At 44.7% G+C, this 576716-nt stretch overlaps 6 protein-coding genes and 1 long non-coding RNA gene across 20 annotated transcripts; 5 read left to right on the forward strand and 2 right to left on the reverse strand.

The window, feature by feature from the left end:
- Positions 1-33934: 33934 nt before the first annotated feature.
- On the forward strand, positions 33935-82798 carry LOC137341540 (GTPase KRas). Of its 5 annotated transcripts, XM_068004701.1 has the most exons (7): positions 33935-34235; positions 70354-70485; positions 77159-77337; positions 78283-78442; positions 79885-79989; positions 81218-81229; positions 81978-82798. In XM_068004701.1, exons 2-7 carry the CDS (start codon positions 70375-70377, stop codon positions 82092-82094), a joined length of 684 nt encoding a protein of 227 aa, XP_067860802.1. In that variant the 5' UTR covers positions 33935-34235; positions 70354-70374; the 3' UTR covers positions 82095-82798. The 5 variants fall into 5 exon arrangements, with proteins under 5 accessions (XP_067860802.1, XP_067860800.1, XP_067860797.1 ...); XM_068004699.1 differs by lacking the exon at positions 81218-81229 and having other exon boundaries at positions 33936-34235; positions 79885-80005; positions 81978-82065; XM_068004696.1 differs by lacking the exons at positions 79885-79989; positions 81218-81229 and having other exon boundaries at positions 33952-34235.
- A 19897-nt stretch (positions 82799-102695) lies between these two features.
- On the forward strand, positions 102696-136817 carry si:ch211-59o9.10 (uncharacterized protein LOC561841 homolog). Of its 4 annotated transcripts, XM_068004692.1 has the most exons (11): positions 104402-104550; positions 106225-106494; positions 106623-106716; positions 115305-115950; positions 120361-120482; positions 122050-122112; positions 123445-123637; positions 131683-131774; positions 131984-132105; positions 134772-134871; positions 136467-136817. In XM_068004692.1, the coding sequence occupies exons 2-11, from the start codon at positions 106355-106357 to the stop codon at positions 136518-136520; spliced, it is 1626 nt and encodes a 541-aa protein (XP_067860793.1). In that variant the 5' UTR covers positions 104402-104550; positions 106225-106354; the 3' UTR covers positions 136521-136817. The 4 variants fall into 4 exon arrangements, with proteins under 4 accessions (XP_067860795.1, XP_067860793.1, XP_067860794.1 ...); XM_068004694.1 differs by lacking the exons at positions 104402-104550; positions 106225-106494; positions 106623-106716 and adding an exon at positions 102696-102781; XM_068004693.1 differs by lacking the exons at positions 106225-106494; positions 106623-106716 and having other exon boundaries at positions 104404-104550.
- A 6897-nt stretch (positions 136818-143714) lies between these two features.
- On the reverse strand, positions 143715-151701 carry LOC137341541 (electron transfer flavoprotein regulatory factor 1-like). Its single transcript, XM_068004702.1, has 3 exons — positions 151594-151701; positions 146933-147010; positions 143715-144763 (listed from the first exon to the last, which is right to left on the reverse strand). The coding sequence occupies exons 2-3, from the start codon at positions 146975-146977 to the stop codon at positions 144548-144550; spliced, it is 261 nt and encodes an 86-aa protein (XP_067860803.1). The 5' UTR covers positions 146978-147010; positions 151594-151701; the 3' UTR covers positions 143715-144547.
- Positions 151702-151705: 4 nt separating this feature from the next.
- dnai7 (dynein axonemal intermediate chain 7) lies at positions 151706-210115 on the forward strand. Of its 2 annotated transcripts, XM_068004690.1 has the most exons (16): positions 151724-151789; positions 157830-157856; positions 160234-160336; positions 162290-162381; positions 168413-168517; positions 169555-169692; positions 170750-170896; positions 175751-175854; positions 183296-183641; positions 185811-185931; positions 192552-192688; positions 195257-195446; positions 198063-198277; positions 205844-206002; positions 207632-207745; positions 209725-210115. In XM_068004690.1, exons 1-16 carry the CDS (start codon positions 151787-151789, stop codon positions 210010-210012), a joined length of 2289 nt encoding a protein of 762 aa, XP_067860791.1. In that variant the 5' UTR covers positions 151724-151786; the 3' UTR covers positions 210013-210115. The 2 variants fall into 2 exon arrangements, with proteins under 2 accessions (XP_067860792.1, XP_067860791.1); XM_068004691.1 differs by lacking the exon at positions 157830-157856 and having other exon boundaries at positions 151706-151789.
- On the reverse strand, positions 210004-350134 carry lrmp (lymphoid-restricted membrane protein). Of its 6 annotated transcripts, none has more exons than XM_068004685.1 (38): positions 349528-350134; positions 347585-347695; positions 343577-343757; positions 339967-340037; positions 339736-339805; positions 331103-331261; positions 329537-329654; positions 329385-329435; positions 319304-319381; positions 314697-314753; positions 304516-304575; positions 304379-304440; positions 304178-304280; positions 302298-302441; positions 298928-299029; positions 290548-290711; positions 287946-288051; positions 287355-287517; positions 270811-270872; positions 260944-261085; positions 257756-257903; positions 255647-255725; positions 241518-241564; positions 241330-241397; positions 241098-241229; positions 240290-240387; positions 239039-239126; positions 236994-237057; positions 236852-236879; positions 234602-234742; positions 233019-233153; positions 229705-229855; positions 223574-223620; positions 221964-222029; positions 218457-218542; positions 214193-214303; positions 212587-212700; positions 210004-210726 (listed from the first exon to the last, which is right to left on the reverse strand). In XM_068004685.1, exons 1-38 carry the CDS (start codon positions 350111-350113, stop codon positions 210483-210485), a joined length of 4437 nt encoding a protein of 1478 aa, XP_067860786.1. In that variant the 5' UTR covers positions 350114-350134; the 3' UTR covers positions 210004-210482. The 6 variants fall into 6 exon arrangements, with proteins under 6 accessions (XP_067860786.1, XP_067860785.1, XP_067860788.1 ...); XM_068004684.1 differs by having other exon boundaries at positions 236994-237054; positions 241098-241232; XM_068004687.1 differs by having other exon boundaries at positions 218457-218539; positions 241098-241232.
- LOC137341542 (uncharacterized) lies at positions 255328-272153 on the forward strand. Its single transcript, XR_010967049.1, has 4 exons — positions 255328-255936; positions 259098-259619; positions 269920-270108; positions 271634-272153. It is a non-coding gene; the product is annotated as an uncharacterized lncRNA (long non-coding RNA).
- A 63538-nt stretch (positions 350135-413672) lies between the features above and the next one.
- On the forward strand, positions 413673-474289 carry bcat1 (branched chain amino-acid transaminase 1, cytosolic). The gene is made up of 11 exons (XM_068004703.1): positions 413673-413983; positions 422503-422559; positions 434100-434300; positions 437847-437957; positions 438908-439027; positions 441032-441195; positions 448394-448536; positions 462024-462109; positions 462597-462737; positions 465428-465502; positions 472122-474289. Exons 1-11 carry the CDS (start codon positions 413978-413980, stop codon positions 472161-472163), a joined length of 1146 nt encoding a protein of 381 aa, XP_067860804.1. The 5' UTR covers positions 413673-413977; the 3' UTR covers positions 472164-474289.
- Positions 474290-576716: the final 102427 nt, after the last annotated feature.

Consider the following 576716-nt stretch of genomic DNA (forward strand, 5'->3'; position numbering starts at 1 on the left):
TTGTGTGAAGCAATCGGAGGAACGGTGTAAATCACCCAGAAGTTCTAGAGGTTCGCAACTCACGGCATATCTCTTAATCCCCTGAACTATCTGGTCGATTTGCGGATTAATAACGGTGTGCATCGTTAACACGCCGTTATTTTTCTGATCTGGTCATCGAACGGGCTTTTCCTGTACACTACGCATTTGTTGTTTTCCTGCATTTTTCCCCCCTGTATTCCGATGATTCCCTTCCTGCATTTTCTCCAGTATAGTTGGAGGCACCAAGAAAATGTATTGACTGGAAGAGAAGTCCGATAGTTATACCAAGTTGAGGCTGAAGCCCCTTATTAATACACGTGAGTTGATTACACAACGGAACCATCGTTTGGTGAATCCTGGTGTTATCACAACATAGAAAACACATTTCATGCACTCAGTTAAAATCCCCACACACACTCTCTCTCATCTCTGTAGATTATTAGCTTCTTATTTTCCAGCAAATCCAACAAATATCAGGACACTGCTGCGCTGCACCAACTTTCGGCATTCTATCAAGTGCAACGCATTGAAACTCTGGTATAATTAGAGGAGCTCCACTAGGGAACAGTTGTAGTGCCAGTTTAATTGGCTGGTGTAGAGATGGTTATGGCCGTGGAAGAAGCATTCAGGTCACGGCCTGTCAGACTGTTAATCAACCTGCGAATCCTTACATTACTTCACACTGTTCTCCAAAGGAAGAGGGTGAAAATACAAAAACAGCAACCAGTTTATTGTGTGAGTGAGAGAGACTTCATAAATCACAAGCCACGGGTGCAAAACTAGTTACAACCTTGTCCATAGTGTTTGCATAATTTATACATTTGATTTTGGTTTTAGTGGAGATCATTATAAGCAAAATGGATGCTTTCGTACTCCTCCCTGTGCCACGGCAGTTGCCTTTTGCTCCTCTTCATGCGCCACCATCTTGAAATCATCCCAGAAAGGATTAAGCATAAAATTCACCAGGTCTTTTCGGCCCACGTACGTTTGTGGGTGAACCATGAGGTCAGCTTGGGTCTCTTAGCTTCACAGTGCCACGCAAAGCCAGAAATCAACCAACAAGCTGCCAATTCATCAGTTTTAGAAAGTAGTTTTCACCCTCAGCGCCCGGCGTAAAGCTGGCGGTGCAGATCACCCGCCCGTTGTAGAACCCGCCCCGATTTCCATTTCCATCAAAGTCAACGGAAATGCAAATCGGGCGGTTTGTACGACGGGCGGCCGAATCATAACGCCAGTATTACACCCGGACAGCGAGTTGAAAATCAACCCGGTTATCCCTCCAGCTTCTAACTCATGCTCAAAAATAAAATGATTCTGACACTGTGAGGCACACGGGAAGCCATCAGGTAGTTCTGCTTATCCCAGGAGATGATAAATATCGAACAAAACTGGAAGGTGATACATTATAATTTTGACATCTACTGGTGCAATGTTCAGGAAATGCTATTATGATTTCTTATGAGAACTTGTGTTAGTTTGGAGGTTTTTATTTTAAAGGAGTGAATATCCTTTTGTACTAAATAAATTGTTTAATTATTCTCTATTATTTGAAACTTGCATTTATGCATCACCATTCATGACCCCAGCACATCCCAAAGCACTTTACAGCCAATGAAGTACTTTTTGAAGTGTAGTCACTGTTGTAACGTAGGAAACACAACAGTCAATTGTGCACAGCAAGATCCCACAAACAGCAATGTGATAATGACCAGATAATCTGTTTGTTAGTGATGTTGGTTGAGGGATAAATATTGGCCAGGACACCAGGGAGAACTCCCCTGTTCTTCTTTGAAATAGTGCCATGGGATCTTTTGCATTCACCCAACAGGCTGGACGAGGCCTTGGTTTAATGTTTCATCTGAAAGACAGCACCTCCAACAGTGCAGCACTCCCTCAGTACTAGCACTAAAGTATCAGCCTGCATTATGTGTTTAAGTCTCTGGAGTGGGACTTGAACCTACAACCTTCTGACTCAGAGGTGAGAGTGCTACCACTGAGCCACGGCTGACATCTGCAGTTAAGCAGCAGGATTCAGCGGACAAATGAGGGAATTCAGTCCTGCGACCATCTTACAGTTTATATCAGCTTGTGGTCAAATGTGGCAGTGGTCTGAATTCCCCAACTGAGATAGGTTTCACTTAAGATGACTACTCTGCGTGGCAAACTTGGCGGAGTAGTATTGCATTTCAAAGGTTGGACTTCACATTCCGTTTGACCTTACAACTCAACATTATTCACCGCTAGGCTAATGGGGTTGAGCGAGAAAGTTACACTCACTGGTTGTTTTACGTTAGCACCAGAGCTACATTTGAACAGGCCATTTAAAAAAAAAACAAGTCAAGCAACTGTGAAATGGTTAACTCCAGAACAGAATCTTGCTACTGAAAGTTACTTTTGCTCCAACTGATAGTCCCTTGCCCTATCTAGAAAGGAATACAGAGGCACTGGAGAAAGTACAAAAAAGGAACTAATAGGGGATAACTATCAGGAAAGGCTGAACAGGCTGGGGCTCTTTTCTCTTGAAAAGACTGTGGGGTGACCTGATAGAGGTCTTTAAAATTATGAATGGGATTGGTAGGGTAGACATGGAGAAGATGTTTCCACTTGTGGGGAATCCAAAACTAGGGGCCATAAATATAAGATAGTCACTAATAAATCCAATAAGGAATTCAAGAGAAACTTCTTTACTCAGAGAGTGGTGAAAATGTGGAACTCGCTACCACATGGAGTGGTTTAGAAACATTTAAGGAGAAGCTAGATAAACACATAAGGGAGAAAGGAATAGAAGGATGTGTTGATGGGGGTGGGATGAAGTAAGGCGGGAGGAGGCTGATGTGGAGCGTAAACACCGGTCTAGACCAGTTGGGCTGAATGGCCTGTTTCTGTGCTGTAACATTCCATGTAATTCTATGTAAATGTATCTGTCGTTGTTTTTCAGCCTCACCAACGCGGGGTGATGTGTGTGGGTCCATCTCCATTTGCCTCACCTCTTCAACAGTTTTATACCAAGGCTTCTCGCAAAATCAACGTTCCCAATCGGGCCTCACCCTGTCCCACAGTCCACTCTAACCTTTAGATTGAATTACACAGATATTGTTGTCTTGACAATTAACAACCTCTGTGAGTCTGTGCAGTTGAATTTTGAAGAATCTGTTGAAACTGATGAACCAGTGCAGAGTTTATTTTTAGATTATTAATTAATGTTGATGTTTGAAGTGTTTACAAAGGATCTGTCTGTTCATTCTGCAATGTCAAATGGAAAATGACCCAGTGTTTGCTTTGGTAGTATTTTGTTTTCAAAATGAGATTCGCGAACACAATACCATGTCGGGGCGGGGGAGGCGGGGGGTTGATTTATCGGGAAACTCACCCTCCACCCACCCCCCCACAACCCAAATCGGAAATCGGAAATCGAAAACTGTGCCTGAATTTTGCCAACGGGCGAGGCTCCCACGGACAGCACAGGCTTGTGGGCCTACAAATTCAGGCGCTCCCATTTTTGTGCGGGTGGGGCTGGGGGGGGGGTCATTTTGATTTTGGACGATAGTGTAAAACGGGCGATATCGAATCAGCCGCCTGTTATACACCTCTCCCCAGTGACTTCAAATGGAAATGAAAACGGGGAGAGATGTATAACGGGCGGCTGACTCACTATCGGCCACGGTCAAAATCACCCCCTGGGTACTCCTGAATGGTGAAGCCCGAGGCCCCCTCGATATTGGGGGGCTCGGTAGCCGAATCTGGGCGATTGGTAGCCCAGGGGGTGGAGCAGCCCATGTTCTTTTAATCTGGGGTCGGTGGGGGGGGGTGGGGGGGGAGTACTCCTGCTCCTCCTGATTCCACATTCGGCTAAGTATGGGGGGGGGGGGGGCTTCCTGCCGGTTAACGCCACGTTGTGCTGTGCGAGTTCAACACGGGGAGAGCGAAGCACTGGGCCGTTGGTAGATCGTAAACAGGCCCTGCAGAAAGCGGAGGAGCCTAATTTGAATAAATTATTCTGGTCTTTAAATGTTCCTGACGCCAGCGCATCTACTTATCCAATATGGCAGGCACCGCACTTCCAGCGGGAAAAGTGCACGCCCTTCCTGTCCGCCATATTGGCAGCTTAGTAGGCCGGTTACCGCCCGAATTTGTCGGCTATAGAGTGACCCATCCCCATCTCCTTTATGGCAAAGAATGTCGATCATTTATTTTTCAATTTGTGTTGGTTTAAAAACTCTCCGACCCGTAGATGGGAATTCTACTTTACCACTGATGGGATATATTAAAAAAAACAATTTCCATCATTATTTTCAGGGATTAGACAAACCAGTATGTGAATGTTGAGAATTAGTGCCTGTTAACCAAACAGACTCTGGTGGTTTACTTGCTGGATTTGTGTTTATATGAGATACTTAGCTGAGGGGAAGGTAAAGAACTTATAAAGAAGTAGACACATCTGTGCTCCTTACTGCTTTTGGTCTTTTTCCTTCATTCCCAGTCAGCAGAAATAGTTATCTTCATAAAAAATAATTGGGTTTAAAGAAATGTAGCCCAGTGACTCCAATGGGAAATGCAGTCAAACCCTATTTAGAAATTCAGTTTTGAATCCTGACAAGTTAGCATGAGCAGATTACCCCAGTTCTGGGACTGGCCTTGTGCTAGTCCAGTAGGGCAGAATCTTCCGTTTGCAGGAAAGGCCAGGTGTTCTGCTGTACCGTCTTTCAGTCATGGGAGTGAGATGATGTGGGTTAAAGCTGCTCCAGTCACTCTCAATATTAACTGCTCATCACAAAAACGGAAAGACCCTCCTGCCTGTTGATGTAACAGATTTTTTTTAAAGTTTGTTTACAAGACTGGCAGAGTCTCATTTATTGCCCATCTTTAGGCCACTGAGAATCAATAGGGTTCTATAGAGCTTTCATTGTCATTTTCTCCCTTGGCGCTAGCCCAGATTTATTAAATTCATTGTCATAATTGACTATGGTGGGATTTGAATTCAAATATGGGTTACTAGGTTACTACCATAACCAGTGCACTACCATAGTGACTAGTGACTCTAGAATCCTATGTCTCATAACATCCTGCTTTTGTGGCTGAGGTCAGTGTTGTGACAAGGAAACACTAAAAGTGGTAAAATATAATTAAATATAATTATAATTTTAAAATCAGGTTAAATACGATGGATAATTGCTTTCCACTTTTACTGTCAATGTACTCTGTCCTATCATCAGCAGAAAAGATCTTGCAATCAGATTTTATGATTTACACAATGTTTTCTGTCCGATTCTCCCACAAGTCTTAGTGCACCTAACGTTATGTGATATATATTATCCACAAACTGACTGACGACAAATATATCAGGAAATAGAAGTTACGAAATGGATTTTACTGAAAAATGTTACTGTATGACTTTTTAAAAGAAAAAAGTATCATGTAAAGAAGCTTGCTAAAAAATTAATCTAGCCTTAAGACTATCCCTGGTGGCAGATATGTCAAAGAGCAGTACTGATGTGTAATGGGTGTAACAGTTTTAAGACTGAACGGGATAGGAGTTTTTACAGGGGACATCCTGGGAGTGTGACTGAAACGTGATAATTTGTTACTGTCCTTATCAATTATTACATCTCCAAAAGATCCATGTCAAGAGCTTCAGTATGGTGGTGGAAATAAAAAGTTGTGTCAATTATTTTCTCATGTTAGCTGATTGTTCTTTGTGAAATGCTGATTACTTCTGCAAAAGGTTGCATTATTTTTAATCCAAGTAAAACATTAAAAACTCCTTTTAAAAAAAAAGTTGTGCTTTCATTTTCTTTATTGTCCTGGCACATAATACATTTGATTACCCTCAATGCCTCACGTTGGGGCTTGTTGGAGGCGATGAGAACAAATAGTTAATATACGGATACAGAAAGCGGCTTGCGCTGATGTAATGTTTGCAACGTTCCATTTTTAGGCCTTGCAGCCGTATAAATAAAGAAAGAACTTGCATTTATAAAGCACCTCACATCACCTCAGGACATCCCAAAGCGCTGAGTGTCGGCCTAGATTACGGGCTGAAGTCTTTGGAGTAGGATTTAAACCCACGGCGTTCTGATTCAGAGGCAAGAGTGCGAGCACTGAGCCACGGCAGGTAGTAAGTGTAGTGTCATGGCCTAAAGTGCCCTCTGCTGGCTATTAAAAAAAACACAAACCATTTTACATTGGTCTGTAAATTCAAAATACACAAGTCCTACCGCTCAATGGAGACACATTTTATTGAATTTTGAACGATTCCCCTCTTGCTTTTATGTCATCCTCTTTGGCTACTAGATCAAAGATGCAAACTGTAAAAGCTCTGCCACTAACTGATTGAACATGTGCACGAGTTTTCGGGGAGATTGGCAAAATTGTCATGTACCCAGGAGGTGAAATGCTTCATTTACTCAAGGAGCTCCATCTTGTGGCCAAAATAAGAATTACATAGGATTTAGTGCACAAAAACAGGCCATTCGGCCCAACTGGTCTGTGCCGGTGTTTATGCTCCACACGAGCCTCCTCCCAACTCTCTTCATCTAATCCGATCAGGAAAGCCTTCTATTCCTTTCTCCCTCATGTACTTATCTAGCTTCCCCTTAAAGGCATCTATGCTATTCGCTTCAACTACTCCCTGTGGAAGCAAGTTCCACATTCTAACTACTCTCCGGGTGAAGAAGTTTCTACTGAATTCCCTATTAGGTTTATTAGTGATTATCTTGTGACTATGTAGTTTTGGACTCTCGCACAAGTGGAAACATCTTCTCTACCCCTTCATAATTTTAAAGACGTCTGTTAGGTCACCCCTCAGCCTTCTCTTTGCTAGAGAAAAGAGCCCCACCCTATTCAGTCATTCCTCATTGTTATAACCTCTCAGTTCTGATATCACCCTTGTAAATCTTTTTTGCACCTTCTCCAGTGCCTCTATATCCTTTTTGTAATATGGAGACCAGAACTGTACACAATACTCCAAGTGTGGTCTAACCAAGGTTCTATACAAGTTTAACATAACCTCTCTGCTTTTCAATTCTATTCCTCTAGAAATTAACCCCAGTGCTGTGTTTGCATTTTTTATGGCCTTACGAACTTGCATCGCTACTTTTAATGATTTGTGTATCTGTACCCCTTGATCCATTTGCTCTTTTAACCCGTTTAGACTCTTATTTTCCAAGCAGTATGTGGCCTTATTCCTCCTAACAAAATGCACCACCTCACATTTATCTATATTGAAATTCATTTGCCATTTATCATAGTATCACTGTAGGTACAGCACAGGAGGAGGCCATTCAGCCCATCGTGCTTGTACCGGCTTTTTGAAAGAGCTATCCAATTAGTCCCACTCCCAGCTCTTTCCCCATAGCCATAAGACCATAAGAGGTAGGAGCAGGAATAGGCCATTCGGCCCCTCGAGCCTGCTCCGCCATTCAATGAGATCATGGCTGATCTGATTTTTACCTCAACTCCACTTTCCTGCCTTTTCCCCATATCCTTTGACTCCCTTGCTGATCAAAAATTTGTCAAACTCAGCCTTGAATGTATTCAATGACTCAGCCTCCACAGCTTTTTGGGGTAAAGAATTCCAAAGATTCACGACCCTCTGGGAGAAGAAATTCCTCCTCATTTCCGTCTTAAATGGGTGACCCCTTATTCTGAGACTATGCCCCCTAATTTTAGATTCCCCCATGATGGGTAACACCCTCTCAGCATCTAACCTATTGAGCTATTGAGTCCCCTCAGAATCTTGGATGTTTCAATAAGATCTCATTCTTCCAAACTCCAATGAGTATAGACCCAACCTGTTCAATCTTTCCTCGTAAGACAACCCTACCAGACCCGGAATCAACCTAGTGAACCTTCTCTGAACTGCCTCCAATGCAAGTATGTCCTTCCTTAAATAAGGGCACCAGAACTGTACGCAGTACTCCAGGTGTGGTCTCATCAGTACCCTGTACAGTTGGAGCATGACTTCCCTGCTTTTATACTCCATCCCCCTAGAAATAAAGGCCAATATTCCATTTGCCTTCCGGATTACCTGCTGCACCTGTATGTTGACTTTTTGTGTTTCATGTATGAGGACACCCAGATCCCTCTGTACCGCAGCATTTTGTTGTATTTCTCCATTCAAATAATATTTTGCTTTTTTACTTTTCCTCCCAAAGTGGATGACTTCACATTTTCCCACATTATATTCCATCTGCCAAATTTTTGCCCATTCGCTTAACCTGTCAATATCCCTTTGCAGACACTTTGTGTCCTCATTGCAACTTGCTTTTCCACCTATCTTTGTATCATCAGCAAATTTGGCCACAAGACACACTGTTCCTTCATCCAAGTCATTGATATATATTGTAAATAGTTGAGGCCCCAGCACTGAGCCCTGCGGCACCCCACTAGTTACAGATTGCCATTCTGAAAATGGCCCTTTTATCCCGACTCTCTTTTATGTGAGTTAGCCAATCCTCTATCCATGCCAGTATATTACCCTCAACACCCTGTAAATTAGCCCTGTAAATTTTTTCCCTTCAAGTACTTACCTAATTCCCTTTTGAAAGTTACTATTGAATCTGCTTCCACCACCCTTTCAGGCAGTGCATTCCAGGTCATTACAATTCGCTGCGTAAAAAACTGTTTCCTCCTGTCACCACTGGCTCTTTTGCCGATCACCTTAAATCTGTGTCCTCTGGTTACCGACTCCTCTGCCAATGGAAACAGTTTCTGTTTACTTTATCAAAATGCTTCATGATTTTGAACACCTCTAACTCCCCTTAACCTTCTCTGTTCTAAGGAGAACAACCCCAACTTCTCCAATATCTCCACATAACTGTAGTCCCTCATCCCTGGTACCATTCTGATAAATCTGTTCTGCACCCTCTCTAAGGCCTTGACATCTTCCTAAAGAATTGAACACAGTTTCCTAGAAGTAAAGGGAATTAGGGGTTATGGGGAGCGGGCAGGAAATTGGACATGAAGCTGAGTTCGGATCGGTCAATGCCCTGTGGGTGGCGGAGAGGTCCCAGGGGCTATGTGGCCGGGTCCTGCTCCGACTTCTTGTGTTCTTTAGATTTGTGGTTGGGATCAGATCAGCCATGATCTTATTGAATGGCGGAGCAGGCTCGAGGGGCCGATTGGCCTACTCCTGCTCCAATTTCTTATGTTCTTATGTTCTTAATATTCCAGCTGAGGCCTAACCTAGTGTTTTATAAAGGTTTAACACAACTTCCTTCCTTTTGTACTCTATGCCTCTATTAATAAAGCCCAGGATCCCATATGCTTTTTTAACAGCCTTCTCAACTTGTCCTACAACCTTCAAAGATTTGTGTACATACACCCCCAGGTCTCTCTGTTCCTGCACCCCCTTTAAAATTGTACCATTTAGTTTATATTGACTCTCCTCATTCTGCCTACCAAAATGCATCACTTCACACTTCTCTGTGTTAAATTTCATCTGCCATGTGTCTGCCCAGTTCACCAGTCTGTCTCTGTCCTCCTGAAGTCTGTTGTTTACTACATTTCTGAGTTTCGTGTCATCTGCAAACTTAGATCCTCTATACCCAAGTCCAAGTTTCAAAAAGAGCAGTGGTCCTAATACTGACCCAATACAGAGCTCTTGTATACTTCCCTCCAGTCTGAAGAACAACCATTCACCACTACTCTCTGCTTTCTGTCCCTTAACCAATTTTGTATCCACGCTGCCACTGGCTCGTTAATCCCATGGGCTTCAGTTTTGCTTACAAGTCTATTATTTGGTATTTTGTCAAATGCCTTTTGAAAGCCCATATACACAACATCAACCGCACTGCCCTCATCAATCCTCTCCATTACTTCATCAAAGAACTCAACCAAGTTAATCAAACATGAATTTCCCTTCACAAATCCATGCTGATTTTCATTTACTGGCCCATATTTTTCCAAGTGCCAATTAATTTTGTCCCAGATTATTGTCTCTGAAAGTTCCCCCACCACCGACATTAGGCTGGCTGGCCTGTAATTAATGGGTTTATCCCTCACCCTTTTTTCAACAGGGGTGTAACATTTGCAATCCCCCAATCCTCCGGCATGTCCCCATATCTAAGGACGATTGGAAGATTGTGGCCAGAGCCTCTGCAATTTCCACCCTTACTTCCCTCAGTAACCTAGGATGCATCCCATCTGGACCGGGTGACTTTTCTACATTGCGTACTGCCAACCTTTTTAGTTCCTCCTCTTTATTTTTATCCTATCTAATATCACTACTATCTCCTCCTTTACCACTACAATGGCAGCATCCTCTTCTCTAGTGAAGACCGATGCAAAGTATTCATTAAGTACCACAGCCATGCCCTCTGCCTCCTCAAGAAGATTTCCTTTTTTGTCCTTAATCGGCCCCACCCTTCCTTCGACTACCGTTTTACTATTTATATGTTTATAAAAGTCTTTTGGGTTCCCTTTTATGTTAGCTGCTAATCTATTCTTATAATCTCTCTTTGCCCCTCTTATTCCCTTTTTTAGATCTCCTCTGCACTTTCTGTATTCAGCTGGTTCTCTACTGTATTATGAACCTTACATTTGTCATAAGTCTCCTTTTTCTGTTTCATTTTAATCTCTATATCTTTAGTCATTCAGGGAGTTCTACCTTTGGATGCCCTTCCTTCCCCCCCCCGCCCCTCCCCCCCCCCCGTAGGAATGTGTTTACTCTGTACCCGAACCATCTCCTCCTTGAAGGCCTCCCATTGTTCAGTTATTGTTTTGCCTATCAATTTTTAATTCCAATCCACCTGGGCAACTTTAACTAATTGAAATTAGCCCTCCTCTAGCTAAGTATTTTCACATTTTATTGTTCCTTGTCCTTTTCCATAACTATTCTAAACCTAATGATACTATGATCACTGTTTCCCAAATGCTCCCCCACTGAAACATGCTCCACCTGCCCCACTTCATTCCTCAGAACTAGATCCACAACCGTTCCCTTCCTCGTTGAGCTGGAAACACACTGTTCCAGAAAGTTCTCCAGTACACATTTCAGAAATCCCTCCCCCTCTTTGCCCTTTACTCTGTTACTATCCCAGTCTATATTGGGTTAATTGAAGTCCCCCATTATCACTACTCTATAGTTCTTGCATCTTTCTGTAATTTGCCTGCAAATTTTCTCCTCTATCTCCTTCCCACTATTTGGTGGCCTATAGCATACACCCCGCAGCGTAATAGCTCCTCTATTGTTCCTTAATTCTAACCAAATAGATTCTGTCTTTGGCCCTTCAACTACATCATCCCTTTCCAGTGCTCTAATCGTTTCTTTGATTATTATTGCCTCCCCCCTCCTTTCCTTCCTTCCCTTTCTTTCCTGAATACCTTGTAGCCAGGAATATTAAGTACCCAATCCTCCCCTTCTTTGAGCCAGGTCTCTGTTATTGCCACTATATCATAGTCCCATGTGGCAACTTGAGCCTGCAGCTCACCATCCTTATTTACCAAGCTACGTGCATTTATGCACATGTACTCCAATCTCATCTTAGGCTGCCTCGCATTTGCCCTGTCCGATCCCTCCTATTTCTGAACTACTCTTTACTCTAATGCTACTTGCCCCTCCCAGTCCTCTGTACACCTTGTTTCTCCTGGTGCTCTCCCCACTACCAAATTAGTTTAAACCCTCCCCCACAACACTAGTTACTCCCCACGAGGACATTGGTCCCAGCTCTGTTGAGGTGCAATCCGTCCATCTTGAACAGATCCCTCCTGTCCCAGAACTGGTCCAACTGCCCCAGGAATCTGAAGCCCTCCCTCCTGCACCAATGCTCCAACCACGCATTAACCTGTCTTATCCTACTATTCCTATACTCACTAGCGTGTGGCACTGGGAGTAATCCAGAGATTATGACCTTTGAGGTCCTGCTTTTTAATTTCCTCCCTATTTTGCTGTCATTAACCTGTGAGTTTATCTTGTGCATCCCTCAGTGGCCCTATCCCTATCCTGATTTTTCTTTTATTATTTATGGTCTGTAGAATACTTTACTATTTCTTTTTATATTCCTTGATATAATTTTGTGGCTCCTCCTTGTTTTCCTAATTGTTTTTTTGACTTCTTTCCTAACCTTTTCATGTTCCTTTTTGTCATCCTCTCCTATATTGTCTATGTACTTAGTGTATGCCTTTATCTTTAGTTTCAATTTTACCCTTTTCTCTTTATTGTGTTTCATTATTGGCTAGTTTGTTCTTGTTTTTAGAGGAATATATTTCTGCTGAACTCTATTGATCATCGTTTTGAATATTTCCCATTGCCCTTCTGATCACTTCCTTGTATCCTTCTCCACTCACATCCCCCTTCCCCCTCCCAACCCCAACTTCCTTCTGTGTTCACCCCTGGAAAAAACTCTCCCCAAGTCACTTACAACAGCACTTTCTAATTCCCAACTGTCTATCCTTTGGCCCTCCAATCAACAGGACATTTCTGCAGCTACCGATCTGCTCAATCATCCCCTCACCTCCACCTTTGATACAAACGTACGAATTAAGAGCAGGAGTAGGCCGTTTGGCCCCTCGAGCCTGCTCTGCCATTTGATAAGATCATGGCTGATCTGATTGTGACCTCAACCCTATTTTCCCGTCTACCTACTATAACCTTTGACTCCCTTGTTAATCAGGAATCTATCGAACTCAGCCTTAAAAATATTCAATGACCCTGCCTCCACCGCTCTCTGGGGAAGGGAGTTCCACAGACTCACAACCCTCAGAGAAAAAATTTCTCCTCATCTCCGTCTTAAGTGGGGGACCCCTTATTTTTAAACTGTGGCCCCTCGTTCTAGTCTTTCCCACAAGGGGAAACATCCTCTCAGCATCTACCCCTTCTAGTCCCCTCAAAATCTTATATGTTTCAATAAGATCACCTCTCATTCTTCTAAACTCCAGTGTATACAGGCCCAACTTGTCCAACCTTTCCTCATAAGATAACCCCCTCATCCCAGGAATCAGTCGAGTGAACTTTCTCTGAACCACCTCCAAAGCAATTATGTCCTTTCTCAAATAAGGAGACCAAAACTGCACACAGTATTCTAGATGTGGTCTCACCAATGCCCTGTACAATTGTAGCAAAACATCTCCACTTATATATTCCATTCCCCTTGCAATAAATGACAACATTCCATTTGCCTTCCTAATCACTTGCTGGACCTGCATACTAACTTTTTGTGAATCATGTACGAGGACATCCAGATCCCTCTGTACCTCAGGGTTCTGCAATCTCTCTCCATTTAAACAATATACTGCTTTTCTCGTCCTGCTCTCCTCTGCCAAAACTGTTCACTACTCCAGGATCAGCTTGGAATGTAAAAATAACTCCCATCTTCTCTCCTCCACTACAAACGGCCTTCTTAAGCCTCTCTCCCCGCCTTCTCCACCCACACCTCCAGCAACAAGTGCGAGGAGCTCATGGACTTCTTTGGCACTAAGATTGAGACCATCCGTTCAGCTGCCTCTGCCACTTCCCTCCCTTCCCCTAGCCCACCAAGTCAAACTTCCCCTAAGGTTCCCCTCTGCCTTAGCCCTGAACTCGCATCTTTCTCTAGTTTCTCTCCTATCTTCCCTCATGCCCTCTCCGAGCTCATTTTGCTCATCAGACCCACCGCCTGCTCCCTCCACCTTATTCCCACCAAACTGCTGACCACCCAACTTCCCTTCCTGGCCCCCATTTCAGCTGATATCGTTAACGGTTCCCTCTCCTCAGGTACTGTCCCCCTCCACTTCAAATCTGCTGTCATCACCCCCCTCCTCAAAATAATCAGACTTGACCCCTCTGTCCTTGCAAACTCCCGCCCCATCTCCAACCTCCCTTTTCCTCACCAAAGTCCTTGAACGTTTTGTCGCCTCCCAAATCCGTGCCCATCTTTCCCGCAACTCCATGTTTGAACCCCTCTAATCAGCTATCCGCCCCTGCCACAGCACTGAAATCATAGAATCATAGAATCATAGAAAGGTTACTGCACGGAAGGAGGCCATTCGGCCCATCGAGTCTGTGCCGGCTCTGTGCAAGAGCAATCCAGCTTGTCCCACTCCCCCGCCCTATCCCCGTAGCCCTGCAAATTTTTTACTTTCAAGTACTTGTCCGGTTCCCTTTTGAAGGCCATGATTGAATCTGCCTCCACCACCCCCTCAGGCAGTGTATTCCAGATCCTAACCACTCGCTGTGTAAAAAGGTTTTTCCTCATGTCACCTTTGGTTCTTTTGCCAATCACCTTAAATCTATGTCCTCTGATCCTTGATCCTTCTGCCAATGGGAACAGTTTCTCTCTATCTACTCTGTCTAGACCCTAGACATGAGAAGGTGGTGGTGGGCCTTCTTCTTGAACTGTTGGTAGCAGTTTGATGCAACTGAGAGGCTTTCTAGGCCACTTCACAGGACAGTTAAGAGTCAATCATGCTGGTGTGGGACTGGAGTCACATAAAGGCCAGACCAGGTAAGGACGGCAGGTTTCCTTCCCTAAAGGACAATAGTGAACCAGTTGGATTTTTACACCAATCCGACACCTTCATGGTCACTTTTACTGATACCATCCAGTGCCGGCTGATTCCCCCATTATACAGAAACCTTAATTAAAAAGATAATGTTTTACCCAGATGTTTTTCTTTTGCAGGATTAACTGTGGTCCCTGCACCCATATCAGTGTTTACAAGAAGTGCCTTGGTCTGGGAGTGATATGTTGAGGGTGCCTTGGTCTGGGAGTGATGTGTTCAGGGTGCCTTGGTCTGGGAGTGATGTGTCGAGGGTGCCTTGGTCTGAGAGTGACGTGTTGAGGGTGCCTTGGTCTGAGAGTGATATGTTGAGGGTGCCTTGGTCTGGGAGTGATATGTTGAGGGTGCCTTGGTCTGAGAGTGATGTGTTGAGGGTGCCTTGGTCTCGGAGTGATGTGTCGAGGGTGCCTTGGTCTGAGAGTGATATGTTGAGGGTGCCTTGGTCTGGGAGTGATATGTTGAGGGTGCCTTGGTCTGAGAGTGATGTGTTGAGGGTGCCTTGGTCTCGGAGTGATGTGTCGAGGGTGCCTTGGTCTGAGAGTGATATGTTGAGGGTGCCTTGGTCTGGGAGTGATGTGGCGAGGGTGCCTTGGTCTGGGAGTGATATGTTGAGGGTGCCTTGGTCTGGGAGTGATGTGTCGAGGGTGCCTTGGTCTGAGAGTGATATGTTGAGGGTGCCTTGGTCTGGGAGTGGTCTGTCAGCAGTGTGCCAGTGGAGATAGGAGAAGTCACAAGGTCTGGGAGCAGCTGAGAGGGGTGAGCAGCGTGGAAGGATTGGGACGGGAGGATGGGAATCCTGCAAGAGGGGCTCTAGGAACCGTGCGTGCTCAGAGGCTGGTGGCAGGGACTGGGAGTATCGGGAGGGTCTCTCAGGATGTGGGATCGGGGTGTGAGAGTATTGTGCAGGGTCTGCAATGGCCTGGGATGATTGGAGAGTGGGTTCTTGGGGTTTATGAATATTGCTGAGGGAGGATTTGTATGGCGGCGGGGTGAGGGTGGGTATGTTGGCAAATACGGTAAAAGCAACAATGTGTTTTAATCAATTCCCATTGCAGTGCCCGGAAACTGGCACAGGGAACTGAATCCCAACTTAGTAGCGATGGATCGGAGCAAGAGAGAGGGCCAGCGATGTCGACAAAAGGGATGCATCCTCCTATTGTCTACAGGGCAGGGAGACATAGTGGGTGAGAGGCCTGATTTGAGGCAGAAAATGGGAGAGCTCTGAGAACAGCCAGAGAGGGAGAGAGAGTCTTGAGAACATCCGGTGGGGGTGGGGGGGAGGGGGGGGGGGGAGAAACTCCTGAGAACAGCCAGAGAGATAGAGAAATAAAAACAGAAAATGCTGGAAGTACTCAGCAAATCAGGCAGCATCTGTGGAGAAAGAAACAGAGTTAATGATTCAGAGTTAACCTTTCGTCAGAACTGGAAGATGTTCAAGAGTTAACACTTCCTGAGCAAGTACAGAGCCAGGGAAAGGGGGGAGGAGGAGAGGGGAGGAAAGAACAAAAGGGAAGGTCTGTGATAGGGTGGAGGGCACGAGTGAGCAAATGACAAAATGCCCTTATCAAAGTCACAGATGACATCCTCTGTGACTGTGACCATGGTAAACGATCCCTCCTCATCCTTCTCGACCTGTCTGCAGCCTTTGACACGGTCGACCACACCATCCTCCTCCAACCTTTCTCCGTCGTCCAGCTGGATGGGGCTACCCTCGCCTGGTTCCATTCTCATCTATCCAATCATAGCCAGAGAATCACCTGCAATGGCTTCTCTTCCCACTCCTGCACCGTTACCTCTCGAGTCCCCCAAGGATCTATCCTTGGCCCCATCCTATTTCTCATCTACATGCTGCCCCTCGGTGACATCATCCGAAAACACAATGTCAGGTTCCACATGTACACTGACGACACCCAGCTCTACCTCAACACCACCTCCCTCGACCCCTCCACTGCCTCTGATTTGTCACATTGCTTGTCCGACATCCAGTGCTGGATGAGCAGAAATTTCCACCAACTAAATATTGGGAAGTCCGAAGCCATTGTCTTCAGTCCCCACCACAAACTCCATTCCTAGCCATCGACTCCATCCCTCTCCCTGGCCACTGTCTGACGCTGAACCAGACTATTTGCAACCTCGGCGTCCTATTTGACGTTGAGATGAGCTTCCGGCCTCATGTCTGCTCCATCATCAAGTCCGCCTACTTCCGCCTCAGTAACATCGCCCCTCTCCGCCCATGCCTCAGCTCATCTGCTGCTGAAACCCTCATCCATGCCTTTATTACCTCTAGACTCAACTATTCCAATGCTCTCCTGGCCAACCTCCCACCTTGCACCCTCCGTGAACTTGAGCTCACCCAAAACTCTGGTGCCCGTATCGTAAATCACACCAAGTCCCGTTCACCCATTACTCTTGTGCTCGCTGACCTACATTGGCTCCCAATTGGCAAGCCTGGATTTTAAAATTCTCATCCTTGTTTTCAAATCCCTCCATGGCCTTGTCCCTCCCCATCTCTGTAACCTCCTCCCGCCCTATAGCCCTCCGAGATCTCTGCACACCTCCAATTCTGGTCTTTTGCGCATCCCCGATTTTAATCACTCCACCATTGGCGGCCGTGCTTTCAGCTGCTTAAGCCCTAAACTCAGTAATTCCCTCTCTAAACTTCTCTGCCTCTCTCTCCTCTCTCTCCTCCTTTAAGATGCTCCTTAAAACCTACCTCTTTGACCAAGCTTTTGGTCACTTGTTCTACTATCTCCTTATGTGGCTCGGTGTCAAATTTTGTTTGATAATCGCTCCTGTGACGCGCCTTGGGATGTTTTACTATGTTAAAGGTGCTATATAAATGCTAGTTGTTATTGTTATCTCTTTGTTTGTCAATATTTTTTCCCGTTTTAACTTCCCTAGTTCCATTCTCATGTCCTCAAAATTAGCCTTTCTCCAATCTACTCCTTTGGTCTTTGTTTTACTTATGACTTTCTCAATCATTGGTTTAAACCTTATTAAGTTGTGATCGCTATTGCCTAGATGTTCCCTTACATTTACGCCTCTTAATGGTTCCGGTTCATTTCCCATTACTGGATCCAGCAGGATTCCTCTCTTTTTGGATTTCTTATCTACTGGGTAAGAAAGGATTCCTATACACACTGTAAAAACTCCAATCTCTTTTCCCATTTCCCTACCACTTCTTGCCAGTCTATTTGGGGGCAGTTGAAATCTCCCATGATTATTAGTCTGGTCCTTTTACTCATGACATAGATTTGCTTATATATTTCTTCATCCACATTCCTTCCAGTATTGGGTGGTCTGTAGAATACCCCTATTAGTATGATTGATCCCTGCGTATCCTTTACCTCAATCCATATGGATTCTGTTTCTATCTTAATATTACTTATGTCCCTTTTCTCTACTGCCATTGTGTTGTCTCTAATTAGTACAGCTACCCCACCAATCCCCCTCTTCCTTCTCTATCCTTTCTAAATATGTTATACCCTGAGATATTTAATTGCCAGCCCTGTTCTTTATGTAACCATGGGCACAATTTTAAAATGCCGGTGGGATGTCAGCGGGGGGATCAATGGACGCACGGGTAACCCGAAAAATAAAATCTTACCGTTCCCCACGCGATCGCGATTTAATTGGTGGCCCTTAACGTTGTTTCTGGGTTTGCCGTCTGAAAGCTGCGCAGCGGGCGGACTGCACACCCACATGACCTGCTGTCAGCCGGAGTGTCTGGATTTAAAGGGCCATTGCACCATGGCTTTTGGTGGAGCAAGGAGCAAGCACGCAGAATGGAACAGCAGAGGGGCAAGGCTGCTCCAAGATTCAGTGACGCCTCATGTGAGGTGCTGCTGGCTGGAGTGAGGAGGAGGGAACTATTTTATCCAGCCGACAGGAGGAAGTGCCCTGTCTCTGCCACCAAGAAGGCCTGGCTCAAGGTGGCAGAGGAGGTCACCAGCAGGATCAACATTTCCCGCACCTGGGTCCAGTGCAGGAAGCGCTTCAATGACCTAACTAGGTCAGCAATAGTGAGTACACTTACTGATCCTCCTGCATTCCATGGTGCACTCACCCCCCACCCCTCACATCATTCTACACGGCCAAGACTACTCCATCACATCACTCCTCACACCACTTAAGGCTCATCCTCAACTTACCTTCACTTCCTCAGCACTTCCTCACCTCCCCATTTGTGACCCCGCCACTACCACTCACCTCAATCCTGATCCAATGTGATGTCTCTGTCTGATACTCGCCCTCTGATGCATCTCTTTCACACTCAGCCTCACCCAAAGCAATGCATTCATCAGTTGGCCACTTCACCATCACTCACTCACACGTCTGTACTTTCTCCCCTTGTAGGAGAAGGGAGTGCAAAATGCACGGGAGAGGGCGAGGGCTGGAGGGGGGCCACAACAAATAGTGGTCCTCACAGAGGCGGAGGAGGAGGCCCTGGAGATCAGCCGCACCCTTCAGTGCTTGTCTATCGGGGACGCCGAGACTGGTACCCCACAAACGTCTGGTGACACAACTTTAACATTCATCACACACAACATGAATTGATGTTAACAATGATTGGCATGTTGAACACCTCAGTATGCTCATCACAACATGACACATCTGTGATGATATTTAATATTGTCTTCTGTTCTCTTACAGGCCCTTCATCGACCGAAGTGACGGAAGAGGGTGATTCCTCAGAGGAGCTCCTGGCCTCTGAGGGCGCACCGTCACATCTTAGCGAGCCATCCACCAGCGCAGATACTCACACCTCGATGGGTCCTAGTAGTCAGTTAGTTGGGTTGGTACCTGGTGAATCACCACACACAACTGAGCACGAGCAGACACTGGTGCCAGGGGCAGCTGTGGAGAGTCCGGGTCGGTGGGAGCATTCCTCTCCAGGTTCTGTTCAGCTGGACACAGATGCTGACCCCCGGGGGTCATCCTTTAAAAGGAGAATGATCGAGGGACAGCAGCACATTTGCGAGGGGCTGGAACAGGTGCAACGCACACTCTCCACAATTGCGGCGAGGAAGGAGGAGTCCAACTCCTGCATTAGTGGAATGGTGGCACATGCAGGAATGTCTGCGATGGAAAGAAGGCTAGCCGCCATTGAGCTTCAAGTATGCCTCACAAATTAGTCAGTTTAGGCCCTGACAATGGCCAATCGGACTCAGGGTGAACAACATTCTGCCGCCTTAAACAGGCAGATAGAAACTTTACAACTGGGCTTCCAAGGCATCACACATGTCCTCCAAACTGCTCTCCAGCAGGGTGGTAGGAGTGATATGGGCCTGGCCCAGGAGAGGGATGATGGTGAAAGGGGACAGGGAAGTGGGGACGTCACTCAAAGCGCCCCCTTGTCTCACCCATTGCCCCCCTCTCAAACAGTACCCGCAATGCTGCCTCCTCTCCAGGTGCAGGTGGAGCAGTCTTTGGTGGGGTCCTCATGGGCTTCAAAATCCAGAGGACGTAGGCCGAAAGCATCTCAGCAGTCAGGGCAACCTGCCACTACCTCTGCTGCAGCCACTGGGGATGCACCGCGTAGAAGTTGTAGGAAGAGAAAGGGTAATGTTTTGTGAGCACGAAGGGGATGCACAAGGGTGTTTGACAGACTGTCATTTTTTCATTTATATTTGGTTTTTGTTAAATTCACATTAAATGTTAGCATTCTCACCACTACTGCCACGTCTTGCCCATTCTTGACTGCCTTTTGTGATAACGCCCTTTCATGTGCTTCACTATGAACGGCGAGACTTGATGCCACCCAGTGGGTGAGTTTACAGTGGGTGTATGTGTAGTTGTAGGACTGCTTTGTGCGGGGTGGGGGGCTGTTGGCGCTGCTGAGGACTGGACTATTCTCACTTTGTGATCTCCTTACGAGAATCGTTCAAATATTAGTGATTCCCTGGCCTCACGAGCAGCCAGGTGAGTCCTGCTCTGCCGATGGGTTCCTCCTCCTTGTCCTCCTCCTTGTCCTCCTCCTCATCCTCCTCCTCCTTAATGTTGATGGCAGATGTGGATGCAGGATGAGGGCATGGGGCCTCATCAAACGGTAACCCTCTCTGTTGCGCCATGTTGTGCAGGACACAACAGACGACTATAATGGGACCCACTCTCGATGATGTGTATTGAAGCACTCCCCCAGACCCATCCAGGCACCGAAATCGCATCTTCAGCAGCCCTATCGCATGTTCAATGACAGACCTGGTGGCGATGTTACTGTCGTTGTATCAATGCTGTTCCTTGCTGATGGGGTTCCTCAGAGGTGTCATGAGCCATGTGTGCAGGGGGTATCCCTTGTCTCTGAGGAGCCAGCCCTTAAAGGTGTTTGGTGCATGGAAGAGGGCCGGGATGTTCGATTCCCTCAAAATGAATGAATCGTGGCAGCTGCCAGGGAATCTGGCGCACACATGAAGAAATCTTTTGCAGTGGTCACAAACGAGCTGAGTGTTGATGGAGTGATAACCCTTCCTGTTGATGAACAGTCCTGGCTCGTGTGGAGGTGCTCGGATTGCTATATGCATGCAATCGATTACACCCTGTACCCATGGGAAGCCAGCCACAGAGTGGAATCCCACTGCCCTCTCTGTCTGGCTGAGGTTGTCCATGGGGAAGTTGATGTATGGGGACACCCAGCAAAACAAGCCGTCAGTAACCTGTCTTATGCACTTGTGGGGAGACGACTGAGAGACCCCGGCAATGTCCCCGGTGGTACCCTGGAATGATCTGGTGGCGAAGAAGTTGAGGGCAGTGGTGACTTTAACTGCGATGGGCAATGCGATGCCTGAGAAACAAGCCGTCGGTGACTTGTCTTATGCACTTTTGGACAGACGATTGAGAGACCCCGGCGATGTCCCCGGTGGTACCCTGGAATGATCCGGAGGCGAAGAAGTTGAGGGCAGTGGTGACTTTAACTGCGATGGGCAATGTGATGCCATCAGGCCCAGTCGGGAGCAACTCGGTATGAAGGAGGCTGCAGATGTCTGCGACCACCTGCCGACTCGCTCTCAGCCTCCATATGCACTGGTCCTCAGAGAGGTCCAGGAAGCTCAGGCTCGGTCTGCAGACCCTCTCATGAGGGTAGTGCCTCCTGCGATGTCGCTCCCTCTGTTGTTCCCCTCTGTGCTCTTGTGCAGGTGCCAGTGGTGCAGCACTGTGTTGTAGAGCTGCATGTGGTGGAAGTGCACGCCGTGCCTGGCGAGGTTGGTGATGTTCCTCGTCCTCGGATGTACTGGTGAATGCAGCCACCTCACCCCCCCCCCGCTACCCCGTCCTGATGGTGTCAGTTTGAGGGGGTCCAAAAAGTAGGCAAATATGTGTAAACGGAACAATTCTGAGTGTGAACCGAGAATTTTCGGTCTAAACACAAAGATCTCCCAGCCAAAGGTTTATCTGAGTGAACTGAGTGCCCTCCTGCAAGAACTCACCTTTTATCCCCATCTGTCAAACAGGGATTTAAATGTCCAAATGGCTGCCACTGCAACCCGCCTCGTTTCCCACAGCACGGGAACATGTTGAGGCAGCGTTGAAATCGCTTGCGAGCATGATTAATTACATTAATACAGAGTTCAAGTACTTTAAGTACTTCAATTGTTGGTTTGAATGTCGTCCCGCCGGCTTTAATTGTCAACAGGACTTCTGGGTTCAGAAACAGTGTGAATATCCAGACGGTTCTGGGTTGTGCACGTTTCTCAATGGGTTGGAGCCAGGATTCCTTCCCGCTCCAGAAATGCCCGATTTTGTTTGCCGCCAATGGACCCGCACTTTGAAGTTAAAATCGTGCCACATGTTTCAGTTATCCCTACTACATCTGGCTCCTCGCTATGAATTATTGCCTCCAGTTCCCCCGTTTTGTTTGAGATGCTGTTCACGTTGCTGTACAGGCAATTTAATTTGTTTTACCAACCGTCCCTCTCACTTTATTTTAACAGTCATTTTGTACTTATGCTCTATAACTGTATTTGTTCCCTGACTGTTTATGCTATCCTTATTCCTTACCTTGGTCTGACCTTTCATTTCCTATTTCTTTTATCTTTGGGCTTACGTTATTTTCACCAGATCCCTCCCCCGTCTTACTAGTTTAAAGTCCTATCCACAGCCCTATTTATCCTTTCCACTAGGACTCTGGTCCCATTCCGGTTCAGATGGAGCTCGTCCCAGTGGTACAGCTCCTTCCTGTCCCAGTACTGGTGCCAACTTCCCATGAAATGGATCCCCTCCTTCCCACATCAGTCTTTCAGCCACTCATTCACCTTCCTGATGGGTCTATCCCTATGCCAGTTGCTCGGGTAGTAATCCCGAGATTTTAACTTAATTCCTAGCTTCCGATACTCCCTTAGCAGGACCTCCTCCCTGTTCTTCCCTATGTCATTGGTCCCGACATGGACCACAGCAACTGGATCTTCCCCCTCCATTTCCAAGTTCCTTTCCAATTGCTCTGAGATATCCTTTACCCTGGCACCAGGTAGGCAATACACCCTTCTGGCCTCTTGGTCATACATTGGAGAAAATAAATTTAAGTTTCTTAGTGTATAACTTAATTACGCGCTTGCAGGAAGTGCAGATCTGTACCCTAGGTAGGATTGCGGAATTATCCCTTAAAAGCGGGGATACAATATTATGTTCAACACTTCCTCAATGACATTGTCTTTACAATTTAATCATTGTGACACATATTAACATAAAACGTGAAAAGATCTTTACAAGAGTCTAAAATGATTTAGCAAATATCATTTACCTTTCCTTCATTTGCAACAGCCTAGAGCCAACAATAATTGTTTGCATTGGTATGTGACTTAACTTGATTTCTGTATCCTTGGAGACTGGTTATGTGTCCACAAAGAATACTCTCGAGCCTGTCTCCATTTCCTCCAGGGATGGCATTCTTTCTAACTTAGACTGTGGATTTCACACACCATGGGGTAGAATTAACACGGGGGTGCCTGCCGATCTTCCGCCAAAGTTACGGAACGAGATAGGGAGAAATTACGATAGTCATAGACATTGGCAATAGTCGTTTTTACAGGTGCAAAAGAAAATTTGAAAAAGAAAGAATGAACTTGCATTTCTATAGTGCCTTTCATGACCTCAGGACATCCCAAAGCACTTTACAGCCAGTGGGGTATTTTTGAAGTGTAGAACATAAGAAATAGGAGCAGGGTTGGCCATATGGCCCCTCGAGCCTGCTCCGCCATTCAATCAGATCATGGCTGATCTTTGATCTCAACTCCACTTTCCCGCCCGATCCCCATATCCCTTGATTCCCCTAGAGTCCAAAAATCTATCTATCTCAGCCTTGAATATATTCAATGACTCAGCATCCAAAGCCCTCTTGGCTAGAGAATTCCAAAGATTCACAACCCTCTGTGTGAAGAAATTCCTCCTCATCTCAGTCTTGAATGGCCGACCACTTATCCTACAACTATGCCCCCTAGTTCTAGACTCTCTAGCTGGGGGAAACAATCTCTCAGCATCTACCCTGTCAAGCCCTTTCATAATCTTACATGTTTCAATGAGATCACCTCTCATTCTTCTAAACTCCAGAGAGTATAGGCCCATTCTACTCAATCTCTCCTCATAGGACAACCCTCTCATCCCAGGAATTAATCTAGTGAACCTTCATTGCGCCGCCTCCAAGGCAAGTATATCCTTCCTTAGGTAAGGAGACCAAAATTGTACGCAGTACTCAAGGTGAGGTCTCACTAAAGCCCTGTATAATTGTAGTCACTGTTGTAATGCAAGAAATGCAGCAGCCAAATATGCACACAGCAAGGTGATAATGACCAGATCATCTGTTTTCATGATGTTGGTTGAGGGATAAATATTGGCAGGACACCGGGGAGAACTCCCCTGCTCTTCTTCGAAATAGTGGCATGGGATTTTGTTTGTCCACCTGAGAGGGCAAACTGGGCCTCAGTTTAACGTCTCAACGTTATTTTTTATTCGTTCATGGGATGTGGGCGTCGCTGGCAAGGCCGGCATTTATTGCCCATCCCTAATTGCCCTTGAGAAGGTGGTGGTGAGCCGCCTTCTTGAACTGCTGCAGTCCGTGTGGTGAAGGTTCTCCCACAGCGCTGTTAGGTTGGGAGTTCCAGGATTTTGACCCAGCGACAATGAAGGAACGGCGATATATTTCCAAGTCGGGATGGTGTGTGACTTGGAGGGGAACATGTAGGTGGTGTTATTCCCATGTGCCTGCTGCCCTTGTCCTTCTAGGGAGTAGAGGTCACGGGTTTGGGAGGTGCTGTCGAAGAAGCCTTGGTGAGTTGCTGCAGTGTATCTTGTAGATGGTACACACTGCAGCCACGGTGCGCCAGTGGTGAAGGGAGTGAATGTTTAAGGTGGTGGATGGGGTGCCATTCAAGCGGGCTGCTTTGTCCTGGATGGTGTCGAGCTTCTTGAGTGTTGTTGGAGCTGCACTCAGCCAGGTAAGTGGAGAGTATTCCATCACGCTCCTGACTTCTGCCTTGTAGATGGTGGAAAGGCTTTGGGAAGTCAGGAGGTGAGTCACTCACTGCAGAATACCCAGCCTCTGACCTGCTCTTGTAGCCACAGTATTTATGTGGCTGGTCCAGTTAAGTTTCTGGTCAATGGTGACCCCCAGGAAGTTGACGGTGGGGGATTCAGCGATGGTAATGCCATTGAATGTCAAGGGGAGGTGGTTAGACTCTCTCTTGTTGGAGATGGTCATTGCCTGGCACTTGTTTGGCGCGAATGTTACTTGCCACCTCTGAGCCCAAGCCTGGATGTTGTCCAGGTCTTGCTGCATGCGGGCACGGACTGAGAGGTTGTGAATGGAACTGAACACTGTGCAATCATCACTGGACATCCCCATTTCTGACCTTATGATGGAGGGAAAGTCATTGATAAAGCAGCTGGAAGTGGTTGGGCCGAGGAACTGCCCTGAGGAACTCCTGCAGCAATGTCCTGGGGCTGAGATGATTGTCCTCCAACAACCACTACCATCTTCCTTTGTGCTAGGTAACTCCAGCCACTGGAGAGTTTTCCCCCTGATTTCCATTGACTTCAATTTTGCTAGGGCTCCTCGGTGCCACACTCGGTCAAATGCTGCTTTGATGTCAAGGGCAGTCACTCTCACCACACCTCTGGAATTCAGCTCTTCTGTCCATATTTGGACCAAGGCTGTAATGAGGTCTGGAGCCGAGTGGTCCTGGTGGAACCCAAACTGAACATTGGCGAGCAGGTTATTGGTGAGTAAGTGCCGCTTGATAGCACTGTCGATGACACCTTCCATCACTTTGCTGATGATTGAGAGTAGACTGATGGGGCGGTAATTGGCCGGATTGGATTTGTCCTGCTTTTTGTGGACAGGCCATACCTGGGCAATTTTCCACATGGTCAAGTAGGCGCCAGTGTTGTAGCTGTACTGGAACAGTTTGGCTAGAGGCGGCTAGTTCTGGAGAACTAGTCTTCAGCACTACAGCTGGGATGTTGTCGGGGCCCATAGCCTTTGCTGTATCCAGTGCACTCAGCCGTTTCTTGATATCACGTGGAGTGAAGCAAATTGGCTTAAGACTGGGCTTCTGTGATGGTGGGGATATCGGAAGGAGGCCAAGATGGATCATCTACTCGGCACTTCCGGCTGAAGATGGTTGCAAATGCTTCAGCCTTGTCTTTTGCACTCACCTGCTGCATTCTGCCATCATTGAGGATATGGCAGGACTGTAGAGCTTTGATCTGATCTGTTAGGTGTGGAATCGCTTAGCTCTGTCTATAGCATGTTGCTTCCGCTATTTAGCATGCATGTAGTTCTGTGTTGTAGCTTCACCTGGTTGGCACCTCATTTTTAGGTACACCTGGTGCTGCTCCTGGCATGCTCTTCTACACTCCTCATTGAACCAGGGTTGATCCCCTGGCTTGTTGGTAATGGTAGAGTGAGGAATATGCCGGGCCATGAGGTTACAGATTGTGCTGGAATACAATTCTGCTGCTGCTGATGGCCCACAGCACCTCATGGATGCCCAGTTTTGAGCTGCTAGATCTGTTCTGAATCTATCCCATTTAGCACGGTGGTAGTGCCACACAACACGTTGGATGGTGTCCTCAGTGTGAAGACGGGACTTCGTCTCCACAAGGATTGTGCGGTGGTCACTCCTACCAATACAGTCATGGACAGATGCATCTGTGACAGGCAGATTGGTGAGGACGAGGTTAAGTTGGTTTTTCCCTCGTGTGGTTCGCTCGCCACCTGCCGCAGACATTGAAGTCCCCCACCCAGTACATTCTGTGCCCTTGCTACCCTCAGTGCTTCCTCCAAGTGGTGCTCAACATGGAGGAGGACTGATTCATCAGCTGAGGGAGGGCGATAGGCGGTAATCAGCAGGAGGTTTCCTTGCCCATGTTTCACCTGATGCCATGAGATTTCATGGGGTCCGGAGTCAATGTTGAGGACTCCCAGGGTCACTCCCTCCTGACTGTATATCACTGTTCCGCCACCTCTGGTGGGTCTGTCCTGCCAGTGGGACAGAACATACCCAGGGATGGTGATGGAAGAGTCTGGGACATTGGCTGAAAGGTATGATTCTGTGAGTATGTCTATGTCAGGCTGTTGCTTGACTAGTCTGTGAGACAGCTCTCCCAATTTTGGCACAAGTCCCCTGATGTTAGTGAGGAGGGCTTTGCAGGGTCGACTGGGCTTGGTTTGCCGTTGTCGAGTCCGGTGCCTAGTGGCCTGATGCTGGGTGGTCTGCCTGGTTTTATTCTTATTATGACTTTTTGTAGCGAGATTTTACAACTGAGTGGCTTGCTAGGCTATTTCAGAGGGCAATTAAGAATCAACCACTTTGAGTCACATATAGGCCAGACCAGGTAAGGACGGCAGGTTTCCTTCCCTAATGGGCATTAGTGAACCAGATGGGTTTTTACAACAATCTGGTAGTTTCATGGCCACCATTACTGAAACTAGTATCAGATTTTATGTAATTAATTGAATTTAAATTCCCCAGCTGCCGTGGCAGGATTTGAGCTCATGACTTTGGATTACTAGTCCAGTAACATAACCATTATGCTACCGTACCCGTTCTGAAAGTACAGCACTCCCTCAGTGCTGCACTGGAGTGTCAGCCTGGATTTTGTGCTCAAGTCAAATACATGAAAGGTGAAGCTGAAGTTGGACCTTTTCTTTTTCAATCGTGTTTTATATATCTACATCTAGACCTTATTAAAAATCTTACTTGTGTGTGCACTTCCCGCCAATTTCTTTCCATTATAAATTCCCGCGCCCACATTTATAATGGAAACTGCCAGCGTAAACTTGTCACACTTTAATTACACCCTCCCACCCTGCAGTGCCACCACTGGCTGGAGGGTGTAATTACACTATGATAAGTTTACATAGATAGTTTCCATTATAAATGTGACCATAGGAATTTATAATGGAAATATAAAATTAAGAACAGAAACTATGACTGTAAAATGGAGATTGAATTATTTCTACATGCCCTGGTCCAATTATTCCCTGCCCTGTAACCCTGCTTCAGTTCAAGACTATACTTGAGTGTCTTGTCTCTCTGTATGCAATGGCACAGGAGATTAACCAGTCTACATATATATTTGTTGACACAACACCTGGGATAGAAAGGGACAACTGTGGCAAAGTAAAATGTTTCAAGGATTCAGTGCTGGAGATTGCGAGGAGCACAGGGAGACATGGGATTAGTAGTAGAGTTCCAAAAGGCCAATTCAGAGAATCCCCATAGATTAATTTGTGGTTCAGTATCCTTGTTGTAGCAAGTTAAGACCAAATGACCTCCAGGCGACATCACTGTGAGGGAGATAGTTCTACAGGCAGGATAAACAGTGCATGAAATTTTTGGCGCTTATACTCTGAAGACTTTTTCAATTGGATCATTGATGTTTATCTATAGCAGCTCCTGTATTAAGAAGAAACATGGAGGATTGATCTAACTCCGAACAGACCTTGTGCTGCTGCTCTAAGCAAATATGCCAACCCCCAGAACTCTGAAAAGCTGACAAGCAACTTCAGAAAGCTGACACAACTCCAACAAACTGTCAAGTCCAAACAGTAACACCTAAAAACAGATCATTTGGTCATTATCGCATTGCTGTTTGTGGGACCTTGCTGTGCGCAAACTGACTGCCATGTTTCCCTACATTATAACAGTGACTACACCTCAAAAAATACTTCATTGGCTGTAAAGCACTATGAGACGTCCTGAGATCATGAAAGGCACAATATAAATGCAAGTTCTTTTTTTTAATCCGAAGGATGGCACCTCCGACAGTGCAGCACTCCCTCAGTACTGCACTGAATGGTAAGCCTACATTTTGTGCTCAAGTCTCTGGAGATGGACTTAAACCCACAACTTTCTGACTCAGAGGTGAGGGTGCTATCACTGAGCCACGGCTGACACCTAGTAAAATAGCCATGATGTAATAGAATGGCACAACAGGATTGAGGAGCTGAATGGCCTACTCCTGTTCTTATAACAGCACCAGGGGTGACCCACTAGAGTCTTAAAAACATTTGAAATTTTTTAAAAAATTAGAAACTTCATTGCTTTAATTGAGTTTGGTTTCCTTGAAATACAGCCTCACAGGTACAAAGTGTATGCTCATTTTAATTGGGGACCGTTTTTGTCTTTCAAAACCAGCTTGCTGAACTTGGTTCTAAAATACTTTTTGCCTATAAGAATCTGTCATAAACCTCATTGTATTTTAGTAAAGAAATGACGATTGAACATAAGAAATAGGGGCAGGAGTCGGCCAAACCTATCCCTCGAGCCTGCTCCGTCATTCAATAAGATTGTGGCAGCTCTAAGCAAATACGCCAACCCACAAAACTCTGAAAAGCTGACAAGCAACTTCAGAAAGCTGACACAACTCCAACAAACTGTCAAGTCCAAACAGTAACAACTGAAGAACAGCCTTGAAGAAAGGTCTAGGATCAAGATCATAGCTTGAAGGAGAGGAAATAAATTCCTTTTTATTTCATTGGATATCAGGATTTTCATTAGTGCTTTGGGATCAATTTCCGCAATTCCATTTTCTTTTTGATAACCGAAAACAAATGACCTCACCTATAACACATGAAATGAAGTAGTTGCAATGGGAGTGCAGTAGTACATGATGTCAAGTTGTAATATTGCCTGACACTGAAGCAGGGATATACTGAAGGTGAAAGATTTTCCCTTGACAAACATTTCATTGCTAACAAATATGCTACAAAATGGTGCTAAAATAATCATTCACTCAGAATTCCATACAAACACATTCCTCTGACAGCCTCTGCCTGAGCCTAGACTGGATGATTTTTTTTCAATGTGATTTACCTAATTACTTACCTGTCCACAGAGCTTAATTCAAACTTATCTGTAGATTCTGAGCTTTAAGGTGTCTGCTCTCTCAGGTGGATGTAAAAGATCCCATGGCACTATTCGAAGAAGAGCAGGGGAGTTCTCCATGGTGTCCTAGCCAATATTTATCCCTCAACCAACATCACTGAAACAGAATATCTGGTTATTTATCTCAATGCTGTTTGTGGGATCTTGCTGTGTGCAAATTGGTTGCCACATTTCCCCACATTACAACAGTGACTACACTTCAAAGTATTTCACTGGCTGTGAAGCACTTTGGGACATCCTGAGGTCATGAAGGGTGCCCTATAAATGCAAGCTCTTCCTTGCCACAGTACTGAAACGGCCTTCATCAAAGTCACAAATTCCATCCTATGTGACTGTAACCATGGTAAACTATCCCTCCTCATCCTTCTCGATCTGTCTGCAGCCTTTGACACGATTGACCACACCTCCTCCTCCAACGCCTCTCCTCTGTCGTCCAGCTGGTTCCATTCTTATCTATCCAGTCGTAGCCCAAGAGAATCACCCGCAATGGCTTCTCTTCCTGCTCCCGCACTGTTATCTCTGGAACCCCCAAGGATCTATCCTTGGCCCCCTCCTATTTCTCATCCACAAGCTGCCCCTCAGCGACATCATCTGAAAACACAACGATAGATTCCACATGTACGCTGACGACACCGAGCTCTACCTCACCACCACCTCTCTCGACACCTCCACTGTCTCCACTGCCTGCCCAGGATGAACAAAAATTTCCTCCAACTAAATTGGGAAGACCAAAGCCATTGTCTTCAGTCCCTGTCACAAACTCCATTCCCTAGCCACCGACTCCATCCCTCTCCCTGGCCACCTACTGAGGCTGACCTTGGCATCCTATTTGACCCTGAGCTGAGCTTCCGATCACATATCTGCTCCATCACCAAAACTGACTACTTCCACCTCCGTAACATCGCCCGTCTCCGCCCCTGCCTCAGCTCATCTGCTGCTGAAACCCTCATCCATGCCTTTGTTACTTCTAGACTTGACTATTCCAATGCTCTCCTGGTCGGCCTCCCATCTTCCACCCTCCATAAACTTGAGCTCATCCTAAACTCTTCTGCCCATATTCTAACTCGCACCAAGTCCCATTCACCCGTCACCCCCTGTGCTCGCTGACCTACATTGGCTCCCTGTCCGGGAACGCCTCGATTTTAAACTTCTCATCCTTGTTTTCAAATCCTTCCATGGCCTCGCCCCTCCCTATCTCTGTAACCTCCTCCATCCCTACAACCCTCTGAGATCTCTGCGCCCCTCCAATTCTGGCCTCTTGAGCTTCCCCGACTTTAATCGCTCCACCATTGGCGGCCGTGCCTTCAGCTGTCTAGGCCCTAAGCTCTGGAATTCCCACCCTAAATCTTTCTGCCTCTCTACCTCACTCTCCTCCTTTAAGAAGCTTTTCAAAACATATCCCCTTGACCAAGCTTTTGGTAACCTGTTGTAATATCTTCATATGTGGCTCAGTGTCAAATTTTGTTTGATAATTGCTCCTGTGAAGCGCCTTGGGATGTTTTACTATGTTAAAGGTGCTATATAAATGCAAGTTGTTGTTGTTGTTGATAAAATTGGCTGTCCAGCATGGAATTCCTTTCAGCCAGCCTCACACTTTGACTGTAACACTTTTGGATTGGCTGAAATTTTAAAAAATCACAGCTCTGTAACTAAGAACACTGAGAAAAATCTAACAATTAAAACAAAAAGTAAACCAATCAAACCGCTCAATGTTTTTTCAAAAATCTTTCATCCGCCAATTTCCCCGATTAGCGAGCTTACTGGACACCAGTTAAAAAAAAACTTATAAAGATAACATCTAAAAATATAAATAATTTAGAACAAATATCTCAACCTCTCCATAAAATGACCCGATTCCTGTTTAAAATGCTTCTATTAACTTTAACCATCCCCTGAGGCCTAACCTCCTTCACGGACCTGGGTCCTCACTTTGCCTCTCATTCCGCTGTCCCTTCTCCTCCTACAGCAATAATTTCCAGCCCAAGTCCTTCGCTAACACCCCTCCTCCTGATTGCACCACCACCTACTCACTTGCCACCCCAAATCTCCCAGTACTGAAAATATCCCATGGCACTATTTCGAAGAACAGAGAAGTTCTCCCCAGTCTCCTGGCCAATACTTATCTCTTAACCAACACCTAAAAACACATCATTTGGTCATTCTTGCATTGCTGTTTGTGGGATCTTGCTGTGCGCAAACTGGCTGCCACGTTTCCCTACATTACAACAGTGACTACACTTCAAAAAGTACTTCATTGGCTGTAAAGCATTTTGAGATGTCCTGAGATCATGAAAGGCACAATATAAATGCAAGTTCTGTTTTTATCCGAAAGACGGCACCTCCGACAGTGCAGCACTCCCTCAGTACTGCACTGAATGGTAAGCCTACATTTTGTGCTCAAGTCTCTGGAGATGGACTTAAACCCACAACTTTCTGACTCAGAGGTGAGGGTGCTATCACTGAGCCACGGCTGACACCTAGTAAAATAAGCCATGATGTAATTGAATGGCACAACAGGATTGAGGGGCTGAATGGCCTACTCCTGTTCCTATAACAGCACCAGGGGTGACCCACTAGAGTCTTAAAAACATTTTAAAGTTTAAAAAAATTAGAAACTTTATTGCTTTATTTGAGTTTGGTTTCCTTGAAATACAGCCTCACAGGTACAAATTGTATGCTTACTTTAATTGGGGACCATTTTTGTCTTTCAAAACCAGCTTGCTGAACTTAGTTCTAAAATACTTTTTGCCTATAAGAATCTGACGTAAACCTCATTGTATTTTAGTAAAGAAAAATGATGATTGAACATAAGAAATAGGGGCAGGAGTCGGCCAAACCTGCCCCCGAGCCTGCTCCGTCATTCAATAAGATTGTTGCTGATCTCCGACCTCAACTCCACTGTCCTGCCCGATCCCCATATCTCTTGATTCCCTTAGTGTCCAAAAATCCATCGATCTCAGTTGTGAATCTACTCAACGACTGAGCATCCACAGCCCTCTGGGGTGGAGAATTCCAAAGATTCACAACCGTCTGAGTGAAGAAATTTTTCCTCATCTCAGTCCTAAATGGCCGACCCCTTATCCTGCGACTATGACTCCTAGTTCTAGACTCTCCAGCCAAGAGAAACAGCCTCTCAGCATCTACCCTATCAAGCCCTCTAAGAATTTTATACGTTTCAATGAGATCACCTCTCATGTAAACTCCAAACAGTATAGGCCTATTCTACACAATCTCTCCTCATAGGACAACCCTCTCATCCCAGGAATCAATCTAGTGAACCTTTGTTGCATCCCCTCTAAAGCAAGTATATCCTTCCTTAGATAAGGAGACCAAAACTGTACACAGTAATCCAGGTGTGGTCTCACCAGAGCCCTATTTTATTGAAGCCAGCCATTTGGCACAATTGAAAGCAGGCCAGAGAAACAGCGGAGGCCACGGTGAGAAGTGCATTTCTTAAATCTATTTGCGCATTTTCAGCTAATTTGTCAAGGAACACGGCTACTTCGCTCTTTATTTACATGGAGACGCACGTTGCAAGTGAAATTTCAGGAAGATGATGTGTCCGTGCCCTGATTTATCCCTTGCATTACGTCTGCTAGCTGCATTTGTATCAATTCCTCATTAATAAAAGGGGATGGACGGAGGTGGACACTCGCCATTTCTCAGCTGGGGTTTACCCAGAATTTAAATCCAGTCCCGTGACGTCGCGAGGTGGTAAATTCCCTGAGCGCTCGACGCGACGTTTTCAAAAGATCTCAACCAGGAAACGCCAGTCCATACCTGCTGACGTCAAAATAAGTCATGTGGACTTAATTTGTTTTTTTTAAATATATAACTTATCGTTTTGGGGGGGTGGGGGAGAAATTCAAAGTTTTAAGGGATTAAACTTGAGCAAAAAAAATGGTAAACGGTTGCAAGATTAACACACGGACGTTTAACACAACAGCTTCCCCTCACCCCGGGTAATTACATGACCACCGTGTCCGACAGAGAGAAAGGACAAGGCTGTGTGAAATTGACAAGACGCCCTGGTCAGTTTTGGTGTGTGGCCGTGCCAGCGGGAATCTAATTCATGCTGACCCACCCTTCGCTCGCACCCGCGCCCTGCTCGCTCTCGCTATATATTTTTTTAAAAAACACTTCTCACACCCCCCCTGTTCCCCTCCCCTCCCCTCCCAACCAGCAACCACCCCGGGCTCGCCTCGCTTCCCTTCCCACGTACTCAATGTTTGCTTATCCGCCACAGCCAGCCGCGACAAAGAGGGACGGGCCCAAACAGTAAAAAGGAGAGTAAATTCCAGGCGACAACTCCAGCGATTTTTGTTAAAACGGCCGCCCAGCCAAGGCAAGAGTTTGCGGGTGAGAGCTTTCGGTTCATTTGATGAGTATTAACGTGAGCAACCTCCTCCTAACACAGTTTGGTTGTTGGGGGTTCTGGAGGATAAGTTGTGTGTGCGCGGATCTGAAATTCACACGGGGCTTTGTCCGCTTTTGATACACCGCGTTCCATTCGAACGTTGTGTGTCGAGCGCACGTTCCATTCGAACGCTGTGTATCGACTGCGTGGAACGCGGAGGGCGCGGACGTTCGGATGCCCCGGCCGCTCTCTGGAGCGGACAACATTTCCCGGCAAGAGGGCCGTGTGTGAAGTGTGCTCCCCCCCCGTGGCCGAAGGGGAAAAGGCCGCCACCTTGCCCGCCCCGGACGAGTAATCGATACCGAGCGGTTCGCCTGGAGACCGGGAGATTTTCGGTTTCGACCTGCTAGTAGTTTCACCGTCGCTCTCTCGCACACGAAGGAGGTAGGAGGGAAAAGGGAGAAAAAAAAAACACAATTAACTAACGCCCATTGATTCACCATCGGTGCTCGGGGCCCTGCAATGCAGATAGATACAGGCAGGAGTGGCTGACTGGGTCTGGGGAAGGGGGAAACCTGAATTACTACAACTCCAGCCCTCCTCTGTCAGCTTAAACCCGGCGGATAATTAGCCCAAGTTGGTCGGAGTAAGTCTTTTGTGTGTGTTGTGTTTTTTAAAGGATATTTCGACCAAGCGGTGGACTTTGCCCGTCTCTTCAGTCTTGTGTATAACCTCAGCAGGCGAGCTTGAGCACAGGTTATTAGCTGGGGTGAAACTTTTAAACTTTTTTTAAACGCAGAACATCTCGAGATCTTAGAAACGGAAATGAAACCTAAATTTAGCAATGGGTGAATTGTATTGAAGAGTAGCACTTATTTTGGGGAGGTGGGAGGGGGGTTTTATGTCCTCTTATAGACTTGTAGGAGCCCACGTTTTTTTAAAAAAAGTTTTTAATCACTCAACATTCATTTCACGATTTTTCGCGTTATATCAAATAATATGATGGTAAATCCGACTCACGAGCTCGCAGATCACACATTGGTCATTTTTTAAGTGTTCTTGAGATGTGGGGACACTGACCATCCCTAGTTGCCCTGAGGATATTAAGAGTCAACCACGTAGTGAGGAACTGAAGTCACATATAGGCCAGATCGGGTGGCAGGTTCCCTTCCCTAAAGGAAATTAAGTGGTCAGCTCACAAATTCACCAGCTTTATTTAATTAACTTTCACAAGTTGCCATGGTGGGATTTGAACTGGGGACCTCTGGATTGCTAGTATGGCGGCAGATAAACCCTCAGCCACTGGAAACGGTGCTGGTAGTTGTAACTGTTTCTAATTTACTTTTAAAGTCCATCAGGTCCCATGGTTTTTAACAGGCACGGTCATTTCCAGCTGGTTTAACACCGAGATATCCTGAACTGAATAAATTTTTTACAGTAATATAAAAACTATGGAATATAAAAATTTCCATAAAATAGGCTCTGGTTGTAACTGATTATCCTCGTAGCCAAATTATCTTTACAGAACGTTTTGTAATATTTTTAAGAAAAAGATGTGATTACATTTTTCACAAATGCCACGAGTTGATGCAGGGTCAATTTTTACTAAATCAATATTTTTCAGTTTTTTTTATACTGTCAACAATGTGATTAAGATTCAGTAAAGTGGACTGGTGGGTGTGTGAAATTTGCTTGAAATATGGAAAGATGTCCAGCAGTACTATTGTAGACACCGCCCTTACAAACCTGGGTTGGCTGGAGAGTGGCTGAGGTTTACTGTAGCTCTCGGGTGAAGTGATGGTTGTATATCAGTGGTTGTGTGTATATATCACGAGGGTTAGTAGTGCTGTGAGCATCTTGAGGTGATGTATGAAAAAGTGTGACACGCAGTATTAAAGCCTATTGGCTTGAATGCAGTTTTTATTCTGGTGTGGTGTCATTAAGACACTTGATTATACCCAGTGATGACACCAATCACTTGTCTGCCTTTTGACCAGTTTCAGGTCTTGTCAGTGCCATACTAAAACCATAAGAGTAACCCAGTGATTTCTCCTTTTTTATTCCCCCCCCCCCTCTCAAAAATCTCCTGTGGGGTGGGGAGACAACTGGACTTTGTCTCCTACACTGACAATTAAACACACATGGGTGGGGTAGCACACTTTAGCTCCAAACATTAACTGGCACCAAACTAGTTTATTTAATCTTAACACAAGGCAAAGGGGGGAGAGATGAGTCTGATGGTTGTCTTAATAGGTGAATAAAATACTACTGGGCACGAGCTAACTGTTCCAGTGTCCTTTATCCTGGTACATAGTGTACCATGTGTTTTAAATGATGTCGGATTTCAATTCGAAATGTTTAGTAACATAAAATAATATTTCGGAGTGCCAGCTTTTAAAAAATTCTCGGGATGTTGGCCTCGTTGACAAGGCCGGCGTTTATTACCCATCCCTAGTTGCCCTGAGAAGGTGGTGGTGGGCCGCCTTCTTGAACTGTTGCAGTCCGTGTGGTAACGGTTGAGATACAACAGAAGGACTTGCCGGGCCACTTCAGGGGGCAGTTAAGAGTCCACTACATTGGTGTGGGGCTGGAGTCACATATAGGCCAGACCAGGTAAGGACGGCAGGTTTCCTTCCCTAAAGGACATCAGTGAACCGGTTGGGTTTTTAACGACAATCCGACAGCTTCATGGTCACTTTTACTGATGCCTGCTTTTTATTTCCAGATTTTTTTTTAAAACTGAATTGAAATTCTCCAAATGCAGCGGTGGGATTTGAACTCGCGTTGTACTGGATTATTACAACCTGTCAACTGTTGCATTAGCCAGTGGACCTGTTTGCTTCATTTAAGTTGGTTACTAAAGTATTATATAACCGCTGTTGTCGTAGATTGTTTTTGAGTTCAGTAAGTGTCCAATATAGGCTGGCAGTCTGATGCAGCTCGTGGGTGGCCTAATCCAGTGTGCCTGACAGCACGAGCCAAGGATGCCACCTGTCATTTCCGTGTGACTTGATCCCAGGGCTATCTTGGCCAGGAAGCTTATTGTCTTTGTGGGTCACTGCCTTAGTGCCGCAGGATCATGTACGGCGTTTGGATTTATTTCCTTGTTAATTTGCACGTTTCTCAGGTCGTGGCTTCAAGTCCCACTCCAGAGACTTGAGGCCAAAATCTAGGCCGACATTGCCAGTGCAGTACTGAGGGAGTGCTGCACTGTCGGGAGATGTCGTCTTTCAGATGTGACGTTAAACCGAGGCCGCGTCTGCCCTCTCAGGTGAATGTAAAAGATCCCATGACACTATTTGGTAGAAGAGCAGGGAAGGTCTCCCTGGCCAATATTTATACCTCAAACAACATCACTAATATAGATTATCTGGTCATTATCACATTGCTGTTTGTGGGACCTTGCTGTGCGCAAATTGGCTGCCGCATTTCCTACATTACAACCGTGACTACAATTCAAAAGTACTTCATGGGCTGTAAAGCGCTTTGGGATGTCCTGAAAGGCACTGTGTAAATGCAAGTCTTTTTCTGATACAGAACGTGCTCTGATTTAGGGTTTCTCTACCCGTGAGGCAGCTGTGCTTAAATATGACTCCATTCAAACCTCCAGGCCCACCAAATTGAAACAGGACAAGCCAACAATAAGATCATTAAGCAAATAAAAAGGGTCTGGATTGACAGGGCTTGGCTGAGTGAAAATGATGTACTTGCAGAGGGTGGGAGTAATAGTGTTTTCTCTGCAGTATCATGGGGTGGTTTAAGAACTATATTTGGGATCAGATTGCATGCTTTCCACTGCAAGGAATTTTTTTTGGGGGGGGATGGGTGGGGTGTAGTGTGGAGATTTAGAGAAGCAACCTTCAGTATATGGTTTGTAGAAGAAGAATGTCGTATTGTGATCTGAGTCATGCTTCTAATGAGTCGGAGGAGACACCACTGTGAATATAAAGTGCACTTGTGTTCTTATGGTTGCGGGACTTTAAATTACTCGAAATACTCTAAAAGGAGCTGTTGTGGAAGGGAAAGTAGACATTTGTACATAATTTTAAATTGCGTATGAAAAATGTTGGATGTACACAAAACACCGAACAATGTGTTAATTCTTAAGTGGTTGTTCATCAGAACTGTTTAAGAAATAATCAATTGCTGCACTCCTAAATCCTTCACAGTCCATATACACATGCTGAGCATATTGACATGCGAAGGATGTTTCGAGTGCTTCATACTGGGGTAAATATTTACATGCACGCCATCTTAAGCTGACAGTGTTTAGCTCATGTCAGCTTGTTAGCATTTCACAAGAAAAATAAGCTTTTATTGACTGGGATTGGTGGTAGATGCCAGCAACCTTTCAGGTTAGTTCAGGGGTGGGGCTGGAACCTATTTGGACCAAGCGACTTGGTTTGACTCAGTCCCATCCTCCATCCGATCTTACTTTCTCCCTTTGGTTGCACGCAAACTTGAGGCAGAAAAGTTTTACAATGAGCTGATGGTTTCTGAGAGTCACAGTTACAGCTGTAAATATTTACTGTGTGCCCATAAAAAAAATTAGATGGCTACTAAATTGCAGCTTTTAAAATTTATTTGCATCAGATGAACTTCCTAGGGTGCGTCTCGCTGTTGTTTTGTGTGAAAGTTTATTCTACGATTTTAAAAATTAATTGTCTGGATGTGGGCGTCGCTGGCAAGGCCGGCATTTATTGCCCATCCCTAGTTGCCCCTCTAGAAGGTGGTGGTGGGCTGACTACTTGAACTGCTACAGTCCGTGTGGTGAAGGTTCTCCCACAATGATGGTAGGCAGGGAGTCCCAGGATTTTGACTCAGCGACTGTGACACATGTCCAAGTCAGAATGGTGTGTGACTTGGAGGGGAATTTAGTGGTGATGGCGTTCCCATGCACCTGTTGCCCTTGTCCCAGGTGGTGGAGGTCGCCGGTTTGGGAGGTGCTGCTGAAGAAGCCGTGGCTAGTTGCTGCAGTGCATCCTGTAGGTGGTACACACTGCAGCCACGGTGCGCCGGTGGTGGAGGGAGTGGGTGTTCAGGCTAGTGGATGAGATGCACATCAAGCGGGCTGCTTTGTCCTGGATGGTGTCGAGCTTCTTGAGTGTTGTTGCAGCTGCTCCCTTCCAGGCAAGTGGAGAGTATTCCATCACACTCCTGACTTGTGCCTGGTAGGTGGTGGAGAGGCTTTGGGGAGTCAGGAGGTGAGTCACTCGCCGCAGAATACTCAGCCTCTGACCTGCTGTAATAGCCACGGCATTTATGTGGCTGGTCCAGTTGAGTTTGGTTGCGACTGCCTTTTTTTTAAAGATAGGATGTTCCTGGTGTGAGTGAATCGAGTTTATTTGAACATTCTTGTCGCTGTACTTGGAGAATTTCCAGGGTTTGGAAATAGCATGGGGAATAATTACACTGAGATTCCCATATTTAGGATTTCACTACCACAGAGTGGCCGACTGAGCTCGCTTGAGATTTATTTGCTTCCAGTGGCAGTCCTTTTGTTACTGTGCAGTAACCAGGGAGAGACAGCATCATCTGAATTAAAGCAGCCTCTATGGGGGAAATGTGAGGAGTTATATTATCAATAAAAGTACAATAGATTGCAAACCCCAAGACTGGAGGCAGTCAATGAGAAGACATAATTTAGCACCCCGTGCCTGTTCCTGCAAATCGTATTTGTGTGCGTGTTTCTTTTTTGATGTTTGCGTAATGGTTTTACGTACAAGAAAATGAACCTTTTTCACAGAATCAAGAGAAATAATCGGCTCGAAGTTACTGCTGGTAATAACAGTGATAGACTTTTAATGCATTTGTATGACATTCCTCTGGTTGCTATTTTGACTGGTTTGTTTCAAATGGGGATTTAGCTGGAGTGTTTGGGAATGAATAGTAGTTCACACAACCTGACTTAACTTTTATCCCATCAGTCGTCCCATTATATAACTTTGAAGTTTAAAAAAAAAAGTTTTCATCCTCGCTTTCAAATCACTCCACGTCCCATCTTGCCGCCTTGATCTCCTCCAACCTTGTGTGCCCACATGCACTATTTGCTGCTCTGACACCAGGCCACTCCCTGTGCCCTGCTTCCTCTCCTCTCTGAGTCTGAGTGGCCACTCATTCAGAAACCATCCCACTGTCCATCCTAAATATCAACCCCCCCCATCCTTTCACCTCCCTTTTTTTTGAAAAACCCCTTCCTCTTCAGACCCAAGCTCTCGCCCCCTTCTCCATATTATTTTTTTTCTTCAATGTAAAGCACTTGGGACATCCTTTATGAGTACTGTAGAAATACAAGCTGTTTTGAAGTGTTTAAGTTTCGTAATATTCCTAATTGTAATGCTCCAGGTGTCAGCCGTCTCTCAGTGGGTCAGAACACTGGGTTCAAGTCCCATTCCGGAGGCTTGAGCGCACAATCTAGGCAGACACTTCAGTGCAGTACTGAGGGAGTCCTGCCCTGTCGGAGGTGTCGTTTTTCAAATGAGACGTTAAACCAAGGCCTCATCTGCTCTCCTGGGTAGATGTAAAAATCCCTTGGAACTATTCAAAGAAGAGCAGGGGAATATCAACACCAAAAACAGATGATCTGGTCATTTATTTCAGAGCTGTTTGTGGGAGCTTGCTGTGCACAAGTTGGCTGCCGAGTTTCCTACATTACAACAGTGACTACACTTCAAACGTATTTAAATGGCTAGGGAGCACTTTGGGATGACTTGAGGTTGTGAAAAGCACTATGAAAAGCAAGTTCTCCTAGTTCGTTTTACAGGATGCTGATTTTTTTTTTAAACCCAGCATAAAAATTAGTTACGACCCAAATTGAAGGCCCCAGGCCAATACCTGACACCAGGCCAAGTCTCCACGTGGCTCTGCTGCCTGGCGTGAAAGTATTGGTGTCTGTCGCCAACGCCATCCTGCTCCATCACGATGGGAGGTGGCTGAATGGATAGGTGAAAAGTCAAGTCTCTCTGTCTGCCCGCTCTCCTTATTCCGTAGGGCGAGGAAAGTCACTGTGTCCTCCAACACTATTCCTGCCGAGTAAAACTGCTTTATATTTTACTGGAGACTTGGGTGAAGTTGGAAACCAGATCCTGGTACAGTCTCCATGGTCATTCAACACCTACCCGCCCCACCACCCGCCCCCACACAAAAAAAATCATGCTTGCTTTACATCAAATCAACTGGGTTTGCAAGATTTGTCTTTTTTTTCCCCCCCCTCTGTCCCCAAACATCTCTTAATAATTTTGATAATCAGCTAAGGAGACTGCTGCTCAACTTCTGGTTATGCTTATCCTCCACCTCCACCAGCCTGGTCACCCAGCGAGTGGGTTAGAGGACCTCCTGGTGGGTCCGCCCCGGTCCTGGCAAGATCTACCGTACGCAGGCCACACATGTCCGGTTCGCGCCCGGTTAACCGTAGAATATCCTCCATCGCCAAGACCGCCTACTTCCGCCTCCATAATATCGCCTGTCTCCGCTCCTGCCACTGAAACCTTTATCCATGTCTTTGTTACCTCTATAGACTCGACTATTCCAATGCTCTCCTAGCCGGCCTCCCATCTTCCACCTTCCAGCTCATCTGAATCCCTGCTGCCCGTATCCTAACTCGCACCAAGACCCATCGCCCCTGTGCTTACTGACCTACATTGGTGCCCGGTCCACCAAGGCCTCAAATTTAAAATTCTCATCCTAGTATTCAAATCCCTCCGTGGCCTCGCCTCTCCCTATCTCTGTAACCCGCTCCAGCCCTGTAACCATATGAAAACTCTGCGTTCCTCCAATTCTGGCCATCTTGCGCAAACCCAACTTCCTTTACCCCACCATTGACGGCCATGCCGTCAGCTGCCTGGGCTGCAAGCTCTGGAATTCCCTCCCTAATCCTCACCACCTCTCTCTCCTTTAAGACGCTCCTTTAAACCTACCTCTTCGACTAAGCTTTTAGTCACCTGTCCTAAATTTTCCTTCTTTGGCTTGGTGTTAATTTTTGTCTGATTACACTCCTGTAAAGTCGCTTGGGGCATTTAAGGTAGTAAAAGTTCCTCTATAAATGCAAGTTGTTGTTGAATACGCTAGAGATCTTCCGAGACTGTGGGGGGGGGAGTCACCCCAGGATTTTGAACGCTTTATCAACACCAATTATGTTAAGTTGCCATTTAAAAAAAAACTTGCTAATGGCCAAATTTATTTTGGATAGGGCATCTGCTACTCATTGGCGATGCCCTCCTACCAGTGGGCACCTGCAATTGTCTGCTCAATGCCACCCACTCAGCTATGTTTTTGATCAAGTGAACTAGAGCTGATAGAACATAGTGTCTTGGAAGGGACCACAACTGACTCTCCTACTGAGTCCTGCAGTCCTTAAAAGTCACGTATGTCCTTTTATCTTAATGCATCCTAACTCAAAGAGCAAAATGAAGTCGTTTGTGAAGTCCAGGGTCTGTAGACTTGCTGTGTTTCTGCCTTCAGTCATGCTCTTCCAAAAAAAAAGGTTGGACTTTTAAATGAGTCCTTCCAAAACTAATCCCTTAATTTTGTTTATGATGGGATGTATCTTGATGGAGGTTAACAACATCTCTGGTCCAGCTCTCTCATTATGTCTGATGAGCTTCAGTGAATTAATGACTGCCTGTTCCTTCTTTAGCTCTGGAGCATTAGTGTCTTTAATTAAAAAGGGGGAGGGGGGTGGTGAGGAGGGGAAGCAATCAAGGTTGGTCATTTATAGATCACTGAAGTTTTGAGAAAAGCAGATGTGGAGCAGGGGGCAGTGGGGCCGCGAGGAGTGGGGAGGGCAGGTGCCACAGGGGGAGGGGCGGCGGGGCCGTGAGGAGTTGGCGGGGGTGGGGGTGGGGGTGCCGCTGGGGGAGGTGGAGGGGGTTGCTTATTGGACTTTCAACCCCAGCATCACGCGTGTGACCCGAGTGGAACAGCTCACGAGACAAGCACATGGAAAGTGCTTCGCCTCCTGAATGCCGAAGTTTTTACTTTTAATCCACGAGCAACACTGTGAATCGTCACTGTTGCAGCCCTTGCCTCGGCTGGCGTTTGTCTTCGGGTGGGTGTGAAGGGTGCCACAAGGTCCCTGATGTGATGCTGTGTTGTGCAAATCCAACTTGGATGCATCGAAAGGCAGCTTTACATAGAATTTACAGCACAGAAACAGGCCATTCTGCCCAACTGGTCTGTGCTGGTGTTTATGCTCCACATGAGCCTCCTCCCTCCCTACTTCATCTAATCCTATCAGCATATCCTTCTATTCCTTTCTCCCCCGTGTACTTCTTTAGCTTCCCCGTAAATGCATCCATGCTATTCGCCTCAACTATTCCTTGTGATAGTGAGTTCCACATTCTAACCACTCTCTGGGTAAAGGAGTTTTTCCTGAATTCCTTATTGGATTTATTAGTGACTCTCTTATATTAATGGCCCCTAGTTTTGGACTCCCCCCATAAGTGGAAACATCTTCTCTATGTCTGTTCAGTTTGACGGTGAGCAGTGAACTCATCCTCTGGCTATTGCTGACCCCATTCTTTGCTCCTTCACCCTTCTGAGATCTGGTTGGTTCGAGCTCTTCATACTGAGTGCTTATATATAACAGAAGCTTAATTTGTGCCTTTGATCATGTCATAAAATCATACAGCACAGAAGGAGGCCATTTGGCCCTTAGCACTTGTGCTGGCTTTTTGAAAGAGCTATCCAATTAGTCCCACTCCCCTGCTCTTTTCCCCCTAGCCAAGTATTTATCCAGTTCCTTTTTGAAAGTTACTATTGAATCTGCTTCCACCACCCTTTCAGGCAGTGCAGTGCATTTCAGATCATAACAACTCGCTGCTTTAAAAAAAAAATTATCCTCAACTCCCCTCTGGTTCTTTTGCCAATTATCTTAAATCTGTGTCCTCTGATTATCGACCCTCCTGCCTGTGGAAACAGTTTCTCCTTAATTACTCTGTCAAAACCCTTACGATTTTGAACACCTCTATCAAATCTCCCCTTAACCTTCTCTGCTTTAAGGAGAACAATCCCAGCTTCTCATGTAGCTCCACATAACTAAGGCCCCCCATCCTTTCTGTGCTCTGCCTTCATTTTATTTTTTCGAAAAGAACCACTCCCTCGCTGAGAGCGAGCGCAGGCTCCAGTGGCCCAGTAGCTGCTGCGGTGAGGCATAGACGGGCCTCCCTGGTGGAGGTTGAGGAGAGGAAACTGAAAACAGAACTGTGATGCAACCAAGATTGAAATCGTTGTAATGGATTATGGAGGACCGATAATGGATTGGAATATTACTGGAGAGAGTTCAGACCGAGAAAGAGTCTTTTGGAAGCAGAGGCAGCAAAGGTCAAGTAACAAAAGATTTCATGTAGGGTTTTGCTTTATTTTGCAGTGAGCTTGGTGCTGTTTCAAGGTAGGATTTAGTGTGCTTAGTTTTTGATCTGTTGTGGTTTATGGAATAGAGTTGTGTAGGTCTTATTGTCTTGGGTGGAGGGGAAGGAGAAAGAACCTGTTTAAGAAGTAAGAGAGATAATTTGTCAACAAGCTGGGACTTGAAGTACATTTATATATAGTTGTGGGGGGGGGCGGGTGGGTAGGGGTAGCAGAGGGTCCTCAGCGTGGCTCAGTGGTACCACTCTTGCCTCTGAGTCAGAAGGTTGGGGGTTCAAGTCCCACTCTAGAGACTTGAGCACATAATCCGTGCCGTATTTCCTACATTACAACAGTGACTACACTTCAAAACTACTTAAAAGCACTTTGGGATGTCCTGTAATCTTGAAAGGCGCTATATAATTTTTTTTTTCAATGGATAGCGTACGTTTAGTGACACTTTATGACTTGAGGGCAATGGGGTTAAGACATGTATCCAGGACAGGGGCAGACTGGCTCCACGAAAAGACACAGGATTCTCTGGGATTCTCATGGTGGGGGGTTGCCGATAATACAGTGTATGGAATCATTCACGGGGGCGCTGGGAAATCTCCTGATTTCCCATATGGCCGGTCCGCCCCCTGAACTGGGTTTGGGGGGTGGTGGGTGGTGCGGTGGTGGTGAAGAGATGGCAAATTGTTGGACTTGTGTCTGGTCAGGAGCTTTTAACTTTTTACCAACATGGTTTTTTTTTTCTTTTTTGTTTTCAAATGGCGATTGTGTTGAGGTTGTGGTTTCAGCCTCGGGGTCATTCCAAGCCCAGTAATGTAAGGGAGTGAACTGTGGTTAGTTGCTTCAGTGATCTTACTAGTTCAACTGTGTATTCACTTCCTGGGCATTCTTTTTGTTGGAGTCTGAGCTCTTTTTCGCATTTGCTGTGTTTGTAACTGAGCTCTTGAACCTGCCGTCCGTGCTCAGCGTATTGGACTATATTTCCATCTGGTCCGTAGAAGCCCCCCTCTTTTTTTTTTTTCCCCCTTCAATTTTGAGGATAGCCCCATAAGATAGTTGATGGTACTCCCTCCCTTTCTTACAATCTTTGTTTCCCCTAGCACTGATGCACCAACTTAGAAAGAATTAAAACAAATGTTGGTGTTTTGACATTTTTCGCAAAACAGGTATAGCAAGCCTACTGAAAGGTGTGGGATTGGCCATATGTAACCATACAAGAGGGAATTTAGCCATCTATACCCCTCAATTGGAATATAGTTCACATTTCTCTTATTGCTCATTGGTAGCACTCAATTCTGAGTCAAAAGGTCATGGGTTCAAGCCCCACCCCAGGACATGAGCACATAATCTTGGCTGATATTTCAGTGCAGTCCTGAGGGCGTGCTGCACTGTCTTTTGGCTGAGATGTTGAACCAAGGCCCCACCTGCCTCTTTAGTTGGAAGTAAATGGTCCCATGGCACGATTCAAAGAAGAGCAGGAGATGTTCCTAGTATTGTGGCTAAATTGATCCCTCAACTGACGCTATCAAAAGTAGATTAACAGGCCACTCATATCATTGCCGTGCACATGTTGGCTGCCATGCCACTCCAGAAGTTATTAACACTTTAGCATCCTATGAGGACATGGAAATCTGCCTCTATCTATCCATGTAGACTGAGCTATAAAGACCAGCAAGGTCCCAGGTTTGATCCCCTGTTTTGGGTTAACTGATCTCGGGAGTAGCAGCAGGGTGATGCAATCAGCCCAGTACCCCCGGATTAGGATTAGGATAAAACAGCTCCAGGTTCCTGTTGAGTGATCTCCACTCCCCGGTGTGTGTTTGCTTGTGGACAGTGACTGAGGTCAAAGATTGATTAGCCCTCTAGATGACCGCTGTCTGGATTCACCCGTGAATGATGGCCGCTTGCCTGAGGTACCAGAGGAGTCCCAGCAACTGTTACACATCATGGCAACACCTTCTGGAGAAGAGGCTGGGCGGGGGGTGGGGGTGGTGGAATGAGATCCATATAAAGTTCATGGTATCAGGTACAGCATAGGAGGAGGCCATTCGGCCCATTGTGCCTGTGCCGGCTCTTTGAAAGAGCTATCCAATAGTCCCACTCACCTCTTTCCCCAAAGCCCTGTAAATTGTTTCCCTTCAAGTATTTATTCAATTCCCTTTTGAAAGTTACTATTGAATCTGCTTCCACCACCCTTTCAGGCAGTGCATTCCAGGTCATTACAACTCGCTGTGTTTAAAAAAAAAATGTTTCCCTTTGTCGCCTCTGTCTTTTTGCCGATCACCTTCAATCTGTGTGCTCTGGTTACCGACACATCTGCCACCTGAAACGGTTTCTCCTTGTTTACTCTGTCAAAACCGTTCATAATTTTGAACACCTATATCAAATCTCCCCTTAATCCTCTCAATTCTAAGGAGAATAAGTCCAGTTTCTCCAGTCTCCACATAACTGAAGTCCCTCATCCCTGGCACCATTCTAGTAAATCTTTTCTGCCCTCTCTAAGGCCTTGACATCCTTCCTAAAGTGCGGTGCCCAGAATTGTACACAATACTCCAGCTGAGGCCTGATGAGTGTTTTATAAAGGTTTAGCATAACTTCCTTGCTTTTGTACTCCATGCCTCTGTTAATAATGCCTAGGATCCCATATGCATTTTTAACAGCCTTCTCAACTGGTCCTGCCACCCTCAAAGATTTGTGTATGTGTATCCCCAGGTCTCTCTGTTCCTGCACCCCTTTAAAATTGTACCATTTAGTTTATATTGCCTCTCCTCATTCTTCCTACCAAAATGCATCACTTCACACTTCTCTCTGTTAAATTTCATCTGCCATGTGTCTGCCCATTTCACCAGTCTGTCCATGTCCTCCTGAAGTTTGTTACTATTCTACATATTGTTTTCTACACTTTCGAGTTTCATGTCATCTGCAAACTTTGAAATTATATCCTCTATACCCAGGTCATTAATATATATCAAAAAGAGCATTGGTCCCAATACTGACCCTGGAGAACACCCCTGTATACTTCCCTCCAGTCTGAAAAACAGTCATTCACCACTACTCTCTGCTTTCTGTCCCTTTAGCAATTTTGTATCCACGCTGCCACTGTCCCTTTAATCCCATGGGTTTTATTTTCCTAACAAGTCTATTATGTGGTACTTTATCATATGCCTTTTGCAAGTCCATATACACAACATCAACTGCACTACCCTCATCAACCCTCTCTGTTACTTCATCAAAGAACTCAATCAAGTTAGTCAAACACAATTTGCCTTTAACAAATCCATGCTAACTTCCATTTATTAGCCCCTACTTTTTCAAGTGCCGATTAATTTTGTGCCAGATTATTGTCTCTAAAAGTTTCCCTCCTACCGAAGTTAGATTGACTGGCTTGTAATTGCCGGGTTTATCCCGCTCCGTTTTTTTGAATGGGGTGTAATATTTGCAATCCTCCAGCACCATCCCCATGTCGAAGGAGGTTTGGAAGATTGTGGCCAGAGCCTCTGCAGTTTCCACCCTTACTTCCCCCAGTAACCTAGGATGCATCCCATCTGGACCGGGTGACTTTTCTACTTTGAGTACTGCCAATCTTTTAAGTATCTCCTCTTCATCTATTTTTATCCTGTCCAATATCGCTACTACCTCCTCCTTTACTGCTACATTGGCAGCATCCTCTTCTCTAGTGAAGACTGATGCGAAGTATTCATTTAGTACCTCAGCCATGCCCTCTGCCTCCACAAGAAGATCTTCTTTTCTGTCCCTAATCGATCCTATCGTTCCTTTGACTGCCCTTTTACTGTTTATGTTTAAAGAAGACTTTTGGATTCCCTTTTATGTTAGCCGCTAATCTACTCTCATACTCTCTCTTTGCCCCTCTTATTCCCTTTTTTAGATCTCCTCTGCACTTTCTGTATTCAGCCTGGTTCTCTACTGTATTATGAACCTTACGTGCGTCAAAAGCCTCCTTTTTCTGTTTCATTTTAATCTCTATATCTTTAGTCATCCAGAGAGCTCTAGCTGGTGTAATTCATAAATGAGAGGAAAACCCACCAGGCATGAGTAAGGGAGATACAACAATGGACCTACAGGTGGGTCTTGTCGACTTGGGCCCCATGAACGATGTAGAGTTCACAGGTTGTTTACAATACAAATGAGCCTGAATTCTCTGGTAAATACAGATTCCTTTTTGCTGCAACGCCATGTTTTTATATGAGTACAAATGCTGTCAAATTCAGTATATTAGTCTGAATAAGAAATCATGCACCCAATACAAAGGAGAACAGATTGTCGCTTGAACTGCTTGCTCTCTCATTCAGGGAAGAGCTGTGTAGCTTAGGGAGGGATGTGGAATCTGACTGAGGCTCGGCTTTTTAAGTGTAAGTTTAATAGAAAGTAAGGTTTGAGTTTATATAGCGCCTTTCATGACTTCGGGACAACCTGAAGACCTTTACAGCCAATGAAGTACTTGTTAAACTTATCACTGTTATAATGTAGGAAACACGGCAGCCAATTTGTGCACAGCAAGGTCCCACAACCAGCAAAGTGATAATGAGGGATAAATGTTGGCCTGGACACCGGGGGAAACTCCCCTGCCCTTTTACTTCCGATAGTGCTATGGAATCTTTTACGTCCACCTGAGAGGGCAGATGGGGGTCTCGATTAAACGTCACATCTGAAAGATGGCACCTCCGACAGTGCAGCACTCCCTCGGTACTGCACTGGGAGTGTCGGCCTAGATCTTGTGCTCAAGTCTCTGCAGTGGGACTTGAATCCACAACCTTCTGACTCCGAGGTGAGAGTGCTACCAACTGAGCCACAGCTGACACCTAGTAATATCCCTAACCACGTATGATATTTTTTTCAGCTTGGATTTATAAATATGCAAGGGATTAGTTTGTGTTGGAATGCAATGGTCCGAGCAGTCAGTTCACAAAAAGTACTTGGATTTGCACTAGAAGTGCCGTAACCTACAAGGCCATGGACCAAGAGCTGGAAATGTGGGATTCGGTTGAAGAGCTCTTTTTCGGCCGGCACATACATGATGGGCCGAATGGTCGCCTCCTGTGCCAGAAATTTCTCTGATTCTATGATATGATTCTTGTGTAGCCTTGGATTTGGGTCCAAACAGCCAGCCTGAATTTCAGTGAGTTTTCCAAAGTTGCCAGCTGAGTACAGGGCGGAGAAACATCACAACAGTAAAACATTCCAGCACAGGAGGAGGAGGTGGAGGTGGTGATGGACTGAGTCTTGCCTTCGCTCTGCTGCAGAGCTTATCTTGCTGTGAACAGCACTGATGGTCATGGAGAAATTAATGGTCTCAGCTCACTGTCTCTCTGTTTGATATTCATCATTAGCAAAGAATAGAAAAGGTTTGCTTTTGTAAATGATATGCACATAATTTTGAAAATTGAAAAGGACAGCCAATATGAAAGGATTAATGAATTAAATTATTTGCTGCATTCTTCCTGATGAATATGTCCAGTGTTTAACCCGGTGAATGTCAACCAGTTTTTTTTTTCATTGGCAATCTATATTTAGGGATATTACTCACAAGCCACTTGTTGCTCTCCTCCTCTCCGCTTCTCTCTTCCCGTGTACTGAATTAAATAATGTGACACTTTGTGTGAGGGAAGATGCTAATCGTGCATTAATCTGCAATAAAAATATGGTTTAGAAAATGAACTTGCTGGACTGTGACCGCAATCAATTGCAGGTCCCATGTATGTAATCTGGGGCTGAGAGACTTGACCGTTCCATTCTAGGAGCTACAGCTATCTTTGTGTTGGAAACAACACCGCCCTAAACAGATTAACTGGTCATTCATCATCAACAACAGCAACAACTTGCATTTATATAGCGCCTTTAACATAGTCCAACGTCCCAAGGTGCTTCACAGAAGCGATTATCGAGCAAAATTTTACATTGAACCACATAAGGAGGTATTAGGACAGATGAGCAAAAGCTTGGTCAAAGAGGTAGGTCTTAAAGGAGGAGGGAGAGGTGAGGTTTAGGGAGGGAATTTCCGAGGTTAGGGCCCAGGCAGCTGAAAGCACGGCTGCCAGTGGTGGAGCGATTAAAATCGGGGGATGTGCAAGAGGCAAGAATTGGAGGAACGCAGAGATCTCGGAGGGTTTTAGGGCTAGAGGAGGTCACGGAGATAGGGAGGGGTGAGGCCATGGAGGGATTTGAAATCAAGGATGAGAATTTTAAAATCGAGGCGTTCCCGGACCGGGAGCCAATGTAGGTCAGCGAGCCAAGGTAGGGGTGGAGACGGACGGTGTTATAAAGGCAGTCTTGGTGATGGAGCGGATGTGCGGTTGGAAGCTCATCTCGACGTCAAATAGGACGCCAAGGTTGCGAACGATCTGGTTTGGCCTCCGATCTTGGCCAGGGAGAGGGATGGAGTCGGTGGCTAGGGAACAGAGTTTGCAGTGGGGACCGAAGACACTGGCTTCGGTCTTCCCAATATTTAGTTGGAGGAAATTTTTGCTCATCAAGTACTGCATGTCGGACAAGCAATGTGGCAAATGAAAGACAGTGGAGGGGTCGAGGGAGGTGGTGCTGAGGTAGAGCTGGGTGTCATCAGCGTACATGTGGAACCTATTGTCGTATGATGTTGCTGATGGGCAGCATGTAGATGAGAAATAGGAGGGGGCCAAGGATAGATCCTTGGGGGACTCCAGATGTAACAGTGCGAGAGTGGGACGAGAAGCCATTGCAGGTGATTCTCTGGCTACGACAGGATAAATAAGAATGGAACCAGGCGAGGGCAGTTCCACCCAGCTGGACGACAGAGGAGAGGCGTTGGAGGAGGATGGTGTGGTCAACCGTGTCAAAGGCTGCAGACAGGTCGAGAAGGATGATTCATTCATTCGTTAGGTGTCAGCCATGGCTTAGTGGCAGCACTCTCACCTCTGACCCAAGGCCGAGTGTGGAGGGGGAGGAGGAATCTGGAAAATTCCTCTCCGATCCCTGCTCGAAACAAGTCCAGAAGATCACATTGACCTTGACTTACATTTGCTAGCTACCGTTTGTATAGTGCAATCTCCGCCCCAGCCAGGAGCTGGTCCAGTTCCCTCTTGAAGGTAAAAAAAACCCCCCAGTGAATTTTTTTTTTAAAGTTGTAGATTATTTATTTCTCAAAAACACAATGTAATTAAAACTTTAGTGAGGTAATTTTTATAACAACAGTCTCATTCTACTAAAATTTTAGGTATCAAAGTGTATTTTCAAAGTTTAAATATTAAGGGAGAATCTTCGCTGATCTATAAATTCTGCTAAGTTGGGGTACATTTCCTACAGGTAGTGTTTGCCATGAGCAATAGTATTTTCATCTGCTAAGACTATTGAATTTATTCTTGGTAATTTGTTCAGAAGGGTATTTATTGATCCAGTTCAGCGGTATATCTGTAGCTATCCATTTGCAAAGGCTCAGTGTAATTTTAACCCTTGGTACATTGGTCCTGATTTTGGTCTCTATACCACCCCATTATTTCAGCAGGAATGAAACCAAAACGACGATAAATAAACCTCCCGTTGACTTCCTGGCCAGTGCCGCCTTCGTGTGGGCCTCGACTTTAGGTGGCCAGCACACCTGCCAGAAACTGACGAGAGTCGAATCATTCAATGCAGCTCAGGGTCCTAAATTGTCGTTAGGACCCGAAGCCATCTTTGGTGCCATTAAAGCACGGTGCCCGTTAGCGTGCTGGAACCGCCCACTACCCAGGGCAGGAAATGGTCGAAACCAGCGTCCCTTAAAGCTCGAAGCAGCTCTGGGAACAATAAATTATTTCACGTTTTATTTGGGCAGCAAGATGAGCATAATCACTTGCCCCCCCTCCCCCGGTAATTGTCCTCCCATTTAGTCCCTTGCTGCAGGCAGGCCCTTGTGCTGCGGATGGCTCGCTGGATTTCCCCCTTTTTTTTCCCCCCACCCCAACTCGCATTCATATAGCGCCTTTAATTTAGTGAAACATCCCAAGGCGTTTCACAGGAGCGTTATCAGACAAAATTTGACGCCGAGCCACATAAGGAGATATTAGGACAGGTGATCGGTCAAAGAGGTAGGTTTTAAGGAGCGTCTTGAAGGAGGGGAGAGAGAGGCAGAGAGGTTTAGGGAGGGAATTCCAGAGCTTACGGTCGGGACAGCTGAAGGCATGGCCGCCAATGATGGGGAGGGAGTGAAGGATGTCTAATAGATCAGAGTTGGAGGGTTGTTGGGCTGGAGGAGGTTATGGAGATGGGGAGGGGCGAGGCCATCGATGGATTTGAACACAGGATGAGAATTTTAAATTTGAGGAATTGGTGGACCGGGAGCCAATGTAGATCAGCTAGCACAGGGGTAATGAGTGAATGGGACTTTATGCAAGTTTTATATGAGCAAGTGCATGGAAGGTGAGAGACTGGCCAGGAGACCATTGGAATAGTCCAGTCTAGAGGTAACAAAAGCATGGATGAGCTGAGGCAGGGGCGGAGACGGGCGCTGTTACGGAGGTGGAAGTAGGCGGTCTTGGTGATGGAGAGGATATGGGATCAGATGTGATGCCCAGGTGCCGAACAGTGCTCGTGTGCTCACAACAAGCTGACAGTTCGTTGGTTGAATGCGAATGAGGCCCGACCGTCAAAACGGGCCTCCCTCTGGCAACATGGGGTGGGCGCTGTGATCGCTCTGCCACATGCCTGCCCGTGCGTGCCAAAGATGGACATCAGTCACCTTGCGTCGCGCCCGCTGCGCTGCCTTTGACGTGTGGCTCTCCTGTTCGGGTAGCGTTTCCCCGCTTGGCTTCTTAACTTCCGGTGTCGAGACATGTTGCAGTATTTACAGAAAATGGCAGAGTTGCAGCTGCTATTGGGGTTCAGGACGCTCTGTAAACAGATGGGGAGAGGGTAACCAGTGAATATAAGAAACCTTTGCTTCATGCACCATGAAAATAAGAACACCTATGATTTTATATTTTGCATCATCAAATTGTGTGTTTAGAGTTTAGGCTTTCTCCCAGCATTCTGCCTTGTGCATATGGACTCCCGTGAACTAAAATCTGTGCCCTTGTACATCTTATCTGAATCAGCATGCGTGGGATTAACAGTTACTTCCCGATTGGGATATCAACTGCTGAAGAACAGGTGGGTTAATGATATTTAAGATACACTAGTTGATCTCTTGCTGTGTTGCTCATGGATACTGCTCAGGAGTGGAGCTGGAGTATGAGAGGGTGGCCTGCGAGGATGAGGAGACTGGGATGCTGGAGGGAGCGATGGGTTGATGGCAAGGCTGGGAAGAACGGGCTGGGAACCGTGTGGGAATGCATAGGGCAAGGCAATGTGGGGGAGCATTGGCAACTGCAAAAAAAAACACTCATGACCTCTGGGTTGCGAGTCCAATACTACAAGCATCACACCACCGTATCAAATGTTAACAATAGTATTGCACTGGGCTAGCAAACCAGAGGGCATGGATTTGAATGCTATGATAGCCCCGTGTAAAGTTGAATTCAATGAATCTGACAATTTTTGGGCTGGCACCAGAAGAAAATGACCATGTAAAACCCAACTGGTTCCCTAATATCCTTCAGGGAAGGAATCCTGCCCTGGTCTGGCCTACATGTGACTACATTTTTTTTTATTCGTTCATGGGATGTGGGCATCGCTGGCGAGGCCAGCATTTATTGCCCATCCCTAATTGCCCTTGAGAAGGTGGTGGTGAGCCGCCTTCTTGAACCGCTGCAGTCCGTGTGGTGAAGGTTCTCCCACAGTGCTGTTAGGAAGGGAGTTCCAAGATTTTGACCCAGCGACGATGAAGGAATGGTGATATATTTCCAAGTTGGGATGGCGTGTGACTTGAAGGGAAACGCGCAGGTGGTGTTGTTCCCATGTGCCTGCTGCTCTTGTCCTTCTAGGTGGTAGAGGTCGCGGGTTTGGGAGGTGCTGTCGAAGAAGCCTTGGCGAGTTGCTGCTGTGCATCCTGTGGATGGAACACACTGCAGCCACTGTGTGCTGGTGGAGAAGGGAGTGAATGTTTAAGGTGGTGGATGGGGTGCCAATCAAGCGGGCTGCTTTGTCCTGGATGGTGTTGAGCTTCTTGAGTGTTGTTGGAGCTGCACTCATCCAGGCAAGTGGAGAGTATTCCATCACACTCCTGACTTGTGCCTTGTAGATGGTGGAAAGGCTTTGGGGAGTCAGGAGGTGAGTCACTCGCCGCAGAACACCCAGCCTCTGACCTGCTCTTGTAGCCAAGTATTTATATGGCTGGTCCAGTTAAGTTTCTGGTCAGTGGTGACCCCAGGATGTTGATGGTGGGGGATTCGGTGATGGTAATGCCGTTGAATGTCAAGGGGAGGTGGTCATTGCCTGGCACTTGTCTGGCGCAAATGTTACTTGCCACTTTTGAGCCCAAGCCTGGATGTTGTCCAGGTCTTGCTGCATGCGGGCTCGGACTGCTTCGTTATTTGAGGGGTTGCGAATGGAACTGAACACTGTGCAATCATCAGCGAACATCCCCATTTCTGACCTTATGATGGAGGAAAGGTCATTGATGAAGCAGCTGAAGATGGTTGGGCCTAGGACACTGCCCTGAGGAACTCCTGCAGCAATGCCCTGGGGCTGAGATGATTGGCCTCCAACAACCACTACCATCATGGTGTACTATCAATGCCCTATGAAGTGGCCCAGCAAGCTATTCGGTTGTAAAAACAGTCACTGCCAGGCATCTAGAAATGGGCGATAAAATTGACATGGCCAATGCTGTCCACGTTCAAAAAAAACAAATGATAAGACCTCCGCGGAAGTTTTGAAGAGCTCAATGGAGCACCTTTGATTGAGGGGAGAGAACATGGTTGCTGAAAGGAATCCAAAAAAGTTAAGAGTTTCTAGGTAGCTCTTCTTACAAGAATGAAGCATGCTCTACACATTTTTAATTTCATATATAGATCTGTATTTGAAAACTTTTAAAAACTTTTTTTAAGCACTTTATCCGCTAAAGAAACTACCATGACCAGAAACTCAGGGAATCAATCATTTGTGGTCAACGATCAACATCTGTTTCAGTTACGTGTATTGGGTATCATCTAAGTCAGAAGGGCGTGGTTTTAAGCCCCACCTCAGAACTTTGAGCACATAAGCTAGGCCGACACTCCAGTGCAGTACCGCGAGAGTGCTGCAATGTTGGAGGTGTTGTCTTCCCGATGAAACGTTAAACCAAGATCCCACCTGCCTTCAGGTGGATGTAAACGATCCCACAGCACTATTCACAGAAGTGCAGGGGAGTTCTCCTGGTGTCCTAGCCAACATTTATCTCTCATCAAACATCTAAAACCGATAATCTAGTCATTTATGCATTGCTGTTTGTGGGACCTTGCTGTGCACAAATTGGCTGCTGTGTTTCCGACATTACAACAGAGACAACACTTCAAAAGTGCTCAATTGGCTGTAAAGTGTATTGGGATATCCTGAGGTCATGCAAGTCACTATATAAATGCACGTTCTTTCTCTTTTCTTTCTCTTTTTCTTTTTTTTTCTTTTTTTCTTTCTCTTTTTCTTTGTGTGTGTGTGTGTGTGTGTGTGTGTGTGTGTGTGTGTGTCTCTCTCTCTCTCTCTCTCTCTCTCTCTCTCTGTCTCTATGTCTGTGTGTCTCTTCCCCCCCCCCCCCCCCCTCCCCAAAAACACTTTTCTGTGACCAAGTGCATGTTGTGCAGCATTTTTGAGTGGGAGAAAGTTTTTTTTTTTCCCCCCCCCCCTCAGATTCTGAATAAATCTTTTTCCGTCAATAGGTAAAGCAATATTTACAGACTTGGGTCTTGTGCTATAGTGCCCTGTTTATTTCTTCATCACTTTTAGTAGACTTTATATTGGACCATTTTGCACTGCGCTGTGTCTCTTGAGTTTTTCTCCTACATTTGCTTTCTTCCATTCTGTGGGTTTTATGTCGTCTTAGTCTCTCTCTCTCTGACTTGTTTTTCTTTCCCTGTATTTAAATACTTTGCTTTGCTGAGGTGGCAGGTGGGGGTGGAAAGCAAAGAACAGCAGGTACAGAAATGCCGTACACAAGTGTGCGGAGGAGAGAGAATTGACATGGTTGAGTGAAAACAGTGACAAATCCAAAGGCGACTGGAACTGACTGAAAGAATTGTCTCCTCGCTGGGCAAATTTAGGTGCTCGACCAGACGTTGTTCGTGTGTCAGTTTTAATGGTGAGTGTCGGCGGCTATTCAACCATAGAGATGAAATCACAACAAAGTCTAATTGTGTCCTCACCTGAGGTCAACACACGTCGTTCCATCGTCAACAACAACCCCTACTTGTAAAGTAGTGAAACATCCCAAGACGCTTCACCGGTGTGTAATCAGACAAAAAACTGACAGAGCCAAAGGAGGAGATATTAGGTCAGGTGACCAAACGCTTGGTTGCAGAGTTAAGTCTCAAGGAACGCTTTAAAGGAGGAGCGGGAGGTGGAGAGGTTTAGGACGGGAATTCCAGAGCTTATGGCCTCGATGGCTGGAAGCACGGCCACCGATGGTGAGGCGAAGGAAATGGTGGTGGGGGGGGGGGGATGCACAAGAGGCCAGAAATCCAGGAACGCAGAGACCTCGGAGGGTTGTAGTGCTGGAGGAGGTTACGGAGATTGGGGTGGGGCGGGTGGGGGGGCGAGGCCAGGCCACGGAGGGATCTGAGCAGCTGCATAGCAATTAGCAGTGGGAATCCTGCCAGTGTTTTTCTTCATCGCCCCTCCCTAACCAAGGGGGACAGTGAGGCTAATTGTAGGACCCCTACTCCCACGGTTGCTGAGATCGTGTAACTCAGCATGGGGATTGAACCTGGGACCTCCCTGTTTCTTGCGGTTGCGTTAGACACTAGATAGATCTGCTAAGCCTTGAGCAGAGTTGTACCGGTATCCTTTACGTGCCAGTACTGTACATGGCCAAAGCCACAGCACATGCTTAGCAATGTACAAATAAGACTGGAGAATGTGGTACAGTCAACTTGTGCGATCAAGCTGACCACAAATTGTTATCCTAGGCAACTGTTCAGGTTCAGCCCAGAAATGTTTTTCCATGTTACACGTCCTTAGTTGCCTGCTACCACCATGCTTCCTGCTTTGGCCTAAAAGCCAGATATACCTTTTGAGCCATAGACTGCCCAGCGGCTCTCGACATTCAACCGGCAAAAAATAAGAGCATTGGCACTAATACTGGGTATACTGTGCTCCACAATTTAAAGCTCTGTCACTTTTCCCTATTTGAAAACAAAAGTGCTGTGTGGACTAGATTAATTTTGGACCATTTGGGCCCAAATCAAACCTTCCTTTAAGGGAACATAGGAGATTTGTGAGGAGGGGGAAGGGTAGAGTTTGTAACCATAAAAGGTATTTAGCATTTTTTTAATAATGGAAATAATTGACACTAAAATTTGTCATGACTTTCAAGTCGGTTAGATTAGTCTGAATATCACCAGATCGGCAAACATTCTTTTAATTAATCTGGCATGTCTGGAAGTGTCTTTTTTCAGGCTTGCCAGGAGCTTAAAATATACTGGGAAGCAAAGGTACAGAAGATATCATACTGTGCTGTCCTGTTCATTGCCATGAAGTCCTAGAACCAGTGAGCAGAGGTAGGACCTCGCTGCCTCACAAGAGGGATCTTCTCTGGCAGTTGAGCCAAGGGTCAACTGTTACATCCTGACCCAGAAAGGTTCTGCTTGATGGCCCGGTTATTGAGAGCTGATGACTGTTAGATCAGGATATCCTGTCCCTGGTGGTAGATACCTTGATTAGTTCTCACAGATCATCCACGAATGGAGGTTATAGCACAAAATAGAAAAGATTTGTGCAGTGGCTTTAGTACTATGTTGTTTATTCCTAGTTCACTGATGGCCACCCTGCCCAGCTACACGTTCCACCATGAGGTGCTCAAAGCACCAAAGAGGTCGTGTGGCACTCGTAGCTGGGTCTCAGCTCAGCCTTTCCTCGGTCTGACCCCCCCGCCCTCTCTCTGTCTTTCTCCGGTCGGACCCCCCGCCATCAGTCCCTAGATTCTCGTCATCTGTTGACTAAATCCCCTTCCCCGCCTGCCATGTCCAAATCTCCTCCCTCTTGTTTCCATTTTGCCTCTGTTTAAATTGACTTGTCATCCTTGACCAACTTTGCCTTAACTCGCCTTTCCCTGGACCTTCTGACTTCTCTTCCCATCATCAACTTTGCCTTCCACCTAAATTCCCTAAACCACAAGCACAAACTCGTCATCTCCAGGGTCACAATCTGTGACAATAATGATGTGTTTTTGTCTCGTGCTCTTCTGGAGGCTGCCTTTTTAAAACCCGAGTCATTGGGCAAAATGAGGTTAGGGCCAGTCAAAGCGTGTCCTGAAACAATGTTGTAAGAGTTGTTGTTGTTGTCTCGCTAGTAACGTGCTTGAGAGGCAGCCCAACATGGTTCGAAAACGTATACTGACTTGGTGATTAGTTCAGTTTGTACTTGGCTCTCCACCTTATTTTAAAATTTGAGCGGCTTGATATTCAAAATTAAGGATATCGCTGTAACTCTTTGCGATATAAAAGAGACAATTTTGTCCAAACTGGAACCTATGAGAAAAGCAGTCAGTCTCAGAAGACACATGTTTATATTCCTGAAAATAAAGGAATACTTGTATGTACTTCAATCGTTTTATAAATAAGACTAGTTCGTAGAGTTGTCTGGCGTCACTATTAACTCCAGGAATATTGATGTACTGTCTGCCTGTCCGATGAAGATCCCCCAATGGTCTCATCTGAGCCTATTTGGGTAATCGTCTGCATCTCTCTACCCCTAGGTGACTGCTCGTCTCCCGCTCCCTCGGCTTCACCGTTGGAGGGGTGGCCTATGTCCACTATGCCCCTGCCTCTGGAGTTCTCTTCCAAAACCACTTTGCCTCATTACCTATTCCATGCCTTCAAAAGCCTCCTTTTTAAAAACCCATGTCTTACCCCAAATATTTTTACTTCTTGCACGTGCCCACCTCTTCCTTCTTGTCAAGTTCCCTGAGATGCTCTTGCAGGAGGAATACTCATGCAAGTTTCCTGTTGTTTGTCAATGGTACTTAATAACCTGCCGCTAGGGTATGTGATGGGGTAGCTTCACTCACCCAAGTGTCTGAAATGGTGAGCAAGAACGTGTCTTGTTGCTGCATGGTATAATGTGTCAGTACACCAATGTGACATGCCACCAGGAAGCCAATAATTCCTTTTTTTAATTGTATGAATAACTTTTTTTCCAACTTAAGCTCCCTTGCTTTGAGCTTCCGACCCCATATCCTCTCCATCACCAAGGCCGCCTACTTTCACCTCCTTAATATTGTCCCATCTCCACTCTTGCCTCAGCCCATTTGCTGCTGAAACTCTCATCCATGTTTTTGTTACCGTTAATCTCGACTCTTCCAATGTTCTCCTGGCCAGCCTCCCATCTTCCACACTCCATTAAGTTGAGCTCATCCAAAGCTCTGTTACCTAACTCACACCAAGTCCCGTTCACCCATCACCCTTGTGCTTGCTGACCTATGTTGGTTCCCGATCCACCAACGTGATTTTAAAATTCTCGTCCCTGTGTTCAAATCACTCCATGGCCTCGTCCCTCCCTATCTCTGTAACCTCCTACAACCCTCCGAGAACTCTGCATTCCTCACACTCGGGCCTCTAGTCCATCCCTCACTACCTTCACCCCACCATTGACGGCCGTGCCTTCAGCCGTCTAGGCCCCAAGCTCTGGAATTCCCTCCCAAAACCCCTCTGCCCCTCTCTCTTCCTTTAGAACTCTCCTTAAACTTACCTCTTTCTTTGACCAAGCTTTTTATAACCTGTCCTGATATCTCCTCCTTTGTCAATTTTTGTCTGATAACGCTCCGGTGAAACGCCTTGGGATGTTTTATTATGTTAAAAATGTTGCACAAATGTAAGTCGTTACAGATTCTCATCTGCCTCTGTGATTCATTGTCTGTTGGATTTGGTAGAATAATCTGGTCTGTTGAATTCATAGCCACTATCACACCTGCACCATTTGTTACCTGATTGAGTACCTCAGTGGGGAAGATTTTAACTTCTGGTTTGAGCACGAATGCAGTTGACAAGTCAACGATGAGAAGGGGCTATTTGGCTGGAGATCATCCTTCTGGTAGACTCTGCCAGCCTGGCATCCGACTGCATTTTGAGTGCTTCTAATGGCTTATCTCCACCAGCTGACCTGGCAGATTATTCCAAACATTTATCAACCTTTTGAATAAAGAAGTGCTTCCTAAAATTTGTATCTGTTCTAAATTCGCTTTTCACTAACTTCAATTTATGACATCTGGTCCTTCTAGCCTGACGTTTGAAGTACTTTATTTTTGTCACTTGCGGTTTTCTCACCCCTTTCCTCTGGACTGTAGACATTGAGCTTGTCTAATCTTTGCTCATGGGCCTTTTATCCTTGAAAGAAAGAGAGAAAGAAAGACTTGCATTTATATAGTACCTTTCATGACCTCAGGATGTCCCAAAGCGCATTACACCCAATGAAGTACTTTTGAAGTGTAGTCACTGTTGTAATGTAGGAAACGAGGCAGCCAATTTATGCACAGCATGGTCCTACAAACAGCAATGTGATAATGATCAGATAATCTGTTTTTTAATGATGTTGGTTGAGGGATAAATAATGGCCAGAACACCAGGGCGAACGCCTCAGCTGTTCAAAATAATGGCATGGGACCTTTTACAACCACCTGAAAGGACAGACAGGGCCTCAGTTGAACATCTCATCCGAAAGATGGCACTTCTGACAGTGCAGCACTCCCTCAATACTGCACTGGAGTGCCAGCCCAAATTTTGTGCTCAAATCTCTGGAGTGGGACTTGAACCTACGGCCTTCAGACTCAGAGTGAGAGTGCTACCGCTGAGCCAAGGCTGACACGGGATCGTTCTTGTTGCTACTCTTGGCACCCTTCTCAATGCATGTCTGTCCTTTTTGTACAATGCTGGCCAGAATTGAACAGAATTGTATTCCAAAGTGCATTCTGACCAGTGCATCGTAAAGTCCTAACACGACCTCTGTAGACTTGTATTTAACTGTTCCAGCAATTATATCCCAGCATCTAGCTTGCTTTTTCAACGGCTGAATCTATTATTCCCTGGTCCATTTCTAAGTCTCCATTCGAATTCTACTTCATTCATTGTTCACTAATGACCCAACATTTTTTTCACCCAATGTGCAGTGTTTTACATCAATGTTGTCCAGTAGAAATCACTGACTAGCCACAGGTGAGGCTACGTTGACACTTTTAATCACATGAACTAAATTTACTAGAAAATGCCTTACACACTCACACAATACAGGTAAATGTACTTCACATGTACATTTACTTAAACATCTACCACCATTCAGGAACCAAAGAAGTAAAAACACTCGCAATCTGTTTTTGACTTACCATTTTACTGAGAGAGACACACAAAAAGGTTAAAGTTCACGTGCCTACAACTTGTGAGTGAGATCACATGCCCAACCACTGTTACTAATTAAATATGTAATTAGCCACATCTGGATTTCCAATTAGCCACATGTGGCTAACGTATTGGACAACGCTGCTTCACACCTGTCATTTTTTAAATCTTTCATTTCCTGTTCATCTGCCCAGTTTCTTAACTGATTTTAAGTCGTTCTGCAAATCCTTAACTCCATCTCTGTTTCTCCTTTAGTTTAATGTGGTCACAACATTTGCCACACTTACAATTCCTTTTCAGTATCTAGCCGATTTAGATTAGAAACAACAAGAATTGACCCCTGTGGCACTTTTTTTTATTCGCTCATGGGATGTGCGAGGCCGGCATTTATTGCCCATCCCTAATTCACCTTGAGAAGGTGATGGTGAGCTGCCTTCTTGAACTGCAGTCCGTGTGATGAAGGTTCACCCACAGTGCTGTTAGGAAGGGAGTGCCAGGATTTTGACCCAGCAACGATGAAGGAACAGCGATATATTTCCAAGTCGGGATGGTGTGTGACTTGGAGGGGAACGTGCAGGTCGTGTTGTTCCCATGTACCTGCTGCCCTTGTCCTTCTAGGTGGTAGAGGTCGCGGGTTTGGGAGGTGTTGTCGAAGAAGCCTTGGCGAATTGCTGCAGTGCATCCTGTGGATGGTACACACTGCAGCCACAGTGCGCCGGTGGTGAAGGGAGTGAATGTTTAGGGTGGTGGATGGGGTGCCAATCAAGCGGGCTGCTTTGTCCTGGATGGTGTTGAGCTTCTTGAGTGTTGTTGCTGCACTCATCCAGGCAAGTGGAGAGTATTTCATCACACTCCTGACTTGTGCCTTGTAGATGGTGGAAAGGCTTTGGGGAGTCAGGAGGTGAGTCATTCGCTGCAGAATATCCAGCCTCTGACCTGCTCTTGTAGCCACAGTATTTATGTGGCTGGTCCAGTTAAGTTTCTGGTCAATGGTGACCCCCAGGATGTTGATGGTGGGGGATTCGGTGATGGTAATGCTGTTGAATGTCAAGGGGAGGTGGTTAGACTCTCTTTTGTTGGAGATGGTCATTGCCTGGCTCTTGTCTGGCGCGAATGTGACTTGCCACTTATCAGCCCAAGCCTGGATGTTGTCCAGGTCTTGCTGTATGCGGGCATGGACTGCTTCATTATCTGAGGGGTTGCGCAACTGAACACTGCACAACCATCAGCGAACATCCCCATTTCTGACCTTATGATGGAGGGGAAGGCCATTGATGAAGCAACTGAAGATGGCTGGGCCTAGGACACTGCCCTGAGGAACTCCTGCAGCAATGTCCTGGGGCTGAGGTGATTGGCCTCCAACAACCACTACCATCTTCCTTTGTGCTAGGTATGACTCCAGCCACTAGAGTTTTCCCCCTGATTCCCATTGACTTCAATTTTACGAGGGCTCCTTGGTGCCACACACTGTCAAATGCTGTCTTGATGTCAAGGGCAGTCATTCACCTCACCTCTGGAATTTAGCTCTTTTGTCCATGTTTGGACCAAGGCTGTAATGAGGTCTGGAGCAGAGTGGTCCTGGTGGAACCCAAACTGAGCATCGATGAGCAGGTTATTGGTGAGTAAGTGCTGCTTGATAGCACTGTCGACAACACCTTCTATCACTTTGATGATTGAGAGTAGACTGATGGGGCGGTAATTGGCCGGATTGGATTTGTCCTGCTTTTTGTGGACAGGACATACCTGGGCAATTTTCCACATTGTCGGGTAGATGCCAGTGTTGTAGCTGTACTGGAAGTTTGGCTAGAGGGGCAGCTTGTTCTGGCGCACAAGTCTTCAGCACTACAGCCGGGATGTTGTCGGGGCCCATAGCCTTTGCTGTATCCAGTGCACTCAGCTGTTTCTTGATATCACGTGGAGTGAATCGAATTGGCTGAAGACTGGCTTCTGTGATGGTGGGGATATCGGGAGGAGGCCGAGATGGATCATCCACTCGGCACTTCTGGCTGAAGATGGATGCAAACACTTCAGCCTTGTCTTTTGCACTCACGTGCTGGACTCTGCCTTCGTTGATGATGGGGATGTTTACAGAGCCTCCTCCTCCCGTTAGTTGTTTAATTGTCCACCACCATTCACGACTGGATGTGGCAGGACTGCAGAGCTTTGATCTGATCCGTTGGTTGTGGAATCGCTTAGCTCTGTCTATAGCATGTTGCTTCCGCTGTTTAGCATGCATGTAGTCCTGAGTTGTAGCTTCACCAGGTTGGCGCTTCATTTTTAGGTACCCCTGGTGCTGCTCCTGGCATGCTCTTCTACACTCCTCATTTGAACCAGGGTTGATCCCCTGGCTTGTTGGTAATGGTAGAGTGAGGAATATGCCGGACCATAAGGTTACAGATTGTGCTGGAATACAATTCTGCTGCTGCTGATGGCCCACAGCGCCTCATGGATGCCCAGTTTTGAGCTGCTAGATGTGTTCTGAATCTATCCCATTTAGCACGGTGATAGTGCCACACAACACGTTGGATGGTGTCCTCAGTGCGAAGACGGGACTTCATCTCCACGAGGACTGTGCGGTGGTCACTCCTACCAATACTTTCATGGACAGATGCATCTACGACAGGTAGATTGGTGAGGACGAGGTCAAGTAGGTTTTTCCCTCGTGTTGGTTCGTTCACCACCTGCCGCAGGCCCAGTCTGGCAGCTATGTCCTTCAGGACTTGGCCAGCTCGGTCAGTAGTGGTGCTACCGAGCCACTCTTGGTGATGGACATTGAAGTCCCCCACCCAGTACATTCTGTGCCCTTGCTACCCTCAGTGCTTCCTCCAACTGGTGTTCAACATGGAGGAGGACTAATTCATCAGCTGAGGGAGGGCGATAGGTGGTAATCAGCAGGAGGTTTCCTTGCCCATGTTTCACCTGATGCCATGAGATTCATGGGGTCCAGAGTCAATGTTGAGGACTCCCAGGGCCACTCCCTCCTGACTGTACATCACTGTACCGCCACCTCTGGTTGGTCTGTCCTGCCGGTGGGACAGGACATACCCAGGGATGGTGATTGAAGAGTCTGGGACGTTGGCTGAAAGGTATGATTCTGTGCGTTTGGCTATGTCAGGCTGTTGCTTGACTAGTCTGTGGGACAGCTCTCCCAATTTTGGCACAAGTCCCCAGATGTTAGTGAGGAGGACTTTGCAGGGTCTACTGGGCTTGGTTTGCCTTTGTCGTGTCCGGTGCCTAGTGGTCCGTCTGGTTTTATTCTTATTATGACTTTCTGTAGCGAGATTTAACAACTGAGTGGCTTGCTAGGCCATTTCAGAGGGTGATTAAGAATCAACCACATTGCTGTGGGTCTGGAGTCACATGTAGGCCAGACTGGGTAAGGACGGTCAACCTTGCTCAACCTATTCTCCCAATCTGACATTCCACCTTCCGTTTTCTACCGTGGATTCCCAGGTTTTATAGGTTAACTAGAAATCTTTTTTGTGGAGCTCTGTCAAAAACCTTCTGACCAAGTCCAAGCCAACTATGTCAGCAATTTCCACAGTTCAGACTTTTCCCCAGTATCAGCTGTGGCTCAGTTGGTTGCACTCTCTCCTCTGAGGCAGAAGGTTGTGGGTTCAAGTCCCACTGCAGAGACTTGAGCACATAATTCAGGCTGACACACTAGTGCAGTACCGAGGGAGTGTTACACTGTCTTTCGGATGAGACGTTAAATCGAGGCTCCGTCTGCTCCCTCTGGTGGACAGAAAAAATCCCATGGCATTATTTGAAGTCGAGCAGGGGAGTTCTCCCCGGTGTCCTGGCCAATATTTATCCCTCAACCAACGTCACTTCAAAATAAACCACACATTATCTGGTCATTTATCACATTGCTGTTTGTGGGACCTTGCTGTGCGCAAATTGGCTGCTATGTTGCCTACATTACAACAGTGACTACAATTCAAAAGTACTTCATTGGTTGTAAAGCGCTTTATAAATGCAAGTCTTTCTCTTCCTTTCTCCAACATTTTTGTCTTGAGACACAGTTTGCTTATGAAACACTTGAATCAAAAGCTGCAACCTTATCTGTGCCATGTAAGGAGAGGACCTGCATTTATATCGCACCTTTCATGACCTCAGGACCTCCCAAAGCACTTTACTGCCAATTAAGTACTTTTGAAATGTCGTCACTGTTGTAATGAAGGGAAAGGCAGCAGCCAATTTGCCCACAGCAAGGTCCCACAAACAACAATGTAATAATGACCAGATAACCTGTTTTATGAGTTGGTTAAGGAATAAATGTTGGCCAGGATACTGGGAGAACTCCCCAGCTCTTAGCATGCCATTGGATCTTTTACGTCCACCTGAGGGGGTAGACAGGGCCCCGGGTTAATGTCTCATCCGAAAGACAGTGCAGCACTCCAGTGTCACCCTGGATTATGTTTTCGAGTCTTTGGAGTGGTGCTTGTGTGGGATACCGAACATCATCTCCTGTCCCTTTCAGTTACACCAATGCACACAGGCTAAAACTACTCGGTCAGACTTATGATGGTGCACACAACCCAACTAATACAAGAAGATACTGAATCACCTCCGTACTTGAAACAATAAACAAGGAATCGGCCCACAACAGTTGTCATGTCCTTACATAACCAACAGGATTGTCAGGTTAGTCTTTTCCCAGATATGGACAAGATGAATTACACACCATCCATGAAATGACGATCTCTTGCCAGAACCAGAGCTGTAACGTGCCAGGTTACAACCATTTCCTTGATGTAAACAATCTGGGATTTTTAACAGGTTTTGCATTGTGAGCAGTGAAGCGTTAATGTCTGAATGTTTGCACTTCCTCCTTTCCCAGTTTTCGCATTGAGAGGCTATAATCGTCCATTCGCTGTCAATCGGCGTATGTTAAAAATTTCAAATAGACAGCAACTGCTTGACGCGAGTAGTTTAGTTAAGCAATGATACAAACGAGATTTAAGAATTATGTTTCCCATTGATTACTCTGTCGAGGTCTAATTTGGCAATGGTGACCCTTGCACCTAGTTGGCTGCACAGTGAAGAATGGGGCCATTGCTAGTTGAGGCCAACATTTGAATCCAATTCACCCGAACCTCGCATAAAGGAAAATGTAAAAAATCTCCCTATTTCATCATGGTAACATCTACCCAAGACGCTGAGGTTTATCAGGCAGGATCTCCTAACCCCACACTGGCAAATAATTATTAAGATATTTGCACTGCATAATCTCTTATAGTTTCCTTCTGAAGAATAGTTTCCATTATTTTGCCATATACTGATATTTGGCTAATGACCCTGTAATTGCTTTCCCTCTTAAATATACACTGGGGATCTCCTGTGGTGGTCCATATGGAGGGTCAGAGAATGTGCCATTTCATCCCATGAAAGGAAAGAACTTGCATTCATATAGTGCCTTTCACAGCCTCAGGATGTCCCAAAGTGTGCATGCGTGCTTTCTCGCGCGCTCTCTCTCTCTCGCGCTCTCTGAGAGTGAGAGGTGTCGATGTTGAAGGGTGATCTGGGTGTGATGTGGTTTTCAGGGTAGCAGTGGGAATAAATGATCGGGTGATGGTCTCTGTTCGATGGTGCATTCCCTTTCCTCAGGCCCAGGGAATATTAACACTTTTGGCGACAGTTGCTTTACTGCCATAAAATGTTGCAGCCTTTTGATCAGACAAAACTTAGAAACAATTAGCACAAAACTTAGAAACAATTTATTTTTGTAGCCCTTTCAGTCCCTATGCTTTGAAAGCTCAGTGTTTATTCTGGGTTAATATTAATATTGGCATTTTGCTGGGGAAAAATGTATGCGTTCATCCACAGTGGCAAGAATAAAAAAAAAACCTCTGTGGGAGCTAGTTTGTTTTAATTTCCTCACTGGCCTTTTAAGTAAGACCCAAAGTAGCATCTCTATGAAGTACAGATCAGCCATGATCTGATTTGAACGGCAGAACAAGCTCGAGGGGCGGAATGGCCTACTCCTGTTCCCAGTTGTCACAAACAACAAATTCTTGATGTCGGAGGAGCTGAGTAATCTGAGCTGCTACAAATGTTTATTTTTAGCACTATCTGTCATTGTGACACTCCCAAGTATTTTCGGTCGAATTTAGTTCCAGTTAGGTGTGGTTTTACTAATCTCCTCTTCCTCTGGGTTTTGACTCGGCGGTTTTCTGGGAATTGGGGCTGAGAAGCAGAGAGGTCAGTGGCAGGAATACACAAACTGTCCCTTCCTGCAATTGAACTACAACTACTTGGAATCTCGTCATATCATTAGCACTAGATATTTAAAAACTTTTAGCCATGACTGAGGGCACTGCATCTAAAAATTTAATGGGCTTCCTGTCTTTTAATCTGTTCAGCTCAAATCAATGGGACCACTTAAATTTGTCTTGAAATAACTTATTGCAAAAATGCAGTTGATATTAAACCATTGTAAAACATTAAATCCTCATGATTTTGTCCAGCTGGAGAGCTTTGAAAACTCCCTGTATATTGTTTCTCCTTCCCGAACTAAAGCAGTCTCTCTGACTGCCTCTCTCTTTTTCTCTTTCTCTCTCTCTTTTTCTCTTTCTCTCTCTCCATCTCTCTTTTTCTCTCTCTCCTTTTTCTTTCTTTTTCTCTCTCTTTTTCTTTCTTTTTCTCTCTCTCTTTTTCTTTCTTTTTCTCTCTCTTTTTCTCTCTCTGTCTGTGTGTGTGTCTCTCTCTCTCTCTCTCTCTCTCCCCTCTGTGTGTGTGTGTGTGTGTGTGTGTGTGTGTCTATCTCTCGCGCTCTGGAAGTATTTCTTACCTGCCATTTACTATTGTGCCATCTCATGCCCCAGGGCAAGCCCTGACAAAACTTGTATAATTATGGGTCAAAATCATTTCCACCAAGTGTCTTGTCCTCCTTGAAAAGTCCAAATCTTAATCTAAGATTTGATTGTCTTTTGTTGGTATTTCAGCCTCTGAGTGGGAGGGGGGTAATTGAACACTGGTGAGCTGACTTCTGCTTGTGTCAGAGAGTGGCCTGGTGCTGTTCATGCCAACTTTTAACTAATGACCTGGATTGCTGAGATTTCAAAAACATGCCCACTAAAATTACACGCTTGTCCTGTGTGTTTTAAAAAAGCTACGCACTTCCATAACTGAAATAATTGTATACTCTTGACATTCGATGGTAGCTGAAAACCGTTTTGGGAAAACTAAATGCAAATCGAGATTTTTCTGGTTTTTGTTGTCATCAGATCATGGTGTTACTCACAAACGCTATCGTAATCATTTCTTTTGTATTTTGACGTCTTGGGAGTTTTACGGCGAGGGTTTGCGTGGATGCTGGTATATATACTGTTACAAAATAGAATTGGCTTTCGCCTCGGAAGTGCAACTGCATAGGGTTGTGACCAATCTCAACTCTTCAAATGCTGGCCAACTCTGTTCTTGCATTGACCAAAGAGTTCCCATTAAAGAAGGAATTTGCATTTGTATCGCGCCATTCCCGAGCTCAGGATGTCCCAAAGCGCTCTACAACCAATGTAATGCCTTTTGAAGCGTAGTCACTGTTGCAATGCTGGAAATGCAGCAACCAATTTGCGCACAGCAAGATCCCACAAACAGCAATGAGATGAATGACCTGATAATCTCTGTTTTCGTGACATTGGTTGAGGGATAAATATTGGCCAGGACACTGGTCAAGTATCTGGAGTAGGACTTGAACCCAGAACCTTCTGACTGAGGTGAGAGTGCTACCACTGAGCCAAGGCTGACACCTAAACCCTGAACAACGCTTGCTGAATAATCTTGTACAGTTCATATTAGTAGATGATAAGTTTTGAATATCTTGCTATTGCAACCTGAGTTTTCAAATAGTGTTGTGACTCGGTTGCATGTAATTGCTATAATCTAATTGAATGACGGAGCAGGCTCAAGGGGACTGAATGGTCTTTTTATTTTTATTCGTTCGTGGGAATCTAGGGAAGGCTGACATTTATTGCCCATCCCTAGATTCCCTGAGTTTGATACAACTGAGTGGCCACTTCAGAGGGCATTAGGAGTCAACCACTTGGGTGTGGGACTGGAATAGTACATAGACCAGACCGGGTAAGGACGGCAGGTTTCCTTCCCGAAAGGACATTAGTGAACCAGTTGGGTTTTTACGACAATCCCGACAGCTTAACGGTCACTTTTACTGATACCAGATTTTTTTTTTTCTTTTTTTAAAAACTCAATTCAAATTGGGATTTGAACTCGGATTCTCTGGATTATTGGTCCAAGCCTCTGGATCACTCGTGCAGTAACATAACCACCACACCACCGTAACTGCTTATGTTCCTAATAATGTGACCTTTTCCTTACACAGGTCTGTCTCTGAGCAACAACGATGACCGAGTACAAACTAGTGGTGGTTGGGGCTGGTGGCGTAGGCAAAAGTGCTCTCACAATACAACTTATTCAGAATCACTTTGTCGATGAGTATGATCCCACGATAGAAGTAAGTTTTTTTTTTCTTTCCTCTTGGGAGACGGATGTGCGTGTTCAAACTCTACTCATTAAAACTTTCACTCTTGGAATGGGGCATTCTGACTATGCAGTGGTTGGCAGTTGAGTGCACAATTTAAAACCTGTGTTTAGAGGGCCAGAATTTCAAATCATTGTCTTGACTGCCCTGTATGTTTTTTTTTGTATGTTCAATCATGGGATGTGGGCGTCGCTGGCGAGGCCAGCATTTATTGCCCATCCCTAATTGCCCTTGAGAAGGTGGTGGTGAGCCGCCGCCTTGAACCACTGCAGTCCGTGTGGTGAAAGTTCTCCCACAGTGCTGTTGGGAAGGGAGTTCCAGGATTTTGACCCAGCGACGATGAAGGAACGGCGATATATTTCCAAGTATGTGAAGTGCAACCTGGTGAGCAGAGTGGCACCAGCCAGGATGGAGAAAGATGGATTGATTTTTGGGTTAGTCAGTGTATCAGAGATATCATGAATAATAAACATAAGAACATGGTGTGGACAAGAAACATCGCTTGTACAGAAGATCCAGGAAAGACGACTCTGATGGTTTCAAGAATGGAAACAGCTAGAATACCTTCCATGACCCTGCACGCACAGGTCCATGGAACAAGAAGCCGAGGAGTACCAAGGAAGTGCTGGATAGGCAATGTTAAGTGTGACTTGTCACAGAAAGGGATGCAGAGGACTGAAATGGACAGGGCTGGTTCGGAACTGACAGCAGTAGAGTGAATTCGTTCGGCCCATCGTTGCTGTAGTGCTGGCAGACGGGGATTTAGTAATGTATTAGAAGAGCGAGTTTTGACTGATATAAAATGGAAACTCGCACCGAAGAATCTGATTCGTGCATAGACCAGAAATGACCCCCTACTTTTATGTGAATTTTACGCAGTCCTGCTGTGACTGAAATGCAGCTCATCGTTCAGCCCCTATCTGTGCACTGGCCCCCAATGAGGGAGAGGGCAGAATAACATTGGATGGGATCAGCCTCAAGAAAACAGGGAGCCTACCTCCCATTCTCATCTGGAATAACGTGTACGTTTGGAATTAATTGCAATACAAGTTCATTTCAGCCTGAATGAGCATCCCTATCCAGCAAGCAGTGGGAGGAAGGAGAAGGGGCGGTCGAGCACAGATGGCTTCTAAAACGAGTCAGCCTAGAACCTGGCAAAGGAGCAACGCGACTCTGTGACCTCTACAAGCATAAACATCCAATGCTACTGGTCTCTGCAGCAGAAAAGAAGGCAGCTGGCCTGGCCCGGAGCGGGGGAGACCGTGCCGGGGGGCGTCTCCCGGAGCGGGGGGAGACCGTGCCGGGGGGCGTCTCCCGGAGCGGGGGGGAGACCGTGCCGGGGGGCGTCTCCCGGAGCGGGGGGGAGACCGTGCCGGGGGGCGTCTCCCGGAGCGGGGGGGAGACCGTGCCGGGGGGCGTCTCCCGGGGCGGGGGGAGACCGTGCCGGGGGGCGTCTCCCGGAGAGGGGGGGAGACCGTGCCGGGGGGCGTCTCCCGGAGAGGGGGGGAGACCGTGCCGGGGGGCGTCTCCCGGAGAGGGGGGGAGACCGTGCCGGGGGGCGTCTCCCGGAGCGGGGGGGGGGAGACCGTGCCCGGGGGGCGTCTCCCGGAGCGGGGGGGGAGACCGTGCCGGGGGGCGTCTCCCGGAGCGGGGGGGGAGACCGTGCCGGGGGGCGTCTCCCGGAGCGGGGGGGGAGACCGTGCCGGGGGGCGTCTCCCGGAGCGGGGGGGGAGACCGTGCCGGGGGGCGTCTCCCGGAGCGGGGGGAGACCGTGCGGTTTTACAGCACAGTTACTGCCAGTAACCGAAGAGAGACAGGGACAAATGAAAGAACTTGAATTTATATAGCGCCTTTCACGACCTCAGGCTTTACATCCAATGAAGCACTTTTGAAGTGTTGTGATGTAGGAAAAGCGCACACAGCAAGATCCCACAAACAGAAATGAGATAAATGACCAGATAATCTTTTTTTAATGATGTTGGTTGAGGGAGAAATATTAACCAGGACACTGGGGAGACCCCTCTGCTCTTCTTCGAAATAAAATGCCATGGGATCTTTTACGTCCACCTGAGAGGGCAGACGGGGCCTCCGACAGTGCAGAAAAAAAGAGAAAATCCAGATTTCAAATAAGAAAAAAAAATCTTTAAATAATTTAGGTTGTCTTATTCACTGCTACCTGGTTTATTGACAATTCCCTAGGGTGTTTGTTGGGTGGGTAAAATGAATCAGCCCCTAGACATCTACGTAACTACAATTGATGCCGACTCTCGATCTGTCACACTTACTTCCTGTAAATCCTGAGCTTTCAGTTATAACAATCCCACTACCCTAAAGTAAGTAAATTTGTGTCAAGATAATTGGGACATAAAGGATTAAATTGCAGCTTGTGGTGTTCTCTTTCAAGCCAGTTCCACTTTGTGAATGAGGCCCTCTAGTGAAGGAACTATGTTACTGTAACATTAAGATATCAAAACGACCCCTTATAAAATTACTGGAGAACCTCAATTTTCTTTACAATCTAGTCCTGATCTAGTGTGCCACACCCAACATGTTTTCTTTCTTTTCTCTCTCTCTTCTGCTCGCTCGCTCTCTCTCTCCCGTCCTCCCCGCCCCTCTTCCCATCCATGTACACAGCTTGATGGGGAGAGGTGAACTACTGCTTTTAGACCATCGCCTATGCATAAATGGCCAAGCAAAAGGTCCCTGTTACATACAGTCATTTGTTACTGTTGGGGGAAAAAAAGTGAACAGCAGGACCGACAAAAATTTATTTAAGTTTTTTTGCGTGCAGGAAACCAGAATAGCAAGAAATCTAGGGGCAAATGTCCTATCATGGGTGAGAGCATTTGGCAAATTACTGATGCCGGAACAAGGGGACTGACCATGGAGCGTCAGTGTACAGTGCTGGGGAATAGGGGCTCATTCTTTTGGGTGTTTTCCCCTTTTCCCCCAACGCCACTCTCCTGAGTTTCCACCGTGTACCAACCACAGCAACGAGTGAATATAACAACTCGACATCATAGAAACGATTACTCGAGAGAGAGAGAGAGAGAGAGAGAATTTTCTGCATTTCGTTGGACCCACGAGTGCACGGTCTGTTCTGTTGCAGACGTCCCTGTTTCAAAATAAATCTCAAACTGTTGAAACTGGAAGCGAATGGTGTGTACTTTTTGACGAAGCAGTAACTGATCAGGGTGCAGCTCATTTTCAGTGTAATATTTGAATGCGTACTCGACATGTACTCTGGAAGTGCTGATTTTTACATTCTAAATCCTGGTAAACCTGAATTTGCGACAACAGAGGATGTGCTTGTGGATTAGATCTCGACTGAGATTAATACAAAAGGCAGTCTTGCCCTTAAACATTTGTACAGTTTAATGATCTTCAAAAGTAGGGTGTTGACTCTTTGTGTGTATTTGGGATGGAGAGCTAGTACTTCAACCTGCAAATGGCGTATCAAAAAAAACTGCTTGGATGTGGCGTCTGTTTTTTAATGGATTCTAATTTCCGATGTTTCTGTTGAAGATCTCTATATAGAGAATGGATAAAACATGCCTAACTCTGTTGTGGTTTTAAAAAAAGACTCTTGTTCCAGGAGAAATTAGCTCTTTCTGTGCAGTTATCACCTTTTTTTAAAAAAAAAATCTTCATTCAAAGCAGTTGAACGTGTTAAAGAAAGAAAGGACGAGCATTTATATCGTGACTTTCACAACCTCAGGATCTCCCAAAGCATTTCACAACTAATTAAGTACTTTTTTGAAGTGTAGTCACTGTTGTAATGTAAGAAACGTGATTTGTGCACAGAGAAGGGAAGTGGAGTTGAGGTCGAAGATCAGCCATGATCTTATTGAATGGCGGAGCAGGCTCGAGGGGCCATATGGCCTACTTCTGCTCCTATTTCTTATGTTCTTAAATCTAAATCTGTTTTAGATGTTGGCCGAGGGATAAAGATTGATCAGGACACCGGGGAGAACTTCCCTGCTCTTCAAAGTAATGCCGTGGGACCTTTTATGTCCACCTGAGAGGGCAGGCAGTTTAACGTCTCATCCGAAAGATGGCACCTCCGACAGTGCAACACTCCCTCAGTACTGCACTGGAGTGTTCAGCCAGGATTATGAAGTGGGATTTGAATCTATGACCTTCTGACTCAGAGGCGAGAGTGCTACCACAAAGCCACGTTGGAGCTTTAATGAATGGTGCTATGGAATAGATGAACACTTTATTTTTTTTTAAATGTTTTTTTTTAAATTTGCTTTCCTTCCTGCCCACCCCACTGAGTTCACAAACTGGTGCCGCTGAGAAGAAGTGCCGAGCAGAAGCCAGGCACTCCATGGTGCCGTATAGTGGTGCTTCAGAGGGCTGAGTCATCTGCTGGGGAAAGGAAAGTTAGATAGAGTGTTGCTGTCAGACTCTTTGCTTTCTGTCTCTGTCCTTTTTCGTTTTTACGTAGATTACATTCAATGTACAGCACAGAAACAGGCCATTCGGCCCAACTGGTCTATGTAGCTGTTCATGCTCCACATGAGCCTCCTCCCGCTCTACTTCATCTCACCCTATCAGCATACCCTTCTATCCCTTTCTCCCTCATGTGTTTATCAAGCTTCCCCTTGAATGCATCTGTGCTATTCACCTCAACTACTTAATGTGGTAACGAGTTCCACATTCTAACCACTCTCTGGGTAAAGAAGTTTCTCCTGAATTCTCTATTGATTTATTAGTGACTATCTTATTTATGGCCCCTAGTTCTGATCTTCCCCACAAGTGGAAATATCTTCTCCACGTCTACCCTATCAAACCCTTTCATAATTTTAAAGACCTCTATCAGGTCACTCCTCAGCCTTCTCTTTTCTAGAGGAAAGAGCCCCAGCCTGTTTTTGTTTTTCTTTTCTCTCCACCCCTCCTCCTTTTTAAGATGCTCCTTAAAACTTACCTCTTTTGGTCACATGTCCTAATATCTCCTCCTTTGCCTCAGTGTCAATTTTGTTTTGTCTGATAACGCTCCTGTGAAACGCCTTGGGACGTTTTAATAACGTTAAAGGCGCTATGTAAGTGTAGATGATTCTAGGATGTTTGTGTATGTCATGAACTAAATGTCCAATAACAGACCCCCAAGGTACCCCACTTAATAAAGAAAGAAAGACTTGCATTTATATAGCGCCTTTCACGATCTCAGGACGTCCCAAAGCACTTTACAACCAATGAAGTACTTTTGAAGTGTAGACACTGTTGTAATGTAGGAAACACGGCAGCCAATTTGCACACAGCAAGGTCCCACAAACAGCAATGTAAAAATGACCAGATCATCTGTTTTAGTGATATTGGTTGAGGGATAAATATTGGCCAGGACACTTGGGAGAATCCTTCTTCAAATAGTGCCATGGGATCTTTTACGTTCACCTGAGGGCAGACGGGGCCTCAGTAAGACGGCACCTCTGACAGTACAGCACTCCCTCAGTACTACACTGGAGTGTCAGCCTGGATTATGTGGTCAAGTCCCTGGAGTGGGACTTGAACCCACAACCTTCTGACTCAGAGGAGAGAGTGCGACCCACTGAGCCACATTTCCCTTCTCTTTTTCCCCCCCCCACCATGCACACGCACACACTGCAAGCTAACTCCCCTTATGACTACCCTCTACTTCCTTTGATTTTTAGCCACTTGCTAAAGAAAGATTTGAATTCATATAGTGCCTTATCACATACTCTGGACAAAGGCAACTGCACACAGCAAGGTCCCACAAACCACATTAAAGATGAACATGCAGGTAATCTGTTTTGGGAGTGTTGGTTGAAGGAGGAATGTTGGCCAGACAGCAGGTGAAAGTCCCTGCTCATCAACGACAGGCAGACAGAACGTAATTTTATTGTCACATCTGCCGATTTCCCAATGTTGCACTGGCGTATCAGCCTGGATTATGTGCTGAAACCCCACGGTGGTGTTTGAAACCACAACTTTCTGATTCAGTTGAGCGTTCAACCAGCTGAGCTAAGCTGACAGTCCTAATCCTCTCCATGTCTTGTCCATGATGTGCATTGACCTTAGTTTTATGAACAATTCTCTTGTGCAGTCGTTTAGCACAGGCCTTTTGGAAGGCTAGCTACACATGTGAAACTACTCCCCTTCCTCCAGTCAACCTGTGATGTTACCTGTTTTTTAAGTAAGAGTGGACAGGCAAGATGTACTCCTTCTAAAGCCAAGTTGGGGCTCCATTTTATTAGGTAATTTTCAGGTAGCTGCCCTCCATTTTGTTTTATTGATTCCATTAGTTTTCTGATTTGTTCTTTCACATCAAACAATGACACCGCTTAGAATGTATCCTCCTTCTCAGATATGGAAATTATATGTTAGGCTGTTCTCAGGTTGTGAGAATGGCTGTTTGTGCTTAAAAAATTCCCTCCTTTGTCTCTAAGTACTCTGGGGTATAATTTATCTGCCCTGGGAGAATTTATTGGCTTTCAGGCCCTCCAACCTATCTAGAACTAATATCGAAGTCCCAGAGCGCACCCAACATGTGTTTGATGTTGGATCGTAGGTCCTTACGATTCCTTTAAGATAACCAACGATGCTTCAATCCTGTATGTATTTACTGCCTTTGCGGAAGTTACAATTAATGTTATAACTCGTCTTTCGTCTGGTTTGTTCTTAGGATTCCTACAGAAAACAAGTAGTAATTGACGGAGAAACGTGTCTTTTAGATATTCTCGACACAGCAGGTCAAGAGGAGTACAGTGCTATGAGAGATCAGTACATGAGGACGGGCGAGGGCTTCCTCTGTGTCTTTGCCATAAATAACAGTAAATCATTTGAAGATATTCATCATTATAGGTGGGTTTTAAAATGGGTGTCATCTTCCTCCACTTTCTAAAACCCAGTCCATTTAATTTGACGCTAAAACTTATTTTTTTGGTTAAGATTAATGGAAAAGCGCCTGACTTTTTAAACTCCCCTCCACAGTGCCTATATTGGATATAAACTTGAAAAGGAAAATTTGCAGGGCTAGGGGGAAAGAGCAGGGGAGTGGGACTAATTGGATGGCTCTTTCAAAGAGCCAGCACAGACACGATGGGCCGAATGGCCCCCTCCTGTGCTGTATCATTCTATGTGCTTATAACATTTTAAAAAAATTTCCACAACCATCTTGGGATTTATGAGTGTTGTTCACCTCTTAGTTTTTCTGTCTTTGAAGGGATGCCATATTTTTAAAAATCTTACGCATGAATACTTATTGGAGGATGGGTAGGAACATTAGGTTAGAACATTGGTCTGTCACCGCTGGATTCAAATCGAGCTCAGACTGATGAGAGGAAAGTCCCCTTCTACTTCCTTCTGCTTGGTCTAAGGGTCCCAAGTGAAATGAGTTGGGCAGTCTCCACCCTTTTCCTATTGGATAAAGTAGCCTGCACAAGATTGTCTAAAATTTGGCATAGATTAACGCCAAGTTGGCTTTTTCACTCGGAAGCCAGAAACCCAGACTGTTGTGGGCCGTGGAAACTTCCCAATGCTACCACAGGGGTCCTCTTCTGCATTTGGGGGCTAAGGTAAGCTGCTCTGGCGGAGTAGAGGGAGCTTTACTCTGTGTGTGGTGGAGCAATGCCTGACCTGGGAGTGCGTGATGCTGACTCTGACTGGAAAATAGTTTCTCTCCCTGACACTAAACATCCCTTTCCTGATCTCAAAAATGTGAATTTTAATTTCCTTCCAAAAACCAACCGTACTTTAAAATGATCACAAATTAAACGCACTTCTGTTTGTGTTTTTTTTGTTTTGCAGAGAACAGATAAAAAGGGTAAAAGATTCCGATGATGTCCCAATGGTCCTAGTGGGAAATAAATGTGATTTGCCCTCAAGGACAGTAGACCCAAAACAAGCACAGGATCTAGCACGAAGTTATGGAATTCCTTTCATTGAAACGTCAGCAAAAACGAGACAGGTGAGTGATGTGGAGCTAAGGCAGTTAAATGAAGTTAAGGTACAGATCAGCCATGATCTCATTGAATGGTGGAACAGGTTTGAAGGGCTGAATGGCCTATTCCTGTTCCTAATACAGGAAGAGCATCTATTAGTATTGTGAGCTTTTCAAGACACTGTCTTATTAATTGTGGGAGCTGCTGGTGATTTGACTGTGCCACGCATTGGTTATAGATGCACGGTTGACTGCTTTAGGTCACTGATATCCAGTAAAAATACAGAACAGTGTTTCTCGTCAGTGTGATATCTGTTCCATTGCCACGAGACACCAAGAATCAACCAGTATTGTAAAATACCTAAAAAAAAAAAGCAACATTTTACAAGCACTAGACAGTACTGAAAGAAGAATGCACAGCTCGGCTTCAAATTGGCATTTTAAACAATCTGACTTTAGGTCACTAATATGTTTATTACAAAACTCCCCATTCATAAGCAGTCTGCTGCCAACCAATTTAATAAACAATCAGAAAAATAATTTGATGAAAGTGAACTGTATGACGGCACTTCCGAGTTATCCAAATTTTCAATTAGATGAAATAAAGGGCTGATCTGTAACCTCTGGATTTTTGGGATGATTTCCTGTGATAAAAGTTTGTCTTTTGTGTTTTTCCCTTTTCTAACAAGTAGCAGCACTGTCACGTTGCAATGGTATTTAATATTAGCACAGTTTGAAGAGATTGATATTTTTTCTCATGTCTAAAGCACAATTTATGAGAAAAAATGTGTTACACAATCGTGCCTTTCTGCAGCTCAGTTTTAAAATGGCGTGATTCTGTTGTCTGCTTTGCAACAGCTCTGTAATGTGGTTCACTGGCTTGTTAACACTAAGTAGGCCACATTATGAAAAGTCTAGAAACTATGACGTGCATTATTGTGCAATTTTCACACTTGTCGACATTTCTAGCTTGGAAGACACTAATGCAAACTGTAACTTCCGTGCACAATTCGTAAATCCCACTATTGCACTGCAGTATGGTGGGAACAAAATTTTTAGTTAGCCTCTGCCATTTTCACTGGTGCTCCATGAAGCTCTGTGTAATTGAACATAGATCTGTTACAGGTATGTTGTTTTCCTTTCTGTGATAGATAATGAGCAATGACCTGAAATCATCTTATGATTTGTACATTCAGTACTTCAAATGATCCTTTGGTGATGGTGCTTTTTAAAAAAATCTCTGCATGGCTAAAATCACAACTCCTTGTATGCTGGTGATTGCAGTGGGGGGTGGTGGAGGGACAAATCAGTATAATTCCATTATTCAAATACTTAGTTTAATCTTAGGGGGGGAAAATGGACTTCTGTAGCCATTTCAAAGCATTGCTGTTGGTTCCTCCAGAACTTCAATGTTTTGTACCTTTTTTTATGCGAGTGATCATTTGAAGGAGTTGTGTCTTGCAATGCAGAGAGTGGAGGATGCATTTTATACACTGGTACGCGAGATTCGCCAGTATAGGTTGAGAAAACTCAACACTGAAGAGAAGACCGCACGCTGTGTGCCCTTTAAATGTGTTGTGATGTAACATGGTAAGTTGTGAGCCTCTAAACACAAGATCCTGTGGTTTAGTGGGGGGAGGGAAACATTGTGTAATATTAAAGACAAATTACTTGCATTTGTCCCTTTTGGATACCATGTTACTTTTATATGTTTCAGCACATGAACGTATTGCCAAAATTAACTTCCTATTCAAACTGTTTCGATGCTGCAGAAACTTGTTACATTTAAAAACCAGTTCAATAAATAAAAAGACTTGCATTTATACAGCGCCTTTCAAGACCTCAGGACGTCCCACAGCCAATGAAGTACTTTTCTGAAGTGTAGTCACTGTTTTAATGCAGGAATCGCGGCAGCCAATATGCGCATAGCAAGATCCCACAAACAACAGTGTGATAATGATCAGGTCATCTGTTTGTGATGTTGGTTGAGGGGTAAATATTGGCCGGGACACCAGGGAGAACTCCCCTGCTCTTTGAAATAGTGCCATGGGATCTGTAACGTCCAGCTGAGAGTACCCTTTTGACACACTTACGACATACACATTGAAGCGAGCATGATATCAAAATGGAAATATTACAAATCTGTTGCTGTTTAAAAGTGTATTGTCCACCACAGGAATTTGGGGCCTTGTTTGCTCTTGCACACATGCATTGGTTACAATTTCCCTTTTTAAGGCCTCCATCATTGCTTGGAGAAGAGAAGTGATGCATTTATTCATAATTAATGAATTATGAAATCATGCATGATACTGTTTTATTTCCCAGCCTTCTAGAGTTGGACACAGTTACTAACCACTCGCGTTTCTTCAGTACTTAATTACGGAGAGATGTCTCAAAGGGGGAAAAGTTGTGGGTGCTGGGCAATAGCACGGTTGTAGGAAGAGATCCTGAGGTGTATTTTCTGAAAAACAAGAGTTAGCGTTTCGGGTCGGTGACCTTTTGAAAGGGCTCTGATGAAGGGCCATCGACCTGAAACGTTATCTCTTGTTTCTCTCTCCACATATGCTGCCTGACCTGCTGAGTGTTTTCTAGCTTTTTCTGTTTTTAATTTCATTTTCTTGAATTCTGTACTGTTTTGTGTATAAAGGGAGATCGATTTAAATGCAACCTTAGGCTGCTCAGACTAGTGCAGTACAAGAGAAATAGTCCAGTAATAAAGTTTAGTGCATGAATATCAACTGGGTTCTTGCATGTCTTTAATGGACTTTGTTGTTGGCTTACTGTAAAGTCTGTATTATGCAGTGTGTTGTGTATGTCGACTGATAAAGCCAGTTGTTATGTTTTTTTAAAATATGTATGTATAAAGCAATTTATTAGCTAGACAGCCCAATAGCTTCACTTGTAGTCACTCTGGGGTCGATCTTAACCTCACCCAACCGGCAGAGACTGAGTCGGTGGGCAGTTAAAACCGAGCAGGGTAGTCACCCGGTCCTCGCCTTGTTCCCGCCACCTGTGACCTTAACCAACAGGGGTCCTGCAGGCAACTGAGGTGCCTGCTTAAAGCAGGGGGTGTTGGGGGGGCCCCCCTCATGATTTATGCAAATCAGGGTCCAGTTAGGTCAGTCGGACCCCGATTGGCAATTATAATCCGGGGTCTGTTGGTAAGGAAGCAGAGGCCTGTAAGGTACGTCGGAAACTTTCTTTTGTGGCGCCAGGAGGGTCTTGCAGTGGGCGGGAGGGGGTGGGGGCGGGAAGTAGAGTCCTGGTCTCACGAGGAATGTCGCGACCTCCCCGCCACTTACCTTCCAGTGGGCGGGTGGTGTAGGACTGCCCAATCTTCAGCAGCCGCTCTGCACGCTCTTCCCAACCGTTCTGGGAAATTAACTCCCGCCGGAAACCCGCTCCAAGTTAAAATCCCTCCCTCCCCCAATATGTAGAATTGGAAGGTCTTGAGATTTTCAGCCTCTCCCACACTTCATCTGACCGTGCAGGTGCAGATGATGAGGAAACAGACTGATGCGTGCGATTTTTTTTTTTTTAAAAATGATTTTTTTATTTACAGGGTGTTGACGATGCTTTCTACACACTAGTTCGTGAAATTCGAAAGCACAAAGAGAAAATGAGTAAAGACGGGAAAAAGAAGAAAAACAAAACCAAGAAAAAGTGTTTAATTATGTGAATAGGATTTACTGTGGATGAAGTATGCTTAGCTGAAAAAGTAATACCTGATTATTTTTTGTATTTTTTTGTACATTACACTAAATTATTAGGCTTTCTTTTTATCAGTACTTTTATCAAATTTTGCTTAACAGAACTGATGGCTGTTAGATTATGGCCTAGTTTAAAAAAAATATATTGTGTATTCTTTATTTCCTTCAAGTGCCAGTATTCCCTGAGTGTCTGTCATTACTTTGTTAAATAGGCATAACTGTATCAGTCTGAAAACAAACTGACCTACTCCCCTGGGGCTTTTGCGCATGTAACTATGCTTTTCTAAACACATTTGTCTTTATTTATCATGCTGAATTTTATATATAAAATATACTTCCACTTGAGTGCCAGTGGCTTGATAGGTTCCACCTCTCATGTGAATGGTTTACCTGGAAAATATTTTAACTACCTTTGGTTGTAAAACTTAAAAGGTGCACATTTTATACATTGTGCTTTGTTTGTCAATGATTGATAAAAATTTCTCTGAACCCTTTTAGTTGTGCTGATTTGGGAATGTTCATTAATGCTGTACAGATCTGTCAAGTAACCAGTGTCAGACTTTGTAATGTTTATAGAAGGTTTGTCTGATATTTGTCATAATGGCTTTGATGACAAATTGTACTTTTAATGATCAAATAATAAAGCAATCCAACCTTGTTCTGACCTTTAAAACTTTGCTGTGAGTGTGCATTCAAAACCTATGGCACTGTCGACTCAAACCTGACTACAAATGTGCTTAACGCTTAAATCTCCTGAAGTAAACCAGAATTCCAAGCGGTCAACACGACAGTCACTGACGCCTTGAAGGATTGGTGATGCAGGATTGACTGTAAGGTACCACAGCTCTGGTCACAATGTGGTCCAGGACTGCATTCTCATTTGTAAATCCAAAGAAAAGCTCAGGAACAGAAATAAAGAAAGAACTTGCATTTATATAGCGCCTTTCACAACCTCAGGACGTCCGAAAGTGTTTTACAGCCAATGAAGGACTTTTTGAAGCACAGTCACTGTTGTAATGTAGGAAATTTGTTGAGTGTATTCAGGAGGAATTTCTCATTCAGTATGTGGATGGCCCAACTAGAGAGGGGGCAAAACTTGACCTCCTCTTGGGAAATAAGGAAGGGCAGGTGACAGAAGTGTTAGTGAGGGATCACTTTGGGACCAGTGATCATAATTCCATTAGTTTTAAGATAGCTATGGAGAATGATAGGTCTGGCCCAAAAGTTAAAATTCTAAATTGGGGAAAAGCCAATTTTGATGGTATTAGACAGGAACTTTCAGAAGTTGATTGGGAGAGTCTGTTGGCAGGCAAAGGGACGTCTGGTAAGTGGGAGGCTTTCAAAAGTGTGTTAACCAGGGTTCAGGGTAAGCACATTCCTTATAAAGTGAAGGGCAAGGCTGGTAGAAGTAGGGAACCTTGGATGACTCGGGAGATTGAGGCACTAGTCAAAAAGAAGAAGGAGGCATATGACATGCATAGGCAGCTGGGATCAAGTGGATCCCTTGAAGAGTATAGAGATTGCCGGAGTAGAGTTAAGAGAGAAATCAGGAGGGCAAAAAGGGGATACGAGATTGCTTTGGCAGATCAGGCAACGGTGAATCCAAAGAGCTTCTACAAATACATAAAGGGCAAAAGGGTAACTAGAGAGAGAGTAGGGCCTCTTAAGGATCAACAAGGTCATCTATGTGCGGAACCACAAGAGATGGGTGAGATCCTGAATGAATATTTCACATCGGTATTTACGGTTGAGAAAGGCATGGATGTTAGGGAACTTGGGGAAATAAATAGTGATGTCTTGAGGAGTGTACATATTACAGAGAGGGAGGTGCTGGAAGTCTTAACGCGCATCTAGGTAGATAAATCTCCGGGACCTGATGAAATGTATCCCAGGACGTTATGGGAGGTTAGGGAGGAAATTGCGGGTCCCCTAGCAGAGATATTTGAATCATCCACCGCTACAGGTGAGGTGCCTGAAGATTGGAGGGTAGCAAATGTTGTGCCTTTGTTTAAGAAGGGCGGCAGGGAAAAGCCTGGGAACTACAGACCAGTGAGCCTGACATCTGTAGTGGGTAAGTTGTTAGAGGGTATTCTGAGGGACAGGATCTACAGGCATTTGGAGAGGCAGGGACTGATTAGGAACAGTCAGCATGGTTTTGTGAGAGGAAAATCATGTCTCACGAATTTGATTGAGTTTTTTGAAGGGGTAACCAAGAAGATAGATGAGGGCTGTGCAGTAGACGTGGTCTACATGGACTTCAGCAAAGCATTTGACAAGGTACCGCATGGTAGGTTGTTACATAAGGTTAAATCTCATGGGATCCAAGGTGAGGTAGCCAATTGGATACAAAATTGGCTTGACGACAGAAGACAGAGGGTGGTTGTAGAGGGTTGTTTTTCAAACTGGATGCCTGTGTCCAGCGGTTTGCCTCAGGGATCGGTGCTGGGTCCGCTGTTATTTGTTATTTATATTAATGATTTGGATGAGAATTTAGGAGGCATGGTTAGTAAGTTTGCAGATGACACCAAGATTGGTGGCATTGTGGACAGTGAAGAAGGTTATCTGGGATTGCAACGGGATCTTGATCAATTGGGCCAGTGGGCCGATGAATGGCAGATGGAGTTTAATTTAGATAAATGTGAGGTGATGCATTTTGGTAGATCGAATCGGGCCAGGACCTACTCCGTTAATGGTAGGGCGTTGGGGAGAGTTATAGAACAAAGAGATCTAGGAGTACAGGTTCATAGCTCCTTGAAAGTGGAGTCACAGGTGGATAGGGTGGTGAAGAAGGCATTCGGCATGCTTGGTTTCATTGGTCAGAACATTGAATGCAGGAGTTGGGATGTCTTGTTGAAGTTGTACAAGACATTAGTAAGGCCACACTTGGAATACTGTGTACAGTTCTGGTCACCCTATTATAGAAAGGATATTATTAAACTAGAAAGAGTGCAGAAAAGATTTACTAGGATGCTACCGGGACTTGATGATTTGACTTATAGGGAGAGGTTGGATAGACTGAGACTTTTTTCCCTGGATAGTAGGAGGTTTAGGGGTGATCTCATAGAAGTCTATAAAATAATGAGGGGCATAGATAAGGTTGATAGTCAAAATCTTTTCCCATAGGTAGGGGAGTCTATAACGAGGGGGCATAGATTTAAGGTGAGAGGGGAGAGATACAAAAGGGTCCAGAGGGGCAATTTTTTCACTCAAAGGGTAGTGAGTGTCTGGAACGAGCTGCCAGAGGCAGTAGTAGAGGCGAGTACAATTTTGTCTTTTAAAAAGCATTTGGACAGTTACATGGGGAGACTCACTGGAGAGTGAAATTGGTCCTGAGCCGTAGCACAAAATGGGCGATAAGGAATCTGCTGGCCATTTTACACCCCGCCCGATTATCTTTTCTTTTGAAGTCAGTGGAAAAGAAAATTGGGCGCAATGTGGAACGGGCGGCCGAATGGTCATCGCCCGTTTTGCGCTACGGCCAGAGACAAATTTCACCCCATTATATAAGTGTGTGTGTGTGTGTGTGTAAATAGGGATTTGGTTTTGAACATTTAACAACGGAACATCACTGTTGGCCTAAATTATAAGCAACATACCCATCAGAAACTTAAGATTATATTGGCATAATGTAAAGTAGAAGTTCTGAAAATCTGAGTAGTGTGGAAATCTTTCCTTTTCTCTCTCCCTCCCGAGCAATTTCTGCGGTGTCTGTTTGTGTTGGGGTGATATTAACTGCTTCAACTTCATTTTTTGGAAAATTTCTCAATTGATGACCTAAATACGATTAGCAGACTTTTACATGTGTTTATGAAGTGCTGGTATTAACTATACCTAGACAGATGCGCTCTCAATGGTCTCTCAGGTTGCACCAGGCTGTTTGCAACCTCAGCATTCTATTTGACCCCGAGCTAAGCTTCCGACCCTGTATCTTCTCTATCATAAAGATCACCTACTTCCGCATCCATCACATTATTCGCCTCAGCCCATCTGCAGCTGAAACCCTCAGTCATGCCTTTCGTCACCTCCAGACAATGCAATCCTGGATGGCCTCTCATCCTCTGCCCTCTGTGCACTTCAGCTTATTCAAAACTCTGCTGCCTGCATCCTGTCCCACTCACCCAAAACCCCTGTCCTTGCTGACCTACAATAGCTCCCAATCCTTCAACACCTCACACTTAAAATTTTTTAAATCCGTTCATGGCGTTGCTCCCTTTATCCTGCAGCCCTATAATCCCTCACTCCCAAACTCCATTTCTCTGACACTAGCCTCTTGTGTATCCCCCTCCTCCCTCCATCCTACCATTGGCAGCCATGTCATGGTTGGCTAGGCCCCATGCTCTGGAATTCCCTCCCCACCCTCTACTTTTAAGACCCTCCTAAAAGCCCACTACTTCTACCAAGCTTTTGGTCAATTCCTCCTAATATCTCCTTTTTTGGTTTGGTGTCATTTTTTTTTTGATAGTGCCGTTGGACCTTTTCTCTATATTAAAGGTCCTACATTAATGCAAGTTGTTGTTGACCCAGATCCTTCTGTACTTGCTCACCTGAACAGTTGGAAGCATAAGAAAACCTAGAGATTTTAAAGTGGGGTGCCAGTGGGCGAGCTAATGCTTCCCCTTCACCTAGTGGAGCTTCCACCATCCTTGGCTCTCGGCGAGAACTCGGGATTCATTTAATGTAACATCTGGGAGATGGTTCTGTAGAAAGCGGTGCTACCGTGCTGTACATAATCCAGTATTGTAGTTAGGCTGCCCCACTCGGTCACTGCCAGATATTGTGCCATTACTCACCGGGTCATAAATGGACTATCTGATGAAACTGGTCCAGCCTCCAGTGTTCCAAAAATACCATCCACTGTGGATAACCTAGAATGGCAATGGCAAAACCACTGCAGATTTTACAAAAGCTACTACATGAATTGATGTTGGTTGCTTTGTATGCTCAAACCCATTCAGTGGCCAAGCAGTGACTGAGAGTTCATTGTATTTTCCAAAAGCTAAAAAGCAAACAAAACTGAAGGATTACAACAGTAACCTTGTTGCACTTTGCAAGCTATAAATGATATGGTGAAACCTTGAGTGTCAGGCTTACTCTAATTTGATAGACACATAATTGTGGTGATGCTCTTTATTCAAAAGAAATGATGGGATGTGGGGATATGGTGAGAGGCTGGGTAGGTAGAGTTCAGGGATACGGTGAGTAGGTGTGGCTAAGGGGTATGGTGGGTTTGGCTATATCACATTGAAAATAAATGTGATTCTGATTTGATCGTGTATTGCTGCACTATCTTTGCCTGGGCGCGAGTTCGCAAGGTCACAAATTTTTTTTGGTACGGCTGCACGCAGACCACTTATTAACCGAGCTACAAAACTGCATTTGGTAAGGTAGATGATGCCCGTTTTCCTAGCTGAACTAATCTGGAATAGAGGTAAATGTTTTAAGAGTGGCAGTGGGGGTGGGAGAAACAGAAAGAACTTGAGGGGTTAAATGGTGACCAAAGACTTTCCCGAATATCTTATTGAAAGGTTCTTGGCTTTACCAGAGTGTCCTCAGCCATATACATTTTACAGTTGCTTATATTTTTCACTATAGGGACGGCTTGCTTGTAAGGTTGAGCATGCTGACCTCAATTCATTATTGAAGTTCAAATTAACACTTGCAGAAATCTTACTTTGTTTATATATGCAGATTAACACCTACAACCTCAGGTCAACCTGTCAGGTTCAATGTATGTTGTCTGATCTGTTCTAAGTTTACTTTCACTTTAGTTTTGCTTTATATAACTGCATATGACTTATCTGGATCATAGTGCAGAAGTGGTTATGTTACTGGACTAGTAATCCAGAGAGTTGAGTTCAAACCCCACCATGGCAGTTTGAGAATTTGAATTCAGTTTTTAAAAAACCTAGAAATAAAATGCTGGTGTCAGTAAGGGCGACTATAATTGGTTCACTAATGTCCTTCAGGGAAGGAAACCTGCGGTCCTTACCTGGTCTGGCCTGTATGACTCCAGTCCCGCACTAACTGCTCTCTGAAATGGCCCAGCAAGCCGCTCAGTTGTATCAAACCCGCCACCCAGCGGTTCAAAAAGAAGGCCCACCACCACCACCTCAGGGCAACTAGGGATGGCCAATAAATGCTAGCCTTGCCAACGATGCCGACATACTGAGAATTAATTTTTAAAATATTTACAAAAAGACAAGGTTGACTGTTAATTCACAATGCAGTTAATTAAACATGTTGACTTCTGTTTCATTAAACCCATAAGGTTCTTTTCATACGTGTTCTTTTCAATGATTCACTGTCACGGAAAAAGTTCAGGAAACTTTATGCCGGAGAAAGTATCATTCATTGTGAATAGGGCGCTATCCAAATGATTGAACCACAGAGACGCTGTCCCTTTAAGACCCACACAACAACTGCTGACTTGTGGTCTCTTCCCCCGTTGCTCACTAAATATATAAGGACTCATTCTGGTTTCACATCTCAGTGTTCCTTCTGCCTATCAGTACTACTTGTTCTGTTGCATATCAAGAAAAGGTTCTTTCATACTTAGTTTGCATTTTAAGTAGCAAAGCATTTCCATTGTAAGTTTTTTTTTCCACTCCCACAGTTCTGTAGTTGTATCAGGTTCTAGTTTCGGAATAAGTTTTCTTGTGTTCAGTGCAATGAAAAATATTTCTGTCGATAATGCCTAACTAGGATATGAACCCATACTATTTAAAAACTCTTAACCAAATCCATGTTGTTTTGTGCTGTACTCTCTGCTTACACTTAATGTACCTCATACTCTGGTGCATCCACCTTGCATTTGGCATTTGTACAGTGCTGATCCGCCTCTTAAATGTTTCTTCTTTCTCTTCCGTGCCTAGTGGAACATGAGACAACCTGTTTTTTCCACTGTTTTTACAGCCAGCAGATTGTGCTCTGGGTTATTTCCATAATAAAGACCCTTTATACGGCTTGGGGTTTCCAGGTGAATAGAGCCAAAGCCACCAGCCGGTCGAGGCAGCTTTTTAAAATTAGAATGTGGTAAATTCCTTTTTGAGTAATGTATAGCATGTTTAGTACTGAAGAGTATTACCTGTTAGTTGGAAAATACCAGGCAAAGGCTCATTGCCCTCTGCGATAGCTACTTCTTGGGCCAATGCTCAGTTACTCTTGTATCTACCGACAAGATCTCGAAATGCAATAATCTGTGTGCATTCCAAAAAAAAAATTACTGCCTTTCCACCAGTGGCTTATTTGGTACAGATATTCCTGTGCCTGGTCTGGCCTATATGTGACTCCACTGCACACTATGTGGTTGACTCTTAATGCCCTGAGGGCAACTAGAGAATAGGCTGTCCAGATTGTGTAATCCAGTCTTTGAAGTGGGGCTTGAACCCACAAACTTCTGACTCAGAAGCGAGAGTGCCACCACTGAGCCCAGGCTAAGGGAAAGTAATGAAGAGAAAATCTTGAAGTGTAAAGTAACAGTTTTTTCTGGTATATGTGTCTATATATTTAAATTGTCACGATAACGTGTTTCACGATCATTACATCTCACTTTGGCAGTCATGTGCTGGCACCACACTTCCTGATTGGCTCAGATTTGAGATTTTTAAAAAGCAATGAATCAGAAATGTACCTATGAGCAATAAGGAAAATCTACCAATTCAAAAAACAGAACTAATCAAATCATTTTGTTCTAAAAATCCTTCTGTTCGCCATCTTTGTTAAGAATTCAAGGGCACTAAATTGGGCCGGGTAGTGCTTGTTGTTTCGGCGCTACACGGCCTCTCCGACATCCAAGATGGCGTCTTGGGTGCGCACGCATGTTTCCAGTGTGACGTGTGCCGGACGCCATCTTGGTATAGGAGTTAGCGCAGGCGCAAATAACAAACGCTGGAATCATGTAAAGTAGCTATAACTGAATGGCTTCAATCAGTGTGCAACGCTGATTTAAAGTGATAGACACCATTTTGGCACAACTCAACGCACAGTCTTAACCCCGACCATCTGAACATGTCTTAGAGTGCCTGGAGGACCCCCAACAGTGCTATCTAAAGGGGCCATGCAGAATTTACAGGTTAGTTGCTGGATTATTGTTTCTGGCCGCTGAGACATTTGTAACTGTTTTTGGAGGTCTCCTAGACTTCAATACTAGGATGCGGGGACATAGCCTAATATTTAGAGCCAGGACGTGCAGGAGTGAAGTGAGGAAATGCTTCTACACACAAAGGGTGGGAGACATTCGAAACGTTCTTCTGCAGGCGGCAGTTGATGCTAGCTCAATTGTGAATGTTAAATCTGAGATTGATAGATTTCTGTGACCCAAGGGTATTAAGGGATATGGGGCTAAGATGGGTATATGGAGTTAGGTCACAGGTCCACCATGATCTCATTGAATGGCAGAACAGGCTCGAAGGGCTAAATGCCACTGTCACTTACTGCCTCCTGTTTTGCACCACCTTCTCCTGCAAGAAAGCGGGAGGTGTGTCTGGGTGATGTGCCTGTCATGGTTGAATAGCTGCCAGTGTGTGTGGTCTGTGAATTGTGGGTGGGTGGCTTGAAACAGTGGTAATGTATAAGGGTGAGACGAAGCATCTGATTGGAAGGGTTGAATACTGATGGAAAGAGTTTGTTGGTATATGGGTGATGGGGGGTGCAGTGCGTGGAGCAGTTGGTAGGAGACACCACTTGACAGTTGACCTCACTCACCTTGACCACTCATGTCAAAGCACTGACCTTCTTCCTGCACTGCATCCATGTTCATGATGCTGTGAGCTGACATTGACTTCATCCCCCGCTGCCTCCCACTGCCTTTTGAGTATATGTGTGGAGGGCCTCTTGTGCACCCCCCCCCCCTCCCCTGCAGATATAGGATGTCCCTCCTTCTGTCTCTAGTGCATCAGCAAAGAACTTTGGTGCATGCACTCTCGCAGGCCTGGTACCAACTCAGACTGGCAGATTGGTACGGTCTGGCGTGAAGATTGGAGGATGTGGGATTTAGTAGTGCGCAACCTTTATTCAATGTTTTAACATAACTCATCAGTGTTACATAGGGATGGGACCTGCATCTGTGTTTTACATGTGCAATCTCTGATCTCTGTTCAGACTCCATGCGGACAGTGGACTGTTATTTTCAGCAAATAACAGGTACCAGCTACCTTTAAGAGATTTCTAAGAAACATCCTCCCTTTAAGAGATTGAGCTCCCTCTGGTGGTGGAAAGTGCAAATTGCATTGATTCCATGTGCAAGGCCCGGAATGGAACACTTGCAGGTAAGTCCTCAGGTGGGTTGAAACTTGCATCCTGCCTGCGCAGGGGCCATTGGGCACGGGGTAATAGCACAACACGCTACCTGCGCCCAAAAACGGCCCCTATCGAATTTCCCCCCCCCGCAAAGTATCCTGCAAATAAAATTCTCGATTTAAAAAATAATAACGGACATTTCATAATGCACTTGGGTATATAAAATTGTTTTTTGTGTCTTCAATGTTTTTGCCCAGAGGCCTCGGCATGACTGAGCAGCCTGGTGTTTCAGACTTACCAGAGTTATAACTAGAGAGTTGGTCAGGTCACCCCGAAACCACCTGTACTTACAATTCCCAGAATATATCAATATTGGTCTGTAGCAAATCGTTAAAAAATTGACACATCAGATAGGGACAACAGCAATTCTGAGCTGGCTTTTAAAAATAACTGCAAGAAGCCTAAAGCATAAATGTAGGCGGTGTGTGTGGGAGGATGAGCAAGTAAAAGAGATACAATTACATGAAAGAAAGACATACAGAGAGAAAACTGGAAACTGAGACACATACAGAAGAGAATAGACAGAAACCAGGAGAGATTTGCATAGGGGGAAGAGATGGATTCGAACCTGTTCTAATCGGCAGCATGCTTTAAAATGCCTGTTGATGGTTGGCCGACTGCCATTTTTGTTGCCTGGCTCCATCATGGGCTTTACTTTTTGTTTCACTGCTCTGCTGCCCAGGATTGCGAGGAGTTCCCTCTTTCGGTGCTTTTCATTATTATCGCAGTTAATGACTGTGACTCGGTACTGCCGCCAGTCACCAACTGCTGGATGCCTGCTCGCTCTACCTCATAGAAAATCGATAGGGGGCGGGGAGGAGAGAAGAGTTTTAGGAGTGTGCAACATGCTCATACTCCTTTCAGTGGTGGCCGAGCTTAATTTGGCCTGTTCTTTCAATACGGTTGAGCCCCTGGGTCTGTTGCTGCTGCTCCCTTCATGAGGTGTGTGCTCCAGCATACCCCCCTTGATCTACACCAGGTCACCACCTACATTACTGCCACAGTAAGAACATTCTCCTTAATGGGGTTATACAAAAGTGGAAGGTTTTAAAAAAAACATTTAAACATAACAAAGTTTCACCTATGATCCATGCCATGCCTCAACCTACTAAGCTCCAAATCCCAACTTCCAAACAAGTCCTGGACTTCTAGTCAGAACCTGGTCCCCTACCTCTGCCAGACAGACCGTCACCATACCCTGTTATAGATGACCATTATTTGTGAAGCTCCTGTTTTCAACTGTCCAGCTGCCTTCTGTAGCTACTTCCGGCTAACCCTAGATTGACAGTCTACTGTTCAAGCTCTTGAATGGTCAGCCACCCCACCTTCGGCCGCTCTTCACCGGTCATCATTGACCGCCATTCCAATCTATGTTCCTTTAGCTGGCTTCATGACTCTCAGGTTGGGTCCCCGGTCAGAATCATACATTGCTTTCTTAGCTACGCTAACTTGGCTAATACCCTGCTCCTCCACTGACTCCCAGCTCACATCTGGTTCTCTCACAACGAGCTAGTGCTTGGCCTTAATTATCCTTGCTTCTCTACAACTGGACTTCTTTACACTGCTGTCTCCTGACCTTCAGTTTACTCTCTTTTGGGTTGATTTACCTCTACACTCCCTGTTATTTACCAAAGACTCCTCACACTTTTCTGTCATGTATCTATAACTGAAGTTCCCTTGTGTGTGCATTTTGACTGATCCTCGAGTCCCAAACCTATCTCTTTTTCCTGCTTCAGGCCTTCTGCTCTCCTCTCTCCTCTTTCTCTTACTGGCCCATGCTGCTATTGGCCTTCCCCTTTTCCAGTACCATGCCTTCCCCGATCACCCCTCCTACACATCACTACTTCCCAGCCTCATTTCTTTCCTGCTATTGTCACAGGCTTGAGTCCCTCCTCTGTGCCTTTCTCCCCCCAAATTATATTGAATTACATTGAGTCTACAGCACAGGAACAGGCCATTCGGCCCAACTGGTCTATGCCAGTGTTTATGCTCATGAGCCTCCTCCCATCCGTCTTCATCTAATCTTATCAGCATAATCTTCTATTCTTTTCTCCCTCATGTGTTTTCTTAGCTTCCCCCTTAAATGCATCTATGCTATCCGCCTCAGCTACTCCTTGTGGTAGCGAGTTCCACATTCTAACCAATCTGAGTAAAGAAGTTTCTTCTGAATTCCCTATTGGATTTATTGATGACTATCTTCTATTTATGGCCCCTAGTTTTGGTCTCCCCCACAAGTGGAAACATTTCTACGTCTACCTTATCACACCCCTTCATAATTTTAAAGACCCTCTATTAGATCGCTCCTCAGCCTTCTCTTTTCTAGAGAAAATAGCCCCAACCTGTTTAGCCTTTCCTGATAAGTATCATCTTTGTGAATCTTTTTTGCACCTTCTCCAGTGCCTCTATATCCTTTTTATAATATGGAGACCAGAACTGTTCACAGTACTCCAAGTGTGGTCTAACCAAGGTTTTAATGGAAGTGGTAGCATAGTGGTTATGTTGATGGACTAGTAATCCAGAGGCGTGAGTTCAAATCCTGCTCATAGCAAGGTTAATTTTTAAAAATCTGGAATAAAAAGCTAGTATCTGTACTATCTGTACTTCATGGTGACCATGAAACTAGCAGATTATTGTCAAAACCCATCTGGTTCACTAATCCCCTTTAGGGAAGGAAACCTGCCATCCTTACCTGGTCTGGCCTATATGTGACTCCAGTCCCACAGCAATGTGGTTGAATCTTAACTGCCCTCTGAAATGGCCTAGCAAGCCACTCAGTTGTCAAGAAGGTAGCTCACCACCACCACCTCAAGGGCAATTAGGGATGGGCAATAAATGCTGGCCTTACCAGCGATGCCCACATCCCATGAATGAATAAAAAAAATACAAGTTTAACACAACTTCTCTGCTTTTCAATTCTATCCTTCTAGAAATGAATGCCAGTGCTTGGTTTGCTTTTTTATGGCCTTATTAATCTGCGTCACTACTTTTAGTGATTTATATATCTGTACCCCTAGATCCCTTTGCTCCTCTCTCCCATTTAGACTTATTATCCAAGCAGTATGTGGCCTCCTTATTCTTCCTACCAAAATGTAACACCTCACACTTATCTATATTGAAATTCATTTGCCAATTACACGCCCATTCAGCAAGTTTATTAATGTCTCCTTGTATTTGATTGTGGATGTGGGGTCAATAGGAGCTTTCATGACTGAGATTAATAGATTGTTGTTGGGTAAGGGTATCAAGGGATATGGAGCAAAGGTGGGTAAATGATGTTGAGGAACAGATCAGCCATGATCTCATTGAATGGCTGAGCAGGCTGGAGGGGCTAAATGGCCTACTCCTATTCCTATGAATATTTATGGTACATAACTCACCTAAACATCAACTGCCAGCACAGGCTTGACCAATTATTGCTCTCCCTACCCCCTCCCCACTCAACTCCTGCTCACTTAACTCCCTTTCTTGGCCCTCATGCCAGCTGAAGTTGTCAATTGTTCCCTTTCCTCAAGGACCATCCCTCTCCCCTTCAAAACTGCTATCCACCCTCTCCTTAAAAGACCTATCTGTCCTCTTAATTTTATCTCCAATCTTCCTTCACCTCTCTGAAGCCTCTCAACTCTATGTCCGCCTGTCCCTGAACTCCCTGAGTTTGAGCCCCTCTGATCCGGCTTCCGCCCTTCTCGCAGCACCAAGATGGCCCTTGAAAAGTCCTCAATGATGTTCTGTGACTGTGACTTTATTCCTCCTCATCCTCCTGGACCTATCTGTGATGTTTTGACACGGTTGATCATTTTATCCTACTCCATCTTCCACTTCTACTGGACTGCCCCTGCATGGTTCCATTCCTAATTATCCAAACACAGCCACACGTATCTCCAATAATGGTTTCTCATTTCCTTTCCGGCACTGACACCTCTGAAGCTCCCCAAGGTTCTATTCTCGGTTCTCTCCTCTTCTTGATCTACATGCTGCTCCTTGGTGACATCATCTGCAGGCATGAGGTTAGCTTCCACATGTATGCTGATGTCACCCAACTCTCCATCTCCACCACTCTGCTTGATACCCTTCGTGCTGCCTGGCTGTTTGACATTGAATCCTGGATGAGCCACAACTTCCTGCAGCTGAACATTTGGGGAGACCAAAGCCATTCTCTTTGGCCCCGTGCCACTGATTCCATCCCCCTTGCTGATCATTCCCTCAGGCTGAACCAGACTATTTGCATAATAACCTTGGTGTAATATTTGATCCTGAGGTAAGCTTTAAACCCTGGATCCTATCCATCACCAAGATTGTTTCCATCTCTGCAATATTGTCTGCCTTTGCCCCTACCTCAACCCTGCCACCACTGAAACCCTTATACGTGCCTTTGTCACTTCCAGACTCGACTATTTCAACACCCTCCTTGATGGCCTCCCATTGTCCTCCCTTCATAGACTCCTTCATTAGCTCATCATCACCCAACTTATTAACTCTAAAATCCTCGCCCTTGTCTATAAATCCCACCAGAACCCTGCTGAACCTTGTCTTTGCAAGTTCTTCCAGCCCTAAAACCCTTCACAAATGGTCCAATCCACTGATTCTGGCCTTCTATTCAACCCCTCCTCTTTGCCCTACCATTAGTGATAAAGCCTTCAGTTGCATGAGTCATGCTTTCCTGAATTCTCTCCCTAGATCACTCAACATATTGTCTTCAAAATCCTTTTGTCATCTTTTCTTCCTCAGTAAGTCACATCTAGTTTGCTTAAAATAATATTTGCAACATAAATACATAAAAATTACATTTTTCATGACAATGTAATTAAATTTACCAATTAAATTCACTTTTATATCTTTGAGTACCTTCATTAATATTTTTGATTGAAGACCTGTTGTCTCGAGACTTTAGTTTACCTTCCACTGTACAGCTGTTTTCTCCCCTGGCTTACTAAACCCACCCTCCTTCTCCCAGCCCAGTGCCACCGCCATCTGATGCTTTAATTCCACCTCCCACCTCTAGGCTTTGCCACCCGCTGCTCCCACACCCAACTGCCCTTTATCCTTCTGTCACAGTCCACCACTCCATCCAACCTCTCAGTCGATTCTTCTGCTGCACGATTGTGCTCACTGTGGCCTTACCTCTTACTAATACTGCTGCCCGCACACCTATATCCTTCTGTCTCTAATGTTTCATACACCACGCTGATCCTGCTCCCACACCACGGCCTTCTCTACTTCCTGCTGTTTGGCTCCCAACTCCCAGTCTGCATCTGCACCTTATCCCTCTGCCTAATCTCTAGGCAAAGGCCCCCACCCTACATTCTTGGTATGACTCTCCTTATTCACACTCTTCCTCATTTCCCCATACAGTGCTTACCTTTACAACACAGCCATCACACTTTTACTTACGGCACCCCTGTGGATTAAAAAATAGGCAAAGGAATATAATAATCAGGCAACTGATTTACAGTTCCAACAGAAAAATGAACAGTTGCAGAATTCGATCCACAAAGCGCCAATAAAATTCCCAGAATACCATGTTTAAAAAGTCACTGTAAATCAATGGCCTTAATAATACATTACATATCATACATGCATATATATATATATATATATATACACACATATTATGCATAATACCCCTACTGTTATAGAACCATATGCTGTAACTCGCTGACCAGAACCATGGGAAATCTGCTAGTATATAAATAAAAGACTTGGATATAGTACAAGTCTGCCACACTTCAAAGTATCAAAGATATATTTTTAAAAAACAGCCACTTTTTGCTGTTTTTTCTGATATTAATAATCTGGCCAATTCCCCTCGCAGGAGTTGGGGATTTACAAGCAGCTGCCATTCTAAGAAACTTCCCTCATCAATTAGTTTCTAATTGACCCTAGGACGTGCCTATTTCGCTTACTTCCCTACAGGGACTAGCTGAACTGTGGCCTTATGGCAGCAGACGAGATGAACACAGATCCAACTTCACAACTAAACATCACAACTGTATTTCAGAACTCAGACTACTTGTAAGAAACACCATGGTAAGTACATTAAAAAAAATTATGGTATATAGATGGTGACTATACATGGAGCAAAAAAGTATTGAATTAATGGATAATAATTAATATAAAAACCCTGGATAAAAATCTACTTTTCTCAGGTTATGGCTACATCAAGAAAGAGTTCCATAGAGAAATCAGCACGCAGGTTGCAACAACAACAACAACAACAACTTGCATTTATATAGCACCTTTAACATAGTAAAACTTCCCAAAGCACCTCACTACAAAATTTATCAAACAAAATTTCACGCTAAGCCACATAAGGAGGTATTAGGACAGGGGTCAAAGAGGTAGGTTTTAAAGAGCATCTTAAAGGAGGAGAGAGGCGGAGAGGTTTAGGGAGGGAATTCCAGAGCTTAGGGCCTAGGCACTGATCCAGGGGAACCACTGGGTCATCACTGGCATCACCTCGTCAAACTCACTTTCCCAGTCTACAAAATGGAAAATAACTACTTCCAGCCTTTGAAGGTGCCTATGATGTAGAAAATGCCAAATGAATATGAAGCTATCCTCCTACAAACTGAAATTATTGGCCAAATTTGTTATTTATATATTATATATAATACATAAAATAGGGAAAGGAAGGTGCATATATTAAAATTATGTTTCACTAACATTTCACTAATCTGAAGTACAATGCATCGTATTTGTGCAACAGATTGGAGTTTTCTGACAATAACTTGCACTTATGTAGTGCCTTTAAAGAAGAAAGAACTTGCATTTATATAGCGCCTTTCATGACCTCAGGACGCTTCACAGCCAATGAATTACTTTGTAAGTGTAGTCACTGTTGTAATGTAGGGAAAACAGCTAATTTGCACACAGCATGATCCCACAAGCAACAATTAAATAAATGACCAGAACATCTGTTTTAGATGTTGGTTGAGGGATAAATGTTGTCCAGAACTCCCCTGCTCTTCATCAAATAGTGCCTTAGGATCTTTTACATCTAGCTGAGAGGACAAAAGGGGCCTCAGTTTAACATCTCATTGGAAAAACGGCACCTCCGACAGTGCAGCATTCCCTCAGTACTGCACTGAAGTATCAGCCTGGATTATATGCTCAAGATTCTACAGTGGGACTCGAGCCCACCACCTTCTGAGTCAGATGCAAGAGTGCTACCACTGAGCCGCAGCTGACACCTGCGCAGCAAAACATCCCAAGACCCTTCACATGGGAGACTGGACCAAACACAAGAGTTGAGGGAAAAGTTAGGAAAGGTGACCGAAGATGTGGCTGAGCAGGTAGGTTTTAAAATGTTTAATTTGCATTACTCTGCTAAATGGCTCTGAAAGGATAACTATTGAATAAGGGTAGATGTTCATAATATCATAGTAGGTACAGCACAGGAGGAGGCCATTCACCCCATCGTGCCTGTGCCGGCTCTTTGACAGAGCTATCCAATTAGTCCCATTCCTCTGCTCTTTCCCTGTAACCCTGTAAATTTTTTCCCTTCAAGTATTTATCCAATTCCCTTTTGAAAGTTATTATTGAATCTGCTTCCACCACCCTTTCAGGCGCATTCCAGATCATAACAACTCGCTGCATAAAAAAATGTTTCCTCATGTCCTCATGGCTCTTTTGCCGATCACCTTAAATCTGTGTGCTCTGGTTACCGACTCCTCTGCCACTGGAAACAGTCTCTCCTTGTTTACTCTGTCAAAACCGTTCATGATTTTGAACACCTCTATCAAATCTCCCCTTAACCTTCTCAAGTCTAAGGAGAACAATCCCAGCTTCTCCAGTCTCTCCACATAACTGAAGTCCCTCATCCCTGGTTCCATTCTAGTAAATCTCTTCTGCACCCTCTCTAAGGCCTTAACATCCTTCCTAAAGTCTGGTGCCCAGAATTGAAAACAATACTCCAGCTGAGGCCTAACCAGTGTTTTATAAAGGTTTAGCATAATTTCCTTGCTTTTGTACTCTATGCCTCTATTAATAAAGCCCAGGATCCCATATGCTTTTTTAACAGCCTGCTCAACTAGTCCTACCACCTTCAAAGATTTGTGTATGTGCACCCCCAGGTCTCTCTGTTCCTGCAACCCCTTTAAAATTGTACCATTTAGTTTATAATGCCTCTCCTCATTCTGCCTACCAAAATGCATCACTTCACACTTCTCTCTGTTAAATTTCATCTGCCATGTGTCTGCCCATTTCACCAGTCTGTCTCTGTCCTCCTGAATTCCATTACTATCCTCCACATTGTTTACTACATTTCCGAGTTTCATGTCATCTGCAAACTTTGAAATTATACCCTCTATACCCAAGTTCAGGTTATTAATATATATCAAAAAGAGCAGCGGTCCTTTAAGAATATTTATGACTGCTCATAATTTTTCAAATATCTTCATGGTTTGCTGGGCCTTTTTTCCAGTGAAAGTTTAGCCACATAAAATCTTATTTTTTTCTTTTTCTAGTAAACAAAAGGACAGGAACGTCCAGGATCTGAAGTTCCTCTGCAAAGATTCAGGCAGCTTAGGGGTGAAGTAAGGGTGATTCACCTCAACAGTTATGGCTGAAAAATAGCTGTTCTGCAAAACTTACTAACTGATCAGGAATTAAGTGTCGTTTTTTTTTTAGCCAAAATCTCTTTCAGTGATTTTAATTAAGGTATACTTCTCCTTTAAAGTAGAACTGGTTGTAAAATTGGATTCCTCGTCCTTGTTTACAAATTCTGCCACATGCAGCACCGCCCCACCCTATCACTGCAACATCTTCCAGCTCTATGTCCTTCCATTCTCTGGCTGGCATCCTGCGCATACCCTCCATTCACTGCACAGCCCTGCACTGCTCCCCAACCCACCAACAGTAGCAGAGACATCAGGGTCCTCAGTGCTACTCACTGGAACTCCTTTCTAACCCCTCCACTTTCCTGCCTTTAAAAGCCTTGTCAAAATATCTTCAACCACGCTTTTGGTCAACTCTCCCAACTCTTCTACTACTGTTAAGTGTCCTGTTCTCCTCTGTGCAGTCCCTTGGGATGTGATGTTTACTATATTAAAGACATCATATAAGTGCAAGTTGTTGTGTTGTCCAATTGTGTGAAAAACCTTACAGCATTACAGCACTTACCATTTCAGCTGCCGCATCTGATATCATGGCAAGTAATTATTAAGTGATGGCAGTTTCTTGTGCTCTTCAATTGAGTAATCAACGAAGTATAATCCAATGTTAAATCAACAGTAAGTATTTGGTCAAATTGCAATTCCATATAAAAAGGTCCAGAATGATAATGAATAATGGGTAGAAGGCATATGGTCTATTAGGATATCTGATGTACTATGGGTTCTCACCCATTATTTCACACACAGTAAACTATTCCCTGGTATACCTCTCAACCAGCCAATCATAGACATAGACCATGAAGATCAGGATGGTCTCCCCCAATGGCTGAGCTGGTAAAAGCAATTCTGGTATATGCGGAGATTACTGACCTCAGCAGAGATGGCAGTATGGGTGCTCCTTCAGGGAGGGGCAGACAAGCATTGTTAAGGATGACCCATCTTTTGTTTCTTTATTTGTCCCTTTTGCCTTGCACCATCATCCCTTGTGTCATTCAGTCACTCTTGCTCTCCACTCTATCACAGACCTTCCCTTTTGTTCTTTCTGCCCCTCCCCCCCCACCACCTTTTCTTGGCTCTGCACTTGCTTAAAAACTGTTAAGTCTTTACTTCTTCCAATTCTGATGAAAGGTCATCGACCTGAAACGTTAACTCTGTTTCTCTCACCACAGGTGCTGCCTGACCTGCTGAATATTTCCAGCATTTTCTGTTTTTATTTGAGATTTCCAGCATCCGCAGTATTTTGCAATTGTTAAGGATGATGATGTTAGGCTAACCCCCTTCTCTCACTCCCTTTGACTTGGGAGGAAGTAGTGCTGAAACCTGGCTCTGGTAATGGACAGTGGCAACTGAGGACTGAGGAAACGGATACAGATCCCACTCCTGACATTCAGAAATTGTTATGCTGATACGGTTAAATGAAGTAAGGAGGGAGGAGGCTCGTGTGGAGCATAAACACCAGCACAGACCTGTTGAGCCAAATGGCCTGTTTCTGTGCTGTACATCCTGTGTAATTCTGCGTAAGATCCACAGGGCAAATTTTTTGCTTGAGTACATACAAATGTAATTTGTATACAAACAATTTGCATACAAATGAACATAGTGCAGTTGATTTAAGCAAGTTTGCTTCACTGTAGCTTCTGAAAAAGCAAGGAGGGGCAACGGGGACACCACAACAGAGGGGCTGTTTTCCTGTCCCTTTCACCAACTGGTTCAAGAGCAGCAGCAGATGTATGGTGATTATTAAAAAAATTAAATAGGAACATAGGAATTGGTAGACGAAAAAAGGCCAAGGTCCATCTAGTTCGCCATCTACCATCCTGGTAGTCGCGTGATACGATAATGGAATTGTTGACTGATTATGGCAATCGATCTCTATCAATTAGTCTACAACATTTCCTCATATATAATCAAATAATAAAGGACGTATTGTATACGCCAGATTAAATGTTGCATAAAATAAATGGACACATTTAGTGACAGAGGTAGTTGACAATAGCAGTTTCTGCAGGCAATGCAGAGATAACTGCACAGATGTCAGCTCAGATCTCGCACACTGCACAGCACTAACAATCCCCATATCTCCAAAACCCTAACCTCTCCAACCCTAACTGCTAACCCTAAACCCTCCAACTTAACCCTAACCCTAAACTCCCCAACCCTAGCCCAAGTTGCGGTGTCAAAGCATGCTGCAGGGTCAATAGTCACTCTGAAAATAAATAGCAGGACACCAATTCTAAATTGTCTTAAGAGACCACAAACGTCATTGTCCCTTGAAATATATGTAGAAATAAGTATTATTTCTGCCTAGCAACAACTTCAAAAGCAATCCATTGGTTGAGTCATATAAACCAGGAAAGTCCCAGGTACAGTCTCTAGTTTCTGCTGAGTCACTTGTTCTTGGTGAGCAGTAGGGATGTTATAATTGGATCCAGAGTCCAGCATTAGGGAATGGATAAATCCCCATCTGTTCCTGCTCTTGATCAATATCCAGTGACTCAGTTGGTGTCAGTGACTAGTGGTTGAGTGACCAGTGGGGTGATTGCTGACTGACTGGTTTGTCCAGTGAACGAGGGAGGGCGGGGTGCTGTTAGTGGTTAGTGATCAGTTGGTTAACTCACTGATGACATTAGTGACTGCTGGCCTGTTCAATCTGCGACTGGTGGGATCAACGACCGGTGCAATGGGTGATCGCCGACCCGTATGATGAATCACTGGTGGGATGTGACATTGACTTGTATGATGAGTAACCGGTGAGATGAGTGACCCATGGGATAAGTGACCATTTGGATCAGTGACCGTTGGGATCAGTGACCTGTTCAATGTGATCGGTGGGATGAGTAACTGATGGGATCAGTGACTGGTGGGATCAGTGACCATTAACCTGTGCGATGAGTGACCGGTGGGATCAGTGACCATTAACCTGTGCGATGAGTGACCGGTGGGATCAGTGACCATTAACCTGTGCGATGAGTGACCGGTGGGATCAGTGACCATTAACCTGTGCGATGAATGACCGGTGGGATCAGTGACCGTTAACCTGTGCGATGAGTGACCGGTGGGATCAGTGACCGTTAACCTGTGCGATGAATGACCGGTGGGATCAGTTACTATTGACCTGTGCGATGAGTGAAAGTTGATGCATGTGATGTCTGACCGATGGGATGAGTGACCGTTAACTGGTGCAATGAGTGACCGGAGGGCTGAGTGACCAATGGGATGAGTGACCGATGGAAGGAGATCTAGTGTGATGAGTGACCAGTGCAATGAGTGATCGGTGGAAGGAGAGATCAGTGTGATGAGTGACTGGTGTGATGAGTGACCAGTGAGGTCAGTGACCAGTGTGATGAGTGACCAGTGTGTTGAGTGACAAGTGGGGTCAGTGACCAGTGTGTTGAGTGACCGGTGTGTTGAGTAACCAGTGGAGTCAGTGACCAGTATAAGTGACCGGTAGGGTCAGTGACCATTGTGATGCGTGACCAGTGTGATGAGTGACCACTGGGGTCAGTGACCAGTGGGGTGGGGTCAGTGACTGGTGCGATGAGTGACCAATGGGGTCGGTGACCAGTGGGGTCAGTGACTGGTGTGATGAGTGACCAGTGGGGTCAGTGGCCAGCATGATGAGTGACTGGTGGGGTCAGTGACCAGAGTGATGAGTGACCAGTGGGGTTAGTGACCAGTGTGATGAGGGAACGGTGTGATGAGTGACCGGGGTGGGGGGGGGGGGACAGTGACTGTTGGGGTGGGGTCAGTAACCAGTGTGATGAGGGAACGGTGTGATGAGTGACTGGTGTGATGAGTGACCAGTGGGGTCAGTGACCATTGTGATGAGTGATCGGTGTGATGAGTGACCGGGGTTGGGGGGGGACAGTGACCGTTGGGGTGGGGTCAGTGACTGGTGTGATGCGTGACCGGTGGGGTCAGTGATCGGTGTGATGAATGACCAGTGGAGTGAGTGACCAGTGTGATGAGTGACTGATGTGATGAGTGACCAGTGGGGTCGGTGACCGGTGGGGTCAGTGACCGGTGTGATGAGTGGCCGTGGGGTCAATGACCAGTGTGATGAGTGGCCGTGGGGTCAGTGACCGGTGTGATGAGTGACCGGTGGGGTCAGTGACCGGTGTGATGAGTGACCGGTGGGGTCAGTGACCGGTGTGGTGTGGGCAGTGACCAGTGTGACCAGTGACCACTGACCAATGGATTCAACGCCCACCGTACCTGCCCCGCCCCTTTACATCTGGGCCAACGAGAGGCGACCTTTCAAATTCGAACCCCGCCTCACGCCTCGAGAATCCAACGGTCAATCCAGCCAACCGGAAGTCGTGAAAAAAATTCCTTCCATTAGCTAATTAAGCCGGAAATGATGAAGGCGCAAGAAGCGCGGGCCGTGTTGAAGTGTCAGTCAGTGTGAGCGGACTGTGTTTGTGCGCACGCGCGGGGTTTTTTTTGACTAATCGGCCGGCGCCGCAGAGCCTCTCTCACTCGCTCTCTCTCTCTCTCTTGTCCTGCTCGGTGGCAGTCGGTAAGTGTACCTCAGAACGACCCTGTCGGGGCGCCTGCCGTTAGAATGGGCCGCCGCTGTCGACGCGCGTTCGAGTGCTGAATCGGCACCAGTTGGCGGGGACAAGAGGTGCGCGGCGGCCCGAGTTGAAGCGAGCCTGGGCCCCGCGGCTTGGTCACTGGGAGCCTGTGTATCGATGACCCCCCACCCCCCCCCCCCCCCCCCAAAAAAAAAGCTTCATTGCAATTCTCGCTCCTACCGCGGGGGTCGGCTAGCAAACTGGTGAACTAGAGCAATTTATATAGCGCCTTTTAACGTGTTAAAACGACCCAAGGTGCTTCGTAGGAGTGCTGTTGGACAAAACATTTTGGTACTGAGCCACAAGGAGATATTGGGACTGGTGACCGAAAGCTTGGTCAAAGAGTTAGATTTTTAAGGGGTGTCTTAAAGGACGAGGGGGAAGAGAGGTTTAGAGATGGAATTCCAGAGCCAAGGGGTTAGACAGCTGGTGACACGGCTGCTAATGAAGGGGTGAAGAGAATTGGGGATGTGCAAGAGGCCAGAATTGGAGGACTGCAGATATCTCGGAGGACTGCAGAAGGTTAGAGATATATAGGCGGGCGGGGGGGGGGGGGGATGGATGGATGGATGGATTTGAACACGAGGATGAGAATTTTAAAACTGAGGGGTTGCTGAACTGGCAGCTGATCTAGGTCAACGAGCATAGGGGTGCTGGTTGAATGGGACTTGCTGGTGTGGAGGATAAACAATGTGGGCTGGTTGGGTGGAGTGGCCTGTTTTCTGTTATTTCTATGCAGTTCTTTGCAAAATTCTGCAGTTTATTTTTTGGGGCTTTCCCCATTCATGTGTTCTGACCAATTAATTTAAATGTCTGGAAGCATTTGAAACACTATATAATTTTAACTTAATTTCATGAACTGTTGTAGTTCATTTGATTTGTGTAGTATTTTTCATGCCTTCAAATGTCCCAAAGTGCTTTCACTTATAATTACATTAAGCAGATAATGCTGTTAATGTGGGTAAATATGTAGCCATGTTGTGCACAAGATCCCACTCACAGCAATGAGATGAATGACTAATGGTTGAGGGTAGTGTATATTGGCCAGGGCACCAGAACTCCCTGCTTTTGCAATAGTATGGTGCCCATTGGAGCAGGCAGACTAGGTCTTGGTTTAATTTGTCAACTAAAAATGGGTTTACTGTGCACTCGTGTTTTGAAAATTGACATTTTTATTGCTGTGGCTGTGTGCCATTTTGTGAATTGTGCGAAAATGAAATCTGACCAAGCAAAACAAAAAAAAAATATTTTGTCTGGTCAATGGCTGTGTGAATACAGTAATTGCTTTGTGAGGTGAGAAGTGGGATAATCTCTAGGCAGTATTAAAAACTAACAGGATAATCAATTGAACCTCATAGCAAGTCTGATTTTGGTGTTTTTGAAAGCTTAGAACTTGTACATCTCAATGGGATTTGTGGGAAGCCTGTGAACAATTCATTGTATCATATCTAATACTTTTAGTTTCAGCAAACTAGTGCAAATCTTGTTTAGTGCAAGAGATTTAGTATAGTATTCTTTATTTTCTTCCCCTTTAAATAGTGGGGGGGGGAAATCAATATGAAAATACAAATGTTTACAGCATATTGTAGTAATTATCATCTCTTGTTTTAATGCAGATCCTGAGGATTGCATTGGAATCAATTTTACTTTAAGCTGCTAAAGTCACTACTGTAGTGACTTGTGTTCTAACTTGTATTGGATCGCCTGTTTCTTTTTTAACACTTTGGTTAAAATCAACAAGACATCATGGATCGGACTTTGGACGGACTGGAAGAAAGTGAATTTTATGAGGAAGCAAAATATCTGAGCCCCGGTCCCTTGAACAATGGATATTTATTTGACATGGAATCCGATAAGTCGGAATTTGAAATTCTTGAGACACCCAGGTACAGAAGGCAGGTCTTAAAATGCCACTTGTTTAATCATGTTCACCCCATCACTGCAGAATGCAACATCTTTCTACATTGCTTTGTCACGTATACCTCACACTTTTCCCTTTTTGTTTTGTTTTAAGCCCTGTTTTTTCCAAGCAAAACAGTAAACCCTATCAAGCAGAGGCTACGTCCCAGGATAGGATCATTGCTAATGAAGGGAGAAAGCCCCGATCTGTGAGTTGGCCTTTTCATCTTGTATCGTCAAACATAACTGTGCTTCACGCTGAAGTTAACATCGGGACGAGTTTAAACCGCCAAACTACTGGTGCTCAGAATGCCATTAGCCAAAGCTGCCAAGCAGACACCAGGTCCTGTATGCCTCCTTGCAGAAAGCTTAAGAGGGGTATTGAGAGATGCCTATTATAAACCTCAAATTGGGAAGGGGAGGTGGGGAGTAACTTCAATGTTGAACAAAAGCGCATTGAGGAAATTGTAAATTCATGTATAATGGACCATTCTGGTCAGAACACAAGGTACATTAGGTGATGTTCTTAATTGCCAATGATGGCAATTTAATTACTGATACCTTAATTATGCCAAGTCAAAACTGATTTGTTTTCCATTAATGCCCAGACACCATTTTTACAACAACTTGCAATTTGTTTGGGCAGGCTGAGGAATGTGAATCTAATTTGAGGCACCTGCATCTTGTTTGCTGGCTGCAGGTGGAAGATGGGTGCAATAGGTTTCTATTAATCTATTGCTACTTGACCTGGAGACTGAATGGGATAACCTGTGGGGAAAATGAATAATGTGTTTCCGCACCCCCCCCTTTTAAAAAAATTTTTTAAACCGAAGTATTTCTTACATGAACCTTCTGATCAGTTTTAAACAATTTCCATGTATGTAGTACCCTTTTTAAATGTAGAAAAACATCCCGAAGTGCTTGAGGTGTAATAAAAACTGGATGGTAAGCCAAAGGGGAGATTTTGGGGGGGGGGGGCGCAGGCTTGTCAGGTAGGTTTTTAATGAGTGTCTTAAAGGGGGGTTTAGGGAAAGAATTCCAGAGTGAGGCCTAGATCGCTGGGCCAATGGTGGATTGAAGGGCAGGGAAGATGCACAGGAGGTAAGTCTGAGGAAGGGAGTTGTAAGGCTGGAGTAGGTTAGAGATGGGGAGGGGTGAGGCCACAAAGGAATTTAAATACTAGGATGAAAATTTTAAATTTGGGGACCAGGAGCCAACGTAGGTTAGCAAGGGTAGGGGCATTGAGCGAGTTGGACTTGGTGCAGGATAAAATACAAGTCAGAGCTTTGGATGGGCTGAAATTTCCAGAGGGCGAATGATGAGTCTAGTTAGGAGAGCATTCGAATAGTGGAATATGGAGGTGACACAGGCATGGATGAGGGCTTTTTTGGCTGAGTGGAGGCAGGTGATTGTTATGGAGGTGAAACCATGCTGGGATTAGATTTCTAGCGAATCAAATAACTAGGGAGGTAGATAGGGCTTGAACTAAAGAAGCGGGGGGGGGGGGGGGGGGTCCTGGTGGAGAGAAATCTAGAATGCTAGAGAAAAGACAAGGAAGTAGTGCAGGAAAGTGGGGTAAGGCTAACCAGATTGTGTCAGGAAGGGACAGAGCGTACTAACAAAAATAGGGTCCAGGTAAGACACAAGGCCATTGTACAAAAAAAGTTAAGGTGCCTAAAAATCTTAGATCTAAAGGCACTGTATCTGAATGCACGAAGCATTCGTAATAAGGTAGATGAATTAACAGCACAAATAAATGTAAACAGATGATATACTAGCAATTAGTCATGGCTGCAGGGGGACCAAGGCTGGGAGCTGAATATCCAAGGGTATTCGATATTTAGGAAGGACAGGCAAAAAGGAAAAGGAGGTGGGTTGGTTTTTAGTAAAAGATGAAATCAGAGGATATTGGCTCAGAAAATCAAGATGTAGAATCAGTCTGGGTGGAGTTAAAAAGCACCAAGGGGCAGGAAACACTGGTGGGAGTTGTCTATAGGCCTCCGAACAGTAGTGGTAATGTAGGGGATGGGATCAAACAGGAAATTAGAGATGCATGTAACAAGGGTACTACAGTAATCATGGGTGACTTTAATCTAATATAGACTGGCCAAACCAAATTAGCAATAATATCGTGGAGGATGAATTCCTGGAGTGTGTACAGATGGTTTTTTAGACCAGTATTTTGAGGAGCCAACCAGAGAACAGGCTATCCTAGATTGGGTGTTGTGCAATGAGAAGGGGTTAATTAATCTTGTTGTGCAGGGTCCTTTTAGGGAAGAGTGACCATAACATGATAGAATTCTTCATTAAGATGGAAAGTGAAGTAGTCCAATCCAAAACTAGGGTCCTAAATCTAAACAAAGGAAACTATGAAGGTATGAGGAGTGAGTTGGCTATGATAGATTGGGAAGCTTAATTAAAAGGCATGATGGTGGATAGGCAATGGCTAACATGTAAGGAACGAGTGCATGAATTGCAACAATTATACATTCCTTTCTGGCACAAACTCAAAAGGAAATGTGGTCCAACTTGGCTAACAAAGAAATTAAGGATAGTATTAGATCCAAAGAGGAGTCATAAAGTTGCCAGAAAAAGTAGCAAGCCTGAGGATTGGGAGCAGTTTAGAATTCAGAAAAGGACCAAGAGATTAAGAGGGGGAAAAATAGTGAGTAAACTTGCAAGTGACATAAAAGTGGACTGTAAAAGCTTCTACAAGTATGTGAAAAGAAAGATTAGTGAAGAGAAATGTAGGTCCCTTACAGTCAGAAATAGGAGAATTTATAATTGGGGAAACAAGGAAATGGCAGAGCAATTAAACAAATACTTTGGTTCTGTCTTCACGGAAGAGGACACAAAAATAACTTCCCAGAAATGCCATGGAACCAATGGATAGAGAAGGAGGAATTAAAGGAAATTAGTATTAATAAAAAAACAAGTGCTGGAGAAATTAATCAGACTGAAAGCTGATAAATCCCCAGGACCTGATGATCTGCATCCCAGAGTACTAAGGTAGCCATGGAAATAGTGGATGCATTAATTGTTGTCATCCAAAATTCTATAGATTATGGAACAGTTCCTGCAGGTTGGAGGGTGATAAATGTAACCCCACTTTTTTTTTAAAAAGAGGGAGAAAACAGGGAACTACAGACTGGTTAGCCTAACATCAGTAGTAGGGAAAATGCTAGAGTCATCATAAAGGATATGATAACAGGACACTTAGAAAATATCAACAGGATTGGACAAAGTCAACATGGATTTATGAAAGGGAAATCATGTTTGAACGTACTGGTTTTTTGAAGATGTAACTGGAAGAATAGATAAGGGAGAACCAGTGGATGTGGTTTGTTTGGATTTTCAGAAGGCCTTTGAAAGTCCCACAAGAGGTTAGTGTGCAAAATTAAAGCACATGAGATTGGTAATATACTGGCATGGATTGAAAATTGGTTAACACAGGAAACAGAAGGAATAAATTGGTCTTTTTCAGGATGGCAGGCAGTGACTAGTGGGGTACTGCAGAGATCAGTGCTTGGGGCCCCAGCTATTCACAATATATATCAATGATTTGGATGAGGGAACCAAATGTTTGCTGACGACACAAAACTAGGTGGGATTGTGAGTTGAGGAGGATACGAAGAGGCTTCAAGGTGATTTAGACAAGTTGAGTGAGTGGGCAGTTACATGGCAGATGCAGTATAATGTGGATAGATGTGAAGTTATCCACTTTGGAAGGAAAAACAAAGGCAGAGTATTTAAATGGTGATAGATTGGGGAATGTTGTATAAATGGACCTGGGTGTCCTTGTACACCAGTCACTGAAAGCAAATGTGCAAGTGCAGCAAGCAATTAGGAAGGCAAATGGTCTGTTGGCCTTCATTGCAAGAGGATTTGAGTATTGGAGCAAGGATGTCTTACTGCAGTTATACAGGGTCTTGGTGAGACCACACCTGGAGTATTGTGTGCAGTTTTGGTCGAACTAAGAAAGGATGTGCTTGCCATAGATGGAGTGCAGTAAAGGTTCACCAGACTGATTCCTGGGATGGCAGGACTGTCGTATGAGGAGAGATTGGGTCGACTTGGCATGTATTTGCTTGAGTTTGGAAGAATGAGGGGATCTCATTGAAACATATAAAATTCTGACAGGGCTAGACAGACTGGATGCAGGGAACGAGGGGTCACAGTCTCAGGATACAGGGTAGGACATTTAGGACTGATGAGAAATTTCTTCAGAGTGGTGAACCTGTGGCATTCTCTACCACAGAAGGCTGTGGAGACTAAGTCACTGAATATATTTAAGAATCTAGATAGATTTCTAGACACAAGGCATCAAGGGGTATGGGGAAGAGTTGGAATATGATATTGAATGGTGGAGCAGGCTCAAAGGGTTGACTGGCCTACTCCTATTTTGTGTTTCTATGGCCGTCTTTGTAATGAAGATATGGGGTCGGAAGCTCAGCTTGGTCAGTGAGAATGTCGAGGTTGTGAACTGTGGTTCAGCCTGAGATGGTGGCTGGGGAGGAGATGAAGTTGACGAGGGTCTTCATTTTTAGCTGGAGGAAATTGTGGATCATCTATCGCTGGAAGTCCGAAGCAGTCTTGCAACACAGAAGTGGTAGAGGGGTTGAGCTGGATGTTGTCAGCGAACATTTTGGGAGACTCCAGATGTAACAGTGCAAGGGCCGGAAGAGAAGCCATTGCTGGAGATGGCCTGGCTTTGACTGGATAGGTAATAGTGGGACTAAGCAAGGGCCACTGACCTGGACAATGTAGTATGGTGGTCTGTTAAAGGCTGCAGAGAGATGGAGATGGAGATGGAGAAGGATGAACATGGATAGTGCATCAGTCAGTCACTTGTAACTTTTATTAGGGCTGTGACAGGAAGGGAAACCTGATTGTCGGAGTTGCAGGAAAGATCAGCCTGGATTTGGAAGATGATGACACATTGAAGGACTGTAGAGGGAAGTTGAAGATGTAGTTTACAAGGAAAGAGGGGTTGGGGGATGGGAGTGGTGTTGGAGCAAGGTGATGGTGGTTTTGAAAAGGAGACTTGACCATTTGCAACATCAGATAGCATGGGGGCCAGGAAGTGGGGTTAGGTGTTTGTGTTCAATGGGGTTATGGGGGAGGTGGGAGAGAAACTAGTGATCGTTTTAGGGTTAAGGCATCTGGGGTGGATGTTTGGCTTGGTGGGCAAGGTGGAGAGAAGCAGCAGCTGAATAGATAGTCTCAACCTTGGTGACAGAAATCTATGAGCTCTTTGCACTTAAGAGGATGGAGGGAAAGGGGCTTAAGGAGACAGATGGGTGTGGAGAAAAGAAGCTGGGAGTTGTCTGCTTTCCAGGATGATTGTAGGGTGTGGGTGTGGCCCAGTAGATTGAGGTCCAGCCAAATTTGGTGATGGATGACTAAGCCAGTTATATACTAGCTACACACAAGTGAAAATGGGGTCAATACGAGGGGAATGACTGGCAAGGGCATAGTGATGAGTGAGCAAATCAATGGCTAGAGGTATTGTGATGAATGAAGGGCCAAAGGATATGCAACTTGGGAGAGTTTTTCAGGGAATGGACACAGAGGAAGGGGGTAGGGAATATTGGTGAGGGATAGAAGAAAGTGACCTGATGGCCTTGCCACTGATCAAGGCCATGAGGTGGGGAAGTCAGGGGTAGCTCTGAATATGGGTAGGAGCAGTTTAGGGAGGGCAGTGAATTCAGAAGAGCAGGCAAATGGAGTGGAGATTGAAATCAATGAGAATGAGCAGTTACTCTGTGCAGAGGCTGAAAGAAGGGAGGAGATTTCATGAAAAACTGGGAGGATGGTAGTATCCAACAAGGATTTTAAAGGTGAAGCAAATTGGTGGAACAAGGTGAGGTGCTCAAAGTGGGAGACACTGAGGTGTGACTTGGTGATGGCCACACTCCTCCAACTCACCGCCCAAATCACTGGTGGCAAAGTATAGCCAGGCAGGGAGGTTTCAGTCAGTAGCGAGGTGACTCTTGAGCCAAGTTTGTAAAAGCCAGGATGTCAATGATGATCTGCATTAAGATCACAGATGGCAAGGGGCTTGTTCGCAATTGCACGAATGTTCTGGAGGGAAATGTGAAGATGAATGATATGCTGGCAGAGTCCAAGTGAGTGGGGAAGTGGGACTGGAAGGTGGTTGGATGTGTGTGCTGGGTGAGAAGGTCAGTGAGCGATGGAAATGGGGCTGTTGGGGTTGCTGCTAGTCAGGAAACACTGGGTTGGAAAGGGATTGGGTGGGCAAATTACCTGAGGGAAGAAATGAAATGTTGTATGACTGGGTGATGAGAGAAAACTAAAGAGATGGAAGTAATAGATTTGGGTCTGGTAGCTTGTGTAAAATAAGTTTGTCCATTTGGGAGATCTGATGGGTAATATGAAATAGACAAGACTCAGTGGAAAGGACAGTCACATTGTTATAGTTTGGGAGTTGGAGAATAAGCTGGCTGGTAAAATTTACACATCATTCATGTGAGGTACCTGATAACCCTATTTCAGCAGAGAAGCTAAGATGAGTGAATTTTAGGGGACATGGGCAAAGAGATACCAAGATAAATAATGGATGAGAAAAGCCATTGAGATTATTTGAGCTGCTCCTTCTAGAAAGACCTAGCACTGCTCCATCCCATTCTCTTTTTTTCTCTTCTCCTCCCCCCCCCCCCCAGCCCCTGTCACAGCATCTAACTTAAATCAATCTGAAGGTTTTTGCCTCTGCTAACTTACCCAAAAGTTCCATGTGTTCATTTGTGAAGCACTAACACCAGTTTTAAATTTACCTTTTTTTACTTTCACAACAAGACAAAAAGTCTGATTCATTGAGCTATTCTGATTTGCCTTTCTATATTCTATTTAGTGTTTTCAAATGCATAATCAGGTCTGACTGTGGTGGAGGGTCTACACAGGATTAAACAAATTCATGGACTAATATTAGGGATGAAATTTGTGAACTGCTGTCACAATGTTGAGGTACTATTAGATGGGGAACAGGCTAGATTAGTACCTGTACTCAGACCAAATCTAATCCAGACAATTAGACCTATGTCTTCAGTAACTGCACCATCACAAAATTGAATGTTACCTGTGTGATCTAGTAAATAAGTCAGCATGGCTTCAGAATGAGGGGGAAATCTTGCCAGACCAACATCCCTGAATTTTTGATGCAGTGGCCTCAAACAGTGGCCATCCATATGTTCAACTCAAGATTTCCAGAAAGCTTTTAATCAAGTTCCTCACCATAGACTGTTAATGAAATTGAAAGCAATAGGAATGGAAAGTAAAACTTGGATGTGGGTAAGAAATTGGCTGGAGTATGAAGTAGTGTTCTTGCTGGAGGTGGTTAGGATGTGGGAGGTTAGTATCAGTTCAGTGCTCCGAGATTGATGAGACCACCTACTATTCCTAATCTACAACAATTTAGACTTGTGTAAACTGGCAAATTTGCAGACTACTAAACTGGAAGGGGAAGTTAGAGAACACCAGTCAGGGATCTGCAAAAGGAGTTGGATAAAAGGTGTAACTGGCAAAATAGTGGCAGATTTCAATTTCACATTGCCATGGTGGGATTGAACTCAAGGTAGCACTCTCCTGTCAGATAATTATGGGTTCAAGCCTCAATTTAGACTTGAGCACATAATCCAGGCTGACACCTCATTTCAGTACTGAGGGAATGCTGCACTCAGATTCTGTCCTTTGGGTGACACATTAAACTGAGGCCCTGTCTGCTGCCTTGGGTGGATGTGGAAGATCCCATGGCACTATTTGAAGAGCAGGAGTTCTGCCTGGTGTCCTGGCCAATATTTATCCTTTGACCAAAATTACTAAAGAAAAACCATTATCTTGTCATTTATCACATTGCTGCTTGTTGGACACTCCACTGCAAGTTGCCTGCTGCATTTCCCTACATTACAATAGTGACAACACTGCAAAAGTACCCTTTTGGCTGTGAAGCACTTTGGAGCATCCTGAGGTCATGAAAGGTACTATATAAATGCAAGTTTTTATGACCTGTGGGTTGCTAGTCCATTACCACTAGGTTAGTGGTTCTCTAGGTAGATAGTTGAAGGAAAAACCTTGGACTCATTCAAGGTAGTTAGATAACATGGGGAAACTCTTCCCTTCTCGTCCCCCCCCCCAAATGGATGAACTGAATAGCCTCCCTTATCTATTTAGCTAGTGATTAAAATTTCCTGTTATTGAATTAAGTTAATCAGTTCTTGGCTTGACCTCTAGATGGAGCTCCTCTGCCATGGAGGGCAAAGGAGGAAAGTTGGCAAGATTAGTGATCTGCATCATACATAGCTGTGGAGATAATGTTGATGGAGCACACTGCTCTCCTGATGGGACAGGAAGATTATTTTTTTTACTTGCATACTGTGACTTACTTTGATTTAAATACATTTAGGTTGTGAACTTGACAGTTTAAAAAACTGCAATATGTATTTTAAGCATACTAAATAGTTTGGGGGTGGGATCGTTCTGTAGCTTGTGATTTTTGAAGTTAAAAATTGAGGTTATGAAGGAATTGGCTCTTTAACTTTGAAGTTTCACCTGTATGTGAGCACAAAACTCTAGCCACCATAAAGGAGTCTTGCTGTGAGGGCAGTGGGATAAGAGTGAAATAATATCCTATCTTGGAGGGCCAGAATAGAATCTAAATGGAACTTCCAGCATTGTAACTGAGCTGAACAAAGTAAACCTTAGTTTCTTTGCCATACCTTCACGCACAGCTAACAGTAATGCTTTAATTGCTGTTTTTTACTTTAACTTTGCTGTATTTTAGGTTACACGGTCCAGTAATCCACCACAGAGGTGCCTTGTAATGACCAGTAGTACGGCAACTCAGACGCCTAAAAAGTGTGCAAAGCAGCTATTTGTAGAAGGCAAAGCCGATTCTCCCTGCTTGCGGTTGAAGAGCCCTGCACATTTAAAACCAAAGCAAAATACATCTTGCCCAACTCCAACTTCGAAAAGTGTATACAGCAAAGAGAAGTCCACAAAATCTACAAAAACAGCATCTGCTGCTACCAAAAGATACTTGCAATTATCATCGAGAGATTCCTGTGCCTCTCCTGTTAAATCAAACTGCTGTGTTGCCACAAGTTGTCATTCCCCTTCAACTGTCCCTGGCTCCTCTTATTCTCCAGCAGCGAAAAAGGTGAAATCATCGAGATCTCAAACTTTGCCAATTGCTGGTAGTTCGAATTCAAGTCCTTCAGTATCTAAAGTCAACAATGCACGTTTGAAGGAAAATCAGCTTCTAGATTCAGGGAAATCGTCCTCAGGCCTTGAATTGTGCACGGGTGGTATTGCAATCTCCTCTGCTTTGATGTCTACAGACTCTTCTCCAAACTCGGCACTGGCCGTCTTAGCAAATGGTGCTGCTGACTGGATTGATCTCCTAGACGAGAGTGATGATGAAACAGTGGGTAGGTTCCTTTATCTTGTGGTATTTTTGTGTTGTGGAAATTTGTGGTGTGAAAAGTTTGCTTAATGCTGGAGCAGTTTACTAGTAAATGTAATTTTGAACTCTGATCAATTTGACTTGATCAAATATTAACTGACAGCCTTGGCTAAATTTATCTTTGGCATGAATTTAGCATTGAATCAGTGTCCCAGTGCAGAAACAGACCAGTCAGCCCCTCAAGTCTGTGGCAGTTTTTCTCCATGAGTCACTTGGTCTAATCCCAGTCCTGCTCACTCCAGATATCTCTTTAGTAATCCTCTTTCAAGCAACTAGCCAATTCCCTTTTTAACTCTATTTTAAGATTATGGTAGAATGCCACATTCTAACCACCTGTCTAGATTTTAAAAAAAAAATCCCCTAACTTTGTCTTTGACCATAAATTTATATCCTCTTGCGACTGACCAATGAAAACAATCTATCCCATAGCACACTAATCGTGAATACTCAACCACTTCTTAACTTCAGTTCTACTGACAAAAGCCCATCTTAACTCTCCATAACTAATTCCTTACCTATGGTAACATCATAGAATATTGGCACTCTAGAATCCTTAAACATTAACATAAATTGTGGTCAATTAATGAACTATATATGTAAGATTTCTATATATGTAAGATTTAAGAATCAATACCATGTCAAGTTGGCCAGTGTGGGCCTCTTAAAATATGCATTTAATTGCAGTCTACTCTATTTTAAAGTTGTCTTAATTTGAATTACTATTAATTTAAAGCGCCTGTAATTTCAGTTGCTTGGTTCAAATTCCTGGATGATCTGAAAAAGGCCTTCGAATAAATAGGTGTAAAGTTCTCAGCAGACTACCAGGACATTATTCTTGTAATAAATATTGTATTCCAGCACAATCTGTAACCTCATGGCCCGGCAAATTCCTCACTCTACCATTACCAACAAGCCAGGGGATCAACCCTGGTTCAATGAGGAGTGTAGAAGAGCATGCCAGGAGCAGCACCAGGCGTACCTAAAAATGAGGTGCCAACCTGGTGAAGCTACAACTCAGGACTACATGCATGCTAAACAGCGGAAGCAACATGCTATAGACAGAGCTAAGCGATTCCACAACCAACGGATCAGATCAAAGCTCTGCAGTCCTGCCACATCCAGTCGTGAATGGTGGTGGACAATTAAACAACTAACGGGAGGAGGAGGCTCTGCAAACATCCCCATTCTCAATGATGGCGGAGTCCAGCACGTGAGTGCAAAAGACAAGGCTGAAGCGTTTGCAACCATCTTCAGCCAGAAGTGCCGAGTGGATAATCCATCTCAGCCTCCTCCCGATATCCCCACCATCACGGAAGCCAGTCTTCGGCCAATTCGATTCACTCCACGTGATATCAAGAAACGGCTGAGTGCACTGGATACAGCAAAGGCTATGGGCCCCGACAACATCCCAGCTGTAGTGCTGAAGACTTGTGCTCCAGAACTAGCTGCGCCTCCAGCCAAGCTGTTCCAGTACAGCTACAACACTGGCATCCACCCGACAATGTGGAAAATTGCCCAGGTATGTCCTGTCCACAAAAAGCAGGACAAATCCAATCCAGCCAATTACCGCCCCATCAGTCTACTCTCAATCATCAGCAAAGTGATGGAAGGTGTCGTCGACAGTGCTATCAAGCGGCACTTACTCACCAATAACCTGCTCACCGATGCTCAGTTTGGGTTCTGCCAGGACCACTCGGCTCCAGACCTCATTACAGCCTTGGTCCAAACATGGACAAAAGAGCTGAATTCCAGAGGTGAGGTGAGAGTGACTGCCCTTGACATCAAGGCAGCATTTGACCGAGTGTGGCACCAAGGAGCCCTAGTAAAATTGAAGTCAATGGGAATCGGGGAAAACTCTCCAGTGGCTGGAGTCATACCTAGCACAAAGGAAGATGGTAGTGGTTGTTGGAGGCCAATCATCTCAGCCCCAGGGCATTGCTGCAAGAGTTCCTCAGGGCAGTGTCCTGGGCCCAACCATCTTCAGCTGCTTCATCAATGACCTTCCCTCCATCATAAGGTCAGAAATGGGGATGTTCGCTGATGACTGCAGTGTTCAGTTCCATTCGCAACCCCTCAGATAATGAAGCAGTCCGAGCCTGCATGCAGCAAGACCTGGACAACATCCAGGCTTGGGCTCATAAGTGGCAAGTAACATTCGCGCCAGATAAGTGCCAGGCAATGACCATCTCCAACAAGAGAGTCTAACCACCTCCCCTTGACATTCAACGGCATTACCATCGCCGAATCCCCCACCATCAACATCCTGGGGGTCACCATTGACCAGAAACTTAACTGGACCAGCCATATAAATACCGTGGCTACGAGAACAGGTCAGAGGCTGGGTATTCTGCGGCGAGTGACTCACCTCCTGACTCCCCAAAGCCTTTCCACCATCTACAAGGCACAAGTCAGGAGTGTGATGGAATACTCTCCACTTGCCTGGATGAGTGCAGCTCCAACAACACTCAAGAAGCTCGACACCATCCAAGATAAAGCAGCCCGCTTGATTGGCACCCCATCCACCACCCTTAACATTCACTCCCTTCACCACCGGCGCACTGTGGCTGCAGTGTGCACCATCCACAGGATGCACTGCAGCAACTCGCCAAGGCTTCTTCGACAGCACCTCCCAAACCCGCGACCTCTACCACCTAGAAGGACAGGGGCAGCAGGCGCATGGGAACAACACCACCTGCACGTTCCCCTCCAAGTCACACACCATCCCGACTTGGAAATATATCGCCGTTCCTTCATTGTCGCTGGGTCAAAATCCTGGAACTCCCTTCCTAACAGCACTTTGGGAGAACCGTCACCACACGGACTGCAGCGGTTCAAGAAGGCGGCTCACCACCACCTTCTCGAGGGCAATTAGGGATGGGCAATAAATGCCGGCCTTGCCAGCGACGCCCACATCCCATGAACTAATTTTAAAAAAGTATTTTCTGTCTTTAGCTGATTAGCTCATTGTCACAGGCTGACAAATGTTAATGCATTAATTTTTATTGACTACTCTATCTGAATGTTCAGTTGGTTCTTTCAATAATTGATTCAGTATTCACTCAGACAATTAGTGGCTCTCATGGCTTACGTTGAGTTGGAGAATATGCTTTATTTATAACATGAGCCCCAACAGCAACTAACCATTCTAATTTGTCCGGCAGAGCTAGAGATGGCTTGTAGGAACAGGAGTAGGCTATTCAAGCCTGTTTCACTTCAGTTAGATTATGGCTGATCTGCACCTCAATTCCATTTACCCGCCTTTGATATTTGATACCCTTAACAAAAATCTATCGATCTGTCTTAAATTTCAATTGACCCAGCCTCTGTGACTAGATTTTTCTTTTGTCTCCCTCTCCTCTTCCCCTCCCTCCTCTCTGATCACAGCACTGCTGCAATCAATAAAATGGGGACTTCATTCATATAGAGTTTGACTCATGCACACTTTGGGGTCACGATTATATGAAGAAAGAAGTCCCTGGCTGTGGAGTGGCTCCAGAGAACCATAGACTCCTATGCATGTGCATTTTATTAGTTTACATGGAGCCTGTAAGTGTGTGGAGTCAAATGGCCAGGTAGGGATTGTGAAGTGTTGGTGGGAGAGGGATGTATCCAGCTTTTAAGTTGAGATCTAGCAAGTTGCATCATGCCAATGGCAGTTACTGGAGCCAAGATATGGGTAAGCTGGTAATTTTTCTACATTGTTGAATTTCCCATGGCCTTGCTCACAATTGGGTCAGAGAAAATGGTGTCACTTAGTTAGTGCTACCTCAAGTCCAAAAGAAAAACAGGCATCATGGAATTGCATAATTAAAATGGATTGGGGACTTGATAGATCTGTTACCAACTCTGTTTTATTATAGATTCTTTGTGTTCTTTAAATATGGGCTCTGCTGGCAAGGCACAATTACTGTCCATCCCCAGTTCCTCTGAGAAGGCATTGTGACAACTGAGTGTCTCAAAAGAAGCCTAGCAAGACAGTCGATCACTGTGGGATTGGAGTCACATGTAGGCTGGACGAGGTAGCAATGGCAGATTCCCTTCCCTGAAGGTGGAATTTGAATTCTGGGTTGTTAGTCCAGTACCATAACCACTACAGTACCCAAAGATGCTTTATATCTTTCTACGGGTATGTAGTGGGGTGAGTATGTTGCAAGTTTTGGGAGAATGTAATTGAACCAATCAAATGATTGACTGAGATCAGATTGGTTAAACACTACAGCACTGCATCTACAACATTTAATAAGAGATTTAACTTGGCTCATAAAGTTGTGGTTGTCTGTGATGCCACCTGTCTCATAGGATGGGATTTAATATAAAACTGCGGCTGTTGATACTCTAATGGTATTTGTTTCCATCTGTGCTGATTTATTTAAAGCACCCTCAAGAGAGCAATGGAGGTGGGAGTCACCAATATTGGTGATTGATGATGACTCAACTGATGCATATGTTCGCTTTGCACAACTTGAAGAGGATGAGGCTTTTGCCAGACAACTTCAGGTACATAAATATAAATTACTCACTGGAACACAGCTGCTTCTGAAATCATGTTTGTAGGTGTCTCAGGGAAAAGTGTTAAGCACAATCTGCTGTATATTTACTATCTCGTGACTCTGGGAAGGTAGCGTTTACTAGGCTTCAATGTTGCATTGTGCATGTCTGGGATTGTTTAAGTACAGATCAGTTTCTGTCATGAGGTTCTTCACATCATAGTGGTTAAAAACAGAATAATTACCAAAAAACCCAGAATGCTCTGTCACCCATTTTGTAAATTTTATTTCCTCTTGTCTCCAGACTGCCCTGTTATCTTGTTTGTCCCCCTGGTCTTTCCAGGCCATACATGGATGGGCAGATGGATGACCTCCACCAATTATAAGTGGACCAGCTTTTTTCCTCCCTTTCTGGGTTCCTTACATTCTCATAACTAAAGATTAATATCTGGGTCCTGTTTCCAGAATCATATTCCTACAGTATCAGCCCACTGATTTATGGTTTTTGCAGAAAAATGAATGAAATTGCAGAATATAATCCCCAAAACACCAGTAAAGATCCTAGAAATCCATGTAGTAGAGTTTTAACTTAGTCACAATAAACCAATGTTCCTAATTTTGAATAGGTGGAATGTGATCCCAAAGCACCAGTTTACAAATTCCCACGATGAATTGTTCAGTTGCTATAAATCAGTGGCTGATTATCCCTCAAAATATAAATAAATCTTGGTTTCTAGTCATTTTAAAATTATGTATTTGTAATTGGAAATAATGCTATTATAGAATCATACAGCACAGAAGGAGGCTATTCGGCCTACTTTGCCTGTTCTGACTCTTTGAAAGCTATCCAATTGGCCCTGCTCTTTCCCCATAGCCCTGCAAATCTTTCTCCAAGTATATATCTATTCCCTTTTGAAGGTTACTATTGGATCTGCTTCCACCCTTTCAGGCAGTGCATTCCAGATCATAACTCGCTGTGTAAAAATATTCTCATCTCCCCTCTTTTTTTGCCAGTTATCTTTAAAATCTGTGAACTGATTACTGACCCCCTATCAAAACCTTCATAAATTTGAAAACCTCTTACATCTCTCCTCTTATGTAAGGAGCTTCTCTAGTGTTTCCACATAATTGAAGTCCGTCATCCCTGGTATCATTCTGGTAAATCTCTGCGTGCACTCGAAGGCCTTGACACACTTCCTAAAGTGTGATGCCCAGAATTGGACACAGTACTCTAGCTGAAGCCTAACCAGTGACTTTTATAAAGGTTTAGCATAACTTCCTTGCTTTTGTCCTCTCGGCCTCGGTTTATAAAGCCGAGGATCCTGAATACGTTTTTAACAAGGTTATCAACTTCTGCTGCCTTCAAAGATTTGAAGGTGGCTCTGTTCCTGCACCACCTTTAAAATCGTTACATTTAGTTCATCCTCCCAAAAATGCATCACTTCACATTTCTCTGCATTAAATTTTATCTGCATGTGTCTGTCCATTTCACCTGCCTGTCAAGTCTGCTACTTTTGTTTTGTTCTATTGCTCTTAATATGCCCACAGTTAAAGAAGTAAATTGTGTATTTTGGCAGGCACAATTTGATAAGGAGGTTCGGCAACAATCCACTGGAAATACAAGACGACAATTCCCTACAGTAAGTAGAATACCTTCTTTGTGTCTGTATTCTAGGTTGAGCTTTTATAAATCACGCCCCCCCCCCCACCCAAAAAAAAAGCCATCCTGCAGGCAACTAGTCAGTGTCAGATTATGGCTGCATTGCCATTTGGTACCAATTATCCATAGATGCTGGCTGGCACCTTCAATGCTGCCAATCTGAAGTAACTACAGTCTATCCTCAAGTTACAAGCATATGAAGGGGGTTGGGGGGGGGGGTGGGGGGAAGAAGACCAGCTGGTCCATTATGCCTGTCCTACCCTGGTAGTATGTTTCATTCAATTTATCAATCATTCAGATTTTTATTTTAAATTCCCACTTTTTTTATATTGTGTAATTCAAATTACTGGATAATCCAGATTTTTTGTTTTAAGCGCACAAAACTGCTTTGAATTATCATGAGTAAACCAGGAATTGAACCTGCAACTACTTTTGTGGCTAAGTACCACATTAAGCACTTGGGGGAGCCCCTTCATTAAGTGAGCTTTCATATTTCCCATATTTAAAACAATGAAATATAAACTTTTAAATATTTTTTGGCACATATGTTCATAGTTGTCTTTTAGAATGAATGTTATATCAAGCCCTAAGTTCCAGAGTCATCCTTGTTGCTCTTCTATGTACTTCTCTACATCCTTTTGAATGTTATCGACTTGTTTGGCCACTTATCTTGCTGGACTGTTCCAGATTTCTTTGAAGATATCCTGGAACAAAAGGAATTTAACAACTATTCACTACATTAGATGGTCAGTCAAACAGAAGCTTTCTGTAATTTAATGGAATGGCTTGATACTTTCTTGGAAAACCCATTAATCTGTTCCAAACAGTGATCTGAGACCACTTCTCATTCAAGAATAGTGGTAGTAAACTACTACACCTATCTGTACCTCTGGCTTACCAAATCATGCTGAGTATTCTCCACAGCTTGGAGAAACAACCATCAGTAACCAGTTCTATCTGTACTGTTAGCAGAAAAAAAATCTCTGAATCATGGACTAAAAAATGTCACTTTTGCCAGTGTTTATGAATAGTGTAACCAACAGGGCACTGTCGATTTGTTAGTTTAAACTAAGGTATATTGAAGTAGGGAAAATAAGGTAAAAGGTTGAGTTAACCTTGCTTTGTCCATTTGAAAAAGTTACACTGACAATGGGGTGCTAAATTAGAATACACAGGTGACCATGTGATGTTAGCAGTCACCCAACATTGAGCAACTGGAATCTTTATCTGAACTTTCCACAGGCAAGGATGGCCTTTTATCAGTGAAACTGTAAACATGGTAACTAAAACTGCTTCTTTGTATTCTCTACAGACAAGTAGAAACAATTTCCTTGAATTTTGTGGATTACCTGGTTGTGGAGAGTTTGGTGATTTATTAGCTTCAGACATTGGGTACTGTGGAAAGCCTGGATGTAGTGAGTATCAACGTGGAAATGGCATGTCGCATGCAGAAGTATTCGATCCTGTTCTTCATGATCTGCAAAGATTTTTTGAGCAAACAAACGGTAATTGTTTGTGTTCTGATGGTTATTGTACATATTGGATTTAATGTGTATTTAAAAAAAAAATGGTGTTGGAGAAAATAATGGGGCTTAGATAAACCAGTCTCTAACCTGATGGTTTCCACCTCAGGGTATTGAGATAGGTGAAGAAATCGCAAATGCATTAGTTGTAATTCTTATAGCTCTCTAGATTCAAGAATTGTGCTTTTTGGATTGAACAATTGCATATGTCACTCCATTATTTAAGAAGTTGGGGGGGGGGTGGTGAAAAATCCAGGAAACTACAGACATGTCAGTTTAATATCAGCTTAGGGGAAATTGCTGCAATCTGTGGTTGAGCACTTGATCAGAATTGGCATGGATTTGTGAAAGGTAGGTCATGTCTGACTAATCTAGTTGAATTGTTTTGAGGAGATCACCAATGTGGTGGATAAGGGAGTGGCTGGATGTTGTCCGAATGGACTTCCAGAAGGCAGTTGATCGTCCACACTAAGTTATTAGCAAAAATAAAAGCTCATGGAATTGGAGTTAATCTCTTAACATAAGTTGGTAATTGGTTCACAAATAGGTGCCAGAGTGTCAGGATAAAGATAATGTACTCTGGGATGTGACAAGTACTGTTTCCCAGGGATCTGTAATGGGGCCTCAGCTTTTTGCCATACTTTAATGATTTGCATGAAGGAATAGTTGTATATCCAAGTTTGCAGATTACACTTAGTTAGAAGATATGCTAAGTTGCAGTTAGGGAGAGCTGGAAGTTACAAAGACATAAATGGATTAAGTGGGCAAAATTGGCAGATGCAGTTCCAAGTGAAGTATAAGGTCATCCTCTTTGGATCCAAAGAAAGAACAAACTTGCATTTATATAGCATCTTTCATGATGTCCCAAAGTGCTGTCCAGCCAATGAAGTTTTTTTTAAAAAGTGTAGTCACTGTTGTAGTGTAGGAGACGTAGTAGGCCATTTGCACACAGCAAGGTCCCACAAACAGCAATTGAATAATGACCAGTTTAGGTGTTTTAACGTATAAATATTGGCCAGGACACCAGGGAGAACTCCTCCGCTCTTCAAAATAATGCCTTGATCTTTTACATTACCTGAGGACAGACAGGACCTCAGTTTTACATCTCATCTGAAAGATGGCACCTCCAACAATGCAGCACTCAATACTGCACTGGGAGTGTCAGCCTGGATTATGCGCTGAAGTCTCTGGAGTGGGACTTGAATCCACCCAAGAAAGACAAATTGGAATTTTTTTAATGGCAAGACTAGGAACTGTTGGAGCAAAGGGATTTGGGGGTCCATGTACATAAATCAGAAAGCTAGTGCACTGGTACAAAAAGGCTAATGGGATGACCATCACTGAATCCCCCACCATCAACATCCTGGGGGTCACCATTGACCAGAAACTTAACTGGACCAGCCATATAAATACTGTGGCTACAAGAGCAGGTCAGAGGCTAAGTATTCTGCAGCGAGTGACTCACCTCCTGACTCCCCAAGCCTTTCCACCATCTACAAGACACAAGTCAGGACTGTGATGGAATACTCTCCACTTGCCTGGATGAGTGCAGCTCCAACAACACTAGAAGCTCGACACTATCCAGGACAAAGCAGCCTGCTTGATTGGCACCCCATCCACCACCCTAAACATTCACTTCCTTCACCGGCGCACTGTGGCTGCAGTGTGTACCATCCACAGGATGCACTGCAGCAACTTGCCAAGGCTTCTTCGACAGCACCTCCCAAACCCGTGACCTCTACCACCTAGAAGGACAAGAGCAGCAGGCACATGGGAACATCACCTGCACGTTCCCCTCCAAGTCACACACCATCCCGACTTGGAAATATATTGCTGTTCCTTCATCGTCGCTGGGTCAAAATCCTGGAACTCCCTACCTAACGGCACTGTGGGAGAACCTTCACCACACGGACTGCAGCAGTTCAAGAAGGCAGCTTACCACCTTCTGAAGGGCAATTAGGGATGGGCATTAAATACTGGCCTCACCAGTGACGCCCACATCCCATGAACGAATTTAAAAAAAAATTGGCCTTTATCTTAAGGGGGCTGGAATACAAAGGGGAGGAAGTTATGCTTCAGTTGTATAGAGCCTTGCTTGGACCCCATCTGGAGACGGATCAGTTTTGGGCACTGCACCAGGAAGGATACATCGGCCTTGGAGGGGGTACAGTGTGGATTTACCAAAATGGTACCAGGTCTTAAAGGGTTACATTGTGAAGACTATTTGCATAATTATGGATTGTATTACCTTGTTTAGAAGGTTGAGGGTGATCTAATTAGGTGTTTAAAATGATAGATTTGACAAGGTACACGAGAAACTATTTCCTCTGGTGGGGGAATCCAGAACCAGGGCACTTAAAATTAGAGCCAGGCCATCTAGGAGTGAAATCAGGAAGCCCCTTTTCAGTGTAGTGGAAATTCTGAACTTTCTATTTTAACCTGCCCTCCAAAAGGCTCTGGTTTCTGGGTCAATTTAAATTTTCAAGACTGATATGTTAGGTAAGGGTATCAAGGGTTATGGATTGACAGCAGGTAAATGGAGTTGTAGTACAGATCAGCCATGATCAAAATGAATGATCAGGCTTGAGGGGCTGAATGGCCTACTCCTGTTCCTATAGGTCTACAATAATTCAGTATAATGCAGCACTTAATCGTGTCCTGTTTCACAAATCATTTCGTACAACAAGGTCTAAAGGAGTTTATCTGCGTGGCAATGTATTTTTAAATGTGAAGTCACATGTATTTCAAAAGTGTAAATTTAGATGAGTTCTGATATACTGAGCAACCTCCACCTTGGATAATAGAAATTGGCAAATTGAGTCCTGCAGTGGGATAAAGAAGGAATGGGTTTCACTACTTTCAGAATTTATTCTTGCAGTTTCCTGTATAGAGCAGAGGTTTTCAAACTGGTGCCCACACATTCAGATTTTTGCATCTTTGGTTTGCTTACTGTTTCTATTGGGAGCTGTAACAAAACTGTTTTCCATACTATTCCTTTTGGGTAAGTAACAGGACATGGAGGGGAGAAGATCCCCTGCAATGTGGCAATATTTAAAAACATAAATAGGAGTAGGCCATATGGTCCTTTGAGCCTGCTCTGCCATTCAAGTGGGATTAGGCTGGGTGGCTCATTTTCAGCTGGCAGACATGATGGGCTGAATGGCTTCCATCTGTGCCCTAAATAAGATCATGGCTGATCTTCAACCTCTACTCAACAATTTTCACAAGCTTAAGATATATTAGTAAAATGCTGTCTTATGCAGTCACCCAGGGGACTGGCCAAATTGAGTGTAATACATAGGTGGTCACTCGATGCATGATCCCAATAAAATGGTAAATTTTATGAACCTGGATCCTGGTTGTTTTAGATGCACAATGTTGTGACAAAAGGGAATATGAAGAGGTTAGGAAAGCAAAGATGAACTACAAAATTAAATTCAGGGAATATAAAAAGTAAAGTATTCTACAAACATAAATAACAGTCAGGAAAGGGATAGGGCCAGTAAGGGATGCACAAGATAAACTCTGGTAATGACAGTGAAATGGCAGAAATATTGAATAGTTACTTTTTTTATTCGTTCATGGGATGTGGGTGTCGCTGGCAAGGTCAGCATTTATTGCCCATCAATAATTGCCCTCGAAGGTGGTGGTGAGCTGCCGCCTTGAACCGCTGCAGTCTGTTAGGTAGGGAGTTCCAGGATTTTAACCCAGTGACAATGAAGGAATGGCGATATATTTCCAAGTCAGGATAGTGTGACTTGGAGGGGAACGTGCAGGTGGTGTTCCCATGTGCCTGCTGCCTTTGTCCTTCTAGGTGGTCGAGGTCGTGGGTTTGGGAGGTGCTGTCGAAGAAGCTGCAGAGCATCCTGTAGATGGTACACACTACAGCCACGGTGCACTGGTGGTGAAGGGAGTGAATGTTTAGGGTGGTGGATGGGGTGCCAATCAAGCGGGCTGCTTTGTCCTGGATGGTGTCGAGCTTCTTGAGTGTTGTTGGAGCTGCACTCATCCAGGCAAGTGGAGAGTATTCCATCATGCTCCTGACTTGTGCCTTGTAGATGGTGGAAAGGCTTGGAGTCAAGTGAGTCACTTGCTGCAGAATACCCAGCCTCTGACTGGCTCTTGTAGCCACAGTATTTATGTGGCTGGTCCAGTTAGTTTCTGGTCAATGGTGACCCCCCAGGATGTTGATGGTGGGGGATTAGGTGATGGTAATGCCATTGAATGTCAAGGGGAGCTGGCTAGACTCTTGTTGGAGATGGTCATTGCCTGGCACTTGTCTGGCACGAATGTTACTTGCCATTTATCAGCCCAAGCCTGGATGTTGTCCAGGTCTTGCTGCATGTGGGCATGGACTGCTTCATTGAGGGGTTTTGAATGTAACTGACCACTGCAATAATCAGTGAACATCCCCATTTCTGACCTTTATGATGGAAGAAAGGTCATCAATGAAGCAGCTGAAGATGGTTGGGCTGAGGACACTGCCCTGAGCAACTCCTGTAGCAACGTCCTGGGGCTGAGATGATTGGCCTCCAACAACCACTACCGTCTTCCTTTGTGCTAGGTGTGACTCCAGCCGCTGGAGAGTTTTCCCCCGATTCCCATTGACTTCAATTTTACTAAGGCTCCTTGGTGCCACACTTGGTCAAATGCTGCCTTGATGTCAAGGGCAGTCACTCCTCACCTCTGGAATTCAGCTCTTTTGTCCATGTTTGGACCAAGGCTGTAATGAGGTCTGGAGCAGAGTGGTCCTGGTGGAACCCAAACTGAGCATCGGTGAGCAGGTTATTGGTGAGTAAGTGCTGCTTTATTGCACTGTTGACACCATCATTTTGCTGATTGAGTGTAGATGGGGTGATAATTGGCTGGATTGGATTTGTCCTTTTATGGACAATTTTCCACTTGTCGGGTAGATGCTAGTGTTGTAGCTGTACTATAACATTTCGACGAGAGGCGCAGCTAGTTCTGGAGCACAAGTCTTCAGTACTACAGCTGGGATGTTGTCGGGGCCCATAGCCTTTGTTGCATCCAGTGCACTGCCATTTATTTATCATGTGGCGTGAATCGAATTGGCTGAAGACTGGCTTCTGTGATGGGGATATCAAGAGGAGGCAGAGATGGATCATTCACTCGGCACTTCTGGCTGAAGGTTGCAAATGCTTCAGCCTTGTCTTTGAACTCACGTGCTGGGCTCCCCCATTATTGAGGATGGGGATGTTTACAGAGCCTCCTCCTCCTGTTAGTTGTTTAATTGTGCACCACCGTTCACAACTGGATGTGGCAGCTTTGATTTGATCTGTTGGTTGTGGAATCGCTTAGCTCTGTCTATAGCATGTTGCTTCTGTTTAGCATGCATTTAGTCCTGTGTTGTAGCTTCACCCAGGTTGGCACCTCAAGTATGCCTGGTGCTGCTCCTGGCATGCTCTTCTATACTCATTCAGCCAGGGTTGATCCCCTGGCTTGTTGGTAATGGTGGTGAAGAATGTGCCGGGCCATGCGGTTGCAGATTGTGCTGGAATACAATTCTGATGGCCCACAGCGCCTCATGGGTGCCCAGTTTTGAGCTGCTAGATCTGTTCTAAATGGGGTAGATTCAGCATGGTGGTAGTGCCACACAACACGTTGGATGGTGTCCTCAGTGTGAAGATGGGACATTGTCTCCACAAGGACTGTCATGGACAGGTGCATATACCAGGGAGACTATCTGATTTCTTCTGCCCTGCCCACATTAAAGATATTTTAGGATAGGAAGAGGGGAGGTAACTGATACTAATTAAACTTAGAGGATAAAATTCATAGTCCAGGTGGATTACATCCACACATTAAAAGTTAGGGAAGATAGCAGAGGCACTGTTTTGTGTCTACGCATCAGTGGAAAAATAATGGAATCTTTACTCATGTAATAGAAAAACATCAAAACAAAAATATAGTTAGCATGGATTTCAGAAGGGAAAGTCATGCTTGACCAACCTTACTGAATTCTTTGAAGAACTAACAGTAGACAAGGGTGATGCAGTCGATGTAATATATTTGGATTTTCAAAAGGCCTTCAATAAGGTACTGCATTGTAGACTCATAACTAAGGTCAGCATGCGGAGTCAGGACAGGTAGCAGAATGGATAGCAAGCTGGCTACAAAACAGTAGGGTCAATGATAGCTACTAAGATTGGCAAAAGATGGGAACTGGTGTTGCACAGGGATCGGTGCTGGGACCACTGTTCACCATTTACATATGCGATTTGGACTCTGGAATCTAAGTACAGTTTCAATTTGCAGACAACAAATTGGGTGTATTAAATACGAAGTGTCAAAATGCAAGAAGATGTTAAACTTGCAGAATAGGTGTATAATTGGCAAATGAATTTTAATATAGGTAAGTGAGGTGGTGCATTTTGGTAGGAAGAATGAGGCCACATATTGCTTGGATAAGTCTAAATGGGATAGAGGAGCAAAGGGATCTGAGGGTACAGATACATATCACTAAGTAATGATGCAGGTTAATAAGGCCATAAACAATTCAAGCACTGGGGTTCATTTCTAGAGGGATAGAATTGAAAAGCAGAGAAGTCATCTTAGATTTGTATAGAACCTTGGTTAGACCACACTTGGCGTACTGTGCACAGTTCTGGTCTCCATATTATAGAAGGTGCACAAGGATGATATCGGAACACTAAGGATATACTTAGAGCAGGCTTGGGGGTCTTTTCTCTAGAGAAGAGTAGCCTGAGGGGTGACCTGATTGAGGTCTTTAAGATAGTAAGTGTTTGATAGGGTAAGTGTAGAGAAGATGTTTCCACTTGTGGCAAGTCCAAAAGTAAGGTCATAAATATGTCACTAATGAATCCAATAAGGAATTCAGGAAAAACTCCTTTCCCAAAGAGTGTCAAGAATGTGGAATGCACAATCACAAGGAGTAGTTGAGGCGAATAGCATAGATTCATTTAAAGGGAAGCTAGATACGCACGTGAGGGAGAAAAGAATAGGATGTGCTGAGGGTGAGATGAAGTAGGGTAGGAGGAGGTTTGTGTGGAGCTAAACACTGGCATAGACCAGTTTGGCTGAATGGCCAATTTCTGTGCTGTAGACTTGCTGTAACTCTATGGGGAATCCCCTTACCAGAAAGTGGGTGCCGAATCCATATTTAAGTGGATGAACATTCAAAAATGAAAAATTTGGGGCAATAGTAGTGAGTTCCTGAGTTAGCAAAGATGTGATTGGTTGGCTTCCATCCACACAAAGTATGACTCATGAGGGAAGCTGCTTGCTCAGCTTGTTGAGCCAACTTTATTCACTAGTAAGTAGTGTCAATCCAGTTTGTGGTCACAATGTTGTTGGGGCAGCATATTTTCCCCCAAGTGAACAATGTTGAGTTCCAACATTTATTGATCGTCTTGAAATTGGGTTGGATTTGCACCCTAAAGTTTAGCTTAGAATTTCACTCTTCCAATAAAATATACAAGCAGCTCCACTTCAATAGGGAACAGCTAAATTCATCCATCTAGGGTGATTGTGAAGTACTCCCATTTCAACATCAATTGTTAGTTCTTCCAGGGGTTTTGCCTCCACTATTCTGGAAGTCTTTCATATGTTGATCAATCTGTAGAATTTATTGATTAGGCAAAAAGTCCTGTTCTCTAGTTTGAACCTGTTCCCTGCTACTCTGTTTGATTTTAGTGATTTTTTTTCTCTACCTGTAACAAACTTGCATCTCTAAATTGCCCCAAATTTCTCCCTTGTAACTCAGACCCCTGACACTAGATCAGTCTGGTGGCTCCTCCTTGCAGTGCTGCAGTCACTGAATGCCTTGGTGACCAGAATCAGACATAATATTTAAGGTGGTCTGACCAGAGCATTGTACATCCTTGAGCCTCTAGCAAAACCTGTTAGCTTAACATGACCAAAACTATTCAGAAGCAAAATAGAATTTTAGGTATCAGTTGTTTTTAAAAAAAAAACACCTGCAGAATTACCATTAAGTAAATTGTCCCTTTAAATCCAATCAACTAAACATTTAATTGATTGTTTAGGCAGAAGAGATAGGAGAACCAGAAGACACAGCAGGCACCGGGCTACCTCAATATATTTACCCGAAGGTGCAAATGATGGTAATGACTATGAGGTGAGTAGATGCATTTTGTTCATTGCACTGTTGGTGTGAAAGCTGGAGGATTATTGATGCTGGTGTTGCTAATTTCCCTACATCAAAGACGTTAGTGAGAACAGGGCTTTCAGCATGATTTGAATAAAATATTTTTCTTAAACCTGTAAGTTTTTGCTAAATTTGAATAGCTGCCTTTAGGAAAACTTCCATACTTTTTTTTTGCTCAGAATCTCTTGGCTTTTGAAGAAAGACAGGGTTCAGCTGTTGCACGGAAAAAACTCAACAGTGCTGAGATTAACCGTTTACCCACCAAGTTATTTGATCCAGCACACGCTGCAGAAAAGACACAGTAAGTAAAACCTGTATTTTTAACATTGTCCTAACTTTTAGATTATACTTGGCATTTTAGAATGGGAGAAAACAGTGGGATGGCAGCAGTTAACATTCAGGTGTCATTTCTCTCTGGTTTACACTGCCAGGCTTCTGACTCCTGAAATGAATGATGTTGATACCAATTTTACTGGGACTAAATAGTTTGGTCTCTGTTTACCTATGTCTCTACAAATTAAGCTTGGGCAAGATACACACCTTGGTGATGTGCATCAGCCATGAAAGAAGCACCAATATAAGCTAAGCTGATTGTGGTTGTTTTATTAAATTCATGCAAATGCTTTTCTCAATGATAAAGGTAATGTTCTGCAACACCATTAAAACCAGTTTTTGAGGCACTGTGAAGCTTTCCTGTGAAAGTATTTCCTTTATCTGTTTTTTTTATTAAGCCAGAAAGTAAAGTGTCTGGCTCAATTGATGGCATTCTTGCCTGAATCAGAAGGCTGTGGGTTCAAGCCTCACTGCAGCACTTAGTGAATTGAAATTAGCACAGGAGGAGGCCATTGATCCCATCCTATCTTTACTGGTACTAGCTCTTCAACTGAAGCTGTGCTCAAATCCCCATTCCCTGCATTTTCCCTATTTCCTTTTATCCTCTTTAAATTCTGTTGTCTGTCTTGCTAGGCATTTATAGTAAAGCCTTCCATGTTCTAATAACCTGGGGAAATAAAGTCTAATTTTCCCTTTGTTATTATGGTGATAAGGGGCTCAGGATTATCAATGTCAATTAGTGGAAATATTCTTTCCCTCCTTGCCCCTCAACCTTTCACAATTTCTAATACCCTGCCTATAATGGAGTGCCAAAACATCAGTTGAAGTCTGGCCTGCTGTGGGTATGTTAATGTAGTGATTATTGGTTCTAGACTATACCCTGGAGGTCATGAATGCAGATCCCACCATGGCAAGTTATGCAAAAGTTCAATAAATCTGGTACCAGAAAAATGTCCATGAAAGCTGCCAGATTGAAGGACATTGGTGAACCAGTTGGATTTTTACAACAGAGAAGGAAACATACATGTGACTCCACTGCCATGTTACATGGTTGACTCTCAATGCCCTCTAAGGGAGTCTTTAAGAAAAACCACTAAGGTGTACCATTACTGGGCAACTAGGGATGGGCATAAATGCAGTGTTGCCCACATCTCAAATGATATGGAATTGATTTGGAATAAATTTTATTACAGTTCCATCTAATCTGCCAAAGAATTCAATTAAGTTAGTAAAGTACAGTCTGCCCATTACAAATCCACATACTGTCTGATTAGCCTATGTGTTTTGAGTGTTTGATCATTCAATTTGTTATGGATTCTAAAAATTTACCCATTAGAGGCAAACTGGCACATGCTCTCGTTACCTTTCCCTTTCTTGATCATTTGTAGCTACTGAGTTATTTGGGGCAATTCCTGTTCTCGACAATGTTTTGAAAATTATGGTCAGTGTTTCCACTGTCTCCTTCCTGACCACCATACTTAATCTGTGAAGCATACATTTGGGACTTTTCTTTTTGTCCCAATGACTTTTTTTAAATAGTCTATGAATATTTATCTCTTCCACATCCGCCTCGTGTTTGCCTACACTCCCACTTAATCTTTATTAAAAACTGAGGGAGAAATTCTTGAACATGTCTGCCATGTATTCAAGAATTTTCATACAAGATGGCCTCCTTAGTCTCAATGGTCCCATGATGTCTTTAAACTTATTTATATGCTTAAAATCCTTTCCTGTTTCTATTTTGACCACCAATTGTCTTTCATTCTTAGTCTTAACTTTTTACTGCATTTTTTATGTACTTGTTTGTTCCTGCTTGTATATCTTTTTAAAAGGAGAAACCTAATTTTTCTTGCTCCTCTCCATGACACCCCAGCCTTTAACATGCCCCTTTTACTCCTGGTGGAATGTATTTAACCTGTACTGTTCATCCAAATAATTGGCTCTTTGATCTCACTTTTCCCAGCCAGGGCACATGCCTTCTGGAGATGTTATCCTTCAAATGAAATGTTAAACTTGGGCCTTATTTGCCTGTTGAGGTGTTTCAAGTGGATGTTAAAGATCCCAATGGCACAGGTGTCAGCTGTGGCTCAGTTGATGGTACTCTTGTCCGAGTCAGGTCATTGTTTCGAGCCCCACTCCAGAGACTTGGGCACTAGGCCGAAGTGCAGTACTGAGTTCTGCACTGCCAGAGGTGCTATCTTTTGAATTAGATTTTAAATCTGCCCTTTCAGGTGGATGCAAAAGATCCCATGACATTGTTTGAAGAGAAGCAGGGGGAGTTCTCCTGGTGTTCTGGCCAACATTTATCCCTCAACCTTGCTAAAAGCAGATTATCAGATCATTTGTAGTGTTTGTGGAATCTTGCTCTGCAAATTGTCAGCCACATTTCCCTGCATTAAAAGTGAATACACTTCAAAAATACTTTATTGGTTGTGAAACACTTTGGGAACATCCTACGGTCATAAAATCACACAACAAAACTGCATTAGTGTTAAGAACTGAAGTTTCCTGTGTGAACTGTCCAATGTATGTTGAGATGTGAAAACATATATAAATGCAATTTTTCTTCATAAATTAACAATTCTGTTTTACTAATTCACAAGTCTTGTTGCACTCATACTATTCTCTAATCAGGTGTCACATCTGCTTCAATGACTACTCACCAAGGGAGAAATTGAGGATCTTGCCATGTCTTCATGACTATCACAGTCTGTGCATTGACCGCTGGTTAAAGGTATTCATTGGCAAAGGAAATGTTGGAACCTTGTGTTTTACATGTTTTGCAAAAGCTTTTTGGAACTTTCAGGATGATGCTTAATGACTGGGAACAAGAACTTCATAATTTTAAAAATGATTTGTGACCTATCTCAGCCATTGATTTTGATGCTTTTTGTATCAATCACAATGCAACTCCTGATGCATTGTGTAAAAGCTCTGCCTTTTCAGTAAAGTGTAATGGTTGGCATATGAAATGGTCGTACTGAACTGTAAAGGCCATCTTGCAATGCATCTGTCCTTCCAAATTATTTGAGGAAGTAGTTGAGTTTGGATAAATGGAACTCTGGACATTGTGGACTTCAGTAAGGCTTTTGATGTAGTATCGTGTGAGGCTGTCCATAAAGAAAAGTACAAATAACTGGGTGGTTATTGAAGTGGATTGGTAACTAGTTGTATCAAAGGAACTGTTGGAGTGTCAGAAAGTGACTATTGGGGTGGCCTCAGCTTGGGGCTGGAACCTTGCTATTCACGTTGTATACTCGGCAATGCAGAGAGACAAAACACAAGATCTGGTGGTGAGGTGGGGATTACAATCAATCAAGTACAGGGGAATCTGGGTCAATTTGATTGTCAAGTGCACAATAGTGACTAAGAATAAAAATTTGAACTATGAAATAAATTAGTCTATAGACTACAATATCTGCAAAGAGCATTTTATCTATCACATTGGTAGCTATAGATCTATAGAGATTACTAGTCAGTTACTGCCAATTTAAAAACCTGGGATTTTTGGGTTTTATTGTCTTTAAAAAAAAATCAATAGGGAAAATTGGACCTAAAAAGCCTGAGTAAATTTGGAGAAAATCAAATTCTTTTGAACTTAATTAAGGGACTTTTATTAAAAACCTCTGCAGTACACAAACACCACTTTTTTATAGGGCATTCAGACTCTCTTAACCCCTCTAACTTTTTAAAGTAAAACTGAACCCATGTTTATTGTGGCTGCACTCACTTATCTATCATGATGGTGGGTAATAAAAACAAATGGATTATGCAGAGTGGAATAGTAACAATCTTGTTTGAACAATACCTTGGTGTGTGGCCTGTTGGCCTTTGACAGTCTTTAGGGGACTCAGTGTGATATGTCCATGCACTACTGTGCTTAATTTACTTGGGAATGAAGAACTGGTATCTACTGTGGCCTGAAGAATGTTGTCTTCACAGCAGCAACACCTTGCTCGGCCTTTGTTTCTGTGATTTAGTGCAGCATATACAGCACAAAACATGCATGTTAAAGTCACTGATGTGCATGCATCTTTGGACCTGATTCTTAGTGATTGAAAATTCCAGGCTCTTTTTTTCCTAATTTTATATGAATTGGTTTTAAAAAATGATTTGCCTGAATTTTTTTTAAAAAATGGATGCTCTCTACAGATTTAATGTTAGGGGAGCAATATGAGGTGATGAATTAAGAGAATTGTGCAAGAAATGCATCACAGAACGTTAAAGGATTGCCTTTAAAGTGTTTTGCAGTTTATTGGTACCAATAGTGAATTGTATAGAGAAGGAAATTCAGTGATAAAGTGGTTAATTACAACTTCTGTCCTGCAGGAAAATTCAAGTTGTCCAATATGCAGAGTTGATGTAAATTTGGAGTCCGCTTGACAGGCACAAGATGACCTCCCAAAAGAGCCACGAGGTAGTGCAATAAATATTTTATTGTCTTGAATCAAATCCTACTTGTAAGGAGATGCATTCAACAACTTTGCCATGCGTGAAAACATGCTGCACAATGTTTATGTAACTAGTCTTATTTCTGTATGTGTTGTATAAAATAAATGACAATTCTCAGGTTTTAATATATATAGATAATCAATGTGTATGTTAATGTCTTAGAAACTGATGTTCAAACACTTTTTTCAAAGCAAAGACCAAAATAAAACTTGTTGGATTTTAAATCAATTTTTACATGCTGTGGAAAATAGATGAATTTTGTCATTATACTGTTCAAAAAATTACAATAGAAATTTTCACTTCAATGTCGATGGGTTTTACAGTTAAATTTTCAGAATTAGTTTATCTCTCATGAGAAGACAATTTAATATAGCTTGTTAGTGTGAGTGAGATGCATCAATCCAACAGAAATTTGAGGCTCAATTTACAATGTCAATTCTTAGCAGTGATTGCCCAGCAAGGTCAGTATGGTGCACTTAAGAACTGGCTGATTTCTTCAACATTGGAAGATTAGGGTTGCAGGAGTGTTTGTGAATAAGCCTCAGTGTCTCATTCTGTTATCAATAGGGGAACAAGTTAAAGTTGCAGTGAAAACTTTTGTACAGTAATTTTGGGGTAGAAGTAGGATTAACATGCAGAATTTTCTAGAGGTTACTTACTGGTACTGAAAGGTATCCAATAAAAACCAAGCACTTGCCTTCAAAGAGGGAGAAAATGTCTGGTGAATTGCCCTGGGATGGTTCTGCACACCTATTAGTGACTAGTTTGAGTGCCATTGGTGAATGCCCAGGAGTGCATTACCTGATCCAGGAAACCCCCAGTGAAGGAGAAAATACCATCTTTAATTTTTAAAAAAAAATGTGAAATCACTTTTTTCCTTTTTTACATATTTCCTTTTCAAATTGTAAAGAGATATTCAATGAGTATATTACTCTTGATATTACCCAGCTCTGATTAGCAGTCAAGGATTCAAACCAAAGTAAGCCTGATGTGCATGTTATAACTTATTCATGTAAATTGGTACGGGCAGATTGGATGGCAGAGGGAAGGAGCTGCTTTGATATTTTTAGATTTTGTTTTTGTATGAATCTTGTATGTGTTCTTTTCAATTTGTGAAGCCACCCTTTTTTATATTGGGTGGCTTCATAAATTGACAGGACAAAAATGGATGTGATTTGCTGCAATTTACCCATGCATGAAGATTTAACATTTAAACCAAAATATGAAAAGGGGAAAAGTTGTGCAATTTTTCAGCAAGTTAATACTGTCAAAAGTGAGGTCCAAATTTATAGGATAATGTTTGCTTTTTTAGCAGCTTGTGACACTCCCTACTATAAACAGCAATATCATGAGCCAGTTATAACCAGCATCTCATTGTTAAAGACATTGTTTGAATGGAGAGAAGGGGTAGTTGGAAATGGCTTGACCTTTGTTTTTCTTACTGTATACTTTTGTCACTTTTTAATGTACAAGGATCAGCCATCTTTGAGCATTATTGAATTTTGTTGAGATGCACCTGCTTGATATTGGTTTGAATCAAAGCTGTAGTGTGTACATGTCAGAATTTGTTTTGAACATAATTACTGAATGTAGTTTGTTAATTTGCTATTAAAGTGTTGATGTCTTAACATCTTTGCTTTATTTTAATGCTAATGAGTAGACACTTGTGTGACTGTCAGCAGCTTTTCAACTAACTATATTGCATTTAGTCCCAATATGCTACTATACTTTTCCTCTTCCTGTTCAATTCCTTTATCATTTTGCTCAATTTTTCCCTGCTACTTGTCCTGTCCATGCCACAGACTCTCCTCACCTCCTTCTGTCAGTTATTGGTGTACACTGTCAAAGTTGAATTGAAGTTAGTGATGCACTTGAATTGCTGTTATCTCCAGTATTCAGTAGATATTAAACTGACAATTAAGTGTGTACTCTTACAATTAGTAGCAACTGGATGTTGAACAGTATTATCCTAAGTGTGTTGACATTAGGTCATTATTTTTGGGGGGGGGGGGCGTCCATTCATTATTTCCTGGTGGACTTTAGCAAGGAGAGACTCTCATTCACTTTGGCTTATGTATTCTAATAGGTGGCTAGTATTGTAAATGTTGATGCAAGATGGTTCTAGCAACCAAATTTGGGCATCTAGTACTTCCCGAGTTGGGATTAAGGATTTGTCTGGTACCCTTTAATATCCCTCGGTTTATTGGTTTACCAATCAGTGTTCCAATTTTTAGGATGCTTTATCTAGTTTCCCCCTTCCAAATTGGGTGATCCAGTCCAAACCCTAAATAGGGCTACTCAGTCATCCAGGATCTTGCAGCATAAAACACAAGCACTGTGATCACAGCCCCAAAATGGCTATATTGCAAGTCCACATCTACAACTTTCACTGACATGTTCCTATCACCATTGGCCTTTTCCTCCAAGATAAGAAAGCTGTGGGAATGGATTGCAGTGGTAGTTAACTCATTTTCTCTTGTCCCTCAGTTTGTGCTCTAATAGCAAGCCAAGTTAAGATGGTTGGTAAACGTTGGAATGCATTCCATGAGCTTCAGAGAACTTGCAAGTCTTCACCTACACTACCAGACACTGCTGCAGTTTTCCAATATAGTTAGCTCTAAATTAGACCAGCCCCTACACTGGATTATCAGATTATACTTTTGATTATGACAGTGCTCCCAAGCGTGACTGCTTTTTGTCTGGCTTCTACCCTTTGATCTTCCCAGCATATATGGCCTGAGTGGTAGCAAGGCTACTGTAGGTATAGCTAATCCTTCACGGGTTCCTTTGACTGGCTTCTTGTGCATCCCCTTTGCCCCACCATTGGCAGCCAAGCTTTTAGCCACCTGTGCCCCACATCTGGAATTCCTTCCCTAAATCCCTCTGTGCCCCTTTAAGACTCTCCTTAAACACCACCTCTGTGACCAAATCCCTCCTAATCTCTGGTTCAGGATCTGTTTATTATGCCCCTGAAGCACTGATTTTTCTATATTAAAGGCACTATATAAATGCAACTTGTTGCATGCAAAGCTAAATGAAATAAGATGGGATCTGACCCAAATGTCCTGTTAGACAAAAGGAAGATGGATAGGAATGGGGAATCTTCAAATGGGAGATGGCTAGATCACTACAAGGTCTAGCAAAAGGATTGCAGCTGGATAAATAGATTATGGCAAAATAAACTTAAAAGGGAGGTATAGAAAATCATGAATATATTGAAGTGAAAAGGCTAAAATAAAGCATGAAAAATAGGTAGCAGAAAGAATGTAAATGAGATGCAATGAAGGAGAGGGTTTGGTAGGCAGTAAATGCAGAACAGGTTATACAATATTTGTAGCATTAGCAATCTTGGGCCATCTAAATGGTACTTGCCTCACCAGGTTCTTTAAGGTATAGTCTCCTCCCACCTGTTCCTGAGCACTGCAGAAACTTTACACAGCCTGGCTGCCACCTTATGCAGGCATAGGGTACTGCCAGCTGGTGGGGAGGGTGCCCTAGAGTTCCAAGCTGGTCCTTACACCCACCTTGTGCAGCAGCATCTCCTCCTTGCCAGTCATCAAACAGGGCAATAGGTTGTGCTGTTCCACCATTCAGACGGGCTGTATTTGTGCCTTGACATTGGGTTTGCCTCCTTCGCTTCTAGTCTAAGCGACAGGCAAAAAGGGCAGGAGAATGGGATTAAAAGGATAGCTGAGATCTCCTTTGTGCTGTAGAATTGTCATCTTTGGAAAAGCTGACATTAAAAACCTATTTACAAGCTTTCTAAGGGCTGGAAGAATTCTCATCTCATGCAGCCACTTACCTTTAAGTGGCCACATCCCTTTTAAATATTCAACAGCTGCAATTATGCTAGATATCTCATCCCCTCTGCCTAGGCCAAGTTTCATATTATAGCAATTTAAAATAACCCTAAAACACAAGCTCAGGTTATTGTTTTTGAGCAGCACCATGTTTAATCCCACAGTAGCTTTTTTATGAAGGTACAAGCTTGAAAATCTGTCTCAAATGACTTTCTAACCCAGCCACTGGATGATGCAAGAGTAATTGGGGATAATTCAGTCTCCTTTCTCTAGTTCTGTGGGAAAGCATATGCCCCTCCTAACAGCAGCATAACCAAGATCAGGAACTTAGCTGCAGTGTAGACTGCAAACAGACTCTCATTTCATTATACCACACAATTTTATCCTGAGCAGTTTATAGATCACAAGGCTGAGCTTAATTTCAATTTGTATGGAATAAGATTTTTGATTCTCAAGGAAGGTAAGGTAGCTGTAGGAAAAAGTGAATGTGTATAAAAGTATTGATGCACCCACATTTGGGAGTCGGGTCCAGTTTTGGTCCTGCATATGAAGGCTCTAATGAGGTGCTGAGGACAGCAACAAGGATGACAGTTAGGGGTTTTCACTTTAGAGAAATATAGGCTAATAGAGATGACTGAGGTTTTTAAAATTATGAAGGGAGTGGATAGAGTAGATTTGGGTAATATGAGGATAGTAAGATTACAGGATGCTTATAAAGGCAGGTTAGATGGCAGCAAGTAATTATTTTTCCTGACTTGAAGCCCTTTGGAACAAGAACCCATGGAGGTGGTATTTGTATACTATGTCCTTTTAAAAGGGACTCAAGTTCCTGAATCAGAACATTGGGGAGGGGACCGGTTAAGTTTGCCTACTGGTGCATCATAGGTAACCATGGTTTCTTGCAGCTTGTTGATTCCCTTTTGGGATCAGGGTGGGGGACTTCAGAGCTTTCACTGAAATTGGCCACAGGTTTTCTTGCCTCCTCTAGGACCTAGCGTTATTAGAGGTTGGAGGACAGCATAAGCGATGATAGGCTCGCTGATCTTTTCTCACCCTTTATGTGCTCGGCCAACACTCAAGTTTCAACTATTGCTCATTTCACTGGGAGGAAGGTATCCTTGTTCCAGATGTACCTCTCTGAAATGAAGAATGATTTCCTATAAGTATCAAAAATGTTCCAATGAACTTTTCACCAGTCGCTAAAGAAAGAACTTGCATTTATATCATGCTTTTCACTCACAGGATGTCTCAAAGCACTTTACAGCCAATGAATTACTTTTGAAGTGTAGTCACTGTTGTAATGTAGGAAACACAGCAGCCAATTTGAGCACATCAAGATCCCACAAACAGCAATAAGATAATGAGTACATAATCTGTTTTAGTGATGTTGGTTGAGGGATAAATATTGGCCAAGACAGGGCTATGGGCCCTGACAACATCCCAGCTGTAGTGCTGAAGACTTGTGCTCCAGCCAAGCTGTTCCAGTACAGCAACAACACTGGCATCTACCCGACAATGGAAAATTGCCCAGGTATGTCCTGTCCACAAAAATCAGGACAAATCCAATTTGGCCAATTACTGCCCCATCAGTCTACACTCAATCAGCAACAAAGTGATGGAAGGTGTTGTCGACAGTGCTATCAAGTGGCACTTACCCACCAATAACCTACTCACCGATGCTCAGTTTGGGTTCCGTCGGGACCACTCTGCTCCAGACCTCATTACAGCCTTGGTCCAAACATGGACAAAAGAGCTGAATTCCAGAGGTGAGAGTGACTGCCCTTGACATCAAGGCAGCATTTGACCAAGTGTGGCACCAAGGAGCCCTAGTAAAATTGAAGTCAATAGGAAATCAGGGGGAAAACTCTAGTGGCTGGAGTCATACCTAGCACAAAGGAAGATGGTAGTGGTTGTTGGAGGCCAATCATCTCAGCCCGAGGCCATTGCTGCAGGAGTTCCTCAGGGCTGTGTCCTAGGCCCAACCATCTTCAGCTGCTTTATCAATGACCTTCCCTCCATCATAAGGTCAGAAATGGGGATGTTCGCTGATGATTGCAGTGTGTTCAGTTCCATTCGCAACCCCTCAGAAAATAAAGCAGCAAGACCTGGACAACATCCAGGCTTGGGCTGATAAGTGGCAAGTAACATTCGTGCCAGGCAATGACCATCTCCAACGAGAGTGAGTGTAACCACCTCTCCATGACATTCAACGGCATTACCATCGCCAAATCCCCCATCAACAACATCCTGGGGGGGGGTCGTCACCATTGACCAGAAACTTAACTGGACCAGCTACATAAACATTGTGGCTACACGAGTAGGTCAGAAGCTGCGTATTCTGCAGTCAATGACTCACCTCCTGACTCCCCAAAGCCTTTCCACCATCTACAAGGCACAAGTCAGGAGAGTGATGGAATACTCTCCACTTGCTTGGATGAGTGCAGCTCCAACAACACTCAAGAAGCTCAACACCATCCAGGACAAAGCAGCCCGCTTGATTGGCACCCCATCCACCAGCCTGAACATTCACTCCCTTCACCACCAGCCAAGGCTTCCTCGACAGCACCTCCCAAACCCACGCCCTCTACCACCTAGAAGGACAACAGCAGCAGGCACATGGGAACAATACCACCTGCACGTTCCCCTCCAAGTCACACACCGTCCCGACTTGGAAATATATCGCCGTTCCTTCATCGTTGCTGGGTCAAAATCCTGGAACTCCCTTCCTAACAGCACTGAGAGACAACCTCCACCACACTGACTGCAGCGGTTCAAGAAAGCGGCTCATCACCACTACCTTCTCAAGGGCAATCAGGGATGGGCAATAAGTGCCAGCCTCGCCAGCCATGCCCAGATCCCATGAATGAATTAAAAAAAAGGAAGACGCCACTGCTCTTTGCATAGTGCCATGGGATCTTTACATCCACCTGAGAGGGCAAATGGAGATTCAATTTAACATCTCTCCTGAAAGACAGCACCTCTGACAGCACAGTGCTTCCTCAGTACTGTACTGGAGTGTCAGCCAAGATTATGTGCTCAAGTCCTGGAGTGGGACTTGAACCCACAACCTTCTGATTTAAAGCACTGAGCCAAGGCTGACAAATTATATGGGCTTTCCTGAAAGAAAGTGAAAGCAGGATGAAAAAAACCCACATAAGGAATCACAAAGTTTTAGCTCAAAAATTTGTTGAATGAACTAGCTGGCTGACCAGGTGACCTAGTCTGTGGGACAACGTGACACTGACAATTTTCACATGTGCTCCTTAGTAACTACAAAGGGGAGGCACCTTCTTTCATATTAAAAGATATGCAAATACATAAAGAATTACTAAACAGTAATGTTTAATCAAAGAAAACTTTTAAAATTGATATTGGCTGCATGTTCTTAACCAATTATAATTTACTCAAGTTTGGATAAAAGTTTTGAAATTCATTAAGATTATTAAAATTTTCAATCATAAATTAGAAAGATCACATTCAGCACAGCAATTTGATATGTAATGGTATCAAGGTGGCCCCATTAACACTAGTTCAGGTATCAAGCCAGAAAACATTCATCTTGTATTACGCCTGCAAACCTCTGCAAGTGTTTATTAACAAGCACTGCACCTATTCTGACTGTCTTTAAAAACTGCAGCAACTATATATGTTACACTGTTGTTTCAGCAGAATGCACAGCAACATCTTGTGTTAATAAACAGACACGCACCTTTAAACTGGTTTACCCCATAACATGAGATCAATGGAATGATTAAGATCTGTCTGCATAATCAGTCTAATAATCTGTATCAAAGTCCGACATTCTTAGAACATGCTTTGGATTTTGAAAGTTGGCTACAATGATTCAGCAGGTTCCATACAGATCTGGCTCATTCTTTACAGGTGAAAGCTTTTTGATATGGCAATATCTGGTCAGCTACCAAGAAGGCATTAATTCTTGTATTCCAAGGATGTTATTTGAATTTTGAAGTGTTGCACCATTGGGCTTTTAAAAGCACCATTCTTAATTAGCAGATTTAAATAAGAACAGAATATATTTGAGAAGCACACTTAGTGCAGGCATATAGCCTGTGGATCCTAGAATCACATGGGTATACAAAAGACATTCTGCATGTCTAAAATTAAGAGATGTTAAAGTTATTCCCATCATAAGCTCAATCATTCATTATTCTCCTCATAATAACGTTGTTTCATAGCTCTGTATTTCCTAAGATAATACAAAGCCTCCAGTTCCTTTATCACAAACTCCCCCCGAGCTATTAGTTGCTTGATTTGCTCAGGATCCGTAACGTCTTTGTTTTTCATGAAAGCCTTCTTAAGACGATCTCTGAAGTAGTCTGCTCCCTTTGGATATTCTTTGCCGAGGTACAGCAACTTTAAGACAAAACGGTGATCCTTTAACCAAGGGTAATGCATTTTTTTCAATTTTTATTGCATTTAAAGAAATGAACCTAACATTAAGCAACCTTCATTACATCGTCTTCCCTCCAGTTAACTCATCAGATGTTTTTTCAGCTTCTACCTCCAGTTGAACACTGGGAGAACTGAAGCCAGCTAATTCAACCTCCCTGACCTCCCCTGACAACTCTCAGGTTGAACCAGATGGCACGCAGTCTTAGTGTTCTGTTAGACATGGAGCGGGGCTTTAAACCCCATATCCTCTCCACCACTGATACCGCATATTTCCAGCTCTGCACCATTACCTGCCTTCATCCTTACCGCCGCTGAACCCTTAGCCACACCTCTTGCCTCCATACTCGACTTCTCAAACAACTTCCTCTCTGGCCTCCCATAAGTTTCCCTCTACACAAATTTCCACCCTCCAACTGCAACCCCTTCCTGTCCTACGTGCCAGCCTCCACACGACTGCCTTCCAACTTTGGCCTCCTGTACATCCTCTCTCCAAGCATTCTTCACTTGGTGGCAGAGCTTTCAGTTGCTTTGGTCCCACCCTCTGGAACTTCTTCCTTCTACTTCCCTACCTTTTTGGTCATGCTTTCACCCTGCTCTCCCAATTCTACTACTGCTACCCGGTCCATTCGTAGGTGAATACCTTATAACATGAATTATGTTATAAGGTACTATACAAAGGCAAGTTGTTATTCCTCAGAGTATTCTGTGCTCAAAAATCGTAATACCTTTGTTTCTGTGACCTCTTTTATAGTTAATGAAGATGGAAGATTAATGTACTGAATGATTCAGTCCCCCACTACTTAAAAATGGGAATATCCTGGGACATAATTTATCCTTGGCAGCTTGGCTCAGAAGTAGCACTCTTGCCTGAGTCAGAAGATCGCGAGTTCAAATCCAACTCCAGGACTTGAGCACAGAATTCGGGCTGACATGTCTCTGCAGTACTGAGGGAGAGCTGCACTGTTGAAGATACCGACTTTCGGGTGAGATATTAAACCATGGCACTGTCTGCCCTCTCAGATGGATGTAAAAGATCCCATGGCTTTATTTGAGGAGCAGGTGGTGTATTCCTGGTATCCTGACCAAAAACATTTATCATCTTGTTGTTTGTGGGACTTTGCTGTGGGCAAACTGGTTGCTGCGTTTGCCCATATAACCAGTGACTATACTTCAAAAGTAATCTAATTGGCTGGAAAGTGCTATGGAAGTGATGTGAAAGGTGCTTTATATAAATGCAAATTCTTCCTGTAATTTTTAGGTAATGGTAACTCAAGCAGCCTAATAGGTAGCTACAAAGTGGACTTATCAGGAGGGGAGACAATACAATGTGACTATAAGAATGGCTTTGTCATTGGGTTTTCCATCCACCTACAACAGTCCATATCAACACTTTAAAGGAATTTTACATGCCACAATAACAATTGCCAACATTAGTAATTTGATGTCCAGCCTTGCCCGAACAATTTGTCGCAAAAATCTATTATTAATCTGAAGTCTTCTGGCCATTATTATAACTGCCAATTTGGGACCTGGGCTCAAAGTAGGCATTTCTCCCATCATGCTCTGACTGTAGCACAGCATTAAATTTAGAAAAATCCTAATTGTTAAAAACAGATCCCAGTCACTTACAAAGGTCATACTCAGGCTAATTTCATACCACAACCCCCATCCCTCCTTTACAATTTTCTCCCCATTGTCCGGTGGATCAGTTCCACAGTTGATGGGAGCACTCTGCTACTTGGCCCAAATGAGCATTCTTCACGTGCGGGTCTAATGACCGGGTTCTCTCACGGTCGAACAACCCTCTGTTCGACCGTGAGAGGGGGTTCGGGGAAATCATAATCGGGTCTAATTATGCCCTCAACAGATGTCCCCCGGCAGTAGTGTCCAGCAGTGGTCAACAGACACAAATCCGGAATGGGAAACTCAGTTGATTCTTTATCCCTTCCCACCCGAATCAGAGGAGGTTGAGGCTGATTACAGTGCACCTACTGCACCCCTAGCTGATCTTGATACAAGGGGTTGGCCCGGAAGCTTCCTGTCCTACATGACTCAATCCCACACCATGCAGTGTATCATTACGGTAAATTCATAGCTAAGCAATGTCACAGTTGGTGACCTGAAACTTACATTTTTATAGAGTTTTATTACTTCACTTCTTAAAGGACTTGCCATGTTCCAACAAAAGCTTTTCCATCCAGTCTTTCACTGTAACAAAAAAAGGGCCAAGAATCAGGTACATTAAATGTCAGCCATGGCTCAGTGGTAGCACTCTTACAGAAGATCGTGGGCTCGAACCCCGCTCCAGGTTTAGAGCACAGAATCTGGACCGACAAGGAGGTCAAGTGTAGAACCTCGGGCCATGTCATGGGTGATTGTAAGCACAGAAAGAGAAGTTATTGCAGGAGTGCTGAGTGCAAGTAGTGAGGGAGTGCGACACTGTTGGAGGTGCCATCTTCCAGGTGACATGTTGGATTAAGGCCCCATCTGCGGATAGAAAAGATTCCATGGCACTATTGAAGAGCAGGGGAGTTCTTCTGGCATCCTGGACAACATTTATCTCTCAACCAACATTACCATCAACAGATTAACTGGGCACTCATCTCCTTGCTGTTTGTTGGACCTTGCTGCGTGCAAATTGGCTGCTGTGTTTGCCTATAAAACAACAGTGCTACACTTCAAAAGTGGTTCACTGGCTGTAAAAGGCACCATATAAATAAGTGGAAGTTCCTTCCTCTTTCACTAGCACCCAGCTGGAATAGAGTTTGCCTGTACTGTTTACTTTTTGCCCTCGCTATTTAATTCATCTTTTTGCTTTTCAAGAATCCAAAACCAATGTCTGAAATTAAACAGTCAACAGATTTCATAACGTTAAGATGTAATAGTTAGAGATAATACTTCAATTTTCCCCCCTTCCAGTCATGGATTAGTCAGAACTTTCTCCAGCGAAACAAAAGCAAAACCAAAGCCACCCTGTTCAGTTCCTACCAGGAAATCTTCAATCTAGCAGACTTATTCCTTTCCCCAGCTATTTAGTTATGGATTAATTGTGTGCAGCCTCTGTTCCCTGCTTATCCTTGACCTGCGCTTCTAACCAGACAGTTGAGGCGAGCGAGCGAACGGGATAAGTTTATAATATATAAAGTGATGTGCAAAAATAATTAGATCACAGATGAAACACCATAAATGGACACTGAAGTAACCTCCCTCTCTTTTCACATTTGCTTTTTGTGATACTTTTTACATTAAGATTTTTCAAGTGAACAGCAGTGAGAAGACAGAACATCTATGTAGGTTTACAAACTGATATGAATCCCTTCAGTCTGGCTTGTGTTGTGCCGACAACACCGAGACAGCCCTGGTCAAAGTCACCAGTGACGCGCTGATAGTCATCCCTCCCTGATCTCTCTGTGGCCTCCGATACAGTGAGCCACTGTGTCCTTTCCCACCACGTCTCTTCTGTGGTCCATCCATGACCTCTCTCTCTTTTGAGTGATTTCATGGTCACCTTCCTACTGGTTTCAACACAGCCTGGCGATCTCCTGCAATAGCTTCTCTTTCTGTGCTTATAATCACCTGTGACACAGCCCTTGGTCTCCTTTTATCCCCCATCTATGTGCTATCAGTAAGCATGGGGTTAGCTGCCATATGTGTGCTGACGACACAAGGCTTCATCTTTCCACCACTCAACTCCACAACCACTATCCAAAATACCATCAGATATCAACTCATGGATTGCTGAGGATTTTCTCCAGCCCGGAGCGTGCACGATGGGCCAAATGGCCTCCTGTGCTGTGTCATTCTATGATTCTAAACAATAAGACCAAAGCTATCTGGTTCAGTTCCTACCAGAAACTGCACATCAGTCTCCGATTCCATTCCCCTTCTTAGCTGATTGTGGGGTTCAGCCTGAACTGTGTGCAATCTCAGCGGAACTTCAACCCCCACATCTAGTCCCTCATCAACACCATGTACCTCCACCTCTGAACTATCGCCTACCATCACAGACCCCCACTTCCATTGAAAGTTGCATCCATACCGTTGCTCACTCCCGGCTCAACTTCAACACTGTCTTTGCTGATCTCTATGCAAACTCCAACTCACGCAGAATTCCACTGGCTGCAGTTTATCCCATATCAAGTTTCACTCATCTATCACCTTTGCCCTCACTAAGCTACTCTGGCCACCTGTCCCCATCAAGAGCATTGATTTTGAAATCTCTACCCTTGTTTGCAAATCCCTCCATGGCCCTTACTATCATACCTCTGCAATCTCCCCTAGTCCTGCACCCCAGCTCTCACACTCTACTCTTTTGACTCCTGATTACTTAGTGTCTCAGCCTCCCTCCACTCCATCAACTACCAGGCTCCTGCAGTCTGGCAACTTCTCCGCCCAACTACATCTCCACTTTCTACCTTCGTGATCATCCGTCACCTCCCCCAATTCATGCTCACCTCTCCTTTATAAAATGCCTTGGGACATTTTGCCACGTTAAAAGGTTCTATAGACATGCCCATTGTTAGAATGAATAGCATCTGCAAACATTTTAACTTGGTAATTTTTCCAGATGTATTAAAACGGAAAGTTTGCCGAACCGAATTTAAGGCAAATACAATGTAGATATCAGTGTTGCCCTGGATTCACAGCTGTCCATCAACAATGTTGCACCTCAAATCAGGAGGAAAAAATAACTCAGTACAGGTTATGTTTATGTTTCTGCTATGTTCTCCACAGATAGGACTAAAAATGGCTGTGGCATAGAACATGGGAACAGGAGGAGGTCATTCAGTCCCTCAAGCCTGCTCCGCCATTCAACTGGATCATGGCTGATCTGTACCTCAATTCCATTTACTCACCTTAGCTCCATATCTCTTGATACCCTTACCTAACAAAAATCTATCAATCTCAGTCCTGAAAGCTCCAATTGACCCCAGCATCCACAGCCTTTTGGGGGACAGAATTTCAGATTCCTCTCCTTTGTATGAAAAAATGCTTCCTGATTTCACTGCTAAATGGCCTGGCTCTAATTTTAAGATTATTGCCCCTTGTTCTTGATTTCCCCCACCAGAGGAAATAGTTTCTCTGTATCTACCCTTTCAAATCTTTCATCATTTTAAACACAAAATGGGAAATGCAGTTTTTCATTGTAACAGATGGACCATTTAAAACAAAAACATTTTTCACACAAGTGCTGGTGAGGGAGGCCATTTGACCAATTTTTAAAAATTCTATCTTGGGATACAAGTGGCATTAGCAAGGCCGGCATTTATTGCCCATCCCTATTTGCCCTTGAGAAGGTGGTGGTAGGCTGCCTTCTTGAACTGCTGCAGTCTGTGTGGTGAAGGTGCTCCCATAATTAGGTAGGGAGTTCCAGGATTTTGATGCAGTGACGATGAAGGAACGGCCGATATATGTCCAAATGGGGACGGGGTGTGACCTGGAGGGGATGGTGTTCCTCCCGTAGAAAGCTACAATCCTCCTATCATAATTGAATGACTGCTGAGTTTTTGCATTTTCATGTATCGGATGGAATTTCCCAGTCGAAGTGACTTCATTGCTAGACGTCCGATTAGTAACTTCAAATGCCACTTGAGACTGGGAACTCATTGCATTAAGAATTGCAGACGTAAACCTGTTCTCAACTGCACTGCAGCTTAATCCAGCACCAATATCTTGTACCGCCAAAGAGCAAGTAAATACGGAAGCACTACATAGTTAGCTCACTCTCCCAAGGAGGCCGTTCGGCCCATCGAGTCCATGCCGGCTCTCTGCAAGAGCAATCCAGCAAGTCTAACTCCCCTGCCCTATCCCGTAGCCCTGCAAATTTTTTCCTTTCAAGTACTTATTCAATTCCCTTTTGAAAGCCACGATTGAACTACCTCCACCACCCCCTCAGGCGGTGCATTCCATTCCAGTTCATAACCACTCGTTGCATAAAAAAAGTCAACCACGTTGGTGGTGGGACTATTTTTAAAAATTCGTTTATGGGGTGTGGGCATCGCTGGCAACGCCAGCATTTGTTGCCCATCCCCAATTGCCCTTGAGAAGCTGGCGGTGAGCCGCATTCTCGAACCACTGCAGTCCGTGTAGCGAAGGTTCTCCCACAGTGCTGTTGGGAAGGGAGTTCCAGGATTTTGACCCAGCGATGACGAAGGAACGGCGATATATTTCCAAGTCGGGATGGTGTGTGAGTTGGAGGGGAACGTGCAGGTGGTGTTGTTCCCATGTGCCTGCTGCCCTTGTCCTTCTAGGCGGTAGAGGTCGTGGGTTTGGGAGGTGCTGTCGAAGAAGCCTTGGCGAGTTGCTGCAGTGCATCCTGTGGATGGTACACACTGCAGCCACAGTGCGCCGGTGGTGAAGGGAGTGAATGTTTAGGGTGGTGGATGGGGTGCCAATCAAGCGGGCTGCTTTGTCCTGGATGGTGTCGAGCTTCTTGAGTGTTGTTGGAGCTGCACTCATCCAGGCAAGTGGAGTTCCTTTTAGGGAAGACCAGGTAAAGAAGGCAGGTTTCCAACATCTAACCCCCACCTCCCCTTGACCCCGACTCACCGCAACCTCTGACCCTAACTCGCGCGGTGTCAATGGTTATTGTGAGGTCATCGTTGTCACATGACGACTGCCGTTGCCAACAGTCACCGAAAATCAATCTGATTGCTGCCCTCCCCCTGGAGAAACCCCCGGCCCGGGGCTCGGGGCACAACACCCAGGGCAGGAGAATCCGCCACTCTCCCCCTCCGAGGTGTGGCTGAGGCCCCTCATTAATAACCCCGCCCGGCAGCCCCGTCACTTACCCGCACCACGCGGACACCGGGAGTGACCTTCCCCGCCCGCCGCCCCGCTCGATCCCCTCTCCACGACCTGTCGCAAACCGAATGATTTTGCAGCGGGGGGGGAAGGGGCGGTGCCGCGCCTGCGCCGTGCGGTGAGTCCGTTTCCAGGCAACGAACAAACGGCCTGTAAAACAGCGCTCGGAGCTGAGGGGAGATGGTGAGTTTATCGGGGATTGGGGCAGGGGGTTAGGAAGGTAGCTTAATATAAATATAAAATAGTCACTGATAAATCCAATGAGGAATTCAGGAGAAACTTCTTTACAACAACTTGCATTTATATAGCGCCTTTAATGCGGTAAAATGCCCCAAGGCGCTTCACAGGAGCGATTATCAGACAAAACTTGACACCGAGCCACGTAAGAAAACATTCGGACAGGTTACCAAAAGCTTGGTCAAGGAGAGTCTGAAAGGAGGAGAGAGAGGCAGAGAGGTTTAGGGAGGGAATCCCAGAGCTTAGGGTCCAGGCAGCTGAAGGCACGGCCGCCAATGGTAGAACGATTAAAATTCGTGATGCGCAAGAGGCCAGGATCGGAGGAGTGCAGAGATCCCTGAGGGTTACAGAGATAGGGAGGGGCCATGGAGGGATTTGGAAACAAGGACGAGAATTTTAAAATCGAGGCGTTCCCGGACCAGGAGTCAACGTAGGTCAGTGAGCACAGGGGGTGACGGGTGAACAGGACTTGGTGCGAGTTAGGATACGGGCAGCAGAGTTTTGGATGAGCTCAAGTTTGTGGAGGGTGGGAGATGGGAGGCCAGCCGGGAGAGCATTGGAATAGTCAAGTCTAAAGGTAACAAAGGTACGGATGAGGGTTTCAGCAGCAGATGAGCTGAGGCAGGAGCGGAGACGGGTGATGTTACGGAGTTGGAAGTAGGCGGTCTTGGTGATGGAGATGATATGTAGTCGTAAGCTCATCTCAGGGTCAAATAGGACGTCAAGGTGGCGAACGGTCTGGATCAGCCTCAGTTGGTGGCCAGGGAGAGGGATGGAGTCGGCGGCTAGGGAGTGGAGTTTGTGGCGGGGATCAAAGAGAATGGCTTCGGTCTTCCCAATATTTAGTTGGAGAAAATTTTTGTTCAGATAAACAGCGTGATAAATCAGAGACAGTGGAGGGGTCGAGAGAGGTGGCTGGTTGTCATCAGCATACATGTGGAACCTGACGTGTTTTCGGATGATGTCGCCAAGGGGCGGCATGTAGATAAGAAATAGGAGGGGGCCAAGGATAGATTCATGGGGGACTGGGAGTGGTGAGAATGTGGAATTTGTGACCACATGGAGTAGTTGAGGCGATTAGCATAGATGCGTTTAAGGGGAAGCCAGATAAGTACATGAGGGAGAAAGGAATTGAAGGATCTGCAGATAGGATCAGATGAAGAGGGGAGGAGGCTCATGAGAAGCATAAACAATGGCTAGGACCAGTTGGGCCTGTAAAATTCTATGCACTATGTAATAGTATTGGCCATCAAAATAGACCTCAGCTTTAAAGCAAGATGGGTGACGTGACAGGTTTACGGCGGGGGGGAGCAGAGAGAGTGCACATGAGAGGGAGAGAGCAGGAATGGGACAGGGAAGAAAGAACTTGCATTCATATAGCGCCTTTCATGACCTTAGGGCATCCCAAAGCGCTTTACAGCCAATGAATTACTTCTGAAGTGTAGTCAGCGGCTATGTAAGGAAACAGTCAATTTACACACAGCAAAATCCCACAAACAGCAATTAGATAAATAACCAGACAATCTGTTTTTTAGTGATGTTGGTTGAGGGATAAATGTTGGCCAGGACACTGGGGAGAACTCCCCTGCAAGAGAAAGCACGTGTAAGGGAAGGAGGATAACACAGTGGTGTCATGGGAAAGCCTTCCCCATCCAAGTCACACGCCATCCTGACTTGGACATACATCACCTTTCCTTCATTGTCGCTGGGTCAAAACCCTGGAATTCCTTACCCAACACCATTGTGAGAGCACAAAGACTGCAGCAGTTCTAGGAGAATGGCCCACCACCACCTTCTCAGGGCAACTAGAGATGACCCACATCCAGCGAACAAATAAGAAAAAGAGTCGAATTCACCTGCAATTTGCTAGAATCACTGTACTTTTTTAGCATTCTCAACATTCGCACATATTTTTTATGAAGTCTCTGTGCATTTAAATGTACATTCACACATATAAAACAAACCATCCTGTTCATCTCGTGTCAGCATCTATGTCCGCTGGCACTGACTCTATTAACCTCTTTACTCGCTGAGACTGAGCTTGGGGGTGTACAACCTTGGCATTTTTTGCAATCTGGAGCTAAGCTTTCAACCCCACATCTGGTCTGTTGCTAGGACTGCATTCTTCTATCTGCGCAACATTGCCTGCTCATAGCTCTTTCTCAACCCTTCGCTGCTCAAACCCTCATCCACACTTCCCTTCCTTCAAGGATTAGTTTCTCTAATCTTCTCCTTGCTGGCCTCTCTGCCTCCGTCCTTCATAAGCTCCAGCTAAACCAGAACTCTTCAGCCTATGTCCTTCCTTGCACAACGTCCTCGTACAGCCATCAGCTTTGGGGGGTAATTTTAACCTAACTTGCCCGGCAGGAAGCTGACAGGATCAGATTGGACGAACATTTTACCCCTCGCCCGATTTTATTTTTCCAGTGTCTTCAATGGCAAGTAAAATCGGGCGGGGTGTAAAACAGGTATCCGATCCCGTCAGTTTCCCATTGCGGGTTAGGTTAAAATGACCCCCTCTGTCTTCACTATTTGGGGAATCTTCTGTAGCCATACATCCTACCCTCCATTCCACTGTCCAGATTGTTGCTTTCTCCCACACGCCCCACTTCACCGTCAGGGACCAATTTTTCAACCATCATTCCCCAACTCTCAGGCATCTCATCATAAACCAATTTGCTTGGCTACCTCCCTCTCCACCTTCAAATGCTTACCAAACAATCATCTCTTTGACAGTGCCTGAATTCCTTTAGTCTCTGCTCAGCACCCACTTCTCCCCCTTGTAAAGTGCTCCGAGATCTTACTTAAATGTTGTTGAGATCATTAACTGTGTGAATTAACCTGGAATTTCAGTGTGATCTGGACCTGAGACATGTTACTGCCTTGAAATGCAACACAATTCTCTTTATTCTTAAAGATAGACTTAGAGAATAAACAGTATGTGTGGAGGAAGAAATTTAGAAAGTACAAGATAGCAGTGCCCAGTGGGGGGTGCCCCAATGTACACACATGAAATGAAATCCCAAATGTGCAACATAACACAAACCAAAGTGGCATCATCAAGTGACAAACCCAAGTGATATCAATTTACAGCACATTCAGAATTTCAAGATTTATAATCAAGATTCAAAAGTCACCTGAGCCCTTTTGAAGTTCCTATAGATTTTTGTTAGGTAAGAGTATCATGTATCAAGGGTATCGACAAAGGCGGGTAAATAGAGCTGAGGTACAGATCAGCTGTGATCTAATTGAATGGTAGAGCTGGCTCGAGGTGCTGAATGTCGCCCAATCTCCGGCCTGCAATCCCATTTAGTGAGGCTGGGGGTGCAGGGTCGCTGAGTAAACCCTAATGTAACTACGCTTCCATACACAGCATATATATTTTGTATAAAAGTACAGGTACCAAGGAGTGAGTTAAAGCCTGTAACCTAATCTCAGGTTTCAGAACCAATTAAGCTCTGACCCGATGGTTACGATCTCACTGATCGTTTTTTTTATTCGTTCATGGGATGTGGGCGTCGCTGGCAGGGCCAGCATTTATTGCCCATCCCTAATTCCCCTTGAGAAGGTGGTGGTGAGCCGCCTTCTTGAACTGCTGCAGTCCGTGTGGTGAAGGTTCTCCCACAGTGCTGTTAGGAAGGGAGTTCCAGGATTTTGACCCAGCGACGATGAAGGAACGGCGATATATTTCCAAGTCGGGATGATGTGTAAGTTGGAGGGGAATGTGCAGGTGGTGTTGTTCCCACATGCCTGCTGCCCTTGTCCTTCTAGGTGGTAGAGATCGCTGTCGAAGAAGCCTTGGTGAGTTGCTACAGTGCATCCTGTAGATGGTACACACTGCAGCCACGGTGCGCTGGTGGTGAAGGGAGTGAATGTTTAGGGTGGTGGATGGGGTGCCAATCAAGCGGGCTGCTTTGTCCTGGATGGTGTCGAGCTTCTTGAGTGATGTTGGAGCTGCACTCATCCAAGCAAGTGGAGAGTATTCCATCACACTCCTGACTTGTGCCTTGTAGATAGTGGAAAGGCTTTGGGGAGACAGGAGGTGAGTCATTGACTGCAGAATACGCAGCTTCTGACCTACTCGTGTAGCCACAATGTTTATGTAGCTGGTCCAGCTAAGTTTCTGGTCAATGGTGACCCCGAGGGTGTTGATGGTGGGGGATTCGGCGACGGTAATGCCGTTGAATGTCAAGGGGAGGTGGTTAGACTCTCTCTTGTTGGAGATAGTCATTGCCTGGCACTTGTCTGGCGCGAATGTTACTTGCCACTTATCAGCCCAAGCCTGGATGTTGTCCAGGTCTTGCTGCATACGGGCACGGACTGCTTCATTATCTGAGGGGTTGTGAATGGAACCGAACACTGTGCAATCATCAGCGAACATCCCCATTTCTGACCTTATGATGGAGGGAAGGTCATTGATGAAGCAGCTGAAGATGGTTGGGCCTAGGACACTGCCCTGAGGAACTCCTGCAGCAATGTCCTGGGGCAGAGATGATTGGCCTCCAACAACCACTACCATCTTCCTTTGTGCTAGGTATGACTCCAGCCATTGGAAAGTTTTCCCCCGATTCCTATTGACTTCTTCATTCTAATTGCATTTACTTTGACCCCCGCTTCCTTTAAAACAAAAAATATTTTAAAATATACATAGTGTGCGCAGATGTGATGGAAATAAAGCCATGGAACTTCTCACTGAACCAGCAGCTTAAACAGAGCAACTCCATTCCATCTATCAATGTGCACTTGAATTCAGAGCCTGTCAGATAAACATGGCAAATGATAACCCTAATATACATTTTGTATTTAGTTCATTAATAGGACAACTGATACAACCTGAGAGAGTTGGGAACCTAAAGCATTCTAAGTGTCAGTGCTAGCACTCTCACCTCTGAGTCAGAAGGTTGTGGATTCAAGTTCCATTCCAGCGACTTGAGCGCATAATCTAGGCCGACACTCCAGTACTGAGGGAGTGCTGCACTGTTGGAGGCACTGTTGGAGGTGCTGTCTTTCGGATGAGACGTTAAACCTGCCCTCTCAGGTGAACGTAAAAGATCCTACGTCACTATTTAAAGAAGAGCAGGGGAGCTCTCCCCAGTGTTCTGGCCAATATTTATCCCTCAACCAACATCTCTAAAACAGATTACATCTCATTGCTGTTTGAGGGAACTTGCATATTTGGCTGCCGCATTGCTTATATTACTACAGTGACTATTTCATTGGCTGTAAAGCACTTTGGGAATGTGCTGAAGTCGTAAAAGTTGTAAATGTAAATTCCTTTTTTCCAATTAACTGTGCGCTAGCGCTCCAAGGTGTTGACATCATGTCGAAAGAGCACAAACATCCCCGAATCACTTCAACAATAAAGATAGAATATTCAATTATGGAATAATTGGCAGACTCTGTAGTACTCCACATGTACTGCATAATAGATGCTTTCTGACTGTAAAAATCAAAGCTCTTAAAAATCATAGATTGTCACTTTACTCTATTTGAAGTGCCCTATTGAAAACTCCTTACAGCAACAGGATGGTCTAGTTTATTAGTATTTACAAGGATTTTTTTTGCGCAATCAACCCCATTCTTTTGTAGAGGTCACCCTTGGTTAAAACAGTGCTGTTCAAGAGAAAAGGTTTTATTTTAACGACTTGGAAACAAAACTGCAGATTGCTGATTTAAATTGATATTTTAGGCTCCATTTATACTGCTCTTGTTTTTCATCCTTGCAAAATTGTTTTCAGTGTATAAAATGTCAGTCGACCACAGAAGAATGCTAAGCGCACTAAAGTACCGAGGTGCAAGGTCCCCAACACCAAGACGTCTCGCATCTACTTGCAACGACCAAATTGCAGTATAAATCCAGTCTTACGAACCTGTTTCATTTGTTTTTTCTGTGTAGGCAATTTTTAGAGCTACAGTAACTTTTAATCTGTCCTGATTCTTTCTGAAATATCTCACCGATTCTCTTTTCTTCTCTTTCTGGTGCCAGTCATCAATGAAAACAAGGAAAAAAAAGGTACGGAGATAGGCAGATACAGTGATAGTGTATTAAATTGGAAAACATAGATTTAGATTTCTTTTACTGCAGTTATTAGATTCTTCAATGAAGCTTTGCCAGGTGCATATGCACATGAGGAGGGGTAATGTTTAGAGAGAAGCTGTATTTTGGTAAGAGGGACATTAAGAAAAGCTGTTAATATTTTGAGAGTTATGATACTGTTATGTGAAAGTGAAGGGTTCTACCCCTCCACTGATCGTGTTTAAGTTATATGAGTTGGAAACACTGTAATCTGTTCTGGCTCTCTGTTCTGGCTATTTTTCCCCCCTGTTTGGAGTGATATTAATCTTAACTCCTCCACAATACGCTGTCTCGCTATATTAATAAAAAAAAATTGAGCAAGTGGCATTTTTGAGCCACCTGGGTGACGCTTTCTAGCAAGCCCATTGGCTGCCACTTGCAGCCATTCAGTCAACCAGCGGAAATAACAATTGTGCTACCACTTCAAAGTGACTGTGTTTTCTCAGTTACGTGCTTGTTAGCCTTTCCAGTTCGGCCAGATATTGGAAATCATTACCGAGCACTTACTTGTAGCAGGCTTCTTGAAAGATTTAATTCGTGCTGAACACAGAGCGGAGAAAGATTTCCTTGTATGGTTAGGCCTTTTTTTCCAGATTCCATACCTACTTTTGGGAAGAGTACTCCAATATTGATGAACTAGTGTATATAAAATACAGACCAATGAGGTATTGGTTGTAAATTGTAAACAATTTTACAACACCAAGTTATAGTCCAGCAATTTTATTTTAAATTCACAAGCTTTCGGAGGCTTCCCCCTTCGTCAGGTGAACGATGTGAAAACCGTATTGGTTGTAGTGATAGTTGGCAGCATAATGCAGGAAAATGAAACTGTTCCACTCACAGTGGCCACTAGATGGAGTCCGTTTACCCATTCAAACAAATTGAAAATTCTAATGCAAATATTTATATTCATGTGTCTAAATTTGTGAGCTCTTTATATGCTTTATATACCAATTTAATTTCTGAATTACATTCTTGGAATTCACAAGTTATGAGGCACAACGGCACATGATAGTATATCTGCAATAGTTGGCATGTATTTGCTGTGTTCACAATGATAAGCATATAAACATTGTGGGGGTAGAGTTTCTGTTTTGGGCGCAATTGGGAAATGGCGCCCAAAATGCGCTTGAAATTGCGCTTGTTAAGTTAGGCTTCAAGTTTCCGCTAAAACTCATTTGCACATTCACAAACGTAAAATCTTCCATGAACCAACGCAATCGAGCAGCATAATAGAACGTAATTGTTTCTTTTTTTCCTTCTTTCCATTAAAAAGTATTCCTTGCTGTATTTAAGAGTGGTAATCTGGTGCAGCTGAAAATGGGTTTATCAGTAAAAATAAGCATTTTTAATAAGGGTGTCCAGTCCTCCACCTGTGAGTAACCCGATTTAAAATCACTGAAAATAACTTTAAAACCATACAATGCTATTTATTAATTTCATTCAGTTTCTTAGTAAATTAAATATTTTTTGATATGAAAAAACTTTTAAAACTACTAGTGCCTGTGTAGCGCAACTTGAAGAGCCTTCCTGAACCAGCGGAATCGGTAGAATCGGGCTGTCTCGACCTGAGGGCATGGGCAGTTTTGTGCGCGGGGCCTGATTTGGGAGAATTGAATCTTGAACCAGCTTAAAAGATCACGGAAAACTTGAACGGAAGTGGTTTTGGGCGTAGCTCACTTATGTTTGAAATTCCCTGCTCTTTTGCGCTGGTTCGGCCGATTCCGCACAGATTGTGCTGATATTACTGGCGGAAACAAGCGGAAACTCGACCCCTGTTTCTCTACCAAAAATTCCTATCCCATTTGGAATACGTTTAAAATTCTCCTGCTTTAATGTAATGTTATCCGCCCTCCCCCCCCTCGCCCCATCAAACATGTTGTTCCCCTACATATTTACACTTTCAATCATTTAAAACTGCAGCCCAGGGCAGATGGTGCAGAGGTATCCTGATTGGCTGTATCACAGAATGCTAGGACATGGTACAATTTGCCATATGATAAATTACAGGGAAAGTCTCCAGAGTTGCTAATTACCTCTTAGCCACATTGGTAAAGAAGCAGGGCACTATTGAGAGTTGTATGTTATGTGGGAGCTAAAGAGGGAGGGTAGAACATCCAAAATGACATATGCACCCCCCCCCCCGGAAGTTTATTTGAAACTACAGCCTAAAAGTCAAAGTATGAAGCTCATAAGGTCTACACTGTATTACTATACCGTTGTTGTACGGAACACGTATTCTGCATCAGCGATTACTGCTTTGACTTTCAATTGTATAAAACAGATGTCCTGTCTGGTATATTTTTCCTTCAAGGCCTCAATTATAAGCTCAGCTATCTCAAGGAAGGGACAGAGGCTTACCAGATCTGAAGAAAAACTTGTCAAAGAAGAGGAGGAGAGAAAGCGTTTGGAAGATGGTAAAAGCCCCTCTTGTTTTTTACTCACTCTTGGGATGTGGGTGTCACTGGCCCATCCCTAGTTGCCCTGAGAAAGGTGGGCCTTCATCTTGAGTGCTTTTTATACAACTGAGTGGCTCACTAGACCACTTCAGAAGACAGTTAAGAGTCAACCACGTTGGTGTGGGACTGGAGTCACATATAGGCCAGACTGGGTAAGGACGCAGGTTTCCTTCCTTAAAGGACATTGGTGAGCCAGTTGGGTTTTTACAACAATCCGACAGCTTCGTGATGACTTCTCCTGATACCAGCTTTTTATTTTCAGATTTAAAAAAAAACTAGTTTCAAATTTTTATCATGCCAATATTGTGGACATTCAGAAAAGAAATGGGAATGTCAGTGCCCTTGGTACAAAAAACCTCTTGAGGAAAAAAAACAGCAAAAACCTTGGAAAAGTAGCTTCGTAGTACAGAAGTAAGTGTTCTCACAGGCCTCTTTAAATGCACATCTACATACAACATAGTCCCTAGCAACCCTGGATGCCCATCTTATATCGGTGGGTCCATGAATCAGTGCTATTGCAGCACAAACTCCGGGAAGTTGTGTGGATATGATTTAATTGAGGGTTTTATTTAAATATTGCAACTGGGAAACTAGCAGCCACTTCTGGTGCCACTTGAAAACCTGACCAGAAAGTTAAGTAGAGGGCATTGACCGGGTGCAGATTGGTGTACAGATCAGAGTCTACCCACGGTGCCATTAAATGATGGGATGTGATAGCGCACTTGTCTACTTGGCAAGTAGCTGATCTCGGTGAGCAGAGGCCAGGTACGTCCTGACGGGTGGGAGAGAAAATAAATCGGAAGGTGAATAGCCTGGTACCTTCTCTTGAGCAGGTAAGTCAGGTATCTCTGTTGGTTGAACGCTGGAATCAGTCCCATGTTGAAATCCTGTCAGGATGCAGTCAACATTTCAGCCTTTGGTGGTGGATAAAATATGGGGAGAAAGAAAGAAGAAAGACTTGCATTTATATAGCGCCTTTCACGACGTTAGGACATCCCAAAGCGCTGTACAGCCAATTAAGTACTTTTTTTTAGAAGTGTAGTCACTGTTGTGATGTAGGAAACGCAGCAGCCCAATTTGTGCACACAAGATCCCACAAACAGTAATGTGATAATGACTTGAAAGTTATTTTAGTGATGTTGATTGAGGGATAAATATTGGCCAGGACTCCAGGGATAACTCCCCAGCTCTTCTTCGAAATAGTGCCAAAGCATCTTTTACGCCCACCTGAGACGGCAGACACAAAGCTTTCCCATTGCACTCTTTGAACACTCCTGATTGTGCAGCAATGGGAAAAGCACCAGTGGGGCTGATTTTCATCTTCTTAACGCTCTAAATTGGTTCAGTAGAGGTTGTGAAATCCAGTGGAAATCAGTTCCGCTGAACTTCTGCTAGTTTTGAGCCCCATCCTATCTTCCAGTCGGACTGGAGCAGGCATTTAAACCTGCTGCCTGAAACGGGCAGGCATTTTCACTGTAATAGGTGGTGGGGAACGGCGCTAAGCCGTTCTTTGGTCCATGAGCACGCTGGATGCCGAGTCTCCAGCTTGCCCAGTGAAACCAGGTGGGCAGAAGGTCTCGGGGAGCATCTGTTTGTGACATAGGACCCCGGTTTGCTCACCAAAATGAAGCTTCCGACGGCCGCTGGGCCACCTATCTCAAGGACCCCAACAAAACGGTGGCAGAAACGGGACGGTAAGAGGTTGGTGCGCAGCAGTTTTTAATGTGCTACCTCCCCCTTCCCTCACGAAAACAGGAACGAAAATTGGCCCGAGGGTGGCTGGAGAGGGGTGGGGGGAATGTAAAAAGAAAGGAGAAAAAAAATTCAAATCTCCCTGAAAATGCTCACATCATAGCGGAGAGATTAATTCACAATACCTGCAAGAACTAACAGACCGTTTATATTTAACAGAGGAGTTAAGGCTGATAGCTGAACGTGAGGCACGAGAGAGACGCGAGAAAGAGAGACTTGAAGAAGAAGAGAGGGCGAGGATTGCGGCAGCGGTTTGTATTGCTTTACTGAGTGTACTCAACATTGAAACGAATGAAGAGATGAAGGGGTTGAAATTGGTCATGAAGTCAATGAAGAAGAAAATCGGAGGGGTGGGGGGGTAAAACGGGCTGCCGATTCGTTATCTCCCGTTATCAGCAAGTTGTTATGATCTAGAATGCGCTGCCTGAAAGGGTGGTGGATGCAGATTCAATCGTGGCTTTCAAAAAGGAATTGGATAAATATTTGAAGGGAAATAACTTGCAGGGCTCTGGGGAAAGAGCGGGGGAATGGGACTAACTGAATTGCTCTTACAAGAGCCGGCACAGGTTCGATGGGCTGAATGGCCTCCTTCTGTGCTGTAACGATTCTATGGTTCTATCACCCCCAAAGCATTGCTGCTCAAGCTCCCATTCAAACCTCTCAACCTCTTACAGCTCCTCAACCACGATAGGACGCACATGGCCAAAGTATATCACTTATGTGCTGCTTAGTATCTAAACTGTGAAACTCACACATGTTGAAAATTTAAACCACACATTTTATTACAACATTTATATAGCGCCTTTAACATAGTAAAACGTCCCAAGGCCCCTCACAGTGTTAAAATTGGATAGTCATGTGGTGAAGGATAGAATACTAGAGCCTGGTCTTTAGTTCCTTCCAAGCCTTTATTCACAGAGATTCCACTCACTCACTCACTCACCCTAGCTAAGCTCTCCTATAAAAAGGATACAAGAGAGTCTCCAATTGATACCAACCACCTGAATACAATTAACACTAATTTATATATATCATACAATTATCACACAGGAGTGTAATCAGGCAGAATTTGACAGCAAGTCACATAAAGAGATATTAGGACAGGTGACCAAAAGCTTAGTCAAAGAGGTAGGTTTTAATGGGCGTGTTAAAGGAGGAGAGCGAGGTAGAGAGGCGGAGAGGTTTGGGGATGGAATTCCAGAGCTTGGGGCCGCTAATGGTGGTGCAATGGAAATCAGGGCTGTACACGAGGCCAGAATTGGAGGAGCGCAGAGATCTCGGAGAGTTGTAGGGCTGGAGGAGGCTACGGAGATAGTTGACTTTACCGGCTGGGCGTTAAGCATCGCTTGGGTGAAGTGCAGAGAGGGAAATTGGGCAGGAAGGGTCGCACACGTAAGAGAACCTGCCTGATTTTTCTCCACATTTAAATGAATGGAAGGAAAATCAGGTGGGCTCAGTAACAGGCATGTGATGCTCCCCGGGAAATTTTCCTCTCTGCGTTCCGCCCAGACGATGTTTAATGCCCAGCCGGTGAAAACCAAAAGCTGTCCCACGGTTATCTTTGCTGCACCTGATCCCTGGGCAATGACACAAAGTTTAGATATAAAGGGCAGAACTTTCAACTTCTGTGAGGGTGTAAAACGGGGGCACAAGGTCCCACAAACAGCAATGTAGTAAATGATCAAATCATCTGTTTTAGGTGTTGGTTGAGGGATAAATGTTGGCCAGGACATCGGGAGAGCTCCTCTTCACAAATAGTGACATGGGATCTTTTACTTCCACCTGTGAGAGCAAACAGGACCTTGGTTCAGCATGTCATCCAAAAGACGGCACCTCTGATAGTGCAGCATTCCCTCAGTACTGCATTGGAGTATCAGCATAGATTATGTGTTCAAGTCGCTGGAGTGGGGCTTGAACCCACAACTTTCTGACTCAGAGGCAAGAGTGCTACCCACTGAGCCAAAGCTGACATCTATAACCTAACTGGTAAAGCCTGCAATGAAGTGGTGGAATAAAGTAACTGAGGGATACAGATACACAGATCTGGGGGAACTGAGTGGTGCAGTGGCCTTTCACTTCTGGAATCTGGGTTCAAATCCAGCTTAAATTGATGTGCTGAATGTCTCCTCTGTTTGCTGGTTGTGAGGGTCCTATGAAAAATGAGTTTGGGCATTCTTAATCCAGTCCCTAATGGGCATGAGCCTAAAGCACCAATAGCCATCTCCCTCAGAGAGGCCACAGTTTGGCTGGTATGGAAAATGGGAAAAAAGTGGTACACTGGTGCAGTGAGGATGTTATATTTTGACGGTTGAGGGGTGACCTAATCGAGGTATTTAAAATGATAAAAGGTTTTGATGGGGTAGATATAGAGAAACTATTCCCTCTGGTGGTGGAATCAAAACAAGGGGGCATAATCTGAAAATTAGAGCCAGGCCATTCAGGTGTGAAATCAGGAAGCACTTTTTCACATAAAGAGTAGAGGTAATCTAGAACTCTTCCCCAAAAGGATGTGGATGCTGGGACAATTGAAATTTTGAAGACTAAGATTGATAGATTTTTAATAGGTAAGGGTATCAAAGAATATGGATCAAAGGCAGGTAAATGGAGGTAAGATACAGATCAGCCATGATCTAATTGAATGGAGGAGTAGGCTGGAGGGGCTGAATGGCCCACTCCTGTTTCTATGTTCCTATGTTCTGAGGCTGGTCTGGGCATATTGTTGAAGCAGAGTGGTGGGAGCATCTCTTTATATCTGGCTGGGCTATACCTGACCTGGGAGATGCTGACACTGAAATGGGAAGATTTCCATTTCCCAGCACTAACAACCCCGACCTTGAGGAGCACAAGAAAGTCCACATTTCTTTAAAAGCAGATTTGCAGGTGGGAAAAAAGTAACTTTAGCCACGGCTTTGGTCACATCATTATAGAAAGAATATTGAGCCATAGACAAAGGTCCGGTGTCGATTTGTTAGTACAGCACAAGGGAGCAGAGGATGTATTTATATTAAGAGACTTGAAAAAACTAGGGGGGGTAATTTCAATCTAACCCACCTGGTGGGAAATTGACGGACTTGGACTGGTCATCCGTTTTACACCCCACACCATTTTGCTTTCCATTGGCAGCCAATCCAATCCTGTCAACTTTCTGCTGAGCAGGTAAGGCTAAAATGACCCAGGAGGTCCGTACTCCCTAGAGCAGAGAAGGTTAACAAGGGATTTAATAAATTGGTACAAAATTTTGAAGGGATTTGTGAGGATACAGAGAAACTGTTTTCACTGGCTTGAGGGTCGGTAACCGGAGGACACAGATTGAAGACAATTGGCAAAAAAGCCAGGGGGGAGATGGGGAGAAATTATTTTACGCAGCAAGTTGTTACAATCTGGAATGCATGGCCTGAAAGGGTGGTGGAAGCAGATTCAATAATAATTTGCAAAAGGGAAGTGGATAAATACATAAAAAAGAATATTTACAGGACTATGGGGAAAGGGCAGGGGAGTGGGACTAATTGGAGAGCTCTTTCAGAAAGCCGGCACAGGCACGATCAGCCGAATGGCATGCTGCTGTGCTGTATGGTTCTATGATAATTAGTGGAAGATTGTCTCCATTTGTTTGGTGAATTGGTAACAATTGGGCATAAACCTAAGAGTACTAAAAGTATAAAGGGGGAGCTCATAGAAAATATAAAACATTACTGCATATGGCTATTGAAATGGTGAAGTGTTGTGAAAGGGAAATCGTGTTTGACTAATTTATTAGAGTTCTTTGAGGAAGTAACAAACAACGTGGATAAGGGGGATCCCATGGATGTGGTGTACTTGGATTTCCAGAAGGCATTTGACAAGGTGCCACATCAAAGGCTACTACACAAAATAAGAGCTCATGGTGTAGTGGGTAACATATTAGCATGGATAAAGGATTGGTTAGCTAACAGGAAACAGAGAGTAGGCATAAATGGGTCATTTTCAGGTTGGCAAGATGTAACGAGTGGAGTGCCACAGGGATCAGTGCTTGGGCCTCAACTATTTACAATCTATATCAATGACTTGGATGAAGGAACCAAATGTATGGTTGCTAAATTTGCTGAGGACACAAAGATAGGTAGGAAAGTAAGTTGTGAAGAGGACATAGGGAGTCTGCAAAGGGATATAGATAGGTTAAGTGAGTGGCAAAAATTTGGCAGATGGAGTATAATGTGGGAAAATGTGAACTTGTCCACTTTGGCAGGAGGAATAGAAAAGCAGTATATTATTTAAATGAAGAGAGATTGCAGAACTCTGAGGTACAGAGGGATCTGGGTGTCCTAGTACATGAATCACAAAATGTTCGTATGCAGGTGATTAGGAAGGCAAATGGAATGTTGTCATTTATTGCAAGGGGAATGGAATATAAAAGTAGAGATGTTTTGTTACAGTTGTACAGGGCATTGGTGAGACCACATCTAGAATACTGTGTGCAGTTTTGGTCTCCTTATTTAAGAAAGGACATATTGCTTTGGAGGCGGTTCAGAGAAGGTTCACTTGACCGGTTCTTGGGATGAGGGGGTTATCTTATGAGGAAAGGTTGGTCAAGTTGGGCCTGTATACACTGGAGTTTAGAAGAAGGAGAGGTGATCGTATTGAAACATATAAGATCCTGAGAGGACTAGAAGGGGTAGATGCTGAGAGGATGTTTCCCCTTGTGGGAGAGACTAGAACTAATGGCCACAGTTTAAAAATAAGGGGTCTTCCGTTTAAGACGGAGATGAGGAGAAATTTTTTCTCTCAGAGGGTCGTGAGTTTGTGGAACTCCCTTCCCCAGAGAGCGGTGGAGGCAGGGTCATTGAATATTTTTAAGGCTGAGTTAGATAGATTCCTGATTAACAAGGGAGTCAAAGGTTAAAGTAGATAGATGGGAAAGTAGGGGTGAGGTCACAATCAGATCAACCATGGTCTTATCAAATGGCAGAGCAGGCTCGAGGGGCCGAATGGCCTACTCTTGTTCTTAATTTGTATGTTCCCAAGTTATAAACCGGCTCCTATTTTTAATTGTGTCAACGAGGATGATCAGAGAAATAACTCAAATTCCTGCCATATTCTCTTCTCTGGAATCTCTCTATATATCTCTATCTCTATCTCTATCTGGATTGCTTTATCTCTCTCTCATGTGCTGGTACTCTCTCCCTTTCTCTCTCTCCCCCCACCCTTCTCTCTGATTAACAAGGGAATTAAAGGTTATAGTAAGGAGACGGGAAAGTAGGTTGAGGTCACAATCAGATCAGCCATGACCTTATCGAATGGCAGAGCAGGCTCGAGGGGCCGAATGGCCTACTCCTCTTAATTTGTATGTTCGTATGAGTCAGTTACAGCATTTTAGAGGGAATTAGATAACCACTTGAAAAGGAAAATATTAAAGGGTATGGGGAAAGTGTAGAGAAGTGGAATGGGAGTAAGTAGCTCCAATATCGAACTAGTACTATCATAATGCGCCACTTGGTCTCTTTCTGTGCTGAAATTTGTACAATTCTAGAATCTACATACAGAAAAGTCTTGTGTATAACACCCGGCTGCCACACCTCAAAGTGTCACATTTCTGCACACATGCCAAGTAAGTGTTTGAATTGCACCTCATTGACTTAAATGTCATATTCATAAAACAACAACAAATAACAACATAATATTCTTTAAAAAGAGATTTAAAAAGAGAAAGAAGACAGTTATGCCCTGCTGGTTTCTATGAACCTGACCAATGGGAGGAGCTGGGGATTCGCAAATAGCTGCCAGTCTAGAGAAACTTCCCTCAGCAACTGGAGAAATAGCAATTAACATCTAATTGACTTGAGGGTGTGCCTATTTAGACGACTTATCCACTAGAAGTAGCTGCATTGTGATCTTAAAGCGACAGGCCGGATTAAACACAGCTCCACCTTTGAAGCTAAACATCACAAGTATGCTCCAGGACCAGGGCTATCCCTGTGCAATGCCATGGGAGATGAGCTATGTCTCCAAAATGTATTTTACTTGCAATAAAATGTATGCTGATTTAAAACATAAGATTAGTACACAAAGAAAACCGGCATCTTTCCTGCCGATTATATGCGTTGGATAAGAGTCTGTGACAGTGCACCTTTTGCATGGTCTGTTGAGAGCAGTTGAGTAAATCTTTAACCAATCTTTCCTTTAAATGCTTTCTCCTAAAGTATTGGCAAATTATTCTCAGCACTGATGAAATCTAAATTATATTTTAGACTAACTCTTTTTTAAAGTAGCTAACATGGATTTGATTTTTGTTTTCACCTCAAACAGGACAAAGCACGTAAAGAAAACGAACTACCTGAACTTTACCAAATTTTGGAAAGAAATAGGCTTGCTTTTCAGAAGGAGCAGAAAAACCTTAGAGAAATTACTAAGGTAATGTTTCTCAATATACCTCTAGGTCATGGAATGGCATAGGATTCTCTAACCCTTTCCCATGACAACAATGTTACTTTTTTTTGGGATTCCCATTTAATTTATTTTTCTTTTTATCACTCTCTTTAGCCTACTCTTCTGGCAATACTTCATTTCCCAGCTGAAGCGACTGGCAGGCAGCCTGCTCCCAAAACCAATGTCCGCGAGGAGCTACACAGGAGCAGCCTGGCAATGTCTTGCCTGCAATGTCTTGTCGCAACTCCGACAATGCAGTACTCCCTCAGTACTGCAAAAAATCAAGTGTCAGCCTTGCTTTTGTGCTCAAATCTCTGGAGTGGAGCTTGAACCCACAACTTTCTGACACAGTCAGGAACAAGAGCTCAACCATATGAGAACTCTGGACATAAACTCACATCCAAGCCCCTGTAAAGCACACGCGGAGCCACAGTACTGGCTGAACAGTTTTACATTCTTAATGAATGTGCGTGTAGATTTTCATTTCTAAAATTTGAAAATATACTTCTGTCGTGTATACGTACATGGTAATTCACAAATCCAGCAGTCGTTTATTTTCAAATGGACTCAGAACTAGAATAACTTCAATGCAGAATTTGTGTTTGAAAGATTTTCTTTATAGGCAGCATGTATGTCTATGAGCAGAAGATTCACATTGAAAAATTGGATGACATGGAGTTGGATAACTACATTTCTTTTTAAACAAGAAATAATGACTGTTCAAGCAAAAGGTAGAAATCTGTATTGATTTCAATAAAAATGTATTAACTGTGGGAAAGAAAAGGACCACCTAAGGACAATATGTCTCGGCAGCACCATACATTTCATGGAAGAGATGCTTTTTATCTTTTTTTAAACTCAGAACAAGTCAATATGTAACTTGAAGATGAATGCATTTCATTTCTTTTAAATCTGCAGCATCACAGTTTGGGCTGTGATTTTAAATATTTTAACCAAATTATCAATGTTAAAATAAGTAGCTTACTGTTGTAAATAGTTGCTTTTTGGTTCTGTTCCTTCAGTGGCAACGTTACATGCAGTGTGATGGAACCCCCGATCCGACAATACCTCAGGAGATTAATACCTTCATAAACCTATCCAAAGAACGTCCAAAACTAGAAATAAAGTCTTTGTTGGAAGAAGGTAGAATAATATTGAAGGTAAGCACTTAGCTTAATAAACATTTTAATCTTTAGATGTTGTCAGGTCCAAGGAAGTTTCTATCTCCCTGGGCCAGTTTTTTTATTTTTTTTGTTTTCATCTCATGCAATGTGACACTGGAACACACGATACTATTACAATAATGAACATAGGAATTGCTAGATGAAAAATGGTCCATCTAGTTCACCTTCTATCAATCTGGTAGTTGCTCCATGATAATGGAGTTGTTGACTAATCATAGCAATCAATCTCTATCAATTAGTCTACAACAGACCCAGAAATTACACATGAAAAAAACGCAGTGGTGGAGAGCTTTGGGAACCATAGGTCCAAAGTCTTTTCCTCACAAGCATGCTGCACTTACCACATCTCATGTCTCAAATTACTCATATACTGTATGAAGCTAATTGAATGTCAGGATTAGCTTTATCACCAAGATGTTAATCCTGTATAGCAAAAAATATCCCTTAATTGCATTGTCATAAAAGCACATGCTTTTCAAAACATATGCGTAGATCAGTTCCTACAATGATAATTTGGATGTAATCGTGAAGAAAATATAGTTTTGAAATCCTCATGGTGACAACTCAGTGCTACTATATCTTCATGGAATTCAGGAATTTGATAGGAATTTGGTCCTCGTGATCCCTACACAATTAAACCCCCTTTGGTGTTGTCCCTACCTGATTTTCGGAAGCTATTGCCCATTCTCTCTCTCGTGGTTCTAACACTCCCCACTTTCTAAAGGCTTGCTTCATGCACATCTTACTTCCCCCTCCAGACTCTTTCTTTAAATTAGCACTGCCCATCTCTGTTGCTGGGTTAGAACTTTCCCACTTTCCTTTGCAAGAGTGAAACTCTTCTACAACTTACTTCTAAACTAAATTTTCAACAAGTTGTATCTCTCCAGATTATTCTTCTTTTATAATATTTTGTAATGTGATGAACCATTTTCTTTAGACGTTAGAAGCATTTAACTAAGGTTTTTGAGTGCTGCATAATGGAAAAACATTTTAAATGTGCCCTGTGACTCACACAAACTCTTATGTGTTGCAGCTTTTAGATGAATTGGAAATGCTATTAAGCGATACTCCACCTGATGAGTTGCCTGAGGAGTCTGCGGCCCAGTATCAACAGACCATTTGGGACCTTCAGGACCTCCTCTCCAACACAAATGATGAAGTAACTGGTATCCTCCTACAGGTAGACGCATAAGTAAAGCACTGCAGACTCATAAATGCAACAAAAACACACATTAAACATTCCCTGTTTGGGCTGACCAAAACTGGTTGCTGGCTAATCCATTGGTGATATACAAAAATTTAAGTGCCCCATATATCACAGTGAGGCACATTGCCCCTTTAGGAATCAGTCTGCCAGCTTTAAGTGGGGACAGGACTTGCGGGTTTCTGGTGTTCGTGCCTGGGTTAAACTCAGAAGTGGGCGCATTGGAGCCGGGATGCGGTCCTGCTCCACAAATCTACTATTTTTACTGCCTCCAATCCACCTGTTATTGGGGGTTAAAATTGCCCCCTGGGCATCAATAATCTTTAAAGGTTTATATGACAAGTGAATAAGAGGATCCGTTACTACATTTTTTATTATGTTCAAAAATTATCTGTTTTTTTGATTCCTACGAAGAGTAGGATGGTGGTAGATAAGAAGCGAGAAAAATCTTGAGGTGCTGTCTTGTCCTGAAGTAAATCAAGCTAATTTACAATCAGGACTATGGGAGGAAGAATGAAGAAAAAGGTAACATCTGGTAAGACATAGGATATGGTCGTGCAGTGGTTATGTTACTGGACTAATAATCCAGAGAACATGGGGGTAATTCTAACTGCCAAAAAGGGATGGGCTGGGGGCGGGAGGGTTGTAAAAATTGGCGATTTCTTCAGCCGGACCGTAACCCGGCTCTAACGCGCCAACTTTCGGGTTTAACGCTGTCGCGTTTGGATGCGTGTGCGCATCCTAAACCCGGAAGTCGTGTACCCTATTAATGCTGCTGGGCGGATCGTTAAAGGGGCAATTTACCTACTTCAAATACTTAAGGTAGGTAATTTTTTGTGGATTCTGAACCTGAACCAAATGTAACCTTACCTGCACGGGTTTCCCATGGCTTCTCAAACTCACCAGTGAAACAAAGGTGAGATTCATGCAGAAGTGGATTTGGCCCTTTAAACCTGTGATCGACACATGGCAATAAAAGCTTAAGGTTAGCAGCTGGTCTTTCAGTTCTCTCAGGCAAACATTTGACTGAGAGTTCTTCTTGTGTTGAGACTGAGAGTTCTTTGTTGAGACAGCTTTAGGAAGACTTTGCAGCCTCTCAAACTAACAAGGTAAGGATGGGAGGCTCAATGGATGTATTCCAGAGTACATCTGAGGAGGAGGAAAAACAAGATCCAACTCGTGCTGTGTTGGGATCTGCTGGTGCACAAGATAGAGGTGCAGTAGAGAAGAGCAGAGTGGGGACCAACAGAAGGGCCGACATCGCAGGAGGCACCACCCACATGAGAGGGTGTACAGGCAGAGGCTGAGCTTGCTGGACCTCTCTGAGGAGCAGTGCCTACGCAGACTCAGATTGAGTAGACAAGTGGTTGCAGACATCTGAACTCTCCTTCATGCAGAGCTGCTTCCTGCTGGACCTGGTAGCCACGCATTGCTCATCGCAGTTGAAGCCACCACTGCCCTCAACTTCTTCGCCTCCGGATCCTTCCAGGGCCCCACCAGAGACATCTCCAGGATGTGTCAGTCGTCTGCACAAAAGTGTATGATGCAGGTGATGGATGGCTTGTTCGCCAGGGCATCCGACTACGTGAACTTCCCCCGCGATGACATCAGCCAGAATGAGCAGGCAGTGGGTTTTGACTGTCTGGCTGGCTTCCCATGGGTGCAGGACACGATCGATTGCACACATGCGACAATCCGAGGACCACCACATGAGCCAGGAGTCTTCATAAAACAAAAGAGCTGTCACTCCATCAATATGCAGCTGGTGTGCAACCACAAGAGATTTCTACAGATTTGCGCCAGATTCCCTGGCAGCTGTCATGATTCCTTAATCTTGCGCCAATCCAACGTTCCAGACCTCTACCAGACAAGAGACAGATTTAAGGGCTGGCTCATTGGAGACAAGCGATACCCCCTGCAAACATGGATCATGAAACCTGTGAGGAACCCCAACAACGATGCACAACAGCAGTACAACGAGAGCCACATAACCACCAGGTGCGTCATTGAGCAAGCAGCTCAAAACTGGGCATCCATGAGGCCCTGTGGGCCATCAGCAGCAGCAGAATTGTATTCCACCACAATCTGTAACCTCATGGCCCGGCATATCCCTCACTCTACCATTACCATCAAGCCAGGGGACCAATCCTGGTTCAATGAGGAGTGTAGAAGAACATACCAGGAGCAGCACCAGGCGTACCTAAAAATGAGGTGCCAACCTGGTGAAGCTACAACACAGGACTACATGCATGCTAAACAGCGGAAGCAGCATGCCATAGACACAGCTAAGCGATCCCACAACCAACGGATCAGATCAATGCTCTGCAGTCCTGCCACATCCAGTCATGAATGGTGGTGGACAATTAAACAACTAACGGGAGGAGGGGGCTCCGTAAACATCCCCATCCTCAATGATGGCAGAGCACAGCATGTGAGTGCTGCACCAGGTTGGCACCTCATTTTTAGGTACACCTGGTGCTACTCCTGGCATGCTCTTCTACACTCCTCATTGAACCAGGATTGATCCCCTGGCTTGATGGTAATGGTAGAGTGAGGAATATGCTCGGTCAATAGTAGTGCTACTGAGCCACTCTTGGTATTGGACATTGAAGTTCCCCACCCAGAGTACAATCTGTGCCCTTGCTACCCTTAGTGCTTCCTCTAAGTGGTGGTCAACATGGAGGAGTACTGATTCATCAGCTGAGGGAGGGCGGTAGGTGATAATCAGCAGGAGGTTTCCTTGCCCATGTTTGACCTGAGTTGGATTCATCCATCCTCTCCACTACTGTGGAGAGTGTGCGTGGCACATTTTCCAGTACCTCAATCATTCTCCTTCTCAACGATGGACCCCAGGGTTCAGCATCTGTGTCCTGCTGAGCAGAGCTTGGAGAGGATTGCGCCCCCCAACGTGGACTCTCCACAGCTGCCCCTGCCATCAGTGTCTCCTCGTGCTCACTTGTGAGTGGTGAATCACTAGGTGACAACCCAACTATCCGTCTAACAGGATCCACCGAAATGCCAGTATCTGCGCTGGTGCATGGCTGTATGTCATGTGACGGTGTACCCTCAGAAGGAATGAGGTCTTCTGAGGAATAGATGTCTTCCATCTCACCTAATTCTTCTTGAAGTCGTGAAGGCCCTGGAAGACAACAGAAAGCGATATTAATTATTCACCGGAAAAGTGACAATCTTTCCAAAGACCATACTGAGGTCTGTCACAGTTCACTCAATGATGAAATAAATTCATCATGTGTGTGAAAGATGCTAAAGTTCTATCACCAGCCTTATGCGGGTTCCCAGTCTCTCCGTCTCTGATTGATAGGGATGCAACTGTCCCACTTATTTCCATGGCCTCCTCCTCCACATCTGTGAGCTGCAGTATCTGTGGTGGACCACCTCCAGTTCTCGTCCTTTATCTTGTATTTTGTGCTCTTTTCTCCTATAAGGGGAAAAAGAACAGACCTGTGAGTGACTGAAGATGCCGTATTCACCCGATGAATACATTGCTTTGGGTGAGGCTGACTATGAAACAGATTCATCAGAGGGTGACTATCAGACAGATGCATCACATTGCATCAGGATTGGGGTGAGTGGCAGTGGTGGGTCCATAAATGGGGAGGTGAGGAAGTACGTAGAAAGTGAAGGATGGTTAATGCTGCAACTTAACTGGGTATGAGGAGCGATGTGATGGAGTAGGCGTGCCAACACAGAGTGAGAGAGGCGGTGTTGCACAACACAGGATGTGGGTGAAACATCAAATGTACTCACTTTTTCTGACCTGGCCAGGTCATTGAAACGCTTCCTGCACTGCAGCTCCTGCTGCTGACCTCTTCTGCCACCTCCAACCAGACCTTCTTGGTGGCAGAGGCAGGTTTCTTCCTCCGATCAGTTGGGTACAATAGCTCCCACCTGCTTCTCACAGCACCCAGCAGTACTTGAAGGGATGCGTCTGAGAACCTTGGTGCTGCCTTTCCTCTATCTGCTTCCATACGTTATTTCCTTCTTTCTCCTCCAAAATCCATTTTTGTACTGGCCCTTTAAATAGTGGAGTTCAGATCGTGTCATGCGGGTGCACAGTATGCCTGCTGCGCAGCTTGGAGACCTGAAACCCGGAAGTAAGATTAAGTGCCTTCAATTTAGTTGCGATTGCAGATTTCGACCTGCTCAGATGACTTCTGGATTTCCCACACTGTTATCTACCCACCTGCTGAGTTCCTGCCTCCAGATAAAAATTATGCCCCATGAGTTCAAATCGCACCATGGCTTTTTGAGAATTTGAATCCTGTTTTTTTTTTAAATCTGGAAATAAAACGCCGGTACCAGTAAAAGTGACCATGAAGCTATCGGATTGTTGTAAAATCCCAACTGATTCACTAATGTCCTTTAGGGAAGGAAATCTTTTCTTACCCAGTCTGGCCTGTATGTGACTCCAGTCCCACACCAAGCCACTGAGCTGTACAGGGCAATTAGGCATGGGCAATAAATGCTGGCCTTGCCAGTGAGGCCCACATCCCGAGAACGAATTAAAAAAAAACATTTATGATGTATTAGCGACATCACCGTTTTTAATCTTGTTATTAAAGGAACAACTTTTGATCAAAGTTTGAAGAAAAAAAGGATGCAGAGAGCTGTGGGTTGTTATTGTCGCATAATGACAGGCAGAAGTGACACAGTGCTGTATTTTGATGCTTGTCATTTTGTCATGTATTTATAACCAACGAGAAAGGATTTGGCGGGCACTTCTTTACACGCACACGATGCTTCTTGAAATCATTGCGAGTGCTTTGGAAGGTCTGCTGCAAATTTTTTAAAAATGACATTTCTTTTCAGAAAGCGGTTGATCTTGTTGACATTGAGACTGGAAACATGCAGGAAATAGTTAATGATGAGAACATCACTCTCTGTTTGTGGGCAAACTTCAACAAAAATCCCAGGTATACAGATTGTTGCCGGTGAATGTAAAGATCTTTCCCACTGAGGCCTGGGAGTGGGGGAGGAAATACAGTGAAACCTGTACAAAGGGACACCCTCAAAAAACAGACACCTGCAAAAAATAGACACTTACTGACAGTCCCAAATAACTTATACTGTAATAGGTACAAGCTGTGCCTTGAAACCAGTGATCACTCGCAAATTACAAACTATAGACAGACTTCAATGCACCAAGTCCGTTTACAACTTCAAACACGGGACACGCAGGTAAGTGCGAGGCGGCAGCGGGTGAAAGGAATGGCTTTCGTGGAATGGAGATCTCTTTACCCAGCATCTATAGCGGCAGAGAAACCGCTCCATCTCTGGGATTGAAAGCTTACACGGCCCTGTCCCAAATATAGAGCGGTTTCTCTGCCCCTATAGATGCTGGGTAAAGATCTCCTCATTCTACAAAAGCCGGGAACTGCAACGAGCAACATCACGTCTCATGTCGGGCTGAAATCGCGGGGTGTGGACGGCTGAAATCGCGGGGTGTGGAGGGCTGAAATCGCGGGGTGTGGCGGCGGAAATCGCGGGGTGTGGAGGGCTGAAATCGCGGGGTGTGGAGGGCTGAAATCGCGGGGTGTGGAGGGCTGAAATCGCGGGGTGTGGCGGCTGAAATCACGGGGTGTAGAGGGCTGAAATCACGGGTTGTGGTGGGCTGAAATCACGGGGTGTGGAGGGCTGAAATCACGGGGTGTGGAGGGCTGAAATCACGGGGTGTGGAGGGCTGAAATCACGGGGTGTGGAGGGCTGAAATCGCGGGGTGTGGAGGGCTGAAATCACGGGGTGTAGAGGGCTGAAATCACGGGTTGTGGTGGGCTGAAATCACGGGGTGTGGAGGGCTGAAATCACGGGGTGTGGAGGGCTGAAATCACGGGGTGTGGAGGGCTGAAATCACGAGTTGTGGCGGCTGAAAGCACGGAGGGGGTGGGGCCTGATATCGTGGGGGTGGGGGGGAGCTGAAATCACAGATGGGGGCCTGAAATCACGGCGGGGACCTGGAATCATAAGTGGGAGGCCTGACATCATGGGGGGCTCGAGTTGGGGAGAGGGAGACTGGAGAATGGGGCCTCGGGGGAGAGACGGAGACTGGGAGATGGGGGCTCGGGGGAGAGACGGAGACTGGGAGATGGGGGCTCGGGGGAGAGACGGAGACTGGGGGATGGGGACTCGGGGGAGAGACGGAGTCTGGGGGAATGGGGTCTCGGGGGAGAGATTGAGACTGGGGAATGGGGGCTCAGGGGGGAGAGACGGGGAGAATGGTTTCCTCTTTTCCCCGCCCTCTGTTTCCTCTTTTTGCCTGCTTACGCGTGACCTCCTGGTTCTTGGAACTTCTCACACAACAGCTGCTGGCACAAAATCACAAATAAAGATTCGCAACTACAGGGGACCCCACCTTTATAAGGTGAATCCAATAACATTTGTAGAAGTCATATGATCAGATGTCACGTGATCCAGTCTCGTGATCTCACACGATCTGACGGCAAGTGATCAGACGGCACATGATCAGATGTCACGTGATCAAACGTCCAGGAGTTGGCAGCCCTACTCCACCAGTATGTCAGGTACTGATGAGCTGCTAACTGCCCCCTACCCACCCTCCCAGCACTTCAAACGTTAGCAGCTGCAGCACACGGAGGGAAGGGGTCCCGGACAGAGGCCTGCAGGACATTAATCCCCCCCCCCCCCCCAATTTGGCTGGGGTTTCCCAGGCACCCTCGCCCTACAGTGACCACCTCGCCCTGTGCAGGCTGCCAATGTAAAAGAAGGACATCCCTCCCTCAATGGAAAAGGACCCCAGGATGGCAATGAACTGGGAAACCCAACCAGCAGAAAATGAACTAAAATCGCTTCCTGCTGGCAGGGCTCCAGAATTAGGCACGATCCCCGATGACGGTGAAAAAAAGAAGGAATGCTGCAGGAGATAGAGCCAATCCCGGGATATTTGGCTCATCCAGTTTACCGTACATACAATGACCATTTTGAAAATAAGGACACCTGCAAATAAAGGACACCTGATTCAAGTCCCTTAGGTGTCCCTAATTTATAGGTTTCACTGTACTATTGTGGGAGATGATGATTTTTACACTGATTTAACTACCATGTAGAAAATGGTAGTCTGTGCATTAAGGCTAATTTGAGTAATATTATTGCTAGTTTGCAAATTCCAGCGTAGGTTTAATATGATGGCAAAAACGTTAGCTGAGCCAATGATGCAATGAACAGATACAATGAACTCGTCAATTTTGAATGGTCATGAATCAGACTCAGACCACACCCTAACCTGAGGGTTCCTGACCAGAGAGGGTAAATGGGACAGTTCCACCTTTGGCTGAACTGTAGCGTGTGGTGAAAAAAAAACACATTTATCTAAAAAAGAAATTTAGTTGCCCTGGATAAGTAGGCAACCTTTAATGCTGAGTCTCTTTTAAGATATATTTAAAATGATAACACAAGAATAAGGAATTAGTAAATAGCTGCAAAGCAGCTGAAAACACTTACAATTGTTTGAACTGTTTAATAAAGATAATGCAATGCGGCACATGGTTGAAGTTGTGCTCAACAAAAAGGTTGACTAGGGCGTGCACAAAGAAGCACTTAATAAAACGAAGTAACAACGGAAAATGTTGGAAATACTTAATGGGGTCATCTGAAAAGGGAGGAGAAAGGTTAACGTTTCAGGTTGAGCCCCATCATCGCTGGTAAATAGGGTTGACAGCCCTCCAGGATTGTCCTGAAGTCTGCAGGAATTAAAGATTAATCTCCATGACACTGCTTCGAGTAACCCAGGAGAAAAATCATAGGGGCATTTAAAAAAAATTGCGCTTTTAAAAATATTTTCTTTGAACACTTTGGTTATTAGTTATAAAAATATCTGAGATGGGAAAAAAGACTGCTTGGCTGACAGTGAAGAATCATCCAATCGGGTAATGAAGAGTCTATTCGCTTTCCAATTAGTTTGGGAAGGTGGTGCGCCAAGAGGATGGACATGTTGGGTGACCAATGGCAGGAGTGTGGGGGCGGGGTGGTAGGAGGCAGGAGATCATGTGAAGACACATCTAGGAATGTGTCCAACCAGCATTGGCAATCCTACTGGCAAACCAGATTAATACAGGAGAAGTGGACTGCAGGGCAAGTCCAGAAACACAAACTTTCAATGTAAAGGAAGCAGCTCAGATTCATTTAAATTAGATGTGGAGAGGGAGGGGGTAAAACTCTTTACAGATAAGCAAAGCTTGGAAGGTAGTTGAATGAAGGGAGAAAGTAAATTTAGGTAAAGTAAACTAATGCAAAGAGACTGAACAAAGTACAAAATGGTGGAGGTTATTTGTCAGTGCCTAAACCTAAGTGCTAGAAGTATTGGGAATAAGATGCTTGAGTTCAGGGCAAATGTAGCAACCGGAAGTTGTGATCTTATAGAGATTATAAAAACATGGCTCACCCCAGCAGAGATAGAGTGAATTTATTATGCAGGGGTATATAATGCTATGTGTAATGTGACTTGCATAACCCTGCTATATTGACTTCTAAAAGATTAGTTGCGGCACCTTTGCTAATATGTCTTTGGGGGTAATTTTATCCTAACCCGCCCATCAGAAAATTGATGGGATCAGGTGCAACTGTCACTGGAGAGTAATATTTGGTTGGGTGTAAAACCGGCGTACCACCTGATCCCGTGGGTTTCCCACCCGCCGAGATAGGTTAAAATTTCCCCCTTTGTGTCAGTAGAGCAATTCTTTGCATTCCCCTTTAACAGCTGTTACTTTCATGTCCTGCACTGCCACTGCTTAATAATAATATTTATGCCTTGCTTGTGATCTCCTCAAGAGAGTTTATGAGCACCTAACAACAACTTGCATTTATATAGCGCCTTTAATGTAGTAAAACATCCCAAGCGCTTCACAGGTGCTTTATCAAACAAAATTTGACACTGAGCCACATAAGGAAATATTAGAACAGGTGACCAAAAGCTTGGCCAAAGAGGTAGGTCTTAAGAACATAAGAAATAGGAGCAGGAGTAGGCCATACGGTCCCTCGAGCCTGCTCCGCCATTCAATCAGATCATGGCTGATCTTCAACCTCAATTCCACTTTCCTCCCCGATCCCCATATCCCTTGATTCCCCTAGAGTTCAAAAATCTATCTATCTCAGCCTTGAATATACTCAATGACTCAGCATCCAAAGCCCTCTGGGGTAGAGAATTCCAAAGATTCACAACCCTCTGAGTGAAGAGATTCCTCCTCAACTCAGTCTTAAATGGCCGACCCCTTATCCTGAGACTATGCCCCCTAGTTCTAGACTCTCCAGCCAGGGGAACAACCTCTCAGCTTCTACCCTGTCAAGCCCCCTCAGAATCTTATATGTTTCAATGAGATCACCTCTCATTCTTCTAAACTCCAGAGAGTATAGGCCCATTCTACTCAATCTCTCCTCCTAGGACAACCCTCTCATCCCAAGAATCAATCTAGTGAACCTTTGTTGCACCACCTCCAAGTCAAGTATATCCTTCCTTAGATAAGGAGACCAAAACTGTACACAGTACTCCAGGTGAGGTCCACCATAGCCCTGTACAATTGTAGTAAGACTTCCTTACTCTTGTACTCCAACCCCCTTGCAATAAAGGCTAACATGCCATTTGCCTTTCTAATTGCTTGCTGAACCTGCATGCTAACTTTTTCTGTTTCTTGTATGAGGATACCCAAATCTCTCTAAACACCAACATTTAATAGTTTTTCATCATTTAAAAAATATTCTGTTTTTCTATTCTTCCTACCAAAGTGAATAACCTCACATTTCTGTACATTACACTCCATCTGCCACCTTCTTGCCCTCTCACTTAACCTGTCTGTATCCCTTTGCAGACTCTTTGTGTCCTCCTCACTGCTTACTTTCCCACCTAGCTTTGTTTCATCAGCAAACTTGGATACATCACACTCGGTCCCTTCATCTAAGTCATTAATATAGATTGTAAATAGCTGAGGCCCAAGCACCGATCCTTGCGGCACCCCACTAGGTACAGCCTGCCAACCTGAGAATGACCCGTTTATCCCTACTCTCTGTTTTCTGTCCATTAATGAATCCTCTATCCATGCTGATTTATTACCCCCAACCCCATGAGCCCTTAACTTGTGTAACAACCTTTTGTGTGGCACCTTATCGAATGCCTTTTGAAAATCCAAATATACTACATCCACTGATTCCCCTTTATCTGCCCTGCTAGTTATATCCTCAAAAACTCTAATAGATTTGTCAAACACGATTTCCCTTTCATAAAATCATGTTGACTCTGCCTAATCATATTATGATTTTCTAAGTGCCCTGTTACCACTTCCTTAATAATAGATTCCAGCATTTTCCCAATGAATGATTTATATTTCTTGCTAGTTTACTTTCATATTTTATTTTCTTCCTTTTTATCAATTTTTTGGTTATCCGTTGCTGATTTCTAAAATTTTCCCAATCCTCAGGCTTACCACTCTTCCTTGGCAGCATTATTGGCCTCTTTTTTTAATCTAATACTGTCCTTAACTTAGCCATGGATGAATCACTTTTCCCGTCGAGTTTTTATTTCTCAATGGAATGTATATTCATTAAGAATATTGAAATAGTTCTTTAATGTTTACCATCGCTTATCTACCGTCATATCCTTTAATCTAATTTCCCAATCTACCTTTGCCAACTCACCCCTCATACCTATGTATTTGGCTTTATTTAAATTTAAGACTAGTTTCTGACTTAAGTATGTCACTCTCAAACTCAATGTGAAATTTTATCATATTATGATCCCTCTTCCCCAGGGGATCCTTTACTATGAGATTACTAATTAATCCCGTCTCATTACACGGTACAAGATCTAAAATAGCCTGTTCCCTGGTTGGTTCCATAACGTATTGTTCTAGGAAACTGTCTTGAATGCATTCCATGAACTTGTCCTCCGGACTACCTTTGCCAATTTGATTTGCCCAGTCTATTTGAAGATTAAAGTTCCCCACGATTATTGCATTACCTTTGTTACAAGCACCTATTATTTCTTGATTAATACTCTGTCCAACGGTGTAGCTACTATTAGGGGGCCTATAAACTACTCCCACCAATGTTTTCTGCCCCTTGTTATTTCTTATTTCCACCCATACTGATTCTACTTCCTGATCTTCTGAGCCAAGATCCTTTCTCATCACTGTCCTTATGTCATCCTTTATTATCAGAGTACACCCCCCTCCTTTTCCACTCTGCCTGTCTTTTCGGAAGGTCAAGTACCTTGGAATATTTAGTTGCCAACCTTGGTCACCTTGCAACCATGTCTCTGTAATGGCTATTAGATTAAACCCATTTATCTCTATTTGTGCAACTAATTTGTCTATCTTATTATGAATGTTCCATGCACTCAGATAAAGAGCCTTTAATTTTAACTTTTTACCATTTTTCCCTGCTTTGACCTTATTTGCTGATGCGCTATTACTGTTAAACTCTCTGTCCCTTCCTGCCACACTCTGCTTATCTTTACCCAAATCACTACACTGTCCTGACTTTTCTCATTAGATTTCTAAATTTCCCCTCACCTGACCCCTCCCCCCTCCTTTTTAGTTTAAAGCCCTATCTACAGCCCTATTTATTCGATTCCCCAGGACGCTGGTCCCAACCCGGTTTAAGTGGAGCCCATCCCAATGGAACAGCTGTTCTTTCCCCAGTACTGGTGCCAATGCCTCATGAATCGAAGGGAGCAATCCTTTAAGGAGCATCTTAAAGGAGGAGAGAGAAATAGAGAGGGAGAGATTTATGGAGGGAATTCTAGAGCTTAGGGCCTAGACAGCTGAAGGCACGTACAGGATTTCATTGATAAATTGGGCTATTCCCAATTGTTGTTGAACCATTTTACAGAAGAACTGAGGTCTCCATAGCTGGATTAACAACCTTTGACATGCACGATGGTTAAGCGACTCCTTAGCTGTTTGAGAAGCACTAAAGGATCATTACTGAAGTATTACGATTGGCTACTAACTTTTCATTATTGCTAGTGAAATCACATTGTTAGGAATTGCACATTTGTAAGTCACATGTCCCAATTTTGTTACCATTTCCTAAATTATGATAAAAATGGACATATTGCCCTGTTTTGAAAGAAGCAAGTTCTAGCCACTGAGTTTATTTTTTTCCCCTAAATCACGGTTTTTAGACAACTGAGAGGGTTCCCATGATTGAAACACAAAGGCTAATCTTGATCAGCAAATAAAGTGCACTCATGTCTGAAATACACCCGATCTTATTGGGCACTTTTGAGGATGACTTTTTTACTCAAACTTAAGTTAGCCTGTAAACTATTGCAGTTTTAATCTGTTACAGGGTAGTTGCTAAGACAAAATGCCCTGTTTAAAATAATTTCTGATGCTGGTTCTATCACAGGTTTAAAGGCTATGAATTTGTCAACCGTATGGAATTTGAACTCCCTAGACCCTTGGCTATGAGTGACATTGCTGTGCGGATCTTACACACCCAATATGACCATATATCTTGCCACATTCCTGCTTTTTATGCTCAACAAAGAGCTTTTAAAAGTAAGCCTGCTATAGTTGAAATTGGGGAGGATATAACCGAGACCGAGGAGGTACCGGCAGAGGGTGAGGAAAAGCAAACTGTTGAAGGACAGCCAGCTATTGAAGTCGAGCAAGCTATTGAAGTCAAGCAAGCTATTGAAGTCAAGCAACTCACTGATGAAGAAGCAAAGTATCTTCGACCAGCAAGAACAACGGTATGGAGATGTTGGATTGCAATTTAGAAGCACATCTAGGTAGTTTAATTATTTATAGTAAATCTGAAATGGTTTTTTAAATTTCAAAATATACTTTATTTCATAAAATTTAAGGATACACACAGTTCAATGTAAATATCACAATTATAGTTCATAACAATACAAACAGATCGTACACACTACAATTCCATTATCACAATTCAAAACACAGTATAAATCTTTTAATACATGCTGTATAATACAAAGGTGGGATGGCCTTACACAGTGGCCTTTCCCCATAGAGCCTTTGCATAGGTCGCAGCTCGCTTCACATACTCCTGGACCTTGGAGTTTGCCAGTCGGCAGCACTCGGTCGTGGACAGCTCTTTCAGCTAGCAGACCAGCAGGTTTCAGGCGGACCAAAGGGCCTCCTTCACCGAGTTGTTGGTTTTCTAGCTGCAGTTGATATCTGTTTCGGCGTGCCTCCCAAGGAACAGCCCGTAGAGCACAGCATCCTGTGTTACGGAGCTGTTGGGGATGAACCGGGACAGATACCAACGCACCTCTCTTCACGCCTTAAGCGCAAAGGGGCAGTCCATCAGGAGGTGGACGACGCTCTCGTCCCTGCCGCAGCCTTGAGGGCAGCTCGCAGTGGTGCTGAGATTCCATGCGTGTAGGAAAGACCGCAGTGAGAGGGCCCTTTTCGCTACCATGCAAGCTACATCCACGGTGCCTGTTGGTCAGTTCCAGCGACGAGATGTTCTGCCAAATGGCTTTGATTGTCTGGTCGGAGAACTGCCCGATCGGATCCACCCTCTCCCTTCCCTGCAGGACTCCCAGAATGTTCCGTGTTGACCACTGTCTGACGGCCTTATGGTCGAAAGGGCTCCTCTTCAGGAACTTCTCCACCTGGGACAGGTGGTGGGGTAAGGTCCAGGTGGATGGGACATCCTGCGTCTGCTCAGCCAGCGTGGCCAGACCCAACATTTTCAGTGTGTTGGACAGGTAGAAACTCAGCACGTAGTGACACTTGGTGTTTGCGTACTGGGGCTATACACACATCCCGAGGCAGCCACACACAATGGTGGCCATCCTTCCCCCCTTCCCCCTTTGTCTTTTTTTTCATAAAATATACTTTATTCATAAAATTTGCAGCAATACATACAATACAGTTGTCATATCACATTCCAAACGTACACAATACAGATTATACAATTTGCAGGTTACATCAAGTGCAGTTCAATGAACACATTGTACATAATTACAGTTCATGACATTCTAGGGTGCCTCATTGCATTACAATACAGAATATTGATTACAGATTCATTACAGGTACATTACAGATTCATTACAGGTACATTACATCAATTTGAATTTTACATTCTGCCCGTGGGGTTTTTTCCCTGATTGCAGCCCCTCGGTATACAATGGCGGGAAGGCTCTAAATGGTTGCCTTCCCCCACAGAGCCTTTGCGGTGGCCGCACCCAGCCTCAGTGCGTTCCTGAGCACGCAGTCCTGGATCTTGGAATGTGCCAGTCTGCAACACTCGGTCGAGGACCGCTCCTTGCACTGGAAGACCAGCAAGTTTCGGGCAGACCAAAGGGCGTCTTTCACCGAGTTGATGGTCTTCCAGCAGCAGTTGATGTCTGTCTCGGTGTGCATCCCCGGGAATAGCCTGTAGAGCACAGAGTCCTGTGTCACGGAACTGCTCGGGATGAACCTGGACAGATACCACTGCATCTCTCTCCAGACCTTCCTTGCAAAGGCACATTCCAGAAGGAGATGGGTGACGGTCTCATCTCCACCGCAGCCTCCTCGGGAACAGGCGGTGGCACTGAGAGTCCAGGAATACATGAAGGATCTGACAGGAAGGGTATTTTTTTTCAAAAAATATACTTTATTCATAAAATTTGCAGCAGTTCATACAATACAGTTCTCATATCACATTCCAAACATACACAATATCGATTATGCAATTTGCAGGTTACATCAAGTACAGTTCAATGAAACACATTGGACATCATTACAGTTCATGACACTCTAGGGTGCCTCATTGCATCACAATCAATACAGGTGATTCATTACAGATTCATATAATGTCCTATCATGACACTGCTGTAATAAACATATTCAATTCTTTATTGCCAATAACATTTATAAAATGTAACTATTTCACTACTATTTTGTAGAGTGCATTGAGCACCAGCAGTTCCAGAGAGGGAGGATTAAAAAGCCGAACGACAAGCCGGGAGAAAATTGGGGAAGAAGCAGATATAAAGATAACAAGTTTAGCAGAGGAACCCATTAAAGGTAGGAAATAAGCCTGTGCAATTTTTTCAGTTTCCAGAAGTTATTAAATGCAATTTCTATAGAAGCTTTGGAAAACCAAAGTTGGATAAGATCCCCCAAAAGGCTGTGGATGCTGGGGGTCAATTGAAATATTAAAGACTGAGATCGATAGATTTTTGTTGGGTAAGGACATCAAGGGACATGGAGCAAAGGCAGGTAAATGGATTTGAGGTACAGATGAGCCATGATATTTTATGGTAGAACAGGCTCAAGGGGCTGAATGGCCTACTCCTGTTCCTATGTTGGGGAGAGGGGAAGAAATTCCTTGGCAGATAGGTCAATTGGAAATGGAAGAAGTGACATGTCACTCCAAGTGTGAAAGACATGCAGTGAGTCCAAACAACATGCCTGAAAATAAAATAAAACTGTCTATGTTCACAGAATGGCAATATCCTGCTCCAGTCCTTTGTATTGGTGCCCTAGAAAGGTTTTAGTCCAGTCTTGTGTCAACCTTACCTTGGCAGACTGATAATGAAAGACACAGCTATAGAGAGAAATTATTACCTGAGAGGCAGGGATTGGAAGTGTCAAAAATGTGGTCACAATCCAAATAAACTGGGAGTTTTCTGAGGGATATATATAAGGAGCATTTGGAAGAGAAAGGAATATTCATTTTAAGCACACTAGGGGAGAAATTCAACTCGTGCCCAAAGTGAGCGGCAAGTCAGCGGAACGATTGGCCAGTCTGTGATGGCATGAGGCCCAAGCCAAATTTGGCATCAGGCCTCATTTGAATGGAAGCAGTGAGCTGTGAGCGCAAAACGGGCATCCCGAGGCAGCTCGCCAGTCGAGGGGCTGACGAATTCCGGCTGGCTCCGACGTCAAGCTGGCCCACAGGTGGGTCCTGGAAGGGTGGGGGAGGCGGCGAAACCGAGGGGGGCAGCCCTCAGTATTTTTGTGGAGCCAGGAGGAGCACTCCCCTCCTGCTCTTTCTGGCTGCACAACAGTATAACTGAAAAAGTTTTGTGGTTCGTTTTTTGAGCAGCAACCACTGGTCCCTTCAGGGACCGTTATTTAGGCCGCTCAAGCGGTCTGGTGCAACTAGGTGGACCTTGCGCGGCACAAACTCCATCCATTTGTACCTGGATTTCACATCGAGGTCTTACAACTGGCATAGGGCCCCGATTTGCACAGTGAAGCAGCCTGTTGCAGGTTTGGCGGGCTGCTCGCCCATTTAGAGGCCTGAATATGGCATCAGGCGGGCCTTTGGCATCAATAGGGCAGCCAAGGTCACCCCCCCGATTTTCAACTCCTGGCCACCCGTTTTTCAGGCACAAAACAGAAGGTCATGAGTTGAATTTCTCTTCTACTGACAAGGATAAAGGTACTACATACTTAAATGACTTATAGGATGGGATGTTGGATGGATTTATATAGGAGTTACAGATTCTGAGCAACCTGCATTCCTAAGTACAGTTGGCCCATTGAAAAGGAATGGTAATTTTGATCCTTTCTGGCCATTACCTGACGGATCACGTGACAGCTTGAGTCACCAGACATCACAGTGAAATTCGTGACTGCATTAACACAGGAAATACAGACACAATGGGGGTGAAACTTGTCTTGAGTAGCAGTGCAAAATGTGCGATAGCGAATGGGTCACCCGTTTTACACCCATCCCATAATGGAAAAGAATCGGGCGGGGTGTAAAACAGACTGCCCATTCGCCATCACATGTTTTGTGGTACCTCTCAAGATCAATTTCATCTCCAAATAAAGTTGTTGGCTGCTTGGATATAGAATGGATGGACTTGTGCTTAACCGTGAGGAGAGCGCAGAAGCAAGTTTCGAAATAAAACCTTTCAATCAGCAAAATTCTTTAAAACACCAGAAAAGGAATCGGTGAGCAAAAGTCTACATAGGACTGATAGCTCTAAACTGTGAGAACTTTTATTAACAGGAGACGAATAAATCTCCTGTTGTTGATCTGGGTTCTTTTCCCTCAGTCTGGTTCAGCAAACACTGACTCGAACACACCTTCAGAATTAAACACATCTTTATTTTCCACGGGGCTTTACTCTCGTGCACCCCAGTGACTCCTACCAGAGTCCGTCGAATCCAGCAGAGAAAGGTAAATTTACATTCAATGTGTTGCATTCTTATACATTTACAGCTAGCATATTAGCATAACAGCAGATTATCAGGAGCCAATCATAAGCGGAGTCACGCCCCGGTTACATAGTTCAAAACACTTAAAGGTCAAGGTAATCATTAACCTGTTCCAGCTGCACAATGTCCTGTAAACAACTCGGACTGGACAATCATCTCAAAACCACAGAATGTTCCAGTTGCACAATATCTTATCAAGTCACCTGCACTGTTAGGACATAACAGGATACTTTATAATGAATGCTATTGTTCCACCCAGCATGTTGCAATACCGTGGTCGTGAACTATTTAGCAAGGGGTAAGGTCAGCATTCTTTTAGGGTCCCTAAGCCTAAGGATTCACACTGTTAGGGTGGAGTCAAGTAAATCGACATCAAAACTGCATCACTTGTGAAGGTCTGTGAGGAAAAGCTGAGAGCTGTGTGCCCTAATAGGGCAATATGTTTACCACCAGAAGGTACTGTCTGAAAACAAATCTTAATATAGAAAGAATTTAAGAACATTGCAAGTAAGTCTAACTTTGTAGTTTTAAAAAGTCACCATTTGTTGAGATATTGAAAGACCTGTGGTGATTTTTGTATCACTGCATGCCGCCATTGAGAGGAACAGTAAAGTACTAGTGAAAGTGATGAAGTCGGGGAGAGAGCCTGCTTTACAATTGACCTGATCAGATCTGTATTGCAGTGGACCAACCCACCAACCCATTTTCTGAGAAGAATCATAACAAAATCCTTTGCTGGTTTCAAAATTCTAACACCAACCTTTACAAATAGTAGAATTCATAGAATCATACAGCACAGAAGGAGGCCATTCAGCCCATTGTGCCTGTACCGGCTCTTTGGTAGAGCTATCCAATTAGTCCCACTCCCCTGCTCTTTCCCCATTGCCCTGCAAATTTTTCTTTTTCAAGTATTTATCCAATTACCTTTTGAAAGTTACTATTGAATCTGCTTTCACTACCCTTTCAGGCAGTGCATTCCAGATCATAACAACTCGCTGTGTAAAAAAAATTCTCCTCATCTCCCTTCTGGTTCTTTTCCTAATTATCATAAATCTGTGTCCTCTGGTTACTGACCCTCCTGCCAGTGGAAACAATTTCTCCTTACTTACTCTATCAAAGCCCTTCATAATTTTGAACAGTTCTATTAAATCTCCCCTTAACCTCCTCTGCTTAAAAGAGAACACATTCCCAGCTTCTCCAGCCTCTCCACATAACTGAAGTCCTTCATCGCTGATACCATTCTAGTAAATCTCCTCTGCATCCTCTCCAAAGTCTTGACATTCTTCCTAAAGTGTGGTGCCCAGAATTGGACACAATACTCCAGCTGAGGCCTAAGTAGTGATTTATAAAGGTTTAGCATAACTTCCTTGCTTTTGTACTCAATGCCTCTATTTTTAAAGCCATATGCTTTTTTAACAGCTTTATCAACTTGTCCTGCCACCTTCACAGATTTGTGTATGGTGAACCCCCAGGTCTCTCTGTTCCTGCACTCCCTTTAAAATTGTACTAATCCCTTCTGATACAACTGGTATTCAATGATGACCAAGTTTGACTGCGGTGAAGCACCTTATCAATACTGTCTCTTGGTGCGTGTAAAGTCAGAAGTCTGTAGTTGTTTTTCTAGCTAATATTAACACAGTGAAGAGAATACTTGCTTAAGCAATATACAGAGGGAGGAAAAGGAATAGCCAAATTTATTGTCCGACAATGAGTTCTGCCCACTGAGGAAACATGGAAGGCACAGAGGAGCTCTGCAATGTAACTGCAGATGTGGTTACAAATGTTTAAGGAGACTACGCGAAGCGTTGATGAAAATCATTGTATTGACGACGCTGTCTGGCCATTCCAGCTAGAATTTGTGATCTCACTATGAAGTACTAACACTGTGGCAATAATCTGCAGTTCCTTGGTGTATGTCGGAACAAACAAATGAACTGGGGTGGCAAAATTTGTTGTCAATTATGAGACTAAGAGAAAAGACAGAGGTGTTCCTGCCCTGGCCTTACTGCAAGCCCTGGGTATTAACATTCACCCAGCAGTCAAAGTATGGGAAAGGGAACTTCTAATTTAGTTGGTTATCTGTGGGAAATTCAGATATGTATATATTAAAAAAGACCTTGTGAATGTAATGTCATCACATTTATATAATTATGAACCACTCAAGTTTCACACTATTCAGCTTATAATGTCATTGAATCCCTTGATTAGAATAGATTATTCTCGTTATTCATCATTCTACACTTGCAATCTCCATCGGAAAACGCAGTCTGAAGCCTTGGTAGCTTCTTTCTCCCTCCTCCTTGCCACGCCTCCTCCCACCCAAAAGAAAAGAAGAAAAAGACAGAGAAAGAAGCAAGAGGATGAAGAGGGAATCAACCAGAAAAAGTTAGGAAGAAAGAATCAGAACAGAAAGAGACAGAAGCAGAAGAGGAGATCGTGAGAGAGAAACAGCAACGTGAAGACATCAAAGACAAGATAAGAGAGACCACATTCTCCGACTTACTGTCATAATGCCATAGACGATCCACTATCAATTACTTGTTGCATTGCCTGCACTCAGTTGATGAATCTGTTTTCTTATACACAAGATAGCAATGGAATTGGGAGAGACTACAGAAACTTGCTGCGTGGACCACCTAATGGCTGGAGCCCACAACAGCAACAGGACAGTTTACATAGCAAAATTGAATGGAAAATATTGACATAGCAATTTACAATGGTAAATGTTGACACAACAGTGATATTTAATAGAATATTAAATTGACCATGGCGTCAGCCACAGTAAATTAATGAGTATAAGTTTTTTTGATATATAAGGTGGTAACAGATTTAGGGGAGAGACTAGCAGCCAGAGCCTGCAACTGTATTGTGACAGTTGACTCAGCAGAATTGAATGGGAAATCTCATGCCAATTTACAGTAAGAAAAGTTGACAGAAAATTGTGACCAAAAATCCTACCAACAGGAAGCAAGGTTTGTGAACAAAAGGTGCGTGCAGACACAAGATATTTTAAATAGATTATAAATATCAAATATATACCTATATAGATGCCAACAGAAATCTAAATGCATCAAATTATGAATGCAGTTATTTATATTCAATATAGTACCAAGGATGTTCAACTACTTATCTAAATTAGATTGTCAACATTTGAGTGCACTATCTAGCTGTCTAGGTTTGGGTTGCAGATCAGATACTGCAAATCTTAACAATCCTGTGCCATGCACCTCGTTCAACAACAGTAACAACTTGCATTTATATGGCACCTTTAACAATGGAAAATGTTCCAAAGTGCTTTTTAGAGGTGTGAGATTAAAAACAAAACGAGGCCAAGCTGAAGAAGAGATAAGGAGGGGTGACCAAAAGATTAGTCAAAGAGGCAGGCTTTAAGGGGGATCCTTAAGGAGGAGGTAGAGGTGGAGAGGCAGAGGGAATTCTAGTGGCAGCTGTACATATGGTCTTCTTGACAAAGAAGTCCGTGAGCTCCTCACACTTGTTGTTGGAAGTGAGAGTGGAGGGGGCAGGAGAGAGGGATTTAAGGAGATGATTGGTGGTGCATGATCCTGGACTAGTGGTTGGTTTTGGCGGAGGAGAATGAGGCCTCATAGTGCTTGATGTGGTCCAGCCAGCTCTGATGATGAATGCCTAAACAGTTGTGCACCAGATACTCTCAAGTCTGTGCCACTTGGACTCAAGGGAGCAAAGATGGGGGCCATATCAAGGGGAATGGTCGGGATGGGAAAGATTAAAGGTTTTGCTGAGGTAACTTCCCACTGAGTTGGATAGTCCTACCTATCTCTTATGTTCCTTTTTTTATTCTAATTTTAGTTCAGGCATTTTAACACCCACTGGGTTTAGATAATGTTTTTAAGACCTTATTTATTGGATTGTTTCACTAATAACTTTAGTTGGTCTTCATGTGGAGGAATTTCCACCAACAGGGTTATGGTATTGGACTAGCAGAGGTTGTGAGTTCAAATCCCACCATGGCAAGTTGTGAAATTGAATTTAATAAATCTGGTAATCTGTGGGCTGGCAGCAGGGGAAAAAACGACAATGAAAGCTGCCAGATTGTTATAACGACTTCACTGGTTCACTAATGACCTTCAAAGAAGGGATACTGCCACCCCTGCTCAGTCTGGTCAACACGTGAACCCAGTCCTCCGTTATGTGGCAGACACTTAGTGTGCTTTGAGGTGGCCTATCAATCCACTGAGTTGTCAGGGCAACTATGGATGGGCAATAAATGTGGCATTGCCAACATCACCCACAACCCAAGGACAAATATTAAAAGAGTGAATTACACTTGCATCATGTGGGTGCCTCTGCCAGGATTGGAACTGTCAATCATAAAATCACTCTGCCGATCAAGGACAAAACTTTAGAGTTTGAGATATATTTTTGCCATACCTGAAAAGGGAATTCTGTTATCTGTCACCGTGTGATTTAATTTGTGCTTTTTGTACATCCAGAAATTCCGTCAGCAGAGGCAATAGATGAATATATTGTTGACTTTCGTCAGTACACACCACTGGGCGGAGTCTATTATTTTGATGTGCTGAAGTTGCCACCTCAGCCCAAGTTTGTTAAAGGATGGAGAATTGTCCAGGTAGACTGTTCTACTTTTTCATACTGCAACATCCCGAATGTCGTTAAAACATTTTTATTATTGTAAGAGATACAGTAAGTGTACACGAGAGGATAACGCCTTTGTGATATCTAATAGAAATATTTACATTTAAAGAATGAGTCTGATGAGGGGTGGGGAGGGAGGGAAAATGTTCTTGATGTGCCACATGTAGCGAAATTGTAAACACGTTAATAAAGAATGTGTTTCTGATTTTGCTACACGTAACAGTAAACTCAGCCGTTCCCAGGGTTCAGCTGTGCTCACAAAGAGGGCAGGTCAGAGATATAGAGCTGCAAGCGGTTTTAAGGCCCCGCTTCAGAACTTGAGCACATACTCTAAGCTGACATTTCAGTGCAGCAGCGCAGGAGTGCTGCATTGTCGGAGGGAATGTCTTTCAGTTGAGTTGTTAAACCGAGGCCTCGTGGTTGTAAAAAAAAATCTTATGGCATTATACGAAGTAAAGCAGTGAGTTTGTGCAGTGTGCTGGCCAACATTATTCTCTCAACCGACAGCAGTCAAAAACAGGTTATCTGAATTTATGTGATGATGCACGGAAGACATCCTCCTTGCAGGTGGTCAACTGGACAGGTCAAGGCAAGAAGTAGATAAATGGCAAGGGAAAAGTCCATTTGAAGTTTCTTTTGCCTTAATGTATAACTGCTTTATGAACATATAGATGCAAAGAGAAATGTCATGTCCTGAAGGTGACTTCCTTAATGATAAACATGAACACTAAGACCTTTCTGAGCAAAGGCACATCTGACAACAAATGGATCCCCTTCTCTCCAGATGGTTTATCAATTCAATAGGTTTGGAAGATAACATGAATGAAAACTTACCGAATGAAAGTTTGGTCAACTGACGGATGGGTCTGGACAATTGACACCAGGAAACCATTACAATAAACATATCAAAGGCTGAAAGTGTTTTAATAAGATGGGTTAAAAAGGAAATATTTCAATCTCGATGAGAGAATCATTTCACAAGATCCTTTGATTGGAGTGTGAAAAGTTTTGGTGCAGTTGATCAGACAGCTTTGAGAAGAAGAGTGGGTATTTGGTAGAGAAGACAAGGGCAGGAGAGAGAAGGATAAAGAAGAGTGAGATTGTTAGACGGTTCTCGGAAGGGGGGAAAGATAAACAGTTGTTACAACGTTAACTCAGTAGCACGGTTTCCGAAATATACAGCAACTGAATACGTGCAAAGTGTTGGCCAGAAGAAACAGAGGAGGTGCTGAACAAACCAGAAAGGAGGGAGGTTGTAGATGACATATTGAAGACATCATCTAGCCGCTGGAAGAAGTGCATTGCAGAGAAAGATGGGATCAGCATACTGTGAAGTAAGACTGAATGGCTTTGAGACCAGGTTTGCTGGTATCCAAAAAAGCAGTCATAGGGCAGGTCATGTGATTAGGGAATGCCCTGGAAAATCAGACATGGAGGCCTGAGGCCTGCAATGCACCTGAGTTGCTCAACACACACTGGTGTGGCCAATGAATGCAAAGGTGTCTGGGGGCCTTTGCACAAGTTGTGCACTATGCTCATTAGGCCCCCAAACATCCATGCAAATGATACAGACATCCCATTAAGTGCTGGAATGCCTGAGTAGTCCTGTAGCTGCATAATGACCATTTGGACTGGACACTGAAGAGACGCCGCCATTGAAATTTTTAAAAAAGGTTGAGCACCTTTGTCCTTTGCTCTGCCACATCTCCCTTACCCAGGGATGCCTCCTAGCCCTTTGCACTCTCCCCTGTGCGCAGTGGCTTCCCAACATGACGGGAATGGGCCCTGTGCAACCCCTCATTGGCTGTCTTGTGGCCCTGGAGCTCGCAGAACATCATGAGACATGCACTCAAAGCACCTAAAAATTATGCACATTGGACTGCCTTTCTTATCTGGTGAATGTCAGCAATTGGTTCCCGTAAGTCTAACAATATCAGAAACTGAAACCCATTTGCTTATGTTCACTCTGTAGATTTGCAGCCGGTGAAAGCTGCCGTGTCAGCACTGTACTGTTTGCAATTCCTATTCAGTCCATGACACTTTTGGTGAGCTGGGACAAATAGCACTTTAACCAGTAATGCAATGAAGACCTGCTTTTATTAGAACAGTGGCTTAATTAATACCAATTGAATCAGTATCTGCAGGTTGATTCAAGAGCCACATTAGGCATTTTACTGTCCCCAGACACAAATGATGCACTTTCCTGCACGTTAGGGGATGGGAGAGGCTCTCTGAAACTCTCTGGTTAATATGTATTATATATGCAATATTGACATACCCCATTTCCTACAGTATGTTTCTAGGATAGGAAACATTGATTATAAGGCTAGGAGTTATTTTACTTGAGGCTAAGCACTCTATGGTGATACTTGTACAAAAGATCCAGATAATAAAGAAAAATGTACGAAGAGACTTTTCATCCACCTTAAGCACATTCATTTCTAGTATTTTAATGTTTCATGACAACATATTAATAAGCATTATACAAATAGTCTAAAAGTAATGACTAATAAATAAACATGTTGTTGTTTCTTTATTTTAGTTATCGGAGACAGGATTGCAGCCCTATGCCTATCCACTAGAGTCAGCAAAAGAAGCCATTCCCACACCGGGAAGTCCGGATGAAAAGGAAGGTGAAAACCCTCCTTCACCTCCTGCAGGAATCGCCATCGAACTCCCTCCAAAAGCAATGTTCTTTGAACAGCCCAAGCCTGCTAGATGGGATGCAGCAGGTATCATATTTAGTGATGAGTAATGAGCCTAAATTAGTCAATAATATAATGGTAAGGGAATACCTAGCTAATAGTGAGCATAACGTGATTGAACTCGATATTAGGTTCGAGAGGGAAAAGGGTGAATCACAAACCAAGGTTTTAAATTTAGGAAAGGCGGACTTTGGAGGGATGAGGTAGAATACAAAACCTGTACATATTCCTAAAGGGCAAGAGCTCATCTTGTGTAATTAAACAACATTGGTCAACAAGGGAAGTGAGAGATAGTATAAAACTAAAAGAAAGAGCTTATACAAAGGCAAAGAACAGTAGAGGTTTCCGTGGACTGTGAGAGATATAAAGAACAGCAAAGGGATACTAAGAAAGTAGTAAGAGCTGCAAAAAGGTAATACGAGAAAAAGCTTGTAAGGGATATCAAGGACAACACTAAAGGGTTTTACACGTATATTAAGAGAAAGAGGGTGGCTAAGAGTAATGTGGGCCTTTTAAAGACAGACACAGGTAATATTGTAATTGAAAATCAGGAAATGGCAGACTTGCTAAATACTTACTTTGTATCGGTCTTCACAGTAGAGGATGAAGATAAAGTACCAGAGCTATGAGGAAAATTAAAATAAATCAAGCGGAGGAATTTATTAGATTTAATATAAATAAAAAAATGGTAATGGAAAAAAATAATGACACTAGAGATGGACAAATCTCCAGGACCTGATGGTTTCCACCAAATGGTATTAAAAGAAGTCGGTGAGGAAATTGTAGATGCTGTAGTCATGATCTTCTAAAACTCTCTCGATTCAGGAATTGTCCCCTTGGATTGGAAAATTACCAATGTCACTCCACTATTTAAGAAGGGTAAGAGAGAGGGAGTCAAGGGATAGGGCGGGAAAGTGGAGTTGAGGTAAAAGATCAGCCATGATCTTGTTGAATAGTGGAGTAGGCTCAAGGGGCCATGGCCTACTCCTGTTCCTATTTCTTATGTTCTTATGATAAACTAGGAAATTATAGGCCTATTAGTTTAATGTCTGTTGTGGGGAAGTTACTAGAATCTATTATTAGGGACAGAGTGACTGAGCACTTGGACAAACATGAACTGATCAGAGAGAGCCAACATAGATTTTTGTTAGGTAAGGGTATTAAGAATTAGTGGAGTTGAGATACAGATCAGCCATGATCTAATTGAACAGTGGAACAGGCTCGAGGGACTGAATGGCCTACTCCTGTTCCTATGTCGCAGCCCTTCCGATTGCAGGGCTCCCCTCCTGTTCCCGATTGCTGACCTCCCCCTCCCGATTGGCAACCTCACCCCCTGATTGACAATCTCCTCCCTCCTGATTGCCGACCTCCTCCCTCCTGATTGGCTCCCTCCTTCCTCCTAATTGCCGACCTCCCACTTTCCGATTGCCAACCTCCCGCCTTCCGATTGCCGATCTCCAGCCCCCCCATTGCCAACCTGCCCCCCCTCCCAATTACCGACCTCCTCCCCCCCCTCCCAATTGCCTACCTCCTCCCCCGCATGATTGGCGACCTCCCCCCTTCCGATTGCCGATCTCCAGCCCTCCCCATTGCCGACCTACCCTCCCCCCCCCCCCCACAATTGCTGACCTCCTCCCCCTGCCACCCGATTACCAATCTTCCCCCCCTCCCAAATGCTGGGGACTGTCCCCAAGGGTCCCTGGCTGCAGCCTCCTGCCCCTGGTGTTCCCTCCCACCCGCCACCCAGACTGTCCATTTGGCCAGCTGCCGGGCGGGAGGCGGAGCTATGACATGTTAATGAGGTCCTGCCATTAAGATCGGCGGGAACTCCCGTCCCCGGCCTTGCCAGGTTCTTCGGCTGTTTTCAGCTTCCCCCGCACCCTCCCTGCCTCCCCGAAAATATCAGGGCCGAAGTGTTTGTAAAAGTATTCCAGTACTCCTTATTGCAAATGGTTTCTTGGCAGATCCACTTTGGGATCTAGTGCATTCTACCCATCACATTGGACAATGGACTAATCTGTGGAATCCGGTTGTAGGTACCCCCAAATGTGTGGATACAGTTTTGCATATAACATGACATTTATAACATAACAGACCCATGAAAAATTGATCAATTCTAAAACAAATCCTTATTATTCATGGGGGTATTTACGCTACAAGCAGCCTAAATCCAGAGTCAGGGCCCAACCAAACATTAGAGTGAAATGGAGTGAGCCTTCCTGAAGGAGGTAGTCTCATTCTGCTTTTCTCCTGGTCAGGTTTAATTCTGGATCTACACTGCAGAAGTTTAGCATCTGAGTGAAGCTTTGCACCAACGCTAAAATTGTAGTGTAACTGCACTCATAGACTTAACCTGCACAAAGTTCAAAACTCCCAGAAAACATTTTTCCATAAGGCCCTACTCATAGTTTGGGTGCTTGTCTTAATTTATCAGCATTGTGATTCTTTCTCCATCACTTTGAGTCCCTCATTGTGCCACCCAGCTCCTTCTCCCCCCACGTCCATTCTCAGACGTTCACCCAGAATCCTTCTCTGCCTCCCACAACCCTTGCTTGCCACCCCTGCTTCATTCTACAACCAACCTGATTCCTTTGCCACCCTTCTTTACAAACACCAGATTTAACTACATGTTTTTCTTTAAAGGTGAACAGTGGAGGACAGATGGTATTCACAGTGTCACGTTTGTGCCAGAAACAAAGCTGCTGTCCTTTAAGATGGACACGTTCAACATTTTCACCCTGCTTCAGATGTATCACATCAATATGCCTTTCCGGGCCTGGGAAATCACACCTGTGGCTGCCAATGAGGCTGTTTTAACTGTTGTTGCTGCTTTAATCAAAGTGGAAATTCGAATCAAGGTACGTATTCCGATTACGCTGTAACTCAATATGGGGTATGGTATGGCACTAAACTAGCAACCCCAGAGGTCAGGAGTTGTAAAATTGAATTCAATAAATCTGGATAATGTGCCAGCTGCTACCAGAAAAATGACCACAGAAGCCGCTGGATTGCTGATAAAACCCAACTGGTTGAGTAATGTCCGTCATCAGGGAAGGGAACCTACCACCCCTACCTGGTCTGACCTACACACAATTCCAGTCTTAAAGCCTTCTGACGTAGCAGAGCAAGCCTCTCAGTTGCAAAACAACCATCACAAAACAGAACGATACCATTGTATTCCTTTGCCAATGTGATTTTTTTTTATCCCTTAACATTTTCACAGCTGAGGATATTAACATCAAGATGTACCAGTTGGAGTTGGGCATCTGGTATTTAACAATATTGGTGGAGAGGTCAGGTTTGGTTACATTGAGAGGGAGCAGTGTTGGGCTTTGGCCTTAGTGTTTGGCAGCATGGGTGGGCATCATTGTAGAGGCGGGGGGACCTGGGTTTTGGCAGAATTGTGGAGGGGGAACCTGAGGTTTGGTAGATTTAGATTGTGGCAAGTGGAGTTTGGCTTGTTGTGGATTCCTAGGGAACAATTTTAATGGTCGGCGCACATCAGGCAGTCGGTGGGCGGTGTGTCACCCACTCGCTGCGACTGCCATGAGGCTCAAGTCCATGCAAATGGGTCTCATTTGCATGGAAATTGATGTGCTACTCCACGGAGCCGGCCAGCAGTCAGAGCCAGAGCCTCCGGGGGGTGGGGTGGGGGGGTGGGGTTGCGGGTGGTGACCTTTGGGGGGCCTTGCACATGTCAGCCAGAGGTTTTTTTGTGGGTCCAGGCGGAACACTCCTGTTTCTCCTGGTCCCACAAGAATAAAAGTTACAAATATTTTTTGAGCAGTCTCCAGCGGTCCCTTTAAGGACGGCAGATTAGGCCGCTCAACGCCGCCACAAATGGACGGTGGCTCAGCGGTACACACTTCGCCCATTTGAACCTCAAAATTGGTAATCGGGGTCCCCCATATGTCATAGGACCCTGATTTGCATATTACAAATGGCCTCCCTCCTGAAGCCTCCTTTTCTCAGGACCCTACCCAAGATGGCAGTGGCCGGAGTGCCAGTGCTAATGGGGCAGCAATTATGCCAGTGCAATTTTCAGGCCACTAGGCCAGGCGGAGGCACTGATATCTGTTAGAAATAAGGAGCAGCATAGGTCTGATAGGACTGGCTGGGGGTGGAGAGTGTCCTAGGTCTGGCAGCACTGGTTTGTAACTAAGAGATCTCTGCAAACATTGAATGCAGTGTTTTGTAACTGGTTCCTGGACTTATGCCTCTGTATCTGTATCTCTTTGCAAATGTCTGTGTGTTTTTTTCTTGGTCTCTTAGCTGTCACTAATTACAATGTTTACATTTCCTAAGAACAAAACACAGTCGATAATCAGTCTTCTTTCCTGAATACTTTCAATATTCATTTTTTTTTGAGAGGTAGGATATATTGGCCTTGGAGGGGGTGCAGTGCAGATTCACCAGAATGATGCATGGGCTAAAAGGGTTACATTATGAGGACAGGTTGCATAGACTAGGCTTGTATTTCCTTGATTATAGAAGATTAAGGGGTGATCTAATTGAGGTGTTTAAGATGATTAAAAGAGTTTATAGGTTAGATAGAAATTATTTCCTCTGGTGGGGGGAGTCCAGAACAAGGGGGCGTAACCTTAAAATTAGAGCCGGGCAGTTCAGGGGTGATGTCAGGAAGCTCTTCTTCACACAAAGGGTAGTGGAAATCTGGAACTCTATCCCCCAAAAAGCTGTTGAGGCTGAGGGTCATTTGAAAATTTCAAAACTGAGATTGAAAAATTTTTGTTGGTTAAGGTTATTAAGGGATATGGAACCAAGGTGGGTCGATGGAGTTAAGATACAGATCAGCCATCTGAATGGCGGAACAGGCTCGACTCCTGCTCCTGTGAAAGAATTTAAATTAATATGTCTCTTGTCTAGTCTGAGCTTGATACATATCTGAAGTTCATAGAATGTGCAGAGTTTGAACACAGCAAAAGCTATAGCAGGTATTTAATCAGTACATTCTTTCATTTCTTATCTCTTTCACTCACGAACATCCCCCCCACACATCCACACTTTTTAAAGCACGGTCAACAGAAACCTTATCTGAATAAAGCTTTTCAAATGTACCCTTTCTTCAAACAACCAGAATGATATTGCGAGAGTCTGAAGAGCAGTATTGGGCCAGATTTTGCTGTAGCAGAGCATCTAACGGCATCTGCCATTAGTTAGACTTGCCCCGCACCCTTCAGCTCAAAATATTTTTGCCCACGAGGAAAACGGGGCATCCGGGACCTGAGTGAACAAGGCAACCAACTGGGTATCTCCTTAACCAATCAGATTGACAGATTGTGAAATTAACACCGCAAGCACTGAGAAGGAAGTGTAAATTGGAGTGGGTGAATTTAATGTCAAATCAGGTACAGAAAGAGAAATAAAGGGAGGGGAAGTAAGATTGGATTATAAGAGAGAGGACAAAGAGTCAGAAAGAAAAAGTAAAAAAAATGTTAAAATTTTAAATTTGACATTCTTAAAATCTCCAACACCAATTAATACCTAAAGGAATGAGACTCCACATTTGTAAGAGTTCATTTGCAGTGCCAGAAAGGTTGACTGGCAGTAATTAATACTTATCACATAGTTAAAAGGGTACTTAGACTGGAATGGACAAGGCTTAACTTTCTGTGGCGGGTTTAGTTTGTATCTGCTGCGCAAATACAGCAACTTCACGCCATTCAATGCGTTTCAATGGTGAATCAGACAGCGAGATGTCGTTTTCACAAAGCTAATGATGGAGCGGCACAACCCGGACAGCAGCTTTTGGATATTGACATTTAACCACGCATCTGTTCCTCGTCTGAAGTTGCTGGACCATTTACGCATAAATAGTGGCGAGCGCCAATAGCCTCACCGTTATTTTAACAGCAAAATCTGGCCCAATGTATCATTTGGGCCAACTAAATGGCACCGATGCATCCTAGGAAATTCTTCACACCGCACATGCTCAGACTGCAGGCTCTGCCCACAGCTAACAGTCACAAACGTCAAGTCCAAGACCAGGCTTCTGGGAGAGGCGGAGGTCTTCAAATAAAAACTTTAAAGAAGGCATTAAAAGGCACAAAGTACTAGTCATTGGGCAAACATAATCATGTAATTGTGAATGATTACTTTAAAAGAAATATTTGGTTTGAAATCGTATTTTAGATATTAGAAATTTTAGCTACTAAGAATGAAATGGCAGATAATTTTTTTTCAAAAAGCATTTTGAGTGTTTCAATTGATTTTAAAAAAATAATAGGTTCTCCTACGTACTCATTCAGGATTGACTGTTTTTGTAAGTCCTTAGTACATAGAATTACATAGAATTTACAGCACAGGAACAGGCCATTCAGCTCAACTGGTCTATGCCGGTGTTTATGCTCCACACGAGCCTCCTCCCACCCCTCTTCATCTAACCCTATCAGCATATCCTTCTACTCCTTTCTCCCTCATGTACTTATCTACCTTCCCCTTAAATGCATCTATGCTATTCGCCTCAGCTATTTCTTGTGGTAGCGAGATCCACAGTATTACCACTCTCTGGATGAAGAAGTTTCTCCTGAATTCCCTATTGGGTTGTTAGTGACTGTCTTATATTTATGACCCCTAGTTCTGGCCTCTCCTGCAAATGGAAACATCTTCTCTACATCTACCCTATCAAACCCTTTCATAATCTTAAAGACCTCTATCTGGTCCACTCCTTAGTCTTCTCTTTTCTGAGTGCTTGGTTTGCTTTTTGTAATGGCTTTATTAACCTGCATTGCTACTTTTAGTGATTTGTGTATCTAAAGTAGTTTCTCATTGATAGTTTTCTAGCTGCTTTCCTCACTTTTGATTTGTATATTCCCTACTCTCTGATTTACTGCAGCTTTGCTTTAAGCCAATCAACAAAGTGTGGCAGAAAAATTATTGCAGCAAAAATACTGATGGCAGGAGTGTGACTGAAAAATCATAACGCCAAGAATCAAGGCAAATGAAGTGCATGCTATATGCAAGACTTCTAGTAGTTATATAAAAGTAGTTGAGATATATTTTGATGTATTATTAGATGCGATTTCATGGGGCTTTATCAAGCTGAGAGAAGTGTTTGGGAATGGAATGCTTCCCATTTCATAATGGCGGTTGGGTTGTCAGTGAGGAGGTGATTGTTTTCTTGACAGGGCATAAAACAATTTCATTTCTTGAACAGGATGTGGAGTGCACCGATTGTAACTGGAATTCCTATTAACTGTAATAGGTTGCTATTAATTTTTGATTACTTTGTAAGGGGCTGTATGTTTGACCCCCATTAATATTACCATTCACACTTTGTACTTCATTATATATAACACCTGTTTCCAGAACCAACTGCCCTTTACCTATTAATATTTTGAATCTTTTCTAACATGTAAGGTATTTTTTCCCCTCAGTTTGATACAACGCAAATCCTTCCAGTTAGGTTTACATTATTAAAAGTTACCATAGGAGGGGCTTTTACAGAAATGAGATGTTATGAGTAAATTGTAGTGGTTTACCTCATCCTGAAAGTCCGATTGCATTTACATAACGCTGCTTTCTGTGAAAACAAATTCAGTAATCTAAATGGCACCCAGCTGGACATTTTACATTCTGTGATATGGCGTCTTCTCTAGTTTTAAGAAATGTACATTCTTTTTTGTAATGGGTACAAATCCTTCACACAATGGCCAGACCAACCCGCTGTTCTTGTATAACCTGCTTTTAACCGGGATGATTTATCCTTCATTTTTTCTCCACTTCTCCTGTGGGGAAATGTCTAACCTCTTCTTAGAACTTTCACGTTTCTCCTCCACCCTTTCCTTACCCCAGATAACAATCTTGCTGCACTGAGAAACGCAGCCACCAACAGTCATCTGACTACTTTAAGGCTTAACTACTCAATTCTGCTTTGTTCAAATGAAGTACGTAGTAAAATGGAATGAAAAAATATTTAATATTTTAACAACTTTCTGTACACAGAAACACATCTCAGCCCTGTGACATAGGAGCAGTTTATTGTATACATTCTAACGTCTGTAACTCAATTGTAATGGTATATTTTTGGATCCATAAACCAGCTAATAGTGCATGTTTAACAATGCACATTCCATACCTTGCACTGTAACATGTCAAATTTCACACTGTATAAACGGCAGCTTACTGACATTACATTTTCCATCCAGAGTGGAGTCTAGTTACGTTCATTTTATCTTTTATTGAAACACTGGCAGCAGGCTTCTGTAGACAAGGAAATAAACACTGATGATGAATTTTGAAGAACTTTTTGATATACTAAAAATAGTAGTCAACACACCCACACACACCACACATTGTTAATAGATGCAAAAGAGGCTTAAAATACAAGATGATAAAAAGGAAAAAAATTGAAGCATAGCAGTTAGCATCTGTGGAGATAAAAAGAAAAAAAAGAATAACTTGCATTTATATAGCGCCTGTCACGATCGCAGGACGTCCCGAAGCTCTTTACAGCTTAAAGTACTTTTGAAGTGTAGCCACTGTTGTAATGTAGGAAACGCGGCAGCCAAATAGCAATGTGATAATGACCAAATAATCTATTTTTTAATGATGTTGTTGACGGATAAATATTGGCCCAGGACACCGGAGAGAACTTGCCTGCTCTTCTTCGAAATAGCGCCATGGGATCAGACACTCAATGAAGGGAATTTTAATTCTCCCTGCCCGGCAGAAATCGGGCGGCGGGGTGGCAGCTAAAATGGAGCGGGAGACTTACTCACTGGTCACCCGCCCCGATCCTGCCAATTTTAAATTGCAGGCGCCACTCACAGCAGCCCAATGTCAGTGGCGCCCTTGTTTAAATATGCAGATCATGTTCCAATGATGTTACCGGGGCCTGACTGCAATTTTAACGCTAGGCCTGCGCGGAAAAACCCTGGGGGCTTCCCCGCCAGGCCAGACCTGTCAGGAAATGGATCCTGGGCCGGAAGGGACCCAGTGAGGTAAGTTATTTTAAATCTCCTCTGAGTCCCACAAGGAAACCTCGGGCCTTTCCCTGCTCCAGGCTTCCCTCCCCAAATGTCCGAACGGCATCCCAAACACTCACCCCAGTGCCGGGGACCATTCATTTGGTTCCCCAGCAGCGGTCTCCTGCCGCCCGAAAGAAGAGTAAGGAAATCTTGCTACAATTGTACAGGGCTTTGGTGAGACCTCACCTGGAGTACTGTGTACAGTTTTGGTCTCCTTATCTAAGGAAGGATATACTTGTCTTGGAGGTGGTGGAACCAAGGTTCACTAGATTGATTCCTGGGATGAGAGGGTTGCCCTATGGGGAGAGATTGAGTAGAATGGGCCTATACTCTCTGGAGTTTAGAAGAATGAGAGGTGGTCTCATTGAAACATATACGATTCTGAGGGGGCTTGACAGGGTAGATACTGAGAGGTTGTTTCCCCTGGCTGGAGAGTCTAGAACTAGGGGGCATAATCTCAGGATAAGGGGTCGGCCCTTTAAGACTGAGATGATGAGGAATTTCTTCACTCAGAGGGTTGTGAATTTTTGGAATTCTCCACCCCAGAGGGTGTGGATGCTGAGTCGTTGAGTATATTCAAGGCTGAGATCGATAGATTTTTGGAGTGTAAGGGAATCAAGGGATATGGTGATAGGGCGGGAAAGTGGAGTTGATGCCAAAGATCAGCCATGATGTTATTGAATGGCGGAGCAGGCTTGAGGGGACGTATGGCCGACTCCTGCTCCTATTTCTTATATTCTTACGAAATCCCGCACCCGCCTGCCAGTCATGTAGCTCTTCCTGCCGGGCTCAGGCGGGAGACTGACTCCGATCATACAGCAGAGGGAGTTAAAATCTCCCAGGCCTCACACTGCCGAGGGCCAGACGGCTTTCTGTCCACCTCGGCCCCCCGGTCTCACCGATCCCGCTCATCCTTAAAACCGCCCGCACTGTTTTAGGCTCAGTCTCCTTCTTCAGAACTGAAAAATAAAAAGATGAACAAGCATAGTCAGAGAATCAGAAAAAAAGGAGGAAAACGATAAACAGACAGACAGACAATCAAACGCAGATGGGATGCATGAATGGCTAAGGCAGTGGGAAGCCCAAGGGAAAAGACGAGAAAAAGGCAGAAATGGAGAACTGGTGGAGCAGAATTGAAATTGGAACAAGAAGATGCTGCCAAAATAGAACGGGTCCTGAAACGTTACCTCTTGTTTCTCTCTCCACGGATGCTGCCTGACCTGCTGAGTGATTCAGCATTTTCTGTTTTTATTCCAAAGACACGTGTCCTTGTCTTGGGTCACCTGGATGTGTGTTGTGGACCTACCACCCTGCCTGGCTGGCTCAACGTGTTCCAAGCGCTGTGTGGAAAAGCACATGGGCGGTACGCACACAAACTGGCTTAATGACCGTGCCTAGTTAGTGCTTCAATCTGGTATTTTTTTTTAAAATCCACAGGACCTGTGCCAACTTTGTCCCGTTGCCTTGAAGGATAATCTCTCTCACATAAGGGGCAGGTGGATGACTGCTTCCTCTTTAATCATTTCGATGATAAATGCAGGGCTGAACATTTTCCCAGGAGCCGAATCAGAGAAATACGTTAAGATAAATGCAAAGGTGAGCAGCCATTTTTTTTTCATAACTCTCTGCTGTTGTGGTCAGTCAGTTAATGAAATTGTGATTGAATTCAGCTGTAATTGTTAGTGCCTACTGAAATACCCTCTGCATCTACTTTGAAGATCAGGAGGAACAGTAAGTTTACAAATAATGGGGGGAGCCCACAACTCACCAGAGCTGGAGGGAGGTACTGCATTCTAAGTATCACATCATTGTTGGCCAAATGCAAAAATGCAGCCCCTGCTAGGGGGAGGGGTTACTTTCTGTTCAAAGTACATTACGAGACTGTGGCCGGGAAATTGGACCTGCGCTCAAAACTGGTGGCAAGTCAGCAAAGCAGTTGCTTCATGCTTCAGTGCCCAATTAAAACTTGGTTTCAGGCCTCATTTGCATTCATCAGGTGAGGCTTGGATGGCGATGGCAGTTCCTGCAGCAGCTCGCTGTTTGGGGTCTGGTGGGGAGGTGAAACGGAGGAAGGCAGGCCACGGCCGGCAGTGGCTGGCACATCCGCTCCTCCTGGCTCCACAGAAATGTAACTATGTATGAAGGAGTTCTCTGGCCCTGTTTTGAGCAGGCTCCAGCGGCCTCTTTAAGGACCGCTGGTTATACACTCAAGACCTGGAACAACTGGGCATGGCACAAGCTCTGCCCATTTGTAGACAAACTTCAATCGGGGTCCTGCAGTCGGCGTTACCACCTTGATTGCAAATGCAGGGCACCTAATGCCTCTTTTATAGGTGGGTATACTGCACAGCTAGAAGGCCCAGTTTGGCAGCCAGCAAACATCTGGGGGAGATTGGGTACCGTAGATCGCGACCTGAAATTTGTCCCCTATCCAAAAAATGGGCAAAGCGGTGTTGAATTTCTCCCCCTATCTAAAGAAAATGGCATTGAAATATCCCATTCACTAAATTGGTTTGAAGGAATACTCCAAGGAACCCACACACTGGTACCTGGCACTCGACCACTGGTGACAGCTTCCATTCCTTAGCCCTGCTCTCTCCATAAACCACTCTCCCTCGCTTCCTTTCTCCCTGTCTCAAAGCCTTCCCTGTTTGACCCTGATTTTCACCACTTCTATCTCCCCTACCCCGTCCCCATGCCACGCTTATTCCATGTTACTCCCCTCATGTGCCTTGGGATGTTTTCTAAGGTGTATGAATGCAAGATTGTTGTCTAATAATGGGCTCTAGTGAGGGCATAAAAGTGGAGGAGCTCACAGCATAAAGTGGGCAAATCTTTGTAGATGAAGATATTGCAATCTATACATTAAGGGAATAAGGAGCCTTTGTAGATTGGTAAGGATTTAGAGTGATGGGCAACTGAGCAAAATACAGGAAGGTGTGGTTAGTGGGATTTTGGACAAGTTGGAAGGCAGACTACAAGAAATCAAGTTGGCAGTGGCAGAAGCTGCAGTAGGAGTGAGAAAGGGCAGAAGTAGGCGATGTTGGAGGTGGAAGTCAGTGGTCTTGGCTAGGATATGGGATTTGAAGGTCAGTTCCAGGTCATGCAGGACGCTGGGGTTACTGACTGTTTGCTCATCACCAATAATTCCTTTATTACTTCAAGTAACAGGTGATAGTCTGCGGTGGGGTTTGATCAATCTGAAAATGTGTTTTTGTACCACAGGACAAGCAGCTAGAGTTGGAAACGTATACACAGATGGCCCTTGTGGCCTCTGCGATGGCTTTTAGATGGAGTAAATGGAACTTATACTCTGAGCAGGAAGAAATACTTCTTCAGGTAATACAACAACTTGCATTTATATAGTGCCTTTAACATAGTAAACTGTCGCAAGCCGCTTCACACAACCATGACCAGACAAAGATAGACACCGAGCCAAAGAAGGAGACATTAGGAGAGGTGATCATTAAAATGCATTTTAAAAAAATGACAATAATCATTTACTGTTCTCCCACCATTACATCGTCCAAAACTAGTTTTAATAGAATATTTAACACTATTGCATTTTGACACTGGTGTATTGTAATTCCAATGTGTTTGTGCTTTTTACGAGTCGCAAAGGCCCGGATTTTAACCCCCTCGCCCAGCGAGACTAGCGTGTGGGCGGGGTTAGGATCAGGTCGATTCCATTGACCAGCCCGAGGTCGCTCTGTTCCTGCCTGGCGCCATTCCATCTACACCGACAATTAAGTCGGCCGAGGTCCCCGCTACAGGCAGGCGGGGGCCTACTTTACACTCAAAGGTCGCGACCTAATGATTGGCACCGCGACGTGATCTTAACATCGTGTCGGGTTGGGGGGGGGGCGGGCGGGTGGAGTCCCGCACTGTGTGGAACCTGACGGGGGCACCGACTGCCCAGAAAAGGCCACGGTAAGATCTAAAAATCATGACTTGAGAGACGTTCTTGTGGGCCAGAAGGAGCAGGATTGCTCCCCTGCAGAGAGTCCTTGGGCCACCCCAGCATGCTGGCATCGGCTACCAAAACCCTGGCCCAGTGCTGAGGTTATGCCGAGGACCATTCTTTGGGATCCCCGGCATCCTGAGGGTCCCAGCCTGATTTCCTGCTTGCCGGCCTTGACACCAGTCCTGCAATATTTCATAGAATCATAGAATCATACAAGTTTACAACATGGAAACAGGCCCTTCGGCCCAACATGTCCATGTCGCCCAGTTTATACCACTAAGCTAGTCCCAGTTGCCTGCACTTGGCCCATATCCCTCTATACCCATCTTACCCATGTAACTGTCCAAATGCTTTTTAAAAGACAAAATTGTACCCGCCTCTACTACTGCCTCTGGCAGCTCGTTCCAGACACTCACCACCCTTTGAGTGAAAAAATTGCCCCTCTGGACCCTTTTGTATCTCTCCCCTCTCACCTTAAATCTATGCCCCCTCATTATAGACTCCCCTACCTTTGGGAAAAGATTTTGACTATCTACCTTATCTATGCCCCTCATTATTTTATAGACGTCTATAAGATCACCCCTTAACCTCCTACTCTCCAGGGAAAAAAGTCTCAGTCTATCCAACCATCAATTCCCGGTAGCATCCTAGTAAATCTTTTCTGCACTCTTTCTAGTTTAATGATATCCTTTCTATAATAGGGTGACCAGAACTGTACACAGTATTTCAAGTGTGGCCTTACTAATGTCTTGTACAACTTCAACAAGACATCCCAACTCCTGTATTCTGACCAATGAAACAAAGCATGCTGAATGCCTTCTTCACCACCTGTGACTCCACTTTCAAGGAGCTATGAACCTGTACTCCTAGATCTCTTTGTTCTATAACTTTCCCCAACGCCCTACCATTAAATGAAGCCCAGGAGTTAAAATGGCCCAGGCCTCTCGCTGAGATCCCTGTGGGGGTTTCCTCCATGCCCACACCCACGCCCCAGTAAGAAGAGGCCAATAGATCAGTATAATAAATGAGGGAGATAGTGGCATACTATTAACCATTACTCTTCAATATTCAAATCTGCCATTTTTCATAGGGAGGATATCTAATTTAGCATTTATTAGATGTAATAGAATTTTATGCAGTGAAATATAGTTTGGCATTTTAGATTGGCTTTCAGTAATTTAAACTGGCGGAGGAGGATAGAAACAAGAGTGTCAGCAAGCCCTTCGTTTGAACTTAAATGCGCACAAGTTCCTGATGGGTCATTTGAATGGATGTATGTAACCTGCGCAGGGAAAACTGATGCTACACAGTGACTTTACAAAGCAGTGGCTGCATTTCTTCTGTTAAACCACAGGCCTGTGAAAATCTCAGCGGAGAGATGGTATCAGAAGACGACTGGTCTCTTTACATGTTACGACCAGAGAGGTCACACCAGCTCAAGATAAAGGAATCCAGTGAAGATCTATCAAACGAAATTGCTGAAAATACTGACTTTTACTCCAACTTGTACCACATGATGAAGGCCGCAGCCAGTGATACGGCAAAGGAGAGAATTCTAAACACTGACCACCTCTTTTTCACTTCTATGCATGAATTGCTGGAGGCCACAAAGTTGTTCTCACACACAGTGCAGGTCAAGTGAAGACTTTATTGAGCACTATTTCCACAGGAACATCTGAATTGATTAGGTTTACAGACAAATTTTCATTTCGTTGCTTCACACGTTCAAATTTGCCCATTAAAAATTCACAGCAATTGGGGACTTCACGTGAAGAATGCCCAAAATATTTTACCTGTTTTAGTGACTAAATTTGCCTTTAACAGGCAAAATATTAGAGTTGAACAGCTATTGTAAAAAAAAAATCCATTTTGCATCATAAAAAAAATACAAGACTTTCTATATGTAGAAACAATCCAGCAATACATAAAAGAAAATGAGTGTTTTGTCCAATATTTAATGCTTTTTTGTGTGACATGATTTGTCATGGCTAAAATCTTAAACAATGTATTTTTAATAAAAACAAGCTACTGGCCTATTGAGCCATTCTCAGCAGAGTCAACAGGGTTCTGAGAGTTGCAACGCAACACATACTTGTATGGGACATGGATCAGTTATACAGGGGGCTGCCCATTGTGTCGAAGTCCTGTGTAAGGCCACAGAAATTGCTGTATAGCTTTCCAAGCGTCCCCTGTGCCCACAGCAGCAGCATCGACGGACGTGTGAAAAGACCAGCCGATGAAAAAACTGCCCAAAACGCTCAGCGAGAAAATGAGTATGACCGGCAGCCAGGGTCCTCGGTCACTTTTGGAAAAAGTATCCCACAATTCGGCTAGATGGGGCGATATCCCCCTGTAACTGGGGGAAAGTAAAAGATCGAAAGGTCAAGCTGTACATCTCACACACACTCCTCCATCACGTACAAACTCGAACCAAACCCAAAATGGAGGAAAGATTAAGATAAACAGAAGATGCTGGTAAAACACATCAGGTCTGTCAGAAGAAAAGGAGAGTTGACACTTTAGGTGGACAACTTTCATTGGAACTCCTGGGTTCTAAGGAGTGGCCGCCATCCAAAATATGAAATCATGTCTTCCCTTCACCGAAGCTGACAGACCTGTTGTGTGTTTCCAGCATTTTCTTTATCTCCATCCCCCTCCACGGGAACACAGATATTATCATCAATATCAAAACCCATCACAACCATTAGTTTAACATGAAGGTGGTCTAAAGGGGGAGACAGCACGTTGAGGTTCAGAAGGAGCAGGATGAAAAGTGAAGGGTGGAGTACAAATGTTCTTAGAATCACTACTACAGTTTTGAAATAAAACTGTGCCACTCTTTCTCCATCTCTCCCACCGTCAAATTATTCATGTCAACCCATCAGAAATGGGTTGCTGGTATTTGGGAATTGGCAGTGCAAACACCCCAATATAAAGGGAGCTTTTATATTGCTGTTTGTCCACTGGCTCCCACAACAACAACAACTTGCATTTATATAGTGCTTTTAACGTAGTAAAACCCCCCAAGGTGCTTCACAGGAGCCTAATTAGAAAAAAATTGACACTGAGGCACATAAGGAGATTTTTGGACAAATGACCAAAAGCTTGGTCAAAGAAGTAGGTTTTAAAGAGCAACTTAAAACGGAGTAGAGAGATGTAGAGAGGTTTTGGGAGGGAATTCCAGAGCTTAGGGCCTAGGCAGCTGAAAGCACAGCCGCCAATGGTGGGGTGATGGAAATCAGGGCCACATGTCTAGGCAAACCTACCAGACGTTTTAGACCCGCATTGAGAAAGACTAGTTCTTCCTGGGGCCAGAAAACGCAGCAGCGTACTGCAGTGATTATGTCGTGCCATTGCATCACAAGGCCATCATGCATGCAGCCTCCATTATCTTCATGGTGAGCTCATGATATTACATCATTACCCTACACATGCACGCTGCCCAAAACATCACACCCAGACCTTGCACAAGCAGAACGTCAGGCTCCAGTGTACCCAATTCACAGGAAGAACAAATGCATGTTAAAAACCACATGCGAGAGCAGCAGTCCAGTTAGCTAGCTCTCTCAACCTCTTAGCTGCAATGTAAAAGGAACTGAAAAGGGAAATTGCTTTACAAGGTAGCGAAGCATTTAGCAGTAAGATTTTTAAATTCAAGGCTGCAGGTTATAAATTCATACTGCAATTCTTTCAAGCGAGAGCTCGACCGGTTTCTGGCTGGAGCAGAGATCACTTCGTACAAAAGGTAGGTGCTGCATGACATTAATTAGGGCCAGACTGGTCTCTTGGACTAGTTTTGATTGCTTAAGGGGGGTGGGGGGGTCAGAGAGAAATTTTCCAGATTTTTTGCCCCCTAATTGGCTTAGGTTTTTATCCTCTCCCGGGAGATCACATGGCTTCCAGATGGGGTGGGGAGTGTCCATATCGTGATGCACAAGGTATCACAGTTTGTGTGGGACAGGTTAGATGGACTAGTGGGTCTTTTCCCGTCTGTCATTGTTTGTATGATAAAAGGAAAATTCCCAATCTATGCAGCTTACTAAACCTCAGTATGTTCTTCAGATTTATTATTGTCCAATTATTGTACAGCCACTAGTTGTGACCACGCCACATTCACTGAACTAAATACAAGACATTTGCCTTTTACTTGCCATAAACAGTTTGCTGGACTGTTATCAAAAGTCACGAGTTTTGGTACGGTTAACAATATACTTACACAGCACATGGTTCATCATTTGGATAGTTATTTTCTGGTTCTGTTAAGAGTGCGGTCTCCGTTGTCTCTGTTTTTTCTTCCTCCTCTTGTACTTCCAATCCTTGAGTAATGCTGCTGTGTGACAACAATGTGCACAGAACAGAAGCAGATGATTTCATTTTAGCTTTTTAAGATTCCTTACTCAGAATAAGCAGCACACTGAATTTGTCAGATAAGTTGTCAACAAAGTACTTTGGTGTTTGATTTGCTTAGTACAAGTGTAAATGCAAGCTAAATTTTATTTGACTTAATATGCAACTATTTTCAATTAGATTAGAGGGTAACTTGCATTTATAGATCACCTTTAATATAGAAAAACCATCCCAAAGCACTTCAGGGAAGAAAGCGAACAAAGACTTTGAGGCACAGTTAGGAGAGGTGACTGGAAGCTTGGTCGGAAAGATGGATTTTAAGACGACTTTTAAAGGAGGACACGGGGAGAAGGGTGGAGGGGCTCCAGCGAGTCGGGCTAAGGTGAGTAAAGGCTAACGCCAGTTGTGTGATGATGGGCTGGGGGAAGGGGGAGGTGCACAGACAGTCAGAGGACCCAAGAGGAAATGGGACTGGAGAAGGTAGCAGAGGTATAGGAAGGGACAAGACCATGGAGGGATTTGTGGGTAAAGGTGAGAATTTTAAATTTGATGCACTGGGGGTTAGGGAGCCAATGTAAGTCAGAGGGTGGGATGTTGGGAGAGTGGTGTTTAGTGCATGACAGGATGGAATGGCAGAGTTTTTGGAACAGTTGGAGTTTATGGAGGGGGAGACTGGAGAGGAGGGCATTGGTGAATCTAGAAGTGACAAAGGTGTGGATAAGTGTTTTGACAGCAGTGGGGGTGAGATTGAGTGAGTTGTAAAAGTGAGACAACTTAGTGATGGACAGGACATGGGGTTGGAGCTCAACTCTGGGTGGAACAGGACACCAAGATTGCTGGCACAAGGGAGGGGGTAGACTTAGTGGTAAGAAAAGAAAGGCTTGCATTTATATAGCGCCTTTCACGACCCTAGCACATCCCGAAGTGCTCGACAGCCCATGAACTACATCTGAAGTATAGTCACTGTTGTAATGTAGGAAACGCGGCAGCTGATTTGCGCTCAGCAAGGTCCCATAAGCAGCAATGATAATGACCAGATCATCTGTTTTAGTGACGTTGATTGATATTGGCCAGGACATCGGGGAGAACTCCCCTGCTCTTCTTCGAAATAGTGCCGTGGGGTCTTTCACGTCCACCTGAGAAGGCAGATGGGGCCTCGGTTTAACGTCTCAGTCGGAAGACAGCATCTCCGACAGTGTAGCACTCCCTCAGTGCTGCACTGGAGTGTCAGCCTGGATTTTGTGCTCAAGTCTTTGGAGTGGGGCTTGAACCCATGACCTTCTGACTCAGAGGTGAGAGTGCTACCACTGAGCCAAGGCTGAGACATAGGGGGGGAACAACAGCCTCTGCCTTCCCAGTGCTCAACTGGAGGAAATTCTAACCCATCCACCATCTAAAATAATTCTTTAATAAGGAAGATTTCTACCTGCAAATTTTACATGGAGAGACAGCTGAATTGAGAGTTAGGGGCTCACCCTTTATTCACCAGTCGATTGTCATTGTTTCCCCAGGAATAGGTGCTGATAAATCGATGCAGTGATGGCCGGGATGTAGAAGGATCATTTTCTTTTGGTCCTAAAAATTTCCTAAAGTAGGCAAAAAAAATGCAACGGATTACAAAAAAATCGTCAAACTTTAAATAAGTGGCGGTTCTAATTCTGTTGTGTTTCTCAATCAAACTTCAAAAGTCAACAGATTTTCAACCTGTTCAGTTTTAGAAAGATAGTACCAAATTTCCTTATTTATTTGGCAGTGCAATTTACAGAATCGTGAAATACAAATTTAAAAAAATAAAACTAACTGCACGAAGATGCACATCAGCAGCTCTAAAGTTTTGATGCAGCTGAACATTGTTAGACTGGTTTTGAAGAGATCTTAAGGTAAGCCACTCCCTCATGGGTATAGCAATTTACCATTTTGGAATGCACTTGCTTTTACTAATAGGGGTAGATTTTAAACTTTCACTGCTGGGCATTAAACTGCCAGTAGCGGATCGGCTGCCCACATACACCCCCCTGCCAAATTTTCCTTTCCGTGGAAGTCAGTTTTTCGCCCACGGGTGAAAGTTAAAATCTACCTCTAAGTAAAGTAAGTTATTCTAACCTTGTACAGGTCTTTGATGGAGGCCATAATTGGAATAATTGCGTGTGGTTTTGATCACCTATTCAATGGGTGACTGTTATCTTCCCTGTTAACCAGCTAATCTATATTGAGTGCACTACACAAATTAAAAATCAGATGTGGAGCAACAGAACACATGACTTATTAACATAATGTGGAGATGCCGGTGATGGACTGGGGTGGACAAATGTAAGGAATCTTACAACACCAGGTTATAGTCCAACAGTTTTATTTGAAAATCACAAGCTTTCGGAGGCTTCCTCCTTCATCAGGTGAGTGCGGGATTCCATGAAAGGGTACCGCATATATAGTCAGAGAACAATGCCTGGTGATTACAGATAATCTTTCCAACTGCCCGTTATCAAGGCAATCAAAGGAGTTGAAGAGTGTTCAGAGAGACATTACATACCAGACTACTGAATATATAAACGGTCAGAACCCAAAGACAGAGAGATAGAAAAACATCCGAAAGGAAGAGAAAGAGAGAGAATGACCAGTTGTATTAAAAACAGATAACTTTTTTTTTCGCTGGTGGGGTTACGTGTAGTGTGACATGAACCCAAGATCCCGGTTGAGGCCGTCCTCATGGGTGAGGAACTTGGCTATCAATTTCTGCTCGACAATTTTGTGTTGTCGTGTGTCTCGAAGGCCGCCTTGGAGAACGCTTACCCGAAGATCGGTGGCTGAATGTCCTTGACTGCTGAAGTGTTCCCCGACTGGGAGGGAACCCTCCTGTCTGGCGATTGTTGCGCGGTGTCCGTTCATCCGTTGTCGCAGCGTCTGCATGGTCTCGCCAATGTACCATGCTCCGGGGCATCCTTTCCTGCAACGTATGAGGTAGACAACGTTGGCCGAGTCACAGGAGTATGAACCATGTACCTGGTGGGTGGTGTCCTCTCGTGTGATGGTGGTATCTGTGTCGATGATCTGGCATGTTTTGCAGAGGTTGCCGTGGCAGGGTTGTGTGGTGTCGTGGACGCTGTTCTCCTGAAAGCTGGGTAATTTGCTGCGAATGATGGAGAGTAGTGGAGGTGTGGGGATGGCCTTAGCGAGGTGTTCGTCGTCATCGATGACATGTTGAAGGCTGCGGAGAACATGGTGTAGTTTCTCCGCTCCGGGGAAGTACTGGACGACGAAGGGTACTCTGTTGGTTGCGTCCCGTGTTTGTCTTCTGAGGAGGTCGATGCGATTTTTCGCTGTGGCCCGTTGGAACTGTCGATCGACAAGTCGAGAGTCATATCCCGTTCTTACGAGTGCGTCTTTCAGCGTTTGGAGGTTTCCATCGCGTTCCTCCTCATCTGAGCAGACCCTGTGTATTCGCAGGGCCTGTCCATAGGGGATGGCCTCTTTGACGTGGTTAGGATGGAAGCTGGAAAAGTGGAGCATCGTGAGGTTGTCCGTGGGCTTGCGGTAGAGTGAGGTGCTGAGGTGCCCGTCTTTGATGGAGATTCGTGTGTCCAAGAAAGAAACCGATTCTGAGGAGTAGTCCATGGTGAGTTTGATGGTGGGAGATCATCGACACAGATACCACCATCACACGAGAGGACACCACCCACCAGGTACATGGTTCATACTCCTGTGACTCGGCCAATGTTGTCTACCTCATACGTTGCAGGAAAGGATGCCCCGGAGCACGGTACATTGGCGAGACCATGCAGACGCTGCGACAACGGATGAACGGACACCGCGCAACAATCGCCAGACAGGAGGGTTCCCTCCCAGTCGCGAAAAACTTCAGTAGTCAAGGACATTCAGCCACCGATCTTCGGGTAAGCGTTCTCCAAGGCGGCCTTCGAGACACACGACAACGCAAAATCGTCGAGCAGAAATTGATAACCAAGTTCCGCACCCATGAGGACGGCCTCAACCGGGATCTTGGGTTCATGTCATGCTACACGTAACCCCACCAGCGAAAAAAAAGTTATCTGTTTTTAATACAACTGGTCATTCTCTCTCTCTCTTCCTTTAGGATGTTTCTCTCTCTCTCCGTCTTTGGGTTCTGACCGTTGTATATTCAGTAGTCTGGTATGTAATGTCTCTCTGTCTGAACACTAATCAACTCCTTTGATTGCCTTGATAACGGGCAGTTGGAAAGATTATCTGTAATCACCAGGCATTGTTCTCTGACTATATATGCGGTACTCTTTCATGGAATCCCACACTCACCTGACGAAGGAGGAAGCCTCCGAAAGCTTGTGATTTTCAAATAAAACTGTTGGACTATAACCTGGTGTTGTAAGATTCCTTACACTTGTTAACATAAGCAGCTACTTCATTTTCTCCCATTTCCACGGCACTAGTGCAAGTGGCCTTCCCAACACCAGTACCAGCTCAGGTGACATTGAGTCAGTCAGTGGGAGGTCCAAATTGAGCAAGGCAAGTTACAAGAGGCTACCAGTTACCAAGTAATGCTTTGTCAGAATAAAGCCATTATTTTTCTGTTCCGATAGCCCTAAACTAGAACAGCATAGGAACAGGCCATTTGGCCCAACTGGTCTATGTTGGTGTTTATGCTCCGCACAAGCCTCCTTCCACTCCTTTTACTTCATCTAACCCCATCAACATATTCTTCTATTCCTTTCTTTAGCTTTTTGTGTTTATCTAGCTTTCCCTTAAATGCATCTATGCTATTCTCCTCAACAGCTTCTTGTGGTTGCGAGTTCCACATCCTAACCACTCTCTGGATAAAGAAGTTAAACTGAGTTAGCAATAAGAGTAATAACATCCCATTTAATCTGAGCAAGCTAGCTGGGCAGTCTGAGCATTGCAAATAACAGGTACAAAATTGTCTAAAGAAGAGTTCTTGCTTAAACCGCTCAGCTTTGGAGGGATAATGCAATTCGAAAGGATGTATTCTCTAGAGTTTCGAAGGTTAAGGGGTGAACTGATCGAAGTTTACAAGATATTAAGGGGAACAGATAGGGTGGATAGAGAGAAACTATTTCCGCTGGTTGGGGATTCTAGGAGTAGGGGGCACAGTCTAAAAATTAGAGCCAGACCTTTCAGGAGCGAGATTAGAAAACATTTCTACACACAAAGGGTGGTAGAAGTTTGGAACTCTCTTCTGCAAACAGCAATTGATACTAGCTCAATTGCTAAATTTAAATCTGAGATAGATAACTATTTGGCAACCAAAGGTATTAAGGGATATGGGCCAAAGGCGGGTATATGGAGTTAGATCACAGATTAGCCATGATCTTCTCAAATAGCGGAGCAGGCACGAGGCGCTGAACGGCCTACTCCTGTTCCTATGTTCCTATGATGTCACGAAGGCAGCTCATAGTTGTTCATGTGAGTTATGATCTGGAATGCACTGCCTGAAAGGGCGGTGGAAGCAGATTCAACAATAACTTTCAAAAGGGAATTGGATAAATACCTGTAAAGGATAAATTTGCAGGGCTACATGTAAAGAGCAGAGGGTGGGTGGGGGGGGGGGGGGGGCGGGAGGGTCAGTGGGACTAAATGGATAGCTCTTTCAAAGATCCAGCACAGGCATGGTGGGCCAAATGGCCTCCCCTCTGTGCTGTAAGATTATATGATTCTATGCTGCCATAATTAGCACAATGACTACAGCACCACACCCGAGGCCAGTATACCTGTACAAGATGGATGACCTACCAGCTGCTTATCTTTCTCGTAAACTTGCTCCGCAACTTGTCCTGATCTCCTTCGGATCGTCTTCTTCCTTCTTCCATCTCCTTCTGCTTCAAATAATTGTAAATCAAATGCACTTTTTTCAACTTCAGAATTTAACAAGCTTCACCGTCAATTTAAAGAACCACCCAATTTAGGGAGGCACGGTAAGCTGCTTCATCACGCAGCAGGGCCCCTCCCCCCCCCCCCCCCCAATTCAACTCGGTGATCCGCCAAAGACTGAATCTCCGTGGGCCGTGCCACCAGTTAGTTACTGAGCAGAGGCGAAACTTAAAATAGTGACTTGTTTCTTCAGGGGCTGTTAATATTTAGAAATTCCCCTGCAAGATTTTCATTCAATACTTAAGTAAACGATCTCACAAGCATACATTTTTTTAAAAAATCACTCCGTATAGAGGCGTTGCTGGCAAGGCCATTTCATTGCCCATCCCTAGTTGCCCTTGGAGAAGGTGGTAGCAAATTGATTGAACTGAGTTGCTCGCTTGGCCACTTCAGAAGGTCATTAAGAGTCAACCTGTGGGACTGGAGTATAGGCCAGATCAGGTAAGGACTGCCAGGTTTCTTCCCCTAGAGGGCATTAGTGGACCAGTTGGGTTTTTACGACAATGCAACAGCTTCACGGTCACTTTACTGACACCAGTATTTTTATTTCCAGATTTATTTATTTTACCATGAATTCAAATTCTCAAACAAAAATTTGAACTCGTGTTCGCTGGATCATTAGTGCAGGCCTCTTGATTACTAGTCCAGTAACATAATGATTACATTACTGTACCCATATATACATAGTAAACAGAGTGATAGAGATAAGTCCAAATTTAGATTAGAAACAGCAGTCTGGGCCAAGAGATGAACAATGTAGATCCCTCTCAGCTCCAGATCTAGATTCCGTCCATCAGTGTTCATAAAATTAAAGATGAATTTCTAAGAAAAACTATGATCCTGCAAAAAAGAAGAACCTCCAAATTTAGGGCACTATTGAACTTAGGCTCTTTTGGCAGTCGTTTCTACAATACCCAACGATGGCTACAGGTTGACAGGAAAAGATAATGCAATAGAAGTGTACAGCTTTCGTGTAAGTGATAATAAGGGGCAATAAGCAACTGGCAAACAATCTCAAATACTTTTGGTACGCGGGTTTTCAATTGTGAAATGCTTTCAGTTGGAATTAGCTTAGATTTGGGACGTATTGCAGAACTACGCAACTGGAAAAGTTACAATCAACTTCAAGGGTATTCCAAAAAAGGGAGACAAACTTTTTCAGATTTGGGTTAAAAATGTGCTTGATTGTTGATTCTGTTCCAACCAGATAGATGCACAGGTACAAAGTGTTCAGTTTTGGCGTTAAGAAACCATGCTCCTAGATTTCTCTTCCCTATCTGTCCAAAACGTTAAGTAAATGCAGCATCGGGAAGATCCCATGTCTAACCTCTAGTCTGTGGTGAGCACTCAGTCAGGCAGTGTGGGGTCACTAATATTGGCCTCAGCAACCTTAGGCTTGGGAGGAAATAAAACGAGATATGATTCCTGCTCTTAGTTACCATACTCCAGTGGAAAATGCGCATGTGTGGACTTTGGGCAAGGTCAGGATTGGAGCAGTGAAATGCCACGCAGAAGAAGTGAAGTTGTGACTGTGGGATTTGTGGGCTGGTTTTAGGCTGGAAAGCGAAACGGTTACATTCTCATATCAGAGGATAGTAATTAATGGAAGCAGCTCTGCATGGCTTCCTCTCCCATTTGGGACCATTGCTCTTCACCTCTACCAGTGATTTGGATGAAAGCGTCAAGGGGAATAATTCTCAAGTTTGCTGATGACAAAAATGTGTGGAGTTAGGAATATAGCTAAAATAGATAGAGCACGGGCTAATCCAGCTGCATTGGAGGAATGGGCCAGTGCGTGGCAGAGGCTCTTCAAGGTGGATAAATACAGTGTGATGCTTTGGAGTCTGGACAATTCCAGGCATGTGTATGCAGGGTTACCTACATAAGGTTGTAGAGCAGGAGAGGGATCAGATTGTAATGGTGCATGAAGCACTGAAGGTCCACAACCAGTGTTGTGAGGCTGTATGGAGAACCAATATGATGTTAAGGTGTATAGTTAGGATAATTCAAATATAAAGCAATAAATATGAAACTGAGCTTATAAAAAGCCATGGTATGGCCACATCTAGAATATTGTATGTGTTTTTTGTCCCCCTCACATGGCGGTGGGATATAAAACATCCTGGAGAAGGCCCAAAGGAGAGCAACCAGAATGATACCAAGTTCTAGGGCTCTTCGCTATCAGGATAGGCTCAGGGGCTTTTTTCATTTGAGAACTGTAGACTTTAAGATGATACCGTTGAGGTTTTGATTCAGTTTGGGTGGAGAGGTTACTTGAGCTAGATAGGGACAGGAGATCTAGGAGGCATCAGCATAAAATATGAAAACATAAGAGTCAGGATAGACGCCAGGAAGTATTTCTTTTCACTGAGAGTCATCGACATCTGGAACAGATTATCAAGACATGCAGCAAGTATGGGATCACTGCAGTCCTTCAGTAGTGAGTTGGACAAGTTCCTGAGTGTTCAGGTCATCTCAAGAGATAGAAGGTAGCCAAGGGATAGCTGTAATTATTGATATCAACTACTGACATCTCCTGGAACTTGATGACCTTCAGGGTCAGAGACAAACTTCCCAGAGTTTTCTTTTCCCTAAATTGATCCAAGGATTTTTTTGTCTGTCTCAGGAATTTGTATTACTGGGGAGGGGTGGGGGCAGATAGGCTTGATGGACCAGTTGGTTTTTTCCTGTCCTTGGTGTGCGTTCATATATTGCCCCTATAGCCTGCCAACATTCACTGTCCGGGGGGGTCACACGTGAAGAATGCTCCTCCAGATGAGTTACCAGCAGGCTGTGAACACCCAACTACAAGCTTCTTCACATTCAGGAAAGGAGAGCAGAGAGGAGGGGAGGGAGTGGGAACTGACCATGTTCCCAAACCTATTGAATGCCCAAGTCACGGTGACCTTGTATTATATTAGAAAGCAAGCTGGTATGTAATTGACTGCATGTTGTCACTTAGCTTTGCACTGGGTATGTCACAAGTACTTAATTCTTCTGCGATAACATCACACTAAGTATTTCAAGGCATTTTGGCTGCCAACTCCTAAACAAAACTGCCTAAACTCCACAGCATACAATATATATAAAAAAAAACTCACTAATGGGAGTGATTTCAAGCAAGTAAATCTCCAGATGAATTATAAACTGCACAGTTTATAATGTCATCCAAATCATTTCTACCCCTCGTGTAACCTAAGGTGTCATTTGCATACGTCTTTATTGCATAACCACAAATTAAAAATAGGTTGGTGGAAATTTTAACAATCCTCAAAAACCTGAACAGCCCCCAGGTTTGAAGCTGCCACCCTGTCCATGGCCGATTAGATCAGTGAAGTGCAGACATTTTTGGTGGTGTGGATTTCTTACCAAGTCAAATGGTGTTCCTGCATTGCTTCTTGGGATTGCAGCAATGCTAACTCTTCGCAGGGAACCCTGTAGGGAGAGAGAATGGGGGATAAAAGTTGTACTTAACGTTGGCACGTTTTCAACATTTTATACTAAATATTCATTTCTAGAGGCTGGAAGAGTTATATGTGCTAACTCTCCATCTATAAGGACAACCATCAGCTTCTGGACAAGAGGATTTTTGGAGAAGAGGGTGGGGTAGGAGGGGCAAGGGGGTGAAGGATGGAGGGAGGGCGAGCGACATGGAGAGAGGGCGATTTTAGCGGTGTTGACTGAGGGGTAAATGTTGGCCTGGGCATTGGGAGAACTCCACTGCTCTTTGAATCGTGGCATAGGACCCTCTACATCCATCTGAACAGGCAGCCTTAGTTTAATGAATCACCTGAAAGATGGCACCTCAGCCTGGATGATGTACTGAAGTCTATTGGACATGGTATAACAAAATCGCGAGCAGTGATTGACCTAATCCTACAAATAATGCATTTTAGAATCTCAACACCTAATCAGGTTACTCTCTGGGCCACTAGATCACGACTACACGACACAGGTTCTTAACCACCACTTCCCTTCAATACTCAAACTAAATTAGGAGTCAAGACAACAGAAAACCAAGAACATTGAGAGACTGGGTAGCAAAATGAAGTTAAAAGAAGCGACTGAAAAAGAAAAAAATAAGTTTCAGGAAAGATTGTCACTTCACAACTTCCATAAACCAATTTGGAAAAGCGTCTGAGATTTTATAGACTTTACAATTTGTGCAATCGAAATCTGCAGGGAGAGGTAGGATACGGAGTTCCAATGGGAGTGAATTTCAGTGGGATTCTCCTGATCACCCATCGTAACTTTAGCACAGAGCCTGTAAACGCAGGAAGAACGGAGTAAACGTTTCTCTACGTTACAAGTGACTACGCTTCAAAAGTATTTCATTGGCTGTGAAGCGCTCTGGAATGTCCTGAGGTCGTGAAAGGCGCTAGATAAATGAAAGTTCATTCTTTACGAGCATTTATGCTGTTTCTCCCCCCGGGGTCTCTGTAGCTCCTCTTAGTTACAGTGGGCGATTGGAGCCTCCCCCCAACCCCAATAACTTTTAACTACATAGTTAAAAGTCATTTGTACCCACACAAAGGGTAGAATCATTCATCAACTTTTCTGATGAGTTATGCCCCAAAAGAATCCCCAGACTTTGCCATTTTCCTGTATAGAAACAATTAGTGTCAATATTTTCCAAACGGGCATGACAGATGGGCCGTGTAGATCTGGACATAGCAGGCGTGTTGGCCATCATCTTCTGCCCATCAATTACAACAGATGCAGGGCTATGGAAAAAGAGTGGGGGAGCGGGACTGATTGGATAGATCGTTCAAAGAGCCGGCTCAGGAATGATGGGCCGAATGGCCTCCTACTGTGCTGTACAATTCTATGATACAACCAGCAGTCAAGGCTTCTAGATGGTCACACGCATTTGCAAAATCGGCCCTGTTGTATCCGTGGCCTTATACAGGTCTGAATCTTCATGTACGGTACAGCTGTGTTTTGGGCAATAGTGTTTGAGCTGATATTTGGATACTTACTTTGCCATAAGTCTGTGACGTGGGGAACTTTTTACTTCGCAGTTCATCTGAAAATGAATGATACTGTAACTCAACAAATGTAAATTTAAGATTTATTAAAATGACAAACCTCTGATTACATGTGAAATCCAAACATTGCGCCTAGCACTGGATTACTGTAATTTATATTGGCATTATTACAGCAAAGCTTGAGTTCCAGAAACTGAAGTTTTGATCTAATCTCTAATCACATGTGGTTTACATCAATTCTCACAAGGCAGCTGTGAAGTAGCTAGAATGAAGGGTTACTCTAACATACAAGACTGTCCTACTCTGCAAAGAAAATAATTGCAGAATCAACAGATGTCCATTTACTGTGTACACTTCTCAATTTTCCTCAGTATTATAAAACAGACATCCATATGCATGGGAACACAATCACCTCCAAGTTCCCCTTCAAGTCACACACCATCTCAACTTGGACATATAAATCAGCCGTTCCTTCATCATCGCTGGGTCAAAATCCTGGAACTCCCAACCCCAAACAGCACTGTGGGAGCACCTTCACCACACGGACAGCAGCGATTCACGAAGGCCCACCACCACCTTCTCATGGCAATGAGGGACAGGCGATAAATGCCAGCCTTGCCAGTGATGCCCACATCTAGAGAATAAATTTTTAAAAAAACCTCTCCAAAATTATCTGCTAGTCAGCAAATCATTCACTCAGTGGTTCAATCCTACAACTCAAATAAATGCATTTCTGTGATTTGCTCGTTCCATTTACAAGCAAACCACTTCAAACCAAATTCTATTGGTCTGGGAACTCAATATTTTCTCCTATTTTGAAAAAAATACATACAACCATAATTAATTTGTACACTTGTGCTTTTGAACCTGAATTGACTGAGATGAAAACCAAATTTCTATTTTTCACCGAGCAAACTGAACCAGAGGTGTATACCATCCTCTCAAAATCCAACGTGGGGAGCTCAATACCACCTTCACCAAATGGAAGCTATCCACTTGGATGCTTCTACCTTGTCCAACATCACCTCACTGATATTGCTGGGCTCCCCAGCCATCATCAGGATCAGTTTCCTCTCAGATCCACCACCAACTTCCTCGAAGACCTACCATCTGCTCCCTTGATCCCCTCTCAGTTCCTGATCCTAATTAAGGACTCTTACTGGTGACAATCCTTGGCTTATTGTCACCAGTAAGAGTCAAACTTAACATTTCACTATCCTCAAGCATCTTTTCTCTCTTTTCCCCCCCAAATTTCAAAACTGTTCTGTAATGCCTCTTAAACTATTTGTCCTCTTGTAGCACTGCCCAAACTACACTTTCTAGCTGTTGTCCACAAACACGTCGCCACTCAACTTGGTTCTTACCGCTGCCTGTTTGAGGCTGTATAGTCTGGATTCATTCCCAGCTACAGCACCAAGGCTGCCCTGCTCAAAGTCATGGACAATATCCCATGTGACTACAACCACGATGTGCTATACCTCAATACCCTCAGACACCAATGACCACTCCACCCTCCTCTCGCACTTCTCTCCGTGGTCCGCCACCAAAGCGCCACCCTCTCCTGGTCCTATTCCCACCTCTCCCAACGGAATCGGTACATTTCCTGCGAAGGTCCCTCCTGCTGTGCACACCGTGACCTATGGCATGCTCCAAGCCTCCATTCCTAGCTCCTTCTATTCCTTATCAATAGATTAAAGCAAAGCTATTGAATATCTAATGCTAGTGCCAGGTTTTGAGAGGGCTAGCTTGGCAAAGATGGCAAATGACTTGAACCAGATTGATTAGGTCATCCTACTAGGGGGGAAATTAGCAACATGGAAGAAAAATGGAATGCCTTCAGGACTACCCTTATACAAAGGGACGCCATGTAGTTCCCTAAAGTTAAAAAAGGACACATGGTAAAATAAGGTCAATTTGACTAATGGGTCATGTTCAAAGACAAATCAGACTTAAGCAGAAATAGTTCTGAGGAAAACAGGAATAGGTATCGATCAGTCTGAAGAACTTTGGAGATGGTGATATTGGATAACTATGCTGGTAATAGAAAGATCTTCTATGTTATGAGTCAGTGGGCCATTAAGGACTGTACAGGGCCATTGAAGGATTCCACAGAGCAGATCCAGATTGAGTCCCAAAGTATGGCAGAGGTATTAAATGGTTACTTTGCATCAGTCTTCACTGCAGATGATGATACAGAGTTAGCAGTAATACATCGGGCGGATGCTAAGGTTAAAAAGAGTCAAAGCGGACACGGATAATAGTTCTGGCTGCTGGTCATCACTGCATTTACCTGAGAGAGTAGAAAGGGAGAGGGGGCTATTCTCTGAGCCCCTTGTTCATATATTTAACAGCTCACTGGGGTCTGGAATTGTCCCCATGGACTGGAGAGGGGTCCATGTGGCTCAAAAAGGGCAACAAGTCAGCACAGGGAAATTAGTTTGACTTCAGCTTTGGATAAGTTGCTAGAAGGGACCTACCGCATGGTAGGTTGTTACATAAGGTTAAATCTCACGGGATCCAAGGTGAGGTAGCCAATTGGATACAACATTGGCTTGACGACAGAAGACAGAGGGTGGGTGTAGAGGGTTGTTTTTCAAATTGGAGGCCTGTGACCAGCGGTGTGCCTCAGGGATCGGTGCTGGGTCCGCTGTTATTTGTTATTTATATTAATGATTTGGATGAGAATTTAGGAGACATGGTTAGTAAGTTTGCAGATGACACCAAGATTGGTGGCATTGTGGACAGTGAAGAAGGTTATCTCGGATTGCAACGGGATCTTGATAAATTGGGCCAGTGGGCTGATGAATGGCAGATGGAGTTTAATTTAGATAAATGTGAGGTGATGCATTTTGGGAGATCGAATCGGGCCAGGACCTACTCCATTAATGGTAGGGCGTTGGGGAGAGTTATAGAACAAAGATCTAGGAGTACAGGTTCATAGCTCCTTGAAAGTGGAGTCACAGGTGGATAGGGTGGTGAAGAAGGCATTCAGCTTGCTTGGTTTCATTGGTCAGAACATTGAATACAGGAGTTGGGATGTCTTGTTGAAGTTGTACAAGACATTAGTTAGGCCACACTTGGAATACTGTGTACAGTTCTGGTCACCCTATTATAGAAAGGATATTATTAAACTAGAAAGAGTGCAGAAAAGATTTACTAGGATGCTGCCGGGACTTGATGGTTTGACTTATAGGGAGAGGTTGGATAGACTGAGACTTTTTTCCCTGGAGAGTAGGAAGTTGAGGGGTGATCTTATCCAAGTCTATAAAATAATGAGGGGCATAGATAAGGTAGATAGTCAACATCTTTTCCCAAAGGTAGGGGAGTCTATAACGAGGGGACATAGATTTAAGGTGAGAGGGGAGAGATACAAAAGGGTCCAGAGGGGCAATTTTTTCACTCAAAGGGTGGTGAGTGTCTGGAACGAGCTGCCAGAGGCAGTAGTAGAGGCGGGTACAATTTTGTCTTTTAAAAAGCATTTGGACAGTTACATGGGTAAGATGGGTATAGAGGGATATGGGCCAAGTGCAGGCAATTGGGACTAGCTTAGTGGTATAAACTGGGCGACATGGACATGTTGGGCCGAAGGGCCTGTTTCCATGTTGTAAACTTCTATGAATGAAGGTACTCTGTATGACCAACCCGACAGAAGGGGCAATTAGAGAATCTCAACATGGTTTTCTGGGGGAAAAAAAGGTCATGTCTCACCAACCCGATTGGATTTGTTGAGGCAGTCACTAGTTTGTGGATGTAATTACCTCAGTCATCATGGTGTGTCTTCATCATCAAAAAGCCTTTGATGAGGTGCCTGATGTATTACTGTTAATGATAGGCTACTTAATAAGATTGAGCCCTGTGGGATTCAGGGGCAGATTTTGGGTTGGATAAGGAATTGGCTGCATTTCCGTAGGCAGAAGGTTGTTACTAATGGTAGTGCTTCTGTGTGGGGACAGATTACTAATGGAGTCCTGTAGGAATCAGTATTAGGAGCATTAGCCTTCAACATCTTCATCAACGATCTGGATGAAGGTGAGAACTGTCCACAGACGATACAAAAGGTATGTGTGGGTTTTAGGACCTTAGAAGGAAAAATAGATTACAGGCAGATCCAGAGGTCATGGGGGAGTGGACCCAAATCTGGTAGATGACATTTAATATAAATAAAGGTAGTGTTATGCCCATGGGTACAGCCAACACCACACACGCGTGTACACACTTGTACACACTATGCAGGGCTGCACATTCAAGGCTGTTGAGCAGGAGAAAGATATGGGTGTTAATGTGCATGAATCTCTGAAGGTCCACAGTCAGTCAATGTCACCAGGCTATTGTAAAAGCAAATAAGTGTGCTAGCATGTATTGCCAGGACAATTAATACAAAATAAACAAAAAACAATAGTTTCCTTGTACAAGGCCCTAGTTAGGCCTCATTTCGAATACTGTGTCCAGTTTTGGTAAGTGATAAAGGCCCTGGAAAAGGTTCAGAGAAAGGCTACTAGATTGGTGCCTAGTTTAGAGGCCCTTAGTTATCGGGGTAGGCTTGGAGAGTTGCAGCATTTTACTCTACCCTGTAGACTGAGATTTGACCGGGGTCTTTAAAATAATAAAAGGATTAGATACAGTCCACGTGGATAGGTTAAGGAAGACGAGGGGACCGGAGAATAAGTTACGCAAGCACAGAACTAGGTTTGATATCTGGCCGTATTTCTTTTCACAGAGTGTCATTAACTTACGGGGCAAGTTTCTGGCTCATGCAGTGAATGCAGATTCACGGCAAACATTTAAAAGTGAGCTGGATGAGATTGAGTGTGGCCAACATAAACACACATAGAAGGTAGGTGGGATATTGAGGGATGGTCGAAGGGAATTTTCCAGAGTGTTTTTTTCCCTAAATTGACCTAGTTTTTTCCTCCCTTCTTTGGCATCTCCCAGGAGATTGAGGGGGGTCCGGGGCGGGGGGGGGGGGGGGGGGGGGGGAAAGAGGAAAGCGAAGAGGTGGGGATCATGGTGCACATAGATTGCATGATGACCATAGGGACAAGCTCAACATATTAGCTGATCTTTTCTTGTTCTTCGTTCTGGATGAACCTAAAACTTTCTTCAGCTCGTTGACTAGGTGAGTCACCCCGTTTGGCTTCTGCTAGAAAATTTTCACTTTAAGCATGTCCTCTTCCTCTCTGGATGTACATTCAGACAGAATCTGAAAATGTACAATCTTAGTGCCCTAAACAACACTGGCCTGAGCTTCAAACCCCACATCTGGTTCTTCACCAAAACAACTTCCGGAATACTGCCTGCCTGCCAGGGCATCCCCATTGCTGCTAAAATCCTCATCCTCACATGTCATCTCAAGGCTGACCTTCCACAGCACAGCATTCTATCCCACACAAAGCTCTGCTCACATATCACCTCTCTCCTTGTTGACCGTCATTTGCTCCTAGATACCCCAGATTATCAAACGTCAACCCCCTCCCATGGCCTTACTCTGCTCTCTAGCCTCTTATCTTCCAACTGCGCCTTTCTCCCTCCCCTTTTTGGTCCACCATTGCTGGCAGAACAATCATCCACCATACCCTTGCGCTATAAAAATGGCGAATGTACCAAAGAAGTTTAGCAAGAGAAAGTCAAAACTCTACAAATTTTGCTGTCGATTGTTCTGCATAACCCTCCCCCTCCCCAATATTCTATTCTCCACCAATGAAGGCAGTGACTTATGCAAGGGTACAGTTCCACAGGAAATGACTGCCAATATGCTCGTGACCATCCCTCATGTGCAAGCTTGGAATGTGTGCATTGGCAGGCTATTTGACCATGGGAGGAAGGGAGCCTGATCCCTTCAGGTATGCGCTTCCAGCTGATGGCTGGATGGTTAACAGCGAGAGCAGAGTGAGAATCGTATACATTTTTTCTCCACTTCTAGCCCAGGAACAGTCAAACGACATTCCCCACCACTGCCCCACCCAGACCAGGGATTGAACCTGGGATCTTCCTTATATGGTTGAGCAACATCATGCGGTTGCCTACTGGGACTTGATGACAAGTGAGGGCGGCTCCAAGTCATTAGACTAACAGGGACTGGAAATAACTAGTCTAGTACTTTCAAAGAAATCGGCAACAATTACCTCTGTTTTCTCCAAATGAACTAGTGACTTTTTCATTCTTCAGAAGAAGCTGCTTCATTTCTTCCAGTTCTGTGTGCTCTTTTGCATACATTCGTTTCAAGTTTTCAACGTACTGGATCATAACTTCAACAGCCTTACTGACCCGGGTCTCCTATTGAGCAAAAGTACCAGCTTTCAGTGCATTGGCTGCTCAATATAGAATTTAAAAACTGCACAATCCTGACTTTAATCAGAGAAATTTCAGCCTAGGAGGAGGCCGTCATTTGGTCCAAGCGGCCTAAGGAAATATTTGGTACACTAGTTGCTCAGTTTACCCACTGCCCCCATCACCGGATTATGGCTTCACTACTTCTGCAGTAGCCGTGTGCACTAATATTATGTATTAATCCTCAGTTGGGAGAGGCATTCTCCATTCTAGATATATAAACGCATGCCTTTTCTTTTATATAGTCCTCAATAAGGAATGAAGCGGGGTGGGTGGAGCATATTTCAGTGGGTAGTATTTGGGGAATAGTGATAATATTAGGTTTAAAATAGTTATGGAAAAGGACCAAGAACAATCAAATGTGAAAATGCTAATTTCAGTGAGTTAAAGAGGGATCATGTCCAGTTGGATTGGAATCAAAAATTGGTGGCAAAACAGTAACTGAACAATGGGAGGCCTTCCAGGAGGAGATGATTCAGGTACAGAGTAGACACATTCCTTCGAGGGGGAAAGGAACAGCATCCAAAGCTAGAGCTCTCTGGATGACTAAAGATATAGAGATTAAAATGAAACAGAAAAAGGAGGCTTATGACAAATGTATAATTCATAATACAGTAGAAAACCAGGCTGAATACAGAAAGTACTGAGGAGATCTAAAAAAGGGAATAAGAGGGGCAAAGACAGAGTATGAGAATAGATTAGCAGCTAACATAAAAGGGAATCCAAAAGTCTTTTATAAACATATAAATAGTAAAAGGGTAGTCAAAGGAAGGGTGGGGCCGATTAGGGACAAAGAAGGAGATGATCTTGTGGAGGCAGAGGGCATGGCTGAGGTACTAAATGAATACTTTGCATCAGTCTTCACTAGAGAAGAGGATGCTGCCAATGTAGCAGTAAAGGAGGAGATATTAGTGATATTGGATAGGATAAAAATAGATGAAGAGGAGATACTTAAAAGATTGGCAGTACTCAAAGTAGAAAAGTCACCCGGTCCGGATGGGATGCATCCTAGGTTACTGAGGGAAGTAAGGGTGGAAATTGCGGAGGCTCTGGCCACAATCTTCCAATCGTCCTTAGATATGGGGATGGCGCCAGAAAACTGGAGGATTGCTAATGTTATACCCCGTTCAAAAAAGGGGAGGGGGATAAACCCGGCAATTACAGGCCAGGCAGCCCAACGTCAGTGACAATAATCTGGGACAAAATTAATTGGCATTTGGAAAAATATAGGCTAATAGATTAAAGTCAATACGGATTTATTAAAAGAAATTCGTGTTTGATTAACTTGACAGTTCTTTGATGAAGTAATGGAGAGGGTTGATGAGGGTAGTGCGGTTGATGTGTATACGAACTTTCAAAAGGCATTTGATAAAGTACCACATAATAAGCCCATGGGATTAAAAGGGACAGTGGCAGAAGGGTCAGTAACCAGAGGACACAGATTTAAGGTGATCGGCAAAAAAGAGCCAGAGGCGACATGAGGAAACTTTTTTTTTTTAAAAACACAGCGAGTTGTTATGATCTGGAATGCACTGCCTGAAAGGGCGGTAGAAGCAGATTCAATAGTAACTTTTAAAAAGGGCATTGGATAAATACTTGAAGGAAAGAAGTTTACAGGGTTATGGGGAAAGAACAGGGGAACAGGACTAGTCGGATAGTTCTTTCAAAGAGCCGGCACAGGAATGAAGGGCCAAATGGCCTCCTCCTGTGCTCCGACATTGAATATTTTAAGGCCGAGTTAGATAGATTCCTGATTAACAAGACAGTCAAAGGTTATAGTAGGTAGATGGGAAAGTAGGGTTGAGGTCACAATCAGATCTGCCGTGATCTTATCAAATGGCAGAGCAGGCTCGAGGGGCCGAATGGCCTACTCCTGCACTTAATTTGTATGTTTGTTTGATACTATGATAATCTGCTAGTGTAGATTGCTCAACTGCAGCTCTTGAAATGAGCTGTCGATGTCACCTACAGAATGCTGGCAAAAAATCAATCAGGAACAACCAGCCCCTGGTACAGATCTTGTGGTGCTCAATATCACGTGCAGTCCGTGGGTTTGCTGACATGTGGGGTGATATGGACTACTCTGGTGGGATTGCTGGAGGTGAGTGCAAACTGCCTTTGGATGAGGGCCTGTGGCTGGTGCCAGGGTGTTAGGCTAGAAACACCTGCCACTATAGCCCCTGTGATATAAAACGGTACATCATGGCATACGTCTACCAACATCGTGCCTGTGCCAGTGCTGCTCCACATCACAGCTTTCTACTCAAAATCCATTTCTGGTTTAACATTTTTCTTTAAGTCTTTATGTAACGCACTTTGAAACATTAATTGAATCGACTGACTCATGTGGTCATTGAAACTGAGTCAGAGTTGCAAATTGGTTTGTCATTTAAACCCCTTGGGGGAAGATATGGATTTGATAACCAATTTGAGATGTTTATCATACCTCCAGTTTCAATCCTTTCACGAGGAGGTTAACTCACCAAAATACGAAAGTTAGAAGCTCGGTTTCAGTCACACATTCTGACTATAACAACCATTTGCTAAATTTTTACAAGGGACGAGGTGCACAGACGTTTATTTCACTCTTGTTAGTGAGAGCACACTTTTCAAATCAACTACTAGAACAATAAATGGAAGAAACTTCTTACATTAAACAGGATAGAGGTGGTTCAGTCCTCCAATAAAGGTTTATTCACTTGAATAGGCAAAAGTGACATTAAACCCCCGCCCACCCCAACATAATATCCTAACCGTTTGCACTCATAGTTCTGGTTAACTCCGTTAGAAGAGTTAAAATCTGCTGCAGTACCTTGGTGTAGTCCATGTGCTCTCTTCCTTCTCTCCCCCCATCGTCCTGACTTTTAGACTCCTTGTTGCCTCCCACTACATCTCGCCCTTCAGCTGCAGTGTGTGACGTGGAGATATGTTGTATGCTCCTGAAGCATCTTAGTGCCCTGGTCCTGCCAGCTTTACTAGTGACGAGCAAAGCGGACATGGAATTCCTAGTTTGCTAGCACTAAAATGAAATCTCAAGTGTTTTACCCCGGTTGTGATATTTGCACCACTGACACTAAGATTTTAACAGGCGCTAGTTATCTTTCTTCACCTGGTGAATGGCTCCTAGCATTTCGGCCCGGCTGGCTACTCTGGTTATGGTCTGTGTTAGAATCCCAAGACTTCTTTCCAGTTTCTCGAAGATCTCCAGTGACTGTTGTTCTTCTTCACACAGAGGCCTCATTGTCTGTAGGGAATAGAAAAGCCTTCTTAGAAAATGATAAATGGGAGAGGGCACGATGAGTGGGGGGAAGAGCGAGTGAGAGAGGGGGGAGAGGGGGGGGAAGAGCGAGTGAGAGAAGGGGGAGGGGGGGGGAAGAGCGAGTGAGAGAAGGGGGGGGAAGAGCGAGTGAGAGAAGGGGGGGGAAGAGCGAGTGAGAGAAGGGGGGAGAGGGGGGGGAAGAGCGAGTGAGAGAAGGGGGGAGAGGGGGGGGAAGAGCGAGTGAGAGAAGGGGGGAGAGGGGGGGGAAGAGCGAGTGAGAGAAGGGGGGAGAGGGGGGGGAAGAGCGAGTGAGAGAAGGGGGGAGAGGGGGGGGAAGAGCGAGTGAGAGAAGGGGGGGAAGAGCGAGTGAGAGAAGGGGGGGGGAAGAGCGAGTGAGAGAAGGGGGAGGGGGGGGAAGAGCGAGTGAGAGAAGGGGGGAGAGGGGGGGGAAGAGCGAGTGAGAGAAGGGGGGAGAGGGGGGGGGGAAGAGCGAGTGAGAGAAGGGGGGAGAGGGGGGGGGAAGAGCGAGTGAGAGAAGGGGGGAGAGGGGGGGGGGGAAGAGCGAGTGAGAGAAGGGGGGGGGGAAGAGCGAGTGAGAGAAGGGGGAGGGGGGGGAAGAGCGAGTGAGAGAAGGGGGGAGAGGGGGGGGAAGAGCGAGTGAGAGAAGGGGGGAGAGGGGGGGGGAAGAGCGAGTGAGAGAAGGGGGGAGAGGGGGGGGGGAAGAGCGAGTGAGAGAAGGGGGGAGAGGGGGGGGAAGAGCGAGTGAGAGAAGGGGGGAGAGGGGGGGGGGGGGGAAGAGCGAGTGAGAGAAGGGGGGAGAGGGGGGGGAAGAGCGAGTGAGAGAAGGGGGGAGGGGGGGGGAAGAGCGAGTGAGAGAAGGGGGGAGAGGGGGGGGAAGAGCGAGTGAGAGAAGGGGGGAGAGGGGGGGGGAAGAGCGAGTGAGAGAAGGGGGGAGAGGGGGGGGGGGGGGGGAAGAGCGAGTGAGAGAAGGGGGGGGGGAAAAGAGAGAGTGAGACAGAGACAGAGAGAGAGAAAAACTGAGAGAAAGGGAGTACGTACCAGCACATAGGAGAGAGATAAAGCGATCCAGATAGAGATAGAGATAGAGATAGAGATATATAGAGAGATTCCAGAGAAGAGATTATGGCAGGAATTTGAGTTATTTCTCTGATCATCCTTGTTGACACAACTAAAAAAAGGAACCGGTTTATAACTTGGGAAAGACAGTGAAATGGCTAAATTCTGCTGGGTCACTCATCCCACCACATTGTTTATTTGATTGACACGTATGTGGTATGAGTGGGACACAATGAGCAGCGTGTGAAATACCTTTTCCCTTTTGGCGTGTGGGGGAAGCGGAGAGAACACTAAAGCAATGTACAGAAGTTCAACAACAATCCAAACATGGGTCAGCAAATGGGACCTGTGCTAACCTGCAGAGTTTGTTGGCATTTCTCAATCTCTTTTTTCAAATTCGTTTCAGCGAGATCTCTGGATCGTTCCTCCAGCCGTAATCTCTTATCGAGAGTAAACATGTCGCACTTGAAAGCTAACGAGAAGCGGAGAAATTCAGCCTGTGTTTAAAAAAAAACTCAAAATAAATACTCAGAACATTAAAATAACTGAAATACACGTCCTTTAAATCCGCACACTTATGTACGCATACATATATGCACACACTAGGGCTGCTAACTCTGGCTGGACGTATTCCAGGGAGTTTCATCACATGACCTCCCACCTCCAACTGACCCCAACACCCCACCACCCCCCTGATGTGCCCATCCTCTCAGCCCACCATCTTGGATTCTTGACTGTCCATCAAATGGCCTTTTCTATCCCATCTCCAATATTTTTATAACTAAAAAGTCTTTTTGAATGAGATGTTAAACCAAGGCCCCGTCTGTCCTCTCAGGGGTGGACGTAAAAGATCCCAAGGCACTATTTCGAAGAGCAGGGGAGTTCTCCCCTGTCCCCTGTTCATTTATCTCTCAGCCAATATCACTGAAACAGATTATTTGGTCATTATCAAATTGCTGTTTCTGGGACCTTGCTGACGCATTTCATCCAAGCATACAAAATGGACCAGCAGGAAAAGACCAGCTGGTCCATCAAACCTGCCCCACACACCATGACGGCCGGAGCATGGTGACTAAAGCAGAGGCAGTGGAGGGGTCGAGAGAGGTGGTGGTGAGGTAGAGCCGAGCGTCGTCAGCGTACATGTGGAATCTGACGTCGTGTTTTCAGATGATGTCGCCGAGGCGCAGTGTGTAGATGAGAAATAGGAGGGGACCAAGGATAGATCCTTGGGGAACTCCAGAGGTAACGGCGCAGGAGCAGGAAGAGAAGCCATTGCAGGAGATTCTCTGGCTACGAATGGATAAATAAGAATGGAACCAGGAGAGGGAACTCCCACCCAGTTGGAAAGACGGAGGAGATGCGTTGGAGGAGGATGGTGTGGTCAACTGTGTCAAAGGCTGCAGACAGGTCGAGAAGGATGAGGAGGGATAGTTTACCATGGCCACAGTCATAGGATGCCATGTGTGACTTTGATAAGGGTCGTTTCAGTACTGTGGCAGGGCAGAAACCCGATTGGAGGGATTCAAACATGGAGTTGCGGGAAAGATGGGCACAGATTTGGGAGACAACACATTCATGGACTTGGGAGAGGAAAGGGAGGTTGGAGATGGTGTGGGAGTTTGCAAGGACAGAGGGGACACGTGTGGGTTTTTTTTGAGGAGGCAGGGTGATGGTGGCAGATTCGAAGGAGAGGTGGATAGTACCTGAGGAGAGGCAACCATTAACAATATCAGCTAACATGGGGGCCAGGAAGGGAAGTTGGGTGGTCAACAGTTTGGTGGGAATAGGATCGAGGGAGCAGGAGGTGGGTCTCATGGACAAGATGAGCTCGGAGAGAGCATGAGGGGAGATAGGAGAGAAACTAGAGAAAGATGTGAGTTTAGGGCTAGAGCAGGGACCTTATGGGAAGTTTGGCTCGGTGGGCTAGGGGAAGGGAGGGAAGCGGCAGAAGCAGCTGAATGGATGGTCTCAATCTTAGTGACAATGAAGTCCATGAGCTCCTCGCACTTGTTGGAGGTGAGGGTGGAGGGGACAGGAGAGAGGGGTTTAAGGAGATGAGTGATAGTGGAGAATAGAAGCTGGGGGTTATCTTTGCATTCCAGGATGATCCTGGAACAGTGGGCAGTTTTGGCAGAGGAGAGCAGGACCTGATAGTGCTTTATGTGGTCCAGCCAGTTCTGGCGATGAATGGCTAAACCAGTCATCCGCTGTAAACGTTCAAGTCTGCGTCCCTTGGACTTAAGGGAGCGAAGATGAGGGCTGTATCGGGGGAACGACCAGGGTGAGAGAGAGTAATGGGTTTAATGGAGACAAGGGCATCAAAGGTGGAGGTGAGGGTGTGATTGAGTAGATCAGTAGCTGTAGAAATGTCGTGGTGAATGGAGGGCCAAAAGCTAGACAGTTGGGAATTTGAAAGTGCCGTTGTAAGTGACTTGGGGGAGAGTTTTTCCCAAGGACGGGCACAGAAGGAAGTGGGAAGAGGGATTTGATGAGGGGTGAGAGAAAGAAGGAAGTGATCAGAGATGGCCTTATCTGTGATTGACAGTCTATTATTGAGATTTTTACATAAAAACAAATGATGCACAGACTGTGCATCGACAACCTACCTCCACTTCCTGTTCAGTAGCTGAGGCACTGGGGGAAAATATACAATGAACTTTAGTTTTGCATATTCCAGAATTGCGAAAACAAAACGAACATTACAACACGGATGAAAACAAAGTGAATTAATTTTGCACCAATTCCTACCTCTGTAAGATTGTTCTTTTCAAAAGGTCTCGACATTTAGAGTCAGGTGACTGAGAAACTCCTGCTGAGAGAAGGACAATTGATGTTTTTGAAGTATATAAATTACTGTCAGCTGAAACCAAACTACCCAAGTTAAAAGCCATTTATGACTAAGCTTTGCCATGTAAAAGTTCACCCCATTTTAGGGTTGGTGAGTGGACCAATAAATACAATTACTCTCAGCAGTGACTAAATTAGGAGACCTTTAGTTAACTATCCCTGAGTAGGCCCAAAATAGAGTTGAGGGCAAGATAGATCACTGATATTCACTCTGGATCAAAAAGGTCTCTCTCTCTCTCTCTCTCTCTCTCTCTCCAGGTGAACAACTTCCCGTAACCCTTGCATCTACTCATTCAGAGTTGGAAATGTCAGGGACTTGCAGATCAAGGTAGGCTATCCCAACAATTAGATACTGTGGGAATAACCTTTCCTTGGGCCCCCAATATCAAGCCCAGGTCACCCACAACTGACCGACTGGTGGAGAGAGGGGTAGGGTTAACAGAGGATGGCTTGGAAAGAAAAGACACTTCCAGAATTATCTCATTCTCAAAACACAGGTTAACAGGTAGATCACTTTCTCTTTACAACTCAGGATGATCCATTGTCTCAGCTATCTGCCCTATTGAATTTACTCAGTGTAATGCAATCTGGTAACCATTCAGCAAGAACTGGGTGTTCACAGATACACATGTACCCCCCCCCCCCTTGCAGTATTGAGATTTACAGATTACAATTTATTCAACCTCAACATATATTTGCATAAGCAGTCATCAAATTTGGGAGGGGGCATTGTGGGGGCAGGAGGGCAATTTCAACATAATCCTTTAAGAGGAATATAGGAACAGGAGGAGGTCATCCAGCTCCCTGAGCCTGTTCCGCCATTCACTTAGGTTATGGTTGATCTGCATCTCAACTTCATTTAACAGCTTTTGCTCCGTAACCCTTAATACCTAACAAAAATCTATCGATCTCAGTCTTGAAACTTTTAATTTGACCCCCCCCAGCCATAACAGCTTTTTGAGAGGGAGTGTTCCCGATTTCCACTAACCTTTGTGTGAAGAAGTGTTTCCTGACATCACCCCTGAACAGCCAACTCTAATTTTAAGGTTATGCCCCCTTGTTTTGGACTCCCCCACCAAATCCTTTAATCATCTTAAACACCTCAAATCGGATCACCCCTTAATTTACATACTCAAGGGAATATAAACTAGTCCATGCAACCTGTCCTCATAATTTAACCCTTTTAGCCCCAAGACCATGTTGCAAGAGACTTACGTTCAGGATCCCAGATGAGGCAAATAAATCTCAAAAGATCGGCTATGTCTTCTTGTAGCCGGGTAAATATTAAGGGCTTCTGTCAAGCTGTGTGGACTTGACGATTAATACTTACTAAGTGGTCTACTTAGAGGTGATTCATCCACTTCTTTGAAGTAACATTAGGATGTACAACAATGGTCATGTTGTAGGTATCGACCAGTGGAGTCTGCTTCTCGCCAGCAGTTAAATTAAATCAGGAAAGAAAATATGGAACTTTTGTTTTTGTCCCCATTAACCAAAAGTTCTTGAGTAGAGGAATCCCAAGAACTAGGAGGACATTGTTAACCAAGGCTAGGGGTGGCAAATCGTCTGGCCAGGTTGTAAATAACTGTTAAACCTTTAATCTAGGTAATGAACAAAATCTGAATCTCTGCGTTCCTTCAATTCTGGCCTCGTGCATCCCGATTTCCTTCGCCCCACCATTGGTGGCCGTGCCTTCAGCTGTGTAGGCCCCAAGCTCTGGAATTCCCTCCATAAACCTCTCTCTCCTCCTTTAAGACCTCTTTGGCTAAGCTTTTGGCCACTTGTCCTGATATCTCCTAATGTGGCTCGGTGCCAATTTTTTGTTTGATAACACTCCTGAAAACTGCCTTGGGAGGTTTTACTACGTTAAAGGCTCTACATAAATGCAAGTTGTCGTCATTGAAGCAAAGACAGAAAATGCTGGAAGGTCCATCTTTAAATCTCACCTTCAACACTACTAAATGGACTGCCACGGCTGACTTGTAATTCACTTGGGCTAAATTCATCTACAGCCACAGAGCCCCTAGTCGCTTCCTAAATATAGCAGGAGGGAAAAGAGGCCGTTAAAGAGTATCGTATACAGCCAGTAATTCAGCTGATCACTATGCGGATGTGAAAACACAGCATTTATATATTTTAAAAAAAAACCAATACTATTGTTTACAATCATGGAGCAGTTTACCCAATGACAGGATTTTAAAAAAAATGTCTGTCCATCCCATCCCATTGTAAGGGTAAACGAGTCTCAGTGGAGACAGTCATGAGAACACTGGAAGAAAGTGGAATAGGAGAGAGGGGGGGAACTTAGCCATGTGCCATAATGTAATGTATTTGTTAGAAAGGTGCATTAAATTTCAGCATCAACACCTCTGCCAATCTCAGCACTGTTTAGTTTGAGCAATTCAAAGAACAAACCAAGGAACAGAGGGAGGTGGAGGGAATTCCAGAGCATGGGGCTTAGACGGCTGAAGGCACAGCTACCAGTGTCGGGGCGAAAGGGGAGTTGATGCACAAGAGGCTGAAGTCAGATGAGTGGAGTGTTTCGGGGGGGTGGGGGTAAGAAGGTGGTTGTAGAGGTGGAGGAGGTTACAGATAGGGAGGGGCAAGGCCACGGAAGGATTTAAACACGAGGATGAGAATTTTAAATTTGAGACGTTGGTAGACTTAGAGTCAAGCTAGGTCAGTGAGGATAGGAATGATGGGTGAGCAGGCCTTATTATGGGATAAGAGATTGGCGGCAGATTTTTGGATGAGCTGAAGTTTCCAGACTTCAGAGGATGGCAAGCCAGTCAGGAGAGGATTGGAATAGTTGAGCCTGGAGGTGACAAAGGCATGGTTGCGGGTTTCAGCAGGTGAGCTGAAGCAGGAGCGCAGATGGGCGATGTAATGGAGGTAGAAGTAGGCGATCTTTGTGACATAGGTGATGGAGGTCAGAAGCCCAGGTCAGGGTCGAATAGGATGCTGAGGTTGCAACCAGTCTGGTTCAACCTTGGTCGATGGCTGTTTTAAAAGGGAGGGGGGACAGTACCTGAGGAGAGACCACCATTTACAATGTCATCAACCACATGCCATATAAGTGACATTTTATGCAGGATACAATTAGGTTCATTTATAAAATATTGGGTTTCCAAAACATCCAAGTATTTGGAACGCCACAGGTACAAATAGTGGCCTTCGTTAAATGCGTATTTTCATACCAAGTTAACTTTAAATTTATTGCTTGAATCCGGTTGATGTTTATTGGAGGTACGAAGCTCAGAGATGAGCTGACTGGCAGCTGTAGGAAGTGGGCCATCTGTGGAAATAGAACTTGAGTCAATTCTGCACAACCATCACTTTCAGCGAACATTACATTTTTGTTGCAGAAAGAAACCCTGCAAGAATCTCTCACCTCAGTTTCACACAAACCCAAAGCTTTCGTAATTCATATTTGACTTGGCATTGGGCACAATGACAGTAGAAATTGGGGGACTTTTTTTTTAAAACACGACCCTCTGTTGAGACGTTTAAACTCTTAAAAAAATCAGGCCTGCATGCACATGCGAACTGCTAAGGGCTTCTTTTTCAAGTATACAAAATCTTACTCAAGTTGACTTAACGGTAGAAAGACATTTAAGGACTGATAGTTTGAAGTCTGCAGATTTAATATACTGAAAAAAAGGCCATATCAAATTACACAGAATTTGCAGCACAAGAACAGACCATTCCACCCAACTGGTCTATACCAGTGTTTATGCTCCAAACAAGCCTCCTCCCACCCTACTTCATCTAACCCTATCTGCACATTTTTCTATTCCTTTCTCCCTCGTGTTTATCTAGCCTCCCCTTAAATGTATCTATTCTATTCATCTCAACTACTTCATGCGTTAGCAAGTTTCACATTCTAACCATTCTATGGGTAAAGAAGATTCTCCTGAATTCTTTACCTGAATGGCATTAATACACGCTGTTAACTGCTTACACATGTCAATATATCTAAAATAATGTAAACTAAGAACGACCTACCTGAGGGGCCATCTTTAATTATGCCACACATATTGACATTGCTTTCGCTAACTACGTCGAGTGTTTTTATGGCTTCCTGCAGCTGCAAGCCATCATCAGGTTGTTTTGTGGAAGTATCAGAGGCACTGGATCCTGCTTCAAGCACAGAAGAAGTCAACCTCATGCAAAAGGTAATGGGTTACCACATATTTCATAAAAGCATTTACAACCGTAGATGCTTGGAGTTGCTTACCTGACATCGTGGAGCTCTCCAGCGTAACAATACAAGTTGCGTTTGACTGGATGTGTTTGAGGTTTTCACTGGAAAATGATTCAGTTACATGGTTATTTCTGGGTGCTAAAGTAATGTAGAAATTTAATATGATTTGTGGATTCTTAAAAAAAAAAGTCAAACCCCATCAGTAGGAAACCAGGTCTTACCTGAGTCGAAGCAAATCGCTGCCAGCCACTTCCTCACCAGCAGGTGCCTATACAGAAAACATCAGTACAAAATTTCAATAATCCAATTTTAATATTCCAATAATCTAGCTCATTTTCTCCATTTTTATCCTATTCACTTTTCCTGAAGGTGGTGGAGTAATGGTCCAGAGACCAGTAACCACCGCCTGCTTTGTGCAAGCCTAGATTGAGTATAGGCTGCTGGTTTCACCACAGTAGGGTTTTGCCCACCCAAGGCCCAATCCTACCCTCAGCTGAACTTCACACATGTGCTTTGCAGCTAAAAACAACAGGCGGTTAGAGGGTGGGAGAGCAATTTTGCCTTCGTAACTGGGAATCTTGGCTGATATGGTTTGTCCCTTCACCAGTCCGGGGGTATGTGAGCCAATTACACCATCCCCAATGCCCCATACAAGCAATCTAACAACAAATTGCATTTATATAACATCTTTAACGTAGTAAAACGTCCCAAGGGGCTTCACAGGAGCGATTATGAAACAAAATTTGACACCATGTCACCTAAGAGAGAAGGACAGGTGACCAAAAGCTTGGTCAAAGAGGCAGGTTTCAAGGAGAGTCTTAAAATAGGACAAATGTGGAGATTTATAGGGAGGGAATTCCAGAGCTTAGGGCCCAGGCAGCTGAAGGCACAGCCACCAATAGTGGAGCGATTAAAATCGGGGACGCGCAAGAGGCCAGCATCAGAGGAGCACGGAGATCTCGGAGGGTTGTAGGAGGTTACGGAGATAGGGAGAGGGTGAAGCCATGGAGGGATTTGAAAACAAAGAATTTTAAAATCGAGGCGTTGTCAGACGAGAAGCCAATGTAGGTCAGTGTGCACAGGGGACAGACCAGGAACCACACTGGTCAGTGCATTTAATGGTCGAGTCAGCCATCAAGAAGTTTTGAGCACACTTCCAAATAGACACTTTTCACAATGCGAAATTGGACTGCTAAAATTATAAAATTTCAAACATTAAGGTAAAAGATTCCAGGCTTTACACAGATTTAAAAAAAAACTTTTCCATACTTATGGCGAGTTTCATTAAAGGGGTCGCTTATTCTAGAGGCTTTTAGATAATTCAGGTTTGCATGCTGGCTGTTGCCCATTGGCTGGGAGGGCTCTTCAAATACTGGCTATTCTTCTGGGGCCAGGAAACCACACAGAATAGTTCAACGTACCATGCAAAGTAAACCAGAATCCCATCACTATGTTTAAGAGTCTCCAAACCATGCAACTGAGAAATCAACACAGATGGGAGCTTCGATATGTACAGCACGCACTCTCCCCATAAGAACACATCCCACTGTGCTCAAGTCCAGAATGCAAATGTGTGAAAAGATCTTGCATTTATAAACCACCTTTCACAACCTCAGGACGTCTCAAAGCATTTACAGCCGATGAAGTATTTTTGAAGTGTAGTCACTGTTGTAATGTAGGAAACGCAGTAGCCAATTTGTGCACAGTAATGTGGTAACGACCAGTTCATCTGTTTTTAGTGATGTTGGTTGAGGGATAAATATTGGCCCCGACACCGGGGTGAGCTCCCGTGCTCTTCTTTCAAATGGTGCCATAGGATCTTTTACATCCACCTGAGGGGGCAGACTGGGCCTCGGTTTAATGTCTCATCCGAAGGACAGCACCTCCGACAGTGCAGCACTCCCTCAGTACTGGATTAAAGTGTCAGCCTAGATTATGTGCTCAAGTCACTGGAGTGGGACTTGATCCCATGACCTTCTGACTCAGAGGCGAGAGTGCTACCACTGAGCCACGACATGGGGGGAAACCCCCCCTCATCTAATGTGTGTAAGGGTACTATGGGAGTTCCTAACAAGCTAAACTCATACTGATTATCCTTCCAGAGCATTGATAAGGTCCTGCTGGAACCACTCTACCTATGAAGGACATTGGTTTGCAGGGTGACCGAGAGCTGAGCCCCCGTGACAGGTCTACCCCTCTAGGGCCCGTTAATTGGACACACTATGCTGGTTAAGCATCAGCAGTGCCAGAGTGCTATGGACCTGCCACCTCAGGTCACCAAAATTGCCATGTTGGGTTATTGGGATTCCAATCTTCCGTAATCAGCTGTGTCATTTTGAGGTGAACTTGACCCAAAAGAGACTCTGTTTAGTTCCTCTCCCCCAAAAAGGATGGACACTAATTAGTTACTAGACAACAGCAGCAACGTGAGTCCCAGTGACGGGCTCCTGCCGCCTGATATCCCACTCTTGTCCGCCAGCCTCCACATCTGGTTTGGGTGGGAGTCAGTGTTATCAGATTTAAATGAGGCCCAGGAGTTAAAATGACCTTGGCCTCAGGCTTGCACGACCGTGCGAGCCTATTGCTTGCTTCAGCACCACCTCCTCTCCCCCCCCCTCCCCACTTAAAATCGGGGCTATTACAGCTAGCTAGGTCACTTTAAAGGGGCAGTCCTCCAATGCTGCTCCAGCAAACAACCAAAAGAGCAGCATGGAGCAGACCAGGGGAAAAGCTGCTCCCAGGTTTAATGATGCCTCACTCCAGGTGTTACTGGATGGGGTGAGGAGGAGGAGAGAGATATTCTACCAAGCCGAGGGGAGGACGTGGCCTGCCTCTGTCACCAAGAAGGCCTGGCTCGAGGTGGCAGAGGAGGTCACCAGCAGCAGCGACGTCTCCCGCAGCTGGATCCAGTGCAGGAAGCACTTCAGTGACCTAACTAGGTCAGCCGAAGTGAGCACACTTACTCATTCTCCTACACTCCATCTTCCATATCACCGCCCCCACCCCACAACTCCTTCTGCACTGCCAACACTACTCTATCACATCACTCCTCGCACCCACTCAAACCTCATCCTCAACTTACCTGCACTTACTCACCTCCCCAGTACTCATCCCACCACTACCACTCAACCCAATCCTCATACAATGTCGTGGCTCTGTCTCATACTCACCCTCTGATGCATCTCTTTCACGGTCAGCCTCACCCAAACCAATGCATTCAGCGATTGGCCACATCACCATCCCTCACTCACGCCTCTCTACTTTCTCCCCTTATAGGAGAAGAGAGCCCAGAATGCATGGGAGAGGGCGAAGACCGGAGGGGGGGCTTCATAATCTGGTGGTCCTCACGGACACGGAGCAGGAGGCTCTCTAATTGAGCCGCACCCTCGAGTGCCTGTCTGTGGGGGACGCCGAGACTGCTGACGATCCGGATTCTTTCCCCTCAGTCTGGTTCAGTAATAACTGAAGTCGAGTACATTTTAAAGTTCAGCACAACTTTAATAGCAGGGTTCTTAGTCTGCAGCATTGATTTGGACTCCTGATAGAGTCCCTCTATGCTGGCAGAGCAAGAACAACAACATACAGAAATCCACACGTTTTTATACAAATCAATAGGGTTGGAACATACTTAACGAGGGTCAACACCAATCATAAGCCGGGCATAGGTTGCCATGCGAGGTTACATTATTTCCGGCCAATCATAAATAATCATGTGCTGACCATGTTGCTGTTAGACATCAAAGGGGATACTTCCTCATCTTCCAACTTGGAATGTTCTTCCCTGTCCCTTCTATTCCTTATCTCCCAACCTGGAATGTCTTTCAACTTTGGCTAAGCTCGTTACCTATATTGATCTGCCATAAACATGGAGACATTCAGACCAGTCCTTGACTCACATCAAAGACCTATCATTGATAAGACAATGCAGGCCTGCTGACTACGCAAACATATGGCCCAGCAGGAGGGCCAGGCCACCTGTACCAATCTCAGTTACTAACTAATTAACCCTTTCTAACCATTTTGCATTCTGCTTCTTTGCCACGTAGGCATCTTAATATTTTACCGAAAACTGACCACGTAGGGATTCTCACTGCCACCCGACAAACGGCTGGTGACAGAACTTTAACATTCAGCACTCAATAGCAAATGATGTTAAAATGCCTTGCTATCTTCAGCACCTCAACATCTGTCATCATGCTTAATATTGCCTTCTGTTCTTTTACAGGGCCTTCAGCGACTGCCGTGACGGCGGAGGGCGATTCCTCAGAGGACCTGCCGGCCTCTGAGGGGGCACCGTCACATCTGAGCGAGCCATCCACCAGTACAGATACACACACCTTGGTGGGTCCCATCCTCAGTTAGTTGGGGTCGCACATGGTGAGTCACCACACACGTGAGCACGAGCAAACACTGGTGGCAGGGGCAGCTGTGGAGAGTCCAGGTTGGTGGGAGCACTCTTCTGCAGGCTGTGCTCAGCTGGACACAGATGCTGAACCCTGGGGGCCATCCATGAAAAGGAGAATGATTGAGGGGCAGCAGCACATTTGCGAGGTGCTGGAACAGGTGCCACACGCGCTCTCCACAATCGTAGAGGATGGAGGAGTCCAACTCCTGCATGAGTGGAATGGTGGCACAGGTACAGGAGGGGATCTCCGAAATACTGTCACAGGGACGTGAGGGCATCTCTAAGATAGTGTCGCAGGTAAGTGCGGGAATGTCTGCGATGGAGGGAAGGCTAGCCTCCATCGAGCGTCAAGCACGGCTCAACAATGAGGCCACTGAGACCCTGACAATAGCCGTTCGGACTCAGTGTGAGCAACTTTCGGCCGCCTTAAACAGGTAGGCAGAGAAACCAGCACTGGCCTTACAAGGCTTCACACATGTCCTCCAAACTGTCATCCAGCAGAGCGGTAGGAGTGATGTGGGCCTGGTCCAGGAGAGGGATATTGGCGAAAGGGGACATGGAAGTGGGGATGCTATGCAAAGCCCTTCCACGTCTCACCCGTTGCCCCCCTCTCAACCAGTACCCGAGTCTGCCCCTGCACAGGTGCAGGTGGAGCAGTCTTTGGAGGGGCCCTCGTGGGCACCGAAACCCAGAGGGCATCGGCCCAAAGCATCTAATCGGTCAGGGCATGAACAAGAGCAACCTGCCACTACCTCTGCTGCAGCCACAGGGGATGCACCACATAGGAGTAGTTGGAAGCGTAAGGCAAATATTTTGTGAGCACAAAGGGTCGCACAAGGGTGTTTGACGCTTTGTCATGTTTTTTTTGTGTTTATATTTGATTTTTTTTCCACACTCAATAAATCTGATCACCACCACTACTGCCACATCTTGCCCATTCTTGACTGGCTTGTGCAATAACTCCCTTTCATGAGGTTCACCATGAACACCCACATTGGGTCACTCTACAGTGGGCGTATGTGTAGTTGCAGGACTGTTTTGTGGAGGGGGGGGGGTGCGGGGGGCTGGTGTGGTCGCTGCTCTGTCCAGGTGGTGAGGGCTGGACTCTCCACACCGTCTGATGTTAGGAGAACCGTTTACATATCAGTGACTCCCTGGCCTCACGAGCAGCCAGGTGAGCCGCTGTTCTGCCCATGGGTTGCTCCTCCTCCTCTGCCTCCTCCTCAATGTGAGTGGCAGATGTGGATGGGGCCTCCTCCAGCGGCACCTCTCTCTTGTGCAGGGCACAGACGACTATAATGCGTCGCACTCTGTCTGGTGCGTATTGAAGCTCTCCCCCAGAACGATCAAGGCACCTGAAGCGCATCTTGAGCAGCCCTATAGCATGCTCAATTGTAGACCTGGTAGTAATGTGGCTGTCGTTATATCGACGCTATTGCTCAGTGATGAGGTTCCTCAGAGGCGTCATGAGCCATGTGGCTGAGGAGCCAGCCCTTGCGAGTATTCGATGCGTGGAAGAGGGGCGGGATGTTGGACTCGCGGAGGATGAAGGAATCGTGGCAGCTGCCAGGGTATCTGGCGCACACGTGAAGGAATCTCTTGCGGTGGTCACAAACGAGCTGAGTGTTGATGGAGTGATAGCCCTTCCTGTTGACGAACAGTCCTGGCTCGTGTGGAGGTGCTCGTATTGCTATATGGGTGTAATTGATTACACCCTGCACCCGTGGGAAGCCAGCCACAGCGTGGAATCCCACTGCCCTCTCCGTCTGGCTGAGGTCATCCATGGGGAAGTTGACACAGTGCGAGGCCCTGCAAAACAAGCCGTCAGTGACCTGCCTGATGCACTTGTGTGCAGACGACTGAGAGACCCCGGCGATGTCCCTGGTGGCACCCTGGAATGATCCGGAGGCAAAGTAGTTGAGGGCAGTGGTGACTTTGACAGCGACCGATAAGGAGATGCTGCTCCTGTGTTATATTTTCTATGCGATTTTATGTTATCATCTACATTCAAGTCCCTTTGTGCCTGAGCACCAAAGCAGGGCATGTGAGAAAAGTTGCTCTAATGGGGCTATGAGCAGTAGGTGATGGAAGGGAGTAAAGGAAGCCTCACATTGAAAAGAAAGGAAGCAAATAATAACGGACCCTCCATTGCAACGCCCACTTGAAATGGGTGTTGAGCATCTGGAGTGCTGCTCAGGCGTTTCAACTAAGTTATGGGGAGGACCCCTCATTTACATTTTTTTTTAAATCAAGGGCTTGATGAGCTTTGCGCACAGTCTGTGAACAGTCTGGAATACTAACCATATGTTCACTGTACACTGGGCGTAGCGTCGGCCTCAGGCCTCTCCATCCAATAATACGGGACTCCGGGGCCCAAAGTGATGCTGTGCTTCGGATCACATTAACATCCTCACTGAGCCATTGCATCTACGGCCGGAAAAGCACGAGCAGAGTGGGACCGACGGAGGATCGGCACACTGACCCTACACCAGGCACAGGTGGGGAGCGTGGATCTTGCAGAACAATTAATTGTCAGCGACACTTGACGCAACACAATAACTTGCCAAAAAAAGACAGACTTTGCCCGTGACAAGGTAGCGTTGAGTCTTGCCTGCTTCAGGGGAGGATACAAGGGTTGGGTGGGGGGGGGTCATGCGATCGGTGGCTGGAAGCAGGGAGAGTTCCTTAGTGGGGTGGGATTACCCTCTCCATAGCGGTTGTACAAACAAACAGTAGGCTGTAGAATCATTGCAAAGTCTTCAGCTGCTGATTTGAAGCAGACCTGCTATATGAGGCAGTTTCCCAAAATCATGGAGATGGTTAATGGAATACCAGCCAAGCAGAACCCTATCCCATAGAGTATAGGTAATCACAAGAATATAATCCAGCGGGTTATAGCTGCAGGGGAAACATCTGCTGGAAAAGCTTTCACAAATCCCATGGAGTGCTGCAACAGGAAAGACCTGCCATAACTATTCAAGGCTGTTCTCCAGTAAGCAACATACTGCAATTAGAGGTTAATTATTCACTCCGGGCACACTAACCCGCACACCACACAAAAAAGGCATGGCAGACCGTAGCAGACTCCTTCTGCTTGTGGTACTGCCTGGGAACCATGAACTCGAGACAAAAAAAAAAGTGTTGGCAAAATGGTCTCTCTAGGGTCAAGTTACCTCCAAAATGAAACGCCCAAGTTGGGAGTTTGGAACATTATCCTCCATGGGAGACTCAAATCCGATACACATGCCAGACACGGCTGCAGTACTCCTGGGCACTGCTAATGATTAATCAGCCCTTCTAGCTCATTGATGGGACTTGAAGGGGCAAGCCCATCAATGGGAGCTCAATTTTTCCCATTGAGCTCTAGATAATTCTGGAGAGCAATGACCTGATTAGAGTGGTGTTGGCTAGACACGAACAACTTGCATTTATATAGCACCTTTAATGTAGTAAAATGTCCCAAGGCGCTTCACAGGAGTGTTATCAAACAACATTTGACGCCAAGCCACGAAAGGAGATGTTAGAACGTGTGACCAAAAGCTTGGTCAAAGAGGTAGGTTTTAAGGAGTGTCTTAAAGGAGGAGGGAGAGGTAGTGAGGCGGAAAGGTTTAGGGAGGGAATTCCAGAGCCTAGGGCCTAGTCAGCTGAAGGCACAGCCGCCAGTGATGGAGCGAAGAAAATTGGGGATGCGCAAGAGGCCAGAATTGGAGGAGTGCAAAGTTCTCAGGGGATTGTAGGGCTGGATGAGGTCACAGAGATAGGGAGGGAAGAGGCCATTGAGGGATTTGAACACAAGGATGAGAATTTAAAATCGAGACCTTGCCGGACCAGGAGCCAATGTAGGTCAGTGAGCAGAGGGGTATTGGGTGAACAGGACTTGGAGAGTTAGGATTTGGGCAGCAGAGTTTTGGATTAACTGAAGTTTACAGAAGGTGGAAGATGGGAGGCCGGCCAGGAGCGCATTAGAATAGTCGAGTCTGCAAGAAGCGTTCCGTGCTGTTAAATTGCACAGTCTTAACTCATTAAAATCAAACATGACCCTGCGTACACTTTGGGTATCCCCAAGCTTCGACTCTTGCCAACCCACACCCAAGCTCTCTGGGAATGTGCACTCCACACCAAGCAATAAGAAACTCTACATATGTACAATATGTAAAATGCAGTCCCCACCACTTATAGTGGGCAAATTGTGTTAACACCAACATGCCCACTATAAGTGGTGAATGGTAAAACTGCGAAGGTTTGGCTTGCTGTACCTACATCTGGTCGAGGTTCCTTGCTTTGCCTGCCCAAACGTTTAAAACACAGCTCTTGCCTGTTAACTGAAAAAGGCTGACCAGAGTACAACCTAACACCCATTGTTCCTATAGGAGGCCTTTGTTCACTGCACTGACCGCTGGTGAGACCTACTGCCCATCATTGGCACTGTGCCCTTCTCAAGTCTCAGACAGTACATTAGACCTATGTGGCATTCATGTAGGAGGGACACAGTACTTTGACTCGGGTGAAGAGTTAACAGCACTTAATCTCACTTTAACCAAGTGCAAAAAGCTTATTGAACTGCCTGAAATAGCCGGTGTGTTTAATGTGTTATAAGCGGCACCTCTGTAAATGACACATATGCCCGATATAGGTGGCTGCCACGATTAAGTGTGGACGATGTACGTAGTGGGGACTGGATAGGTTCCTGTAGCGTAGTGTTTATCACGTTCACCTAATATGCGAAAGGTCCCCAGTCCGAACTGGGTGGAAACGTTTCAGACGGATACCAGGGATGAGGGGCTTCAGTTATTCGTAGAGACTAGACAAGCTGGGATAGTTCTCCTTAGAGCGGAGAAGGTTAAGGGGAGATTTAATAGGAGGTGTTCAAAATCATGAGGTGGTTTCGATAGACTAAATAAGGTAAACTGTTTCCACTGGCAGGAGGGTCAGTAACCAGAGGACAGAGATTTAAGATAATTGCCAAACGAATCAGAGGGAAAATGAGGAGAATTTAAAAAAAAAAACGCAGCCAGTTGTTATGATCTGGAATGCACTGCCTGAAAGGGTGGTGGAAGCAGATTCAATAGTAACTTTCAAAAGGAAATTTGATAAATACTTGAAGGAGAAAGATTTGCAGGGCTATGGGGAAAGAGCAGGATAGTGGGACTAGTTGGATAGATCTTTCAAAGAGCCGGTAAGGGACAATGGGCCGAACGGCCTCCATCTGTGCTGTATCATTCTACGATGGGCTCCGACATGTTTAAAACCCCCCAAAAAAGTGTGAAACTGGGCTCTGAAATGGAAGGGAAATTTACAACTTGCATTTCTGCAGCGTCCCTCACGTGCAGGAAAACACATCGACTGTGTTGTAACACTTTTGAGAAGAAAAATTCAACAAGAGATTTAGGGAGACGGCAACAGCTTGAAATTGTTCAAGTCAATGTTGAAAGTAGAAGGGTGGAGATAGGCAGAGAGAGTGGTTCCTGAAATAATTTTGCTGCTTTGGGCAACAATGCAGAGGTCATATCAAGGACATGTGGCATTTTAAAACCAAAAAGCAAATAAAAAGTTAATCCCTTAGACATTTTCTGCACAGACATTGGTGCATATTAGATGGTATAGCAGGTCATAATATCGGACACCGATGATTGCTGGAAACACACGAGTTTGGGGAAATTTTTAGTGGGCAACTGATTGTATTTAGCCCAGTGGAAGGTCCAGCAATCCTGGTCCACCAAATTAGGGTCACAAATGTTCAGTTCCTTGTCTTGACTGGATCCAATCTATGCTATAGAAACATACTGTAAACAATTTTACAACACCAAGTTATAGTCCAGCAATTTTATTTTAAATTCACAAGCTTTCGGAGGCTTCCTCCTTCGTCAGGTGAACGATGTGAAAATGAAAATGAAAATGATTTCACATCGTTCACCTGACGAAGGAGGAAGCCTCCGAAAGCTTGTGAATTTAAAATAAAATTGCTGGACTATAACTTGGTGTTGTAAAATTGTTTACAATTGTCAACCCCAGTCCATCACCGGCATCTCCACATCATAGAAACATACAAAAGTGATGGGCAGTCATCAAAACCCTGCAATTAAACGTCTACGTATAAGGGAAAAAGCCCCACAAAGAGAGGGGATGGCTGCTGCCAATTATTTCCATGCACATTTTGGATTACTCCACAATGTTGCAGTAGTATTTTCAGTACAAACAAGGAGGTCTGGTTTAGGTACTAGCTGCTCTTCCAATGCATCCTCCTGTCAATCTCGAAGAGGTTGCACGGCCTGGCTATTAATGCACAGTGTCAGAGAGGGTAGACTACTGCATAGAATCGACAATCCTCATCACGTCCACTGGTCGCCATGGCATCGGGTTGTACCAAGTCAGGAGCAGGTGGTCAGTTTTCTCTGAAAAGTGCCAATATTCCATCAATGAACAGATATAGGTTTTAAAGAGCACTGAAGTTGCTGACAGTGGCTTATAAGGTTGAGGTTTCTGAATTCCCAACTTGTATTCCCCAGTATACAGAGGACATGCATTTAAAAATATGCAAGAGTAGGAATAGACTGGATGTTGGGCGGTTCTTTTCCCAGAGAGCAGTGAGCCTCTGGAATGTGTGGCCTACTGGCATGGTGGGTGCAAACCTTTAACAGGGAGTTAGACCAGTTCCTGACTGGGGCAGAGATCGCATCATATAAATGGCAAGTGGATTAACAGTTAACGTACACATGGTCGATGTGATCTCCTGGACTGGGTTCAATCGCCAAACAGGAATTTTCCAGATTTTATCCCCCCCTTTATTGGCCCTGGGTTTTTTCCACCTCTCCCTGGAGCTTACAAGGCTGCGGCGGGGCGGGGGAAGAGAGAGAGTAAGAAGTGTTTAGTCCCGATGCTCCAGGCTTCATGTGTGGGGCAGGCTTGATGGACCAGCTGGTCTTTTCCTGCCCGTCATTTTCCTAAGTTCCTATAGCACAGATTGGATCTAATCAAGACAAGGAACTGAACATTTGTGACTGAATCCTTAGAGACAGCTGATCCTTCAAAGTGCTGAAGATAATGTACTACTTGTCCATACTGATAACCGGCAATATCCTTGTACCTCACAGTGCATAGACGCAAAATGAGGAGCACTTTACATTTTCAGTTTTAGAAGACTATGGCCTTGAAGTTCCTCGGGACGTGGATATTCCGGGATCACACCCACCATTGCCCTCGAACTCTGGCCCGCTGGACTTCGCAAAATCAGCGAGAAGGCATCTAATTTGCATGGGGTAGGCGGGCACAAGCGCATGGCCAGTGTCCACCTACCACTTACAGCTCGAAAATTTGGCACCACTGCAACTGGGGGTGAGGGGTTGCCCAGGCCCCTCTCCTCTGATCCCAACCAAGTCCCCCTCAGCAGAGGTTTCACCCCTTTACACGCCATGTCAGAAATCTCTGGAAAAGGGCGATACTTGGCACAACCAGCTGCCAGGGGTTTCCACTGGTCTCCTGCTGGGGTTACAGTGGGCGGTCAGTGGGACCCCCATGAATTTTTGGGCCCCTCATGCTGTAACTGTGAAAAGAATTCATTCCAAAAATCGGGTACTGCATCTCACATTCACTCCAGCCACAGAGTTATGCCCCAATAATGTCAGTTCTACCCCTTAAACAGGGCTTGAAACACTAACTCCCTCCATGAAGAAATTCCAACTACTGAATCAGGAAATGCTAAAATACATTTAACCATAATTTATAGAGTTTCGCTGGTTTCATCCATAAATGGAGTGAGTGGCCTTAATTCTAATTCTGTGCTGCAAATTCACAGCTACCAAGTTAAGTTACTAGTTTCCTTTTAAAGGGGGCCAAATTAGCTGGACTGCAAACACAAGTGCCACAATGTTCATCGGCCTCAATCACAGACACCAGAAACAGATGATCTGCCCGTTCATTAATTTGCTGTTTGTGGGACCTTGCTGTGCACAAATTGGCTGCCACGTTTCCTACATTACAACAGTGACTACACTTAAAAGTACATAATTAGCTGTAAAGCGCTTTGGGATGCCCTGAGGACATAAAAGCACCATCAATGCCAGCTTTCTATCTTTGTAAGCTGTAAACCAAACAAGCTTCTCCGTGGTGGAAGAGACAAGCAAACCTCAGGAAACGGTGCAACTACTGTTTTTTCCAGGGTTTCCGTGGCACTCCAGCCAAGTTACAGTGGACAAGTGGAAGAATCCCCATGGAAATCCACCCCCGAGGGTCTTGAAGAACATATGGCACCATCTTGGATCAAACATTCTCTTAACACTCTCAGTTAAAACAGATAGTTCACGTCCGTTCATGTTCCACTGCATTCTCATTGCAGTAGAATTCCTAATTGAGACACACATGCGTCCCCTATTTCCCAGTTTTCTGAGTTTATCCTCTAACTGTTGCTACTACCAGGAGCTACCGGCCCTCTGGCAGCTGGCCGAATTGATCATTCATCGTGTGTGAGCTTGGTTACGGAGTGCCAGCAGGTCATTCAACAAGGAAAGCATTGTTGCCAAGCCACGCCCAAGTCTTTCCTCAGCCAGTTTCCACACGCCCACACTTTCCAATGGGGATCAATGGTTAGCAATTCAGCACCACTAAACCTAGTAGGTTTCTCTTCCTCCTCCCTAACCCTGTCAGCCATGGCTCAGTGGGCAGCGCTCTCGCCTCTGAATCACAAGTTTGAGGGTTCAAGTCCTACTCCAGAGACTTAAGCACATAATCCAGGCCGACACTTCAGTGTAGTACTGAGGGAGTGCTGCACTGTCAGAGATGCAGTCTTTCAGATGAGATGTTAAACAGAGGCCCCATCTGCCCTCAGGTGGATGTAAAAGGTCCCATGGCATTATTTCGAAGATAAGCAGGGGAGTTCTCCAAATTTATCCCTCAACCAACATCACAAACAGATTATCCGGTCATTTAGCATATTGCGGGGCCTTCCTGTGAGCAAATTGGCTGCTGTGTTTTCCAGATTACAGCAGTGACTACACTTCAATAGTACTTCATTGGCTGTAAAGCACTTTGGGACGTCCAGAAGTCGTGAAAGGCTCTGTATAAATGCATGTCTTTTCTTTTCTTTCTAACCCACAATCATGTGCAGCTATAACCAAGACTATTTTATACAATATAGACATGATGGGCGAATGGCTGCCTCCTGTGCTGCATCATTCTATGATTCCAAAACTAGAAAGTATTACAACTCCTTCCCTCAGCTACACACTCAAAGTGACAGTGATGCCTTGGGGAAGAAAAGGCAGGTTAGGTTAACAATATATCAAAAATAAAATAAAATTGCCCCAGATATTCACATGGGTTTTCTTGGATTACTGTAGCAGAATCAGAATGGTTACATACCATAAGGAGGCCATTCAGCCCATGCCAGCTCTTTGTAAGAGCAACCCAGTTAGTCCCATTCCCCCGTTCTCTCCCCATAGCCCGGCAAATTTTTTCTCTTCAAGTATTTATCTAATTCCTTTTCGCAAGCTACAACTGAATCTGCTTCCAACACCCTTTCAGGCAGTGCATTCCAGGTCACATGTGGTTACGTACCGAAAAAGAATTTCCGCTTCATTTCAAAACTGAAGAGATATTTCCAAATCCATTACTTCTGCTTTTTCGAAACAAATATGCAGGTTTCTATCCCTGGAGTGGAGTCTTTCATATTCTTGAGTTTGCTTCTGCAGTTTCCCCCATATGTTTTCTTAAGAGATTGCCCAGCAGAACCAAAGTTAACTCGACACAACAGAGTCGAATTGTCATAGCTGATAGGTCACTTCATGAACTACTGTGAGTGGAGCCTTTTAAGATGCTTTTCCTGCTGTCCTACAGCTCATCATTTTGCCCTTTGATACTGAAAAAACCGAGCGAAGAACTTCACCTATAAATCGCGAGCAAAATTGCTACCACCTCAAGCACGGCAGCAAGCACATGAGAACAGGCACTAACCTTATTCAGAAGCGTTGCACTCATACCAGGAACAGAAAGCTCTACATCGGTCTGGATGCCAACTGTGTGTAACTCGCACCTGTCGTCAGATAAAAATGATGTCGATCATTTGCATTTTGCAGTTAACAAATAGTGTACCCGATACTATTGGAGGAAGACCATCAATAGGTCTGCGCATCTAATTGTGCCACAAACTCTTTGCATTTCAACAGGCTTCATTGTACAGTACCAGCAGATTAACAAACTAGAATGGAAATTAGAACAACCGCAGAAAGTAAAAACAAACAGAGGTCAGTATTCATTTGTGTTTTCATTGCGAAGTTTCACTGCCTGGTCAAAGCATTATGCGAACTTTAAAACTGGGTTTTAAAAACACTCTACAGTTCTGCTGGTGTTGCATTTTGCTGTACTAACGTTTAATGACATGTAGGAGGGTATACACTGTGATCCACTTGGTGAGTTTCCACGAGACTCCCATCTCCCATGGAAGTCCAGATTCCTGGACAGTAGTTTTGGTAGAGTTCTAGAAGCCAATCTGGCTTCCTTCTTTCCAAGCCCCTCCCCTCACATAGGTTTGAGTGGTACATAGTAAGTTAGGGGCGTGGCATAAAAACCATGACTCTTGCCAAAAATTTATGAATGAGGGTTTCAATCATTTTGATCAATTCCATACAAACTACTAGGAGTTGCACTGACAACCTTCAAAAGTTCCTAGAGTGCATGGAAAGGATTCCCACAGACAGTTGGCCATTTAGGGATTGCCAGGTAGAAAGTAAAATAGCAATCAAGAGGGAAGCTCAAATCTAAGAGCAGCGAGCTGCCTTGCAGCATGATGCCAGAAGGCAACCTCTCCAAGAGATCAAACCCTGAAATTTCCATCCTATCTTCCAGCTGCTAATGTCCAAACAGGTGAAGCGTTTTTCCAGCTGGGATCACTGAGTTAGCCATTTTAACAAAACAAAAAGGGCCTTGACTGTCTCAAGAAGATGCTCAGAGTAATGTCCTTAGTGGGGTTCAATGTGCTGCAATAACATTTGAGGGTCTTAAGGTATTTAGGGGTAGAAATTGGTAAACGTTGCTCCCATTTATCGGGCATTAAACAGGTGCAAGGCTTGACAATTTAGCAGGGGGATAGCCTGCTCCAATCTACACAGGCATTGGTCACATTGCTAAATTCATGGGTCCTGGGCCAACAACTAAAACAGGCGTTAGGTCCCTTAAATATGTAAATTAGAGGCCTAACGCCTGTTGAAGGACCCCATTGAGAAACTCGCGGACGATGGATTATTTGGGGCCCCCCCCACAGCCGCCAACTCCAGGTAAGCGATGCTTTTTTCCCCCCTTTAATAAACCGATCCTGTAGAGCCAGGAGGAGCAGGAGTGTTTCTCTGACTCCACAGGAATCACGATAGCCCCCCCCACCCCTCAATCCCTTCCCATAGCTGACCCAATCCCCCCTACCGGAAAGGCCGCTACCATCGAGGCAGGCAACCCAACGTTGACATCTTCGCTCAGGTGAGCTTCCTGTGGAGGCGCGACCAGTGCCGGCAGTTGGGTTACGGGGAGCGGGCAGGAAATTGGACATGAATTTAGATTTGAGGTTAGGATCAGATCAGCCATGATCTTATTAAATGGTGGAGCAGGCTCGAAGGGCCGATTGGCCTACTCCTGCTCCTATTTCTTATGTTCTTATGTTCCCTCGAGTGTGCCAATGAGGCCTGAGGACCAAGTTCCATCGATCCGCAGGCCTCTCTGTTTGGGCGCGTGGTCAAAAATGGGACCAGATTAGTTTTTAGGCCTTAACGTCATTCTCTGCAGCTACACTTGGCTGGACATCACTCCTCACTTCCATTGGCAGCATAAAGTTCAACATCGTAATGAGCACACTGATTGCCTTGGATATTCCTGACAATAATTGACTGCACCAATATGTTTACCAGCGACAAACCTTTATCACTTTCAAGGAACACCCGCTATAAATGCCTCCAATCAAATTGGATTTGAATGTTATCATAGAATCATAAATTAAATTTACTCTATGATTGAAACTCTGGTCATTTCAGAGATCAGACAATCACAAGCAGAACAGTTATTGATTTGAACAGTTACCTAGACTGGCTGTCGAATAGCTCATCATTTGCTGAAGTCTTTGGCTTTTTACGTTCTACTTTGTGGGAGTTGGAGCAAAAGTCAGACGGAGCCACTGTGCAATTCTGGATGCGCGAGACTGGATAACAGTGCTCCAACATTAAGGCATCTATCAAGGAAACCACACAAGTTGAATGTTACTACACCTTAAATCAGTTAACTTGCATGTATGTAATCCCAGAACAGCAGCGTTTTACAAACTTAGGGTTACTGCCCCCATGGTGGGATGTAGCAGCTCAATCATGGGGGCTTGACCGTACTGCTTTAAAAACACCTCTCGCTGCATTGCTCTATGTCTCTCTGCTTTTCTAAAGCTGATTAGGTTAGTGAGACAAAAGTATCCCATCTAGTTAATGTTATGATGCTTAGATTCATTTGGTGAAGAGCAGTGTTAGAAGCAAGGTGAAGAGCTCCGTTTTACTCTATTGGGGTACTGAAGTAGGAACATTAGGAACAGGAATAGGCCATTCAGCCCTTCAGGCCTGCACCGCCATTCAATTAGGTTACGGCTAGAATCTTTCAAGATCGTTTAGATTCTGCGATGGGGCAATGAGGGGACACAAATGTAAGATAATTGCAGACAATTAAAGGGGAAGTTAGAAAAACGTCTTCATGCAGAGGGTGGCTAGAATTCTCTACCACAAACCATTGTTCGGGTAGAGTCAATAAATTCTTTAAATGGGAATTAGACATTTGCTTAAAAACAAGGAAAATTGAAGTGCTTGGGAGCAAGCGGAAGAGTGGGATTAGACCAGGATCCTCAGGCAGAGAAACACACCAGTACTGATTTGATGGGCCGAATGGTCCAATTTTGCGCTGTATCATTCTGGGTTCCACTACTTTAGGTTTCTATGAAAGGCGACACTAGTTTGGGCTGGATGGCTTCCCTCATCTTTGTAAAACTTACTTGTGCAAGTAAGGTCCCTGCCACCTGATCCCGACTTTCAAAACAGCGAAACCATCTGGAAACACTAACCCACGAGACGAAGAACTTACATTGGCCTGTCGCACGGAAAAAAGCATGGTTCCAAAAACCAAACACTGACCACCATTACTTCAATTTCATGATATTTGTAAAAATCGGTAATCGAAGTTTGGGTTAAAAAAAAAATCAAATTGTACATTACGATTAATCATATTGGTGGGCTGCAAAATATGCAAATTTATTGTCACAATTGCATAATCTTAAATATGTGCCTTGCATAAATCAGCAATTCCATTTACACTATCTTGGTTAGATTATGTATTTGACCTATTGATACAACGTCGGATTTGACTTATTTAACAATATTTTGAATCACAGCACCATTAAGGGAGAATTCTCTACCTCAGGAACATCCAGAAACCTGGTGATGATGATTCAGAATCTAGACCGACGCTCCAGTGCAGGAGTGAGGGCCTGCTGTACTCAGGTGCTCTTCTTTGTATGACATATTTAACAGCGATCCCGCCTCCCTGGTCAAGTAGCCATTTAAGCGGACATGGGAAGACACTAGTGTTGGCATTCTGGAAGCACGAGATAAAAAAATGTCCAAAAGGCCTTCATCCAAACTGGCGATCTTTGAATGGGCTCTTTATTACAGTCTCCTTTACATCGGTGCCTGGCGGAACCAAATGAGGTCCATCCTGCGTCGACTTGGACTGTTACAGAACGTAGGTCTTGGAGGCTTGGGCGCAGCAGGGAATGAGTTCTTTCCATAAGTTTAAAATAGAACTTTATGAATTAAACAGCGATTTGAAACAGCAAAAGATCACAGACTGGACGTGGCGTTCTACAGGGCAAAAATGGCTGGTTGCCCCCAACGTGGAAACAGCATTTAAAGAGGTAATTGTATGGGTCAGTGTTCTCATAAGAGCAAAGAAAGAGTGCAAAGCACACGATAATAACAATACATTAAATGGAACAATGGTGGTCAATTAAATTATAGACCTACTGGGGGTGAAACGTGCTCATAGCAAATCAGCAGCCTGCTTTACACTGCAACCAATTTTGTTTTCCTATTGAAGGCAACGGAAAGGAAAAATGGGGCCCGCTGTAAAACGGCCGGCCGATTTATGAAGAACCTGTTCTGCGCTACTGGCGAAAACCAATTTAACCCCCACTACCTCTTCAATTATCAAGCTCAATTTATAGTCCATTCACACACCAACTTATTAAAACAGGAATCAGGATATAGATTTACTTGTTCAATGAAAATTTCTTTGAAAAAGTGCCCCGAGAAAGGGGAGATTAGAGAACAAAAATCACAGAGGCTGGTTAGCACTTGTAAATTTCTGCTACAACCAGAGTCCATAATTTCTTTAAAAAGGAATTAAATAGCTGCTTGAAAAAATGGAACATTAAACTGGTATGAGGGAGCGAGCAGGAGTGGGATTAGACTAGGTGACTCAAGTGGAGAAAAAAGACTGGCATAGATGTGTTGGACCAAATGGTCTGTTCCAGTGCTGTAACATTTGGAGTTTCAACCAATTTAAATATGGTGTTTAACTCAAGCCATTATATTTTATACTGCAGTGAATGGAAACCCAGGTTTATCCCTATAGGTTGGGGCTTGGCATGGAGTTTCCAAATTCTCAATGCTGTTGCAGAACACAGTGGTAGCACTCTCGCCTCAGAGTCAGGAGATTGTGGGTTCAAGCCCCACTCGAGACAAAATCTAGGCTGACACTCCCAGTGCAGTACTGAGGGAGTGTTGCACTGTTGGAGGTGCCGTCTTTCGGATGAGATGTTAAACTGAGGCCCCGTCTGCCCTCTCAGCTGGACGTAAAAGATCCCATGGCACTATTCCTGGCCAATGTTTCTCCCTCAACCAACATCACAAGCAGATTATCTGGTCATTTATCTCATTGCCGTTTGTGGGAACTTGCTGTGTGCAATTTGGCTGCCGCGTTTCCTACATTATAACAGGTACTGCACTTCAAAAGTACTTTGTTGGCTATAAAGTGCTTTGGGATGTCCTGAGGTCGTGAAAGGCCCTATATAAATGCAAGTTCTTTCTTTTTTCTGTTTTAAACAATGCATACAGCCAAAAGTTAAGATCACTTTTAAAGACTGCTTTTTCCATCAGGTAAAAATAGCATTTTATGTTTATCTTTAAATTGCTACAAGTTTCAATCACAAGTTAAATTCTGGCATTGACCATGTTTACCCAGCAATGGTGTGCAAGAGTGTGTGGTTACTGAATTATGGATTTTCCCTTGTTGAATACATGGCGATGAGCAGTGAGGAACTCGACCCAGTCCTACACATTCAGCAACTTCTGGCCCCGGTTCTCTGCAGCAACTTCCTGTCTGTTTGAAGAAGAGAATCAAGTTGTTATTCAAAACACATGCACCAGCAGCAATAAGCATCGCTCTCCCCCCCCCCCACGACCTCTACCATCCAGAAGGACAACAGCAGCAATGTCGTGGAAACACCACTGCCTCCAAGTTCCCCACTATCCCGAGTTGGACATATATTGCACTGTTCCTTCACTGCTGCCTCAATATCCTGGAATTCCCTACCAACACCACAAGGTCAAGGCAGCAGCCCACTCCCTCAGGGCAATTAGAAATGGGTAATAAATGTCAGCCTTGCCAGCATCATCTACATCCAAGAATAAAAAAACCTCTTCTCAGATTTTACCATTTTTAGTTACTGCGCTTTTAAAGAAGGTTATTAAAGTATGACTGACATTAATTGTAGAGATTTGGCTCAATTAACTGGCATCCAAACATTTATCTTAACATTCTTGACAAGTTAGCTTATTGGCTAAACAAATAAGTCATAAAAATTATTTGATGTTGATTTGAAGTGTCAGGATATGTAGCACTTAAAATTCAACAGTGAGTCTCGTTAAATTTTCAATCAGCTGAAGTGAAGAGTTTTTTTTTCCCCTCATGACTTTATGATCAGAAATAATTTAGGAACATAACTCAAGACTAGTGAATTCTGCTTCGAAATGCTAACCCATTTGTGCATTTAGATATCATGGAGCCCATTACAGAGCGACTGTAATAAGATGAGGTTTATTTAAAAATAAACTTTTTAAAGGATATCAATCCAAAACATCGAGAAACAGGCTTTACATTCTGTGAAGAAAAAAAAACATTATTTGACCACTAAGTAATCTGAATAGTATAATATCTAGCACAGCCAGGAATTCTTTTGAAAGATCAATTTGTAGATTGTAAGGGTTTCCTGAATTCCAAAGTCATATTATACAAGGACCAAACCAATGTACATGGATGGTTGACAGTAGAACATGAAAGCAATGCAATACTCCTACTCCTGTCCCAGCTTGAAACATTTACTAAAAGGTGTCAGCCATGCTTCAGTGGTAGCACTCTCGCCTCCGAGTCAGCAGTTGCGGATTCAAGTCGCACTTGAGACTAGAGCACATAATCTGAGGGAGTGTTGCACTGTTGCAAGTGCTGTCTTTTGGATGAGATGTTAAATCGAGGACTTGTCTGTCCTCTCAGGTGGACGTAAAAGATCCCACAGCACCATTTTGAAGAGCAGGGGAGTTCTCCTCGTTGACCTGACCAATATATATCCCTCAATCATCACCTAAAAACAGATCATCTGCTCATCACATTGCTGTTTGTGGGAGCTTACTGTGTGCAATTTGGTTGCTAGGTTTCCTACAGTACATTGACTACACTTCAAAAAAAAAGTACTTCATTGGCTGTAAAGCGTCCTGAGGTAATGACAGGCCCTATATAAATGCAATTCCTTTCTTTAACACACATTAATCAGACTACACTTCAATAGTGTGCTTCATAGATTCAATCCAGTTTACAATACAGCAACAGGGAGTCTTCACTAGTACTTGAACTCTCGTTATCTAGGAATTCTGAGGTGCTCTCGTTGACTGTACAAGACGTAACGAGAGCAAGCCAGGGCTATTACTGAGAGAGAAAAATCTCTGGGCGGGGGTGGGGGGAGCATTAGTAGAGATTAATTTAATTAAGAATAGGGTTAGTACAGACTAATTGAGCAGATTTGTTTCTTCATTTTTTTTGGGCCCCTCCAAGAACTTACACCATGGAGGCTTAGTCTAAAATGGCCATTACAGTCAAACTAAGTTTGGGGGATGATTAAAGGTAATTATACTGCAACATTATGAAGATCTCAAGGGCTGCTCCAATCTAGGCCCAAAGCCCCCAGTAGAGTTTTCTCATCTACCATCAATGGTTAGAATTGTCCTAGAAAACATTAATAAACTTGCAGAATGGGCATGTAAATTACAAATGAATTTCAATATAGGTAAGTGTGAGGTGGTCCATTTCGGCTGGAGGAATAAGGAAGCCACATGCTCCTGGGAAAATAAGAGTCTAAATGGGGTAGAGGGGCAAAGGGATCTGTGGGTACAGATTCACAAATCATTAGAAGTACCAACGCAGGTTAACAAGGCCAGAAAAAATGCAAACAAAGCACTGGGGTTCATTTCTGGAGGAACAGAATTGAAAAGCAGGGAAGTTATGTTAAACTTGTATAGAACCTTGGTTTGTCCACACTTGGAGTACTGTGCATGGGTCTGGTCTCCATATTATAGAAAGGATATAGAGGCACTGAAGAGGATGCAAAAAAGATTTACAAGGATGATACCAGAACTGAGAGCTTATAACAATCAGGAAAGACTGAACAGGCGGGGGATCTTTTCTCTAGAAAAGAGAATGCTGAGAGGTGACCTAATAGAGGGCTTTGATAGAGTAGACATACAGAAGATGTTTCCACTTGTGGGGAATCCAAAACTAGGGGTCATAAATATAAGACAGACATGACAGACTCTAATCAATCCAATAAGGAATTCCAGAGAAATCTCTTTGGTTAGAATGTGGAACTTGTGGAATGTGGAATGGTTGAGGCGAATAGCATTGATGCATTTAAGGAGCAGCTAGATAAGTACATGAGGGAGAAAGGAATAGAAGGATATGCTAATAGGGTGAGATGAAGTCGGGTTGGAGGATTCTTGTGTGGAGCATAAATGCTGGCATAGACCAGTTGGGCCGAATGGCCGGTTTCTGTGCTGTAAATTCTATGTAAAACACCAAACAGCTGCCCAAATGAAACTGAGAACACAACACATGTAATTTACATGTTTCACAGGTAGTGTATCGAAGAAAACTGCTACTGAATGGGAACCAGACTGGGGAAAGCACAGCATTATGTAGAGTGGATATGAAGCAATACTCTGAGGCCATGTACGACCATTCCTGCACAAGGCTTCTGGTGAATTTAATTACAAGTTTAACATCGAAACTCCTTCCTCCAGGGAAGCATTTTGTTCTGGCATCACGCTAATCAACCTGACTCCAGATTCAGGCTGCGATTACGTAGTAACTGCAGTGTGAGTGTGAAGTGAAATGAAACTGCTCCACACGGACACTACAGCTGCACAGTAAATACACCTCAGGCACAATTCATATACAATGGTAAACAAAGCATCTGGAGATAAATGGAAATTGGTAACAAGACTTAAACAGAGGCAGGAAGGTAAAGCTGTAAATGGTGCATACCCAGTAACTCGACAACCCATACTTTATAGGCTTAAAGTCTGCATTTTCCGATTTACTTTAAAGAGAAATGATGTGGATCACATGTAAGGTTGAATGTTACATGAAAATTACTAACAGGCCTTACAATTATCTTTCCCTCTCCTGCCTAAAGCATATGCCAGAAATACACATCGGATCAATCTACCTGTGTCAAGAGATTGAAAGAACTCGCATTTATATAAGCACCTTTCATAACATCAAGACGTACCAAAGTGTTTTATAGCCAATGATGTATTTTTGAAATGTAATCACTGTTGTAAAGTAAGAACCATGGAAGCCAATTTGCATTAGGGTTAGGGTTAGGGTCCTGGCACAGCCAGGTCCCACAGACAGCAATGAGATAGTGACCAGATAATCTGTTATAGTTGTTGGTTCGAGGATAAATGTTGGACAGGACACCGGGGAGAACTCCCCTGCTCTGCTTTGAAATAGTGCCATGGGATCTTTTACACCCACCCGAGAGGGGGCTTCGGTTTAACGTCTCACCTGAAAGATGGCACTTCCGACAGTGCAGCGCTCCCTTGAATGCTAGCCTGGATTATGAGCTCAAGTCTCTGAAATGGGGTTTGAACCCACGGCCTTCTGACTCAGAGGCGAGGGTGCTACCCACTGAGCCAAGGCTGATACCTAAAGAGAAAGGACAGATCGGTGATTCTGGGCTTTATCGCTTTGGGCGAACTTGCCTTTTCTCTAAGGATGCTGGTGGACTTGCTGTGGATTTCCAGAATGTTCTGCTTTCATTTCAGATTTGCATCTTTTGACATTTTTTTTTCCCCTTTTAAAATGGTGTCTGGTCTACAGCTGCCCATTTTAAAGTCCAAACATCAGGTTCTGAAGGTTTGGAGGAGGAAAGGGTTAAAAGTGAAAATTCATACCAAAACAGGAGAAAAGAAAATGCCTTTTATAATTGTTTGGCCATCATACTATCCAGAAGCCATTAACAATAATTTTGGATAATTTCACTGTGTTGGCGATTTTTGTTTGGCCATGATTCAGTGCATTTTAGAAGATCAGCAGAGTCCAGGAAATGTCAAGCAACTATTTTTATCTACCATTTCCTCATACAAATGAGTTATCATTTCTGATTTGAATATGGAAAATTATTTGAACAAAAAAAAATATTTCCTGTCTCCAATGCACACAACTCTACCACTGTTCTTTCACATGCCTACGTAGCACAGGCCACATTCCACATACATCAGCTGTACTCGGCTAAATGCTCTTGCCAACGTCAGCGTCAACGTCAGCGGGTAGCACTCCCACCTGAGTCAAAAGTTTATGGGTTCAAGATCCATTCCAGGAACTTTGAGGATATAATCGAGGCTGATACTCCAGAGCAGTACTGAGGGAGTGCTGCACTGTCGGAGGTGCCGTCTTTTGGGTGAGATGTGGAACCGAGGCCCCGTCTGCCCCCTCAGGTGGGCATAAAAGATCCCCTGGCACTATTCAAAGAGCAGGGGAGTTCTCCTGGTATTCTAGCCAATATTTATTTCATAAACACCACCACCATAATTTCTCTCATTTGTGGGACCTTGTTCTGTGCAAATTCCCTGCAATGTTTGCCCACACAGTAACAGTGACTACACTTCAAATATACGTCCTTAGCTGTGAAGCACTGTGGGCTGTCCAGAGGAATTGAAAGGCACTATATCAATGCAAGTTCTTTCTTCCTCATTTATCTTCATGGCTGTTCCTATGACAGCTGAGCTAATACTTTTTCCACTAGAGCTGCTTCTGGTGATTTTTAAAACACAGGTTGAGCTCGTGTGACACCTGCTCATGGATAATAATTTGTCTCCTCTCCCTCTCCACGAATGGGTCTCACTTTCTCTGATCATCTCTATCAGTGCGCCTCCGCTCTTTCTCCTCCCTTCTATAAATAAGAACATAAGGAATAGGAGCAGGAGTAGGCCATTCGGCCCCTCGAGCCTGCTCCGCCAATTAATATCATTTTTTTTTTATTCGTTCATGGGATGTGGGCATCGCTGGCGAGGCCGGCATTTATTGCCCATCCCTAATTGCCCTTGAGAAGGTGGTGGTGAGTCGCCTTCTTGAACCGCTGCAGTCCGTGTGGTGAAGGTTCTCCCACAGTGCTGTTAGGAAGGGAGTTCCAGGATTTTGACCCAGCGACGATATATTTCCAAGTCAGGATGGTGTGGGACTTGGAGGGGAACGTGCAGGTGGTGTTGTTTCCATGTGCCTGCTGCTCGTCCTTCGAGGCGGTAGAGGTCGTGGGTTTGGGAGGCGCTGTCGAAGAAGCCTTGGCGAGTTGCTGCAGTGCATCCTGTGGATGGTACACACTGCAGCCACTGTGCGCCGGTGGTGAAGGGAGTGAATGTTTAGGGTGGTGGATGGGGTGCCAATCAAGCGGGCTGCTTTATCTTGGATGGTGTCGAGCTTCTTGAGTGTTGTTGGAGCTGCACTCATCCAAACAAGTGGAGAGTATTCCATCACACTCCTGACTTGTGCCTTGTAGATGGTGGAAGGGCTTTGGGGAGTCAGGAGGTGAGTCACTCGCAGCAGAATACCCAGCCTCTGACCTGCTCTTGTAGCCACAGTATTTATATGGCTAGTCCAGTTAAGTTTCTGGTCAATGGTGACCGCCAGGATGTTGATGGTGGGGGATTCAGCGATGGTAATGCCGTTGAATGTCATGGGGAGGTGGTTAGACACTCTCTTGTTGGAGATGGTCATTGCCTGGCACGAATGTTACTTGCCACTTATGAGCCCAAGCCTGGATGTTGTCCAGGTCTTACTGCATGCGGGCTCGGACTGCTTCATTATTTGAGGGGTTGCGAATGGAACGGAACACTGCAATCATCAGCGAACATCCACATTTCTGACCTTATGATGGAGGGAAGGTCATTGATGAAGCAGCTGAAGATGGTTGGGCATAGGACACTGCCCTGAGGAACTCTTGCAGCAATGTCCTGGGGCTGAGATGATTGGCCTCCAACAACCACTACCATCTTCCTTTGTGCTCGGTGCGACTCCAGCCACTGGAGAGTTTTCCCCGATTCCCATTGACTTCAATTTTACTAGGGCTCCTTGGTGCCACACTCGGTCAAATGCTGCCTTGATGTCAAGGGCAGTCACTCTCACCTCACCTCTGGAATTCAGCTCTTTTGTCCATGTTTGGACCAAGGCTGTAATGAGGTCTGGAGCCGAGTGGTCCTGGCGGAACCCAAACTGAGCATCGGTGAGCAGGTTATTGGTGAGTAAGTGCCGCTTGATAGCACTGTCGACAACACCATCCATCACTTTGCTGATGATTGAGAGTGGACTGATGGGGCGGTAATTGGCCGGATTGGATTTGTCCTGCTTTTTGTGGACAGGACATACCTGGGCAATTTTCTACATTGTCGGGTAGATGCCAGCGTTGTAGCTGTACTGGAACAGCTTGGCTAGAGGCGCAGCTAGTTCTGAGCACAAGTCTTCAGCACTACAGATGGGATGTTGTCGGGGCCCATAGCCTTTGCTGTATCCAGTGCACTCAGCCGTTTCTTGATATCACGTGGAGTGAATCGAATTGGCTGAAGACTGGCTTCTGTGATGGTGGGGATATCGGGAGGAGGCAGAGATGGATCATCCACTTGGCACTTCTGGCTGAAGATGGTTGCAAATGCTTCAGCCTTGTCTTTTGCACTCATGTGCTGGACTCCGCCATCATTGAGGATGAGGATGTTTGCAGAGCCTCCTCCTCCCGTTAGTTGTTTAATTGTCCACCACCATTCACGACTGGATGTGGCAGGACTGCAGAGCTTTGATTTAATCCGTTGGTTGTGGGATCGCTTAGCCCCGTCTATAGCATGTTGCTTCCGCTGTTTAGCATGCATGTAGTCCTGAGTTGTAGCTTCACCAGGTTGGCACCTCATTTTTAGGTACGCCTGGTGCTGCTCCTGGCATGCTCTTCTACACTCCTCATTGAACCAGGGTTGATCCCCTGGCTTGTTGGTAATGGTAGTGAGGAATATTTCAGGCCATGAGGTTACAGATTGTGCTGGAATACAATTCTGCTGCTGCTGATGGCCCACAGTGCCTCATGGATGCCCAGTTTTGAGCTGCAACATCTGTTCTGAATCTATCCCATTTAGCACGGTGGTAGTGCCACACAACACGTTGGATGGCGTCCTCAGTGCGAAGACGGGACTTCGTCTCCACGAGGACTGTGCGGTGGTCACTCCTACCAATACTGTCACGGACAGATGTATTTACGACAGGTAGATTAGTGAGGACGAGGTCAAGTAAGTTTTTCCCTCGTGTTAGTTTGCTCACCACCTGCTGCAGGCCCAGTCTGGCAGCTATGTCCTTCAGGACTCGGCCAGCTCGGTCAGTAATGGTGTTACCGAGCCACTGTTAGTGATGGACATTGAAGTCCCCCACCCAGAGTACATTCTGTGCCCTTGCTACCCTCAGTGCTTCCTCCAAGTGGTGCTCAACGTGGAGGAGGACTGATCATGGCTGAGCTGCGACCTCAACTCCACTTTCCCGCCTGATTCCCTTAGTGTCCAAAATCCATCGATCTCAGTCTTGAACACATTCAATGACTGAGCATCCACAGCCCTCTGCGGTAGAGAATTCCAAAGATTCACAATCTTCGAGGTGTGAATTCCAAACCACACCTCTGTATGCCTCTCACGCACGTACTTCCTTCACTCCCTTATTCCCCTGGAGCCATTTAATAACCACAGTTACAAGATTAGTTGTCTCAGTACGAAGAAGTGGGGAGGGAGGGGGTTGGATTGGGGGGGGCGGGGGCGGTAAAGAGAGATGGAAGCTGGGCCCAGAGATAGGCAGAAGGAGCGGGGAACCAATGCTGAAAAATGACACACATCTACCCCAGAATGAATGGTCAGCTTGTCTGCATTCTGGACCTGCAGACACAGGGTTGGGAAGGATCATAAGGTGCTGGCATGGTGTCTGGGGCTGTGGGCAGGGAGAGACAGGACCAACACACACTGACATGTAAAGAGAGGGCATCTCGACAACTGACCGTTTTACCAGCTCCTCTCAAGAACTAATTGGAAATTTATAGTATTGATGATACCGGGTAAACATACTGTAGCCTGGCAGTCCTTATTTTGGGCAATGGCAGGAGTTAGACTTGATACCAGGATTAGAGCAGCCAGTAACCAGAAACTGCAGTCTTTTTAAAGAAAAGAAATTGGTTTCCCTGGAACCTCCAGGGCTAGTGAACGAAGTTTGAGTAGAAAGGTAGCAAGACTTGATAACATTGCAGGGAGGGAGTGGAGCCCAGGTGAACGTCAGAGGGGAGCTACAACAACAGCAACTACTTGCATTTATATAGCACCTTTAACATAGTAAAATGTCCCAGGCGCTTCAAAGGAGCGATTATCAAAGAAAACTCGACACCGAGCCATATAAGGGGTCGTACAACACCAGGTTATAGTCCAACAGCTTTATTTGAAATCACAAGCTTTTGGAGCTTTGCTCCGTCGTCAGGTGACTCAGAAAGCTGGCAGAGGGCTATGGGATCAGGGGCTGAGCCTTGGTTGGTGGGGGGGGTAAAATCAGAACGTCGGCGAGTGGGATAGTGTTTTACAAATTACCTTTTATTTTTGCAGGTGATCTGTTGGGTTGGTTTCCCAGACTGCAGCCAGTAATGACAAGCCAATGTTGCAGCAGAGGCCTAAAGCAGGCGTTAGGCCCCTTATTTGCATATGACAAAATTCAGCTGATGGAGATTGACTGTTGAGTGCCAAACACTGTTCTCACGGAGAAGAGTGAGTTTAACGGGACAAACTACGCAAATGGTACAATCCCGTGTCAGTGAATGTAAAATTAAAGCAGCAGGCGTAAATAAGTTTTGTCACTTTTTGAATTTAAATTTTAAAAAAAGTTATTGAAAAGCCTTTCGAAAAGGATGTTGACTTTCCACTTGACACAAGAACCATTTTACTTTTTCTAATATTTTCAGATGCTTGTTTAGAGTGTCAAGAGTTACAAGAGTTTCGGCCTTTTAAAATCACACCAACAAACACAAAGTAAAAGCCATGCATTATACCAGGATGGTCTCACTGCTGGATTCTTGTGGTGCTATGCAGAGGTTATACATCCTATACAGTTCACACAAATAGACATCTTTGAAGTTATGAAGGTGTTTGATAGGGTAGACATAGAAAAGTTGTTTCCACTTGTGGGGAAGTCCAAAACTAGGGGGTCATAAATATAAGATAGTGACTAATAAATCCAATAAGGAATTCAGGAGCCAAAGAGTGATTGGAATGTGGAACTCGCTACCACATGGAGTGGTTGAGGCGAATAGCATTGATGCATTTAAGGAGAAGATAGATAAGTACATGAGGGAGAAAGGAATAGAAGGATATACTGATAGGGTGAGATGAAGTAGGGTGGGAGGAGGCTCCTGTGGAGCATAAACACCAGTTAGGCCGAATGACCTGTTTCTGTGCTATAAATTCTATGTAATTCTATGTAAATAGAGAATTGGACATTACCTGGGACTGCAATCCACACAATTCTTGCTGGAAGAGCGTCTCCCTTAGTGATTCAATGGTTGCTATGAAAAAGACATTTAGGCAAATTATCACCATTGAAATACAACACACAGACCACATTGCAAGAGGCACCTCACATCTCCACTTGTTCACCGCTACCTCGGTTTAATGACGCAGTATAATTGGTGCATTTCTGGGTCAGAGTTATCGAAGTAAAATACCTAAAAATCGCCCCCTCTGATGTGGTTGAATATTGAGTTGTAATTAAAGTTGAATGTAGGCGGGTTAGTTAGTTTTGCATTGGACATACGACTTGGGGAAAATTTCCGTATTAACCGTGATTGTTGAACTCGGTGCTTTTATAACTCAGCTTATTGCAAATCAGCTTGGCCCGTCCCACTTTACTTAAAAAAGGAGGGGGGGGGATAGGGTGGACACACATTTCCCCCTACTCCCCCCTTAATTCTATATTCTAAACGCCATTTCAATTGAATCATTTAATAGTTTCTCTTCTCCGGCACCCCCCCCCCCCCAAACTATAACACGTCACAGAGAACAGATTTGCATAAAACCTTCGCAAGGAATGAACCGGTGATGAGTAAAGTCGATTGAGTTGAATCAGGGAATGTAAAGTACCCACTTCTTTGACCAAGCTTTTAGTCACCCCTCCTAATATCTCCGAGTTTGCTCAGAGTTCATGTTTGTCTGATTAGGCTTCTGCAAAGCACCTTGGGACATTTGTCTATGTTAAAGGTGCTATTATAAATGGAAGCTGTTAATGTTGTTTGAACCTGGTTAGTAATGGCCTTTCCTTTTCATAAAGATATCGTGTTCTGCAACTTAAATGAAGAGGAAAGAGAACGCTCCACCAGGATTGCATCACGGCCTCCAACAGGGTACAATACATCTTGGAAAATTGACGACATCAGTGATGGACTTTGCCCTCTTCCTCAGAACCATCAATGACCTAAACCAACACCAAAGAGTTCCGGCGTGTTGACAGAAATGGATCAAGAGGCTCTAATCAGGCACTATAATCAGTGCTTTGATTTAACCAGCTGCTGGAGTCATGTCAATTGATTGGACAGGTTGGGCTAACTAGCAGCTCCATGGGATGGATAATCCTTTATAACCACCAGCATGGATTCAGAACCAGAGATAGGGATTCAACTTTTTTCCCCCAGGGGGGTGGGTGGGGGAAAAAAAAAACAAATGTAATTCAAAGCCAAGGTAACCACAGGGAAGATGATGTGGGTCTGTTAAGAATGCTAGAAGCCAAGGCGCAAAAGGGATTTTGTGAATGCCAGCATTCTTACATTGTACATGAAGTACGAATGAGGCATTGGCACTTCATTGAGTTCATTTCAATAAAATCTAGATTATAAGAAGTGAGATTGTACAACTCACTGGTTTCCAAGAACATTTTTCTGAGTAATATAAGCTTTGGCTTCAGTTCAAAGTATTGAAATTCCACAGCTACAGAAGCTGAAAGACCTGCTCCTTTTTTGGATGCAATGAACGCTTGGTCTCATTGTGTCCACTTTTCAAACAACAAGCGTGGAAACTGTACACGCTGACCTTTCGAATGCGGGTGAACTTCACACGTCCGCCTGTTCTGAAGTTTAACCGAGAAGTCTACTATAACACGTTGTTTGTAAATTATACAAGGTGTGCATTAAAACATTATCGGGTAAGGTAGCATAGTGGTTACTTTACTGGACTAGTAATCCAGAGGCCTAAACTAATAATTCGGAGTTATGAGTTCAAATCCAGCCATAGCAGCTGGGGAATTTAAATTCAATTAAATAAAAATCTGGAATGAAAAAAAAAAACTAGTATCAATAATGGTGGCCATGAATCTACCGGATTGTCATAAAAAGCCATCTGGTTCACTAATGTCCTTTAGGGAAGGAAACCTGCCGTCCTTACCCGGTCTGGCCTATATGTGACTCCAGACACACAGCAATGTGGTCGATTCTTAATCGTGCTCTGAATTGGCCGAGCAAGCCACTCAGTTGTAAAATCTCGCTAAAAAAAGTCATAATAAGAATAAAACCTGACTGACCACTAGGCACCGGACACGACAACGGCAAACCAAGCCCAGTCGACCCTGCAAAGTCCTCCTCACTAACATCTGGGGACTTGTGCCAAAATTGGGAGAGCTGTCCCACAGACTAGTCAAGCAACAGCCTGACATAGCCATACCTTTCAGCCAACGTCCCAGACTCTTCCATCACCATCCCTAGGTATGTCCTGTCCCACCAGCAGGACAGACCCACCAGAGATGGCGGTACAGTGATATACAGCCAGGAGGAAGTGGCCCTGGGAGTCCTCAACATTGACTCCGGACCCCATGAAATCTCATGGCATCAGGTCAAACATGGGCAAGGAAACCTCCTGCTGATTACCACCTACCGTCCTCCCTCAGCTGATGAATCAGTCTTCCTCCATGTTGACCACCACTTGGAGGAAGCAATGAGGGTAAGCAAGGGCACAGAATGTACTCTGGGTGGGGGACTTCAATGTCCATCACCAAGAGTGGCTCGGTAGCACCACTACTGACCGAGCCCCGAAGGACATAGCTGCCAGACTGGGCCTGCGGCAGGTGGTGAGTGAACCAACACGGGGAAAAACCTACTTGACCTCATCCTCACCATCTACCTGTCGCAGATGCATCTGTCCATGACAGTATTGGTAGGAGTGACCACTGCACAATCCTCATGGAGACGAAGTCCTGTCTTTACACTGAGGACACCATCCAACGTGTTGTGTGGCATCAACACCGTGCTAAATGGGATAGATTCAGAACAGATCTAGCAGCTCAAAACTGGGCATCCATGAGGAGCTGTGGACCATCAGCAGCAGCAGAATTGTATTTCAGCACAATCTGTAACCTCATGGACCAGCATATTCCTCACTCCATCATTACCAACAAGCCAGGGGATCAACGAGGAGTGTAGAAGAGCATGCCAGGAGCAACACCAGGTGAACCTAAAAATGAGATGCCAACCTGGTGAAGCTACAACACAGGACAACATGCATGCTAAACAGCGGAAGCAACATACTATGGACAGAGTTAAGCGATTCCACAACCAAAGATCAAAGCTCTGCAGTCCTGCCACATCCAGTCATGAATGGTGGTGGACAATTAAACAACTAACAGGAGGAGGAGGCTCTGTGAACATCCCCATCCTCAATGCTGGCAGAGTCCAGCACGTGAGTGCAACAGACAAGGCTGAAGCGTTTGCAACCATCTTCAGCCAGAAGTACCAAGTTGATAATCCATCTTGGCCTCCTCCCGATATCCCCACCATCACAGAAGCCAGTCTTCAGCCAATTCGATTCACTCCACGTGATATCAAGAAACGGCTGAGTGCACTGGATACAGCAAAGGCTATGGGCCCCGACAACATCCCATCTGTAGTGCTGAAGACTTGTGCTCCAGAACTAGCCGCGCCTCTAGCCAAACTGTTCCAGTATAGCTACAACACTGGCATTTACCAGACAATGTGGAAAATTGCCCAGGTATATCCTGTCCACAAAAAGCAAAACAAATCCAATCCGGCCAATTACCGCCCCATCAGTCTACTCTCAATCATCAGCAAAGTGATGGAAGGTGTCGTCGCCAGTGCTATCAAGAGGCACTTACTCACCAATAACCTGCTCACCGATGCTCAGTTTGGGTTCCGCCAGGACCACTCGGCTCCAGACCTCATTACAGCCTTGGACCAAACATGGACAAAAGAGCTGAATTCCAGAGGTGAGGTGAGAGTGACTGCCCTTGACATCAAGGCAGCATTTGACCGAGTGTGGCACCAAGGAGCCCTAGTAAAATTGAAGTCAATGGGAATCAGGGGGAAAACTCTCCAGTGGCTGGAGTCATACTTAGCACAAAGGAAGATGGTAGTGGTTGTTGGAGGCCAATCATCTCAGCCGCAGGACATTGCTGCAGGAGTTCCTCAGGGCAGTGTCCTAGGCCCAACCATCTTCAGCTGCTTCATCAATGACCTTCCCTCCATCATAAGGTCAGAAATGGGGATGTTCGCTGATGATTGCACAGTGTTCCATTCCATTCGCAACCCCTCAGATAATGAAGCAGTCTGTGCCCGCATGCAGCAAGACCTGGACAACATCCAGGCTTGGGCTCATAAGTGGCAAGTAACATTCACGCCAGACAAGTGCCAGGCAATGACCATCTCCAACAAGAGAGAGTCTAACCACCTCCCTTTGACATTCAACGGCATTACCATCGCCGAATCCCCGACCATCAACATCCTGGGGGTCACCATTGACCAGAAACTTAACTGGACCAGCCACATAAATACTGTGGCTACAAGAGCAGGTCGAGGCTGGGCATTCTGCAGCGAGTGACTCACCTCTTGACTCCCCAAAGCCTTTCCACCATCTACAAGGCACAAGTCAGGAGTGTGATGGAATACTCTCCACTTGCCTGGATGAGTGCAGCTCCGACAACACTCAAGAAGCTTGGCACCATCCAGGACAAAGCATCCCGCTTGATTGGCACCCCATCCACCACCCTAAATGTTCACTCCCTTCACCACCGGCGCACTGTGGCTGCAGTGTGTACCATCCACAGGATGCACTGCAGCAACTCGCCAAGGCTTCAACAGCACCTCCCAAACCCGCAACCTCTATCACCAGAAGGACAAGGGCAGCAGGCACATGGGAACACCACCACCTGCACATTCCCCTCCAAGTCACACACCATCCTGACTTGGAAATATATTGCTGTTCCTTCATCGTCACTGGGTCAAAATCCTGGAACTCCCTACCTAACAGCACTGTGGGAGAACCGTCACCACACGGACTGCAGTGGATCAAGAAGGTGGCTCACCACCACCTTCGAGGGCAATTAGGGATGGGCAATAAATGCCGGCCTCGCCAGCGACGCCCACATCCCATGAACGAATAAAAAAAAATTCTAAGAAATGGTACAGAGAAAGTTGGGTTTCCAGGCAAACCCAACTCATTACTCATTTTCAGACTGTCAACCATTTCGTCACGAGTTTACACATCTATTTTTTCCACTTTGAAGTAACCAACTGTCTGTTCTGACAACTTGCACTGATGACACAAAGGGCATAGGCTGATAATTAGAAACAGATAACAGGTTCAAATGAGACCAGCAGTTTCTGAATATACCTGCACTCCACAGCCAGGATGCATCGAAACACATTTTCTACATTTCAATAAATCGAAAGCACCAATTGTAAACAAATCTTTAGAGGCCTGTGAACGGGGTGAGCTAATCCATACGCCTAATCCACCCCCGCACCAAACGAGGCTCTGAACTGGGTCCGCCAACTCAGAAGTTTCCCCAATATTGTATCTGTTCAAAACTAGAACAGAAGTGGAAACAGGCAACGATTCACACTCGCCCAGATGTCGACATGGACTCTGCAGGTCACCAGAGACTGATGTTACAGTTTGATCAGGTTTTTTTCCCTGCTTATTTGTATTAAGATGAGCGCAGTGGGAGGCTGCCCATCCTTAGTTACTCTGGCAGTTGAGTGGCTTGCTAGGCCACTTCAGACAGCATTAAGAGCCAACCATGTAGTGTGGGACTGGAATCGGATGTAGGCCAGACATAGGAACAGGAGTAGGCCATTCAGCCCCTCTAGCCTGTTCCACCATTCAATTAAGATCATGTCTGATCTGTATCTTAACTCAATTTTCCTGCCTTGGTTCTGCATCCCTTAATACACTTACCCAACAAAAATTTATCAATCTCAGTTTTGAAATTTTCAATAGGCCCCCAGCCTCAACAGCTTTGGTGGTGGAGGGGGGGGGGGCAGCAGGGGAAGAAAGAGTTCCAGATTTCCACTTCCCTTTGTGTGAAGAAGTGCTTTCTGACCTCACCTTAAAATTAGAGCGAGGCCGTTCAGTAGTAGTGCCTCCTTGTTCTGGATTCCCGCACCAGAGGAAATAGTTTCAGACCAGGTAGGGATTGGGTTACAGAATCAAGGCGGGTAGATGGAATTAAGATACAGATCAGCCACGATCGAATTGAATGGCGGAACAGGCTCAAGAGACAATGGCGTACTCCTGTTCCTATGTTCCAATTTCCCTTTCCCAAAGGACATTGGTGAACTGGTTGGGTTTCTCCGGCAATCCGGCAGCTTTCATGGCCTTTTCTTTCTGGTGCTGGGTCACAAATGACCAGATGTTATTGAATTCAATTTCACAACTTGCCATAGTGGGATTTGAACACTCAACCTCCTGGTTGAGAATCCAGTACCACAAAGGCTAATTTACTTTGTGTAAGCATGTATCTTTTTTGATGCAACATTTAGTGGTCAGCAATGGGTCTTTAAGCCGAGTTCCTGATCTCAGGCAACTGCGTTGGGAACAAAGAATACAAGTAAGCCAATCACTGGGGCATATCCTCGTAACAAATGGTTCAAGGGCAGAGCACCTGCCTAGCCAAAGGGCATGGCAAGTCATTTCTCCCCCTTTGCTCCATGATTTCCTGCCATTTGAAGCTTCTTCCTCAACACTGATTCCCTGAAAAAACAAAACAGCTTCTCAAAAACATATGGGGAGGAAGGGGAAAGAAGGGGCACTCTTTACACCAGGGGTGGACCAGCTTCATAAAGCAGGGGATGTTAAGACTGAGATACATTTCTACCCATCACAATCAATCATACACATGCACAAGAGACCAAATTGAATGGAATAAAAATAGGTAAAGAGGAGGTACTAAAAAGGTGCGCAGAGTTCAAAGTAGAAAAGTCACCCGGTCCGGATGGGATGCATCCTAGCTTGCCGAGGGAAGGAAGGGTGGAAATTGGAGGCTGTGGCCACAATCTTCCAATCCTCCTTCGATATGGGATCAGTGCCAGAGGACTGGAGGATTGCAAATGTTACACCCCTGTTCAAAAAAAGGGAGGGGGATAAACCCAGCAATTGCAGGCCAATCAGTCTATCATCAGTGGTGGGGAAACTTTTAGAGACAATAATTCGGGGCCAAATTAATTGGCACTTGGAAAAACATGGGTTAATAAATGAAAGTCAGCACGCATTTGTTAAAAGGCAAATCATGTTTGACTAACTAGATTGACTTTTTGATGAACTAATGGAGAAGGTTGGTGAAGCTAGTCTGGTTGATGTTGCATATATGGACTTTCATAAGGCGTTTCATAAAGTACCACACAGTAGCCTGGTTAGCAAAATTGAAGCCCATGGGACTAAAGGGGCAATGGCTGCATGGATATGTAATTGGCTAAGGGACAGGAAGCAAAATACTGGTGAGAGGTTGTTTTTCAGACTGGAGGGAAGTGTACACTGGTGTTCCCCAGGGGTCGGTGTTGGGACCTCTGCTCTTTTTAATATTATTCTTTATTACTTTTCTTTATATTGATGAGCTGGACTTGGGCATACAGGGCATAATTTCAAAGTTTGCAGATGACATGAAACTCGGAAATGTAGTAAACAATGTGGAGGATAGTAACAGACTTTAGGAGGACATAGACAGACTGGTGAAATGGGCAGACACATGGCAGATGAAATTTAATGCAGAGAAATGTGAAGTGATGCATTTTGGTAGGAAGGATGAGGAGAGGCAATATAAACTAAATGGTACAATTTACAGGGGGTGCAGGAACAAAGAGACCTGGGGTGTATGTACACAAGTCTTTGAAAGTGGCAGGACAAGTTAAGAAGGCTGTTATAAAGGCAAATGGGCACCTTTATAAAACATTGGTTATGATCCAGCTGGAGTATTGTGGCCAATTCTGGGCACCACACTTTAGGAAGGATGTCAAGACCTTAGAGAGGGTGTAGAGGAGATTGACTAGAATGGTACTAGGGATGAAAGACTTTAGTTATGTGGAGAGACTGGAGAATCTGGGGTTGTTCTCCTTAGAGCAGGGAAGGTTAAGGGGAGATTTGATAGAGGTGTTCAAAATCATGAAGGGTTTTGATAGAGTAAATAAGGAGAAACTGTTTCTAGTGGCAAAAGGGTCAGTAACCAGAGGTCACAGATTTAAGATAATTGGCAAAAGAACGAGAGACGACATGAGGAAAAAGATTATTTCGCAGCCAGTTGTGATGATCTGGAATGCATTGTCTGATAGGGTGGTGGAAGCAGATTCAATAGTAACTTTCAAAAGGGAACTAGATAAATACTTGAAAAGGAAAAATTTACAGGGCTATGGGGGAAAAAAGCGGGGAAGTGAGATTAATTGGATAGCTCTTTCAAAGAGCCGACACAGGCACGATGGGCCAAATGGCCTCCTTGTGCTGTATCATTCTATGATTGTACGATAAAGGCCAATCAACATATCTGCCTCCACCTCCACTTATCCAGACTACAATATTCGTTATCCCTTTCCACTTTAATTGATGATTACGGATGAGATTGTTGCTTCTGAATCTGGCAGGTCAGAAATAGAGAGAAAGGACGGGTTAATGTCTCACGTAGCGATCCATCTCAGAGTGGCCTTTATGGGCTGAATGGTCTTCACATTATGGACTTTATGTTCTTCCAATCTGACACGGGCCTTGACCTGAATGTGTCAATATATATTTTTTCTTTACACTGTGCACTTCTAGTATTTTCATTACAGATTTTCAGCATTTGCTGTTTTTAAGGTTTTGTCTATAAGGAGAGTGGCCATTTGTCCAAAAGCAAGGGGAAAGAACAATCCACGCAAGTCCTTTTGGAGAAAGTTAACCTGGTGACAGCCATCCTGTGTATTGGGGTTAAAAGATAGAACAGCTATGGCCCAAATTACCAGAGACCCCTCAATCAAATTTTCCAAAATCCATTCATATTTTCTATGGAAAACTCCCTCAATTTCATATTGGTCTTACTCCCCACTTATTTTTTTTTTTTAAAAAGGCTAATTTTTAAAAAAAATTCTGAGACATGATTTGGCCAAGGCTCCACTGTGGTAATAATGTTAATTGAAAAATAACTAATATTTTAAAGCTATTTTTGAGGGATAGGCCCACTTCCCTCCCCCCTTTCGCATGACACATCACCCTAGCCAAGATGGCAACTACTCCCAAGTCTCTGAAATCACTCACCAGGAGCATGACTATCCCCCGAGTGATTAGGATTCTGTCTGGGAAAGGTATAGAAGGGCACGCTCAAGGGAGTGAGAGTCGGAGATAGTGCTACAACTATTCCATTCTCTGACCCACGCTCTCCTCAAACCCATCTCCCCTGCTGGGAGGGAGAGTTGATGCACTTAATCAAATTTCGTAGACCAGCTACTGTTCGCAACAACCTCTCCTCCTCCTCCCTCAAAACACAAGCTTCCAGTGAAGCAGTCCAGAGACACCCAGGTGCTGAGCACAAAGGTGGAATACTGTTGCTGTTTCAGACTGTTTGGGATGCTGAAACATGATGGCAGTTCTAAACAGAATTGAGAGACAGTCTTAAAATTATTTAAGCTGAAAACCTTGAGGGAGAGGAAAGAGGAGCGTATTTTTTCACCAAGTTATGGATACAGGCCTCAACGTACAGTATTCCCTCAATATAAATATTAAAGTTCTCCCAATATTTTGAAGCTTTTGAAATACTATCAAATGTTCATCAAACAGCCTGATCAAACAAATACTGAGGCTAGCTCAAAGAATCATTGTGCACTAACACACATGTATGCACACATGGGTAAATCTTGACTTTGTGCGATAGTGTATAACGTATGATTGCAAGTCGGCAGCCTGTTTTACATCTCTCCCCATTTTTTATTTCCAATCAAAAAACACTCACACTCTGATGGCAAAATGGTAAGATGAAAAGCAAACGCACAAAAAGGTTAAAGTTCACCTGCATTTGCCATGCAAATATGACTATTGAGATCACATGCCCAACGACGGTGTCTATTACTCATTTTTATTCACTAATCAGAAACGCTACTAGCCACATCTGATTCCCAATTAGGCACATGTGGTTAGTGACTAACATATTGGGCAACACTGAAGTAGGGGAGTGTAGTGCTAGCAACTTTCTCTCCAATTTTCCTTCACATCCTACGGGAAAGCACCTGAGGCCTACTCGGTACTCTTTGTTCAATCACACATGGGCGACTCGATGACTGAGGAACTGCAATTGGTAAATATAATAGTTATACCCTCTCAGTTCTGCTATCAGGAAAGACGGAACAGGCTGGGGCTCTTTTCTCTACAAAAGAGAAGGCTGAGAGTTGACCTAATAGAGGTCTTTCAAATTATGAAGGGGTTTGATGGGGTAGACGTAAAGATGTTTCCACTTGTGGGGGAGACCAAGAGTAGGAGCCATGAATATAAGATAGTCACTGATAAATCCAATAAGGAATTCAGGACTAACTTTACCTAGAGCATGGTGAGAATGTGGAACTTGCCGCCACAAGGAGCGGTTAAGGCAAATAGCATAGATGCCTTTAAGGGGAGCTAGATAAACACATGAGGGAGAAAGGAATAGAAGGATATACTGATAGGTGGGAGGAGGCTCGTTTGAAACATAAACACCGGCATAGTCCAGTTGGGCCGAAATTCTATGTAAAATGTGCCTACTATATGACAGTGTTAGTATTCATGTGTACAGTTGCAAATCTTTTTGACTTCTAACGCATTGCCATGGACAAGACTTCACACTTGCCAAATGAGTTTTTTTTTAAAAATTCTTCAAGATATGGGTAATGCTCGCAAAGCCACATTTATTACCCATCCCTAGTCTACAACTGAATGGCTTTAAGGCTCAGCCACAATGTGTGGAACTGGAGTGACTTGTAGGTAGGGTTGCCAACCCTCCAGGATTGTCCTGGAGACTCCAGGAATTGAAGAGTAATCTCCTGGACACTGCTGCAAGCAACCCAGGAGAAAAATCATCTGGACATTAAAAATTGTGCTTTTTGCGTTTTCTTTGAACAATTTCATTTACTAATTGTATAAATATTGGAGATGGGGAGAAAAAGACTGTTTGAGAGTTAAGATTAATCCAACTGAGTAACACAGTCCGTTCGCTTTTCAATTGGCCGTGGGAAGGCAGCATACCCAGAGGATGGGCCAATGGTGGGAGCGTGGGGGTGGGATGATTCGAGGGCAGGAGGTCATGTGATGAAACCTCCAGGAACACACCCAGAGTTGGCAAACCTGCTTGTAGGCCCAGTTGGGTAGGGATGACAGGTCCCCTTCCCTTAAAAGGGCATTAGTGAACCAGTTGGGTTTTTACGACAATCCAACTGCTTTCGTGGCCATTTTTTGCCCCCCACCCGATGCCAGCCGTATGGAATTCAATTGCACAACTCGCCAATGGTAAAACGTGAACTCATGACCTCTGGGTTGCTAGCCAACCATCATAACCACGACCACCGCACCCAATGCCAATATGACTGGGGCGTATATGAGATTCTCAGAGCCCTGTGGGGATGGAGGAAACCACAGTGTTTTACCCGGGTGAATGTTTCAGCAGGCAGCTCAGCTACATCAGAGGGCTGGTGCAGATTTACTTAAAAGCAGACGTTGTTAAGAAGCATTATTCACCCCTGTGGCTTTGTGTAACCTTTAGCCCTCCGTCCCACAACCTTTCACTGCTAACTTATGCAACTTTGGCCTTAGCACCAGTCAAACTCACCATGGGAATTTAGCTTTAAAAGAGCACAGCTTTTCAAACAAAAAAAAAAGATCATTGAGGTGTTTTTAGAAAAGGTAAGGGGAGAGCTGATGGAAGCATTGTCAATATGAAGATAACTGGGGGTGGGGGGGGGGGGGGGGGAAGAATGGAGAACCAGCATTCTTCCTGAACCTTCCTGCGCATCCAATGCGAAAGGCAGCTCAGCCCATCGGAAACCTCAGCACCAGTCACTGCGCTACAGGGTTGGACCTTGTTTATTGGGGCCAAGTGTTTGTCGAGTGGATGTCAATAGATCCCATCTGATTGATGGAGCCTGCTGTAGTTTAAGGGTTTAGCCAAGGAAGATTCAGCTTAACAGTATTTCACAATTCATTAACATATTGCTCCCACACTGCAGTTGGGAGCCCGGTTTAAATTTAATTGCTGCCATGCAGGATTCCCGAACAGTGAAATGGAGGCAGGAATTTCCGGCTCAGGGGATTAAGTGCCTTTTCCAGCACTCCTTGTGGGCCAGGAGCAGGAGTTCTCCCTCCCCCGCACCCCGGCCCCTCAATGAAGCCTTCGGCCTCCCCTCTGCCGCTCGCGGCCTCCCACAGCCCCCCCACCCCAGCCCCAATCTCTAGCTCCTTCCCTTCTCCCAATTGCCGGGGACTGTCCTCACGGGTCCCGGCTGCACCCACCTGCCATTGGTTTTCCCACCCCAGCAGCCGGCCAGGTTGTCAATTTGACCTGCTGCCGGGCAGGAAATGGAAGGAAAAAAAGTGATAATGATGTCCTGCCATTAGAGTCGGCAGGACCTCCGTGTCCCTGGGATTTTTGGGTTTTCCACGCGCTGTCCCGCCTATATTGGGCGGATGCACGCACGCATGCAAAGAAGGGCTTCGGCTGGTATCCTTTGATATGCATCAGGTAATGAATGTGGGAGACAGAACTGTACATTTTGCAGGAGGTTGGGCCTTCAAACCCCTTTTAAATAGATCCACCCTCCCAGGGAAGAGGGAGAAGAGGGGCATGTACACTGGGTGGAGGGGGAGGGGGGAAAAAAAAAAGTCTCAAGCACGAGCAAAGGAGTGTCCAGGGGCTGCCAGCTCATGCCTTGAGTGCTGACTCCCTGCATGCCTTCCAAGAGAGCGCTGTTCCTGTTCCTGACTGGAACAGAGGTCACTTCTTGTAAAAGGTAGGTGAAATACCAGGCAATATAAGCATAGTCAATGTGGTTTCCTGAGGAGGTCCAAGAGGAATTTTCCAGATTTTTGTTTTTCCTAATTGGCCTTGGGGTTTTAACCTTTTACCTCTCCCAGGAGATTACACGGTTGCTGGTTTGGTAGGGAACATAGGATCAATGGGCCATCCAGCCCCTCGAGCCTGTTCCATCATTCTATAAGTTCATGGTTGCTCCATATCCCGCAATACCCTTACCTAATTAAAAATCTGTCGAACTCAGTCTTGGAAATTTGAATTGTCCCGGAATCCACAGCCAATTGGGGGACAGCGTTTCCTGATTTCCCTCCTGAATGACCTATGTCATCTTCTTCTGGATTCCCTCACCAATGGAAATAGCTTCTCTGTGTCTACCCTATTGAATTCTTTCATCATTTTGACCATCTCGATTAGATCACCCCTCAATCTTCTATACTCCAGGGAACTCAAGCCAAGTTCATGCAACCTGTGCCCATAATTTAACCCTTCAACCCCTGGGGATGTCTAATCACAATGCTCCAGGCATCATGAGTGTGGGGCAGACTTGATGAATCAGATGGTCATTGCCTGACCTTCATTTTTGTATGCTAAGTTGGCAGAAATGGAGGCAAATTGTTCTACTGATGCTAGAGAGGAGAACTTGCATTTCTATTGCCCCTTTCACGTCTTCGAGGTGTTCAAAGTGTTCACAGTCAATGAAGTATTTTTGAAGTGTCGTCACTATTATATAGATAAACAAGACAACCAATTTGCACCCAGCAAGGTCCCACAAACAGCAAATGAGATTAAAAAGGACCAGTTAAGTCAATTTTGGTGGTGTGGAAATGTTGGCCAGGACACCGAGAGAAGTCCCCTCCTCTTCAAATAGTGCCGTTGAATCTTTTATGACCACCTCAACTGGCAAACGGGGTCTCCAATGAAGTATGTTGGAAGTGTAGTCACCACTTATGGAGGCAAATGTGGCTAGCAATGATTGAGGACGTTTTCACCAGGACATTGGGAGAACTTGCTGTTCTTCTGCATAACACAGGATCTTTAATGTCTACCTGAACTGATAGTTTAACGTCTGACTTGAGAGAAGGCACCTCCGACAGTGCAGCACTCACTCAGGGGTAGCTTTTATCATTAAATGGGATGTACTTACATTAGAAAACAATGTCAGTCTCCCCAAGGAGCCACACCACTTAGTGGGATCCAGAAGCCAAATTGAAACACAAGACCTGTGTGGACATTTGGTGCAATAGAATCAGAGCACAGAAGGAGGCCACATGGTTGATTGTGCCTGTGCTGGCTCTTTGAAAGAGCTATTCAATTAGTCCCACTCCTCTGCTCTTTCCCCATAGCCCTGCAATTTTACCCCTTCAAGTATTTATCCAATTCCCATTTGAAAGTTACTATTGAATCTGCCTTTCAGGCAGTAAATTCCAGATCATAACAACTTGCTGCATTAAAAAAATTCTCATCTCCCCTCTGGTTCTTTTGCCAATTATCTTAAATCTGTGTCCTCTGATTACCAATCCTTCTGCCAGTGGAAACAGTTTTTCCTTACTTACTCTATCAAAACCCTTCATAATTTTGAACACCTCTATTAAATTTCCCCTTAACCTTCTCTGCTCTAAGGAGAACAACCCCAGCTTCTCCAGTCTCTCCACATAACTGAAGTCCCTCATCCCTGGTTCCATTCTAGTAAATCTCCTCTGCACCCTCTCTAAGGCCTTCACATCCTTCCTAAAGAGCGGTGTCTAGAATTGGACACAATACTCCAGCTGAAGACTAACCAATGTTTTATAAAGGTTTAGCATAGCTTCCTTCCGTTTGTACTCTATCGCCCAGATATTCACGGGGAGGGAATGGGGGAGTGTGTTTGCAGGGGAGGAAACCCAGAAATCCTGGGCATGCAGAGGTCCTGCCGAATTTAACGGCGGGATCTCTTGTGTTTTTTCTTCCATTTCCTGCCTGGCAGCCGGCCAGATTGCCATTTTTAAATTTTAAGAAAGGTTCTCGACAGAATGGCTCCTGCGAGGCAGGGTGGAGAGAAAAAGATGGTTACGGGGGGAACATACTAGAAATGTGCACAGGCGTATCCCATGGTGTGGTTTTAAAAGATGTGCCCCCTCGTGCCATTAAGGAAATCTGTCAATTTGCAGTGAAGGAGATGGGGTCCTGAGGTCTACATCGATACTCGTCTGAAGCTAAAGGTGTACGGAATGCTCCATAGCCCAATCCCATGTGTTTATCTGGTTCATTTAATCACAGAGTCACACTGTTTCAGGCCTCAGGAGTCTTCTCCTTGCCAGATTTCACATGCTTCCCCCCTCCTCTACTATTCTGCTGTGACCATTTACACCTTCTCTGGACCCATTGTTTGTTTCTTTACTTGTCCCATTACCACTCTCCTTTTGCCCCGCACCATCATCCCTATGGTCATTTAATCACTCGTGCCCTCCCATCCTATCACAGTCCTTTTCCTTTTGTTCTTTGCCCGCCCCACTTTCCCTGGCTCTGCACTTGCTTAAAAGCTCTTCATCTCTGGCATCTTCCGGTTCTGATGAAAGGTTATCGACCTGGAATGTTTCTCTCTCCACAGATGTTGCCTGACCCACTGTTTGCTTGCCAGCATTTTGTGTTTTGGATGTCGTATTGTTTTGGTCGGGGAAATCGATGTGGTGCACTCAGCTTACTTGTTTGCCTTCTACTCCCCACCGCGAAACAGAAAGTAGGGCAATGTTGCGATTTGCTCTAAGCTCCTAAAAGATGGGTGACAGGCAGTAATGAGCTGTGGGGGCACGTTCACACAGCTAATTGAAAAGGTCACACAGCTAGAATGTAATGTTACACTCAGCACGTGTTTCCTCCAAGTTTATTTTCTAACCTTTACAAATTGACCTTTGACTAGTGAATAGGTCACACCACTCAAAATACATTAAAATGCTTTGAAAGTGATTTTCTCCATACCAGCATATGATTTATAAAAGTTTATGTATGGAAAAATTATACTGAAATCTCAGATAAATGTAAAAGATCCTATTCGAAGAATAGGGGAGTTCTCCCAGTGCCCTGGCCAATATTTATCCCTCAACCAACACCACCAAGAACAGATTTGTGTCATTGCTGTTTCTAGGACTTTGTTGTGCGCAAATTGGCTGCCGTGTTCGCCAACAAAACAAGTGCCTGCAACATTGCAAAAGTAATTAATTGGCTGTTAAGCATTTCGGGACATCCTGAAGACGAGACAGGCACTATAAATACAAATCAGATTTCAGCTTCAATGATTTATACACAAAAATAAGCAGAACTTGTTTCTAGACTGAATTAAACACAGATTAATTTTAGAAAACCAATCACCAGACCAAATCATGCACATGAATCTTAATGTTGCAATAATATTCAACTCTTAAGTAAAACTTAAGATTTACACACTGCACCTGTACGCTATTGGTTTTAATTCTCACTAACTGAAGGCAAGTTTACTTTCTTAAAAGTTTCAGTTTCTAATCATCTTCTCTAAGATTCAAATGCTCACCCTTTAAAGTCTTAAAATGTCATACAACTGGTCTAAATCCACCCTCAAAGAGAAGTTACGAAAAATATTAATTATTGTAAAAGGTCAAATTAACCATAACACGATGCAAAAAAAAATGTTGCTTTCCCTAGTTCAGTAATATTTAGCCGGCTGTGTGTTCAGGAACACAAAACAACAATTAGGAACACTGTCTGTCCAAACCACAGGCTGTGGAGACCCATTCCGAAGTTTACTTACTTTGCTGATGGTTTAGCTTTTGTTGAAGTGTTTCAGCGGAGTCCGATAGAGCTCGATTTATAGACAGCAGGTTCCGCTTCTCACCGACTGCTTCCTGCAGCTCGTACTGTAGAACTTCAGTCTCTTTCCAGACTGAGGCAAATGCAGTGTCCTGGTTACAGACCTGAGTAACAGCATGAAAAACTGGTTTGCTGCATCTCATTAGGTAAAAATTTAAACGATACACTCACACATATCGGTGTTTGAGAGTTTAACTAGGTTCTGATACAGTTCCATTTGCACATTTAAAAAAAATAAAACGAATTGTTTTTTGTTGGTATATTTTTTAAGACCAGTTAGCTAAAATAAACCTATGGTTAAAATTGATAAAAATACACAAACTGCCTAAAATGTGCAAGCAACCACCCACACCACCCACACACATACACAAACTCCCTCACTTCCTTCAATACTGAACGCCACAATACTTCAAAATAGTTCCAAAAGTGAAAGAATTCTTCTCAAAACGATCGAGATATTATCACTTCAAACGAAACAAGAGAGAGAGACACACGCAAACCAAAACTGGCACTTTGAGAAACACAAACTTGCCTCTTTCTGCAGATCTTCGAGCTGTTGGCAAACTTGGTGCAGCTGCAGTTTGAAGGCAGCCGCCGCTTTCTCCGTTAGCTCTTTCTGGGCTTGGAGCTCCTGCAGCCTGTCGAACCAGCAGAAAGCCACAAGTTCACTGTGACATTAAAGCAGCGCACACCTGGGTATCTGGTGGCAATCCCCACCTTCTGGGACCCCCCAAAGCACTCGTTATCACTGCACACTTACAAACGCCGAAACTCTGCCGCTCCCCCCAGCTGTTAAAATAACGCAAGCTAAACAGCACTTACACTAGCAAACTTAAGCTTGTCGTGGACAAGCTAGTAAACAAAATCCCAATTCTTTAGCAACTCACGCAGCACGCTGTCTTTTCTTTATCTCTCCTTTGTTAGTGATATGTTAACATTTAGACTGTCAGAAGCTTTGAACCACTGCGAGAATTGGGGGAAAAAAATCAGTTCACAATGCAATCAAAAATTCCCCATTAGATTTTTTACTGTGATTTATTGCGGTAAAGTCACCACACAACCTGAAAGGTTCAAGGCTGCATTAGTCGCATTTATTAATACACTAATTCTAAAGTTAGATTTTTTTTATTGATACTCTCTATTCCTGTTCTCTTCACTATTCTTCTAGATTGACTGTTAGCCTTTGTTTTATGTCTAAATACAGGATCTCCCATTTTTTCCTTGGACCCCACTATTCTGGGATTGAAATCAAAATTTCCCTCTGATTTGCTGGAAAAACTGCTTTAAAAGAGGGTTTGAGGGTCTGTTTTTCAACCAGCCTAGCAGAACGCTAAACATTAAAGTTTGACCTGACCTATAAAAGATTGAACCATTGGTAGACCAGCCATGGTCTTATTGAATGGCGGAGCAGGTTCAAGGGGCTGTTTGGCCTAAACCTGCTCCTATTATGTTCTTATGGGCTGACAGCCAGAAGCCCACAGTGCTAGACATCAACTCTAGGCTGACACCAGAACCATTACTCATTGGTGACACCAAAAGGCCTTAATTGTTGTCCAAATAGTCTACAGACACCAATTAAAAATAAATAGATGTTTACCAAAATATTTGGATAGACAATTTCTCAGCGCACAAGTGGATTTAAAACAAGGATATTTACTTGAATTCAACAAGAACAGTAAACAATAGCGTAACAGAACACAGAGTTCAGTAACAGATTAATCGGCAAGCAGATTGTTCGAGGCTGGGGCCCAAATATTTAGCACAGTGCAAAAATGAAAATTATATACATATTGTAGAAAACACATCGACACCCACTGTGTATATTCCTTAAATACCAATTCCACATAACCAAGTTTGAATTGATAGCTGTTTGTAGAGTATGACCTTATTGATAGAAGGATAAAATGTAAGCAAAAACAATGGAGGAAAGTCACCACACAACCTGAAAGGTTCAAGGCTGCATTAGTTGCACATATTGTTCAGCTAATCGACTCCTATCACCAAGTCTCACTTACCCATTGTTCTCGCTGATCTACATTGGCTCTTGGTCCCCTAACGCCTCCAATTTAAAATCCTCATCCATGTGTTTCAATCTGTTCATGGCCTCGCCTCTACCTATCTCTAACCTCTTCCAGCTCCAACAACTCCCCCCTCTCCACCACCCTCCGAACTCTCCGCCCGTGGCCTCTTGTGCACCTTCCTTTGCCTTCGGCCCATTTCATTCACGCCTCCGTGAAGCGCCTTGGGCCATTTTATTCTATATTAAAGACGCTATATGTATGTGAGTTGTAGCTGCAATTGAGTGATCAGTTCTTAAACTGATAAACAGTTGACTGACTGGTGTGGTGAACAATCCCTTTCGTTTCCTTGGGCTCTATTTCAAATTCAGCTCAGATGAGCAGGATCATGTTTCTTCTTGTAAATTATACAAATTTGAACGGATTAACTCTTAATCCAGGGGCCACAAGTCAACACCGCCTCATTTGGCACTAAACTGGGAAAGTGCCAGCAGTTATGACGTGTTGTTGGGGATTTGTAATGGATCTTAACCCGGCATGCAGTTTGTACTGACTTGAGACACTAGATACAAAAGTAGGCCATTCAGCCCCTCGGACCTGCCCCGCCATTCAATTAGATCATGGCGGATCTGTACCTCAACTCCATCTACCCTGCCTTGGTCTCCTATCCCTTGATACCTTTACCCAACAAAAATCTATCAATCTCAGTTTTGAAATTTTTAAGCACCAACAGCCTTTCGGGAGAGAGAGTTCCAGATTTCCACTCCCCTTTGTGTGAAGAAGTGCTTCCTGACATCACCCCTGAACGGCCTAGCTCTAATTTTAAGGTTATGCCCCCTTGTTCTGGACTCCCCCACCAGAGGAAATGGTTTCTCTATCCACCCTATCAAATCTTTTAATCATCTTAAAACACCTCAATTAGGTCACCCCTTAACCTTCTAAATGCAAGGGAATACAAGCCTAGTGTATGCAACCTGTCCTTCTAATTGAACCCTCTAAGCCCCTGAAAGCAGAAGTCATTACCCAGCACAGACTCCTTTAAATTTGAGCAGAAAAACTTTGCCTAACATCACCTTTCCAAAACACAATCAGAATTTCCTATTTCACCATCCGCACCTGGTGACTTCTTTCTTTTTCAGGTGCACCTGCTCAGTTTTGCTTCTGCGAAAGTTGCTTGCCAACTTTACGTACTCCCGGTCTGTGGCCAACTTCTGTTCCTCCAAGGCATGGATGTTCTGGAGCCATAGCCGTCTTCTCTCCTGCAAATTATCCTTCAGGTGCTGGAACAGTGAGAAAAAAATAAATGAAAGGTAAACTGAGAGTTGGGTTTTGTTACCAAATAATGAGGCGGCCAAATCAGGGAGCGCTGATTAAGAACGACACTACTTCTGAAGCAGCACTTCCATGGTCCGATCTGCCATGTAAGCGACAGCGTAAAGCAATTTTCCTTTCGCTGCCGAATCCAGATGTTGATGCTGGGAGAGTTAACAAACACCTGCATTTATAAAGCACCTTTAATGTAATAAAAGGTCCCAAAGTGCTCCACAAAAGCGTAGTCAGATAAAATTTGACAACAAGCTACGTAAGGAGATATTAGCACAGGTGATTGAAAGCTTGGTCAAAGAGGTAGGTTTTAAGGAGCGACAGCAAGGATGAGGGGTTTAGGGAGGGAAATCCAGAACTTAGGGCCTAGGCAGCTGAAGGCACGGCTGCCAATGGTGGGGCCAAGGAAATCGGGGACTCAAGAGGCCAGAATTGGAGCAACGCAGAGATCTGGGAGGGTTGTGGGCGTCAGCTCAATTATAGGCAATCTGTCCCTCCAAACTATTGCACGCAACAGGATTCAACTCAGCAGGGGTCAACTTTATCTTTCATCGCCAGGCGAAAAACAGTTGAAAGCAAATCGATAGCCCGTTTTACAACCCATCTGATCTTTTTCTCCATTGAGGTGTAAAACATGGCTGCCGATTCGCTATCACTTGTTTCACGCCCGATAATAAAAAAAATTACCCGTAGCCTTTTTAAAAGACTGGAACTCCCTTCCTAACAGCACTGTGGGAGAACCGTCACCACACGGACTGCAGCGGTTCAAGAAGGCGGCTCACCACCACCTTCTTGAGGGCAATTAGGGATGGGCAATAAATGCCGGCCTCGCCAGCGACGCCCACATCCCATGAACGAATAAAAAAAAAAGCCTTTTTAAAAGCCCAAGTTAAAAAAAAGGAATGTGCTTTTCTCTGTCTCTCTTCTCCCACCACCCAAAATTGGGCAGACCATAGACTTTAGAAGATATATAACTAAACACATAGCAAAGTTTTGCAGTTGAATTCACCTTTTCGTTCACCTTGCACATCTTATCTAACAGTTGGAGATGCAAGTAAAAGTAGGGAAGTTTTAGTCAATTAGAACCAAGTTAGGTTAGAAGAGGGACAGGAAGTGGGTGGTAGGAAGTGGATGGTGTTATAAAATGATAGAGCAATAAATTAGACCTGCCACTTGTAGAGCACCAGGCCCCAACCCAAGAGAAAGAAATTCCTGATATTTTGCCACGGGGGATAATTTGTGCAAATGAGGGAGAAAAAATTCACCTCGTTCCACCCATGAAGTTCCTAATGGGCAGGTCAGAGTGCCAGGGGACTGGGAGGACGTTTTCCAGTTTGCCTCCTTAGCAACACCAGATGAAGAATTCTGCACACCAAAAACATCTGGGGACCCCACTCCACAACCACCGCCCCCACCTGATCCGTTGAAGTACAAACGTGTAGTAAAATGCGCGAAGACATAGGCCCATCGAATGTTTACACACTGCATTAGTAATAAAACGAATCGTATCGCAATATACAAAACTGATCCAGCTGTTGCACGGTGGCTTTTCTGAGTTATACCGGGGGCCTCAGGGTACAGGCCCCACAGGCCTGTGCGTCAATAGGCCCCTGCTCCTTAGCCCGAGGAATGGAGCGTATACATGCAACACAACAAAAATGGGAGAGCGAGAAATGGTTTGAAAGAAAAGGTAGAGATAAATAATTAGTTTCACTCATATTCAGGACTTCAAGCCAGTGACTAATAAGAGGGGAAGGAGTTTGGTGGGGGGACATTGGGGGGAATGGTTAAAATAAGACAAATGTAGCTACAGACTAGGAACACTCAAACACTGCATAAACTAATCATTGCTCGCTCACTGGCATATCGACTACTGATTAAATGAGATGCATTAAGTAGAGCAAAGAAATACATTCCATTTCCACCTGACTCAGAGAAGTTAGTGTTGAGTTCATTTTAGTTACTTCCCCTTAAAAAAAAACCAACTTCCTTATTGGACTGCAAACTAAAACAGCAAAACTACAGTAAGAATGGCACACAGTGCAATGGTTAACGACTGCTTTATGTGAAGGCTAATTTGGCAACTGACTGGTAGAAAAGTAGGAATTAATATACTTGAGGGTGTGTGTGGGTGGGGGGGGAAGGGGGGGAAAAGAATGGGAAGAGAAACTAAATAGTCCCCCATTCACCACGGCTCCCAGTCCCCACCCTCTCCCTCTCCCTCCCCATGGTAATTGTCATGCCGACACTCCTTACTATCTGAGCGATAGGCTTAAATCAGGGGAATTCAAAATATTGTTTCTTCAGTTTGGTGGTTTGCAGAAAAAATGCTTAGTGAATATGATGCACTTCACTAATAAGAGGGGAAGGAGTTAGGGGGAAATGGTTAAATAATAAATGCAGCAACAGGTGAGGAACACTGCATAATGCTACCATGTCTGAAATAGCTCAACCAATAACTCATTGATTAGGAATTAAGCAATAAAATAAAAGTGTCAAATAGAACAATTAATTCAGATTTCCCAGCTTCCTCCTGTTCGTAGAATCATACAGCACGGGAGGCCGCCATTCAGCCCATCATGCCTGTGATGGCCCTTTGAGCTATCCAATTAGTCACACTTCCCTGCTCTTTCCCCAGAGCCCTGTACTGATCAAAAGTCCAGCAAATTAAAATTGTGCAAGCTTCAAAATATTGCTCCTGTAGTCTGGCCATCCTCCTCCTCTCCTTCAGCATCTGGGTTGTCCTTCTGCAGGAAGAAGATTGAGGTTGTTGAGGTGTAAATTCTGGTTTGAATCAGGAGTCAAGAGTGTGAAGCAAAATCTGTAGGGAAGGGTGGATAGGGACAAGGGAGGAAGTGTGGAGCGGGAACTGGTCACATCCACCAACAAGGATTGAAGTGGGAAAAAAAAGTTTGTTGTTGACAAGAAAAAAGGACCAAGATCTCACTGCTTAGGCTGGTGCTCCCAAGAGTAAAGGCTGGCACTGGCAGGGGCCGTGTAGTGCTTCAGAGTTAGGAAAGAACGCAGGTACAAAAAAAAAAAGCCAAAACACTTCATGTGAATAATGGACCCGTAATGTTCAAGCTACACACTGATCAGCCGTGGCTCAGTGGGTAGCACTTCTTGCCTCTGAATCAGAAGGTCAGGGGTTCAAGTTCCACTCGAGACTTGAGCACCAAATCTAGGCTCACACTCCCAGCGCAGTACTGAGGGAGTGCTGCACTGTCGGAGGTGCCGTCTTTCGGATGAGATGTTAAGTTGAAGCCTGTCTGTCCTCTCAGCTGGGCGTAAAAGATCCTGTGACACTATTGGAAGAAAAGCAGGGGAGTTCTCCCCAATGCCCTGGCCAATATTTATCCCTCAACCAACATCACAGATTTTTTTTTTATTATTCGTTCATGGGGTGTGGGCGTCGCTGGCTAGGCCAGCTTTTATTGCCCATCCCTAATTGCCCTCGAGAAGGTGGTGGTGAGCCACCTTCTTGAACCACTGAAGTCCGTGTGGTGAAGGTTCTCCCATAGTGCTGTTAGGAAGGGAATTCCAGGATTTTGACCCAGCGACAATGAAGGAACGGCGATATATTTCCAAGTCTGGATGGTGTGTGACTTGGAGGGGAACGTGCAGGTGGTGTTGTTCCCATGTGCCTGCTGCTCTCGTCCTTCTAGGTAGTAGAGGTCACGGGTTTGGGAGGTGCTGTCGAAGAAGCCTTGGCGAGTTGCTGCAGATGATCTGGCCATTATCTCATTGCTCTCTGTGGGTTCTTGTGCACAAATTGGCTGCCGCGTTTCCCTGCATTACAACAGTGACTACACTTCAAAAGCACTTTATTGGCTGTAAAGCCCTTTGGGATGTCCTGAGGTTGTGAAAGGCGCTGTATAAATGCAAGTTCTTTCTTGCTTTCTCAGTACTAGCTCCAGTCAGGGGCCGATTTACAACTCATCCGCACTACCTGGTTAGAGTCTGTGTGAAGCGGTTTGGCACCAATGCTAAACTTGTGGCGTGTGAACGGAATCTGAAGCGAAACACAACGGGACTACGTCCTCTTCACTCTGGCGTCAGGGGCAGGTGCTGGATCTGAACTCAGGCTCCATCTACAATATAACTGCAGTGTCGGAGTGAAATGAAATCCACTGGTGTGCAGGTAGATATTTATCCTCATCACCTGGGGTGTAATTTGATGGAATGGATCTCACGCCCTTTATAGAACCTGTCCGATTTTCATCGAGATCAAACTGAATGAAAATCAGGTTGGTTTGAAATTGACTCCATGGCATGAATGCAACTTCAATAATGTCCAGGAATCAGAACCAGGTCCGCGATGGAAGGGTAGAGCTCGCCAAGAAGCCAAGACCTGAATTTTAAACTTAAAACAAGTCCAAACCAAAACGGTAAAAAAAAATTTAGAATAGAACATTTAAATAAAAATAAAAATGAACGTTAATAGAATAGGGAAGAAGCGAGAGGGAAAAGAGGGCAGGTACAGCAGAAGTTTAGAGTGTTTTTGTTAGGTTATTCCTGTAATAGAACAATCTGTGGAACAAGGCTCTAATTCTTGTTTGTTGGAAAGTCTACGTAAGAACTGAATTGAATTCAAAGATGGTCCCTAAAAGTTTAGTTTGAAGTTCAAAAATTTAAAAAATTCCTAAAACCAGAACATTGAAATGATATCTCTGATTTTACAAAGCTTCAGAGTCAGATCAGTCATATGGAGACCCTGATCCAAACTGGCATTACAAATCTCAAGTGCTACCGCAAGTTCACAGGGACTCTAGAAATTTAGGCCCAGTTTTAACCCTGCCCACCTGCCTGGCGGGAATCTGGCGGGCGAGCGGTTAAAATGGCAGTCGGGTACTTCCCGCTGCGTTTGCGGCTGCCGCCATTTTTACCCCACTGCTTTTAGTCACTGGAAAGGCCCCACCTGAGGCAGGCGGGGCCTTATTAATATTTAAGAGTTGGGGTCTGATGACATCTTTCTGACCCTGTGATTTTTACCTAGATTCGTGTGAATAGCACATAGTGTCAGACCCGCCAGTGAAAGTTGGTGAGAGGCAAGAATGGGGTCAGGTAAGTTTAATGTTTCAATCTCTTTTGTATAACATTTCCTTGTGAGTTAGGGGGAGCAGCAATGCTGGCCAGATAACAATTCCCGTCAGGTTCGAAAGGGAGTCCGATCCCTGGAAATGTTAATGAGGCCAGGGAGTTACATGGGAACAGGAGGAGGGCACATAGCCCCTTGAGCCTGTTCCGCCATTCAATCAGACCATGTCTGATTTGCACCTCGATCCTATTGCCCCACCTTTGATCCATATCCCTCGATACCCTTACCCAACAAACATCTATCAATCTTAGTTTTTACATTTTTAATTGACCCCCAGTATCCACAACGGTTTTGGGGGGGGGGGGGGGTGGGGGGTGGTGAGAGAATTCCAGATTTCCACTACTGTTTGTGTGAATAAGTATTCCTGATTTCACTCCTGGATGACCTAGCTCTAATTTTATTATTGTGCCCCCTTGTTCTGGACTCCCCCACCAGAGGAAATAATTTCTCTATCTACTTTATCAAATCCTTTCATCATTTTAAACAACTCAATCAGATCACTCCTCAACCTTCTATATGCAAGGGAACACAAGCCAAATTTATGCAACCTCTTGTAATTTGGTTAAAATGATCGAATCCTCCCGTTGCCTACGTAATGGGGGTTTTACTCACCCGCCTCGGCCTGCACATGCCACACACTCACTGAGTTACAATCGGGGGTTTTAATTCGATGTGGGAGATGTGGGAAAGGCTTCTGCAAACATCAGGTTATATTTATAGCCACTTCAGAAGAAGGCATCCAACCACAGGCTACAAACAATGGCCACTTGACAATGTAAAGTTTACCCAAATGCACTTGTAAATGAGACACCTGTGCAGACAGTCTCATGGGCAACTGCACAGCTCGATGGAGCCACTGATACAGACAGGTCTCTCTTCATGGACTTAACGTAACAACTGGGATCTGGGAATCTGGGAGCAAACGGCTGGGATCTTGTTCACTTCTCTTCTTGACTTAAAAAAGGTGAGACATTTAAATCTGAACTGACCAGTAACCGTGGCGCTTTCATTGTATGTACCCTGCAGTAATGATTAAAATACATCCAGTGTAATATCGTCAAGGCGCCATGGCAGACAATTAACACCACCCCCCTCCCCCGCCCCACTGCCTCCCTTGCCCCAAGACTTCTTCCTCTACAGCCCCTCGCAAATGTTGTCTCCTGCCAAGGATGTCACGCTTGGAATGCTTGCTGGGTAAAGTCCTCGATTTCTACCATTTAACATAACTGGCGCCAGCCCTCCCTTAAGGGCAGTTAACATTCATGCACAAAAAAAAAATCAAAAACTGCATTCCTCCCAAATCCCTGGGCTAAATACCAAGAGGGTTAAACCTATAATTAACTAATCAAGATCAGAAGTGAAGGAAAATTTTACATTTGTCAACAAAATCAGGGCATACTAAAAAAATAATTCTCTCAACACCAACTTTGTTTGCAGAAAATCAAGTTTTCAAAACAGGGACTGACACACCCCTTTGAGTGAAGAAATTCCTCCTCATCTCAGTCCTAAATGGCCAACCCTTTATCCTGAGACTATGTCCCCTAGTTCTAGACTCTCCAGCCAGGTGAAATAACCTCTCAGCATCTACCATGCAAGCTCTCTCAAAATCTTATGTTTCAATGAGATCACCTCTCATTCTTCTAAATTCCAGAGAATACAGGCCCATTTTACTCAATCTCTCCTCATAGGACAACCCTCTCATCCCAGGAATCAATCTAGTGAACCTTTGTTGCGCCACCTCTAAGGCAAGTATATCCTTCCTTAGATAAGGAGACCAAAACTGTACACAGTACTCCAGGTGTGATCTCACCAAAGCCCTGTACAATTGCAGCAGGACTTCCTTACTCTTGTACTCCAAACCCCTTGCAATAAAGACCAACATACCATTTGCCTTCCTAATTGCTTGCTGTACCTCCATATTAACTTTGTGTTTCGTGTACAAGGACACCCAAATTCCTCTCAACACCAACATTTAATAGTTTCTCACCATTCGAAAAAAATTCTGTTTTTTTATTCTTTCTACCAAAGTGAATAACCTCACATTTCCCCACAATATACTCCATCTGCCACCTTCTTGCCCACTCACCTAACCTGTTTTATATCCCTTTGCAGACTGTGTCCTCCTCCCATATATTAACTACTTTAAGTTCCTGACTCTCATTAGACCTTTGGTTCCCCACTATTTGATATGTTTTCCGTGTCTTCTACTGCGAAGACAGATACAAAATATTTGTTTGACGTCTCTGCCATTTCCTTGTTCCCCATTATAATTTCTCCTGTCTCAGCCTCTAATGACCCATGTTTACTTTCGCTACTCTCTTCTTTTTACATACTTGTAGAAGTTCTTACAATCTGTTTTTATATTCCTTGCCAGTTTACTCTCATATTCTATTTTCTTCCTCTATCAATTTTTTGGTCATATTTTGATGGTTTCTAAAACTCTCCCAATCCTCAGGCTTACTACTCTTGGCAACATTATAAGCCTCTTCTTTTAAACTAATACTATCCTTAACTTCTTTAATTTGCCGCAGATGGATCACTTTTCCTGTGGGGGCTTCTATTCCTCAATGGAATGTATATTCGTTGAGAATTATGAAATATTTCTTTAAATGTTTGCCATATCTTTTAATCTAATTTAATCTACCTCAGAGGGCTGTGGGTGCTCATTGCGTAAATGAAGACTCAGATCGATAGATTTTTGGACTCTAAGGGAATCAAGGGATATGGGGATCGGGCAGGAAAGTGGAGTTGAAGTTGAAACTCAGCCATGTTCTTATTGAATGGTGGAGCAGGCTCAAGGGGCCGTATGGCCCACTCCTGCTCCTATTTCTTATGATACTAACATCTCAAATGAACAATGATTCAAAGTCAACCCAGTCCATCACATAACAGATTAAACCAGGTCTTTCTTGATCGCAACACAGCAACCTTATCAGTACAATCAGGTGCAGACCTGGTTAAAACCAACTCGCTCTGAGCTTAAAACAAACCACATGTACGTAATACTCCGCTTCAAAGACTGACACACTCATTCGCAAGAGGAGTCCCGAGTAGACTTTATCATGCGAGACTTACCTCAAGCTTAGCTTCATTCAGATCTTTGCAGTTTATTTCCAGTTCAGCGATTTGCTTCAACCACGTCACCAGTGCCTCAATTTCTTCTGAGAGCTCAGTTGTCTGCAAAATATTTTGACATTTATATGTTTAGAAGACAGTTGCTGAAAGGGGAGGGCTTCACTTTTGATCTCAGTGGTCCTTCTGCCCCCAAATGGGACAAACAGCTTGCATTACATTCACGGTTATTTGATCGCAATGTAAGAGCAGAGATCATTCCTGGGAATAGCTCTAGATCGTAGAAACCATTCACATGGACCTGTAAATCACCTACCAACAACTTGCATTCATATAGCGCCTTTAATGTAGTAAAATGTCCTAAGGTGCTTCACAGAAGCGTTATCAGACAGAGTTTGACACCAAACCACATGAGGAGATATTAGGACAGGTGACCAAAAGCTTGGTCAAAGAGGTAGGTTGTAAGTGGAGTCTTAAAGGAGGAGAGGGGGGGCGGAGAGGTTTAGGGCAGAAATTCCAGAGCTAAGGGTCTAGGCAGCTGAAGGCACGGCCACCAATGGTGGGGCAAAGGAAGTGGGGGATGCACAAAAAAACAAAATTGGAGGAACGCAAAGTTTCGGAGGGTTGTAGGGCTGGAGGAGGTTACCAGAGATAGGGAGGGGCGAGGCTATGGAGGGAGCTTCCTGACATTAGTCCTATGTGCGCCTTTTACTGGTTTAGACAGACGTCTTGTCCTACTACAGTTTGAGCTGCGATAGCATTTGGCCAATCACAAGTTGTCCTGGATTCTACACAGTATTTTGAATGCCGTTTGACAAAATAAATCCTAATTATTTGACAAGAGAGTTTTGCGGTTTGTGAAAAATATTTTACACCAACAACTTAAAAGCTCCTTCAATAAGTCATTGAGTAAATGCACAGGATGTGGCATTGAGCTGTACAGGAGGAGGTTGCAGGTTTGATCACGGCTCTATGCCTCAACAGAGCAATGATGGGAACGACAAATTAGCTTCAGTGTTCAGTGAGGGGTCCAAACCAGGATTCCTGCTCCCAACTGTTACTGATTGACCACTGCTGTCAATTTGTGTACAGAGGCCAGTTGAGGACAAGTCTGGGGCTCTTTTTTTACTGGAAAAAAGACTGAGGTGACTTGACAGAGGTCTTAAAAATTTTGAAGGGGTTTAATAGGGTAGATGTAGACAAAATGTTTCCACTTGTAAGAGAGTCCAAAACTGGGGGTCATGAATATAAAATAGTCACTAATAAATCCAATAAGGAATTCAGGAGAAACCTCTTTACCGAGAGTGGTGAGAATGTGGAACTTGCTATCACATGGAGTGGTTGAGGCAAATATCTTAGATGCATCTCAGGGGAAAATTAGGTAAGTACATGAGGGAGAACGGAATAGAAAGATATGTTGATAGGGTGAGATGAAGTAGGGTGGGACGAGGTTCGTGTGGAGCATAAACACCGGCATAGACCAGTTGGGCCGAATGGCCTGTTTCTGTGCTGTAAATTTTATGCAATTCTATGTAAGGTGACAACTGTGATCTAATAGTTTGCCAATCTCTGTGCAGGCTCCCATACAGTATGGCCATGCCAGCAATAGTACCCCAGATAAGTCACCACCTTCATGATCAGAGGGGCAAGGAGAGACAATAGAAATTTAGTTGTGTACATTGAATAATTCACGACAAGCAAAGCGGAGATTTCAAAGTAGTTTACCGGCTTGACAATGTATCAACTTGTGAACGCAGGTACATTTATTGGCTTCACCGTGATTTAATTTCACTCTGGAACATCTTACCAGCTCTTACCTGGGAGGAACTGGATGACTTGTGCATGGGACTAAAAACACCACCTCCATTCCCTGAGGTATTCTCCATTTATATTTTCCAAAAAATATTTATAAGACCAGGTCATGCAGAATGTGCCCATCACTCAGAGGGAGTTCTCCCACTGTCCTGGCAAACATTCCACACCAACACCAAGAAAAACAGATTACCTGGTCATTCATCTTATTGCTGTTTATAGGACCTGTCCTGTGTAGAAATGGCCTGTCGCAATTGCCCACAAAACAACAGTGACTACACTTCAAAAAGTAATTAATTGACTAATATAGTTTGGGACATCCTGAGGTTGTGAAAGGTGCTACATAAATGCAAGTTCGTTCTTTCTTTTGTTTCACTAGGTGATCCTGAAGATACAACCACAGGAGCCCAAGAAGCCAGGTCCCTGCAGCATTGTCAATCTGTCTTCCTGCGGCAAACACCAGCACGGGTGCACACATCCCACGGAGGTTGGGTGGCCTGTTTCAGGAGGGTGTACTGGGTGAGACAGAGCACAAGTGAGCAGAAGCAGGTAGCTCTGGGAGTAGCAGTGGCAACCCGATGGCTGGCGCCAAAGTTTCCTGGTGTCTTGAGTGTGCGCCAAGCACCCAGCAAGGTCAGGGAGTAACTGCAGAGGAGTCCATAAATTCATCCGTGCACGACTGTTTAAACAGAATTAGTCCAGCGTGCAGTACACGGCAACTCCAAAGCCATCTGCAGCAGGACCCCACTGAGAAATGTATAGTCCAATTGGATTATCTCTGAAAAGATCATCTAGTCACCCTCTTGGCCACCGTGGCACAAGACTGGAGGACGAGGAAGAAAGAAATTTGTTAGAGATGCTCCCACTCTATTAAAAGATTTCCCCTCAATTTCTGCCATTCAGCAGACATGCCTCAGCTCTGGCCAGCACTACCTCACATATTAAAATTTAGATTCTTAAAAATTGATATCAATACTGTGTGACAACTGAAAAACAAAGAAAGAGCCTGTATTTATAAAATGCATTTCACAACCTCAGGACGTCCCAAAGCACATTACAGCCAATGAAGTACATCTGAAGTGTAGTCAATGTTGTAATGTAGGGGAACGTGGCAGCCAATTTGTATACAGCAAGATCCCACAAACAGCAATTGGATAATGAGGAGATAATCTGTTTTAGTGATGTTGGTTGAGGGATAAATATCGACCAGGATGCCAGGGAGAACTCCCCTTTGAATAGTGCCATGGGATATTCTACATCCAGCTGAGGGGGCAGATGGGGCCTCGGTTTAACGTCTCAGCCAAAAGACGGCACCTCCGACAGTGCAACACTCCCTCAGTACTGCACTGGATTGTCAGCCTGGACTATGCGCTCAAGTCTCTCGAGTGGGTCTTGAGCCCACAACCTTCTGATGCAGAGACCACAGTGCTACTGCTGAGCCATGGCTGACACTGTAGATTAAGGCCCTATATTCAGCCTTCCTCACAGCACCAAACTGTACTGCAACAATCAGGGGGCTCTCCAGCTGACATTGTTTGTTTTAACTAAATGAACATCTTACCATTTGTGTTGTGATCATTTTGAATTCCACAGCTGCCTGCTCCAGCCCAGGTCCCTGCAGCAACATCAGCACCTCCTTGTCCAGTGTCTCATCGAGGGCTGTCATATTACAGTTGGAGACCCTCGACCATTCAGGACTATTCATCTTCAAAAGAGAAATGCGCACAAATAGCTTGGAAAGCTTTTGAAATGTTAGCCCAATAGTTTCAGAACTGTATTCCCAAAATAACTTGACAAGTCATAAAAGCATGTGCGGCCTATTTTCCTGCAATAGAGCTTTCAAACTCACCAGGTGGCCAGTGAAAACAAAATTTAAGAGTTATTTTAAGGCACCTCAAATATTTTCACACTGATTCCAACATGTTGAATTTGGTGCAACTTTAATCCTTTTTAAAGAACCAAATTTAAAAAAAGAAGTTTGCATACGATATAATAAATGTGAAATAATCAACTGAAAATGATTCAAGTTTACATATATAGTGACAAATAAATTTTAGCAATACCAGATGCACTATATAAATTAGTGGCAGTTGCATTGACAATTTGGCAACAAAATCATTTGATAGTGCAGGAATCTGAATGCTTCTCTACCCCCATCTGTGTCTTAACACATTGGTGATACCAAGCAAAGGTACACATCAAGGGGAGAGAATGATTTTAAAAGAAAAGTCACTTCCATCCAAAGCATTTGCATGAGAAATTGTTCTAAAGAAGAGTCAGAATCTAATTATAGAATCTGGTCATTATCTCATTGCTAATTGTGGGATCTTGCTGTGCGCAAATTGGCTGCAGCGTTTCCTACGTTACAACAGTGACTACACTTCAGAAGTACTTAATTGGCTGTAAAGTGCTTTGGGACATCCTGAGGTCATGAAAGGTACTAAATAAAGCAAAGTCTTTTAGTTCGAGGGCTGGGAACTGTTCACCTGCCTGAATGGAGGGGCAAGTTGTTCGTTGATGGATGGTGGGGGGAGGGGGAAAGAGGAGAATGGAGATAAAAGGGGAATGGGAGAAAGTGATGAGTTATGGTCTTATAGTTTTAACAATTACAAATCATGTTAAAGAATCAGAGTGATACAGCACACTTTACATAATTCAAACCTCTTCAAATTAATTCAGTTAAACTGGAGCTTGTACAGGCAAAGTATTTAGACTCAAGAGTTAACTTAATGGGGAATATAAAGCCATTTTGGACCTACTGAGAGTTTAACAACCAGAAATAAATTGCATTTCAGCATTTAAAAGAAACAGTTTACTCCTGTAGATGTTGAACACTCTGTCCTGGCAAGTCGAGTGTGCAGAATTAATTTTCTTCGAGATGTGCAATGAACCAGAATATGTTTTCATTTAAAAAAAGACGAAATTTCCCCAACAGGGACTGAGCATCAGGCATACATACATTACATAGCATAGACCTCAGCTTTGTAACATGGCCCATTAGCAGAAGCTCACAAATTCACCAATGCTCAAATTGGGAATTTTGCTTTTACATTTTTTAACAAGTGTGTAAAAAAAGTGATGCTCCGTCTCCCTCGCCTTCCCTAGCAAGTTTCCTTTTGTATAAATCTACACAAGGAGAACGTTTGTAGGAAACCCCAACTACATCTGGCAGTATTCATAGAATCTTGCAGCACAGAAGCAGGCCATTCGGCCCACCATGCCTGTGCCGGCTCTTTGAACCTACTCCCCCTGCTCTTTTCCCCATAGCCCTGCAAATTTTTCCTTTTCAAGTACATATATCCAATTCCCTTTTGAAAGTTACTATTGAATCTGCTTCCACCACCTTTTCCGGCAGTGAATTCCAGATCATAACAACTCACTGCATGAAGCATTCATTTGAGAAGTTTTAGAATCAAAGTCAAGACTCTTCAATCTACATACCTCAGGAATATTTTGAGCATTTAACAGCTCCGACTGCAACGAGCTCGGTGCCCCGGTTAGGTCAGGTCCATCTTGGAGCATCACTGGGGAATTAATGCGCTCACTATGAACAATTACAGACACAATGTTATGGGAAACCGATTGTAAACAAACTGCAGGCATCTCATTGTAATTAACTGGGTGCTCGGGATCATTACTTACGATGCTAGCTCTTGTTGCATTAGCAGTTGGTTTTCTAACTTGCTCTTCTCCGTTCTCAAGGCCTAAGAAGGATTCAAGACTGGAATTTAGACCGGAATTATTTTTTTTTTGTTAAAATATTAAAAAAGGGACCTTACCTCTACAACCAAGGAATATTCAACAATGGAATGTTTAAGTTCCTCAATATGATTATCCCTCTGCAAACAAAGGAGGGGATATTTTAGAATACACCAAGTAAACAATTGTTTTGTTTATCTATTGGGCAGGGAATGGAAAGGGGGAGAAGATGAGGAGGAATATGGTGATTTTACCAGGCCCATGCACCTCAGAGATCCAAGTTTTAATTCAGCTTAGATGAAGAACCAGATAGTCAAAAAACAAGAAACCAAGCCAAGCGAAGTAGGGTTTTCCATATCCTTTGAATAACTGACTTCTATATCGTTGATATTTAAAGAGGTGCTCCTTAATTCTTGGAACCTGGAAGGGGCTGGTCAAGAACACAAAGAGCTCCATTTTTTTAATGCTGCTTTTCGAGGTACTTGTGCAAGTAGTGCAGCAAAGGACAATTCCCTCGTTTGGGAGCCCAGAGGACCCTACCATGAGTCACCAAAAGAATGACTGTTCTGTTCAAAAGGAAACAGAAGTACGTAAGGGCAAAGTTTAACAGCCTGAGGAAATCTGCCAAGGTAAGGTCAGCCAACATTTCCCTATACCATGCCAACAGCCCATTCTGCATACTACAATGAGTCTCCTCTCACAGATGCTGTCTGACCTGCTGACTGTTTTCCAGCATTTTCTGTTTTTATTTCAGATTTCCAGCATCCGCAGTAATTTGCTTTTGTTTTAGTGTTTGATTCTTTACCACTTTGCTTCCAGGAATGCCCCACCTTGAAGTTCTACTCCTCTCTTCGACAGCATTTCCGTTTGTTTCCTTTACCTTGTTCACCTTCATTGCTTTCTGTTTCCCTCCTCGTGTTTGATCAGGTGTCCGCTAAACCTTGCTTTCACAGCCACATCTCTTTCCTCAGTAACTGCCTCCGGCTCTGACTTATTCCACATGGATTCCAGTTCAGATGCTGCCTGACCTGCTGAGTTGTTTCCAGCCTTTTTCTGTTTATATTTCCTCTCAGCTTGTTGAACTATGACTGAGGCTGCAAGCTAAGCCTTCGGAAAACTGCTCATTCCAAGCGTCACCTGCATGGCCATATTGTAGTTGGGCCACTGGCAGCATTAAGACCCTGCAATTGCCCCGGGGCCGCAAACCAGTCAAGGGTCCCGAGTGGATCCAGCTTTAAGATTGAAGTGAATCGATCTCTCATTTGGGGGGTGGGGGGGGGGGGTCCAAACCAAACCTTTGCACAGGGGCCCCTGCAAGGCAAACGCTGCTCCCAAGTAAGGTACTCCCACTTCAAACTGGAACTGTCTAACGACCATTTGGAATAGTGAGCTCACTAACCAACCTGCATGATTCGTGTTCACATACTCCGACACAGCAGAGTGGATGCTTGGCCATCACTCCTGGTGCTCGACAAACTTTCAACATCTGCTTGCAGGACAAGGCAGCCATGACAGGGAGGAGCCCTCCACCCCTCCCCACCCGCTCTCCGAGCGATTTTAGACTTTTAGTCCCCGCTTGCGCCCATCTGCTGCTGAACACCTCATCCATGCTGTTAGCTCCAGACTCAACTATTCCAATGCCTCCCATCTTCCACCCTCCATGAACTTGACCTCATCCAAAACAGTGTTGCCCGTATCCTAACTCGCTCCAAGTCCCGCTCACACATCACCCGCATTCGCTGATCTACATTGGCACCCTGTCCACCAATGCCTTGATTTTAAAATTCTCATCCCGGTGATCAAATCGTTCCATGGCCTTGCCCCTCCCTTTCTCTATACCCTCCTCCAACCCTCTGAGAACTTTTCATTCCTCCAATTCTGGTATCTTGTGCATCCCCCCACTCCCTTCACCCCAACATTGGCGGCTCTGCCTTCAGCTGTCTGGTTCCAAGCTCGGGAATTCCCTCCCTAAACCCCTCTGCCTCTCCTCCCCTTAAGATCCTCCTTAAAGCCTACCTCTTTAAGCAAACTCTTAATCCCCTGTCCCAATCGGTGTCAATTTTTTTTTGTCTGATAATGCTCCTGTGAAGCTCCTTGGGATGTTTTCCTACCTTAAAAGCATTATATAAATGCAAGTTGTTGTTGTTGAACAGGCCATGATCGACATGACAGAATTACATAGAATGTACAGCAGAGAAACAAGCCATTTCAGCCCAACAGGTCCATGCCAGTGTTTATGCCCCATACAAGCCTCCTCCCACCCTTCATCTAACCCCAACATCCTTCTATTCCTTTCTCCCTCTTGTGTTTACCTAGCTTCCCCTTAAATGTATCTATGCTATTCGCCTGAACTACTCCTTGTTGTAGCAAGTTCCACATTCTAACCACTCTCTGGGTAAAGAAGTTTCTCCTGAACTCCATATTGGATTTATTAGTGACTATCTTATATTTATGGCCCCTAGTTCTGGTCTCACCTGCAAATGGAAACATTAAAATTACGAAAGGGTAGATGTAGTGATACAGACCTCCATCAGGAGCCTTCCCTTTTCTAGAGAAAAGAGCCCCAGCCTGCTCAATCTTTCCTGATAGAACTGAGAGATTATACCTGGTATCATCCTAGTAAACCTTTTTTGCAACTTCTCCAGTACCTCTATATCCTTTTTATAATATGGAGGCCAGAACTGTTCACAATACTCCAAGTGTGGTCTAACCAAGGTTCTATACAAGTTTAACATAACTTCTCTGCTTTCCAATTCTATCCCTCCAGAAATGAACCCAGTGCTTTTTTGCTTTTTTAAAAAATGGCCTTTTTAACCTGCGTCGCTGCTTTTAGTGATGTGTATCTGTGCCCTCAGATCCCTCTGCTCCCCTACCCCATTTAGACTCTTATTTTCCAGGCCTCCTTATTCTTCCGACCAAAATGCACCACCTCACATTTATTTATATTGAAATTCATTTGCCAATTACACACCCATTCTGCAAGTTTATTAATATCTTCCTGTATTTTGTCGCAGTCCTCCTCAGTATTAACTATTCCCCCCAGTTTGGTGTCATCCGCAAATTTTGGAAATTGTACTTCCCATTCCAGAGTCCAAATCATTTATGTAAATGGTGAACAAGTGGTCCCAGCACCGATCCCTGTAGAACACCACTTCTCACCTTTTGCCAGTCTGAGTAACTACCTTTAACCCCTACTCTCTGTTTTCTGTTTTGTTGCCAGCTTGCTACATTGTAAGGTCTGAAGAGAGGTGATCAAATTGAAGCCGCTGTCTCTTGAAGCTCAGAGCTAGAACCATCCTTTTCCTGTTATTCTTCCTCCCCTCACAAATGCACCTACATTCCAGTAAAACACCACAATGCATATCATCAGCCAAGTAATCTCAATTCAAGAGGCAGTTTCGGAGCCAGAAATGTAACACGTTCCTCTTTTGGTGTCAGCCTCAGCTCAGCGGTAGCACTCTCACCTCTGAGTCAGAAGGGGATGGGTTCAAGTCCCATTCCACAGCCTTGAGCACAAAATTCAGGCTGACACTCCCAGTGCAGTACTGAGGGAGCGCTGCACTGCCGGAGTTGCCGTCTTTCAGATTTTTTTTTATTCGTTCATGGGATATGGGCGTCGCTGGCAAGGCCGACATTTATTGCCCATCCCTAATTGCCCTAGAGAAGGTGGTGGTGAGCCGCCTTCTTGAACCGCTGCAGTCCATGTGGTGAAGGTTCTCCCAGAACTTAACTGGACCAGCCACATAAATATTGTGGCTACAAGAGCAGGTCAGAGGTTGGGTATTCTGCGGCGAGTGACTCCCTTCCTGACTCCACAAAGCCTTTCCACCATCTACAAGGTACAAGTCAGGAGTTGGAGCAGCACTCTCCACTTGCCTGGATGAGTGCAGCTCCAACAACACTCAAGAAGCTCGACACCATCCAGGACAAAGCAGCCCGCTTGATTGGCACCCCATCCACCACCCTAAACATTCACTCCCTTCACCACCGACGCACTGTGGCTGCAGTGTGTACCATCCACAGGATGCACTGCAGCAACTCGCCAAGGCTTCTTCGACAGCACCTCCCAAACCCGCGACCTCTACCACCTAGAAGGACAAGAGCAGCAGGCACATGGGAACACCACCACCTGCACGTTCCCCTCCAAGTTACATACCATCCTGACTTGGAAATATATCGCCGTTCCTTCATCGTCGCTGGATCAAAATCCTGGAACTCCCTTCCTAACAGCACTGGTCAATGGTGAACCCCAGGATGTTAATGGTGGGGGATTCGGCGATGGTAATGTCGTTGAATGTCAAGGGGAGGTGGTTAGACTCTCTCTTGTTTGAGATAGTCATTGCCTGGCACTTGTCTGGCACGAATGTTACTTGCCACTTATGAGCCCAAGCCTGGATGCTGTCCAGGTCTTGATGTATGCGGGCACGGACTGCTTCATTATCTGAGGGGTTACGAATGGAACTGAACACTGTGTAATCATCAGCGAACATCCCCATTTCTGACCTTATGATGGAGGGAAGGTCATTGATGAAGCAGCTGAAGATGGTTGGGCCCAGGACACTGCCCTGAGGAACTCCTGCAGCAATGTCCTGGGGCTGAGAAGATTGACCAACAACCACTACCATCTTCCTTTGTGCTAGGTATGACTCCAGCCACTGGAGTGTTTTCCCCGATTCCCATTGACTTCAATTTTATGAGGGCTCCTTGGTGCCACACTGTCAAATGCTGCCTTGATGTCAAGGGCAGTCACTCTCACCTCACCTCTGGAATTCAGCTCTTTTGTCCATGTTTGGACCAAGGCTGTAATGAGGTCTGGAGCCGAGTGGTCCTGGTGGAACCCAAACTGAGCATTGGTGAGCAGGTTATTGGTGAGTAAGTGCCGCTTGATAGCACTGTCGACGACACCTTCCATCACTTTGCTGATGATTGAGAGTAGACTGATGGGGCAGTAATTGGCCGGATTGGATTTGTTCTGCTTTTTGTGGACAGGACACACCTGGGCAATTTTTCACATTGTCTGTTAAATACCAGCGTTGTAGCTGTACTGGAAGAGTTTGGCTAGAGGCGCGGCTAGTTCTGGAGCACAAGTCTTCAGCACTACAGCTGGGATGTTGTCGGGGCCCATAGCCTTTGCTATATCCAGTGCACTCAGCCGTTTCTTGATATTACGTGGAGTGAATCGAATTGGCTGAAGACTGGCTTCTGTGATGGTGAGGATATCGGGAGGCGGCCGAGATGGATCATCCACTCGGCACTTCTGGCTGAAGATGGTTGCAAATGCTTCAGCCTCGTCTTTTGCACTCACGTGCTGGACTTAACCATCATTGAGGATGGGGATGTTTACAGAGTCTCCTCCTCCCATTTGTTGTTAATTGTCCACCACCATTCACGACTGGATGTCGCAGGACTGCAGAGCTTTGATCTGATCCGTTGGTTGTGGAATCGCTTAGCTCTGTCTATAGCATGTTGCTTCCGCTGTTTAGCATGCATGTAGTCCTGAGTTGTAGCTTCACCAGGTTGGCACCTCATTTTTAGGTACGCCTGGTGCTGCTCCTGGCATGCTCTTCTACACTCCTCATTGAACCAGGGTTGATCCCCTGGCTTGTTGGTAATGGTAGAGTGAGGAATATGCCGGGCCATGAGGTTACAGATTGTGCTGGAATACAATTCTGCTGCTGATGGCCCACAGCACCTCGTGGATGCCCAGTTTAGATCTGCTAGATCTGTTCTGAATCTATCCCACTTAGCACGGTGGTAGTGCCACACAACACGTTGGATGGTATCCTCCGTGCGAAGACGGGACTTCGTCTCCACGAGGACTGTGTGGTGGTCACTCCTACCAATACTGTAATGGACAGATGCATTTGCGACAGGTAGATTGGTGAGGACGAGGTCAAGTAAGTTTTTCCCTCGTGTTGGTTTGCTCCCCACCTGCCGATATTGCCCCATCTGACCTCTATCTAAAAGATCCCATGGCACCACTTGAAGAGCAGGAGAGTTCTCCCCGGTGCCTTGGCCAATATTTATCCCTCTTCCAAAATTAGCTAAAACAGTTTAATTTGTCATTTAACTCAATGTGAGATCTTGCCTTGTGCAAATTGTCTGCTGCAATTCCCTACATTAGTGGCTACACTTCAGAAGTACTTTGTTGGCTATAATGTGGTTTGGGGCATGCTGAGGTTGTGAAAGGGGCTATATAAATGCAAGTTCTTTCTTTCTTCTGTGAGTGCTCCCCACGCTGATCACCAGATACGCTGAGTGTCCAGTGCTAACGTCAATATTGGAACCATTCAACTTTATACCGACTCACTGCTCTTTTGGGTCAGAGCATTGTAGACTAGCCAAAGATGAGGGGGGAGGGGGGGTGCAGGAGATCCAGCGAGAGACACCATCACCTGGCATCCCCGTGCCAGTGCCACAGATGAACCCGAGGATTTAACCGCAGGCCCCAGGAGGTGCCTAAGAAGCCAGGACAGTTCAGGATCGCGCCAATCTGTCTTCCTGTGGAAAACTCCAGCACGGGTTCAGTCATCTCACGGAAGCTGGGTGGTCTGTTTCAGGAGGGGGCACTGGGTGAGAACGCACAAGCGAGCAGAAGCAGGGAGCTCTGGTGGAGTAACCGTGGCAATTTGATGGCTGGAGAATCAGATCACACCACGTCCTTCCTTAGCAGTAGAATACAGGGATTCGGACATCATGGGGCTTGCATTTGAAAGGATTCCATATGAATGCCAATGTTTCCAATTGTCTTTAGAGTGCGCCAAGCACCCTGCAAGGTCAGGGAGTAACTGCAAAGGAGTTCATAAAGTCATCAGTGCACGATTGCTGAAACAGAACTAGTCCAGCAACTCCAAAGCCATCTGCAGCAGGACCCCACTGAGAAAAGTCTCAAGTCCAATTGGATTATCTTTTTTCAGTCCTCAGACTGCTGCAATCTACAATGGGTCTCATTGGTCGTTCCAACATGGATGCTGGCGAGAAAGCCATTAGTAAACCCAGAGGTGTACCCCCACACAGATTGCCAGATATACTGAAGGAGTGCTCCCCACACTGATCACCAGATACGCTGAGTGTCCAGTGCTAACGTCAATATTGGAACCATTCAACTTTATACCGACTCACTGCTCTTTTGGGTCAGAGCATTGTAGACTAGCCAAAGATGAGGAGGGAGGGGGGGTGCAGGAGATCCAGCAGAGACACCATCACCTGGCATCCCTGTGCCAGTGCCACCGGCCATAAGGAGCAGAATATTTACCCTAATCATAAAATGAAACAGCACAGAAGGAGGCCATTCGGCCTATCGTGCCTGTGCCAGCTCTTTGAAAGATTAGTCCCATTCCCTGATCTTTCCCCATAGCCCTGCAAATTTTTCCCCTTCAAGTATTTATCCAATTATCTTTTGAAAATTACCATTGAATCTGCTTCCACCACCCTTTCAGGCAGTGCATTCCAGATCATAACAACTCGGTGTAAAAAAATATTTCTTCATGTTGCCTCTGGTTCTTTTGCCAATCACCTAAAATCTGTCCCCTCTGGTTACCAATCTTCCTGCCAGTGGAAAGTTTCTCATTATTTACTCTATCAAAACCCTTCAAGATTTTGAACACCTCTATCAAATCGTCCCTTAACTTTCTCTGCTTTAAGGAGAACAATCCCAGCTTCTCTTGTCTTGCCATGTAACTGTTACCATTCTAGTAAACCTCTTTTGCACCCTCTCCAAAGCATTGACATCCTTCCTGAAGTGCGGTGCCCAGACTTGGTCACAATATTCTAGCTGGGCTCTAACCTGTGTTTTATAAAGGTTTAGCATAACTTCCTTGCTTTTCTACTCTATGCCTCTATTTATAAAGCCACAGATCCCGTATGCTTGTTTAACAGCATTCTCAACTTGTATACACACACGCCCAGGTCTCTCTGTTCCTGCACCCCCTTTAAAATTGTACCATTTAGTTTATGTTGCCTCTCCTCATTCTTCCTACCAAATTGAATCACTTCACACTTCTCTGCATTAAATTTCATCTGCCATGTGTCTGCCCATTTGTCTATGTCCTCCTGATGTCTGTTGCTATCCTCCTCACTGATTATTACTTTTCCAAGTTTCGTGTCATATGCAAATTTTGAAATTATGCCCTGTAAACCCAAGCCCAGGTCATTAATATAGATCAAAAAGAACAGTGGTCCCAACACAGACCCCTGGGGGACGCCACTGCATACTTTCCCTCCAGTCTGAAAAACAATCAACCATTCACCACTCTGCATTCTGTCCCTTTGCCAATTTCACATCCATGCTGCCACTGCCCGTTTAATGCCATGGGCTTCAATTTTGCTAACAAGTCTATTGTGGTATTTTACCAAACACCTTTTGAAAGTCCATATACGGAACATCAATCCTCTCAGTTACTTCATCAAAGAACTCAATCAAGTTAGTCAAACACAATTTGCCTTTAATAAATCTGTGCTGGATTTCATTCGTTAACCCATATTTTTTCCAAGTGCCAATTAATTTTGTCCCAGATTATTGTCTGTAAAAGTTTCCCCACCACCGATGTTAGACTGACTGGCCTGTAATTGCCAGGTTTATTCCTCTCCCCTTTTTTGAACAGGGTTGTAACATTTGTAATCCTCCAGTCCTCTGGCACCACCCCCCATATCTAGTGAGGATTGGAAGATTGTGGCCAGAGCCACCGCAATTTCCACCCTTAATTCCCTCACTAACCTAGGATGCATCCCATCCTGACTGGGTGACTTTTCTACTTTGAGCACTGCCAAGCTTTTTAGTACCTCCTCTATAGTTTTATCCTTTCCAATATCACAACTACCTCCTCCTTTACTGTGACATTGGCAGCTTCTTCTTCCTTAGTGAAAACAGATGCAAAGTATTCATTAAGTACCTCAGCCATAATCTCTGCCTCCATAAAATGATCTCCATTTTGGTCCCTAATTGACCCCATCCTTCCTTTGACTACCCTTTTACTATATGTTTGGATTCCCTTTTATGTTACCTGCTAATCTATTCTCACAAACTTTGCCCGTTAGTGCAGAGGAGAACTGAAAAAAGAACTTTCTGTATTCAGCTTGGTTCTCCACTGAATTATGAACCTGGCATTTGTCATAAGCCTCCTTTTTCTGTTCCATTTTAATCTCTATCTTTAGTCATCCAGGGAGTTGGAGCTTTGGATATCCTTCCTTTCCCCCCCTCGTAGGAATGTGTCTAGTTTGTACCTGAACTATCTCCTCTTTGAAGGCCCCCCATTGCTTATTTACAGTTTTACCTGCCGAGCTTTGATTCCAATCCACCTGGACCAGATCGCTTTTCAACTCACTGAAATTAGCCCTCCTCCAGTTGAGTATTTTCACTTGTTCTTTTCCATAACTACTCTAAACCTAATGATATTGTGATCACAGTTTCCCAACTGCTCCTCCACTGAAGCTTCCTCCACTTCATTCCCCAGAATTAGCTCCAGTACTGCTTCCTTCCTCGTTGGGCTGGAAACAGACTGATCAAGCAAGTTCTCTTGTACACATTTCAAAAATTCCTCCCCTTCTTTACCAATGAAGGTAATCCACCTATTTTTTTCAAAAGCTGATGAAACTGCTTCCAGCATTTTCCATTTTTACCTCTGCTCTTTGAAGTGTTTAGATTACTAAAAAGACTGGCAAGCAGGGGGAGTCTGGATTGCGCACTGAAAGTATGCCGCCATCTTCACACTTGCCCTCCCACTCCAATAATGTATTTAACGTGGGGTGAAGAGTTGCAAACAGTGCTACTCAATGGGCAAAACAACTTTCTGAAACAAATATTTCATTTAACCTTAGCATTAAAAATACAACCTTGACAATTGCAGTTTCAATAAATTAAATCAGAACTGCTTAGACTGCGCATCATGTGTGTAACAGCACCAACATTGCCTTACTCACCCATGACAAAATGCCCAGTTAAACCTGATTAACTAACGTCAGAATTAGGTCAGCAACTGCTAAATGTAACTCACACTTCAAACAAAATTATCACAATATTTTTCCCAGGGATTAGACAAGCAATTTATTTTTAACAAGGCTTGTAAAAAAAATGTATTTGGAGAATAAGAGCTTGTATACAAAAATAACAAAACGCAGATGTCGGGATACACTATATCATTTTAAAATGCCAGAAAAAACTTCAATCAAACTGGCTTCACATTAATCTGAAGAGATTTTGCTTTGCAGATTTCAAGCAACAAGTTTTACAAACGCTTTGTAAAAAAAAAATCCCAATACAAACCTCAAGTAAAATTGTATCTTTATTATATGCGAGGTTTTCAAGGTCAGTCAATTGCATCTGAGAAAGGAAAAAGAACAATAAGATTGCTGCTTTGTACAACAGATTAAAGCATTTCTCAATGGGAACTGGAACATACTGAATCCTATTGCAGCGAAAGGGTAACAGTGAAATTAATTTAATTTGCATATCCAGTAACACATTGCCTGCAACCTACATAATCTACACTCACTTTTGGTACAACATGTTCTAAAATACTTCTGGTAACCAACCACGCAGCAGTGAAAGTTCACCTCTTAAAATAAAAGTACTTTATTAAGACACAAAAAATTGACATTACATACAGCTTTATATTATAAAATATGAACAAACGGCCTGTTAATGACTTATGCCGTTATTAATGTGCGAATCGGCCAACAAGTTCAGGGGATTAAGAGAAATGCCGTGAGTCGCCAATCTCCAGAACTTGCTGGTCGATTTACGCCGCTCCTCCATTTACTTTGCACAAACGGCATCTCGCCCTTAGCCTCCCTGTTATTTTTTTTAAGAACTTGCTGGATTTGGACGTTAATTGCCTATTAAATTCGCACAGAAAGTTAGGGCTCGTAAGTAACACAGCACGATGTGATAATTGCCAATCAATCTCTCCAGCCCAGAAAGGGAACAATTTAAACTGTCGAATCTCAGTCCTGCATGTGGTAAATTCTTGAAATTTTCAAATTTTTATGTTTTTTCTACTTTCCCTTGCTGTATCTGTTTTTCTCTCTCTTAATCCAATCTTTCGTTCCCTCTCTATCTTTCTGTACCTGATTTGACTAATTCGCCCTCCTTCTCAGTTGTTCCTCTGTTTCTTTCTCAATCCTTATAGATCATTGCTTAAGGAGATAGACTGTTGGTCCCGTCCTTCACTAAGGTCCCAGGTGCCCAGTTGCCCTCACCGCGCCGTTATCAGCTCGCACTTCCAACAACTTACGAGGCAAATTATATTTGAGCTGAAGGGTGCAGGAACTAGTCCAACTGCTGGCGCAAGCCGCGAGATGCCCCACTCCAGCAAGTTTTGGCCCGTTGTGTTTAGGCTGCTTTGACCTGTTTACCATTGAGATTCCACACTAAAACCCAGTCTGGGATGTTGGCCATAGTCACCCAAGACTGATTACTGGGAAGCAAGACCTTCTCTAGATTCTGTGGCAACAGGCTGCTTGCGATCAGAGTAGGTTCAGCACAGGAGAAGGCCATTTGGCCCATCGTGCCTGTGCCTGCTCTTTGAAAGGGCTATCCAATTAGTCCTATTCCCCTGCTCTTTCCCCACAGCCCTTCAAGTTTTTCCCTTTAAGTATTTTATCCAATTCCCTTTTGAAAGTTACTATTGAATCTGCTTCCACTGCCCTTTCAGGCAGTGCATTCCAGATCATAACTCGCTGTCTAAGAAAATGTTTCCCTTTGTCACCACTGGCTCTTTTGCCGATCACCTTAAATCTGTCCCCTCTGGTTACCGACTCTTCTGCCATGGAAACAGTTTCTCCCTCATGATTTTAACATTCTCTGCTCTAAAGGAGAACAACCCCAGCTTCTTCAGTCTCTCCACATAACTGAAGTCCCTCATCCCTGGCACCATTCTAGTAAATCTCTTCTGCACCCTCTCTAAGGCCTTGACATCTTCCTAAAGTGTGGTGCCCAGAATTGAACACAATACTCCAGCTGAGGCCTAACCAGTGTTTTATAAAGGTTTAGCATAACCTCCTTGGCTTTTGTACTCTATGGGGTAAATTGTAACCCCACAAATGGGTGGGAAGGTAAAACTTGTAAAGACAGTAAAACCCGACCCCAACCCCACCCACTTCCGGTTTTAACGGAGGCAGGCGACCAATCCGCTCTCAGGAGGCGGGTCGGTCAGTGCAATCATTTAAGGAGGCTGTGGGCCTCCATTTTAATAATTTTTTATTTTGAACTCCTGGGGGCCAGGATTCCTGGGCCTCCTGCTTCACAAAAGGAGGCGAGAAGGGCCGGATCAGCAGGTAAGTGCCTTTATTGCACTAATTGTGGGCCAGGATGAGCAGGAGTGTTTCCTCCAGGCCCAACAAGATCCCACACACCTGATCGGCTGACCCCCTCCCCACAGCCAACTCCCCCCACCACGATCTCCACGCCCCCCCCCACCCCAACATGTTCTCCGACCACCCCCAATGACCGACCGACCGCTCGCCCCTCTGATGGCCGACCCCCCTCCCCCAATACGTTCCCCGACCATCCCCAGTGACCAATTCGCCCCTGCCACCTCACCCCAGTCTCCGACCACCCCCCCCCACCCCCTCTGATGACCGACCCCTCCCTGCCCTGATCTAAGACTTATCTGCTGGCTGCTCTCCCATCTGACTGACAGCCAGTCAATCTGGCCAGCCTGTCGGGCGGGAAACCTACAGACAAAAAATGAAAGACGCCCTTGCATCAAAATTGTAAGGACGTTCAGGAAATCCATACTTCCGGGTTTCCTGTCAGGAATTCACCCCAGCCCTCTTCCCAGCTCCCTGTTTAAAATTTATCCCTATGCCTCTATTAATAAAGCCCAGGATCCCATATGCTTCTTTTTTTTTTAAAAAAAAGCCTGCTCAACTTGTCCTGCCACCTTCAACGATTTGTGTATGTGTACCCCCAGGTCTCTCTGTTCCTCCAGCCCCTTTAAAATTGTACCATTTAGTTTATAATGCCTCTCCTCATTCTTCCTACCAAAATGCATCACTTCACACTTCTCTGTTAAATTTCATCTGCCATGTGTCTGCCCATTTCACCAGTCTGTCTATGTTCTCCTGAAGTCTGTTACTATCCTCCTCATTGTTTACTACATTTCAGAGTTTCGTGTCATCTGCAAACTTTGAAAGTATGTTCTCTATACCCAAGTCCAGGTCATTAATGTATATCAAAAGGAGCAGTGGTCTTAACACTGACCCCTGGGGAACAACACTGTATACTTCCCTCCAGTCTGAAAAACAACTGTTCACCACTACTCTCTGCTTTCTGCTTTCTGTCTGTTAGCCAGTTTTGTATCCACATTGCCACTGTCTGACATTAGCTAGTTAATGTGCAGCACCCATTACGACGCTGTCAAGCTAAAGCCAGTCAGGTGCCATTAGTTGGAGTAAGAGGAGCACATGAAACTTGGACTCAGGTACTTTGGGCCACATGGTGGGAGGATGTCCCACGGAGTCTCTCTGGGTGAAACATGTCTGATCGGTTTCTATTATGGACACAGGTCCAGGTTCAGGAGTATTAGGAGAGTTGGTAAGTATTGCTGGTTTGTTCTTTTTGTATCAGAAGGAATCTCTACAATCACATGAAATCTGTTGTATTTATTGTCCACTCTCCTCTATTTTTTAAAGTTGTAGTAAACATGACTTTAGCTTGTCGATCAAGTGGTGCAGTCCAGTGTGATTACTCTCCACTATCCAAAGACCAGAAGAACAGGAGCCAATTACAGTAAGAATGGCTTCTGATCAACTCCAGTGGAACATGACATGACCAGGCATATAGTCTATAAAATCACCCTCCAGTTCTTAGGAAGGGAAGACTCACGGGAGTGGATTTTGGTGCTGACTACATGAGAACTGCTTAGTGAAGCCCTAAATAAAAACAATGGCTTCTCTTGTTTGGGGGACGGGGTGGAGAAAGAGTTCTCCCCAGTGTCCTGGCCAATATTCATCCCTCAACTAACATCACTAAAACAGATTATCCGGTCATTATTTCATTGCTGTTTGTGGGACCTTGCTGTGTGCAAATTGGCTACTGCATTTCCTACATTACAAGAGCGAGTACACGTCAAATATACTTCATTGGCTGTGAAGCACTTTGGGGCATCCTGAGATCATGGAAAGAGCTTTATAAATGCAAAGTTATTTGCTTTCCCATTACCAAGACTCTGTTTGGTTACAAACATCACGTACACCGATTTATTTTGCTCTCCCTCCCCCCACTCCAAGACAAGTTATCTGAATGTGACAATCAACCATACATTTGAGCATCCATCAATCTTCATGCTACTGCACTAACTTTGTATTTTAAAGAGCACTACAATTAAAACCTAAAATCAAAATTATTCAGTCTTGAAACCTTATCAGCGTCAACCTTTTAAATTTTTTTTATTATTAGCTACACGTGTCAATTCTTAAAGGTTACTACCTACAAGACATAATTTTACTACAAAACTAAAAAGTTATAGTCATTCCATGGTTTGAAGCACTTGTTCACACAAAGGGTAGCGGAAATCTGGAACGCCCACTCCCCCCCCCCCCAAAAAAAACTGTTGAGGTTGGGGGTCAATTGAAAATTTCAAAACGGAGATTGATAGATTTTTGTTGGGTAAGGGTATCAAGGGAAATGGAACCAAGGCGGGTAGATGAAGTTAAGGTACAGATCGGCCATGATCTAATTGAATGGCAGAACAGGTTCAAGGGGCCGAATGGCCTCCTCCTGTTCCTATGTTTGGTGGATGGACTGTACTAAAGTTTTAAAAGAGCAAGAGCGAATATAGATTCATGTACAGTTAGAGTTCCAACACTACTCTCCCAGAAGCTACAAGGATCACATTCACCAGTTAAGAGGTTCAGTAAATTACTTACTTGTAGTTCTGTTTTAACATCGGACAGCACAGCAATCCTCTCGTGAAGGGCATCAATATCAATGGCATTTCTTAGATTCTGAAACAAAGGCCCAGAATATCATTCTTAGCAAGAACAATTCCTTTTCCAATTGAAAAGGCAAGAACAGCTAAGAATTTTTTTTACACATATTAAACGGACAAACCAATTCATTAAATAGTAACCATATGTCCAATGGCACATGCAATGTCCTGAGAATGTGGGTGTCGCTGGCAAGGCCGGCATTTATTGCCCATCCCTAGTACAGCTGAGTGGCTTGCTAGGCCACTTCAGAGGGCAATTAAGAGTTAACCACATTGATGTGGGACTGGTGTCACATTTAGGCCAGACTGGGTAAGGACAGCAGGTTTTCTTCCCTAAAAGGACATTAATGAACCAGTTGGATTTTTACGACAATCTGACAGTTTCACGGTCACTTTAAACAGAGGCCAGCTTTTTAAAAACTGAATTCAAATTCCCATGTTCAAACTCACGTTCTCTGGATTATTAGTCCAGTAACATAACCGCTATACTACCACACCCTATAGGCCAGTAGGACCCAGTACATGCCCATTATTCAGGTGGATAATTTTCGAAATCCTGCTGGGTCCTGGGAAGAGAGTCCTCACAGGAAGATAGAGAGAGACCATAAAGTCCTAATCCTATCAAATGATTGTAAATTGTAATTGCAGCAGCCTTCCCACCTTCTATAAATAAAAACTCACTTTAGTTCCACAAGGTAACTTTTTGCCAGGAATTAATTCCCCATACAAGGAGGGCAATAATGAATCTCACTGATTTATGGTTTTCCAGAGAAAAAAAAGACAAATCACAGAATTTGATCCCCCAAATACTGGGTAAAATTCTCAGAATCCCATGGAATAAAAATGGAATTTGACTCATTTGGTCTCAGTAATTCAGTGACCTTAGCAATAATTAAAAGTCAGTACAGTATTGTAAGAACATATTAACCATCACTTGGCTTTCATACAATGCAATACATCCAAGCCAATTCACTTTTTTTTGAATTGGAGCCAAAATAATGCATTTGCGAAATCAGACATTCCAATTAAGCAACTAATTTATTACTTTCCAAACAAATTAGAGCACACTTTCAAAATACCACAAAAGAAGCAGTGTAGCAAATTAGTCAGATTAGACTGGGACTTGGGTTCAAATCCAACCTAGATTTTTTGTAAAAAATTATTTATTCTCAGGATGTGGATGAGGCTGGCAAGGCCGACATTTATTGCCCACACCCAATTGCCCCTTAAGGTGGTGGTGAGCCGCCTTCTTGAACCGCTGCAGTCCATGGGGTGAAGGTACTCCCACAGTGCTGTTAAGTAGGGAGTTCCAGGATTTGGACCCAACAACGATGAAGGAACGGCAATACATGTCCAAGTTGGGATGGTGCGAGACTTAGAGGGGAATTTGGAGGTGATGGTGTTCCCACGTACCTGCTGGCCTTGTCCTTCAAGGTGGTGGAAGTCGTGGGTTTGGGAGGTGATGCTTATTTTCATTAATGGAATGAAAATATTCCCTCCTCCCTGTCAACAATCTGGACTTAAATTTAATTGGAGTCTGGCAGGTTAGTCCTCAGCAAAATGGAGAGTCAAAGGTTGAAGGGGCTCCAGCAAACTTATTCTTGTTCATTCAATTACTATAGTTTTTGACCAATTTTATATCTGAAGACACTCGTCAGTGTACTGAATTTGTGTGCCCCCTGACTGTTGCCATTTACTAGTGTTCAGCAAATACTAGAGCTGATCCCAGTCCAGCGTCCTTAAGACTCCCAGGGCACCCATCCACCTCCAATGACTTTTGAGCAATTAAATTGGTATCGTTGTGAGGGGCAGTAATTATGGTGCTTCTACCCTAGAACTTGTAGGCTTCTTTGCACCTATATGGACGTGTTTGAGAATGGCACCATCTTTGCCAACATCATCTTCAACATGTTGGAAATCTTTTAGCAGTGTCTTAAATAAAGGTCAGCTTATCTGCAGATTCCTCATCCAGAGAATCAAAAGTAAATATTTGAAAGTTTATCGGGGAGCAAATGGAGAGAAGGATTCCTGTAAGAGAATTTGCCCACTCATTTGTGCCCAGTGGCACATCAGGGATTCCGCAGCGACGTTTAGACATCCTGAATGAATACGTGTCCATTAGGTTAGTTTTGGCCAAATAGGAGAATGGTGGTACCCTTATACCTAGGAACCTCTGCCTAGGGAGGTCTCCAAAATGGCCATTGTTGAATTAACTGATGGTTCCACCTCAGGCTGTGATTCTTCTCGTTATCAAGTTAGGGTCGTGCCTTCATCCTCGTACTAGGTGGTGTGGAAAATCTCCCCTCAGTCAGCACAGCTCCCTCCACCATTGAAGATGGAGGTAGTCTTATTCCTTCATCAACACACAGCATCATAATAAGGTCCCCTGTGAACATTTTGAATATCCATCAATACAAGCTCTTGTTGGTTTCTGCATCAGAATAGGGAGGAAACTATGCACCGGTTATCTTCAACCTCTCTCCACACCATTTTAGAGAGTGAAGCACAGTTATCAGCGTCCAAAAGTCCTGTAAATGAATGGCCAGTTCTACAACTTGTTGGAGAGTTAGATTAATCCCATCAGCTGTGGTAAGACTTTGGGATGCATGGAAAAGACCCAGTGCACTCTAGTGCAGAAAAGTGGGGGGGGGGGATATTTTAACCCTCAAGAGTGGGTGGGAGGTTAAAGTGGCAGCTTTTTGGAGCAGGACCGCATCCCGACTCCAACGCGCCCACTTCCGGGTTTAACCCAGGCGCGTTCGGATGCGCGCACAACAGAAACCCAGAAGTCCCGTCCCCACTTAAAGCCGGCGGGCTGATATTTAAAGGGTCAATTCAGGTAGTTGAAACACTTTAGGTACTTAACTTTTTGCAGATTCTGCAACAGAAAAGGATTTAACTCATGCTGAATGTGTCTCCTGTGGCTTCTGAAAAACGCCATTGAAATGGAGGCGAGTTGCAGCCCTTTAAAGTAGTGATTGACACATCGCAATAAAAGGTGAGGTATTGCAGCTGGGCACTCAATTCTCTCGGGCAAACATTTGGCTGGGAGTTTTGTGTCGAGACTGAGAATTCATATGTTCAGACAAATTTACCAACATTTTGGAGCCCTTCAAACTGAGAAGATGGGAGGATGGGTGTAATGGATCTATTCTACAGTACATCTGAAGAGGAGGAAAATGAAGATGGCCACTTGGAACAACACCGCCCCCACCACCCCCCCACTACCTCCTGCCTCCCTTTGCACAAAACACTCCTTCAACCACGCATACACCCATTGCATACCTGCTCAATGGGTGGCATCCTGTCTTGGCATTCATGATGAAGCACATGAAAAGGCAAATTCATAAAAGGGACTCAATAATGGCCAAGACTTGGAAGTGGTGGTGATAATGATTAAATTTAATGAGCCACAACAAAAAAAAGTATATAAATTAACATGACAGCTCGTCAAACGTCCTTGGTGAATTACAATTGCTTAGCCTTTCTCTTTTCTACCGCTTCTACGTGGTGCTTCCTCTATGGCGTCAGCAGAGGTAGTGGCAGGTTGCTCAGATCCCTGCCCTGGCTGCTGAGATGGTCTTGGCCTATACGCTCTTGGTTTTGGAGCCCATGAGGGCCCCGCCAAAGACTGCTCCACCTGCATCTGTGCAGGAGCAGACTTGGCCAGTGGGAGAGGAGGCAGCATTGCGGGTACTGGTTGAGGGGAGGCAATGGGCGAGACGTGGGAGCGCTTTGAGTGGCGTTCCCACTTCCATGTTCCCTTTCACCATCATCCCTCTCCTCGGCCAGTGCGACATTTCTCCCACCATTCTGTTGGACAGCAGCTTGGTGAACAAATGTGCCACCTTGTAAGGCCATTGATAAGGTATCTGTCAGGCTGTTTAAGGTGGCAGACATGTTGGCATCCAGAATTTGCATGGCCTGCATGGACTCATTTGAGAGCCGTGCTTGAAGCTCAATAGAGGCTGCCGCTCTCTCCTTTGCAGACATTCTCACACTTACCCGCGCCAACAATCCACTAGCGATGGAGTTGGACTCCTCCATCCTCTCCACTATTGTGGAGTGTGAGCGTGGCACTTTCTCCCCATTACCTCTCAAAGTTGCTGCTGCACTTCTATCATTCTCAATTTCAACAATGGCCACCAGGGTTCAGCATCTGTGTCAAGCTGAGCAGAGGTCGGAGAGGAGTGCGCCCTCCAACGTGGACTCTCCACAGCAGCCCCTGCCACCAATGTCTGCTCGTGCTCACTTGTGTACGGTGAATCATCAGGTGACAATCTAACTGTCTAACAGGACCCACCGAAGTGTAGTGTTAACGCTGGTGCATGGCTGTACGTCCTGTGACGGTGCACCCTCAGAAGGAATGAGCTCCTCTGAGGAATCGCTTTCTTCCATTTCTGCTGATTCCTCGTGAAGGCCCTGGAAGACAATAGAAAGCAATATTAATGATTCATCGCAAAATGATAATCTTTCCAATGACCATACTGAGGTCTGGCAGTTATATCATTGATAAAATCAATTCACGTGTGTGAAAGATGCTAAAGTTCTGTCACCAGCCATCTGCGGGTTCCCAGTCTCTCCATCTGATGGATAGGGATGCGACCGTCCGACTTATTTCCATGGCCTCCTCCTCTTTCACCTGCACTATATGTGGTGGGCCACCTCCCTTGCTCCTCTCCCTTGCGTTGTGCCCTCTCTTCTCCTTCAAGGGGAGAAAGAACAGACCTGTGAGTGACTGAAGGTGACATTCACCCTGTGAATATATTGCTTGGAATGAGGCTGACCATGAAAGAGATGCATTAGAGGGTAACTATCAGACAGATACATCACATGGCATTCGGATTGGGGTGAGTGGCAGTGGAGGGTGAATAAATGGGCAGTTGAGGAAGTGAATAGAAAGTGAAGGACGGTTGCTGCTGCTGACACTTCAGTGGGTGTGAGGAGTTATGTGATAAGGTACGTGTGCCAACACAGTGACGGGGGTGCAGGGGGTGCTGAACAACACAGGATGTGGAGGAAATCAGCAACTGTACTCACTTTTCCTGACCTGGTTAGCTCATTAAAATGCTTCCTGTACTGAACCCAAGACCTGGGCACCGTGCTCCTGCTGCTGACCTCCAGCCAAGCATTTTTGGTTACAGAGCCCAGTTTCTTCCTGCCATCCATTGGAAATATTACCTCCCTCCTGGCTCTCACTGGAGCCAGCAATACACCCGGGGAGGTATCAATAAATCTAGGGGCAGCCTTTGCTTTCCTGGACTCCATTTCTCCTTCAAAATCCATTCTTGGACCGGCCCTTTAAATAGTGGGCTTTAAACCACGTCATTCGGATGCGCAATAGGCCCACTGCGCGGCTTGGAACCGCGAAACCCGGAAGCAAAGGTAATTGACTGCAATCGAGATACGATCGCAGATTTAAACGTGCTCACTTTGCCTCCGGTTCCCCACGCGCAAATCCAACCACCCGCGCGCGGACTTCCCACCGCCATGCTAAAATCATAGCCCAGGTCACTGTGACTATGGACTGTCAATCACACTTCTATTCATAAGGTCGATAAATTGGCGATCATTTTGGTTGCTGCCACAGTCAGTATTCAGCTCCAGATACACAAGCGGCTGCGAAAGAGATGCATAACTTTCACATTCAGTTGAATGTACACAACACCCTTCCTGTAAAAATACATTTGTTTGAAAAAGAGAAGATGTACTTCAATTGAGAACCATTTGGCACAATTGCTGGCTTTGTTCTGCAAATGGTCCATTAAGATCACAGGAAAGGAATTTACAATCAGCTGTCAAACGGATTTGGATCTGATACTTATCAGATAGACATTGTCGACACTCCAGGGAGTAGTCCTTGGAACTGCATTTATACTCTCTGCCTTTAAGTATATACGATTGGCAGCTTTATTTGATCTTGAAAGATGCACTTTTAATTTCCTTTGCTCTTGTTTGAACGTCAAAAGATCTCAGCATTAATTCTCAGGGAACATGCTCTGTTTTTCTGAGGCCAGGTGGGAGGGTCTATGGCGGGAAATATGCAAGAATCTCAAGTTTATTGTTAAGGGATGGTGTCTCAGGTCCAGTAATAATCCATGGTTAATGAATGTTTTTATTTGAACTGGGTGTCCTCCAGGGGTTAGCTTTGGGGTCACTCTCCTCAAAGTATACAAAATAGTCTGTACAGCAGTACAGGGGATATAATATAAAAAAAAGACAGCACAAAAACAATCTTAACTGAAGAGCACTTCATGAGGAAATGGATGAGTTAGCAGACTGGGCAGATAACATCTGCTGAAATTTAATGGCAACAATATATTTTGTGAGGAAAAAGGAGGGGAAGTAAACACTAAATGGTAAAACTCGTAAGGCCTTAGATACACAAATCTTTAAAAGCAGGAGGACAAGTTGATAAAGCTGTTTTCTAGGTTTTATAAATAGGGGTATTGAGTCCAAAAGCAAAAAGGTGATGTTAAACCTGTACAAATCATTGGTTAGACCACAATTAGAATATTATGTCCCGTTTAAAGAGCCACTTTGGGAAAGATGATAAAGCCATGGGGAGGATGCAGAAGAGATTCACAAGGAATGAATGGCTTTAGTATGAGGAGAATCTAGAGAAACTGGGAATCTTTTCAATAGGGCAGAGAAGGTTAAGAGGAGAGCTTAGGAGTATTCAAAATTATGAAGTGTTTTGATCAGGTAAATAGAGAAAGACTATTTCTGCTCACTACTGAGTTGCTAACTAGATGGTATAAATTTAAAGGTTACCACCAAAAGCATGAGACACAACGTTGGGAGAAATTCTATTACGTGGAGAGGCATTGGGTCATGGAATTCCTGTCCAGAACTGGTGGTGGGAGCAGAATCCATAATATCTTTTAAAGATAAAGTAGATAAATATTTGAAGAAGAAATTTTGAAGTATGGGGAAAAAAAGCAGGGGAATGGGATAAAGTGGATAGCTCTTTTGGAGAGCTGGCACAGGCGTGATGGACCGAATGGCCTCTTTTGGTATTGTATAATTCCAGGATTTTGAGAGACTTAGGGACAAGTTTGTTTATTACTTTCTGTATGCGTTCCTTAAACTACTGAAATAAGCTGTATTGTATATTGCTGGTTCTCATTTATTACTTTAATAAGCTTGTTCTGTGCTATACAGACCAAACCTGATAGATTGTTTATTGTAATACTCTCTGAAGTATAGAAGACCAACGACATACCCAGTAAACTAAATAAGCTAAGGTGCAGCCATTGGTCAGTTGTAGCACTCTCACCTGAGTCAGAAAGTTGTGGATTCAAGTCCCAGTGCAGAGACTTGGGGCAGCATTTTAGCACCCGCTAGCGGGTGCGTTCCTGGCGGGGGGGCCCCGAAAATCGGGAAATCCCGGAGCGGGACCGGAGCCCGCCTCGAACCCGCGCACTTCCGGGTTCCCCACTGACACGCCGGCGTGCGTGCGCAGCCTCCGCTGATGGGAATCCCGCAGGCAATTAAAGCCAGCGGGGTTCCACTTGACGCTATTTACTTTGCTTGTTCAGGTCATTAACAGACCTGATTAAGGGATTATGTGTGGAGGGGTGGGATTTTAGAGCAAACTGGGACTGGAAACACTCCCAGTTCAAATGGACGTGTTGCAACCATCAGCCTGTGGCAGCTGCAAAGGTCCATTTGACAGGTGGGGGGGGGTGGGGAGACCCTCACTCATTGCAGGAGGCCACTCTGTCCCTTGGGACAAAGTTTGGCCTCCACCACCCTCCTCCTGACAGTCAAAGTCACCAACTTGCACACTTACCCCGGTGTCCAGAGACATGTACCTACCTTGCGGACCCCCTCAGATGTACATCTTGCGGATGGGGGCCGCCGTAGCTGCAGTCATGGCCTCCTCGGACGGCGAACAGCATCACCAGCCTCGCCAGCCACGCCGTCCACCTCTGACACGTGGAGCTCCACAACAGAGTGCTGTGACACATCCACCTGTACAGCAGGAGGGAGGGCAACCGCAGATAGAGATGCGTCGCAGAGGGCACTACCCTCGCCACAGGGTCCACAGACCGAGGCTCAGCCTCCTGGACCCCTCTGAGCAGCAGTGCACACGGAGGCTCAGAGTCACTCGACATGTAGTCATGGACATCTGCAGCCTCCTTCATGCCAAGCTGCTCCTGGCTGGCCCGAGCACCATCTTCTTACCTGTCGCTGTCAAAGTCACCACTGCCCTCAACAAATTCTCCTCCGCATCCTTCCAAGGTGCAACCGGGGACATCGCCGACATCTCTCAGTCGTCTGCGCAAAAGAGCCCTGCAAATACACCTACACCCACTCTGCAGTGACACAATGGGTGGCATCAGTTGTGGGTCTTCATTGTGATCCTCAGGAGAGGGCATTATTGCACAAAACAGACAAGATTCGCGAAGACATGGCAGTAGTGGTGCCAATATAATATGTAATGTGAGTTGGTCAGAAATTCAATATAAGTAACAGCCATGACAAACCCTCAAACACCCTTGTGCATCCCCTTCATGCTCACGACACGTTTGCCTTACGCTGCCTACTGCACATGTGATGCATGCCCTGTGGCTGCAGCACAGGTGGTGGCACGTTGAGTGAGGCTGGCCGTGAAAGAGATGCACGAGAGGGTGAGTATGAGATAGAGCCATGAGATTGTATGAGGATTGGGTTGCGTGGTAGTGGCGGGATGAGTACTGGCGAGGTGAGTAGGTGCAGGTAAGATGAGGATGAGGTTTGAGTGGGTGTGAGGGGTGATGTGACAGAGTAGTGTGGGCAGTGCTGAAGGAGATGTGGGGTGGGGGCGGTGATGTGGCAGATGGAGTGTAGGGGAAAGAGTAAGTGTACTCACTTTGGCTGACCTACTGAGGTCATTGGAGCGCCTCCTGCACTGTATGCAGGTGGGCGATATGTTGGTGGTGCAGGTGACCTCTGCCACCTCGAGCCAGGCCTTCCTGGTGGCAGAGGCAGGCCACTTCCTCCCGCCCGCCGGGGGGGGGGTGGGGGGGAAAGATCTCTGTCCTCCCCCTCCTCCTCACCCCATGTATTGATACCTGGAGTGAGGCATCATTAGACTGGGAGCAGCCTTCCCCCTGGGCTGCTCCATGCTGTAATTTTTTCTGATTGTTGCAGCATCTGTCAGTGGAGGACTGCCCCTTTAAATAGAGCTCCTCCAACTGACAGAGCTTACTGCGCATGTGCAGCCCGCCCGACGCGCAGATTAGCAGTGGGGAACCCGGAAGACAAGGTAAGTGAATCCAATTATGCTACAATTGCGCGGATGGCTGATTTATTTCGCCGGGCACGTTACCCATGCGCCCGATAGCCCCCCCGCCGAGAACCCGCAGCCCTGGTAATATCGGGCCCTTGAGCACAATCTAGGCTGACACTCCAGTGCAGTACTGCGGGAGTGCTGCACTGTTGGAGGTGCCGTCTTTTGGATGAGATGTTAAACCAAGGCCCCGTCTGCCCTCTCAGGTGGATGTAAAAGATCCCATGCCACTATTTCGAGAAGCAGGGGAGTTCTCCCTCATTGCCTGACCAATGTTTATCCCTCAACCAGCATCACTAAAATAGATGATTTGGTCATTATCACATTGCTGTTTGTGGGATCTTGCTGTGTGCAAATTGGCTGCCGCATTTCCTACATTACAACAGTGACTACACTTCAAAAGTACTTTGGAATGGCCTGAGGTCATGAAAGGTACTATCTAAATGCAAGTTTTTTTTTTAGTACAGTGACAAGAGTTCCTGTTTGATCCCTGGGCTCCCTACATTACCTGATATTGGGCATAAAATGATTACACTCCAGTATGTGGGGAGCAAGGACTCACTTACAGGTGTAGCCTTTGGTGTCTCTTGTGCTCAGTGTCAGATTAAAAAGCCTAAAAACATAACAGTAACCACATCATACGGCCTTGCTGTACCTATCTATCTTAAAAAAAAGTACATAAATTGTAAATGCCTGTGGTGCTTTAATGCAGTCAAGAAAGGCAAGGAGATAATGGGCCTACCTCTTCCTGAAGTGAGGCAATCTTCTGAATTAGGGATTGATTGTCCTTTGCCTGAAATGAACACAAAAACTGGATGTCATTCATTCAACAGTGGACGCTGTCCAAACTTATTGACAAAATGTCTAGTGAGATTTGTTCAATGTAAGATTTACCGCCTGCTTATTCTGAAGGATAAGCGTATTGTTGCTCTCTTCTAAAGTACATATCTGTGTCTTCATATCTTCTAGGTCCTCTTTCAAAGACTTTTCTATTAAAATGCACTGCTGAGCACTGTGGAGGAGGAAAGAAAAGTAAGTCAGGAACTGTTCACACTGGATTGTAAGCGAGGCCAATCACTTACGGTATCCCAGAGAATTCAAGGGTAGGCCACTTCCTTGTTAGATACAAAATGTCAAGAATAGATTGAAATGGGTTTTCAATCTCAATTTATATCAAATGTTGGGTATTGAGCAGGAATATATCAATATCTGGCAGGTTTGGGGGGGTGGGGGTGGGGGGGGGTGGAGAAGGAGGAGAAGGGAAAAAACCCATAATCCTCATTTCCTCTCCCCCATGTAGTTGTGCCCATTGCGTTGAGCACAATAAGATCAAAAAGCATGTGCTACCCATCACCTTATCCGATAGAAACTTAAGTAATATTAGCAGTGAAAAGGTCAGCCGTGGCTCAGTGATAGCTCTCTCCTCTGAGTCAGAAGGTCATGAGTACAAGTCCAACTCCAAAGACTTGAGCACATAGCCCAGTACTGCACCGAGGGAGTGCGGCACCAGCGAAGGTGGTGTCTTTCGAATGAGACGTTAAACAGAGGTCACGTCTGCCCTCTCAGGTGATCCCACGGCACAATTCGAAAAAGAGCAATGGAGTTCTCCCCATTGTCCTGGCCAATATTTATCCCTCAACCAACACCTAGAAAACTCACCAGATTATAGAATCATAGAAATTCACTGCACAGGAGGCGGCCATTCGGCCTCATCTGGTTATTAGTCATTGCTGTTTGTGGGATCTTGCTATGTGCAAATTGGCTGCCGCATTTCCTACATTACAACAGTGTCTACATTTCAAAAGTACTTCATTGGCTGTAAAGTGCTTTGGGACATCCTGAGGTTGTGAAAGACACAATATAAATGCAAGTTCAGTCTTTCTATCTTAAAATGAGTCTACTACGCATTCTGCCTGCCTTCTTACCTTTTCATCTGAATGAGGAGCTCCTCATTTTCCTCCATTAATTGGCATTTTACATCATGAAATGGAACAAATCAGTTGTACTCTTAATACTGGAGTATACGGGCCACCAGAGGCCGGCAAGAGACCTGTTCCTGGAAGATTGCCATGGCTGGGATTCAAAGCTGCACTCTTGCTGTTTGTAGACAGAAGGAGGGAGCTCCATTAGAAGGTAGGACTATCCTACATTCTGATGAGTGGCTTGCGAGGCCACTTCAGAGAGCTGTTAAGAGTCAACCATGTGGGTGTGGAGCATTTTACGAGGCAACTATCCAGCATGACATATTTCTGATCAGGTGCTCTTCAGAAGGAGAAGAGGCAGACCTACATAGCATCAACCCACGATGCATTGTTGACTGGCCTTCGAGCAAAATACTGGAGGTACTGGGATGTATTAATAGCACTTTTAACAAAGAAAAGTTCTGAACATTGTTTTAAAATGGAAAGCATCTTAAAATCACAAAACTGTTTGAAAGGAGAACCCAGCCTGCCTTCTTACCTTTTCACCTGAGTGAGGAGCTGCTCATTTTCCTCCATTAATCGGTTGTTATTTTCTTCAGTGGTGTCCACTGCCAACCTTAACTTCAGATTCTGCTCCTGAATTTTTTGGTGGTTGTATTGGAGATCGGCAATGCAAGATATTAAATCTGACGTCTCCCTACATTTGAAAAAACAGGAGAGTTCGATTTTATAAAATGAGGCAACTGCTAACATTCAACTAGTATAGAAACTTTAAAAACTTTTTTTCTATATATATATAACATTCATTCTTGAAATGGGACATCACTGGCAAGGCTGGCATTTATTGCCCATCCCTGGTTGCCCCAAGAAGATGGAGGTGGGCCTTCCTCTTGAACCACTGTAGCAGTTTGATATAAGAGTGTCTTGCTAGGCCACTTCAGGGAGCAGTTAAGAGTCAAACATGTTAATGTGGGACTGGAGTCACATATAGGCCCAGACCAGGTAAGGACAGCAGGTTTCCTTCCCCAAAGGACATTGGTGAACCTGTTGGGTTTTTACGACAATCCAACAGCTCTATGGTCACTTTTACTGATACCAGCTGTTTATTTGCTGATGTTTTACACGTTTATACAGTACGAGACTCACTAGTCATCCCTACATCATTTAAAGGTGTCATGTTACAATGAGACAATGTTACCAGTGCAATCTTGAAGATTTCAGTTGTGTGAATCTCTCTCTCCAACCCCAATTCCATACCCTTTTCCATATCCCTTAGTAACCCACTTGCTATGTATCTATCGCCCTTTTAAACGCATACATTGATTTTTCATCTATGGCCTCCTGAACCAGTGTGTTCTACATTGCTACAACTCCACTCTTTGCTGGATTTTTTTTTTTGTTTAAAGGCATAGCTCAAATTCTAATCTTCTGGAGCGATAAGTCACTCCCTATAAACTCTGATCAGGATTTTTAACACCCAACTCAGATCACCCCTTGACCTCCAGGGAATACCATCCAAGTTTGCCCAATCTCTCCTTGTAGCTCAATTCTTTCATCCCAAGTAACATTTCAGTGAATTCTCTTAGGGCTTTCTCAAACGACAGTATATCCTTCCTCTGGTGGACCACCCAAAACAGAGCACAATATTCCAAGTGAAGTATGGCTGTTGCTTTGTCCAACTGAACTATCACTTCCCTGTTCTTATATTTTGTACCTTGCAATGAACACCAGTATTGCTTTGGCTTTTCTGATCATTTTTGCACTAGCCAACTAGCTTTTAGAGACTTCTTCCCTTGAACACCTGTAGCCCTGGGCAATTCTCCATTTAGATTTTAACCCAATTTGCTATTTGTGCATTCAAAGTATATTACTTCACACTTGGTTAGAATAAAGTGCATCTGCCATTGCTCTGCCCATTAACTAAAAACTTGCAGATACTATCAAGGGTTTAACAAAAGCTTTTTTTAAAAAAAAATGTAAAAGTCAAACGTGCTGATCCCAAGCAATGTTATTTTCCTTTCTCCGAGCCCAGCAAGTTTGCAGTGATTTCTCTGGGTCCTTCTCAAAATCTCCCACTATTTGTGCCAGCAATTCAGACAAGCTTGCTTTTATAATTTATTTTTCCATTTTAGACTGCATGCATGCTTCCTAGTTGGAATCATACAGCAAACTTTCAAAACGCTCCACCTTCATCGTGGCTGCATTAGGATATGGAGCCACCACTATATTCAGGGACCCCCGCCTACCGCCCCATCTACAGGCCTAAACAACTCACAGAAATAAAAACAAGTTGCCTCAAACCTTGACCCCAATTGCTCCCAGTCACTCCAAGAGACCTGGATGCATCGAAGCACTCCTCCTGCAAACAATGCGCAATCAAAATGACAAGTAGCTTTAAAAAAAGATACTTTGAGAATTTACCACATAATAGGACAGCGAGTCATCTGAAGTAATAAGGGAGCAATTTGCCTGTTCACAATTTAGAGCAAGATGCACATTTAAGAATCCTATACACATAGTCACATACATATTTACTCGAATTGCCAGCAAAATGCAATGATTCAACTGAACACTTTAAAAAAAAAAAATCACTCAGGATGTGGGCGCCGCTGGCGAGGCTGCATTTATTGCCCATCCCTAATTGCCCTGAGAAGGTGGTGGTGAGCCACCTTCTTGAACAGTGTGGTGAAGGTGCTCCCACAATGTTGATAGGTAGGGACTTCCAGGATTTTGGACCCAGCGGTGATGAAGGAACGGCTGATATATGTCCAAGTCGAGATGGTGTGTGACGGAGTGGAACTTGGAGGTGATGGGGTTCCCATGCACCTGCTGCCCTTTTCCTTCTAGGTGATGGAGGTTGCGGGTTTGGGAGGTGCTGTCGAAGAAGCCTTGGTGAGTTGCTGCAGTGCATCTCAGATAGTACACACTGCAACCACGGTGCACTGGTGGTGGAGGGAGTGGATGTTTAGGCTACTGCCCTATGCAAACTGCTCCAAAAGATGCTACCTGTAGTGCTGAGACCATAACCTGAGGGGACGTAACCAGAAGAAACACAAATTTCAAAACGAAGTGCATGACAGCGATCACAATGGGGACCACTGTTATTGGTGCGTGTCTTCATTCTTTCTAGTTTCACACATTATATCCAAACAGATCAATATTTCTGCAGTTTGGATGCACAGAAGGTGTTGCTACCCAATGCCGCTTGTAGCAAAGACCAAGATACGGACAGAAACACGTTCTTACTTCCCCAATAAGGCTAAGCATACAGGAAACCAAGGAATACTACAGCAGTTAGAGACTCGCATCAGTAACACGAGGAGCATTCAAGAGCAGGAAAATGCTGGTCAAGCAGTTAACCGCACAGTTGAAGCATTACTTCAGCAAGCTCAGGAGCCTCCCATCTCCCTCATGCAACTGTGGCAATCAACACCTTTGGCAACTTAAGACTCAGCATCTTTGAGGGTGGGTTTTGGATCAATTTTTTCAACCAATGCATCAGCAGCCATATTACTGGGGCCCCATTGCTCCTTCCACCAGAGCATGAGCTGCAACCAGCTGCCCCGTTGAGTTCCACACCTGCAGTTGTCTTCAGTCTGTGATCATTTTGCGACACAATTGCGTACTTGGACACCAAATTGTCAGCTGCACAGCAAACATGCACAGTTGAAGTTTCTGCGGCTTTCAGGGATATAGGATGCCCATGCAGTCCATTGTCAGTCCAGTGCAACCCAGGCAGGGGGAAGCCTCCTGGCCTGGGCTATGTCCAAGAGCAAAAGAAGGGCCAGAAATGCAGTTAGGCAGCTGGTGCAGGTGTGCTGGAGATGAACATATCTCAGCCAATCACAGGGAAACGCTGAAGCAACAGGCACTGCTAGAACTTTGTTTTATTCCCAGGCATGAACCAAGCAAAGATACTTCCAGGAAAGATGAGTATGTGTTGAAAAGAAAGAACCTGCATTTATATGACACCATTCACAATCTCAGGACATCCCAAAGCTCTTTGCAATCAATGAAGTAGCAACCTTAAAAGGGCTTACCTTTGGGAATTGTCATGTGTACACCTAATGCACTGGAAGCTGTTGAAAAAGTGTATTTCTCAGTTTGAACTTTTTCATTCTCCCTCATGTATTATGAGGACCAACATTGCTGCACACCAAGGTGTTTTGGGTTAAAATACAATAAGAGAAAGAACTTGAATTTATATAGCACCTTTCACAACCTCAGGACGGCCCAAAGCATTTTAGAGCCAATGAAGTACTTTAGACACAGTTGTAATATAGGAAACACAGCAGCCAATTTGTGTACAGCAAGGTCCCACAAACAGCAATGAGGTAAACTGTTTTAGTGATGTTGGTTGAGGGATAAATGTTGGCCAGGACACTGGGGAGAAATCCCCTGCTCTTTTTCAAATAGTGCCATGGGATCTTTTATGTCCACCTGAGGGCAGACGGGGCCTCGGCTTAACGTCTCATCCGAAAGACAATGCAGCACTACCTCTGTACTGCACTCAAGTGCCAGCCTGGATTAGGTGCTCAAGTCTCTAGAGTGGGACTTGAACCCACAACATTCTGACTCAGAGGTGTGAGTGCTATCACTGAGCCATAGCTGACGTCAGAAATTCAATAACTAAATTAGTAAAACGTGTTATAGTGCTGCACATCACATTGGTTCACTGCTCCGACTTTGCAGAGACAAATGCTGCCTTGAACTTTGAACTATGTTGTGTCACATTTTTTAAAAAATGTACTTACAGCTGTCTAGATTTTGGCCTGTGTTTCATTCTTAGTTTTCCAATAAATAATTTTGCCAAAGTTTTTCTTTCCTTTGTGACATTTGGTAAGGGCGCATGTATAGCCCATCCTTAGTTGCCCTGCGCTACCTTCTTGAAGCAATTGTATTACCGCCAAGTGGCCTGCTTGGTCTAAGTCACTTCAGATGGCACAGGACTGGAGTCACATGTGGACCAAACGCAGTACGATTTTTAAAAAAAATTCTCAGGATGTGGGCATCGCTGGCAAGGCTGGCATTTATTGCCCATCCCTAGTTTTCCTGTACAAGTGAGGGGCTTGCTCGGCCACTTTGGAAGGCAGTTAAGAGTCAACCCCATCGGTGCGGGACTGAAGTCACATAAGCCAGACCAGGTAAGGTTTCCTTCCCTAAAGGGCATTAGTGAATCAGTTGGATTCCTTCCCCGAAAGACAAATTAGTTGGGCTTTTGTGACAATCTGGCAACTTTCATAGCCTTTTTCTTCCCCCCCACCCCGTGCTCATCACAAGTTACTAGATTTATTGAATTCAGTTTCAAAATTAACCACGATGGGATTTGAGCTAGTCCCAGTACAAAGGGACAGTTATGCTGCTGTACCCAGTCACTTACTGTCAATGGAGTGCTGATTAGAGAAGTGGTAGCACGTACAGCAACGGAGCAGCATTCAAAGGGGAGCAAGGCACACCACATAGTTAAGTACATATATTTAGTGGGCTGGGGAGGAGTACAGGAGAGCAAGCACTCCAAGAAAATAGTTGAGCATGCTTAAAGAGCTGGCTTAAAGGTGTAAAAGGAAAGCAAGAATAGTAGAGTGCGGCACCAGATCCCCTTCCAATGCCTAGAGGAATATAAATCACCGAGCTTAAAATAAAGATAGCAATAGACATTTACCAGGCTGGAGAATGATAGAGGCCATCAAAATGGCCATAGATAGAAACTGAAGACTGGCATTCTTCTCTTTGGGGTAGAGTTCAGTCAGGACTTCCGGTCATCACTCTGAACCTGCCCCAACCCCGGCCCATTTCCACGTTGAGGCCTTATCTCGTACACATGGTGGGTTCCCCACTGCCAAGAGGTAACCCGCCAGTGCCTAGAGGTGAATATTGTTGGTGCTATAGTTGGGACACAGCGGCAACACCACAGGAGCCAGTGAGGGACCTTAAAATGCAGAAGTAACCCCCGAAGCTCAGAATCACAGCCCCGCCAAAGGCCAAGAACTGGGCCTTCAGCAGGTAAATGTTTGGGGCCAGTGAGGGGGGGAAGACAAGGCCGCGACAACCCCCCCACCTCCACTACTGCTGCTTCCTTGGTCTACCACCACCTTCCCCCATGGTGGACTGGGAAGGAAATCCTCCAGGAATCTTGGCCCTGTGCCCCCGCCAATATTTGCATGCGGTGGTCGGGGACAGCGCAGACAGTGGCAGTCCAATGGGAGGGAAATCCTGAAGCTTTCACTGCCTGAATTTTCCATCATTTTCCAAAGCGTGAAGGAGATTCCCAGCGTGAAGGTGGTTTCACTCGTGAGTGGTAGCACTCTTGCCTCCGAGTCAGATGGCCATGGGTTCAGCCCCCACTCGAGTCTTGAGCATAAAATCTTGGCTGACTTCAGTGCAGTACTGAGGGAGTGCTGCATTGTTGTAGATACTGTTTTTCAGATGAACTGAGGCCCCATCTGCCCTCACAGGTAAAACATCCCATGGCACTATTCAAAGAATTGCAGGGGAGTTCGCCTGGTATCCTGGCCAAAATTTATCCCTCAAACACTAGAACAGATGGCCTCATTGATGTTTGTGGGAGCATGCTAAATAAATGCTAGTTCTTTCTTTAAATCGAGGGTTAAGCAACATGGATCGATGGCATGTAAAACAGCAACATGCCACATAGCCTTCTTTGACAATGGTCATATGCAAACAAACTGAAGCCAAGTAATGGCCATTAATTCTCTTGATGGAGTTACAGAATGCCCCCTGGTCACAATAGTGTTATTTATAAAGTTGTAAATAGTAACCAAGAAGGTTCTGTGGCTCTTCGTTCATTGGTTTAAGGGGTTGCAGACAGGTTATTAGTCATTGATTCCCTCTGATGCATTGCTGAAGCCTGTGGTGGAGCCTGCTTGTTCATGCTGGCTGTGTCCACTGCAGCTCTATCACTTCATTAAACCAGCCATGTAGAAACACTTCCCCTTGCGTTTCACTCATTTACGCAGAATACAACGAGCCATCATCAGTGTCGGCAAAAAAGCAGCATGTACTGCAGAAGACATGTCCAGCGCACTTAGAGCCCACCAAAAGCTTCCTCCTTCACCGTTCTTGCATTCAATAACTGACAATTTACAACAGTTGCCGCTTTGGGAGTAAGACAGTCACCAGCCAAAGTGGATATGCAGCATCAAGTAAATTAATCAATATCTCTATGCCCTTCAAACACAGTACAGTCCCCACCACTTAAAACGTCCACATTTAAAATGTGCAGCCGTTTATAATGGCCACAAAGCACTAACCATTACCTATTTGCATTAATGTCAATTTCAAAGTTGCCGGCTATAGTGTCTTAAGTGCTCTGTTTATTGCGGGCAGATACAGCTGTGCTCACTCACTAAGTGGTGTGGGGTTACAGTTTGTACTGACTGCAGTTTAAATAAAGCTAGTTGCATTGCATGCAGTCTTGATCTACAACATTCCTATTATACTTTTGTGGATTACACAAGTTTTCAGGGCTACCTGTTCATTACATAACAAATTGAATGGTTTTCGTCAAGAGCAAAAGATGGAAAGGATTGAATTATTGTCATTAGTGCTAATTGCTACTTCGACAAGGTTCACAGTCAGCTACTGGCACAGAATCGATCGGATTCATCGAGGTTAGAGCTAGAGCAACAGTCAGTCTAAAGTTGGGTAGGTACACACATGGTAAGGTTCAAAGTTCCCACTTTTTTGTTCTGCTCAATAGTCTACACATATACACAACTAAACTCGGTGATGGAAAGCACCACCCAAACAGATTCAAATAATTTAATTCCTAGTGGTTATACATCACTGACACTTTCGCCACCAGGTCAACACACAACAAATCAGCGGATGCTGATGAGCAACGACAGCATTCCTGTTATTTGGCGCTACCCTGTTATACTGGCCATCACGTATAACAGGTAAATTGCCTTCACATGAACGCACCCGCTATAAGCGGAGGGGACAGTACTTGCATTGAACAATGTCCCATCTGACCCCATGGTAAACAATGGAGAGTTCGGCAGCACACACACATCATGCTGATTGAACAGGCCAGCAAACAAGTCAAACAAGCAGTAAATATGGTTTACTATTGCCTGCAAAGTCATCCAGTACCAGCCCCATGCCATGGAGCTGGGGTTGGAATCTGGATTCCATCGGTCCCAAATCTTCCATTTTCTGGAATGCCAGTTTTTTCCCCCATCCTAAAACCAGCTACAATCATGGCACCACCTCCCACTGGCACTTGATGAACTGTAACTGCAGCATTTCTAACTGTCTCTGGGCACCTGTCCCTATATGGAAAGTCAGCACAGGACCAAATACACAAGTACATGGAACTCTCATATTCCCAGTCTCCACCAAGACACAGCCACCAGACATCGGTTGGAGCAACACAACAAAAAAGTAGTGCCCTCACGAGGTGTGTACTTTATCTACAGTGAAGAATGCTCTCCATCCAATTCATAAGTGAGGATCCTTTCATTGGACTTTCCTCCCAAAATATATATTTGTTTTAAATAAACTCCAAATTTAACAGCATCACTAGTGACAGCCCATTGCCAATATTTCCTGCAAGTTAACAGTTAAGAGGGTAGATGTTCCTCAGTTACCCAATTGCAGCTTGTTTGACCTTGCTGCATGCAAATCGGCTGCTACCTTTGCCTACAAAACAGTGACTGTACTTCAAAAGGTGAAAGGCGCTATACAATTGAAAGTTTTCTATTAAATAGGGCCCTTTTCTGTTCCCAAAAACTGGCCTAAACCAATTTCCACTCGGCAGCATCTACAGCACAGAAACAGACCATTCAGCCCAACTGATCTAAGCCGGTATTTGCACACCCCACAAGCCTCCTCCCACCCTCCACCCCCTGTATCACTCTATTCCCTTCTTCATGTGGCAGTGAGTTATAGAATTACATTAATGTAACATGGGTGGGGCGGGGGGAAAAAAAAAAGAGGAGAAGACAGAAAAAAACGATTATATCTCACGTACGGAATCTTCCCTGGTGTTGCTCTTGGTCAGTCACAGGTTATGCTAATAAAGTGGGTGTAATGTGACGACACAGGCATGATGCTTACGGGAAGTGCTCACTATATGCAATATTTATTATTAGTAATGAAACCACACACTATCCACAGTGATATCAACTTAACAAATGCATTGCTTACAGGTCTCCTTTTGAAATTTCCCCACCAAATGCCTCCAAGCTTCCCACTGTACCATCGGAACATTTTATTCCTAACAAAAATAACAAAGTATGAGTTTAGTTGTGCGTTAGGTGACATACTTAGAAACAACTGTAAAACAAAACTCGTGTCTCAAATTTGACCCTGGTTATTGAGCACGCAGAAACACAGGAAAAAAAATGTAAATGATAGATCTAACATGAAAGTGGTTACCTGATACAAGACCATCGCAAAGTTGGACATCTTCAGTAACATTTACAGCTTCTTGCGTCTCCTCGTGGATACTATACATGGCCAATACGGAAGCAAATATCGGTTAAAGCAATAATCCATTGTAAACCAGATCCATTTCTAGCACTTGCATCATTGTACGAGTAATACTTACATGTAGACTTAAGATTTAATTACAGCCTGCCAGTGTTGTAGTAAAACATCCAAAATACATTCCGGGAGAGGAAAATAAAATAGCATTTTATACAGAAAGAAACAGATTGGCACAAACCCTTCAACACTACAGCCGATGGGAAATTTCACACTTGATCCACAAGCAGAGCACTGAATTGAAACAGCAATGGGAAGCATTCCGTACATACATTCCACATTCAGGATATCAGGTCAATTCTCAAACTTCCGCGTCGCACCAATTTCAGGCCGCCCTGTCCCATTAGTGCACAGGTGTGCCCTCGTGGTACAAGAAAACTCAGTGGTCACAGTTACTTTGGATCTCGGTCCAATGTCTCTCGGTAAAAACACCTTGAATCAATTATGGTGAAGCAGAGCATTTGCCCTTTAACCAACCACGTTGATTTGAATTTTCACAGATATGTCAGTAAAAACATTTGTGTCCAACTTTTTAAGTTCTTACTGGGCTCTTACAAATAAACTTAAGGGAGCAGTTCTCACCAGGAATTACTCAGATTGCTATTCTGTTCTTTATGGTTGACAACACAGGGCTAGATTTTGCAGAAAAAATAATGCTGTCTGAATGATGCACGCTGATATTAATGCACGAATCGTCCAGCAACTTGTAGCGAGGAAGAGGTATCCCGTGAATTGCGAATTGCCACGTTGCTGGCCAATTTGCGCCACTCAGCCGTTAGCCTCGTGAAAACAGCATCACGTCCTTAATTTCCCCGTGATTTTCATGAGGTTGCTGCATTTGCGCATTAATTGCCCATTAAACTCGCCACAAAGTTAAGCTTAGTAATCAGTGTGAATACCCTTTTAACAACGTGATAATTGATAATGACTGCCAATTAACCTCTTGCCCAGAAAGTGAACAATTATAAGTTTAATCATTCCTTCAGGTTGTGAATTGTTTTAGGAGATTTTAAAAACGTCAATTTTTTAAAAAAAAAATCTTACTTTTCCTTTGTCTCTTTTTTCACTCTCTCTTAATCCAATCTTTCTTTCCTTCTATATCTTTCTGTACCTGATTTAATAATGAATTCACCTACACTAATTCACCCTCCTTCTCAGTTCTTCCTCTGTTTATTTCTCAGTTCTTTAATCTCATTGTTTAAGGAGATACACTGTTGGTCCCGTTGTACATCAAGGTCCCAGATATCCCGTTGCCCTCACTGGGCCGTTATCAGCTCGCACTTCCAGCAACTTTGCGGGCAAAAAGAATTTAAAACCTAAACGTGCAGTTGTAAGTCTAACTAAAGGGGCACGCCAGGAGATGCCCCGGTCCAGCAAAATCTATCCCATAGCCACATTTAGCTGATCAAATGTGTAAGAGATGGAGTGTTACAATGAGGTGACCATAGAAATCTCATTTTAAGATAACGTACTTCTTTCTGATCTCCCCACATCCTCAAGTCCTCCTACGCTACATAGCGTTTTGACTGAGGAGAGGAGGCGTAACAACCACTCCCTAGGCCTCACAACCAGCTATAAAGAAATACATGCAGAGCACGTTGGGTGCCTTGACCTCTAGTTTTCCTTCCTCAGGCAACCTCAGTAATGGCAGAAGCCAACATTCGCAAGGCAGAGAGCTGAAACCACATCCTGTCATCTGGCACATACACACAAACATGCTTTGCTTGAAGTCACTTTGGTCAGTTTTGGACTCGAGATGGAGAGCAAGATTATAAAGAACAAGCATTCAATCCCACTCGATAAACATTCGAATGTGCCACAACAACACAATATTGAAGAATGTAACGTACTAGCAGACAGGTTGGCCAATCAGTAAATGGCCACCTTGAATTTAAATATTAAAAAGATACAAATAGTGAAGTGTGAAAAGTACTGCAACAAACACAGGAAGATAAAAATCAAGTTGAAAGCTTTTCTTGAACAAATGGATACTCATTTTCTAAAATGCTACTGTATCTGCTCTCTCAAACTACCCAAGATAGGCCAGCAGGCAGAAAGTGAGGGGGGAGGGGAGAGAAAAGTATAGAGCCAGAATCCAAACCAAGAGATCCAGCTGGACAATAGTACATTTTTATTTAAAATATTCTTGGCTTGTGGGGGACACTGGTGAGGCCACGTTTATTGTCCACCCTTTGCTCTGAGAACATATGAACAAACATACGAATTAAGAGCAGAAGTTGGCCATTCAGCCCCTCGAGCCTGCTCTGCCATGTGTTAAGGTCATGGCTGATCTGATTGCGACCTACTTACTACCCACTCTAACCTTTGACTCCCTTGTTAATCAGGAATCTATCTAACTCAGCCTTAAAAATATTAAATGACCCTGCCTCCACCGCCCTCTGGGGAAGGGAGTTCCACAGACTCACGACCCTCTGAAAAAAATTCTCCTCATCTCCGTCTTAAATGAGAGACCCCTTATTTTTAAACTGTATCCCCTGGTTCTAGTCTCTCCCACAAGGGGAAACATCCTCTCAGCATCTACCCCTTCAAGTCCCCTCAGGATCTTATATGTTTCAATAAGATCACCTCTCATTCTTCTAAACTCCAATGTATACAGGCCCAACTTGTCCAACCTTTCCTCATAAGATAACCTCCTCATCCCAGGAATCAGTTCAGTGAACCTTCTCTGAACTGCCTTTAAAGCAATTATGTCCTTTCTTAAATAAGGAGATCAAAATTGCACACAGTATTCTAGATGTGGTCTCACCAATGCCCTGTACAACTGTAGCAAAACATCTCTACTTTTATATTCCATTCCCCTTGCAATAAATGACAACATTCCATTTGCCTTCCTAATCATTTGCTGTACCTGCATACTAATACCCTCTGCACCTCAGAGTTCTGCAATCTCTCTCCATTTAAATAAAATACTGCTTTTCTATTCCTCCTGCCAAAGTGGGTAAGTTCACATTTTCCCACATTATACTCCATCTGCCAAATTTTTGCCCACTCACTTAACCTATTTACATCCGTCTTGGTAGGCTGCCTTCTTCCTAGCCAATTGTTTGCACAACTGAGTAGCTTGCTAGGCCACTTCAGAGGGCATCAAGAGTCAACCATGTAGAGTAGGACTGGAGTCACCTGTAGGCCAGGCCATTCAAAGGACGGCAGGTTCCCTTCTCTGGTGGACATTAGTTAACCAGTCGGGTTTTCCACAACAATCTGTCAGCTTCCATGTTCATTTGTTCTCGTGCTAGCCCACAAATTACCAGATTTACTGAATTCATTGAATGTAGAGCTCAAGAGTATCCTCAATGTTGTTGAGACTCAAAGGATGGTCAGAATCATATGAAAATCAGGCTTATGCATTGACCCAAATAAGAAAATAAATTTTTACCTCTCAACAGGTAACAGAACATAAAATAAAGCAGTCACTTGGGCTCAAGCACAGACCATGAGTCCAGTCGTACAAATTATATGTATAGCCCTCTCTGATCCTTACCTTTCTCTCCTACACTCTTCTATCCACTCTTTCATCACTGCACGATAAGTTTCCAAATCAATAGAGACGTCCTTATTATCTGGGTCCAGCATGTTGCACAAATCCTCAAGGCCACTGTCCTCAGAACTGCGGCTGGTGGTGTGTTGTAGATAGTCCACGATCTTAGAAACAGCCACTTTCCCTGCAGAAAGCAAGGCCCCAAATCTTTTGATAATGCGGTCACCATTATGAACGTTGATGGGATTTTATGGGGTCAAACTAATCCCACTAGACATGGAATTACTAGTCATGGCGAGCGGGGAGAAGTCGATAGCTGAGACATTCCCGCTTTCCCAGTGGGACAAACTTTGCAGGTGGCGGCAGCGGCAAAGCCACCAATTCCGCTCCCCCTCATGAATTTCTCTAAGGGCAATTTGTAATTGGTTTCAGGACAGACAAAAATTTGCCCCTAAAAAGTGGCAAGGTCTGAATGCCAGTCAAGGTAGAGACTGCACTGTGACCCACTGAATGGGATCCAACATTCCTGATAGAGTGGAGTCTCTTCTCACCTTTCATAGTAATAACTGTTCAATATTCATACTATGGTCACATTAGTTTACTAATGTGGAACATGTTGCCCTCTCCTGGCAGAAACACATCAACTGAGTCATCACTTGTTTTCAAAACTGCCCGATACATTTTATTACATGGGAAAGCAACAGGGGCAACGCAATGTTTAGTATCATGCTAGACGGCCATTCGGCCCATCATGCCTGAGCCGGCTCCTTGAAAGAGCTATCCAATTAATCTCATTATCCCGCTCTTTCCCCATAGCCCTGTAAATTTCTTCCCTTCAAGTATTTATCTAATTCCCTTTTGAAAGTTACTATTGAATCTGCTTCCACCACCCTTTCAGGCAGCACATTCCAGATCATAACAACACTGCGTAAAAAAAAGTTTCCTCATGTCGCCTCTGGCTCTTTTGCCGATCACCTTAAATCTGTGTCCTCTGGTTTCTGACTCTTCTGCCGCTGGAAACAGTTTCTCCTTATTTATTCTATGAAACCGTTCATGATTTTGAACACCTCCATCAAATCTCCCCTTAACCATCTCTGTTCTAAGGAGAACAAGCCCAGCTTCTCCAGTCTCTCCACATAACTGAAGTCCCTCATCCCTGGTTCCATTCTAGTAAATCTCTTCTGCACCCTCTCTAGGGCCTTGACATCCTTCGGAAAGTGCGATGCCCAGAATTAAATAATGCTCCAGCTGAGGCCTAACCAGTGTTTTGTAAAGGTTTAGCATAACTTCCTTGCTTTTGTACTCTATGCCTCTATTAATGAAGCCCAGGATCCCATATGCTTTTTTTTTTTAAAAACAGCCTTCTCAACTTGTCCTGCCACCTTCAAATATGTGTACGTGCACCCCCAGGTCTCTGTTCCTGCACCCCCTTTAAAATTGTACCACTTCGTTTATATTGCCTCTCATCATTCTTCCTACCAAAATGCATCACTTCACATTTCTCTTAAATTTCATCTGACATGTGTCTGCCCATTTCACCAGTCTGTCTATGTCCTCCTGAAGTCTGTTACTATCTCCACGTTGTTTACTACATATCCAAGTTTCACGTCATCTGCAAACTTTGAAAATTATACCCTCTATACCCAAGTCCAGGTCATTAACGGTCCTAATACCAACCCCTGGGGAACACCACTGTATAGTTTTTTTTAAAAATTCGTTCATGGGATGTGGGCATCACTGGCGAGGCCAGCATTTATTACCCATCCCTAATTGCCCTTGAGAAGGTGGTGGTGAGCTGCCTTCTTGAACTGCTGAAAGTCCGTGTGGCGAAGGTTCTCCCACAGTGCTGTTAAGAAGGGAGTTCCAGGATTTTGACCCAGTGACGATGAAGGAACGGCGATATATTTCCAAGTCGGGATCGTGTGTGACTTGGAGGGGAATGTGCAGGTGGTGTTGTGCCTACTGTCCTTGTCCTTGTCCTTGTCCTTGTCCTTGTCCTTGTCCTTGTCCTTGTCCTTGTCGTCGGTGGTAGAGGTCATAGATTTGGGATGTGCTGTCGAAGAAGCCTTGGCGAATTGCTGCAGTGCATCCTATGGATGGTACACACTGCAGCCACTGGGCGCCGGTGGTGCAGGGAGTGAATGTTTAGGGTGGTGGTGCCAATCAATGGGCTGCTTTGTCCTGGATGGTGTCGAGCTTCTTGAGTGTTGTTGGAGCTGCACTCATCCAAGCAAGTGGAGAGTATTCCATCACACTCCTGACTTGTGTCTTGTCGATGATGGAAAGGCTTTGGGGAGTCAGGAGGCGAGTGACTCGCTGCAGAATACCCAGCCTCTGACCTGCTCTCGTAGCCACAGTATTTATGTGGCTGGGCCAGTTATGTTTCTGGTCAATGGTGACCCCCAGGATGTTGATGGTGGGGGATTCAGCGATGGTAATGCCATTGAATGTCAAGAGGAGGTGGTTAGACTCTCTTGTTGATGGTCATTGCCTGGCACTTGTCTGGCACGAATGTTACTTGCCACTTATCAGCCCAAGCCTGGATGTGGTCCAGGTCTTGCTGCATGCAGGCACGGACTGCTTCATTATTTGAGGGGTTGCGAATGGAACTGAACACTGCAATCACCAGCGAACATCCCCATTTCTGACCTTATGATGGAGGAAAGGTCATTGAAGCAGCTGAAGAGGGTTGGGCCTCAGACACTGCCCTGAGGAACTCCCGCAGCAATGTCCTGGGGCTGAGATGATTGGCCTCTAACAACTATCCCGACTTGGAAATGTATCACCGTTCCTTCATCGTCGCTGGGTCAAAATCCTGGAACTCCCTTCCTAACAGCACTGTGGGAGAACCGTCACCACATGGACTGCAGCGGTTCAAGAAGGCGACTCACCATCACCTTCTCAAGGGCAATTAGGGATGGGCAATAAATGCCGGCCTCTCCAGCGACGCCCACATCCCATGAACAAATAAAAAAAAACACTACCATCTTCCTTTGTACTAGGTATGACTCCAGCCACCGGAGTATTTTCCCCGATTCCCACTGACTTCAATTTTACTAGGGCTCCTTGGTGCCACACTCGGTCAAATGCTGCCTTGATGTCAAGGGCAGTCACTCTCACCTCACCTCTGGAATTCAGCTCTTTTGTCCATGTTTGGACCAAGGCTGTAATGAGGTCTGGAGCCGAGTGGTCCTGGCGGAACCCAAACTGAGCATCGGTGAGCAGGTTATTGGTGAGTAAGTGCCACTTGATAGCACTGTTGACGACACCGTCCATCACTTTGCTGATGATTGAGAGTAGACTGATGGGGCGGTAATTGGCCGGATTGGATTTGTCCTGCTTTTTGTGGACAGGACACACCTGGGCAATTTTCCACATTGTCGGGTAGATGCCAGTGTTGTAGCTGTACTGGAACAGTTTGGCTAGAGAGGCGGCTAGTTCTGGAGCACAAGTCTTCAGCACTACAGCCGGGATGTTGTCGGGGCCCATAGCCTTTGTTGTATCCAGTGCACTCAGCCGTTTCTTGATATCACGTGGAGTGAATCGAATTGGCTGAAGACTGGCTTCTGTGATGTTGGGGATATTGGGAGGAGGCCGAGATTGATCATCTACTCAGCACTTCTGGCTGAAGATGGTTGCAAACGCTTCAGCCTTGTCTTTTGCACTCACGTGCTGGACTCCATCAATGAGGATGGCTTCCCGCCAGTCTGTACTTTAGACCACAGTACTGGTCATTCTAGAATAGGAACATATGAATTGCAAGGCCAAAAAAACAAAAATCGACCTAGTTTGCCTGCTACCATCCTGGTAGTTGCATGATAAGATATTGGAGTTGTTGACTGATCATAGTAATCAAGCGAGGAAAATCCCAGTGGTGGAGAGCTTTGGGAACCATAGGTCGAAAGTCACCTATTTCCTCCCTAGCATGTTACACTTACTATGTCATGTCTTACTCATATACTGTATCCCAAGATGTTAATCTCTTGAATTAAGAAGGTAGGACTGCTTTACCTCTGTGCCTTATGTCACACGCATAGAAAATAGTATCCAGCAAGTCTTCCTCCGAGATCAGACTCATCTCTTCTGCATTTTCCATTCTGTTTGGCACTGCAGGCTCATTTACTTCAGAAAAAAGTGAAAGGTTGAACAGAAAATAGTGTTAGTCAAGTGTCACCATCACCTCATGACTCATGTGTTTATCTTTAGTTTCTCACAGCCTGCTCCATTTATGTGCATTCTTTTGTATTTTGCTAAATGCCAACATTTCCTCAGTTTCTTTAGAAACACATTGAACATACAGTGAGGGTAATTGGGTGCACATACATCATGTACAATTAGGCAATAGAATAAATGGCTCATTTCACTTAGATAAATATAGATCAGTTCTTTATCTAAATGGCCACATTAATGTAAATGCCTTACCCATAAATTGATAATCTAAGAATACCATACTTTAATATTTTATAATGAATAAATATATCCCACATGCAAGTGTACATTGGTGCAAAATCAAATGTGCAGTTCCTTTTAACTGGTAGGTGGTCAAACATTGAGATCTTCCAAAATTATGAAAGCATAAGTGAAATAGTCCATCCCCTTCAGTGAACCATTTTTAGAGACAGATACAGTAGCCTAATGGTTATATTAGCCTAATGGTTATATTAGCCTAATGGTTATATTAGCCTAATGGTTATATTAGCCGAATGGACTAGCAACCTAGAGGTAATGAGTTCAAATCCCACCATGACGAGTTGTGAAATTAATTTCAATAAATCAGGTAATTTGTGGACTGGCTCAGATCTATTCCAGTGTAGATTGGGTTGTGCATTACCTCCTCAATGACTACCAAAACAAGGTGCTTTTAAACTGTTCTTTGTATAGAACAGAGTGTTGATCTCCCAAAGCCAGTGGCCACAAGAACATATACCTGCTGCATTTTTTTTAAAGACAGTCACAAGGAAAACCTGTATTTTCCCCCCATAGGGTCTTCCTGGCTACTGCTGTTCTTACTGAATCATAGAATCGTACAGCACAGATGGAGGCCATACAGCCCATCATGCCTGTGCCAGCTCTTTGGAAGAGATATCCAATTAGTCCCATTCACCCGCTCTTTCCCCATAGCCCTACAAATGATTTTCAAGTATGTATCCAGTTCCCTTTTGAAAGTTACTATTGAATCTGCTTCCACCACCCTTTCAGGCAGTGCGGTGCCACGGGTTCACAGAGGGAGCAGCACATGATTTAAAAAGTTACTTCTGGAAAACAGACCTGTAAGGCCACTCGGACCTATATCCTCAAAGGCCCAAGAGTCCAATTCTTCCTATCAATGGATATGGAACAAGAAAGCTAATTAGTTAGCTGTGACTCAGTGGGTAGCACCCTCGCCTCTAAGTCAGAAGGTCGTGAGCTCATAGTCCCACTCCAGAGACTTGAGCACATAATCTAGGCTGACACTGAGGGAATGCTGCATTGTCAGAGGTGCCATCTTTCGGATGAGATATCAAACTGCGTCTGCTCTCAGGTGGACATAAAAGATCCCATGGCACTATTTTGAAGAACAGCAGCAGAGTTCTTCCCGGTGTCCTGGCCAATATTTTTCCCTCAACCAACATCGCTGAAACCCATGATCTGATCAAATATCTCAGTGCTGTTTGTGGGACTTCGCTGTGAGAAAATTGGCTGCCGTGTTTCCCTACGTTACAACAGTGACTACACTTCAAAAGTACTTCATTGGCTGTAAAGCACTTTGTGTCGTCCCGAGGTCATGAAAGGCGCTATAGAAATGCAAGTTCTTTCCTTAAAGTAAACTGGGTTCATTGATAATAATTTGAATGTTACTGAGTTCTGGGCACTAGAATCCAAAACATACTGCACGAGACAAAATTCCACTCTCCATAAACGAAAACATTTAATAAAGGTTATAAACAAGCTAACCTCTCCTTTCATCAACTTACCACTAGTCTCAGCTAAGAATAATTTCTTTGCTACAGGAGATTGCGTTCTGTGTAAGTGGGTGTAGAAGCTAAAGTTGGTCGAGTTAACCGGACTAGCTGCAGTGCTGCAGTCATCTGTGGTCAGTATACGATGCTCAATATTAATAATGGCCGAGTGGGGATGGCTCAAGGTGGCGATGTTTCTTTGGTTCTCACCAACTGGTGTTGAGCAGTTCTGATCTCTACAGAAATGCAGTGGCTTGGGGGCTATTTCTCCAATCGAGCTGACGACTGTGTAAGTAGAACTGACAATGGAAGACCTTCCTCCGGGATTTCTTGGCTGACCTGATGTGGTCGTCAGGGTTTCAGGTGATAATGTAGAATTAGCGACAGCAATATTCACTTCCTGCTCCATTGTACGATTTTTCACTGTTCTATTCCTTAGAATCACCTCCATATTCTTCTTGAGGCTGACCTGGGGGCTCTCAAAGTTTCTTGAGCGAAATTTAGGAATTTGCAACGTAGGGTTAGATACCTTATCCCTCATCTGAATGGTTTGGATTTTTCGGCAAATACTCTCCACTGGGTTATGGCGCTTGCTACTCATGGCCTCGCCTGAAGAGCTGGACGAATATCCCGCTCTTGAACATTGAAGTGTCTGGAAACAACAGCAAAATGCAAGGCTATTTCTAAACCATATATACACACAAGAAAAATCAAAATTTACTGAACAACAGGGCTGCATCTAGATTTGAATGTAGAGATGCACATTCGTAGGTGTCAACGGTGGCTTAGTGGTAATACTCTCGCCTGAGACAGAAGGTTGTGGGTTCAAGTCCCACTCCAGAGACCGGAGCACAAAATCTAGGCTGACACTCCAGTGCAGTACTGAGGGAGCGCTACACTGTCAGATGTGCCAACTTTTGGATGAGACGTTAAACCGAGGCCCCTTCTGCCCTCTCAAGTGGGCATAAAGGATCCCATGCACTATTTCAAAGAAGAGGGTGCTCCTGATGTCCTGACCAACATCCCTCAGCCAACGTCACAAAAACAAATTATCTGGTCATTATCCGGTGGCCGTTTGTGGAACCTTGCTGTGTGCAAATTGGCTGCTGTGTTCCTTACAGTACAACAGTCACTACACTTCAAAAAAAATATTTAATTGGCTGTAAAGCGCTTAGGGATGTCCTGAGGTTGTAAAAGTCGCTATTTCTTTTCTTTATAGGGAATGATGAAAAATTAAACAGAGAAAGTAACTGTAGAAAATTATCACAAACAGTAATTATTTACAACACTCTTCCTTGAAGCTTTGTCGACCCACTTCCTTTGTCAAACACCACAGCTGATGCACTAGGGTGAAAATAGCAAAAGGAAACCCCCTGATGGTACAAAATTGGGGTCAGGTGGCTCCATTTAACAAACAAGCAGACCATATATAGTCATTGGGATAGATTGGGGGACTGAACTGATGAGTGGTAGATGTTACTTAATATTGACAAATGCAAAGTGATGAGACTGGCCAAGGTTGACTAAGTAGTTGGAATATACATATTTTTAAAACTCATTCTCGGTATGTGGGCATTGCTGGCACTTATTGCCTGAGAAGGAGATGGTGGGCCTTCTTCTTGAACCACTTATAGCGGTTAGATACAACTGAGTGGCTTGCTGGGTCACTTCACAGGGCAGTTAAGATTCAACCACGTTGGTGTGGGACTGGAGTCAATGAGGCCAGACTGGGTAAGGATGGCAGGTTTCATTCCCTAAAAGGACATTCGCGAACATCTTAGTTTTTTTTTTACAGAAATCCGACAACTTCATGGTCACTTTTATTTCCAGATTTTTTTTTTTAAAAACTGAATTCAAATTCTCAAACTGTCACGGCAGGATTTGAACTCAGCTCTCTGGATTATTAGTCCAGGCCTCTGTTGAACAGTAGTCGGCATGACAATGCAGTGGGGTTGGGGGTGGGTGGTGATGAGAGAATATTGGTAGCTAGATCATTAAAACCATCAGTACAGTGTAAACTGCTGTAAAATAGACAAACAAGATCTTGGGATGCTCGGACAGAGACAGAACACAAGTCCCATTGGGGAATAGTGAGATTGTTTTGGACATGAATTCAGCCTCGCTTACGTACAGTGTAGAATTCTCATCACCACATTACAACAACTTGCATTTTTATAGCGCCTTTCCATTTAAAAAAAGTCCCTAGGCGCTTAATAGAGGCATAATTAATAAAAAGTGGACATCGAGCTAAAGGAGGAGATATTAGGAGGGGTGACCGAAGGCTTGGTCAAAGAGGTGGGTTTAAGCAGGGTTTTAAAGGAGGGGACAGGGGAGGGGGGCTTATGGAGGTGGTGTTAGGGGAGAAAAGAAGCCGGATTTAACTTTTCTCTCCAGTATGATCCTAGAGTAGACGGCCGATTTTGGCAGAGGAAAGTGAGGCCCAATAGCACTTGATATGGTCCAGCCAGATCTGGTGATGGATGGCTAAGCCCATTGTGCACCAAATATACTTAAGTCTGCACCTCTTGCACATGAGAGAGAGTGAAGACTGAGCCATACTAGGGCAATCGACCAGGATGTGAGTGTAAAAGTTTCGAGGGGGACAAGGGCATCAAAGTGGGTGGCGAGAGAGTGGTTGAGCAAATTGATGGTTCCATTATTTAATGGAAGGCCAAAAGCCAGGCAGTTGGGAGTTTGAAAGTGACATGGGGTGGTGGGGCAGAGAAAGTGTTTTTTCCAGGGCTGGGTGCAGAAAGAAATGGGGTTGGAAGGGGTTAGGAGGATGTGGACGTTGAGGGATACAAAGAAATGGTTAGTGATCGCCTCGTCAGTAGAAGTAGAGCGGCCGCATGTGATGTCATGGGCGAGTGGATGGCCGTAAATATGGAGAGGGGTTTAGGGAGAACAGGGGAAGAGTGAATTCAGGAGAGGGGAGCGAGGAGGCCAAGATGGAGATTGAAATCACAACAGGGACATGCTGGTTGTGGAAATGACACAGGTAGCATATCATGAATTAGGTACCAAAGCTAAGAAATCTGGGAATTGTTACACTGGGGGAAAGATCACATTGAAGTTTACATGATTCTAAAGAGTATAGATAATGGAACCCAATAAACATAATAGGAAATAATTTCTCAGCATCAACCCTGTCAAGCCCTCTCAATCTCATATGTTTAAATGAGATCACCTCTCATTCTTCTAAACTCCAGCGAGTATAGGCCCATTCTACTCAACCTCACCTCATAGGACAACCCTCTCATCCCAGGAATCAATCTAGTGAACCTTCACTGCAACGTCTCTAAGGCAAGTATATCCTTCCTTAGGTAAGGAGACCAAAACGGTACACAGTACACTCCAGGTGAGGTCTCACCAAAACCCTGTACAATTGCAGTAAGACTTCCTTACTTCGTACTCCAATCCCCTTACAATAAAGGCCAACATTCCATTTCCAAGTCTCTCTGAACATCTAATTCATTAATATAGACTGTAAATAGCTAAGGCCCAAGCACTGATCCTTGCGGCACCCCACTAGTTACAGCCTGCCAGCCTGAAAATGACCTGTTATCCCTACTCTCTGTTTTCTGTCTGTTAACCAATCCTCTATCAAGCTAATATGTTACCCCCAACCCCATGAGCCCTTATCTTGTGTAACAACCTTTTATGTGGCATCTTATCAAATGCCTTTTGAAAATCCAAATATATGACATCAACTGGTTCCCCTTTATCTACCCTGCTAGTTACATCCTCAAAAAACTCAAATAAATTTGCCAAACACAATTTCCCTTTCATAATACATGTTGACTCTGCCTAATCATATGATTTTCTAAGTGCCCTGCTACCACTTCCTTAATAATGGATTCCAGCATTTTTGGTATGTGATTTGGGTCTTCTACTGTGAAGACAGATACAAAATATTTGTTTAATGCATCAGCCATTTCCTGATTCCCCATTATAATTTCTCCTGTCTCAGCCTCTAAGGGACCGACGTTTACTTTTGCTACTCTCTTCCTTTTTACATACTTGTAGAAGCTCTTACAATCCATTTTTATATTTCTTGCTAGCTTACTTTCTATTCTATTTTCTCTATCAATTTTTTGGTCGTCCTTTGCTAGTTTTTAAAACTCTCCCAATCCTCAGGCTTACTACTCTTCTTAGCAACATTATAGGCCTCTTCTTTTAATCTAATACTATCCTTAACTTCTTTAGTTAGCCACGGGGGATCACTTTTCCTGTGGAGTCTTTATTTCTCAATGGAATATATATTTGTTGAGAATATTGAAATATTTCATTAAATGTTCACCAATGCTTTTCAATCCTTTAATTTTACCTTTTACCCTTTAATAGAAACTGACATAACCACAAACTTAGAGACGAGTGTTACAGCATTGGAAAGGGATAATGTACTTGAGGGTTCAAGGACAGAATCTATTCAACATGCGAATGGTATGTTGGCCTTCATTGAAAGAGGATTTGAGTACAGGAGCAGGGATGTCTTACTGCAGTTATACAGGGCCTTGGTGAGACCACATCTGGAGTACTGTGTGCAGTTTTGGTCTCCTTATCTGAGGAAGGATGTCCTTGCCATGGAGGGAGTGCAACAAAGGTTTACCAGACTGATTCCTGGGATGGCAGGACTGACATATGAGGAGAGATTGGGTCGACTAGGCCTATATTCACTAGAGTTTAGAAGAATGAGAGGTGATCGCATTAAAACATAAAATTCTAACAGGACTAGACAGACTAGATGCAGGGAGGATGTTCCCAATGGCTGGGGAGTCCAGAACCAGGGGTCACAGTCTCAGGATATGGGGTATGCCATTTAGAACCCAGATGAGGAGAAATGTCTTCACTCAGAGGGTGGTGAACCTGTGGAATTCTCTACCACAGAAGGCAGAGGAGGCCAAGTCATTAGATGTATTCAAGGAGATAGATATATTTCTTAATGCTAAAGGGATCAAGGGATATGGGGAAAAAGCAGGAACAGGATACGGAGTTAGACGATCAGCCATGATCATTATGAATGGCCTACTCTTGCTCCTATTTTCTATGTTTCTATTTGTTTTGAATTAGGGAACAACATAGGAGCTATTACTCTGCTGGGTGTATAATAGGCAATCAAATAGTGGGACGGAGATAGAGCAGCAAATTTGCAGGCAACTTTCAGAAAGATGCAAGAACTATAGAGTAATGATAATGGGGGACTTCAATTATCCTCGTATAGACTGGGAAAATAACAGTGTAAAGGGCAAAGAGGATGGGGAATTCCTGAAATGTGTACAAGAGAACTTTCTTGATCAGTATGTTTCCAGCCCAACAAGGAAGGAAGCAGTGCTGGATCTAGTTCTGGGGAATGTAGTGGTGCAAGTGGAGCATGTTTCAGTGGGGGAATATTTGGGAAACAGTGATCACAATATTAGGCTCAGACTAGTTATGGAAAAGGACAAGGACCAATCAAACGTGAAAATACTCAACTGGAGGAGGGCTAATTTCACAGAGTTGAACTGGAAATGGGGTCATAGGTGGATTGGATTCAAAGATTGGCAGGTAAAACAATAAATGAGCAATGGGATGGCTTCAAAGAGAAGATAGTTCGGGTACAGATTAGAAATATTCCCACAAGGGTAAAAGGAAGGACACCCAAATCTAAAGTTCGCTGGGTGACTAAAGATAGAGATTAAAATGAAACAGAAAAGGTGGCTTGTGATAAATGTTAGGCTCATAACAGTACAGAATCAAGCTGAAAACAGAAAGTGCAGAGGAGAACAGAAAAAGGAAATAAGCAGGACAAAGTGTGTATTAAAAAATATGGGTTAATAAAGGACAGCCAGCATGAATTTGTTAAAGGCAAATCATGTTTCACTAACTTGGTTGAGTGCTTTGATGAAGTAACGGAGAGTGTTGATGAGGGCAGTGCGGTTGATGTTGTGTAAATGGACTTTCAAAAGGCATTTGATAAAGTACCACATAACAGACTTGTTAGCAATATTAAAGCCCAAGGGAGTAAAGGGGCAGTGGCAGCGTGGATACAAAATTGTCTAAGGGACAGAAAGCAGAAGGTAGTGGGAACAGTTGCTTTTTTAGACTGGAAGCAAGTATACAGTGGTGTTCCCCAGGGGACAGTATTAAGATCACTGCTCTTTTTAATATATATTAATAACCTGGATTTGGGTATACAAGGCATAATTTCAAAGTTTGCAGAAGACACGAAACTTGGAAATGTAATAAACAGTGAGGAGGATAGTAACAGATTTCAGGAGGACATAGACAGACTGGTGAAATGGGCAGACACATGGCAGATGAAATTTAACGCAGAAGTGTGAAGTGATGCATTTTGGTAGGAAGAATGAGGAGAGGCAATATAAACTAAATGGTACAATTTTAAAGGAGGTGCAGGAACAGAGAGACCTGGGGATACACATACACAAATCTTTGAAAGTGGCAGGACACGTTGAGAAGGCTGTTAAAAAAGCATATGGGATCCTTGGCTTTATAAACAGAGGCATAGGGTACAAAAGCTTAACCTTTATAAATCACTGGTTAGGCCTCAGCTGGAGTATTGTGTTTGCCACACTTTCGGAAGCCTTGAAGAGGGTGCAGAGGAGATTTACTAGAATGGTAGCAGGAATGTGGGACTTCAGTTACATGGAAGAGAAGCTGGGATTGTTCTCCATAGAGCAGAGAAGGTTAAGGGGAGATTTGATAGAGGTGTTCAAATCATGAAGGGTTTTGATAGAGTGAATAAGGAAAAACTGTTTCCAGTAGCAGAAGGGCCGGTAATCAGAGGACACAGATTTAAGGCCATTGGCAAAATAACCAGAGGCGACAGGAGGAAACATTTTTTCACGCAACTAGTTGTGATCTGGAATGCACTGCCTGAAAGGGTGGTGGGAGCAGACTCAATAATAACCTTCAAAAGAGAATTGAATAAATACTTGAAGGGGTAAAATGTGCAGGGCTATGGGGAAAGGGCATGGGAGTGGGACTAATTGCATAACTTTCAAAGAGTTGGCACAGGCACAATGGGCTGAATGGCCTCCTTTCACATTGTATCATTCTATGAGCCTCAGGTTGGAAATCCCCTTCCTTCCCCAAGTGTAAGTGGCAAATGGATTTCAATGTAGATAAGTGTGAGGTGATATATTTTGGTAGGAATAATAAGGCGGCCACATACTGCTTGGATAAATGGGGTAAAGGAGCAAAGGGATCTGGGGGTATAGATACAAAAATCACAAAGTAGCGATGCAGGTTAATAAGGCCATTAAAAAAGCAAACAAAGTGCTGGGGTTCATTTCTGGAGGGATAGAATTGAAAAGCAGAGAAGCTGTGTTAAACTTGCATAGAACCTTGATTAGATCACACTTGGAGTATTGTGAACAATTCTGGTCTCCATATAATAGAGTCACTGGAGAAGGTGCAAAAAAGACCTCGAAGGATGATACCAGAATTGAGAGGTTATACCTATCAGGAAAGATTGAACAGGCTGGGGCCCTTTTCTCTAGAAAAGAGAAGGCTGCGGGGTGACCTGATCTTTAAGATAATGAAAGGGTAGACGTAGAAAGGATGTTTCCACTTGTGGGAAGACCAAAACTAGGGGCCATAAATATAAGACAGTCACTAGTAAATCCAATAGGGAATTCAGGAGAAACGTCTTTACCCAGAGAGTGGCTACAATGTGGAACTCACTACCACATGGATTAGTTGAATAGCATTTAAGATGCATTAAGTGGAAGCTAGGTAAACATGAGGGAGAAAGGAATAGAAGGTTATGCTGATGGGGTTAAAGGAAGAGGGGTGGAAGGAGGCTCGTTTGGTGCATAAACACCGGCATAGACCAGTTGGGCCGAATGGCCTGTACATTCCATGTAATTCTTCACCAAGGATTTGTTAAACCAGAAAAAATGAGTCAATTTTATTTGGGGGATGGGTGTGGAAGGGGATGGAAGTACATTCCCCAAACAGTGCACTCATTCAATGTAAAAATGGTCCCAGATGGTCATTTCATAACAAAATCACATGAAGTAAACTGAACTGGAGCAGAGGGCCATTGCATATTCCCAAATACTTATCAAATGGAAGTCCTGGCAGGAGTCTTACAATGAAGCCTCAGGCCTCATAATGAAGTCTCAGGGGTACCACACCACACAGTTTAGGTCACCTATGTTCCTAAATTTTCAAACTTATGCACAAAGAAGAATGAATTTAAGGATTCCTTGACTGAAATAGTAACCCATGCATGCCATAGATACTCCAAAACATTGTATGTAATACACTGCTCCTAATGTTCTGTATTGAGTTAAATGCAACCAGCAAATTTAAGCCCACTTCAATCCAAGCAGCGAGGATACATCATTTATCAGTCACCACACTGCGAAAGCTTAATGGCACAGAGGCGGATGCCTCAATGAGCTGAGATGCTGATTCCCCCTCCCTTATCTGGATAGATTTACTGAGTCATTTCTTAACTATGCTTAAGCTTGTTCGGCCCATTGTTAAAATGCTGACTTCGACTGGGTTGGGCACCAACATTTACCATTGAAATTGGGCACAGTTCCATTTAATAACTGGGCGTGGAGGTGGTGTGGGCTGATGCATGGGGTGGGATACGCCTATCTGTACATGGCCGACAGGGTGATCCGCACTCCTGGAATCTACCTGCCTTTCTTCCGCCACATTCCCGGCCCACTGGAGCCTTCTCTTTGCCAGGATTTCTATGCCTCCCTCCCCCTCCTCCTCCGTGGCTCTGCTGTAACCATTTATGCCTCCTCTGGATCCATTTTTTTGTTTCTGACGAAAGGTCATCAATCTGAAACATTTACTCTGTTTCTTTCTCCACAGATGCTGCCTGACCTGCTGAGTATTTCCAGCATTTTCTGTTTTTATTTCAGATTTCCAGCATCCACAGTATTTTGCTTTTGTTTCTATACTTGTCTCATTAATCATCTTTTGCCTCCCACCATCATCCCCTTTGTCATTTAATCACTCATGGCCTCCACCCTATCACAGACCTCAGTTCTTTTCCTGCACCCCCTTTTCCCTGGCTCTGTCTTTGCTTAAAAGCTGTTCATCTCAAACATCTTCTGGTTCTGATGAAAGGTCATCGACTTGAAACTCTCTCCCTGCAGATGCTGCCTCACCAGCTGAATATTTCCAGCATTTTCTGTTTTTATTCTATTTAATAATAGGTAGTTTTACATTTAAAGATACAAGTTACTATCCAGACCAAACTATGGCCTGTGAATCATATGCAGCCCCCAAACTCTGCAAAAACCATCCTTAAAGTCCAGGCAACTCAATTCTATTTGCACTGATATTATCTTATTTGCTGCTTTATCAGGTTTGGGTTTTGGGAGTCTGGAGGTTTGGAAAGGACCATTTAATTGGTGGATAAATTATAAATCAGCATATCCAGATCGGTTAGTATCAGCAACTTCAGACAGATGCAAATTAATGAAACCATGGAATTTAACGTTTATTTGTGGGCCAGAGATGACCCACGACCGAACCTAAGGTCAGCAAAATTTAACAAAGTTAATGATGAGAAGGAACGGAAGGGAGTTTCATTTTTTAAAAACATTTTGGAAAAAAAAAATCTATGCTTCTTTTGAACGAGAGATTTTTCCAAGATATATTTTTACTATAAACAAAGTTTGCTTAGGTGCATTCAGAAAAATGGGGCTTAAAAACAATTTTATATATTAAAAAAAAATAGCATGCATTAATCTGAATTGGAAGGACACTACATGTTGAATGATTCTTGTTGAATTAAAGTATTGGTTAGAGTCACTAAACCAATGAACAGGTTTTTAAATCATTGTTTGATGGGACAGATGCGGTGATTCCCCCCCCACCCCCGGGTCGGCTACTCCTAGAGCCGCCACCTTTCTATACCTGCGCCCCTCTAACCTGCAAACATCACCTTCATGTTCAAGAGATTGCTCTCTACCAAAACTGCACCACCCAGATCCCGCTGATGATAAATTATGACGGGCGTTTCACACTCACCCGCACGGCTACACAATCGCACACACCCTTATTTTTTTTTTCCCAAGACAGGAATTAAAGGGACATTGGTTCGAATTTAAATAGCGCGCCACAATGACGTTTCCCCCACCCCCTCGTTACCTTTGATTGGACCGCAACTAATGAGCCGCTTGCACCCTCCAGAGGAAGATGTGAGCACTGCATCTTGCAGCATTGGCAAACTTAGCGTTCAGGAGCTGCTTCCAACCTCATGGTGGAACCAAAGGTCATGTTCAAGGTTACTGATTGTTGTTGTCACAGAAGAGTAGCAAGGGCCTGGAACACAGAGTGGGATAATACTATCAGCTGTGGCTCAGTGGGTAGCACTCCTGCCTTTCATGGAGGTTGTGGGTTCAAGTCCCACTCTACAGACTTAATTATCTAACCTAGACACTCCAGTGCAGTACTGAGGGAGTGCTGTCTTTTTGGATGAGCCGTTAAACCGAGGCTCCCTCTTCCCTCTCAGGTGGACGTAAGAGATCCCATAGCACGAAGAGAAGGGGAGCTCTTCCTGGTGTCCAGGCCAATATTTATCCCTCATCCAATATCACTAAAAAAACAGGTAATCTCGTTGCTTTTTGTGGGATCTTGCTATGCGCAAATTAGCTGCAGTGTTTCCTGTACTACACCAGTGACTACACTTCAAAAGTACTTCATTGACCGTAAAGCGCTTTAGGACGTTCTGAGGTCATGAAAGGTGCTATATAAATGCAAGTTCTTTCTTTAATCCCCTTTGCAAAAAATAGAATTTGATTTGTTTTGTTATCATAAACCAACGAGCCGAATTATAAACAGATTTAATTGTGGAATGTAATCCCCAAAATTCCAGAATCCCATATATTAAAAATACAATTTGAATTGTTCAGTCACGGTAACACAGTGGGCCTATATATTGTCCCAGCCCCATCTCTGTGTGCCCAACAGTGGGTTCTCCAGCTCTGTCTCTTTCACTTTTCACCCCTTCTTGCTTCCAGTTCCCCCTTTCTACCATCTTCCTGCCTTTGCCTCATATATCCAATTTAGATGCTGAGAGGTTGTTTCCCCTGGCTGGAGAGTCTAGAACTAGGGGGCATAGTCTCAGGAAAAGGGGTCGGCCATTTAAGACTGAGATGAGGAGGAATTTCTTCACTCAGAGGGTTGTGAATCTTTGGAATTCTCTAGCCCAGAGAGCTGTGGATGCTCAGTGGTTGAATATGCTCAAGGCTGAGATCGATAGATTTTTGGACTCTAGGAGAATCAAAGGATATGGGGATTGGACGGGAAAATGGAGTTTAGGTTGAAGATCAGCCATGACCTTATTGAATGGTGGAGCAGGCTCGAGGGGACGTATGGCCAACTCCTGCTCCTATTTCTTATGTTTTTATGTTCTTATCCTCTTAGTGCCCACTTGATGCCCTTGCCTCCAATTCCCCCTGCCTGCCCACTCCATGCTGCTGACTCCAAAACCCCATAACAATTATAGAGCAGTTTCACTCATATTAAGGAGGATGATGCAGTTCTTCTTTCCAAAAGAAGTCATTTCTACCCCTATCTCACCCCCACCACTGCTGAAACTCTGGTCCACATCTTCTTTGTCCCCAGGCTCGACTTCCTCAATGCTCTTTGCACTGGGATCCCAAACTCCACCTTACACAAACTCCAACGCAACCAAAGTTCCATTGCCCGCATCCTGTCCCGCGCTGAGTCCCACTCGTTCTTCACTCTAGTCCTCGCTGACCTTCAAGGGTCCCCTGACCTTCAATACACTGGTTTGGTGTCCATCTTTGTTGGATTATACTTCTATGAAGCGGCTCGGGACATATTTGTACATTAAAGGCACTATATAAATTCAAATTCCTTGTTGTTGGTGGTGGTGTTAGTGTTAGTGTTGGTGTTGGTATTGTTGTTGATGATGATGATGATGAAGAGAGACCATAAGAGATGATGAGGTTGAGAGGCTGACCGTAGGTGTGGGAGGGAGAATTTATGTGCAGGGCGAGATCGAGTGAAGAAGGGATGGTAGAGGAGAGGGGGTTGGTGGAGTCAGTTGGTGCAGAAGCTAAGATAAGATAGATAAATAGCTCTGGAAGGCACAATCCTGACCTAACCCCCTAGACCATGTTTCGAGGATTCTCAGGGCTGAGATTTTTAATGTATATTTTTATAGATAGATCTTTTTCCCGGTGCACTTTAATGGATGTTTTTCTTTTGAAGTCAAAGAGTTGAAACATACTTTACAGGAAAATCTATTTAAAGCCAAAGGTTTGCTTACAATAGATTCATGTCAACAGGAACAAAACATGTAAAACTCAGGTTGGGTTAAGTGGATTTGTATTTCAGAACAATGTAATTTGGGAAACATTCAGTTAAGCTCCATTTACAAGATCAGTGTGATATCTGTATCAAGCTGGGACTGAAATCACTCTGGTAGTGATTAATTAAGGGAAGCATGAAATCTTCTAGCTCCTGGACTTTGTACGAAACTAATATCATCATTCTGCTCACTGTGGTGTTTCAGTTAGAGACCAATGGAAAACAACAACAATAACTTGCATTTATATAGCGCCTTTAATGTAATAAAACATCCCAAGGCGTTTCACAGGAGCGACTATCAGACAAAATTTTACACCAGGCCACGTAATGAGATATTAGGACGGGTGACCAAAAGCTTGGTCAAAGATAGTTCTTAAGGAGCGTCTTAAAGGAGAAGAGAGAGTTAGAGAGTTGGAGAGCTTTAAGGAGGGAATTCCAGAGCTTAGGGCCTAGGCAGCTGAATGATGTAAGTCCATCACATTTGTAGATGTTTGGAATAGGAAAAAATCTGTACGAAATAATGATGCAAAGACTGAGCATTCTGAACATGTGTGGAGTTTTCAGGTTACAAAATGGTATTTTGCTGTAGTGTCAATGGTCTCGATGGAACCAACAGAGGGCTAGAAGTCAAGAGTTGAAATGCCTGGTGTGAATAGAATCTAAAACACGAACCCTGAAATTCTGAGGGGGTTCGGCCCATCTCCTGGTGTAACTTCGGCAGGAGATCAGAGGGCCCCCCCCCACCCCCCCAAGGAAAGGAGGGCTGCTGTTTCTGGGAGTTTCCCAGCTGCCTTGTGAGGGACAGAACTTCTGTCCACCTCTTACGAGGTAAATAATGACCAAGGAGGCGGGCAGAGCCAGGGGCCGGGGACTTGCTAAGCCAATAGTTCACACTTCTGATCCTCAGTTAGGACCCGGCATTGTACTGGCCTCCACAAGAGTGCATGTGGGCCCCATGAGAGGGCGAGGGGTGGTCAGGGGTGAGATGGGCCAGGCAAGTGTCCTGGATCCCGGAGAGTTCCATTTTTGAAAAACTTTTCATCAGATCAACCCCCTTGCTTGATTGGGGGTGAGGAGAACACGATCAGGGTCAGAGGTGGAGGCCTGGACAAACCCCCCACCATGGCTGTACCAGAGCTGGAGTTTTCATGGGCATGGAAGAAGCGGGCACTAGAGAGGTGCCTTCCTGCCCTGTGCTAATAAGATGCCCTCCTGCTGACCCAAACTCTGCCAGAGTCAGTGCTGGAGGGTACCACTGGGCGTGATCCACCAGGATCAAGACCGGAGGAATCTCGCGATCAAAACGTTTAATGGACATAAAACTGAAAGTGCGGCTGTTTTGAATATAAAGTACTGCCCTCAAATGTGTTTCCTGTGGTCCATTTCATTTTGGTCACTTCTCTATCATATATTTAAAAAAATTAATTCTTAGGAAATTGGCGTCACTGGCATTTATTGCCCATCCCTCGTTGCCCTTGAGAAGGTGGTGGTGAGCCGCCTTCTTGAACCGCTGCAGTCCGTGTGGTGAAGGTTCTCCCACAGCGCTGTTAGGAAGGGAATTCCAGGATTTTGACCCAGCGACGATGAAGGAACGGCCGAGAAATGTCAAGTCGGGATGGTGTGTGACTCGGAGAGGAACTTGGAGGTGATGGCGTTCCCATGCGCCCGCTGCCCTTGTCCTTCTAGGTGGTGGAGGTCGCGGGTTTGGGAGGACCGATCCCTGGTGTATTGAAGGTATAAGTTGGCTGCAGGAAGAACTCAAAGTGAATGAGCTCTGGTGGCAACAGCCATGGGAATTCTTACCTTTAGTTCATTTCCAAAGCCAATTGGGAACCATTTACATTTTATTATCCAGCCCCTGCCCAATTTTAACTGATATTTCTACTAAGAATGATGGACCTGAACATTCTTGCACTGCAAACCTTTTTTATTTGTTCTTGGGATGCGAGGACATTTATTGTCCATGTGTGCTCACTCCAAGAAGGTGGTGAGCCTTTTCCTTAAACCACTACAGTCCTTGTGGGGTGGATACTGAGTCCAGTGACAGTGGTGCCAATCAAGCAAATTGTGTGCCTTGGATGGTGTCGAGCTTCTTGAGTGTTGTTACAGCTGCACACACCCAAGCGAGTGGTGAATATTCCATCACACTCCTGACTTGACCTTGTAGATGGGGCAGAAGCTTTGAGGGGTCAGGAGGTGAGCCACTCATCATAGAAAACCCAGCTTCTGCCCTGGTCAGCGAGTTTCCTTCCATCAACATCTTGGCAGTCATTTGACCAAAACCTTAACTAGATGAGTCATCCAAAAACCCCGGCTACAAGACCAGGGCAGAAGCTGGGTTCTCTATAATGAGTGTCTCACCTCCTGACCCCTCTTGTCGGCTGCTGCTCCATGGGAGGAGTTTTCCAGGCTCTGGCAAATTTTCGGCTGGCTAAAATTAAACCTTCCCTTTAAATGTTTCCTGCGGTCGAACCTTTAAGAGCTATAGCAGCACCAGAATCTCCACTCACAATTGGTCGAGCTCTCAGTGAGTGGCCCAATCCAGGCTGGCAGCTGGCCATTAATATGTAACTAGGACCAACCCTGCAAGATCTGATGGGGTCAGGCATGCTGCCTTGTGCAGGTAGAAGGCCTGCATTGTTCCTACACAAACATAACAGGAATATTTTTGATTGTGCAATAATAAGTAGCATAATCGGGTATATGGTGTAATATGTTATCTTAATTGGAGCCTCCTAGATGTGGTTTCTCATCCATGTTTCCCCACACAAGTTCCTAATCTGAATCTGATTGTCACAGGGAGATTTTAGCCTATTGTTTCAGTGCACGATCTTTCACTTAGCTAGAAGGGAGAGAGACAGAAAGAATTCTTTCTGTCCTGGTGAATTGCACATTGTTAGTAAAAGTGTTGGCAACATGGTAGAAGGGAGCTGGTGCCTCAGGACAGGTATGTGAGTAGTAGAGGTTTACTGTGTGAAACTATGATTGAAATGTAACACACCAGAGGCATTTAGGGAGGAGAATTCAGAGGGGAGAGTCGGATATCATTTCTCAGTTTGCACTCTTCACTACTTTCTGGATAGACACCACCAGCATTGATGGATGGAGAGGGATGTTGTTGCTGGATCTTGAAAACAAGGGATGGGTGAATCACGCGGGGGAGGCGACCAAAATAAGAAGTAAAGCAAAAAAGTTCACTTAAAGCGTGACATGGGGAAACTATGGAGTAAATTTTAACCCCACGAATAGGTGGGTTGGGGGCGGGTGAGAAGGTAAAAATCGTAAAAAAGTAAAACCCGACCCCAACCCGCTCACTTCCGGTTTTAACAGAGGTGGGTCGAGGGGCGGGCGATCAATCCGCTCTCAGGAGGCGGGTCAGTCAGTGAAATCGTTTAAGGAGGCTGCGGGCCTCCATTTTAATAGGTTTTTTATTTTTAATTCTTGGGGGCCGGGATTCCCAGGCCTTCTGTTTCTCGCCACATAAGAGGAGGCGAGAAGGCCTGGATCAACAGGTGGGTGCCTTTATGGCAATGCTTGTGGGCCAGGAGGAGCAGGGATGTTTCCTCCAGGCCCAACAAGCCTACCTGCCGCGATCCCACACACGCGATCGGCTGATCCCCTCCCCATGTCCGATCGTCTCCCCACGATCTCCGACCTCACCCCATCCTCCCCATGTCCGACCCCCCCTTACGATCTCTAACCCCCCCCCCACGAGCTCCGATCCATTCCGATGTCCGATCCCCCGCCACGATTTCCGACCCCCCCCATGAGCTCCGACCCTCCCAATGTCCGAACCCCCCCCCCGATCTCCAAATCCCCCCACATGCTCTGACCCCCCCCCCCCCCGATATCCAACACCCCCATGCCTGAATCCCTGATGACTGACCCCCCCCACCGATCTAGGACTTATCTGCTGGCATCCACTCACTGACTGCTCTCCTGTCGGATTGACAGCTCTCCTGTCGGATTGACAGCTCTCCTGTCGGATTGACAGCTCTCCTGTCGGATTGACAGCCAGCCTGTCAATCTGCCTGGCTGTCGGACGGGAAACCTACCGAAAAAAATTGAAAGACTTCCTTACGTCAAAATTGTAAGGACGTCCGGGAAACCCATACATCAGGAAAACCCATACGTTAGGGAATCCTCCCGCCGCTCTCTTCCCGGCTCCCCGTTAAAATTTACCCCAATCTTTAGGAGTGTAAAAGAGAGCAGAAAAGGAAGGGTTCTGGGAACATAAGGCTAGAAATTGGGCCGTCTAGTGCCCGTTGGTTCGGCACTACGCGGCCTCCCAGAGTGCCAAGATGGTGCCTTGGCTGCGCGTGCACGTTTCTAGGGTGACGTGCGCCAGACGCCATCTTGGTAAAGGTAGTAGCGCATGTGCAAATAACGAACGCCGGCAGCATGTAAAGTAAGGAGAAAATGCGTTCAATCAGTGTGCAACGGTGATTTAAAGCGATAGACACCACTTTGGGACTTTGCGCTCCACTCAACGCACTGTCTTCACCGTGACCATTTGAACATGTCTTAGAGTGTCTGGAGGACCGCCCTCCCCGCCACCTGCGCTATTTAAAGGGACCATGCAGGATTTACAGGTTAGTTTCTGGAATATTGCTTCTGGTTGCTGATGCATTTGTAACTGTTTTTGGAGGTCTCCTATACTTGATCAGTAGGACGAGAGGACATAGCCTAACATTTAGAGCCAGAATGTGCAGGAGTGAAGTTAGGAAACGCTTCTACATGCAAAGGGTGGGAGATGTTTGGAACGCTCTTCTGCAGATGGCAGCTGATGCTAGCTCAATTGTGAATTTTAAATCTCAGATTGATAGATTTCTGTGAACCAAGGGTATTACGGGATATGGGGCTGAGGCAGGTATATGGAGATGGGTCACAGGTCAACCATGATCTCATTGAATGGCAAAACAGGCTCGAGGGGCTAAATGCCACTGCCACTTGCTGCCTCCTGTTATGCGCCACGGTCTCCTGCAAGAAAGCGGGACGTGTGTCTGGGTGATGCGCCTGTCACAGTTGAATAGCTGCCACTGTGTGTGACCTGTGAATTGTGGGTGGGCAGCTTGCAACATTGGTAATGTGTAAGGGTGATAGGAAGCTTCTGGTTGGAAGAGTTGAGTACTGATGGAAAGAGTTTGTTGGTATGTGGGGGCTGTACTCCGTGGTGCAGTGGATGCGGCTGATGGTGTAGTTGGTAGGAGACGCCACTTGACAGTTGACCACTTGTGTCAAAGCATTGAACTTCTTCCTGCACTGCATCCATGTTCGCGGTGCTATGTGTCTGGCATTGACTTCGTCCCCTATTGCCTCCCACTGCTTTTTGGGCATATGTCTGGAGGGCCTCTTGCACCCTCCACTATGGATATAGGATGCCTCTCCTTCTGTCCACCTGTTGCACCAAGGCCTCTGGTGCATCAGCAGAGAACCTTGGTGCACGCACTCTCACAGGCCTGGTATAAACTTGCACCGGCAGATTGGTGAGGTGTGGCATGCAGATTGGAGGATGTGGGATTTAGTAGTTCGCAACCTTTATTCAATATAGGGACGGGACCTGCATCTGTATTTTACATGTGCGATGTCTAATCTCCGTTCAGCCTCTGTGCAGACAGCAGACTGTTGTTTTCAGCAAATAACAGGTACCGGCTACCTTTAAGAGATTTTGGTTACCTGTCAGAGAGACAGCCTCCCTTTAAGAGATTGGGGCTCCCCCTGCTGGTGGAAAGTGCACATGTCCTTGGATCCTTGTGTCACGCCTGGTTTTTAACACTGCTTGCAGGTAAGTCCTCAGGCCAGACAAATGTCTCGTCCTGCCTGCGCAGGAAGCACCAGGCCCGGGTTAGTTGCGGATCACGGTACCCGCGCCCGGTTTCAGGCATAATGGAATATAACCCCCGCAGTAACATAGGGATAGGAGTAGGTCATTCAGCCCCTCAAGCCTGTTCCTCCATTCAATTAGATCATGCCTGATCTGTATCTTAACTCCATTTATCTGCCTTAATACCCTTGCCTAACAAAAATCTATCAATCTCAGTTTTGAAATTTTCAATTGACCCCCAGCCTCACCAGCTTTTTGAGGGAGAGAGTTCCACATTTCCACTCCCCTTTGTGTGAAGAAGTGCTTCCTGACATCACCCCTGAACGGCCTAGCTCTAATTTTAAGGTTATGCCCCCTTGTTTTGGACTCCCCCCACCAGAGGAAATAATTTCTCTCTATCTACCCTATCAAATCCTTTAATTATCTTAAACACCTCAATTAGATCACCCCACATTCATCTATACTCAAGGGAATACAAGCCTGGTCTGTGCAACCTGTCCTCATAATTTAACCCTTTTAGCCCCAGTATCATTCTGGTGAACCTGCACTGCATCCCCTCCAAGGTCACTATATCCTTCCTGAGATGCGGTGTCCAGAACTGAACACCGTCTCCAGTTGGGGTTTAACCTGAGCTTTATATAGCTGTGACATCACTTCCATCTCTTTGTATTCCAGCCCCCTTCAGATAAGTGTTGGATTATGCAGGTGTGTGCTAAATATCAAAGAATTGTTTTTACGCAATGTATGTATCATGAAATACATTTAGTGTGTAACCACACATATTGTACAAATTACAAGCCTGAATCAGGGATTTTTATTGGGGATACCACAGACACTCAGTATATTAAGGCGATTAGCAGGGGAGATATATATCCTAAACTCACAGCACACCCTTTGTTTGAGACAATTTTACAACACCAAGTTATAGTCCAGCAATTTTATTTTAAATTTACAAGCTTTCGGAAATGAAATCGCATTTCGAGGATTTCATTTCCAACACCGTTCACCTGAGGAAGGAGGAAGCCTCCGAAAGCTTGTGAATTTAAAATAAAATTGCTGGACTATAACTTGGTGTTGTAAAATTGTTTACAATTGTCAACCCCAGTCCATCACCGGCATCTCCACATCTTTGTTTGAGACGACTGGGAACGGGCGGGCTGCCTTCTCCCAGAGAGATGAGAGCCCAACTATATTGATGAGATTGAGTACCTTGCTATTGTCTCAGCTCCCAGAGAGACTAAATGCTCAGCAAGGTAGCATCACTAGCCCATCCATATTGATGAGGTTAAATGTCTTGCCATTGTCTCAGCAAATCGATGATGTCGGGTCAGGTGCTGGACCATTGGGATATCTTAGCAAGTTGATGGACTACATCTGGCCTCATCACCCGTTTTCTAAGGATGTTTAGTCAGCTCACCACAGGACTTCCTGCTAAACAGTGTATAAAGACACAGCTCAAAGGTGCAGCGTAGAGGATCCCTCCAGACACAGCAGGCTAGGTTTGCCAGGGCGGACGTGCTGGCAGGAGCCCATCACCCATGTCGGAAGAAGGAAAGATGTCTGCAGAAGGCAGGATCCGCGGGATCCGAGAGGGTGGGGCCGTGAGGACCAGGAGAAGCGAGAGGCCAAGGTGAGAGCTCTACCCCCAGAGTGGAAGGGGGTAATATATCTCCAGTTTCCATTCTGTAAACTGCTGCTTAAATACTGAGTGTATTAAACTGTTCTTTGAAATAAAGTACATGCCACCGTAACCAATTGGGGTCGACTTGAATCTTTCAGAACTGGGAAGTGAGTGGTGGAGCAGGGGCTCCCCAAGACCGTATATATATTCCCAATGTAAGGGCCAACATTCCATTAGACTTTAAAATTATTTTTTGTACCTATCCACTAGCTTTTGGTGATTTCTGTAGTTGGACCCCTAAATCTCTCTGCTCCTCCACTGTTCCTAGCTTCTCACCATTTAGAAAATATTCTGATCTATCTTTCTTAGGACAAAGTGGATGGGAGATGTGAAAACAGATGGATAGAGTTAAAGCACCATAGGAACAGAAGATCAGTGAGGTAGTGGCTTGCTATAGCAGCGTATGGTGCTCTCCCCGCTCAGGACCGAGTGAAAATCAAATCGGGATCCCTTTTACGTAATGGGCTGCCGATTTGCATAAACCATGAGGCAGGTAGGCACCTCAGCTTCCAAACTACAGTGAGAACAGTAGTTAAAATGGCGGTCAGTGGGATTCCCAGCGGGAATGGGGCCTTAAGGCCCATTGCTCCATTTTAAAGGCTCCCCTGCCTTGTTCCTGCTGGGAGTGGGGGGGCGGGTGGCTGGGTTAAAATGAACCCCTACAATTTTAGTGTACCTATAATAAAAAATGAATCTGGAAAACGCAAGGTAAGCTTGCATTTATATAGCACCTTTCAGATGTCTCAAAGCACTTCACAGCCAGTGAAGTGTAGTCACTGTTGTTTTGTAGCAAAAGACAGCAGCCAATTTGAGCACAGCAAGGTCCCACAAAGAGTAATGAAATGAATTACCAGTTAATCTGTTTTTAGTGATGTTGATTGAGGGATGAATATTGGTCAGGACACCGGGGAGAACACCCCTGCTCTTCTTCAAAAAAGTACCTTGGGAACTTTTACATCCACCTGAACAGACAGACAGGTCCTCAGTTTAATATCTCACCCGAAAATCCGCACTTCAGGTAATGCAACACTCCCTCAGTGCTATACTGAAATGGCAGCCTGGATTATAAATGCTCAAGTCTTGGAATGAGGGCTTGAACCTTGAATCAGGAAAATGCACAGTATTTACAAAATTCAAAACACCTAAGAACATTAACTGACCCACAGATATGTTCACATACTTTAAAGCAATGCTGATTTTGCACAGGCTGTAATGGGACAATCTGACTCGCAACTTAATAGGGCCACCTGATCAAAAAAGACCAAAGGCGGCAGTCGTCCAGAATCCTTCATTGCAAAATATTATCGTATTACTTGAAATAATGTGTGACAGTTTTGAAATGAGGAAGTTTTGGTTTGTCAACATTCTACCAGGAAATCTACGCACTAATATTTCAAACCATAGACACTGTGTGACCATGATCCAATTTGTTAGCAGTCCTCAATATGCCAAGGAAGGAGCTGGGCAGAGTTTAGGAACTTTGCAATGGAGGAAAATAATCAAAAGTGAGTGCCCTGGGCTGTCTCTAGGGCAACTTCTAGTATCTAGATACAAAGGAACATTGACAGAGCCTTGCAATGTCACCATGACCTAGCTAATTTATCACCATGCCCAAAAATAGGATGAAAGTATTAATTACACCGCCCTAGTCACAAACAAGGACTGCAGGGACAAATGCAGAAGGACTACACAAAGCTCACCACTAATCTCACAATGGCTTCAAATCATTACAGAAGGAAGAAAAAAGTCACACCTGCATTCCAGTAATTCTGACTGGTCTGGTAACACAAAAGGAGGAATGAAAAGAAATATAATGGGAAATAGCAACTGCATAATTTAAAATAAGGAGAGCGCATCAAATAAGCCCACTCACATTTCAAAATAAATGACTATGTTGCCATGATCTAGCTATTTATCATCACGCCCAAAAATAGGATGAAAGTATTGATTAGACCGTCCTAATCACAAACAAAAGCAGATAGAGGAATGCAGAAGAACTAGTCAAAGGCTTATGGGTCCCTGATAAGATAAATATATCTCAGAGGAACTATTTAATTTATGAGATTTCCAATGGACTCAAATTTATTGCAAATTTATTTTCAATTTTGAAGCTGTTTAGAACAAATCACAGTGCAATCTCACACGGTGTCTTACAAATTTTGGGCAGTAACCTCATGAGTGATACTTGGGGCATGATTTTAACTTGGAGCGGGGAACCCAGCCTATCCCTAAATATTCGTGTGGGGTACCCGGAAGACTTTGAGTAGTCCTTCTACATTCTTTTATCCGCTTTTGTTTGTGACTAGGACGGTAAAATGATCTTCTGTAATGATCTGAAGCCATTGTGAAATTCGTGGTGTGCTTCGACCAGCCCTTCTGCATTCCTTTATCCATTTTTGTTTGTGAATAGGATGGTGTAATCAATACTTTCATCCTATTTTGGGGGTGATGATAAATAGCTAGATCATGGCGACATAGTGATTTATTTTGAAATGTGAGTGGGTTTATTTCCTTGTAAACTGTTCACAGATAAGGCACAATACCAAAAAATTTTCATTGCAAAACTGTCACTCTTTCCTTCCAGTAATAAGATCGCATTAGGCAATGAAGATTCTAGATGAATCAGCACCCCCACCAATGGACTCAATATCCACCCCTCCACTGCACAATGATATAAGTACAGGACAATAGGAGGTGTAATGAGAGAAATTAAAGGCACAAAGTAGCTGAGGCAGTCAGATGTAAGGCAGGTAGACATGAAACCAGGAAAAATTGGCAAAGCAAAGCAGGCCCCAGTGGCACAGGAGCCTGGGAGAGGTTACCAATAGTGTCCTGACAGAGGAACCCCACCCTAAATGTCAGCTCATCCCGTCCCCTCTCCGGGCTATGGTTGTTTGAGCTCAATCAATGAATCTCCATGACATCACTACAGGAGTTCCTCAGGGCCGCATCCTTGGCCCAAACATCATCAGCTGTATCATTAATAATCTTCCCTCTGTCTTAAGCTGAGAAGTGGAATTGTGCGCTGAAGATTCTACGGTGTTCAGCTCCATTCACATCTCCTCCGATAATGGGGCAGCCCACGCCAAGGATCTGGATAATAGGCAGGCTTGGGTTGACAAGTGTTACATAATATTCATACCATATAAGTGCCAGACAATGACCATCTCCAACAAAAATTGGGCACCATCTCTCTCTGCCTTGAACAAAACAACCATCGCTGAGTTCTCCTATTTTCAGTATCCACCATTGATCAGAAGCTTAATTGGACCAGCCATATCAACATTGTGGCAACGACTGCAGGCCAGAGGCTGAGTACTCTGTGATGAGTGGCTCACCTTCTGACCCCTTAAAGCCTCTTCTGTCTACAAGGCTCAAGTCAGGAGTGTGATGCAGTACTCACCACTCACCTGGATGAAAGCAACTGCAATAATACTCAAGAATCTTAGCACCATTCAGGATAAAACAGTCCACTTTATCGACACCCCCACCAATGGACTCAATATTCACACCTCCACCACTGGTGCACTGTGGCTGCAGTGTGTACTATCTATGCAATGCCCTGCAGAAACTTGCCAAGCTTACTTTGACAGCACCTCCCAAACCCGCGACCTCCACCACTAGAAGGACAAGAGCCGATAGAACATGGGAAACCACCACCTCATGGTTCCCCTCCAAGTCACACGCCATCCTGACCTGGATATATATCGCCATTCCTTCACCGTAGCACAATCGTAGCAGCACCAGCACCACAAGGACTGCAGCAGTTCAAGGAGAAAGCCCATCACCACCATCTCAGAACAACTTGGGATGCGGACTTGCCGCTGACGCCCATGTCCTTAGAACCAAATAAAAGAAAAGCCCTGACCCCAGGAAATCAGCCAGAGTCAGAGGGTACAACCCGGGAGCAACCAAAAATTCTGCCCCGCCTAGTTGTGCAGTGTGGGCCAAGAGTAAAATTTGCCCCTTTGTGTGCAGGAGGAATTGGTTGCTTTTTAAGCAGTCATAATCCTGGGGCGCACGCAATATGAACTGGTTACCTCTAAATATTGGCAAACTCAGATAAAAGCGTTTAATAAATAACTATGAAATAAACAAGCTATATTTACAATTCAATCATTCTACCTCTGTGGAATGTGAGTTTAAAAGGAAAAGTTTTCTTATCTCAGGGTGTTGTTATGTTGCAGGTACCATTGTAAGATTGGTATCTGGTTAGAATGACACAAACCCAGAAGAACTGATTTATACTGCTGGCTCCAGGTTGTTCTCTGGCTCAAGGGTGTTTGCGACCATGCGCAGAACTGCAACCACTGGCCCTCACAAAGCTGGAAAAAAAATTGAATGCCAGCAGAGTGATGGCAGAACAGTCTTTAAAACGTTCTCAGGTGGACATTGGAGTTGCAAGGTGATGGTTCAGCAGAAAGGTAAAAACTGAGAAAGCAGAGGGAGGGAGAGAGACGGGAAGGAGAAAAGAGAGCGGGTGAATAAAGGGGAGAGAGTTTTCCCTTCTTGATGGAGAAGCATCTTTATGTCCCTTCGATGACATGGCTGAATTCAAGAGTGGACTGTGGAACCATTCACAGGCCTCACCCTCTAAAATTCATCAAATAAAATGGCAAAAATCTAAATCCTCTGAGGAGGGAGTGCCTCATATCCCACCAGACAATTACATTGGGTTTTTTTTCTGCTCTGGAGTGATTGCTAGCAGATGTGTAGTAGGACAACTCTCTCACCTGACCGACCCACTGCTGACCGTCCACCCTTACCGCCTCTTTAGAACATGCCCACCCATATTTGGACAGGCACTTTCGACATCTGCTATAATTTCCAGTGGAAAATGTGAGGAGTGTGAAAATAGGCACAAATGTGGCTCAATTCATCCCCGCCAGCCAGCCAGCCTCAAGTACTGTCATAAATTGTGTGCGCCTTCACTCAATGGTAGACATTCTTGCCTCTGAGTCAGATGGTCGTGGGTTCAAGACCCACTCCAGAGACTTGAGCACATAATCTAGGCTAACACTTCAGTCCAGTACTGAGGGAGTGCTGCAATGTCGGATGTCTTTGGGGTAAGACGTTAAACTGTGACCCCGTCTGCCCTCTCAGGTAAAAGATCCCATGGCTATATTTTGTAGAAGAGCAGGGGAGTTCTCCCAGTGTCCTGGCCAACACTTATCCCTCAACCAACTTTATTAAATCAGATTATTTGGTCAATTCGTTCATTGCTGTTTGTGGGATCTTGCTGTGCACAAATTGGCTGCCACATTTCTCTGCATTACAGCAGTGACTACACTTCAAAATATTTGATTGGCTATAAAGCACATTGGGATATCTTAAGGTCATGTAGGTCACTATATAAAAGCAAATTCTTTCTTTCTAATTGACAGGAAGTTGTGTGGTCTGAGAATCAGACCCGTGTAGCTGAATTGCCAGTATGCTCTCCTGATACATAAAGCTCTGTTGTAGGAACTAACTTGGAAAATTAACTCCTCGGAGTCATGGACATTTCAGTGCAGGAAGAGGTCATTCGTATGTATGCTGGTGCTTGCTCCATATCCTTGTTCTGTTCTTGTATCCTTTAATATTTTTCTTCAAGTGTGTTGTTGAATTCCCTCTGAAATATCTTGATTCACTGAGCTTCAGTAGCTACTTGTGATTATTCATTATCCATGTCTTAATAACTCTTTATATGAAAAAACTTCTTTTAGCCTCCTCCTTTATTAATCCAGCATTTAGGGTATAGTTCATCCGTCTGTCATGTTCTGTCCCCAGGACAGGGCCTAACTTAAGTCTCACACCATGAGATTCTTGAGCCACTTACGAGGGAAGAGTAGCAGAGGTGATTTCCTGTTGCCTTCCTCACAGTTTTTTCTTTGGTGTGCCTTCACCTAGGTGGGGTGCAACCAAGGCTAAAGAGCCCCACCAACCCTTTAGAATAAAGAGGCCACCCACACCCATCAGACACAAATACCACCACTGGACATTAACCCAGTATTCACAGCCAGTACTCCGTTTGCCAAGACTTGTCTGAACCCAACTAACTCAGAGGTGGGAATACTACTACTGAGCCAGTGGTCACTCCATCCAGACATGAGTACCCCACTGGGTGGCAATTCAGTAATTAGAGACCATGTTCTTGTCTCCACTTACCAGGGCTGTCTGGAGAGGGGCTTGAACCCTTCACCTTCTGACTCAACGGCAGCAATGCTACCACTGAGCCAAAGACTCACTTCCTAAAAATATAGAATGAGTTGGAAAATTTAAAGCAAAGGGTACAAGGTGATGTCATTTGTCCAGTGAAAGAATAATTAAGAAAAGAAAACAAAGAACTTGCATTTGCATAGCCCCTTTCACAACCTAAGGACACCCTAAAGCATACTGAAATACTTTTGAGGTGTAGTCACTGTTATAAAATAGGAAACACAGCAACCATGACCATAATTTGCTCCCACAAGCTCTCACCAATAGCAATATGATAATGACCAGATAATCTGTTTTTAGTGATGTTGGTTGAGGGATAAATATTGGTCAGAACACCAGGAAGAACTCTCCTACAAAATAGTGCCATGGGATCTTTTACATCCACCTGAGAGGGCAGACAGGGCCTTGGTTTACTATCTCATCTGAAGGATAGAACCTCCAAAAGTGCAGCACTCCCTCAGTACTGCACTAGAGTGTCAGCCTAGATCTCATGATCATCTCCCTGGTGTGGGCCTTTGAACCCATAACCTTCTGACTCAGGGGGTGAGGAATGCTACAACTGAGCCACAGCTGACACCTAAATTTATAGAAACAATAATTATTGCTGACTAAGAAACCGGAGGAAATCTTGTTTAGGGTAAATACAAAAGCAAGTTTGATAACACATTCAAACAGAGATAATAAGGTCCTGAAGAACATAGGAACATGAGTAGGCCATTCAGCCCCTCTAGCCTGTTCTGTCAGTCAACGAGTTCATGGCTGATCTGCATCTTAACTTCATCTATCCGCCTTGGCTCCATATCCCTTAATACCCTCAGCGAGCAAAAATCTATCGATCTCAGATTTAAAATTATTAATTGAGCTAGCATCTACTGCTTTTTGTGGGAGAGAATTCCACACATCTAGCACCATCTGCATGAAGAAGTGTTTCCTAACTTCTTTGAATGGCCTGGCTCTGATTTTATGGTTATGTCCCCTTGTTCTAGACTCTCCCACCAGCAGAAAAAGTTTCTCTCTTTCTACCCTATCAATTCCTTTCAAAATCCTAAAAACCTCAATCAAGTCACCCTTTAATCTTCTTTATTCCAGGGAATACAAGTCTAATTTATGTAATCTCTCCTCATAATCTAACCCTTGGAGACCTGGTAACATTCTGGTGAATCTGCACTGCACTCCTTCCAAGGCCAATATATCCTTTCTAAGGTGCGGTGCCCAGAACTGTATACAGTACTCCAGATGTGGTCTAACCAGGGCTTTGTATAGCTGTAGCAAAACTTCCTCCCCTTTATATTCTAGCCCTCTAGTTATAAAGGCTAACTTTCCATTGGCCTTTTTGATTATTTTTTGGACCTGACTACTACATTTCAATGATTTGTGTACACGAACCCCTAAATCTCTTTGGACCTCCACTGTTCCTACATTTTCACAATTTAAAAAACACTCGGATCTGTCCTTTTTCGGTCCAAAATGGATGACCTCACACTTACCTGTATTGAAATCCATCTGCCACAGTTTTGCCCACTCACTTAATCAATATTTCGTTGTAATTTTATGCTCCCGTCTACACTACTTACTATACCACCAATCTTTGTGTCATCGACAAACTTGATATATGGCTCTCTATTGTATTATCTAAGTCATTAATAAATATAGTGAATAGTTGAGGCCCCAGCACAGGTCCTTGTGGGACACCACTAGTCACTTCCTTTCAATTCGAGTACATACCCATTATCCCTTCTCTCTGACTTCTACCGTCTAACCAATCTCCTAAACAATCTCCTAACCTGGTCAACAATTTGCCTTCAATTCCATGAGCTTTAATTTTAACTAACAGTCTCTTATGTGGAACCTTATCGAATACTTTCTGGAAGTCCATACAATCCTAGTGGATTGGAAGGTAGCAAATGTAACACCACTATTCAAGAAAGGAGGGAGATAGAAAACAGGGAACTACAGGCCAGTTAACCTGGCATCAGTAGTCGGGAAAATGCTGAAATCTATTATTAAGGACGTGGTAGCAGGGCACTTGTAAAATCATAATATGATTAGGCAGAGTCAACATGGTTTTATGAAAGGGAAATCGTGTTTGACAAATCTATTAGAGTTTTTTGAGGATGTAACTAGCAGGGTAGATAAAGGGGAACCAGTTGACGTGGTATATTTGGATTTTCAAAAGGCATTTGATAAGATGCCACATAAAAGGTTGTTACACAAGATAAGGGCTCATGGGGTTGGGGGTAATAGATTAGCATGGATACAGGATTGGTTAACGGACAGAAAACAGAGATAAACAGGTCATTCTCAGGTTGGCAGGCTGTAACTAGTGGGGTGCCGCAAGGATCAGTGCTTGGGCCTCAGCTATTTACAATCTATATTAATGACTTAGATGAAGGGACCGAGTGTAATGTATCCAAGTTTGCTGATGATACAAAGCTAGGTGGGAAAGTAAGATTCGAGGAGGACACAAAGGGATAAATTTTAACCCCACGAACGGGTGGGTTGGGGGTGGGTGAGAAATTAAAATTGTAAAAAAGTAAAACCCGTCCCCCAACCCGCCCACTTCTAGTTTTAACGGAGGCCTGTTGAGGGGCAGGTGACTGACCCGCTCTCAGGAAGTGGGTCGGTCAGTGAAATCTTTTAAGGAGGCTACGGGCCTCCATTTTAATAGGTTTTTTATTTTTAACTCTTGGGGGCTGGATTCGAGGGCTTTCTGCTTCAAGCCACGTAAGAGGAGGGCCGTATCAACAGGTGAGTGCCTTTATTGCACTACTTGTGGGCCAGGAGGAGCAGGAGTGTTTCCTCCAGGCCCACCAAGCCTCCCTGCCGCGATCCCACACACGCCATCGGCTGATCCCCTGCCCACGTCCGACAACCCCCAAGATCTCTGACAGCACCCCCCCACCCTGTGATCTCCGAACCCCCCCTCAGGATCTCCAACAACCCCTACAATCTCTGAACACCCTCACAATCTCTGAACCCCCCCACAATCTCTGACACCCCCCAATGATCTCGGACAGCCCCCCACTTTCTCCGGCACCCCCCACGATCTCCAACACCACCCCCCCCCCATGATCTCTGACACCCCCCCAATGATCTCCAACAACCCCCACGATCTCCGAACCCCCACACAATCTCCGAAACCCCCCCACAATCTCCGACACCCCCCGACAATCTCTGACACCCCCTCACGATCTCCGACACCCCCCACAATCTCCGACACCACCTGATAACTCTCGATGACTGACCCCCCCCCCCCCCCCCCCGATGACTGACACCCCCACCCGATCTAAGACTTATCTGCTGGCATCTGCTCCCTGGCTGCTCTCCCGTCTGACTGACAGACAGCCGGTCAATCTGGCAGGAAAAAAAACTGAAAAAGAATGAAAGACGTCCTTACGTCAAAATCGTAAGGAATCAAGGAATTCCGTACTTACGGGTTTCCCATCAGGAATTCTGTCCCTCTCCAGCCCTCTTCTAGCTTCCTGTTAAAATTTACCCCAAAGAATTTGCAAAGGGATACAGGCAGATTAAGTAAGTGGGCAAGAAGGTGGCAGGTGGAGTATAATGTGGAGAAATGTGAGGTTATTCACTTGGGTAAGAACAATAGAAAAACAGTTTTTTTTAAATGGTGAGAAAATATTGGGTTTCAGAGAGATTTGGGTGTCCTCATACATGAAAAACAGAAAGTTAACATGCAGGCACAGCAAGCAATTAGGAAGGCAAATGGTATGTTGGTCTTTATTGCAAGGGGGTTGCAGAACAAGGGTAAGTAAGTCTTGCTGCAATTGTACAGGGCTTTGGTGAGACCACACCTGGAGTACTACGTACAGTTTTGGTCTCCTTATCTAAGGAAGGGTATACATTTTCAACAAAGCTTTACTAGATTGATTCCTGGGATGAGAGGGTTGTCCTGTGAGGAGAGATTGAGTAGAATGGGCTTATACTCTCTGGAGTTTAGAAGAATGAGAGGTGATCTCATTGAAATATATAAGATTCTGAGAGGGCTTGACAGGGTAAATGCTGAGAGGTTGTTTTCCCTGGCTGGAGAGTCTAGAACTAGGGGGCATAGTCTCAGGATAAGGAGTCGGCCATTTAAGAATGAGATGAGGAGAAAGTTGTTCACTCAGAGGGTTGTGAATCTATCCCAGAGGACTGTGGATGCTCAGTCGTTGAGAGTATTCAAGGCTGAGATTGCTAGATTTTTGGAATCTACTGGAATCAAGGGATATGGGGATTGGGCGGGAAAGTGGAGTTGAGGTCAAAGATCAGCCATGAACTTACTGAATGGTGGAGCAGGCTCGAGGGGCCTTTTGGCCTACTCCAGCTCCTATTTCGTATGTTCCTAAAACTAGATACAGCAAAGGTTATGGGCCCCGACAACATCCCGGCTGCAGTGCTGAAGACTTGTGCTCCAGAACTAGCCATGCCTCTAGCCAAGCTGTTCCAGTACAGCTACAACACTGGCATCCACCTGACAATGTGGAAAATTGCCCAGGTATGTCCTGTCCACAAAAAGCAAGACAAATCCAATCCAGCCAATGACCGCCTCATCAGTCTACTCTCAATCATCAGCAAAGTGATGGAAGGTGTCGTCGACAGTGCTATCAAGCGGCACTTACTCACCAATAACCTGCTCAAAGATGCTCAGTTTGGGTTCTGCCAGGACCACTCAGCTCCAGACCTCATTACAGCCTTGGTCCAAACATGGACAAAAGAGCTGAATTCCAGAGGTGAGGTGAGAGTGACTGCCCTTGAAATCAAGGCAGTATTTGATCGAGTGTGGCACCAAGGAGCCCCAGTGAAATTGAAGTCAATGGGAATCAGGGGGAAAACTCTCCAGTGGCTGGAGTCATACCTAGCACAAAGGAAGGTGGCAGTGCTTGTTGGAGGCCAATCATCTCAGCCCCAGGACATTGCTGCAGGAGTTCCTCAGGGCAGTGTCCTAGGCCCAACCATCTTCAGCTGCTTCATCAATGACCTTCCCGCCAACATAAGGTCAGAAATGGGGATGTTCGCTGATGATTGCACAGTGTTCAGTTCCATTCGCAACCCCTCAAATAATGAAGCAGTCTGAGCCTGCATGCAGCAAGACCTGGATAACATCCAGGCTTGGGCTGATAAGCGGCAAGTAACATTCAAGCCAGACAAGTGCCAGGCAATGACCATCTCCAACAAGAGAGAGTCTAACCACCTCCCCTTGACATTCAATGGCATTGCCATCGCTGAATCCCCCACCATCAACATCCTGGGGTCACCATTGACCAGAAACTTAACTGGATCAGCCATATAAATACTGTGGCTACAAGAGCAGGTCAGAGGCTGGGTATTCTGCGGCGAGTGACTCACCTCCTGACTCCCCAAAGCCTTTCCACCATCTACAAGGCACAAGTCAGGAGTGTGATGGAATACTCTCCACTTGCCTGGATGAGTGCAGCTCCAACAACACTCAAGAAGCTCGACACCATCCAGGACAAAGCAGCCCGCTTGATTGGTACCCCATCCACCACCCTAACCATTCACTCCCTTCACCACCGGCGCACTATGGCTCCAGTGTGTACCATCCACAGGATGCACTGCAGCAACTCGCCAAGGCTCCTTCGACAGCACCTTCCAAACCTGCGACCTCAACCACCTAGAAGGACAAGGACAGCAGGCACATGGGAACAACACCACCTGCACGTTCCCCTCCAAGTCACACACCATCCCAACTTAGAAATATTTCACCGTTCCTTCATTGTCGCTGGGTCAAAATCCTGGAACTCCCTTCCTAACAGCACTGTGGGAGAACCGTCACCACACGGACTGCAGTGGTTCAAGAAGGCGGCTCACCACCACCTTCTCAAGGGCAATTAGGGATGGGCAATAAATGCTGGCCTTGCCAGCGACGCCCACATCCCATGAACGAATAAAAAAAAACGTTGCTTATTTGTCACTCCTGCTGTAACTACTTTAGTTATTTTAGTATTCCCTTCACCTGGAGTAACTATATCACTGTTTGTGATCTGAACTCTGCTCTTATCCCTTTTTTATCTTTAAACTATCATTTTTTTGTTGTTTCTGACTGAGCACCCCCTCCCCCCCATTTATTAATTTAAAGTCCTTTTAACCACCCTATTTATCCTTTCCGCTAGGACCCTGGTCCCAGCCCGATTCAGGTGCAGCCCCTCCCAACGGAACAGCCCCCTCCTGTCCCAGTACTGGTGCCAGCGTCCCATGAAATGGAACCCCTCCTTCCCACACACTCCTTTTGTCTCTATGCCAATTAGCACGTGGCTGGGGTAATAATCCTGACATTGCCACCCTTTAGGTCTTGTTTTTTAATTTAGCTCCTAACTGCCGATACTCCCTCAGCAGGACCTCCTCCCTTTTCTTCCCTGCGTCATTAGTCCCGACATGGACCGTGACAACTGGATCTTCCCCATTCCTTTCCAAATTCCTTTCCAGCCGCACTGAGAAATCCCTTACCATGACACCAGGTAGGCAACACACCCTTTGGGATTCTCGATCGTGGCTGCAGTGAATGCTGTCTATCCCCCTAATTATTGAATCCCCTATAACTACTACATTTCTATTCTGCTGCTCCCCCGCTTTGGACAGCCCCCTGCTCCACGGTGCCTATATCAGCATTCTGGCTGTCCTCCCCACAGTTATTCACCTTATCTTCACAGGTGTCAAGGGCATTGTACCTATTGGAGAGGACTAGAGTAAGAATATGATTAAAGATCTTTATAATTACACAATGGGCGTTAGGAATGAGCCATTGGAATGTATAGCCAATGTGAATGTTGACAATGGCCGCCTGCCACTGAAGTAATAATGCATAGTGGCATCGAATGGAAAGCAGCAGATTTTAATCAACGCCCCCTTCTCCCCACTCTTTAGTTTCTGATTTAAACCATGCCCGGTTATGAAGACACTTGCAGAACTGAATCGATTTTCACTAGATAAACAAGGAAAGAAAGAAGAAAGAATCGCATTTCTATAGCGCCTTTCACGACCTCAGTACATCCCAAAGTGCTTTGCAGCCAATGAAGTACTTTAGAAGTGTAGCCGCTGTTGTAATGTAGGAAAGGTTGAAAGTGGACATGGTTTAAACTAGTATGGCAGGGGGATGGGAACCAAAGGGCAGGTACAGATAGGACAAATTCAGACCAGGAAACAGGAAGTAGAAAAGCAGTTAGTGACGTAGTTAGCGACTCAGAAAGGCAAAAGAAGCAAAGGTTAAATAGTGTTCAGCACAGGAATTTGACGGGGTTAAAGGGTAGATACTTCAATGCAAGGAGTATGACAAACATAGCAGATGAGCTAAGGGCACAGATAGACACATGGCAGCATGATATCATTGCAATAACGGAAACCTGGCTTAAAGAGGGGCAGCCCAACATCCCTGGATATAGAGTTTTCAGGCAGCATAGAGTGGGTGATAAAAAAGGAGGGGGGGTAGCATTATTGGTTACAGAATCAATTATAGTTGTGAGAAGGGATGATATGCTAAATGAATCATCAATCGAGGCCATATGGGTTGAGCTAAGAAATAAAAAAGGGGCAGTCACACTACTAGGAGTGTAATATAGACCCCAGAATAGCGAAAGGGAGATTGAAGAACAAATATGTAGGCAAATTTCTGAGTGCAAAATAAGAGGGCAATAATAGTAGGGGACTTCAACTACCCTAACATCAACTGGGATTCAAGTGTGAGGGGCACAGAGGGTGCAAAATTCTTTATTGGTGTCCAGGAGAACTTTTTTAGCCAGTACGTGACAAGCCCAACAAGAGGGGATGCAATTCTAGATTTAGTCCTGGGAAATGAAGATGGGCAAGTGGGTGAAGTGACAGTGGGTGACCATATTGGGGATAGTGATCACAATTCAGTTAGTTTTAGCATTATTATGAAAAAGGACAGAGTTAAATCAGGAGTAAATGTTTTAAATTGGGGGAAGGCAAATTTTACAGAACTAAGAGGTGATTTGGCAGAAGTGGACTGGACACAACTACTTGAGGAGAAATCAGAGGCAAGCCAGTGGGAGGCACTAAAAAGTGAAATTCTACGGGTACAATGCAGACACGTCTCCTCAAAGAAAAAGGGTGGCACTGCCAAATTTAGAGCCCCCTGGTTGTCTAGAAGTATACGTGGCAAGATAAAGCAGAAAAAGAAAGCTTATGACTGTCACAGAAAACTAAATACTGCAGAAAGCCTAGAGGAATATAGAAAATATAGGGATGACGTAAAAAAGGAAATAAGGAAAGCAAAGAAAGGGCATGAAAAAGTATTAGCTAGTAAGATTAAAGAAAACCCAAAGATGTTTTATCAGTACATTAAGAACAAGGAACCCGAGCTGATTTCTTGCCCACCAGTGGCCACAGGAGGCCATGGCTATTTTAACCGCTGGGCCTCATTTAAATGCCACCAGTCCAGTTCCTGCCCGGAACATAAGAACACAAGAAATAGGAGCAGGAGTAGGCCATCTGGCCCCTTGAGCCTGCTCCACCATTCAATAAGTTCATGGCTGATTCTGCGTAGCAGAAACTAATGAGTGAGAGAGGGGACAAATAGAGATAACGGCAGGGGAGAGATAGAGATCGCGGTGGGGGAGAGATAGTGATCGCGGTGGGGGAGAGACAGAGATCGCAGTGGGGGAGAGACAGTGATCGCGGTGGGGGAGAGACAGTGATCGCGGTGGGGGAGAGACAGTGATCGCGGTGGGGGAGAGACAGAGATCGCGGTGGGGGAGAGACAGAGATCGCGGTGGGGGAGAGACAGAGATCGCGGTGGGGGAGAGACAGTGATCGCGGTGGGGGAGAGACAGAGATCGCGGTGGGGGAGAGACAGTGATCGCGGTGGGGGAGAGACAGTGATCGTGGTGGGGGAGAGACAGTGATCGCGGTGGGGGAGAGACAGAGATCACGGTGGGGGAGAGACAGAGATCGCGGTGGGGGAGAGACAGAGATCACGGTGGGGGAGATAGAGATCGCGGTGGGGGAGAGACAGAGATCACGGTGGGGGAGATAGAGATCGTGGTGGAGGAAAGACAGAGATCGCGGTGGGGGAGAGACAGAGATCACGGTGGGGGAGAGACAGAGATCACGGTGGGGGAGAGACAGAGATCGCAGTGGGGGAGAGACAGAGATCGCGGTGGGGGGGGAGATAGAGATCGCGGTGGGGGAGAGACAGTGATCGCGGTGGGGGAGAGACAGAGATCGCGGTGGGGGGGGGAGATAGAGATCGCGGTGGGGGAGAGACAGAGATCGCAGTGGGGGAGAGACAGAGATCACGGTGGGGGAGATAGAGATCGTGGTGGGGGTGAGACAGAGATCGCGGTGGGGGTGAGACAGAGATCGCGGTGGGGGAGAGACAGAGATCGGGGTGGGGGAGAGACAGAGATCACGGTGGGGGAGATAGAGATCGTGGTGGGGGAGAGACAGAGATCGCGGTGGGGGAGAGACAGAGATCGCGGTGGGGGAGAGACAGAGATCGCGGTGGGGGAGAGACAGAGATCACGGTGGGGGAGATAGAGATCGTGGTGGGGGAGAGACAGAGATCGCGGTGGGGGAGAGACAGAGATCGCGGTGGGGGAGAGACAGAGATCGCGGTGGGGGAGAGATAGAGATCGCGGTGGGGGAGAGATAGAGATCGCGGTGGGGGAGAGACAGAGATCACGGTGGGGGAGAGACAGAGATCACGGTGGGGGAGAGACAGAGATCACGGTGGGGGAGATAGAGATCGCAGTTGGGGTGAGACAGAGATCACGGTGGGGGAGAGACAGAGATCACGGTGGGGGAGAGACAGAGATCGCGGTGGGGGAGATAGAGATCGCGGTGGGGGAGAGACAGAGATCACGGTGGGGGAGAGACAGAGATCACGGTGGGGGAGAGACAGAGATCGCAGTGGGGGGGAGATAGAGATCGCGGTGGGGGAGAGACAGAGATCACGGTGGGGGGGAGATAGAGATCGCGGTGGGGGAGAGACAGAGATCACGGTGGGGGAGATAGAGATCGCAGTGGGGGTGAGACAGAGATCACGGTGGGGGAGAGACAGAGATCACGGTGGGGGAGAGACAGAGATCGCGGTGGGGGAGAGACAGAGATCGTGGTGGGGGTGAGACAGAGATCACGGTGGGGGAGAGACAGAGATCGCGGTGGGGGAGAGACAGAGATCGCGGTGGGGGAGAGACAGAGATCGCAGTGAGGGGAGAGACAGAGATCGCGGTGGGAGAGATCGCAAGGTGGGGGGGGTCGATTGCAGGGAGGGAGAGATCGCGGCAGAAAGTTTGCTTGGTGGGCCGGAGGGGGGGAGGGGAGGTGGGTGGGGGAAGCTCACCTGCTCCTCCTGGCCCACAAGCAGTGCTGGGAAAACACTTACCTGCTGGATCTGGCCGTTCTTGCCTCCCTTTGGCTGCCGGGTTTCCCGAGCCCCGGGAAACATGGCCCGCAGCAGCGAAATTCAAATGGCTGCCAAAATCTGAGGAACGGGGCCTCATTAGCATATTATAGTCACGGACCTGCCTCTCCGGAGCCGGTTAATCAGATGCCCCCAAACCCACTGCGGTAAAAACCCAAAGTAGACGTACTCGCGACAGGTTAGGGTCGGGATTCAGATTTTTAACAATTTAACCCACCCTCCCTCCCCCGCTCAGGACGGGGGGAGGCCGGAGGCTTCTTCGAGGGGCGGGGTGGACATTCCTGCTCCTGGCCCACAAGCAGTGCTGAAACAGCCACTTACCCTGTGGAGCTGGCAACTCCCGCCTCGGTTTCACTGCCGAGTTTCCCGACGCCCGGGAAACCAGTACAGCAGCTGTTAACTTCAAATCGGGCTCTCAATTCCCTGTGGGAGGCTGATTTAAATACGGTAATAAGTGTCGCGCCTCTCCACGGCGGGACACTCGGACGCCCTGATATCCGCCATCGTAAAAATTGGGGCGGGGTGGGCTCGCGTTCCGCATATTTAACTCTTTAAACCAGCCCCCACCCCCGACCTTCTCCCACCAGTCCAGTTACTTTAGAATCCAAAAACAGCAATCAGATTTTAAAAATGTCAAATTTTAAATTTAATTTTTTTCTCTCTTACTTTTCCTTTCTGTTTCTTTTTTCTCTCTTTCTTAATCAAATCTTTCTTACCCACTCTTTATTTCTCTTCCTGTATATATTTTGACATTGAATTCACCCCCTTTAATTCGTCCTCCTTCTCAGTCCTTCCTGTGTTGATTTCTCAATCCTTAAATCTCGTTGGTTAGGGAGATACCCTGTCGCTTGCCCTGTTCACTCAGGTCCCAGATGGCCTGTTTCCCTCGCTGCGACGTTCTCGACTCACACTTCCAGCAACTTTGTAGGCAAAAAGTGGACACCGGTCTCCAAAGCAACAATGGACGTAAGGAACGTAGGCCCTTAACTGGGGTCCACATCGCAAGAGGGCAGGAGGGCAGTTCAAATATAAATGGCCTTCTGTAATTGGGCCCTGCTTTTCAGCTTGTCCTGGCTCCGCTCTGCTGCTGTAGATGTTTGAAGCCTGCAGTATCTATTACCCCACCTCTCCCCGCCACCTACCACCCCTCCCCAGGCTGGTTCCCCACTGCAGGTGGGAGCCAGCTAACGTCAGGCTGACCCCGGGGCCAGTGGCGGGGAATTCAGACGGCACGAAGCCCACCGCGCTGGCTTTACACCGGCTTGGTGGAAAATCCGCCATCTCCTTCAGTGTTGCTGTTTTTCTTGCCTTTCTTCTTTTTATCAATGCTACTATCGTCATTGCTGTCTTGTTCCTTCTAAGCTGCAAGTACATCAACCCACACACTCATCTTCCTCTTTGTGCCTTCATTGTGTCAAAATAAAAATTAATAACATTATGTCTTCTACTCTAACATATTCCTTCCCAGGACCTTAAAATGGTCACTTAATGACATCACAGCACTGGTGCACTTGCTGTTTCAACTTACATGTCAAGACGACTTCTCTGCCTGCATGGCAAAATGATATATAACCGATTGGAGCATGCCCAAACAGGAGGGGGGCTAAGTAAATTATATTTGAGGTGTCAGCCATGGCTCAAAGGACCTGGGTCAGAAGGTTTTGGGTTCTTTTCAAGTTAATTTTGTTCCAGCCTAAAGTCCATCCCCCATTGCTGCTGTTATGTGCTGAGCTTGTGACTATCCTACTGGCCCTACTGGTTTTTCAGCTTTATTTTGCGACTGTGTGGTTCCTGGCCAGAAATTCACTCTCCAGGGCCGTAGTCCATTTCTCCGCCACTTCTGGATCTTACAGTGAGCTCCAACTTCACCACCGTTTTCCTGCCCTGTGATTGATTCTGCCACCTCCTGGCTCTTCATTCCCACGGAAATACCCCCAGCAGTGCGTCCTCTGATACTCTACCCTTCAAATAGCTTCTGGACTCACTCGCCCACCACACCTGTCTCCGAACCTGGACATCAGTCCGTCGATGCTCCAAGCTGATTTCACCCTATCTACCTCAACTTCATCCCACCACAGGACCCCTGACTTTAACCTTGGACTCCCTTCCAATTGGGGCCGATTTTCGGGTGACGGAGCGGGTGCCTTTGGGGGCGGGGGGGCTCTAATAATCGCTGAAATCCGGAGCGAGTTTGGAGCCCGGCTCCAACCCGCTGATCTCTGGGTTCCCCAGTGACGCGTTTGGGTGCGTGTGTGCCTCCCGAATGCAGGAGTCCCGCCGGCAATTAAAGCCGGGGGGGATGATGATTTACCTAGTTAGGAACATAGGAACATAGGAACGGGAGTAGGCCATTCAGCCCCTCGTGCCTGCTCCGCCATTTGATAAGATCATGGCTGATCTGTGATCGAACTCCATACACCTGCCTTTGACCCATATCCCTTAATATCTTTGGTTGCCAAAAAGCTATCTATCTCAGATTTAAATTTAGCAATTGAGCTAGTATCAATTGCCGTTTGCAGAAGAGAGTTCCAAACTTCTACCACCCTTTGTGTGGAGAAATGTTTTCTAATCTCGCTCCTGAAAGGTCTGGCTCTAATTTTTAGACTGTGCCCCCTACTCCTAAAATCCCCAACCAGCGGAAATAGTTTCTCTCTATCCACCCTATCTGTTCCCCTTAATATCTTATAAACTTCGATCAGATCACCCCTTAACCTTCTAAACTCTAGAGAATACAACCCCAATTTGTGTAATCTCTCCTCGTAACTTAACCCTTGAAGTCCTGGTATCATTCTAGTAAACCTACGCTGCACTCCCTCCAAGGCCAATATGTCCTTCCGAAGGTGCGGTGCCCAGAACTGCTCACAGTACTCCAGGTGCGGTCTAACCAGGGTTTTGTATAGCTGCAGCATAACTTCTGCCCCCTTGTACTCTAGTCCTCTAGATACAAAGGCCAGCTTTCCATTAGCCTTCTTGATTATTTTCTGCACCTGTTCATGACACTTCAATGATCTATGTACCTGAACCCCTAAGTCCCTTTGGACATCCACTGTTTTTAACTTTTTACCATTTAGAAAGTACCCAGTTCTATCCTTTTTTGATCCAAAGTGGATGACCTCACATTTGTCTACATTGAATTCCATTTGCCACAGTTTTGCCCATTCACCTAATCTATCAATATCACTTTGTAATTTTATGTTTTCATCTACACTGCTTACAATGCCACCAATCTTTGTGTCATCGGCAAACTTAGATATGAGACTTTCTATGCCTTCATCTAAGTCATTAATAAATATTGTGAATAATTGAGGCCCCAAGACAGATCCCTGCGGGACTCCACTAGTCACATCCTGCCAATGTGAGTACCTACCCATTATCCCTGCTCTCTATCGCCTTTCGCTCAGCCAACTTCCTAACCAAGTCCGTACTTTTCCCTTGATTCCATGGGCTTCTATCTTAGCTAACAGTCTCTTATGTGGGACCTTATCAAATGCCTTCTGGAAGTCCATATAAATAACATCCATTGACATTCCCCTGTCCACTACTTTAGTCACCTCTTCAAAAAATTCAATCGGGTTTGTCAGGCACGACCTACCTTTCACAAATCCATACTGGCTCTCTCTGATTAAGTTTGACAGATAGTTAAAGAACTTGAAATACTTGATTGAGTAGCAGGGATGCAATGTTTCCCGTGCTGTGGGAAACACTCCCTGTTGCAACAGACGTGTTTCAGCCAGCAGCCAGTGGGAAATGCAAATGATTATTTGACCATTGAGGAGAAAACCTCATTTATTGCAGCAGGGCACTCTGTCACTTCAGACAAAGTTTTGGCTGCAACACCTTTGTGTTTTCACTCAAAATTCTTACTTAACACCCAAAACTCTGCTGTACAAACATATTTAACTACTTTGCGGACCCCCTCAAACTCACACCGTCAGGATGGGGGGGCGCCATGGCTGCATTCATCACTTCATCTGAGGACGAGCAACATCACCAGCCTCGCCAGGCATGGCGTCCACCTCTGCCACATGGAGCTCCACCACACAGTGCTGCGCCACAGGCATCTGCACAAGAGCACAGTGGGCAACAACAGAGAGAGAGCGACGTCGCAGAAGGCACTACTCTCACAACAGGGTCTACAGACCGAGGCTCAGCTTCCTGGACCTCTCTGAGGAGCAGTGCATACAGGAGGCTCAGAGTCAGTCGCCAGGTAGTCGCAGACATCTGCAGCCTCCTTCATGCCAAGCTGCTCCCAGCTGGGCCGAGCAGCATCTCCATCATTCCAGGGTACCACCGGGGACATCGCCGGGGTCTCTCAGTCGTCTGCACACAAGTGCAAAAGGCAGGTCACCGATGACTTGTTTCGCAGGCCCTCGCACTACGTCAACTTCCCCATGGATGACCTCAGCCAGACGGAGAGGGCAGTGGGATTCCACGCTGTGGCTGGTTTCCCATGGGTGAAGGTTGTAATCAATTGAACCCATATAACAATACGAGCACCTCCACACGAGCCAGGACTGTTCATCAACAGGAAGGACTATCACTTCATCAACACTCAGCTCGTTTGTGAACACCGCAAGAGATTCCTTCACGTGTGTGTCAGATACCCTGGCAGCTGCCACGATTCCTTCATCCTCCGGGAGTCCAACATCCCGCCCCTCTTCCACGCATCAAATACTCGCAAGGGCTGGCTCCTCAGGGACAAGGGGTACCCCCTGCACACGTGGCTCATGACACCTCTGAGGAACCCCACCACTGAGCAACAGCTTTGATATAACAACAGGTCTACAATTGAGCATGCTATGGGGCTGCTCAAGATGCGCTTCAGGTGCCTTGATCGTTCTGGGGGAGCGCTTCAATATGCACCAGACAGAGTGGGACTCATGATAGTCGTGTGTTGTGCCCTGCACAACATGGGACAACAGAGAGGGGTGCTGCTTGAGGAGGCCCCGTCCACATCTGCCACCCACATTGAGGAGGAGGAGGAGTCAGAGGAGGAGAAGGAGGAGGAGGAGCAACCCATGGGCAGAACAGCAGGTCACCTGGCTGCTCGTGAGGCCAGGGAGTCATTAATATGTGAACAGTTCTCCTAACATCAGACAGTGTGAAGAGTCCAGTCCTCACCAGCTGGATAGAGCAGCGGCCACACCAGCCCCCTCCCCCTTCCTGCACAAAACAGTCCTGCAACTACACATACAACCACTGTAGGGTGACCCAATGGGTGGCATCAAGTGTGGGTGTTCATGGTGAAACTCTTGAAAGGGCCTTATTACAGAAGCCAGTCAAGCATGGCCAAGACGTGGCAGTAGTGGTGACAATAATAATATTTAATGTGCATTTAACAAAAAGCAAATATAAATAAAAAACATGACCAACCGTCAGACACCCTTGTGCATCCCCTTGGTGTTTACAAAACCTTTGCCTTTCGCTTCTGACTACTTCTACGTTGTGCATCCCCTACAGCTACAGCAGAGGTAGTGGCAGGTTGCTCTTGTTCATGCCCTGACCGATTAAATGCTTTGTGCCGACGCCTTCTGGGTTTTGGTGCCCATGAAGGCCCCTCCAAAGACTGCTTCACCTGCACCTGTGCATGGGCAGACTCGGCCACCTGGAGAGGAGGCAGCACTGCGGGTACTGGTTGAGAGGGGGACAACGGGTGAGACGTGGGGGCGCTTTGAGTGGCGTCCCCACTTCTATGTCCCCTTTCGCCATCATCCCTCCCCTGGGCCAGGCCCACACCATTCCTCCCACTCTGCTGGACGACAGTTAGGAGGACATGTGTGAAGCCTTGTAAGGCCAGTGCTGGTGTATCTGCCTACCTGTTTAAGGCGGCAGAATGTTATTCACCCTGAGTCCAAACGGTCATTGTCAGGGCCTGAATGGACTCATTTGTGAGCCGTACTTGAATCTCCATGGATGGAGGCTAGCCTTCCCTCCATCGCAGACATTCCCGCACTTACCCACGACACTATCTTAGAGACGCCCTCACGTCCCTGTGACAATATGTTAGAGATGTCCACCATTCCACTCAAGCAGGAGTTGGACTCTTCCATTCTCTGCGCGATTGTGGAGAGTGCGCGTGGCACTTGTTCCAGCACCTCGCAAATGTGCTGCTGCCCCTTGATCATTCTCCTTTTAAAGGAAGGCCCCCAGGGTTCAGCATCTGTGTCCAGCTGAGCAGAGCCTGGAGAAGAGTGCTCCCACCAACGCTGCCCCTGCCACCAGTGTCTGCTTGTGCTCAAATGTGTGTGATAACTCACCATGTGCGACCCCAACTAACTGCAGACTGGAACCCACTGAGGTGTGTGTATCTGCGCTGGTGGATGGCTCGCTCAGATGTGACAGTGCACCCTCAGAGGCCGGCAGGTCCTCTGAGGAATCGCCCTCCACCGTCACAGAGGTCGCTGAAGGTCCTGTAAGAGAACAGAAGGCAATATTAAGCATGATCACAGATGTGTCATGTTGCAATGAGCATACTGAGGTGCTGAAGATGGCAAGGCATGTTAACATCAATTCATATTGTGTGTGCTGAATGTTAAAGTTCGGTCACCAGACATTTGTTGGGTGCCAGCCTTGGTGTCCCCGACGGACTGGCACTTGAGGGTGCGGCTCAGCTCCAGCGCCTCCTGCTCAGCATCTGTAAGGACGACTACCTGTTGCAGCCCCCCCTCCGGTCCTCGCTCTCTCCCGTACATTCTGGGCTCTCTTCTCCTATAAGGGAAGAAAGTACAGGCGCGTGAGTGAGGGATGGTGACGTGGCCAACCGATGAATGCATTGGTTTGGTTGCGACTGACCGTGAGAGAGATGCATCAGAGGGTGAGCTATGAGACAGAGCCATGACATTGTATGAGGATTGGGGTGAGTGGTAGTCATGGAGTGAGTATTGGGGAGGTGAGGAAGTGGTGAGGAAGTGCAGGTAAGTTGAGGATGAGCTTTAAGTGGGTGTGGGGAGTGATGTGATAGAGTAGTATTGGCAGTGCAGAATGAGTTGTGGAGTGGGGGCGGTGATGTGGAAGATGGAATGTAGGAGAATCAGTAAGTGTACTCACTTTTGCTGACCTAGTTAGGTCACTGAAGCGCTTCCTGCACTGGATCCAGGTGCGGGAGATGTTGCTGCTGCTGGTGACCTCCTCTGCCACCTCAAGCCAGGCCTTCTTGGTTCCAGGATTTTGACCCAGCGACGATGAAGGAATGACGATATATTTCCAAGTCAGGATGGTGTGTGACTTGGAGGGGAACGTGCAGGTGGTGTTGTTCCCATGTAGCCACAGTATTTATGTGGCTGGTCCAGTTAAGTTTCTGGTCAATGGTGACTCCCAGGATATTGATGGTGAGGGATTCGGCGATGGTAATGCCGTTGATGTCAAAGGGAGGTGGTTAGACTCTCTCTTGTTGGAGATGGTCATTGCCTGGCACTTGTCTGGCGCGAATGTTACTTGCCACTTATCAGCCCAAGCCTGGATATTGTCCAGGTCTTGTTGCATGCAGGCACGGACTGCTTCATTATCTGAGGGGTTGCGAATGGAACGGAACACTGTGCAATCATCAGCGAACATCCCCATTTATGACCTTATGATGGAGGGAAGGAGCAGCCATTGGAGGACTGCCCCTTTAAGTAGTACTCCTCCAGCTGACAGCCTGTGATGTGGGTGCGCAGTCCGCCTGCTGCGCAGCTTTCGGAAGGCAAACCTGGAAGCCATGTTTAGTGGCTCCAATTGACACGCGATCGTGTGGGTAATGGACAGATTTTATTGGGCGGGTTACCCGCGTGCCCAATCACCCCCCCCCGCTGCCATCCCACCTCCCCGCTAATATCGGGGCCATTGCCTCCGCTCCATTCCCCCTTTATTACCAGGACATATCTATTGGAATCTTGCTCTGTAACCACGCCTATGTAACTTGAGTTTCCCTGTGTCCTTTCGCGTGCGCGTTTTGTCTGCCGCTCCGGACCTGAGCCCGTCACTTCTAGTTTCCCCTTTCTCCCCCACTTTTTTTCTTTTCTCTTTACCCCTCCTAGGCCCCTCTCTCCTGTCGTCATGCCTCCTTTCATTTCTCCCCTCTCGGGTACTCTACCCTCCACCCCCAAATCCCTACCACAACCCTTCCTCATTCCTCGGCCTTCCTACTCTCCTGCTGCCATCCCAGGCTTGACTCCCTCTTAGATAAGCCCACAGCTTCCCTCTGCACCTCCCTTGTCATCCTCCGAAGGGCCCATCGAGGCACTCGTCGCTGCCTCCTTACAAGCAGCAACCCCAACTGCCCCATCCTACTCTCTCACCGACCTTCCCGCCCAGTGCGCCCGCTGGGGGCTAAACTTGCCGATCTCCTTCCCGTCCCACTGACCCCTCCCAGCACTGACCCTGTGGACTCTGCCAACGGATCAGCTATCACCGCCCGTCTCCGCATCTCCCTCCACATCGTCCATTCACTTGTGAACAAGGCCCCTGCTATCCATGAGCTTATTGGGGATGATTGCATCAACATCATGGCCTTGACGGAAACCTGGCTGATGGGTGATGACACCTTCCCCCTTAATGAAGCCTCCCCGCCTGGCTATATCTTCCACCACTTGCCCCGTCCAGACCGCCGCAGTGGTGGTGTGGCCCGTATCACCAAATCACACTTTGGTCTTTCCCTCCACTCCTCTGTCACCTTCTCCTTTGAGCATCTCACCTTGTTCCACCTCTCTCGCCTCTCCTTTAAAATCCTAAGCTCTGGAATTCCCTCCCTAAACCTCTCTGCCTCTCTACCAGTCTCTCCACCTTTAAGACGCTCCTTAAAACCTACCTCTTTGGCCAAGCTCTTGGTCACCTGTTCTAATGTCTCCTTACATGGCTCGGTGTCAAATTTTGTCCGATATCGTTCCTGTGAAACGTCTTGGGACATTTACTATGTTAAAGGCGCTATATAAATGCAAGTTGTTGCTGTTGTTGTTCAAGTCCCGCTCCAGAGACTTGAGCTCATTATCCAGGCTGACATTCCCAGTGCAGTACTGAGGGAGTGCTGCACTGTCAGTGGTGCCGACTTTTGGATGATACGTTAAACCAAGGTCCCAAGGCATTATGTCGTGGAGTTCGCTCCAGCGTCCTGGCCAATATTTATCCCTCAACCAACATCGCTAAAAACAGATTACCTGGTCATTATTACATTGCTGCTTGTGGGATCTTGCTGTGCACAAATTAGCTGCTGCGTTTCCTACATTACAAAGTGACTACACTTCAAAAGTACCTCATTAGCTATAAAGCGCTTTGGGACGTCCTGAGGTTGTGAAAGGTGCTATATAAATGCAAGTTCTTTCTTTTAAAGTACAGGCCCTTAACTTCTTGCAGATGGACAACTTTGCTGTAAGTGTATGGAGGGTTAGAGAGGAGGTGAATCTGCAGAACTCCCCCAAGCTAAGGAATGGCGCCATCCAGAAATATATTGCTGCTCAATCACCTCATCAAGGAAAACCGCAGAAATCCCTGCACTCATTGACTCGGGTGGGTATTAATCCCACTGTTCCCATCTCCCGCTTGGTCTATGTATGAACATGAAAATTGGGGCCCTAGTCCTTTCGGTTGGGGGGTGTCTTGCACTAGGCCTCCACCTTGGTTCCTCCATTGAAAAATAAGTAACCTAAAGATAATTTTTTTTAAAAAGAGACAAAATGGAACTTTTTAGAAAAACATGAATTCCAGTTCTTGGAGGAATTAAAATTTTCTCAACCAATTTCATTATGCTTTATCACGATGTAGTCCATGCAACCCTGCTTGTTATGTCAATAAGAAGTCTGACTCATGGCATTAAAGACACTCTTGGCAGTCGATAAGTAGGAATTGGGCAGGAAACCAATTTCATTCATCAGAGTTGAATATGAAAGGTTAACTGTCAGGGACCATCAAAGATGGCGAGTGGTGTTGCTTGCACCGTGTTATTTGCTGCCAGACTTCCAACCGTGACTTGAGGTTAATTTATCTGGCAGCCAGCTTAAACATACCAACCAGCTGAAGCAAACAAACAAGCCAGTAATCGCCAACCTAAGCTTCTCCCTCTGGTTTTTACGTTGTGAAACTTTATCTGCAAGGGGATGACGATTTGTCTGAGATGATTTTAAATGTCAGTTGTGGCTCAGTGGTAGCACTGTTTGCCTCTCAGTCAGAAGGTTGTTGGTTCAAGTCCCGCTCCAGAGATTTACAGCACAAAATCTAGACTGATGCTCCCAGTGCAATATCTGAGGGAGTGCTGCGCTGACGGTGGGATGGAATGTTAAACTGAGTCTGCCCTCTCAGGTGGACGTAAAAGATCCCATCGCACTATTTCGAAGAAGAGCAGGGAAGTTCTCCCTTTTGTCCTGGCCAATATTTATCCCTCAACCAACACCAATAAAAAAACAGATGATCTGGTCATTATCACATTGCTGTTTGTGGGATTTGCTGTGCGCAAATTGATTGCCGCATTTCCTACATTATAACAATGACTACACTTTTTTTTTATTCGTTCATGGGATGTGGCGTCGCTGGCGAGGCCAGCATTTATTGCCCATCCCTAATTGCCCTCGAGAAGGTGGTGGTGAGCCGCCTTCTTGAACCGCTGCAGTCCGTGTGGTGACGGTTCTCCCACAGTGCTGTTAGGAAGGGAGTTCCAGGATTTTGACCCAGCGACAATGAAGGAACGGCGATATATTTCCAAGTTGGGATGGTGTGTGACTTGAAGGGGAACGTGCAGGTGGTGTTGTTCCAATGCGCCTGCTGCTCTTGTCCTTCTAGGTGGTAGAGGTCGCGGGTTTGGGAGGTGCTGTCGAAGAAGCCTTGGCGAGTTGCTGCAGTGCATCCTGTGGATGGTGCACACTGCAGCCACAGTGCGCCGGTGGTGAAGGGAGTGAATGTTTAGGGTGGTGGATGGGGTGCCAATCAAGCGGGCTGCTTTATCTTGGATGGTGTCGAGCTTCTTGAGTGTTGTTGGAGCTGCACTCATCCAGGCAAGTGGAGAGTATTCCATCACACTTCTGACTTGTGCCTTGTAGATGGTGGAAAGGCTTTGGGGAGTCAGGAGGTGAGTCACTCGCCGCAGAATACCCAGCCTCTGACCTGCTCTCGTAGCCACAGTATTTATATGGCTGGTCCAGTTAAGTTTCTGGTCAATGGTGACCCCCAGGATGTTGATGGTGGGGGATTCGGCGATGGTAATGCCGTTGAATGTCAAGGGGAGGTGGTTAGACTCTCTCTTGTTGGAGATGGTCATTGTCTGGCACTTATCTGGCGCGAATGTTACTTGCCACTTCAAAAGTACTTAATTGGCTGTAAAGCGCTTTGGGATATCCTGAGGTCACGAAAGGTGCTATATAAGTGCAAATCCTTTCTTTCTTTATGTGCCAGAGTAAAACAATAGTACATACCTTTAGGTACTTCAAGCTCCAATGCACCAAACTGCACTCACCGATGAGGTGGTTTAGTAACAATATAACTTCTGAATTTTAAACAGAATCACCAGGGATTACAAGTGTTTTTGCTCTAATTCTCTCCTACACCTGCCTTATGAGAACAGATACCGGGCACGTTACTACGATGCTGTGCACCCATAGCACTGATTGGGTGCTGGTGAGCCATATGATTAGTTGCTGAGACCTGTTGGGCTCCTGTTGCACATAGTGTGCTATAACTCCACTCGGGAACCACCTATGCCCCTGGTGGCCTGTATGCTAAGCATGTGCTAGGCTCATTAATGCCCCAATAATGATGTAAATGACCTGATGGTCTCGTAATGCATTTGCAGCGAGTGAATGGTCAGTAAAGACCATGACCTAGAAATTCGTTGGCACCACTCCCATTTGTCAGGCACTGAACAGGCACCTAAGCATCCAACATGATGGGCGGCACACCCACACTCACTCTGTACCAGAAGTGCGCCTCCCGCCATATTGGATCCGTAGGCGTCCAGGGCTTGCGCCAGAAGTATGTTAAACGGCGATTAAACTATTTAAGTAAGGGTCCTAGACTTGTTTAGGACCCTTTTGTGATAATGGTCTGCCCCAGTGCCTGTCTCACCATGTGATAACCTCGCTTAGCAACTCGTGGATCCAACAGCATGCGCCCCGCCCCTGTGTGCCCATTTTCGGGCGCGATTGAGTTTCTAGGTCTCTGTGCCCATATAAAACAGGCACTGCATTGCTCTCTTCCTTAAAAGTGGAGTCTGCTTGGTGATTGTGGGAAGTAGATGTATGTTGAACCCAGCAAGGTGACTGCTGATTTGCTGCTTTCTGTTTAAGTACTAAAGCTACTCAGACTTTCTTAAAGGTACATGCCCCCCATTTCCCATCAGTGGGTGTTTGCCAAGGGAATTGTAGTTGTGCGCAGCTTAAATAAGAGCAATGGGTGTCCTGCTGGGCATCCCTCTCTACCTGCTAGGAGAAAGAGCAGGATCAGAGGAGGCTTGCAATTTACGTGCAGTTTCACCATAGGTGCTCAATGCTGAACCCTCCCTTTATATACAGGTCAAGGCACTTATACTTGCACATGCTCGAGGAGAGCTGTTTGGGTTGGTAATGATTTACTAAGAGATGCTGTGGCTGAACTGTAGAGATTTCCTGCAGCTAGACCTTGAAGCCACTTTGAAGACAAGGCCGGCTCTGTCAGTGGTTGTCAAGGTAACTGCTGCGTTATGCCACCGGATCATTCCAAGCAGCAGCAGGAGGTACCTGACCGATCTCCCATCGTGCAGGTGACACATGCTCATTGTTTGTGCAGCCCATGGATTTGATTACTTTCCCCATGGACGGTTGTTAGGGGTCTAAGGCTATCCACTGGAGCCCTGCTAACATGATCCTTTTGACGCACCCAGGGACCAGTCCTGAACTGAGATATAATGAAGTGTACACAGCTACCAAGAGTTTTGGTACATTGCATCATTGGGCTGCTGAAACGATGGTTCAGATGCTTGTACTCATCAGGTGGAATCTTGCTTTTCAGGCCAGGCAAGATATTCCAGATTCTTGTAGTCTATTGCATCTTTATATAACCTCGCCCTACAATTAGAGATCTACAAACAATAATCTGCCTTTAAGAATCCAACTGTAGTCAGCTGGAACAAAAGTCACTCGTGCATCCATTTAATATGGGCGAGCACAGTGCCAACAGTACAGCAGATCAAACATTCACAAAATGTGGTGAAGGACCCAGTTAGCTAGTCCTCACGCCTATAATGTGGCTTGCCTTAGCAGTGAAGCTTCTAGAAAGTGCTCCAATTTCTCCCGGCAAATTGTCGCATGCTGTGCCTTTGGTACTGAGGCCCGTGGGCCTGATTTTAGGGTCTCTTCTCGCCGTACCGGTAACAGAGCCTTACAAAATGGGCCTTGGACGTTTACTTACACCGAGGTAAGGCCAACAGGCCTTTCCTGGGGGGTGTGAGAAATTCATGGGTCTACAATAGATGTTCTCACAGGCTTGGCATCACCAGTCACTCCAGTAAATGGACCTCATGACCCTATGTTCAGGAGTACACCTTTACTGCCCAATATCCAGTTAAACGATAGCGTGACCTGGGAAATGTAAGAAAAGACCACTCATATATTGGATACTATGATCCCACACAAGCTGGCATGTGCATTCTTTTTGGAAGGCGACTGAAAAGCACTTTAGTGAGACAAGGCCAATTGTAAACCAACAAACTGTTATATTTTACATAGAATACATGAATAAACAGAATATATTTTTCCAGTGAGATACATTTATTTCCCACTGCTCTTCCTACCATAATGTGGAGATGCCAGTGATGGACTGGGGTGGACAAATGTAAGGAATCTTACAACACCAGGTTATAGTCCAACAGTTTTATTTGAAAATCACAAGCTTTTGGAGATTATCTCCTTCGTCCCTATTAACATGATCGATCCCTTTTTATCCTTTGTCTCAATCCATATGGATTCTGTTTCTATCTTAATGTTACTATGTTCCTTTTTTCTATTGCCATTATGCTGTCTCTTATTAGTATAGCTACCCCATCCCCTTTCTTAGTTCCCTATCCTTTCTAAATACATTACATCCTGCAATATTTAACAGCCAGTCCTGTTCTTTATATAACCATGTTTTAGTTATCTCTACTACATCAGGCTCCTCGCTATGAATTATTGCCTCCAGTTCCCCCATTACCACTGGGACGGGCTCCACCTGAACCGGAATGGGACCAGAGTCCCAGTGGAAAGGATAAATAGGGCAGTGGATAAGACTTTAAACTAGTAAGACGGAGGGAGGATCTGGGGAAGAGAAAATAAGTCTGAAGATAAAAGAAATAGGAAATGAGAGTAAAGGTCAGATCAAGTTAAAGAATAAGGGTAACAAAAACGGTCAGGGAACAGATACATTTATAAATGCAAAATGACTGTTAAACACAAAGGTAGGAGAACAAATACTAAAAACAAATTAAATTGCCTGTACAACAATGTGCACAGCATCTGAACCTGGGGCGGGGGGGGGGGGGGGGTAGCGAAGGAGGTCCCGCAGACACTGATCGTGTCCAACAGGTACAATGTACTTGCTACCTGTGAGGATAAGGATGTAGGCTGCAGGGTGGACAGCCAGAATGCTAACCATTGCAGCATGGAACAGGAGGCAGTCCAAGGGAGGGAGGAGCAGAATAGAAAGGTTGTAGTCAACGGGTGGTAAGCTCTGGATTACTACTCGAGCCATGTGCTAATTGGCATAGGGATAGACAGATCAGGAAGGTGAATGCGTGGCTGAAATACTGGAAAGGAGGGGTTCCATTTCATGGGACACTGGCACCAGTACTGGGACAGGAAGGAGCTGTACCACTGGGACAGGCTCCACCTGAACCTGAATGGGACCAGAGTCCTAGTGGAAAGGATAAATAGGGCAGACATTTCCTGCAAATGCAGCAATCCGAGACAGTCTCACTGTCCACAGACTCCCATATATCACAGTCCCGACACACAACCTGCATGGCCATTCCTAGTTTTTATTTATTTATTTTTTGGTATTAATTTAATTCTAGAACTAATAGAAACACTTAAGGCCTAGATTATATTAGTAGATGGATTTTAACTCGATTAATTCACTCTCGGGTCCACTCTCCCTTCTCTTTGATTCACTCTCGGCTCCGCTCTCCCTCCTCTTTAATTCACTCTCGGGTCGGCTCTCCCCTCCTCTTTAATTCACTCTCGGGTCGGCTCTCCCCTCCTCTTTAATTCACTCTCGGGTCGGCTCTCCCTCCTCTTTAATTCACTCTCAGGTCCGCTCTCCCCTCCTCTTTAATTCACTCTCAGGTCCGCTCTCCCCTCCTCTTTAATTCACTCTCAGGTCCGCTCTCCCCTCCTCTTTAATTCACTCTCAGGTCCACTCTCCCTCCTCTTTAATTCACTCTCGGGTCTGCTCTCCCCTCCTCTTTAATTCACTCTCGGGTCCGTTCTCCCCTCCTCTTTAATTCACTCTCGGGTCTGCTCTCCCCGCCTCTTTTATTGGCTGCTGTGGGACGATGACTGGTCTGCAAAACTGCTATTGAAAGTTACACCTTGAAACCCCCTCCCCCTTTGTGTGGAAGTACATAGCACCTGCATTATCTGTCCAGCTAAGCCCCCTGCCTGCCGTCGCGAATGAAAACCCATTCTAGCATCAGAGCACGAAATGCTCCAGGATGTGCTGAACAACTTCCCATTGTCTCATTGCTGACGAAATATGCAAAATTAAATAGTTTACAATGGCTGTCCCATCTGGTATTCCACCCAAGACCCAACCAAAACAACGTTGACTTGTGTATCTCTGGAGTTAACCATTTGTAAGCTGAATCTACTTCATAGAATCATAGAAGTATCAGTTGAGATTACTTGCTCAAACTTGAACCCCCTACAACCTTCTGACTCAGAGTTGAGAGTGCTATTACTGAGCCAAGACTGACATCATAACATAGGTTAAACCAAATCCCTTTCTAGGCCAAATAGGTAAAAATCCCCCAGTGTTGCACCTGGCTTATCCTTTTCTTGAACAGATTTGCTATGTTCTAGTCCCTTTGGCACATTTTCTGTTTCCGAAGAATTTTCTGAAAAATTACCGAATGCTTCTGCTATCTGGTCCCTAGACTCCCTCAGGGATGCATACTATCTGGTCCCTAGACTCCCTCAGGGATGCAGACTATCTGGTCCCTAGAATCCCTTGGGGATGCATACTATCTGGGCTTTGTGACTTTTCTCCTTGCAATCCAATGATATTTTTTTCAATACAGTTTCCTTTCATATAATTATTCCCCAGTAATGGCTCTTCAATACCTTTCTCGTCGAATCCTGCAGTCCCACTTTTACTTTCTTCTGTAAATACTGAGGTGAAATACTTATTAAGCATCACTGCTATTCCCTCACTCTCAAGTGCAAGATGGCCCCCTTTCTTTAACCCAGTGCTTATAAAAGCCCTTGGTATTCCCTGTTATATTGACCGAGTTTTCTTGCATACTTCCTTTTAACCTTCCTCATATACGGGATCCTGGCCTTTATAAATACAGGCATGGAGTACAAAAGCAAGGAAGTTATGTTGAATCTTTATAAAACACTGGTTCAGCCACAGCTGGAGTATTGTGTCCAATTCTGGGCACCGCACTTTAGGAAGGATGTGAAGGCCTCAGAGAGGGTGCAGAAAAGATTTACTAGAATGGTTCCAGGGATGAGGGACTTCAGTTACGTGGATAGACTGGAGAAGCTGGGGTTGTTCTCCTTAGAGCAGAGAAGTTTAAGAGGAGATTTGATTGAAGTTTTCAAAATCATGAAGGGTTTAGATAAAGTAAATAAAGAGAAATTGTTCCCATTGGCAGAAGGGTCGAGAACCAGAGGACACAGATTTAAGGTGATTGGCAAAAGAACCAAAGGCGACATGAGGGAAAACTTTTTTACGCAGCGAGTGGTTGTGATCTGGAATGCACTGCCTGAAAGGGTGGTGGAAGCAGATTCAATCGTGGCTTTCAAAAAGGAACTGGATAAATACTTGAAGGGAAAAAATTTGCAGGGCTACGGGGAAAGAGCAAGGGAATGGGGCTAACTGGATTGCTCTTACAAAGACCTGGCATGGGGTCGATGGGCCGAATAGCCTCCTTCTGTGCTGTAACCATTCTACGATTCTGTGATTCTATATTGACAGAGGCATCTGCTGACATCGCGTTCTGAACAACTACCTATTGCCAGTTGCACAATGTTTTCCTAAATCCATTTTCATTTGAGTTATTGACTTACAAAGACGAAATGAACAACAAAAACACTATTCTCTGAGAACAACAACAATTTGCCTTTAACATAGTAAAATAAAACAGGAGCGCAATCAGATAAAAACTGACATCGGGTCAAAGAAGGAGACATCACGACATATGATTAAAAGCTTGGTCAAAGAGATCGGTTTTAAGTAGGGTCTTAAAGATGGAGAGAGGTGGAGAGGTTTGGGGAGGAAATACCGGAGCTTAGAGCCTAAATGGCTGAAGGCATGGCTGCCAATGGTGGGGTGAAGGAAGGAGAGATGGACAAGAGGCCAGCGTTAGTGGAAAGCAGAGTTCTCGGAGGGTTGTAGGGCTGGAGGAGGTTACAGAGATAGGGAGGGGCGAGACCATGGAAGGATTTGATCACGAGGATGAGAATTTTAAAAGAGACTAGACCGGCCAATGTAGGTCTGCAGAGTTTTGGATGAGTTTAAGTTTACGGAGGGTGGAAGATCTGAGGCTGGCCAAGAGAGCATTGGAACAGTTGAGTCTGGAGGTAACAAAAGCATGAATGAGAGTTTCAGCAGCAGATGGGCTGAGATGGGTGATTTTACTGAGGTGGAAATGGGCGGACTTGGTGATGGTCCTTGTACAATATTTCTATCTCATATTTTTCTAGCAGCTACTTAAATATTAAGCAAATTCTCTATTGCCTTCCGCTGCCTGGCCATCACTAGTGTAGTTTTTGTTGGATGTTAGAAGTGGCAGTAACAGCTTGGGTTTAGTCACTTTAGCATAAGGATATTAGGAGTTATTTTATGAATTGTGGGGAGCATGTCCGAGTTCATGATATGATATGTATTTCCACTGAGAATGTGTATTCAGAAAATTCCATACGTCCATGTCAGTCACACAGAAGGAGGCCATTCCGCCCATCATTGCTGGCACAGGCACAATGGGCTGAAGGGCCTCCTTCTGTGCTATATGATTCTATGATTCCATCATTAGGGACAGTATAATTCTTTAAAAAAAGAAAGAACTTGCATTCACATAGCGCCTTTCATAATGTCCCAAAGCGCTTCACAGCCAAATAAGTACTTTTGAAGTACTGTTATAATGTAGGAAATGTGGCAGCCAATTTGCGCACAAGATCCTATAAACAGATCCTAGATATTCTGTTTTAGGTGTTGGATGAGGCACGCATAGTGGTCAGGAAACCGGGAGAACTCCCCTGCTCTTCTTTGAATAGTGTGATGGGATCTTGTATATCCATTTAAGAGGGCAGACAGGACCCATGTGTAACATCTCATCTGAAAGACGACATCTCAGCACTCCTTTGAGTACTGCACTGCAGTATCAGCTGACATTATGTGCTCAGGTCCCTGGATTGGGGCTTGAACTCATCACCTACTGACTCAGAGGCAAGTGTGCTACCACTGAGCCAAGGCTGACGTGCAAAAAAACATTTAGTTTGGTTGAAAGTTTCTCTTTACTGATGTTACTCAGTGGAGGATCTAGAAATTGTCAAACTGGAAACTGCCCTTGAGCCAGACGTCAAGAGGAACACCGTCACGAAAACTGTCACTTAGTATTTACATGTATCTCCTTGTTAAACTTGCTCTGATGTCACATAACTATGTATTTGTTTTAATAGAGGTGTTCAAAATTCTGAAGGGTTTTGATAGAATAAATAGGGAGAAACTGTCTCCACTGGCAGGAGGGTCGTTAACCAGATGTAAAATAATTGTGAAAGGAACCACAGGGGACAGATTAGGAGAATTTTTTTTGCTCAGTGAGTTGTTATGATCTGGAATGCACTGCCTGAAAGGACAGTGGAAGCAGATTCAATAGTAACTTTCAAAAGGGAATTGGATAAATACTCGAAAAGGATAAATTTGCAGGGCTATGGGGAAAGAACAGGGGAGTGGGACTAATCGGATAGCTCTTTCAAAGAGCTGGCAGAGGCACAATGGGCCGAATGGCTCTTTCTGTGCTGTAAGATTCTATGATTCTATGTCACATCATACCTAAGCGTCAGCCCTGTGCTGCCAGTGGGGAGTTGCGCTCACAGTGAGCACATGATTGGCAAGTAAAATTAAGGAAAACCCAAGAATGCTTTATAAATACATAAAGAGCAAGAGGATAACTAAGGAAAGAGTAGGGCCTATTAGAGACCAAAAAGGTAACCTATGTGTGGAGGTGGAAGATGTGGGTATGGTTCTTCACAAAAGAGGGGGACGATGCAGAGATTGTAGTTAAGGAGGAGGAGTGTGAAATATTGAATGGGATAAACATAGTGAGAGTGGAAATATTAAGGGGTTTAACATCTTTGAAAGCAGATATATATTCCAGGCTGCTAAGAGAAGCAAGGGAGGAAATAACGGAGGCTCTGACTATCATTTTCCTATCCTCCCTAGCTACAGGCGTGGTGCTGGAGGATTGGAGGATTGCTAATGTTGTACCGTTGTTTTAAAAGGGAGAAAGAGATAGATCGAGTAACTATAGGCCAGTCAGTCTAACCTTGGTGGTGGACAAATTATTGGAATCGATTCTGAGGGACAGCATAAATCGTCATTTAGAAAGGCATGGGTTAATCGTGGACAGTCAGCATGGATTTGTTAAGGGAAGGTCGTGCCTGACTAACTTGATTGAATTTTTTGAGCAGATAACAAGGAGGGTCGATGAAGGTAACGCGTTTGACGTAGTGTACCTGGATTTTAGCAAGGCCTTTGACAAGGTCCCACATGGCAGACTGGTCAAAAAAGTAAAAGCCCATGGGATCCAAGGGAAGGTGGCTAGTTGGATCCAAAATTGGCTCAGTGGCAGGAAGCAAAGGTTGGCAGTTGTTTTTGTGACTGGAAGGCTATTTCCAGTGGGGTCCCGCAAGGCTCAGTACTAGGTCCCTTGCCTTTTGTGGTATATATTAATGATTTGGACTTGAATGTGGGGAGCTTGATCAAGAAGTTTGCAGATGATACAAAAATTGGCCGTGTGGTTGATAGTGAGGAGGAAAGCTGTGGAATGCAGGAAGATATCAATGGACTGGTCAGGTGGGCAGAACTGTGGCAAATGGAATTCAATCCAGAGAAGTGTGAGGTAATGCATTTGGGAGGGCAAACAAGGCAAGGGAGTACACAATAAATGGGAGGATACTGGGAGGTTTAGAGGAACAAAGGGACCTTGGAGTGCATGTCCACAGATCCCTGAAGGTAGCAGGACAGGTAGATAAGGTGGTTAAAAAGGCATACGGGATACTTTCCTTTATTAGCCGAGAATATAAGAGCGGGGGGGATATGCTGGAACTGTATGAAACATTGGTGAGGCCACAGCTCGAGTACTGCATATAGTTCTGGTCACCACATTACAGGAAAGATGTGATTGCACTAGAGAGGGTACAGAGGAGATTTACGAGGATGTTGCCAGGGCTGGAGAATGTTAGCTATGAGAAAAGATTGGATAGGCTGCGGATGTTTTCTTTGGAACAAAGGAGGCTGAGGGGAGATTTAATTGAGGTGTATAATATTATGACAGGACTAGATAGAGTGGATAGGGAGGACCTATTTCCCGTAACAGAGGGGTCAGTGACCAGGGGGCATAGATTTAAAGTAATTGGTGGAAGGATTAGATGGGAGCTGAGGAGATTTTTTTTCACCCAGAGGGTGGTGGGGGTCTGGAACTCACTGCCTGAAAGGGTGGTAGAGGCAGAAACCCTCAGCTCATTAAAAAAGTACTTGGATGTGCACTTGAAGTGCCGTAACCTACAGGGCTATGGACTAAGTGCTGGAAAGTGGGATTAAGCTGGATAGCTCTTTTTCGGCCAGCACCGACACGATGGGCCGAATGGCCTCCTTCTGTGCCTTAACTTTCTACGATTCTATGATGATTGCATGACATGAAATCGTGGACACGCAGCCTACATAGCTGCAACCTGATTCCTTTTCCAAGTACTAGCGACTGACACGGAGCCACAGTACCAAAACAGCAAACTGATCCTGCGCTGGGGAATGTTTTCAAAATTTTGGGAGCACTCAAATGCTTAATGAGTAACAACTTGACTCATTTAACACATGCTCCTCGATTAAGCAAGGCAGTCACTGGATTTAGGTGATTGCAGGATTATAAAGAAATATAACTTCTTTTTAAATAATGTTCCCAATCGTGAGGTTAACCGGAAAACACAGCTCACCAACAGCAAAGGTGGCTTAATGTTCTATCCAGTGTTAAATGATTTCAAACACCATGTTTGGTAGTTGTGTGAGGTTTTCTCGCTGGGTGGGGGCTATGAATGGCAATCCCATGGACTGTATTTTGAGATGGGGATTGCAGGAGAGTCTGCCCAAGAATGGCGGAGCGGTGATTGACTTAAAGTTTAGTGTGGCCAGATTCATGATCGTTCAACAAAGGAATGCTCTGTCTTATAAGCCATGCTGTGGAGATGCCGGTGATGGACTGGGGTTGACAATTGTAAACAATTTTACAACACCAAGTTATAGTCCAACAAATTTATTTTAAATTCCACAAGCTTTCGGAGGCTTCCTCCTTCCTCAGGTGAACGGTGTGGAAATGAGATTTTCGAATCCTTCGCATTTGAAAATCACAGAACAATGCCTGGTGATTACTGCCCGTTGCCAAGGCAATCACAGTGAGCAGACAGAAAGGTGTCACCTAAAAGGCCACCGAATATACAAACCCCCCCAAAAAAAAGAGAGAGAGAGAGAGAAGGAAGACAGTCAATGACCCGTTATATTAAAAACAGATAACATTTGTTCGCTGGTGGGGTTACGTGTAGTGTGACATGAACCCAAGATCCCGGTTGAGGCTGTCCTCATGGGTGCGGAACTTGGCTATCAATTTCTGCTCGACGATTTTGCGTTGTCGCAAAGCCCACGGACAACCTCACGATGCTCCACTTTTCCAGCTTCCACCCTAACCACGTCAAAGAGGCCATCCCCTATGGACAGGCCCTGCGAATACACAGGGTCTGCTCAGATGAGGAGGAACGCGATGGACACCTACAGACGCTGAAAGACGCCCTAGTAAGAACGGGATATGATGCTCGACTCATCGATCGACAGTTCCGACGGGCCACAGTGAAAAATCGCGTAGACCTCCTCAGAAGACTAACACGGGACGCAACCAACAGAGTACCCTTCGTCGTCCAGTACTTCCCTGGAGCGGAGAAGCTACGCCATGTTCTCCATAGCCTTCAACATGTCATCAATGATGACGAACACCTCGCTATGGCCAACCCCACACCTCCACTACTCGCCTTTAAACAGCCACCCAAACTCAAACAAACCATCGTTCGCAGCAAATTACCCAGCTTTCAGGAGAACAGCGTCCACGACACCACACAACCCTGCCACGGTAACCTCTGCAAGACATGCCAGATCATCGACACAGATACCACCATCACACGAGAGGACACCACCCACCAGGTGCACGGTTCATACTCCTGTGACTCGGCCAACGTTGTCTACCTCATACGTTGCAGGAAAGGATGCCCCAGAGCATGGTACATTGGCGAGACCATGCAGACACTGCGACAACGGATGAACGGACACCGCGCAACAATCGCCAAACAGGAGGGTTCTCTCCCTGTCGGGGAACACTTCAGCAGTCATGGACATTCAGCCACCGACCTTCGGGTAAACATACTCCAAGGCGGCCTTCGAGACACATGACAACGCAAAATCGTCGAGCAGAAATTGATAGCCAAGTTCCGCACCCATGAGGACGGCCTCAACCGGGATCTTGGGTTCATGTCACACTACACGTAACCCCACCAGCGAACAAATGTTATCTGTTTTTAATATAACGGGTCATTGACTGTCTTCCTTCTCTCTCTCTCTTTTTTTTGGGGGGTTTGTATATTCGGTGGCCTTTTAGGTGACACCTTTCTGTCTGCTCACTGTGATTGCCTTGGCAACGGGCAGTAATCACCAGGCATTGTTCTGTGATTTTCAAATGCGAAGGATTCGAAAATCTCATTTCCACACCGTTCACCTGAGGAAGGAGGAAGCCTCCGAAAGCTTGTGGAATTTAAAATAAATTTGTTGGACTATAACTTGGTGTTGTAAAATTGTTTACAACTGTCTTATAAGGGGTAAAGGATAAACCTGAAAGAGTATTTCAAATATAGACTAAAAGAACATTTTAAGGGTTTGTGGAAATTGAAGGATGGTATTTTTAACCAGTTTTTGAAGTTCAGTAGATTAATAGAGGTCAAATTGAACTTTAGTTTCTGAAGCTAATATCTGGTAAAGGAATGATTGATTGTATGGTATAACGGAATGATCACGGTGTTGTAACTGTATTTAATTTTGAATTAATCCAATAAATTACAAAAAACAGTTGATTAAAGATTCTTTGTATAGGACCATGAGTTGAAATCCTGATTGATGATTTCGATTTGAAGATAGTGGAGAAGACAAGTCTGAAGGGGTAATTTTATGAATTTGCTCTCCCGGAGTGGAGTTTCAGACATCGGGAGCGCATATCAGGAATTAGGAGCCATCCCTTGAGTATGTCATTTTGCCCCTTAGCTCTTGAATTCCGAGATGTAGTTGTTTCTGACCAATAACCAGGATAACTTTTAGGTGTAGTTATCCAAATGTTTGCGAGTGTTACTGTACGATATAAATCACTAAGATGAGTCCAACCGTTCGAATCATCGTGGACCAGTTCAAAGTCAAACAGAGAAGTGATATCCCACGTGATGCAGCGTACATAACTTTCCAGAAAATCTTTGACAAAGGGGCTAATTTTGTGATCCCAGGGAAAGGACCTGCAGAAACTGGGGGGATAATTTAGTAAATTAACCAGTTTTAGTTCATCCTCAGTTTAAATCCTGTTGCATCATCAAGAGATCTCAATTCTCCTTTTGCTGTCGTAACACTGGAAGAATGTTTTACTGCTGTATTCATCTTATGAAACAATATCTGGTTTTAGTTCTCTATTTGCCTTTTTGAAACATTTTTTAGAAGTCCCTGTATTATTTCCAATGGTTTCCCTCAACATTCTTCCTGCAGTTTGCTGTTGTTACTTATTTCACTTTGTGTGGAATCTCCCCAAGGTGAAGTTCTGTTATATTGGAAATTATAGCTACATAGAAGCATAGAAACATCGAAAACAGGAGCAGGAGTAGGCCATTCGGCCCTTCGAGCCTGCTCCGCTATTCAATATGATCATGGCTAATCCTCTACCTCAACACCATATTCCTGCTCTCTCCCCATACCCCTTGATGCCTTTTGTGTCTAGAAATCTATCTATCTCCTTAAATATGTTCAGTGACTTGGCCTCCACAGCCTTCTGTGGTAGAGAATTCCACAGGTTCACCACCCTCTGAGTGAAGAAATTTCTCCTCATCTCAGTCCTAAATGTCCTACCCCGTATCCTGAGACTGTGACCCCTCGTTCTAGACCCCCCCAGCCAGAGGAAACATCCTCCCTGCATCCAGTCTGTCTAGCCCTGTCAGAATTTTATACGTTTCAATGAGATCTCCTCTCATTCTTCTAAACTCTAAGTGAATACAGGCCGAGTCGACCCGATCTCTCCTCACACGACAGCCCTGCCATCCCAGGAATCAGTCTGGTGAACCTTCGCTACACTCCCTCTATGGCAAGTACATCCTTTCTTAATTGCTTGTGTAGACATGTTTGCCTGTTGGGAATGCAGGTTTCAACTTTCCAACACATTGTTTCCAAGGTTTTAAATGTGTTGCCAAATCTGCTGGAGAAACACCAATTAATGAACTCAGTCATTAACTCGGGCGGGAGTTTCATATCCAGGTTTCCCAGCCAGTAGCATGATTACCCAGGCTCCCGCAGTTCCAGGTCTGGTCGAAGTTACAGGCCTCATCCTGAGGCCTGTAACTTCGGCCAGACCTGGAACTGCAGGAGCCTCTGGGACACTCTGGACACTCTGGAGCTGCTCTGGGACACACATGGACACCAAGGCAGGGAGGCAGACCTGATCCATGGCTCGCCATTGATAGTAACATTCTGGCGAGTAAATTCTTCTTTATAAAATGGGGGAGTATTTTAAAACAAAAACAGAAACCTCCTAAACTTTCCCTCCCCTTTAAGCCCCTGGGAAATCTGATTGCTAATTAATACATTAAGAAAATATGCCAGGTGAGGCTCATCTACGGGTTTGACTGCTAACAGGTCGCACATACACCCATCCTAACAGCCTAGGATCCAAAGGAGACGTTAAAGCAGCTCTTACATTACAATTACAAGATATGCATCTCACTGTGTCAGTCTCTCTTCCACCTCCCCTCACATTACTTGGTCTCCCCCCATCACTCTCTAGCACCAACTTTTCTCTCCGCCCCCGCATGTCAAGTGTGTTGACATGTATTGAGCTTTCTGACACTTTACTGTTCATTCATCGCTGCTCGTGCACGCCTTTAAATTCATTCTCGGGAAGTGGGCCTTGCTGGCAAGGCTGGCATTTATTGCCCATCCCTAGTTGCTCTTTTTTGGTAGAACTGATGGGCTTGCTAGGTCACTTCAGAGGGCGGTTAAGAGTCAACCGTGTCGGTGTGTGACTGGAGTCACATATAGGTCTGACCAGGTAAGGACGGCAGGTTTCCTTCCCTAAAGGACATTAGTGAACCAGTTGGGTTTTTACGACTTTTTATTTCCAGATTTTAAAAATTGAATTCAAATTCAGATCGTCATGGTGGGATTTGAAGTCACTTTTGCTGGATTATTAGTCCAGTAACAGTAATCACTACACTCCAGAGATGTGCATGGCCTCTGGGCCCACTCAGATCTGTTCTTTTAACAACAACAACTTGCATTTATGTAAAGTCTTTAATGTAGGAGATGTCCCAAGGCCCTTTACATGGGGAGAAGAAGAAGAAACAAAGATTAAAGGAATGGATGTCACGCCATGGTGCGAGAGTTAGGGAGCTGACCGAAAGCTTAGTCGAACAATGGGTTTTGAGAAGCTTTTTAAAGGTGGAGAGAGCAGTGATGGGGTAGAGGGATATAGGTAGGAAGTTCCCGATAGTAGGGCTAAGGTGGCTGAAGGATTTGCCATGAATGTCACTCAGGCTTGCATTTCATATAATCATAGAATCATAGAAAGGTTACAGCACGGAAGGAGACCATTCGGCCCATCGAGTCCGTGCCGGCTCTATGCAAGAGCAATCCAGCTAGTCCCACTCCCCCTCTCTATCCCCGTAGCCCTGCAAATTTTTTCCTTTCAAGTATTTATCCAGTTCCCTTTTGAAAGCCATGATTGAATCTGCCTCCACCACCCCCTCGGGCAGTCCATTCCAGATCCTAACCACTCGCTGTGTAAAAAAGTTTTTCCTCATGTCGCCATTGGTTCTTTTGCCAATCACCTTAAATCTACATCCTCTGGTTCTTGACCTTCTGCCAATGGGAACAGTTTCTCTCTATCTACTCTGTCTAGACCCTTCATGATTTTGAATACCTCTATCAAATCTCCTCGCAACCTTCTCTGTTCCAAGAAGAACAACCCCAGCTTCTCCAGTCTATCCATGTAACTAAAGTCTGTAGAAGATTATTTCTATAAAGCCTTCATATAAATAAAAATGAATTCAATAAATCTGGTAATTTGTGGGCTGGCACTAGAAAAAAATGACCAGGGAAGCTGCTGGATTGTCTTAAAAACCCAACTGGTTCACTAATGTCCTTCAGGGAGGGGAACCTGCTGTCCTTACCTGGTCTGGCCTACATGCGACTCTGTTTGAACCTTGTCACGTGTAAGCTGTGGCTCAGTGGGTAGCACTCATGCCTCTGAGTCGGAAGGTTTTGGGCTCAAGTCCCACCCCAGAGACTTGAGCACATCAACTAAGCTGGCATTCCAGTGCAGCACAGAGGGAGTGCTGCACTGTCGGAGGTGCTGTCTTTCCATTGAGATATTAACCTGAGGTCCCATCTGCTCTCTCAGGTGGATTTAAAAGATCCCATGGCACTATTCGAAGAAGAGCAGAGAAGATCTCCCAGTATCCTGGCCCAACATTTATCTCTCAACCATCACCACCAAAAACAGATTATCCGGTTGTTATCACATTGGTATTTGTGGGATCTCGCTGTACGCAAATTGACTGCTGTCTTTCCTACATTACAACAGTGACTTCACCTCAAAAAAGTACTTCATTGGTTGTAAAGCACTTTGGGGCGTCCTGAGAGTGTGAAAGGTGCTTATATAAATCATAAAATCATATAGCACAGAAGGAAGCCCTTTGAAAGCTATCCAATTAGCCCCACTCCCCTACTCTCCCCCCATAAATGCAACATCTTTCTTTTAGATGTGATTGACTCCAAACGCCCTCTGAAGTGGCCTTGGGAGCCACTAACACCCCGGGGCATCTGGGGATCCGCGATAAATGTGGCTTCACCCCCGCATTCCGCGAACAAAATAAAAAGATCTTTGGTGTGGTTTTTGCAACATGTGATAGCACGTTTGAACTCGCAGTACTCTCGCTTTTTCCAAACACACAAAAAAAAATAATCGTTCATTTAACTGTGTTTTTTTTTTATTCTATAAGTGACGTCGGTTCAGCAAACATTTGGGAACACAGAGTGCACGCAGAGATTTGGCGAGGCGAGAAGTTAATGCGAGCTGGGGGAGGATGCCTGTGTACACTGGGGCTGCTGACGCAAAGAGGCCGATGCCCTCTCTTGGCTGATGCAATGAAGGGCAGGTCTGAGCCACCTTAAATAAAGGGGAAATCCACCACAGCTGCTGCAAACGTGTCCATTTCCACTACTCCGGTTGTGGACCGACCCTCCCTGGGATCCCGTTTTGTTTTTAGTGCTGTTGACAGTGATACAATCACATTTTAAAATAATTTCCTATCTGCAGAATCCACGAAAGCAAGCACTGGGGGGAAAAAAAAAACCTGTCTGGATGGAGGTAAGTGTGCAGTGTATTTCCCTTATCGCAATTGCATCTGGCATAAGTATTAATGGATTTGGATCGCGTGATTTCAAGAAAAGGTTCCCGGGCAAGGGTGCACGATTCAATTTAAAGGGGTTCCTCCTGTTAAAGGGAGGGGAGCGGGGGGGGGGAAGTCAGAATTTTTAACAATGTTGAAATCTGGTTAAGGGGTGCAGAATAATTTGACTGGTTTAGGTGTCATTTTAATAGTGCAAAAAAAAAAAATCATGCCTGCCCGTGTGCTTTCGTGCAAAAATAATTTTAAAAATAATGCTTACTTAAACCAAAAAAAGGATCTCAATTCCTGTGCAGTGTCCACAGCCATGCGTCGGATGTGGAAGCTGCAGACCCCCTTTGTGATTGCACAGCATTCCCTGCCGACTCTCTCCCCCCACTCTGAGCCTCTTAGTGTATTTCTAGCACAGATTCCCAACCTCTGAAGGGCAGATTATATTACTGGAGCTAACGGCTCCCAGTTATGACTGGCCGAGAGCTGCTGTTTGTCATTCTTCTTCCTCCTCCTGAAATACTTTTTAATATTTGAGAAGTCAGTGGAGGTGTGTATTTATAAATTAGAGGCACACTTTTTTTTGTGACAGGTTAATTGAGAAATGTACATTTTTTTTTGCTGGATCAATGAGAAAATAGGAAATACCGCTTGAGAGAAAAAAAAATCTTGGAAAGAATGAACTTGCATTTATATAGTGCCTTTCACAACCTTAGGACGTCCCAAAGTGCTTTACAGCTTAGCGAAAACGGCATCTCGGCTTAACCGCCCTGCGATTTTCAAGAATTTGCTGCATTTCCGCATTTAATGCTCATTAAACTCGCCATAGAAAGTTAATTAAGGTAATTACCAGCGTGATAATTAACAATGTGATAATTGTTAATGGCTGCCAATCAACCTCTCTTGCCCAGAAAGTAAACAATTAAAAGCGAGGAGTCTCATTCCTTCAGGAAGTGAATTATTTTAGGAGATTTTAAAAATGTCAGATTGTTAATTTTTAAATGTTTTCTTACTTTTCCCTTCTGACTCTTTTCTCTCTCTCGTAATCCAGCCTTTCTTTCCTCTTTATTTCTCTTTCTGTACCTGATTTGACATTGAATTCACCCTCATTCTCAGTTTGTCCTCTGTTTATTTCTCAATCCTTTAATGTCATTGTTTAAGGAGATACACTGTTGGTCCTGTTGTTCACTGATGTCCCAGATATCCTGTTGCCTGTGCTGCACCGTTATCAGCTCGCACTTCCAGCAACTTTGTGGACAAAAATGTTTTAAAACGTAATCGTGCAATCGTAAGTCTAACTAAAGGGGCACGCGAGATGCCCCACTCCAGCAAAATCTGGCCCAATCTCTTTTAATGATGTTGATTGAAGGATAAATATTGGCCAGGGGAGAATTCCCCTGCTCTTCTTCGAAATAGCGCCATGGGCTCTTTTACGTCCACCTGAGAGGGCAGGTGGGGCCTCGTTTTAACGCCTCATCCGAAAGACAAAGAGTGTGTGTGGGTTTTTTTTTATAAAAGGATAAATCGTCTGATGAAGACACTAGAATATTAAGTGATATGTGTGTAGCAGTAAGGAGACAGCAGAGTTCTGACCTGGAATGTAGATCGTTCACATGGAATGTGTGGTGCTGGAGAGGCATGCCCGTTTTGTTGAACTGAACAGAGTTATACATTGTTGTGTAATTGGGAAACAGGTTGGGCCAAGGTGTCTCCAGTAACTTGATGTGCTTTTAAAAATAGGGAACCCAGAGCTACACCGCCTTACCCATTGCAAATGACCACATAATCGGGCCGATTCCACGCTCCCAGTGAGGAGCGATGTTCACAGGGAGGGCATCGTGGGTCTCCCTCCTTGACTTTACATCCATTATGGAGCAAAATCACGATGGTTTGCCTGTGTATTCTCGTGATGTGCTCCTACGTGCTGCTTCCTGCTGGTGGCATGGGATCACGGAATCAATCGCATGTCACGACCGGTGGAAAGCTGAAGTGGCACAATGCCACTTTGGATTTGATCCTAGTGCTGCTGGTTTGACTGCTTTTGTACTTCTCATTATGTGTTGCCATGTCGCAGGTGGCTGTTTGTGCCTACATTGAAATAATACAATCTATCTAAAAGCCTTGCTAGCACCACCTGTCACATTTCAAAGGGTCAAGAGTATAGAAAAAACCCCCAAAAGCCAGTCATTTCCTGCAGGTTTTTCCGATCTTGATGACTTGGTCTCTCCTCAAGAATGGGAGCCAAGAACTTACAAGCTGTTGCAAATCCACAGAAAGAAAGAACTTCCATTTATATAGCGCCTTTCAGGACGTCCCAAACAGCTTTACAGCCAATAAAGTGCTTGTGTGTAGTCACTGTGAAATGTAAGGAAATGAGGCATCCAACTTACGCACAGCAACGTGTCACAGACAGCAATGACCGGATGACCTGATTTTAGTGATGTTGGTAGAGGGATAAATATTGGTGTTTTGGGACGTCCTGAAAGGCATATAGAAATGGAAGTTTTCTTTCTGTAAATTTGCAACTGTTAGTAAATTCCTGGCTCCTGTCCTTGAGGAGAGACCGAATATTGGTCAGGACACTTGCTCTTTTTCGAAGTAGCATCCTGGGATCTTTCACATCCACCTGAGAGGCCAGACGGGACCTTGGTTTCACGTCTCATCTGATAGACGACACCTCCAACAGTGCAGCACTCTCTCAGTACTGCACTGGAGCATCAGCCTGGATTTTGTGCTCAAGTCTCTGGAGTGGGACTTGAACCTACAACCTTCAGACAGGAGAGAGTGATGCCACGGCTGACACCTTAGCACAGAAACCTCCCTCAACAATAATCTCTAAATGTCCTCAGGATGTACCTATTTGGACCAACAGGGAGAACATGAGCAATGGTCTTAAAGGGACAGGCCAGGTTAAACACAGCTGTATTTTAGCAGCTAAACATGTTTGCCGTGCTTCAGACCCCAGACGACCTCTGAGCATTGCCACAGGAGGCCAGAAAATCTTTCCTGTTTCCAAGTTTTCCAATGTTCACCCATGAATTGTGCTGATACACCACTCTGTATTAACTTGGACTGATCTGTATTAAAATCCATCCGCCATTCCTTCAATTCACTTCATTTATTGAGATATCCTTAAATGATATGTACAGGTATGGTAGCATAGGGGATATGTCACTGGACTAGTAATCCAGAGGCCTGGATTAACAATCTGGAGATATGAGTTCAAATTCTGCCACGGCAGCTGGGGAATTTAAAATCAGTTAATTACATAAAAATCTGGAATAAAAAGCTAGTATCAGTAATGGTGACCATGAAACTACTGGATTGTCATAAAAACCCATCTGGTTCACTAATGTCTTTTAGAGAAGGAAACCTGCCGTCCTTACCCGGTCTGGGCTGTATGTGACTCCAAACCCACAGCAAAGTGGTTGATTCTTAACTGCCCTCTGAAACGGCCTAGCAAGCCGCTCAGTTCAAGAAGGTAGCTCGCCACCATGTTCTCCAGGGCAATTAGGGATGGGCAATAAATGCTGGCCTTGCCAGTGACGCCCACATCCCATGAATGAATTTTTTAAAAAGTGATCCATCCAAATAGTTAGCAAACTGTATACATTGGTTGAATGATGGGGATTCAGCCAATGCTAGCAAGGATTGTACCCATGTCTACTTCCAATGACGGCTAAGGGAAATTGGAGGAACCGTTCCTGAGTATCATTGTCTTGATGAGGTTTGTTGATAAAACAGAATTGTTAGTGCAACAGTATACAATCAACAGGTGCTTTTTCAAGTCAGGGAGGCAAAGAAGGAAGTTTTAAAACTCAATGCAAGATTGAACTTGAGAAAGGAAATAGAAAGTAATTTTTATCAAATAATTAGGAGGAATGTGCTTATTGCTTTAGCGTTTTAGTTGGGAATGTCATAACATAAATTCCGGTGCAAAGCAGCAACAGTGTAGTCACCAGAAAAGTACACTCATCTGCTGGCTCTTTGCAAAAGCAAACCAAAAACTGATCCCACTCCATAGCCCCGAGTCATTCACTGCTTTAAATATTTCTCAGATTTTATAGAATCCCCTTAATTAATTTCTTTTTTTAGCATGGGCAATTGCCCTTATGTTCCCCCCTCCCCCAAATGTATGTGATTGAAAGAATTTCTGTTAAGCAGGCATTATTTTATGACATGGAAACTATTTAAAATCTGGGGTGGCTTTGTGCAAGCGAGGTTACTTGTGAACTGTACAACTTCACTGGTTATGCACCATTCCGATTTCCTACATATCTGCGATTTTTGGATGAGGGACAGAACAATTTTGTTTATTGGCCATATGACGAGAGTCACATGTTTTTGCCTAACTGCATTTTAATCTACAGCATCACACACATTTGTGTATAACCAAATTTTCTTGCAGGCAGATTTAATTTTCCTCTCTTTCTGTTCTTGACTTTCGAGTTCCAAATAGAATGCAACATTATTTAAACTGAAAGGGCAGAAACTTTCCTTTCTTTTCATGCCAGATTGAGTTCAGTGTCCTGTTACCAACTCCATCTCTCTCCCTGGCCACTTTCTGAGGCTGAACCAGACCGTTCACAACCTTGGCATCCTATTTGACCCTGCGCTGAGCTTCCAACCGCATAGCCTCTCCATCACCGCCTACTTCCACCTCTGAAACATCGCCCGTTTCTGCCCCTGCCTCACTCATCTGCTGCTGAAACCCTCATCCATGCCTTTGATATCCATTCCAGTGCTCTCCTGGCTGGCCTTCCATCTTGCACCCTCCAACTTGAGCTTATCCAAAACTCTGCTGCCCGTATCCTAACTCGCACCAAGTCCCGTTCACCTATCACCCCTGTGCTTGCTGACCTACATTGGCTACCATTCCGGGAACGCCTCGAATTTAAAATTCTCATCCTTGTTTTCAAATCCCTCTATGGTCTCACTCCTCCCTATCTCTGTAACCTCCTCCAGCCCTGCAACCCTTCGAGATCTCTGTGCTCCTCCAACTCTGGCCTCTTGGGCATCCCCGATTTTATCGCTCCATCATTGGCGGCTGTGCCTTCAGCTGCCTAGGCCCTAAACTCTGGAATTCACTCCCTAAACCTCTCCCCCTCTCCATCTCTCTTTTTTAAGACGCCCCTTAAAACCTACCTCTTTGACCAAGCTTTTGATCACCCGTCCTAATATTTCCTGATGTGGCTCGGTGTCAAATTTTGGTTCATTACACTTCTGTGAAGCGCCTTGGGACGTTTTACTATGTCAAAGGCGCTATTTAAATGCAAGTTTTGTTGCCTTACAGGCAAGAGTGCTACCACTGAGCCAAGGCTAACACCTAAACATAGAAACCTCCCTCAACAATTAATCTCTAAATGACTTCAGGATGTACCTATTTGGACCATCAGGGAGAACATGAGCAATGACCTCTCCATCTCTCCATTCCTTTGAGACCCTACTTAAAACCTACCTCTGACCAAGCTTTAAGTCTTCCTTCTTAATATGTCCTTCTTTGGCACGGTGTCAATCTTTGCCTGATTACGTATCTGTAAAGCATATTGGGACGTTTTCCTAAGTTAAAGGTGCCATATAAATGCAAGTTGTTGTTGAGGCTACAGTCAAATTGAAAGGCATATCCCATTAAAGTCACGTATAATGATGCTCAATAAATGTTTAAAACTGAAACTGCAAAAGTACTTGGAAAAAATGCATCTCCTCTCCCAAAGAAAGGGGCAGCCAATGCTGTAGCTGTCCATTGCTTGCTGACAACTTCAGTGCAATTAGCAAAGTTAAAAAGACTTGGAAGGATTGCAGGAAGAGATTAAGCAAACGTTGAAGGGGGCAGAAGGGGGCTAAGTGGTCTCAGAGCGAGACCCGAGATGCAGGACCCTGCTCCCGGTAGCATACTGGTTATTGTGCTAGACTAGCAATTCATTAGTTGTCATTTCAAGTCCCATTCAGGAGTGACATCATGGAAGTGAATCACCACAATTTTTTCATTCTAAATTTTTACCCATTGGCTTTTGCAGGCAGTAACTTCTCACCTCTTGGTGCTGTGCTATTCTTCGCATTCGAAGAAAAGCAGGGAAGTTCTCCCTTGGCCAATATTTATCGCTCAACCAACATCACTAAAAAAAACAGATCATCTGGTCATTATCACTTTGCTGTTTGTGGGAGCTTGCTGTGTGCAAATTGGCTGCCGTGTTTCCCTATATTACAACAATGACTACACTTCAAAAATACTTCATTGGCTGTAAACTGCTTTGGGACGTCCTGAAGTTGTGAAAGGTGCTATATAAATGCAAGTTATTTCTTTCTAAATGCGGCAGCCAGTTGGTCCATAGCAAGGTCCTACAAACATCAAATGAGATAAGTCACTAGGTAATCTGTTTTAGTGATGATAGTTGAGGGATAATATATTGACCAGGAGCATTCATGCCTCAATCAAAGCAGATTGACTGGTCGTTTGCTGTTTGTGGAATCTTGATGTACACAAATTGACTGCCACATTTTCCTACGTAACAACAGCGTCTAGACTTCAAAATCAATTAATTGGCTGTGAAGTGCTTTGGGACGTCCAGAGGTTGTGAAAGCTGCTATATAAATGCAGGGTCTCTCTTTTTAAATACCACGTAGATGTCTCGATGGTAGCTCAAATCACACAAAGACAAATAAAGGACTGTAAACCCTGATAGGTAGAAAGTCCCTGAGAAACAGGTGACCTCCCAGAGTCTGTCAGCACCTGCCTGGATGTGCTTCAGGTGCCTTCTTACTTGGCCACAAGTTCTGCAGCGTAACTGGACCATCGGACTCTACTTCAGGAAGGCACCTCAAGATGAGCTTTGGAATGATATCTCATTAGAATACCCTATTAGAATGAGAAAGAGAGAGATCAGCCGTGCAAAACCTGGCGAGGGGCCAGCTCCACACCCACTTTTCATTATACCCCAATTTCAGGCCTCTTGTCTCCAACCTGTGGTTGTGAAAGGCGCTACAGAAATGCAAGTCTTTCCGTCCTGGCCAAGATTCATCCCTCAAGGGGTGGAGAGAAGGTGTTACCAAAATGCCTTTCTCCCATTGCATTTGATGTTTGTTCTTTCATATTTTCTGTGAAAGGTTTGCGTTTTTGGTGGGACAGTGAACGAGAATGCAGAGTGCGATCCCAAAACACTAATAAAAATCCCAGAATCAATCAAATAAAATTAGTCTGGTTGGGTCACCGTGGCCTTGGGCATTGTATATGTGTGTAATCTTGAGTAAATGAAACTCAGAGTCCCAAAGGTGCAATGCATTCGAAGGGTATAATGCAATAGCTGTCTGGAGGACAACAAAACAAGAGTGAGTGTTTTATAATAACTGGAACAGAAAGCTGGAGTTGCCCATTATAGTACCCCAGAGATTACTTCTGTTTTTCCACAACTGATAGCTCGAAAAACTACAATCAATATCCTTCGTTCTATGATCCCTCACTATCCTGTCCTGCCTCTGTCTACATTTAACCACAAATTAAACACCGAATGATTATAGATTTACAAACGTGCACAGTGCAATGGATTCAGATCAGGTTTTAAAAAAAATAGAAAACGACACAGCCTCTTTTTATAATAAACGTCCCTCATACTCGCACCAATCGCAGCACGTACCAATTATTCAGCATTCAGACGATTGAAATAAGAGGGCAGAGCAGCCTGTGGCGGTGGGTTGGTAGTTGATTTTTTAGCAAAGCCCAGATGAAGCAGTGATGTGCAGCGTATTCACCATGGAGAACGTGTCCACCTCTCTGTATTACTGCCGTCCCCAACAGGTACTTAACTGTGACTCTCTAAAGATGTGTTGCACTGGGAGCAGCTGGGACAAGGCAGCGTGTCCTCAATAAATAAATGCATGCTCCCCTTGTTATAAAAACACCAGGTGCAAGTCTCCAAGGTCATTGTATTGTTATGGCGACTGACATATTTAGAGATTTTATGTGCTCATTAGTGTTTGTGCTTTCAATTTATTTTGTCAATTATAATAGTTTTAATTTATTTTTGTGTATATAGACATATACATTGTTAAATGATTCCTAAAATTGCCAGTATCCCGCTGTATTAGGCAGGCTATTTGTTCATACACCAGGCATTTTGCAATGACATGTAACATACATTATCCTCTGGCCAAGTGGGTTCATGTATTTTTGTCACAGTCAAGGGCAGATCTTTGGTTTACACGGTTTTGCTTGATGCATTCTGCTGTGTACATTCCAGCGGGTTCTTGTTGAACGATATTTACTGGCAAAGTATGTGGCCTTAAAGTGGGTCACTTCAAATCCTGAGTAATTCCGAATGAAGGAGGGCAGTGTGAGCAGGGCCTGGAGATTTACTCAACGGATTCGACAAGTGTCGTTGCAAATGTCTCAGAATTGCGTTCTCTTGAAGCAAAAGTGGAATTCCTTTGGTTGAAGCTTGACATGGTACATTTTCTATCCACTTACCATCTTTTGTTCTTTTTCTTTCTGTAGGACGCCAAACATGGAATTGATGGGAATTTCCCACAGCCTGGTACTGACGGATTTAAGGTACGCCCCTGAATCTAGATTAGTGTCTGGACACCACATGTATGTGGACCAATGTTACACGTGAAGGATGCTATAAAATACGTTTTGAACACTGTTGAGACTGGAGAACAGGACAATGCCCAGTAGGAACCAGTACATGCTTAGACTGCAATAGAGCAGGCAGACTCAAGTTATACTGTTGGTTCTGCATCACTGTCTAGTCAGGGCATTGGGGATCTGCACATGTGTACTTCCATTTGTTACAAAGAATCAATTGACTTGACCCTGGAACATCTGGGCTGGGGAGCTTGCTGGAGGCCCCAAACATCCTGGAATTTTCAACGGCTCCTAAAATTGGATGTTGATTTTCCTGCATCCTCTTAAAAAGTCTTGCGGGTTTATATTTGATTAGGCCGGAAACTGGGCGCGGGTAGCGCGATCTGCGACTAACCTGCGCCCGGTGCTTCCTGCACAGGCAGGACGAGACATTCGTCCGGCCTGAACACTTACCTGCAAGCGTCATTAAAAACCAGGCCTGACACAAGGATTCAAGGACACGTGCACTTTCCACCAGCAGGGGGAGCTCAATCTCTTAAAGGGAGGATGTCTCTTAAAATCCCTTAAAGGTAGTCGGTAGTATATTGGCTAAAAATAACAGTCTGCTGTCTGAGCGGAGATTAGACATCGCTAGGAGGAAAACTCGGATGCAGGTCCCGTCCCTATGTTTACAAGCTGTTGAGTTATCTTAAAACATTGAATAAAGGTTGTGCACTACTAAATCCCACATCATCCAATCTGTATGCCACACCTCACCAATCTGCCGATCCGAGTTGGTACCAGGCCTGTGAGAGTGCATGCACCAAGGTTCTCTGCTGATGCACTGGAGGCCTTGGCACAAGAGGTGGACAGAAGGAGGGACATCCTATATCCGCAAGGTTGGGGGGGGGGGCGGGGCAAGAGGCCCTCCAGACATATACCCAAAAGTTGGTGGGAGGCAGCGGGGGACAAAGTCAATGCCAGGCGCATAGCATCACGAACATGGATGCAGTGCAGGAAAAAGTTCAGTGATTTGACACCACTGGTCAAGGTGAGTGAGGTCAGCTGCCAAGTGGCGTCTCCTACCAACTACACCACCAGCCGCATCCACTGCTCCACTCACTACACCCACGTACCAACAAACTCTTTCCATCCATACTCAACTCTGCCAATCAGATGCTTCCCCTCACCCTCACACATTACCACTGTTGCAAGCTGCCCACCCACAATTCACAGGCCACACACACTGGCAGCTATTCAACTATGATAGGCACATCACCCAGACACACCTCCCGCTTTCTTGCAGGAGAAGGTGGTGCAAAACAGGAGGCAGTAAGTGGCAGTGGCATTTAGCCCTTCGAGCCTGTTCTGCCATTCAATGAGATCATGGTGGACCTGTGACCTAACTCCATATACCCACCTTAGCCCCATATCCCTCAATACCTTTGGTTCACAGAAATCTAAATCTCAGATTTAAAATTCACAAGTGAGCTAGCATCAACTGCTGTCTGCAGATGAGCGTTCCAAACGTCTCCCACCCATTGCGTGTAGAAGCGTTTCCTAACTTCACTCCTGCACGTCCTGGCTCTAAATGTTAGGCTATGTTTCTTCAGCCTGGTATTTATGTGTAGGAGACCTCCAATAACAGTTACAAATGTCTGGGCAGCCATAAGCAATAATCCAGCCACTAACCTGTAAATCCTGCCTGGTCCCTTTAAATAGCGCTGGTGGAAGGCCCCTTCAGGCACCCTAAGACATGTTCAGATGGTCGGGGTTAAGACTGTGCGTTGAGTGGAGCGCTAAGTCCCAAAATTGTGTCTATCATTTTAAATCAGTGTTGCACACTGTACGCATTTCCTCCTTACTTTACATGCTGCCGGCGTTCGTTATTTGTGCAAGTGCTACTACCTTTACCAAGATGGCATCTGGTGCATGTCACGCTAGAAACGTGCGTGCGCAGCCAAGACGCCAGCTTGGCACTTCGAGAGGCTGCGTAGCGATGAAATAACGGGTGCTGGACGGCCCAATTTCAAGCACCTTGAATCTTATGGAAGAGGAAGAACGAAATGAAATCTTCCAGAGCATAAGTGATAAACATCACGGTGGCCAACCAGAAAAAATCCCTATGAAACAGTTGTGTGATGAAAATACAACACCATTAACTTAAAGTTGGTGTGTCCTGCGCACACACGGGTACTGGCGCACACACGGGTACTGGCGCACACACGGGTACTGGCGCACACAGATATTGATGCACACACAGGTACACACACACAAGCACTGACACACGCACACAGGTACTCACACATGTGCACACAAGACACTGACGCGCACACAAGACACTGACGCACACACATAGGTACTGATGCACTTACAGATACTGACGCACGTACAGGTACTGACACACACACACACACACAGAGGTGTGTCATACTCCCATTTTGTGCTACATTTGATTGGAAATTTGATGTTGAAACAGTTCTGTTTTCAACCCATTGAAACTGACCATGTGACACATTATCTGTCATTACATCCATGAAATTGGGAAATATCATGAAAACCTGATCGACAAAACCCATTATGTGCCTGTTATTTTTATATTGTCAACCATGCATTTGATGGGTAATTTGGTTACTTATTCGGTAGCTTGTGTTTTTTTGGTGGTGGTATTGGGGAAATGTGTTATGATTAACATCAATGGTCAGGCTGTTCTATGTAGTTGCTGTCCGATGATGATGATGGATAAATGATTGCAGCATAATGACTGCAATTTACGGAAAAGTAATCCACAGTTTATTACCAGTTAGTGTATATTACAATTAAATAACATCTAGTGATTTCCTGGTTGTAATCTTATCTGAGCTCCTGATTATGTACATAGCAATTAGACAAACGGAAATTAAAAGCAGTAGTCCCTGTGCCCAAACTAATCCAAGTGTTAGTCATTAGTTTGCACACATCTGTAGAATTTAATCGGGGGTACTATTTCAATTTAGTAAACTTTTAACATAGGCACTAGCCAGTCTTCAGTGGCATTACACAGAGTCACGATCTTGTGTAGTCTTCAGGTAAAGTGGGGTTAAAGTCAGGGTGGGGGTGGGGGATATTGGATCCAGGCATCCAGACATTATTCAGTCCCCATCTTAAAGCCGTACATTCTATTATTTTTATATTTCTATCAAAAATTTCTATGACCACATTTATAATGTAAATTACTGTACAGTACTGGGGAGGGACAGTGGAGCTTAGATACACTTGGGGTAGTACTGAGTGTTGGTAATATTGGGGAATGGTCCCAGGGTTTGGTAATATTGGGGAATGGTCTTGGGGTTTGGTAATATTGGGGAATGGTCCCAGGGTTTAGTAATATTGGGGAATGGTCTTGGGGTTTGGTAATATTGGGGGATGGTCCCAGGGTTTAGTAATATTGGGGAATGGTCTTGGGGTTTGGTAATATTGGGGAATGGTCCCAGGGTTTAGTAATATTGGGGAATGGTCTTGGGGTTTGGTAATATTGGGGGATGGTCCCAGGGGTTAGTAATATTGGGGAATGGTCTTGGGGTTTGGTAATATTGGGGAATGGTCCCAGGGTTTAGTAATATTGGGGAATGGTCTTGGGGTTTGGTAATATTGGGGGATGGTCCTGGGGTTTAGTAATACTGGGGGATGGTCCTGGGGTTTAGTAATACTGGGGTATGGTCCTGGGGTTTAGTAATACTGGGGGATGGTCCTGGGGTTTAGTAATACTGGGGGATGGTCCTGGGGTTTAGTAATACTGGGGTATGGTCCTGGGGTTTAGTAATATTGGGGGATGGTCCCGGGGTTTGGTAATATTGGGGGATGGTCCTGGGGTTTAGTAATATTGGGGGATGGTCCTGGGGTTTGGTAATATTGGGGGATGGTCTTGGGGTTTAGTAATACTGGGGGATGGTCCCGGGGTTTAGTAATATTGGGGGATGGTCCTGGGGTTTGGTAATATTGGGGGATGGTCCCGGGGTTTAGTAATACTGGGGGATGGTCCTGGGGTTTAGTAATATTGGGGGATGGTCCTGGGGTTTGGTAATATTGGGGAATGGTCCCGGGGTTTAGTAATATTGGGGGATGGTCCTGGGGTTTAGTAATATTGGGGGATGGTCCCGGGGTTTGGTAATATTGGGGGATGGTCCCGGGGTTTAGTAATATTGGGGGATGGTCCTGGGGTTTAGTAATATTGGGGGATGGTCCTGGGGTTTGGTAATATTGGGGGATGGTCCCGGGGTTTAGTAATATTGGGGGATGGTCCCGGGGTTTGGTAATATTGGGGGATGGTCCCGGGGTTTAGTAATATTGGGGGATGGTCCTGGGGTTTGGTAATATTGGGGGATGGTCCTGGGGTTTAGTAATATTGGGGGATGGTCCTGGGGTTTGGTAATATTGGGGGATGGTCCCGGGGTTTAGTAATATTGGGGGATGGTCCTGGGGTTTGGTAATATTGGGGGATGGTCCTGGGGTTTGGTAATATTGGGGGATGGTCCTGGGGTTTGGTAATATTGGGGGATGGTCCCGGGGTTTGGTAATATTGGGGGATGGTCCTGGGGTTTAGTAATATTGGGGGATGGTCCTGGGGTTTGGTAATATTGGGGGATGGTCCTGGGGTTTGGTAATATTGGGGGATGGTCCTGGGGTTTAGTAATATTGGGGGATGGTCCCGGGGTTTGGTAATATTGGGGGATGGTCCCGGGGTTTGGTAATATTGGGGGATGGTCCCGGGGTTTGGTAATATTGGGGGATGGTCCCGGGGTTTGGTAATATTGGGGGATGGTCCTGGGGTTTGGTAATATTGGGGGATGGTCCTGGGGTTTGGTAATATTGGGGGATGGTCCTGGGGTTTGGTAATATTGGGGGATGATCCCGGGGTTTGGTAATATTGGGGGATGGTCCCGGGGTTTGGTAATATTGGGGGATGGTCCCGGGGTTTGGTAATATTGGGGGATGGTCCTGGGGTTTGGTAATATTTGGGGATGGTCCTGGGGTTTGGTAATATTTGGGGATGGTCCTGGGGTTTGGTAATATTGGGGGATGGTCCCGGGGTTTGGTAATATCGGGGGATGGTCCCGGGGTTTGGTAATATCGGGGGATGGTCCTGGGGTTTGGTAATATCGGGGGATGGTCCTGGGGTTTGGTAATATTGGGGGATGGTCCCGGGGTTTGGTAATATTGGGGGATGGTCCCGGGGTTTGGTAATATTGGGGGATGGTCCCGGGGTTTGGTAATATTGGGGGATGGTCCCGGGGTTTGGTAATACTGGGGGATGGTCCCGGGGTTTGGTAATACTGGGGGATGGTCCTGGGGTTTGGTAATATTGGGGGATGGTCCCGGGGTTTGGTAATATCGGGGGATGGTCCTGGGGTTTGGTAATATCGGGGGATGGTCCCGGGGTTTGGTAATATCGGGGGATGGTCCCGGGGTTTGGTAATATCGGGGGATGGTCCTGGGGTTTGGTAATATCGGGGGATGGTCCTGGGGTTTGGTAATATTGGGGGATGGTCCCGGGGTTTGGTAATATTGGGGGATGGTCCCGGGGTTTGGTAATATTGGGGGATGGTCCCGGGGTTTGGTAATACTGGGGGATGGTCCCGGGGTTTGGTAATACTGGGGGATGGTCCTGGGGTTTGGTAATATTGGGGGATGGTCCCGGGGTTTGGTAATATCGGGGGATGGTCCTGGGGTTTGGTAATATCGGGGGATGGTCCCGGGGTTTGGTAATATCGGGGGATGGTCCCGGGGTTTGGTAATATTGGGGGATGGTCCCGGGGTTTGGTAATATTGGGGGATGGTCCCGGGGTTTGGTAATATTGGGGGATGGTCCCGGGGTTTGGTAATATTGGGGGATGGTCCCGGGGTTTGGTAATATTGGGGGATGGTCCCGGGGTTTGGTAATACTGGGGGATGGTCCTGGGGTTTGGTAATATCGGGGGATGGTCCCGGGGTTTAGTAATACTGGGGGATGGTCCCGGGGTTTAGTAATACTGGGGGATGGTCCCGGGGTTTAGTAATACTGGGGGATGGTCCCGGGGTTTAGTAATACTGAGGGATGGTCCCGGGGTTTAGTAATACTGGGGGATGGTCCCGGGGTTTAGTAATACTGGGGGATGGTGCCCGTTTTCCGTTACTGCCCTAAGGTATAATCAACTCTTCTGTGTGACTCTGTGTCTGGCAGTTATTAGCAATTAGAATGATTCCATTTTCTAACTGTCCACATAACACAAATGATAATCAGTTGAGAAAGATGAGGCTATTTGCTTCAAAATTCAAATATTCTATTTTGAAAAATGAACTCTAATTCAACAAGGTAAGGGACTGTCTCTGAGCTTAATGCGCTTTCTGAAGAACATAAAACAAAAGCTGCAAAGGATGTGTAATCAACAGTTTTACTTACACTCATGTATAAAAATAACCCCTCTGTTTGAAAAAAGCTCTCTATATTTATTTTACCTAACTAAAGATTTTGAAATTTGTCCTCGAGCATGTATTCCAAGAATTTTGAAAACCTTTGAGCAGAAATTGCTAGAAACTAAAGAAGAATATCCCATCAGGACGGCAAACTGAATGGTATTGGTATATCGTTGGCACTGCACAGACTGAGACTGGACAATCCAAATTCAGTTCAGAGTCACAAATTTGGGCAAAAATATCAAGTCCAACCCCAGGCTTTTTGGAGAGGCTGAGGCCTCCAAGTAAAAACTTTAATGACACAAAAGACAATTTGATGCATAAATTCAATCATCTTATTAGGAAATTGGCGGGGGGGTCAGAGTTTATTGTGTTTAAACTCTTCTTTTGGACATTAGACATTTAAGTTACTAAGGGAAGCAAATGGCAGTAATAATAATTTCAGAAGGGATTTTGAGTGATTTGCAGGAACCCAGATCACGCAATCCAGGCAAAGAGTCCACTTAGACAAAACCCACTATAAATGTGGACATAGCAATTTATAATGGAGGGAAAAAGTGACAAACACATGACAACAGGAAGTCAAGTTGTGCAGATAGGAAGTGCATGCAGACATAAAATATAGATAATTGCCTTGGAGGTCATTGTAATGGGCAGTGACATTTATTGTTAATTACTATCCGAGTAACTTTTCCGGTTGCTTGCTCCGGGTTAGAGGCTCAGCTGCTGGAAGCATATATCGGAAAATTGGCCGTGCGTGCCTCATGATTCCTTTGATGTGCACCTGCGATTTCCCAATATCTACTCCTGATGGATGAGGGTCTGCGTGGGAGGACGCAATCAGAACAGTGAACCTTTTCACATGCTCCCCTCATTGTTTAAAAGTGCCTGGCAACTAATGTAGGCTATAACAACAGCTAACCAAATCCCCGAGGCAAAGATGACAAAGTTTATAAGCATCAGATCTCTATTTAGGTAAAGCAGTCTTTCTGCTCTGGTGGTTTAACTGGAAAATATCTAGTACATGTGACCATCTCTTTGTATTAAGGTCACACGTACTATAAACTTTGTCATTTTCGCCTCGGGGATTTGGTTAGCTGTTTTATTCCGAATGCCACCGTGCCATTTGTGTGGGAAAAATGGTGGCTTTATATTTTATAATATTAAGACCAGATTCAGAACTGTGGAAAAATACAAGCACCATAGTGCTGTGTATAACAGCTGTGATATCACTGCTGAATAATACACTTTACAGAAAAATAATATTTTATTTGAGTCAGTAAATATGCATGTTGGTGCAGTTTTTGGAACCATAAAGCCCAGAGAATGTAGCACCAACCCTACAAAAACCAAATGGACTAATTCTCAAAATAAATACACGTTTGTTATCAATTTAAGTACCGACTGCCCCCCTGCCTTTGCCAGTTTAGCTATCAATGACTGCTTGTCTGCCTTTTACTCAAGGTATTTTCCTATTCTAGCTTAATACATCTGGTTAAAAATGCTAAAAAAAACTTGCACTTATATAGTGCCCTTCATGTCCTCAGGACGTCCCAAAAGACTCCACAACCAGTGAAGTACTTTGCAGTGTAATCACTCCTGTTTCTTGTTTTGTGTGGTCAGCTGTGTCTCAGTGGGTCGCACTCTCGCCTGAGTCAGATGACTGTGGGTTCAAGTCCCACTCCAGAGACTTGAGCACAAAATCCAGGCTGGCACTGCAGTGCAGTACTGAGGGAGTGCTGTCTTTTGGATGAGACCTTAAACCGAGGCCCCATCTGCCCTCTCAGGTGAACGTAAAAGATCCCATGACACTATTTTGAAAAAAGAGCAGTGGAGTTCTCCCCGGTGTCCAGGCCAGTATTTATCCCTCAACTAACATCACTAAAACAGATTATCTGGTCATTATCACATTGCTGTTTTTGGGACCTTGCTATGTGCAAATTGGCTGCTGTGTTTCCTACATTACAACAGTGACTACACTTCAAAAGTACTTCATTGGCTTTAAAGCACTGTGGGACGTCCTGAGGTCGTAAAAGGCGTGATAGAAATGCAAGTTCTTTCTTTCTAAATGCGGCAGCCTATTGGTCCATAGCAAGGTCCTACAAACAGCAAATGAGATAAATCACTGGGTAATCTGTTTTAGTGATGTTAGCTGAGGGATGAATATTGACCAGGAGCAGAACTCCTCTGTCCTTTGGATAATGCCATGGGATCTTTTACGTCCACGTCGGCAGGCAGTCCGGGCCTTTCATCCGAAAGACGGCATCTTTGACAGTGCAGCACTGCCTCCATACTGCACCAAAGTATCAGCCAGGATTATGGGCTCAAGTCTCTGGAGCAGAACAGTCTTCTGATTCAAGAGGCAAGAGTGCTACCAACTGAGCAAGTACTGGCATTACATGAATAGCAACATGTGAAGCATTAAAATATAGGCCATCATCAGCCATATTGTGCCTAGCGATTTGATTTTTTTTAAAGCCCAGAATCTTTATTTCATCACAAATTGAAGGTACGTTAGTTAGGACAGTTCACTGCGGGTTAAAGCCATATGACGTTTACATCCCGCCCTTTTTATTGGTGTCCCCAAACCTTGAAGCTTTATTCTTTCCCGTTGTCAGTATGACTTACTCCCCTATTGTTCCAGCACATGAGGCATCTTTTCCCAACAGTTAGTACGCTCTGGCTCTGTTCAACCTTCACCTTCATCGTCTTTATTTTATTACATTCTTATTTTATCTTTGAACCTTGGCACAGGCTGGGATTTAAATCTGCAGAAGGTGGCTTGCCTGTTAACCTCTCGTCGAATGGCAGCATTATTTAGCGAAAGCTTTGTTGAAAGTTCCAGTGGAAGGTGAAGTACGAGAGACCACAGCGTCTCCAGTCAGCCGCCACATTGCGGAGGAAATCACCCAGCGGTGACAAAAGGCCTTCCTCCTCCTTTTGGTGTCTTGGCCACGGCTTTGACCCCAGGCCTACACAGAGAGCCTCACGTTTGTTTTAGCCCGGCGGGCTTTCTCCGCATCATCTGACCAGGCACCGATGAAATGCACTCGCCCGAGATTGCTGCAACATCGGCCCGTGCTTGGTGCTGGTATGGTGGGGGGCAGGAACAATAGCGAGAGGCAAGTGAGGTATAAAATTCCCTTTGCTCCGCTTCCAGGGTGTGATAAAACCCCAACACAATTTTCCAACTCCGACCAGTAGTGTCACCCATAAACCCGCTTGAGTTTGCACCTGGAATAATTGAGAATAATTGTGCAAACAGGGATACAGTGGAAAATTGAGTGCTATCTGCACCGAGGAATCAGGCAGGTCTTAAAACAGTGCAAACCAAATTAGAACTGATCTACACCTGATGACGGAAATCGGCCCCTAATGTGAATTATTTCTAAAGGGAACTAAACACATACCATATAGAATGAAGCTGATTGATCTTGTGAACCGTTGTCATTTTGCAGATTGATATGTTGCAATAAATTTCCTTTGTAGCTTTTAAAATGTCCACCTATTTTGCTGCCTGTTTACATTCGCTTTGTGCATAACTTTTTAATTTCCCGTCCAACAAATAGTGAAATTATGAGGACTGGTTGCAGAAACTTGGCTTGTATTTCCTTGAGTTTAGGAGATTGAGGGGTGATCTGATTGAGGTGTTTAAAATGATTAAAAGGATTCGATTGGGTACATATACTAGAAACTATTTCCTCTGGTGGGGGAATCAAGATCGAGGGGACTTCATCTTAAAATTAGAGCCAGGCCATTCAGAAGTGAAATCAGGAAGCAGCTTTTCACACACAGGGTATTGGAAATCTGTAATTCTCTCCCCCAAAAGGCTGTGAAAGCTGGAGACAATTGGAGTTTTCAAGACTGAGATTGATACATTTTTGTTAGGTAAGGGTATCAGAGGGTGTGGAGCTGAGGCTAAGGTAAATGGAGTTAAGATACAGATCAGCCATGATCTAATTGAATGGCAGAGCAGGCCCAAGGGACTGAATGGCTTGTTCCTATAATAGTTTATTTTTGCGCATCCTTTTAGATTTTCTTTCTGTTATGCCCAATTACCCTATTTGAGAGGGTTTGCAAGTATCGGGGTCCCAAGCATGGGTCCGTGCTGCTGTTTAACTGACCCTCAGGAAGTGGATAAGAGCAGCTACTCTTGAGTTTTCCTTCCCCTCTCTGTTGGACAGGGCCTTCTTGGCTCCCCCTTCCCACGCCCCGACTGAGATAGGGAACTCGCCCGTGTTGGGAATTTTCACAACTTTCCTGCTCCATGGCCCAGCCAGTTTGGACGCCTGCGTGCAGTGACCATTAGCTGAGTTGCTACAAGGTCAAACTAGGGAAACCTAGGGGTCATTCCACCGTCTGACGCTTCGAGTGACGACCACAGGGGACTGCACCCCAGGAATTCTCGGACGCCCAGCCCCGGGTTCACGAGGTGCAGTCTTTGTGACCGCCAATCCCTGCCGGGAGTGCTACAATCACCCCTTATATGCGATAATTCCTAATTTGTTGTGATCACCAGATAAGAACCTATGAAAAAAGCTGTGAACTGTTCAGTCTGATAAGGCTACTGCCAGATCTGAGAGGATGTAACTATGAGGAAAGGTTGAACAGGCTGGGGCTCTTTTCTCAAAAGAGGAGAGCTAATAGAGGCCTTTAAAATTAATGAAGGGTTCGATAGGTTGGAAGTGGAGGAACTGTTTCCACTTGTGGGTGAGTCCAGAACAAGGGGGCATAAATACAAGATAGTCACCATCAGATCAGAGAGATAATTACTACAGACGGAGAGTGGTGAGAATGTGGAACTCAGTGTCACATGGAGTGGTTGAAGCAGATAGCATTGCTGTATTTAAGGGGAGGCTTGCTGCATACATGAGGGAGAAGGGAATAGAAGGATATGGGTGCAGGATGGGAAGAGGTAATTAAGGTGGGAGGAGGCTTGTTTTGAGTATAAATGCTGGCATGGACCAGTTGGGCCGAACGGCCTGTTTCTGTGCTAGAATTCTATGTAATATCGCGCGCACTAACTTTTCAAAAGATTTAACGCCTTTGCTCCTTTTAGCCTTAATATTTTTTTACTCCATCTTTTCTTCAAGGTGACAGACCTCGAGATTGAATTGGTTCAAACTTCAGCGGAGAAGCCGGACCCGAACCAGCTTGTGTTTGGGACGGTGTTCACTGATCACATGCTCATGATCCACTGGACGTTAGCAAGAGGCTGGGAGAAGCCACAGATTAAACCACTGCAGAATCTCTCGCTGCACCCTGCAGTATCGGCCCTCAATTATTCGGTGGAGGTGAGTTGGCGGAAGGGAAGTCCTGTGTTTCAGCTGTGGCTCAGTTGGTAGCGTTCTCGCTCTCCGAGTCAGAAGGTTGTGGGTTCATCCCTCTCAGGTGGATGTAAAAAGATCCCAAGGCACTATTTGAAGAACAGGGGAGTTCTCCCCACTGTCCTGGCCGATATTTATCCTTCCACCAACATCACTAAAAACAGATTATCTGGTCATTATCACATTACTGTTTGTGGGATCTTGCTGTGCATAAATTGGCTGTCGTGTTTCCCACATTACAACAGTGACTACACTCGAAAGTATTCATTGGTTGTAAAGTGCTTTGGGATGTTCTGAGGTTGTGAAAGGTGTTATATAAATGCAAGTCTTTCTTTATTGCAATAGAACAGTTTTATTTTTTAAATTACAATAGATAATTTGGATTTTTATGTGGGCCGGTTACACTGTAACCATTGGTCTGGGACCACTTCCAGTCAGGCAGAACAATCGCCTCTGTGCATCCATGTGTCTAGTCAATCGCACAGCCCTCTACCGAGCAGGAATGTTACAGACCCAGACGCAGGCTCTCCTCTCTGACTGGCTCTGTTAACAGTCCTGCCCAGGAGAGGGCTGTGCGACTGACTAGAAGCATGAATGCGCAAAGCTCTCTCCCAACGGTTAAAAGTGTAAATGTTTGTAAAGCAGGGAGGGGGACAATTAACTTGAGGTTAGCTGGGTTTAAAAAGTGAGCCAAGGGAATCAAGACCCTCTCCCCCCACACCCTCTCCCTGCTAGAGCACTTTGTAGACCAGGTTTGACACTGCACCCTGATTTACACTACTTGTGGTGTCAAACTGAAGTGGAGTGAGACTACACCCTCCACAGGGAGTCTCGTCCTGCTTCACTCTGGAGTCAGATTAGACTTTGACTTAAAATGTGTACATACAGTAATGGCAAACTTCATCAGAATTTAAACGTACATATTTTCCAATTCAGTTGGACCAGTGTTTAAGATGTTGAGGTGTAGGTTTTTAGTGCGTTAGGCCCTTTGAATTTAATCAGCTATCCCACGGTGCTACACACCCTACTTGACATCAACAGTGAAAGGACAGCTAACAGAGCTTTAAAGAGAACTCTCCCTGCAACCTGAGTAACATGTGCAGGTTGTCGCTTTTACTATGAGATGGACACAAGCTGCTGCTTTTCCTTGGTGTCAGATGATGCCCCGAGTATGCTGGTGACTTGTGACTTCAAATCCAGCCCCCCCCCCCTAATGGTTTATCCAATCTTGACCACTCAGTGGATGAGGTGAGAGCCTGAAATCGGTGCCGGGGAGATCGTTATTGCGTTACTCTTAAAACAGACCCCCGCCACAGACCCCTCATAGGACAACCCTCTTCTCATAGGACAACCCTCTCATCCCAGGAATTAATCTAGTGAACCTTCGTTGCACTGCCTGTAAGGCAAGTATATCCTTCCTTAGATAAGGAGACCAAAACTGTATATAATACTCCAGGTGAGGTCTCACCAAAGCCCTGTACAATTGTAGTAAGACTTCCTTACTCTTGTACTCCAACCCCCTTGCAATAAAGGCCAACATGCCTTTTCCCTTCCCAATTGCTTGTTGTACCTGCATGCTAACTTTTTGTGTTTCTAGTACCAAAATATCCAAGTCTCTCTGGACACCAACATTTAATAGTTTCTCACCATTTAAAAAATTTCTGTTCTTCTATTCTTCCTACCAAAGTGAATAACCTCACATTTCCTCACATTATACTCCATCTGCCACCTTCTTGCCCTCTCACTTAACCTGTCGATATCCCTTTGCAGACTATTTGTGTCCCCATCACAGCTTACTTTCCCACCTAGCTTTGTATTGTCAGCAAACTTGGATACATCACACTCAGTCCCTTCATCAAATCATTAATATAGATTGTAAATAGCTGAGTCCCAAGCACCGATCCTTGCGGCACTCCACTAGTTACAGCCTGCCAACCTGAGAATGACCCGTTTATCCCTAATCTCTGTTTTCTGTCCGTTAACCAATCCTCTATCCATGCTAATATGTTACACCCAACCCCATGAGCCCTTATCTTGTGTAACAACCTTTTATGTGGCACCTTATCGAATGCCTTTTGAAAATCCAAATATACTACATCCACTGATTCCCCTTTATCGACCCTGCTAGTTACATCCTCAAAAAACTCTAATAGATTTGTCAAACACGATTTCCTTTTCATAAAACCATTTTGACTCTTCCTAATCATATTATGATTTTCTAGGTGTCCTGTTACCATTTCCTTACTAATGGATTCCAGCATTTTCCCAACGACTGATGTCAGGCTAACTGGCCTGTGGTTCCCTGTTTTCTCTCTCCCTCCTTTCTTGAATAGCGGGGTTACATTTTCTACCTTCCAATCCGCTGGGATCGTTCTAGATCTAGGGAATTTTGGACGATCACAACCAATGCATCCACTATCTCGACAGCCACCTCTTTTAGAACCCTTGGATGTAGGCCATCAGGTCCAGGGGACCTAGGGGAAATAATGCCGTGCGATCTTTTAAGACCACCTGAGAGGGCAGACGGGGCCTCGGTTTTAATGTCTCATCCGAAAGACAGCACCTCCGACGGTGCAACACTCCCTCAGTACTGCACTGGAGTGTCGCCTAGATTTTGTGCTCAGGTCTCTGGAGGGGGACTTGTAACCACAACCTTCTGACTCAGAGGCAAGATTGCTACCCACTGAGCCACAACTGACCGCTGGTTAATAAAAGTATTATTGGAAAATTAAATGTCTTTTTTCCAAAACAAAATTACCAAAGGTAAAAAGTGTTACATATATATATATATATATATATATATATATATATATATATATATATGATTTAACATTTAAAATGGGGTTACTAGTTAAATGACGCTGTGATTGAAGTTGTTAATATTTTGGTTCACAAGTCCAGTTAAGTTACAGATTAATATTTTTGAGAATTTATGACTGGAGCATTTTACAGTAATTGAAAGCCGTGACACTTTGTGCTGAAGGGTCTCCTCTTGCTGCTTCTCTCCAGTTGTAGCTGAGAACCCTGCATATTGCAGGAGGCAGTTCACAGTACCCTCTTGTGGTTGATACCAGATATTGCAGGAGTGCAGCACGACTGAACAAAGTGCCTTTCACGGTCTCAGGACATCCCAAAGTTCTTTACACCCAGTGCAGTACTTTTATAGTCACTGTTGTAATGTAGGAAACGCGGCAGCCAGTTTGGGCACAGCAAGGTCCCACAAACAGCAATGAGCTAAAGAATTGGTTAAGCTGCTTTAGCGATGTTGGGTGAGGGATAAATATTGGCCAGGACATCGGAGAGAACTTAATGAGCAAGGTTTTATGAATTCTTAGCTCATCTGTAAAATAGAAAATTGAAATAGTTACAAAAAATCTGTTACACAGTTAAGTGCCTTACACTGGCAACTCAAAAACAACTTCTTGCAATCACTTTTTTTTTACGGAATAGGATGAAATCTCCTGAAAATGTTACATTAAATGGCTTCTCATTTTATCTGATGTTTCCCCACAGTTATTTGAAGGGCTGAAAGCATATCGTGGAGTGGATAATAAGATTCGCCTGTTCAGACCCATGCAGAACATGAACAGGATGCTGAGATCTGCTGTTAGATCCTGTTTGCCTGTGAGTAGATGGACAGGTGTGCTAGCATTTACTTTAACAGATTGAACATGACACAGCAGACATATGGATCGTAATTTAGCATCTCCTTATAACTCAGTGTACTTTCTTCTGTTACGTTATGCTTGATCCAAAGATTGTGTGACTTAGTAATCGATCCATCTGATCTGTAACCAGCACATAGAACTGTCTCTATTTACATCTTTATACCTAGGAACAAGAGGAGGCCATTCAGCCCCTTGAGCCTATCTCAATTAGATCATGGCTGACCTGTACCTCAACTCCATTTACCCTCCTTTGCTCCATATCCCTCTATACCCTGACCCAACAAACATCTATCGATCTCAGTTTTGAAAGCTCCAATTGACCCCCAGCATCCACAGCCTTTTGGGAGAGAGAGTTCCAGATTTCCACTACCATTTGGGTAAAAAAAAAAAGTTTTCTGATTTCACCCTGGAACGGCCCAGCTCTAATTTTAAAATTGTGCCCCCTTGTTCTGGATTTCCCCACTAGAGGAAATAGTTTCCCTGTATCTACCCTATCGAATCCTTTTGACATTTTAAACACCTCTATTAGATCACCCCATAACCTTCTAAATTCAAGGTCTGAACATAGAATTACATTACATAGAATTTACAGCAGAGACGCAGGCCATTCGGCCCAACTGGTCTATGCTGGTGTTTATGCTCCACACAAGATTTTAAAAGTTTAAAATCATAAACATGCTTATTTAGAAAAGAAATCGGTTACTTTCCCTACAGGTTAGAGCAGCCTCAGTAGCTGAATTCATTCTCTGAAGCAATCTTTACTAAGATTGACCATGATGGTATAGTCAGTGTATATTGAGCATTAATATTTTCTGCAGCTGGTTGATTAATTTTTATGATTTTTATTTCTGTCCAATTCACACACAAAAGGAATTTTGATTGATTAAGTTTTGTTTCCTTTCCCAGAATTTTGATCGGGAGGAGCTATTGGAATGCATCAAAAGGCTGGTGGAGATAGACAAAGAATGGGTGCCGTACTCAAAATCTGCCAGTCTTTACATTCGCCCAGTCTTTATTGGAACAGAGGTGAGAACATCTGTTTGTGTGCGCATATGTGCACTTGCGTGCGTATGTTAGGGTTGCCAACCCTCCAGGATTGTCCTGGAGTCTCCAGGAATTAAAGATTAATTTCCCAGACTCTGCTGCGAGCAACACTCAGGAGACAAATCACAGGAGAAAACAATTTGCGATTTCTTTTCATTTTCGTTGAACACTTTCGTTTATTGATTATAAAAATATCCGAGTTGGGGAAAAAGCACTGTTTGGCTGATAATCAAGAGTCATCCAGTCGGGTAATGGAGAGTCTGTTCTTTTTCCAATCGGTGTAGGAAGGCAGAGCGTTGCGAGGATGGACATGTTTGAGGACCAATGATGGACACGTCCAACTAGAGTTGGCAACCCTAGTGTGTGTGCGACGGTGTGTGCGACGGTGTGTGCGACGGTGCTTGTGTAAATGTGCGTGTGACTATGTGTGACTGAGACTGTGTGCGTGTGAGACTGTGACACACTGTGTGTATGTGTGACTGTGAGACTGCTTGTGTAAATGTGTGTGTGACTGACAGACTGTGTGTGTGTGTGTGTGTGTTGACCCTAAAGTAGAACGTGGGCCTTTCCAAGTTGTGAGAGCGGTTGATGTAGTGACACTGTGTGCGCAGCTAAAGCTCCATGGAATGACCTGGGCAGGTGCTGAGTGGACATTGTGGTGTTTCCCAGCCGGGGGTGGGGATGGGGAGGGAGTGAGGGGCGGAGCCTGGGGTCCTCCTGGTGCTGGGGTAGAGGGACCTGGACGGCAGCCTGAGGTCAGGCCGTGTGCCCACTCTCCTGGCTGCAGATTTGGGCCCAGGTGGATGAAGAAAAGGGGATTAAAAATAAAGGTGAACCCTCACCCATTATATCTCTCTGAAAGAAAAGTCAACAATTTTGATTAATATGGCGATTTCTCAAAACTAATTGAACGGTCCAGAGTTTTAAATACTGTAAGAGATTGAGTAAACAAAATTTCAGTCTGTGATTCCGATTGCATGTTAGTGTACTGTAGTTCTGAAGGATTAAATTCCCCAAAAATCCCTTTAATTTAGTGATCCTTCCCTCTCCCAGGAGCTCAAATTGTTTTGGGTGGGATGGGGAGTCTATATATTGTGATACACAATTGTGTGGGACAGGCTGGATGGAGCAGAGGGTCTTTTCCTGTCCGTCATTGTCCGTATGTACCTAGATCTCCAGGTGTGGCATCAGGCTGATGGCGGGAGGATTTCTTAATGCTAAAGGGATCAAGGGATATGGGGAAAAAGCGGGAACAGGGTACTGAGATAGACGATCAGCCATGATCATTTTGAATGGCGGAACAGACCCGAAGGGCCGAATGGCCTACTCTTGCTCCTATTTTTTTCTCTATGATGTGAGGCCAACTTTTCAAACGTTTGCTGCCTCGGCCCGAGACTGAAGCAGGGACCTTTAGATCTTCAGTCTGACGTGTTATTTACAACCCTGTTTCTCCAGCGTTGTGTTTCCTTCCTTCTCCCGTCCTTAGCTGAATTGTTGAGGTTATTTTCATCTTGATCGCCCCCCATCCCTGGGCAGTGATCTGACCGACCTGCAATAGAACCCGCTCGATTTTACATCGCGTTGTAATCAGCGGATTCTCCAACGGCTGGTCGACCCGCTCCGTCAAGTTAGAGTTAGGGTCGCCAACTCTGGTTGGACGTATTCCTGGAGATTTCATCCCGCCTCCAACCACCCCGTTCAGTCAAACAGCCTTTTCTGTCCCATCTGCAATAATTTTAGAAACAAACGTGTTTGGGGAAAATGGAAAAAAAACACACTTTTACTGCCCCTCTGATTCTTCTCCCGGGTGTGGCTCTCAGCAGTGCCCAGGAGATAAATCTTTAATTCCTGGGGACTCCGGGGCAGTCCTGCAGGGTTGGCGACCCTAGATAAGTGGCCGATGGGAGATGGAGAAAGTTACCCCGCTGTTGAGTGTTGCATTTTAGCTCGTTTTGATTCTGCCTAATCTTCTGATTTTAATAAAAGCCCTCCCTTGGAGTGAAGAAACCGACAAAAGCCATGATCTACGTGATTCTCAGTCCGGTCGGTCCTTATTTCTCCACTGGAGGCTTTTCCCCAGTGTCCCTCTGGGCAGATCAGAAGTACACTCGAGCCTGGAAAGGAGGAACGGGTGACTGCAAAATGGGAGGGTACGTAAATCAACAAAAACACACTGAAACAAACGATGTGCATTTATATAGCGCCTTTCACAACCTCAGGACATCCCAAAACACTTTACAGCCAATGAAGTACTTTTGAAGTGTAGTCACTGTTGGAATGTAGGAAACGTGGCAGCCAATATGCGCACAGCAAGATCCCACACACAACAATGAGATAATGAGCAAATAACCTGTTTTTTTAGAAGTTGGTTCAGGGATAAAAATATTGGCATCCAGCAAAGCCCATAGAAGGGAAATAGAGGGAATAACTCTGGGCACCGCACCTCAGGAAGGATATAGTGGCCTTGGAGGGGGTGCAGATTCACACAAAGGGTAGTGGAAATCTGGAACTCTCTCCCCCCAAAAGCTGTTGAGGCTGGGGGTCAATTGAAAAATTTCAGAACAGAGATTGATAGATTTTTGTTAGGCAATGGTATTAAGAGTTATGCAACCAGATGGAGTTAAGATACGGATCACCCATGATCTAATTGAATGACTGAACAGGCCTGAGGGGCTGAATGGCCTACTCCTGTTCCTATGTAGAAGGCCTTATAAAGGCGTTCAGCATCATGTCCTTATAAGGGCTTAAAAAAAAAACGGGGGGGCCGTTTTTGGAGGGTAGAGAGGAGGAGGAAGTGTAGAGGGAGCGACCCTGTTGAGGGGAAAGAAGAGACAGAAAAGGAGACTATTGTGGGGGTGGGGGGGGGGGGGGAGAGAGAGAGAGACCACATTGAGCAAGAGGGAGATAGAAAGATATCTCGTTACAAGAGGCGGGAGGAAGACCCTGTAGCCGAAGGGGCGAATTAAAAACTCTGTCCCTCGGAGATAATGCTGCTGTTCTGAGTAAAACCCATTTGAGATTCTTCGGCCTGACAGCACCTGAATAACTAAACCCGTCCGTGATGCTCAAAAATTTGCCGTGTTGTCCTTAATGATTTTACAGTCTAGATTTAGTAAAGACAGGAGCTTTTTTTATTCTTTGATGGAATGGGGAAAGGCTTTCTAATGGAGTGAATTAACATATGCAAATGTGGCTTAATTAGCACTGTTCATTCATCATTCGTTATTCCTCACGGCACATTGAGTTGAATTTTTATAGGGAGTCAGTGAGTGGCATCATTGTGACAGTGATGTGCGGAGGTCACATTTTATAGCTGGGCTCTGTAAGACTGTTTCGCTTCGTTTACCTCAAGGCAATAAATCAATTTCATATATTTAGTTTTAAAATGCAACACCCTTGAATGTGTGAATTTTGCCTTAATTGACGTGACACTTGCTAAATTTTTAAAAATTAATTGTGTGCCACCATTAGCATGTCTGGCCTTAATTTTTTTGCTGTAAATCCCTCTTGCTATTAAGTAATATAATTAACTTAGAGTGAGAATTATTGCCAGTTCCCCTTTTAAGAATCAGTGATATTTCTTTCGAAGAACTTGGTCATAATTCTTTGTTTCCGTTTTGCTTGGTTTCTCACCGTGTCTCAAATGAACTACTAATATTGAGTGGGAGGAGTTACTAAATTGGACAAAGAGAGAGAGAGAGAGAGAGAGATCAGGAAATTAGGACAACTTGCCTGCTCTTCTTCAATTAGTGCTATGGGATCTTTTATATCCACTTCAACAAGAAGTCAGGAGCTCAGCTTATCATCTCATCTGAAAGACTGGACCTCAGACAATGCAAGCACTCCCTCACTATTTCTCTGAAGTATCAGCCTAGATTTATGTACTCAGGTCCTTGTGTGGGGCTTGAACCCACTGCCTTGTAACATATGATTATGTTCTTATGTTCTTATGGTGTGTTGCCTCCCTGGTGCAAGGATCAAGGATGTCTCGGAGCGGCTACAGAACATTTTGGAGGGGGAGGGCGAACAGCCAGCTGTCGTGGTGCACATAGGCACCAACGATATAGGTAAAAAAGGGGATGAGGTCCTAAAAGCTGAATTTAGGGAGTTAGGAGGTAAATTAAAAAATAGGACCTCAAAGGTAGTAATCTCAGGATTGCTGCCAGTGCCACGTGCTAGTCAGAGTAGAAATAGGAGGATATTTCAAATGAATACGTGGCTAGAGGAATGGTGCAAGGGGGAGGGATTCAAATTCCTGGGACACTGGAAACGGTTCTGGGGGAGGTGGGACCAGTACAAACCGGATGGTCTGCACCTGGGCAGGGCCGGGACCGCTGTCCTAGGAGGAGTGTTTGCTAGTGCTGTTGGGGAGGGTTTAAACTAAAGTGGCAGGGGGTTGGGGACCTGAGCAGGGAGAGAGAGGAAAGCGTAACAGGAAGGGACAGAAGGTATGGAGTAATAGGTAAAGTGTTAAAAAAAGGAAAAAGCAGGAACTAAGCGTCACAAAACAGATTTGAAAGTTCTTTATCTGAATGCACGTAGCATTCGTAATAAAATGGACGAGTTAACAGCACAAATAACTACGTATGGGTATGATCTTGTGGCCATTACAGAAACATGGCTGCAGGGTGACAACGACTGGGAATTAAATATGCCAGGGTATTTAACAATCAGGAAGGAAGGGGAGGTGGGGTGGCTATGTTAATAAAGGAAGGAATCACTGTAATACAGAGAAATGATATTGGGACAAAGCATCAAGATAATGAAACAGTTTGGGTGGAGATAAGGAATAATAAGGGAAAAAAAACATTAGTGGGCGTAGTATATAGGCCTCCTAATAGTTGCAACTCTGCTGGAAGAAGTATTAATCAGGAGATAGTCGGGGCATGTAATAAGGGAACAGCCATAATTATGGGGGATTTTAATTATCATATTAACTGGACAAATCAAATTGGGCAGAGCAGCCTTGAGGACGAGTTCATTGAGTGCATCAGGGATGGATTTCTTGAGCAGTATGTAACTGATCCTACAAGGGGGCAGGCAACCTTGGACCTGGTCCTGTGTAATGAGTCAGGATTAATTAATAATGTCCTAGTTAAGGATCCCCTTGGAACGAGCGACCACAACATGGTTGAATTCCATATCCAATTAGAGGGTGAGAAGGTTGATTCTCAAACAAGCGTACTGAGCTTGAATAAAGGAGACTATGATGGTATGAGAGCGGAATTGATTAAAGTGGACTGGGAAAATAGATTAAAGGGTAAGACGGTACATGAGCAGTGGTGTTCATTTAGGGAGTTATTTTACAACTTTCAAAATAAATATATTCCACTGAGGAAAAAAGGGTGTAAAAGAAATGACAGCCATCCGTGGCTAAGTAAAGAAATCAAGGATAGTATCCGACTAAAAACAAGGACATATAAGGTAGCCAAACTTAGTGGGAGGATAGAAGATTGGGAATTCTTCAAAAGACAGCAAAAGGTAACTAAAGGATTGATTAAGAAAGGGAAGTTAGATTATGAAAAGAAATTAGCAAAAAATATAAAAACAGATAGCAAGAGTTTCTATAGTTATATAAAAAGAAAAAGGGTGGCTAAGGCAAACATAGGTCCCTTAGAGGATGAGACCGGGAAATTAATGGTGGGAAACATGGAGATGGCAAAAATGCTGAACAAATATTTTGTTTCAGTCTTTACAGTAGAGGACACTAAGAATATCCCAACACTGGACAAACAGGGGACTCTCGGGGGGGAGGAGCTAAATACGATTAAAATCACTCAGGAGATGGTACTCAGTAAAATAATGGGACTCAAGGCGGATAAATCCCCTGGACCTGATGGCTTCCATCCTAGGGTCTTGAGGGAAGTGGCAGTAGGGATTGTGGATGCTTTGGTGATAGTTTTCCAAAATTCCCTGGACTCAGGAGAGGTCCCGGCAGATTGGAAAACTGCTAATGTAACACCGTTATTTAAAAAGGGTAGTAGGCAGAAGGCTGGAAATTATAGGCCAGTTAGCTTAACATCTGTGGTGGGTAAAATTTTGGAGTCTATTATTAAGGAGACAGTAACGGAACATTTAGATAAGCATAATTTAATAGTACAAAGTCAGCATGGCTTTATGAAGGGGAAGTCATGTCTGACAAATTTGCTTGAGTTCTTCGAGGATATAACGTATAGGGTGGATAAAGGGGAACCAGTGGACGTAGTGTATTTAGACTTCCAGAAGGCATTCGACAAGGTGCCACATAAAAGATTATTACTTAAGATAAAAAAATCACGGGATTGGGGGTAATATTCTGGCATGGGTGGAGGATTGGTTATCGAACAGGAAGCAGAGAGTTGGGATAAATGGTTCATTTTCGGACTGGCAACCAGTAACCAGTGGTGTTCCACAGGGGTCGGTGCTGGGTCCCCAACTCTTTACAATCTATATTAACGATTTGGAGGAGGGGACCGAGTGCAACATATCAAAATTTGCAGATGATACAAAGATGGGAGGGAAAGTAGAGAGTGAGGAGGACATAAAAAACCTGCAAGGGGATATAGACAGGCTGGGTGAGTGGGCGGAGATTTGGCAGATGCAATATAATATTGGAAAATGTGAGGTTATGCACTTTGGCAGGAAAAATCAGAGAGCAAGTTATTTTCTTAATGGCGAGAGACTGGAAAGTACTGCAGTACAAAGGGATCTGGGGGTCCTAGTGCAAGAAAATCAAAAAGTTGGTATGCAGGTGCAGCAGGTGATCAAGAAAGCCAACGGAATGTTGGCTTTTATTGCTAGGGGGATAGAATATAAAAACAAGGAGGTATTGCTGCAGTTATATAAGGTATTGGTGAGACCGCACCTGGAATACTGCATACAGTTTTGGTCTCCATACTTAAGAAACGACATACTTGCTCTCGAGGCAGTACAAAGAAGGTTCACTCGGTTAATCCCGGGGATGAGGGGGCGGACATATGAGGAGAGGTTGAGTAGATTGGGACTCTACTCATTGGAGTTCAGAAGAATGAGAGGCGATCTTATTGAAACATATAAGATTGTGAAGGGTCTTGATCGGGTGGATGCAGTAAGGATGTTCCCAAAGATGGGTGAAACTAGAACTAGGGGGCATAATCTTAGAATAAGGGGCTGCTCTTTCAAAACTGAGATGAGGAGAAACTTCTTCACTCAGAGGGTGGTAGGTCTGTGGAATTTGCTGCCCCAGGAAGCTGTGGAAGCTACATCATTAGATAAATTTAAAACAGAAATAGACAGTTTCCTAGAAGTAAAGGGAATTAGGGGTTATGGGGAGCGGGCAGGAAATTGGACATGAAGCTGAGTTCGGATCGGTCAATGCCCTGTGGGTGGCGGAGAGGGCCCAGGGGCTATGTGGCCGGGTCCTGCTCCGACTTCTTGTGTTCTTTAGATTTGTGGTTGGGATCAGATCAGCCATGATCTTATTGAATGGCGGAGCAGGCTCGAGGGGCCGATTGGCCTACTCCTGCTCCAATTTCTTATGTTCTTATGTTCTTATTCCAGGGAGGCTCATATGAAAACTGTACTTGACCCTGGTGAGACCACATCTGGAGTACTGTGTGCAGTTTTGGACTCTGTTTCAAAAAGATATTCATTTATTGGAGGGGGTACAGAGAAGGGCTACACATGTTGATGCTAAAATTTAAGCGCATGAGGAAAGAGAAGACTGAGAAGGGATATAACCAAGATGTTTAAAATTGTGAAAGGTTTGGACAATTGGATCCAAGTAATCTTTTCTGCCATGTACAGAATTTAAGCACAAGTGGTTATATTTACAAATTAAGGGCAACAAAAGAAAATAGGAAGTGCAGGAGGAACTTTTTTTTTTACTAAATGGGTGGTAAGTACGTGAGACAGATTACTGGCTGAGGTGGTGGAACAAGAAACCTTAATAGGTTTCAAGAAGGAAGTAGATAGCTTCTAGTCAACAAATGGGATTCAGGATAACATGAGGAAGAAATCCTGTCACTGGGTCAAAATCCTGGAACTCCCTTCCTAACAGCACTGTGGGAGAACCTTCACTACACAGACTGCAGCGGTTCAAGAAGGTGGCTCACCACCACCTTCTCAAGGGCAACTAGGAATGGGCAATAAATGCCGGCCTTGCCAGATGTTGCCCACATCACAAGAATGAAAAAAAAAGTTATCTGGGACACTTTTTTTATATGAAATATGCCGTATAAAAGTCTTTTGTTGCCATTTACCATCAACAATAAGTCAGTTCACTTGTGATCAAGTGACTGATTTCTTCTTCTAAAAAAGAAGGCATTAGCGGGATATGGGGGCAGGATGGGAAGAAGTCATTAGAATAGGAGGCTCGTCTGGAGTATAAACATCAGCATCGAGTTGAGCTGTCAGCTTTGATTCAGTAGTATCACTTTCACCTCTGTCAGAAGGTTGTAGGTTCAAGTCCCACTCCAGAGACTTGAGTATAGAATCTAGGTTGACATTTGAATGCAGTACTGAGGGAGTGCTGTATTGTTGGCGGTGCTGTCTTTCAGAAGAGACGTTAAACCGAGGCCCTGTCTGCCCTCTCAAGTGGGTGTGAAAGATCCTATGGCACTATTAGAAGAGCAGGAGAGTTCTCCCCGGTGTCCTGGCCAATATTTATCTGTTAACAGCACCTAAAACTGATTGGCTAGTCATTATCTCATTGATGTTTGTGGGAGCTTGCTGTGTGCAAATTGGCTGCCGCATTTCCTACATTACAACAGTGACTACACTTCAAAAATACTTAATTGGCTGTAAAGCACTTTGGAACGTCCTGAGGTCATGAAAGATGCGATATAAATGCAAGTCTTTTTTCATGGACCAGTTTGGCCAAATGGCCTGCTTCTGTGCAGTGGATTCTACGTAATTCTAGAAATGCACCAAGGGGATACTGTGAATAGGTGGGCTAGATGGACCGTGGGTCTCCTGCCTGAAACTGTTCCTTTGTTCTGACCCAGAAGCAGGAGTGCAACCACTGAACCAGGCTGACGTGTAGTTGCATGGGTTCTTTTCACGTTGAGACACTATTGTCACTATTTCCTTGGCTCCTTTACCAACCTATCCTGCAGCTTTGCTGATTGCTGGGCTTGACTCCCAGGGTCTGTCGTCCAGGCACCAGGAGCCTGTTGCACATACGGAGAGGGGCTAGACTCACCACCTGTAGTCATGTCTTGCCCCTCCCGACTGCCAACTCAGTTGTGCCAGCACCAAAGGGCTGGAGCAACCATGAGATTGGCGACTGGTTCAAACTGGGGCTTTTTGTTTTAACCCACCATTAGGCAGGGAAAAACAGCTTTAAAGAAATAAAGCAGGATCATGACTCTTTATCCTCTCTCGCTTTAGAAATTATGGAGCATCGATTTATGTACAACAAGAAGCCAAGGCTGTAGGTTGTCAACAGGTTTTATGGCTCTATGGAGATGAGCACGAGATAACGGAGGTTGGGACCATGAACCTGTTTCTTTACTGGATAAACGAACAAGGAGGTACAGTGATATAGAAACTGAACTCAGTTCCTTTTGTATTGTTTATTTTTTGCTTTTTCTGATTAATACATTGACTGAATATATATAAAAATGGAATAATGGGGTAGGAGGGTAAGGCACCTTTCACCAGTGGGGGTCCCTTTGCATACAAAAAGAAAATTGATACGAAACTTATAATTTTTGGTGTCTTATATTGATTTCAGTGAAGAATATACATGCACACACATTCACAATTACCTAAGAAATGTAAGTATTAGTAAATTGCCCCCTAGCATTGCCCATAGACAAAGATAAGTCTTTTGATATACAAAGTGAACATAGACACCACTGTTGACAGCAAACGAGTTTGAGGGGGGGTAGGACTTACGGCCGAACACATGACTGAATCTACAGCAATCAGTCTCCTGAGTACAGCAGGATTATTTCTCCAGGGAAATGCAGTGACTGGAGGATTGTTAAATAATACAAATTGATGAGGATAGTTACATAATACAAATTATGTGCGTAAAATCAATCCTAGTTACTTACAGCAGTGTAATTGACAGGGGAATACCCAATCACCTCCATTCTGGCCGGGGACTTGTGGTGTCACTATATGCAATCTTTTATATTTACAAGATGGCATCTGAGTCGGTTTAAAAAAAAAACTTTGGGACTTTGCTGCACAGAGTCCCCTAGTGGCTAAAGCCTGTGCTTCGTTGTGACAGTTGACATAGCAAAACTGAATGGGAAATGTTGACATAGCAATTTACAATGTAAATGTTGATACAAAAGTGTGACCAAAAATTGTGATAACAGGAAGTAAGGACAAGAAGTGCACATCCTACGCAAGATATTTAATAATAGATAGATGTATGGAGTGGTTGAGGTGAATGCCTTAGATACATTTAAGGTGAAGCCAGATAAGTACATGAGGGAGAAAAGAATAGAAGGATATATTGATAGGATGAGATGAAGTAAATAAAGTGGGAGGAGGCTTGTGTGGAGCATAAACGCCAGCATAGACCAGTTGGGCCGAATGGCCTGTTTCTGTGCTGTAAATTCTGTGTAATTCTATGAATGTATATTGTACATATTTGAGATATGGCACTCCCTGTGAGGAACAGCATTCCCATGGAGTGCACCTTGGAAAACTGAGGGAGCTGCTTACAAAAACTATCGTTGAAAATTTCTTGTAACACAATAGCATGAGAGGCTATTAAACCCAAGAGGAAGGAAAGGTCATTCCATTGATGCTGCTGAATGCAGCTCCACTCACCAAGCTCATTTCCTCATGAATGGGTCCCAGTTGTTGGTAAATGAACAAGCCTCTCCAATGAGATGTCATTGCGAGGCATCAGGCAGCCACACTTCTTCTGTTCATGACGAGCTCTTGTTGCTGATGAGAGAGAAGCAAGTATAAACAGTACAGTTTTGGACTAGGCAGTCCCAATCAAGTTCCTTACTGCAGCTCCTTAGCCTCAGAGTGTAGGCGTAGGAACTGTGCAACAAGAATGGATGGTTCAGGCCATTAATCTTTACACAAATGGGGTTAGGAAGTGTGGGAGGGCTCCCAGCGAATAGGTAATTGGATTTAGGAACAATTGGCACTGTTATTATATTCATCCTTCCCCAAAGAGAGAAAAGGAGGCTTTCTTATTGAAAGAGATTACTCCCTACTTGTGATTTATTGAAGTGCAGAATTCAAATTACACCCAATGTATCCAACATTGGTTACGCATTCCTGCTACAAATAATGGGAATCCGTAAGGGATAATTCCCTTATTAATATGTGGGAATATTGTTATTTATGTCTTTAATCTCACTTAGAAAGCATTTTGAAAATTAAAAGAAATAATATCCTTCTGAAAAACATTTCCTTTGAAGAAAAGAAAAAAAGACTTGCATTTATATAGCACCTTTCATGACCTCACGATGTCCCAAAGTGCTTTACAGCCAATGAAGCACTTCTTGAAGTGTAGTCCATGTTGTAATGTAGGAAACGCAGCAGCCAACAACAAGATCCCACAAAGAGCAACTTATCTGTTTTAGTGGTGTTGCTTGAGGAATCAATATTAGCCAGGACACTAGGGAGAACTCCCCTGATCTTGCTTTGAAATAATACCATGGGATCTTTTTTATCCACTTAAACTGACACCCCATTTGTCCTCTTAACGTCGAATCCAAAAGACAGCACAGCACTCCCTCAGTACTGCACTGGGACTATTATATGTTCAAGTGTCCAGAGTGGGACTTGAACCCACAACCTTCTGCCTCAGAGGCGAGAGTGCTACCAACTGAGGCACAGCTGACACCTTAATACTGGTGTAGCCTGGTGCCTTATGGCTTGAACTGCTCACACAGTGTGACTCAATCTCTGGAGTGCTACCAATTGGTGCGTAGATGTTTCCCATGGTAAAGGGAAATTGGAAGGAGTGTCCCACCAGGCCACCTCTGGAGACTTCCTTTTGAGGTGAAGGCAGCGTGGCATTGGCACAGAGCTGGCATGCCAGCAGGTTACCTGTGGGCCATCCATTGAGGATAGATGCATGGCACAGAGAAACCTAATGGAAAGGAAAGAAGATAATAAAGAGACATCAAATGAAATATTAAAATAGCCTGAAACTCTACCTTGAATCAATTAAACTAATATCTTGAAAGTATATTAGGAACAGGAGTAGGCCATTCAGCCCCTCGAGCCTGCTCCACCATTCAATTAGATCATGTACCTCAACCCCATTTACCTGCCTTTGCTCCTTATGCCTCAATACCCTTACCTAACATAAACTGACATATAGTTAAATAAATGAGACCGCAGGATATTTAAAAAATAATATAAAGTGTTTCCTGAACAGTTATACATAGTAAAGGAGATGGGGTTTGCCGGATCTCTTTATTCAGAGGAGGTTCTCACAATGAAAGCCATTCTTTGCCAACTGCTGGTTGTCTTTGGTGTATTTCCTGCAGTGCATTCGTAAATTTTGTTCCCAAAGCTAAGGTATCATAAAGTAAATAAAAGTCAGTTTAATCCTATGAAGCGTTGAGGGAGCTGCCCGAGTTGTTTTTCTCCATTTCATTACAAAATCAACCGTTCTTCTTTAAATTATCCCTTGTGGCTGTGCCTTTAATAAAACCCACTTGATCCTCCCCTGTCAAATGCGGTAATATAGTCTCAAATCTGGCTGCAAAGATCTTAGTGAAAATCATCCAAGCTGAATTGATAAGGGACGTAAGATGAGCAAGTAATTACCTCACAGTGGAAAGCCTCTACCTAGTTACGGTATTACAGAGATTAATGCTATGCTCCATCTCTGTTAGCAGACTGCGTTCTGTAGCTTAATTAACAGTGTGTGTTTTATCAATGAAAGAAAGAACTTGCGTTTATATAGCGCCTTTCACGACCTGAGGACATCCCAACGCGCTTTACAGCCAATGAAGTACTTCTGTTGAAGTGCAGTCACTGTTGTAATGTAGGAACCATGGCAGCCGATTTGCGCACAGCAAGGTCCCACAACTAGCAATGAAATAAATGCAGAAATGATGTTTGCCTTAGGATAAGTAAATAGATTTATTCCCCCATTTCCTGTAGCTTTCCTATTTTGAGGTGCACTGTGAGGGAAGGTGAGACAAGATAATGTGAAGTCCTGGAGCTGCTGCATGATATTCTGTTGGGTTTTATGATGGTTAGTCACACACCTGACTAATATAGCTCCAATAGTGCGGAGGGGTAGTGCAGCGCACAGTGATACAGCACCCATACCAACGTGCCACATGATGGGAAAGTTCACTCATTATTTTAGTGTCTCTTGAACTCTCTGAAGAAAAATGGCAGACTGTGACAACATTGCTGTTGCTGCTACCTTGTAATATATTGAATTTTCAATAAGGTACCGCATGGTAGACTCATGACTAAGGTCAGAGCATGTGGAGTCAGGGGACAAGTAGCAGAATGGATAGCAAGCTGGCTACAAAACAGAAAACAGAGAGTAAGGGTTAAAGGTAATTACTCAGACTGGCAAAAGCTGGGAATTGGTGATCCACAAGGATCGGTGCTGGGACCACAATTGTTCACCATTTACATAAATGATTTGGACTCGAGAATGGGAAGTACAATTTCAAAATTTACGGATGGCACAAAAATGGGGAGGGTATAGTTAATATACTTAGGAGGACTGCGACAAAATACAGGAAAACATTAATAAACTTGCAGAATGGGCATGTAATAGGCAAATGAATTTCAATATAGACAAGTGTGAGGTGTTAGATTTTGGTAGGAAGAATAAGGGGACCACATACTGCTTGGATAATAAGGGTCTAAATGGGATAGAGGAGCAGAGGGATCTTGGGATGCAGATACACATCACTAAAAGTTAATAAGGCCACAAAAAAAAGCAAACTAAGCATGAGGGTTCATTTCTAGAGGGATAGAATTGTAAAGCAGAGAAGTTATGTTAAACTTGTATAGAACCTTGGTTAGACCACACTTGGAGTACTGTGAGCAGTTCTGGCCTCCATATTATAAAAAGGATATAGAGGCACTGGAGCAGGTGCAAAAAAGATTTACTAGGATGATAACAGAACTGAGAGATTATACCTATCAGGAAAGATTGAACAGGCTGAGGCTCTTTTCTCTAGAAAAGAGAAGACTGAGGGTTGACCTGATAGAGGTCTTTAAGATTATGAAAGGGTTTGATAGGGTAGACATGGAGAAGATGTTTCCACTTTCAGGGGAGACCAGAACTAGGGGCCATAAATATAAGATAGTCAGTAATAAATTTAATGGGGAATTCAGGAGAAACTTCTTTACCCAAAGAGTGGTTGGAATGTGGAACTCGCTATGACAAGGAGTAGTTGAGGCGACTAGCATAGATGCATTTAAGGGGAAGCTAGATAAACACAAGAGAGAGAAAGGAATAGAAGGATATACTGAAGGGGTTAGATGAAGTAGGGAGAGAGGAGGCTTATGTGGAGCATAAACACTGGCATGTTTCTGTGTAATTCTATATGATTGTAGTTGGATTCAAATTTTTAACTGAAGCCATCATCTTTGATCCCCACCACAAACTCAGTTCCCTAACCATTGATTCCATCCCCCTCCCTGGCCACTGTCTGAGGCTGGTCCAGACTGTTTGTAACCTTGGCATCCTATTTGACCCTGAGCTGAGCTTCCAACCACAAATCCGTTCCATCACCAAGACCGACTACTTCCATCTCCATAATATCGCCTGTCTCCACCCCTGCCTCAGCCCACCTGCTGCTGAAACACTCATCCATGCCTTTGTTACCTCTAGACTTGACTATTCCAATGTTATCCTGGCCGGCCTCCCACCTTGCACCCTACGTAAACTTCAGCTCATCCAAAACTCTGTTACCTGTATCCTAACTTGCACCAAGTCCAGTTCACCCATCACCCCTATGCTGGCTGACCTACATTCAGCGATGCCTCAAATTTAAAATTCTCACTCTTGTTTTCAAATCTCTCTATGGCCTCGCCCCTCCCTATCTCTGTAACCTCCTGCAGCCCTACAGCCCTCCGACAACTCTGCATTCCTCCAGTTCTGGCCTCTTGTAGAACCCTGATTTCCTTCACCCCTCCATTGACGGCCGTTCCTTCAGCTGCCTAGGCCCCAAGCTCTGGAATTCCCTCCCTAAAACCTCTCCGCACCCCCCACCCGCCTCTCTCTCGCTCTCTCTCTCCTTTAAGATGCTCCATAAAATTTACCTCTTTGACCAAGCTTTTGCTCACCTGTCCTAATATCTCTTTATGTGGCTCAGTGTCAAACTTTGTCTGATAACACTGCTGAGAAGCGCCTAGGGACGTCTTATTTCATTAAAGGTGCTATATAAATGCAAATTGTTGTTGTTCTTGTTGTCGGTGCGTGGCATTTTTATAAAGGTATTCTATCACCGAACATGGCAGGGGATGTCAATGACATTTTACTTTGGATCTGTTCAGTACAGCTTGTATTGTCCATTAAAAGGGCAACTGGCTGCTACACACACAGCAGAATAGAAAAAAAGGGCAGATATCTGTGTTCAACCATCCGTAGTCCCGGCAGAGATTAAATACATCTTAATTGAAACCCGAATAAACTGAAAGTGTTATTGTCCCTTATGGGAAAACAAGTGTATCTTATTTAGTACTTATTATAACCCACTCAACTAGCTTTACAATATGTTGTCCCTTAGCGCCATGAAAGTTATCTCTGGAATAATCCTTTTAGGATCTGCACATTTTAAGCATCTATCCATCAAAATCTGAATACATAGCAGCACCATCCAAGGGCCGTAGTATTCTGGGATTCGATTCTGAAAAGAACCCACAACCATATTTATCCTCATAATTACTCATTCCAACTATTAAAGGGAAAGTTCAGACTTAATCCTTATGTGTTTTTAGCAAAATTACATAGAATTTACAGCACAGAAACAGGCCATTCGGCCCAACTGGTCTATGCCGGCGTTTATGCTCCACACGAGCCTCCTCCCACCCCTCTTCATCTCACCCTATCAGCATACCCTTCTATTCCTTTCTCCCTCATGTACTTATCTAGCTTCCCCTTAAATGCAAATGCCTTCACTGCTCCATGTGACAGCGAGTTCCACATTCTCACTCTCTGAGTATCTCCTGGATTTATTAGTGACTATCTTATATTTATGGCCCCTAGTTTTGGACTCCCCCAAAAATGGAAGAGAGGACACAAAAAAAAAAAGACTTATTGTGCAATTTGAATTAAAACTACTTAAACGTGAACATAGGAATGAATCTAGGAATAGTAGGATAAGACAGGTTAATGTGTGGCTGGAGAAATGGTGCAGGAGGGAGGGCTTCAGATTCCTGGGACATTGGGACCAGTTCTGGGGCAGGAGGGATCTGTTCAAGATGGACGGGTTGCACCTCAACAGGGCTGGGACCAATGTCCTCGCGGGGAGTTTAACTAGTGCTGTGGGGGAGGGTTTAAACTAATTTGCCAGGGGGATGGGCACCAGGATGAAACATTAGAGAGGAGAACCAAGGTGCACAGAGGACTGAGAGAGACAAATAGCACTAGTGTAAAGAATAGTTCAGAAATAGGAGGGATCAGACAGGGAGCAAATGCGAGGCAGTCTAAGATGAGATTGGAGTACATGTGCGTAAATGCATGTAGTGTGGTGAATAAGGTTGGTGAGCTGCAGGCTCAAGTTGCCACATGGGACTATGATATAGTGGCAATAACAGAGACCTGGCTCAAAGAAGGGGAGGATTGGGTACGTAATATTCCTGGCTACAAGGTATTCAGGAAAGATAGTGAAGGAAAGAAAGAAGGGGGGTGGCAGTATTGATCAAAGAAACTATTATAGCACTGGAAAGGGATGATGTAGTTGAGGGGTCAAAGACAGAATCTATTTGGATAGAGTTAAGGAACAACAGATGAGCTATTACTCTACTGGGTATATATTATAGCCACCAAAAAGTGGGAAGGAGATAGAGGACAAATTACAGAAAGCTGCAAGAACTATAAAGTAGTGATAATGGGGGACTTCAATTATCCCAATATAAACTGGGATAGTAACAGTGTAAAGGGCAAAGAGGGGGAGGAATTCCTGAAATGTGTTCAAGAGAACTTTCTTGATCAATTTCTAGACTGCTTTGCATTTGCTCCCTGTCTGATCCCTGCTATTTCTAAACTATTCTTTACTCTAGTGCTCTTTGTCTCTCCCAGTCCTCTGTGCACCTTGGTTCTCCTCTCTAATGTTTCATCCTGGTGCCCTGGCAAATTAGTTTAAACCCTCCCCCACAGCACTAGTTAACCTCCCCGCGAGGACATTGGTCCCATCTCTGTTGAGGTGCAATCCGTCCATCTTGAACAGATCCCTCCTGCCCCAGAACTGGTCCCAATGCCCCTGAAATCTGAGGCCCTCCCTCCTGCACCATTTCCAGCCCAACGAGGAATGAAGCAGTGCTGGATCTAGTTCTGGGGAATGAAGTGAGGCAAGTTTTCAGTGGGGGAGCATTTGGGGAACAGTGATCAGAATATCATTAGGTTTAGAATAGTTATGGAAAAGGACAAGGAACAATCAAGCATAAAAATACTTAACTGGAGGAGAGCTAATTTCAAGGAGGAGATGGTTTGGGCACAGAATAGATACATTCACATGAGGGGGAAAGGAACGGCATCCAAAACTAGAGCTCACTGGATGACTAAAGATATAGGCATTAAAATTAAACAGAAAAAGGAGGCTCATGATAAATGTAAGGTTCATAATACAGTGAAGAACCAAGCTGAATACAGAAAATGCAGAGGTGATCTAAAGAAGGAAATAAGAGAGGCAAAGAAAGAGTATGAGAATAGATTAGCAGCTAACACAAAAGGGAACCCAAAAGTCATTTATAAACATATAAATAGTCAAAGGAAGGGTGGGGCCAATTTGGGCAGAAAAGGAAATCTTCTTGTGGAGGCAGAGGGAATGGCTGAGGTACTAAATGAGTACTTTGCGTCAGTCTTCACTAGAGAAGAGGATGCTGCCAATGTAGCAGTAAAGGAGGAGATATCAGTGATATTGGATAGGATAAAAATAGATGAAGAGGAGGTACTGAAAAGGTTGGCAGTACGCAATGTAGAAAAGTCACCCGGTCCGGATGGGATGCATCCTAGGTTACTGAGGGAAGTAAGGGTGGAAATTGCAGAGGCTCTGGCCACAATCTTCCAATCCTCCTTAGATATGAGAGTGGTACCAGATGACTGGAGGATTGCAAATGTTACACCCCTGTTCAAAAAAGGGGAGAGGGATAAGCCCGGCAATTACAGGCCAGTCAGCCTAACATCAGTGGTGGGGAAACTTTAATCTGGGACAAAAATAGGAGACAATAATCTGGGACATAATTAATTGGCACTTGGAAAAATATCGCCTAATAAATGAAAGTCAGCACAGATTTCTTCGAGGAAAATAGTGTTTGATTAACTTGATTGAGTTCTTTGATGAAGTAACGGAGAGGGTCGATGAGGGCAGTGCAGTTGATGTTGTGTATATGGACTTTCAAAAGGCATTTGATAAAGTACCACATAATAGATTTGTTAGCAAAATTAAAACCCATGGGGTTAAAGGGACAGTGGCAGCATGGATACAAAATTGGCTAGGGGACAGAAAGCAGAGAGTAGTGGTGAATGGTTGTTTTTCAGACTGGAGGGAAGGATACAGTGGTGTTCCCCAGGAATCAGTATTAGGACCACTGCTGTTTTTAATATATATTAATGACCTGAACTTGGGTATAGAAGGTATAATTTCAAAGTTTGCAGATGATACGAAACTCAAGAATATAGTAAACAATGTGGAGGATAGTAACAGACTTCAGGAGGACAGAGACAGACTGGTGAAATGGGCAGATACATGGCAGATGAAATTTAATGCAGAGAAGTGTGAAGTGATGCATTTTGGTAGGAAGAATGAGGAGAGGCAATATAAACTAAATGGAACAATTTTAAAGGGGGTGCAGGAACAAAGAGACCTGGGGGTGTATGTACACAAATCTTTGAAGGTGGCAGGACAAGTTGATAAAGCTGTTAAAAAAGCATATGGGATCCTGGGCTTTATAAATAGAAGCATAGAGTACAAAAGCAAGGAAGTTACGCTAAACCTTTATAAAACACTGGTTAGGCCTCAGCTGGAGTATTGTGTTCAATTCTGGGCACCACACTTTCGGAAGGATGTCAAGGCCTTAGAGAGGGTGAAGAAGAGATTTACTAGAATGAAACCAGGGATGAGGGACTTCAGTTACGTGGCTAGACTGGAGAAGCTGGGGTTGTCCTCCTTAGAGCAGAGATGGTTAAGGGGAGATTTAATAGAGGTGTTCAAAATCATGAACGGTTTTGATAGAATGAATAAGGAAGAACTGCTTCCAGTGGCAGAACGGTCGGTAACCAGAGCACACAGATTTAAGGTGATTGGCAAAAGAAGCAGAGGTGACAAAGGAAACATTTTTTTACACAGCGAGTTGTTATGATCTGGAATGCGCTGCCTGAAAGACTGTTAGAAGTAGATTCAATAATAACTTTCAAAGGGGAATTGGTTAAATACTTGAAGGGAAAAAATTTACAGGGCTACAGGGAAAGAGCAGTGAAGTGGGACTAATTGGATAGCTGTTTCAAAGAGCCGGCACAGGCACGATTGGCCGAATGGCCTCCCTCTGTGCTGAACCATGTTATTATGGTACTATTTTTTTTGTCTTCTAAAACAAATTCTAAAACAAATCGAGGAAAAGTATTGTCACTTTTACATCCTAAAGCTATAATTTTCCTTGTGTGTTAAGATGGGCTGAATCATTGACAGTAATTAACAGTGAAGAAAGTATCTGGGTAAAAACACCGATAGATAATTGTATAATAACGATAGTTGTGATGACTGCTTTGAAGACACCGTCACACTGGCGCTTGTTTCATTCATAGAATTATAGAATTTTACAGCATGCAAGGCAGCCATTCAGCCCATCGCACTTGTGTCAGCCCTCCGAAAGAGTTCTCTACTAGGCCCTCTGTCCCTTCCCCAGACCCTATTAAACTTCTTCGTTTTCAAATATTTATTCACTTCCTTTTTGAAAGCTATTCAGGATTCTGCTTCCACTGCTGTTCGTGGTTGGGAATTCCATGTCCCAACAACCCTCTGTGTGTTAACAAAAATATTCTCCTAATCGCTTAATGTCTCCCTTTGTTCGTTCGGTGATGATCTTAAATCTCTGCCCTCTAGTTCCTGACTCGCTGACCAGTGACCACAGTTTACCCGATTTATCTGCCATGGGACAGTGGTATCTGTGCGCCCGCTCTGTGTTTACACGGCCAAGACCTGCCCCCTTATCCTGAGGGCAGAAATGCAGACCCTGCAAAAATGGTCGGATAAAGCAGCTTGTTTTAGCAGTGGAAACACGGCATGCTGCTGTGATGCGAACTGGCTAAAGGTGTCAGCAGTGGCTTGCTGGTAGCACTCTGGCCTCTGACTCAGACAGTTGAGGGTTCAAGTCCCACTCTGGAGGCTTGAGTACGTAATCCATGCTAACACTTCAGTGCAGTACTGAGGGGGTGCTGCGCTGTCGGAGATGCTGTCTCCCTGATGAGATGTTAAACTGAGGCTCTATCTGCCCTCTCAGGTGGACGTAAAAAATCCCACAGTACTATTCGACAAAAAAATAGGGGCGTTCTCCCCGGTGTCCTGACCAACATTTATCCCTAAAACAGATGATGTGTTCATTGCTGATTGTGGGATCTTGCTGTGTGCAAATTGGCTGCCGTGTTTCCTACAAACAGTGATTGCACTTCATTGGCTGTAAAACGCATTGGGGTATCCTGAGGTCATGAAAGGCGCTATATAAATGCAAGTCTTTTGTTCTTAAAGAAGTGCCGATGTGAAAGCACCATTGGTAGATTGCTTGGAATCGCACTCCTGGTTTGAGTTTCCAGGAGCTCCTTGTGACACAATGATTAGTGCAGGAGGCAGTGGAAATGAGCCTTAATCTTATCAGGCCGTTTAACAACAATTCTCCCTCTCACAGAACTATTTAGTGGAACAATTACTTAACTAAATCTTGAAAAGCAATTGGGCTAAGAATTAGGCACGGAGGGTAGGAAAGTGGTCCCATGTATTAATGTTCCATCATGTTGCACTCAATGGTAGCACTCTCACTTCTGAGTCAAAAGGTCATGGGCTCAAGTCCTACTTCAAAGATTCGACTCTTCAGTGCAGTACTGAGGGAGTGCAGCACTGTCAGAGGTGCGGTCTTTCAGATGTGATGTTAAAGTGTCTACCCTCTCAGGTGGACGTAAAAGATCCCACGCAATATTCGAAGAAGAGCAGGGGAGCTCTCCCCGATGTCCTGGCTAATAGTTATCCCTCACCAACTTCACTAAAAAACAGATTATCTGGTCATTTATCTCGTTGCTGTTTGTGGGACCTTGCTGTGCGCAAATTGGTTGCCCTGTTTCCCTACATTTCAACACTTCAAAAGTACTTCGTTGGTTGTGAAAAACTTTGGGACGTCCTGAGTACATGAAAGGCGCTATATAAATGCAAATTCATTCTTTCTTTCTGGATTCCTATATGAGCCTATAAATTACTGGTGGTGCGTTACTTGTGGAAATGTCGGAGATGTGGCAGCTAATTTGTGTACAGCAAGCTCCCACAATCAGCAATGAAATAAATGATCAAATGTTTTAGGTGTTAGTTGAAGGATAAATATTGGCCAGGACACCGGGGAGAACACTCCTGCTCTTCTTTGAAATAGCGGCCCTGAGCGAGCAGACGAGGCCTCAGTTTAACGTCTCATCCAAAAGACAGCACCTCCGACAGTGCAGCACTCCCTCAGTACTGGCACTGTTGGCCTGGACTGTGTGCGCAAGTCTCTGGAGTGGGGCTTGAGCCCACAGCCTTCCGACTCAGAGGCGCGAGTGCTACCACTGAGCCATGGCTGACACTTTCTAAGTTTCCGATTTCGACAGTGTCCTTCGATTGGTGTTGAGCAGATGCTGGTGGCTTCCCCACAAGGAGAGAAGGGGAAAAATAATCAAAGGGTGAGTCACTCCGGGCCATTCCCCTGAACCTCTTTGCAGCTGGATTCATAGTGGTATTCGCAGAGGCCTAGGAGAAGGTTACGTCCCTGCTCGCTTGAGTGAGGGTACGATGCAACGATCGGAAGTTGATACACTGCCAGCTTAATAATTCAAGCCCTATATTTTTCTGCTGTTAAAAGCATCCTGCACCCTTTTGGAATAAAGACCGAAAATGCCGGAAATACTCAGCAAGTCAGACAGCATCTGTGGTGAATGAAACCCTTACACCCTTTTGGTTTCTGTGTGTTTAAATATTGACATGCGATAATCCGAAGAGAGGGCGGAAAAATAACGGAAGAATTGTTTAATGCGAGGAATGAGGAGCTGCAGTGGTAGCTGTCCTCGGGCTTGTTTTTGATCGGTGAAGTCTTAAGACGTACAAGTTGAAACACCTCAGAGATTTCTTCCTGAAAACAGGATCTGCCAACAAAAAAGGTGCTAATTTTTATCAGTGCACCTTTAAATATCGTGATAAGTTAAGATAATTGGCAAAAGAACTCGAGGCGAGATGAGGAGAATTTTTTTTACCCAGCGAGTTGTTATGATCTGGAATGCACTGCCTGAAAGGGCGGTGGAAGCAGATTTATTAGTAACTTTCAAAAGGGAATTGGATAAGTACTTGAAAAGGAAAAATATTGCAGGGGAAGAGCAGGGAGAATGGGCCTAATTGGATGGCTCGTTCAGAGAGGCAGCACTGGCACAATGGGCCGAAGGGCCTCCTTCTGTGCTGTACAATTCTATGAAATGGATAAGTGCATGCAGGAAAACAGAAGAAATCTGTGGTGATAAAAGATGCACTGCCGGCAAGAGCCTTAAAATTAAAATGTACAGCTCGCACACCACCTGCAAATGGATATTTGTGCATATCCTTGAATAGGTGTATTAACTTTCCTGCTGTACGTTTGCTAAGTACAATCTGTTCTGTTCTCTTAGAGGAAGAGCTCGCTACACCACCGCTAGATGGCGTCATATTACCTGGAGTAGTGAGGCAAAGCATTCTGGATCTTGCACGCAAGTGGGTCAGTGAACATTACTTAACGAGAGAGCATTATCGTTACTACGTTCAAGTGATTTTTTAACCTAACCCTAACAGCTAATTAGGTGCTCTTAATGCGCCTAATTAAGTAGTCTGTCAATCTCTCTGTTTGTTTAATTTTGATTTGATCCTTAAATATTAATGTAACCCATCAGAATCTCAATCTCAACAATATATTTCTTGATTCGTGAGAATTGATATCTATTATTTCTGACTGAACAGTCAACTTAATCTGACATATTTATTGACATCTTGTGGCTCTGTGGGTTAAATATTTGATGAGACCTAGGTAGGCCTCAGTCTCTATAAAAATGCGTTTTGAACAGCTGATTATAAACCATTCAAATGTGGACTTGTCGATGCTTGTCAGTGTTACATCAGTGATAAATAAAAAGTGTTTAGTAATAATGTAAAAATAGGTGAACGAGATCTGATTGCTTTTCATGTTTTTGTTTTTGCAAAAAAAAAAGAATCAATTCCGGGTTGAGGAGCGATCTATCACCATGAGAGATCTCCTCGGTGCACTGAAGGAGGACCGGATCAAGGAGATATTTGGTTCAGGAACTGCTTGTGTCGTGTGCCCAGTAGGCGATATCTTGTACAAGGGCGAGGTGAGAGTGCGAAATGTCTAATTATGTAAACGATGAGATATCTTCAGCTCAAATCTGACAGATTTATTAACCGCAGTATCCGCGCCATATGAAAATACAGCTCGGGAGATTTCAACTACCTCCAAATAAACTGGCAGGGAGAGGGAGTGACAGGGGAGATGGGGGACCCGTGTACGAGACTCCTTTCTGACCCCAATATGGAAGAAACCCAACAAGGGAGGAAGTTCTGTTAGACCTGGTAATAGGAAATGAACCGGAGCAGATAAGTGTGGGAGAACATCTCGTGAGTAGTCATTGCAATGTAATGAGGTATGATAACTACTGAGGGAGATATCGATGGTACAAAGACCACAGATGCCACATGGAGTGACTGAAGCAGATTGCATTGATGCAGTTATGGTGAGGCTTGATGCATACATGAGGGAGAACGGAATAGGGAGATACATGGGCAGGGTGGGGAGAGGCAATTAGAGTGGGAGGTGGCTTCCGTGGGGTATAAACACAGGCATAAATAGGTTAGACCGAATAGCCTGTTTCTGCGCTCTAGATTCTACGTGACAGAAACATGGCAGAATACCTTGTTAGATTGGCAGAATACCTTGTTCGATTGGCAGATATCTTCTTTAAATGAGTAAATCTTTTGTCACTGGTCCTCGTGAGAAACGGACGGTGACTCTCTGCGGCTGATGTTCCGGATGCCACTCTGGGCGCAGAGTGTCTGCCGCCAGGAGCACGTGCCGGGGGAATTTCTGGGGTGCGTTCCGCCGTTTCCGGCAGTAATGGTAAGCGTGCCTGTGATTTCCCCGGTACGCACTCCTGGCGGGGAGAGGCTTTCAGACGGTGGGCCCTCCTTTGTACAAGGAGCTGACGGACTGAGAAGCATAATGGGCCAAGATGGAAACATTACAAATATTTGTTGAAAGTTTGCGGCCTGATTAATGATCATGGATTGGGTCATTCACTGGAAACAAAGTTTCAACACCCAATACTAGATTAATTCTTTAAAAAAAACATATTGGATATGAGGAGACATAACTTGATGCACTTAAGGGGAAGCTAGATAAATACGTGAGGGAGTCAGGGGTAGGATATGCTGATAGGGTGAGATGAAGTAGGGAGGGAGGAGGCTCGTGTGGAGCATAAACACCGGCATAGACCAGTTAGGCTGACTGGTCTGTTTCTCTGCTGTAAAATGCGATGTAATTCTATGTGATAAAAATGATATTTGCAGTTTCTCTCCCTGTTTGCCTGAGCTCAATGCAAATACTACTGTGGGGCAGAGCAACTGCTTTCCCTTTGTGGGTTCCCCATGTTCACCCATGATCCACACGGGGCTTGTAATTTAATGCAAATGAGCGATGTGGGATTATCTGTCCCCAGCTGGTTGTTCTGCAAACCCACCGTCCTTTTTTAAATAAAAAAATACTCGAGCCCAGGCGATGGGCCCGGTTTCCTGTCCCGCAGCAGCTCGCGACGTTCCACCCATGAGACCGGACGCTCGGAGAATCACGAGGCCGACCGGTGCAGAAACGGAAAACTCCACCCGGCGCCTCCTGCCCTCGGGAGACGATGTAGCGGAGAAGGTCTCTGTGCGACGTCGCTTCCTCCCATTGCACCCCTCACACGGAGCGGCTCGCACAAAATGGCGGCAGCGCCCGCCCACAAAATGGCGGCAGCGCTCGCCCAGGTAGCGGCAGTCACTCCGCTTCAAAGTTTGGTCATTCTCCGTGATTCATTCTTTGCGAGATTTCTGGGAGATGCGACAAGGCGTGACACAAGTGAGAGACTTTTTCTGCACACGCGCATTCTGTTGCGGACGTGACGCGATCGCCCCCAGCAGCCAACCCAGAAACTGGTTACATTTGTGCAGTGCCAAAAGTTTTGCCCCTTCCTGCCCCCCCCCCCCCCCCCCCCCCCCCCGGGCTTGTACATCCATCCTCCCAACTTCATTGACAAAAATCTGAACCTAACGGGGCTGAATGTCAAGGGTCCTCCCCGTCGGCCGTAACTTTGATGGACGATCTGCTGAAGGTTTTTGTGGCTCCTCCGATGCAGTTATGCCAGACAAATGGGAAGATCACTCCATCCGCTCCCCCACCATGGAAATTCACCCCCTTAATGTCTGTACCGTGCTGCCCTCCAGAGAAGGTGAAGTGAAGCTACTGATTGCTGTACAGTCCCCACAGTGACTCAAAGCTCCAGTTCATCCAGAAACGCAATGCAGCCCCCGAGCTCAGAAAGGTTCTTTTAACTACACTCCCGGCCCCGCCTCCCCACCACCGCAAACACCAGGCAGGTTCATGCTCCTGCGATTTGTCCACTGCATGCCGGTGGCCGGTAAAACCGCAATAGGTTGTAGCAATGAAATAACTCTCGATGCTGCCTGAAGTCTCCACTTTCTCGGGGCCTCCTGTAGTTGCTAACAGCTGATAGAAGCTCCTTGAAGACCTGCCTTTGCCTGAAGTCAGCGGAGCTTCTAAACCGGTAAGTGCCGGCTGGCACGATATAGTCGGCGCGCTTAATACGTTTTAAGTGGCGCGCTTTGTAATTGACGCCTGTGGTGATGGCAAATGGTTAGCCCCGTTTGCCCGATATAGACGGTTTCCCGCGCTGAGCGAGGACAGAGTAAGTGGTGTGGGACTGCGTTACAATTTTACAGTCTTGTTTTCTCCCTCTGTTTTTTCCTCCAGAATCTGCATATACCAACCATGGAAAATGGACCGAAATTAGCAAAACGATTCCTTGAAACCCTTACTAACATACAAGTGAGTGTTTAGTATCACTTCTCAGATTACAGGATCGGTATGAGTAACGCCAGTAGAATGACCATGGAACACCTGGCTGTAGTGGGGCCCACCTGGCTGTAGTGGGGCCCACCTGGCTGTAGTGGGGCCCACCTGGCTGTAGTGGGGCCCACCTGGTGAGGGCGGGGCCCACCTGGTGAAGGCGGGGCCCACCTGGCTGTATTGTGGCCCACCTATCTGTCCAAGCCGCGATTGGACTTTTGAAGATCTTGGATTTTTTTTTAACCTGCTCGAATGGCCCACTTTGTAAGGATCGTTCCTTCATTTGACGACCTGGCCTTGATGGAAACTTGACTTAGGACTGTGGTTTCTTCCCTTTTACCTTCTACCCTCTCTGCCAGGTTACTTCTTTCTCCATGTACTATGCCCAAACCGTCGCAGTGATGGGGTGGCTTTCATTGATAAATCTCACCTCGGGCCCTACCCCTATTCCTTGGGCACCTTCTCCTCAATCAAGCACCTCACCCTCCTCCATCTCTCCCATCGTTCGTTTCAAGTCCTTGTTGTTGACCGCCCTCCCAAATCCCATGCCTACTTCCTTTGCCAAGTTATCCTCCCTTCTCATCCCTCCCCTCAGTTTGGGCCCTGAATAATTATCCAGTCTCAGTGACTCCAACTCCATCTTAATTCCCTCGCTTCCTAACCTCTAATACCTCAGCCCTCCTGTCCTCCCTTGCCCTCAGTGGCCACTCCTCAATTTCAGCATCACATGAGGTTTATGAGGTCCTAATCACTGATATAACCATCCCTGGCCACTTGTCTCCCTCACCATCCAGATCACCTTGCCTGCCACCAATGCCACTGTTACATGTTGGGGTTTCTTTACCCTTTATTCTATTCTAGATATCCTCAATATCACATCTTTCACACCACTCTTGTAAGTGAGTCCCCACACCCCATGTCCAGAGAAAGTGTTTTCTCCTGCCCAGATATCTAGGGAACTTCATAGCATGACCAAGCAATTAACAGAGAATCTTATCCACTTCTCAAGTTGCAAGTGATGTGGCTCTTGCTCCCGACAGGCAGAAAAGAAATCAGGAAATGAGAAGACAATGAACAGAAAAAGGGGCTAAATAAAAATTCTAAGGCCCATAAGTACAATTTTAAATGGGGTGCAGGAACAGAGAGACCAGGGGTTGTACGTACACAAATCTTTGAAGGTGGCAGGACAAGTTGAGAAGGCTGTTAAAAAAACAGATGAGATCCTTGGCTTTATAAATAGAGGCATAGAATACAAAACCTTCATAAAACACTGGTTAGGCCTCAACTGGAGTATTGTGTTAAATTCTGGGCACCACACTTTAGGAAGGATGTCAAAGCCTAGGAGAAGGTGCAGAAAAGATTTACTAGAATTATACCATGGATGAGGGACTTCAGTTATGTGGAGAGATTAGAGAAGCTGGGATTGTTCTGCTATGAGCAGTGACGGTTAAGGGGAGTTTTCATAGAGATGCTCAAAATCATGAGGGGTTTTGATAGAGTAAATAGGGAGAAACTTTTTCCACTGGCAGGAGGGCCGGTAACCAGAGGACACAGATTTATGATAATTTGCAAAAGAACCAGTGGGGGAGATGAGGAGAATTTGTTCTATGCAGCGAGTCATTATGATCTGGAATGCACTGCTTGAAAGGGTGGTGGAAGCAGATTCAATAGTAACTTTCAAAAGGGAATTGGATAAATACTTGAAAAGGAAAAATTTGCAGGGCTCTGGGGAAAGAGCAGGGGAGTGGGACTAATTGGATAGCTCTTTCAAAGTGCAGGCATAAGCACGAAGGGCCGAATGGTCCTTGGGCTTAGGATGTTAGACTGTACCAGTCGGAACACAGTCATTAACAACTGGAATCCTGCCTTAACAGCAACATCCATACTAAGGACTGAAGAACTGTCAGCCACAACCAATTAATAGTCTAATTGAAAACAAGGAACGGAGACCATAGTGTAAGATATTGTTCTGCAGAGGCAGTGAGGGAACTTGGCAGAAAGTCTCCTCTACAATACACCTTTCTTCCTGCAGTAGGGACCAGAATGTGATGGCCATGTTCATCAGCAGAGATGAACTGACCACAAATTGGGGCCTCTGATGGCATAATGGAAAACCCTGTTGGTTTTCGATGCGGAGTGAGAGCAGTAGAAAGAGTCCCTTCCTTTTCATACCAGATTGAGTTCAACATGCTGCTACGGCTCTAGCTGTAGTCGGTGCTCTTCCAAAGCACAGCACCACGCCTCACCTCTTCTGAACTTGCAGGTAAACACCGGACACGCACTGAATAGGTGAGCTGCAGTGCATTATGGGTCGAGTTCACCAGTCCCCAAAATAGCTGATTTTCTGGCCCCGCACCATCAGTGCGAACGGTGGGGGGTGGGTGTGGGGGGCTTGTGGACAAGCTGAGTGCATGGGGAAAGCAGACTGTTGGTAACTAAGTTTCTGTGAGGCTAAAGTCAAGCAAATGGTCTGGTATGCTTCTCTCCAACTCTGGCCTCTAGTGCATCCCCCATTCCTTCGCCCCCACCATTGACGGCCGTGCCTTTAGCCGTTTAGGCCCTAAGCTCTGGAATTCCCTCCCTAAACCTCTCCAACTCTCCTCCTTTTAAGACACTCCTTAAAATCTACCTCTTTTGATCAGTTGTCCTAATATCCCCTTCTTTGGCTCAGTGTCAAATTTTATTTGATAACGCTCCTGTGAAACACCTTTGGACGTTTTACTGCGTTAAAGGTGCTATATAAATACAAGTTGTTGGTAAAGATGCAATATAAATGCAAGTTGTTGTTAAAGGCACAATATAATGCAAGTTGTTGTTGTTAAAGGCGCTACATAAATGCAAGTTGTTGTTAAAGGTGCTATAGAAATGCAAGTTGTTGTTGGTAAAGGCGCTATAGAAATGCAAGTTGTTGGTAAAGGCGCTATAGAAATGCAAGTTGTTGTTGGTAAAGGCGCTATAGAAATGCAAGTTGTTGTTGGTAAAGGCGCTATAGAAATGCAAGTTGTTGGTAAAGGCGCTATAGAAATGCAAGTTGTTGGTAAAGGCGCTATAGAAATGCAAGTTGTTGTTGGTAAAGGCACTATATAAATGCAAGTTGTTGTTGGTAAAGGCGCTATATAAATGCAAGTTGTTGTTGGTAAAGGCGCTATATAAATGCAAGTTGTTGGTAAAGAATGTTGGAATGAGCAAGCGGGAATATTTGTTCTAAAAGTTGATATTGAGTATCAGAGATAATGACAAAAGGTATTTTATTAATCTGATTGTAACATTAGAGGAATCCAGTTCTAAGGGTGAGATTAGCAAGTAAAAAGAGATGAGAGCCTACTAAAGAAAAAAATTCAATCCAGCCTCCCCTAAAAGGAAACATTGACGTATCATGAGACATATTACAATATGTGAAGAAATATTCATCGGAGCAACCATTTTTCATAAGGCATGTGTCAAAGTATTGTGGTCAATAATGGGTTTTGCTGGGGAGACAATTCAGAATGCGTTTGCACATGATGAATTATTTGTGGGAATGGGAATATTAAAGTGACCTTGAAAGAGGATTATTTAAATCCTACTGACCTGTTTGAAGATAACAGAAAAGGGCCTAAATTGAATGCTTGGTAAGGTTGGCTGAGTGTTTGCTGCATTTTAGGCTAAGGAAATCTGATTTCAAAATCCGTTGAGTGATTTTATGTTACCGGAGGAAGGGATACTTTGCAAACAGACATTCTGCTGTGCGTTTTAAATCCTTGTATAGTGAGGTCCTGGAGACAGCTCAGTGGAAAGCCAAAAAAGTGACAATCACTCACTGTACAAGTGCAACACCAGGCAGCAAAATTCACCAAACCAAAGAGCTGCTTTGCCAGTATTCAGCGTGCTGCATTCACTGTTGTTATCATAAAGGGAACAGTTTGAAACAGCTCAAGAGCCTTGTTACTAGCAGGATTGATTATTGATTTTTCATGTATTTTTTGACCACTAAAAGTGTCAGGCTAGTACTTTGATTCAACTAGGCAAGAAGACGGTATTACTATAATGACGAAATAGTGCCTGTGAAGAGAAACGTACCCTGTTAACCCATCAGCCGTTGCAACAAAAAGGCACAATGTTAAAAACTGTAGAGGAAGAAAGAAAAGCTGCAAATGGTGGGGGGGCTGGGGATGGAAAATCAGAAAATGCTGCAAGTGCACAGCAGGCCGATCATTATTTGGAAGAGAATGGTTCCACTTGAAACATTAATTTTCAGCAGAACTCCCGACATGGAGAGGGACCAAGCTTCAGGGCCGGCATATCCGAGTCACATATTAGTAGAGATAAAACAAATTTTGGTTTCACTCCGATGACTGGCACAGTCAGTGTTGCCGAGACTGTTTTCCACTGTCCTATTCAGTGTATTGAGTTTGTAGCCATTCTGTAACCACATATGATGCCTCCTGCATTGGGAGCTTTCACCGCTGCGATTAACCAGTTACCCTAGCGATCAGGGGTGGGAAATCTGGTAGCGGGGACTGCTCTCCATGCCCCTCCCACCCCCAGACAATGACTGACAGGAAAAGACCCTCTGGTCCTTCCAGCCTGTCCCACGCAGCTGCGATGCCTTGCGCATCAAAATATATAGACTCCCCACCCCACCCGGAAGCCATGTGATTTCCTGGGAGAGGTGAAAAAACAGGTAAAAACCCAGGCCAATTAGAGGGAAAAAATCTGGAAAATTCCGCTCTGACCCTTCCTTAGGCGACCGACACTAGTCCAGGAGACCACTCCGGCCCTGATTAACGTTACAAGGTACCCACCTCTTTATGAGGTGATCATCACCCCAAGCCAGAAACAGGTCCAGCTCTCGCCTGAAGGGATTCAGGAAATCAGTGTTCACCACACGAGCTGGCAGCCTGTTCCACAGGTCCACTATTCCCTGGGAAAAGAACCTCCTCCTGAATTCCAACCTAGTTCTGGCCTCACATAACTTGAGATTGTGACCCCTGCCCCGCTCCCCATTAAACTATTCAGTTGAAACAAGCTGTCTAAATGAACACAATCGAGTCCCTTCATCATCTTATAAACCTTGATCAAATCACCTCTAGGTCTACACTTCTCTAAAGTGTAGAGTCCCAGCTATTTGAGTCTATCTGGGTAACTGAGATGCTTTAAACTGGGAATTAATCTTGTTGCTCTTCTCTGCACCCTTTCCAAAGTTTCAATATCACCCACCATGTGAGGAGACCAAAACTGGACACAGTATTCTAACTGAGGCTAGCGACACAGAATACGACTGTCTTAATATAGGCAGGTGTACTCAGGTGACGGGGTACACATCATACAATGTATTCCTGCCATTTGCGTGTAGCACACATGGTGCTAGGAACATTGGTGTTACTGGGGTACAAGGGGGCTTTTAAAATTTAAAAGGCCACCTTAGGCTATGCCATCAGTCACGGGGAAATCCCAGGGGTGCTGCTTATTATGGACGAAAATCCCTGGGGTGCTGCTTATTATAGACGGAAATCCCAGGGGTGCTGCTTATTGTGGATGGAAATCCCTGGGGTGCTGCTTATTATGGATGGAAATCCCTGGGGTGCTGCTTATTGTGGACAGATAGCCCTGGGGTGCTGCTTATTGTGGACAGATAGCCCTGGGGTGCTGCTTATTGTGGACAGATAGCCCTGGGGTGCTGCTTATTGTGGACAGATAGCCCTGGGGTGCTGCTTATTGTGGACGGAAATCCCTGGGGTGCTGCTTATTATGGTCCAAAACTCCATGGGCAGCACGCTCGTAATTGGCTAATCTGCCCGGCTGAAGTACGAGGCCCCACGCCGGCATTGATAAACTCGGGAAAATTCACCCAGCTCTCTAAATATCAGTGCCCTGTTCTCGGATATTAGATCAGCTGATTGTGGATCAGTGTCCAGAGCCCTGGACATGAGACATTAAAATAACACAGCACGTAGCTATAGCAACACATTTTAGTGGTTTCCACGTTAATTTTTCTTTTACTTGTATTTATACAGCGCCTTTCATGACCTCAGGACGCCCCAAAGCGCTTTATAGCCAATTAAATACTTATGAAGTGTAGGAAACGCAGCAGCCAATTTGTGCACAGCAAGATCCCACAAACAGTAATGAGATAAATGACTGTTTTAGTGATGTTGGTTGAGGGATAAATGTTGGCCAGGACAGTGGGGAGAGCTCCCTCGCTCTTTTTCGAATAATACAGTGAGATCTTTTACATTCACCTGAGAGGGCAGACGGGTTTAACGCCTCATCCGAAAGATGGCCCCTTCTGACAGTGCAGCACTCCCCCGAGTACTGCACTGAAGCATTTGCCTAAATTAGGTGACAATTGTTGTACAAGATCAGCCACGCTAGTGCAATCGAGATGCAAAAGATAACGTACATTTTGGAAAACAATATTTAAAAACCAGAGAGGAGTAATTTAAGGTTATTACCACGAGATAGGAAAATAAATGCTCGTAACACAATAAAAGAATATCGGAGCAGTAATGTGCAGATAATTGTAATGTGTTTCCTTTTCTTGGCAATTCATGCACTTGATACGTGTGTGCAGTTTGATTCATGGTGTATGCTAATAGGATTAAAATATCTTTGACAGTACGGGAGAACTGCGAGTGATTGGACCTACCTGGTGGTGTGACCGGCAAAAGGATGGAACATCATGGGAATCAGACCGAACGAAGAGCTGAGTCAAAGTAGCACAAACTACAGTCCAGTAGCTGTGAACACCTTATGAAGATTCATGACTGCTGTCTGCATTAGAATAAAGCACAAAGCATTTTGTAATATAAACGTGAACCGTAACCGTGTGTATTGTTCTACCATCCGCTCAATAGAGGGCGCGAGCCAAACCTGCAATTTAGTGTCAAGCAGCCACTGGCAAACAACTGGCTTCTCACAGGTTCTAATTCAATTTTGTCGATGAGCTTCAACACTGTCTTAGTCATAGTTCGTTCATGTTTCCCAGCGACTGTGTGTGTGATATTGACTCGCGAGTTACATACATTTCATTGCCTTTGACACACGACTAGGACACCCTACAGCCAGGATGTCAGGCCCCGTCGGTTCATTGCGCTGATCATGCAGCCAGCGACTGTGTTAAAAAGGAATTTGTACCCAAGCCGACGTTGATGTGCTGCTGTTAGACCAGTGAACCATTCAAAATGGGAGATAATTTTCCCAGCAAAAAAAAAGCAGATTACTGTCAGGAATCGGGGTCAACATCACATTATATTTTATGCTCATAGAATCCTAAATGCCTTTGAATCATATTGTATCAGTAATAGTGACACATAAGCAGTGATCCAAAACCATAATTGTAACTGGGTAGTTGAAAATGCCAAATAATAGATTCCTCCAAGTGAATTACAGAGGCTCAGATGACACCATGCGGACCTTTGATCATTTATAACCAGCCTTTAGTGTACTCCTGATATCTTACTACGATATATAGGTATAATATATGTTGTGTCGTTGAATTTTAAAAGGTCAAATATAAATTAAATGTTCTATATCTTTCTCAGTGTGGGCGACACTCAAGACTGTATTTATTACCAATCCCTTGTTACCCTGGAAAGATGGTGGCTTTTAAGAGTCACATGTAGGCCAGATGGGGTAGGGGTGGAAGGTTGATAGATCTTTAATAGGTAAGCGTATTAATCTATATGGAACCGAGGGAGGTAAATGGAGTTGAGATACAGATCAGCCATGATCTAATTAAATGGTGGAACAAGCTCGAGGGGCTGAATGACCTCCTCCTGTTCCTAAGTTTCTTTCCCTGAAGGATTTGAGTGAACCAGTTGGGATTTTACAACCCAACACCTTTTCATGGTCATTTTTCTTGCTCTTGATGCCAGCCCTCAGATTCTATTGAATTCAGTTTGACCAAGTGCTGTGATGGGATTTGTACTTATGACCTCTGGGTAGTTAGTCCAGTAGTATAACCCTACAATGTAAATTAAGCTTAGCTGGTGTGGTTGATAGTGTTGTCCTTTCTGCACTGTGCACCATTCCATGCTTTCATGACTGAAGTATTGAAGAAAGACAGTGTCATGTGACTAGCAAGCTGTTTTATTACCCAGAAGATCACAGGGTTATTCACTATGTACTGTATATACACTTTTTATATATATATATATATATATATATATATATATAGGCAGAAATTGCAAGGCTCAGCTGCCAGTCTTAAAGCTTTGGTGACCGTGGGCACAGGGCCCAGAATCGGAGTTACTGAGGGAGTGCTGCAATGTTGGAGGTGCCATCTTTTGGATGAAACGTTAAACCGAGGCCCCATCTGCCTTCTCATGTGGATGTAAAAAATCTCATGGTGCTTATTCAAAGAAGAGCAGGGGAGTTCTCCTCTGTGTCCTGGCCAGTATTTATCCCTCAACTAACATCACTAAAAAACAGATTATCTGGTCATTATTTCATTGCTGGTTGTAGGACCTTGCTGTGTGCAAATTGGCTGCCGCGTTTCCCTACATTACTGCAACAGTAACTACACTTCAAAAGTACTGTGAAGCGCTTTGGGATGTCCTGAGGATGCTAAATAAATGCAAGTTCTTTCTTCTGTCTTTCTTTGCTATCTGGGACCTGTGCTTACATCTAACAAATCATTGTGCAGTGAGCCCTTGCTGTTTCTGCCCTATATAACAAAATATTTCACACTATGTTTACTGGTGCAGTGCTGTTGTGTGAGTTGTACTATTGATTATATACTTGACTGCAGAAACAAGCGTGCTCAATAAAATGTTTGTTGTGGAATTTGTCTCTTTCCTTTGTACTGCCTTCAATATTCAGAGTGACACTTTTGTTTCAAGAAAGCGGTTCAGTAAAAATCAGTTCTGATTTCAATAAAAAAAAGGAGCGACAACAAATGGAGCACTTTCAGCACCTGTAAACGTACGTCATTAATGGATATATAGGTGTGACAATCTTTTTTTTTGTTAAAGGACTGTGGCTCAGTGGGTAGCACTTTTGCATCAGAGTCAGAAAGTCGAGGGTTCAAGTCCCACTCCAGAGACTTGAGCACAAAATCTAGGCTGACACTTGCAGAGCAGTTCTGAGGGAGTGCTGCACTGTCAGAGGTGCTGTCTTTCGGGTGAGGTGTTAAACCGAGGCCCTGTCCACCCATGGCACTATTTTGAAGAAGAGCAGGGGAGTTCTCCCCGGTGACCTGACCAATATTTATCCCTGAACCAACATCACTAAAACAGATTATCTGGTCATTATCACATTGCAGTTTGTGGGACCTTGCTGTGCACAAATTGGCTGCCGTTTCTCTTACATTACAACAGTGACAACACTTCAAAAGTACTTCATTGGCTATAAAGAACTTTGGGGCGTCCTGAGGTTGTGAAAGGCGCTATATAAATGCAAGTCTTTTTCAATTACTGTATGTCTGCTACAGTTCAGAATAAAAAGGGGAACCCTCACACAGTCGAGTTTAGAGTGATTTGTGTGCACGGATCTTCATTGGTTTTAACTTTATGAATGTTATTTTATTTCCGGTTTTAAGAACCAGCCTAGTTTTCCCATCACTTTCTTCCAAAATCACAAATTGCTGAAACTTAGAACTTTAGATGAATCCGAGAAATCCATATCACCAGCACGATTAGAACTTGTGATGCATTTTTTTTCCTCTAGTCAGGAGGTCTGTTATTTTCAGCCGCTTACAAATTCTTTTGGAAGTTCGTAGTCTGTGGAATAATTAACATGGAACATCCAATGGAAATTATGTCCCCCCCCCCGTCCCCCCCCCCCACTCCATGCAGTCGTGCTGGTTTTGGCCATTCGGTATCAAGTGGGGGCCGTATCATTGGGCAAACTGGCTTCTCACCCGGTGTGTATTGGCGCCATTCTGTGGTCAGGCCCTCTTACATTGGAACAGGAGGAGGCCATTCAGCCCTTCGGGCTTCTCTGCCATTTAATTAGATCACGGCTGATCTGCGCCACAACTCCATTTACCCGCCTTTGTTCCGTATCCCTTGATCCCCTTACCCAACAAAAATAAATTGACCCAGCATCCACAGCCTTTTGAGAATTTCATCTCCAACTTTGTTTGGCTACCTCAATAAGGGTTGCCTCAGCTACAATTCTGAAGTAGGTATACCTCGCGACTTGCTGGTTTGGGAGAGGATGAGGCGGATCTGAGCCTAGAAGAGAAGGAGGTGTGCTTGATCTTGAGGTGGTCTTGTCCCAGCCATTTCTACCCAACTACATGTGTCTACAGACCAAGGTGCACCTACATAGGGATGTCTAAGATCTGCTTTTGTTGTCTACACATCACAGAAATATGCTCTGTCCTTGACCAAATCTTTCAGAGAACCTCCAGGGCAGGGGCAGCTGTCAGGGTAACCACAGCCTTGGACTTGTGGGCTGCTGAAATCTTTTGAAGCAACGGCAGGGGATATGTGCCAAACTTGGCAGATAGAGTGCACCGATGTATCAAACAGATGAGAGATGTCATGGTGGCCAGAGCTAACTCCTTTGTCAATTCCCCCTCAATTACCTTAAATCTGTGTCTTCTGCTTATCAACCCTGCTGTCAGTTTCTACTTAATTATTCTCACAAAACCCTTTATAATTATGAATACCTTTATTAAATTTCCCATTAACCTCACTGCTGTAAGGAGAACAATCCCAGCTTCTCTAATCTCTCCACATATCCAAAGTCCCTCATCACTGGTATCATTCTGGTAAATCTCCTTTGCACCCTTTCCGAGGCCTTGACATCCTTCCTAAAGCATGGTGCCCAGAATTGAACAATAATCCAGCTGAAGACTGACCAGTGAATTATAAAGGCTTAGCTTCCTTGCTTGTTTTCTTGTGAAGTTTCCTTTAACCCTCCCCCTCCTCTGATGGACCCGAACTACAAAGACCCATGAGGTCAGCAGATGTCTCTCTCTAAACTGGTCACTGATGATCCATAACAGGGACAATTTTAACCTAACCCACCTGTCGGGAAACTGACTGGATTGGGGGCAATGCTAGTTTTACACCCTGCCTGAGTTTTACTCTCAACTGAAGTGTGGTTTTCCCACCTGGCGAGTTAGCTTAAAATGACCCCCACAGAGTTTTGCTTCCCCACATGTGACGTCCTGGAAGGTGTCCGTGGGACCATAAGGGGGCCAGAAATAAGGGGAGGGAGGGAGGGGGGAGTTGTCGGATCTCTGATGCCTTCACTAGTTTGGGACTTTACAGGTTGCACAGGGGTGTGAGGAGCAAGGTCCAATATTAAAAATAGTTTTTTTTCTCCCGCTCAACTTTATAGCAGCTTCTTATGCATCTGATCCATTACCATAGTATCAACACTGCACACCAACACCTGCTGCCCTGATCGCAGTATTGACTCCAGGCTACCACAATCTAAGGTACCACTGTTATTCGAATGGGTGGAAGACAAGAAAGGTTGAGTGTTCACAAACCAGGTGTTTTCAAAGTTTCGACAAAATTAGAAGATTCGCGAGGATACCATTAGCCAATCAGAGATTGCATAGAAATGCACGGATATGTCTGTAATCGGTCATGTTGCTATGGATTGTGACTGATTTAGAGTAAATTGTGACTGATCTTTTAAAAAATTCTCGGGATGTGGACATCGCTGGCAAGGCCGGCATTTATTGCCCATCCCTAATTGCCCTTGAGAAGGTGGTGGTGAGCCGCCTTCTTGAACCGCTGCAGTCCGTGTGGTGAAGGTGTTATTCTTCGTAACGGTTTTTGATACAACTGAGTGGCTTCAGAGGGCAGTTAAGAGTCAACCACATTGGTGTGGGACCTGGAGTCACATATAGACCAGACTGGGTAAGGACGGCAGGTTTCCTTCCCAAAAGGACATTAGTGAACCAGTTGGTGTCGTCACGACAATCCAACAGCTTAACGGTCACTTTTTATTGATGCCAGCTAAATATTTCCAGATTTTTAAGAACTATTCAAGTTCTCAAACTACCATGGTGGGATTTGAACTCACATTCTCTGGATTATTGGTCCATAGACTCTGGATTACTGGTCTAGCAACATAACATCTACACCACCGTACCCAGCAAAATGAAAGAAACCAAAATGAAAGTGTCTGAAGGACCTTCCCACAGCAAAGATCTCAGAAAAAGAAATTCATTCCAGTAAGTAGAGGTCCTCAGACATGTTTCAATTGAATAGGAAATCGGGTGCGGTGTAAAACAGGGCAGCCGATTCGCTATGAGCCCATTTTGGGCTACTGGTGAAGACCAATTTCGCTCCTGCTATGTAACGCAGACAACATGTATGGTACAGCTTTCACTGAGATACAGCAAAACCCACATGTTACGTTGGAAAATACAGCATTGGTGCAAGAAGGTTCAACAAAGCTGAGTCTGAAGACATGGTGTGAAGGAAAATAAAGGGAATTTCAGAAGTGAAAGTGTGGAGATGGTGAGAAAGGGCTTACATCGAGTTACATCGAGTGTACAGCACAGAAATAGGCCATTCGGCCCAACTGGTCCATGCCGGCGTTTATACTCCACACGAGCCTCTTCCCTCCCTACTTCATCTAACTCTATCAGCATATCCTTCTATTCCTTTCTCCCTCATGTGTTTATCGAGCTTCCCCTTAAATGCATCTATGCTATTTGCCTCAACTACTCCTTGTGGTAGCGAGTTCCACATTCTCACCATTCTTTGGGTAAAGAAGTTTCTTCTGAATTCCCTGTTGGATTTATTAGTGACTATCTTATATTTATAATCTCTAGTTTTTGACTCCCCCATAATTGGAAACATCTTCTCTACGTCTAGCCTTTCAAACCCTTTCATTATCTTAAAGACCTCAATCAGGTCACCCTTCAGCCTTCTCTTTTCTAGAGAAAAGAGCCCCAGCCTGTTCAGCCTTTCCTGATAAGAATATCCTCTCAGTTCTGGTATTTATCCTTATGAATCTCTTTTGCACCTTCTCCAGTGCCTCTATATCCTTTTTATAATATGGAGACCAGAACCGTGCACAGTTAGGCAGATAAGGAAATGAAAGAAGTTTGAGAGGTAATGGAGAACCAAGGGAAAGGTTTGGAAACATTGTGAGGAGAAATAACTAAAAATCACTGCAACATTTATTCTGTAGAGAGTTCTAGAAAGAAATGAAGGGCAGGTGCCTTTAGGTTTATTATGGAGCTGTCTGAGCATGAAAACCATAGCGACCCAATACATCATAAAAGAGAAAGTACTTTGGATTTAAAGTACAACAAAAACTCTCATCCCTTTTAAATACTGTCCGTGCGCTATGTGAAGCATGTCTGTGCGGACTTGTTTTCTTTAAGTCCCTGAAAGCACACTCGTTGCCAGCTTAACGATCTTCATTTCAATTGTCAAAGCAGTTTTGAATTATTTTCACACAATCCTGTGATTTCCAATAAATAGCATATGGGAAAGAGAAGTAGTTGCTTTGTGATGAAAACTATCTAATTTAATCACTTGTAAACAATTTTACAACACCAAGTTATATGGACTATAACTTGGTGTTGTAAAATTGTTTACAATTGTCAACCCCAGTCCATCACCGGCATCTCCACATCATAATTTAATCACCATGTTTTTTCCCTCAAATCTTTATTATTTCGCCAGTTGGAAAACCATTCACAATAGTCCAAACCAATATTGAACTTTTTTGTATAGCGGTCCCACTGTAAATACTGGCATGCTCCCCAGGATCACCCATCCTAACTTCCGAAAGATAGTGCCAGCTACCCAAAGTATATCAGTGCTGTTATTGTAAAAGGCATTTTTTTTGCTTGTATACGGCAACAGAAATCTGAAGATAATGCTACAAAAATCTGACGTCCTTGCTAGCCCATTGGGATCATCCAGTGGACCCTCTTAGACCTGCAATCTCTTGTTTGAGACCCATCTTCCATCCTCCATAAACTTGAGCTCATCCAAAACTCTACTGCCCGTATTCTAATTCGCATCAAGTCCCATTCACCTCTCACCCCTGTGCTCACTGACCTACATTGGCTCCCAGTCCAGCAACACCTCGATTTTAAAATTCTCATCCTTGTTTTCAAATCACTGCATGGACCCTCTGTAACCTCCTCCAGCCCTACAACCCTCTGAGATCTCTGTGCTCCTCCAATTCTGGCCTCTTGCGCATCCCCCACTCCCTTCGCCCCTCCATTGGCGACTGTGCCTTCAGCTGCCTAGGCCCTAAACTCTGGAATTCCCTCCCTAAACCTCTCTGCCTTTCTACCTCTCTCTTCCCCTTTAAGACGTTCCTTGAAACCTACTTCTTTGACAAAGCTTTTGGTCACTTGTCCAGGGAACTATAGACCAATTATCTTAACGTAGCGGTGGGAAAGCTAATGGAATCCTTACTCAGAGTTGTAATAGAAAAACATCTAGAAACCGAAAATATAATAAAGAATAGTCAGCATGGATTTCAAAAGGGAAGGTCATGCTTGACCAACTTTATTGAATTCTTTGAAGAAGTAACAGAATGTAAACAGTGTACTGCATCGTCCAAACTGCTTCCATTGTATACCGACTGAACAAGCCACTGATGAAACTATTATCCTCCCACACAAAGTGTCCTTCTTGCATTTTTTTTTTCTGTAAAATTGCTTTCTTTTTAAAACAAGTGTCAAATGGCATTCCCAGACACTAACATCCCTTCTTGAAGCTTTGATTGCAAACTACTTATTTGTACTTGTCCTTTTATTATTCCTTGTATCGGCATATTAAAAGACCCCAAAAGTGGGGGGTAATTTTCACCTTCGCCTGGGCAGAGCAGATCTCCCATCCCAATGAAACTCCCCTGCACATGGCCATGGGAAGTTTTACGTCCACCTGAGAGGGCAGATGGGGCCTCGGTTTAACATCTCATCCGAAAGACAGCACCTCCAACAGTGCAGCCCTCCCTCAGTACCGCACTGGAGTGTCAGCCTAGATTTTGTGCTCAAGTCTCTGGAATGGAACTTAAACCCATGACCTTCTGACTCAGAGGCGAGAGTGCTACCACTGAGCCATGGCTGACACCTATTAACAGCACAATGAACAATGAAAATTGAAGAACACAAGAAAGTCCCTGGCTTATGCGGTTTTTCTCTTCTTTGACATTCAAGAAAATTCCTTAATGATGGTCACAACAATAGTGTCTTGCCCTGAAGCACTGACTCCAATCGTAAACCACAATTTGCAATGGATCTCCATTTGTTTAGCAATTAACGGAACAAGGGTTTGTATGTCCAGCAGTTAATTCAGACACCCGAACAACCAAACATGCTAACATTATCCGTACTAGTTGTAAACAGCCCTCTCGTCTGACAGACTGAGCATGGAATTAGCATGTAAAATACCCCTTCTCCTTCAAAGAAAACTTTTAACTGGACTAATTCAGTATCAAAGCAACACTAAACTGTTACTGGACTAGTAATCCAGAGTCCTGGACAAATAATCAAGAGAACGTGAGTTCAAATCCCACCATGGCAGTTTGAGAATTTGAATTCAGTTTAAATTAATCTGGAAATAAAAAGCTGGCATCAGTAAAAGTGACCATGAAGCTGTCAGATTGTCGTAAAAACCCAACTGGTTCACTAATGTGCTTTAGGGAAGGAAACCTGCCTTCCTTACCCGGTCTGGCCTATATATATCTTCAGTTCCACACCAATGTGGTTGACTCTTAACTGCAAGCCACTCAGTTGTATCAAACTGCTACAGCATTGTAGGAGCACCGTCACCGCGCAGACTGCAGTGGTTTAAGGAGTGGTCTCAGGGCAAATGGGGATGGGCAATAAATGCGGACTTGCCAGCGATGCCCACATCCCAGAATGAATTTTTAAAAATAAACACTTGATGAATATTTCCTTAATTTGTTTAACAACTCTCAGTTTTCACTCCTGTCAACTTTTTCACTAAAATTAATAATATGATAAAATTGGTTGAAATTATGAGAAAATGGGACACAATAGTTAGAAGCAGACAGTTTGCAGTAGTTGAGGGGTGAAAGAACGAGGGGCCATAGGTACAAGGTCAAATGTAAGAGATTTAGAAGCGAGGGCGGGGGAAGCCTCTTTATACAGAGAGATGTGAGGCTGTGGAATTCACTTCCAGGGTGTGTGGTTGAGGCAGAAACTATGTCAACATTCAAGATTAGATTGGATAGGTGGATGAAGGGAAAGGGGTTGTAAAGATATGGGAACAGGGCGGGTAAATGTGATTAGAACCATTTGCTCGCGTGGAGAGTAAACGCCGACACGGACTGCTTGAGCCGAATGGCCTGTTTCTGTGTTGTAACTTCCATATATTTCTATGTATCTTTGGAGGTTAGGAGCCCTCAGAGTAACACTAAACACGAATGAATAGTACCTTTGTTTGTTTAACAACTATCAATTTTTACTCCTCTCTCCTTTTTCACGAAAATCAATGAAGGTTTTGTAGAATTCTTTGTCTCATCCTGTTCTCTGAACCCTCTCCAGCACATTAATGTTTTTTTGAAGGTAGAGTGCTCAAAACTGAAGGCCGTATTCCAATTGTGGCCTCACAATTGTTCAGTACAAGGTTAGAATAACTTATTTATGGTCAAATGCCCTTGAGATGGATTCCGGTTCATGATCAGCCTTGTTGATAACAGTTTAATGTTGACTGGATACCTTCGGTGAATGACCCAACAGTAATATCTAGATCCTTTTCCTTTGCTAATGGACATCCCTTCATTGTGTACTGAGTGTGCTGGCATGAGCAACGTAGTGTGACGCTACTAAAAGTACAATTAGCCTGTTTCTGATGTTCAACCTGAACGCATACGACTGGTATTGAAATATTACAGGTTTTTTTTCCTGGCAGTCAATTGCTGAGAAATAAACAGTTTAATACAACGTGGAAATGAACACCTGACAGTGATTTCAAGTCAGTAACCCGAGTAAAATCATCAACCTTGAGAACAAGGCTTGAGTGGTTTATAACTGACCTCAACTCTGAGACTAATTTATTGGCTTCAAGTTACTGTGGGATATTTTCTCCTCTCTGGGCTAAGTTTAACAGAGGGGTACGCACAATAAACAAATGTGACCTCCACCTTTAACAAAGAAGCAAGAGATGAGCCCTCAAATTACAGATCAGTGAGCCTTACTTTGATTGTTTGAGACTGATGAGGGAAAGCACAAGGGATCGTCTTGAAGGACAGCGTCTGATTATAGAGAGCCAGCATGGGTTCAGAAGGGGCAGGTCACGTCTGACCAATTTAGTAGCATTCTTTGAGAAGGTAACAGATCTGGAGGTTAAGGGTGAGGCCGCGGATGTTATCTAACTGATCCATAAGGTGTGTGACCATGGGATAGATGGCAAAGGATTAAACTTGATCGGTGCATGGCTGAAAGGCAGAAGCAAAAATAGTCAGTGTGGAGAGGTGTCAGAGTGGAAACCGGCTGCCAGTGGAGTCCCACCAGGGTCGGCTTTGGGACTGCTAGAGGACAGAATACAACAAATTAGATGCAGTGGCCAATGATATTAACCTATGTGCGATAATCCAAAGGGATCTGGACAGGCTCGGTCAATCTAAGCTCTGGAATTCCCTCCCTAAACCTCTCTACCTCTCTCTCCTCCTTTAAGAGGATCCTTAAAACCTACCTCTTACTGTCCTAATATCTCTTTACGTGGCTTGGTGTCAAATTTTGTCTGATAACGCTCCTGTGAAGCGCCTTGGGTCATTTTACTACGTCAAAGGCGCTATATAAATGCAAGTTGTTGTTGCTGTAAAGGTGGCAGATGGACTTCAACGAGGAGAAGTTTAAATTCATGGGAGTTGGTAGAAGAAGCAACAATGTGGATTACATACTAAATAGCAACGTGCTTGAGGTAACAGAGCAAGAAATAGATTGAGGGGTTTTAGTGAAGGATTGGCTCATTGTTCACAGGCAGTGAAGAAAGTAAATGAAATGTTGGGATGTAGAACTATGGGTGTGACTTATAAGTCTAAGCAGCTGATGTTGAAGTTTTACCTGATTTTGGCAAGGCTGCATCTGGAGTCTGTGTTCAGTTTGGTCTCCGTATTACTGGATTATTGGAGGGACCCCCAGAGACGAGCCACAAAGCTGAGTTCTGAACTTAGAGGGCTGGGTTATGAGGAAAGATCGTCCAACCTGGGACTTTACTCCGCGGCGATGATGGGGGACTTGCTAAGGGGATTTAAGATTTTCGCGGATGTGGTAAATTTGGATTCAGAAAATTCTTCTGTCAGGGACAGGATTCAAAGGACACAGTTTAAAGTTAAGTGTATCCAAAGAAAATAGGAAATATAGACGACATTTTTTTAGTAGGAGGGTGACAAAATGTGGAACAGATTAGCAATGGGGGTGGTGGAGCAGAAAGCCATAGCAGGTTTTAAGAAGGGATTGGGTGAGTTCCTATCTGGAAGAGGAGGCAGAGATATTAGTTCCAAAATCACAGTAAGGAACCTGATGGGGGGAGGGGTGTGTGGGTGAGGGCGGAAGGGTAGGCTGGATTGACCAATGGACTTCATCTGCCCAAAAGATGACTAGGCTGTCACTGTAACACTGTAAACCAGTGAGGAAAACCATTAAGAAGTGATAATGGAACTTACTTTCTTTTTTGGATTGCAGCTCACAGTTCTATTCCCTTGGTGAAATGCGTGAACAGAAACAATCCCCCCCCCCCATCCCCACCCCAAATAATTGCTTGTTAAGACCTTGTTAAAGGTCAATCTGCATTGACTCTTTTAAGAATTGGCCAGCTTGGGCTAACAGAATTTGCATCACTAACTGAGAGTTAGTAATGCAAAGGATGGGCAAGATGTCAATGTTTTTCCACAGCAGTGGCAGAGTACAGCAGAGTTGTCATCAACACAGTGTGAATTCAGCAGCAGCCAACAGCATGAACCACTTCAGCCGGGGAATCCTGAGCAGGAGGATCATGCCGCACGAAGATTCTGGTGAGCTCTGCAATACGATGCTGTAAAAATCTATTGGACTTATTTACAGTAATGGAACTGCTGGAAATCTAGGCTGACAATTCGGTGCAGTGCTGATAGAGCGCTGCACTGTCAGAGGTGCCATCTTTCATATTGCTGCAACATGTGGTACATAACATAGATCATATATGTAATATGGTACATGCCAAGTGGCCTGTCAGTACCTCCAACCTTCTTCTGTGCCTATGAATGCCAGAGGTTTGTGCTCTTGTGCAGTTAACATCTTTTCACGATAAGGTCCACACTTGTTCTTCTCCTTGCTCTGCACAAGTTTGGTCTTAAAACATAAGAGCGGTGTGAATGTTTAGACAGGCTATTTGCTACTCCCCATGACAAGCACTCATTTGTGTGTGTGAGCATTGAATTTACTACATTGATTCTTTTTCTAAAATGCCACTTAAAGCATCACCTTCCAAATATGGTTTTCAAGTCCATATTAGGATGGCCACGACCTAAGATGCTCATTCAAGCACTGTTACAATGTTTCATTCACAAATTGAAGATCTGCATGCCAACTTAAAGCTCCATCTGCCATATATGTCCTTATGAAGAAAGGGAGATTTATTTTCCTAAGCTTGGTTGTCTTTTTCAGGACTTGGAACGTTTTGTGGATCCACGCCCCCAAAATCTGACTGGACCCTGTGTTCACCCTGTTAGCAGTTACCAACCAGGCACGCTGACCCTTCATCATACTCGCAGGACTGAGAAGTGCAGCATATCTCTCAATGTCAATATCAGTGTGGACATTTCGGTCCTGGACAGTCACTGAAGTTTGCTTTACGGAATCTCTACTCAGCCATTTCCTTTAGGATTTGTGCATTGTACAGCTGAATGGAAGAATACTTTGCCACTTATTCAATTCAATGAGCATTTACATGCCTAACAAGCATGAAGACAATGTTTTCATCCATGCCTTTGTTACCTCTAGACTTCACTATTCCAAAACTCTCCTGGCCAGCCTCCCATCTTCCACCCTCCATAAACTTCCAAAACTCTGCTGCCCATACCCTAACTCGCACTCATAAGTCCCGTTCACCCATCACCCCTGTGTTCGCTGACCTACATTGGCTCCCGATCCACCAACCCCTCGATTTTAAAATTCTCATCCTTGTATTCAAATCCCTCCATGGCCCCACTCCTCCCTATCTCTGTAACGTCCTCCAGCCCTACCACCCTTCGAGATCTCTGCGTTCCTCAAACTCTGGCATCTTCTGCATCCCCAATTTCCTTTGCCCCACCATTGGCTGCCGTACCTTCAGCTGTGTAGGCCCTAAGCTCTGAAATTCCATCCCCAAACCTCTTCACCCTCCACCTCACTCTCCTCCAGTAAGACTTGCCTGATACCCTGCACTTCTCAGTCCTGCGAGTATGATGAAGGGTCAGCGTGCCTGGTTGGTAACTGCTAACAGGGTGAACACAGGGTCCATGCAGATTTTGGGGGCGTAGATCCACAAAACGTTCCAAGTCCTGAAAAAGACAACCAAGCTTAGGACAATAAATCTCCCTTTCTTCATAAGGACAATTGTAAACAATTTTACAACACCAAGTTATAGTCCAGCAATTTTATTTTAAATTCACAAGCTTTCGGAGGCTACCTCCTTCCTCAGGTGAACGATGCCGCATCGTTCACCTGAGGAAGGAGGTAGCCTCCGAAAGCTTGTGAATTTAAAATAAAATTGCTGGACTATAACTTGGTGTTGTAAAATTGTTTACAATTGTCAACCCCAGTCCATCACCGGCATCTCCACTTCATAAGGACATATATGGCAGATGGAGCTTTAAGTTGGCATGCAGATCTTCAATTTGTGAATGAAACATTGTAACAGTGCTTGAATGAGCATCTTAGGTCGTGGCCATCCGAATATGGACTTGAAAACCATATTTGGCAGGTGACACTCCTTAAAACCTATCTCTTTCACCAAGCGTTTGGTCACCTGCCCCTAATGTCTCCTTCTTTGGCTCGGTGTCAATTTTTGTCTCATTACGCTCCTGTGAAGCACCTTGGAATGTTTTACTACGTTAAAGGCGCTATATAAATGCAAGTTGTTGTTGTTATTACAAGTGGGTTCTCATTGATTCACTCACTTCCCCTAACGCTGACGAATTTGCAAATCAGGGTATCAGGCAAGTAAAATGGCACTTGCCACCATCTTAAAATTTCTCCACTAAATTCTACAGGGTACAAACTATTAACCCATAATCTGCTAAAAGAAGAAAATGTATCTCTGTGTGTTTTTTGTACATAGTATTTATTTGTTCTGTTCATTTTATGTGGCAGTTTCATTCAGTATTGTGATAGTTTGTTATGTTCAAAGCAGCAGTTAGCGTGACTGTTGATTGTCAGTGCTCAATGTGTCATGAGAAGGATGGCAGGGACATCAACTATAGTGTCGTTATCACTACATGTTTATCACAAACATAATTTGAAAATGATTGCTGGGAATTCCCATGGGTCGAAATGCTACATGAGTGTCAACCATGGCTCAGTTGGTAGCACCGTCGCCTTTGAGTCAGAAGGATGTGGGTTCACATCCCACTCCAGGAGGTTGAGCACAAAATCTAGGCTGACACTTCAGTGCAGTACTGAGAGAGTGCTGCACTGTCGGAGGTGCTGTGTTTTGGGTGAGATGTTAAATCGAGGCCCAGTCTGCCCTCTCAGGTGGACGTAAAAGATCACATGGCACCATTGGAAGAAGAGCAGGGGAGTTCTCCCCGGTGTCCTTGTCAAAATTTATCCCTCAACCAACATCAGTAAAACAGATTACCTAGTCATTTATCTCATTGCTGTTTGTGGGATCTTGCTGTGCGCAAATTGGCTGCTGTGTTTCCTACGTTGCAACAGTGACTACAATTCAAAAGTACTTCATTGGGTGTGAAGCACTTTGGGACGTCCTGAGGTTGTGAAAGGCGCTATATCAATGCAAGTTCTTTCTGTAATGCATGACGGTTCATTACTTGCTTCACGCTGCACCTGCAGACATCTTGCACTGGGAATGTTAAGAAATGATCCCGACAAAGATGTTACTACACAGTTGTTATACAACAGCTGTCAGCCCAGATGTGTAGCATAAACCAAGTTCCATGAGAATCAAATACTTTAAGTACACAAATTGTCAGCGCAGCAAAGAAACATGGCTCGCACGGAGGCTCGAGGGAAATCATAGGAGACATCGCTGAAACATAATCATCCTGTTATGTTCATGTGAAAGTTACCAGTTTACAGAGGAATTAAACTCAAATTGTGAGGTCAGTCTTTCAATTATACCAAACTCTCCTTTCTCCCCACTTTCCTTAAGACCTTGTGCTGCTGTTTATTATTCCTGTGACTAAAACAGGTTAATTGTCTGTTTAGGCCAATTTTATTTCCATGCAAAAGAAGCGCTGTATAAAATGATGTTACTTAGAACTGCTTCCTGTGTAAATCCAACCCCTATGTCATCAGTCAGAGTAGGTGACTGATATCCGATTGGACTTCACACAGGAAGCCTCATTCCTCAGTGCTATAATGTTACTTTGCAAGACAAGATCTGTCATGGCAACCAAGGAGGGGTAAAGCGGTGAGTCCAGTGTAATTTGGTCACAAGAGTAATTGGAAAAGAGAAAACATGCAAGGAGAGCAACAGAGAATAATGTAACGCATGTGGCGTATGAGCAGTAAGCATTTAATGGAAGTACTGGCATTGCCACTTGGGACCAGTTCCCCTTTAAGAGGCACCATTTCTTTTGATTAAACCTGAGATCCTTCTGTATGTTTCATGTGAACATGGTGAAGATTCATTATTTTAATTACTCCGAGGAGATTGCTTATACAAAGGCTATTTAAGGTCACTGCTGGTGGAAAGCATTATACATAACACTGTACTTTATCTTAATCGGCCCCAAATGTAGTGTTTCACATCAGGTAGGTTGAGACAGATATCAAGATCTGGGAAGCCCACAAAGTAAAATGTTTTTGTAACAAAGCAACAGCAATAACTTACATTTATATAGCGCCGTTAATGTTGTAAAACATCCCAAGGCGCTTCACAGGACATTATCAAACAAAATGTGACACCAAGCCACATAAGGAGACATCACATAGAATGTACAGCACACAAACAGGCCATTCGGCCCAACAGGTCCATGCCAGTTTTTATGCTCCACATGAACCTCCTCCCACCTCTCTTCATCTAACCCCATCAATATATCCCTCTACTTCTCTACCCCATTTAGACTCTTATTTTCCATGTGGCCTCCTTATTCTTCCTACCAAAATGCATCACTTCACGCCTGTCTTTATTGAAATTCATTTGCCAATTACATACCCATTCTGCAAGTTTATTAATGTCTTCCTGTATTTTGTTGCAGTCCCCCTCAGTATTAACTATACCCGCCAATTTGGCATCGTCCGCAAATTTTGAAATTGTACTTCGGATTCCCGAGTCTAAATCGTTTATATAAATGGTGAACAACAGTGGTCCCAGCATCGATCCTTGCCAGTCTAAGTAACTACCTTTAATCTCTGTTTTGTGGCCAGCTTGCTATCCATTTTGCTACTCGTCCCCTGACTCCACATGCTCTGACCTTAGTCATGAGTCTACTATGCTGTACCTTATCGATGGCCTTTTTAAAATCCAAATATATTTACTATATTACCCTTGTCTACCCTTTCTGTTACTTCTTAAAGGAATTCAATAAGGTTGGTCAAGCATGACCTTCCCTTCTGAAATCCGTGCTGACTATTCTTTATTATATTTTTGGTTTCTAGATGTTTTTCTATTACATCTTTGAATAAGGATTCCATTAACTTCCCCATCACTGACGTTAAGATAATTGGTTTATAGTTCCATGGACAGGTTTGGTCAAAAATGTAGGTTTTAAGGAGCGTCTTAAAGAAGGAGAGAGACGTAGAAAGGCAGAGAGGTTTAGGGAGTGAATTCCAGAGTTTAGGGCCTAGACAGCTGAAGGCACGATAAAGCCTTAATGCTTGGAGTACAACTTGCACATGAAAGGAATGTTGCATATCTAAACATTTTGAAAGAGCTGATAAATGCAGTGATGAACCTGTATAACTGAAACCACAGGATCACGATAAATGGTTGAATACCCTCAGAAGACCATGGGAGCTTTTCGAAACTGGCCCGGTGTTCCATCCCATAATCTCTTGCAGAATTATAAGTGATGTCGGAGCAATATCCAAGTTATAAAGGTTGCATCTCGACAGCTTTATTCTGCCGGGTTTACTCTCTGTCTGGCCGAGGACAGATGCTTTGTTATTTTCCACTCAGCCGTACTGCCCCAATAAAAATTACTTTCACAGAAATATGTCTCTGAATAGTTCCATATTTGCATAATTTTTTTAAAGTTCCATGGAATTCGGTAAGTTCACGCAGTGCAAGGCTGCACATGCAGATTTTGTTTATCGCTCGATGAGCTGCCCTTATAAATGCACCACATAGTGTTTTCTCATTGTACTCGTGCAGAAATGGAAAGAGGACTACATTTAAAACTTAATGAACTGATGTGATAAAGCCTTGTTTTTTCTCTTTCGAGTGGACATTAACAGTAGGGGATGGCATTAAAAGAGCCTTAGGCGTGTTTGTCAAACATATTGACTCAAATTAATAAGCTTGTTGACAATACCATTTAGGTTCTTAAAGGCAATATCATTATCTCATGTCCAGTCGTTCTGTCGCTTGTATTATTTGGGGGTCATTCAACATTCGACAGATGATATTCAAATCCAGGGAGTGAGAGCAGGAGGGTCAGATTCTGAAAAATGTAAGTTCATATATATATCTCATGAAGCCAATGTATATTTAAATGTACATTCACATGTAGATCTCATGAAGCCAGTATACATTTAAATGTACATTCACATATATTTTATGAAGCCAGTGTACATTTCAATCGCACAGTGCTTGAGGAGTACAATGATACATCAAGGTTTCATGGCCTGACTGTGCCTGAACTAGGGGCGGGGGGGTCGAAGTAGCTTTTTAGACTTTGTTTCTAGGGATCAGTTAGGGCTCGGGACCGGGGTGTGTAGCTGTGGTGAAGGAGGACAGTTTGTGCTGAGCGAGCCTCCAAAAACGGCCCAAGACCAAGCTAATATTTTTGTAAGGTAGTGAAAGTATTGAGAGGCGAACAAAACAAAATCATTGAATCTTACAGCAGATGAGGTGACCACTTGGCCCATCGAACCTGTGCCCGCTCTCTAAAAGGGACATCCATTTAATCCCATTCCTCTATCCTTTGGAATGAGTACGGTTATGTTCTTTACATAGAATTACATAGACTTTTACATCACCACAGAAACAAGCCATTCGGCCCGACTGGTCTTTGCCAGTGTTTATACTCCAAATGAGCCTCCTCCCACTTTACTTTATCTCACCGTATCAACATATCCTTCTATTCTTTTCTCCCTCATGTACTTATCTCGCTTCCCCTTACATTTTTGTTCTTGAAATATTTCTCTTTTAAAAGTTACGATGAAATCTGCTTCCATCACTGTTACTGGGAGGGCATTCTATGCCCTCACAACCCTCTGTGTAAAGACATTCCTCCTAACCGCTCCATGCTTTTGGTGGTGACCTTAAATTTGTGCCCTCTGTTACTGGCTCACTGACCACTAAGTTTTCTTCCATTTGCCTGACCAAAACTCATCATCATTGTGCACCTCTGCCAAATTTCCTCTTAACCTCTGCTTGAATTAAATGAGCTCCACTTTCACTAGTCTCTCCTCATAACCAGAGACTCTTATCTCTGGTATTTTGTTAGTAAACATAAGAACATATGGCTCCACCATAAAATAAGATCATGGCTGATCTTCGACCTCAATTCCACTTGCCCGCCCGATCCCCATATCCCTTGATTTCCCCTAGAGTCCAAAAATGTATCGATCTCAGTCTTGAATATACTCAGCAACTGAGCATCCACAGCCCTCTGGGGTAAACCTCTTCTGTACCTTCACTATTCGCACCGTGACATCGTTACCAAAGTAGGGTGTCCATAACTGGACACAGTATTCTAAGCAATGCTGCATTATACATTTCTGAAAGTTGAGCATGAAGCATTAGAGATGAGCAAAATTTGAATGCTTTCTGCAGGAAACTACTTTAATAAGAAAATGGCATACAATAGGGAGGCGAATTTGGTTATTTCATGTAATTAGTGTTGAGCATTAAAGTACAGCTGCATTTTATGGCTGGTTCAGCTTGTGTCATCTTGGCTCACTGGTAGCACTCTTGCTTCCAAGTCATAAGGTCAGGATTCATGTCCCACTTTAGGACTTGAGCCCATAATCTATGCTGACATGATTAGTGCAGTACTGAGGGAGTGCTACACTGCCACAGGTGCCCTCTTTCAGATAAGGCATTAAATCACTTGTTCAGTTGGACGTAAAAGTTCCCATGGCACCATTTGAAAAAATGCAGCTTTCCTGCTGTCCTTCTTCACCCAACTCCAGCAAAAACAAATTATTGGGTAATTTTTCTCATTGCTGTTGGCGGGTCCTTGCTGTGTGAGAATTGGCTGTTTTGTTTGGCTACATTATAACAGTGACTGCGCTTAAAATAATCATTGGGATATCTTGAGGACATGAAAGGTGCTGTATAAATGTAAGTTCTTTCTTCTAAGAGTATTCCTCGTCCTATATCTGCAGAGAGACTGCAATGTAGAAAACCATGGCCCGGGAATAATATTCATTTCTACAGAAACCAATACGTGATTCTATGTGCACTAAAAGAATCACTGGGGATTTCCTTGTCGAGTTATCCCAATTGGCCAGCAGAAGGTGGGCAGAAATCCCCAATAAACTGCGTCAATGGTGTTCCCGTCGCAGTCAAGCCGGTCCAATTGGAAGAAGCCCTGAGGAAATTCCTGTTGAACGTTCAATTAGCTCCACGCAACTCTCACACACGGATCACACTAAAGAAGAAAATTAGTAAAATCTCATTTTGTTGAATAGAGTTGGTAAAATAAGAAAGAAAGAACTTGCATTTAGATAGCGCCTTTCACAACCCCAGGACGTCCCAAAATGCTTTACAGCCAATGAAATACTTTTGAAGTGTAGTCACTGTTGTAATGTAGGAAACACAGCAGTCAAGTTGCGCACAGCAAGGTCCCACAAACAGCAATGACATCAATGACCAGATAATCTGCTTTACTGATGATGGTTGAGGGATAAATGTTGGCCAGAACACTGGGAAAACTCCCCATCTCTTCTTCGAATAGTGCTTTGGGATCTTTTACATCAACCCGAGGACAGATGGGGCCTCAGATTAATGTCTCATCTGAGAGGCAGCGTGGCACTCCCTCAGTACTGCACTGGAGTGTCAGCCTAGTTTATGTGCTCAAGTCTATGGAGTGGGTCTTGAACCCACAACCTTTTAACTTAGAGGCAAGGTGCGCTACCACTGAGCCAAGGCTGACACCTGTTAAGTGAATTAGAATTAGAGTTCATTGATATTTTCCTTTAAATTTTAATTTGTACAATACGAGGTTATGGTGCAGTAATAAAAATGGGATAGAACGAAATGGAGCACATGGAGGGAAGGAAGACAGAATTTATTGAAGGAACAAGTGAAAGGGCAGGCCTGAAATGTTCATCACAGTGTCATGCTCCTAAAATCAGTTGGTATTTTCTACTTCATGTTATTTAAGAGGGGTGGCAGATGGGAAGGAAGAGGTCTACTAATTTTCGGATGATACGTCATGTATTCAAATTTTGCTATGGATTTAATTTTTTCTACACAAGCTATAAAATTGTATCATGGAGATTCTTCTAGTTGCATAGATTAACTTTCCGGGCCATTAGCAACCCACTCAGAACCAGCCAACTGATGTATCTAGGCCTCCGAGGCAGGGTCACCAATAGGCACAGAGCAGGAGAACACAGGATGTACATTTTTAATGTTTCCCACAAGCAGCTTCTGACATTTGTGAGGGGCACTCAGATCTTCATGTTTACGCCTCAGGGAATTTTTAATATCTGAATCGCTTTGAATATCTGTTAAATGGTGTTTGGTGTTTTCATTGTGTAAATATGTTGATGTGAATTGTGCATTGTAATTAGTTTATACCCAGCATTTTGCATGTATTGCAATCAACAATGTCTCATTAAATTCCTAAATGAGCTCAAGAAAGATATCTTCTGATATTGATAGTTGTTGCTGGAGTTCAAACGATACGTTATCTGTTGAGATGTGCACACTAGTCCCCTGTTGGACAGTCACAGCTTTTTTTTATTCATTCATGGGATGTGGGCGTCGCTGGCAAGGCCACCATTTATTGCCCATCCCTAATTGCCCTTGAGAAGATGGTGGTGAGCCGCCGCCTCGAACCGCTGCAGTTTGTGTGGTGAAGGTTCTCCCATTGTCTGTATCAAAACAGGCAAATGCTGAAACATGCAGTGTACTAAAAACACTTGGATTTTTTTGCATATCGACTTGCACTGAACTGTAAATCTAGCTCTAAATTGTTCTGAACGCCCACTATTCAAGAGTAAAGAGACAGACTCAGGGCTGGGGGAAACATTCTTAAGAAGGTTCGCAGTGGTAAGTTGCTGCTGGTACTTTGGCGCAAACGCACTTAGAGAGGAATAGTGAAGAGCCTGGTCCAAGGCCAAATGTGGGTGTGGAGCTTTTATGTGGTAAGGCTGGAGGCTGGTATTAAAGAAGGAAAGAACGAGTGAGAAGCTTACAAGAATTGATTTCAGTGGACAGATTCTACAGAAAGCCCTCTGGGTATATATCACCTGACCTGAGAAATAAAAGTAATGAGGAAATTGTTGACTGTTCAGCTCTTCCGAGGCTTTTGGGAGCTCTGAAATGAGAAAAAGAATGAAAAATCATTCTTGGTAGAAAGAGATGTAAAAGTACTCACAATACAGCTGTATAATGAAGAGGTACATGACAATGATATTGAAATGTGGTTTAACTGATATTGTCCCTTGTTGTCACCGGCATCAAAGGCTGTGGATGTGGAGAGATTTTGGAACGGAGCGTGAGAATTTATGCCCGATGATCCTAAACAACTGCCGTCTGTCGAACACCTGCCAAGCAATATTATAGTCATCATTTGGGCTTCTCCAGAAACTTTTTCCTGTGCCCAACACAAAAACCAAAGCCAAATCACATAGGCAAGCCTGTGCCACCTATGAACTGAAGTGGGACCTTGTGTGCAAAGAAATCTTGGATGATAAACCTATTTATTGCTTTTGGATTAATCATGGGATTTCCAATATGTGCCCAGGTCAATTCAAAGGATGATTATTATCAGTCACATCAGAGATTTTTACAACAATCTAAACTAGTCAGCAGGTTTATTTACAATAGTCATTTACAGATGCAAGCAGTAAGAGCAAGTTGTTGAAGTCAGTCCAAACAACGTTGCAGCTTTGAACCAGTTCAAGAAAGGGTTAAATGGATAAATACATCAGTTGAGTTCATTTGATTGGCTTTCTCTGCAGATGTTGCAAAATAAATGGACAAACAATTCTTGGACTGGAAGTGGATACCTGAAGTCGAAGGGGAAGCAACTTTCTTTGAATTGTGGATGGAATCCTACCTCTGATTTGCCTCTGCATCTGTTGCAGCTAGGATAACACTGCAAGGAGCTATTAGATGGTGCATTAAAAATGTTGGATTCTTATATCCATAACATTATTTGAAATAGTCTTTGCCTTTAAGAAGTTAGCCTGCTGGACAAAGGCACATTATTCAAACAATGGACAGCAAACCCAAACCCTTGACCTCTATCACCTAGAAGGACAAGGGCAGCAGGTGCATGGGAATACCACCACCTGCATGTTCCCCTCCAAGTCACACACCATCCTGACTTGGAAATATATCAGCTGTTCCTTCATCATCGCTGGGTCAAAATCCTGGAACACCCTACCTAACAGCACTGTGAGAGAACCTTCACCATACGGACTGCAGCGGTTCAAGAAGGCGGCTCACCACCATCTTCTCAAGGGCAACTAGGGATGGGCAATAAATGCTGGCCTTGCCAGCAACGCCCACATCCCATAAATGAATTTTTAAAAAATCTCATTTTTAAAAAATACAGATGACCAGCAGAGACCAGTGCAGCAAAAAAATGCAATCTGTTTGGGAAGATAAGATACATGTTTAAAGGCTGTCCAGAATCTTATATCAACAGAGAAAGAAGTTGAGGAACAGGACAGTAAAATTGAAGTCAATGGGAATCAGGGGGAAAACTCTCCAGTGGCTGGAGTCATACCTAGCACAAAGGAAGACGGTAGTGGTTGTTGGAGGCCAAGCATCTCAGCCCCAGGGCATTGCTGCAGGAGTTCCTCAGGGCAGTGTCCTAGGCCCAACCATCTTCAGCTGCTTCATCAATGACCTTCCCTCCATCATAAGGTCAGAAATGGGGATGTTCGCTGATGACTGCACAGTGTTCAGTTCCATTCGCAACCCCTCAGATAATGAAGCAGTCCGAGCCCGCATGCAGCAAGACCTGGACAACATCCAGGCTTGGGCTGATAAGTGGCAAGTAACATTCGCGCCAGATAAGTGCCAGGCAATGACCATCTCCAACAAGAGAGAGTCTAACCACCTCCCCTTGACATTCAACGGCATTACCATCGCCGAATCCCCCACCATCAACATCCTGGGGGTCACCATTGACCAGAAACTTAACTGGACCAGCCATATAAATACTGTGGCTACGAGAGCAGGTCAGAGGCTGGGTATTCTGCGGCGAGTGACTCACCTCCTGACTCCCCAAAGCCTTTCCACCATCTACAAGGCACAAGTCAGGAGTGTGATGGAATACTCTCCACTTGCCTGGATGAGTGCAGCTCCAGCAACACTCAAGAAGCTCGACACCATCCAAGATAAAGCAGCCCGCTTGATTGGCACCCCATCCACCACCCTAAACATTCACTCCCTTCACCACCGGCGCACTGTGGCTGCAGTGTGCACCATCCACAGGATGCACTGCAGCAACTCACCAAGGCTTCTTCGACAGCACCTCCCAAACCCGCGACCTCTACCACCTAGAAGGACAAAGGCAGCAGGCGCATGGGAACAACACCACCTGCACGTTCCCCTCCAAGTCACACACCATCCCGACTTGGAAATATATCGCCGTTCCTTCATTGTCGCTGGGTCAAAATCCTGGAACTCCCTTCCTAACAGCACTTTGGGAGAACCGTCACCACACGGACTGCAGCGGTTCAAGAAGGCGGCTCACCACCACCTTCTCGAGGGCAATTAGGGATGGGCAATAAATGCCGGCCTTGCCAGCGACGCCCACATCCCGTGAACGAATAAAAAAAAACAAAAAAAAACTCTGATGCTGAAGATGAAAAGCATCTTTTCCCAGAGATACCTAAAGAAGAAGCAGAAGCAAAAGACTTCAGTGTTAACGGTGAGAATGGACAAAAAGGATCTAGAAGACTCTTAGTCTAATGAAGAGGGGAGGGATCTGGGGAAGGATTAAAGGAAAGGGAATGTAGGGGGTTGAATTTTGACTGAAAGGGGCGGAGAAGTATTAATTTGACTGTAAAAATGATTAAAGAATGGAGCTGGTGTGCTAAAACTTTCCCACATGACTAAGAAATGAAGCTAACGTTATATTTGGCACCAATTTGCCATTCCTCATGATCTTTTGAATCAAGAAATAAAGTGCAGCTGGAAAAAAGGGTTGGCATCAAATGATGCTCAGGCAGCAGGCATAGGGATCTTGTTCATCAATGATGAAATTGATATCATAGCTGATCCTGAAGGATTAGTGATGGTTGAGAAATACAATGGGAAACAGTTGAAGACTAATTAATTAATATCATCCAACTGAGGCTAGGGAAAGGAAGCAGATTTTTAGAAAATTTATGATACCCGTGACTTATTAATCGATGTGTGAAGTAACTTTAATTGTGTACTAACTAATCAGGATAGGAGTAAGGGATAGATCATGGAACTTCTCAAATTATAAAAGATATTGTAATGGTAGGTGTAGATAAAGATGAGAATGGGAGACTGGAATACACATGGAATAACTCCTATGGGATATTCCCATAGTTTGAAAGATTTTATATTGATATCCGAGCTGGTGGAGGTTAAGAAGTATTTTTAAAAGCTGTACTTTTTTCTCAGACCACTGTATGTTTGGAGTGCAGTTGTTCTTTTTTCTTCTGAATACAATAAACATGGGGACAAGGATGTGGACCTTAGATATGAATCTGTTAGAGGATGAAGTGATTTTCATAGGTTGTCTTTACAAGTGTGTTTTGATTCTAAGGAAGAATGGTGAAGGAAATGATGAGGGCATATTTTTAGAGGGTGGGGAATCACAGAAAAAGACAGCAAGAAAGAAAGGTTAGAAAAGAGATTGCCGTACTTGTAGGAACTGCAAACCTTTTAGGCTTTGATTTTGCATTTCCTGGAAGTGTGGGTTCTATTAAAGGAAGCAGAAAATGATGTTTTTGATGAAGGCCTGTCATATGAAACAGAACAAGAAATATTCCAGATTTTGTTTTTGAAAAGCAGAAGTATAGAAAAATTATAATATCTTTGTAAAGGTAATCCTGGGTACAGTTAGAAGGATATATACATTCCTTTTTAGAAATACATAGAAGTTACAACACGGAAACACAATTCGGCCCAACCAGTCCACATGAGTGGCTACTCTCCACGCAAGCAAATAGTTCTAATCACATTTACCCACCCTGTTATCAAATCCCTTCATCCGCCTGCCCAATCTAATCTTGAATGTTTACCTCGTTTCTGCCTCAACCATTAACCCTGGGAGTGAATTCTACAGCCTCACAACTCTCTGTGTGAAGAAGGTTCTCTTGCTCTCTGTTCTAAATCTCTTACATTTGATCTTGTATCTATGGCCCCTTGTTGTTGACCCCTTAACTATTGGAAGCAGTCTACTTCTATCTACCCTCTCCATCCTTTTGCAATTTTAAACATTTCTATAATATTGCCCCATAATCTCCACTGTTCTAATGAAAAAACGTCCCATTTTTCAAGTGTTTCTTCGCATTTGTATTTCCTCATACCAGACAGCATCCTAGTGAATCTGTGTTGCACCCTCTCTAAACCCTCAATATCCTCCCTATAGTGTGAAGCCCAATACTGCACACAGTACTCTAACCAAGGTTTTATACAAGCTCATTATCTCTTGACTTTTATATTCTATACCTCTTGTGATAAAACGTAGAATTCCATTAGCTTTTTTTTAATAGCCTTATCAACCTGAGGTGTTGCCTTTAATGTTCCGTGAACCTGTACCGGTGTCATCCATGGCTCAATGGCAGCACTCTCGCCGCTGAGGCAGAACATAGGAACATGAGTAGACCATTCAGCCCCTCGAGCCTGTTCCACCATTCAGTGAGACCAGAGCTGATCTGTATCCTAACTCCATCCTTGGCTCCATATCCCTTAATACCCTCGGCTAACAAAAATCTATCGATCTCAGATTTTAAATTATTAATTGAACTAGCATCTACTACCAGCCTTTGTGTGAAGAAGTGTTTCCTAACTTCTCTCCGAAGAAGGTTGTGGGTTCAAGTCCCCACTCCAGAGACTTGAGCACAAAATTTAGGCTGATGCTCCAGTGCAGTACTGAGGGAGAGCTGCACTGTCGGAGGTGCCGTCTTTTGTATGAAACATTAAACCGAGGCCCCGTCTGCCCTCTCAGGTGGATGTAAAAGATCCCATGCCACTATTTTGAAGAAGAGCAAGGGAGTTGTCCCCAGTGTCCTGGCCAATATTTATCCCTCAACTAACGTCACTAAAACAGATTATCTGCTCAGGTATCTCATTGCTGTTTGTTGGATCTTGCTGTGCACAAATTGACTGCTGTGTTTCCTACATTACAACAGTGACTACACTTCAAAAGTACATTATTGGCTGTAACACTTTGGGACGTCCTGAGGTTGAGAAAGGCATGATATAAATGCAAGTTCTTTCTTTACCCTCAAATCCCTCTGCTCTTCCACAGCACTGAGCTGACTCCCACTCAGAGAATAATTACTGCTGTTTTTTCAACCAAAATGTGTCACTTCACACTTACTGACACTTAATTCCATCTGCCACTTTTTAGTCCATTCCCCTATATTATCAATATCTCTTTGCAGCTTCCTTTGGTCTTCTAAATAATTAACTATTCCTCCTATTTCAGTATCATCTGCAAATTTCAACACCATTCCTTCCAGGCCTATATCCAAATCATTGATATACAATGTGCACGGAGTCGCCCCAGAATTGAATCCTGTGGGACACCATTATTGACTTTCAACCAGTTTGAAAAAATGCCCTTAACTTTTACTGTTTTGTCCAATTTTAATTCAGTTTACTCTCCTTACCTTTTTTCATACACCTTAATCTTCTTTAGTAATCTCCCGTGTGGTAACTTGAACATTACATCCATTGCAGTTTCCCCATCTACCGTGTCAGTTACCTCTTCAAAGAATTCAATGAGGTTTGTCAAGCACAATTGTCCCTTGTGAAATCTGTGCTGACTATTTCTATTGTCTCTTTATCTAGATACATTAATTTCATCCTTAATCAAAGACTCTAAAATTTTCCCTACCATACATGTTAAACTAACTGGCCTGTAATTGCATGGATTAGCTGTCTCCCTTTTTAAAAATGGGTATGACAATGACCACTCTCCAGCCCACATCCACACTCAATAAAACCCTGATATATAATTTTTAGGGTGGCAGCAGTTTCCTACCTCAGGATTCTAGGGTGTATTCCTGTCAGGCTCTGGTGCTTTTCCTTCCTTTAGCTGTCAGCCTTGGCTTGGTGGTAGCACACTTGCATCTGAGGTATGATGGTCATGGGTTCAAGCCCCACTCAAGGGACTTAAGCACATAATTGCAGTGACACTTCAGTTCAATACTGAGGTGTCATCAATGAGATATTAAACTGAGGCCAACATTTATCCCTCAACCAACGCCACCAAAAATGGATTATCTGGTCATTTATTTCATTCCTGTTTGTGGGACCTTGCTATCTTTCTATACATTATCACAGTCACTGCACTTCAAAAGTACTTATTGGCTGTGAAGCATTTTAGGGCACCGTGAAAGACATTATATAAATGCAAGTTCTTCCTTTCATTCTTTGGCCTAACAAATATCTAAAATTTTCCTATTATCCATAATAATATCTCGCTCTCAACCACTTCAGGATTCACCTCCTCTCTGATATCCTACTCTTTTGTAAAGAGCGATGCAATGTGATAATTACATTGTGATGTGATCATTAAGTACCTCTTCCATTTCCTTCTGATGCTTAAAAAAAAATCATCATACTCCCTCTTCGTTTTCCATAGCCTGCTCTTAATCTCATATTTTCTCATATTCTCCTTTAGTTTAAAAAAAATGTTATAGTCCTTATAGGACCTCACCCTCAATTTTAATTTAATTGGTTTCTAACCTCTTTATTTATCCATAGCATCCTAAAATGACTAATAGTTTCCTTTTATTTTAATGGGATACATTTATTCTGTCCCTTTGCAGTGTCTTCTTTTAAAAGCATCCCAGTGTTGCCACCAGTTTGTCCTTCCACCTCACCTCAGTTAGCTCATCTTTCTAAATTCTGCCCCAATCCAAACTGGTGTTCTACTTTTTGTACTGACATTTTACCGTTCTAGTTGCAACTTAAACTTGATCATATTGTGGTCAATACTCTCAAGGCGCTCACCCACATTTTGCTCATTTACCTGGTCTTTTTCATTCTTCATAACCGGTTCGAGCAACAACTCCATCCTTGTTGGCCTACTATCATAGCCAAGTTCCGCACCCATGAGGACGGCCTCAATCGGGATCTTGGGTTCATGTCATGCTACACGTAACCCCACCAGCAAAAAGGGGGAAAAAAAAGTTATGTGTTTTAATATTCTCTCTCTCTCTCTCTCTCTGCCATTTGGGTCTCTTTCTTTCTGTCTGTGTAATTGACACAATGTATATCCAGTGTACTGGGACGTGCTGTTCTCCGTGACTGGCCTGTTTGAACAACAACGACACCTTTTGATTGGTGTGATGCTGTCCCAACCTAATATAAGATATGCGATTTGAGAACCTTTCACTCATTCACCTGACGAAGGGGATAATCTTCGAAAGCTTGTGATTTTAAAATAAAATTGTTGGACTATAACCTGGTGTTGTAAGATTCCTTACATTTGTCCACCCCAGTCCATCACCGGCATCTCCACATCATGGCTACTATCATGCTGCTTGAAGAAGCAGACCTCGACATATTTTAGGAATTCCATTTGTTTTTCTCCATTCTCTCTCTGTCCCATCCGATAAGAGGCTAATTAGAATCTCCCAGTACAGTGAAAACATAACATTCTTGTAAATTAAAGAGTTTTTTTCAATGGGGTGAAGAGGAGGAGAAAAAAAACACTTGCCTACTCCTTTCATAGAGAAGGAGATAACCCAAGCAAACAGTAATTGAAAATAAGATAACACTGGAAGGTGATGGGCTTTAATTAGAGTTTTATTGCTGTTATTGGGATGAGATAAAGGAGAAAATTCAAGAGCTGCTTAGAGAAGTGTTTTGAAAGGAGAGCAATGATTGCTGCATGGTGATAGTGATGATAATTTATAAAAGGAATTGGGGAAATTAGAGGCCTATTGCATTGCTCAGTGTTAGTTATATCTTTTGACTTAAGATAATGGAGCAGATACGGGAGCCCCAGGCCGATCAAGTAAGGATAGCTTGTTGCTATTGAGGGAGATTATTAACTTTGCTACGTTTCCAGTATGCTTGATTCGTTTGGATCAAGAAAAAACATGTGATGGAGTAAGTCACAAATTATACCTTCCAATTGTTGGGGAAATTAAATCTGGTCTGGACAGAAGAAATGTAACGGCCCAGATTTTGCTGGAGTGGGGCATCTCGCAGCATACCCCGTTAGTTAGACTTTTTCCCTCACCCTTCAGCTCAAAATTCTTTTGCCCTATAAGTCGCTGGAAATGCAAGCTGATAACACCATGGCGAGGGCAACAGGGCATCTGGAACCTTGGTGAACGATGGGACCAACAGTCTATCTCCTTAACCAATGAGAGTTAAAGATTGAGAAAGAAACAGAGGAACGAGGGAGAAAGAAATTAGAATCAAATCAGGTACAGCAAGAGAAATAAAGAGAGAGAAAGATTGGATTAAGAGTGAGAGAAAAAAGTAAGAACATTTTTTTAAAAATTTAAATATTTCTAAGAAAAATTTACGACCTGTAGGAGTGAGACTCCACAGTTTCAATTGTTCCTTTCCTGGGCTGGGGAGGTTGAGTGGCATTACTGGAACATAAATCTCGTCATTAAAAAGGTACTTACACTGTTAAGTACTTCCCTAACTTTCTGTGGCGAGTTTAATTGGCAATTAATGCGCAAATGCGGCAATTTCTTGAAACTCTCGGGCAGGATGAGGGTGAGCTGCTATTTTTGTGAGGCTAACGGGGGAGCGGCGCAAATCGTCCATCAACTGGTGGCGATTCGCAACTCAAGGCGTATCTCTTCCTCGCCACAAGATGGGATGGTATGTTGAGAGAAGTATACAGGGTTATATTTTTTAGGAAGGAAAAGAAGAATTGAGGAACTAGGAGGTGGGATCTGCAAATGGATTTTTTCTTCAAGGATGATTGAGTGAGACTATCATATTTTTAAAAAATGGAATAGCTTTCTCATGACTAGATATTTTCTGTTAGTTACGTTTTAGAATATAAAATGTCTTGCGATTTTTTTTTGTATACTTTCAATATGTATTTTTTTTTAGAAAACTGTTGCCTCAACTTCCTAACATGAGATGTCCTGCAGAGAAGGTCACTGCCAATGTTTTGGAGCATTTGAACACAAAGAGCGGGAGCTGTAAATGCTGGTCTAAAGCCACATGGGAATGTAGGGAGGGGGGAGTTTAATGTAATAAGGATGGTGACAATAATGGTGACATTGAATTTAGGACCTTGCTGTGCGCAAATTGGCTGCCATGTTACAACAGTGACTATACTTCAAAGATACTACATTGGCTGTAAAGCCCTTTGGGACATTATGAAGTCGTGAAAGGTGCCATATTAGAATCATAGAATCATAGAATCATAGAAGTTACAACATGGAAACAGGCCCTTCGGCCCAACATGTCCATGTCGCCCAGTTTATACCACTAAGCTAGTCCCAATTGCCTGCACTTATAGAATCATAGAAGTTACAAATACAAGTCTTTCTTTCAGATACATTCTGAAAAGCATTTATTTTTCATACAGTACGGAATAGATTTTCATCTTCATTGGCTGGGCGTTAAACATTGCCAACACAGAGCACAGGAGGAAGAAATCGTGCGTCCATCAGAGAACCTTTCTGATTTTCCTTCCAATTATGGGATGGAAAAGCAGATGACCTCTAACAGGTGTGCGATCCTCCTTATCAGATATTCCTCTCTACACTCTGTTCAGGTGTGGATAATGCCTAATCAGTAGAGAACAAAATCTAACCCCTATGCTCAGTTTCTGGGACATTTGCTTTTGAAGAAAGTGAGAAAAGAATTATGTTCCTCCGACTTTCACCTCCAAAAAACTGCTCTTTGTTGTAAGTCCGTGTGTTTGCTTGGAGAATTTCAACTTACCGCCCTGGCATTACGGATTGGCTGCCTGGAATAGAAAGTGCCTGATTTTCATTTCCATTCATTTCAATGGGAATCAGTTGGTTTCTTCAATCCCCAAAGATGGTTTCATGCCCAAGTGGTAAGTTGAAAATCGACTCCAAGGTGCCGAGTTTACTGCACCGTGTCTATCTTGAAATGCATTTTGCTTGCTAAGGACATCTTTGCAAAGTTATGACGTGCCACTGGGACATTTCCTATAATCCCCTCACGATGGGCTACTAGTAAAAAGCTTCTTGCTTCTGATCAAGAAAAAAAATATTTCTCTTAAATCAGGTGTGAATAGAAGTTTAACATCTAAATCAAAATCAAAAATACTGCGGACGCTGGAAATCTGAAATAAAAACAGAAAATGTTGGAAAAGCTCAGCAAGTGAGGCAGCATCTGTGAGTTCTGACGAAAGGTCTTCGACCTGAAACGTTAACTCTGTTTCTTTCTCCACAGATGCTGCCTCACTTGCTGAGTATTTCCAGCAATTTCTGTGTTGAACATCTATGCTGGGTTGAAATTACATCCAATTGCCCAGAGCCAGACAATGGATATTTGCCATCTCCTTCATTTACAGGTTGGAAACACTGTTGATATTCAGCTGAATATCTTTGTCTGACAGACTGGTATTCAAAGCAAATGTCTACTCTTGCCAGGAATTGTACGGGTGATTCCGAAATCCCGGAAACATAAGCATCCAGTGGGGGAGCCACACTTGCAGAGAGTGAGGGCTGGAGAATGTGAACTGCAATGTTTTGCATCATTATCTCCAGTCTCCACTCGCGTTCTCCTGCTGAGAGTGCAGAATCGCCCATTACGATGATGCAGAAACAGTACATTTGGTGCTAGCAGTTTGTTTTGTCTCACTCTAGAGAAGGGGAATGAATTAGGCTCTAAGTTTGCTTTTACGTAATTTGTACAAAGACCCCATTGTTTTCTCTGAGGAAGAAAGTTCCTTATTTCTCAAAAAATTCTGAGGAAAGAGATGTAGTGTTGTTGGAGCAAGGAATGCTTTGCCACAGGGAGCGATTGAGGCAGAGACCATTGCATCTTTAAAGGGAAGTTAATAAATATTTGAAGCAGTGGAAGATACAGGGTCACGAGGAGATAGTGGGGCACTGGGATTAGATTTGGTCTAACAGCCAACACAAACACAATGGCCTCGATATTTACGGGGAGGCCAAAAACAGCCGAAGAACCAAGCAAGGCCGGGGGCGGGAGGTCCTGCTGAATTTAACGGCAGGGCCTCATTATCATTTTTTTCTTACCTTTCCCGCCTGGCAGCCGATCAGAGTGACAGGCTGGTCCACTGCTGGGCGGGAAAACCAGCGGCAGGAGGCCGTGGCCGGGGACCCTTGGAGACAGTCAGCAGCAATCGGGAGAGGGGAAGGTTGGCACTCGGGGCTTGGGTGGGGGGAGGGGGGAGCTCGGCTGTGATCGCAGCCTTCAGTCCCTATTTTACGCAAGACGAAGAAAAGAGAAATCACTTTGCCAGCTTGAAAAGCATGAAATATTCTGTGAATGCTGTCTCAAGCAGTGGCAATTATGAAGAGAGGTAATTTGTGGTTGCTGTTAATAACAGCAAAAATGAGTCATGGATGGTACCCATAAATCTTAATGAAAATGTCATACCCCTGAAGCTCGATGCAGGATCGAGTGCTAACATAATAGGACATAAGGACCATGTGGGCCTATAAAAACATCCTCAACTGAGACCTACATTAACTAAACCAAAAGCATATTCTGGTGATTGGCTAGATGACAAACGCAGGAACATAACGACAACAAATTGCATTTATGTAGCACTTTTAACATTGCAAAACATCACAAGGTGCTTCACAGGAGCGTTACCAGACAAAAATTAACACTGAACCAAAGAAGGAGACATTAGTACAGGTGACCAAATGCTTGGTCAAACAGATAGGTTTTAAGGAGAGTCTTAAAGGAGGAGAGAGAGGTGGAGAGACGGAGAGGTTTAGGGAGGGAATTCCAGAGCTTAGGGCCTAGACTTCGGAAGGCACGGCCGCCAATAATGGGGCGAAGGAAGTGGGGGATGCACAGAGGCTGGAATTGGAGGAATGTAGAGTTCTTGAAGTGTTGTAGGGCTGGATGAGCCATTGTTTACTGTATTATATTGCTGATGTCCAACCCATGCTAGGACTTAAGAAATGTCCAAGGCTGCATTTAATGATGAAGATACAGTTGGCTGTAGATGCGGCTGATAAATCTACACCAGAGGGAAATGGAAACCTCGGCTTCAATTGTTCAGCGAGTAGTGATTTGTTTCAAGGTCTTGGTTGGTTGACTGCGGGCCACAGGATGCAATTATTGGACAATGCACGGTTGGCAGTTGAACCTTACAGAAAGGCACCAGTTGTCCTGAAAGATAAACTACCAACTGAAGTGAAGTGCATGGGATCAATTAATGTAATTGCAAAAGTTGATGAGCCCACTGGATGGGTTGACTCCCTTATGATTGTCCATTTGGTTTGTGCGTATATGTGGGTGCCTCAATTACACCATCTGAGCAAGACTATGAGCAGAACATTACAAATCACATACACAGCAAGAAATTAGAGATCCCTGGAGCTAAAGGGCCTTCAGAATTAGATGCATCTTGTGAATTTTGGCTACTACATCTTCATGATGCAAGTTTGTATCAGTATAACTTCATTCCACCCTTTGGAAAGTATCACTGCTGCTATCTCTTCCTTACTTGATGTCTCCCACACCACTATAAGAACCCTGGGATTGTTACCCTGACAAGAATATTCACCAAGGGCTCTAGATGAATCCTTAACCCTTTCCTTCATCTTAACTCCTCGTCAAGGGAATGTCAGGGGCTTACCACCCAGTCTATACTTAGGAGTTAATGATACCTAACCGTCTTAAATCAACCAGTTCAGATTATATTAACCTCCCATCAGGTTCCACACAAGCTACTGAGTGAATTAACCCTTTCTTACCAATTATCAAAGAAGAAGTCAGACAGCAAAGTCATGGTCTAACAATTGTTTATTAATATTAGACTCATATTTAACAGTAATTAAACATTGAGTATGCAAATTAGTAGACACGATTAACAAAATAAACAACAGAGGTTACAAAGGCAGTTCAGTTATGTCTCAGTTATATCTCAGTTATAATCAGTACGCAATTCAGCTTACTGATTATAAATTTACAGTTGACATCAGTGCCTGTGATTAATATAAATTGGAGGGATTCATTTAGGATTAGACTCCTTAGATAGCTGACAAGTTAACAACATAACATACCCAGTCTATTAAATAGTTCAAAGCCTATCTGCTTATAATTAGCAATATTTCCAGAACTTAGATGACCTTGTCCTTATAGAATCATAGAATGGTTACAGAACTGAAGGAGGCCATTCGGCCTATCGAGCCTGTGCCGGCTTTTTGTAAGAGCAATTCAGTTAGTCCCGCTCCCCCGCTCTTTCCCCATAACCCAACAAATATTTCCCCTTCAAGTATTTATCCAATTCCTTTTGAAAGTCATGTTTTAATCTGCTTCCACCGCCCTTTCAGGCAGCGCATTCCAGATTATAACTACTCGCTGCGTAAAAAAGATTTTCCTCATGTCGCCATTACTTCTTTTGCCAAACACCTTCCCACAATAGGAACAGTTTCTCTTTATCTAAACCCTTCATGATTTTGAACACTTCCATCAAATTTCCTCTCAACTTTCTCTGTCCAAAGGAGAACAACCCCAGCTTCTCCAGTCTATCCACGTAACTGAAGTCCCTCATCCCTGGAACCATTCTAGTAAATCTTTTCTGCACCATCACTAAGGCCTTCACGGCCTTCTTAAAGTGCAGTGCCCAGAATTGGACATTATGTGAATTATAAGCTGGCATGGATCAATTGGTTGCTTCGCCTTCCTCTGGGAGGATGGTGTTAGCCTTCTAATACGCAGAGTGATGAACCTCCATCTGTTAGGGGCTATTGGTTCCTCCTGCACCCTCTGCTCCTGGGTAAATTCACCTTCTGCACTGATAGCTGTAACTGGATTAGCTGGCTTAAATCTCACCTATATCTTATATCTGCCTGGTATAATCTTACAAGCTTAACTTTTGTAACCTCTCTGTCTTAGATTCACTTTCTGATTTTTCAGAGACATCCTTCTACATACACTAGATAAAGAAACTCCTACACCTTCTACTACAAAGACTACGACAAGAACTACTAAAAGAACAAGAACTAAACTAAGAACTAAGGAATGAAAACACTGGACTGAGTAGTTTAAGGTCAAAAACACCATTTTATATATCCTTAACTTGCAAAGAAAGCTCTTTGGTTCTATTGACCAATCTGAGTGACACATGTGTTAGAGTTCAGCTCTTCTGGTGTCAGGCACTTCATGAGACCTTGTTGGTACCCCTGATGACCTCCAAATCAATGAAGCACCAACACCTAGACATGCCAGGCTGCTCATTTACTTCCTAATTCCTTGGGTCTTTTCTAACAAATGGCCTCATGCAGGTCCAGATAGGGCAGGCCATCTTTATGTACCCCTTTAATGAGCCGTCTCCGGGACTGTGGTCTTGATGGCTTATCTTCTATCCCTGGTAAGGAATGTTTTGTTTGTGTCAACCTTCATGGTTTAATTAGCATTAGTCCTTTCCTTTCCCAGCATTCAGTCTGACTGCTGACTCCATTTAAGACAATTCTTAAGGCATTTCTCTTGCACCACACATTCAATAACCACAGAGGTGATACTGACAGAAACCTCGACAATATCACTGATTGGGAATCCACTCAGCAGCAACACAATACTAGATCCCGGCAAGTGGTGAAACCAAGAAGACAACTTGAAACACAAGTGTACGTTCAGTATGAATTAGCTCCATTACATAAAAGACTGGGTCCTAGCCCAGGGGATGAAAGCTGACAGCAAGGTAGTTGAGACCACTGTTAACATGGACAGACTCACCACGGTCAAGGATTGGTAAGGTACTTAGAAAGCTACATTCCAGACCCGTTTACCAGATCAGCAAATCCATAAATGTTGGAAAGTCATCCTAGTTACACGAGCAGGAAGAATCATGACAAAAGTTGAAAAGTTTGGGCCCAATTTTTAGTCTATACCCCCCCCCCCCCAGCGGGAATGGGGAGAGTTTGTTGTCAGATCGGGTGGGGGTGTAAAATAGGCGTCTGACTCAAACCTTAGGTTCGAGTCGGGATTTTTGGAGGGGAATTTTAACCCCCAAGGACAGGTGGGTTGGGCGCAGGTGGAAAAGTGAAAATTGTAAAAATGTCAAACCCGACCCCAACTGGCCTCCAACTCGCCCACTTCCAATTTTAACGGAGGTGAGTCGGGGGGCGGGCATGTAACCTGCTCTCAGGAGGTGGGTGGGTCACTGAAATCTTTTAAAGAGGCTGCGTGCCTCTATTTTAACAGCATTTTTATTTTTAACTCATGGAGGCCGGGATTCCTGGCTTGTTTTGAGTATCCCGACTGAACAAAAGCCTTTGGTTACCATTCTCTTTTAAGAAATCACTCGGGTTGTCTACAATAATTTGAAGACCACTGCTAACATTGCTGAAATATGACCTTTTTGTGATATACTCCTGGAAAATTCATGTAACACAGATGCCTCTCATGAACTCATGATAATAACCATTGTTGTGCCAATGATGCGATAACTGTATTGTGGCTCAGTGGTAGGACTCTGAGTCAGAAGGTTGTGGGTTCAAGCCCCACTCCAGAGACTTGAGCACATAATCCAGGCTAACACTCCAGTGCAGTACTGAGGGAGTGCTGCACAGTCGGAGGTGCTGTCTTTCGGATGAGAAGTTAAACCGAGGCTCCATCTGCTCTCTCAGGTGGACATTAATGATCCTGTCGCACTATTTGAAGAAGACCAGGGGAGTTCTTCCCAGCATCCTGGTCAACATTCATCCCACAACCAACACCTAAAACAGATGATCTGATCATTTATCTCATTGCTGTTTGTGGGATCTTGCTGTGCACATATTGGTTACTAAATTTCCTACATTAAAACAGTGACTACACTTCAAAAGTACTTCATCGGCTGTAAAGCACGTTAGAACGTCCTGTAAATGCAGATAAATGCAAGTTCTTTCTTTTTTCCTTTGTATCCATGCACAGCTGGGTAACATCAGTATTAGTGTCTGAACAAAGACTTCAGCAATCAGACAGAGGACTGAGATATGCAGATTCTCTAGGGACTATACAAAATGGAAGGCCATGGCAGTGCTGGGTAGTTGCGGAACATTCTAATTATCGAGAGCTCTGTTCTTCGACAAATGTCAGCAGTAAATTGGTCATTTAAGCAAAGCAATCAATATTGTTTAGAAATAGAATACCAGAGGAGGTTTTCGATGATAATGGGCCTGGTTATGATTGCTTATGTCACAATGTTTGTGGGAGAGTGAAACTTCAAGCCTGTTATACCCCAAATCATATTATCTTTTTTTGGGTGGAGGGGAGTAGACAAGAAGCAAGTACAAACACTCAGAAGCATCCTTAGAAAGGCTAGCAATGATAGTGAATGTCACACATGGGTTTACAAATGTACTGCAACAAGCACACTGTTTGAACAGCTGGTTCTTTGCATCCACTCCAAACTTGCCCATATGAACAGCATCCTCAAGGTTAGCCATTGGGACATAGGAACAGGAATAGGCCATCTAGCCCCTCAAGCCTGTACCGCCATTCAATTAGATCATGGCCGATCTGTATCTTATCTCCATTTACCCACCTTGGTTCCATATCCCTTAAGACCCTTACCTAACAAAAATCCTAGCCTTTGGAACAAAGTTGTCTAGAAAAAAATCCAGAAGAAGCAGCACTAAACTTCACCATAACTGGCCTGCCAAACTCCACTGTTATCAACTGATAACTCGGTTTGCGTCTGAATGCAAACAGATTTGGTTGCAGAGAGGAAACTTGTGATGCCAAGTACTGTAGTACCTTTTTCGTCTCAAGACTATGAAAACCGAGGGAGAGTTTGAGCTACGTTGTAATCAGAGACACCTTATGAAAATCAGTGGACCAGATATTATTTGCCAGCTTGATGAGCCAGATTCTATTTAAATCCAAACAACCAGCTGTGGCTAAAGTTTATAGTCATTCAACCTGTGGAGTAGGCCCACAGTCACAAGATCGGGACCAGAACTAAGAAATCCGGAGGAGAGATGGTTTTTCCTTCAGTGCTGTTGGGAGCCCATATTAGAGAAATTGTCCAATTATATTTTTTTCCATCCATTAAAATTAGTGGGAAAAATCTCCACGATACATTTATTGAGTCTGTTAAGCAGCCAAGTGTAATATTTAAATTTCCTTATTTTAATATTGACTTATTTTAATATTTTCTCTAGAGAAGAAAAGGCTGAGGGCCGACTTAACAGAGGTTTTTAAAATTATGAAAGGGTTTGATAGGGTAGACGTAGAGAAGATGTTTCCGCTTGCGGGGGAGTCCAAACTAGGGGCCATAAATATAAGATCGTCACTAATAAATCCAATAGGGAGTTCAGGAGAAACTTTTTTACCCAAAGAGTAGCAAGAATGTGGAACTCGCTACCACAAGGAATAGTTGAGGGGAATAGCATAGATGCATTTAAGGGGAAAATAGATAAACACATGAGGGAGAAAGGAATAGAAGGTTATGCTGTTAGGGTTAAATGAAGTAGGGTGGGAGGAAGCTCGTGTAGAACATAAATGCCGGCATAGACTAGTTGGGCCGAATGGCCAGTTTCTGTGCTGTAGATTCAACGTAATCCTATGTAATCTTGCAGTTTTCAGATTTATTAATTTTATAAGACTAACTTTAAAGTACAATACTTCAGATATTGTGGTGATTTCTAGTTCTCTTGTTACCAGGGAATGACCAGTCTCCTTTTAAAGGGTCGGTATAACAGGTAGTTGATATAGTAATCAAAAACACACTATATTTATTGGTCTGTTTACATAGCCAGTGCAAATTCGCTGCTGAACAGGCATAGCTGCTCTGTATAAAGGAGGCAGATATAGAAATCTGCAGTGCAGTAAAAAAAAATGTATATCTTTCCAAGTTCTGTGGTTTTAATATCTTATCTAAATCTTCATGACCTCATGTCCCAAAGCTCTTACTTTGGAAGTGTAGTTACTGCTGTAATGTAGAAAATGTGGCAGCAAATTTGCACAATTTACATCCACCTGACAGGGCAGACAGGGCCTTGGTTTAACGTCTGATTCAAAAGAGGGCACCACCAACAGTGCAGCACTCCCTCAGTACTGCACTGGCGTGGCAGCATGGATTTTGTGCCCACACTGGAGTGGGACTTGAATCCACAACCTTCTAACTCAGAAGGTGAGAGTGATACCACCAAGCCACGGCTGCCACTGCTAACATTAGTTGCCTGGATGAGTGCAGCTCCAACAGCACTAAAGAAACACGACACCATCCAGGACAAAGCAATCCGCTTGATTGGCACCCCATCCACCACCCTAAACATTCACTCCCTTCACCACCAGCACTCCATGGCTGCAGTGTGTACCATCCACAGGATGCACTGCAGCAACTCACCAAGGCTTCTTCGACAGCACCTCCCAAACCCGCGACCTCTACCACCTAGAAGGACAAGCGCAGCAGGCACCTGGGAACAACACCACCTGCACGTTCCCCTCCAAGTCACACACCATCCTGACTTGGAAATATATCGCCGTTCCTTCATCGTCGCTGGGTCAAAATCCTGGAACTCCCTTCCTAACAGCACTGTGGGAGAACCGTCACCACACGGACTGCAGCGGTTCAAGAAGGCGGCTCACCACCACCTTCTCAAGGGCAATTAGGGATGGGCAATAAATGCTGGCCTTGCCAGCGACGCCCACATCCCATGAACGAATAAAAAAAAACATTAATTCCCTTTGTTACCATCTACCATTAGCTGATGAAATGATCTTCACTTCAGACTAGCGAACAACTGCTGTGAAGCTTCCAGGAGCAGACCAGCTCAAAGTACCAATCAGCCACAAATGTAGAGCTGCGAAAACTATTTTAATGAGAATGATTTCAAAACTATGTAAATTCAATGTTGTACAGACTTGAAATTAACTCGTGCTGCATGGGTTTCTATGGGATTGAGAAACCCGGCAGTGAAACGGAGGCTGGAGCTGCTGGCACCACAAAGCAAGTGGCTGTTTCAGCACTCCTGCTGGGCCAGGAGGAGCAGGAGAGCTCCCCCCAGGCTCCTCAGTGAAGCCTTCGGCCTCCTCTAGCCCCGATTGCTGACATCTCCCCAGCCCTCCCGTATGCAGGCCTCCCCCTCCCTCCCGATTGCCGACCGGAACTTCCTCCCCCGCCCTCCTGATCGCGGACTCTCCCCCCCACCCTCCCGATTTCCAGGGACTGTCCCCAAGAGTCCCCGGCTGCGTCCCCCTGCCGCTGGCGTTCCCTCCCGCCGGCCAGGCTGTCCATTTGGCCGGCTGCCGGGCGGGAGGCGGAGCTACAAGATGCAAATGAGGCAGGACCTCCGCGTCCCCACCCCCGCCGGGTTCTTCGTCAGTTTTCGGCCTCACCCGCTCCCTCTCCGCCTCCCCGGAAATATCGAGGAGAATGTTTCAGGTGGATGAAATGGGGGGGCTGGAAAATAACAAAAGGGATGATGGTGCAAAGTGTCATTTAATCACTTCTGTCCTTCACCCCACCATAGTCCTCCCCCTTTTGTGTTTTTTCTATCCCCCTTTTCCCTGGCTCTGTATTTGCTTAAAAGCTGCCCATCCCTAACATCTTCCAGTTCTGATGAAAGGTCATTGACCTGAAGCATTAACTCTGTTTCTCTCTCCACAGATGCTCACAGGGTTGTGACTCTTTGGAATTCTCCACCCCAGAGGGCTGCGGATACTCAGTCGTTGAGTAGATTCAAGACTGAGATCGATGGCTATTTGGACACTAAGTGAATCAAGGGATATGGTGATAGGATGGGAAAGTTGAGGTCGAAGATCAACCATGATCTTATTGGATGGCAGAACAGGTTCGAGGGGCCGTATGGCCTACTCCTGCTCCTATTACTTATGTCCTTATGTTCTGACCTGCTGAGTGTTTCCAGCATTTTTCTGCTTTTATTTCAGATTTCCAGCATCTACAGTATTTTGCTTTTTATTACATGTCAAGTGATGAAAAGTTGGGAGAGTTCACCTGTTATGCTAATATAAATGACGTTAAATATTTTATGGTCATTAAACCTAATTTGTTTGTGAACATTCTATTAATTAGAAATTAGATTTCTACCCGTAACTTAAAGACCGCCCATAAGCTCTGTCTTTAGGAAACTTTGATGCACACATTTATTCCAAAGGGAGAAAGCATTATCAAAGTGTGCTAATTAGAGCTAATTACGGACATTTTGGGGCTGCCATATCGGTTTGCTGATGTGCTGTGCATAAAAATAATTTGAAGTATTGTGATTTTAAAAAAGTTCTATTTATGTATTTTAAATATTCTTTCACTGGGGAACCAGCAACCAGCTGACTGGTGCAAATGTCTGATGAATGAATCCCGAAGGAGATCTTTTATGGCGCATTGACGGCGATTTCATGGTGGACAGAAAAACGAGATATAAAGACTGCTTAAAAGCGACTCCGAAACAGTGCAAAAGAGACGACCGTAGGTGGGAACGACTTGCTCAAGATAAGAAAGCACAGACGAGAAACCATCCGTGAAGGCACCTCCTACTGTGAGGCCCGTTGTATTGCTGATGCTGAATGTAGACGCCAGCTGAGGAAGTCTTGCTTGAAAACTCAAGATCCCCAGCCTGGTGTATCCATCTGGGGACGCTTGGTCCGAACAAAAATCGATCTCATCAGTTGTCAAAGAACTCACCGCAGAAAATGAGATGACATTTGGCTGTCTTCTTCGATGTCAAAGGACGAATGACGATGTACATAGGAAAGACACTTGGTTGGATTCTTAGGCATGAATGATAATTGGACTATAACTTTGTCTGTGTTTCTTTTATAACTCCCTCCCTCTCTCTGTTGTTTTTTTTCTCTCTCTGTCTCTGTTTTATTTGTACCTATTTTGTTTTTGTGGTTGAAGAGACAACAGATGAACAGTGCGATGGTTAAAGGTCTCTCAGTTGCAAGGGATGGCTCAATGTCAACTAACCAGATCCATCCACATTCCACAGTGTTTGAACAGTGATTCTGCTCTTGTTGGCGGGAACCTCTGATCCCGAAAGTGTGACTACGTGTGAGGAATGGCCTGTCCAGGGTCATGCAAAGATACTCAGTATATCGTACTTTGGTCTAGAAATACTAAACACATTTTAAGGTGACTGGATATCTTCATTATTAGACCAAAGACCCTGTTACACTGCAGGTTTAGCAGATGGTATCTTAAAAAAAACTTTATTTTGATGTGACGTAATTTGCATAGAATCATAACCATTTCACAGCTAATGTCATTCTAGATTAAAAAATTGCTTTTTTGTAACTTAATTAATTGTTTAGTCTCTCTATTTCTATTTATCGATATATCTCTAAATATATCTCTCAATATCTATAACTATCATTAGCTCTCTTACTATCTCTTTTTCTCTCTCTTTCTCTGCTCTCTATCTCACATTTTATCTCTCCCTTTCTCACTTTTTCTTTCTCTTTATCTTTCCTCTCTCTATTTCTCTCTCTCTATCTCTATCACTTTCTCTTTTTTCTCTATTTATCTCTATCGCTTTTTTTCCTCTCTCTCCCTCTCTTCACCACTCTGAGTTATATCTCCAACAATGCAGTGACTGTTGCCCCTAATGCTGCTGCTCATTGGAGGACAGGACCCTAAATAATGGGGCACTGAGGCCGACTAAGTGCCTATCGTGGGTCTTGCTTGATGAGTATTCCTGAAGTGTTTGTGGTGCCCGGAGCCTGCAGACTGGCTGTACTCTCAATATGGGGCCATTCTAATATAAATAAAATTCAGACTCAAACAGCGCTCTAGACGCTCAGTGCCCACATGCATCAGGCGCTGCATTGGACGCTCCAGCTCATATTCAATTTGGCCAATTTGAATGGGATGAGAACAGATCTGGCCCGGGTAAATTGGAATCAAAGATCGGCAGGCAAAACTGTAATTGAACAGTGGGCGGCCTTTAAAGAGGAGATGGTTCGGGTACAGTCTAGGCACATTCCCACAAGGCAAAAAGGGTAGGGCAACAAAAGCCAGTGCTCCCTGGTTGATAAAAGAGATAGTTAGTAAGATGAAATGGATAAAAGGGGCGTATGACAGATGTTAGGTTGATAACACAAGTGAGAACCAGGCAGAATATAGAAAGTTCCGAGGGGAATTGGAAAAGGAAATGTCATGAATGGTGGTGGACAATTAAACAACTAACGGGAGGAGGAGGCTCTGTAAACATCCCCATCCTCAATGATGGCGGAGTCCAGCACGTGAGTGCAAAAGACAAGGCTGAAGCGTTTGCAACCATCTTCAGCCAGAAGTGCCAAGTGGATGATCCATCTCGGCCTCCTCCCGATATCCCCACCATCACAGAAGCCAGTCTTCAGCCAATTCGATTCACTCCACATGATATCAAGAAACGGCTGAGTGCATTGGATACAGCAAAGGCCAAGGGCTGCGACAACATGCTGGCTGTAGTGCTGAAGACTTGTGCTCCAGAACTAGCTGCGCCTCTAGCCAAGCTGTTCCAGTACAGCTACAACACTGGCATCTACCCGACAATGTGGAGAATTGCCCAGGTATGTCCTGTCCAATAAAAGCAGGACAAATCCAATCCAGCAATTACCTCCCCATCAGTCTACTCTCAATCATCAGCAAAGTGATGGAAGGTGTCGTCGACAGTGCTATCAAGAGGCACTTACTCACCAATAACCTGCTCACCGATGCTCAGTTTGGGTTCCGCCAGGACCACTCGGCTCCAGACCTCATTACAGCCTTGGTCCAAACATGGACAAAAAAGCTGAATTCTAGAGGTGAGGTGAGAGTAACTGCTCTTGACATCAAGGCAGCATTTGACCGAGTGTGGCATCAAGGAGCCCTAGTAAAATTGAAGTCAGTGGGAATCAGGGGAAAACTCTCCAGTGGCTGGAGTCATACCTAGCACAAAGGAAAATGGTAGTGGTTGTTGGAGGCCAATTATCTCAGCCCCAGGACATTGCTGCAGGAGTTCCTCAGGGCTGTGTCCTAGGTCCAACCATCTTCAATTGCTTCATCAGTGACCTTCCCTCCATCATAAGGTCAGAGATGGGGATGATTGCATAGTGTTCAGTTCCATTCGCAACCCCTCAGATAATGAAGCAGTCCGTGCCCACATGCAGCAAGACCTGGACAACATCCAGGCTTGGGCTGATAAGTGGCAAGTAACATTCGCGCCAGACAAGTGCCAGGCAATGACCATCTCCAACAAGAGAGAGTCTAACAACCTCCCCTTGACATTCAACGGCATTACCATCGCCGAATCCCCCACCATCAACATCCTCGGGGGGTCACCATTGACCAGAAACTTAACTGGACCAGCCTCATAAATACTGTGGCTGCAAGAGCAGGTCAGAGGCTGGGTATTCTGCGGCGATTGACTCACCTCCTGACTCCCCAAAGCCTTTCCACCATCTACAAGGCACAAGTCAGGAGTGTGAATACTCTCCACTTGCCTGGATGAGTGCAGCTCCAACAACATTCAAGAAGCTCGACACCATCCAGGAGAAAGCATCCGCTTGATTGGCACCCCATCCACCACCCTAAACATTCACTCCCTCCACCACTGGTGCACAGTGGCTGCAGTGTGTATCATCCACAGGATGCACTGCAGCAGCTTCTTTGACAGCACCTCCCAAACCCGCGACCTCTACCATCTAGAAGGACAAGCGCAGCAGGCACATGGGAACAACACCACCTGCACGTTCCCCTCCAAGTCACACACCATCCCGACTTGGAAATATATCGCCATTCCTTCATCATCGCTGGTTCAAAATCCTGGAACTCCCTACCTAACAGCAATGTGGGAGAACCTTCACCACATGTACTGCAGCGGTTCAAGAAGACGGCTCACTACCACCTTCTCAAGGGCAATTAGGGATGGGTAATAAATGCTGGCCTTGCCAGCGATGCCTACATCCCATGATGGAATTTTTAAAAAGTGCCGCACGGTAGGCTTATCATCAAGATTGCAGCCCATGGAATAAAGGGGGCAGTAGCAACATGGATACAGAATTGGCTAAGGGACAGGAAACAGGGAGTAGTGGTGAACGGTTGTTTTTTGGACTGGAGAGAAGTATACAGTAGTGCTCCCCTAGGGTCAGTGCTGGGACCACTGCTTTTCTTGATGTATATTAATGACTTGGACTTGGGTGTACAGGGCACAATTTCAAAATTTGCAGATGACACAAAATTTGGAAGAGTAGTAAACAGTGAGGAGGATAGTGATAGACTTCATAGAGGATAGAGACAGGCTGGTGGCACGGGCGGACACATAGCAGATGAAATTTAATTGAAAAATGCGAAGTGATACATTTTGGTAGGAAGAATGAGGAGAGGCAATATAAACTAGAGGGCACAACTCTAAAAGGGGTACAGGAACAGAGAGATCTGGGGTTGTATGTGCACAGGTCATTGAAGGTGGCAGGGCAGGTTGAGAAAGTGGTTAAAAAAGCATACTGGATCCTGGGCTTTATAAATAGAGGCATAGAGTACAAAAGTATGGAAGTCACGATGAACCTTTATAAAACACTGGTTCAGCCGCAACTGGAGTATTGTGTCCAGTTCTGGGCACCACACTTCAGGAAAGAGGTGCAGAAGAGATTTACTAGAATGATTCCAGGGACGAGGAACTTTAATTACATGGATAGACTGGAGAAGCTGGGGTTGTTCTCCTTGGAACAGAGATGGTTGAGAGGAGATTAGATAGAGGTATTCAAAATCATGAAGGGTCTAGACAGAGTAGATAGAGAGAAACTGTTCCCATTGGTGGAAGGTCAAGGACCAGAGGACATAGATTTAAGGTGATTGGCAAAAGAACCAAAGGTGACATGAGGAAAAACATTTTTACACAGTGAGTGGTTAGGATCTGGAATGCGCTGCCCGAAGGGGTGGTGGAGGCAGATTCAATCGTGGCTTTCAAAAGGGAACTGGATAAGTACTTGAAAGGAAAAAAATTGCAGGGCTACGGGGAAAGGGCGGGGGAGTGGGACTAGCTGGATTGCTCTTGAATCGAGCCAGTGTGGACTCGGTGGGCCGAATGGCCTCCTTCTGTGCTGTAACCTTTCTATGATTCTATATTTTGAGTTCTTTTATCTTTGGATTCGATTGGTTTGTTGCCTGTAGCTTTCTCAAATTAGCTGCTGCGCTCCCTACATTACAACATTGACGACACTTCAAAGGTACTTAATTGGCTGTAAAGCACTTTGGGACGTCCTGAAGTGGTGAAAGGCACTATATAAATGCAAGCCTTTCTTTCTTTTTCTTTCCTTATACAACCTGCCTGACTTCCCTATCCATTGACTTCAATTGGACGGGCGATATAACAGACGGTCCATCCACCATCACCCACTTCACGCCCCCCACCTAAGCTGAAAGTTTTGCTCCATCATCTTTAAGACCTCTGACCTTGCTCTCTCCCTTCCCCATGTCCTCCTATTGCCTCCATACCTAGAAACTCCAGGACCTCTTCTGACCTCTCACACAGCTTAGGTGATCACCCTCCCGTCCCCTCCCCCATTCTGTCTGTTTATATCGGGTCCCTGTTATGTGCTGCCTTCTCTTGCAAGCAGAGAGAAAAGTGATCTGTGTTGGAAGAAAGGAGACTGGTGTCAGCCATGTGTGCAGGTTAGCAGACACCTTATATGAGTGTGTGGACTTGAAGCCACCTTGTGTTAATCGCGTGCCTGGTGTTTTGTTGCCTTGTGTCCCAGCAACTGCATTGACATTGCAGTAACAAGGTGTCCTTCTGAAACCTGAGCACACCTCTCCATTTGGAAAGCTCAAGGAAAGTTACGGGAGTGCTGTGCATTCTTCCTCTGATGCTGCACCAATCTTAGTGAAGTTCTCTTAAGATGCCTCGTAAGGCAACATAGTAAAACAAAACAACATGGAAGCAGTACTTACCATGGCAACCTTCCTGACACCAGCAATTTTTTTCCCCTCAACTGTTCCCAGGTGATATTGGCCCTTTCTGATCTCCATCTTCACTCCTGTCTGCCAGTCAGCCTTCAGATTCAAGAAGCAGTAACCAAAGAAGCATCATTGAAAGGAATGGTTCGACCTCAATGACTTGATCCAGCTATTTCTCCCCCAGTGCAGCTTAAAAGGTGAACAGAAGCCCTTTAAGAGCCACTGCACTGCATAATCTGACTCGTGTGTACTCCCAGCACGTCCAGGGATGTAGACTGGGAGGGCCACAGGGCTATGTAATTGAACTAACCTCGTATGTGGAACAAGGACTGCGCAGAACGAGCAACACCTAAACAGCAGCATTTCCGGCATCGCTGCTCCCAGACTGTTTTGTCCACCTTTTGGTTTTTGCTGACTCTGCCACTGGCTGAATGAGTTTAAGAAAGAGAAAGAACTTGCGTTTATACAGCGCCTATCACGACCTCAGGATGGCCCAAAGTGTTTTACAGCCAATGAAGTACTTTTGAACTGTAGTCACTGTTGCAATGTAGGAAATGTGGCAGCGATGAGATAATGACCAGATCATCTGTTTTTAGTGTCATTGGTTGGGCGATAAATATTGGCCAGGATACCGGGGAGAACTGCCTGCTCTTCTTTGAAATAGTGCCATTGGATCTTTTACATCCACCTGAGAGAGCAGACAGAGTCTCAGTTTAACATCTCGTCCAAAAGGCGGCACTTCCGACAGTGCAGCACTCCCTTGGTACTGCACTGGGAGTATCAGCCTAGATTTTGTGCTCAAGACCCTGGAGAGTGCTACCAACTGAGCCACAATATCCAGTGAGTTGTTGAACCATACAGGACAGCATGGTCCCAGGTTTGATCCCAGATCTGTGCTGGGTTATCTGATCTCACCCAGCACGGATCGAGCAGCACTACAATTGACCAACACCACTAGGTTAGGAAGCAGAATATCAGCTACAGATGCCACTCCTGATTGGGCTCCAGTGAATCTTGTTGGAAATGTACATTTGAACATTGGATAAGGACGAGTTTGGGCTTGACTCTGATACTTATAAAGTCAAATAGCCCGCCAGCACTTACCGTCAAGACTTGCATGAAGAAGTGCCACTAAGGTTAGCTACTGAAGGTGTCTTCACTCTTGCAATTGTACACTAGCAAGGAACCAGGTAATACCCTCACCCTCAGGAAAGGGAGAGCAGAAAACTGGCAACAGAAATGTGTGTCTCTGTAAGATATATATCGTGCATAATTTGTGATACTATACTGAATGAAATACTTCTATATCAATGACACACTTAAATGTGAACAATGATGAAGCAAGCAATTGAACTCTTAAGGCAGTCATTCTACATTCCTCCATGTTATTCAGGCAGGTCCTAACCTGTTTATTTTAAATGGATTAGCACCTATGTTAAAATAATGCTCAGGGGAATGTAGCACATGCCAAACATTCATACATGAACTTAACCGATCTGAAGCTACTATATCTCCTTGGAATAAAATAGGACACTGCTAATTTACTTCAGATTCCTAATGTTGATTTAGGAGCGTCTATTCTGCTGCATGGCATCAGCTGTAAAGAAATGTGCAGTTTATTTACAAATTCATTCCTCTGAATGGTCAGTTGATAAATTCACTTCCTGGTGTCCAGTTGAGCCAAAAGACCAGGAATTCCCCAGGTTTGATCCTTGATCTGTGCTGGGTTAAAGAATGAAAGAACTTGCATTTATAGAGCACATTTCACAACATCAGGATGTCCCAAAGTGCTTTACAGCCAATGAAGTACTTTTAAAGTGTAGTCACTGTTATAATGTAGGAAAGGCGGTAGACAATTTTCACACTGCAAGCTCCCACAAACAGCAACGTGATAATGATCAGATAATCTTAGCTGGTCTCAGGGGGAAAAATTAATCAGTGCTCCAATTCTGTGGATGAGGGCAAGGTTGAGCTCAGCTGTGATGCCTCCTGCAGTTGGATAGACTGCCAACTCTCAAATGTCAAAAGTTCAAACATAAATCAGAGGAGGTAGCAGAGGGTGGCCACTGTCCTTGGAACCATAACCCAACAAGGTGCCAACTGCTTGAGGAAAGGAGAACATAAGAACATAAGATATAACAGCAGGAGTGGGCCATACAGCCCCTTGAGCCTGCTCCGCCATTCAATCTGATCATGGCTGATCTTCTACCTCAACTCCACTTTCCTGCCCAATTCCCCTATCCCTTGATTCCCCTAGAGTCCAAAAATCTATCTATCTCAGCCTTGAATATAGGATCATAGGAATATAGGAACAGGAGTAGGCCATTCAGCCCCTCGTGCCTGCTCCGCCATTTGATAAGATCATGGCTGATCTGTGATCTAGCTCCATATACCTGCCTTTGGCCCATATCCCTTAATACCTTTGGTTGCCAAAAAGCTATCTATCTCACGTTTAAATTTAGCAATTGAGCTAGTATCAATTACCATTTGCGGAAGAGAGTTCCAAACTTCTACCACCCTTTGTGTGTAGAAATGTTTTCTAATCTCGCTCCTGAAAGGTCTGGCTCTAATTTTTAGACTATGCCCCCTACTCCTAAAATCCCCAACCAGCGGAAATAGTTTCTCTCTATCCACCCTATCCGTTCTCCTTAATATCTTATATATACTCAACGACTCAGCATCCACAGTCCTCTGGGGTAGAGAATTCCAAAGATCCACAACCCTCTGAGTGAAGAGATTCCACCTCATCTCATTCTTAAATGGCCGACCCCATATCCTGCGACTATGCCCCCTAGTTCTAGATTCTCCAGCCAGGGGAAACAACTTCTCAGCATCTACCCTGTCAAGCCCCCTCAGAATCTTATATGTTTTTAATGAGACATATGAGAAAATTGGTAGTGGATGTTAAGGCGGGGAAGAAACTTGAGCACAAAATCTAGGCTCATACTCCCAGTGCATTACTGAGGGAGTGCTGCACTGTCGGTAGATGCCGTCTCTCAGCTGAGATATTAAACTGAGGCCCCCACCTGCCCTCTCAGGTGGATGTAAAAGGTCCCAAGGCACTATTTTGAAGAAGAGCAGGGGAGTTCTCCTGGTGTCCTGGCCAATATTTATCCCTCAATCAATGTCACTAAAAACAGATGATCCGGTCATTATTGTGTTGTTGTTTGTGGGACCTTGCTGTGTGCAAATTGGCTGCCGCTTCACTCTACATTACAACAGTCACCACATTTCAAAAGCACTTCATTGGCGGTGACATGCTTTGGGACGTCCCCAGGTGGTGAAAGGCGCTATATAAATGCAAGTCCTTCCCTATCTCATGGAAGGGTTTAGCTGAGCCCAGCAGTTCGACAGCCTGCAAACAATCACTGTCTTGGCTCACAGTCAAAAAATGGCTTCTTCGACCAGGTGTGTGAATGAGGCCAACTCCTGCGGAATTGTATCCCAACGTAAATCTGCGTTTTCGGCAGAGGATGGGAGAAAATCATACTAACCAACTTAACAGTCAAGTGGCATAAGAAAAGCATCTGTCCAATGAAGCAATCAGCACATTTTACATTACACAGCAATCTGGAAAACCTGACGAAAGCTACATCTGTTAACATTGCCAAAGAATAGTTTGCTACATGGTAGTTCTTTTCAGCCACAAGTATTTGTAGGAACACTAGGTGGCGTTCACTATTCACAATTATAGTGCGTTGTTACACAGAAAATAAGGGTTGCTAATCTAATTCAACACCACCTAAGATTACACTTTGTTCTTTTTTGCACAATTCTAAACTGTCCGTGTAATAAGAGTTTTCCTTAATAACAAATGCCTGTTCATTTCATTTAACCAATCCTAAGCATCAGTAACAGTCATGGATACAAGCAGCAACTTTAATCTTCTATCTGAAGGTGAAAAGGTTTATTTGCAGGGAGACAGGCTTCTTTTATTTTTATGTTGCTTATATTGTCTCAGAAGTGTGGTAATTAAAACTGCATTTTATGCCCTGGGAATGCCTCAGTAAAGCACCGACATCAAAGATAGCATTAGCACGATGGGCCGAATAGCCTGCTTCTGCGCTGTAAGATTCTATGGGGGCAATTTTAACCTAACCCGCCCGTCGGGAAACTGCCAGGCTTGGGTGCAATACTGGTTTTACACTGCAATATGACGTCAATAGAGAGTAATATTGAGTTGGATGTAAAACCAGCGTTCCACCTGATCCCATCAATTACCCGACAGGTGGGTTAGGTTAAAATATCCCCCAATGATTCTATCAGCACATGGCTTAACCCCTATTTTAACAGTTTCATTTTTTTTTTGAAAAGGACAAATTTTTCGAAACATTTTTCAGACAAGTGCAGAATGCTTCGTGAAGCTCTGTCTGCCACAGTGTTGATTTATTCCCAGGTGAGGCCGGCCTGCGTTTACTTACAGTTTAATCATTCATAAGTTACTTGGTTGCCTCAATCACAGAGCCTCGTGATGTTAGCAGAGCAGCACGTGTAGGATAGAAATCACTGCCGTTTGTGCTGGACAAGAGCTTAATGTGTTCTTGTGACATTCCTCTGTTTCTATTTTAATTGATTGGGTTAACACGTTTATTTTTAAACAGATTAATCTGATGCTAGAAACAATGAAGCATTTGTTATTCTGTCAACAGTCATTTGTACCTTTTGTGCGTCTTGACATAAGCTTATTTGGTATCTAACACTTTACTGCGCATCTGACCACATCACTCTCTTTTGACTATATTTACAGTAGTAGCTACCAACAGAGAAATATTAACAAAAATGAGCTAAATCACCATAGAATCATAGAATCATGCAGCACCGAAGGAGGCCATTCAGCCCATCGTGCCCGTGCCGGCTCTTTGAAAGAGCTATCCAATTACTCCCACTCCCCCGCTCTTTCCCCATAGCCCTGAAAATTTTTCCCCTTTAAGTATTTATCGAGTTCCCTTTTGAAAGTTACCATTGAATCTGCTTCCACCGCCCTTTCAGGCAGCGCATTCCAGATCATAACAACTCGCTGCGTCAAAAAATTCCTCCTCCTCTGCCCTCTGGTTCTTTTACCAATTATCTTAAATCTGTGTCCTCTGGTCACCGACCCACCGGCCAGCGGAAACAGTTTCTCCTTATTTACTCTATCGAAACCCTTCATAATTTTGAATATCTGTATTAAATTTCCCCTTAACCTTCTGTGCTCTAAGTAGAACAATCCCAGCTCCTCTGGTCTTTCCACATAACTATCGCCCCTCATCCCTGGTATCATTCTGGTAAATCTCCTCTGCACCCTCTCCAAGGTCTTGCTAAACCTACCTAAAGTGCGGTGCCCAGAATTGGACACAATACTCCAGCAGAGGCCGATCCAGTGATTTAGCTGGTTAGCTGGTTTAGCATAACTTCCTTGCTTTTGTACTCTATACCTCTATTTATAAAGGCCAGAATCGCGTATGCTATTTTACTAAGTACTACTGCTCTCTCGAGTGGACATAAAAGACCCCATGGCACTATTTTGAAGAAGAGCAGGGGAGTTCTCCCTGGTGTTCTGGCCAATATTTATCCCTCAACCGACATCACTAAAACAGATTATCAGGTCATTATCACATTGCTGTTGGTGGGAACATCTGTGTGCAAACCTTTCATTGACCGTAGGACGTCCTGAAGCGCTTTACAGCCAATGAAGTACTTTTGAAGTGTAGTCACTGTTGTAATGTAGGAAACATGGCTGCCAATTTGCACACAGCAAGATCCCACAAACAGCAAAGAAATGATTCATTGGATAATCTGTTTTAGTTTTGTCGGTTGAGGGGAAGAACTTCCTGCTCATCTTCGAAAAGTGGCATGGGATCTTTTCCATCCACCTGATAGGGCAGATGGGGCCTCAGTTTAACGTCTCATCCGAAATACTATTCTAATATAGGACTGAGGAAGACACTTGCATCATTGCTATTTTCCAGCTTTTCTGATCTTGATCTTAGCACAAGAAGTAAATGCACTTGAAGTGCAAAGCTTCAAGCTTCCCCAAGGGAGATCTTACTTCTGCGCTGTGTGTGTAAATTCAGTGTTCACAAGTTTAACATTATGCTTATAAAGGTTTTCAAATGGATTTTCTTTGGTCTTCAAGGTTGGAGAGTGCACCAGTTATCATCTTCAGGGCTCCATGTGGTGCTCTAGAACAGACTAACAAGTATTTCCACCTGAGATTTATTTACATGTTTAAGTATCCTGGATTCAGTGAGAAACTAATTATGTCGCACACGGAAGTAATTCAAAAGCATTGTACGTAATGCTTCAGCCTATTTATATGCCTACTAAAAATGGATAGAAGCATCCTTTAGAACTGGATGAAAGTTCCTCAAAACATTCATAACTTATTGTAGTTACATTACAAAGATATCATCTAAAATACTGAGCTGTGTTACACTGCAACTCACTGAAGGAACATTTGAAGCAAAGAGGAAAGCAGCTAGCTAACATGTCAACATGATTTTGCCCTTCAAGCATTATGTCCCCTAGTAAGGTGACTCTAACACTTCCTGAGGCTGGAACAGATCACTCTCTCCAATGTCAGGCCCATGCTAGCATCATTTGAGATATGCTCAAGCAATAGAAAAGAATCCATCTTCCTTGAAGAAGCAGTCTTCATACAGCTTATTCCTTTTGAACTCTACGAAAATTAAATTAATGCTAGTGTCTAACTCCAGGGGCATAGCTCAATACACAGACTATGAACAAAACCATAATCACTGATGTTTAAACTTGTCAAATTTAAAATTCTCATCCTTGTTTTCAAATCCCTCCACAGCCTCACCCCTCCCTATCTCTGTAACTCCCTCCAGCCCAACCCTCTGAGATCTCTGCACTCTTCCAATTCTTGCTTTGTGTATCCCCAACTTTCCTCGCCCCATCATCGGCGGCCGTGCCATCAGCTGTCTAGGCTGTAAGCTCTGAAATTCCCTCCCTAAACCTCTCTGCCTCTGTACCTCTCTCTCCTCTTTTAAGATGCTCCTTAGAACCTATCTCTTTGACCAAGCTTTTGATCATCTGTCCTAATGTCTCCTTTTTTGGCTCAATGTCAATTTTTTTGTCTGATTACGTTCCTGTGAGGTGCCTTGGGATGTTTTATTATGTTAGTGCTATATAAATGCAAATTGTTGTTCTTCAACCATGTTTTGAGTCCCAGGGCCAGCAGTAGGCTTCTTCAGATGAGGAAGAGATTAAGCACTCACTGAAGTTAACACTACCGAATTCCCCAGAAAGGTTGAAATTGCTGTCAGAACAGCATCACAAGCTTCCTTTTAGCCTTCTTAGTCAAATAATAACACTCACTACTGAAAACCTTGCACCCAGGCAATCAGAACAGAACAGTACTAAGCTCTGCATTGATGCTGAAGGCAAGACATGGCAAATATTTGTGACCAAATTCCCAAACTTTTGAGGAATCAGTTCTAGGTGTCGTGATGAGGAAACGTTCTTTGGAGGGAGGCAGTCAAATGCTGAGGATACAGAGGGAAAAAAATCCCTGCAGGGAGACGTTCCGGTAGAGAACATGAGCAAGTAATTTAGCATTTTCTTACCATTTTTGCTTTACCTTGAGCAAAGAAAGTTATCAAAGCTATCGAGGGCTCTGCCACTCTTCCTTCAAGCCATGAAAGGCTGTGGATGCTCATTAAGGAACCATGGCAAAGTTTCAATACTACACATCAGGCCAACCCATTAATGTCTCCAAGGCTAGTTGCTCCACATGAGTATGTGTCCTATGTCTGATACCCTAGACTGCTGGTATTGCTATGTATATTAGAAGTGAGCACCCTTAACAATTGTAAATGATCAAAATGATTTAGGAAATCGAAGGCGATGGGAACAAAAGTTTCTGATTGACTGCTACCAAGTCTATTGAGAATATTAGGGGCAACCAGATTACAGTTAAGAATTCTGTATGATGTTATTGACTCTGAAGCTAGGGTTTTGATAACCTGTTTAGCCTTTGATGTCCAGATGAAACACCATGATCAGACATGCGAGCATGTTTAGCTCTTTAGACCCTAGTCCAAGGAGACTTTGTCCCAGTTTAAAGAAGCTCAACAAACATTGGGTATGATTTTCGCCCAGAGACGGGAAGGGGAAGGGGATGGGGCGGTGGTGGGGGGTGAAATTCCTGACTGGAAACTCGGAAGTATGGGTTATCTGTAGTTGCGGGCCATCTCGCCTCCTCTGGTGTGGTGTGAAGGAGAAGGCCCGGGAATCACAGCCTCCGGGGGATAAAATCAAACGAGCTTTGAAAATGGAGGCCCGTAGACTACTTAAAAGCTTTTAACGCCTGACCTGCCTCCTGAGAGCGGGTTGGTTGCCTGGCTCTCGTCCCGCCCCCATGAAAACCAGAAATGGGTGGGTTGGAGGCGGGTTGGGGGCCGACTTTAGATTTTTGCAATTGTTACTGTCGCCCCTGCCCCCAACCCACCCGTTTTTCCAGGCTAAAATCATGCTCATTGTGTTCTGCATCTTTCTTTTGCTAATTTTTTACTTAACTACATTGACAAGCCAATGATGACCAGGGTGGTGATATGAAAGGAAGGGAAGTTTTTTCTGAAAATTGCATCCAACCCTGTAGGATGGAAGATTGCTCTTTCCAATAAAAGAAAAAAGAAAGACTTGCATTTATATAGCGCCTTTCATGACCTCAGGACAACCCAACCTGCTTTACAGCCAATGAAGTACTTTTGAAATGTAGGGCATGATTTTGACATTGAGCCGGGAAGAGGGCAGGGAGGCGGGAGCGGGGGGAAGATTTTCGGGTGCAAAACCTGAAGGTAAGTTGGATCGCGACCTTAATGAGGTCAACAAATTTTACCCCCGGGCTTTGCGCTGGCAGCCAGTCTGATTCACAGGCTGATTCACAGGCTGGCTGTTGGGCAGGAAGGCCTGTGGTAACAGGCTGCAGTCAGGGATCGAAGGGAGGGAGGGAGGGAGGGTTCATTTGTGGGCCGATATGGGGGGGGGTGGGGGCGTCTGATGTCGGGAGGAGACCGGGGGTGGGGGGGGGTGAAGTTAAATGAAGTTAAATCCGTCGGGTAAACTGATAGGCAGACTCGTTCCTTGTTTCTTGTCTTGCCTTTATTTCAATGTTACAGTGCGATAAGCAGGATACAGTCAAGCCTAGGCACGAGCTCTTCAGACAGTCCCACAGCTTTAATCGAATCATCCCTTTTTATACATTCAAATCTCCCGCTTATTTCCCTTAAATCCTTGATTGGTTATAAGTTTGGGCATCGCCTTATATGGTGCATCACCCTCTTTTCTGTTTGTGCTGCCCTCAGCAGTCTCAGCCGCTCCCAGTTTCGGCCTGTGGTAAATGAGTTTTCAAACTGCTAATTTAATCAATTGCTGAGGTGATCAGGGCCTTTGTCTTCTGCTAATTTAATCACGCACACATTATCATACGTCCCAACTGTCCTTTCTGCTCATTTTCAACTTAACTCCTTCCTTCCCGTGTCTCAACATTCCTTAGCTTTTTGTTTCTTGTTCCCTCTCACAATATATTCTCCCCCTTCTTCCGCCAACCTTGCTTTACTGCTCTTGTTATTCTTTCCTCCTTCCCCATTCTTTCTGCCTCTTTGATCTTTTTCCTTACTCTGCAAAGGGCTCTCACCAATGTTACTAACACTACCAGCTGAGCAACGACTCGCCCCATCTGGGACAGCCTTGCTCAGGTTGTAGTTCTACACTGATGGCGATCTCCCACCAGTCATGATTTCCCAATTCCTAAATCCCTGCCTCAATCTTCTTATTATCTTGTAACATGTGCACGATGTGTTTCTGAGAGGTTTCAGTTCCGTGGATTATGGATTTCAGACTAAGTGACAACGGAGGTATGTAAATGCCCGATGTGTGGGATGGCCCGCATAGCTTCGTCTTCCAATGGCATCGTTATTTGCAGGTTTGTCACCTTGTGGTGGACAGGAACTAGGGTCTTGCCTCCTATTTTTATATTTCCTCCCACTGGCCGCAAGCAAAACATTGTCTGTGTGACAGGGCATTGGTTGTTCCACCGCCATGCCAGCTGCTGTGGTTGTTACACAATATCTTCCTTTACCTTTTTGTGCAATGTTCATTCTTCCTTTCTCCCATGGTTCTAAACTCATCTTGCAGTTTGGTGATTTATCATCTAACATGAATCTACAAGCTGGAATGGTGTGTTGTTTCACGACATCACACCTGTAGGTCCAGGCTGTCCCTTTCAGGGTACAGCACTCCATGTCTGGAGCAATCCATGTATCATCGTTCTTTATCAAATGTCACGGATACTCCTCGTATTGCTTATGTACCGGCCCAATTCCCAAATCCTCAATTACCCCGATCGATTCTACCTGATACACCTTCCAGGGTTGGCTTCCGTTCTTCTCCAGTAGGGGCAAGGTCAGTACCATCAGGATTATGTTCTTTCCACCCTTTATTCGGGGGGCCAAGAATGCCATCCGCATTTGACATAATGTCATAATCAAACTCCCCAGTCCCTTTGAACCACTTCCTTAATTGTTCTTAATGGATAAACAATGGAATCCGGCTGCTCTCTCTGTCGTCTAGGCCTTTCTGGACCACGTTCATCACAAATGCTGCGCACATGATACCTCGAGTAAGATTCTGCTTTTTATTAGCCTCATTATTCACCTGTATTAATTCATTTATTGAATCTTGGATCTCCCAAGATTCCTCACCAATTCCTCGGTGGTCAATAGAGTGTTCTGGTGTTCCCTCAGATTGTCCCCTTCTTGTTGGTTCATGTTTACCAATAATCCTTTTAATTGTCTTCTCATCACCTCATGTGCTCCCACATGCTTTCTGTGTCTATCCGGTTTACCCCTGTGAGCCCTTCTCTAGCCCCTCTCCCTGGCCATTCTGCTAGACGTCACTTCCACCTTTTATTTATCTTCTCACCCGTTTCCTCAGGTCTAGTCTCCTCCTCCTTATTTTGTACTATTAGACCCTTCGCTAATTCTCCTGTCATCTTATCTATAATCTGTGAATAATTCCTTTCACGTAATTCCCCAGATATATTTAAATTCATATTTAGCACAACTGGTACAATTTGGAAACGCACACCATTATACAGCACAGTCCCCCAATCAATCACTTCCAGTACATTTTTACTCCGATTGTCCTCTAATTTCGGGCATCCGTTTTTTTCTTTACCTTCTTCCTTTCCTTCTCTTGTAATCTCATTTTATTCCTTCATGCCTTGCGTCATGACATTGCCCCCTTTTTGACCTCTTCCCGTCGTTTCACAGAATATCCCCTTTTTACTATTTTCCATGTTCCGTTCACAAATCCTCGGCCAGTTCAATGTCTGTATTGAAATGGTGTCGTTAGTCTCCCCTCTGAGGGTTTCCAAATCGCCAGTGCTCCCAGAATTCTGAGGGGGTGTTTCATTGGCGGTTTATCATCCAGTCTAAATCCATTCTATGCTTTTGTATTACGAGTACATTTTAATTGGACTCCAAAGCCTTCTTCAACTATTAGGGTAACCATGACCACTTCCCTGTTTCCATTGTATTTTTCCACTTTCAAACTTCTGGTCGGGGCACTGGGCTCGTAGCAGCGGCCAGAGCTAGTATCATCAATAGAATGAGCCTCTTCATAGTCCACCTGTAACACATGAAGACCAAATGTTATATTTGTTCCTATTCGTGTTTCTTTTCTGGGCCCTTTTTGTAGGGCTTACATTGATCCCAATGGTACCATGTATATTTTGTGTTTTCTTTCCCCGTTTGTGAATTGCCAATTTCAGATTTGTTTCTCCTAATTTATCCACAATCTCATATGGACCTTCCCAGTCTCCAATGCCTCCCCTTTGAAAACATTTTTGAGCGTAACTTGGTCACCTATTGAATAGATAACTGGTCGGGTGGGGTGGTTGTCCTAGGAGGTATTAAGGAGAGCTATGCCCATGTTTTCCACTGCCCGGAGCAGTGTGGACTCAAGTGTCTGACGTAAATTCTGAAACAACTGGTCATGTGTCTGCTGGGTGGTGATAGGGAATTGGCATCTGTCTCCCTGTCATCAGTTCAAATGGGCTATGGCGTGTCGAGCTGACTGGTGCAGCTCTGATAGCCATCGGGACGCCTGGCAAGGCCGTGACCCAGTCCGTAACAGTCTTGACTCAATCGTCCGTTCCTTTCATTGTGGCTTTTTTACCTCCCGCTCTCAGCATTCGGTTGAACCGCTTCACCCCACACCCCCCCACCGCTGGACTCTGGGTGGTAAGGGATGTGGAAATGTTGTTCCACTCCAACCAAGCGGCACAGATGTGCTACCACATCCACCGACTTCCGAGTTCCCCACGGACGCACCTGTGTGCGTGCGCGGGAGTCCCGAATCCGGAAGTCCCGCTGGCAATTAAAGCCGGCGGGATGATAGTTAAAGAGCCAAGTGTACCTCATTGAAGTACTTAAGGTACTTTACTGTGACATGTTAGGTAGGTAGTTAGAACGATTTTTAAATTACCTGGGAGGCTTTCCCACGGCTTCTGATTCACGCCTGGTGAAACCAGGGCCCGATCAGGCAAAAAGAAACAAAATAAATGAAATAAAAAACCATTGCACAAAGTTAAAACACAAAATCAACCGACCTTTCCACCCTGCTCTGATGTCCGATGTCTCCCTCTCCGATCTCCCCCTCTTCACCCCCCCTGATGTCTCCCCGATCTCCCGTTCTTCACCCCGATCTTCCCCTCTCCCCCCCGATCTTCCCCTCTCCCCGCCCCGATCTTCCCCTCCCCCCCCGATTTTCCCCTCCCCCCCCCGATCTTCCGTTCCTGTGCCAAATGACATCTCGCTCTCTCTCTTTCTCTCCCCCTCCCTCCCTCCGTTGCAGTTCCTGTTGGCAGCCAGCCTAGCGGTGGGTATATTTAATTAACTGACCATAATCAATAGTCAGCCTCCAAGAGCCTCCTGGCTTCCTTACTGGCTAGATACCTTACAAGGTAGATAAATCTCCGGGACCTGATGAAATGTATCCCAGGACGTTATGGGAGGTTAGGGAGGAAATTGCGGGTCCCCTAGCAGAGATATTTAAATCATCGACAGCTACAGGTGAGGTGCCTGAAGATTGGAGGGTAGCAAATGTTGTGCCTTTGTTTAAGAAGGGCGGCAGGGAAAAGCCTGGGAACTACAGACCGGTGAGCCTGACATCTGTAGTGGGTAAGTTGTTAGAGGGTATTCTGAGAGACAGGATCTACAGGCATTTGGAGAGTCAGGGACTGATTAGGAACAGTCAGCATGGTTTTGTGAGAGGAAAATCATGTCTCACGAATTTGATTGAGTTTTTTGAAGGGGTAACCAAGAAGATAGATGAGGGCTGTGCAGTAGACGTGGTCTACATGGACTTTAGCAAAGCCTTTGACAAGGTACCGCATGGTAGGTTGTTATATAAGGTTAAATCTCACGGGATCCAAGGTGAGGTAGACAATTGGATACAAAATTGGATTGACGACAGAAGACAGAGGGTGGTTGTAGAGGGTTGTTTTTCAAACTGGATGCCTGTGACCAGGGGTGTGCCTCAGGGATCGGTGCTGGGTCCGCATTTATTTGTTATTTATATTAATGATTTGGATGAGAATTTAGGAGGCATGGTTAGTAAGTTTGCAGATGACACCAAGATTGGTGGCATTGTGGACAGTGAAGAAGGTTATCTAGGATTGCAACGGGATCTTGATAAATTGGGCCAGTGGGCCGATGAATGGCAGATGAAGTTTAATTTAGATAAATGTGAGGTGATGCATTTTGGTAGATCGAATCGGGCCAGGACCTACTCCGTTAATGGTAGGGCGTTGGGGAGAGTTATAGAACAAAGAGATCTAGGGGTACAGGTTCATAGCTCCTTGAAAGTGGAGTCACAGGTGGATAGGGTGGTGAAGAAGGCATTTGGCATGCTTGGTTTCATTGGTCAGAACATTGAATACAGGAGTTGGGATGTCTTGTTGAAGTTGTACAAGACATTAGTAAGGCCACACTTGGAATACTGTGTACAGTTCTGGTCACCCTATTATAGAAAGGATATTATTAAACTAGAAAGAGTGCAGAAAAGATTTACTAGGATGCTGCCGGGACTTGATGGTTTGACTTATAGGGAGAGGTTGGATAGACTGAGACTTTTTCCCCTGGAGAGTAGGAGGTTAAGGGGTGATCTTATAGAAGTCTATAAAATAATGAGGGGCATAGATAAGGTAGATAGTCAAAATCTTTTCCCGAAGGTAGGGGAGTCTATAACGAGGGGACATAGATTTAAGGTGAGAGGTGAGAGATACAAAAGGGTCCAGAGGGGCAATTTTTTCACTCATAGGGTGGTGAGTGTCTGGAACGAGCTGCCAGAGGCAGTAATAGAGGCAGGTACAATTTTGTCTTTTAAAAAGCATTTGGACAGTTACATGGGTAAGATGGGTATAGAGGGATATGGGCCAAGTGCAGGCAATTGGGACTAGCTCAGTGGTATAAACTGGGCGACATGGACATGTTGGGTCGAAGGGCCTGTTTCCATGTTGTAAACTTCTATGATTCTATGATTCTATGATTCTAAATGGGTGCTCATTTCGTGAGACACATTCCCTTAGCATCCCTTGTCCCAACAGAGATCCCATCACTTCTCCTGTTGCTAGTTCCACATCTTTTGGGGATGGGGGGGTTCTGTCTCTGGGGTGGAGGGTCATCACACTATTTGTCACCTTTCTACAATCACGCTAATGCTGTGCCCAAACCTTCTGGTGTTTCCAGAGAATGTCCGCAAGACATTTGTCAGATGTCTGTAATAGTTGGTGAGCATCATCGCTCCCTGTCCCCTTAACGGTATGTACCAAACGGGCATCATGGATCATGGTTAACACATGGGTATCGTGGGGTGGGTCAGGTCACTGCCAAATCATATGGTTTGTAACATCAATAATTAATCTCCCCTTTCTAATCCCATCTGATCCTAGAATTGACCCCTTATGTGGAAGCCATGCATAATGGCAACTCGCATTCTGCATCTCCAATTTTCAGCTGGAGGGGAACTGTCATCTCAGCCGAGGCGTTGTCTCCTCCTACCCCCATAAATTGGAGGCGCCTCCCACTAGGCGGAAGGTCTTTATGGTGAGTGAACGAACAGGTGGCTCCTGTGTCCACTAAAAAGTCGTCTTGGCGGTCTCTTACCGAGACTGGGACACGTGGTCTACCTTCCCTGTCAAAGTTGAGCCGACTCACCGCGACAATGGAGGCCTTGCCCCATAATTCCTTTTTAAAGGGGTTATGATTACCCTCCTTACAGCAGTACCCACCTTTCTCCACCATACTCTGGAGCATTCTGATAGCGCAAGGTGTAGGTTTTGCTCGTCCGGGAGAGGTGGGGCCGAGGTTTCAGATTTCCCTTTCTGCTTGGGTCTCTGGCCATATGCTCCTTCCCCTTTCGCCCAGCACTGTCCTCTTACATGTCCTGACTTGCCACAGTTGCCACCGACCTTCTGCTGGCTGAATCCTTTTGAAAAATGCCCTTGTTTGCCACAATTATTACAGACTTCTCCCCCTGCTCCCTCATTGGGCACAGTGGCTGCCGTTCTTTCCTGGGCAGTTTGAGGTTTCAGGTCCTGCTTGAACTCGTACCGTGCCAAGAGGCAAGCCTTAATGCCCTCTCCTATCCTTGGTTAGGGCTGTGTTGCAATCAATTCCATGGCATATTGGTGGAGCATGTGCTCGCACACCCGGTTAACACTGTCTTTATACTCGTTGATCACCAAGCCCCAAAACGTGGGATCGTTCCCGCGGAGCTCTGTACCTTGGTTCTGTCTCCGATTCTGATTGTACATTTCCAAAAAAGTCCTCAGGTACTGAGTCGGGTGCTCGTCCCATGGTTCGTGGTTTAACATCTTTCCCATATCGGCCACTACACGATACCCAACTGCTTCACACACCAGCGCGATTCGGGCATCATGTGCCGGGAAGTCTGATCCGGTGGAGAAGACACCAGCCAATCCCCACCATCACAGAAGCCAGTCTTCAGCCAATTCGATTCACTCCAAGTGATATCAAGAAACGTCTGAGTGCACTGGATACAGCAAAGGCTATGGGCCACGAAAACATCCCAGCTGTAATGCTGAAGTCTTGTGCTCCAGAACTAGCCGCGCCTCTAGCCAAGCTGTTCCAGTACAGCTACAACACTGGTATCTACCTGACAATGTGGAAAATTGCCCAGGTATGTCCTGTCCACAAAAAGCAGGACAAATCCAATCCGGCCAATTACTGCCCCATCAGTCTACTCTCAATCATCAGCAAAGTGATGGAAGGTGTCGTCAACAGTGCTATCAAGCGGCACTTACTCACCAATAACCTGCTCACCGATGCTCAGTTTGGGTTCCGCCAGGACCATTCGGCTCCAGACCTCATTACAGCCTTGGTCCAAACTTGGACAAAAGAGCTGAATTCCAGAAGTGAGGTGAGAGTAAATGCCCTTGACATTAAGGCAGCATTTGACTGAATGTGGTACCAAGGAGCCCCAGTGAAATTGAAGAAAATGGGAATCAGGGGGAAAACTCTCCAGTGGCTGGAGTCATACCTAGCACAAAGGAAGATGGTAGTGGTTGTTGGAGGCCAATCATCTCAGCCCCGGGACATTGCTGCAGGAGTTCCTCAGGGCGGTGTCCTAGGCCCAACCATCTTCAGCTGCTTCATCAATGACCTTCCCTCCATCATAAGGTCAGAAATGGGGATGTTTGCTGATGATTGCACAGTGTTCAGTTCCATTCGCAATGCCTGAGATAATGAAGCAGTCCGTGCCCGCGTGCAGCAATACCTGGATAACATCCAGGCTTGGGCTGATAAGTGGCAAGTAACATTCGCACCAGATAAGTGCCAGGCCATGACCATCTCCAAGAAGAGAGAATCTAACCACTTCCCTTTGACATTCAACTGCATTACCATTGCCAAATCCCCCACAATCAACATCCTGGAGGTCACCATTGACCAGAAACTTAACAGGACCAGCCACACAAATACTGTGGCTATAACAGCAGGCCAGAGGCTGGGCATTCTGCGGCGAGTGACTCAACTCCTGACTCCCCAAAACCTTTCCACTAATCTACAAGGCACAAGTCAGGAGTGTTTTGGAATGCTCTCCACTTGCCTGGATGAGTGCAGCTCCAACAACACTCAAGAAGCTCGACACCATCCAGGACAAAGCAGCCCGCTTGATTAGCACCCCATCCACCACCCTAAACATTCACTCCCTTCACCACCGGCGCACAGTGGCTGCAGTGTGTACCATCCACAGGATGCACTGCAGCAACTCGCCAAGGCTTCTTCGACCCCCCAAACCCGCGACCTCTACCACCTAGGAGGACAAGGGCAGCAGGCACATGGGAACAACACCAACTGCACATTCCCCTCCAAGTCACACACCATCCCGACTTGGAAATATATCGCCGTTCCTTCATCGTCGCTGGGTCAAAATCCTGGAACTCCCTTCCTAACAGCACTGTGGGAGAACCTTCACTACACGGACTGCAGCGGTTCAAGAAGGCGGCTCACTACCACCTTCTCAAGGGCAATTAGGGATGGGCAATAAATGTCGGCCTCACCAGCGATGCCCACATCCCATGAACGAATAAGAAAAAAAATCCCACACTTGGGGGTAATGCGGCTTGGATCAATTGACAAGAGTCTTTGTCCGTCAGGTCTTGGGTCCGCTGTAACGATCGTACCTTATTTAGCACTTGGGTGGGGTCCCCTAACCCATCGTACTGGGGTATCCGTTCTCTAAGCGCACGTAGCTCTGTGAGGGTCAGGTCTCTATTGACCTGTTGGGCTGCGTACTGGTAAACGGTCAGCCCTCGCCACACCCGTGCTTCCCCCCATCTGGACCCGTGCTAGATTTGCGCTCCCCTCCCCATCGCGTCTACTCCGAGATCGAGCCCTGCCGGCCATGTTGCCAAGTGTGTTAGTTGCGTTTGACGGGGGTGAGACACCCTCATCCTCCTCGCTCTCCCCACTGCGCCTCCTTGCCTTTTCCTGTGCTCCCAAGACCCACCCAGGGACATCACCATCGTCCTCCTCTGTTTCTGATTCGACCTCCTCTTTCCCAAGTGATAGTGATAATGCCGCTACTCGGATTTGCAGTTTTTTTTATTGTTTTCTTGCTCGCTTTTCCTGGCCCTTCTTTCCTCCCTCCATCTCCTCACGATTTCTCTATCCTTATTTTCCTGGGATACATCCCACAATTCCCGTGTGGCTATTTTAATATCATCCAATTTCCCCTGTGTTTTAATCAATGTTTCCCTCGAGTTATGTCGTTGGGCCCTCAACTGGGTCATTTCCTGGCACATCTCCAGCTGTTGGGTGCCTGCTAATTTCCTTTCTGCTTAAACGCATTGTTCAGGCTCTCCAGTTCACCCTTTTGTTGCTTATTCTGTTCAGCCTGAATATTACACTGTTCTTTACATTTCGCATATCGATCGTTTAAATTTACAGCAATTTGCATCGTAGCCATGACACTGTTCGCCTGTCCAATTTTTTCCTTTTTCTCTTTTGTATTTCTATCCTCAAATTTTGCTGTGAATTCCTCATATTGTTCGTTTTGTCATTATTGAATGGACCCTCCCTACGATGTTTTTTGATCCATTCTTTAGCTCGTGGCATCCAGCCATCGCTGGTCTCCTTCTCTACCCTTTCTATGTTTTTGTCGGTCATCCTGACATTGTTGCCCTTTCCTTCTTGGATTCCGCTTATTTGGAGGTGATCAGTCTCCTTTTTAATTACCCCTTACAACAACCTCCCCTTTCCGTGGTATCTGTAGAGGTTGAGGTCTGTATAACTGGTACATTTTTCAACAGGGGAGGCGGGGTCGGATGTCGGGCTGGGTCCGGAGGTCGCTCGGAGAGGTTAGAGATCAGAAGACGAGAGCGGAGGTCAGGTGACGAGACGGAGGTAGGTGGGGGGCCACTATCTTTGTGAGGGGGGTGTCCACCATGGCGGGGAGTGCACCGGGGGTGTGGGGGGCAGTGTCAGCCATTCACGGGGGTCCTGTTGGCCAGGTGAGCTTGTTGGGCCTGGATGAAGCACTCCTGCTTCTCCGGGTTCACAAGCAGTGCAATAAAGGCCCTCACCTCATGGATCCGGCCCTTCCCGCCTGCTTTCACCTGACATGAATCGGAAGCGATGGGAAACCCGAACAGGTAAGGTTCGGGTATTGGAAAACCTAAAACTTAAAAATTCATTTAAGTTTTCCAATACACAAAGAATTAAGTACCTCAAGTATATCAATGAGTTACATTGCCCCTTTAAATATCAGCCTGCTGGCTTTAAGTGGGGACGGGACTTCCTGGTGTCTGTTGCACACAGGCATACAAACCTGCCTGGGTCACTGATAAATCCAATCGGGAATTCAGGAGAAATGTCTTTACCCAGAGCATGGTGAGAATGTGAAACTTGCTGCCACAAGGAGTGGTTGAGGTGAATAGCATAGATGCATTTAAGGGAAAGCTAGATAAACACATGAGGGCGAAAGGGATGGAAGGTTATGCTAATAGGGTGAGATGAAGAGAGGTGGAAGGAGGCTCGTGTGGAGCAGAGACACAGGCATGGACCAGTTGGGCCGAATGGCCTGTTTCTGTGCTGTACATTCTATGTAATTCTATCTAACTTTGGTTGCATGATCTTAGTTGAATTATTTTAGTGGGGGAGGGGTAAAGGAGAATGGGTCCTCCTTCTTTCTTTGAGTGATGATTTAGGAGTGACCCATGATGGGAAGTGGGGACCTTAAGTTGAATGGTCAAGAAGGTTGCCAACAATATAATAATCTTGCAAACTAAAAAAAAGCTCCTTCATGCAGAGCTCATCTTTCCATGGGCCTTAATTGAAAAACGGTTGATAAGCTGTTCATGTAGATGTGACACTAGCTTTGTTTTTCCTTCTCTTCCCTTTCGTAGAAGGAGACTTGCTGAAAATTGAGGGATTCATAATATCATCGTAGGTACAGCACAGGAGGAGGCCATTCGGCCCATCGTGCCTGTGCTGGCTCTTTGTTAGAGCTATCCAATTAGTCTTATTCCCCAGCTCTCTCCCTATAGCCCTGTAATTTTTTTCCCTTCAAGTATTTATCCCAATTCCCTTTTGAAAGTTATTATTGAATCTGCTTCCACCACCCTTTCAGGCAGTGCATTCCAGATCATAACAACTTGCTGCATAAAAAAATGTTTCCTCGTGTCACCTCTGGTTCTTTTGCCGATCACCTTAAATCTGTGTCCTCTGGTCACCAACCCTTCTGCCACTGGAAACGGTTTCTCCTTGTTTACTCTGTCAAAACTGTTCATGATTTTGAACACGTCTATCAAATCTCCCCTTAACCTTCTCTGTTCTAAGGAGAACAACCCCAGCTTCTCCAGTCTCTCCACATAACTGAAGTTCCTCCATTCTAGTAAATCTCTTCTGCTCCCTCTCTAAGGCCTTGACATCCTTCCTAAAGTACGGTTCCCAGAAATGAACACAATAGTCCAGCTGAGGCCTAACCAGTGTTTTGTAAAGGTTTGGCATAACTTCCTTGCTTTTGTACTCTATGCCTCTATTAATAAAGCCCAGGATCCCATATGCTTTTTTTAACAGCCTTCTCAACTTGTCCTGCCACCTTCGAAGATTTGTGTATGTGCACCCCCAGGTCTCTCTGTTCCTGCATCCCGTTAAAATTGTACCATTTAATTTATATTGCTTCTCCTCATTCTTCCTACCAAAATGCATCACTTCACACTTCTCTCTGTTAAATTTCATCTGCCATGTGTCTGCCCATTTCACCAGTCTGTCTATGTCCTCCTGAAGTCTGTTACTATCCTCCTCATTGTTTACTACATTTCCAAGTTTCGTGTCATCTGCAAACTTTGAAATTATACCCTCTATACCCAAGTCCAGGTCATTAATATATATCAAAAAGAGCAGTGGGGATTGGGTGGGGCATGATTTCAAACAGAAGAAAGATGGAAGTCATCTGGTTATCATGCAATTTCTTTCACTACAGAAGTCAATAACAACTGAGGCATTGTAATCTATGAAAAATGATCTCCTGTGGTATTAGTCATGGTGAGTCAGAGGTTATGCTATTGTAAGAGGAGAGGGTGCAATTTTCTGCTGAAGCAATTTAGCAAAATGTTTGTGGGACGCATGCTCAGGGATGATGCAGTGTTTATCTGATTGTTTCCTGGAATTAACAAATCAAACATATTAATCGGCAAGATAAAAAATAAATACATTTTTTCTTCTCAAATACCACAGTTACATAAATAAATAAATCTAAGTGTAACAAGGCGGAGAAGAGTAGTTCGGGGGGTGGGGCCGGCAGCTCAGGAACATGTGACTACATAATTCCTTTGCCCAATAGGTTGGTGTGAGGGATGGGGGTGAAGCAGAAAGGTGTTTAATTGCTGATAATGTTTAGAAAGAATGCAGGTGAGCCAAGGCACTCTCGGACATCTAAACTCAGGCCTGCACGTAACCCAGAGTAATATTCATGAGAGATGGTGATGAGAATGACTGAGTGAATGGGAGGAATCTGCTTCTGGACAGCAGAGAAACATGCAGCTGTTTTAATAACCATAAATTGCATAAACAATCCTTGCATAACATTACTTTATGTGTCAAAAATGACCTTACAAATAATTCACAAAGTCATGCTTTACATTGTTTTACTATTTTTGTACAAAAAATTATGTTTAATTTTAAAGCTCCTGTATATACTTTTTAGCTTTATGCTGCAAACGCTTTTGTATCACTGGGTGAGGAGGGTGTGGGGCTTACATACAGCAAGTCCTGGCACATTCTATGAATGGCTAATCCTGCTGGCAGTAGAAAATAAATCAGTGTATAGTCACATTTTTGGCTTTTTAATCCAAGGTATTTTCCTCAGGTTCAGCAGCACTGGCCATTGCAGTAAATGTACTCTGTGTCCCTTATGACCTGGAGCGTACCTTAACCTGCACAATATCCATGTAAACTGTAGTGAGACCCAAGGTTCATAACAGAGAACCCTTTATTCTACACCAGCTACTGGAATGCACGTCATTCTCCTTTCTTCGAAAAAGCAGACCTACCAGACTGAGAACTCGGACTCAAAAGTACTTTAAATAAAAGGGTGAATGAGCAATACATGGTATATAACAGTGACTCCTTCATTCTGCTGTCAACAACAACTTGCATTTATATAGCGCCTTCAGTGTAATAAAACGTCTCAAGGCGCTTCGCAGGAGTGTTATTAAACAAAACTTGACCAAGCCACATAAAGAGATATTATGTCAGGTGAAGGAGGTAGGTTTTAAGGAGTGTCTTAAAGGAAGAGAGAGGGGTAAAGAGGAAGACGTTTATTGCCGAGTTTACAGCCTAGGCAGCTGAAGGCACGGCCACCAATGGTGGGGTGATGAAAATCAGGGATGTGCAAGAGGCCAGAATTGGAGGAGCGCAGAGATCTCAGAGGGTTGTAGGACTAGAGGAGGTCACAGAGATAGGGAGGGGCGAGGCCATGGAGGGATTTGAAAACAAGGATGAGAATTTTACAATCGAGGCATTGGCCTCTTCAATAATTACAATAATTAAGACTCCACTTACTTTTTATCTAAACATCGACTTTAAAACAAATCAAAGCCGCAGAAGTGACACAGCTCTCCTGCTAGCTGACACAAAACTTAACACAAAAGGGTAGATCTTGACTTTGTGCGATAGTGTAAAATGGGTGATAGCAAATCAATGGAAGTCAATGGAAATAAAAATCGGGAGAGATGTAAAGCAGGCTGCCGACTCGCCATCACCCGTTTTACACAGTCGCACAAAGCCAAGATCTACCCTCAAGACACACTGGATTCCCACAGAAATGCAATTCCAACTCCTTTGAAATGATACAGAAACAAAAAGCAATAGACAACTGCAACTCTCATAATGACATAAAGAAAGAATATGCATTTACGTAGCACCTTTCACATCCTCAGGTAGATAAATAAATTTGTTTGCTCTCAAATACCAAAATCACATAAATACCTACATTTTTGCATGTAATATGGGGCAGCATCTCTTTGGATTTACTGTTCTGCTGTTAAGCTGTAGGTTTTTATAGCAAATATGCAAAACTTAAAAGATTGACTAATTTGTGCTTTTCTTTCTTTTTTTAACCAAGCCTCTCTGCATCAATACAGACATTTATTCAGAACCTCCCTTCAAACTTGAATAATGACGCAGTCATTCCAGAACTTACCACCGTTTAAATGAATCATTTTGTTTTCTTAGTTGTTTTTCACTTCTGATAAAAACTTAAAGGAATCTAGCTGGTGTAACCATTTAGGATATATTACAAAATACAAAGAATGACTCCAGGTCAATCCTGCTGAAATCCATCAGCACATGCTAGTCTTCTCTTCAGCTACATCTGTGTTTAGCTCTCCTTAATATACTTGGTGACTGTAGTTGTGGAAGATCAGCTAGTATATAGTAACTTACCTCGAACTTTTATGACAATTTGCTTCATCTTAATTTTGATGTTTTTAGATTTTTTTTATAAGCAAATTTCAGTTACTTTCAAATGTCACTTCTTTTATTCATTCATGGGATGTGGGCATCGCTGGCAAGGCTGGCATTTATTGCCCATCCCTAATTGCCCTTGAGAAGGTGGTGGTGAGCCACCTTCTTGAACTGCTGCAGTCCGTGTGGTGAAGGTTCTCCCACAGTGCTGTTAGGAAGGGAGTTCCAGGATTTTGACCCAGCGACGATGAAGGAACGGCGATATAATTCCAAGTCGGGATGGTGTGTGACTTGGAGGGGAACGTGTGGGTGGTGGTGTTCCCTTGCGCCTGCTGCCCTTGTCCTTCTAGATGGTAGAGGTCGTAGGTTTGGGAGGTACTGTTGAAGAAGCCTTGGCGAGTTGCTGTAGTGTATCTTGTAGATGGTACATGTTGCAGCCACGGTGCGCCGGTGGTGGAGGGAGTGCCAATCAAGCGGGCTGCTTTGTCCTGGATGGTGTCGAGCTTCTTGAGTGTTGTTGGAACTCCTAAAAATGGTTTCTTTTGGGGGGTTCAGTCCTTGATTTTTAATAATTTTCCATGCATATGAGGGGATCAAGCCTACAAACAGCAAGTCCTGGCATGCTCTGTGAATGTCCATTTTTGCTGCAATCATAAAATAAAAACATTCTGAACATGGTAGTACAGATATATGCTGGGAGGTGTATCCTGAATCTCTGCAGCTGATAGTGATAGACTCGGGAAGCTCTATGAACTCAAAGCTCAGGCAGAGGACTCTAACAGAAAACATTGTTAATGTCCTACTTATAGTTTCTACGTTTCTCCCCGGTGTCCGGGCCAATATTTATCCCTCAACCAACATCACTAAAATAAATTATCTGGCCATTATCACATCGCTGTTTGTGGGATCTTGCTGTGTGCAGATTGGCTGCTGTGTTTCCTACATTACAACAGTGACTACACTTCAAAATTATTTAACTGGCTGTAAAGCGCTTTGGGACATCCTGAGGTCATGAAAGGCGCCATATAAATGCAAGTTCTTTCTTTCTTAAGCTTAATCATTTATTTGTAATTTTTAAATGTTTTTTGTTTATTATGTTACAAACCTTATTTCTAGCGGTTAGTCATCTTATCGGGGAAAACACAATGACGGTGGGAAAGACTGTCAAAAAGTATTTGGAGCAATTTCATTGGTTCATCGTCTCCTTTCATTTATTGATAGAATTTGCTGCTGCTTATATTTGATTCAGTAAATACAGCTCCTTAGTTCCTCATAGTTAAGGATTATGTAGAAGATAACAAATCCTGCTTTCCATGTGGTTGATTTGCACATTCCCTACCCCTCATTTATTGCTTTTATGAGCCATTTGGGTGATTCAGTGGCAATTTGCGTGTAAAAATGTTGTGCCATTAGGGATGTGACTGCCACGGATGTACGCAATATCCAGGATTTCATATCTATATCTCTATATATCCACAGCTATTAGAGGATGAAGGCTTGACATATTGGTATAGCATTTCTCTGCCTGTTGTTTTAATGCAGCACTTAACTCATTCAAAATAAACCGGTTAACATCTGCAGAGAAATGTGAGAGGAACGTGTTTGCTGATAATATTGACAACAGTAATTTCGCGGCTTATAGTTTCTACTTGAGGTCATGTGGAAAATGACAAATCCTGCATCCTCCAACCTTGTTGGCAGCACGGCTGTGAAAGGGTAAACGGAAGTTGAGAGAAATGCAGAGAAGATAAGCATGCCTGTGAGAGCGTCAGAGACACAAAAGCTTGAGCAGTACTGGTGGCAACAGTTTAAACTCTTGGCAAGCTGTTGAAAAAATCCATTAGAGGCTTCCATAATTTGTCAAAAAAGGTCCAGATTCCGGCAAAGTACATACACAGCTTTCTCAAGGCATAATTACACTAACCAAGCTGATACAAAGGTCATTTCTTCCTTGAACCAGTGCAGCACAATGCACTTCTTTGCTGGATGCGGGAGAGTTATTGCTCGATGCAGGGGAATATTAACAAGTTTGTTATTGCTGCAGCTAAGTAGACAGAAAGAAGAATATACTGGGTCTGCATGAATAAGGTAGGGCACACTCAATGGGACATTAAATGAGAAAGGTTGTGGTGATGTGGAGTTGGATCCCATCCTTTGTTTGTGTGGAAGGCCTGCTCCCATTCAGGTTGTGCAAATGATGAGGTATATACTGTGCTCTGTAAATTCATTGATTTGAATTGTATTTTTCTGCTGCAAGGCAGATAATGGAATAACCAGACAAAGACCGAATCTTCACCCAATCCTCGACGTGGGCGCTCATGCCCAGGCCTGATTTCCAGGACGTCTTCCTCAGCAGACAAATTATTCAATAAGATGTTTAGATATTGTTGACTTACCTACATTTCTGTCACCCCCAAATAATTCATGCTGCCTCAGTGTACAGGACTGTTCTTTTTTTGGGGGGGAAACTTTGGAGGAGGAGGAAAAATTTCAGCCATTCCAGGATGAACTCTGCCTTCAGCTGTTGAACTCATTTTGCTTCATTCCTAACTATTAGTTCTACCAGAATCCCAGGAGTCTATATGGCCTGACATAAAATCTGGATAACATCATCTTTGCCAGAGTCACATTCTTGTTGTGCATAGTTTTTAAAAAGAATAATTTCAGACCGTGAGCAATGACTATATGATGCACAGCTTGAAAATACATTGGTATTTTGACCTTTCAAATCGGTTAAATCAAATAGATAATGGTAGACACTGGCATCAAATGTTCTCAATGGATTTCTGATTTGTTGTTGCATGCTTTCTTGTTCAAGTAGTCGTGTGATGTTATTGGGCTGCCCAATAGTACAGAAACAACTTGCATTTATGTAGTGCCTTTCATGGCCTCAGGCCGCCCCAAAGTGCTTTACAGCCAATTAGGTACTTTTGAAGTGTGTTCAATGTTGTAATGTATGAAATACATCAGCCAATTTGTGCACAGCAAAGTCCCACAAACTGCAATGTGATAATGACCAGATCATCTGTTTTAGTGATGTTGGTTGAGGGATAAATATTGGCCAGGAATACAGAGAGAACTCCCCTGCTCTTCTTCGAATAGTGCCATGGGGTGTTTACGTCCACCTGAGAGGGCAGATGGAGCCTCGGTTTAATATCTTATCCAAAATAGGGCACATCCAAGAGTGCAGCACTCCCTCAGTACTGCAGCCTGGATCGTGTGCTCAAAGCTGCTGGAGTGGAACTTGAACCCATGACAGTCCGACCCAGAGGCGAGAGTACTACCACTGAACCGAGGCTGGAGACTCGAGTAGAGTTTAAAGTATAAGGGAAGTGCTTTAGGGGGAACAGAGCCTCGAATGATTTCTTGCCATCCAGATGAAATTTGCAAGGCCCCTGTTACAGCCCACAAATTCCTTCGTTAAGGATGGATATGGAGATTATTTGAAACATCTTATTCTGAGTAATATATTCTTTTTAATAATTATCACATGGGCCAACTGTGGAACAGAAAGGATAATTTGTTACTTTTCTTTCTCTTTTTCTCCCCATCCCTCCTTTCCTTGTCACAGAGGATTTCGCAGCCAATGGTTGTCCTCCAACACCTGAACTCACCGGCCCATTATTCGTGTCTGAGCCTTGAAGGTGAATCTTGGTAGGCCATTTGACCGCAGGGAACAGCACATGCCAAGTGTGAAACTATCCTCAGCTGGCATGCACTACCAGTAGATCGCACTGGATAGTGATCAGAAGCAGGAACCATGACTGATTTGATTCTCCCACCCCTAACACCACCAGCCAAGGGGCACAGATGCCAACTGCAGGGCACCCAACCTCACCCCACCTGAGATCAGCTGATGCTGCAACAATGTGGGATTGAAGCTTATTGGTTTGTTTTCAATAGATTTTCATTTAGCATTGGAAAATGTTGACTGTTGGAATGATATTAACTCCTACTTCTTGGAGCCCAACAATAGGGATGGAATATGAAGTGGTGGAAACGCCTTCCATCCTTCAATCCAGATGATCAGTACATCAAGTAGGTCTTTCAACTCATCATGCTACGTACCATCCCGACTTGGCATGTCGCTAAGGCTTCTTTGGCAGCACCTCCCAAACCTGCAATCTCTACTGCCTAGAAGGACAAGGGCAGCAGGTGCATGGGAACACCATCACCTCTAAGTTCCCCTCCACTTCACACACCATCACGACTTGGATATATATTGACCATTCCTTTATCGTTGCTGGGTCAAAATCCTGGAACTCCCTGCCTAACAGCACCATGGGAGCACCTTCACTGCATGAACTGTTTTTTTTATTCATTCATGGGATGTCGGTGTCGCTGACAAGGCCAGCATTTATTGCCCATTCCTAACTGCCCTTGAGAAAGTGGTGGTGAGCCGCCTTCTTGAATTGCTGCAGTCCATGTGGTGAAGGTTCTCCCACATTGCTGTTAGGTAGGGAGTTCAGGATTTTGACCCAGCAACGATGAAGGAACGGCGATATATTTCCAAGTCAGGATGGTGTGTGACTTGGAGGGGAACGTGCAGGTGGTGTTGTTCCCATGTGCCTGCTGCCCTTGTCCTTCTAGTTGGTAGAGATCATGGGTTTGGGAGGTGCTATTGAAGAAGCCTTGGTGAGTTGCTGCAGTGCATCTTGTAAATGGTACACACTGCAGCCACAGTGCGCCGGTGGTGGAGGGAGTGAATGTTTAGGGTGGTGGATGGGGTGCCAATCAAGCGGGCTGCTTTGTCCTGGATGGTGTCAAGCTTCTTGAGTGTTGTTGGAGCTGCACTCATCCAGGCAAGTGGAGAGTATTCCATCACACTCCTGACTTGTGCCTTGTAGATGGTGGAAAGGCTTTGGGGAGTCAGAAGGTGAGTCACTCGCAGCAGAATACCCAGCCTCTGACCTGCTCTTGTAGCCACAGTATTTATATGGCTGGTCCAGTTAAGTTTCTGGTCAATGGTGACCCCCAGGATGTTGATGGTGGGGGATTCGGCGATGGTAATGCCGTTGAATATCAAGGGGAGGTGGTTAGACTCTCTCTTGTTGGAGATGGTCATTGCCTGGCCTTGCGTGGCGCGACTGTTACTTGCCACTTATCAGCCCAACCCTGGACTGTAGCGGTTCAAGAAGACCCACCACCACCTTTTCAAGGGCAACTATGGACGTGCAATAAATGCCGACCTTGCCAGCAACGCCCATATCTCAAAAATGAATTTTTAAAAATTACGGCAAGGATTGAAGAGGACAGATGACCCTGCTGGGTGCCCCAAGTAATGGAAATGGTAGAAGATTATTTGACCTTGTTTGACCACGAGACATTATAGTGTTTGACCATGAGAAGTTATAGTGTTATAACCTGGAGTTGGTGCATATGGAAAAAACATGCTGTTCAAGCCAAAGAAAGAACTATCATATTACAGTTTTATTTTTATACTGTTTCCCACAGAGTTTCCAATGGCATGATTTGCAAATAGCAGGCATTCGGGATTGACTAGATGTCGTCCAAGGGCTAATGGGTCAGATGAGGCTGTGGTTACCAGGTTACAAAATATTAGTGAGGCAGTAATCTTCTTCTCCTGCTCTTTTTAGGTTGTATGAAGGCAGTGTAAAGAACAAGAAGCCAATTTTTCTATTTTAATGGAAAAAGTAACTATACTCCACCTCTCCCCAGCACTCGAATAATAAGGTTAGCTTATTGAATGGAGAGCTGTGGGAAATAACTTGAGCCTGTAAGGTATGTAAGACTAATCTGTTAGTCCAGACAGGTACCTAAGAAGGTAGTGTTGGCTTGGTAGAATTGGTAGTCCTCTTGGTTCTGAGTCAGAAGGTTGCGGGTTCAAACCATCCTCCAGGACTTGAGTACACTTCAGTGTGACAACAAGGGAGTGCTGCATCTTGTCAGAGGTGCTGGTCCTCCAAATGGATGTTGAATTGAGGCCCTGTCTGCGTCCTTACAAGGACATTAAAGGGATCCCACGGTGCTATTCAAAGAAGAAAAAGTTCTCCCTGTGTCCTAGCCAACATTCATCCCTCAACCAACACCAAACAATAGATCGATGGTCATTGACCTCATTGCTGTTGACCTATTGGATCTTGCTGTGTGCAAAATGGCTGCTGTAATTCATTGTGTAGTGCTTTGGGATATTTCTGAGAGACCTGATAAGATGCTGTATAATCACATGTTCCTATATTTAGGAGAGAAGATGTTATTTTTCCTTTTGTACCTTTCACTTAAATATAGATGTGCAAATTGCTGATACAGATTCAGAGGAGTAAAAAAAGTTTACAGTGAGGATTAAGTCTTTGTCATTTTATTTAAAACCAGGATTAGAGATAATGGACAGAATACTGCTCTTGAAACACAGGGTATATATAACAAAAACCAAAAACACATTTTCTCAAAAACTTGCAGGAACATTTGGCGATTATCCATAACAGCACTCCTGGGATTTGAACCTACAACCCTCAGCAATAAAAGCTTTTAAACCCAGTTTCCAATCCCATTATATTAATCTGGCAGCTGGGATGAAATTGCCTTCCATCGCATTCTAATCGGTAAAACTGTTTGTAAACTTGAAATGGCGAATTCCGTAAAGAAGAAAAGCACATGCAGGAGGGAGCGAATTTCCCCATGTGCTCTACATAGCAAAATCAGAAATCGAAGATGATTTAATCGAGGTGCTTACAATGATGAAGGGATTTGATGGGGTGGATAAAGAGAATTTACTTCCTCTGGTGGGGGAATCAAGATCGAGGGGACATAATCTCAAAATTAAAGCCAGGCCATTCAGGAGTGAAATCAGGAAGCACTTTTTCACACAAAGGATAGTGGAAACCTGCAACTCTCTCCCCCAGATGGCTGTGGATGCTGGAGGTCAATTGGAGCTTTCAAAGCTGAGCTGGATGGATTTTTGTTCGGGTATCAAGGGATATGGGGCAAAGGCGGGTAAATAGGGTTGAGTTGCAATTCAGCTATGATCTAACCGATTAGCCATCTGGGCGAGGTAGCGGAGGGCAGCTGGTGCCCAAGCTGACATCACCTTGCTTGCGTTGGCACCTACAGCAGAGGAGAGAAGAACTGGGAAAAATGAAAAATGAGGGAAAAGGATAATGGTGCAGTATAGAATAAATTCTACACTTTTACAACAACAACTTGCATTTATATAGCGCCTATAACACAGTAAAACATTCCAAGACGCTTCACAGGAGTGATTATCAAACAAAATTTGACCCTCAGTCACATAAGGAGACATTAAGACAGGTGACCAAATGCTTGGTCAAAGAGGTAGGTTTTAAGGAGCATCTTAAAGGAGGAGAAAGAGATAGAGAGTGGGAAAGGTTTAGGGAGGGAATTCCAGAGCTTTGGGCCAAGGCATCGCAAGGCTCAGCCGCCATTGGTGGAGCGATTAAAATCGGGGATGAGCAAGAGGCCAGAATTGAAGGAGAGTAGAGATCTCGGAGTGTTGTAGGGCTGGAGGAGCTTACAGAGATAAGAAGGGTGAGGCCATGGAGGGATTTGAACACAAGGATAAGAATTTTAAAATCGAGGCGTTCCCGGATCGGGAGTCAATATAGGTCAGTGAGCACAGGGGTGATGGGAGAACGGGACTTGGCACGAGTTAGGATACGGGCAGCAGATTTTTGGATGATCTCAAGTTTATGGAGGGTGGAAGATGGGAAGCCGGCCAGAAGAGCATTGGAATAGTTGAGTCTAGATGTAACAAAGGCATGGATGAAAGATTCAGCAGTAGATGAGCTGAGGCAGGGGCGGAGACAAGTGATGTTACGGAGGTGGAAGAAGGTGGGCTTGATGATGGAGCAGATATGTGGTCGGAAGTTCATCTCAGGGTCAAATAGGACGCCAAGGTTGCGAACGGTCTGGTTCAGCCTCAGACAGTGGCCGGGGAGAGGGATCGAGTCGGTGGCTAGGGAAGGGAGTTTGTGGTGGGGACAGAAGACAATGGGGTAAATTTTAACTCTGAAGAACGGGTGGGTTGGGGACGGGTGGGCAGTGAAAATTCTGCGTTTTGGGGGTGGGACCGCATCCCGGCTCCAATGGCGAACTTCCAGGTTCGTCCCAGATGTGCCGAGGTGCACGCACGCTTTTGAAACCCGGTGCCAGCGGGACGATATTTAAAGGGCCAGTTGAAGTACTTGAAGTACTTAAAGATGTTAAATTTTTGCGGTTTGACCTACACAAGCCTTTTTAACAGCTTCTGAACGCGTCTCCCGTGGCCTCTGAAAGACGCCATGGAAACGGAGGTGAGTTGCAGCCGGCACCCATTTGGACATTTAAACCAATGATTGACACGTGAAGAAAAGGTAAGTTTTTGCAGCAGGGCAATCAGTTCTCTCGGACAAACCTTTGGCTGGGAGTTCTTTGTGTTTAGTCTGAGATTCCTTGGTTCACACTCAGAATTCTTGTGCTCACACATATTTACCTACATTTTGGACCTCATTATCAGGATTTATTCCACAGTACATCTGAGGAGGAGGCACATCACCATTCACGGCAGGCACGGCGTGCAGTTCTGGGAGTTGCAGCTCCACAAGACAGAGGTGCGCCACAAGGACCTTCAGAGAGGGGACCAATGGAGGGACCGAGGTTGCAGGAGGCACTACCCTCATGAGAGGATCTACAGGCAGAGGCTGAGCTTCCTGGACCTCTCTGAGGAGCAGTGCCTACGAAGACTCAGATTCAGTCGGTCGTTGGTCGCTGACACCTGCAGGTTCCTTCATGCAGAGCTGCTCCCGGCTGGGCCTGGTGGACACGTATTGCCCATCGCAGTTAAAGTCACCACTGCCCTCAATTTCTACGCCTCCGGGTTCTTTCAGGGCACCACCGGTGACATCACCAGGATGTCTCAGTCATCTGCTCATAAGTGTATACGACAGGTCACGGATGGCTTGTTTGCCAGGGCATCCGACTACGTCAACTTCCCCATCGATGACATCTGCCACACTGAGAGGGCAGTAAGTTTCCACCCTCTGGCTGGCTTCCCACGGGTGCAGGGCACAATTGATTGCACACATGTAGCAATCCGAGGACCTGCACATGAGCCAGGACTGTTAATCAACCGAAATGGATATCACTCCATCAATGCTGGTTTGTGACCACCAGAAGAGGTTTCTGCAGGTTTGTGCCAAATTTTCTGACAGCTGCCATGACTCCTTCATTTTGTGTGAATCCAACATCCTGGCCGTCTTCCACGTACATGACGGACTTAAGAGCTGGCTCCTGGGGGACAAGGGATACCCCCTACAGATATGGCTCATGACATCTCTAAGAAACCCCACCAGCGAGGCACAGCAGCTGTACAATGACGGTCACAGCACTACCAGATCTGTCATTGAACAAGCCATTGGATAGCACAAGATGCACTTCAGGTGCCTGGGTCGATCTGGGGGAGCCCTTCAGTACTCACCAGCGAGGGTGTGCAGAATAATAGTCATGTGTTGCATCCTGCACAACATCAGTCAACAGAGAGGGTTACCGATGGATGAGGTCCCATGCGCTCATCAAGCACACGCATCTGCCATCAACATTGAAGACAAGGAGGAGCAGGAGGAGGAGGAAGATGATGGGCAACCCATCAGCAGAGCAGCGGCACATCTGGCTGCTCATGATGCCAGGGAGTCACTCATATTTGACAGATTCTCATAGCGAGATCTGCAAAGTGAAGGTCGTCAATAATCAGACCACCTGGAACGACCACCACAAACACCAGCCACCCCCGCCCCCGGCCCCCCCCCCCCCCGCACCCCCCCCCACCCCCCCACACCGTTAGCACAGAACAGTCCTACAACCACACATACACCCATTGTAAATGCGCCCAATGAGTGGCATCAAGTCTTGCCGTTCATGATGAGGCATACGCAAGGGCGCTTTCATGAAAGGGACTCAAGAATTGACAAGACGTGGCAGAGGTGGTGACAAGCATGACGTTTATTGTGAATGTAACAAAGAACAAAGAGAAATTAAAAACATGACAGTTAGTCAGACACCCTTGTGAATACCCTCAGTGATCACAAAATCTTTGCCTTCCTCTTCCTACCACTTCTACATGGTGCATCCCTTGTGGCTTCAGCAGAGGTAGCGGCAGGTTGCTCAGATCCCTGCCCTGATTGCTGAGATGCTCTCGGCCTATGCCCTCTGGGTTTTGGAGCCCGTGAAGGCCCCACCAAAGACTGTTCCGCCTGCATCTGTGCAGGGGCAGACTCTGCCATCAGGAGAGAAGGCAGTATTGTGGGTGTCGGTTGATGGGGGGCAGCACTGGGTGAGACATTGGAGCGCTTTGAGTGGAATCCCCACTTCCATATCCCCTTTCACCATCATCCCTCTCCGGGGCCACGGCCACATCGCTCCTACCACTCTGCTGGACAACAGCTTGGAGGGTATCTGTCATGCCATGTGAGGCCACTGCTAATGTATCAGTCTACCTGTTTAAGGCGGCAGAATGTTGGTCACTCGGAGTCCGCACGGATCTTGTCAGGACCTGAATGGACTCATTTGTGAGCCGTGCTTGAAGCTCAATGGAGGCTGCCATTCTCTCCAAAGCAGACATTCCTGCATTTATCTGCACCGCCAGTCCACTAATGCTGGAGGTGAACTCCTCCATCCTCTCCACTATTGTGGAGAGTATGCGTGGCAAGTCTTCCAGTATGTCGCATTGGTACATCTGTACCTCGATCATTCTCCTTCTCAAAGATGGTCCCCGGGGTTCAGTATCTGTGTCCAGCTGAGCAGAGCCTGGAGAGGAGTGCGCCCTCCGACGCAGACTCTCCACCGCTGCCCCTGCCACCAGTGTCTGCATCGTGCTCACTTGTGTGTGGTGACTCACCAGGTGACAACCCAACTAACTGTCTAATAGGACCCACCGAGGTGTGAGTATCTGCACTGGTGCATGGCTCGATATGATGTGACGGTGCGCCCTCATTGTCAGGGAGCTCCTCTGAGGAATCGCCCTCGTCCAGGTTGTCTGCTGCTTCTGCACTCCTTGAAGGCCCTGGAAGAGAACATTCAGCAATATTAAGAATCATTGCAGAAGTAATGTTGCGATGAGCAGACTGAGCTGTGCAACAGGCCAATCATTGATAACATCAATCCATGTTGTGTGTGAGGGATGCTAAAGTTCTATCACCAGACGTTTGCAGGGTGCTAGTCTCGGCATCTCCGACAGCCAGGCATTCCAGCGTCCGGCTGAGTTCCAAGGCCTCCTCCTCCGCCTCTATAAGGGCCACTTTTTGTGGAGCCCCCCCCCCTCCAGTCCGACTCCTTTCCCATGCATTTTGAACTCTCTTCTCCTACAATGAAGAAAGTACAGACGTGTGATTAAGTGAGGGTGACTGGGACACCCGATGGATGCATTGCTCTGGGTCAGGCTGACAATGAAACAGAGGCATCAGAGGGTGACTATCAGACAGATTCATGACATTGCATTCGGATTGGGGTGAGTGGGAGCAGTGGGTTCACAAATGGGGAGGTGAAGAAGTGCACAGAAAGTGAAGGTAACTTGACACTGAGCCTTAAGTGGGTGTGAGGAGTGATGTGATGGAGTAGGCTGGGCAGGGCAGAGTGTGAGGGGGGTGATGTGCACCACAGAGTGCAGGTGAATCAGCAACTGTACTCACTTTTCCTGACCTGGTTAGGTCATTGAAGTTCTTCCTGCACTGCATCCATGTCCGGGCGATGGTGGTCCTGCTGGTGACCTCCTCTGCCACCTCATGCCAGGCCTTCTTGGTGGCAGAGGCAGTTCGCTTCCTCCTGTCTGCCAGGTACAATGTTTGCCTCCTGCTTCTCACTCTGGCTAACAGCAACTCCAGCGAGGAGTCACTGAACCTGGCCTCGTCCTCTGCTGCTCTATATTTGCTGATTTCTCCTTTCTCCCTCAAAACCCATGGTTGCAACGGCCCTTTAAATAATCCAGCTCCCAGCACGTCATTCGGGTGCGCAGTGCGCCCACTGCACAGCTTGGAGACATGAAACCTGGAAGTCACATTAAGTGCCTTCAATTGAGTCGCGATCACTCAAGAAAACACACGAAAATATTTTCCGGGCTTCCCACCTGCGTATTGACCACTCCCCCCGCTGAGATTCCGCTGTTATGTTAAAATTTACCCCAATGGTTTCGGCCTTCCCAATATTTAGTTACCATTTTTAGAATTGAGTGGGCTTCCTATTTTATTTGACCAAATTTTGGTTTTGGTTACATGTCCCTTCTAGCCAAGAATGCAGATCGCCAAGGAATACCATGCATTTCTGACCCTGGCAGGGTACTAACAGTAACTATTTTACAAGCCCATCATATCTCCATGCCATTCAGATTGGATAATGTTCATTCAGGAGTTGCAAATTCCACCAATTTATAGAATGAACATGAATGATCAGATTCAGCACTGGCAGTCATGCATCCCCACTGTGGCACCTTTAGCATGGTGACTTCATATTCACATTATAACAATCTTTACAGCTTAAATGCACCAGTGTTAATAGTTGAATATAACGGGTGAGATTGTCATTATCTTTTATTTATAAGCACCTGCAATACAATATCGCAGGCGAATGTCAACCCATTTTAATCAGTATTTGAGTGTGCCGCCAATTGGTGTAAAGTTTTGCAGTAATTAACAGATTTGCTGTAGAAATGTCCATGATTCTCAAATTACAATGTGTACCTGCCTGTCTTTTATGGAAGTGCTTGTGATTTAATTCACTGCTGTTATGTGTATAAACCATCACAAATACACAGTGAGAACATTTGTTTTCACTGTAATAGAAAGTTATTAACTGTTGTGTAAGCAGATAGGAACAAGAAAGGATAATTAAACTCATCCAGTCAGTCCTCACACTTAGCTCCTCTTTCGGAATTTAAACCAATCCTTTTCCCCTCATCCCTCCCCTCTGCACTGAAACAGGAGTCTTTCCCTATCCCTTTTGAAAGCTATAAGTGAGTCAACATTCACTCTACTAGATTCAGCCTGCCATTAGGGTTGAGACAGTTCAGTATTTAAAGATCCAATAGTGCAATCGTCACACTCTTAATTTAATGTAATTTAAGTTTTTGTTTTCGAGGTCTGCAGAATTTTGACCTTTTCTGTAGAATTTTAACTGCAATAACACTTTTGGTCTTCATAACAGCAATCTAACCCCACATTGCTGGGCCAGAGATTCAGATGATAACTACAGACGGTGCTTTTAGTTATTTAGCAGATAACATGGGGTCCTGTTCATCTAGTGTTAAAGATATTGAAGTTGAAAGCGTTCCGTCAATTTTTTGTGTTAAAATTGTTGGACAACTTGTCGCACAGTGTGGCTGCATAAATCTCCCAACAAGTTCGTAAATTTGCTGCTGTTTGTATCCATTATCTTATCTTTATAGCTTTCGCTCTTTTAAAGCCCCTCTTCTTCCTCATTAAAATCCTCACAGAGTTCTGTATCATACAATGGTGAGAATGTGAACACTGCAGGGCAAATGCTTAAGTGACAGTGAAGGACAAAGCCTTTGCTACCTATTCTTCTGTATAGATTCCATGTTCAGACTGCAGACTAATTACAATCAATCTTACGTTAAAATGTTTGTTCCTCCATCGCCTATACTGGGCTACCAACTCCCTTTATACTTGACATTTGCCTGAGGAAGGAGAAAATCTCCGAAAGCTTGTGAATTTAAAATAAAATTGCTGGACTATAACTTGGTGTTGTAAAATTGTTTACAATTTATACTTCCAGCACTGTGTGAATATCATAGATTTAGAATGGCTTGTGTAGGAACATTCCCGGTAAGGTGTTAGCATTACAATGACCAACACCGTATGTTGTCCAGGAATTAGTATGAAGCCCTGAAATAAATTAAGAAGACTTATGCAAAGAAGTCATGAACATTCGAGCATCATACGCTGTAGATTCTCTCTAAAGGTACTGACACAGACACTGCATCATTAATGTAAACAGCATGAGAATAAATATCTATTACATTAATTAAATACAGTAGATATTATAGTTGTACAGGAAACAAAATTGCCCAACTCCTCGGGGATGAGTAAAGAACCCATTAGCAGCCATTAGATGATACATTGTGCTGCGACCTGACTCTTTGATTAATCTTCTGATGGGTAACAGGGTCCTTGAACGCACACAAAAGAGGTGACCAAACCATGGGTGGTCATAGTCATTGAATTTCCCTGGGAGAGGCCAGATCAAACACGTCAATCTCTCCAAGATACAATCTGTAAAACCTTACTCACCGTGTTGTCTGAAAGGATTCAATCACATTTTTTCAAAAGCAGCCTTTTGTTCAAATAGGTGAGGGTGAGGGGGCGGGGGGTTGTGTTTCTAAGAACAGAAGTTGTGTGTTGCACTGATTAAGCAGCACCTTGGTATACTAATATAAAATTCTTGTATTGTACTGATTATGTGGCAGTGCATATGGCTGCTGGAAAATGCATTTAAGTCCATCAATATCTAAGGATCATTGACTTATAGGCGATGCCATCAAGAGTCTGCTTTAGCCAAATGAACAACAGCTGGATATCCTGATGTCTGTCTCTGAGCTCTTGCTAGCAGCAGTAAGCAAAATCTATCTCGTAGATTTAACGTCTTTTGGGTGAGATGTTAAACCGAGGCCCCGACAGCCCTCTCAGATGGACGTTAAAGATCCCTTGGCACAATTTCGAAGAAAAGCAGGGGAGTTGTCCCCGGTGTCCTGGCTAATATTTATCCCTCAATCAACACTTGAAACAGATGATCTGGTCATTATCACATTGCTGTTTGTGGGATCTTGCTGTGCGCAAATTGGCTGCCACGTTTCCTACATTACAACACTTCAAAAGTGCTTCACTGGCTGTAGAGCACTTTGGGACGTCCTGAGGTTGTGAATGGCGCTATATAAATGCAAGCTCTTTCCTTCTTTCTTTCTTCAGTATCCGCAAGATGTCCATGAAACAGCTGCAGGAATGGATTGATTTTCCTGAACTTCTTAAAAAGGCTCCACTGATGACAATTCGCTGTCCCATTAAAACTGAAACGAAAGCTATAGGGTAGATTGTGCGAGATTCAAATAGTAAACCCCACATTAACCCATCCGAGCGGCAAACTTGTCGATTTTAAGATGGGCCAATCTCTCACCATTTTTTCAGGGTCATCCTTAATTAATTTTTTGCGGTGAAATCCCAGCCTTTTACTACAGAAGCTGCACAGTTCTGAAAGGGCTGCTGGGTAAAGTGAAGGGGGTTTGAGTGACACATAATGGATGAAAAATGTTGTTAGTCTTTAAAAAGGTTCTGAGATCTCTGTGCTCCTCCAATTCTGGCCTCTTGCCCATCTCCAATTTTCATCACTCCACCATTGCCAGCTGTGCTGTCAGCTGACTCGGTCATAAGTTCTGGAATTCCGTCCCTAAACTTCTCCGCCTCTCTACCTCTCTCTCTTCCTTTAAGATGCTCTTTAAAACCACCTCTTTGACCAAACTTTTGGTCTCCTGTCCTAATATCTCCTTATGTGGCTCGGTTTCAAATTTTGTCTGATAACGCTCCTGTGAAGCCCATTGAGAAGCTTTACTACGTTAAAGGCGCTATATAAATGCAAGTTGTTGTAAGTACTTTAAATGTTTGTTGCAAACAAATTAAGCTGTGGAAGGAAAGCTAGTAAAGGAAAGGTAGACATGACACTAACATTTAAGATGTCTAGAAGTAGTAGCAGCAAAGTGGTTGTGAGAATGGGAAACCAAGAGATCCAGCAAACATAAGCTTCTTTCTTTCCTTCCCTAGTGCGCATTGTTTGTGAGCCTATTTACTCTTTAAATGAGGCTGAAAGGAGAATGGTGCGTTTATAGTTCCTATATATGTCAGCAGCAGGCCTTGTGAGGAGTGTTTTCAATTTGTTACCATGCTTTTTGAATATGTAACCATGTTCATAATAAAAGGCAACGTTTGTTTTATGCTGCCTTTTGTGTGAGGCCTGTGTGTAATTGCCGCAACAGTACACTCCTGCTAAATCTACAAATGTGAGTCCCCACAAACTTCAAGGCACCAAGGTTACTTCAGCAACATTAAAACCCGATACATTGTTTAAATCGACAGCGTAAATGGCATGCAATGTAAAAAAATAATAACTGCTTGTTTTGTCGAACGAAAGTATCAATATACAAGGCATCTTTATTATAACATGAGAGTGAATGCTTTTTGAAGTGCATTTGATTCAAATTCTGATGCACACTTTCCATCTATTCAATAGAAAATTATGAGGGGGCCTGTGCTCGATTTTTGCGCTAACACTTCTGCCTCACCTAGCTCTTACACGCCAATACTGAAGAGAAAAATATGCCCAATATTCTGCACAGTAACCCTGACGAATAAGTTGACATTTTGTGTCGCTTAAAGGAATGCAGAATGAGGCATATATGTGAGAAACCAACTGCAAAATAATGACTTTATTTTGTTTCCCTAAAAGGAAATGTTTGCCTAAATATTAGAAAAAGAAATATCTCAATATTCCTAGGTGTCTCTTGTTATTTAACTTACTTGAGCTCATCCAAAACTCTACTGCTCGTATCTTAACTCAAACCACGTTCCATTCACCAAATCGTTCCTGAGTTCACTGAACTACATTGGATCCTTGCCCAATAACACCTCGAATTTAAAATTCTCATCATTGTGTTCAAATCACTCCATGGCCTCGCCCCTCCCTCTCTCTGTAACCTCCTCCAGCCCTGCAATCCTCCGAGATCTCTGCATTCCTCCAATTCTGGCCTCTTGTGCATCCCTGACTTCCTTCGCCCCACCATTGGCGGCCGTGCCTTCAGCCACCTAGGCTCTAAGCTCTGAAATTCCCTCTCTAAACCTCTCCACCTCTCCCTCCTCCAATAAGGCGCTCCTTAAAACCTACCTCTTTGATCATGCTTTTGGTCACCTGTCCTAATGTCTACTTCTTTGGCCAATTTTTGTTTGGTAATGCTCCTGTGAAGTGCCTTTGGATGTTTCATTACATTAAAGACGCTATATAAATGCAAGTTGTTGTTATTGTAGACCAGCCATAACATGTAGAATCAGTCTGAATGTGACCTTATTAATGGGAATTGTGAAGTGTGGGCAGCATATACTCATTCATGACATTGTCATGGGAAAACTTCTTGATGGTCAGGAGGAGGAGGAGCAGTATTAGCATAACTTTAAGTAGTAATAGTAGTCGTATTAGTAGTAGTATTAGTATTAGTAGTATTAGTGTATGCCTTGTACTCGAGGATGACGGTGCCAATAAAGAATGGAGCATAAGTTCATGGTAATGGGTGCGTTGATGCCTATGCAGGCCAATACGGGACAGATATTGTCTACCACAAGCCTCACATCACCACGTTCTCGGGGGCTTCATCTGTTGATCCCTCTGATGTTGCTGACCCTTCTGTCTCTCGGATCTTGTCTCCACACTGGCACAGCATTGTAACTCAAAGCCCTCCACTCCTTCTCTCACTCCAGCATGAGAGAGGGAGCCAAGATTCAACGACCATGCTGCATTGTTTCAAGTGAATCAATGCTGAATCATTGAATATGTTCAAGGTTGAGATAGATAGATTTTTGGACTCTAGGGGAATCAAGGGATATGGGGATCAGGTGGGAAAGTGGAGTTGAGGTCAAAGATCAGCCATGATCTGATTGAATGATGGAGCAGGCTCAAGGGGCTGTATGGCCTGCTCCTGCACCTATTTCTTATGTTCTTATGTTATGTTCTTCAGCATGTCCTTGTAGTGCCTTTGTTCTCTGCTCTGCTTCATCTGCCATCCACCTGTTCTTCAAAACACAACTGCTTCGTTAATGCTACGTCATCCATCCTAAGAACAGGTCCAGCCCAATGCAGCTGAACATTGATTATCACAGCCTCAATACAGATGCTGCCAGCTCGTTCCAGTACTTTGTTGTTAGTGATCTTGACCTACCATCTAACACAAAGTAAAATGCAAAGGTGTCTTTGGTGAAGCCTTTCCATCTGTTGAGTGTGCCCTCTATAGGAGGTCAAGAGTAATTCTACACAAAAGATTTGTTTGCTTACATAAGCCACTGCATCTCCAAAAGTAATTCATTGTACGTGAAGTACTATAGGATATTTCTGAGAGATGTGGTAAAAGGCTATATCAATGCAAGTCTTTTTCTTTCTATGTTGCCTCTTATGATCAGTTCTACAGCACAAAGTATGTTTATACTGAGTTACTAAGATATCAGTAAGTGGGAAAATGGCTTGCTCCATAGAACTTGGATATTAACCAGCATCTCTAACACAGATGATCTGGTCATTATCACATTGCTGTTTGTGAGAGCTTGCTGTGTGCAAATTGGCTGCCACATTTCCTACATTACAACAGTGACTACACTTCAACAACTACACCATTGACTGTAAAGTGCATTGAGACATCCTGAGGTTTTGAAAGGCACTATATAAATGCAAGTCATTCATTCTATTATAGGGCGATTCACTGGAATACAATTCTCTGTAACCTGCTCCAGCCCTACAGCCCTTTGAGATCTCTGTGCTCCTCCAAATCTGACCTCTTGCGCATCCCCGATTTTCATCGCTGCACCTTTGGCGGCAGTGTCTTCAGCTGCCTAGGCCTTAAGCTCTGGAATTCCCTCCCTAAACCTCTCCGCCTCTCCACCACTCTTCCCTCCTTTAAGACGCTGCTTAAAACCTACCACTTTGACGACCTATCCTAATATCTCCTCATGTGGCACAGTGTCAAATTTTGTTTGAAAATGCTTCTGTGAAGTGGCTTGGGAGGTTTTACAATGTTAAAGGCGCTATATAAATGCAAGTTGTTGATGGTGATACACTGGAATATAATTCTTCTTTAAGCGATAGTAAAGAAGCAACATGCTATAGACAGAGCTAAGCGATTCCACAACCAACGGATCAGATCAAAGCTCTGCAGTCCTGCCACATCCAGTCGTGAATGGTGGTGGACAATTAAACAACTAACGGGAGGAGGAGGCTCTGCGAACATCCCCATCCTCAATGATGGCGGAGTCCAGCACATGAGTGCAAAAGACAAGGCTGAAGCGTTTGCAACCATCTTCAGCCAGAAGTGCCGAGTGGATGATCCATCTCAGCCTCGCCTCTAGCCAAGCTGTTCCAGTACAGCTACAACACTGGCATCTACCCGACAATTTGGAAAATTGCCCAGATATGTCCTGTCCACAAAAAGCAGGACAAATCCAATCCGGCCAATTACCGCCCCATCAGTCTACTCTCAATCATCAGCAAAGTGATGGAAGATGTCATCGACAGTGCTATCAAGCGGCACTTACTCACCAATAACCTGCTCACCGATGCTCAATTTGGGTTCCGCCAGGACCACTCGGCTCCAGACCTCATTACAGGCTTGGTCCAAACATGGACAAAAGAGCTGAATTCCAGAGGTGAGGTGAGAGTGACTGCCCTTGACATCAAGGCAGCATTTGACCGAGTGTGGCACCAAGGAGCCCCAGTGAAATTGAAGTCAATGGGAATCAGGGGGAAAACTCTCCAGTGGCTGGAGTCATACCTAGCACAAAGGAAGATGGTAGTGGTTGTTGGAGGCCAATCATCTCAGCCCCAGGACATTGCTGCAGGAGTTCCTCAGGGCAGTGTCCTAGGCCCAACCATCTTCAGCTGCTTCATCAATGACCTTCCCACCATCATAAGGTCAGAAATGGGGATGTTCGCTGATGACTGCACAGTGTTCAGTTCCATTCGCAACCCCTCAAATAATGAAGCAGTCCGAGCCCGCATGCAGCAAGACCTGCACAACATCTAGGCTTGGGCTCATAAGTGGCAAGTAACATTCGCACCAGATAAGTGCCAGGCAATGACCATCTCCAACAAGAGAGAGTCTAACCACCTCCCCCTGAGATTCAACGGCATTACCATCACCGAATCCCCCACCATCAACATCCTGGGGGTCACCATTGACCAGAAACTTAACTGGACCAGCCATATAAATACTGTGGCTACGAGAGCAGGTCAGAGGCTGGGTATTCTGCGGCGAGTGACTCACCTCCTGACTCCCCAAAGCCTTTCCACCATCTACAAGGCACAAGTCAGGAGTGTGATGGAATACTCTCCACTTGCCTGGATGAGTGCAGCTCCAACAACACTCAAGAAGCTCGACACCATCCAAGATAAAGCAGCCCGCTTGATTGGCACCCCATCCACCACACTAAACATTCACTCCCTTCACCACCGGCGCACTGTGGCTGCAGTGTGTACCATCCACAGGATGCACTGCAGCAACTCGCCAAGGCTTCTTCGACAGCACCTCCCAAACCCGCGACCTCTACCACCTAGAAGGACAAGAGCAGCAGGCACATGGGAACAACACCACCTGCACGTTCCCCTCCAAGTCACACACCATCCCGACTTGGAAATATATCGCCATTCCTTCATCGTCGCTGGGTCAAAATCCTGGAACTCCCTTCCTAACAGCACTGTGGGAGAACCGTCACCACACGGACTGCAGCGGTTCAAGAAGGCGGCTCACCACCACCTTCCCGAGGGCAATTAGTGATGGGCAATAAATGCCGGCCTTGCCAGCGACGCCCACATCCCATGAACGAATAAAAAAAAAAATGTGCACCGTACTGCACAATGGACATGATGGAATGATTAAAGAATGCGACTGCAGGTTAAGCCCGATAATCAGATTATTCTCAGTACTTGCTGCAGAGGGTGAACAAGTGCATTATTGTAAATTAACCACACCGTCAACATTTTGAAAGCATTTCATCTGATGAAGTTAAATCCTTCTGTTCACCTGAGGCAGCAGGTGAACTGCCCTTTCAGGCAGTGCAGTGTGAGGCACACCCTATGTTGGCAAACCTATTTTCAATTTCATTGAAGTACTCTCAATTTTGGTTGAAAGACTGGTCTTGGGAGCTAATTAGAACACTTGATTGTTCCCTGGTGAAGATGAATATTGTATTTTTTTTAGCGACTGCCAACAATTTATCCTACAGAGAAAATGTTGTTTTTTTTTGCTGTACTTATGGAGCAACAATGCATGAAGGGAAAAGATTATTTGAATAGAGCTAAATTGAGACAGTGACAGGGAAGGAATGCATGGATGAAAGGAGAATGAAGGGAAACGAAGGCAAAGGAGTTAAGGCTGGAAAAAATACATGCAGTGAGAGAAAGACATAGGGAAAGATAGGAAAGGAGACTAAGAAGCATTGAGAGAATCCAACAGAATGGAGCTTGAAAGAAACTCGAGAGAGAGGGGAATTTTTAATATCAATTGATAGAGTATCATGGTATCTTAGTAACATAGTAGGTACAGCACAGGAGGAGGTCATTCGGCCCATCGTGACTGTGCCGGCTCTTTGAAAGAGCTATCCAATTAGTCCCATTCTCCTGTTCTTTCCCCATTGCCCTGCAAATTTTTCCACTTCAAGTATTTATCCAATTCCCTTTTGAAAGTTATTATTGAATGTGCTTCCACCGCCCTTTCAGGCAGTGCATTCCAGATCATTACAACTCGCTACGTAAAAAAATGTTTCCTCATGTCGCCCCTGGTTCATTTGCTGATTACCTTAAATCTGTGTCCTCTGGTTACTGACTCTTCTGCCACTGGAAACAGTCTCTCCTTGTTTACTCTGTCAAAACCGTTCATGATTTTGAAAACCTCTATCAAATCTCCCCTTAATTTTCTCTGCTCTAAGGAGAACAATCCCAGCTTCTCCAGTTTCTCCACATAACTGAAGTCCCTCATCCCTGGTATCATTGTAGTAAATCTCCTCTGCACCCTCTCTAAGGTCTTGACATCCTTCCAAAAGTGCGGTGCCCAGAATTGAACACAATATTCCAGCTGAGGCCTAACCAGTGTTTTATAAAAGTTTAGCATAACTTCCTTGCCTTTGTACTCTATGCCTCTATTAATAAAGCCCAGGATCCCATATAGTTTTTTAACAGCCTTCTCAACTTGTCCTGCCACCTTCAAAGATTTGTGTATGAGCACCCCCAGGTCTCTCTGTTCCTGCACCCCCTTTAAAATTGTACCATTTAGTTTATATTGCCTCTCCTCATTCTTCCTACCAAAATGCATCACTTCACACTTCTCTCTGTTAAATTTCATCTGCCATGTGTCTGCCCATTTCACCAGTCTGTCTCTGTCCTCCTGAAGTCTGTTACTATCCTCCACATTGTTTACTACATTTCTGTGTTTTGTGTCATCTGCAAACTTTGAAATTATACCCTGTATACCCAAGACCAGGTCATTAATATATATCAAAAAGAGCAGTGGTCCTAATACTGACCCCTGGGGAACACCACTGTATCCTTCCCTCCAGTCTGAAAAACAACCATTCACCACTATTCTCTGCTTTCTGTCCCTTAGTCAATTTTGTATCCACACTGCCACTGTCCCTTTAATCCCATGGGTTTTAATTTTGCTAACAAGTCTAGTATGTGGTACTTTATCAAATGCCTTTTGAAAGCCCATATACACAACATCAACTGTACTACCCTCATCAACCCTCTCCATTACTTCATCAAAGAACTCAATCAAGTTAATCAAACACGATTTTCCTCTAAGAAATCTGTGCTGACTTTCATTTATTAGCCCATATTTTTCCAAGTGCCAATTGATTTTGTCCCGGATTATTGTCTCTAAAGGTTTCCCCACCACTGACTGGCCTGTAATTGCCGAGTTTATCCCTCTCCCCTTTTTTGAACAGGGGTTTCACATTAGCAATCCTCCAGTCCTCTGACACCGTCTCCATATCGAAGGAGGATTGGAAGATTGTGGCCAGAGCCTCTGCAATTTCCACCCTTACTTCCCTCAGTAACCTAGGATGCATCTCATCTGGACCGGGTGACTTTTCTACTTTGAGAACTGCCAACCTTTTCAGTACCTCCTCTTCATCTATTTTTATCCCATCCAATATCGCTACTACCACTTCCTTTACTGCTACATTGGCAGCATCCTCTTCTCTAGTGAAAACAGATGTAAAGTATTCATTTCAGCCATGCCCTCTGCCTCCACAAGAAGATCTCCTTTTTTGTCCCTCACCCTTCCTTCTGCTGCCCTTTTACTATTTTTATGTTTAGAAAAGACTTCTGGGTTCCCTTTTATTTTAACCGCTAATCTATTCTCATAATCTCTCTTTGCCCCTCTTATTCCCTTTTTTAGATCTCCTCTGTACTTTCTGTATTCAGCCTGGTTCTCTACTGTATTATGAACCTCACATTCATCATAAGCCTCCTTTTTCTGTTCCATTTTAAATTGGTTAACCCCCGAAAAAGGGCGTTGGGATTGTGGTGTGCGATTTACCCGTACCCGATGCTTGCGTTGTAGGCAGCACATAACATTTGTGCTGCCTGCTGATTTCAATGATTGCTGCGTGCAGCCAGTGCTACCTGCACTGTTGACTGCCTGCACGCACCAGCAGGGGGCCCTGATATCGGGAGTGGCGAGTGCTACTTAAAGGCAGCCTATACCTCTTAAAGGGGAGGTGCACTGTGGCTGCAGGAAGAGCTGAAATTCGTCTGGCAACGAACTCTCTGCTGCAGGAAAGTGAGGAATGGCTGCGCCTGCGAGAGAACGGCACCTAGGGTCTCGGATTGTGCACTAGAGGCCTTGGTGGAAGAGATGGACAGATGGAGGGGCATCCTACATCCGCAGGAGGGCAGGAGGCCCTCCAGACAAACGCTGAAGAGGCAGTGGGAGGAAGTCGCACACGAGGTCAATGCCGGGAGCATCGCACCAAACACATGGATGCAGTGCAGGAAGGAGTTCAATGATTTGACACGAGTTGTCAAGGTGAGTGAGTTCAACTGTCAACTGGCATATCCTACCAAGTGCACTACTAGCCGCATCCACTGCTCCACGCACTACACCACCCATCACCCACCTACCAACAAACTCTCTCAATCAGTACTCAACTCTTCGAATCAGATGCTGCATCTCATCCTCATACGTTACCACACTTGCAAGCCACACTCCCACAACTCACAGGTCACACACACTGGCAGCCATTCAACATGACAGCCACATCACCCAAACATCTTGCAGGACACTCATTGACACAATTCCCTCTTTCTTGCAGAAGAAGGTGGCGCACAACAGTAGGCAGCAGGAAGGGACTGGGGGAGGACAGGCACACCTACACGTCCTCACCCCCATGGAGGAGACAGTGCTGTCCATCATTGGAGTTATGGATGATGAGGGTCTCTGCATACCTAATCCTCCTTCTCACCACTTCTCCCACATCCAACAATCTTTTCTGACTCATGCTGCAGATGATGTAAGCACTTCTTACTTTCTCCTCTCCCCTCACCACAACTCAACCCGTGTCCCTTTGTCATTTCAGATATCCAAAAACTGGAACCGGCTCCGTCAGAGGAGGCAGAGGATGATGACAGTGATGATGCAGACTCACCATCACTCGATCTTACACTCGCAGCCATCAGCTCAGATACTGACACTGTGCGTCCTTTAGAGGCTAGGATAGAGGAGGGATCTGCACATGGTGAGACACCGGGCACATGTGCGCAGGAGCCGGGGCGGGGGGAACGGATACCACAGGTGCCAGCTCACCGGAGGACGAGGTCGCTCACTAGTTCTGCTGCCGAGGAGTCAGATGATGACTTCAATGGGCCAGGCTACAGAAGAAAGCTGATGGGTGTACACCACCAAATGCTTGGTGCACTGGAAAACCTGCCAGAAAGCTTGTGCACAATGTCAAGGGGCATGGAGGAGTCCAGCTTCAACTTGGCACAGGGTTTTGCGCAGAGCTTGGAGCCCATCCTTACCCACATGGAACGGGTGGTCACCTCCATCAGCACACCTGTGGAACCCACCATGATGCAGCATCTGATGACAGATGTCTCAACTTCCATTGCAGCACAAACAGCTGCCATCCAAGATTTGCATGCTCCATTTGGAACTCAGACTGCTGCATTTGGAAGCTCAGACTGCTGCTTTGGAAGCTCAGACTGCTGCTATCGTGGCTCTAGGGACCACTGTGGAACGGGGCTTCGAGAGCATCACAGCACTCCAGCAATCTGTTCTCCAGCAGATCACCAGGAGCGCTGAGGCACCGCCCCAGGAGTGTGGCAGTAGCGTCATGGAAGACAAACCTGGTGTCCTCTCTCAGGATGACAGCATTCCTGCTCCCACCCCTACCACTTTGCCAGTGCCCTTGCTGTTGCCTGTCAGCCAGCCAGGCCAGATTGCTGCAGCCCAGGTCGAGATGGTGTAGTCTGAAGCCGGGCACTCTCGGCCCAGAGCTGCTCGAGGTCGTCCTCCAAGGCCATCTGCACGCTCCTCAATTGAAGGTCAGCAGCCTCCCACCACCCAGGCTCCAGCCACAGGGGATGCACCTCGTAGGAGCACTAGGAAAGGAAAAGGCACACGAACGCCAGGCATTGAGGGAATGCACAAGGGTGAATAGTCTAATTTTGTTTGAATCATTTGATGAGTAATTTTATAAATGAGGTTATGAATTTGTATTTGGTGTTGGTTTTCATTTCTGCAATGTGCTGAGGGAGGAAGCTATGTGCAATAAGGAGGACGATTTGATGGTCATGTGAGAGAGGAAAGGTAAGGAGTGTGGGACAGTTGGTGAGTGGGGAGGTGTCGTTGAGGTTACTGGTATCGCTCATTAATCACCTGATAATGCAGAGCCCTGGCAGACAGGGCCTGTCTACCTTGTTGCCTCCCTGCCTCTTCCTCCACTACTTTCTCCTCCATCTCCTCTTCCTCCTCCACCTCTTCCTCTTCCTCTTCCTCTGCCTCATGCTCAGGTTCTCGCCGGACAGGCGGTGGCAAAGGCTGTTCCCTCATAATGGGCGAGGTTGTGCAGCATGCAGCATACAACAACAAACCTTGACACCCGCTCAGCTGAGTACCGTAGGGCTCCTCCAGAGCGGTCCAGGCAGCGGAAGCACTGCTTGAGGACTCCTGTGGTGTGCTCTATGATGTTCCGTGTGGCAGCATGGCTCTCATTGTACGCCTGCTGTGCATGTGCGCATGCATTCCGGACTGGAGTCATGAGCCAGTTCATGAGGGGATAACCCTTGTCGCCCAGTAGCCAGCCTTTGACTTGCCATGCTGGTTGAAATATAGGTGACACGTTGGACTGCCGCAGAATGAAGGAATCATGACTGCTGGCAGGATAACGAGAATTGACCTGCATGATGCACTGTGTGTGGTCGTACATCAGCTGCACATTGAGGGAGTGGAATCCCTTTCTGTTCATGACTACGGCTGAGGTCAGATGTGGAGCACGCAGGGCAATATGTGTGCAGTTAATGGCACCCTGCACCATGGGGAAGCCTACAATACGAGCAAACCCTCATCCTCGATCCTGCTGCTTGGATCTGTCAAGAGGGAATGTGATGATTCTGTTTCTCAGTGCGTACAGAGTCTCAGTGACCTCCCTTATACAGCAGAGCACTGCAAACTGTGAGATGTTGGTTGCATCGCCCGCAGCAGCCCGAAAGGTGCTGGAGCTGTAAAAATTAAGCGCCATGGTTACCTTGACAGCTGCAGGCAATGGTGTTCTTGCCCTGCTCTGAGGCTGCGGCAGTTGACAAATTTCAGTCGCGATCTCTTTAGTGAACCGTAAACACCTTGGGCTCAATTTTGAAATGGTGTCGGATTGGCAGCTGTGGGGGGGGGCGGTGGTGAAGGTGCCTGTGGTAAACCTGAATAAAAAAAAGTACCTTTTCCGACGCCATCGCGATGTAATTGATGGTGATTAAAGTTGTTTCCGGGTTTTGCGCCCGGCAGCCCCGGATTGACCGGCTGGCTGCCGACAGGAGCTGCAACGCCGAGGTGGGGGGGGGAGAGAAAGAGAGAGAGCGTGGAGGAGAGCGCTGAATATCAGGGGGGGTAGGGGGAAAGACCGGGGGGGGGGGGGGGGGTAGAGTGGAAGATCGGTGGGGGGGAGAGTGGAAGATCGGGGGGTAGAGGGGAAGATCGGTGGGGGTAGAGTGGAAGATCAGGGGGGTAGAGCGGAAGATGGGGCGGAGAGGGGAAGATCGGGGGGGGGTAGAGCGGAAGATGGGGCGGAGAGGGGAAGATCGGGGGGGGGGGGTAGAGTGGAAGATGGGGCGGAGAGGGGAAGATTGAGGGATAGAGGGGAAGATCAGGGGGGTAGAGTGGAAAATCGGGGGGTAGAGGGGAAGATCAGGGGGGTAGAGTGGAAAATCGGGGGGTAGAGGGGAAGATCAGGGGGTAGAGTGGAAAATCGGGGGGTAGAGGGGAAGATCAGGGGGGTAGAGTGGAAGATCTGTGGGGAGAGAGAAGATCGGGGGGAGGGGGGATGATCGGAGTTGGGGAGAGGGGGAGATCGGGGTGAGAGGGAAGATCGGGGGGAGAGGGGAAGATCCGGGTTGGGGAGAGGGGACGATCGGGGGGAGACAGAAGATTGGGGGGAGAGAGGAAGATCGATGGGGGGAGAGGGTAAGATTGGGAATTAGAGTGGAAGATCAGGGGGAGAGAGGGGAAGATCGAGGAGGAGAGGGGAAGATCGGGGCTGGGGAGAGGGGAAGATTGGGGAGAGAGGGGATGATCGGGGATGGGGAGAGGGAGAGATATGGGGGAGAGGGCGTGAAGGGTTCTCAAAATTCCCACATTTTTCATATCCTCAATGAGGATATGACTTTTGGACTTTTATGGCAGAGGACCCAACTGCTGGGTTAAATGTGGAACCCTGCAGACAGGAGGTTAGGCCCATGAGGGCCTGGGACTTGACATGCCCGGGCTTGTTGGGTGCAGTGTGGATTGTTGTCTGAAACCAGACAACGAGACGAGACAGAATACGCATTCTTCCCTTTAAAACAATCAACCCAGAGAAAGACTTCATCTTACACGAAACTAAAGCCCATCAAAACCTTGCATAATAATCACTAAGGCAGGAAGGCAACAATGGAGCAATTATGCGAGCCCATCAAGACTTCACATATACAATGGCTTTCAGTTCAAGACTAGTTCCGGGGGCAGGAAGGCAACGATAAACATTATGCAAGCCCATTAAAAACAACGAGACAACCGCCCCAAAACCAGTTACGGTGAAAAACTATAATCACCTGAAGAAGCCCACCTAAATCAGACAAAGAACTAACCTTGATTTGGCGCTCAGATAAGAAATTCGAAAAACAGTATAACTGGGCCACCAGTTACGAAGGGGGCAGGTTTTTTAGGTTTTAAGAAGTTTTAAGCAGAGTTTAAGCAGGGAGAGATAGCTGAGCGAAGCGGAGGAAGGAGATCCGGAGGTTCGCAGGCCCGCAGGCAACATCACGGCGAGGGGCACGTTGTGGCAGGCTCAACCAAAGACAACAAGGCCGCAACCGCAGCCCTCCACGAAGATCGACCACCCACAACCGCGCCTTACCGCATCAGCGGGCTCCACCCAACTGAAGAACCTTCGCAGATTCCACAGACCAGGACCACGTGAGGACGGCAGGCCCCAAAGGACACAAAGAGCGTACCCCAAAACTGCAACCGGCTTACCTGGATGGATTTCGAACTGTCAAGGAACCCCTGGTTGGTGAGCATGATCCCTGACTTCTCCTAGTTCAATTTAGTTAGGTTTTGGGGGTGGGACAAGGATAAGGGGATTGGTAGCGTGATTTTCCCTCATTATCCCGTGTGTTCCCCATTCTTAACTAAGTGTACTTTTGTATGTCTGTATAATCTCAGTGTTATCCTAATGTTATAAGTTCATTTGTTACTTCAATAAACCCAGTTTTTCCTGCAGCAAAACCAGTTGTCTGCTGCACTTTTTGTCACAACCCCCAAATAAGTCCAAGGTCTACAACCCAGGGAGTGGGAGCGATTCGAACCGCTCAGAAGTCAGAGGTGAAGCTGACTCACACCACCATCCCCTACAGGGTAGACGGAGAGAGACAGCGGGGGAGGGGAAAGCGACATCGGAGAGGGAGACATCGGGGGAAAAGAGAGACCATCAGAGAGGGAGACATCAGACATCGGAGCAGGATGGAAAGGTAGATTTATTTTGTTTTTTAACTTTGTGCAATAGTTTTTTATTTAATTTATTTCGTTTATTTTTGCCTGATCCGGCCTTTCGCGCCTGGTTTCACCAGGCATGAATCGGAAGCCATGGGAAAGCCGCCCAGGTAAGTTTAAAATCGTATTAACTATCTACTACGTCAGAAATAATGTACTTTAAGTACCAACGAGGTACATTTGGTTCTTTAACTATCATCCCTTAAAGCCGGCGGGACTTCCGGATTGGTGAAGATTGCACACAGGTACATCTGCGGGAACTCAGAAGTCGGTGGGTTGGAGCCGACTTCCGAACCTGCTCAGGATTTTCGCCATTTTCGCAGCCCCCAACCCACAATTTGATTTTAAAATTGAGCCCCTGATGCGCTGGTCATCGCTGAAGTTGAGGTAAGAGAATTGGTCCCTAAAGGCCCTCGTTGGACTTTACAACCTTCTGGACTCAACATCGATTTCAATAACTTCAGATCATAACCATTGGTCACATTTTTTCGGTCAGCAGGTGCTGGTAATGGTTCTGCTGTTGTCATTTACAGCTCCTCTAGACCCATCTTTTGTTTCTTTACTTGTTCCATTACCCCCTTCCTTGCCTTGCACCATCATTCCTTTTGTCATTTAATCTGTAGCTGCCTGTTCCTCCTGGTCTGTCTGGTGGTCACCCACTCCCTGTCCACCTGAACTCTCTGTAGCTGCAGGGTGACCACCTCCTGAAATGTGCGATCCGCGAAACTCTCAGTTTCCTGTGTGCAGTGTAATGACCCCAGCCACCCCTCAAGCTCAGAAACTCTGAGTTTGAGCTCGAGCAGTTGGCGGCACTTCCTGCACATGTGGTTTTCCAGGACACATGAAGTATTCTGGAGTTCCCACATGGCACAGGATGTGCGTGCGGCTGGCCCCAGCTGCCCTGCCACGTTAGCTAAGTTATTTAAACTGTTTGTTTAACTTTACGGCAATTTACTGTTTATCTGACACTAAAACACTAACCACTAAAAAACACTAACCAACCACTAAAAAACACTAACTAATGAACTAAATACTTACTGACTTACCCTTGGCGCTCCTCCTTGCCTTGTTTTAATTCCTTGTGCGGCTCCCTTTATGCTCTGCTCAGTCTTAGTCTATAGTTCTTTGGTTTAAATCACTTAGCACCTTCTTCCCGCTCTGCACCTAATTCCCACACTCACCAAATTCCCAGATGAAAGTTCTCACTCTGTTAGCACTTCACTCCGTTAAAGGTTCACTCTCTGTCTTTCCCAGCCTCTGTGCTCAAGCTCATGTAAATAAGGAGAAACTGTTTCCACTGGCAAGAGGGTCGGTAACCAGAGGTCACAGATTTAACGTAATTTGCAAAAGAACCAGAGGTGAGATGAGAAGAAATCTTTTTATGCGCTGAGTTATTAGGATCTGGAATGAACTGCCTGTAAGGGTGGTTGAAGCTGCAGGGCTACGGACCAGGTGCTGGAAGGTGGGATTAGAATGGGCACCTGGTTGTTCTTCGAGCCGCCGCGGACTCGATGGGCTGAATGGCCTCCCCCTGTGCTGTAAGATTCTATGATTATATAATAAAGATGGAGTAGCATTAAAGAATGCATCAACTTTCGTTTAAAGATTCACTGTCGGGCTCAAGGGAAATCCAGTTTGAATCTCATGCCTGGATTCCTGGTAACATCGGAAGTCGGGCCTGCCTAGATTTGGGGTACTTTTCCAAGATGATAAGTGGGGGGTAGTGGGTAAATCAAGCCTCTAAAACTGCTCTCTCACTAGCCTGCCGACACCATCCTCCACTTATTTGGCAATTGTGTGGGGAATGGCGGAAGAATTGTGGCTGGACAAAAGGTTAAAACAATAAAGCAAAGTACTGTGGGTACAAACACATAATGTAGGCCAGCGCCAGACACCCTGTCCCCCTTCAAATTAAGCTGATGGTAATTAAAATTCTTGATCTCTAGGGTGTGCTCTATTTTTAATTTGTGTTGTGAGATTTGAAGCATTAGTGCAGCTTTTTATTATATTTAGTGGTCTTCATGTTACTTTATCCATTGTGGACATTGGCACTGTTTATTCAGCGTAGAGGGTCTGGAGGGAGTCCGTAGAATATTACTTCCACTACTTTAAGGGTAATTATCAGTGCAATAGAGATGATGGTGAAGTTGTAACTCACTCTGTAAATCCTGATAGTGATTCAGGACCTGTCTGCAGAGTCTGTATCACCATAGGCATTGACTTAAGATGCAGATAGTTCAGCTAATTCTCTTCTTTCTTCATTCAACATTACCTCTTTGCTGGTGTACAGCTCCTGTTGAATGTGACGTCTGAATGATATATGCCGCTATAAACTCCTATTGCAATATCAAGACCAACTTCAATTTGGTCTAGAAACCGCCATTACTTCATGCTTGGAGTTTGCACATGAGCACTTTTATCTTATTATTCTGCTCAACAGTTAACTTAATTTAATTCGTAATAGTGTCTAAATCTTTCCTATTTTCTGGTCATCCTCAAAAGGTCCATCATTGGAATACAGGAATTGCTGGATGAGAAAAGACCAAGGTCCATCTAGTTTGCCTCCTACTATTCTGGTAGTCTCATGATACAACGATAATGGAGTTGTTGACTAATCATAGCAAATCAATCTCTATCAATTAATCTACAACAGACCCAGACATGAGGTAAGGAAAACCCCAGTGGTGGAGAGCTTTGGGAACCATAGGTCCAAAGTCACCTTTTTCCTCCCAAGCGTGTTACACTCACCACGTCATGTCTCAAATTGCTCATATATTGTATCCCAAAATATTATTCTCTGAAAGCAATCTAATTTGCATTTGAATTAATAAATACTGTCTGCTTCCACCATCTCACTAGGAAGCCTGTTCCATAAATTGATCACTCATTCACTGAAATATTGTTTCTACAGATTAGTTTTGAATTTACCCTCTTCAAGCACAGGCCATGTCCCCTGGTTTTACTGTTCTGGATATGGTGAAACAGTTTAATCTGGTCTACATTATCCATTCCGGTTTTTTTTTATTCGTTCATGGGATGTGGGCGTCGCTGGCAAGGCCGGCATTTATTGCCCATCCCTAATTGCCCTTGAGAAGGTGGTGGTGAGCCGCCTTCTTGAACCGCTGCAGTCCGTGTGGTGAAGGTTCTCCCACAGTGCTGTTAGGAAGGGAGTTCCAGGATTTTGGCCCAGCGATGATGAAGGAACAGCGATATATTTCCAAGTCGGGATGGTGTGTGACTTGGAGGGGAACGTGCAGGTGGTGTTTAGAATCCTAAAAACAGCAATCAGATCATCTCTCAACCTTCTCTTTTCCAGTGACAACATGCCCAATTTACATAATCGCTCCTCATCATCCAATCCCTCCATCCCCTCAATCATTCTTGTTGCTCTGTTCTTTATCACTGCTGGCAAAAAGGACCGTGTGATATCCAAAAGATCATGAAGCACGCATATCCAGTATACTATCTTCTGGCCACTTCCCATAGTATCATATCATAGTGTATCAGGGCATGCACACAGTCCTGTGTTTCCTTCTAACAGCTGCCCTGTGGTGCATCCCATTTTTTAAAAAATTCTCCTGTCTGAGACCTATTCTGTATTTTCTGTATCTTTGAATGGATCTTTATCGCATCAGAATGATTTGCATTTAAAATGGAAAAACTTCCATTATTGCATTTTTATAAACATGCTGGGCCTAATGTGTATAAATGATGGTTTGATGGCTTCAAACTTTAATTTTTATGTATAAAGAGGAACTTAAAGACGGAATATGACGTAAGCTCGTCTTTTTTCTTGCGCCTGGATTGTTTATGTTGATTTTCATTTGTTTTACGCTGGTTTATCAATTCCGGGCCAATAATTAAACTCTTCTCCTTGGGGCTAGAGCAGGAAAGATGGTCCCCAGTTCTGACCTATTGCCAACAGCCACGCTGCACATCAAAGACGTCACCCCATGTAGCCCAGGCATTACGCGAAAGGGCCTTGCACTAACCCACCCATCCATGGAAGTTCACAGAATTACAGTGGTCCATCAACATCACTGCACAGACTGGCACAGCAGTATAC

This window comes from Heptranchias perlo, chromosome 24, assembly GCF_035084215.1.
Source record: "Heptranchias perlo isolate sHepPer1 chromosome 24, sHepPer1.hap1, whole genome shotgun sequence".
Taxonomy (NCBI): Eukaryota; Metazoa; Chordata; class Chondrichthyes; order Hexanchiformes; family Hexanchidae; genus Heptranchias; species Heptranchias perlo.

Coding starts and splice junctions, on each gene's coding strand:
- LOC137341541 (XM_068004702.1), bottom strand. CDS start 146,977: ATGGCAAGTCCTTTAAGAAGTGAAGTAATAAAACTCTATAAAAAT. Junction 144,764..146,932: donor TAATAAAACTCTATAAAAAT/GTAAGTTTCAGG, acceptor TTTGTCTTAAAG/TTGCTGTACCTCGGCAAAGA.
- LOC137341540 (XM_068004701.1), top strand. CDS start 70,375: ATGACCGAGTACAAACTAGTGGTGGTTGGGGCTGGTGGCGTAGGCAAA. Junction 77,338..78,282: donor GAAGATATTCATCATTATAG/GTGGGTTTTAAA, acceptor TTTGTTTTGCAG/AGAACAGATAAAAAGGGTAA. Junction 78,443..79,884: donor CGTCAGCAAAAACGAGACAG/GTGAGTGATGTG, acceptor CTTGCAATGCAG/AGAGTGGAGGATGCATTTTA.
- dnai7 (XM_068004690.1), top strand. Junction 175,855..183,295: donor AACTTCAACAAAAATCCCAG/GTATACAGATTG, acceptor GTTCTATCACAG/GTTTAAAGGCTATGAATTTG. Junction 195,447..198,062: donor TGCTAGATGGGATGCAGCAG/GTATCATATTTA, acceptor TTTTCTTTAAAG/GTGAACAGTGGAGGACAGAT.
- lrmp (XM_068004683.1), bottom strand. CDS start 350,113: ATGAGTAGCAAGCGCCATAACCCAGTGGAGAGTATTTGCCGAAAAATC. Junction 241,565..255,646: donor GTGCAACGCTTCTGAATAAG/GTTAGTGCCTGT, acceptor TTTTCTGTATAG/GCACCTGCTGGTGAGGAAGT. Junction 234,743..236,851: donor CTACTGAACAGGAAGTGGAG/GTAGGTTGTCGA, acceptor TTTTAAACACAG/GCTGAATTTCTCCGCTTCTC.
- si:ch211-59o9.10 (XM_068004692.1), top strand. CDS start 106,355: ATGGATCGGACTTTGGACGGACTGGAAGAAAGTGAATTTTATGAGGAA. Junction 120,483..122,049: donor CTTTTGCCAGACAACTTCAG/GTACATAAATAT, acceptor GTATTTTGGCAG/GCACAATTTGATAAGGAGGT. Junction 132,106..134,771: donor CACGCTGCAGAAAAGACACA/GTAAGTAAAACC, acceptor TTCTCTAATCAG/GTGTCACATCTGCTTCAATG.
- bcat1 (XM_068004703.1), top strand. Junction 441,196..448,393: donor GGTGACTGCAAAATGGGAGG/GTACGTAAATCA, acceptor CTCTCGCTTTAG/AAATTATGGAGCATCGATTT. Junction 462,738..465,427: donor ATATCTTGTACAAGGGCGAG/GTGAGAGTGCGA, acceptor TTTTTCCTCCAG/AATCTGCATATACCAACCAT.